Raw genomic sequence first — 496,702 nt, 5'->3', positions numbered from 1 at the left:
GTATACAGCTCGAAAATTGGAAATGTGCTTTAGGTTTATCTTCAGGCACTGAGACACATGAACATCTGATAAACTTACAGCTGAGTGCACAATTTGTAAAAGATATACATAATTACTCCAGTCTGCCACTAGGGTGTGCTCACGGTTAGTCCACGAAATGCTGACAGATGGATGCATAGATAAAAATGATACGTAAGTACATACAAAGGAATGTAGGTGGGTGATGAGATTAATGCGCAGATGAAAACACAAAGTACCGACAGAGATGAGGAGGATGTTGCATAGGTGCGAACATGGATGTGCAGGTACGTACATAGATTTGTACGTTACGTGGATGGATGTGCAGGTACGTACATAGATTTGTAGGTTACGTACATGGATACGCAGGTACGTACATAGATTTGTAGGTTACGTACATGGATGCGCAGGTACGTACATAGATTCGTAGGTACGTACATAGATTTGTAGGTTACGTAGATGGATGCGCAGGTACATACATAGATTCGTAGGTTATGTAATCAGTACGTATATGTACACATTTGTGAAGATATACTGTGTTTGTACGTACATACAGTATATACTGTGTGTAGATTTATATGGAGTACATTTACTTGTAGCACATTTTCAGTGAGTGACTGTTCAGGTAATCCTCTGGAATTTCATGTTTCATCAACAGATGTTGCCAAGGAGACAAGATTTCTCTTGCCCGGGACATTTGTCTCCCCGACTCCCCGTCTGTCTCATTTGTCCCAGTGTGTGTGTGGTAACATCTCTGCCTGTGGGCACAGCTGTGTTAACTGTCTCTCTGTCTGTCTGACTGTCTGACTGTCTCTCTGTCTGTCTTCCTGTCTACAGTTTTTGACGAATCCATCTGAATGTTTGTGATGGGTAGATGATCGCCCAATAATGTTCCCATTCAGTGTTGGTAAGAATCTGCCCACTGATGATGTCACACAAAAAGTAAAAAGTATGAACATTTTATGAAATCCCCGTCTCGTAAAACTGTAAAAAAACAAAACAAAAAACTGTTAAAACTCTTTGGATTTGGATGTAAAATCAGACGCTTAAACTTTCAACGAAATGTCACCCTCTAACCCTAACCCCTTCATCGGGATTAGGGACATGGTGACATGTGACATGGTTCAGTTCCATTGAACTGAAGTTCAGAAAAGTGTAAAAAAAAAATCCAAACAAAACAGAAAATCTGGTGTGTGCAGGTTCAGACTAAATCTCGTCTGGATCTTTGGCAGCAATTGAACTGTAAATGTCACACAAATCTCCGCGACATCTGAACACACCGGGATGAATGTTGTCGTGTTTGTGGAAGACGCTGATAACTATAAGCCACTCAAGTTCTGTGAAGATCCGGAAAGTTCTTCCAGTGGATCCAGAAGTAATCTTACTGCCTTCTTTTGTTAAAAAAAAATTGCCACGATACGTAAGAAATGATGTCACATAACTTTCCTGTGTGCAATGTGAGTGTCTTTGTGAAACGCTTCCACTGAAACATTACTTTTAATGAAGCCCGAGTCCTCACATAACCTCCGAGTTGACGGCGTGCCATTGGACGAGTTTGCGTTTTTTAATGCTTCCTGTTATTTGATTTGAAAGAAGAAGAAAAAAAGGCCCTGTAATTTTTTCTTCCTAAGTCTTTGTAGCCTGCAGATGTATCCATCCTCACTGTGTCTTGACAGGAGTTTATTCATTCCCGCCTGAGTGTGAAACAGCTCATTTGTTAAATGACAGGTTCAGACGGAGTGTTAGGGTCGTGTGAGGTGAGCGGAATCGCGCTGTTTTTCTTCCACCTAAAAATCCAGGTTTTGATCAAAGAACCGGGAGAAAAGTGAGTTTAAGTGGAAGGAATATCAGCGACATGCACAATACAGTGTGTGTGTGTGTGTGTGTGTGTGTGCGTGCAGTTGTTTGTCATTACTGGCAGCCGAGTGGAGCAAATATAATCCTCACAGGATTGAAACCTGCGGCTCTGAAAGCTCCACATAAACAGGCTTTATTTATTGGCTGGTCACACACACACACACACACACACACACACGCTCAGGTACATGGAGGAGAAAAAAAATATCTGCTAACAATCGCCCACAAAGAAGCCCCTTGGACACAGCAGGAGTTTGCTGTTATGGCGCGGGGAGGCGGTCTCATCGCCGTGTCCTCGGCTGAACCGCGGAGGTGAAAACCAGCGGAAGGAATGGGAGACGTGCTAATTACAACGCGTTCATTCATTAAATTCCCTGCCAACGCGCACACGCCCACCCCTGTGCAGCACATCACCTCATCCCCAAACCTGCATTGTCCTCATCTCACCTCAAGCCGGGAGTCGAAAACGCCGGCGTTTTTATGGTGTTTTCTTCTATTTTTAAGTCCTGGAACGTTTGAAGACGTTTGATTGGCACAGAAATGTTGTTTGTTAAAGTTTTTCTGGAGTTTGTAACATTCAGTACATTTCCATAAATCCACACAAAACTAATCCCATGTACAAAGACTGGCTCTGTGCAGTCTTTACTGTACGTTTACTGTTTTCTCAGGATTTTAATCCCAGTTGAGCTGATCGTCTCCGACCCTGCCGTCGCCATGCACAACCTGCACAAACTCTAATCTGACTGAGATTAAGTTTAAGGGCAATCCAGACCTTTCTTTGAATTGTATACAGGTTACCATGGCAACATTGGTAGTGGAAGATTACAAGAACTGCACTGAAGGAACCTTGAGCTGCGTTGGGGAACTTTGAACTGCGTTGGGGAACTTTGAACGCGTTGGGGACGCACTACTTGGGGAAGCGCTGGGGAACTTTGAGCTTGGGGAACTTTGAACCGCGCTGGGGACGCTTTGGACTACGCTGGGGAACTTTGACCCGCGTTGAGCATTGGGTAACTTTGAACTTTGGGGAACTTTTTGGGGAATTTGAACGTTGGGGACGGGGCGAACTTGAGCCACGCTGGGCAACTTTGAGGGAACTTTGACCTGCATTGGGGAACTTTGGCTGGGGAACTTCGATGGGGAACTTTGACCATTGAGGAACTTTTCCCGCGCTGGGGAACTTGCGCTGGGGAACTTTTGACCTGCATTGGAGGAACTTTTTTGGGGAACTTTGACTTGTTGGGGAACTTTGACCCGCGTTGGGGAACTTTGACCTGCATTGGGGAACTTTGACCCCTGCGTTGGGGAACTTTGAGGAACTTTGACCTGCATTGGGGAACTTTGGGGAACTAGAAGTTTGACCAGGGCCTGCGTGGGGGAACCTTGATGCTGGGGAAACATTGGGGAACTTGACCTGCATTGGGGAACTTTGACCTGCATTGGGGAACTTTGACCTGCGTTGGGGAACTGCTTTATGAAAAAAGCTCCAACATTTATATGCATAATTGTAATTAATCCTCTATTCATAACAGTTACACTGTATTATTAATTATGAATTGCTTTATGAACGTGAAACAATTTTCCTGACAGAACAGTAAGTATTAGAATATACTAAAGCACTGTCTTATTTAATTTATTACTTAACATTATTTAAATGTTTTCTATATCTTTATTCTCAATATTCTATCTATTCATCAATTTTATTATATATATAAGTTTCTTTTAAATATTATTTGTCACAGTTCATAACAAAATGATAATAATTTTGATCATAATCAGTTTTCATGAATTACATTCATTAATGTGAAGATTTAAGAAAACATTATTATATCAAAGTAATGTCTAGAATATATGGAAATAATAATACAAATTATAATTGAATTAATTTTCTGTTGAACTTGGTAAAACAAAGTCTACGGTGTTTTGTGTTTATGTAAAATATGTATAAATAAACATGTTTTTAGCTTTGTAAATGTTAAAATTGATGACATTTTGATGAATATTTTCTTGACATAACATTTTTAATATAAAACAAGATTTTAAGTGTACAAAATCTCAAATATATGAAATTGCATATTTAGACATCAGAAATACTTAATGTAGTTAATTTATGCAAATCTATGCCAAAAATCCTATATATCAAGATTCTTTACTGTCACGTATAAGTAACAATGCCACATTATTACTATACACTAATGAAATTATTTCTTCTCAACTTTTCAGCATAAGAATACAAAAGATATTAAATATAAATGTACTATTTATTATTTTTTGGGACATTGTCAGCAGTTCTAAAAGCCCAGTGGCTTGTGGGTGAAGGAAAAGTATATAATCAGTCATATTGTGGGCTGTTTATTTCTTTCTTTATGGTAGAAGGATCATTTGGGGAATTATGGCTGTTGTTGGTAAAAGCATCAGGACACATTAAGTTTACAAAGGTGTAAAATAACAGTATCAGACTGATATTAGTATCAGTATCGGTGATATTTATAATCCTAAGTATATATATGTGTGATTTAAATACAGCAGCAGAATCTAAACTCTGATAATTGAGTTTCTGGTGCGTCTTTACGCACGGAGCGCACAAAGGGTTAAAGGGGGGCAAACAGAGGCAGGTGCCTCATCAGTCCCAGCCCAAAGCTCAGCACACACACTTTTAAAAAGCTTCTTCCAGCATCTGAGCAGCAGCAGTGACTGTGATGCTGTCGCTCACACTGCGCCTTCACTGATGGACGCGCGTAAATAACGCAGAATCAGGAAACACCAAAACAAAGCGGATTCACTTTCATCAGCTCCCGCGCGTGTCATGCGCTTCTTCTACTTCTTTTCTTCTCCCCGAAACTTTTCTCCAAACCTCTACACGTGTGCGTGTCTGTGTGTGTGTTGTGTGTTGTGTGTGTGTGTGTGTGTTTTCATCCTCTTCTTCTGCACTTGTTGAGCCGCGTGTTCCCGCTCTGGAGATGTGGTGGATGCTGTTTCCGCGCTGGATCTGGTTCTGGTTCCTGACGTGCGCGTCCGTGTGGATGGAGCTGCCGCTCGCGGTTCTTCCCCAGATCACCTACTCACACGCGGGCATCTGCCCCAACGACATGAACCCCAACCTGTGGGTGGACGCCATGAGCACGTGCACGCGCGAGTGTGAAAGCGACCAGGTAAAATCTTTTCTTTATCAAAAAAGATAAAACTGTTGTTGTGTTTTTTTTTACATTTAAATCAGGGGCCTCAAACCCAAAATGTCCTGGGGGCCAGTGAACTTCTAGTCTGGTCAGGAGGTTCTGGATCAATTAAAAAAAGTTCCATAATTCAGGGAAAAATGAACAGTTTAGTGATTAGAAATTCAAATGATATCCTGATAATCCATCATGCTGTTACAATTACAAATGTTTAGGATGACGTTGCACACCATTTCAAAGTAAAAGTGTTTGTTTTGATATAGTTGACAAAAAAAAAAACATATTTATGATGCAAACTGTATCTGTAAATAACAAAGACAGACAAGCATACATTTAATTAAATGTTGAATTTAATCATTTCAAAATAAGTGTAAGGCCGCAGGACAACGACTGGCGGGCTGCATGTGGCCCGCGGACTGCGAGTTTGAGACCCCTGATTTAAACTATTGATAAGTTAGAGAATGAATGAGAAAAATACCTAAACCTTTCACAAACTTCAGACCCAACTTCAGACTCAGTCAATCAATAAATCATGAATAAATGATTAAATGTTAACAATTTATTGGTGATGATTAAAACTGAATATACCATCTCTTTGTAAAAGTGTATAAACTCTGTTTCCATGGAAAATAAAGCTTTACTTATATGGTGGGCAGCCATCTTGTTTTGTTTTGGACAGATAAACCAACCACAATGAGCATTTTGCGATTTTAAAGTAGCAGCTGTGTGGGCCACCGTAGTTCCCCAACACACCTGGGATTGCTGTTAGTTAAAATCTGTGGTCTCACCACTAGATGTCACCAGTTGTTACACTCAATTATTGATACTTTGATTTGTGACGTCTGAACACAAAGATGTGATGGATAGTTGTGACGAAAGGTCTGCCACACCAGCAGGGGGCGCTGTCCTCTGTTTGTACCAATGGACTCCACTGTAAGGTCATGTTCACATGTAAATAAGAAGTTCTTAAATGTGATGCTAACAGCAGCTAAAGCATGTCCATTAGCACCAGCAGCAATAATTACTTTGCTAAGAGCTTTGTTAAAAACAAACAAGACAAACACTCAGCGCTGCCTCAAGTTCTGTATTTGTAAGTGTTTCGCAGGGTTGCTAGCGTTACCACATTTACTCACAACTGCACTTTTTCATATGATAAAAGTTGCTGCATTTTTGCTAAAGTTAGCCCAAATGTATTCGCCATGATGAGAGCTAATAGCGTAGCTCAATGTTGGATGTAATCATGTTACTATCATTTGGGTTTGGCTGGGAAGTGGAAAAGTGGAAAGTTAGCAAGTTGTGCTAGCATTTTCTGATTCCCAATCTTTCTTAAAGTGTTAAAAAAATAAAAGATAAATGCAGACAGCAGCACCTTCTCTCCAGATGCTAGGTGATACGTCCGTGAACTCTTACCAATTTAGTACCAGTTCTTGATCTCATTGCTAGGGCTTATTGTCATTGTTTTCTCCTGACTCTAATCTCTACTTTATATCTTCTTCTCTTGCAGGAGTGCGAATCCTTTGAGAAATGTTGCCAGAACGTGTGTGGCAATCATAGCTGCGTGGCGGCCCGTTACATGGACAGGAAGAAAGGCCCTGTGGGAATGCCCAAAGAAGCCACCTGTGCCAGTTTCATGTGCACCCAGCAGGGGTCCGAGTGCGACATCTGGGACGGTCAGCCGGTGTGTAAGTGTCGGGACCGCTGCGAGCGCGAGCCACACTTCACCTGCGCCTCCGACGGAATGACGTACTACAACAAGTGCTACATGGACGCGGAGGCGTGCTCCAAGGGCATCACGTTGTCTGTGGTCACCTGCCGCTTCCACCTCACCTGGCCCAACACCAGTCCCTCCGTACCCCAGGTGACCACTCTCCGTCCGACCACTGCTCCACTGCAGGCGACGATCCCTCCCCCTCAGTCACCCTTCCAGGTCAGCAGTCCTGTTCATCAGATCGTCAATGTAGGTGACACGGCCAGTTTCCTGTGTGACGTGACAGGACGTCCACGGCCTGAGATAACCTGGGAGAAGAAGCTGCCGGAGGGCGTGGAGAGGGTTTTCATGAGGCCCAATCATGTGCGAGGGAACCTGGTGGTCACCAACATCGGTCAGCTAGTCATCTACAACGCCCAGGCACATCACTCAGGTGTGTACACCTGCATGGCACAGAACCCGTCAGGCTCAGTGACGGTGGATCATCCCCTCACTGTCCTGCCCACTGAGCCACCAAAACCCCCAGAGCCAAAGAATGTCACCCGCTGCCTGCCTGAGGAGTGCGGGAAACCCCCCGACAACCCAGAAGATTGCGGGGGCGAGCTGGACAACCTGAGTTGGTACTTTGAACCCAAGACCAACAACTGTGTCTCCTTCACCCACTGTCACAACAACAGCCAGCATCCAAAGAAGGTCTTTGAGACGTTTGAGGAGTGCATGCAGTGCTGCGGTCCAGAGCTCTCGGGCCCCTGTGGCCTCCCGAGCCTGCAGGGCCCCTGTAAAGCCTATGAGCCCCGCTGGGCTTACAGCAGCGCCCTGCGCCAGTGTCAGTCCTTCATCTATGGAGGGTGTGAGGGCAACACCAACAACTTTGAATCCAAGGAAGCCTGCGAGGAAATGTGCCCCTACCCCAAAAACCACCACTGCAAGTCCTGTAAGCCGAAAGGCAAGATGGTGACGAGCTTCTGCCGCAGCGACTTCGTCATCCTGGGTCACATGACGGAACTCACGGAGGAGAGGGACTCAGGCCACGCCCTTGTGACCGTGGAGGAGATCCTGAAGGACGAGGAGATGGGGCTCCGCTTCTTTGGCAAGGAACCTCTGCAGGTCACCTTCCTCAACATGGACTGGAACTGCCCGTGCCCCAACATCACAGGCGCCGCCGCAGAGGGACAGGTCATCGTAATGGGCAACGTCAACGACGGCATGGCGGTCCTACACCCAGAGAGCTATGTGGGCGCGGCGAGTGCCCGACGCGTTCGGAAGCTGAAAGAGGTCATCTCCAAGAACACGTGTGACATTCTCAAAGCCATCACCAACAGCCCTCAGTAGAGTCCCGGTCTTCCCGGAGTTTTAGAAACACGACTCGACCGCAGCTCTGGACATTCACCGCAGGAGTGTTTCCTGCTACATTTAAAGGGATAGTGCAGGGTTTTTTAAAAGAAAAGTGTGGGTGTACGAAACACTGATTGTGCTGCGCTAGCTTAGAAACGTGATTGACAGCCAGAAACACAAGGAAAAACTGATATTAGAAACTGAACTAAAGACTCGCTGAATAGAATCTTATATGTTTTCTACTTCTATCTCAGCGTTAGTCAGCGTTTTCTGGCCGAAAAGTGAAGTTTGTAAACCACTTTCTCTCCTTCACCAAAGTCCATGGAAAAAATAGGTGTTTTTAAGCTCCCAGGTAGACAGCAGCTGCTGGTCCACTGCTGCCTTGTTTGGTAAGTTTTTGCCACGTAATTAAATCTGAAAGATGGATTTCAAATACAGAAGTCATACAATAACATATTTGAATTTACTGATGGAGGCAGCAGTGGATCAAGAACTCCCATTTGCTTTGTGTAAAATTGCCGATTTTCTCTATGGAGTTTGGTGTGGGGCGTCAGCGGGTTTAGAAAACGTCACAAAATTCAGTTTCCTGATGTAAAAGATGAAGTGGTGAACCCCGCTGGCAGCCATGTTTTCAGTTTCAGGCTGGTTCATCCCTTTTTAACGGCTTTCTTTGTGATCAGGAAACCCCGTCCCTCTGCTCTGTCTCTCGGTCGCGGCGCGGCTATCGGGGCGTTGCTGATTGAAAAACCATGCACGCGAGCACAGGAGACATCCATCACCATCCTCTTGTTACCTCAATCCCCAGCGGACTGTGGTGTCCCTCGCGTGTCCTGCTGCAGAGATGGAGGTTGCAGACTCATCGCGGTGAAGCACAAAACAGACGCACAGTTTCATTTTCTTAAAAACCCACAAATGATTCACAAATTCTTGCCTTTTTAACGTCACATGTTTATTTCCCAGCAGCACCTGTGCACATATGAGTTGTAATATATTTTATATTTACCACCATTCATTCATTTATTATTATTATTCTTTTTTTTTTATCACTTTATTTTTTGGCTATTTATTATCGTGTGAGCTTTCCTTGTCTTTTGTTTTTGCACCTTCACTCTCTCTGTGCAGAGGAAAATAAAGATTTGGGATTTTTCTTCAGGCGTCGTTTGATTTCTTTCTTTATTTTATGATTCAGTGCATAAATACCTTTATTCTTTTATTTATTTAGTGCTTATTTTGCAGGGACAGTGCATCTGTTGTCCCTGGACATGTAGAACAGATTACAAAATATTTTAATAACACTTAAATAACAACTTATAAAATCTATAAGCAACGGTTTTTACTTACTTGAATGAATTAAACAATAAATAAGCAGTAGGAGTTAAAATATTTATACTAAAATAGCGGAAACATTTTAAAAATCACATGAAAGTTGAATTTACAGACGTTTTCAATCCGTTTTTAATTTTTCGTACAAAGTGATGGAACTTAAAGGGCAAAACAAACCATTTTTATTCATTTTCACACAAAAATACAAGAAAAAGTGGCAGAAAAACACACCCAGTAAAAAATACACTCCAATATCATGCAGACATTAATAATCTTCTTTTTCTTCACAAAAAATGATAATCACAAGGACAAATTAACCAGAGAGTAAAGAAATACAATTAAATAAACAAAAAACTGCAGAACATAAAGAAGAGAACTTGAGTTAATAATCAAATGTGTATAGAAATAGTTAGAAGTTAATCTACTTTGGATATGAGGAAAAATATACGGAAAAAAGTCACATGAAAAGTTTCATATTTACAGGCGTTTTCAATTTTTCATACAAAGTAATGGAGTAAAAGCAGCAAAAACACAGCAGAAGAAAATACATGAGAAACATTTTGAGACAAAATCACTACAACCACATAAAAATAAGATTGTATAACAAAGAAAACATGATAATAAAATCACAAAAACAAGAGAAATTCAATAAACAATCAAATCTCTAAACAAGTAATGTAAGAATAAATAAAATAAGAGTTCACTCTGCTGCCTGCGTGTTTACCTGTGTTTAAAGAGCAGCTGTGTGACCGACATAAAAGAGACCTGGGATTAAACGTATCCCCAGTCCACCCCGGACTCCCTCCCTCCCTCCTCCCTCCTCCCACGCACCCCTGTGGTGTTGTAAGAACTTTACCTTGCTTTGTTTGCGCCTCCGTCATCTCGGGCTAATTGGCTAACGAGCCCGAGAAGACGGCCGTAAAAAAGCAAACCCTCACATCCACTCCCCCCAGTGTGAGAGTTATGCGTTTCATGCCGTGCCAGCGTGCGTCTCTGGGTTCCGCGGGCTTTGGTGGGCCTTTCGACGAGGGTGTTCCACTTCCCAGATGAGATTCTGTTTCTCCCATCCAGAGGCGGAGGTCAGCCCATGTACGGCCCAGAAACCACCGGGGGAGCTGAGAGACCTGCACTTCAGCAGCTGTGGAGGCTCCTGGAGCAGAGAGATCATAGATCTGCGGCACCTTTGGACGATATAAACACACAGTTTCGTATCAATGAGCCAAAAAAGCCACAAAAGTGATAGTTCAGGTTTTTTGAAATGATACAAGACCTGGCCCGCGCCGCCACTCGCTGGCTTCACTCTGTGGACAGAAGGAAAAACTGAGTTCAGCCACTTCATGAAAACGACGTGTGTCGTACACGAGTTCTTACGACCTTAAAGGCGACCTTTAACCTCTAGTCTGTGACGTTTGCCGCCCTTTCTGACTGAAAACTCACAGAGGAAATAACATATTGTAAATATAGTGTATTCGATTTTAGCCCCTAAACAAAAAGCTCACCCTGAAAAAAACAAGCATTTCCTGCTGAACTTTGTAAAACTGCAGTTTTACTTCAGTAAACTGAAGTAAAACTGCCCTCTTGATGTTTTTAGCTCACGAGGACACAGCAGCTGCCATGTTTGGTGAGTTTGTGACACTGAGGTGAAACTGAATGTTGGAGTTCACGTGCTGAAGTCACCAAACAACACACTGGACTAACTCACGGCGGCAGCAGTGGATCAGGACCTCCTCTGTGCCGGGATGTTAAAATCGAGGTTTTTGGTGCAGAGAAAGAGAATCTTTGTGTTTTCAGATTCTATTACGTGAAGCTTTGGTCTTTGTGTTGTAATCAGCAGGTCAACTGAGGGAACTCTCAACTATTTAAATCTATCAAACCAAATCTCCTCATGATTTTCTTCACTGTGTTGTCTGGAGTCTACAAAGACAAACTTTACTATCAAATAAAATTCGGCATATTCAAAACAGGTGTGAGCTTCTTTTTTTTTCGGTCTAATTTGAGAGAAGAGTTACAGGAGGTAAAGCGTTTCTTTTCCCTCTCTCACGGTTTTTGTTGATTCGGGGTCACTGCGTTCAGCGAGCTCAGTTCAGCCGAGGCACGAACAGTCGGCGAGGTCCCGGCGACGTGAGGCTCTGATGTAGAGCCGCGTCAGGTAGACAGGAACACAGTCGGACGACTTCAGAGTTTTTTTAGATCATGTTTCTCTGCTGTTGCCTCCACGCTGTGTGTCCAGAGGAGACGGGGACGGTCGGCACCTGTGGAAGACATCAGGCAGCCCGGGTGGTTTAAGACCTTTGATTCATGACCTGCATCTGTTATGGTCATATGACTGTTTTTCGGCGTCTATTGCAACGATACAGTAGCCACTCACACGCTGTGACTGCAGATCAACAGGAATCCCCGGGCCGTAGATCATCGCCGTGGCAGCAGCAGCAGCCGCTCAAAGGCTTGCAGCTGGCAGGCGGTGGAGGCCGCGGAGGCTCCAATCGTCTGCTGCTCTGCAGGGACACGGGATTGGAGAAATGCTGTCACTTCCCAGAAAACACTGTCAGTCAGCGGTGACCTTGAGCAAGGCACTGCAGCCACAGACCCTGATGTTGTCTGAAAAGGCCGTCAGTGAATTGTACCGAAAAACCAATGACGACAAAGAAAAAATATCACACAGAAAAACATGTTAGTACACACTTTACTAAGTGTCACTGATTTAAAGATTGTATTGACTGTGATTTTGTGACAAAGTGAAAATCCTCCTTGAATGTTTTGTTCATTAATACTTATTTTCTCATTTTCACAGATGATATTTAACTCTAAACATAAAAGTTTTGGGTCAAAAGTGTTGATATTTAAATATCCATTATGATCCCCTTTATTAGAACAGAACATATTTTATTGCCGTTACAAATGTGTTAATAAACACGAAATGTGCATGATTAAAAAAATCACTAAGTGTTTAAAAATGTGGTTTAAATTCGTGTAAAGTTTAAGTTTTGTTTTCTTTGACTGTGATTTGGTGATTAAATATTGATTAAAATGAATGAAAATTCATCTTAAATATTTTTAAAATAATGTTCATTTATACTATATACTCATTTTTGCATATGATATTTAACTTTTCATCAATGGATTCTGACATTTTTTGATATTTATCATTGTAAATATCACTCAGAGTCGAACCTGACTCCCTTTAAAAAGTTGTATACAGTATAAATCTATTATATTTAACACAGTAAAACAGTCCTCACTGATGTTCACTGCAGGTGAATGTGTTTGTGTCAAAACATGTTGTGTGAAGCACAGTGCCCTCTGGTGTTCAATTAGGCTGCTTACATTTACAGAGAATTATTTTCTGCTGCAGCAAACATGGACGACACAGTGAAGCTTTTCTGTGACGACATACTATACTATGACTTTTTTGACAGATTTTTGACGACATACTATACTATGACTTTTTTGACTGATTTTTTAGTATGTTGTCCAAAATCAGTCAAAAAAGTCATAGAACATTAAGTCGTCCAAAATCAGTCAAAAAAGTCATAGTATAGTACAGAGGTCACTAATAGGTGGACCGCGATCCGAGTCCGGACCCAGATGCCGTCCTACACGGATAAATTATTTAAGTATTTCAAATGTTGACAGGGTGCTTCTATTTTGACCGGCACAGCTTCTCTAGACTTTACGATATTGGTTAAGGGAATCAGGAAATCCTGACCAATCGTTTTCGAGTATCCAACTAAAAGCCAATCAAATCTGTGCATCCCACAAAATACTGAAGTTTTTTAGTCAAATTTATGACGACATACTAAAGTATGACTTTTTAGTCAAATTTTGGACACCTCAATGACTTTCACCCAAGGTGGGAGTCAAATCTACAATCACTGGCTTTAAAGGGCAGTGTCTTATCCATTAGGCTACTGGCACTCATCACATTTTGGACAATGAGCCGTGTCCTTTAGGACCAGGTTTTGGTCTTTATGAGGACTACTGGTCCTGACAAGGTTGGTGTTTAGAAACGGTCCCAATTGTACAGCATCATCAGTGAGGACAGTGATTACATTATGCATTCTCTCGACCCTTAACATAACTATCTCAAATAAATGCCCTTAGGTTAAGATAAACCTTAACCTAGTCCCTTACCCTTACCTTAACCATCACAACTAAATGCCTTACCCTAACCTTTACCTCAACCATAATCCAATTTTAACCCTAAAGTCAAGTCTTAACACCCTAAAAAGCTCTTTAAAGAAGTGCGGACGAGCAAACTGTCCAAACTTCATATGGTTTATAGGTTTGTTGGTCCTCACAAAGCCAGAAATACAAGTATAAACACACACAGAGAGAGCTGGAGGAAGCAGCAGCATCTGAGACAATCATCAGAGGGACACAGTGACCAGAGCTGTAATCAGACAGGACGCCAGAGGAAACCTCGTCATGGGAGTGTGAGGCATGAGCTCATTATCAGATCCCACTTCAAACCAACCTGATACACTGACCTCCTCTTCTCCTCTTCCTCTCCTTCTCTCTTTCCTTGCTCCTGTTTACAGTTCTGTGTGGATCCGTGTCCTGACATCATTTTATTAATTTCTACATCGTTAAAATGTTAAGTTTCCAATATATCGACTCAGCAGAAGTGAATTTGTACAAAGAAAAACAAAAAAAAGTCACACAAACTTGAAACATCATGATTTAAATTCATTTAAAGTCAAATAAATTGATTGTTTTCAAATAAAATTCCTAAATTCAGTTTTATGTTACCAGCAAATTAAGATTGTCTTATTAATTAAAGACATAATTTGTCGTCACAGAAGTTTAATTTCTGAAAGTTGTTAATGATTGTTGAATTTTTTTTTACCAATGAACTTTTAAAATGAATTCATTTTCTACAGATTCAGTGACGTTTGGAAAACTATAACCTGAATGGACGCCAACGATACATATATTTACTAGAGATGCTTTTTAGTCTTTTTTTTATTATGTATCATATATATATATATATTATATATTTATATTTACAATCCATATTGTTAGAACTATTGAAGTTTTTTTTGATGTAATTATTGTTGTCATTATTATTGATCCACTTTCCGCAATGCGACGTTTTTATTCTTATAATAGTTTTGAATAAAACTCAACAGTGAAGAATAAACGACATACTGTAAGAATTCTTGAATATTATAGTATAGACTATAAAATGAGTGGAATAAATTCTTTTAAAAAAGGAAAAGGTTACACTAATAGGTTAAAGTTTTGTTTTTGTTATTGGACAGAAATGCAAATTTCACTTAAAATTAGAATATATATATATACAGTATATATATGTTCTTTTTCAATTTCATCTTCATTAAAGTGCATAGTTCAATTTGTATGAATTTATTTCATGTAATATTAAAAGAAAATAAATGTTTTCAATGTTTTTAAAGATTTATTTGAAATCATTGTGTTCTTCTATATATATTAACTTCAGGTATAGGACACAGAGACACGTGACATTTTTCTGCGTCCACAGTCTTTATTTGAGACACTTCAAAACTTGTAAACACCGAACAGAGAATTGACCTTTTAGTTGCTTCATTACCTCGTCAGAATATAAACAGAGGGTCGCTTTAATGTCTCCACACTACACCAGCGAACTGTAGAACCCCTGTAGACCCTACATCTCCTCCTGCAGGAGCAGCAGCAGGGCCACACACAGAGACCTGCAGACCTCGGGCTGTTTTCCCGGCCTCCACAGCCTCACAGGAGACCTTCAATTGCCCTGTTAAAGACTCCTTCAAAACACATCCCCCTGTTTTATAGACACGGAAACAATTTATGGCCATTATAGAGCATTTTAGATAACATCTACAAAACTTCCCGTTGTTGACTAAACGTCTGCCAGCGCAGACACACACACACACACACACACACACACAGAGAGAAAAAGAAAACAAAGATGTAAAAGCATCTTGTTTGTTGCTTTGGAGTTGGCTGTTTTCAGTACAGTTAAAAAGATTAGGCTATAAAAAGAAGCAAAATAAAACAAAAAGGCGGCCTATGAATACAGGAGACCACCCAGAATCCTGTTAGAGGACGAGGACGACGGGGACCAGGAGGATGAGGACGGTGTGTGTGTGTGTGTGTGTGTGTGTCCAGCACACTTTCACCAGACTGCTTCTGTGAGAGACTCAGACCAGATTACACTGAACAAAATAAAGACAAGAGTTGACAAAATCACTTAAACTTGAAAAAAAATAATGTCAGTTTTAAGACGAGAATTTGCAAAAGTAATTTTCTTAAGTTTAACAACCCTTTTTTGTCTTTTTTTTTAGATGATTCTAATCCACAGCAAACCATAAAAATGTACCAGTTACAGATTAATTTTCCAATTCCTGGTCCTGTTGAGACTGAAAAATATAATATTTAAACTCTGCTCAGAAGTGAAAAAGATGCCAAGACTTTAATGAAGGGGTCTCAAACTCAAATGACCTGAGGGCCACAGACGGGGGCCAGTCAAGTAAAAAAGAAAAGCAACAGTTGAGGTGGAGGTTATGAGTTCATATCATCAATATGTCGTATGAATTCCTTTTATTTATATAAGTGTGAGCTTTTCTGTCTTTTATCCATTATTCAGTAGAGCACAGGTCCAATGTGTTTGCTTTAAAGTGTTTTACAAATAAAGTTGGATTGGATCATTTCAAAATATAAGTGGTTGTTTTCATATGGAACAATAAAAAAACATATATATGATGCAAAATTAATCTATTCATTTAAAAATAAAAACATATAGAAATGACTCGTTACAACTTGATATTGTTTGGAGGGCCACATGTGGCCCCCGGGCCGCCACTTTGAGACCCCTGCTTTAATATATATATTTAATTTGAAAGAAACTCAACAGTGAAGACACAACAAATATTAGAGTTGCTTTAATTTGATTAAAGCAAACAATGAGTGACTCATTCCTACACACAGGTCCTTTAAGCTTTATTGTTCTAAGATGTACATGTTGTAAACATAACATCAGGCTAAAATGAATCAGTGTTTCCCTCAGGTGGTACTTGGTATAAAAAGTTTAAAAAACACTGATCTACATGATTAATCAGATATTTGTGTTTACAAACAGGTGTACCTAATAAAGTGGCTGCTTAATATTCACGTATAAGAGCTGTTCTGTGTAATTCAAGTCAAATTAAAGTTGAATCAAACCACTCCCTCAGCTCAGTGGATGAGGAGCACGTTCACGTTCTCATGTGTGGAGTAAAAAAATAAATAAAAATCTAACAAACAGGAAATGCTTAAGTGCAGAACCTGTGGGCTCCAGTGCATCACAATTGCTGCGGGCTAAAATGCTAATAGCTGTGAGTGTGTGAGTGTGTGAGCAGGATACGCTGCTCCTTCTCTTGTTTGTGTTATTTTATTTTTTAAACAACACACAGTAACTGTAAACACCATGAACCATGTTGATCATTTAGTTTAAAAACACTGTAAAACCTACTTTAGCAGCACATGTTAATAAAATAAGTTCATTTAAATTTAATTTTACTACAAACCTAATTTTAGCCAAGTTCCTTCAACAATAAATACCTGAGCAACTTTAATCAGTTTTCAGCTAAATTGTTTAGATTAAGAAACTTAAATGATTTGAGTGGTGATTCTGTTCCATTATACAGTTCTAGCTCTACTCGACTTGTTCTGCTGCTACATACAAACAAACGCTCCCTCAGATGAATGATGCAGCAAACAAATATCGTCACATCATTTCTGTTCACGAAGAGCAAACACAACCAGAATTATTAGATCGACAAAAGACAAAAACAAAAGTTAAGCACCGCAGCTTTAACCACGTATATAGGAATATGTAGAAACACAAGTTTTCTTTAAAGAAAATCTTTAACAAAATAAAAATAAAAGTATGAATATGACGTTTAAGGCAAAAATGACCATGAGAGCAGAAGCTCTGGTTTGAGGTCCTCAGGGAGGGATGAGGTCGTTCCTCGAGAGCAGCAGGGGGAGGGGCAGCCTTCATCAGTGAGTGTCAGCTGGCTGAGCAGAGCATGGTGGCAAAGCAGAGCAGCAGGACAGAGAGTTTCTGCTGCTGCTGCTGCTGCTGCTGCTGCTGCTGGACAAGGACCAGGACTAAGACCGGGACCAGGACTAGGACCAGGACTAGGATCAGGACCAGGAGCTTCACACTCATCTTCACACGACGTGTGACTCCTGTGACAGTGTAGATATGTTTGATAACACTCATTATCCCTTCAACTGCTTCAACTACGATGGAGACGGATATCCTTCGTCCAGCACCGACGAAGAGAAGAAAATGTGCAGACCTGCGTACAGGTACAACTTTTCTTTTTTATTATTCTACTTTTCATTTTTAATAGATACATATATATGTATACATATATATATACATATATATGTATAAACTTTTCTACTCATCAGTTTACCCACCAATGTAGATGTACTCATTTAAAAGGCTTAGATAAACGCAGATGATTTAACGTTTTACTTAAGATTAACACTTTTAAAAGACAATTTCTTTCAAAATATTTTACTGAAATATGTAAACATTTCTTAAAGCACGTTTACAAATGTGCACAAATCAGAGTAAACAACTTTTAGAAACTATATACACCTTAAATGAATTAAGAAATGACGTCAACATGTTAGAGAGGAAAAATCAATTCTCATCAATTTTTTTTCCCCAGTATTACAGTTCATGATATGTGAATTAAGAATTTCTTAAAATAGACTGAATTTTTTGCAGCCAAAGTGAAAATCGAAATAATTTTCAAAACCTTTAATTCCACGTTAACAGAGTTAAGTATGATCAGTGCATAATTATACATAAATGAAAGGGAAACAACTGTAATGTAATTTCTTATCTGTCAGTTCACACTGTGTCAACAGTAAATTTATTATCAACCCCTAATTAGAGTATGGATTAATACCTTAATTATTACAGCATTTACTAGCTTTCAATTAATTAATTTCAGTCTGATATAATTAAATTTCAATAATTTGGTCAAATATATTAATTACATTAGTATTGACGTCTGGTCGGCAGTCCTTTCTCTTCAGATGTGCAAATTGCAGTTGAAAAATTCCCTTTTTTTCATAGATGGTCATTAAATTATTGTTTTCATATTTAAATTATTGTGATGAGATGAGTCTATATAAGCACAACATTTAAATTATTTTCAAAGTGTTCAATTCCCAATGAATTTAACACAGTTCCATCAAAGTTTAATTTCAGTTTATGTTGCAGCAAAGTTCCGTGTTGGTGTATTTTTTATCAGTGTCATTTATTTCCTCTATTACAGCTCATAATATACAGAAACACCACTGAATTTTTTGTTGAATCTAAATGATAAACAATTATAATTTGTTCACTCTGCTGTATATAAATTCAATTTAAGATATATTTTCAAAAGGTTTTAGACAGAAAATTATTTTTGAGCTGCATCTTTCTTTTAATCCAAAATAAAAACATCATTTTCAAAACCTTTACTTGCCTTAATTTTACTTATCAAATCTGTAATCTGGAATGACTGGGATTTTTTTGTATGACATCATCAGTGGGTATATTATTACCAAACTTTACATGTTAACATATTTGGGTGATCACCTTCTGTACCGGTCACAAAAAAAACAACATTGTCCTTGGTGGAGGCAGTAAATGTAAAATGCAGTAAATGTAAAAACGCATCTTTAACCTTTTGTTTTTGCTCTATCATTAAATCTACAGGCAGATTTTTGATGCTTTTGTTCTAATTATTGTGTTTTCATGAGGACAAAATAAAGATACTGCAATTATTACTGTTAACCTGTGACATTTAACGAGGCTTAACTTCTTACTTTTATTTACCCTGTCAAATGTATGTTTGTGTATTAGCTACATCGCTCTGATCGCCATGGCGATCCAGCAGAGCCCGGAGCAGCGGGTCACTCTGTCGGGCATCTACGAGTTCATCATGAAGAGATTTCCTTACTATCGCTCCAACCAGAGAGCGTGGCAGAACTCCATCAGACATAACCTGTCACTGAACAGCTGCTTCATCAAAGTAAACTCATCACACTCAATATTTCACTTATTCTACTCAAATAATATATCACTAACATGATAGATTTGATTGATTCCTCCTATTTTAAATTATTGTTTTATATACTTTACATTTGATAAAAAAAAAATGTAAATATGTTTTGGGAATTGATATCAATTTGAATGAATCTGGCTCTAAGAACTTTAAATTTTACACGATTTTAGTTACTAACTTTACAATTTCTTACCAATAGGAAGTATTTCCATTGTAAAAAAACGTTTTTCTAGTAAAACATTTTTAAAGTTAGTGACTAAATCATGTAAAATTAAAAGTTCCTTAGACCATTCTCTGTATGTAAAATTGCTATATTTTCCCAAAACATGTTTTTTAATTAGAAATTGTAATATTTAAGGAATACAATACAACCAATATTTTCAATTGGAAGAAAAATAGTATTATTACTGAAAATCAATTATATCATCTTCGAACCAGATTCACTCAAATATGTGAAATTTAAATAATTTTCCTTAAAAAATTTAATCTTCAAAAAAATATAATACAACCAATAAGCAATATGAAGAATGATCGTAATATTGAACGATATTACCATATTTCTTACTATTTTTTATACAATTTTACTTAATTTTGCACACTAACTTGTAATTTTAAGTATTTTTTCTATTTACTAATAATAATAATATCATATTTCTTACAATTTTTAAATGATGGTTGTTGAAAATGCATGAAAACAAGCACAAATTGTATATTGTTGCTAATAATGGGTGTTGGAAAAATTGCAGATGTATCGGGTCAATAGGGTAAAAAAAAGGTGTTGATCACTGTGTTCACTTTTGCATTTCAACGTACTGCAGCTTTTAACGTTACATGATTTTATTCAGAATTTCAATTCTTATTTTCTTACTGGCAGTAAGAATTAACACAGTATTCCTGTTTTTAATATACATATTTGAATGTTTCTGAAGGTTCCTCGGACTGAGGGCAATGAAAAGGGAAAAGGAAACTTTTGGACTTTTGCCACCGGCTGTGAATCCATGCTCGACCTGTTTGAAAACGGCAACTTCCGCCGCCGCCGCCGCAGGAGGAACATGAAAATCGGCCTCCGTGACCCTGGAGAAACGCCCTTCCACCCTCTGGAGAGCCACACCAATCGGCACGCACCTGCCGCCCGCAACGCTGCAGAACCTGACTCCGCCCTCTGCCCTCTTAACCCAGAAAGGCCAAGGCCGGGTCCACAACAGAACCACCTCAACCCGAACCCCGGGCAGCAGGGGAAACCGGAATCGGAGATCAAGTTTAGCATTGACTACATCCTCTCCACTCCAGATCCGCCCCTGTCTGGGTTCAGATCGTCCCACGCTCCGGTGCACGTGGGACCTACAGCGCCACCTATACACGTCCTGGAGTCCCCGCACCTGAACCTGCACTTCTGGACTCTGTGAGGAAAGGCGAGTCCAAAACTGTCCAAAAACCGGGGAGAGGATGTCCAAAGACAAAAATAAAGAGGGATTTTCCTGACTTTAAAATATCAACGAAGAACAAACTAGAGTATTGTGACTGACTGATGCGAGGTGCAGCTCACAGTCGAGTCTAGTCTTCATGTTGTCATTCTGCTGTGTGTGTGCAGTGTCTGCAGTGCTGACATAGACTAGACCTTAACTCTAAATATGTGACAACAAACGCGAGCTATTTAAAGTGGTTTGAAATGTAAAAAAACTAACTCCGTTTGTCGGGTTTTATTGCATCAATCTTCAGATCTCATGAATTTCACGTAGCGTTTTCTTCATAAAGGAAGAACCTGCACTCATGTTTGTGCCCATTCTTTTATTTTTATCGTATTTTCATCCCTTATTTAACATAATTTATGTCAGTGTTTGCTGACATAACTCTGACCAGTGTTAGCGTATTAACACCAAAAAACACTTTTTTGTTTTTCTTCTTTAAAACAATGTAATGCACCAACTAGTGGTGAACATTTGGTACTGCAAGTGGGCAGGAAAAGAAAAGCTTTATATTATATGGTCTATTAGAAGGTCTACAGGAAGACATGATATGTTGTTTCATCTGGATGTGGATTGACAAAGTAAAGTCTTACCCATTCATTTTCGATGGTGGTCATTTTTGGCTGTGAACACCACAGGTGTGACTAAGTTGAATAAACCAATTAGGGCTGCAACGTTCAATTATTAATCAATTACTAAATTAATCATCAACTATTTTGATCATCAGTTAATTGGTTTGAGGGTTTTTTTCAATAATTAAAACAAGTTTCTTAAATGTGAATATTTTCAGGTTTCCTTGCTTCATTTAACAAAGAAATCATTAAAACTGAATCATTTTTGGTTTGTGGACAAAACAAGACATTTGAAGTATTTTGAGGTTTGGGCCACAACGGTCAACATCTTTCAACATTTTCTTGCATTTTATGGACCTAATAAAATAATCGACACATTTAAAAATAAAAATAAATAAATAAATCATTTCAATCAAGTCATTTCCAGGTTTGGTAAACACTGATCAACATGTTCTGACATTTTACAGACCAAACAACTACCATTAAGTACACAATTAATCAAGAATATAATCAACTTGCAGCCCTAAAATCAATACAAATTTAATGAAAGTAGTTATGGCAGCCTGTGGCCAAGTGGAAATCCTAATTCTAGGATGGGTCAAAATGCAGAGAATAATTTCCCAAAGGGGATTAATAAAGTATCTAAAAGAAAAAAAAATAAAATTAAAATTAAAATATTAGCAATTTTTAATATTTTTAATATTTGTTATTTTGTTATTTGTTTCTTAACGTGGACAATATCGTGACGTTTTTGGGGAAGTGGTAAAATTGGTCAGATTAGACTGAAACTGGACAAAGGTTAATATTACAGGTCGTTGTTTGTTTGATTTAAACTAATTAACTGTGGTTATATATAATTAACTGGTTATAAAGTGTCTCCCTTCATATGAGAGGAAATCTAATTTAAAAATGACATAACATTTAGTTTATTGTCATGAGGTGGTTCTTTTCTTAAATCAGATTGTAATCTAAACACTTCTTTAAAACCTTTAGTCCACATTATTGTTATTCAATCTCAGTTTGGAAGTGTGATTCTATTCTCAAATCATTTTCTCACTATAACCTAATTACTTTATGACATTTTTGATAATTTCTCACAAACACAATTTTGGATTGATGATATTTCGGGTTTTTAGAAAACCTGGTCACTGACAGATGATTTTTACACTTCTTCAAATCCTGAAATTAAACCAATTCATTTGCAGAAAACTGGGATTTTTATCTGGAATAATATCGGATTTGATGCTTAAAACTCAACTGAAACTGACTAAATTATAGCTTTTGTTTGACCACATTTGTTAATGTTTCCTTTTCATTTCATACGATCAGTCTTTTCTGTTTTGTTTTTTTAAAGGCACATTCTGTCTAAATTCAATTATTCCACACCCCGCCCACATTTTGCAAATATTTCTTCCCTGACCTTTCCAGATCCTGATTGACTGACACTTAAATTCTAATCCAGTCGGCCCTTATTACAACACATATTCACATATTCACGCACTAAAAAAAAAGAGGAAGCCTGCTCTGCCCAACATTTCCTCCGTACACGGGAGATCAATCATCGCTGCGCTGCTGAAGGGACATTTTTCAATTTAACCTTTATATTATGTCTTGACGACATCAGAGGAGTTTCAACACACTTAACATGAGTGGCATTTAATATAGCATAACACTTGCAAGGTGAGGCCGAAATGTGACCCTATTTAAATACAGTAGGGCCCCCGACTATGAGTCTGTGAGCCTCCGCGGCAGTAGCAGCAGCAGCTCCTCCCCCCACACAACACACACACACACACACACACACGCACACACGCTCACCTCAGATGCAATTATAATTAAACACCTTATGCCTCCTTTGCAAATGCCCCCTTCATCGATCTGAGGGTTCTTAACATTCGCCCCCCAGCAAACGTCGGTGGCGGCGCAAACGTTTATGGATCAGCAAGTTTCCATTAACAAAGTTGTTGATGTTGAATCGGCTGCCGCGGCGACGCCGTGGATAATATTTGGGTAAATTAACTTAGCATAAAGTGCTCTGAGGCTACAGTGGAGAAATGTGTGCTCGTGTTATGGAAATATGAAGCGACTGGAACGGCGCTCCCATGAATGGCCTCAATTAAAACCACTGTAAACTCATGTGTTTAGAGATGATAACATATTTATTATCAGAATTATCGCTCCAATATTGGCCCAAATCACCGGACTGGATGTCAAAAATAATAATAAACTCTAAAATATGGCGTAAATGCTTTACTAAACAAAGACTGTCACGTGACCACAACGTTAAATTAAATTACACTCTTTAATTGAGCTACTGTTCTCTTTTTGACAACTTTACAGGTGTGTCTGAGGCCGCTGTAAAAAGTTGAAAAATAGCAGTTAAAAATACTTGTTCCTAAATAATTAAATTAAGAACGGGACAATACCACGTTTTTGTGTCCGCTACCCAAACTCGAGTATCTACCGATACTGATATTAGTCCAATAACAGTCATTTCCAGACCATTTATGAACGTATGAAGACATTAACAACACATTTGTGCTGAGTCTGTGTAACAAACAGCTAAAACAGTGACTCAGCTTAAATGCTTTTGTTGATTTTTATTTACATGTTTACAGCCTGTGTATATACAGTATATTCAACATAATGTATAAATGATTTTTGATTTTTTTTCTGTCCGATCCAGTGATTATGACCAATATCGGACCGATACTGACCGATACCGATTCCCATCCCTATCTTAAATACGATATAATATGTCCACGAAAAATATCGCAATATTTCACTGTATCGGTTCCCAGCATCCCTACAATGAAAGTGGTTCCAAATGTCTTATTAACATTAAAGTTGTAAAAACTGTATCGGACTGATACTGGTGAGAATTCTTGGTTGCGATATCGGCATCGTTATCACTATCAGACACAACAAACTGTCGCTAACTCCAGCTAATCCCTCGTACCGCGGTTTGTGATTACGACACAGTTTCTCATTTACAGCAGTGGTTGTTGTTTTTCCCTTGTGTTTTTTTTTGACATTTGTTTTGTTTGAGACTTCATTAAAGCTCACGTTCACCGTCAGGAACGACGAGCAGCTCAGGGCGAGGAAAAGAAAGAAAGAAAAAAAAAAGAGTGGAAAAGCGTTGATCTGCAACGTTTGATATCAAATGAATCATAAACACAAACAGGTCGTTTAATCTGGGCTGCGTTTGAGAGGATTTTAGCACGAGGATTGTTTGAGTGTGTTTCCTTTGAGGCCGGAGGACGAAAGACGCTGCTATCGCTACAAGCTAATGAAGATCAGTGAAACAGCCCGAGGACGCCGACGTACACACGCGTGTCCGACCTTTGACATTTCCGTGGCGCGTGTGCCTGAGTGCAAGTTAGCGCAGGAATATGCTATTATTTTTAAATGGCTTCCAGTGTGTGTGTGTGTGTGTGTGTGAGAGTAATGAGAAAATCAACACAGCATGTCAATCACCGGCAGTTGGAGGATGTGTTTTCTTGTCCCTTCCAGGAGTTTGAGTGAGTGAAGTGACTCTGACTGCAGAAGATGGAAAAAAACAGGCGTTTTAATAAAGGTTTGACATTCAAAAAATAACACAGAGAAATCTGCCAGACAGCTGTTTAAAACTTTCATTTTATTTGATAAACACGCACCTGTGGGGACGTTATATACAAAATACAGAGGTGATTCATATACTTCTTTATTGTCAAAAATACACAATAATCTTCAGTGTAATCTAGTAAAATAATCTCACAGAACAGAAAAACACTTTATCATGCCTCATGTAAACACAAATGAGCCAATACAATACTCAGTAGTATCAGTAGGAGTGACGGTGGCTCAGCGGTAGAGAAAGTCATCGTTCAACAGAAAGGTTGTGGGTTTGATTCCCAGCTGCACTAGTCTACACTGTATCAAAGTGTGAGTGAACTGTATATAAACACAGAGCATGTATTGGTATCAGGATATAAGTCAGAATTAAATTTGATACAGTCCCTAAATCCTAAATGACATAAATGCATCATCAAGTAAAAATAAAAGTAAAGTGGAAGTAAAATCATTGTTACACAGTTATATATGTATGTATGCATTATGATTTTAAAATGGAAGTTATGGTCATATACTTAATACATACTTAATAATATGTATATATAAATAAGAGAAGAATACATATATATATACATTGAATAGTCTGACCAGGCTTTTTTAGCAGAGTCATGTTTGGGCTGTTTACTGTTTCTCGAGTTTGTGATATCGGTGTCGGACACAAAGGAGGTCTATGGACGTCATTAGTTCCTACTGAAAATATGAATCTTTAAAAGGCAGGTGGTACATTTATTATTCTGTGTTCAAATAATAGAAATAATATAACAGTTGGACACTATTTGTGTTTTTTGCTTATGCACTTTTCACACGTTTCCTGTTGCTGGAGTCGCGTTAAGGTCGAGCTCTGTGTCGCAGAGCAGATCCATCGCACTGAGTCAACATCACATGCAATGCAACTACAATGCACCACAGCTCCCGACTCACACTCTGACCACTGTGGGACAGCCTCTGCTGCACGACCACCAGGGGGCGCCAGCTCACCGTGTGTGTGTGAGAGAGAGAATGTGGATCGTCCATGTTTCTTCTCTTCTCTCGTGTCCAACACGTCTGCAACACAAGTTTTCATGTTAATATGATGCTAATAAGTGTATAATTTACATTTAAAGTCTAAAGTGAGTCATTTTTAACTATCTAAAGCAGCAAATCTGTCAATAAACTAACGATTCATCTGTTACTTTTAATGTTTTCTTCTATAATAATAAAAAAACAAAAATATTCATGTAAAAAATGAGTGTATAGGGAGAAGCGGCCACGCAAACACACAAAGTTTATTTCAGTGTTGTGTCAGTGTATGATCTGTGTGCACATGCAACAGTGTCTGTACTGTGGTAACATGTGCTCACACTGAGAGTAACATATAGTAAAAGTCACATTTCAGTGACTTTAACACAACTAAAACAACAAAAATAAGCATAAAGTGACTGATTTGCCTCAAGTTTTTGAATATTTTTCCTCAAACAGCAACAAATAAATCAGAATAAGTAACAAAATTAAAGTTAAAAAGTAAAAGTAACCACATTTTTTAACTTTTACCTAACATGATGCTCTAAAACTGCAAATATAAAAGTAAGAATTTACCTCACAGGGAAAAAATCCACCCGTTCCAGAACCAAATACACGTGTGTGTGTTCTGGTGTGAGTCCAGTCCACTCACTGTGGGACACAGACATGGACACAGGCATGGACATGGACACACCCCCTGTCTCTGTTTGACCGGGAAAAAAACCCCACACGCTCCAGTGACTGAGGCAGAATGTGAGGGGCCATGTTGTGGGATGAGGCGATTCCTGACGACCAATGGTGGAAGACCGTGGTGTGTGAGGGGCCCACGGGGCCTCCAGAGAGGAGACGAGAAGAAGAAGGAGGAGGAGGAGGACATGACGGGTTTACTATAGGTTAAGCTCAGGGATTACCACCAGAGGAGGAATCTCAGTGTGAAAAGAGTTGATATTTTTGTAAAAAACAGACTTCATTTCTTCTTTGGATGCAAAAATTCATGGATTACTAACCAGTTACTAAACTACTTTGATAATAAACTGATCAGTTTAAGTGTTGTTGTTTTTTCAATTATCGCAACAATTTCTCTGATTTTTCAGCTTCTGGGTTTCTTTTCTACGGAGAGCCGAAAGGGACATAATTGCAAAAAAAAGAAGAAGAACTCACTCATTTTACTGCTTTATCCTCCACATGAGGGTTATGGGAGGGCGCTGGTGCAAATCCCAGCTGACATAGGGCAAAAAGGCGGAGTCAAACCCTGCACATGTCACCTGTCCATCACAGGAACACATGGAGACAAACAACCATTCACTCGCACACTTTCACACCTAATTTAGAGTGTCCAATTTGCCTAATGAACAAAAATGAACTGTATATATAAATCTGGATTCTGTCATTGAAACAGTATATGTCCCTTCTGGGGCTCCGTACTTTACTCCATGTAACACAGAAATCGACACAAATTAATCCTTTTTCTTGCCAATACATACATTTTAAAGGCAGTATTGACCTTTAACCCACGTAGCACCGCCTTCCTCACGCTGACCTCACATGAGATTAAACAGCGGCCATTAAAAAAGCGACTAACAATAAAAATAAAACAGGCGATGAACATAAATACAGATTTCCATATTTAAAAAGCGTCCGAGACATTTTCGCCACAAAGATTCACTCATGACAACATTTAAAACAGTAGCCTGCAGCACAACGTTACATACTATGGCTTTAATGTTCTAGTTTTTGTATATTGATGTGTGTGTGTGTGTGTGTGTGTGTGAGAAGCAGAGGCGGCCTGAAGGCAAAAGTGAACTTAGCGCCTGTTTAGGGCCCAGTGACCACAAAGGGGCCTACTAGAGAATTTAATTATCTCATTATTATAATTTTATTTAACCATTTGTGCATGATGATAACTTAACAGCATCTTGAAATGATTGATTATGAAATGATTAACTTTGTCCATTTTTAAACAAATGTCATTAATATAAAACAAATCAAAGTCAAATGGAAACAAATACTATTACTATACTGCATATACTATATTAGGACTATCAGTTTTCTCCTTAAATTCAGTTTAAACTAATATACGACTCAAAATTATTAATTAATTCAAGCAAATAGATAAAGGGCCCCAATAATCATACTTGAGTATATATATATATATATATATATATATACATATATATATATTTTTTTAAATAATCACAAATCTGATTTTCCAGCTTCTTCAATGTGAATATTTACACATTTACACACGTTTCCTTGCTACGGAGAGCCAAAATGGACATAATTGCTGGTGCCAATCCCAGCTGACACAGGACAAGACGGAAAAATGCCACCAAAATAAAAATAAAGCAATCGTCATACTTGGCTTACGAAATCATGAAGTCTTGGCGTGAAGCAATTTCTAAAGAGTTATGTTTTATTTGAATAAAAATAGCAATAAAGATTAACTGATAGATTGATGTATGTGGACAAACGCGGGCGCACACACACACACACACACACAGAAGACTGTGGTTCACGCACTGCTAAAGTTTTATTAGAGTTCATGCACGAGTTCAAACAACACAAAGAGAAACGAGGCAAACGGAGGAAAAGCAGCAGTCACGCACGGCACAGCCTCCTTCATCGGCACAGCCTCCTCCTCCTCCTCCTCCTCTATCTGTGTATCCAGTGAATTTCAAACTTTAAACAGAAGAAATAACAAAAACAGGCCTGAGAAGGCAGCAGTGTTTCCCCTCTACATTCACTCTGCAGCAGTGTCCTAGTGTCACATGCAGTCGCTCATGATTCCAGCACCGAAAGCTTTTAAAATTAAAAATGATTATTACATCATTTCATTGAATAAAAACTAACTTGACTTGAACAGCGGAGATCAAATGTCACACACACAAACACGGAGGTTAAACACTAACAAAAATAAAGAAACAAAAAAAGGGAGGTTCTTCCTTTTTTCTAATGTGCAACGTTGACACTTCTTTCCAGCAAAGTCACCGAAACATCAGCTAATTCATCCTTCATGAAACGACCGCTTTGATTCTGTCTCGGCTACAAACTGCTGATTCTGATCTGATTAGAGACCATAAACATCCATAAGTTGTACGGCCAAAAATTATTATTAACCACAAAAACAATACGGTAAAGACACATTAGAAAAACAAAAGCCAAAAAAAACACTAAAACATAACCAAGACAACTCACTTTCACTTTTTAACTTTTCTCTTTTAAATAACCCGATTAAAAATGTTGACGTGGAAAAGAAACACAAAAATATTTCCACAACTTTGCAGAAATATTCCCAAAAAAAAGGTTTAATCTGGACGATATTGGCTTTAAAATGTAGCATCAGATATCATCAAGCTCCCCATGTTTATTTATTCTGCACAAATGTATGCAAATCTACACCTGAACACCTCAAATGTCTTATTTTGTCCAAAAAAAACCCCCAAAAATATACACTTTTAATCATTTCTTTTTCATATGGAGCAAAGAAACCAGAAAATATCCTCTGAAGAAAAAAAAGGGTTTTAATTAGTGACAAATCACTCATAATAGTTGACAATTAATTTAGTAATGGACTAATAATCAATTGATCGTAGCAGCCCTAGACACACGTATGAAAAAATATTCCATTAATTTCACTACAGAAGAGGCTAAATGACCTCAAAAAGTATTTATATCGGTGTCGGTCCAAACTCTCCAGCTGTATCAGCATATTGTGCGTCCGTAATCTGGTTAAATTGTTCCGATTCATTCTCTCGGGAGCAGAGAGGGGAAACGCCGCTTGTTTCCAGCTTGTTGTGATTGTGTAACACGTGGCATTTATGACTGTCATGGGGAGTAAAATGATTTCTCATTTGTCGCGCTGCGTCTGTGGCGAGCTCATTTCTGAAAACAAATGTCGTGTTGAAAGGTCAGGCTTTTTTTTTTTTATAGAAATGTGTCAGGCGTCAAGAAAGAAACAAAAAAGAAAAAAGGAGAAAATAATTTCAAAGAAATAATGTGCTCTCTTATCACATCGTGTCATGACATCCCTACATTTATACGGCAGAGCTCGGAGTTCTGACATGGACCCGGAGCTCCGTTCAACCGGGATTTTCCCTTCAACATCCAGGAAACAGCACAAAAAATCTGGTCCCTTTAACAGAAAACATACAGTATCTAATCTGACTGTGATCACTCGTCAACACATTCAAAAAGCACAAAAATATCTTTGCATCCATCTTCAGCACAAATAGAGATAATTACATCTACAGCCATAATCCAGACGGTGGAAATAAGATCGACGACAGCAGCTTCAGCTTAATCTCAGCAAAGAAAATAATCTCAATAAATCTGGTCTCAACACCATCAAACATCCACGCTTAGATTTGTGAGAGAGAACGATGCTAGGGATGAGCCGATAATACTTGGTATCAGTTTCAATTTCACACAGTACTTGTTTACGTACTCGGTATCACTATGGGTCGAATAAGTTACTTAGTATTAGTGTGAAATTATACCTAGTATCGTTGTCTGTCCAGTACGATACCCAGAAACGATGTCAATCTGATACGATACACTGATATCGTTACTGGTGCAGTATCGTTGTCTGTTCTATAGGATACCCAATATCACCATCGGACCGATACAGTACCCAGCATCGCTGTCTGTCTGTATCGGACCAATACAGTGCCCAGTAACTCTGTCTGTCCATACCTGACCAATACAGTACCCAGTATTGATATTGGACTGATACAGTACCCAGTATCTTTGCCTTTCCAGTACGATACCCAGAAACGATGTTAATCTCTCCATCGTTATTGGTCAATATGACACTATCTTACTATTGGTGCGATAAGACACTAAGCATCAGGGGTGTGATTCCATATATGTATCAGTGAGACACGATACTCAGTATCGATATCGATCACATACAATACTTAGTATCACTACTGATTTGATGCGATACGCAGCATCGTTGTCAGTCCGATACGATTCTCTTTGACATGATACTCAGTATTGGTCTGATACAATAATCAATATCAGTACCAAACTGGCCAAAAATAACTGAATGAGGAAAAAGAAAAAAATGAGCCCAATATGATCCATCAAATCATAAATATGATGTAAATGCTTAACGAAGCACACGTTACATGCTACATACGAGATGTCTTGTTCAGGCAAGTGGCGCGTTATCGTTTATCGGATGGCTTGAGTCAGACTAAAGAGGGCGGATATTTTCTTAACCGAACGAGAAACTTAAAATCCAGCTCAAGTTCAAAATATACAGTCTAGTTGCTTAAAGAGGAGAAAGACCGCATCGGACAGAATTCAAGGTTTCGATATTGGTATCAGTGTCAAACACAAGTGGTATCGAGTCATCCCTATAATCTATGACAGGATTATTCTGTATGTGTTGATTTGTGATTCTACCAAAAAACGTCGTCTTTTTCCTGATTTAACGCACGTCCCTTTTCTTGTACCCGCTCAGGTACGCCCCCTCGTGTCGGAGTGGCTGCGGACATCAGCAAATCTACATTTAAATCAACATCTCTTTCATACATATTTGTAGCTTAAATATACACACGACTAATAAACGTGACTTTTTGTCATTTACAGATTTACAATTTCAAACTCAAGACTGATACAAACACTGAAAACTATAACTGGGACGTAATGCTCAGTATTTCTGCGACAGTTATTGTTATTGTTTCTGACACTTGTTTGCCTCTTAAAACTGTGTGGGTTGCATTAAATCATGCTCTGAGGGCTCGGAAACAGAACAAGGAATCTTTGTTTATAAAACTCTACATCTGATCATCAGGATTAGCTGCAACAAGAAGCTCTGCAGTCCACAGGAGGTTCTCCGCATGTAAAGAAGAAGAAGGAATAAGCAGGCTGCCTCATCGCCTCTGACACAGGGTGACATCTATTTGACTGCTGATGAAAATAGTGTTTTTGTTTTTCTGATGGGGGAAAATGAACAGAGCGTATGAATAGCTGTAGTGTAACTTCACTGCGTTGTGGACTAGCATGTGGGCAGTCCGTCTCCGGGTGATGCTGCTCAGGTCGTTAGGGCCAGAGGTGAAAGAAAGGTCTACATGGCAAACAAAGCGTCCTCTGGTCTGTCTGGCTTCTTACGGCTGGGGGTTCCCTGTGTTGCCCCCGGGTCGCCACTGGGGGGCGACGGTAGGCTGGGGGTCATCTCGGCAGCTTTGGCTCTCTCCTCGAGGAACTTGTCGAACTCTGCAAGAATTACGGAAACAGACAGTGAGGATGTTTAAGTGAAAACTAGTAAAAACTCATATGTGGGACTTTTTAACACAGGTGAAGCCACTAAAAAGGTGAATATCACCATTCTCATTAACAATGTTTAGAGCTCAGTGACGATGTTAGTACACATTTAACTTAGTAGTACAAAACTCAATAGTGCGTAAACGATTGTGTATCACTAATAAAATGATGGGAGATGGTAAAAACATTCATGACTAACAGCCTGGAGATGAATGTGCATCTTAGACATTATCCACACATAAACAGAACTTTCCCTTTTTCAAAAAAGTTTCCACAGAAATGACATGAAATTCCCTGAAAACCACTGTAATGCTGTAGTATATATGCCAGGCCTGTATGTGGCGCTATAACACCGCTACATTTGTTTGTTTTATATGCGACACAAAGAAACCAGTGATGAGTGACTTGTAAAGCACTTATAGCACAAATATTGAAGATTAACACACATTTTCAGGATTTATGAGTCTTTTAACTGATCTACTGTTGGGTTTGACTCTTGTGTCGGACGTTGTGACTCATGACCAATCAGTGACCGTGCAGTTGGTTGACGTCACATTTTAGTATCGGCTCAGCTCGCTTGGTACCTCGTTAGAGCAGGGACTAAAAGAAGCAACAGGTACTATCATGGAAAAACAAAATGGAAACACAGTGGAGCCATAAGACAGAATAGTTTGACCTGGGACTGGTCAATAATAAGTAATTTAAACCCAAAATTAAAACAGTTTTATTTCACTGGGTATGTCATCTTCACCTTCACTCGTCACTCCTTCCTCGCCTTCATCTCCCTTCTGTAGAGAAGAAAAAGACAAAGTCATACTGTAGAAATAACTGCCAAACTGGTTTTACTGCAAAACCACTGCAAAACAAGAAAAAACAATCTTATTCTGTTCACGTCTCTGAAACCAAAACACCTGTGATTATATATAATCATGACACACCAACACACCATTTGTAAGTTAAAAGGTGAACTAAGATGTTGATTTTGATCAAAAAGTGAGGATTGGAAATGTGTTAGTGTTCGTTTAAAAACAAATTTAAATACAAAGAAACAAAGGGATGCAACAGAGTGATAAAAGACAGGGAAAGAGACGGAGAGACTGCAGGCAGAACTAAAATAAAGAAATGATGATGGGCTCACCACATCAGTACACAGCCACTCCTCTATGTCATCCATGACAGAGGACTGACGAGCGACGCCCTAGAGAGCAGCGCCACAGATGACCGGAAACAAACAAAACAAAAGAAAAAAAAAACATCCCCAAACAAAACAGAATAAATGACTTAAAAATGCAACTTGAAAAAAAACAAACAGTATTTGTGAGTGATAAATAAAAGGAATGGGAATGTTTGTGTATGTTGTCGTGACACGTGATATTTGTGACTTATGAGGAGCCTGTTCACAGAAACAAACACAAAAATGTCTCCTGCACATCACCAGGAAGCTGAGCTGTTTTGATAATTGATTTATCAGTTTGAGTGGTTTTCTTGTACAAGAATCTGTTTGTGTTTGTGGACAAAAAAAGACGTCAGGACGTCATTTGGAGATTTGGGAAACAAATGTCCAACATTTCAATTATTAATCTATGATGAAAATAATTGTTAAATACAGTTGTAAGGCTAAAGTTGTAATGTTGGTGCATAGAAATACAGCAACTAATTCTCACTCTCAGTTTATTGTAGCCTCTGTTAATTGGTCGGTGCGTTCAAAAAAAAAATTAAAATTACAACATTTATCCATAAACTACAGCTTTTTCAGTTTACAATAACAGCGGAATAAAATTTCAGAGGCTATAATCAGAGAATTTTTGATCATTTTTCAAAATGTGATGATTTATTAAGTAGTTGATTAGGGCTGCAATAATTTTAATGATTAAACGAGTACACGTTAGGTCAAAAATAGTCAGATAATGTTGATCAGTGTTCCCCAAAACCTAAAAATGACAAAATACTTTGTTCAAAATCCAAAATGAATCACTTTTAATGAGTTCTTTGTTTATGGAGCAAAAGAAAAACTCAAAGAGGTTGTTTAATCATCTTTAAAAACACTCAAACCATTAAAATTAATTAACAAAGTAGTTTATTAGTTTAGTAATTAATTAATGGCTATAGTAGCAGCACCATCATGTCCAACATCACAAGATAAAAATGAGCTGCTTCCTGCAGTGACCTGACCACAAGCTCAATCTACTGTTTAATTATACAAAAACTAGGTATTTAATTACAAAAACAAAGCACCGGAGATAAACAACATCACAGTGGGTGATAAAGCAGGCACATAAGCAATAATGTGTTTCCTCTCATATTTGACTGAGCAAGTGAATGAATGCAGATTCAGGACAAAAACTAAATGTACAGTGAATCATTCATCACCGTTAGATCATAGTTTACTCTACGTCATGATGGTAAACGGTAGATTTCACAATATATACAAACATACATGTTTGAAAGACACTCACCCCTCCTGCAGTCGGCTGTACCACGTCCAGAGTGGGAGGGTTACCAGAGGCACGGTTGTCTCCTGCTGCAGTACTGAGTCAGGACACAAGATAAATGTAAAGGACACTTTACAGAAAATAATAAAGATAATAAAATAGAAAAAAAAAAGAGCATGTAGACTTAAACAGATGAGTTTTCAGAGTTTTCAGTGGACATTTATGTAACAACGTCTTAAATATGACTAAATTAGGGAAAAATGTAGAATCATTGCATAAAAATGACTGAAAAGTGCTGAGTGGATATGTCTTACGTCTTGTGTGGTTCAGACACGACTCCAGTCCTGGTCTGAGCGAACACGTCAAAGTCGTCCTGAGCAGGTGGAGGAGGTTTACAGCTGGACAGAGAGCTCAAGGTGCTGCTCACACTGTCTGAACCCATGTCTGCAGCAGAGAAAAACACTCTTTATTCTCAGTTTACACAACTACAAAGGTAATTAAAAATACATTTTATCATGGAGGTTGTGCCACATATGGGCCAAACAAATTTAAAGGTCAGAAAACATTGATTGATGTTTCCCAAACCTCAAAATGATGTTTTTAAATGTGGAATTTAAGTTGTTTTAATGACTTCTTTGTTACATGGAGCAAAAAACAGGAAATATTCACATTTAAGAAGTTGAAAATTCAGAAAAACTGGAAACAAATAACAAACAAAACATTCAAAATGATAAAATCAATTATCACAATACCTGCAGATTGATTAAATAATCGATTTTTGTTTACAGCAGCAGCGTCTCTGTTGCTCACTGGAGCTCAGTTATTGTCTTTAGTGTGAAAGTTACACACTAAAGCTTTAATTTTAATAAGTTACATGCATACCGAGACCAGCAAGGCGAGAGGCTAAGGTGGCTGGTGAGGAGGGTCCACCCACTGGTGCAGTGATGCTCTGGGCTGGGGCCACATTGGACATGTTGCTGACCACAGCCGGGGAGCCTGGACCGAGGTCGATCAGGTTGTCCTCAGTAGCCTCACTCAGGACCTGGAGAAGGACGAGAGGATGAGACACACGATAGAAGAGCAGAGCAGAGAGTTTGACAATGGGAGGCTAAAGAAAAGTGGAAAGGGAACTTGGCTTGTAACCAGAGGGTCGCTGGTTCAAATCCCCACCCGGCCAAAAAGGGCTGGGGTACCCCTGAGCAAGGTACCCAACCCCCAATGCTCCCCGGGTGCTACTCAGTGTGGCAGCCCACTGCTCCTAATTCTAGGATGGGTCAAATGCAGAGGAATACTTTCCCTAAGGGGATTAATAAAATAAAATTCTAAAAAGCAAATAAAAATGAATAAATGACACACAATTACACAGAAACTTGGAAAACATGTTGGTTAGCTCCAGGAAAGCATGAAAATGTCTGTGACTGAGGGAAGCAGGAAAATGACTCTGACAAAGTGTTTCTTAAGGGGCCATAAAAATACTTATTTTTACATTAAGGCATATGCTTAGAGGAGAAGGACACACCTTATATGTTGTGGGTTTTTCATTAATACACAACAATCCCCTTAAGAAGGTAGAAACACAGCAGGGATGGAGGAGGAGGGAACACTGTGTCTTTGTAATCTACTCTACCATGACAGCGTTTCCAAATAAATGCAAGGAATTTCTGTCCAACAGGTCAACATGTCACTCGACAGGCTTCAGAATTATTAAGGTCACCAGTGTGTGCAGTGACGAACTTTGGCAGTTTTTGGACAAGGAATGCAAGAGATATGTCGCTAAAATAGCCGCGTTCGCTTCCTACAACCTAATGTTTATTCCATTTATCGGTCTGTTAATCACATACATGTCCAACAGTTTACTTGACAAGCTTCAAAACACTGAAATATTGAGATAATGAACAGGTACTACGCTCACTGAAAAAGCAGGTGACCTGCTGTGGTGACCCCTAGAGAGGGAGAAACCTAAAAACTGCACTATTTTGTCAAATTGTAAAGCCTGAAAACCAGCAACATGACTGTGGCTGTGTCACTGTCAGTTTACCTCCAGGTTCATCGTATTATTGGCTGTTGTTGGGGCTGCATAGTCAACACATGCTATATGGGACAGGAGGGGACAGGAGGGTGGGGGACGTATGTGGAGATCAGGGGCCCATATTTATTCAGCTATGTTTCAACAGTCACTGTGTCGAGTGGACAATTATTATTTTCATACTTGCCTGTCTCAGCTTGACACAGACACAGAAGTACGGAAAAGAACAGAAAGGAAGAAGACAGTGAAAACCATTAACATGTGCAGGGGGACACAGTGTAATGGCACAGTCACTATGGGACAAAATCCAGGCAGAGTGAAATGGAAGCGCACAGTGGAGCAAAGCAAGCATCGACTGATGTGGGTTTGTCCTCTATGGCTGATGCTGATTTTTAGAAATCAGGGCAGACTATACATTTATGTAATTGTTTTTGGCCCATGTACTTCAATTTTCTTTTCTTCCCTCCATCTGAACAAAATATAACTGTTTAATGATAACTAATAATCCAAAAAAAAACGGCTTTACTTCAGTAACCAGTTAGAAAACACACATTTTTGTGTGCGGATTATGTAAAAATGCAAAGCTACACCAAAAGAGTTAAACGGATTAATCTGTTGGTCCAAATAATCTAGGCATCGGCTAATTATTATTTATTGTTCATCCAATTATGAATATTTGTTCTCAGAAACAAGGACATAATTACAACATCAAACATAGTTTGATCTCATGGAGAGATTATAATGTTTTTCAACAACTGGTTATTGAAGTCATTTTTGTGTTATTTGTTATTAGTGAGCAGTTAAACGTCATCAGGAGGAGGAAAATCAGCTAAATATATAGAAAAACCCACACTGGTCGACCTCTATACACCAACAGCACTCTTTTGCTTCATGTTTTCATTTTCATTTCAAGTGATATTGAGCTAAATATGAATCTGAATCAGAATAAATAAAACAACAAGACGGGTGTTAAGTAGAGAAATAGGAAGACATCCATTCTGGATCGTTACCCGACATTCACACTGATTTTAAGAATATTTAGTGAATACAACTTTCATCCCAATCAATAATAATTTTACAATCATAATAATATTATTTACCTACATTTGTTATAAAAGGGGTCGTTTCAGGTGTCAAAGTCAGGCAAACTTCTTTTTGACAACAGATAGATATCAGCCGACAGATGTACAGCTGATTAATTCTATGCATCTCTAAAGGACAGGTTTATTTTGGTGCAGCTGCATGTGACCTCCAGAGAAGCCAAACCTGAATCACAGCAGATTATTTAAGTCGTTCTGAGTAGAGATTAAGACATTTTTGTTATTTTTCTAAACCCCCAAGATCAATTTGAGACATTATAAGACTGGAGAGGACGTCCATCCAGTTTTAACAAAAGGTTTGAACAATAATCTCAGGTCTAAAGCTTTCTTTCTTTTTAGTCTCCAAAAGCTTTGACAACACTGTTGACTGTATGTCACTCTTGTGTGTATAATAATATGAGTAAATATAACCTGCCATGACTTTGATTGCATTGTCACAGTCAATGGTTTCCCCTACTGGACAGGTCTTAAATGTCACACGTCTACTCTGATTGCATTATACTGAGATATTCATGTCATGATAAAAAGGATTCAACTTTATTTTAAAAATCCTTTGCCTTTAATGGGTTTCTGTTCCATTTGGCATGCACTTTGAGTAAATCATTAATCGCTGATAAATAACCACACTTGAAAGACGGACAGTGTTCAGTCTGACTGGTAACATGTAACATGCACAAACACGAGTGAAACTGAAAAGCTGTGGACATGAGAGAATAAATACAATAACAATAATAATAACAACAACAATAATAATAATAATAATAATAATGATAATAGAAAAAATAGATTAAACACAGTGATGCTGAATTGAAGACACAAAGCGTTTATTGACTCACCCCGTTATTGACAGTCTGAGCTGAAGATCTCCCCGACCTAAACCTCTCATACCTGAGACAAAAAACAAACAAGACAACATTAAAGACATGAAGGAGACAATGTAAAGTTCAGCTGATAAAAATCAATGCAAACATGTGTTGCAATCAGAGTAGAGCATGGATACATGACCCAGGATCATGTCAGGATCGTGTCAGGTTTAGTAAATTCAACTTCTTTCAGTGAAAAAGATAGTAAAATCGAGTCAGTTTAAATTATTTAAAATTTTAAATTGTGCAATTGAAAATACAGTGGAAACAAAAAACAAAGCATAAATGGATGTATAACAAGTAAAAAAAGTGATTGACCTAGTTACACCATTTATAACCAGGTTTACTATTGACTACAGTACATGTTATCTTTTTCCTCCACAACAACTCAAATTAAACCACAACAGGTGATTTATGTAAACAGTTGGTCAGTGGTTACAGTTCAACAAGAGTTAATAAAGAACAACCAATGGTCATGACAGCCAGTGAAAATAATGCAGTGTTCACGGTGTGTTGAGCTAACAAGATGCATTCAAGAAACCTTGTTTATTTCATCACTTCTGCAGCCACCTTGTGATAATAGGTGCTCCACAAAATTATTGAAGTAGAAAGACTTGTTTTCATTAATAAAATAATTTATAAAACATTTGTTTTGTATGTTTTCAAGTTGTGTATATTTGTGCTTGGGTGTGTGTGTCCATCTGTATCCAGCTGTTTCCTCCTGGATGTAATGATAAAATACAGAACACTTTGAGTTTTGCTTTGTGTGTACTTTTCAGATCGCATATTGCATGTATTTGTAAGTTCTCTCGTTGGCGTTCTCTGACCTTTCGTAGCGTAAGAAAATGTTGTTGAGGTCATCGTTGACGTGCAGCAGCTCCTCAGTCACAGCCTCGTTGGAAACACAGGAGATCAGCTCCATTATTCTGTGCTGCATGGCTCTGCAAGTCCTGTTCAGCTCCTGAGAAAGAACACATACACACGAAGGTCTCATGTTAAGATTTTATTACTGATTTGTACTGTGCAAACATAAAAATTGTTTTTAACATTTGTTTATCGACACTGAGCGATTCCTTACCTGTAGTAGCTCGTAGTCTGAAGCGTCCTCCTGTCCTGGGACCATCTCTGTCAACATCTCTGACATCACCTTAGTGTTTCCGCGAACAACGTCCAACTCACTACGCAGCCGACAAATCTGGATCAATCGGAGATATTTGCGTATATAGTTAGTCATGAAAACGAGTGTTTCAAAATAATATATATATTCAAACTTTTGTGTTGAGGTAAAAATAAACTGCCATTTAGCTAAAAGTAAAAGATATGTTGTAGTATGTTAAAAATATCCACTTTTAAGTGAATTATAGTACTAAATATCAGATTAGTTTAGGTAGTTGACCGTGACAGTTCTGGGGTAAATTAGACAAAAACAAGATTTCCTCACACCAAATACTGTATGTTTACAGAAGGTGACTCAAACTGTCAGGAGTGTTCAATAACTTAGCTTGTTTTGTCAGGTGCACAAAGTACCATTTTGACTTTCATGATGCTTAAGAACAAACCTGATTATGTAAGTACATTTTTAAGGAAACTGAAACCTCTTTTGCTTTCAGTCCACTTATGGGAGTAACACTGTACCTGTTCAGGTGTGGGATTAATGGCTCCAGAGGCTGGGAGGTTGGGGACCTGAGGGTCAGTGTAGGCCGGCGGGACAGTGTGTGGTGTGGGCTGAGGAGTGGCGCTGAACTTGAGTACAGAGGAGTCGCCGCCCTCTGGAGCAGACGCAGCCTAGAAGAGAATGTTTCAAAGATAATCTGACTCCGACTGTGGATGCAATCTTCTTCTAACCGAGCTACATTTGATGTTTCTTACCCGCTGAGGCGTGTGTATAGGCGACAGGGTCTCCAGGTCTGACATGGGGAACTCGATACCTTTCCTCTTCATCTCTTCATAGATTTGAACCACCCCCGTGAGGTCTGGACTGCTCCTGAATGCATCAGCCCACGCCTGGAGAGGAAGGCAGAGGAAGAAGAGAGTTCAAAGAAAAAGCTGGGGTAGAGGCAGACAAAACAATGGCTGACAGCGTAAACAAAGCAGGGGATGTTGGCGGAGTAAACAAGTCCTTTCCCTGTCATCATCCCTGTTTGTGTCCCTTGAATAAATTCAGTCAGTAAAACACAAAGAACCTGACTTCTCTTTGTCTCTGAAGCTGGAATGGGTCATTTACAGCAGCTCAAACTGTGGTAGTAGAGATTTATTATCACCGTACTTCACTTCGTGGAGAACGTTTTTATATCATTACATGTTTTACATATTATGTTGCTTCTCCACAAAGTTAAACAAGTGTATACAAGAATGAAATATTGTATAAACACTGCAAAAAGTTTACATTTAAAATGTATTGCACAATGAGCACAACGTATTGCACATTAACAGATAAGACTCTTCAAAAAAACAACACCACAAGGACTTTAATGGTGTTTAAGCTTGTAATTTTATTTAAATGTACACAACACTACTCTTGTTTTGTTTGAAGATTGTCTGTAATTCCCACACAGTCTTCTCACTTGACTCTTTTGTAACAAACAGAAGAGGTTTTCCTTCCCATGGAACCATGCTGTGGCTGTGGTCACATGGTTCCCCTGGAGGAAATAAGAGCAGCTCACATGAGCCTTGGATGGTTACCCGAGCTGTGGCAGCAGGTAACTGGAGCTGCTCCTCCTGACTGCCACCCTGGAGACACTGAACTTTACCTGAGGCTCTCTGCCTAAAGGACAACTAGCCACGTCCTGTCACTACTGTACTAACTAATAAACACCTAAGAAAAATACTCCTGCTACTCTTCACTCACACTTTCAAAACTCAACATCAACATGGGGCTCTGTTTTTAGTCTGTTAAAAACAAAAACTGTGGAAAAAAGGATGCAATAAAATGCATTCTCTTATTAGATACAACTCAACTAAAAGCTGTGAATTAAAAAAGCTCCACAACACTAACTTTAAGTCTCAGTTTCACCTCTTTTTTGTACTTTTATTGCAAAAATATTTATCACACAGTTGGAGAATTTTACCTTTGACAAATGTGTTTCAACAGCTCTGTAATTTAAAAGGTATAAAATGACTGTATAAGACTGAAAAACTAAATCAGACATAAAAAAGTGAAAAGTGAGCCATCCTAGTACAGATGCATACTGCTTCTGACACAGAGCTGAAATGATATCTGGAAGCAGGAAATGCCGTTTTGAAATGAAATCGGATCAGCATGGATGTAGCCCAGGAATCAGTGCATGCAATTAGAACTTTATCTCACCTGAATTAGTGCAAGTACTTTATCTTGAACAATTGTAGGTGGGTTGTTTTTAGGGGAGATGATTTTAACAAGCACGCCGTCAACAAAGTCCCGGCTCGTGACCAATGCATGGAAGCGGTGGCCGCAGTTCTTCACACACGTCTCGAGGACCTGATGGAAAGAGACAGAAGAGGCTGCTTTTCAGGAAAAAAAATCATAAATCAAACATGAATTGTTCTGCAAACCAGACAGGAGCGCAGAGGACACTGAACAGCAGATTCTCTGCATGCAAATCAGTGTGATACAACCAGGACGCAGTAAGTGATTTGAGAACGTTTTCATTTCACCTGTGACTTATTTGCATGATGGTGGCAACACTTAAACTTGACTGTGTGGGGAAATTTTTTTGTAAACAGATTAAAGTGGCCTCCTCTGCCTGCCGACACTCACCGTTAGAGTCAACATCACTTCTCTGTAGTTCCTGTTGCCGTTGAGTCGCTTCTTAACTGCTCTAATGGCATCTTTTGGCCTGTACACACACGTAAAAGCACACATTAAAAACAGGAGGATTGCATAGTACAACTTAATACTTACAATGAAAGTATATCGAAGAAATTAATGGGCAAAAACTGTAATTTTCCTACAGCGTCCAGTCTAATCAGACCATTTTAACAACATTCCCAAAGCATAAATGGAAATTAGCAATTTTTACTTTCACAATAAAAAGTATTTTTGCAGTACAGCATTTTTCAACAAGTTCTATTTTGGAGTCAGACCTTTGGTGTTCCCGGTCAAAAAATGATCACCATAGGAAATGAATGGGTAAGACCGTACAAACATCCAATCCTGGCAGTTTTGAGCTATTCATTTTTATAATCGCTTAATCGGCTAGATGTCAAGACATTTGAGATAATGATTTCAACGTTTGGGAAGCACAGATCAGCATTCCGCAACCATTTCTGGGCCAAACAACTAATCAATTAAAATAACTGAAAATCATCATTAGTTGCAGAACTGCACTTCACTGAGCAATATTCTGATAAACACGCTTCACTATACTAAGTAAAGCAGGTTCATGTGCAGAGAGGGGATAAAAGAAGCTCCAGTCCCACAATAATCAAACAGAAACAGAGACCTATCAAACTTATTCCAAAGCTGTTATTTTACGATTTAAAATAAGTTACGTATTGATGCTTTAGTTGGCATTTTGCATGGCAATCATCAATGATTCTTGACTTTTAATCTCTCTTGCGTAAGACAGAAATAATTAACTTTTCATTTCTTTTTACCGTAGATAACAAAAGTGTCACAGTAATGGGCGTGTGACAGGCCTCACATTCCTCACAGATGAGGAAGAACTAAGACTCGGATGCCTTTTTATAGACTGATGATGCACTTGGCTTAGACCCACTGAAGTCTGTTTACAACCTTCTAATCAAACAAGACCTGGACTTCATACACAGGCTTCAACATACAGTGCAAGGCTAATGGTGCAGAGAGATAAGCATAGATCCACCACCATACACAGAGCCAGAAATGGGCCTCGACACTAATGGCATATTGTGCTGGAGGAATGCTTTGTGTAAACATCACATGAACATGGAAGATGCATATGGAAGAGTTAATCAATAACATACACAAATAGTAAGGGCTCTTTTGAAGTATTAGGAATAGTAGACGTTTGTCAATTTCAGTGTCTAGAAATTTGTGATTACGAATAACATTTGCAGATCCAAATCTGTCCAGAGTTTGACATTTTTCACAAACAAGGAACAAATGGGTAATACTTTTATGTGTGTACTCTCAACAGCCACTTTAATAGGCATATATTTGAACTGTTAAAGCATATATCTAATCAGCCAATCGCATGGCAGCAACTCCTTGCACTTAGTTATAAGGACACGATCAAGACGAGCTGCTGACGTTCAAACCAAGCAACAGAACAAAGAAGAAACAGTGATTGAAGTGACTTTGAACACAGCTATTCATTAGAGCCAAGATATGCAGAGCAGCAAAAGAGCAATATCTCACACAGTAAAATCTTAAAGCAGATAGGCTACAGCAGCAGCACACACGGGACATATCACTGGGTACACATAAACATGTACAGTATGTGTCCAACCATCTTATCCCACAATTCTACTGTATTTATCATTGTTTTAGTGTTTCCCAAATGCTCTTCTTGACTAGATTCTTTTAAAACATGGCAAACAATCATGACCCAAACCTTGTTACACAAGCAAATCAGTGTATTATGTAGAGACTAATTTACAGACGGTTTTGAAGTAGTGTACAAAATCAATAACAATTTCATTTAATGCATGTTATTTAAAACCACATGTACATAAAACATAACTAAAAAGGTTGGGACCCAAACAAATCTCCCAGGTCCCGCCCTAGTCTTTGGGAATCATTAATTTACTTCACTGCAACAAACCATACACTGTATAAACTGTAAACTGCCACTGTATATAGTGCAGTTAATTCACAGCAAATACGTTTGAAAACCTCTGTAGCTCAGTTTATATATTAATAAAGTAATTTATCACTTTTTGTTGTCCTTGTTCATGTGTATATTGCACACGAAAGTCAGCAGTCATATAAAGGCAAAGTTAAACTCCCTTTATGTCGACTAAATGAGGTAATAAAGCAAATCCTGAATGTTGTGTTTGCAGAAATATGGTAGTGTCGTCCTCTGGCTACTCACCCGTCCTCTGTTTCATTGATTATGTCACATATTTCCATGTTGAGGGTCCAGTCTTCACTTTGCAGGGAGCCATCGGTGGCTCTCTCTGTTAAAAAAAATACATTATTTTAAATACATTTCAATAAGCTAAACATACATAAATAAAAGAGGAGTGTCAGTGGAGCATAACAGTCCAGTTACATCATGATACCTGGCGGCTGGCTAACTGTTAGCTGACTTGGTGAATAATATACCTTTAAGACATATATAATTGTTTTTTTGCTTTTTTTTTTAATTTTTACAGAGTGACAGCGTCAGGGAAATCGTTAATAACACGTAATGTGAGTACAGTTGACAGCAGGTATCAGTGGTTAGCGGGTGGCTTGCGGTTCCTCTCCAGCTGTTGTCAACTCATTCAGGTGCGTTAGCATGCTAAATTAGCAACACCGCAAGAGACTACCGCACGCGCACAAGACGCCATTTGAAAGGCACATAATAAAAACCGTAAAACTGCACAAACACACTGTCGTTTTCGTTTAAATGTGTGTTTACGCACCAATGCAGTGGCCCACCGGGGTGGTGTAAGGGTTTCCCAACAGGAACTCCATCTTGCTCGACAACAAACAAGTCAGTCCATGGGAGGACGAGGAGGATGACGACGCTGAGGAGACGTGAGGGAAACGTAGAGGAGGTCCCGCCCACACGGCGACGTAATTGGTCGATAAATCGTGACCTTTAACGTGATTGGACAGTTCCAGCGCCCGTCATTTGAGATGGGCGATTGTAAATGAAAAAGCATCAAAGGTGGCAACCATAAAACCCACAAATGACACTTTTTTATGACTGTGACTCACTCAGACGTGAGATAATGTTCTGCCTAATTAAGGTTTTTAGTTTATATTTAACCTTTATTTCACAAACAAAATTGAGAAATTCAAAAAGTGGCTGCAACAAGTCAGATTTTTTTTTTTTAACAGTGAATTAAATGCCTTACTATGGAAGAGGATTAGGTCCAAATGTAAAAAAAAACACCACCCGAATTCCAGAGCTAGTGCTGTTAATAATTACTTGAGTAAAAGTCAGTCATCATCTAACCACTTTATCCTCCACCAGAGGGTCGCGGGGGGTGCTGTGCCAATCTCAGCTACATCGAGCGATAGGCGGGGTACACCCTGGAGAGTTCGCCAGTCCATCGCAGGGACTCACACAACTAGAGACAAACAACCATTCACTCTCACACTCACTCCTAGGGTCAATTTAGAGTGTCCAATTTACCTAATCCCCACATTGCATGTTTTTGGACTGTGGGAGGAAGCCGGAGAACCCGGAGAGAACCCACGCACACACGGGGAGAACATGCAAACTCCATGCAGAAAGGCCCTTGTTCCAACCGGGGCTCGAACCCGGGTCTTCTCGCTGCAAGGTGAGAGTGCTAACCACTAAGCCACTTGAGTAAAAGTAATAAAGTATTTAATGAACCTAGTAAAACTACTCAAGGACTCAGTAACTGCTGAGTAACTTCTATTAATTATTATTTTTTACCAAATAGACAAATACATCTGACAAAAATATAAAATAGGAATGTGTAAAATCCACTATTGCCCAACAATAACTAAAACAATAATAAATGAAATCTTAATAAAATAAAGGCAAATTCAGCTGACAACGCAAATGGTAATAAATAAACTTTGTTTAAACTCGGAAAACAGCACAACAGGTTCAGCAGGCTGAGATCACATGAACTCCATAATGTGTGTGCGTGTGTTTGTGTATGTTAGCCTATCCACAGCCAAAACAATAATAATAAAAAAAATACGTGTTACTCTAGTTACTCTAGTTATATTTATTTATCTGCGGGGACATGAGAACGAAAAATGATAATTTCAGCACAGAAGAGACTAAAATGAACTCTGCAGCTGAGCATGGACCTCGAGCACTCCCAAAATATCAGCAAAGAGTCCAATAACGTGCCTCTGTGGAAATATGTCCATATTAGTTACAGATATTTATTTGGATTTATTATATTCTAACAAATGTAAGTGACTATTTCTCTACATGCAGTGTTTTTTGTACAAGTCATTGAGTCAATATTCCACCACTGCACAGACAACAGCTGCCAAAGTGAACCGAGCGGAAACGTCAGTGTGGTGGTGTCACACACAGAACTGAACACTGCAGCGGTCACAGCTAAATGGAGGAAACAAGGATTTGTAGAGCTTTTGTCTGCACTGATGTGGGAATCGTGGATAAAGTGATGTTCGTGGCATGTGTGAGTTCACTGTCCTCCCTCAGTCCTGCAGAAGTTTACGCTTGACAGTCGAGCTCTCGGACGAGAGGTGAACAAACAGAGCTCCGGCGGCGGTCCGTGCCCGCAACTCATACATGTCGTAGTCGTGGGCCCACTCGACGCTTCCCCAGCGCTGAATCTGTGAACGAGAGTTTGATATGTTTAGTGTAATCCTGCTGACAAACAGACAACATGTGGAAACATATCAATGTTTCAAAGAAGAAAGAACATTGTCTGTAAAAAGAGCAGATGGTCTGTTTTGTTCTTTTCCTGAAGGTGACACACACAGTACAATCATTATCACAAGCAAAGAGAGCGTCTGCACTGCACTGTGCATTGTGTGCTGTAAGGTTAATAATCATGGGAAACAATGAAAACACAAGAGGGCGCCGTTTCTCTAGAAAGTTTTTTTTCTTCCAGGCACCGACAGATCCGGGACACTGTGATGCTAGAAATACATATACAAGCAATGCTGATCTTTAAAAATAAAAAGTAGAAAAACAAAACATAATAAAATGATATTGCGAGGTTTTCCTGCCAACCAACTGGTGCCATTAGAAAGTGAAAGAGACACTCCTTAAACTAAGAGAAAATGTGTTTGTAACCTGCCTCTGTAAAACACTATGAATTGCCTTGTGTATGAATGCTGCTATATAAATAAACTTGTTTTGCCTTGGGAAAGATACTCAACCCCAAGTTGCTCCTGAAGGCTGTACCTGCAAGTTTGTAAGACTTTTGGGGGGAAAGAAAATGACTCAGTGAACTCTCTCCCACCTGATATTCCTCCTCCAGTCTGGAGAGCAGCACGGCCTCTTCCACGCTCAGATGTCTGTCAATCATCGCCATCGACAGCACAACAGACTTCAGCTGCGTGATCACATACTCCAGCCCTGCACAAGAGAAACCGCATTACTACACCTCTGCCCTGCAGCTGTTTACAGTGCGCACGGAGATATGTAGCTCAACACAAAGACATTCCACCAGAGCAATCGAGATGTATTACTCGCGGCTCTTATCTCAGATCAGTTCATAAATGTGTTACCTGTGAGGGACCAGAAATTGTAAGAATTCAGGTGCTGCTGGAAAGTGTCTTTGGTGGCCGCCGGGATATCAGGTCCCAGAATACTGGACGAGGAGCCGATTGTGACGTTGTATCTGCAAGAAAAAAAGGGGAAATAAGTATAAGTAGGAAAAAAAGATGGTGCAAATACCTTAATGTGTGTTTTGCCAATGAAAAATACCTGTTTTCAATCCACTGCAGCACCGGGTCCCACTCGTTCTTCTGTAGCTCGACTAAACCGTGAGGCTCATCCACTCTGTAACTACAAGAAACACAAAAACTGTAAACAACTGTAAATAACTAACACTTAACAATGTCTTTATTCATTAATATTATATTATATCCATTTTTATTTTTTTATTTTTTTTTATTTTGTTATCGTGCAGAGATTTTCAATGTTTATAAACATTTAAACAATTTCCCCTCAAGGATTAATAAAGTATTTCTGAATCTGATGTATAAATAATGGTTATACAGAGCTTATATCAAAATGAGCCTTAATCACATGAGGATATACTGAACATTTTAAATCATTAGTATGATCAATCTGATGACGTAAAAATTGTGATTAATTTAAATTATTTATGAGTTGTGTACCAGACAGTGTCAGTCTCCAGGAACTTCAGAGCAGCAGTGATCATTTGGTCTTTATCACGTTGGGTGGGATTGTCCAGTGCAGTGTTACACAGCGTCGTCTACAGTTCCAGAGTTTACAGTTCAGTCAAATAACAGACAATATCAGCTCCTAACAAAACTTATATTTTTCACATACGTTAACAATAACAGTATTTGCTCTCTTTGGTTCAAGAAACACAGCAGAAATCCCAGAATAAGAAACTGTCAATCAAAAACTGTACCAGGTGCATGGTGTAGAACTTGAGTGTGTCTCTCTGCACGTCCCACTCGGTTGCCACAGCAATGGCCAGGGCTTCATTTGGCACAGTGAACAGCTTCCCACCAGGTGTTTTCAGTTTCCTTCTGTCCAGGTTTATCTCATATAGACCACCTATGCAACACAAGTTTGGAGAAGAAACAATGCAATGATGTCAATATACCCGTGCTTAAAAACTCTTCTCTTTTAAACCACTACTTTTTTAACGTTTTTACGTTTTTTTAATTATATTATTTAAATTTGTGACTATTAGGTGCTTGGGTTGCAATTTTGGTTGATGTTTGGAGATTTACAGCAGCCGGTTTTCTCCTTTCTGTGACTTCTGAACTGTTTATCGCAATTTCACATATAATATAAAGAAGGACTGACCGTGAAGAAGGATTAAAAAGAAGGCACTAATGCAACAGTATAGATAGTATCTGCTTTAAAAACAACAATATACTGCCTTGAAGCACCAGAGAGGAACACAAACGCTGAAGAAGAGGAAGAAGGGAAGGAAGGAAAAGTAATAAAGGAACTAACTACCGATCGAGGGTTAAAATAGGAAAATAATTCAAGCAAAGGTTAAAGGAGGCAGTAATGCAACTACCAAAAAAACTGAATGAAAAAATGAAAAGAATAGGATCAAGTGCACCCTGAGCAAGATAGAGGGAGTGTAAATATGCTGCATCGAAAACTCAGAAGTGCACAGCGAAAAAATAAACATGGACAAAAATCTATCTTGGGATAACCATAACAGATATGACAGAAGTGCTACTAACAGTAAAAGTAGCAGTGTTTATTTGCAGATTAGCCATCTTGGCATCCTAACTCGGGTGCTCTGAGTTTCCAAAATCAGACATTACAACCATATTCTACCACTTTCTTCTCCACTAGAATCTCTGGTGGGGGCCAATGGATGATTACATTTCAATTAAATCCAGTAATAGTAGTGAGCAGTAATGCATCACTGTGGATGCCAACCACTAACTAAATCATGCTACATGATACATACCTTCACCTTGAGATATGCTGACATCTTGATAAAACCTCCTCCTCTCTGGAGACAAAAGAAAACACCTCATCAGTGAACAGACACAGGTGTTTTTTTTGTCTTGCTGTTTTTAAACCTTACCTGCTACTGCTGAGGAGTATTTCCGAGAAAACCATAACTTCTGACTTCGTGTGCACACTTTACTGAGAGAAAGTGTGTTTCCAAAGTGACTTTGAAGTCTCAAAAGGCTCCTAAACATAGTGACAGTGGAGGGATGATGATGGTGTGTTAGCTCACAAGATGCTAGGCTACCTCCAATTTCCGCTCTACTTCGTTAATTAAGTGGATGTAACATTTTAAACGAGTGGCTGTTGTTCGTATAAGCACCAGTCCTATGAAACACTTCCCTGGCTAACTGTATAAAGTCGCTATTTCTATATGAACCACAGCACGTTCCCGTTTCTGTGTTCAAAAAGCACGCTTCCCTGACCTTCCACTCTGTGCTGTTTTTGACAGACAACCTACACACTGATAATAGCTGGGAGTTGTAGTGTTTAAGCAATTCCACGCACTCTTACAAAACGAGACAAAAACTACAAATACACACTCCCACAAAGTCTTCCGTGATTCCAACCAATCAGCGTCAAGGATCTTAGAGCGTAACCTCTTTGGGCCAATGAGAGAGCAGCGTGCTACTTCCTACGTGCGCGCGTCCAAGTCCACTTACTTTTCGGGAGCTTGGTGCCTGGCAAACTAAACTCCAGAGGGGGAAAGTGGGGATTTGAATGTCGGTGGGATTCACCGCTCGTCCTCCACCTCTCCGTAGACGCCGACAGAGTCCATCGCTGCGACGGTCAGGGACCGCGGTCGGTGTCCAGCCAGCGAAGCGGGAGCCATGCCTGTCCCCGCTGTGTACCTCAGCGAGTCCCCCGCCGCGGCCTTTGCATCCCCGGCCTCGCTTATCCCGCCGCCGCCGATAAACACACAGCAGCCCGGCGTCGTCACGTCGCTGCTGTACAGCGGCTCCAGGTTCAGCGGGCACCAGAAGAGCAAAGGGAACTCGTACGATGTGGAGGTCGTGTTGCAGGTGAGACTGCGGAGCTTCTTATTCGACATTATTCGCTGTCCCGCCGAGCTGTCACAGTGTCCGGTGCTCCGTGAGGAACTGACAGCCTGGAAATCAATGGGCCCCTCGGCCCTGACGCTGCACAGCTCGCTTAGCTTATGGATGTAGCCTACCGCTGTCATTAGCATCCCAATTCAACAGCAGTAGATCGTAAAACTTATTTTATTATTTATGTATTGTCAGAAAACATTATTACGTGTTATTTTGAGAAAATGGTTCATATTTAGCTTTATTGCAACATTTGTTTACATTTTTCTAAACATATATAACAGCAGGCTTAAGTTCAGATTTTTTTGCCATTTTGCCAATTATTATAGATTATTATATAATTATGTGAGTTGTCAGAAGCTTAATACAGTACTCTAATTTAAGTAAAATGACAACTAGTTATTTTAATTACTTGTCATGTGTAATTAATGTTAGTTTATAAAAATTAAGAGACTCATTTATTGAACAACAACTAATTGTTGTTCAATAAATTAAACAATGCTCTTTGTTCATTTGTTATTAAACGGTTCCAGTGTCTCAAATGAAATGGATGAATGGAAGAGAACCAGCCAAAAATATATGGATTCAAAACATTAACATCATATATTTCAAAAGATCGGCATTGGTCAAAAATATCTGTAAATAGAATAGAATAGAAATGCTTTAAACCACCTAACAGTTATCGTACATTTTGAGATTGTGTATAATAGGGCTGAACAATTAAACTAATTAAATTTGATTAAAATTGCAATATATGCTACAGCAATTTTTAAAAAGCAGGAAGTGCCAAAATGTGTGTCAAAATTACTGTTTGGTCAAATGTTGTCCTGGCATATACAGGTTATACTTCACAGACTACAGACATGCACAGATAGCACACAGTAATCATTTTAAATATGTTACCCAAATGAAAATGAGAATAATTACTTACTCTCATATTGCTAATCATATCGCAGTTTCAGTCAAAAATAATCCCAATTCGATATTTATTCTAAATCGTTCAGCCCTAGTGTACATGTGGAGACCTATTAAAGTCTCAGAGCTTATTCTGGTTTTATATTAAACATTTAAACCAGTTATTTGTTGCATGCCAGCTGTGTATGACAGTTATTTATTTATTGTTGTGTTTTCTTTCTTCAGCATGTCACCATGGAGGATTCATACCTGTGTGGCTACCTGAAGATAAAAGGTCTAACAGAGGTGAGAGAAGTCTGTCCCTGTATTAAACCGCGCACACACTCACACTCACACGCATAAATAAATAATTCACACTTTGTCTGGCCTCTGCTCACTGTGTCCGTCTTCAAGACACTGGTACAGTCCAGCTCCAGTCGAGCCTCCTCGGCACTGTGTTGTTGTTTATACTTTCGATTACAAACTCGGTTGGGCAGACATTTTCAAAACAAGAAATTTAGCTGGGCTGGACATTTTCTGCAGCAGGTCATGACAAATTTAAAACGTACATCAAAAATTGCATTAAATGATGGAAGAATTAGCAATAACACCACACACCTCAAAGTGCGTAAAAAAAGTACACAGTATTAGCTGTAACTATTTTAAATAAAAAATGAATGTGTCTTATCAGGTGCATAAAGTGCATATAATCAAAACGATGCACAATATTAGCATTTGTTTTGTCTTTGAAATAAGACAAAAATATGTCACATACGACCCACAGACGTCTCAAAGTGCCTTTAACAGAATACCAAAGAACTAACACTGCTATCAGACCTATCAGATCTGAGCCTGTAAAATATAGGAAGATATAGTTTTAGTATTTAATTAGTGTTGTGGTTATTAAAGCAAGGCGTTATGGACAATATGGCCAAAAACATTTATATTTCTACCAATACTAAACAATTGCCATGATTAATGTCACTTAATATGCCAAATATTGATTGATTGATTGATTGATTTATTAAAGGGATGTAATTTTACTGCATTATACAGCATATTATTGTACAACACTTAAACTGTAGAGGATGGTGTTTATTAACAAAGATGTTTCATTAGAATGCAGCATATATGACATTTATAGCACATTGACTATGTTTCTGTGCTTTAAATATACTCCCAGCTTCAATAAAACCTTTTTTTTTATTGATAATTCATATTCCTAGTCCGTTTAGAACCACTGAGCAGTGAAGTGTGGTACAGTAGCACTGGGTGTGACGGAGAGGAATGCGCTAAACTGTGTGTGTGTGTGTGAGTGGTTTTCTGTACCAGAGGGAGCAAAACAAAACATTCCTTTTTGTTTCTCAGCTGTTTATCCTCTCTCTCATGTAGGAATACCCAACTCTGACTACATTTTTCGCCGGAGAGATCATCAGCCGGAAGCGGCCTTTTCTCACCCGGAAATGGGACGCAGATGAAGATGTGGATCGTAAACACTGGGTAAGTTTCAAAGTGTAATTAATTAACATTAAGTTTCTTCTTGGTTTATTGTGATTTTTTTTTTATCTTATTTCTGTGTGTTTTTGTGTGAAGGGCAAGTTCCAGGCCTTCTACCAGTACGCCAAGACGTTCAACTCGGACGATTTCGACTACGAGGATCTAAAGAATTCAGACTATATTTTCATGAGGTGGAAGGTAAGGTGCTGCCGAAGTAGAGCTTGACCACATGCTGTTGAAAAGCGACCTCTGACCTGCAGCTGCTGTCTGTCTGTCTGTCTGCCTGTCTGCCTCGTTCAGGAGCAGTTTCTAGTTCCCGACCACACAATCAAAGACATAAGCGGCGCTTCCTTCGCTGGATTCTACTACATCTGCTTCCAGAAATCCACGGCAACCATCGAGGGCTACTACTACCACCGGAGCTCTGAATGGTAACGCAGCACGTTATGTGTCATGTGAAGCAGTCGTAGTTGCTGGTTTATATTCCAAATTAAATTAAGTTAGTCTTTTCACTTTGTGAAGCACAGACGATTTCCATTTTGGAACCTTTAGTGCTCTTAGAGAATCAACTCAACCTACATAATGTTTTTTAATCATAACCCTGACTTTAATCTCAGAAAAGATAAACAGCTGAGAAACACAAATCTAATTCAGACTTTAATCTCAGAGTTCTGACTTAAATCTCAAATTGTGACTTTACCTTCGAGGGTATTGACTTTAATCTCAGTGTTCGTTCTGACTTTAATCTCAGAGTTCTGATTTAAATCCAAATTCTGACTTTAATCTCAAGAGTATTGACTTTAATCTCAGTGTTTGTTCTGACTTTAATCTCTGAGTTTGTTCTGACTTTAATCTCAGAGTTTGTTCTGACTTTAATCTCAGGGTTTGTTCTGACTTTAAACTTTAATCTCATAGTTCTGATTTTAATTTCAATTACTTTTTTACTTTAATCTCAGAATTCTGTTTTATTTTATTTTTATTATTTGTGTGATAGTTGGGGATTCATTTAGTAATTGATAAATAAATTGATTTAAAAATGTTCATATATATCTCATAATGTGTTTTCTCTGCAGGTATCAGTCTCTAAACCTCACCCATGTCCCTGAACACAGCGCAGCCATCTACGAGTTCCGGTGACCCCGGTCAGAACCAAGGAATCCTCTTTTCTTCCTTTTTCGTTTTTTCTTTTCATTCTTTTTTGGACGGACAAAGACTTCTGAGACTTCTGAGTTCTGCGGACGCTGCCGAGGAGGAAAAACAAGAAGAAGAAGAACTTCAGCATTAGACTGAGAGGCAAAGTCGTCGCGTGGCCTCTGTGGTTTTTGAGCGGAACCGTGGACGAGTGAATGTACAATGATTGGACGAGACGGGAAGAAAGAAAGGGAAAAAAAAGAGGTCGGGTTCTGCTCCCTGGCTGGAGTTTGAAGAGTCAGATTCTGGGTCACACTCACCGTGGACCTGATTCTTTTGTTTTGTTGTTGTTTTGTTTTAAACGCCTGGTTTTTAAAGAGACGCTTTGCTCAGAGACACTTTATAACCCGACCCCAGCCAACGAGGACGGAGCCGTGCGACAAGGACTCCTCTGAGGAGTCTGCTTTTGTGAACACCGTCTCGGATTGGAACTCAAATCTGCCCAGAATAAGCTAGAATAACAGTATTTTTATTAAAAACAAGAGAAAAAGCTAAGCTGGTTCTTTGTTCGATGGACGCAGAGTGGCAGACACAAAACAAACGCTTTACTCCCTTGTGTTCATAAAGCTTGCTCTGGAGATTATCATTATTATTATTATTATTATTATTATTACTACGTAAACATGTGATTGCCGTGGAGCTTGACCCGTTTGATCACATTTGCACAAAGATGGACTTTTAAAAGATGTTATCGATGCTTGCAGTCTGGATTGTTTTTACACTCACTACTGGCCCCAGTGCACAAGGTTTCCCGGGCGGCAGAGCAAGCGTTTTTTTTGTCTGGTTTTGGAGCCAAAACAATCACATAAAAGTGTTTAAAAAAAAAAAAAAAAGTATTTTCACGCTTTACCTCCTACTGTGTCATTTTTTAAATTAAACCCCATCCACATCTACATCTCCTCGACTATGCAACCTCTCCAAACTTTAAAAACCTTCAGTTTTCAGAGACAAACATTTTTATTCTATTGTGAAAAGAAGCACATGTGTATATATATGAAAGAAAAAAATGAAAGACAAGGGTATTTTTGTTTAAATTGCCTATTGAGGAAAGAAAAGAAAAAAAAACACTCCTCTTGAATCATGTTTTCCCTTCTCCATGTGACAGTGCCATCTTTTTCAACATGATCATCAGAGTTGTATGATAATGATATAATTATAGATCAGACTCAGTGTGTTTGTTTGTTTGAGAATAAGCCTGGATTTTAATGATTGGTTGATGGTGTGACTGTAAAGATGCTGTTCGGGGACAAAAAAGAAAAAAGTCCAATCAAAAACACTCGTTTCTCTGTGTCTTTAATGTGTGACTGACACGTGACCTTTACCACACACATACCAGGGGTCACACAGGTCCTTGAAATCCTGAAAAGCTCATTTCAAGGCCCTTTGAAAATTGCCATTTTGTGTAAGCTTCCCTCAGGTCCTTTGAATCCTTGGAAAATGAATTTCAAGGCCCTTGAACATTTTTGAAAATCACCCTAAATAGACATTGGTCACTGAAAGTGTTAACATTTTCTAACACTAATTTCAAGGCCCTTTTTTGAAATTGCCCTCATTGAAGGTGCTTGAATTTTGTGCGAGGTTCCCATGGGTCCTTGAATAACAAAAAATAGACATGGGTCATTGAAAGTGCTGAAATCGCTCTTTCAATGACCCATGCCTATTTATTTAATTTTTTTTATTGATTGAATTATTGAGGTTTGTCTCAGTTTGTCCAGAAGGGGGTGTGAGTGTGTTTAGGGTTATTTTTTTAATTAGTTTAATTTAAAACCTCACGGTGGCACCAGAGGAACGTGCACCAACATCTCGGAACATCAGAGGATTTATATTATAAAACTAATTTGCAGAAACATTTCAGTTCAGATTTATGCAGTAATTATTGTTGGGGTTTTTTAAACAAAAACTATTATTATTGTTAAATTAATAATTTTATATAACATGCATCATTTTCTAGAAAAGAAATGCATTTACAGTTCCCAAACACTGGGTAAGGACCCATGTGTGGGTCTCAGAGTGGGTTTTTTTTGGGTCCCCAAAGAAATTTGCAGGATTATTTTTATTTTCTTAATTATTATTAATTTTAAATTACATGCATAAGATGAAGTTTAAACTAATAATTTCTTGGGAATGATTTGTTTGCTGATTCGATTTGAAAGTTACATCAATAAAATGAGTGGATACCTCACGATACGATACACGACACATGGTCCACGATACCAAAAACAATCACAATACAACGATTCAGTGATAATCAATACATTCCAGGACGATCATAATGTGTCATGTGTCTAACTGAAGAAAAAAAAAGACCTATTTATTCACAACATGTGCATTCATTAACAAGCAGTGGAACAGGTGTGCCTAATAAAGTGACCAATTTAACCAAACCTATTTTAAGCTTCAAATGATTCACCAGACTGAACGTGCAGGAGTTTAATAAACAATAGGGTTTATTAAACTAAATAAAGTGTTCATGAATGGTGTGATTTATTAATAACACGTGGCACAGTATGACTGCCAGACTGTACTTAATAATAAATCCTGTTTTTCAGCTTCTTCTCCTTTTGTCTATTGTTAGACACTTTTTATCTTGCAAGGAAGCATTGGTGACATTCACGGAAAAAGTCAAAAGTGTGCCACAGAACGAGGTCAAGAGAAGAGAAATGGTACGGGGCCCAAAGCTTCCTCATCCTTGGTGTGGAGCGGCGCTGAAAACTGGTTTCTGGTTTCAACTGGATTCACACCAGATTCAGGAAATCCAAGGTCCAATTCCACACGTCTGCATGGAAATAAACTGAATATAAGAGTAAATGTAACTTTTCTACACCAGAAATGGACTTTTGTAGTATATTATAAAAACCTTTCACTTGACTGGCCCCCTACTGGCCACAATAGGTACTCATTGGCCCCTTGCAGGTCATTTAAGTTTGCCCTAAAAAATAGGTCAAACTGTAAATATAATTATATTCATATATAATCATGGACATGAAGACAATCACCTCTAGTAATTCAGAAATAGGCAACAAAAATGTATTTAATTCAATAATTCAATCTGTCACCGGATAACATGGATGACAGAGTGAATAAAATCCCATAGTTGTTATATTGTGATATTTCCCTATAATAAGTGCGTTTTTTTTAGCTAACGGTTGATAATTGATGCCAATAATTCAAAATATTTGCCAATTTTTCTTAGTTTTTTCTTCCATTTTATACCAAGAAATATAATACAAAAAAATATGGTTTAACAAAGTTCATGTCTGCACTGCAGTGTAATTTTCTACAGTTTTTTCAATAAAAAAAAAAAAGTATAAACTAAATGTTTTAATGCAATGAATGAAACAGGTCGACAGGAAAAACAAAAAATACCGTTATTAAAAAAAAAGGTTTTGTGACTTTCTGAGAATAAAAATGCATAATTTGTAATAAATGGCTCATTAATAAATTATATGTAATTATTAAAACATGACAAATAGCAAGTTTAATACAGTAAGTGCTTACTTGAAGCACTTATTTGTACCCAAATGTTCAAATGCACTTATTGTGAGTCGCTTTGAATAAAAGTGTCTGCTCAATGACATGTAATGTAATTTCTAAGGTGTGGTACCTACAAAACTCATCCACCAGCTCAACTCCTGTTACATTAGATTATTTAAAAATAACTGTGGGATTATTAGATAAAAACTGTGCTTCTCCATTTCAGAAATACTATTGTTAGTTAAGTTTCTGACCAGGAAGAATCTGTGTGGCTTTCTGGTAAAAACAACAATGTGTCACATCACCACATCGGCCAGGTCAAAAATAATCCCTGTGAAATAATAAAGATAATCCACAATATTACCTGGGATAACATTGTATGCTAACTCATCAAAGCAAAGTTAAAATGCCAGTGTGACTGTTTAACACATGTCTGCACAACTATATGACAACATGTGATACTCAGTGTTCATTCTGGTAAAAATCACTGGCTCTAATATTGTGTTAATATTATTCCTTATGTTTTTTTTTTTTTATTCTGAAAAAGCAAATGTAACGCAACCAATTTACCCTCATGGATCAAAGAGAAGGTCAACATTTTTGAATAAATACCCCACATAAAGTTGAGGTTGTGATACATTTACTCTTATATTCAGTTTATTTCCATGAAGACGTGTGGAATTGGACCTTGGATTTCCTGAAACTGGTGTGAATCCAGTTGAAACCAGAAACCAGTTTTCAGCGCCGCTCCACACCAAGGATGAGGAAGCTTTGGGCCCCGTTCCATTTCTCTTCTCTTGACCTTGTTCTGTGGCACACTTTTGACTTTTTCCGTGAATGTCACCAATGCTTCCTTGCAAGATAAAAAGTGTCTAACAATAGACAAAAGGAGAAGAAGCTGAAAAACAGGATTTATTATTAAGTACAGTCTGGCAGTCATACTGTGCCACGTGTTATTAATAAATCACACCATTCATGAACACTTTATTTAGTTTAATAAACCCTATTGTTTATTAAACTCCTGCACGTTCAGTCTGGTGAATCATTTGAAGCTTAAAATAGGTTTGGTTAAATTGGTCACTTTATTAGGCACACCTGTTCCACTGCTTGTTAATGAATGCACATGTTGTGAATAAATAGGTCTTTTTTTTCTTCAGTTAGACACATGACACATTATGATCGTCCTGGAATGTATTGATTATCACTGAATTGTTGTATTGTGATGTTTTTGGTATCGTGGACCATGTGTCGTGTATCGTATCGTGAGGTATCCACTCATTTTATTCATGTAACTTTAAATCGAATCAGCAAACAAATCATTCCCAAGAAATTATTAATTTAAACTTCATCTTATGCATGTAATTTAAAATTAATAATTTAATAATTAAGAATAAAATAAAATAACAATCCTGCAAATTTCTTTGGGACAGCATGGGACCCACAAATGGGTCCCAACCCAGTGTTTGGGAACCACTGCTTTAACCTGTAAAGGCAGTTTTTTTTCTAGAAAATGATGCATGTTATTTAAAATTATTAATTATTATTAATGATAACAATAACAATAACACTAACAATAATAATAATAACAACAACAATAATAATGATCATAATAATAAAAATAACAACAATAATAATAATAATAATAATAATCAAAAAAACAATATTAGTGCATGTTATTTCAAACATATACACATTAACCTTCATTCCAATTTTTGGGAAAATTCTGCAAAAAACAATTTTGGGCCCCCAAAAAATCTCATGTGACCTATTTTTGGCTCTCGACCCAGTGTTTGTGAACCACCGATTTTAGACTGTTACAATTAAACAAATCTACATGTTTCTGGACTGTTGGATGAAGACACAGAGAGAAGATGCAAACTCAGGGATCCAAACTGGTGACCTTCTTGCAGTGAGGCAGCAATGCTAGCCACCTCACCCCAGTGTGTGACTCACTTTATGCCTAAAAACATTTCCAACATTTAGAAAATGTCTGAATTTTTACAATAAAAACCTCACATAATCATAGAATTGAAGACAAACACGTGTCGTGAAGTTCACTGTATTTGAGATACAGCGAATACGAGGCAAATCTCATCATTCTGACCTTTAAAGGTCGTCATGACGACGTCGACGCGAGGAGGCGTACCTAATAATGTGGCAGGCAAGTGAGCACACACCCAGCCTGAGTATCAGTGACAGTTAAAGTGTAGTTTCTACAGCGTCAAACAAACCTATTCATTCATTCATTCATTCATTCATTCAGTCATTTAGGTTTCTTCCTCTCTTTCGTTTGAGGTGAAAACAAAACGAAAAGTGTGTGAGTGCAAATTCGCATGTCCCTCATGGAGGACATGCAGGAATGCGTCCAGCCTGAAGGAAGACCACAGTGTGCAGGAGGACGTGTCACACACACAGGTCCTTGAAAAACTAATTTCAAGGCCCTTGAAAGTTTTTGAAAACTGCCTGAAATAGACATGAGTCATTGAAAGTATTTGGATTTGTACAAAATGTCCTTGAAAAACTATTTTCAAGGCCCTTGGAAGTTCTCATCATTCTGACCGTCAAGGTCGTCATGACGACGTCTACGCGAGTCGCTTTCATTTGAACAGTGGAGGAGGCGTACCTAATAATGTGGCAGGCAAGTGAGCACACACCCGGCCTGATAATCAGTGACAGTTAAAGTGTAGTTTCTACAGCGTCAAACAAACCTATTCATTTATTTACATACGTTTTTACGGTGGAAACAAAAGGAAAATAAGTGGAGAGTGCAAATTGTCATGTCCCTCATGGAGGACATGCAGCAGGAATGCTGTCCAGCTTGAAGGAAGACCACAGTGTGCAGGAGGACACTTTTTTAAAATGGTTTGATGAGAATCGTGTCAGGTTTCCTCACAGACACATTTCCTGGTGGTTTTGTGATTCCACTGTTTTTTTTTTTTAAATTATTTCTTAAAATATTTGACCTAATTGCGTGGCACACTTTTTGTTTTACCAGCAACTCGTCATCTCGTGCTTCCTTGCCAGGACGGACGGTGACTAACAACAGACAAAAGAACGGAAGAATATCTGAAAACGGAGCGGCACGTTTTTCCTCGTCATGTAACAGGAAGTCACTGTGACACGATTCTCTTCAACGTTACATAATCTACTGTAAGAGGAGTTTGTAGGTCACAGCTGATGAGTATTGTAATGTCACAAAGTACAGACACTTTGTTATTTATACAGTATTTCTCGCACCTTTAACATTTCCTCTAACTATCTTTGTTCACACGCTGCGACGTGGGTTTAAGTGTCTTTGCTCAAGGACACATGTAGACCAGTAGAGCCAGGAACTGAACCCACAACCTTCCAGTTTGAAAGACAACGCTCCCTACCGCCATGAGTCACCCTGGCTCAATCTTAACTCCTCACTTTTTTAAATACTTTTACTTCTAAAAATGACTTTTTGATACTTAAGTACAATAAACGTCATATACGTTAAGTACTTTTACTTAAGTAATATTATAAAAAAAAAAAGTGACTTCAACTTCCTCCAAAGTCACTTTCTGGTAACATACTTTTACTCGTTTACTAGTTCAGACTAAAAATATCAAGAGCAACAAAGATATTTGCGCTGTTTTGTAAGAAATTAATGAATAAATATCGTTGGTAAAAAGAACAGAATAAGATCAAAATCAAGCAACATAAAATGTTGAATGAATTAAAAAAGAAAACCAAGCACTGGTTGTTGAATTTAACCACCATTTGTAGATTTCTCTCCCCCAACGATCAAATTAAATTAAATTAAATTAGTTTTGTTCAGGTGGCAACCAGTCGTGACACCACCCATAATAATCTGAAGTCCCACTTTGAAACCTTGAGGTTCACAATTTGACACAGAACAACTCTCCAGACAGAGCTGGACAGTTAGACTGAAATCAATCAGAATCAAAAACAAGTCAAAAATCATGATGTAAGGACAATCTTAAACCCACATGGACATACAGAGCTCCCACACCTGCATGAAGACAACCTGGATCTGAGCGTGAATGAAGCACATTTATATACACACAGACACAGGTGCAAGTAATCAGGGCAATCAGAGTGGGAAAACTTGACAGGATGTGGGGGAAATGAAAACAGACTGCCAAAATAAAAGAGGAACAAAAAAAACAGCTTGTAAAACCAGCTGTTTTAAAGGTTGATTCTTCAAAAATACTTCAAGTTTTAAAGGTTCTATCCACATCCAAAATTTAGATTTTCATCCTAACCTTACCTCCAACATGCATGTAGTATTTTTATATTCAGGGCAAATTTAGCCACAATTTGTTCCATTTGGAGATTCCCAAAAGCTCTATTTTAAGTGTGCTCTGACTCATTTAATTAGCGTATAGTTTTCCGTCGTTCTCCGCCCCTGTGACTGTAAACGTGCAGAGTGTCCTGAGTCTTGGCAGCACGACGCGGATGAATTACAAACACTCACCGTTGAGCCAAACTCACTTCTTCAGATGGAGGACGTGTCTTTGAAGTCACTCGACACTCTTCAAATATTTCACCTGTTCCATGACACACTTTTGTGTTACCAGAAAAGACGACGGATGCTTCCTTGCCAGAGCAAAAGACAGGAAGTGACCTTTTATGTCACGGTCGGACTGTAAATCGAGTCCTGTGGACGAGTTTTGTAGGACAAAATGTGCCACGTCTTATAACTATATTACAGTTTTACACTTGGTCAGTCTCAAGCTAAAATGAATTGTCTCCACTCTTTAGTATAAATTCAAATTATTGTCCTGTTATCCTTGGGGTCAATTTGACCCCATTCAGTGTTTTACATCTCTAAAAGGATTTATATTATTGTCTTTACTTCATATTTAATGACCGAAATGAAAATGCTATCAATTAAAAAGAAATTGTACTATATGTGCATATTTTTCCCCAGTTGTGTAAAAGGTGTGTTTGATTTAAAGGGTTATATAGACACTTAAAACACCTGACACTTGACCCCAAGGATTAAAGTTGTTGTCAGTAAATGTGAGGACAACAGGAGGCTTAGATGTTGTGATGTGTCAGGTACGGTGGCCTGGAAGTGCGTCTGTTTTTGTTTGCGGTGGAACAGCGTCCATGAAATTTGTTCCGGTTAATTGTAAGTTTTTCGTCTTGTAATTTTGTTTCTGTAAGAATTGTGTCTTTTGTTAATTTGTTTTGGGATTTTGTAAAAGTGTTTTGTAATAATGGTTTTGCCATTTCACTTCCAGGCCACCGTAGTCAGTTAATGAGTTGAAGTAAAGTTGAGTGAAAAGTTGAAACACAGAGGCAGGTGATCATTTATACGTCATGCTTTCTAAACAGTGATTTAAAAACAGCATCCTCACTTAACTTTGACATCTGTCAAATAGTGAAAAGAATTCATTGTTTAATTTTATTTTTACTCAAAAACATACTTCTAAGTAAAAATGTCTAATGGCCCCAAAATTCCAAACCAAAGGAAAAATGTGTGATTGGACCTAAGTAAGACTAAAGACAGAATTTATTCATTTATTTTTAAATACAACAGTTATATGAATAAAAAAATGTATTGACAATTTATATTATTATACTGAATAAATAAAAGGATAAAGGAGCGTGTGTTTATTTCAATAAAAAAAGGGCATTTACATTTACATTTTCCCACACAATATTAGGCATTTTCATTTTTATTTTGTGTCCAATCCCTTTGTCTGTTGACATCAGAGTCTATCAGCTAAATGTCACCCATAGACCTTTGAGGTAGCAAAATGTAAAAATTGTTCATAATTTCATTTCATTTTTTTAAATTATTTTTTAAAAACTTAACAGTTAAACTGTTTTATAAACTCCCCAATGAGATCATAAAATAGCTGAATGGTTTCAGGAATGGTAGGAAACATTTATGGGACGTGTGCGGTACATGTGCATCACATTTGTAATTTCCCCTTTGTTTCAATTTTGTCCTTAAAGAATGCGTCAGGTTCAGCGTGTAATAACACACTGTACTGAACACGAGGTGTGTGTGTGTGTGTGTGTGTGTGTGTGTGTGTGTGGGTGTGTTCTAAACCTAACGATTCACAAACTAGCTTTGCTATAACAATGAGGTTTATTGACGGTTGCTTGACTTCCGTCGACTCGTGATAACAACTTTTTCATGAAAAAGTCACCGACAGAACTCTTATCTGCCGACTCGCCCCCTCACCTGTGACTGATTGCAGCTACTGGACCCAGAACCTTTGACCATTTCTTACAGAAAAAAAAGATTTAACGGCATCAGGCAACAGTTTTTCAAGTTGAGCGAGTATTTTCATCTGTCGCTTACCTGTGGCACATTTTCACAAGCGTGTGTCATCGTGGCAAAAATCCCAGATCTTAATCACACACACACCTATGACTAATTGATTTAGGCAGGAGGCCCAGTCTCTGCAACAACCTGCAATAATCTCATTATCTTGTTTGTCGTGTATATATCACGCTGAATGATGACATTAAATTGGAATGATTTCATAACAGGAGCTTGACCTTTTTAAGTTTGATGGGAATTTCAATCTTAATTTAAAGGTGAGGCAGTTTCATTTATGTGTTGAACACTGAAGTATTAAGAAATACTGGATTTAAAGTAAGGTTCTTTACTTCTACAAACACAGCAACACAAGCACAATAGCTCCTAAAACATATACTGGACAAAACATGTACTTAATACACTGATAATATTCTGCACACTTACTCAACAAACCATATCACGTTTGATATATTCATTTGTCATTTAGGTGAACGTTCACTTGTACAGCGGTGAACATAAATCACACTTCCCAATCATTTCCCAATCAGTCTCCAATCACTACACGCTCTGTATGCTTACGTGTGTCACGCTATTATCCATGTTTATCATGTTTATCCAGAGAAACACAAGTGTATCAGCACAGTAGCATCGCAGCATGCATGCTAGCTTGGGGTCCAGGGTTCAGCACCTCGCTGAAACGATCCGTAGGCTACCTTCAGTGCCTGTGTGACTTTTACTCATTGTACACATTTGACAATAATAAAATAATGGGAATATGAAAATTTAGTACACATTTAGTACAACATGAGATCGTGGGAGTGGTCTGTGTGTGAGTCCCACAGTCGCAGATTCAAGGTGCTGTTAAAAAATGACACAGAGCAGAGACAGAATTTAAAAGAAATCAACATTTCATAAATTTTTTTAGCTATAATAACATAATAATTACAGCTTGCCATTTTACCATTAGACCAGATGTCTGGGGGTAAAAAAAAATGGCGCAAATACATTTAAAAACTTGAAATTCAAGACTTTAATTCAAGCTGCAAGCAGTATTGTGTGGGCCCTCACAGCCACTCACCTGGAAGTTTTGTGCAGATCAGTCAAAATACAGCAACGTCACAGGCCACTTCAAAGCCTGTTCTTGTCTTTGCGAGTCCATCGTGTTTCTTTCAGAGGTTCCCCAACTCTGGAGAGAGGTTCCTCCAAAGCACATGACCTGTCATGTCCAGCCCAATGTCCACCCCAGAACCTCTGGAATGAGGAAGATGGATGGTCAAGTCATAGAGTGCTTGCACCTGGAGAAGCAAAATTTCAGTAAATGCCAGGATTCTAATGCCAGGATTATTAACTCCAAAAGTACAATTTGAGTATAAACTATTTTCTTTACACTCTTGGAAGGTCTGAACTCGTGGTTTTGACCAGTTTTCATTTTCTGCAAAAAGTGTGGTCTCTTCTACCAAAGAACATTTTTTGTTGCTTCTCACGCTACGTTTCCTGAAAGGGTTTGTCAATGTTTGTCAGAGGCTGTGCTGAGAACCATAAACACTGGTTCATGTCATGGCTTACGGGCAGTGAGACATTTATTTTTTTTTTTCCTTCTGGGTTTGACAATAATCTCAGTTACCTCTAATATGTGTGCACGTCTAATCACAAGAACACACTTGAACAATTGTCTGTCACTGATTAACACAAAAGACGCCTGATTTCTTCCCCCATCACAAAAAAAGGCTGGACACACTGAAAATGTTGCTTCCCTTTCCTTGTTTGTCACTTTAAATACAAATAGACCACATTGTAACTTCATCTCTATTTATTTAAGATGGGAATATGACAAACATAATGCTCATACCTTGACTAGAGGACAGAGGCTGCACCTGGAGAATTATTCTGACTTCACCATTGTGCGTTTCCAGTTTGCTCTTTAACAAAGAGGTGATTGTGAAGCCAGGACAAATCAAACCAAATGACTCTGTGTGATGCAATGTGGAGAATCTGGTGCCCACAGACAGGCCCTGTCAGATGGAGGCATTCATATTAATCCTGAGTAGATCCTTTCATTCCCACAAATCCCACAAGATAACAGTGAAATACTCAGACCAGCCCATCTGACCCAACAACCACGCCACATTCAAAGTCACATAAATCACCTTGCTTCCTCATTCTGATGCTAGGTTTGAACTTCAGCAGCCATTCTTGACGGTCTACATGCACCGAGTTGCATATAGTTGTTACACTGAGTGAGACGTAAATGTCACCCAAGAGTCGCAGACGCTGTCTACACTGTTGACAATGGAACCATGTGGTGGAACAGCCTTCCAATGAGAGTCAGCTTAGGTTTTATAATGATTTATATATTATATATCAACCATCTAGTCAGTGAACATCCTGTCAGTCAGTCAGTCAATCATCAACCATCCAACCAATCAACCATCTAGTCAGTCAACAACCGTCCAACCAATCAACCATCCAATTAGTAAACATCCAGACAGTCAACCAACCAATCAATCATCTAGTCAGTCAACAACCGTCCAACCAATCAACCATCTAGTCAGTCAACCAACCATCCATCCAACCAACCAATCAACAATCTAGTCAGTCAATAACCATTCAGTCAGTCATCAACCATCCAACCAATCAACCATCTGGACAGTCAACAATTATCCAACCAATCAACCATCTCGTCAGTCAACCAACCATCCATCCAACCAACTGATCAACCATCTAGTCAGAACCGGCCCGCCAGAGGGTCCAATCGACCCACAGGATGAATTTGTTAAAATGTCACACTAATCTAAACGTAATGTCAAATGCTCCAGATACCCATGACTAAATGTTTGGGCCTTTATAGATCCAGAGTGCTGTGTAAATAGTAAATTTAGGCATGATGTTGTTGAAATTGTACTTATTTCTCAAGAAATTTCATGTTTTGTAAAAATATCCTTCAGTAAATATAAAACAAAGGAGAAAAAACAAAGGGGTTCTTGTTGTTCATAGGTTATTATGCTATTTTACTATTTTTACTGGTCCGGCCCCCTTGAGATCAAATTGTGCTGTATGTGGCCCCTGAACAAAAATGAGTTTAACACCCCTGATCTAGTCAGTCAACCAATCAACCATCTTGTCAGTGAACATTCAGTCAGTCAGTCAACCAACTATCCAGTCAGTCAACCACACTTAGTGTTATGTGACATCATGACGTAACTCAGTCATATGTTGTTGTAATGAAACACAATTAAACACACATACCTGTTTGATTATACATATTATATAACTGCTCAGTTTGTATAATATAAAAGTACAATATGTTTCCTGTGTCCCCGAGAGACCTGCATGTCTCACGCTTCCCCTGTGTCATCAACAGACGGACAAATATTCACGTGGTCATCATCCTCACGTGCCGCTTCACACTCAGGTGTTGATGTCTGCTCAGGTCACACTCTGAAACTGGACAGTCCTGACCTTTTACACTGTGACACATGAGTGTGTGTGTGTGTGTGTATAAAGTCCTGGCATGGCTTCAGACAAGGACTCTGGAGTAACCCCTCATAAAATCCTCACTTTGATGAAACACCTGCTGGCTCCCATAACATACACACCCTTAGGTATTTTTGAAAAGTCTCAAACACACACACACACACACACACACACACACCTCTCCACACTAGCCCCTGATAAGGAATATTGCTGCCAGATGACAAGTGTAAAGTGACTGCACGTGCAAAATAAGTCCTTCTTATGGAAAGTGAGGATGCACCAGGAAACCAAGGGGGAAAACAAAAAGAAGCGACACCTGACACTGCAATAAATCAATAAATGTGAGAACCAAAACATGTTTACTTGCTGAGGAGAAAGATAGGCTTTCTGTTCCAACATGACTATGTCCCAGTGCACAAAGAAAGGGCTATTTTTTATTTAATTTATCCATGTTATAATTTATATTATTTAGCCAGGAAGAGATCAAGATATAATATCTTATCTTAGTATAAATAGTTACAGAGATGAGACTATTTCAGACATAAAACTCACAACAGAATACAAAAGTTAAAAGGAAGTCATTCAAAGAAAGAAAAAAGAGCGATATAATAAAGTAAAGTGCAGAAAGGATATAAACACACCCACAGTCAGCTATTTAATGCTACCATTGTGCTAATCTAAGTGTCTGCTAACCTCATTAGCTTTACATGGACGCAAAGCAGCAGGTCTCAGTTCTAAAAATAATTAATAGGACATGTTGGCTTACAGGGTGTCTATGTATGTTAGCTGCTGTTAGCTTGTAATGAAAAATTCCCAGGTGAAGACATCATGTCATTGTCTGCCAATATCTCCATGATGAGCGATACAATCAAAGAATGGGGACATCCTGCGTCACACCAGAACTGATAGTACAAAGAAGCTAAAATAGTTTAGCCTACATTCTGAATATTCTGAAATATAAAGATGTCTAGCTAGCTAGCTATCTATAGCCAGTTGCTAGCTGTTGAAAATGTAAAAAAATATTTCTTTCTTCTTTTCTTTCTTTCTTTCTTTCTTTCTTTCGTTATTATTTAACGTGTTTTCAATAACACGTACATTTTATAAAAAAAGGAAAAAGACAAATTTGCTCATGATATTACATTATTTACATTTATATATATATTCTAAATTGTGGAATTGAAGTATTGCTGTAAATAACACAGTTTTGAGGCAAAACAGAAAAAAACGAACTTTTGTTGGACATTTGTATGCTAATGAACTTTTTTAAGTGCTCACCATTAACGCTATTGGACATGGCTGCAATTCAGAAACACTTCTCTAAAAATAGTCTGTGGACTTGGAAATGTCACTCTCCCTTCTTTCTGGCACAGTGGTGTGAGTGACAGATGAGTGAATTCTCACTTTCAGGTGAGCTATCCATCTAAGGTGTGGCCGCTATAGTCAGAACATGACAGACAGCTCATCAGACAGACCTGTGGTGTGCTCCCTCTTGCGTTCGCTCTGTGGAAGAGTTTCTGGCACAGGACAAGTAGTCCAATGAAACCTGGTCCTAATGAGGCAGAACTTCATTTTTGAGGAGTTTTTGAGCAAATATTTGAATTGTAGTTAGACATTAACTGGTTATGGTTCAGGTTGGGGATAACACAGTCTTGGTGAGTGTGTGTGTGTGTGTGTGTGTGTGTGTGTGTTCTTGTATGGATATCTTTGTGAAGACCAAAAAAACATACAGTACCTAAGGACATTTTGGGAACGTGAGGACATTTTGGCTGGTCCTCAAATTCTGACACCCCAGGGTTAATACCTGGTTTTAGGGTTAGGGTTAGGGTTAGGGTAAGGTTAAAGGGTCAGGCACATAGTTGTGATGATTTAGGTTAGGGTAAGGGGTTAGAGAATGTATTGTGTCTATGAAAGTCCTCACTATCAATGCTATACAAACGTGTGTGTGTGTTTGTGTGGCCTACTTGGCCTAATTTTTCACCTGAGTGTTTTTTCCAGTTCTGCTTCATTCTGCTGACAATGATTGTAAAACATTTTCCCAGCTGCTGTTTAAAGGCTGGACACGCCTTAAAGATATTTTCATCCTTTCAGTCCTGCAGTCCTCAGGTACTACCCTGCTCCTCCTCTGCCTCCTCCTCCTCTAGTCCAGCCTCCTCCCTGTCCAGACTGTATTTAAAGCAGTCGGCAGGAGTGAGGTAGACAAGCAACACAGGGTCTGCAAAGCCTCTAATTCCTCCTGCAACATTCAGAGAGACACACATACAATGACTGCTGACCAGCGCTGTGTGATCACGGCCCGGATCATTGGAGCCGTCCAAAAAACCAAACCAAAACTCAAGGTGAGTCTTTTTATTTTATTATTTCTGATCATTATTTGATAAATTAATGTCACAATTTGCATTTTTTCTGATCCCCTGTTAATATGTGTGTGTTTTTTTCCTCCCAGACCTTCATGATCAGTGTGTTATGGTCTGATAACGCTGAAGTGATTGTCTACAGGTCCTTCCAAGATTTCAAGAAATTCCACGTAAGCAGCAATTAATTCCAGTTTAAGCTGGTTTGTCACTGAGATTAACATGTATGTAAAATAAGTAATATTTTTTCGCTGCTGTTGTTGTATTTCAAACAGAGGGACCTGAAAAAGAGATTCCCCAACATGAACCCTTTTCAGAAAAAGAACAGAGTAATCCCCAAATTTCATGGTAAGATAATCATTATATGTGTTTTAAAAAATCTAGAGCATGTTACTATTTAGAAAACACCATAACAATTGTATTTTATTCATAAGTAAATGCTTCATAAACATCTTCTCCATTGTCCAGGAAAGGCCAGGAGAAGCAGTCTGCCACAGAAGGGATCCAAGCGATCTGTCCTACGCATGAAGTTTCTGGAGAGCTACTGCGACAAACTGCTGCAGTGCGAACAAAACATCATCCAGAGCTCGGAGGTGACGTACTTCTTCACACCCAAAGACCAGGACCTGGAGTCAGACTTCACCACCAACAGGTAGAGCCGACAAGTCCAGCAGTGGAAGTTCAGTTTAGAGCGAGTTAGTTAATGTTTAAAGTTAAGTTCAAAGTTGGGGTTCAAATTGAGTTCAGTTCTAGTTTGATAATCACATTTGTGTTTAAAAATCAGTTCAAACTTTTTTGAAGTTTAAGTTCATCTTTGAAATTCAGTTCAAGTTCCAATTTCATGGTCAGATGAAGTTTGAGTTCATCAGTTCAGTTCAACTTTGAAGTTGAAATTCAGGCTATTTCAAGTTTTAGTTCAAGCTGAAAGCTCAAGCTCAAGTTTGAGTTCAAGTTTCATGTTCACTTGAAATTTGAGTTCTAAATCACTTTGGTTCAAGTTCAAGTTTGAGTTCAAGTTTCAACTTAAGTTGAAACTCAAGTTTGAGTTTACCTTTTAATGTTGCAGGTGAAGTTCAAATTCAGTTCAAGTTAGAGTTCAAATTCTGTTTAGTTATAGTTCAAGCTCATGTTTCAAACAGTTAAAATTCAGGTTCAGTTCAAATTAAGTTCAGTTGAAGTGTGAGTTGAATTTAAGCTTAGATCAAGTTTGAATTCAAGTTTCACATTCAGTTTAACTTCAAGTTTTACATTCAGTTTAAGTTCATATCAAGCCACAAATCCCGGTTTGCTCATGAAATAGCCTTCAAAACAAGTGACATTTTCTAAACCAGACTTCTGTCTTCTGCCTCTTACACAGCGTCATGACTCTGCTGTCCGACGACATGCCCGATGGCGGCAGTGGAGGAGACGTGAGTCGCCAGCACGCAGGCAACGTATCTCACCCTTTCGTCACCCAGACTTACCGCTGCATCGCCCCCTATGAGACAAAGGACACCAAGAACCGAGCGTTCAACGTTGATGTGGACGAGAGGCTGGATGTCCTGATCAAAGACCCTGCAGGTCAGAACACTAACCAAAAAAATTTAAAATAAATACGACTATTATCAGGAAAAAACACTCACGACTGGGTTTCTGTCTTCAGGTTGGTGGCTAGTGGAAAAAGAGGATAAGCGAATGGCCTGGTTTCCTGCTCCGTTTCTGGAGTTATTAGAGGGAGAGGATGACGACGATGCTGGATTCCAGCTGGCAGGTGAGTTATCAAATCATCAGGCTGTGTTTGTGTCGCTGTCTGCAGAGGCACATATTTCAAAGCACATTCCTTTCATGCTGACACGCTTGTTAATGACTACACTTACAGGGTTAGACTCTTATCAGCAAAAGTCACAAACAAACCTGTTTGGACAATCTTCCAGCTTAGCTGTTTACGAATCCCTGCTTATGTTGATTTTTATTTGACTCTTAGGTTCCCTGTATTGTGCCGTGAGGAGTTACTCGACCAAGAAGGAGGATGAAGTGTCCGTGCCCATCGGCTCCGTGGTGGAGGTGCTGAGAAAGTCTGACAATGGCTGGTGGCTCATCAGGTACAGGCACTGCAAACAATACTTTATAGAGTAAAATATAGAGATGGAGCGATAACTTGGCTACAATAAAACTCATTGGCATTTTAATGACTGAATCAGCTTGGCATTGTTAATTACATTACATTGTCTTTGTCATTCCTGCATCGTTTAGCGCGGAATGCTATGAATATGCATTCACCCTACAGTCTTTAGCATAGCAGTTAGCAAAAAATAAAAAAAGTGAGGTTTGTGAGTTTGCTCACAAACCTCACTTTTTACAACTTGGGTTAACGCTCAACAACAGCCATCCTTGCAAGGCAATTGCCCCATGGGGGCTTGGGACCAGCACTGGTAATATGGGGGTATTTATATGGAGGTCTATTTAGCATGTCCAATTAACAATGAGCAATGGGGATCAGTTACCTTGCTCAGGGGGACCCCAGTGCCCTTGATCTAGCAGGGACAGGAACCCGCAACCCTTTGGTTACAAGCAAAGTTCCCTTTCCGCTTCGCTTGGCAATTTGGGTCAGTCCTCAATACCACCGTAAAACACACCCATAAATACGTGTCTTGTGTGTTGGTGATATTTTATTCTTCCTCCAACTATATATTTTCCTTGCAATCCTCTCCAGGTTGAATGGAAAGGCAGGGTATGTCCCCGCCATGTACCTGAAGCCCTACAACAACCCACGAGCAGGCATTTTCAGCATGCAGAGAAAGATGCATAGTTCCACCCTCCACCTGGAGAGCCGCAGGGAATCCGAGGCTTCTTATTCGTCAAGCATCACTGAGGAAACCAACCCAGGAAGAGGTCAGCCAACTGCACCTGGCAGGATCCACAAGGCCCGCTCTCTCGATGTCCTCTCAGAGACCTGGCTGCAGGGACAGGCGGCTAGAGGTGCCTCCACCGCAGACAGTCGCAAGTACAGCACCAGCACTGAGTCCAGCTTCTCCGGGCTCTCCTCGAGCAGCGAATCCAGCCAGTCCCTCTCGCCGAGCCCAGTGTCTGTAGATCTTCCCTCAGTCTCACCGCAGCCCAGTACTAGCTCCCATGGCAACACCAGCCCAGATTTCAGCAACACCAGCCCTGACTCGCAGAGGTCCAAGAGCAGCGACGGGGCTCCGAGGGTGCCAGCCAGACCCAGAACTGAGGAGATTCTGACCCGCTGCACCACCTTGACCCGCAAGGCGGCACTGGCGACCAAGACAGTGCTGAGAAACCAACAGTTTGAAGCCTCCATGGCTGACAACTCTCACTACGGCCACTCAGATAAGATACATGTTCTTTGAATCAATAATTTATTAATGTATTTATGGTGAACCAGGATTTACTTGCTTGTACTTTCTAAGAAACACCTTTATAGAATAACTCTTGGTAAGCTCAACCTTGAATTTTGAAGGGTTAAATGAGGTACTGAGACAAAGTAAAGACCAAGTCAGAGCAGCCTCGTGAAACAGATGCCACAAGGTTTATTCATGTAGGTCTTAGTCTCGGTTGGTCAATGTCGGCTTTAGTACAAGCTGGACGATAACATCAAGAGTTGGTGCAAAGGTGAAGGATGTTTTTGCATTCCACGTTTCAGGAGATGAAGGATGAAATTGGTTGTATATATTCAATTTACCACTTAACAGTCACATGTTTATTGTTTTAATTTATTTATAGATATGCAGAGGCAAATTATGAGTATTCACATGTCATGAATATATTTTGATAGTTTTTAGGAGATGAGGGCTTGAAATACTCATCATGAAAGAAGACCTGATTATATACGATGTATAAATTCCACTTAAGTTGATCTGATATGAAGAGATTGAGTCTGGATGTTGCTGTATTTTTTTCTGTTTTTTTAGTTTTGTTGCATATTTAGATTATATTATATTTATGTTTTGCTGATTTTTATTATGTTTACCTGTAAAAAATGGCCCCCGGTTTTTGTGTTTAAATTCATGTCACCGAGCCGTGATTAACGAGAAGAATCATCATCAAATCCCATCCAGTAGAATCAAATCTTATCTTGGGTGTGTGAATATGAGACTAGTGTATTAAACAGATTGTAGCTTCAGTGAAGTATTTATGCAGAGAAAAGGCATGTGACATTAAAGAGATTAAATATTTACACTGGCTGTTGTATAAAGAAATCAGTGCAAGATGAGAAAGTAAATTTATATTTCCACCTATGTATATATATATATATATATACATATACATTTATGTATATATTCTGTTTTTTTGTATTTGCTTTATCATTCACAACTGTACCTTCAAAGCTTGTAATAAGATTCCTTTTGATCAAATGCTGAATTTGTCGGGTGTGGTTAACAATGTATGATGTAAATTTACCACAAACAAGAGAATAAAGTCACAAAATTGCACATAAAAATCTGCAGTTTCTTGTCTTTTCATTTGCATTTTACAAAGTAGGCCTCCAACTATTCATCAATTATTAATGAATTACTATCAATCAATCACTCTTCATTGATATAGCACTTTTCATACAAGGCAATGCAACTCAAAAGTGCAGCGTAATCCAAGAAAGCAAACCAATGGAAGGTGCAATGAGCAATGAATGATAAGATAAACTAGAACATGGTAAAATAGTAGGTAGAAAAAGGACAATAAAGGGTAGAATAAAATAGTTTGTGTCAGACCCTAAAATGAAATAAAACAGTACAAATGAATGAATAAAAGGTTAGAAAGGTAGGTTAAGGTAAGTTTGTTTTTAAAATAAACTATGAACATAGGTCTTCAAAGACGAGGGCTTTGATAACAGAAACAATTGTTCTAACTTTGGGTTTAATTTTTAATTGCTATGAACTTTTGTGAGTGTCAGACATGTTTGCTCATGCGTTAATCTCATGTTTTTTCGTCTAACTGCGCCTGAGTAAACACACAGTGACAGGATTCTCTGTATCTATTGTGAACATAGGTGTTGGCTTGTTGGCTCTAAAAGACAGATACATAACTTTCTGTATAGAACACCAACAATTATCTAATTATTTCTTCCTTTGGCTATATCATACATCATCTTTCCACCCTTCTCAAGTTCAGCTGACGGACAGAACAAACATAACCTCCATGGGAGAGACACTCAATGACTAGATGAATTACATTGTCTCTTATTAACTTTACAGGAGGTAATTATCTTGTAGGAACAGTATGTTACCTGCATACCTGCATGTATACGTCAACAACATCTTTGCAATCTATACCACAGGAGCTTATATCCAGAGGATCCACTTTAGCAGATAAGTATATAGAGACACATTTTTTTATGTTTACCCATAGCTACATAGAGCTGGAGAGTTTATATTGATCGAAAAATAATTTTGCATCAGATGTGGTTGTAGTTCTATAAACATGTCTTGTTATAAGTTATACAACAAGTTATAAGTTGCTGTCCTTCCTTCTCATCCCCCACCTCTCCTCTGTCCCCCATTTTTTCATTTCACCCCAACCTGTCTAGGCAGATGGCCGCACATCTTTGAGTCTGCTTCTATCAGAGATTTCTTCCTGTTAAAATGCAGTTTTTTCTCTCCGGTGATGCCCACCTCTTGCTCAGTGTGAACTGTTGGGTTTCTCTGCTCTCAATGATGGTGTCTATGAACAGCCTTAAGATAATGTATATTATGAGTCGGCGCTATACAAATAAAACATCACAATGATGTCAGACAATGTTGCTCTAAAGAGGAACCATCAAGGCATATCTGCGCCTCCTGAAGCTCTTTTAAATTGGAAAATCATTTCTAGTATGGTACAAAAGTGATAGTTTGGGTTGTTGCATGAGGTGCTTAGTTTTTATGGAATTAGATTTGTGTCAATATTAGCCGATTTTAAAATGTGACATCAACAGACTGCCGGTCACTGATTGTTGAGTGTTGAGCGCAACGTGCTAAACGTTCCTGTGTTTGGTTGCTGACGAGAGGATCCAGAGAGAGCTGGACGGAGTCACCCGAAAACAACATGCTAGAACTGTATAACAGAAGTTCCACAAGAGCGAGTATGTGGGTCCCAGGCTGGACAATAAACGGGACAAACACAGCACAACAACACTGATGACGTAGCTCACACAACTAAAACACATTATGCTTCCTTCTTCATGGAGCCGTTCTGATAGAGAAGAGCAGGAAATTAAAAAATGACCTGACCTACATGTTGTTACTGCAATATAACAATGTCATTCACTCACACACGTGCACACACACACAAAGAGGAAATCCCATTAATCTGTTGTTGCCACTTACGCAGATGAATGTGTGAATAATGTGAGTCACACTTACTGCTACTTGTACCAAAGTCCAGATTCAAAGTCCAGTTATGGTAAATGCACACACAGACACACACACAGATGTCCTTTTAAGGACTCTACATTGACTCCTATTGAGTTGGACAGCCTAAAGAAAGCATTGTCCCTAATCTTAAGACCTGCACACATGTTACACACGCTGAAGTGTGCGTCGCCTGGTATACTCGCATGCCAGGGTCCTGTAGTACAGTGGTCCCTCACTATAACGCAGTTCACCTTTCCCCTCTAACTGTAACATGTTTTCTAATTGTAAAATATTTTTAGAACGTAACCCCCACGATAAACGAGGGACCGCTGTATCTCACTTCACCATCGGGTGGCGGTACAAGTCTGGACACAGGCAGAAGGACGCATTCTGATCAAAGAAGAAGAGAACCATACCGGTTTCTCAAGCCGGTTCGTGGGTCGCCAGGTCGAGGCTCAGGTGACCATCCATGGCGACGATTTCTTCTGTTGCCTAAATGGTTCTAATTAAATAAGTCAAATCTATGACCCTAATCTCAACCAGAAACGAGGTTCTGCCTCATTAGGATCAGGTTTTGGTCTCCATGAGGACTGGTCCTGACAAGGTCAGTGTTTAGGCCAGATAACAAGGTCCTAAAGAGATGACAAATACAAGAACACAAACACACACAGAGAAACACAAACACAGAGCCATTGTGTGCTGTTACTCACCTCACGTTTCCTTGTTATTGTTTGAACAAACCTTAATTGCACTGATGACTCTTTTTACACTCGCTAAAGTAAACAGAGGAGTCACCGCACTTCTTGGTAGGAAACGTGATCATGAACCTGCCCTAGTTCCTTTCCTGCATCAGGAGACGGTGTCTCTTTTTGACCAAATATTCATTTTGTCCAATCAAATAAGACCACTAGTGTTGGACATGTGTCCACTTTGGTGAAGCCATCTGGCCGCTGGGGTCACGTGAGGTGTCCCAGCATCCGTCCAAGCCGCCCTGCACACACCTGTCTTTATCTGGAGTCAGCGTTTTAATCCCGACAACCTTAAACGAACAATAGCAAAGGAGGAGAAAAAATGTCTGAGTCACAGTTTTCTCGTTATAAGGCGATAGTTCCTCATATTTACTGATTGATGGATTGTTGCGAGATGTTTGCATCACAGCGGGATGAGTCTGAAGGTTCTCCGAGGTTTCACAATGATGTCACTCCACAGTCACAAGACCATGTGTGCGCTTTGGTGAAGCCATCTGGCCGTTTGGTGAGGTGTCCAGACACGCCTGCCTTTGTGTGGAGTCAACGTTTTAATCCCGACAACCTTAAATGAACAATAGCTGCTATTTATACGTGATTTTACAGAAGCGTGGAACTGCCACAAGGAGGAGAAAACATATCTGAGTCACAGTTTTCTCGTTATGAGGAGATAGTTCCTCATATTTATTGACTGCGAGATGTTTACATCACGTAGGCATGAGTCTGAAGGTTCTCCGAGGTGAACTTTGTCGCTCCTCAGTTTGTCAGATCATACCGAGCGTCTCTACAATAAATAAACACAAGACCTCAAGTGTGTAAAAATGATGTGATTGAGAAGAAGTGACAGTGATCTTCTTCCAGTGTTAAGAAAGACCACAATCAATCGATCAAATAAGACCACTAGTGTTGGACATGTGTCCACGTTGGTGAGGACATCTGGCTGTTGGGAATATGCCAGAAGGAGGAGAAAAATATCTGAGTCATAGTTTTCTCGTTATCAGGAGATAGTTCCTCATATTTATTGATTGACTGTTGCGAGATGTTTGCATCACATAGGGATGAGTGTGAATAAATGATTGAGAAGAAGTGACTGTGATCTTCTTCCAGTGTTAACAAAGACCACAATCAAACAAGACCATGTGTCCACTTGGGTGAAGCCATCTGGCCGTTTGGGGTCACCTGAACTCCAGAGTTCGACGACGAGTCAATGTTTTAATCCCGAGAACCTTGAATGAACAATAGCTGCTGTTTATACGGAAACGTGGAGAAACTGCCCAGAAGGAGGAGAAAAAATATCAATATTTCTTGCAATAAGGAGATAGTTCCAATTCTACTTTTAGTTTATTTAAACCCACCTTTTTTTTGTTTTTAGTTTTGAAGTTTTATTTTTGAGGAAAATCTTCTCATAAAGTTTTGAAACAAAGAATTTGGACTTTTGAGTTTTTGTTAAAGCACATTTCACCTTATGTGTCCCCCATGGTATTGACGAAATAGACAGAGCCACAATACCACATGCGCTATTTTAAACTAGTGCAGTACCTCTCCTGTTTCTTTTTTTTGATTTTAGGAGACTAATGCGTCTTTTTTTAAGTGGTAGTTTTTTAGTAGATAGTGAGATACATGTCAAACATCACCCGAACCTGCTGGACATCTTTCCCATCTCTATCTCTCTTTTTTTTTTTAAAGCAATTATTGTCACATTTCTACCAGTTTATCTTGCATTTCTAATCCAAACCACGTCAAATTCAGCACTGCACACTCTGATCATCTGAGTAATCCACCTGTGTTTATAGATACATGTCAAACATGCAACATTAAGGAGGATTAACCGGCAGAAACTGAATAAGCTTCCTGTGAGTATCATATTTAGTCAAAGGCGAGGCCTACACAAACAAACAAACAAACAACTGAAGTTACGCAACACATTAGAATGTTTGAAATGTCACACGCCGCGATCGAGATGACATCAGCCTCGTGAACACATGAATGTTTTCATGACGAGTCAAACTCAACGTCAACAAAGTTTCTTTCCCATAATTCCATTATTTCACAAGTGTTTTTTAAAAAACTTTTTATTACATAATTTCCGCCACTGTGAGTGACATGAAGTTGTAAACATCAAAGCAGCAAATAATACATACATAATGAACACATGAACAAACCCCAGCTACAGAGCAAAATTCAGGTTTTAGCTCATGAGATCGACACCTGCTTACATCTGTTATATCTTCAGCACCAAAGCCCATAGAGAAAATCATCAAATTGAAATCACATCACACAGGAGCTGTGGATCCACTGCTGCATCATTCACTTTGTTCACATATGTTATTTTATTAGTTCAGTGTTTGAAATCCTTCATTTAGTTTGACACAAGTGATGCAAACTCATCAAATAAGGCAGCAGGAGACCAGCAGCTCCTGTGTCCCTGTGAGCTTAAAACGCTCATTTTCTCTATGAGGTTTGGTGCAGTGGGGTTTTTTTTGTTTGTATTTTACAAATGTCAGTTCCCAGCCAGAAATGGGATGTTTAATGGTCTTTTGTTGAGTGGCTGACACCTGTCCTTCTGTCCCTCTTTCCCTGTCCATCTGTCCCTGCCGGCAGTCATGTGTCTTGGTCCCATTATTTCATACAACTGTCCCTTTATACGTCTATAGAGGCAAATAATAAACCTTTATCTTCTGTTTGCTGACATTCAGTTTCACCTTTGCTGTCTTTTACTGTGAAAATATGATATACAGTATATACACATATATACATACGTACATATACATATATACACACATATATGTGTATGTATATATACACACATATATGTATATGTATATATACACACACATATATATATGTATATATATATATACACATATATGTGTAAGATTAGTCCGACTCTGTGCCAGGAATCTCAGACGGGATCCTCTCGATGGACTCAGTGGAGGAACAGTGAGACTGAGTGGACAGAGGCTCAGACACTTGAGGCGGCTCCATCCCAGAATGCATCAGTGGTAAACAGATGTCGTCCATGTTTGGCAGAACAAACACTTTCTGGAGAGGGAAAAACAGGATGAGACTTACTTATTTACTGACTGTCTGTGTGTCTGTGTGTCTGTGTGTCTGTCTGGGTGGTCCTGCGTCTTGCTTGGATCGTCTGCACTTTCTCAGCATTAAACATTACAAATTGGTCCTTGTGTCTGTGGTTAACCAGTAATTTATGATTATAACCAGATATTTCTGAGTAAACATTGATGATTGAACCTGAAACTCGTCCTGCAGTTTCCTCTCGATCCACTCCGTCACGTGACAGAAAGTCACTTCTCTTTCTCCCAGTTTAGGTCGGACGTGCAGTTCCAGTTTGGGCGGAACACAGAAGCTGTACCTGCACAAGAAAACACACTGTTACTGCAGTTTCTGTGTATTTTCTTTCTCTGTTTTGTTATTTTTTCCCCCAAAAATAGTCGTTGGCATTTGGATCGTACCATATCCTGTCAGTGGGGGGAGGCGGGACGTTGACGACCAGCGTCCCCGACAGCTCCTGGACCTCCACGGTGAGCAGCAGAGGCGTGTTGGACATCTCCTCAAACTTCTTCCTGATGAACTCGTTCTCCGTCGCCTTCTGGAAATACTTGGATTTGGCGATTTTGTCCACAAATCTCAAAATCTTCCGCCCAGTCCTGCCTCCCCCCGTCCTGATAGAGCAGATCGGATTAGATTAGAGGAGATTAGAGGAGAGGAGAGGGTGTTTGGATCATCTTTTATCAAATCAACATTTGAGGAGCAGAAAAAAAAGAGGCTGGAAATGTAAATGAAAGCCATCTGGAATGAGACGTCGGCCAAGTTTTCACATCACAGACGTGTTTGTGTAATAATTTCTTTTAATTTAAACACTGTGAATGATCCTGTTTCTGTCACAGAGCTGGAGTGAACTTGTTTTTAAAGGTGAAACACAAATAAAACTGTCATATGTCATGATTTTATTTAATTTTAACACAAATTCCTTATTTTTTTAATAGTTTGACAAACTCAAAGGTCACATAAGCATAAACAAATGTGCGGAAAGGAAATGATTAAGAATAAAAATGACAATAAACGTCCAAAAACAGGTGAGAACACATTTAAATACAAATGAAAACAAAGAGACTGTGACGAGGACTTTTATAGTGAAGTGAGACAAGGAGACACAGGTGAGGCTGACGCAGCACAGGTGAAGGTCATCAACTAACGAGAGAGGAGAAATACACACACAGGAAGTGATGATACAAAATAAAACAGGAAGTAAAGGCAACAGAGTGCATAAACTACAAAATGAAACAGCGGGATTTTTAGAAAAATAAACTTGAAAATTTAAAAAAAATCACTTGAATTTAATCCGTTTTTATTTTTAAAGACGATACTTTCTAATTATTTAATTAATTAAACTAATGATGAATAATTAGCAGTAATTAATTATGTTACATAATGTTCTTCCACCCTTTAATGTTATTAATGATTATCATGTAATTATTACTAATTATATTATTGTATATTATATTAGTATATTAATTGTATTAAAACTGTTTTCTACAAAGCAGACGAGTTCACACATCTAATGAGTAACCATGTCATTTAAGCACTTAATAATAATTGATAATAATAATGAAATAGTAAATATGTTATATATTCAGGGTTGTTTTTTGTTTTTTTACCCTTCAGTTCCTGCTGTGGATCCTTTATCTGTGAGCGGACACTGAGGCTCAGAGAGAAGAAACTCTTCTTCATCAGAGGATCCAGCGCTGGACGATTCCTCGTCACTGTCGGCCAACACGCTGAGGACGGACCTGCAGCTGTACACGCACACGCACACGCACACACACGCACACACACACACACACACTAAGTTAAGTGTAGGTTAAAGGATAAGATTAGACACTTAGTTGTGATAGTTAAGTTTAGAGTAAGGGGCTAGGGAATGCATTATGTCTATAAAAACATGTTTGTTTGTGTGTGTGTGTGTGTGTGTGTGTGTCACTGACCACGTGTTACGTGTCTCGCTGCCAAGCTCCGCCTCCTGACTGCCGTCTTTCCCCAGCTTGGACAAGTTAAACTTGGTCTGCAGGGTCATCTGCAGGACGCCTGTGTAGACCAGCTGCAGCTCCACCCACACACCTGCAGGGGGCAGCACAAGTCACTGTCAATCCACCGCCCCCAAATAACACATACTAACTCGCCGCCTAATCTGGACACCGACTGCTGTGGAGGGCAGATTAACTGGGAGGATTATGGAGGCGGGGAATTGAATTAGTAATAAATGGTGACAGATTATATAAATCTGACACATGTGGACTGAACAGGGCAAACCTGAAATTAAGGTAATCTAGTCGCCATGACGCCCTGTGGGTAAAGATTCCACAGCATCAGCAGTGAAAAGAGCATCATCCCTGAGGCTGGTTCACTGTTTTCATTCTTTAAATAATGAAGTCTGAGTCTCATCATTCTTTCCCTGTAACCCCTTACCCGAAACCTTAACCAGCCTTTAATTAACTCTTTGTCTAAACCTAATCCAAGCCTAAAACCTGGTCTTAAAGACACTCATACAAGAACACACACATAAACTTGTTTTTATGTCTTTGAGAGGACACCTCATTGACATAATTCATTCCCTACTCCCTTACCCTAACCTTAACCGTCACAACAAAGTGCCTTAACCATAATATATCCCTTAACTTAAACCTAATTCTAACCCTGAAAAGGCTCTTTTTTTACATTATTTGGTCCTCACAAAGATATAAATAAACAAGTACACACACACACACACTCACATGTACCAGCCAATATGGTCTAAATGCCAAATGTCAAAGATTGTGGTGTAATGGCCGCTCTGCTCTGAGAGATTACAACAGGATAACAACGTCTGATCTGATGCTCTGCAGAAACTCTGCTCTTATATCAAATGACCACAGTCCATACGTGTGTGTGTGTGTGTGGTAATTCCATGACAATAAGGTCCCGTTCACGCTGGACATGTGGCGTGACTGACAATAACAGGAAAGTCACATGATTTGTAGATTAGATAAACAGATATATTTACCTTACCTCCACATCAAGCAGCTTAAATATATAATATTTATGTTTTTCATGTATTCAGTTTCAGCCTAAACTGTTTTATTGCTTATAGAAGTCGTCAATATCATTATCAACAGATCTTTTCTGTGCATCAAAACACAAGGATCAAACCGTGCTCACCTCTGTGGTTAAACGCTGGTTTGGAGGCAGCAGTGATGTGAGGCATCGAGCTTCCCATGTCCAACTCTGTCAGAGTCAACTCGTTCATGAAGTAAGGCAACTGCAAGAAAACAAGCCCCACACAATTCATCATTCACCTGTCCCCATCATTCACCTGTCATCTGTCCTCATCATTCACCTGTCTCCATCATTCACCTGTCTCCATCATTCATCTGTCCTCATCATTCACCTGTCATCTGTCCTCATCATTCACCTGTCCTCATCATTCATCCTGTCCTCATCATTCACTTGTCATTTGTCTTCATCATCCATTCACCTGTCAGTTGTCCTCATCACCCATTCACCTGTCTTCATTTCTGTCCTCATCATTCATCCTGTCCTCATCATTCATCCATCTGTCCATTCCACCTGTCCTCATCATTCATTCATCATGTCCTCATCATTCATTCACTGTCTTCCTCATTCATTCACCTGTCCATCATTCATTCACCTGTCCTCATCATTCATTCACCTGTCCTCATCATTCACCTATCATCTGTCTTCCTCATTCATTCACCTGTCCTCATCATTCACCTGTCATCTGTCTTCCTCATTCATTTACCTGATCATTCACCTGTCATCTGTCTTCCTCATTCATTCTCCTGTCCTCATCATTCACCTGTCATATGTCTTCCTCATTCATTCACCTGTCCTCATCATTCACCTGTCATATGTCTTCCTCATTCATTCACCTGTCCTCATCATTCATTCACCATTCTTCATCATTCATTCACATGTCATCATTCATTCACCTCTTCCTCATTCATTCACCTGTCCTCATCATTCATTCATCTGTTCTCATCATTCATTCACCTGTCTTCATCATTCATTCACATGTCCTCATCATTCATTCATTCATTCACCTGTCCTCATCATTCACCTGTCATCTGTCTTCCATTCATTCACCATCCTGTCCTTCCTGTCACCTGTCCTGTCTTCCTCATTCATTCACCTGTCCTCATCATTCACCTGTCATCTGTCTTCCTCATTCATTCACCTGTCCTCATCTGTCCTCATTCATTCACCTGTCCTCATCATTCATTCACCATTCTTCATCATTCATTCACATGTCCTCATCATTCATTCACCTGTCTTCCTCATTCATTCACCTGTCTTCATAAATGTGTCATTAACGTGCGCTCACTCTGATTTTGCTCAGCTTCTTCTGGATCTTCTGAGAAACGGCGTCGGCCCAGTGTTTCTCCCGCAGGAAGTCCCAGAAGATTCGACCAATGAGCGCGTCGGCCCACGCGGTCTGGCTCCTCCCATGATGCTCTGCTACATGACATGTGCACTGAGGAGAAAGGTTGTAGCTTCAGTAACATTCCCCCTCTGGAATGTTTTCCTTAAGTTCATCTCTACAAGCGTGACTTACCTTTGCTCTGAGGGTGGGACTCGTCTCTGTGCTGCTGTCTCCTCCAGGACTGGACAGCGGGGACATGTCCTCTGTGGCCAGGAGACGAGACATGTAGCTGGGGTAGTCGAGCGGTGCCGGGAGGTTACTGGTGCTGCTGGAGGTCTGAGTGCAGTGAGGAACAGGGACGGAGGGGGCTGGAGGAGGCGTGCAGGGGCCATCGTCGTCACTGCTGTCCACTCTGCTGGAGCTGCTGTTGTTTAGGATGTGACCTGTCTGTGCTGGTGCTGGATCTCCTGCAGAAGCAACAAAACACTCACCTGGTTGGTCCGGAAAACATTCAGTGTCTTTTGTTTTCAACAAAGCCGGAAAAAGCTACATTTCCAAGTTGAAAGGAGAAGAAAATATGGAATATGGACACGGATTTTCTCTATGGACTTTGGTGTGAGAGAGTGAGCGATTTACAAACTTCAGTTTACAGTTGGAAAACACACTTGTCTGATACCATAGACCCTAGTGTGGCATAGATATTATGAGGTGATACTTTTACTTAAAGGTCATGTGTGTAAGAATTAGTGACACCCAATGGTGAGACTGTAGATTGCAACAAAATGGAGGAAGTAAAAACACAACAACACAAGATGGTAGCTTCTGTAAAGAAAGGCCCTTGCCTAAAATACATATAAATTGTATTTTAAGACTATGAAAACCAAACCGTTTTAATCCCACTGTAATAACACACTAACAAAAACTACTATATAGTACTAACACTTATTTATTGATGTATTCACTTTCTAAAACCCTTCTTAATGTTATGAACTGGCCCTTTAAGTGGCTGAAATGAGTTAATCCTGGTGCCACACTTCAACAAAAAAAAACCTGAACTATCACTTTAAGTAGAAGTGTCACTCCATACACTACCAGATTTTTTTTTTTAAAAAAGGACAGATTAAGATTTGATTCCACGTCACCAGACTATTGTGGGATTTGTGTGTTTCCTCAAAGGGAATCGGCTTTGAAACGCAAAGAATGAGAGCTTGTAATCCATAATCCACACACACACACACACACACACACGTATAGATGCCTTATAGAGAAGCCTTCTCATCTCTAATGCATTATCAACATTTGTCCTACCCGATCTGGACACACATCTGTCACGTCTCTGTCCCTCCGCCTCCTTTTCCCTCTTAGTGTCCACGGACGCAAACAGGAAGTGACGGAACCACTCTTCTTTCTCGCGTCCCGTGCGGCTGAAGAGGTAGAGAGAGGTCGGGGGGTCATGGACGGGTTTCCGGGAGCTTTGTTTTGGACTTGTAGATTCATCTGGTTCGTCTCCCTCGTCCTCCTGCGCTGTCACGGACAGTTGGATGCAGATGGGATATTTTGGGTTCCACAGTCTCTTATTTGCCAACACAGATGGAAGCAGAAAGACCTGTGAGGAAACAGTCGCCAAACACAACTGTTAAACTGACAGATATCTCACTTAAAAATGGGTAATAAACATTTAATAATTTGATTACTGTTTATTTATTTTCAGTTTACTATTCATTATATATTTTGTTTATTTTCTTGTGGTTTTCCAAAGCAGTTTTCTGCAGAAAAACAAAATCATTACAAGACTATTGCAGTGTCTGGTGTAAACATGGGACTATAAAAGCTTTTATTTTATACATAAAAAATATTATATATACATCTTAATAAACATTTTACAAAAACCTATGCTAGCAAAAATATTACAATTTTTTTAACGTAACAAAACTATGTCACTAACACAAAATTTACAAAATATCTTACGACGTTTTCTTTATTTATGTTAACAAAAAAGTTACCAAATCTTGCAATGTTCCAAAAACATGTTACAACCTTTAAAAAATATCATGTATGTTAAAACAAATGGGGCAGTGTTACAAAAATCCAGAAATGTTGTAAAAAATGTTGTAAAAATACTTGTGCTGCCAAAATATTTGGTATACAGTACTACACAATATACAATACATATATAATAATATATAATATACAAAACGATGTCAAAAGTTTCTTTACTTACGCTACCAAAAAAGTTATATAAAGTTCACATGTTCCAATTTTTGTAGTGAGGTAGAAACAAAAATAATTGTCACCATTATCTTGATAACAGTAATTCAAGTTTTTCTGGACTAATTTTATCGGAATATGCAACATTTTTATGTACTTTCATTGACTGTAAATGAAACAATAAAACAGCCTCAGAAACAAACAGAGTCGTCATACTTTACTGTTAGTGAGCTGAAAGCAGCGTGACTTGACAAAGACGGCCTCGGGGACTCTCTCGTCGTAAGTGGCCCTGCGGCTGACGTTGGTCCTCGGGGAGTCCAGGCGGAGACGGGAACCCTCCAACGTTGCAAACACAGAGTGAGTCTGCGCTGAATGGAAGGTCTCAGGGTCGTAATCATGTATCTCGTTCATCCAGCCCTGAAAAAGACAGACGGTAAGTGCTGATTTAAATCAACACCACACACAGTTTCAAGTGAGTAATAAAAAACACAGAGCTGAAAACAGGTGATGTTAAATTAAATTACAGATGGTAAGGATTTGGAATGTGTCACATTGTTAATGTACAATGTTAACAAGTATGTAATCCCACATAATCCTGTGTTTACAGAGGTTAATTGTCCTCTAACTCAGTTTCAGTTTCAGTTTATCGAGTAATTGTGGGTTTAAAAAGAAAATCAGCCTCTTCTTTCTGATTAAATACTCAATAATCTCACCCAAATGGGAGCCAGGGCAGTAGTTCACTCTCATAAAATGGCTGCCATCGTGCATCTAAGCTAAAGCCTTGTAACTACATAACAAGATCCAAGTTTGTTGATTATAATTGTTAATTACTGCATTTTAAACATGGGATAAATTTATGTTTACCCCCTCTTTGCTAAGCTAAGCTAACTATAACCAGGTAGAGGAGAAACATACAAAGACAGCCATTTTGAGAGGGAATAAAGTTTTAATGAAGACGGTCCGTGTGCCAGCTGAAAGCTTGTTACACAACTTCCATGATAGCGACTGCAGATGTGCTTGTTTGTAATATGGCAGGTCACAGACTAAAGCCAAGCTGCTTATGATGAAACAAGGGAATTAGTTTGAACCGATGACAGAAAACCTCCCTATTTCATTCCCAAGCATCACCAAAAACAACTCTCCATCCACCGGCTGCTCTGTACCCTGACAATTTACAGCTCTCCCCAGCTTTTATCTTCCACTAATTGCCTCTGGAGCTGACAGTGTCTGGGTTTTAGCCGTCCTCTGCAGTTGCCCTGTGTCAAACTCAGCCAGGAGAAGAACAGTAATTACCTCGACATCTCCAGCACTTTTTATATTATTATCAAAGGCTTTAATTGCGTTCTTGTCCCCTCGTGTACTTTCATGGAACGTGTCGAGGAGCAGATTCTTGTTAATTGGCGTGAAAGGTGTAAGTCATTTATTTTGATGGACTATTGTGCTGCATGTCAAAACCTGCAAGCGTTATTACAAAACAGTCAGAAATATGATTAATTTGAATTTGTTGTAAAACCTTTTTTTTCAGATAGAGTTATCTTATACTCCTTCAATAAAAACCTCGTCTTGAAGTGTCTTGAGGCTGCCTGGCAGGTTTCCTACAGATTTGTTTTCCATCATTGCAGAGACAATGATTGTCTTTATGATGGAGTGAGACTGAAATAACTGAATGTGACGAATCCTTCCTTTAAAAGGTGCCATTTGCAACATTCTGCATTACAATATGCTAGGAAATAAATATTAAATCATTGTTAATATAAGGACTATTATCTTGTAATAATAATAATAACACATTTTATTTGGCGGCGCCTCTCTGGGCATGTTGGTTCCACAATGGAGAAGATTACGAGCCATGAAAGGTCTTCATCATGACTCAAAGCTGGCCTTTCTCCTCCTCTTTTTTCTGACCAGCTAGAGTAGACATGATAGCTTGAACATGTTTTGCTTGATAACTGTCAACCATTTTGCCCCCTGATATTTGCCCCTCAAGCTCAAATCAGATATTGTTTTATAGCTTTGTGCGAGGCCATATTTGAATAAAGGGTTTTGAGACATATTTTAAGGTTTTTATGATTCCTGCTCCATGCAAGTGTCTGAAGAAGTGAAGGTTTGCTTTTTTGAGGTATGGTACTATTTACCTTGAGGCTCTCAGGCTCGTTGTGAACAGCACCACTTGTCGGAATCACCCGTGTGTCGGTAGGAGCCTGACAACGAGACCTGGAGGAACCTATCCTGACGAGGAACAGTCCGAGCAAGAAGCCCAGTGCTAATCCCAGAGCCAGACCAGAGAGATACGGACTGAGAGGAAGGATAAAATATCCATAAGACAACACTCCCACACAGAATAAACTCATGCATGGCACAGGACGTGGTTGCTGAGTAGGAGGTGAAATCTGTTCAAATGGTGCTACCGGCACCTGGGAGCCAGCAGGTGGTCTCCTCGCCCGTCTGTGTGTCTCTGTGGCAAATACTCGCATTACATCACCTTCTGTGCATATTTCCAGCTCTTCCTCCATGTGATGTGGTCTCTGGTGATGAACCGGACACGAGCTGTGGTGAACTCTCCCGTGACTTTTAACAGAAGGCCAGTCAAACACGGGCAACACGTCAGCGTCTGTTTTTCTAACGTTCCTCACGGGCGACTCTGAAAGATTTGTATCTGTGCTGCTCTCCCGACCCAAACCTCTGGAGCCGACTTGGTGACAAGACTGGGTCTTGGACTGGTGTTTGGGGCTGCCTATGCTCTCCTCTCTCATGATCTTACTGAACATGTTGCTCAGAGGTTCATGCATGGCCTCCGAGAGCTTCCTCTTGGTGTCCTCCAGTTCCATTTTGAAGAAGCCTCCCCTCAGAGCCTCTCCACTTGGGGAGAGGGAGCTAGGAGAAGGGGGCGCAGTGCGAGAGTCCCCATTGCTGCGGGATTTCGGTTGAGTCAGCTGCTTCCATAGGTGTAGGTTGAGGCGGGAGTCTGACTTTGACTGCGATACCTCAGGTTCTGAGTGGGTAATCTCTGTCGAAATCGACTTCACGAGGTTGAGAAAGGGCTTGGGTCTGAGTGTGGAGCCTTCTTTGAGCTCCAATTCCGTGGAGAGAGACTTGACCAGGCTTGACAGAGGTCGGGTGGTAGGTGAGGACGGGCCCGGAGAGAGGAAACTGGGTCTAGTGGCAGAGCAGTTCCCCAAAGAGTCTGGCGAGGATGGAGACAAAGGGACATGGAAGGACTGCGACTGCGACCGTCGGTCATCTTCCACAGAAAGATGCCTCTCTTTAGAGAGAGATATAGAAGGGTAGTCCTCATCATGGTCCAGGGAGAAGATAAGCTCACTGTCGTCTAAGCTGTCCCATTCTCCCTCTGTCCCAGTCAGCTGGATCACAATCCCTCGAGGTAGATGCCTTCTGGTCGTCAAAGAGGAGCCACCATCTGCGGAGAGTTTGTGTGGTTCATCCTTGCCTTCTTTATCCTCACTTCCTTTCTCCCCATTTTTTCCATTATGTGCCATTTTTCCACTTTACATCGTACAGCCGTGGCACCTACAAGTCACTGAAAGAGAATAAAGATAAACATGGTCAAGCTACCAGAGTAGGACATTATCAGGAGCAAAATGCCCCTTTATATCTGAAATAACCCTTGATATTTGCATGTTGGGGCTTCTATAAAATCTTCAAATATTGGTCTGTCGTGTAACATTGCTTGGTAAATAATATTTATTTATTTTATTTTGAAAATAGGGACAGAACACATTTTAATGAACATTCTCTGTAACGTAATTAACACATAAAAATACAAACTACCAATAATCGAAAGATAGTAATTCCCTTGACTTTCTTGCTTCCTGCCCTGTAAACTGCAGTGTATATTGGTGAAGTTTTTTAATTGCATGTTAATTTGCACTTTTGGCTCACTGTCCTTTTTATATTGCACATTATCTGTTTATTTAGTCTTGAGAAATCGCACTTTTGGCTTTAAAATCCAATCTGATCCTCATTTGTACCATTCAATATGTTATCCTAGTGTAGTTGGCATCAAATTCCACTTTAAGTGGCTTCAAAAAGGTCATAAAAAGTGATTAAGTAGAAATTAGAAAACTGGCAGTACCTCGATATGAGGTTCTCTGTTTGTTTCATTGGAATGTTATTAACAAATCCTGTCAGCAACATTATGATACAGTATGCCACTGAACAATTAAAGAAGTCAGGGAATAAGCTATGAAGAGAGAGACTGAGATAGAGAGATAGAAGGACATTTGGTTCTGCTTCATTTCCACAGTAACTGCTTACCAGCGTCTGCTGCGTGTTATTGTACGATTGTTGAGCAGTTGAGCTGTGACGAGTTCAACAACGTTAATCTGGAGGCTAGTGATTGTGAGCCGGAGCCAAGTAAGTGTCTGTCCCTTAGCTGTCGCTCTACATACTCCACGGACTTTAGAGGCAACACCAAAATAGACAGAATAGATTTTCTCCCCCAAATGTGGCACAAACAAGGGCAGCTTCAGCTTGGACCTGATGTTGTTCGGGGTTTGATTGAGCGTCCTTGTCCCACTGATTCATGAGTGCATAAATATATCGTAATAAGTCGTAGGGCGACCAAGAAAACACGACATATGTTGTGTGTGTGTGTGTGTGTGTGTCAGTAATCACAAGTTGCCACGTAATTATGTTGTCAACACCAACGCATCATCAACAGATCAGTGGAGACTCAGTGGAGAGAAACTGTGTTTTAACCAGATGTAAAAACACTTCCACTCCTCAATGGTCACGTTTACATAACTGCATTACAGCGCTGCACGATGTCAACCCAGTCCACAGCAGATGGTGGTTTTTCTGACTAATCTGCTCTCACCCAAAATGGAGGGTGAGGGAGATCAACGTCACAGAGACAGTCAGGCAGCATCAGACCTTCTTCATCAGACCTTCTTCATCAACAGCATCAGACCTTCTTCATCAACAGCATCAGACCTTCTTCATCAACAGCATCAGACCTTCTTCATCAACAGCATCAGACCTTCTTCATCAACAGCATCAGACCTTCATCATCAACAGCATCAGACCTTCTTCATCAGCATCAGATCAACAGCATCAGACCTTCATCATCAACAGCATCAGACCTTCATCATCATCAGACCTTCATCATCAACAGCATCAGATCATCAGCATCAGCATCAACAACATCAGACCTTCTTCATCAACAGCATCAGACCTTCTTCATCAACAGCATCAGACCTTCATCAACAGCATCAGACCTTCAACATCAACAGCATCAGACCTTCAACATCAACAGCATCAGACCTTCTTCACAGCATCAGACCTTCTTCATCAGACCTTCTTCATCAACAGCATCAGACCTTCTTCATCAACAGCATCAGACCTTCTTCATCAACAACATCAGACCTTCTTCATCAGACCTTCTACATCAACAACATCAGACCTTCTTCATCAACATCAGACCCTTCATCAACAACATCAGACCTTCTTCATCAACATCAGACCTTCTCATCAGCATCAGATCATCAACATCAGACCTTCTTCATCAGACCTTCTTCACATCAGACCTTCTTCATCAACAACATCAGACCTTCTTCATCAACAGCATCAGACCTTCATCCTCACCAGCATCAGACCTTCATTGTTGCTTGTTCTTTAACCTGAAGTTTAATAAACACACAAAAGTGTATTTTAGTAGATGAATATAACAGGTTAATGATGACACATTTTCATGTTTGTGTCTCTTTGTAGTTGCTTTGATCTGTTTGTATCTCTTTGTAGTTGTTCTGTTTGCAACTCTTTGTAGTCGTTTTTGTTTGTTTGTCTTTGTCGTTGTTTTAAGTCTAGTTGTGTCTCTTTGTAGTTGCTTTGTTCTGCTTGTGTGTCGCTGTAGTTGTTCTGTTTGCAACTCTTTGTAGTTCTTTTAAGTGTGTTTGTAGTTCTTTTAAGTGTGTTTGTAGTTCTTTTAAGTGTGTTTGTAGTTCTTTTAAGTGTGTTTGTAGTTCTTTTAAGTGTGTTTGTGGTCACTTTATGTCTCTTTGTAGTTGTTTTGTGTCAGTAAATATGTATTAGCGTTATTATCTTGTTATTTTAAGGGTGACAGGGAACAGTCTCTACCATGTTAGAGCTTCTATTTTCAGCGTCGACCACTAATTTCACGTTTGTAAAACAGCAACATGTGATGCTCAGAGTTAAACTCCTGTGAGAATGAGCGCGGCGACAGAGCGGTCAGGGTTCCATGAGGCTGCGTGTCAAACACGACGTGATCACATGACGACAGTGACATGAAACATAACATCTGCTCAGAGTGTCTGATCACTTCTTTACTTTCTCCCTGGCACTGAAACTAACAGCCTGTCTGTGACTGGTTTGTGAGTATGTGTGTGTTTGTGCGTCACCCTCTGATCAGACACCAACAGTAACAATCTCAGATTAACATTAATGCAGGGGTTTTACTGTGAAATCTGACAAATCACACGGCCGGATTATGGGCTAAACCAACATTTGGTGGAATTTGTTTCCAAACCAGCTCGTCTCTGTGACCCAGGGTTGATACTGTCAACCGTCTCACCCTCCATTTTTAGAGCCTAGCCCACTCTAACTGGATCACCAGTGCAAGTACCTACAAAAACAATGAGCACATGATGCATTTTATTATATCTAATTAGTGGTATAATGAAAATGATCCCACAGTTTATTAGCAAAAACAAACAGCTTGAGAGCAAAGTCTGTCAAAAAATGGCATTGATATATGTATCATTGGGCAGTTTTAAGTAGATATACGGAATCCTGGCTCCCTTTTTCTTCGGGGTTGAATAACTTATCTACAGACAGTAACGTTCGCCCCTCCTGGAGTCAGAACTAAGAAATATAAATGTTCCTTTTGTTCCGTGTGCAATCAACTTTAAATTGTTTTATTGTTTTGTTTTGAGTCGCCAACTGCAAAACAATTTCCCCCCAGCTCCTTTTTTAATTAGGAATTTTAGAATCAACACGTGTAAACCAACCCCCTTGAGGAGATTTTGAACCTAATTTCATTTTTTTTTCTCTCCAGGAAATGTTTGTGCTGTTATATAAATCAATCCCTTCATTACACCTCTTTGAATGTAGTAAACTGTGAGTTATGTGAAGCGTTACATATTATATTTACGCCGCTCTCTCATTGTAATAATTGCTGTAAAACATATGAACGATTTCAAGCTCAATATTAAACAACAAATACAATATTTTTGGTACAGCCATTTTCAAGGAAAACCTTTTCTTTTTGTCACATGTAAATAAAATTGTTTTATGTAATATAATAATTCAAATCTTGTATACATCACACTGGGCTCTGGGGAATTCAGTCATATGTTAAAAACCGACTACTAAAAAATGTAAATAATCAAAATAATCAAGAAAATAATATTTAAAAAACATAAATGATTACATTTAGCAGACACTTATATCCAAAGCAACTTACAAGGGAATTGAGTACAACCTGCCAACTTGCGACCATGACGTCTTTTGCACACAGGGCGCCCCCAGAGAATGGTGCCCCGTTCCTGGTTACACTGGGCCAACTCAAGATCTTGGCACACAAGTTAGTTGTTGTGGTGCCATGTTTTTAAGTGTGCATAACAAAGGCTGCTGCTGATCACCTCCGCCCATGGTGATCTAAGTGCACCGCTGAGCCGTGACACACAGCTGCTTGACATTTGACACACACAAAGGGCGCAGCCTTACAGCAAAGCCCACCAAAAATAACTGCAACTCATGATCCACGTTCCTCTCCACGGAAGTCTTTAGTAAAAGGCGAAAGACCAGAGTCAACAACTAATTGATAATAAAAATCTAAAAAAATCTAAAATTATGTTTTTAATTGCCCACACGCATGATTACTTGGCACTTTGGACATAAAACTGCCACTTCATGTTTAATGTCAGGATTTGTTTTTTTTTAAATGATTATTGTTTTTTTAAACACTAGATTCTGATGTGATCACGGACACTGAGGAGGATTTTCAGACAGACACAGACATCACATTTTTCAACTGAAATACAAGCACAATAAAACAAACATCGCTGCTTCATTTTAGGATTACATGCAGTGTAATCCTAAAATGAAGCAGCGATGACAGGATGAAATTAAAATTGACACCTCCATTGTTGGATGACTGACAGTGACGTGCAGATGAAGTGGAAGTTAAAAGGGATCGTTCTTCTTTTTAGGAGTAAAATCAGCCAAAAAGAATCAAAACAGCGACGAGGAGATGCTGTTACTTACCAGGGAAATGAAAGACATCACGCCCACCGTGTGAGCCAGAGAAGACTGAGGGAGGCTCTCTCCCTCTCTTTCTCCCTCTCTCTCCCTCTCTCTCTCCCTCTCTCTCTCTCTCTGTGCATCCAGATGTGTCATGTGCTGCCGAGAATCACAGCTCACCAGAGTGATTATGGAAAAAGCGTGGCTGCACTACATGGTAATCCAGATTAGGAATCCTGCAGCCCCAACACATGCACACAAACCCACTTAAACACATGCGTTTGAGTGTAAATGGTGTCTAATGGCATCTCAAGAACTTCACGGGCGACAACAGAAGTTCACGACCCCTCGACTGTGACTTAGCCTCCATGCTAAAGTGAATCCTCACTATTAAAGCTACACAATGTAGGTAGAGTTTAATCTTCAAAAATAAAGTCTCCAACATAATTCTGCTGATACATGAACCCACCAAAGCCTGAGCGGATCCACATCACCTGTATCAGCAGTGTGGAACTTCAGGGCTTCAGGTCCCTGACACAAAAATAACCACAACATTCTACTTTACAACATACATGATGTAATTATATTTGTAAAGTTAAAGTTATAACATGGGCTGATGTAGCTGGTTTGTTGACATTTACAACAATTGTAACAGACAATACTGTTTCACAACTGTTGGTGGAACCCGAGAGCAAACCCTGCATTGACTTACTTTAACAACAATATCGGACTTTAATCAAATTTAAATTTAAAACCACCATCGAGTGTGGTTTGAATGTGGATTGAGGTCTCCAGACTTTCAAAACCAATCTCAATACAAGTCTGCACAATTACGCAACAATACCTGATTTCTTTCTAGAAGCAAGTACAAGATTTGTCTAGTTCTGGACAGCAGGGGGCGTTGCAAAGCAGGTAGCTGCGTCATACCCCCAAAAATCAGGCAACGCCATAGACCTTTTAAATAAACCAAACCTAAAGCCAAATAAGAAGCACAGCATAATGAATAGCCACAAGGGGGCGACTCCACTGGTCACAAATAGAGCTCAGTTTGAATGGAAGTCTATGGGAAAATGAGCTTCAGTAAAGATTTTCTTGAAGAGTTAATGGTATTTTTTCCCTCTTCTTCAACAGAACATGATTAAATTTGTACAAAATTTGTTATGTTTCCATTTAGGTGAAGCTAAATAATAAAGTACGACACATGAGTGAGCACCAGTGTGATTGACAGTTGGTATCATTTAATAGGAGAACTTCTGGTTGCAAAACTGTCAAATGGCCAAATTGGTAAAACTCAAGGTTTCAAAATCATAAGAAAGAGTAAGATAAATAAATTCCCCTTCTCTATTTTTCTCTTTCTCTCTCCCTCCATCTTGGCCTACATTCGACTCACTGGAAGCCCCAGAAATGACAACATGAAGAAGAGAGCAGAGCGGCGCAGGGCTGGAGCTGAGGTGAGCGAAGATAACCTCCATCCATCACTGACTGACGAGGACAAGCTCACGGGTCTCGCTGTGATAGAAGTCATGTGACCACTGTGCAGCGAATTAACCCAGAATTATTCCCACTTTATTATCTGTTAATTGTTATTTCTGTTTTCATCGTCCTTCTGTCAGGATTGTCCTGTAAGGTGATCACTTACGTACATTGTAGACTCAAGTGTGTTCTTGACTTGGCTGGATGTTGTAAAAGGGCTTTTCTTCACTGAAGACTTGACTTGTCTTGTCTTATTTTGGTTCCAGGTCTTTTGGTGGTTCAGATTTCACCGGTGGATTCCTTCTTTTTAAGAACATACCAAATTGGTTGATTCGTCCACCCCTAAATCTATAGGTTTGTTTAGTTTCCTCCGTCGCCTGAGGGCCTTCGTCACTGGCACTGACGACTCTTTGAACCTCACATTGAACATTTCAGTTAAAAAAAAGTGTCACCAAACACAAATTCAACACTTGCGGTCAGCAGCAGAACTTAATCTTCTTGTTCTGACAGGAATTAACGAGGTAACGGGCCACACCTGCCCATGAAACACACCTGGCTTTTTAGTCAATTGCACAAATCTTTTCTTTTTGGGGAGCCCCTGAAAATGGACAATAATGTGTAAAAATGCTTAGGGTTTAAGCGATTTTTGTGTTCAGTCTCCTCAATATTTAATTTCAAATACATTGTGGTGTTGTACTGAGGCAAAAAGACAAAAATGTGGGTCTTTTGCTGCTTTCACGTGCTATCGGAATTATTGTAAATACGAGTTCCCAATGTACAAAATGCACATGAACGCCCCTCATGTCTTGATTTCCAATGGGAAATTGAGAAATAATTTTGATTTTGACAATTCTGGTTGTGACTTGTCACAGATGGTGAACAATTATTTTATGATAATTAGAAAATATTTTTTTGTCTTTTCATTTAGTCTATAAAATACTTTAGGTTAATCACTGTACATTTTGCTGCATTTTCCTCACACTGTAGCAGGTGAATTAACAATGCAATAATTGTTTTACCCAAGAAGCAGGTAAGGATGAAACATGTTATTTTTCATTTTGCTCCAGCAACAAAAGCATTTGTCCAGATATATATGTGGGCCTTACTGGTATTTTCCCCATTACATTTTGGTAAGACTGATGACGCTCCTTCTCTAGTCTTTGCTTCTGTGTCTCTCGTGTTTTGCAGAAACAGAACCCTGAAGGCATCACAGTCAGTGTTTTGTGAGGAAACAGCTGGACTCAGCATGCAGAGCAAATCCAGTGGAAACATCACTGTGGCTCGCAATTGTTTGGGTTTTTTTTTCATATCTTTTTTTGTTTGACGCAACACAACCACACAACCACACAACCTTACAATCATACAACCACACAATCTTACAACCACACAACCACACAACTATAGAACTACACAACCTTACAATCATATAATCATACAACCACAGAACCATACAACCACACAACCATAGAACCATACAGCAGCAGAAACATTCATGCTGTTGTAGTTGTATATAAATAATAAAATGTGATATTGAAGATTAAACTAGTTTGTCTCCTTTTTTATTGCTTTTTTTGGACATGTTCATTTGAAAAAACGAGACAAATAACCATAAGACAATTACTGATTGACACATGGATGTTTTATAATATGCTCACAAATTACAAAAAGATGCACCATTGACAGTTTATCCCAAGTATAATATACTAAGAATTATGCTGATATATATATATATATATATATATGTATATACTATATGTGTGTATATATATATATATATATATATACATATATATGTATATATATATACTGTATGTGTATAAATATATATACATATATGTATACAAAATAGTATAGTATAGTTTTATAAGACAGAAAAAAGAGTGTATGGAAGTCCAAATGTGTCAAAATATCTATTATTTCATTTATTTTACCATATCATTAGAATTGCCATTTACTATAATTTATTACCATGCAGAGTATGTTGTTATTATAATTTGTCTGTTAGTCTCGTTGTAAAGTCAAAATGACTTCACCTCTTTAGATATAATGATTATTCACATTATTATTATTGTTCTATAATTCCAATATTATAAAGACATACAGTATTCTTCATATATATGTATATATTGGAGCTGGTATATGACTTTAAATTGCTATATACACAAGAGCCCAGGTTGTATTTGCATATGGTCCATATTTGGAGTAAAGTTATGAAAAGGCTGGCGTTTTAAATATCTCTCCAGCATATGGTATTATGATAATTATGCAGCACATGGTATAGTGAAATTAAATGAGTGCTTTGACCCAGGGGGCTTAACCGTCAACCATTAACCATATCTCACTATGTGTGTGTGTGTGTGTGTGTGTGTGAGAGAGAGAGAGAGAGAGAGAGACTGCTGACATGTGCAGAACGTCCACCCCCCCAACACACATGTGTGCTTGTATTTCTATTTTCATAAGGTCTCTCATTGTTATAATGTATTCATTGGTCTCTTAAGCTTTATTCCAACCTGAATCTCAGTGTCTAACGTTTGTTTAAATCAAATAAATTCAAACAACTTTACTCGTCCCAGTGGATGCAACTAGTGTAACACATGTATAACACCAGGAGTCAAGTAAATTGCCAGTAGTTTCTTAATGAGTGTTTTATAGTAGGAAGATGTGGGTTAATCTGTAAGTTTGTTCATCCATTAGCAATTTAGCAACTGTGTTCAGTTTTTGACAAATCAATGTTAATATATTTGTAATTGGTAGGTGATCAGCCAAGTGTTCCCATTCAATTTTGGTAAGAATCTAACGATGCCACAAAAAATGTATCAAATTCCCAAAAATCTCTCTGGACTGGAATTTTTTCTTGAAATCTGACACTACGACTCCTATGTCAACATAGGACAGAACAAGACAGAACATAGGACAAGTGCAAGTAACAGATCAGACACCATCAGAATTAAAAGCGAAAATTTAAAAGATTAGACTAGATAGATCATGTCATAAATTTCATTTATCAATAGAAAGAGAGACATGGTGTAGGATGGGAGACTGTTCTAGAGCTTTGGGGACTCTATCACCTTTAGTTTTGCAAGGAAATTGCAGGCAGAATCAGCCGGGTTCACCCAGGCTAGATGTTAATGCCAAGTCTGAAAAACCTCTAGACCAATCTAAGAGGGTCTAAGAGGGTCCAAAAGTCATTGAATTGTAGATTTCACCTCTCATCCAAGAGGAATTCTTCTGCCTCTGTGAAAGTCCAGTTTCCACTGATTCAGTGACATTTGTAAAACTAGTCCCAATTTGACCCATCCTGACACTGGTCCTCACAGAGATGGAAGTACAAACACACAAACACCCCTCCACACACACACACACTCACAGATACCTTACCATCTGTTGACACGTGCAGCTGTTCAAAAATAGCCCAGTACCAGAAGCTTCCGTGAGTGAGCAGCAGATAGGCAGAGCAGGCCTCTTGTCGAGTCTGCTCAAGTTTATGCGACCACACAATGAGTGCGTGTGGGACAGAAAGTCAGAAATGACAACATGATCGCTTGATTTTCCGTAACATTACCGCAAGTCTGACTCCATGTTGTTGCGTGAACTGTGAATTTCTCCTTCATAGTCTTTTCTTTTCACTTCACCAGAACAACTGTTTGAATCCGTGCCCGAAAAAATGGACCCTTTTCCTGACCAGTTTATGGAATTCCACCCCATCCACGGTACCAACGTGAGACTGGACCAGTCAGGGACGCAGGCCACCCGGGTGGAGAGCTTCGCCAACGGGGTGTGTTTCAGCAAATACCCTCTGAAGCCTGGGGAGATATTTCTCATAGAAATCGAGGATAAGGAGCTGGGCTGGTGTGGTCACCTGCGCATTGGCCTGACTGCCAACGATCCCATGAGCTTAGAGGTGGTACCAGAGTACTCCATTCCAGACCTCATGGACCTCGGGGACAGCTGGGTTTTTGCAATCACCCGCAACCACAACAAGATCACAGAGGAGCCTGAAGTCCAGGAGGGAGGACTGAGGCTTGGACGAGGGGAGGCTGAAGAAGAACACATCAACACGGCTCCAAAGACTTTCTTTACCGACACTCACTTGCACATTGAAAATATTCGTATCCCCAGAGACAAATTGGTCGGAAGGAGCCGACCCGGACGCTTCAGTCACATTTTGGACGACCTGTACAAGACCAACGTGCTGCCTCCCACAGCCAGGCGCAGCAGGATAGGTGTCCTGTATGTGCCTAAGGGGAAGGACGTGGCTGACATGCACATTGTCATCAACGGGGAGGACATGGGAGCTTCTGCAAAGGGCATCTCCACCATCCAGCCTCTCTATGCTGTGCTGGACGTCTTTGCCGCCACCAAGTGTGTTCGAATCGTCCAGGTGGAGTATGGATGTGAGTGTCACACTGATTCTTATTGTCAGCGATGGATTATGTCTCTGGTCTCACTGTCTTTGTCAATGTTTTTGTTGTTGTTTTTTGGGTGTGTTGTGGACATACAGCAGCATTAGTTCAGTGCTCATGGTCTACTAAGGTCATTTCCTGTTTTACTAAACTATTTGTCTCTGTTTCCCATTCATGTTCTGCTGCTTCAGTCTCATCCCTGCAGACGTTGTGTAGGAAAGCCATCCAGAAGCACATTGTCCACAGGATGGCCATTGACTGGCTGGAGCTGCCTGAGGCGCTCAAGCACTACTGCAAGTATGAGTGAAGGACGAAGACCTGGAAATGGACAGAAATATTATTTCCTCTCCACTCAGTTTCTACAAATAAAATGCAATATTTTTTGGAGATTCTGCTCGTCTTATTTGCTCTACATTGACAAAAGCTGATATCATTTGAGAAGACAATTACAAACTATTGGGACTGTTCATTTTCCGTCAATGTTTGCTTGTTGGAAATAACTAAATACAGATAGCATTCACTTAGCACTGGAGGCTAACGTCCCACTGAATACTCAAATGTCCTCACCAAATCACTCTACTAATTCCCAAAACTAAACCAATATATTCTACAGCTGTGATTTTAGATGCATAAAACCACGCATGCTACGTCAGAGATCAGTCGCCAAATAAATGAGCCCATATGTTTCCAGCTCTGCTGTTCTAGTGTAATCTTATTTATCTCCATGACCTCATTGTTTGGCAAAAACATGGTATTATGTTATTTGTTGCTGTTGTTGCCGTCATGGTTGAACACTGTAAAGATTGTGACAGGTAGTGAATGTTTGTATATTTACAGATTATAATCTTTCTATTTCAGATCTTTTGTTCTTTTAGTAACACGTTAATACAACTTAAATATAGGATCTTACATGTGTGATACTGCATTCTCTTTGAATCCCAGCACATTATTGTTCCTCTGTATCAATGCTACTGCCACACAGCTGGTGCCTTTTGTTGCCAGACACTGCCCTCTAGTGGTAATCTAGATAACAGCAGTGGGCGGAGTCTGGTCTGGAGTAAATCCCCAGCCAGGAAGAAGAAGAATAATACGTCATACACTCAAGAGGAAGAGAAAAACAGACGTCCTGCTGCTGCTGAAAGGAGAAACCCGATTATTTTTAGCTTCTGTTTAGCTTCTGTTTTCAAAGAGCAGAAACACAACATGTCTTTCTGTCAGTTTTTTGGCGGTGAAGTGTACAAGGATCACTTTAAACCAGGTGAGCAGGAGGAGACATGTGATGTAACATGACTGTAGTCTGGATTATGCAACAAACTGTAGTTCTCTTTCATAATATACAATCTGAATATTTCCCAGGTGAAGAGACATTCTCCACAGAAATAGCAATGTCACATTTTGTTGATAGGTAAAAAATTATTAACCTATCATTGTCATGATTATTATTATTATTGTTATTGTTGTTACAGTAGTACTAGTGCGAGTGGTGTGTATAAGTGTAAGAAAAGTAAAAATGTTTTTTACACTAAATTTCATGGCCCAAGCTGAATTTGATATTGCATTAATTATAGTCGTGTTATTTGCTGTTGTTTTTAAATCAGAGGGCACAAAAGGGCCCGAGACATTTGCATTTTTATATTCAAAGTGAAGCCCTGAGTATGGTGATACTAAACTTGAATTAAACAAGTAAACCATTTTAATTTCACTGTGTTTTTTAAACTTAATACAGACACTATAAATGTGCTCTAAATGAGCAACTACTAAATAAAAGCAAATAACTTAAGCCCATACTTGTATATATTCTGGTAAATGTCTATAATATACATTCTTTTTAACTTTTTATAGTTAATATCTTTGTACTTTCACATTATGTGGAAATGCACGTTTATTATTTATTATCTTCATCTTGACTGTCTTTGCTGCTGTGACAATGCTAACCTCTTATCTTATATATCTAAAGATACTTACATTTCTTTAATATGTTAAAATATATTTGTGTTCCATTATGCCTGACTCGCTTATCAACAGTTAACTAGTTAAGTAATAGATGAACAACCATGCTATGCTCAGCGCTCAGCCCACTTCTTGGCATTTTTCTAAATGAGGCATTGGGATGGAGTTAGCTCCAGAAGAGATTTGACGTTAAAGAAACAAACAAATGTCCTCTCCTGCAGGTATGTACGTGTGCTCCAAGTGTAACCACCCTCTGTTCTCCAGTCGCTCTAAGTTCGCCCACTCGTCTCCGTGGCCCGCGTTCACGGACACCATCAGAGAGGACAGCGTCACCAAGATGATGGAGACTCTCACCGCCTACAAGGTCAGAGATCTTGTGACCTCCTAAAGTTCACATCTATCAATCCTGATCACCAGTCAATACTGAATGAATTATTGGTTTGTGTATTTTATAACCCACACGACCTGGAGTGATAGTTTTAGTTCCTTATACATGATCTTAGTGCTACTAGGATTTAAAATCTATCATACATGCACATTTACAGCTACTTAATTAATTAATCACCTTGACAATTAAAAACATGTATTTATTTAAATGTAATGACCTTTCATGGTCCACCTGGAGTACCGTCATGGCACAATAGGGGGGCGTGACCCACACTTTGGGAATCACTGCTCTGAGTCGATTGGAAATGGAAATGAATGAATACTTATTTTTCAGGTTCTGTGTGGGAAATGTGGAAACGGCCTGGGCCACGAGTTTGTGAACGACGGCCCTGAGGACGGAGTCTCACGCTTTTGAATATTCAGTCACTCTCTCAAGTTTGTCCCCAGTAAAGGTAAGAAGACATGATGTGAAGTGAAGCATTCTGGGACTTAAGTGCAGTTTCACAACAGTTTTGAAATTTTGATTTGAATTAAATTTGACTGTAAACAAGTGTTTCACTTCTCTTTCTATCACAGGTTAAATACAAACAGGAGAGAGAGAGAAAAAATACTTGATGTATTCAGGTTTGAGCTTCCACTCACTGCTGCTGCTGCTACTGTATCTGCTGCTCGGTCCAGAGGTCGGCTCAGCGTGTGAAGTGGACATGGAGAAAAGACCCAAGTGGGACGTCCTGTCCACTGAAGAATCTATGACCGGCCTCTGACACTGGGAACAGAAAAAAAAACCTCACTGCATTTACTTCACTACCTCATGTTTAACTCCATGATTATTATTATTATTATTATCATTATTATTGTTATTAATAATAACACTGTGTTCATCAGGATAGGTGCATGTCACTGGAGTAAGAAATTAAGTTCTGCAAAAGTTTCCATTAATCACACATTTCTTCCCTCCAAACCCTCCAAATTAACATTCTATTATCTGTATAATTAATCTAATGATTATTTTTGAAAGGTAAATAAAGCTTAATCTATGCACATTAGCCTGATATTTTTGTATCAGTTTAGTTTGTCAAACATATACACATTGTTGTGTTACATACTATGTACCACTTATTTACTTGAACGGCAAAATGCAAAATATGACTCACATTTTTCTCATGTCTTAAAACAAAATGTGTTTGATTTATCTGTCATTGTAACGTATTGATCAAGGTACAAACAATAAATTATAGTTTGATACTTTTGTGCTTGTGTTCATTCATTTATTTTCCAATTTTCTTTATCTACTGTACTATATGCTACCTTTTTTGGGGTAAATATTGTAATACGTAATGCTTTTTTATTTTATTTTACTGCCTGTTTTTTTTTTTACCTTCAAATTAAAATTAAATTAAAATGTTGTAAATTATGAAGAATGTACATTTTCACACTTTCTTATTTCAAAATAAGAGTGTGCCAAATTATCATTATTTCTCAAACTATATGAAAATAGAATCGTATATATAAAAGTACCACAATATGTAAAATGTATATTGTATATTTTACTAATTTAGTTTCACCAGTGTGTTTTGTATGAAAACCAACCTTTTTAGACTTTTAGATGTAATTCCTAAATTTACCACAAGATGATGCTGTGACTCTTACAATATAACGCCACCCATAGAAAGTCTACTGTAAACAGTCTGATGGTGTCTGATCTGTGCAAACTTTGCTTGATAACTTGTTTTCTTGCATTGGTTATGACATTTATGATAGATTGACAGTCATGGAAGCTCCAGTAGTTGACAGGGTCTCAGTCTGTGAGAGCCTGAGGTTTAAAGGAGCAGCCTGACCACCTGGTCAGGCACTGAGGCTATTATTATGAAGGAAGTACACACACACACACACACACACACACACACACAGTCTGGTTTTTCCATAACTTCAAAGGACATTGACTTTTCATTCATTTTCAGGAGGCTAATCTTAACCTTAACTACTTCTGACCTAACCCTAACCTCATCCTAACCGTGCAACATGGCTTCACCTGGGGACTTTGTTTTTGTCCCCATAAAGAGGAAAGGTCCCCATTGTGTGAGTGTGTTACCAATTTTAGGTCCCCAGCGATGTTTCCCTGCTGCAACACACCTGATTCACATGAGTCATTATCAGACTTCTGCAGTGCTTGCTGATGAGCTGACCATGACAATCAGGTGTGTTGCAGCAGTAAAAAAACAAACAGGGCAGGGCAGTGGGTCACCAGGATCAGGAATGAGAAATCCTGCATTAATCTAACCACAATTCCAATCTTAGCCCTGAACTGAACAACATGTGGACTCTAGAGGTTACACATGTGCACAAATTCTAGTATTTCTATCAATTTTAAGACGCATTGATTTCCATTCACTTGGACAGCCTATACTTAGAACCTGAACTTAACCAGTTCCTCAGAAATAAGGTTCTGCCTCATTAGAATCTGGTTTTGGTCTCCATGAGGACAACTGGTCCTGACAAGTGTTGAGAAAATGTCCTAAAACGCAGTGACATACTCTTGATTTGACAAAACTTCCACTGTTAATTAAGACTCATTCCACTTCATGTTGTCACATGCATCTCCGTGTCACTTCCTTTATGCACACACACACACACACTCACACACTCACAGACGCAGTGAGAGACAAACACGACCCTGGGGCCGTAACGCACAACCATAAGCAGATATTACCATGTCAGTTCTTCAAAAAATTAGGTTCTGCCTCATTTGGACCAGATTTTGGTCTCCATGAGGACTACTGGTCCTGAAGAGGTAACAAATGCAAGCACACACACAGAGAAACTAAAACTTTTTTTTATTGGTCTCCACCACAAACAAGTAAAGTTTGAAGCCTATTTTCTCTCCAAACATCACATTTCACAGCGTGCAATTACTGAAGGTCATCACAACACTGGCAGATGTCGCTGACCTCGCAGCGTCAGCACTTTATATCCTGCTGCACCAAATCCACAACCATCAAACTTCACTGCCGCTGCTGCACTGCCAAAGGTATCCACGCGGGGTTCAGGCCCGACCTTGTCCAGGCTGTTCTGGCTGAGTAAGTTTCCTCTTTCCTTGGCGCGGGGACGGACGCTCAGAAGTTTATTCTTTTTACAACATAGCACAGTCCATTTAGTGGTTGTTCTTAACCCAGACTTTCTTACTGTACTGTGAGTGAGTGCGTGCGTGCATTTTTTTAAACAGAGGTGGTCCTGCCGGCGATCAAACCCACAACCTTGGCAGGGGCTTGTGTTGTGTAATGCTCTGCCAATCACGCTGAAAAGGAGACGCTCCCAAGCAAAAACAGGCCCAGGAGAGTGTGTTTGCTGCGTTATTACATAACACACGAGTCTGTTATGACAGAAGAATAACGCGCATCATCTGTTTGTAATGTTGCCGTCATGTTCTTTTTCACTAGTGCACTGTACCCATTCAATATACCCATTCAGAAGCGGCTGTTTTAGTGATATATCGTCGCGTTTCTACCGATATCTCTTGCATTTCTTATCCAAACAAGGCCAAAGTTGGCACTGCACATACTGGTGGCTCTTTTAGCAAAATATCTGTCACGTTTTTAAAAAAGTTTAACAAAGATTATTTTAGTTTTTTTGGTTTTTAAGTTGTTTTTTTGTTTTTTTTTACCTTCTCATGCTGCACACAGGAAGTGATTTCATGTCAACACAGACAGAGGATTCCTCTTGTTTGGTTTACTACATTGTTGTAGGTTTTTATACATGTTTATATAGATATATATATAGATAGATAGATAGATAGATAGATAGATAGATAGATAGATAGATAGATAGATAGATAGATCACTTCTATTCACCCTTTGCTTGACTTCACACATCACAACATTGTAATTGTCATCTAATGAGGATCAAATTGCTCCGTTGTGTTTACAACATTTCTTCCCCCCTTGTGTTGATGTACAAACAAAGATGACGAGCAGTTGACAGGTTCTCTCTGTTTGTGTAAAGTGTCTGATCCGCTTGTGATTCTAATTCTCACGGCAGCAAATCTGGAGTTCACACTGACGAAATGAAAAAGGTCGCTGTAAAATAATGTGTTTTCAGAGCAGACAGAACTGTAGGTTAATGGTTAATATCCTCAAAGAGCAGATGCTACATTGTTACACTGGTATTAACCTGATTGACCTCCTGTGATGATTTAGAGCAAGAGGTTAATGTTTGAGTCAGTGGAAGGAAATCTCCATACAGGCAGGAGAGAGTGGAATAATTACATGATATCATAAAAGGAAAAGTGGATGCAGACGACAGCTACATGGTCTTATTTTTGACTGCCGTGTTCTACTGCTCTTATTATAAATCCTCACGCGTGACTGTCATCGATGTTTTCTACCGCTGATTCGGGCCCGGGTGGCGGAGCCAGTAGTCTCATCCAGGGACACAGAGGCGTTCCCGGGCCAGTGTAGAGATATAATCTCTCCGGAATGTCCTCGGTCTGCCCCGGGGTCTCTTTCCGGTTGGACATACCCAAAACACCTCCCCAGGGATACGTTCAGGAGGCATCCCGACTAGATGCCCACAGCATCTCAATTGGCTCGATGCTAAGCCTCTCCCCAATGTCCTCTTCAGCCGTGTTTCCACCAAGTGGAACAATTCTGTTCAGTACAGTACAGTACCTTTCTTTGGGTTACCAAAATAACCAGCCCCAACTGTTCCATTCTTTGGTACCCTTCCCTTGGGGTACCAGGGTAAAATGGTACAGTGTGGTCGGGCCACTGGACTCAGCCCACACCCTGCCGACCAAAAATGGTACCTTTTTCAGTCGAAACACACCCTGACCCAGGGCTTTACCATTCCAAACCGAACTGCACCATGATGGAAACACAGGGTTAGGGTGAGCTCAGACATGCTGCCAACAAAACTCAATCCGGCCGCTTGTATCTGCGATCGTGTTCTTTCTGTACTACCCACAGTTTGAGACCAAAGATCAGGGTTGGAGCGTAGAGTGACTGGTAAATTGAGAGTTCATTTTTTGGAGATCCTCCCACATGAGGAAGTTACTTCCCACTAACCTAAGGTGTACAATTCACCTTTTTCTAGCTGAATGATTTGGCCTCTTAATCCTAATCCCAATATTGTAACATTGTCTTACCCATTCGGTCATTTTTGAAGATTTAATTCATTCAAATACTCAATGTGGATGATATCATGAGGTCTTGACTTTTCCTTAAGACAGTTGTAACATTGGTCAGAATTGACTGACCACTGGGGAGAGGGTTAAATTTGAACAGTTTAGGGGGAAATTGCACACCAAAAAAAAACGATTTAAAGAGTAAAATAAACTATTTCAGTGCATTTCCATGAAAGAAAAATGTTTCTGTACACAAAACAAACAATTTTCCAGACTCAGTAAATATTGTCTTAGAGCAGGTTAGTGGTAAAAAACCTCTGTTGAACCATTTTCCCCAAATGTGGATAAACAACAGAGTATAAACTTTTCACATTCATGGTTTGTGATTTCACGAGGTTTCAGCTCACATGAGCTCCAGATCTGATAAGACCATTATGCCAAATTGTTCCATCAGTCATCGCCGGCCCCCGGAGCCAAAACACAGGTGGATGACATCACGGTTATTAAGGCATATTAGAGCGTCACGACGTGCCAACACAAACACAAACATTAGACACGCATGCACTCACTGATAATAGTTTTGTTTTGGGACAGTGAGACGTTGTGTTGGAGTTTTGGAACAGTTTTTGAACGTAGCCGTTGAAACATTGACAGAGAAATGCTTCCTCACATAGGGGCAACTGTTAAACACTGCAGGCTTTATCTCACCTGCATCATTTGTGATTTCCTGTCTGACAGGAAGACACACTCACACTCACCTTTACTTTACTCCAGAGGAATTATGCTGGATCTTAACCTTAAATGTTTTGAAATGTGGATTTTATGAGGTCTATGATATCTTAAGAATATTTTCTCCTCTCTTTTTGCCCCTTTTCAGCTGGAAAGTGAAGCTTTTTGTTTTGCAAACCGGTTATTCCCCACACCAAATCCAAATCATTGGTTTTCTTAATGGACTTTGGTGCAGGAGTGTGAACAATTTACAATATAGCGAAATCAAGAAAAAAAAAATCTTTCTTGCACAAGTTGTTATTATAATGTTAGTATTCAGCCACTGTTTGGTCCTCATGAACATAAATGATGTGATGTTTGTTGTTTGTTTGTTTGCTGCACCCATCTGAAAGCAGGCACTGTGAGGCAATACTATCAGACCCGACAGAGGGAGCGTTTGTGTGTATACAGTGGTAGAGCCGGGACGTATCCCATCACACTGCTAAACAACCAGGTTTTTTGAGGAAAAAGAATTCACCTCTGAAATCTTTTTTGGACGTTTCTTTGTGTTTTCATTCTAAAAGGTTGAGAAGCTCAGCCATCTGAGAGGGACTCGCTGATCCTGACATGTCCAACTGGAAGGAGACCTCGAGCCAGACCAAGAACCAGGTGGAGAGATTATATCTCCTCGCTGGCATTGAAGCACCTGGGGATCCCCCAGTCGGAGCTGGACGATGTGGCCAGGGAAAGGGAAGTCTGGGGCCTCTCTGCTCGAGCTGCTGCCCAGCGACCTGATCTCGGATAGGCAGTTGATGATGGATGGTGTTGAGCTGGTAGACTTAATCAGCTTTGTATGAACTCATTTGATGGTTGGTTTGAATGTAACAGACATTTGCTTATATTTAAAGCTTACACTCGACAGCTTTAACTGGCTCCAATCTCAGTTTCCCTCGTGTGTCCCACCTGGCAGCCAGTCACCACCTCATACAACCAGGCATCCAAAGAAGAAAAAACAAAACTTGGACGATCCCTTAATGAATGGGAAGTGCGGTGGTGAAATGAAAGATCTCTCTCCAGTTTGTGTACAGTAGACTCTGACAGTGGCAGCTGTGAGTTTGGAAAAGTACAGGCCTCTTAGCACAAGCTCAAGTCTGGAGTGGAAAAAAAGGGTGTCTCTGTAGCCCCCTTTCCCCCCGGTGTGTGTGAAGACTGTGTGGTCAGAAGTTAAATCACAAAGTGGCTGCAAACTGCACCAGCCCGCGGGCACCTAAGCAGTCACTCACAGGGACGTGAGTCATTCAGCATCTGGACTAAATTACGCTCCGTCGTCCGGACGCACGGCAAATCTCCACCATCCATCTTGATGCCCTGACATGATGTGGAGCCCGTCAGCTCGGCCGCTCCGATGCGTCCCCGGTGTCAGCGGCTTCTCTCAGCTCCCTGAGGACGGCGCACATGTATCACCATGCATCATACGTACAGAGATCAAGAGCATTGAGCTGCTGCTCAATAAGTCAGTGGACAGACAGCGAGGTATCGACACCTCTCAGCCCCAGATGGGGTTTGAGTTTGAAAGCAACAAAAGGGAACTTGAGTTAGTGCGTGTCTCACAATAGCCCGGACTCTATAAGTTCTTACGTGTGTACAGTATATAAAGGTGAAGCAGTGTTTCACGACACTGCTGCTGCTGCTGCCAATAGAGAAGAATTGATTTCAGACATACTGCACATTTATTTTGGGTACATGGAGTTTTCAGGAAACCAAAGCTGTAAGCAGTGGGAAGCCTTAAGGCCATGGTACGAAAAGTGTCGTCTCGCCACGTCTGAAAGGTATAATTATACCTTTTCCAGTTGACCATATAGTGAAAAAAATGCAGGGTTAAAATCCTGTCACTATAAAAAAAAGGGGTGAGCAACAGGATTTTGGTCAAATGAGGATAAAGGTGTTTTTTTTACACGTGCAAGCAAAAATAACTGTTAGTCGCACTTTTTCAGATGCAGATTCTCCACTTTCTGATGTTTCATGAGAAGGATATTAACCGTGTTACACCTTCCATGACACATTGATTCACTTTTTTTAATCTCCACAACATGTTACATGATTAAGGCGTCTTTACAGAATGAAAACAAGAGAAAACTAAAATGATAAGACTGTCATTAGTAGTTAGGGTTGCATAACTGACTTCATACTTGTCAGGTCACTTACTAAAGGCTCCAGTGTGTGCTGCCGTCTTCGGTGGTGTTTGGATATGTTTCTTTTATTATCTTCAGCAGGTCAATTGGCATTTTTCACGGCATGGATTTGCGGACGACTCGCCTCCAAATGTCGCTTCAGGTTCGCCGTGTTTCTTCTGTAACATCGTACATGAAATTCAACCTCATGTCGTCACTTCTCTTTCTTCCTCACTCAGTCATTTTTTTGCCGTTTTCTGTGCCGTGTGTTGACATCCAGGTAGATCAGAATAAGAGATTAGTCTGAATGGTTCTCTTGGTCAAGCTACCCATACATTTCCGTCCAGTTTTTATTCGTTGATGTCAGTAGATTTCAACGTAGTTTTTGTAATATCGACTTTATTTTTATTTAATTAACATCTTGTTTTCATTGGTGAAAAAGGGTTGTTCATGAACCCTGGTCTCTTGTGCCCAGGATTACATCTTTCTACGATTCTTATTCCAAAAGTATTCAGTGCAGCTCAATGAAACCTCATTTTGTGGAGTTCTGTCTTCTCTGGTATTGAAACAGTTTCGTATTTTGTTATCTGAAGTATTTCTGTCAAGTGCTGGTGTCTTAAAATGTCGTTTTCCAAAGTGTCGAAACAGAATAGCTCAAGTTCAGAGAGAGAGCGAAAGATCTCTGAAACCCCGCACAAACACATCAAAGCTGCTTTTCATCTTGTAATTTAGGGCGGACTTCACATTTAACAGGCGTCCAGCTGCAAACAGGAGTAGATATGAGTCGATGCAAAGTGTTTTGTAGCGTGTCTGACAGCAGCAGGTAAAAAGCAGCTCCACGTTTTCCAGCTTCATCTGCCCAATCGCCCTCCAATCTGATTCTACCGTCAGCCGAGCCGCAGCTCTCGCTGCCTCGCCGTGAATTCGTCCTGACAGAGCTAGTGACTGTTTGTAAACATCGCGTCTGAGCGCCGTCTCACCGCGTTATCTTCAGTCATGGGAGCAGATAACCTGCTAAACTGTGCAGCCGCAGCTTCAAAGCTCTGAAATGATTTAATCAGGAGCTTTTCTCTCTGCCTCTGCCGCAGACCTGGAATGATGATACGCTTAGAGAGCAGACGTGAGTGTGGCAGTGATGTTTGGGGAGGTCATGTTTGTTTAGGCTGGGTGTCTGTTTGACTGGATCAGCCTCTGGATCATATGAGTGTAATTGTGTGGTGAGACTGACGATCTTACAAGTTTTCTAGGTTTTAAAGGGATAGTTTGGGGTTATATATAGGTATTGACACATTATCAACACTGATTTTGCCAAGTCTGCCACCAAAGCCAGCTGGAGACATGGCAGCATTGCTGCGAGCAAGGAACACAAGGAAAAACATTATTTCAGCCACTTAATAAAATCTGTGTCTGCTTCAATCTATGATCGCTGGAGAATATGTTGGTAGCTTGATCTCTCTGGCAAACACTGAAAAACTGACGTTTGTGAGACTTTGTACACCGTTCACTCCTTGGACCAAAGGGACACCAACATGGTGTTCAACCCCTTGAGGCACCCAAGACCCTGAGAGTTCAGAATGCAGCCGCAACATCAACCATTCAGTTTCAAGTCCCCCAGCCTCTGCAGTGATGCCAGAGAAGCTCATTCAGAGGTGAGAGTTGAAGTCTTCTCAGACCGGGACCTCCAATAGACTTTCCCAGTGTACCTGCACTATCCGTTTGGGATTCCCAGGCCTGTCCAGGGGTTTCCCCTGCCATCTAAGCCCATCAGCGAGTGCAATGTGGCCAGGTCTACCACGGGGCCCGGGCCAGACACAGCCTGAATTAGTAACGTGAGTAACCGTGCTTCCCTATTCTGTGGACCCATCATGCACAGGCGAAACCGCTGGGGCTGGACAGCAGAGGTTAGCTCTGTGGACCTGGAATGTTACCTCACTGGAGGGGAAGGACCTGGAGCTGGTGTGGGAAGTGGAGCACTATCAGTTGGAGATGGTTGGGCTTCCCCCATGCACAGCCTCAGCTCAGAAGCCGTACTCCTGGATGGGGTTGGAGTATTTGGCCTTCTTGGAGACCCTGAATGGAGTCCTTCATAGGGCTTCAGTAGGGGACTCCATAATCCTGTTGGAGGACGTGAACGTGCACATGGGCAATGATGGCGATACCTGGAGGAACGGCCTCCCCGATCTGAACCCAAAGAAAATGCAGTTAAACATAGTGAGTACCAAGCATGAGCTTTATAGCAATTGCTAATTTGTAGTTCTAGTCCCTTGTTGGGCTTTTATATGAAAAATGCATTATTTTTAAAAGAAAAAACAGTACCTCATTATAACCAAAAATAACTCAACTATCTCTTTAAGTCGTCCACTCCACTGATTTTGCAGCTTAAATAATCAAACAGAAGACTGGACTGCACCTCGACCGAGTTAGGACTCTGAAAAAGATCCTTCACAAATGCCATGTCGGAGACCGATGTTCTCATTAGTCATTTTTATTTTGTCGTTGGGCTCCACAACTACCTATCACATGCTGCGTGTGTGTCTTCTATATTTACTCCTACATCCAGCTCTCGCTATATATCATCCTCCTCGGTGAAATTCCACAGCAGAGAAGCAAAGTGACCAGAATGATTATAGGGCCAGTCTTTAGTGCATGAATGACATCATGACTGAAGATCATGGAATTGGAAATTCTCTTTACATGGAGCACTAAATGGCGCTGTAGCTGTAGCATGGAAGCCAAGATCCTTGGATAAATGTTTGGATTAGATGCGGAGGAAAAATGGACGATCATCGAAGGGAAAGAAACACAAACTGTGTGTGTCCGTGGTTCTCCGTTGTCATGATATATTCATACGAAGCCATATTTCTTATTTTCATAAAACACTAAAGAGTATAATCACTCAGAAACACTTCATATTATTATACTCTCAAACAATTATTAATGTCAAATTATTCCAAAGAAAATACAGAGCCAATTACCACCTTCAATTTAATCAATTTATACCAGATTTTAGACATTTATTAGTGATAAATATATATATGTACATATATATATACATATATCTTCTTGCGTCAAAACAAACTCTTAATTGCAAATGTTCAAGTGTTTTTTGCTGACTCATCATTTGTTAATAATCTATCTTTCAATGATAATTATCTGTTAACAAAATAACAATTCAACTATTGCTCATAAGAATGATAATAATGATGTACAATTCCTACAATAAATGCCTATAATGTTATCCACATAGACCATATACTTTTTTTTATTAAAAATGTATTATTATTTTTCTCATATCAACAAAATTCAGATGTTCCATTTCTGTCTTCACTACAAGAAAAACAGGAACATAAAAAGAAACTTAATTATTCATTTTAAACAAAGATGTATTGAAGAAAAGCAAAAGCAGTCCACAGATACATTTTTTTAACTGCACATTCTGTCCTGAATATTCATTTGTTGATAGATTACATTTACATGTATTTATATTCTCAAATGATTCCAGAGGTGATGCCTGGAAAAATGATGTGATTATCTTGGCTCTGGAGGCTGGAGAACGTCTGGTGTGTGTGTGATGGTTCCAATCATCACGTTGTACCGCGGTGGTCTTATTACCATGTGTTACATCTGCGTGATAAACCTATCAAAGACCAATGATTGCTCACTTCTGTGGAGCAAGCACGGAGTAGATGCCTCCATAGTTCTGCTGGTATTTGAAGGGACTGACGTCGACGGTGTTTGTTCCTCGTCTGTTTTTCTGACCGACTTGTTATTGTCACAGTTAACAGGAGAGAAATAGTTTCAGAGGAATAATAAGAGTGCTGGAAACACATGTAACATGCATAGAAATATTTGGACCTGTGTTACATTTGTATAGTCTTGTATCGAGTACATAAAAGGAATATTTGAGTATGTTAGAGGAAATGTAGTGGAGTAAAAGTAAAAGCTGCTCGAAATATAAATAAAGTACAGAGAAACAAAAAGTCCAAAACTGAATAAATGTCAAGCAAAAGTGGACGAGTGGAGACCACATATGGTTCGTCATGTTCCTCAAAGATGAAAGTTGATTATTCAGAAATAAAATACTGTATTGTGTTTGTGTTTGAACGGGGAAAAGACGTTTTTTTATATATATATATAAATATAAGCCTAGATTTTCTTGTATTTCACAACGACTCCTAAATGCCGGCTGATTTGTAACATTTGGCCTCGGGCACTTTCTTCTCCTGATCTCACCGTGAAAAGAGACGTCAGATGTCAGGAGATAAAAGCTGATTTCCTTCCATGTTGTTTTGTCTGGATACTCAATACTGTATAACACACCTGAGGCCTTATCTGCTCCTGTGTTGTTACTCTGCAGAGCTTTGGATATTGGCCCGAAAAACGCTGCGGGAGCATGTGATATGTCGGCACAGCTCACTGTGGATTTCCCCCGATGATTACACCGAGAAGACTACGTTCATAATGATCTGGATTAAAGTCAAAATAAAGGTCTGAGTTGCCAAAACTAGAATTAGTTCATTTGTTTCTCCCCCTCTTATAACCTCAAGGTTTATTTTCTTCACTGTTTTTAGCTGGAAAAGTCTTAAAACTGCTCTTTTTGCATCTGAGAGTTTTATTAGAGACCATTTCAACACCGAGCGTAACTTTGCATCACCATAATGACGTGACGGTTCGTGCTATCGGAAAAATTCCAACGGTTTCTGAAAGCGGAGAAGTTGCATGCCAAACACCAACATGTGGTTATTACGATAATTTCACTTGCGCTGTTGCAGGAAGGCGGCAAATCAGCGTGTTTGTCACCAGAGAGGAGAAAATTGGAAAAACACCTGTAGACCACGTAAGTTTCTTTTTTGAGAGGCCTATTTTTGGACATTGAGACAATAACACGGGGGGTTGAAATTTCAAATTTAACGTGCAAAATCTGGTGTTCATGCAACAGTAACACAGTAAATTGTAAATAACTACCAGATATTGAAGGTTATTCTGGAAAAATGGGCAAAAATCACTTACTCATGGGACATTTCTTTCTTTCTTTTTATTGTTGTTCCTTTCATGAAAGTACAATACAAAACATAAAATGCTTAGTTACACTTTTCATGATTAGAAAGGAGCAGTGAGAAGAATATAATTCTGACTTAAACTCGAAGACTCTTAGATGGTCTATCACAACCCATAAGTGTTCCAATATCTTATCATATGTTTCTCTTCATGCATTTTTTTTGTTGAGGTGTTAAAGGGTTAACCACAATGCACTGCAGTAAAAGTGTATATATGATAAGACAGGTATGCATCAGGCGGGCGCTCACATGGACCGTACCTTGCTAATGACTCAGCGTTTAAAGTAGTAAACACTTAAATCAACATTTTTCTTATGTCACACAGTGAGGCGGACGCTCCTGCACAGACACGCCGGACATTTCACTTTACGTGCTTTCCTTTTACTCCATACTCCTCAGTCTGCAAACATTTTTTTTTTTGCCTCGTAGCCACACCCATTTGATAATGTACAGTTGCTGCTGCCGTGCCCTGTACTTACCCAGCTCACCGCAGAGCTCTGCCCTGCACTTATGGCTGAGAATATGGTCCCCGACACTGGCTTTCACACAACACACACTCACAACTCTGCACACAGATGCTGCCACTGTCGTCGGGTTTGTGTTTATGTGCATTGTTTTTGGTAAATCCTGTTTAAAATATGTCAGGGTTTGTTGCCTCCATGACATATTTGGTGCGGGGAACAAAATTCCTGCCATATTTTCGAAGGAAGCTGCCAATCATGTTTTTTCCTTCCTGTTTTCTTTTCATTGGAGCAGCTTATGCCCCAGATTGTGTAAATATGTTTATCTCATACATTAGAGATTGTATTCAAGCAGAAAAAACACACCTAAAAGTGACCTAAAAACTGTTTTTAGTGAATAATAATACAGATTTTAAACATGCAAATGTGAATTATTGTCATTTATAATTTATAAAAGTCTTATTATTGTTTTGTTTGTTAAAGTTCTTCATTTTATTTGACTGATAAATTGTTGAAATAGGTCATTTGATAGTTGCTGCATTGATATTTTCGAATTATCAGATCATTTTCAGTGTTTTGTGAGACATATCGTATCGGCTCACTCCTTGCACCAAACCCCATAGAGAAAATCAGTGATTTTACAACGCAGCACACAGCAGCTGTTGGTCCACTGCTGCCTCCATTAGTAAGTTCAAATATGTCATTTTGTGACTTTGGTGTTTGAAATCCTTTATTTAGATTAACCTCAGTGGCACAAACTGACCACACGAGGCAGCAGAAGGCTGGCAGCTCCTGTGTTCCTGCAAGCTAAAAACGTTGATTTTTTTTTATGGACTTTGGTGTAGGAGAGAAAGTGCAATTTCCTCTCAGAAAAGGGTTGTCAAATTTGAAAATAATTAAAGCCCACATAGACCGGAAGCTCCAATTAACGCTGCGTTTGTGTGTGTGTATCTGCGTCATGACCTTGTTTATGAAACCCTAAAGTTTCAGAACAAACAGTTCAGCCACTGCCGAGAAAATAGTGTTGTATTGTTTTCCTGGGCTCTGCGAAGCAGATCGGCACTTCCTTAATTTGATGTCGTTATCAGTAAACCTCACCACCGTAGCGCCTCCTGGTGCGGGCACTAGTCCGGGCACATCCGGTTGCGTACATTCAACCGCAGAAGAAGAAGAACTACTCTCATTGTAGCTGCTGAGATGCAGAGCATCCACCGTGCCAGAGGGGGAGCTGTGTATCTGAGAGCTGGCCTATCTATTACGTCACTTCCAGGTACCTGGCCAATCACAGGGCAGTGGGAAAGCTCTCGTTGGCCGGCCAATCACAACACAGTCCACCTTCTGGGGGTGTGGTTTTGGTCTGAAACAGCGCGGCTGACGAGAGCGTCAGTGAGGAGATATTTTGATCGGCTCGTTTGCAGCGATTAGGAGGTTTTTAACCATGAAAACAAGTTCATATATGTAAGCAGACCTCCATAACTTATATGTGTGATACAAGCATTCTATGTCACCTTTAACAAAAACATTCTTATTCAATGGTAGACTTAAGCAGGAGTAGATTTGTTAAAGGTGTAATACACACATTTTCAGCTTTTACCAAACTTTCCACTCTAAAAAGAACAGATTATTAAGAAATGATAGATTTAAACAGGTGTAGAGTCTAGTAGGTGATCCTTTTGTTGTTTGTATGTTTTCAGTCAGGATGATTATTCATCATGCCTCACAAATGTTCGCAAACACAGAACAGACAGGCGGACGTTCCCATTAGTCTCCATGGAGAAATAGAGCTTTTATTTCTAAAAGCTTCACCTGAACTTTAGGTTGAATCTGACAGAATCCTTTCATTTGCCTGCAGGGGTTTGGTGACAAACGTGTGTGTGTGTGTTCGTGTGAGAGAGACACACATTCCATCCAGGTGAGTATAGCGAGAGTCCATTTGAAGAGCAGCTCTTTGTCATCATTGTATCGTCAGTGTTCCACTTCAACACTGAGACAAAGCTCCGTGTTTCCGCCGCTGCAGTGACGCTGCTCTGGTGTATTCACTCTAACCTGAGAGGGGAGAGCAGCTATTGTGAGAAACCCGCACAAAAAAACAACTAGAAAAGCTTTTGTAAGAGACATTCTGTTCTACACGTCGGTGGAAACACGATTCATTTTACAAACTGTTTGCTTTGGTTTTTGCTTTCCATGTAGATTTTCCTCAACTTTTGTTTACATTTACTTCATTTTTCTTGTCCAGTTTTTCAACTAAAGGCCCAGTGTGCAAGAATAAGTGCTCTCTAGTGGTGGGATTGCAGATTGCAACAAACAGGAGACTCCTCCTCCTTCGCTCACCTTTTTTTCCCCAAGTGCGTCAAGCAACTACGGTGGCCTTCACAAACCAAACACGTGCCATGTTTATTACGTGCATGTTGCAGAGTAATTTTTATGCAATTTGCGTTATTGCATTGTTTACCACGTATTTCTGCCGGACAAAAGGAGGCGGAGCTCTATAGCAACCATGCCTGAAGTTACTCAGATTAGCTAAAGTAGTAGAAATGGTGTTGAAACATGAGTGTCATTGGTAAAACTTGGATCCTAGTTGGTTATCGCATGTGATTTTGACATTTGAGTTGAAAAACCTGCGCGTTTGACAAGCACAAGTTTGCATTATTATTATGCATTTATACACTTATACAAACCTTCTTAGAGGTCGTATATTCAAAATCTGCCAACATAAATCCTTTAATACCATAAGATCTATGTACTTTGCCAACAATTTCACATTGCGTTCAGTACCACATCAGCTGGATCTCGTGTGATGACAGCGAGCGATCCTGAGACTTTTTAGGATGCCGGAATGAACGTGTGAAACAGATCCCGTCTTTGAAGGCGCCGTGGGTCATCACAGGGACTTTACCCCGGGATTACAGAGCACAACAGTCACGGCTGAGCTTTGTGCAGCTGTCTGCCTTCCCACAGACACACACCTTACACAGGTGGGCAGGAATTCAACGCTGAGTATGTCACTCACTGGCACAGGTCTGTGTGTGTGTGTGTGTGTGTGTGTGTGTGTGTAAACTGACTTTGCAAACATAAGACAGTCATTAAACTGTCATTCAGGATTAGCCAGATTCTGTGCGTGTAAATCGGGCTAATATTGGCCCCAAAGGCAGGAGAAGGAAGGTGTGTTTTATTTTGTCCACAGATACAATAAAAACAATCACTTTAAATATTTTCTCTGCACGTTATTCACAAAATTGTAGTAGCTTTGGTTTTGAGAGTGTCATGGTTGCAAACAAAAAACACGCTCAGGGGGATTCAAACATGTCAAAATGTAAAATGGAGTTGGAAATGGTCTTTTGTCATCTGTTTTATTTTCAAGAAAACACACGTTGCCATAAAAACAGCACTAGCTGTTAGCTAAAAGCTAACTTTGATAAATCAATACATTCTTTGTTGCAAATGCAAGAAATATTGCGGTATGGTTTGGTAAAAGTCAAGTTTCTTGTGTACGTGTTCCACCTAAATGTAAAAGGTAAAATAAAGGCGAACACTAATGTGCAGCTAATGCTAATCAGCTTAGCAAAGAATGTTCACCCTGTCCTAGTTGTCAGAAAGTCAGAAACGCAAACATATGAGCTAGCCATTGTTAGCAAGGTAGTTAGTCGCTCTAAGAAGGTATTATTCGCACACAAAAACAAACAGTGTAGTAACATTCAGAGTACTGTTTTGCAACTTATTTTTTTGTGAAACAAATACGTCAGAAGGCCTAGTAACAGTAAAAGTATCTTGGAATCCTATGTCGGGCTGGTGAGGTTGCTCTGGGTTGGAAATCCAAGTTCAAAGAGTGTGGAAATTCAAAGTTCCATTTCAGTCTTTGGCTTTATTCTATATTGGATAACTGCCTTTAAATCTCATATTAAAATATTTATTTACCGTTTTAGTTGAGAAGTCAGACACGCAAACGTATCTCGAGCTAGCTATTCTTAATCATTCTTAGCCATTGTTAGCAATACCAGTTGATAACAATACTCAATACTCAAACACCAACGTGGTCAACAGTAAAAAAAAAGAAAAAAAACAGGGCAGGGTTGGAAATCCGATTTCAAATAAATTCAAAATGTTTGACTTTAATTAATATGGGGTGGATAAATGCCGTTAAATCTCATATTTAAATGTTGTACATGGTCCATTTATTCATTTATTTATTATATAAACGTTGAGTTGCAGCAAAACAAAGGTTTAGTTTGAGCCATGGGGCGTAAATTAGCCAGGATTGACAGGAAAAGCTGTAAAAACACATTCAATTTGCAGATTTTAAAGACAAAGGAGGGGACGGTGGCAGGTCTGTATCTTGGCAAACATTAAACAAAACAAAGCGAGGCCCACGTTATTGATCACTCTGAATACAGAGTGACACGTCTCCGATTGTTTTTCAACATCGCAGGCGGATCAATACGGAGGAGTGTTCGCGGGGAGCGGGCGAGCTAAATGATGCCTTCTCTGTTCAGAGACTCGGGGAAATTGACATCCTGCCACGTCGGAGGAGGCGCCGGTCAATAGGTATCGGCCATCTCGTTCAGATTTATCATCTGTGTGGATGTGCTGCCATGTAGCCCCGCACTTATTCTCCAGCACCAGAAGATGAAGCTGCCAATATTTTGATGATTTATACAGTTACACGTGTTATTGTCAGAAACAAGATCCAGTGTCCGACAGCATCTCCGTAGAATCTCACACTGAAAAGGTCTTATTGGTGCTTGGAGTAAACTTGTTAAATTCAATTCAACTCGTACACTAGACCATTTTTAAAGTATTTGGAAGAGACTACAGTGGAAATACTACAGTCTTGGTTACAGAATGTGATTAAGCAAATACTGTGGTTCTTGTAGTGTCATCCCTTTTTACAAATAGTTCTATTTTTCACAAATTTCAACAGTTTTTCTAATCAAATTTTGCTACAAGTCGTCACATTCATGCTCAAGCACATGGTCTTTGGCAACTGAAAGTGACAGGAACAGGACAGAATGTTACAAATTCCACAATAAAATCAATAAGCATAAGTGCGAGAATACAATTTGAGTAATAATACTTGAAAATAGTAATTAAAATGAATAACAAATATACATATATGCCTAATTAGTAAATAAAAACACCATAAAAATAACTGAATAAATCTACTTTTATATTGTATCTTAAGGCGTATCATGCATACATATTAAAATCAAGATACTGCACAGTAAATTATTATTTTATATAATATAAAATTGTTTTTATCTTTTGATGTAATAAAAAAGCTAAGGCACATAAATAAAGTACAATCTAAAAGGTAAAGTTCTACAGAAATATGTAGATGTTGTGTCTTAGACTTTGTTTGTGACAGTTCACAGTGATTCTTGGTTGTTTTTCCCACTGGTGTTGTTTTCATGTGTCATTAAGTCATCGTCCTCACCTGCAGATCTTCAGCTCTGCTCCTCAGCTGCAGATCATCTTCTCATCAGGTCTTCACACTCACATTCACACTCTCACTCTCATTCTACAGACTCAACAGTTCTGTGTGGGTGATTCATTTCATCTGTTAACGTCTCTTTAGTGTTTTGTTCCAGGGTGGAGGTTGTTTTTTCAACCATAAAATAGTTCTTTTTATTTTTTGGCTTTAATATAAATATAAAAGTATGTCCACATTCATATATATTTCTTTGAATTTATCTCCCAGAATGTCTGTAATTTTGCCACTCATAAAAATGCCACTCCCTTAGACCCTAATTTGAGTTGTTCTAAAACAGCTCCCCAAACAAATGAGCAGAATTTTCCTAATTTTTTTAGTTAGGATTTATGTCTATATGTTTAAAATAACATGCATAAAATTAAGTTTTAATTGATGTACCAAGCATATCTTGAAAAAGTTTGTATAATGATGTTGAAGATACTTCACAATTCATCTGGTTATAAAATTGTATACAGATTAAGTCTTGAGAAGCACATCTGAGAAGCATTTTAATGAGTCTTTATATAGAGTCTTATACACCTATACAAAGGGTAGTGTTCGTTTTCAATACACTTACCAAGAATAATGATAAGTGTTCATTTTGCTGCAAAAGTGAAAGTTACTGCAAAGAGAATGTGATGGTGATCTTAATTTAACCATGTTTACGATAAAGTCACACGCACACACTGGTGGTGTCCCTGTGAGACACCTGTCTGTCCCTGTTGGACAGCAGAGTAAAGGTTAAAGGTTAAATGTGTGTGTGTGTCATGAGTGGCTCCACAGGAGTGTGTGGTCAGGAGAAAGTGCAGACAGCAGGTGGACATTCACACGTTCACATCTGACCAAGAGTCTCACTTCACTCATGACATTTTTACTCTGTAGTTTACAATGTATTTAGACTTTAGTTTACGCTGTAGTTTACACTGTATTTAGACTTTAGTTTACACTGTATTTAGACTTTAGTTTACACTGTATTTACTCTGTAGTTTACACTGTAGTTTACACTGTATTTAGACTTTAGTTTACACTGTATTTACTCTGTAGTTTACACTATATTTACTCTGTAGTTTACTCTGTAGTTTCGGGAAGCTGACATCATCCATGTCTCTGTGCTGCTTTTCAACAGCACATTATTAACATCTTTGTAAGTTTCCTCCACGGTCATATAAACCCCGAGTCGTCGAGGAGACAGAGCACATTGTTCTAGCAGCTGCAGATTCAGCAGCAGCTACACTGCGCTACACTCAGTCACACAGGTGGCAGGGAAATTACAGCGTACACATACTTGTACGTTTGGACGGCTTCCATTTCTGGAGGCCAATACAGGCTCCTGCCAACAACTGCAAAAGCTATACTTGGATTTAAAAGGCTTGGGCCTTGCCAAGAGGTTGCTCACAGTGCGCTACTCACACAGAACAATATACCTGTATCTTTTAACGATCGGATTCAATAAAATAATGATTATAGGTTCCATTAGATCCTAAGAGAATGTGTCTTTCAGGAGCGAGTGCACTTCAACTGACGCTGAAGCGTATGGATTGTCTAACAATAGCGCGTTTGTGACTGCGAGCATATGCGTGCGTGCTCACATGTGAACTTAGACTCCTCTGGTTTACCGAGCTAAATGCTACAACTTGTCTGGCCACTTCCTGTTCCCTAAATTACAACACAGCAAAACCCGCACTGGTGTAGTCGTCGTAGTTCTGGAACATCACGCGAGTGAAAAACAGCTCTGGGACTTCCTAAATACAAATGGTAGATTAAGATCACAGTGGAAGTCTGTGCTGCTGTGTTGTTACAGACACAGAGAGAAAACAGAAAAGTTTGTGTTGTTGTCACATCCTTTCAGTTCCCTGCTGCTAAGAGGACTTTTTGTGTTGGTTTTGTGTTGCTGTGCCAGTTGCTAGTGTCTTTACTTCTTCCTTTGGGTGGGGTTAAATCAATTTAGCATAAGTCTAAACTAAATTCAGGCTTTAGTCATTAGTAAACCACTACCAAAGCCTTAAGAATTAGCTAGTTTGCAGCTAGTAGTTTACAATTTCGCTTGCACGAGACCAACTTACATAACACTGTAGCTAGTAAATTCATAGTAATAACAGATGCCTATTGAGATAGTAGCATAAAGCCAACACCGTTTTAATTTAGGAGTTGTCTAAAACCTGATTTAGTAAACACTGTATGATTTAATGTGAAACAAATATGACAAAAGTGCTGTTAAGCAGTGTTAGCACAAGTGGCAGCCATCTAAGAATTCGAAAGGTTTGGTGAAGTTGCTCTAAATTCCCGAATTGGAACTCAGACTTTGAAATTCTTCCATCTGACTACAACTGGAACACACCATAAGTTCCTGCTTCAAAGTCAAAATACACACTGTAGATGTTGTAGGAACACAACCACAAGACAATGATGATCTGAATTTGAATTCAGGAGTTTTTTTATTGCTAACCTTACGAAGTATAGAAAAAGTTGTGCTTTCTTGAGCTTCATTTTTTTTTTTAACCTAAAATAATACCTGACCAAAATAGCATCATATTTAGTAAAATCATATGGAAAATCACTGTCTTAAACATCTTTAACAAACAATAAGCAGTTATTCATTTGTTTTGCAGATTTTTGTGTATCCATGTGCAGAGTCACGTTATTATTATTTGAGATTATTTGTTATGACAGACGATAAAGTTTTTCTCATCAGCAACATTCACATGCTGTAGCATACTGTTTACATGTGCACAGAAGCTCTTCATCACACAGCCCTTTGACAGCATTAATCCGCATTAGGGTACGTCTAATACTGTAGATTTACCTAAATGGTGAGAACCTTCACAAGTGTTTGCCTGCAAGTCTACACATGTGCCGCTATAAAACGGAAAGCTTCAGCATCAACACTGATTATAACTGTTATCTTTTTCCCTTTTTATAGGCTCGTTTTGTGGATTTGTGACATTGAAAACACTGCAGTGACTCTACTTCACAGTGTGGAGTCGTGTCCAGCACATAATTATTGTATGGAGTGAAATGACAGATGAATTCAAGGAGTGGTCAGGCGGCCGTTGACCCTCCAGGGAGTCGACCCGAGGCAGAGAGGTCGTCCAAACACACGGTGTGATCTCTCAGCATCTCTGCGCCTGCAGGTACTTTCTTTTTGGCACTTGCTCGCAGATGTCGTGACAAGCGAGGCCCTTCTTACGTGACTGATCATGAAGTTAAAACTGACTTCTGCAGAGGCCGTTGTATATTGGCTCAAAGTGTGTTTGGTGACAGATTAACACACACCAGGAATTCATTATGAATAAATCATTGAACCAAAGGTAAGTTTCCCCCCGTGTTGATTTATGTGAGGGTGCTTTTACTGTGCCGCTGTGATTAATGGACACTGTGAGTGTGCATGTGGAAAAAACCTAATGAAATTAGAATTTGAAATTGTTTGTGTTGCATTAGAATAAAACAGCCGCAGGTGCAAAAAAAAAGAAACAGCAGATGGATTTGCCTGCATATATGCAACGTATTTAATCAGTGCAGTTTTACAATATTATACAGAGTCTGTCGATACATTCATAAAACTTTACGATTTGTGAGCCCAGATGTGGGTTAGATTGATTCAAATGAAAATATATAATAAAATGTGTATGGGAGAAGCAACATTTATATTTTATGTGAGTTACATGTGTTTCTCTAAACCGTGCACGTCTGAACGTTGCAACCCAAACAAACAGAAATCCTTATTGTCTGTTTGGTTTTGTTTATTTTGTTCCCTTTTTTTGCAGTTTAATGACCTTGCTTGTTCTGTTCTGTGTTATTTTTGTCTGATTTAACCTTATCTCTCTTTGGCTTCTTATCTCGCGTAACCTCAGGTACTACAGTATGAGAACCATGGATTTAGATCCCAAAAACTGGGAAATGACTGTGTTGCCACAGGTTTGGGAACTTTACAAATCTTTAATGTAACCATGAGAAAGACATCACATAAAAGCAAAAATATACATGCTAGGAAAATAAAATACAAAGTAAGATGTTCTAAACTAGTGCAAATGACCTCAAAACTGCTTGTATCTCATGAGAAATCATCACTCACCACATCAACTCTGTGTTATTGTGTTATGAAACGCTTTTGTTTCTTCTACTACATTGTTGTTGTCGCTTTATACGAGAGATTAGGAACCCCGAAGAATCACATTAACAGACGTACAGTATATAACCCAGCCTGAGAATCAACATTAGTCACAGGGAGGATCTCTATCCGATCCAGAAACATGACCACGGGGATTAGTCACCGTGCAGGAGTAACAAGGCCATGCAAGGCTGAATAAGGGTTTACTGTTACACCTTTTTGATTCCCGCTTAAGTGTATAAGACGGGATCACATGTCAAAACGCAGCTCTGAGCTATCAAAACAAAAACCCGGGAACTGTCAAATTCGCCTCGGCGGGCTCGTCTCAGGCAAATCCCATGCCGCCCATGACAACTGGGATATATTATCAAGGCAATATCAAAAGCCTGAGAGGCAGGGATGATTTTCACGCTGGAGACATTCAAAGAAAAATGACTCATGTAGTGTGCAAATATAATATGTGTGTGTGTATAACTGTTTCCACTGAAGTGGCCCTTCGGTAACAGCGGCTGCTTTGTTCCCCCCCAACTTTACTTGAATAGAGCCAGGTTTTTCTTTTCACCACAGTATTTATTTCACAATTTTGTGCTAAATATATTATAATATATATTTTGAACAAACAGTCACAATATCATTTTACACAAAAGGTAATATTTCAAAAAGCGACATAGAAAAGTTTATTTGCCCTCTTTTTTGCCCTCATGTTTTGTTTTATTTAACTGGTTAATTCATCTTAATTCTTCGGTTTTGTTATTTTTGTTGTTTAAAAACAAATAGTTTTGAGAGTTCCGATTGCATTTGAAGGCAACATGAGAATCTCGCATTGCCCGCGAACACTCCCCCATTTAAATGGTGGAGAAAAGAAACAGGTAAATGAAAAGCACTCAATTAAAACAACAAAATGTCTAATGTGTCAATGAAAATATGTTGTTTTAGTCTTTTTATACGTAATTAAATGTAAAATACCGTCACTCCAAGTTGTCAATTTGTGGTTTAACAAAAGTGAATGAGTCATGGTGTTAGGCTAATTAGCTAATGTTAGCTTATTAACACCTGAGCTAACTATCGTTTATCCCTTAATAGCTAAAATCTCGGGTCAAAACTATTAATAAAAAACGGGAAATACTTAAATATATCCAGGTTTGAATAAGTGTTTACTCTCCCTGTTTTACTTTATTTTGTAGAGCCATGAATGGGATTTAAATTGTTTGTGAATCATCAAAATGGCTGCTCAAAGCTACATCGCCATCTCTGAACTTCATCCCAGTTTCTCTCATCTGGTGAGTTCAGTTTATTTACACCCTATTACACTGATGTAATGGATAAATTATACAAATTACAGCTAATTCCTTTTTTGTTTAATTTATTTCAAGTTTTTTTGTAATTACCGCAACAAATGCCTCATTCACGTTGTTGGGGCAGGGCAGTTATGTCAAATTAGTCAATATCAATAATTATCACGATAAACGTCAGGTAATTAGATATTGATTTTTGCCTCAGAATTAAAAGGAAGGAGACACTAGTTAAATTTGTAGGTGTTTTACCGTCTTTGTGAGCAAAATAAAAATCAAACAAACACATAAATGTCATGAATCTTAGGTAAAATATGTAAAGAGGCTATGTTAAGTAAGTTAAGTCTTTACATTCTTATTTAAAACAGTTATATTACTATATATTGTAATAGAATGATTGTAAGCTCTATTTTAAAGTGTATATATATATTAAAGTTGTATAAGTGTATATATTGTGTTAAAGTTGTATTAAACTGTTTATATACATGTCTAACTGTCACAGTTGTTACCATTTGTTTGTTTTATTTGTTTTTCTAGAAAATAGCAGGGATCATTATCGGGAAAAGTGATGTAAAAAGCTTCCCTGACAGAAAAAGTTGGTATTTCTTTAATTATTATTATTACATACATATTTTACATTAGTGCACCTAAGCTGGTTTTTTTGCTAGCACCACTGCACCTCGGTGTCTTGCACACCAGCCCCCTCTTTTGGTTAGATGAGTAAATATTCACACTTTTTTGAGCTTTTCTCTGTCTCCCCTTTCTTCCAGTGAAATGTGACACTAACTGAAGCTGTCGTGTGTGTCTGAATTTTCAGAATTTGGTGCAGAAAGATTCACTTTTGGCTTCACTGTCAAGGACTCGCCCGACTTCTTTGTCAATGTGACAGCCTGGGGAAGCGACAGTTACGTCAACGGCCTCTCCAACAGCTTCAATGTCGGAGATTGTGGTGAGGAAGACGCTGTTGAAGTTCCCATATGCCTTGGAAAGAGAAATTTTAAGTATATTTGAATCTGTATGTCCCAGCTGATCATGTTCTGCTTTGCCCTGTGTCTTATTTACAACAGGACTTTTCTTATTTTCAGCATCAATAATTAATAAAATAACAAAATAGTCAAAGGTTTTGGTCTCAAGAGTAATATCAGCATCTTATTATAATAAATGGACCTTTTGTGAGGTGATTCTTTGAAGCTGAATTGTTTATTTTCCAGTCACCATTGAAAACCCTTTGGTTACCAACAAAGACCCAGAGAAAGGGGAAAAATTCTGTCCTACGACACCAAGGTAATAAACTAATCATGATTGTCATCCTGTGGCACTGTCGGGAAGCATAAGGGAAACATTAAAGATGTTAGAAATGTGACGCATCAGTCAGGGTGTACTGTAATGTCTGATGATGAAGGTGTCCAAACTGTCTGCTGTCTCAGCTTCTGCAAGCTTCTGGTAAGGGAGACATATTCCCAGGTGTGTCTGTGTGCTGACGTGGGCACCATCGACAGGCTGCTGCCACTGATGCACCTGCCAGTGAAGGACTCCAGAGATTTCTACTCACTCGGGGACGTTGTGGCCAACGGGCAGCAGCTGGACGGCGCGGTGATAAATATCCTGGCTGCGGTGAAATCGGTAGGACACAACAAAGTCTTACAGAAATTCACTTTTAGAGATTTTCACTCTGACCATTCATTCACTGAGAAAATGACTGTCAGCCATAAGGAGAAACAGATTTTAGCTGCTTAACAAAAGACTCATGTTATGAAATCTACACCTGCCTTTGTCTACGATATTGGGAGAATATATTGTGCTGCTTTATCTCATTGTAATATGGTGTTTATTGACTGGAAACTTACTGTTGTAACCTGCACCAAAGTCCATGGAGTAAATCATCGATTTTAGCTCAAGTGGACACAGTGGACACTGCTGGTCTGCTGCTGCCTCATTTGGTCAGTTTGTGTCACTGGGATTATTTAAATGAAGGATTCCAAATACTGAAGTCACTCAGTGACTCATCTGAAATGACTAAATGAAGCAGCAGTGGATCAACAACTCCTGTGTGCTGTGACGTAAAATCACTCATTTTCTCAATGGACTTAGGTGTGGTAGGAAAAGTGGTTTCCAAACTACAGTTTCCAGTCGGAAAAGTTTGTCTAACAGCAAGATAACGTGGTGAACCTAATATATTGTAGACTTAAGCAAATGTAGATTTTATAAGCTTTATAAGCTTGTTACATGGCTAAAATCAGTTTTTCCTCAGGTCTGTGCTGGTTGTGATTCCTTGTCTTCTTACATTTTAATGGTAATTCACATATTTGTCGATTGCAGCTGCCAGTATCATTGGAAAGCCACTGTTGATTTGTGTGTGCTTTTCTTCTCTGACTTTTGTAAGTGATTATAAAACTAAAACACGATTAAAAAAAAGAACAATCGGTGCCAGTACTTTGATCCAGAGGGACTGGCGAGGTTCGTAGCTATGGAGGAAATTTTCAAAAACCTCGTATAACTTTGTCTCATGTTTGGCCAATAAATGGAAATGAATGCTTGATAGCTGTTCCACCACAGTGTTTTAAGGGTGAGTGTTTCCTTTAAAACCATGTGAGCCGAGGGCCAAATGGAATAAAATCTGCGGCCACAGTGTGCTCCCAAACTCAGTGTTTGTTTTTGAATCAGTCACGGTGCAATCTGGTCTTTAAAATTGTTGGGATGGTATTAATGTTTGCGAGTCATTTCCCAGGAAATGTGTGCAATGCCGTTATTAAATTCAGATAATATTATAAGATGTTAAAATAAAAGGAGCCAGAGTGCACTTTCCAAAATTTCTCACATATTGATCGCATTAGATAGCGGTTTCTAATTTGTATCTGTGTGTTTCTAGTTTGGTGGAAAATAAGCCGTTGAAGTTTCCTGAGCTTAAAACAACATTACAAAAGGAGGGAAGGGTTGTTAAAAAAGAAGTGTTCCGATGAAAAGTTAGCGACGTAGGTCATGGAAAAGTCATGGATACTGTCACTGGGGTTGTGGAATGGAAGCCTGATAAGATAAAAAAAATAACTCTAGATTCTGAGCAAATGTGTACATTTGCTTATTCTTAGTACTTCTTATTGCCTCATAGATTTTTGAAACTGTTTGGTCTGTGTGGTAACACAGTGGTAAGACTGTTGACTGTTTGAATGGAGCGACAACATACAACAGAGGCTCTGAGGATGTGACTTAAAGGTTCACACAGAGGCTAGATCACGACATGTAAAAAGTCCAGTGTGTAAGAATTCTCATGCAGCATCTGGGAGTTGTTCAGATGACTGAAGTTGATGCAGCTTCACTGACACAATTGTTCTTCTTCAGGATTTAGCTGTAGGCAACTGGACTTGAATGACTGAGAACCTTCAAAGACTATCTTTGCGGAAAAAGAAGGAAATCACAATGTCTGTGTTAATCTTATTCTTCATCAGGAGCTTCATCTTGATGATTGAAGTTTAAAGTTTGACAATTTGACCCACTTGAGATGCACAGAAAGTAGGGCTGCAACTAACGATTGTTTTCACAATCGAGTCATCATTTTAATAAAACCAAAGGAAAATTTGGTAAACACAATTGTCTACAAACCAAAATATTCAGTTTTAATGATTCTTAGAGCAATGAACCAGAACATATTCACATTTAAGAAGCTGGAAAATAAGAGAAGATACTTTCTTCTCAGTGCTTTTCAAGGATGTGGTTCTTGTTTGTGCTTCTCCATTGAAAATAACGGTATTTGTGACATTTAATGGTGAGAATTCAGTTTGAAACAAACGGAGAATGTCTCAGCTTAACCCTCCCTTTCTCAAGTGTGACGCTCATGGAACTATGTTGGCCTTTGCATACCAGAAAGGATCTTTTTAACTCTTCTTTTGTTCGTTTATGCATCAGGTACTGTATATGTGGAAGGAGCAGTTATTTGTGAGGCTGTTGTCTAGAAACATAAACAACAGTGATTATACACCAATACCAACATATTTAAGGGTAGTAGAATTCATTTCTGCTAGTAATCTTTCCTAAATGTTACACACTGGACCTTTTGACACTAGATTTTATTGAAAGTTTCCCCTTTATACAGGTGTAAAACCAACATATATAAAAATTCTCTTCTCTTCTACTCAATCAACTATCTTTCCTTTTTTGTCACATGAAGAAAAGATTGACCTCTAGATGATGCGTGTTTACTTTTTACAGGTTGGGGATCCGAAACTTTTCACCACTTCAGATGGACGCCAAGGCCAGAGGCTGGAAGTGAAGCTCTTTGATGACTCCGTCCCCTCCTTCCCTCTCGTGTGGTGCGTCACGGCCATTTAGTCACTTTGGGGGAAAAATCAAGGGAATATTTTTTATTTATTACCTTCTCGTGCCTCTGTGCCATGTTCCATCTCTCCGGCCACGCGGTTCAACTCGGTGTAGATTTACTTTCACCCCCCTGATCTGCACGTGTGTTTGATTTTCACTTGTGTGTGACTCTGTGGCCTCTGCTTCATTCCAGCTGGGACAGAGAAGCCATTCAGTTTGCTCAAACATGGATACCCAAGGAGACGGGTAGGTCAATGTCTGCTGCTCGTTCGCTGCCACAAAAAGGGAATCTGTATTGAGCTGTTTTTCCATGCCTGTCACGTCCGATTAACACACTGTACTGAGGAGATGTGAGATGTGTGCTCATGTTGATGATAACTTCCTTTTTGTTTTGACTTCTCCTCTTCACTCAAAGTGCTCTTTGTCGCCGACGTCAAGATCAGCTTTGACAGGTTTCGCAGCGGCATGGCGGCGAGCGTTAACTCGAAAACCATTATCACTGTCAATCCCGGTAAGACGTCACAAAGAAACAAGGAGATTGGGGATACAATCTGTTTATTGTACAATTAATCAGAAGCACTGGTGTGGGAATGAAGCCAGCCAGCTCTTAGTGAACCGTGTAAGGGGGGGAAAAACGAGACGGACTCTTCCCGCTGTGCTGCAGGAGGAGCCGTTTCAGTGAGAGAAAAATGTCACAGTCAATCATGGATCTGTTCTCAGACACGAGGGAGGCCAGTCTGCTGTTCAGCTACGCCAAGGAAGTGTCAGAGTCTGGAGGGCTGGATCAAGATGAAAAAACAGAGGATGTGCCTGGTGGGTTTCAGCCGAGAACTCCCCTGGTCTCGTGCCGTCAGGCGTCCGTGATGGATTTTTTATTTTTATTACATTATTGGACGTTGAGGACGGAAAAGAAATGAACACGTGTGCACACGCTATATATATAAAAACTGAGCTTCAATTTTTTATAAAACTTTACCTGCTTATCGTTACCATCTTACATAAACGTGACAAAATTCATCCTGTTATGTTAAGATGTTGCTGAGATATACACATGGATTTGTCCTCCTTTTTTTCCTACTTTTAAACTTTACTCTGATTAAATGTAAATATCTAACAATTAAACGGGTTCAAAGGAGATTATGCAACAGATTATATTTTGAGCTGTGAAATCATGATGATGTGAGGGCAGCAGATTAGTTAATGTTTAAGCCTTTTTTTTTCTTTTTTTTTAATGACACTCCATGTATTTGAGACATTCTTTGTTAAGATTTGCCTTTGGTCTGGACGTCATTTTAGTAGAAAATATGGAATTTTACAATAGAATTAGTTTAAATTGCACACACAAACACCAATTAGCAATAGTGACCAGTTTTTGTAGTGAACACACAAACTGGGCAACACTTATCTATGCCTGGGAAGCAATGGGGGTTTGGGTACGTTGCTCAGAGGTACCCAACCCTTGAATTGTCATGGGATTTGAACTGGTGACCCTCCAGTCACAAGCTCAATTCTCTTTCACTTGGCCATGGGTTGAGAAATTTGTCCAAAATAAACAAGATAATATGACTCGGCAAACATTTAAAGTGTTGATCTCAGTCTTGGATGACGCGGTCATAGATGATGTCATGGTTCTGATGTGGTTCTGCTTGTGTCTGTGCAGTGGACTCCATCATTGATGTGTACACAGTGAGTCAGCTGAAGCAGAAGGCCCAGGAAAGTCCTGACGCTTTCTTTGGCATCACCTACAGCTTCATCTCCAAACTGGACCTGGACTCTTCTGTGTCAAAAGTCATCAGGACTCGCTGGTGAATTCACACACACGTGTGGACTAGTGTGAACGCAGGATTTAAAATAATAATAATCTTTTTGTCCTCTGTCTCAGCTCCAGGTGTAAGTTCCAGGTGAGTGAAGATGCTCAGAGCTGCACCAACCAGCTGTGTTCGGGGAGAGATCAGGTTCTGACGGCCACCACAGGGTTTGACCTGCTGGTGGATTTCACCGACCACACGGGCACGCTGTCCACCTGCAGCCTCAGAAGTCCTGTGGCAGAGACGACTCTGGGCTGCACAGTCAGTACCACCTTACACTAATACACACAAATACACTGATCAGGACAGAATGAGGAGAAACACTTACTGTTTACTGATCTCACCAACTCCAACCTTTCTGCGTCTGTCACAGACGGACCAGTTCGCCAGTCTGACTGACGACGAGCGCACCGCCATGAAGTGGAAATTTCTCTTAGAGAGATGCAAAATCTATGTCAAAGTAGGTACTGCAGCAGCAGCTTCTCTTCTTAGTCTTCAAAACAAATTTAAAACACAACAAACAAACAAAATGCCCCTCAATATGTTGCAGATCCTGCAGTCCCCTCGGATGAGGACTGGGATTAAAGGGGTGGTGGTCGCCTGCTCGCTGGCCGACCCTGGAGAGTTGAAGCAGCACATGACTGCCCTGTTACGTCTTTGATACACACACACACAAAACACATGTAGCCATTTTAGTTCTCTACTGTTTGGTAATGTTGGGATGCCGTATGTTGCTTGTGTTTTGTAGACACTACATTATTTATTTATTTATTAATGTACTATTCAAATCTGTCAAATAAAATCATTTGTTAAATAAAACTGTTATTTATGTCAATTTAAAGTGAAACTTTTGACATTTATTCATATTTGGACAATTTTATTGATCCCAAGAAGGGCAATTTATTTACAGGTGACAAATGGGAGGCAGCAGATTACAGTACAAGCAAAGCAATAAATACAAATAAACATTTTTTCATACAAGCTATGGGTTTATCACGATTCTGCCTGATATCAATTATGAAAACATTCTCAAAAATGAAGTAAAAACTGGTTTGTTTTTTGTCATTTATGTATATTTTTAATTTCAAGAGATGGTACTAATAGGTACAATTACTGTATTGATACATTTAAATGGGCACATTGTATTTCCATTGATTTATTAGTGTTCAATTAAGAGCTTTACTAATAATGCCTACAAAAAAATATATACATTTAATAAGCAATTACACTTAAAACATACTCTAAAATAACATATATAGAGAGAGATTTCCTTTGGTTGATTTATATGTATATGTACGTTTAAAAACGTTTATGTACACTTCTGTTTGTGTTGCTATGATGAAAGCACGCCACTAGATGGCGCCATTACACTGTTAGAGACCGCGGAACCTTTGAAACCTGGGTGTGTGTTGCTCGGGGACAAGTTCCCGGGACGTACATAGTTTGCAGTCAACAACACTGTACAGCATTTGAAGGTAATTGTGTGTAACTTTCTCCTTTTTTTTCTATGTTTGAATCTGTCCTAAATGTTTTTTGACGGTGGAGTTACGTCACTGTCGCAGTTTGTGTTTGCGTTAATTTTAATGACACGGCGCCTGTTTGTACTTCTGCTCTTCTGCTAATGTTAGCATCAATATGTGCTGTTCAGATTGAACCTGTTGTGTTTTTATATAAACTCTGCTGCGTGTCCTCACTCAGTCCCCGGTCAAACATGAACGTGAACCAGGGAACTGTGGGCAGCGACCCGGTCATTCTGGCCACGGCCGGTTACGACCACACGGTCCGTTTCTGGCAGGCCCACAGCGGCATCTGCACCAGGACCGTCCAGCACCAGGACTCTGTATCCTTCACTACACTGTTTCCCAGTCTTTCTATGTGGCGATCCATTCGGGGCCCAATGAAATTGAGAAATCCTTAATGACAAACCAATAATTTGTCATTAATAATCCGGAAAAGTGCAATTTTTTATTGTTGAAAATGTTATTTTCCAGCCATTTCTGTAACACTTAACTGTATTTTTAATATATACGTGTTTGATACATGAAGCACCTTAACTTATTGCATATTATTTTAAAAAGTACAGTAATTAACAATTTTATTAGACCACCACCCAAAGCCACAGCTGCCCTAAACTACAATTTCTGGTTCCCGGAACATTCTTTATTTTTATTTTTCCTTTAATTTAATCTTTACTTTCTGCAGTTGTATTTTTATTTATGCACATTTTTATGTATATTTTCTGTCTTGCTGCTGCTACACTCTAATTTGACTGTTTGGTATTAATAAAGTACATCTATTCTATTCATAATTTAGCTTTGTTTGTGCTACATCATGAAGATGGTGTTGAAAAGTAATAACACTTATAATTTAAAAAACACTAAAACATGTAAGTGTGCTGCTAAATGTTATAGAATAACTTCCTAAACATTTGTCTCCAGCAAGTAAATTCCCTCGAGGTCACACCAGACAGGAGCATGATTGCAGCTGCAGGTTGGTCAATCTTTTACCTCCACAAAAACATACATGTGTCACTCATGGCACACAACAATAAGCTGGATTTTAATAAACCGCTATATTTCACAGTAAATTCATACTTTTACTGTTTTCTTAGGTTACCAGCACATCCGCATGTACGACCTGAACTCCAACAACCCAAACCCAGTCATCAACTACGACGGAGTCAGCAAGAACATCACGTCAGTGGGCTTTCATGAGGACGGACGCTGGATGTACACGGGTGGAGAGGACTGCATGGCTCGCATATGGGACCTGAGGTACCTGAGGAACCTGAGGACACTTAGAGGAAAATACTCTTATACTCTGTGATTAACAAACTTAAGATGTTTTTTTTAATCTAATGTATACCCGCTACTTCTGCAGGTCAAGAAATCTGCAGTGTCAGAGGATTTTTCAAGTCAATGCTCCCATCAACTGTGTGTGTCTGCATCCGAACCAGGTAAACCAGTCACTGCCACTGGAAACATGGTTTGATTTTAGCTACTTAACTAAATGCTCACTTTTTCACGAAATCTGCACCTGCTTAAGTCTACAAAATCTTAGTCTTATTTCCAACTTGAAGTGGAAGTTTGCAAAAACCTCTGCACCAAATCCCATAGAGAATATCATTGATTTTAGCTCAGGTGGACACGGCAGCTGCTGGTCTACTGCTGCCTCGTGTGGTCAGTTTGTGTCACTGAGGTAACTCTGAACAAAAGATTTCAAACACTAAAGTCACAAAAGAACACATTTGGACTCACTGGTGGAGGCAACAGTGGATCAACAACTCCTTTGTGCTGGGACGTAAAATTGCTGATTTTCTCTGTGGTCTTTGGTGTGGGAGAGTAAGTGGTTTACAGAGTGACAAAAGCTGGAGTTTCCATTTGGTAAAGAAAAAAACCCTTAACATATTCTAGAGATACCATAGGCTTAAGCAGGCTAATAGTTTATTAGGTGAGTCTTTTTTTTGTGGCTAAAATCAGTTTTCCCTTATGTCCCTTGTGGTTGTGAGTCTCAATATTCCAGGGTGAATCTCTTGTTGTTGCGGACTACATGTAATAACCTGAACTATCCCTTTAATACTGCTTCATAAACTTTACCTTGTGTAGTTTGACAACTGCTGATGAAAGGTCAGAGATAAACCGCGTTAAAAATGGCCCAGAAACTTTGATTATTGGTCCATTATTTTTTTTACAGGCAGAGCTGATCGTAGGAGACCAGAGTGGAGTGATCCACATCTGGGATCTCAAGACCGACCACAATGAGCAGCTGATCCCGGAGCCGGAGGTCTCCATCAACGCGGTTCACATCGACCCGGATGCCAGTTACATGGCTGCGGTCAACAGCTCGGTCAGTACACAGTCAGTACACAGTCAGTACACAGTCAGTACACAGTCAGTACACAGTCAGTACCAGATACCACCGGGGGGTTCAAAGTAAATTCTACAACTAAACTAAAAAGCGTTCGTTTGTTTGTCCTCCTTCACCAGGGAAACTGTTACGTGTGGAACCTCGCCGGAGGCCTCGGAGACGAAGTGACTCAGCTCATTCCCAAAACTAAGATCCCAGCACACAAACGTTATTCTCTCCGCTGCAAGTTCAGCCCGGATTCAACGTGAGTCTACAAAACTACATCTGCCTTAACTGTGTACACGGTCGATAATCGATTGTTTGGTTTTTAATAATGAAACCTGTTTTCAGCTTCTTAAATGTGAATCTTTTCATCATTTGGTTTCTTTGCTCCATAGAACAAAGAAATCATTAAAACTGAATAGTTTTTGGTCTGTAGACAAAACAAGACATTTGAGAACATGATCGTTTTTTAGTTTTTTGGATAATCAGATTAACGTTCTCTGACATTTTATAGACCAAACAACTAATCAATTATGGAAAAATAATAAATAATTGCTTATTCTGGATAAAGTGATTGAGAATACTTGACTATTCATGACTAATAGCTTTCTGACCGATTACTTTGCTTGTGAGATAAATAAATGAAATTTAGTTAAAAAGTGTAAAATAAATAGTTAAAAAAACGACACTTTTTAACTATAAAACATATATGTTTTACTTTTCATTTGTTATCAATTAATCAATCAATTGTTACATAAAACTGGTTCCTTATCTAGGGTCTCAATTAACCGGACAGATCATTGCTATTTAGTTAATCATTGTTAGTATTTATTAATCGGCCATTTATTAGAAATTACATATATTTGTGCTCAGAGACTTGATAAATAATAATAAGTCACACATTTTTGGGGTTTAAAGACCTGTTTTTCGTGTATTTAATATAAAGTTTATACATTATTTTTATTGAAAATACTGACACTGATGGTTGTGTCTCCAGACTGTTGGCCACCTGCTCGGCAGATCAGACCTGTAAGATCTGGAGAACGTCCAACTTCTCGCTCATGACCGAGCTCAGCATCAAGAGCAACAATCCCGGCGAGACGTCCAGGGGCTGGATGTGGGACTGCGCTTTCTCCGGAGACTCACAGTACATCGTCACCGGTCGGTAACACTTGCAGCGTGATGTCATAGTCAGATTAGGAATAAAATCAGAGCAGTACCACAGGAACCCCAGAATCAGGAACATAACATTTGTCTTGTAGGGACTCTAAGGTTGTGATTTTCCTTTTTATTGTTTTTTTAATCCTCAGCTTCTTCTGATAATCTGGCTCGTCTGTGGTGCGTGGAAACCGGGGAGATTAAGCGGGAATACAGCGGCCACCAGAAGGCCGTGGTGTGTTTGGCCTTCAATGACAGCGTCCTGGGCTGAAGATGAAGAGACATTTGACTTCAGGACATGGAGTAAGAACTTTTCTGTCAGGACTGGACAATTTTTGATCCTCATGATAAAAGTGGAGGCTCTGATTTGAACACAGTGATGTTTCCTCCTGCCTGATGAGAACTGTAAGTACTCAATTACAGACTTTTATTAATAACATACATGGTGGTTTTTATCTGTTACCTCACAGGTTTGTCTACCAAACCCTAAACCATGTTTATCATGTTGATTTTAAGGACTTGAGGTGGACCGATGTGGGTCTTTCTGGGGCCAATAAGTGATTTTTGACCCATATGTTATATTTTTGAGTTTTAGTGACTCGGCCAATTATTAAAAAGAAATCGCAAATATCAGCCCAACCTATTGATCGGTCGACCTCTAATAAGGACCACATTGATCTCTATGTTCAGGTTTGTCATGGAATTGATTGATGCCTCATGTGTTCTGTATATGTAAAAATACACTTAAATTCTCTTTATTTAAAGTCAAGTTTTAAGTCTTTTTCTTTTTTTTTAAATGAATTCTCATAGATTAGTAAGAGTTTCCGATGTGGTTTTAGTATCAATATATGGACTTTTGATACCCACTGATTCCTTAATGATACTGATTTTATTTAATCTGTTTTAACAACAAAAAATTATACACTACAGTAGAGTTCTTTAGTTTTACCTGACTAAGTCGTCTTCTTGCAGTCAAACACGCAGCAACTTTCCACTCTCGTATTTATTCCGTTCTCTTAAAATCTTCTCTACAAACTTTAATTCATCACACAAACACTGTTTTTCCCTTAACTTCTTGCAAGCCTCAAGATAGCCAGTCATAAGTAATCAAGTGTTATTTTTAATTAATTAAAGCAAGTTTTCTGATTTTTCAGCTTCTTAAATGGGAATACTTTCTGGTTTCTTTGCTCCATAGAGCAAAGAAACATGATAATTCCGAGTTTTTGGGGTATGAACGTTTTCTGACATTTTATGGACCAGCCAACTAATCGATTATGAAAATAATCAATAAAATAATCAAAAATTGCATGAATTCAACAAATTAAGTCATTAAGTCATCACCTTTATGTACTAAACAAGTACTCGATTAATAGTTAGTTGCAGCCCCAGTTACGCTCGCGGTTAGATATCGCTTTAGGAACTATCAAATTTGCGATGTTAATTGATAAAATGGAAATTGAATCCCACAAAAGTATTGAACTTTGATGTCCAGCCCTTGTAAATAATAATGAAGACTTTCACTACAGTGACATTTTTAAATTCTGTCAAAAATGAAGGAAAAATGGGTCAGAAAAGAACTCCAACAGTCTTTTATTGGACCGGTCAAAAACAGTCACGGTGACGAGAAGAACTACACGTACATAATTACACTGCAGGAGTTTTGTTACAGGAAATGACATGTCTGTAATGTCTAAAGTGAAGTGTGGCTCCAGAGAGGGAGTTACACATGAATGAATGAACACATGAAGGCAGTGACGACGGGAGTTTGGCGATTACAGTGACAGTCTGTCTCCGCGGCGTCTCTCTCTCAGAAATGGACTTGGCTGGTTTTACTGGCGTCTGTGTGGCACAGAGGAAACGCTCAAAGCTCGCTTTTGTTCTCTTGTTTTCTTTTTTTGTTTTATTTATTCTGGTGGAGGCCCAGCTAAAAATCTTTTCTGCGATCTTTCGCCGGGACGATGAGAATCACTCAGGCAGGTAGTAGAAACAGACGGACACGCAGATGTTGCTGGGGAAACAGATGTCGATGCAGAAGTAGACCAACCTCTGTTTACCGGGACCTGAAACACACATATGACGACTTATGTGGGTTTTTCTACGGCCGATGATTCATGCTGATGTATTTGTCTCATATATTTAGTTAATTTTTATCAAATAAAACCATTTAATGCAGGGGCCTCAAAATCAAATGAACTGGGGGCCAATGAACGTCTAGTCTGATCAGGTATGGGCCGGTCTAGTGAAAAATTGGAGATTTGAGCTTAAAATCTTATCTTTCTTGAGAACTACTGCACACCATTTCAAATTAAAAGTGTTTGTTTTCGATACAGAGCACAGACAGGAGAATGTCCCAGTGTCTTAAAGCCAAACTGGATTAAATTGAACAACTGTGACAGTTCCAGAGAAAAATGACCGTTAATGTTAATTTAAAAAAGTAAAATATTAGCTGCAATAGAAGTCAAATTTTCTTCTTTTGTTCATTAAAAAAAAAAAAAATTATATTCATGTAATAATCCAGACTACAGGCTACCTTTTTAGTGACCCTGTTGTGTAAAAATCCCCTGGTAAGTATGTTTTTTGTGTATATACTGTGTATATATATATATATATATATATATATATATATATATATATATATATGTGTGTGTATATATATATATATATATATGTCTGTATATATATATATTCGTCCTTCTTTGCATCAGCTCGATATAAGTGGGCCGTGTAGTGAATGTGTTCTCAGCCTCAGTGTAAAAGGTCAGTGTTCTTCTTAGATGAGGCTCGAGTTTCAGTCTCAGACACTTTGCTCCTGCACAGACTCTGAAAACTGAACTCAACTTATGTAAAAATAATATATCACTTTATATAGCTCTGTATAACATTTGAAATACAAGGATTTACTGCTTATTGCATGAGAAGTTTATATTTGTATATGACACAAGTTTCTTTAAATTAAGTTTATTCTCTGTAATTCCTATTGAAAGTTTCTGGAAATGTACCTGGTATTTTCCACCCCTTTGCAACCCTAGTTAAGAAGTGGTTAAACGGGTGTAGTTAGAGTTAGTTAAGATTAGATCATCAGTCTTTTTTGCTCATCGTGCATCAACACTAATTCACAGTTTTTTTGACCGTCCTCACCGTCGGACCTCGTGGTCCAGTGGACAGACCTGTCCTGGCACAGGTCCTTCAGAGGCTCGTCCAGTGCGGACGGGTCCACCTGACTGTTTGCCAGCACCCCCAGGAACTCTGTCCTCCGCTGGGTCTCATTCCAGGACAGTTGGACGTGACTCTGCTGAAGACAGGGTCAAAGAACGTCAACAAAACAGAAGCATGGACGCCAAGGAGGTCGCAGCTATAGACATCAGTCATATCGAGGGATATGTGCGCGTTTGCCGATTTCCGATATTACACGTTAAAGCCAATATCGTCGGACACTGATATTATTGTGCGTCCCTGAAACTTTTGGATAAGTTCTCATCAAGAGGAGCCGGATGCCTCCTGGACGCCTCCCTGGTGAGGTGTTCCAGGGCACGTCCCAGGGAAGACCCGGGACCTGCCAGAGAGTCTATGTCTCTTGGCTGGTCTGGAAACGCCTCGGGATTCCCCCGGAAGAGCTGGGATGAATTGGCCGTGGAGACGGAAGTCAGCCTTGGCTTCTCCGCTCAAGCTGCTCCCCCCACAACCCAACCTCGGATAAGCAGTAGAAGACGGATGGATGGATAAATTATCGATTACCGGTTAATCGGACTAACCTCTAGTCGTGACCGTATGATGAGGAAATGTAGACGCACGTGAGTGAAAGCAGTGCAGATCATGTTTGAGGAGGAAACCCAAGCTGTTGAGGTTAAGGTGGTCGCACAAAGGCTGCACGTAATCGGTCAGAAAGACCATTGTGCCCTGAACACACGCACACAGACACACACACGCGCACACAGACAAACCCGTCCTTTCTCTCGTTTGTCTCACCCTTTGCAGATTAAATGACTTTGATTTGAAACAGCAGGGTCTGAAAACCGAGGAGCAGCGTGAGATACATGACACCAACAGACGGAATCACACAACTGCTCAGGACTGAAGCTTCTGATGTGTGGAATTGGAAACGGAATCCTGACTCTTAATTTCCTTGTTGAAACTAAAAACAAGGTCTTTCACCAGCTTAAAACGTCTCACTCAAGCAGGGGTTGGTTTGAGAAGGTGGGTTAGCACTAGTAATAGTAGTCGCCCAGTTCGTTCTGTACTAGCACAATATCGGGACAAGGTCACTTGTAGCCTTTTAATTGTACTTTACTCTAGGGCCTTGCTTTATTGAGGCAGCCATCTTGTGCTGCCAATATTTCTGCGTCAGCGCGAAGAACCAAGGCTAATGTCTCCTGTCACGCTCCTCCAGTTGTTGCAATCTGCTGTCTCACCACTGGATGGCACTAGTTCCCACACACTGTACTGTACTGTACATTAGAATCAAAAACGATGACCAAGCATTTCTAGCACGATCAAAAACCATGAACCTAAATTCAAATTGGGTCTGATGGAGAATTTAAATGTGTGGATATCAACGTCAGAAATCCAGGCACATACACACAACTCTTCCCTGACAAACCTCTGCATCTGTGACCGTATCTTCATCCAATTTGAGTCTTTAAAAGTCTTTAAAAAAAAATCACACACACAAAGTGGCCTTTGTGTTGCGCCTCAGGGCTCCAGGCTCGCTGCCGTAGCCTCCTGTAAGAAGATCCCGGGCCGAGGGGTTTCTGAGGGATCAGATGTGCTGAGGAATTCAGCGACACAAGGAGGCCATAGGGTTCTTCAAGGCCCTGCACGCCTCACCTGTCCCTTTGTTTGGAATCAATCAATGAACGTATGAAACCCAGCAGGTTGTGACCTAAAAGTAAGCTATATAATGGATAATAATGACGCGATGTGTCAATAACTTAGCCAAACCTATGGTCAAACTTCCACGTACAAGTGAATAAGTGATTTTATCAATGAAAAATGACACTTTTGCGCCCAACAAAATAAATCAGGAATATTAACTCAATTCAGGTTTTATGTCGGAACCTCTGGACTTGCGTGATATACCTTTTGGTGCCATTAATGCAAGGAGAATCTCAGGAACATCCAGGCGAGGATTGACATAAGGACAATCGCAAATTATTATTAGAGAACTTTTCCTTTTGTGTTCATACACAGATTAACTTTAAGGTAATCCAGAAATTTGACCAGGGAGTTTGCGGGAACAAGAAATGTCCGGAGGTTAGAAGGTTCTCTGTCGTCGATCCCTGGAGAATGTCCTTCGACTCTTGAGCGGTGAACCCAAAACAGACGGACAATAATATCGTATAATATCATACACTTAAAGGACCTTTGTGTAAGAATTGGCGACATCTAATGGTGAGACTGCAGATTTGCAATAAATGGAGAACTCCTCCACAGGCATGTCGATGAACTACAGTGTCCTTAATGCACTAGAAAGGATGCGAGATACCAGAAAATGTCAGCTACAAAAACCAACTAATGTTTATTTTTAGCACTTTTAGACAAATACAAACATACTTAACCTATAAAGGAACTCGAAAACAAACCCAACTTTCAGTTTTTGTCGAAGAATTGATAGTAGTTAGATATAATAAAATGATAAATGATTAAAAAAAAAAAATGTACCTGATGTGTCTGGTCTTGAAGGAAGGACTGCACGTTGTCAAAGTCAGGCTGTTCCATCTTTCGCAGGAAGCAGCTGCTCTGCTCCACGGGTTTGTAACATATCAAACCCTGCGACACATCATCATCATCATCATCATCATCATCATCCTGATCATCAGCCACTCCATTATCTCACATATCAACAAGCTAAAGCAGCTGTACGTACATGTTTGATGTCAAACAGCACCGTAGACGTCTGATTCGCCAGCGAGGTCACGGTGAAGGTCACCAGGTGCTTCTGTGCGTCCACGACTGCCGATTGGTTGATGAGCACTCCAGAACTCTGATCCGGAGCTGAGATTCTCACAATCTGTGAAGACTAAGGAAACACTTTGTCTGAATATTGTTTCCAATATCCATAAAAAGGCTCATTTATACTCCATTTTTTGTTTTACGTGGTTCTGTCTAGCGTAACTCTGTACTGCCCCCACGATTTCTGGTGGTATTGATCAATTTTGTTCCTAATGGACGAAAGGCTCAGTTTTTGCGTAGTACGCGGAGTAAGAATGGACCTTAAAAGGGTTTATGTCGGAGTAGAAGGTGCGCTGACCTGAGCGTGAAGTTGCGACAGCCCGAGCTTCCCCGTCAAACCCAGGGTGATGACGAGCAGGAGCAGAGAGGCTGCAAGGCTAACCCAGACTGCTTTGTGAGGGAAATGGGACCGGGGGGCTGCAGCCGGAGCCCCATCCTGAAGAGGTCATACCACAACAACAAGAAGAACGGGTTAGACGACCTCTGAAAAGTACCAGAGATCTTGGTAGACCACACAAGTCTCCACTTGTTTTTCTGGAATAAATGTCCACCTTGTGGAAACTGTTCTTCTATTTCCTTCTACAAAATGTGTCTGGATTTGCAAAATGCATTAATTGTGACCCCTGACACGTACGGATTAAAAGTCCTCAGCTTACCGTGCACTGCGCTTCCTCCACAAGGTTTTCTGAACGATTCCAACACCTCACCATCCTGCGTCCCTGAACGTCTCCTCACTCGGTCTGCCCCTGTCTCGCAGCTGTCGTCATGGAGCTGTGGTCATGACCAGTGCCGTTGACTCGGGTTCAGTTCACCTGGTCAGCTCGTCTTTGTTGGGATCGCAGACCTCCCACCTTCTTCTTCCTCCTCCTCCTTCTCCTCCTCCCTCTTCTTGTACACACAAGAACTCTGGATTTTGCCAACTTTCTGGTTTTGTCTTCCTGTAATTTGCTTCTCCTTCATGTCGCCTCATCCTGATACGACTGAAAATGCCTCACTGACATTAATCCGCCCTTTTCTTTGATTCCGTTTCCTCCTCAGTCAAACGTACACTAACATCACAGGTCTTGGCCTCTCTCCACAGACCAGACAATGGACAAAGAGTGGAGTCAAACGCGGCTTTGAAAGACGACACTCGCCTCCGGCTGCTGCTGCTTCCAGACGATGACAGCACAAGGTGACCTTAACCTAAGGAACTGACAATACACGATATGATTGAACATTGCGATAAAAATCACTCGCAATGAGAGGATTTTTGGTTAAAAAACGTTTTCGAGATAATCATTTATTGGGCAAAAATGGTTCCGATTTTACGTTAGCCACAAGGGGAGCCAGACATCAATCTTTTCAATCATCTGAAATGAAGACCCTCCCACCCATTAGCCTTCTGGTCAGAGCTCCGCCCCAGTAACATTTGTGTTACTTTTTGTAAAATGTTTTGTAATGTTTGCAAAAACATTTGCAAGATTTCTTCCTAAAGTTAATGTTTTTGTACATTACAATATTAAAACTACAAAAAATTGCAACCCATACACCCCCGCCCCACCCAAACTTCACACTTCTGGTTAAAGTTCAGCCCCTAAAATACTGAAAGTCGCAATTTTCATAACTTTATTAATGTTTGTAAAAGTAATGTCTTTAAGTTATTGTAACCGTAGTAACATTTTTCGTAAGGTTAATTTTGCAATTTCTTTTATAACATACATGAAGTACAGACAGGTGTCTGAAAATATACATTTTTGTATTCCAGATATTCCAAATCAGAAGTTAGACCTGAAACAGAGATGAAACAGAGTCGTGAAGACAGTTCATGTTTTATTACAGACTAAAACTCTTTGTAGAATCGATGAGTCAGAATGAACAGAAAAAATATATATATATATATCATTTTGTTAAAGTGTTGACGTTCTGACTTAAATAAAATTACGGCACTGGATTTCTTTGAACCGTCCCACGAGTCTGAGCACAGAAATGTGTCGAGACACGACGAGAACACAGCAAAGTGCAGCTCACTCCCCCATCGTCTGTCCATCCGTCCGTTGTCTGTCCGTCCGTCCGTCTATTTATAAACCTGAACACACAGACATGACTGAAACTACTGTTGCCTCAGCGTGTGTCAATGTCACTTCTTCTCTTTGACGTCTCGTTGCTTCAGCCACAGTTGCACCACAGTCCAGATAAACTTCACTCACAACAGTTCACTCACTTCGCTTATCCAAAAAATAATAATAATTTAGTGACAATAATCACATTGAAACAATACTGCAAATCATGTTTTTCTATCTTAAATGAGTAATTCATATATATATATATACACACTGTATATATGTATAATGTGTGTGTATATACATATACACGTATGTATATATACACATATGTGTATATATATATACATACGTATGTGTGTATATATATATATATATATATATATATATATATAAAAAAAATGTAAGATTTGGAGGTTTTATTGATTGAGTAAACGACAAAATAAAATCAGATTATCTTGTAGACAAGGGAGTTTTCAGTTGTATACATTTTTTGAAGTGTGGTTCAATGAGGTATTAGCACTAAAGACTTGAACAGATGTAGATTTTGTTAAATGAGGTCAGCATCTTATAAATATATATTAAATAGCATTTTATCTAGTGCTGCCTCGTGTGGTCAGTGTGTGTCACCGAGGTAAATCCAAATGAAGGATTTCAAACACAGAAGTCACAAACGAACACATTTGAAGTCACTCATGGAGGCAAATGGTGGATCGGCGACTCCTGTTTGTTCTAAAAAACAATGATTGGTGCTTTTCCCTCTGGGTTTGTTTACAGTGAGAGAGAAAAGCGGCACAAACTTGAAGTTTCTGTGTTGAAAAGGCCGCGTGACAGTGAGATAAAGACGAGCAGGCGTACAGTTTATCTACATGTTGTCTTTGTAACCATGTTTTCAGTGTTCTTGTCAGTAGCGCTAACAACCACACTTCAAAAAGAAACTGAATGATAGGATGAACCCTCCTCAGGTTTTACAGCAGCTCCTCCTCTGGTCTCGACACACTGCTGCGGTGTCACCCCTGCAGGGCGGGCAGCAGGTCGGCGACGCTGTCCACGTAATAGTCGGGCACCATCTTCCGCCGCTCCGGGCAGCCGCTCTGCTCGTGGGCCTCCACGTCCGCCACTGTGCTGACCCCGGTGAGGGTCAGGAGGGTCTTCAGGCCGCAGTTGGAGCCCAGCAGGATGTCCGTGTCCAGGCGGTCGCCCACCATCAGGCAGCGGGCGCGGTCCAAGCCGTACTGCGACGCCACACAGTCGAACATGTAGTGGTTGGGCTTGCCGACCGTCTGGGCCTGGCGCTGCGCCGCCGTCTCCACGGCCTGCAGGATGCAGCCGGTACCTGAGGGGGGAGGAGTCACAGGTCAGGTCAGGTAAGGTTTTATGATGTGTAGAGATGATTTTTAATGATCAGCACTGGACGATTATACAAAATCCATTTTTTTTGTTCTCAGAAACTCAATGACCAGTTTCATATTTTTAGATTTTTGAATGATCGTCCGTAGTCAATTATTATTTATCAGTCAGTTATTACAAAAACACATTTTTGTTCTCAGGGATTAGATAAATGTTGTAACATCACTGAAACTATATATGTTGTCATTTTTTATAATGACCCGTTTCATGTATTTATATTTAAGTTTGTACATTATTTTTATTGTAAATTACTCTATAGAGCTACAAATAATTATTTTCATAGATCTCAATTAATCAAAGGTTTTTGGTCCATACAATTTTGGAAAATGTCTTATTTTGGTCCACAAAACAAATGGATTCAGGTTTAATGACTTTTTTTAGGACCTTTTCTGTCATAAACATTGACCTTGTCAGGACAGGTAGAGACCAAAACCTGATCTATGAAGGCCAAATCTCATGTCTGAGGAACTGTTAAATTAAGATTGGGTATTTAAATGACAGGAAGTGAGGACAATTTGGCTGCTCCCCACATTGTGTCACAACATAAACGGCAGTTTATGTCTTAAGACCTGGTTTCAAGATTAGAATTAGGTTTAGATTAAGGCAGGGTTCACTCAATCCTGGTGCACACCTGGTTCAAAATGGTCACTCAGCTTATCATCAAGCCTGATAACGAGCCAGTCATGTGACCCAGGTGTGTCGGAGCAGGTGAACATGTGAAGACATGCAGGACAGTGACACACCAGGACCAGGATTGAGAACTACTGGGGGTAAGGAACGAGGACATGCATTATTTTGAGGTCTTGAATATGCGTCTCTGTGACGACCAAGACATCTTTGGAAAGTGAGGACATCTTTGGTTGGTCCTAAAGTTCTGTCACACACTTTCTGAGGGTTCAGGCTTGGTTTGAGGGTTACAGTTATAGTTGGGTTTAAATTAAGGGTTATGCTCTTAAGGTTATCTAACCTTTGTTTTAGGCTTAGAATTAGGTTTAAGTTGAGGGTTACATTAAGGGTAAAACGCTTAGTTGTGGTGGTGATGGTTAAAGTTAGGGTAAGGGGATATGGAATGCATTATTGTGTGGGCTTTATAGGGGGGTTAAGACCTGGTTTTAGTGTTGTAGTTAGAGTTAGGTTAAGGCACTTGATGTGATGATGAGTAAGGTTAGGTGTGTCTTTGGTGTCCAAGTGTGTGTCCTCCTCACCAGGGACAATCTTCCCGCCCTCCAGCGGCAGCCTGGTGTCCCTGTTGGTCCCCACAAACAGACAGCCCTGCTGGGTCAGGTACTGCATGGCTCGGTTCAGCTTCATGTAACTGAAGTGCTGGTCGAAACCCACCACCACCGCCTTCACCTCCGGGTCCAGGGGCACGTTGGCCCAGTCGCTCTGACTGCCGGTGATGTGGTCCGGTCCCAGCCCCGTGTGCCGGACCCCCACCGCCTCCAGCTCCTGCCCCATGGCCGCGCTGCCGAGCAGATACACCTTGCTCCCCTGCAGCTGACACACGGTGCTCAGGTACGCGGCGCAGCAGTACGCGGTCCCGAACACTTCCTCCGGAGCCACGCTGAAGCCCATGGTGGCCATCTTCTCCGCGTACATCCTCCGCGTCTTGCTGCTGTTGTTGGTCAGGAAGAAGACCCGCTTACCGTTCTTCTTGAGCAGATTAATGACCTCGGCTGCTCCGGGGATGACCTGGTCCCCCCTCCAGATCACGCCGTCACAGTCGAAGAGGACACAGTCCACGGAGTCCAGCAGCGGCTTCAGCAGAGCTCCGCTCAGCCGCGCGGAGCCTTTGGACCCAGACATGGAGGAGCAGGACCGGGGCGTTAGAGGCTAAAAGCGGCTTAAAATGGAGACGCGGCAGCGAGCGGTTAAAACAGACGTTAAAGGCGGTTAAGAAAAAAGGAACGGAGTTGTGTGGGTTCTTTAAAATGAGAGAGTGTTGTTTTAAAATCCTGGAAAGAAGAAGTGCTGACCTTCCACTGAGCTCGCCGTCAAGTCTCTGACTTACTTCCGCACCGGCTTAAAGGGACAGTAGCCTCATAAAAGCGTCCAATCAGAGCCCAGGATTCACATGTGATTTACACACAGGTCACATTTGTCCATCAATTTTTCTTCTGTCTGTCATTCTTTCATTCTATCTTATCTTTCTGTCATGTTTTCTTCTTTTCTTTGTATTTTTGACTTTTCTTTCTTTACCTGTTTGTCATTCTTTGTCTGTCTTTTCTTCTGTTTGTCTTTGTCTGTCTTTCTGTCCTGTCATCTGTTTTTTCTTCTGTTTGTCTTTCTTCCTTCCTTCACTTGGTTCCACATCACGTTTCTTTTCTCCTTTTGTTGACTTCCCTCTGGTTCCTCAACTCCTTTCTTTGCCACCATCTTTCGCTCTTTCGATTCTTCAGTCCTCAATTCCTCTTTTCTATCTTGTTTTTCTTCTCCTTTTCCTCGTCCTCTCGTGCTCTCACTCTTACCTATCTTTTTCTTTCTTTGTAGTGTTCTTTTCAAGTGACCAATAAATAATCTTGACTCTATAAACCATCGCAATTATTATTGCCAATGATTTCCTTTTGTTCAACTGAAATGGAATTATCTGAAATTATCTTTATATTTGTAAGTGATGAAAATTAAATGTGAAAATGCCAGAGAAACTGAAAAAGCATTTTAGCACATTCTGGCATGATTACAGAAATTTGTATTAATAGAAACAAACCTTTATTTTTTACAATTCACTGAAAGAAATGAGCATTTATCCTTTATTTAATGGCACCTGTATGATGATAAGATAATTTAAACACCAGAGTCCATATAGAAATCATAAACAAATACTTTATTTCTCCAGTCAGACAGTAAATGTAAAGTCAATGCAGCATATAAACAAAAAAAAGGCACATGTTTTTTGTTCATTTGTGTTTTTTGCGAACAGGCACTGGTGGGGAAAAAACCTCACCCAGGTTTTTGAGAAGTCCTCGGCTGTAGAAGTATCGTCTGGAGTGATCCGGAGCTGCCGGACTGCACAGATGATCCACTGCCCCTGCTGCTGCCCCTGCGGTGGACCTCGGGTGGCAGTGCTGACAGACGTAGCCTCGGCTCTTGTACCACTCGTTGGACGTCTGGTTGACGACGGCCAGGTAGGAGTGGAATAGGGAGTAACCCGCCAGCAGGAAGAAGACGAAGAGCAGGAAGCCCAACATGAAGACGATCCGGGGGAACGTCAGGAACAGATGCTGGAGGGACAGGAGAACAAAAGAGCGTCCACTCGGTTTACAACAGAAACAGAGTTAGTGTTTCTCGGGTTCCCGCGCCTTGGTTGACATCCAATTCAAGGACTTTTCAGGACAGATTTCCTCAAATCCAAGAACCGAATATCTGCAAGGATCATCAAAAATGATCCATATCTGAAATCTGAAAACAGAGTCTCACCTGTATGACAAACAGAGCGCCCGCCGCCTGCCGCTCGCCGCGCTCGTCGATGTAGCTGGCCCTCAGGAGCCCCGAGCGCAGCACGGCGTGGAGCAGCATGTCCGCCGTCAGCACGGCGATGTCTCCCGCCATGGCACACAGGCTGAAGAGGTAGAGCAGGAAGTAGCGCGTGTTCTGAGCGCCGATGCAGTTGTTCACCCAGACGCAGTGGTGGTCGAAGCGCTGCACGCACCGGTTACACACTCCTGAGAGAAAAACAGCCAGAGTTTGCGGTCAGTACTGACCTAACATTTGATTCCAAGCACTCGTACAAACTCTGAAATGTTGGCCTGATGTTTCTCTTTGACCTTTCACACAAGAGACAAATAACACTGCTATGTGGATAATACCAACAAAGCCCGTTCCGTACGGGAATAACAACAGTACAACTGCTCGTGTACGACCTCTTGAACCCTGAGGGGAAACGGGGACAACAAATATCAAATTACTCACGGCAGTGTTTGGAGCGAGCCGGTTTGAAGAGCTGACAGGTGGGACAGGAGACTCCCGGGTGAAACAGTCTCCTGTCGTACGGGTACATGAGCACCTGCACGGACACTTTCCTCTTAGTCACCGTGCCTGGAAAACAGTGAGGCAGCAAAAAAGAGAGAGAGGTGAGTAATTATCCTGTCCACAACAAACACCTCACTGATTGACTCTCCATGTAACACAGGTCAAATGAGGCTACAAAACTATGAATAAACTAGTTGTTTATTAAGTAAATAAAAGCAAAAGGATTACATTGATTATTCAGTTATTAATCAACAACTATTTATGTAATCAATTGATCAATATGTTCATTTTTTGTTAACAGGACAGATTCAGTCATTTCAGCTTCAAAAAAAGGTCCAGGGTGTAAAACATGAGTAAGTACACTTAATTTCTGCCAATAAACTCTCATAAGTATGTTTTTTTTTTTTAGTAATTCTAATATTATCAGCCTAATTTCTCCTTAACCCTTATTTCTTGTATAGCTGAGGTGTGTTCCCCTTACATTTTTACATTTAATGGTAAAACTTTGTCTGATATTGTTTTCTTCCTTCTTGTATAGCTGTTTGTATTTACATGTATATTTGATATCTCCTTACTCTTTTATGTAAGTGTGAATGAATATTAAAGGGAACCTGGGTCTTTCCTGACGCAGAGGTAGAAGAAGAAGGTCTTTATGATCAGCAGGATGTAAGGCACAGACAGACTGGTCAGAGTCGTGTCCATCTCCCTGCAGAAGCCGAACACCTCGTACGTGAACTCTGCGTACACGGCGCCCTCTAGGAGGATGTGCAGATAGATGAACGTGTTGCTCCTGCAGTGACGAGAACACGACACAGGTGGGAAATGATTAAATTAAATTATAATGTTAGCTATTTTACATGTGCAGGAAAATGGAGTAAATCTACAAAATCAAAAAAAAAAATCAGTGAGCAGATACAAAAAGATAAAACACAAACATTGAAAGTACAACCTTTCTATGTCAGGACCAAGATAGTAAACTATCGTGACCCAAATCTCAATATAAATTTGAGACGAGCAAATGTGTGAAGTGGTAAATGAATTACAACTTCATTAATGCATGTTATTTAAAACATATACTCATAAATGTTAAATAAAAGTTTGGGAAAATTCTGCATTTTTGTTTAAGGACCCAAAAAAAGTGAGACTCAGTGGAAATCATTACATTCAGAAGAAAAGTGTTTCTACGTTAATACAATTGGACTTAATGATGCAATTTGTCTTTGATATTTTAGGGAAACAAATGAACCAGTTTGGAGTCATGTTATTGACACACTAGCTTCAAGTTTTCAGATTTAAGTACATAGTTCAACATAATAAATGGAAAGGTTTTGACTACAAACCTCTGATGGAACAGTCTGTGTAAACTCCTCTGTGACAAAGTCTGCAACCATTTTGGGGTAAATGGAGAAAAAACCTGTAAAAACCCAAGAACAGTAGTGAGTTCAATTCCCAATAGTGTACACCTCAGTCTTAATAGGGCTGCAGTGGCGCCATCTAGTGTCGGCTTGTAATATAAACGAGTTTAAACTGCTCTGTGTTATTTATCCTACCTTTATGGTGAAGTTGAGGAGAATGCTAAATGGAGTTTGTTGTTGGCCTGAATATTTACAGACGAGGACGATACACGACAGCACCAGCAGCACGTAAACCGCAAACAGAGTGAGGAAATCCATGTTTGTCACTCAAACAACAGGTGACTGTGCCCCAAAACTCACCGCAAACGGCGAGAAAATCTCAAACATACGCGGTGGGGATATGAATGTGGAGTTTAATGTCCATTTTATCCATACAGATTCAATGTTTTAGACAAAATAAGGCGCGGCGCGCTCTCCTGAAACCAGCCGAAGAGACGTGACGTTAACATGCTACGCTACACTCCCTGCCTTCTGCTAGCGAACATGCACACATGATTCTCAAAAAGCCGGGAAATAGTTCGTTTTTCCACGGCCTTACACTGCATTTTTAAAAGGTTTAATCCCAGGTTAGTTTGGTTTCACCCCGTGCCCCCCCAGTTTCACTTTCAGCCCACGCTCCTGTTCTGTAAACACTGTCGTTTCCTTAGCATCGATGTAGCTAACGCCCAAGCTAGTAGGTAACCTGCTAGCGGAACGCTAACAAAGCTAATAGCTAACAACATCCACGTCCAGCTAATGCTAAACGCTCAATCCAAGCTACTAGCTGACTTAGCAGACAAAAGCTAACTGGAAGCTATCATGGGCACGGTAATGTGAAACTTGTTTAATTAATATTATTAATTAGTATTAACACATTGTCTGTCTCTGTATCTTTATTTAAAAAGTACATTTTAATATATGTTCATCTTATAAAAGAACAACCAATAAATAGACTGGGCTGCCAATTAAACAGTTTGTTTTATTCCTCCATTGAGCATATACTTTGACATTAAACCATTTAACATGCACAATCGTGGGTTATGTTGTACGTTTGTAAATTGGTATTATTTTATATTTAGAAAAATATGGTGGAGGTTTTGAATGTAATTTGTAAGCAAAATCAAAGTAGTCAAATTAAAAACACTAAACTAGAGAAATTATTAACTCAGTTTTAAAGTTTTAGATATATGCCATATTATGCTAATGTGTTGAAGTGTACTCGTGTGTATACACTAAAATAACAAATATACTAGTACTTCTACTGTTAAACTAAGAAGCTGGAACCATGAAATATTTCACATTTTACATGACTTATATAGTTAAATTAAAATTTACATTCCTAGCAAACAAAATGGAGTAGAATATCTGATTAAAAGAAACACACACGCAAATAAAATATTAATACAGCACTTTTAAAAACATATTAAACTGTATATTTCAATGATTGGAAGAGGAAAAGCAATTTTCCCCTCTAAGTGTGTCTCCAAACTACACCATTTTGACTCTAGTGTTTACATAAATTGCAAATTCAAAGTTGTAATCTCTCCAAAGGAGTTTATCCTATACTCTTTTTCCTTCCTTGAAACATTTTTTGTGACGGGTAGGTTATCACCCAAGTATGTTCCCATTAAATCTTGGTAAGAATCGACCCACTAATGATTTCACAAAACAATTACCAAATTTTCTAGAAATCCCTATCGCCCTATAAAAATAATATCTCTATCTCTAATAATAAAACTCTTCACTTGTGTCAGTTCTCTACCATCAGATTACGGATTAAATTTAACATGCAAGTCCCAAGTCCCATTAACAAGTTCAGTTGTAAAGCAGGGTAAGTTCTGTACACATCCATAAAGTCTTCTGGATCCAGTGGTTCAAAATGTAGAATATTTCAAGAACACACAGGTGACACACGTGTGTATAATCCTTGTTGGACGTCTGCGCTCTCTGAGTGTTGTTGTCGTTTCCCCCTCTGTTACAGTCGTCCGGCGATCGTCACAATGCAGCGAGGCATCACAGGACACCTGATGGATCTGGTTGCGGACACGGCCCAGCACTCGTATTACAGCTCACAGTGCCGCACAGGAGGCAGCAACACTCGGGCACTCTGTGTGTGTTGTTCACATCTATGGATGCTGTTTAAAAAGGTAAGATATATTGTGTGTGTGTGTGGCTGCACCAGGGTTTTGTGGATGTCTCCTGTAATCAACAGGCTTTTGCCTGTTTCAAGGCATTTTTAATGCATTTGCAGTGACAGTTTGATGTTTAACAAGTGTCTTTAATGCTTTTCACACCATAAGCGAGTACGTTTTGCCTTTTAAAAGCAAAATTATTCTGTGGTATGTATTTTTGACTAAAACATATCTAAAGTATAATTCAGGTATCTTAGGACAAATACAGGCTGCAGCAGCTCCCCATGCTGCCTTCTTGTCACATGTGAGTTGGCGTCCTTAGGTGTAAGACAAGAGTTTGTTTGAAGTGAACAGTTTGTGTTTGCACATTGAAGCCGTTTGTGTTTTAATTATTCAGTTTGGAGCAGACTGCCTTTTTCTTTACTGTGTGTGTGCGCTTTGCTTCTAATGACAGTTCACACCCTTAACTCCCAATACTTTCTCTGCAGCACCCAACAAAACTCCCCCTACTTCTAATTTATTTACCAGTGTGTCAGAGGTGACCTGTCAATAATGTTTAGTTACAGAATAACTAGGGCTGCAACGATTTATTCATTATTGGATTATTGAATGAATTTTGGCTTCTTAAATGTGTATATATTCTGTTTTTTTGCTCTGTGTAACAGAGAAATCATTAAATCTGAGTAATTTTTCTTTTGTGGGCAAAACAAAGACATTTTAAAACATCATCTTTTCCTACATTTTCTGACGTTTTATTGACCAAACAAAAAAATAGCAGATTAATCAGTTATGAAAATAATTGAATTAGTTGCAGCCCCAATAATAACATCTCGAAAATATCTTCTATTATTTTGGCAGCATGTACTGTATTAATTAGTGTATTAATTTTAATTAATTAATTAATAAAAGACAAAGAGTTGCAGTTAGATATTTATTTAAAAGTGGTTAATTCAAGTTAATGAATTAGTGTGGATGGAAATTAGATGGCAATAAAAGCTTCTATAATTACATAGCAAAGAATCTGAAGAACAAAATTAGTTTTGTCTTAATTATCTCACTTATTGTTCAGAAAGCCTCTTATTTTTTTTCAAATTATTGTTATTTTGATGTATGATGGTGTAACAGCTCCATGATTAGGTCAATAAATCTTTCTTTTAGTCTTTTAAAATATCAGTAAATAGTGGAAAAACCTTGTTAATAACCAAGACATGCTTCACGTTTGTGCATGTTAGACTAGAACTATTAAACTCTTTTATTTTTACATACAATACTGTGAGATGCTTGTCAGTTTTTATCCAACTAATTAATTATTTTATTAATTATCATGTCATGTACTGTTGATTTAGTACATAATTAGAGCTGTTTGTGTGATGAGACAATTTTTCCCAAATGCAGCATCCACTAATTACATGAAATAATCACACACACACACACACACACACACACACACAGAGGATGAATGTGCTGGAAGTGACGGAGTGACTGCACCAGTTTTCCACTGCAGTTGTTCTACAAATAAACCAATGACACAGGGATCATTTGAAAGTCGATATAATCAATTATAAACAGCTCTAACACGGCATTTTTTTTTTTTTCACACAAACTTTTAATCAGACCACCTTTATCCTTGAATATGACTTACGGTCTTGCTTCAGTAAGCTTTTAAAACATTAATTTTGATCCACAGTTGCATTCATTTTTACCCATGTAAAGTCTTACATGAGCTTCATTAAGCCCCTTTTCCACTATGGTCCCAGATCACTTCGCCTCGCCACGGCACGGTTTAGGTTGGTTTTCCACTGCAAAATGTGGGCGGACCTACTCAATGTGGGCGGAGTCATCGCTGCACGGCTGCATGAAACTGCCGTGACTTTGTTTTACACACGACACACACAAACGAGTGACTAATGACTGCAGTTGTTGTATTGTTAAATTTGGCGACATCATGCAAAGTATCACCTGAGCTGGCTTGGAACCTCGCTAGAGCAAGTACTAAAAAAGGTTACCTGTTACCATTACTAGTGGAAACGCAAAATAACCGTGCCGGGCCGAGGCGAGCCTGGCAGAAACACGCCATTAGTCTACTAATGAAGCTGTGAGTGACCATCAAGACTAGAAAAGCATTAAATTAATATAGACTGCAGGGATTCAGTGATGAATCAATTACTAAAATTCATCATTAACATTTTTAAAGATGGTTTTGAGTGCTTTTTTAGGTCATAAAAACAAGCTTTTCGCTTCTTAAATGTGAATATTTTCTGGTTCTTTGCTCCATATCACAAAGAAATCATTAAAACCGATTCATTTTGGTGTAATGACAACATTCTGAGGTTTTGGAAACAACAATCAACACATTAATCTTGACCTTACAGTGTTTCAGGTGGACACACTGCCTCTGTGCTTCCACTATAATGAGTGTATGTGTTCATCGGGGGGGTGGAGGAGATCTGAAGATTCAGCTTATAATCCTACTAATCTTACACAGGCAGAGGTCTTAAATTGCTCCTCCTGTCCCCTTCTCAAAGGACTGAACGTTTGAGTGTGCACACACACACTCACACAGAGACACATAGAATTCCAGACGCTCCACTTAGTACTCATCAGGCTTCCTCGCGTCGTCGCAGAGTGATTCTGGGCCAGCAGCGGTCCCTCGGAGAGCCACCTAGCCGAGAGAGAGGAGGGAAGAGAGGGGGAGGGAAAAGAGAGACACGTTGGTGTATTTATAGAAAAACGAGGCCTCACAATAGCCTTTTTTGGAGAGAGAATTATTAAGGAGCCGAGGTGCGCGGGTGCACGCGTCCCACTTTTCTGATTACCACTGTGCTGCCGGCCCCCAGGATGAATCAGGAGTGAGACGCAGGACTAACTCCTCGACTCTGCCTCAGAAGCTGCACCGGCTTTTCATGCACACTCACCCTTTTTTTTTTTAAGTCACGAGGAGGTTTTTCACACGTGCGGGGGAAGAAGAATGGGGCTTTGACTTGTTTTGGGTTTTCTTGTTGAGGGTTGTTGTTGTTGTCGTTAAGATTATATTTGGAAGGCGATAGAGAGTCACCTGACGAAGGCCACCTGCTACCGGGGGAAGATGAAGAAGTTTCTGCAGAACAAAAAGGGCAGATATTCTTTCCGGCAGAGCAAGCGAGGCTCGCGGTGTCCGTCTAAAGATTTCTGTAAGTCTGTTTCCAGGTTTGTCCAAATTCCACTGCACATCGTTATCCTGTAGCTGAAGTCTGGAGGCTGATTTTGAGCCAAATCCAAAATTTTTCTGAATTTCAGTCCTTCACATTTTAATATTCTGCTCTAAAAATAACATTTTGCTGCTCAACTTTTCATCTCTTACCAGTTTATGGTTACGGTTGAAAAGGTGAGGCTTGCATGTACCAGGGGAGGGGAAACTTTTGTCTCTCGAGCTAATTAAGGTCACAATCTCACAATCTCTGCGACGATGTCTTCGTTTGATTGGCTGCTGTGGAGTGTGAACCAGGTCAGGGCGAGCGCTGAGCGTGTCACACTTTCTTTGTACGAGGAGGAACGAGACGGAGCAGAACATCGTCTCTTCTGATCAAAGTGTGTTTGTTATAATGCTGGTAGACTTGAATGTTTTGGCCACAGTGGGTGAGTATGTCCTCCCCCCTCTCGTTCCAATCTTCACGTCTCACACCCTTCACCTCATCTTCTCTTCCTCTCCCCTCAAAAGTCCTCAGCATGCCGACGTCCAATCAGGGCTGGCCTGAGGATTTCGGCTTCCAGCTGGGCGGGAATGGACCCAGCTACATCCTGTCGGTGGAGGAGGGCAGCAGCGCTCACCTGGCGGGGCTGCAGGCGGGCGACCAGGTGCTGGAGATCGAGGGCCATAATGTGTCGACACTGGGGCCGCAAGCTGTCGTCTCCATCGCTCAGACGCAGAAGAACATCCCGCCCAGCATCGGAGTGGTGTCCCGCATCCAGCAGGTACCGCATTAACCCGGACTCTGGCTGTGTTTGAGCTAGTTTTATTTTATATGGTGTAAACCAGTGTTATTTGCTGATCCAGGTGCAAATCTTCATAGTTCAGTGTAGGGCTGCAACGATTAATCGATTACTAAATGAATCACCAATTATTTTGATAATCGATTCATTGGTTTAAGTGGTTTTTTTTTGTCATTAAAACAAGTTTTATGAGTGCTAAGTGTATTAAATGTGAATATTGTATGGGGGTTTTTGCTCCATGTAACAAAGAAATCATCAAAACTGAATAATTTAGGTTTGTGGAGATCATTTTAATGTTTTGGAACATCTTAAGACATTTTAGGACATTTTTGTGATTAGTCGTGGAAATAATCAACAAATTAGTTTATTTAGAAAATAACCATTAGTTGCAGCTTTAGTGTTCACAGTTGATATAATAATTATGATAGAAAATCAGTGTATCTGTGTCCTCTGGTCAAACACCAGCTGGTTCGTTTAAATTAAACCTTTATAAGTCCACTTGAAAACCTTTTGAAAAACATTTGATTAATTAGGTTAGTTTTTAGTTCACAGTTCAGTTTGAATTTAAAAGAAGAAAAAATATGAATTAAAATTCAGTTCAGAAATACAAAATATGAAAGTGTCAATCAAAAGTCCATTCCAGTCAGTTGTGTAATCCAGTCCAGGTCCTGCAGGTGTGTGTGGAGGGAATGATCAAGTTTCTGGATCAGCTTTAAAAACTTTAAAAATTTGATTTACTAGGAATGATTGTGTAGTTACTGGTGGACGTGAATGTACAAGGTGGTGAATTTAAACTGTAGATTCCAAAGGGGATTATAGTCCAGTGTTTCTTTAATCCCGGTCCTCTGGATGCACTGCCCTGCATGTATTAGATGTTTCCCTGCTCCAACACACCTGATTCAAATGAAAGGCTCGTTGGCTCAGGTGTTGTTGGAGCAGGGGAAACATCTGAAACATGCAGGACACTGGGGTCACGAGGACCAGGTTTGAGGAAACACTGGATTAAACAACCTTTAAAAATGTCGTTTTCTTTTTTCTTGTGTTACAGATGGACATCATTCCAGGTCCAGACGGTCGTTTTGGCTTCACCATCGTGGGAGACTGCCCTCTGCTGGTGGAGGACTGTTCGCCCTGCTCACCCGCGGGCCGCGCGGGCCTGAGGGCCGGCGACTGCGTGATGGAGGTGAACGGCATCCCCGTCCGGCAGCACGAGACGGCGGCGGCGCTGATCAAGGCCTCGCAGGGCCGCACGCTGCGCCTGGGCGTGCTTTGCCTCGGCGCCAGGCAGAAACGCAGCAGCAGTATCGAGGACAGTCAGATGGGAGGAGAGGGGACGAGGCTGGACCGGAAACACAAAGCTTTGGAGTTCAACAAGAAGGTAAATTTGAACATTTATACACAACTGAGGCCCAGAAAACCTTATTTTTCTCATTATGTGTCTGAAACAAACCTCAAAATGTCTGTGATTATGTGGTTATTTCACACACTTTTCAAATTATTTTGTAAATGCATATTTAAAGTCATCTTTTAGGTTTGTTTTTCTCTGATTAGTTGTACTGTTGGATGAAAAAGGAGCATTAATAGAAATTGAGCCTGGAAAAACTGAATTTAATGGATTTGTGAGACCAGTGAAGTCTTAATTTACAGAAAAAATATTTAACGTTCTACTGAAATACTTCAATGTTTTTAAACTCTCTGGCCAAACTAAACATACTTAACAGTTAACAACCAGAAAATATGTGACTTTTGACTCACGTCCTCAGTGTCTGACACCACAGTTCAATCTCCGTCAGGTCGACCAGATCTTGGGGGACGAACCCGACGTGAAGGAGAAACTCTTTGCCGTGCTGAAGCAGTATGCGGCAGAGAAGAAGGTGGAGTGGTTGGCCTCCGTCGTGCCGGAGATTCTCACCACTGAGGAGCATCGACAGCTTCTCTCCAGCATCAGGTAAGAGCCGGAGCTGTACGGAGTATTTACGGAACAGGAATGGGCATAAATGTTAGATTATTTGCTTGAGTTTTTGCAATGATTGTGTGATTGCGTATGGATTTTTCTGTGGCCAATACTGACGCCAACTTCTAACTTTAGTAAGCACGTATTGAACAACACTAATAATCTGCATTTTTATATCTGCACTGCAGTGTAATTATATACAGGATTTTCAATGAAAAAAACTTAGAAACTAAACTTTTAGATTGTTTTCACACCTAATAGTCTCTGCCAGACTCGGTACGATTGGGGGTTGCAACGTTCAGTTGGTCCGAGTTTGCTTTCTCACTTTCACACTTTAGTGAAATGAACCAAACCTTTTGAGTAACGTGTTCCCCTCCTTGCCCGAGGGCGGCGCTGCATTAAGAAAACTCGCTCATCTGTTGGTTAACGCTTACTAGCAGATTATATCGGAGCTTTTACCTCGTTCTCACTCCACGTCTGACCACGGGCCATATCTCCCGGCTAATGTTCAACACGTGCTAACGTGTTGGTCGTGTTTACCCACAATGCCCTGTGTTGTATTCAAGCTTTCTTGCGTTTGGTTCACTTGAAGCGAACCGAGGCAGGCTACGTTTTTAGGTGGACCAGAGTTGGGTTGCACATTCACACCCCCCACAAAACAAACCAGACTTTCCTCACAAACGCACAGAAGTGCTCTTGGTTGAACTGAGATCTGAATCTGTGACCCTTTTTCCCATGAGGCATCAGTGCTTGCCATTGTACCACCATGTAGCATCTCATGAACACAGTTATCTTTATATTTCTTTATGCAGACGACACTCCGTTATACCCTTCTTTATACCAGAAAGTACTTGACATCATTGGGATTTAAACCGTGTTGGTGCTGGCAGCTTTAAACTGAATTCACAGCATTGCCGTCGTGTGTGATGATGATCCACACATTTATTTGTGTCCTCGCTTTATGAAAACTAATTAAATGCATCCACAGTCCGACTCACGCGGCCAGATCTCACCTGCCAAACACCGAGCCTTTCTCTAAATCCCCTCGACACTTCTCTCCACTTGTCTTGAGCCAGTGAAACCTTCTCATCTTTTTACTACTCCACTACTACGTCTCCTCCTCGCACTACACAGCCCTCACGTCTCTGTGATGATATTAATATCGCGTCAGAAGGTTCTCCAGCAGCACTGAACCGGCTGCGTCGTTTCCACCGCCCGCAGGATTGTTGTTTTTTTTTTTCCTGCCTTAATTCGCTCATGAATAATTCAAACACTTGGGCACCAATGATAACAGGGGAGCATCTCTGTGTTGTTTTAAACCCCCTCCTCTTTCCTCACAACTCTCCTCTTGTATCTGTGTGGAGGTTTTTATGCTTTAGTCCTGATAGATTTTCCTTTTGTTATTGTGTGGCTATTATTCAGTGTGTGGACACTTTTCCCCCTGACACTTGGTAAAGGCTGCGGCGGCTGCAACAAGGTCCCACCATATCTTGTATTCCTCCTCAGTAAAGGGGTACAGCAGCAGCAGTAGGTGTGTCTACTCTTCTCACCACTAGCTCTATAGATTATTATGGTATAGATTTATTTTTTGGATTGTTTTTGAGCAATGGGTGACAGCAGCTAAAACCATGAATTGTCTTGGGTGAGTATATATCATTTATTATCAGATTAAAGGCTCTGTGAAAATGTTGTTTGTCAGCATCTGCAGTGGTTTATCAAGTGTCACCAGAGATAAGTGAATATTGTTATTAATAATAGTCAGATTCAGATGCTGCTGCTGCAGTTTTTGCCTTAGATTGAATCTGTTTTCACATTGTTTTCTAAGATAATTGTGAAGCAAATTACTGTAAAAGAACTTTAAATGTATACTTCTTTAAATCTAGTGACCTCTTAATAGTGTGTTTATGACGTTTGATGTGTGGTGACCACACTTATACATAGTATGTCTGCGTTTTTGTATTTGTTACCTCTTTAGGGACGTTTTTCTGGCATAAAGTCTACTATTAATCGTCATGGGGACCAAAACGTGGTCCCCATGACAGGCAGAACCTCATTTCTAAGAGCACTAGTGAAGTTCTTGGGCTAAGATTTGAATTGTGGTTTGGTTAAAGTTTGGGTTAGGTCTGAAACGGTCATTGGTTTGAGTGTTTGAGTGTTGAGTTTCTCTGATTTTTCAGCTTCTTAAATGTGAATATTTCCTGGTTTCTTTGCTCCACGTGACAAAACTGAATCATTTTTTGTTTGTGGACGAGGGTGTGAATCTGTATCGGTATCAGTCCGAAACTGGTCAAAATCATTGAATCAGATATTGGACAGATGAAAATGTCATATCCTATCCCTTATATCACATGCTTCACTATTTACAGACTGTAAAAATATAAACTCAGCAAAAGCATTTTAGCTGAGTCCTGTTTTTTGCTCTTTATTCCTTCTATTTTGGGAGAAGAACATTTGTTACACAGTTGGAGAATTACAACTCAGCACAAATGTGTCGTTAACGGCTTCATGCGTTCATAAATGATCTAAAATCACTGTATCGGACTTGTATTAGTATCGGTAGATATACACCAGTTTGTGACATCGGTATCGGACACAGAAAAGCGGTATCGTCCCGTCCCTATTGTGGACAAAACAAGACATTTCAGAACACATCATCATTTCCGGGTTTGAGCAACAACAATTAACATTATCTGACATTTTGTGATTACCCGGTGATCGAGAAAATAATGGTTAGTTAGGGTTAGGCTTTAACGTTCTGTCTTAGCTGTGCAAACCTGAGCATCATGACTCCAGAATGACAAATATACCTTTTCTTTCTTATCTCTCTGTGGTCTAATCAGTCTGTAAATAGCCACAGAGACTGATATCACATGTCTTTTCTGTTTTAAATTAGATGCCCTCTTTGACATCATTTGCTGTTTGATGGCTTTAATGGCTGAATTGTGCACTGATCACTGTTGTTACCGCAGTCACCAGCTCGTCCTGATCTCCACTACACTGCTGTTGCAACAAAGGTTTCATGTCCAATAGTGTTGTTGCTTTTTCTCAGCAGCTCGGCTGCAGCTGCCGACTCCTGCAGTTAAGATTAAACACCATCATCATCAACAACAACAACAACAACACTGGAGTCACTGTGTGTTAGTAACTCAATCGTTTGTTCACCCTGTGAACGTTTTCACAAGTACTTTATCCTAAAATGGAAGCTTTAAATATCAGGTTTGAGTAAGTCGTCAACTTTCTAAATGAATCACCAGATATTTGGATAATTGTTTTGAGATTTATAGACAAATTCATGTAGTAAATTACATTGATTCGTCAAAAACTGTAGACTGGAAGAAGACGGACTAACATACGGGATTAGGGTTAGGATTTACGGAGAAACATTTGTTCAAATCCGATGAGTTTTGACAGATTTTTTAAATTTTTTTTTGTGACTTTTTGAGATTTATCATCAAAAACTGTAGACAGGAGGAACCTCTTTAGTGGAGTTAAAAAAACCAAGCTATCACAACTCTAATTGCATTTTCTTTGTCTTAGAGTTGATCACCGTCACTGGATAAAAATGTCTAAGTGGTCATGAGAGGACAAGAAGATAAAATGATATAATCAAAAATGTGTCCATTTATTTTCTCCTTTTATCTTCAAATGTTGTGCCGTTTCTCTAAAAATATGTCTGTAGTTGATAAACCGGTGGCTTCGTGTTGCCAGATTAGGAGCTGGGAGCCACTCATTTGACCAAATCCATTCCGATTTTGTCCAGATGGTTGAATTAAATCTCAGTGGACATTTTTTCTTCAGACCAGGAGCCAAATCTGTGCTCTGAAGAGAGTTTGGGAACACACTCATAGATCTGAGTTTTATCACCATTATTATCAGCAATATCAACAAATTATAAAGTAAGAAATGTGAATGAATGATTTAGGCATTTATATGACTAAAATACACGCATATAGTACAAACTGAGTCTCTGCTTACTGTATGTTATGTAACACATTTTAAAATTCCCTTTGTTCTGTTGCTCTGTTTTCCCATTTAATTCATTAATAATTTATTTTCCCTCACTGTAACGACCATGATCTCACACGTATTGTATTGTTGAGTATTCCTTGTTTCTGTTTAATGAGAACAAGTGTTTCATGTCTGCACTGCAGTACATTTATATACAGTCTCTTTCTAAATGTCAAACTTTGGAGCAAGCTAAAATATTGTTAGCTCTATATTAAGTTTCAGAAAAGACTTAAAAAGTAAAACAATTAGGTTTCTTAATTGAAATTAAGAAAATGTAAATAAACAGGGTTTTTTTGTTGGATTTCTTTGTTGTCTTGTTTTTAAACTAAAACAAAAAAGGGAAATGTATGTATTCATTCAATAAAAATAATATATAAGCTAATAATAAATTCATAAAACAGGTCATCAAAAAACTGAGAAACACAAAAAAAACTTGTGATGAAGTTTTAGTGATTTTAGCATTAGAGATCAGCTCAGTATTCGTATCGGTCTGATATTGGTCCAAGTTAGTAATATCGCTATCAGTAGATTGTCGAGTGTGATATCTGTATCAGTAGATACTCGAGTTTGTGGTATCGGTAGATGATGAAGTTTGATATCGGTATCAATATCGGACATGAAAAATGATATCGGGCCATCCAAAACATTTATCAAGTGTCTGAGAACAAAACTGTGTAATTTGTAGTAAGTGATCAAGTAATGCGTCATACTTAGGAACTTATGAATCAGTCTACCTATCTAGCATACTGTATGTAGATGTGTTTGACCTTTTTTCACGACCACAACCCATAACACGTGCATTTGACGTGTTTTTTCGTCTTATGTGTTGTATGAAAAAACGGGACACACACATTGTTACATCACCTCCTCCTTGATTTAGACGTTGCACTCAGCCGCTGTCGAGACTCACCTTGTGTGCACTCAAGCTACATCTGGACACCTGAAATTAAATGAGGTCTCCTTTTCTTTCTTTTTTCTCTTGTCGTTTTCTGCCTGTCATTCCTTCCTTTGAGAAATCTGTCCCCTCCTCCTCCTCCTCCTCCTCGCCGCTCACTTCCTCCTCCACAAACCTTCAGATAATTATAGATCCCCGTTCCTTATAAACCAGGTCGAATCAGACACTCACTCTTGTTTCCAAAGTGTTGATCGTGAGAGAAACTTTTCTTTTTTGTGTGTTTGTGAGACGAGACAGTTGTTGTTTTTTTATAAACAGTTCAACATTTGCATTTTGTAAACATGAATTGTGAGAGACTTGGTCCAGAATTAGTGCAGTGGTGTGAAGAGATGACAAATAGCAGGGAAACACAAATAGCAAACACAGAGAGAAGGAGACTGAGTGGCTGTGTGGGCTCGTACACCTACATCACTACAGAACATTTATTTATGTCTCAGCAGTCTTTGCTTGTTTGTCAGCGCTCAGAGTCTCAGACTGCAGGCAGATTCAAACCTGACCATAGTCTGCAGGGAAAAGTGACAGCAGCAGGATAAACAACATGTGGTGTTTTTTATTTATACACAGTACACATATATGTGTGTGTGTGTGTATATATATATGTATATATGTGTGTCTATGTATGTATATGTATGTATATGTATGTATATGTATGTATATATGTGTATGTATATATATATATATATATATATATATATATATATATATATATATATATATATATATATATATATATATGTGTGTGTGTAAATGAGAAGCTATTTTCAGAAAGAAAATAATGAATTTCTTCAATATTTTCTAACATTTAATATAAAAGACACACTTGTCACTGCAGATGTGGATTTTTCCATAAGCGTGATGATATGTTGTGTGTTTACATTTCATAAAATCACTCAATTAATAAAAATAAATAAGTTGAAGAAATTTCAGGTTATAAATACACATGTATAATAATAGGAAGCGTAAAGAGGAAGGCAAAATGAAAAGCAATTTTAAATTAGAAAATCATGATTTTTCCAATAAGTGATGATATGTGTTAACATTTCATAAAATCATTCAGAAAAGCCAAATAAATGGTAAAAAAGTGACTCAATCCTATGTTTGCTGACCTCCAGTAAACTGTATTATAACCCTCTTTATAAACTGATCACACACTCATTCATATGTGTAAAAAAATGAGCAGTAGACGACAAACATCTCTTGTGTTGTTGCTGTGGTGCTGATTGGAAAGCTCCCACTCAGAGTAGAAACGTGTTGTTCCCTCATGTCACCACAAGGGGGAACCATAAAAATGAGATCTTTTGGGGAAATGTGTTTGTATATATTTGACCTTGTTTTTTAGGTCTGAAATCAAGTAGTTGTAATTCATCAGATCTGTAATGCTGTGAAGCACTTTGAGTTACATGAATTTGAAATGCAGTCTAAATGATCAATTGATTAATCTACTATAAATGTCCAGTAACAAATAAATAATAATAATGATGATGTGTTTTATTTGTGAAGCACTTTTACAAATGTTTAAAGACACTTTAAATATATAAAATGTGCAGCAGACAAAAAACACAACATATTTGCTGCCCTTTGTTTTACCAAACAGTCATTTTAATCAAAATCCTTAAAAATAGTATTTATTCAGACTGAAACTAATGATTTGCATAATCGATTATTATACACATTATTTTATCGATTATTTGGTTGTTTAGTCCATAAAATGTTCATCAGTGTTTGTCAAAACTTGTTTTCATTTATTTTTGCATTTAAACACCAATTAGTGATGGTTAATTTGACCCCTGCATTTAACCCATCCTTTACTGTAATTCCTAAATGGTTGAATATCGGTCTGAATATCATGACGGTTAAAACTCAAACAGCCTGTAAAAAAAAGACTGTTCCATCTCTGAGCAACATCAGTCGTGCATTTTTTTCAGAAAGTGTGACCTTTTACATCATGTGTATATTATATTATATTATCCTGTGTTTTGTGTGTAAGAACATCACACAGAGGGTGAAGGTGACACATATTTCCTGCATAATCATGTAATAAAATGCCTTAAACTGACACAGGATAATGAACACAGCCACAGTCGAGCGCCAGGTTTCCCTCTCTCTCTGTGTGTGTGTGTGTGTGTGTGTGTGTGTGTGTGTGTGTGTGTGTGTGTGTGTGTGTGTGTGTGTGTGTGTGTGTGTGTGTGTGTGTGTGTGTGTGTGTGTGTGTGTGTGTGTGTGTGTGTGTGTGTGTGTGTGTGTGTCCTAATTGCTTTACTTAGCTGTCAAAGTTGTTTTCATGCAGCTTAATTAGGTTCTTCTGGTGGACATGTGCAGCTGCAGCTATTCTCTCGCTCGCTCGTCCCCACTGGCGTGTTTCTCGCACTAATTACTCCACTGGTGCATGTTTTCTTTTGGTTTCTTTCTTCTCTCACACACAGAGTGGGTTTCAGTTTGTCTGTCTGTCTGTCTGTCTGCCGGGCGTCATGTGATTCATGTAATCTGCAACAAATCAAACCCCAGAGTCAGAGCAACACACGTCAGGTGTGGGAGGTAATCAAAAGGCTCGGGCACTCTGTGGGATCGTCGCGTCGCTCTGTGATACGACAGCACTTTACACATCACTTTACATCAGCTGCTGCCAAAAAGCGTTTTAAGATCACTTTTTTAATTTCAATCGTCAATTACCTTAAATTCTTGAATTTTTTCCTCAAAAATCAGACCCTTTTGTCTTCATTTTGTCACTGTGTCGTCGTCATTATTCAGATTTAGTGTTTTTTGACACACAGAAGTGAAACATGAAGGTGTTTTTAAAGTAAATTAGTTTACAGCACTAATATCCTGGCTAACAGCAAGAAGAGTGCAAGTTCACATCCTTGCTGTGTTCCTGTGTGTTTGCATGTTCTCTCGCCGTGTGTGTTTGCATGTTCTTGCCGTGTGTGTGTGTGTGTGTGGGGGTTTTCTCCAGTTGCCTCTCACGGTCCACAAACACGTCACAGTTCACTGGACACTTACATTAACTGTTGGTGTGAGTGAGTGAATAATTGTTGGGTTTCTGTGTGTTTGACTCCGCCTTTCGCCGGGTGTCACGTGGGATTGACTCCCAACTCCCCGCCCCCACAGCCCTCATGTGGAGGATAAAGCGGTAGAATAGGATGAATTAGGGTTGAGAGGGTTGAGTTACTGGATTATTCCATTACTTTATCAGTTTGAGGAAAGTAATGAATTACATTTTACTCGCGTTGCTGTAATTGAGTAGATTTTTTGTGTGATTCACTACAACACATTTTAAAAAATGGTTGTGCAAAGTGCTAATGAAGGAGAAAGTTGAAGCATTTGTGACCTTTGACCCATTTTGACTGATACATTCTGTTTCCATTATTTATGTTGTCAGCACTTTTAACGTGTAAAGGTTTGGCCTTTGATTAAAAACAATTATTTTGTCAGATGTGTGTCCCCAAGAAATAACCCCAACCTTGTTAATGTACATTTTAAACAAGGTACTTTTTTCTTTTTTAACTTTGCTTTATTTTTCAGACCAGTACTTTTACTTGTACTTAAGTAAAATGAAAGTTATTAAAATAGTGGTACTTTTTACTTGAGTAGACTATTTCAGTCACTCAACAAGACATTTGAGAACATTATTTCATGTTTTGGGAAAGACTGATCAACATTTTCTGACGTTTTATGGACTTTTTCAATTGAAAGTAATCCATTACAGCGTTAAAATGAATGAATGAATGGATGAATTTTCTCCACTGGTGTGTGTGTGTGTTTGTCGCCTTGTCTCTTGGCGGTGATTCTGCTCACTTGAATGAAAATGTGTTGCCTTGTCAGCCTTGTGTGTTTGTTTTGTTCTCCATATGAACGAGTGCGTGCAGTTCACACTGTTTGAATGAAAGTGACGTCATCTGTCCGTCATTACGACGTCTGATGACACGAGAATTATTGTTATTAATCCAGTGAAGTCCCGCCCACCTGCAGGTTTGATTATTGCAGCGTGGTCAGTGAGAGGATGATTCCGGCGTGACACAGGAGGTGAGGCGTGGACGGATGTGTGGGAGAGAGAGGGAGAGAGTGTGGTTCTGTAGATGTAGAGAGAGAGAGGAGAAATCCCATGCTCGCTCGCTCGCTCGCTCGCTCACTCCTACACCTTTTTTTCTTCTCTGTGTTCTGGCTGTGGCAGCTTCACCCCACAGCAGTGAGACTCCAGCGAATGAAGCAAAGATTCAGCCTCTTTTCTTTCGTCCTTGTTTTCTTCTCGACGGGGAACATCAGAAAAGACACATCATCCGTCCTTTAGCAGCTTCTTTTATAATCTGAGAGTTGAAGGAGGAAGCCTGTTGATTTAAATCCCCGTGGACTTGTTTTGTGGAGATCATTCTGGATCTGAGATTCCTTCCCCTCAGAATGGATCGAGGGCGATCTTTGATATAAATCTTCTTTTACTAACTCTTCTCAAAAACTTCATCACCCCCACATGCCGCTATGTTTGCCAGAATCTTCATCCCGAAGAAACACCGGCAGCGCTTCGACGAGGCCGTCAACCAGAATGTCATCAACCGCCTGTGCCGCAGCAAGAGCATCAGCGAGCCGCAGGGCCGCGTGCGCCGCAGCCGCAGCGAGGACCACTCCGAGCGCCACCGCGGCTCCAAGCGGGCCAGCTCCGTGCCCAGGGACGGAGGGGAGCCCGGCGGCAGGGGCGACGCGGAGAGGGACAGCCGGGGCGCGAGGAAGTCCGTCTCCGGGGTTCCCCCACATCCACCCATCGGACCCAATCAGAGGTGAGGAAACAATGTTATACAGACAATGATATTGTTTATGTTTGTGCACATTTGTTTGTTTATACATCGTCAAAGTAGGGCTGTCACTTTTTAAGTCAAGTTCAAACGTGAAGTTAAACATCAGTGACGCCACCCTCAGATTCATCAGTCACTGTCATCTATGGTGTACACTGTCATGTATGATGACACCTGATTAACACGCTCTGTTGTAACGAGGCTGACCTCTCGACCTCTAGCACCTCTCCGCCCGGTCCTCCGCCCACTAACACGCTGCTTAATTAATAACAGCAGAGCGGATTCAGTGCAGGGTGACATGAGTGTCAGTGTCCACTCACCACACCTGTCCACTTCAATATGTCCACACATCTGTTCTGTTCACACTGGAGAGGGAGAGGGAGGGAGGGAGGGAGGGATGGATGGAGGGAGGGAGGGAGTCAGGTTGAATATGTCACGGGCGAACGAGCGATGACACCGACACACAGATTATCTGAGGGCCTTTAACAGAAAAAAGTCATGTAGTGTAGAGATGGTTGAATGGATAGATGATGGATAAATGGTGGATGGATACTGGATAGTGGGATGGATGGATGATAGATACTGGGATGGATGATAGATAGTTGGATAGATTGGTGTTTTGTGTTAAATTCTAGACTCATTGTCTGTGAACAGATGATAATAAAAGTATAAAGTTCTGTATAAGTCTATAAGTGTAAATTGTTGACTGAAGAACAACAGTGAAGGTCTTCACTGTGTGTGTGTGTGTGTGTGTAGGTTAATACTGCAACACTGCACCTTGACACACACACACACACACACACACACACACAGAGCACAGAATGCACCATCTGCATTTAGCTCATGTTGCATAACAACCAGCAGCCAAAGAACACATTTGTCGTCTTCTCTCCTCCTTTTGCCTTTTTCTTTCTTTCCCTCTTTAACCGGTTAACATATCGACTAAGTGTCGTTTTGAATCGTGTCCACGGCAACGCACTGTGGCTGGACACTGAAAGTGTCTCATCTTTTTGTTGTAATGGGGAGGTTCAGAGAGAGAGAGAGAGAGAGAGAGAGAGAGAGAGAGAGAGAGAGAGAGAGAGAGAGAGAGAGAGAGAGAGAGAGAGAGAGAGAGAGAGAGAGAGAGAGAGAGAGAGAGAGAGAGAGAGAGAGAGAGAGAGAGAGAGAGAGAGAGAGAGAGAGAGAGAGAGAGAGAGAGAGAGAGAGAGAGAGAGAGAGAGAGAGAGAGAGAGAGAGAGAGAGAGAGAGAGAAGAGCCACCGTCAGCAAAATGTCAGAAACCTTTTTTTTCTTTATTTATTTCGTTATCTATTCTACTCTGTACTGAGTGTCCTCTGGATTATTTTTGTTTTCCCGCTGTTGAAGCTGTTGAAGGAGAACGACACACAGACATCAGTTGTTTTTTGTTTTTTAAAAACTCCCACTGACATGAACAGAATGTGACAAAAGTGGAAACAAAAGAGAAGCACAAACAGCTTTGTTTACAGTACTGAGTGAATGAGTGAGAGTGAGTGAGTGAGTGAGTGCAGCCCACATCCATTCACTCAAAGGTTTATTAAGCACCAGTGTATGTTAAAAAGATGAACTTAACAGGTTTGACAGAGGTTAGGGTTACTACTATATTAGTACTCGTATACTACTATATTAGTACTAGTATACTCACATACTATGTATATTAGCACTCGTATACTACTATATTAGTACTAGTATACTACTATATTAGTACTCGTATACTACTATATTAGTACTAGTATACTACTATATTAGTACTAGTATACTACTATATTAGTACTCGTATACTACTATATTAGTACTAGTATGCTCGTATACTACTATATTAGTACTAGTCTACTCACATACTACTATGTATATTAGCACTCGTATACTACTATATTAGTACTAGTATACTACTATATTAGTACCAGTATACTACTATATTAGTACTAGTATACTACTATATTAGTACTAGTATGCTCGTATACTACTATATTAGTACTAGTATACTACTATATTAGTACTAGTATACTACTATATTAGTACTAGTATGCTCGTATACTACTATATTAGTACTAGTATACTCACATACTACTATGTATATTAGTACTAGTATACTACTATATTAGTACTAGTATACTCGTATACTACTATATTAGTACTCCATACTACTAAATACTACCAATCAACCGTCTAATGAATGAAAATTACAAACAACAAATCCAGATTTTTCACATCCTATTAAAATAAACAGCCATTTACAGAAATCACCTGGGTATTTTTTCACTTCCTGATATTTAAAAGATCAATCCATTAAAATGAATGCATGAAAATCTGTGATATACAAAAAGTAAATTTAACAAAAATTTAATTTACGAAAAGTAAATAAAGAAAATAAGTCATTTTGTAGATTTGGATTTCCCTTTTTCACAGAGCGTAGAAGCAACAGGAAAGTTTCATATTTAAAAGTTTCCATTTAATTTCAGGCATATTTCTCGAAAGTGGGACGAAGTGTTCATACGTTGAAAAATAAAAAAAAAAAAATATATATATATATATATATATATATATGATGCGTAAAACATCAGTGCAAAGTCTAAAATGTCTTTTCATGTCTAATAATCCACTTTTTTCTGGATTATTTCTAATTAAAATCATATGAAACAGTAATTTCCTGGTAAGTAAGCAGCTAGAGTCGTCATTTATGACAATTAAGCTAATAATAAATATATTTGTAGGCATTAAATTGAAGATTAAAGCGATGTTTCAAAAGCGATGCCTAGAGAAGGATCAATTAATAAAGTTTTCTTTAACTTTCTATTATTGTGCAGAACAATATTGTGTATCCGCTGACAAGTTCATGGAAGAAATACTTTTCTATTCCAGACTATAACTCTGCTGTGACTGTTTCCTCTCCTCTTCCTCAGGATTGTTCGAGTTTACAGAGGGAAAAAGAGCTTTGGCTTCACGCTGCGAGGTCACGCTCCCGTCTGCATTGACTCTGTCATCTCAGGTACTCACTGCTCATTATTATTATTATTATTATTATAATAACAAGAAGAATTTTAGAGCCTTTTAATATTCATAATATATGAAGTAAAGCAAATAAAAAGTTGATATGAATTTATTTATTGGAGGATCAAGGAGGTTACATTTACAGGAGGTATAACAGTTCTCCATTTTCATTTTATATTAAACAAATAGAGCATTCTACAACCCCACCCCAAAAATAAAAATGAATAAATAAATGTAGTTTGTTGCACAGTTCTTCAGAACAGTTTGAGGATGTACACATGGAAAACAAGCACATAACTGCATGCCCACATTTCTACAACAGTTGGTTGACAGGGCTATAAACTCACAGTTTCACAGGCTACAGTTCCCCCTTAAGGTAGAAAGTTGATATGAATTTATGAGCTGATTCATAAATCCAATCAAAACTCATGTTTCATGTTCAGCATTGTGAGTTTTGTGAGTTAAAGTTATGTTAGGAATGAGAAGAAAAATTGTAACTTCTATACATGTGCATACATTAATTCATCTATTCATTTATGCTTTTATAGTTCTTAGTGACATGCATTTTTTATGTCGGTACAATGAACGCACTCAGGCAAGTTCGTGCAAATCGCCAAAGACGGGCGCCAAATTCAAAATGTCTGACTTCCCTTTGAGTTGAGGCCGTGGTCCCAATGGACTTTTTTGTTCGTCTTGAGCTCTGACAAGTTCCCACCAAGTTTTGTGAAATTCGGTGCAACAGGTTTGGCTTGGACCATCCACGTTTTACCTTGGGGCTATAGAGCCAATATCGCATATTCACCACGCCTGACCTCCGTGCCAAGTTTCTAGAATTTTTATCCACGTTAACCCCCTCAAACCATGGAATAATAATAATAATAATAATAATAATCTGAACAGTCCTGCTCGACGCCTCCTCACTGTGTGGTGGTTCTGTGAGGGAGGGAGGCAACAGCAGACTCACCCATTCTGAGTGGGTGAGTCTGTTGTGTTGCCAGCTGCTCGGAGGTCAAAGGTGATCAGTAGGTGTGTGTGTGTGTGTGTGTGTGTGTGACTCCGAGTGCAGCAGGAAGTGCGTCTGACTCACCGTTGTTAACACGTTGTAAGGGGAAAAAAGCTTGAGAACAGACTGTGCTGTGACGCTGACACACGACAGTCAAGGCCGTGCTTCCAGGCTGATTCCAGTCGATGTTAGGTCACATATTTTCCTGTTTTTTTAAGACAATGATGTAAGCAGAGCTGAACGTGTCCTCGCTCCTTATTACGCATGTCAGATGTCACAGTTTCATGTGTTTGGCGAGTCCTTGGCGTTGTTAGCCCACAAGCGCCAAAGCCGTGCGACACTGAGCGAAGCTTGTCATAACGTTGCATTCTCACCTTGTCCAGTGTGATCTGACCAAATTTGAAGTTGATTGCGATAAAACTGGAGGAGGAGGAGGAGTTTGTTCCATTTTATCTGCTTCATAGAACAAAGCAGTTATTAAAACTGCATTATTGTGGTTTGTGAGCAAAACACAACATCATCATCATTTCAAGGTTTGGATTTTCTGGTCCAAACGACCAATTGGTGAATCAAGAAAATCGTCTGTAGAGTCATCAATTATGCAAATAAACTGGTGTTTAAACCCTAATCTACAGAATAATCTGTAGTATATGATACATTTGAACCTTCATGGTCAGAGCTGTGTGAGCTTTATGAAGCTTCAGGATTATTGCCTTTGAGTCTTTCTCCATAGATCTGGATTATTTCATAATGACCTTTTTATTTATTTTTTTTCTCCAAATATCCAGCAGTAGAATTGTTATTGAATGAACTGAATTTGCTTTGTGGAATAAAAAGAGGCAGCTTTGAAGTTGCTGTTGAGGGACTTTTTGCTTCTCAGTGAAGAGGGATGTGTGTGTGTGTGTGTGTGTGTGTGTGTGTTTGATGATGACGGCACTGCTCCCGCCCACCACCACCAACACCACCACCATCATGTGCTGCAGTGCACTGACTCAGTGGGGCCTTATGGAGGTGGCTATGGAGATGGTGGGGGTGGATTAGATTTGCACGTTTGTCTCTCATCGTGATCTGAACACGGTGTGTCTGTCTGTCTGTCTGCACGTTTCACAGGCCCCGGGACAGACAGACACTCACACGACAAACAAACAGACAGACAGACCACTGTGAGTGAGTGAGTTGACCGATGAGGAGGAGGAGGAGGAGGAGATGATGGTGGATGGGTACAGTGCAGCCGCTGCAGATTTTCCACCGCGAGATTGTTTTGACAGCTCTGTTTCCTTACGTAATGAGATTTTTGTCCACTGGGACACACAGACAGACAGAATGACGGACAGCAGTCTCAGCCTCAGTATTGTTCAGTTGATGTTAGTGCCATGATCCCATTTTTGTCAAATCTTTGATTTTCCAGACAGTCCTGCTGAGGAGTGTGGACTCAAACCCGGAGACCGGATTCTCTTCCTCAATGGACTGGACATGAGGTTTGTATTCAGTCAAAAGGATTAAAACTGGACCTCTTTTTGCAACCAATGGAGTTGCTGTTGAAATCACTTTTTTTATAACATTACTTAAGTAAAAGTCTTAAAGTTTATGACTCAAGATAATTACTTCAACATCAACTTTAGGCTTTTATACATAATTTTTCTGTTTTAATTTTGTCCAAATCCAGTATTTTTGACCAATATTTGACCAATACTGAGTATCCAATCACCTCTTCTGTACTAGGGCTGCAACGATTGATCGATTATTAATCAATTATAGTAAATGAATGTAGGTGATCTGAATGTTACGACTTCCTGAACCTGAATCTGAGAACGTGTCGTCGTGCGAGAGCGACCAGTTTATCGGAGAATCAGCCGTGGGAAAGTCCAGTGTTGTGTTGCACAAACAGCATGAATCACTCTGCCACCTTGATAGCCATGTGTAAGAACAGGACCAGCAGAGCTGTTCCCATGGTTGCCTGATGTAGGGATTTTGATTGGCGCTGTATAATTTTGCTGCTCTCTCCCTGATAATAGCACAGTGCTGCACTAAGTAGGAGGTGATTTAGAAAACAGCAGCCTGTGAACCACAGAGAGAGAGAGAATCATGTGGGAGTTCTTCTCCGTGTATTGTTTACAAAGTGAGCATGTGGTTTACAGTGTCTAATAAAACGTGCACAAGTGAGATGTTTGCAATATTTCTCTGAGAGCTTATGAATATTTATTCTCGACTCGGCTCAGCCTTTATCTTGTTGTACAAGTGAGACGAGTTTAGTTGTTTATTCACTCGATACAGCGCGGGCTTATGGTTTCGACTTGTGTGCAACTTTATCTTTACATGATTGGAAGTGAGAAGATTATATAACGGTAAATATTTCACGTTGTCAAAGTACGGGGGCTGTGACAAAGCTCGGTGTGGGAGGACGTAACGTATATCGGTGTTTCCCAGCTCTGGGAGTCGTAAATTAAGAGCTCGAAGGAGGATTAGAGCTCTATTATAAACGTAGTCTTGTCAGTTATTGGATAAATTTACAGTTTTTTTTGTCCTAAAACATAAATATTAATATTTTTCTGTCGCCAAAAACCCTAATTACAATAGATAGATGTTTATTTGAAGGGGTTGCAGTGATGTTTTATCTGTTTTCCTCTCTGTAGAAACTGTTCCCATGAGAAGGTGGTGTCCATGCTGCAGGGCAGCGGGGCGATGCCCACTCTGGTGGTGGAGGAGGGTCCGTTAGATTTCTCCTCAGACCAGACCGACGCCGAAGAGTCTCCGAGCCTTCGACCCGCCACACTGCCACGCTCCAGGTGAGAAGAACACACCTGACAATACTGATGTTTTTACACTCGTAAAATCCTTCTGTGTATGGAATTAGATTTGTGTCAATATTATCAAACAACGCTTTAAACTTTCTGTTTACAATGATTGGAATTTCAACAAACGCACTAACAAGCAAGTTTGGAGTGTGAATGTACAATTTTGGAGCGTAAACACATGATTTCGGAGCACAAATGACCGATTTCGGAGCGTAAACACATGATTTTGGAGTGTAAACACATGATTTCGGAGCGTAAACACATGATTTTGGAGCGTAAACACGTGATTTTGGACTGTAAACACATGATTTTGGAGCGTAAACGCATGATTTCGGAGCATAAACACATGATTTTGGAGTGTAAAAACATGATTTCGGAGCGCAAACGGCCGTTTTTGGAGCGTAAACTAACAATGTAGGAGCGCAAGCACCAACAAACAATTTTGGAGCATGAACGCATGATTTCAGAGCACAAACGAGTGATTTAGGAGCGTGAACAAACAATTTAGGAACGCGAGCACCAACAAACAAGTTTGGAGAGCAAACGCACGATTTCCATATATGTACTCCTATGTGTGGGCAGTGAGTGGAAAAACAACATGATGATAATATTTCACAGGTCTCCAGCCCTCAGCTCTTTGCAGTGGGTCGCTGAGATTCTCCCGCCAAGCATCAAAGTCCACGGGCGAACCTTCAGCCAGCAGCTGGAGCACCTGCTGACCATCCAGGAGAGATACACCGTCTGCAAATCTCTGGAGACTTTCTTCCAGCACCGGTCAGTAGGAAGTGCAGGGCCGCTCCATGTGTGTGTTTAACCATTCCAGAAAGTTATGAAAATTTTGAAATTCTGACATCAACATCATTTTTTTGGCGTTTATCAACTTTTAAACAAATACAACTCTCTGTTACATTCAAACCATTTGCAAATAATGACAAATGAGGTTGAAGTTTAACTGAAAACACAAAGTTACTTCCAAGAAACTGCTCAAAAAACCCCATCGCTCAACAGTTCGACAGGATAAACACTTCCTGTCCCCGCCTGCCCCTGTTCTGCCGCTGTATATACACAAACGCTCCCTCAGTCACGTGGTCTCGGCTCGTAAAGACCAAATAAAAGGACGATAATAACCTTCACAACAACATTAAATCAAACTTTAAATTCAGTTTTTTCTCTTAAACTATCTGTGACTCTGTAAACCAGAGATATGACATTCACAAATACAGAAGTAAAATGAGCTGTTGCCTGGGAAACCAGACTGATAAGGATGTTCTTAATAATCCAGAGTACGGAGCAAACAAATGATGGATAATGAGCAGGAGAGGAAACAGATGCGCTCACCTCAGCAGGAAATGTATAATCTCTCCCTGTTGTTAGCTGTGATCATATTTCCTCGAGGATGAACAGACAAATGGTGAATTACTACCTCTGCAGCACATGCAGGCGTGAAGCAGCAGGATTATAAAAGACCATTTAAATCTATTTTCCATCAACAGCCTGAGGCCTCAATACAAGCTGTTTTTCAACCCACTGTTTTTATGTGAAATTCAAGCAAAACGTGCTCTGTAATCTGCCAGATTACACAGAGGGCTGTGTTGTATTAAGATTACGGGGTTTGGTTTGTTTTGCAGGAACGTGGACACACTGATCGTGGACGTGTTCCCAGTGTTGGACACTCCTGCCAAACAGCTGATCTGGCAGTTTATTTACCAGCTGCTGACCTACGACGAGCAGGAGCGCTGCCAGAGCAAGCTGTCGCGCTTCCTGGGTTTCAAAAGCAGCGGTGAGCCACGACGGCAACACACGACCATGTCATGAGATTATCACACGTGTGCATGTGTGGGTCATTTTAGAGGTCCAGCGTGTGACGTTTAGGAGGTTTTTAGAGGCAGAAAGTGGATTTACTCAGTGCAAACAATTCATTTTAATGTCACGTTGTCGAGAAACACGACATTTGGATGAAATGCTTAAAATAGGGACTTACAAATAGTTAAATGAATAGTTAGCTTTTTAAATAGGTGAAGATAATAAGTTGTGTAACCATGACTGTTAAAAAGCAGACTTTTAGATGTATGCGTCACAATAGCATGACTTTTTTTCAGTTCAGGTGTCATTCATTCTTAAACATTGGGCCGAAATAGAAGCAAACGTAACTGAGTGCGTGTGTTTTTGTACGTTTCGCAGCCGTGTTGGAGCCAGACGGCCCCGAGCACCACCGGCGGAGCAGCTCGGTGCGCGTGACGGGAACGTCGTACCGTGGAATCACCCGAGAGAGAAGCTCGGACGACTGCATCATCGGGACTCACCTGGGAATGGGTACGCTGACTCCACAGGGACAGTGTCTTTTCCACTTACACAGGGAATAATAAAAAAAAAAGGCTTTATTAGACAAAAAAAACAGATGGAATATGGTTATGGAGACATTTATTGATGGAACATTTAAAAATGAAGCAAAGTCATTTGATGAAAAAGCTCCATATCTCAGCTGCTCTGTCACCAAATATTCCAAATTCCAGACGTCAGGTACTTGACTCAGGTTTTCACTGGTTTTCCATCACCATCGCTAAGTAACTCCTACTCCAGGAGCTTCTGCTTCCTGCTTCTCTGCGCTCTCTCTGCTCTGCATCTTCATCCTCTCACTCTCTCTTGTCTGGAGATGAACGGATGAACGGACGATGGGAGATCAGTTCACTCTTCATTCATGCTTTACTGTGCTTTAGGAATTCATGTCGATGAATCCGGGAGCCCGGAGGAGAGGCAGTCAGGAGACGGAACCTCCTTCCCCGAGTCCCCTGACCTCAGTCATGTAGGTACAACCGCAGCTCAACAGCTGCTCTGTGTGACAGCTGTTTCCTCTGCTGTTCTATTATTTAATAGCTGGATGTTTGTTACTGATATCTCTAATTCACTTGTTTCTGGTCAAAATTAATGTTTCATGTATCCACAATGACATTCTCCAGAGGCTGAGTTGTGTAGAAGTTTTTTTTAATCTGAAGTTTTTGTATCCCAGTTTTTTTAATCTCAATTCAAAGTATTTTACCCCAAATTTTAAATCCTTTTTTTATCTGAATTTTTTTTTTTAATCTGAAGTTTTTTAATCCCAATTGTTTAATCCCAAATTGTTTTTTATCTCACGTTTTTTTTTTTCACAATTTTTTGAATCCAAAATGATTTGAATCAAAGTTTGAAATATTTTTATGTTTTAAATGTTTTAATCCAATTTTTTTAATCACCGCCAGAATTCTGAGGAAAGAAAACTATCACATGTGGCCCTTGTGTCATTGTTGATATCTGAAGAAATTTTCATTTTGAAACCAATAAATGATTGAAGAATATCTGTCATAAATGTCCAGACTGGCTATTAAATTCTAAAATGGCTTCTCATAAACATTTCACATTTGCAGGTCTGCTCCACTTTACTGTAAGGTGTGATTTTTAAATTGGATTTCAGGCTTGTACTTTGTATTACTTTAAATATATAGTTTTCAAAAAACCTGTTTCTAAAAAGCAGCAGCAGCAGCAGCAGCAGCAGCAGACCTTCAAAGCAAATGTTGTGCAGCGACTTCTCTGTGCTAACCAGCGGCTCAATGCCTCCCATTCATAGATGACAGGTGTGTACACAGAGCTGGAGAACGTGTACGCAGGGAAGAGTGTGTCTCCGCTGCAGGGAGGCTCCTCTGCTGAGGCCGAGAGGCCGGGACAGACTGAGGCCTACGGCCGCTCTCTCTCCCCTCTCACTCTCCCACCTCTCACAGGTACTCTAGGGCTGACACACACTCACACACACACCCTTCACGCACACGCATGCTGTGAATGCTGACCATGTGCCATCAAAGGTCCAGGGTAGTTGGTACGGAGCCAAGTCAGGACCAACTGTATTTGTTCATTATTTAAGAAAAAGTGACTTGAAACTCCAAAAGTTCACATCTGGTCAAAGAGCTGCAACTAACCCTTATGTTCATAAAAGATCTATTTTCTTGCATAATGGATTTGTTGTTTTCTCCAGAAAATGTTGATCAGTGTTGATTTGGTTGATTTCCTAGTTATATGAAGCTGAGGAAACTGAAAATATTCACATTTAAGAAGCTGAAAGTACTCAAACCGATTAATTATGACAAAAGTTGGTCATTTATTTAGTAATTGATTAACAATTGATTAATTGCTGCAGCCTTAATAGTGTGTTCAAAGTAAATGTTAATAATTTTGATTAAATTCTGGAATTCCTCCCAAGTAAATTATTCATTTTCGTTGAAAATGATCTGAAGTTGGGGGAAAAGATGCGAAAGTGGGAAAAAAATTAATTTCTGAAGGTTAAAATAAAAGTACTATAAAAAACTATAAAAAAATAAGTTTTTTTATCCCACATTTTTTAATCACAGTTCATATTTTTTTTTTAAATCTGAAATGTTTTTAATCCCAATTTTCTTAAAAGATCTGAACATGAAACAATATCATTGTTATATAATATATATTATATTATTAAAAAATTATCAGCAAAAATCTGCAAGATCAAAACTTGAAGAGAAAAGAAATTGGAAAAAATATCGCAAAGTGTTGAGATTACATTAAATTAAAAAAAATTTGAATTTGGAAAAAAACTGAAGGTGGAAAAAATAAAAACATGAAAAAACCTGAAAAAGTGAAAAATATGATTTGAAACAGATTTAAAACAAACTCTGTATCTGAAAAAACTAAACCTCACACATCCAAATAGTTGAAAAATTTAAATGAATAATTATTTGTTTAAAATAATTCCAGAATGTAATTGAAAATGTACTTCAAATCCATTCAAATTCAGTCAAATTTCCATAATTTAATAATGAACACTTTTGTCCTTGTTGTGGCTCCTTAGACATCAGCTCAGCTCATGACTGATGCCGTGTTCATGTCATGTTCTGTACATTCATATCATTAAATTTCCATTAAAAAAACACTGAAATTAAAGTGAAAGTGACAAATGTAAGTATTTTGGATGAGTGTTGACATAAACATGGCAGCAGAACCACAGATATTTGAATGAAAGCAGAACTCATTCAAATCCCACAGTCTTTACGTGTATATACAGTACTGTACAGTAAGCCTCCAGCTCACCTACCTGTTGCCATGGTTTCCCTCTCAGAAGAAATCATCACCACGGTGACAACATGGCTGTAAAATGTCACAGATTATTTATAAATTTCTCAGCAAAGGTGACGTCTCTGATTTTCCCCGTGTGCGCGTGTGTGTGTGTGTGTGTGCGCAGGTAACCGTAAATCTGGTCTGTCGCTGTCGTGGAAGGAGCCGCTGCCCACGCCCGTCTACGAGATCCACCACCAGAGCAGCGTGGACTCCAACCCGTACGTCAGCCTGGAGAGCCCGCCCCCCGCCTCGCCGCTGCCACAGGACAGCGGCCCCAACACGCTGACGCGGTGCAAGAAGCTGTTCACGTTCTCGCGTCCGCCACGCAGCCGCGACACCGACAAGTTCCTGGACGCGCTGAGCGAGCAGCTCGGCCACCACGTCACGTCTGTGGACCACTTTGTACACGGGGAGAATGACTATGAGGAGGTGAGGGGGAGACGGGTTGCCAGGCAACCACGTCATCAGCTACATTCTTTATTTTTTTTTTACAGGCTTTGTCTTAATATTCAAGTATTTTTTAAGTGTTTTTATTTGTTTCACTCGTACGAAACAGTAACGTAACGTACAGTTTATAGCTGCGATCAATCTGTGGATAATTTTCTCGGTTCATCAAGTCCTTGTTTGGTGCACACAATGTTGAAAAAGTTAATTAAATTGGAAAAAGCGAAATTTGAAACTGAAAAATTAAATTATTTTGTAGTGGCAGAGCTGCAACTAACCATTGTTTTCAAAAAATGTCGATTGTTTCCCAAACCTCGTCCACAAACCAAAATTAATTAGATTAAATAATTTCTTTGTTAAATGGAGCAAAGGAGACTAATACTATAATTTACTATAATTGATTAATCATTGCATGAGTTGATCATATACTCAGTATTGGTCCAATATTGGCAAAAATGACTGGATTTAATACTGGAAAAATAAATAAACCCCAAATGATCCATAAAAGCCTAAATGTAACGTAAATGTCTTTAACTTGAGATATTTTCACGTTTTGTTTCCGTCAGTGTCAGTACTTTCTGTTAAGGCTATTATTTTACTGCAGTTGTTGTCACCACCCACTAAAAAAACAAAATAAGATAACCCTTACCCCTAATCCTTATGTGTACTTATTTAAGTAGAATAATGACCAAAAAAAAAACCAAAACATTACTTTACTTAAAATCCCCCAAAACTGCCATAATTAGTTTTGACAGGAAGTAGCCTGTTTGAAAGTGTGGCTACTTCTTGTTACCACTGTTATTTTACCAAAGTTGTGGTCACCACGCACCAAAACCCTTACTCCTAACCCCTAATGTGTACTTATTTAAGTAGAATAACGACTACATTTAAATATAACATTATTTTACTTAAAATCCCTAAAACTTCCATCAATTGTTTTGACAGGAAGTACCTTCTATTGACAGGAACTAGCTTGTTTTGACTGGAATTGACCTCACTTTGCACAAGTAAAGGACAAATTGGATTTCTTGTATGAATCGGGTCACGACCAGATATTGCGCGCAATTTACGTAAGGCATCATGGGTAAAAACCTAATTAGCATGGATGCTAATTCAATTTTAAGTGAAATAGTGATATTTAAGTGTAATGTGACACTGTCGTGTAATTACTGTAAACATTTAAGGTTGAGTACATTTTTGCAGACTTTATCTCATGACAAAACTGTTTCTGACTTTTTTTATAACATATAATCAGATTAGACAAAGAAACGTAGATGTTTTGTTGGTGAAAAGCAGTGAAACATTGAGTCTCAGACTATATAATGGTCTTGTTTGTTGATGATAATTATGCTCACAGTTACATTCGTGACATAAAAATATGAAAGTGTGAAGTAAGTGCACGTGTAAGTGCAGTAAAGTGCAGTCGTTGTGGTGCATAATTGCATGTTTACATTAGAGCCTCTTCCTCTCTCTAATGTACGCTACAATGACCACTTGTGTCACATGAACAGATATATCAAGGTGGTTGTCATGGTTACAGAAGAGGAGGTGTGTCTGTAAGTAAAAACCATGATGTTTTATACAGTAGAGTCTTATAATTATATAAGGTCATGTTAAGGTTCTGACGTTAAGGAAGAAGCATTTAAGTTAAGTGACGCAGATTAAGTGCATGTTTTAATCTTGGAGAGCAGCTTTATTTTATTCTTTTCTGTTGCTTATACGTTTTCTGTCCCATAAGATAAGAATAATAAATAATGAGTTATTATAATAATAAAAAAAGAATTAAGCATTTATATAGCATTTATAATTGTGTATATAGTGTATATCTTTTTTTACTTACTTTTAGGGTTTGTTTGCTTGTTTTCATCTCAAAGTTAAAAAGTGGAGGATGTTTCTGCTTTGTCGATAAAATAACGAATATAAAAAAATGACAAATATTAAAAAAAAATCTACTTCAACTACATTTATTGAATGGTCTGTCACGCAAATCTATATGTTGTATTTTAAATTTAAAAAATCATGCACAGGGTGATCAAACACTAAAGTTTTAGTGACTTAGTGGCGGCATTTATCAGTCTTATCAATTTTACACAAATACTAATGTTTTGCACTAAAAACATCAACATCACCTGTAATTATATATCGTGCAATAATCCTACATTTTTATGCCTCTTTCCACAGATTATGTTTATACAGTCAATTGTGTATATATATCTTCTAATATATAATACTTTATATTCTTGTTTTTCTCTTATTTTTTAGTATTTTGTTTATTCTATTGTCCTTTTTTTAGTGCTAACTCTTCTTTTTTGTCATTTTAGTTTTTATTGAAAGTTTTCCCTTTTATACACAGGTGTGTGTGTGTGTGTGTGTGTGTGTGTGTGTGTGTGTGTGTGTGTGTGTGTGTGTGTGTGTGTGTGTGTGTGTGTGTGTTACATTCCAAGCAATTTGTCTTTCCTGTGGTCTTTGTCACTGTTCACTGTTCTAAATATTGTCCATTTTATCCATTTTTCTTCATTAGTGCTTACTCTACTCTTGCTACTTGTTGACCTTTAACAATTTTGCTGCAATAACAAGTGAATGTCCCTGTTTAAGGATCAATAGAGTGTCATCTAATCTAATCCAAAGAATTTGGCCATTAAATCAGACAGACTCTTTAACTGGTCCAATTCTACTTAAAAAAGTTAACTTTAATTAATTATAAAGTCAGAAACATAAAGTTAAGGTGTGCTGCTCTGGTTAGGTTTTATTTTAAAGGTGTTTACGTTGTGCCCGTGCTCCTCACAGATGAGTTTCCAGGAGGAGCAGGACCTGGGCTTCATGCCTCGTCACCTCAGCAGTGGCAGCAGCGACGATCGCAGCAGCAGCGACGAAGCCTCCTCTCCCTCCTACTCCTCTGAGTCCGAACCCATCCCACCTCCTCCGGACCAGAGCCCTCCGCCTCCGCCACCCTTCCAGTCCCTCATACCGCCTCCCGTCCAGTTCACCGACCCTCTCCCGCCTGTCCGCTTCTCCCCCGAGCACATCCCGCGCAGCCGCATGCCGTTCCATCCGCACCACCCCATCATCCCCCCGCCGCCGCCTCCTCCGAGGACGCTCCTCTCCAGCCGCTCTCCTCGACACAAAGTTCTCCCCTCCAGGGAGGAGTTGGAGAAGACTCACCAGCGCTTCCAGACCTCCCACCTGAAGCACGGCCACACCCCTCTGACCTCCTCCACGCTACGCACATCGCAGCCGTCCCGCCCCTGCTTCCTGCCGCGGCAGCTCAGCCAGCCTCAGCCTCTGTGCCAGACGTCGTCCTCGCCCCAGCCTTCGCCTCAGCCGATCAGGCCGAGTCAGCTCGTCCTGCAGAGGCACCACCAGCTCCACCACCAGCACAGCTACCAGGGCCCGCTGCCGCCGTCTCTCCAGGACGACGGCGCCGCCACCCAGTGCGCGAGCCAAGGCGCGACAAAGCTCTCCAAGCCTCCGGCCACGCACTCCACCCTCCCCAGCCACAAGAAGACGTATGAGACTGCACGAAAGGAGCTCCAGTCACAGCAGGTAACACGGCAACAATATTACAATGAATAATGCATGAATTTTTCATTTTTTTTAATCTGAAATAAATTGCAGATTTATAGATTTACAGTCAAATTATAAGGAAATATATATATTTTTTTAACTGGAAAAATGAGTGAGAACCTTGCTAAATCCAGACAAATGATTTCAAACACCAACGCCACGAAATGACACAATCGAACAACACAAATTGTGTGTGCTGTGATGACAAATCACTGATCTTTGGTGCAGAAGAATGAGTAGCACACACTCCACTTTTCAGTCCGTAAACGGCAAAATAAAGTGGCAAATACATTCTTTAACATGTCAAAGACTTAAACTGGTGTAGATTTTATTAGGTGAGCCTTTTGTTAAGTGACAAAAATCAGGTTTTTCCTCAGATTTTATCCTCATTTTATCTGTCAGGATGAGCGTTTGTGTCTCTGTTTCTTCCCATTTAAAAAATAATTTTTCACAAAACTGTAAAGATTAGATACAAATCCAAAGTCAGGATTTTGATTTTCTTCTTTCTTACATATTTAAACATCCCATGACCTTCCAAATTTATCTCATTACCCTGTGCAGACAGACCCACCCCCTCAGTCTGGGAACAGCTAGATTAAATTAAATTTAACTTTAAAAAGCTATAACCTTATATAACCATATTCCAGTCATGTGAGACATTCAAGAATACTGATAATACTTCAGTTTTTAAGTGGGATTTCGAACACTTGAAATAGATTTTGTCCTGGTTGTTTTGTTAAAGTTGAAGCACCTCAGTGTCTCCGCCTGCCACTGGAGACTCTTAAAGTCGGTGTTTATTAAAAGGATGGTGCAGTGCAGCAGTAGCACTGCAGAGAACACCTAGCAACAGAGGGGGGAAAAGCAAGGATTTGGCACTATGTGTGCAGGCTAGAGTAAGACGTGTTACTTGTTTCCTCTTAAATTACACAGTTGCTGTCACTGAAAAAGAAAAAAAAGCCTTGTCAGAACAGGGAAAACGAGCTGCATCTTTTGGCAGCGTCTGCTCACTGCTGCGTGTTCCCACTGTCTACAGAAAAAACATGTCGTCTTTCTTTTCTGCCACAACAGGAATGTGAATTTAAAACAAGCAGTAGTTTTTTTGTGTTTATGTAAACAGTTGTTGTTGGGTTTAAGATGAATTGGATGTGACCTTTTTTCTTTTTTGCTGCAGCTGAATATATAAAGAAGTCATGTTTGCATGGCAACCACTGAGGCTCCAGCATGTGGTTTGGAAATGATTCAGACAGCACAGTTGGAATGAAATAACTCCAATAAGCATTTGTGTAGAAGGGAGCTGTTTTACTGGCTTAAAGGTCCAGTGTGTAACAGTTACAAGCAGAAATTTAATACACTGGCACTAAGTATGTAGTATCAGTAAATAATCACTTTAAAACTATCACGTTAGTCTGACTAAACACTAAACTATCCTGTCAATCTGACTAAAGATATGCGAAATGCATTAACTGTTTACATCCTTTTTGGTAAGAAAAGGCCACCGTAGTTCCCCGAGAGGGAAATAAAGGACCTTTGTCTTGTTGGACTTTGCAAATTCACCATCAGGGGTCACTAATTCTCACTGATTCTTACACACAAATCTTTAAAAAATGACTTATGAACATTTTTTTCCTTTTCTCCAAGGCTGGACCACCTCCTCCTCCACCGCTGCCCCCTCCCTGCGACGCACCGCCACTGCCCAAACCAGGCCACCACGCCTCAGACACCAACCACATGAGCGTGAAGAGACTGCGCTGGGAGCAGGTGGAGAACTCAGAGGGAACCATCTGGGGTCAGGTGAGTGATGAGCACTTTACTCGTAATAAAGGTGTAGTTTTACGTGTTTCTTTAATCGCTCTCGTTTGTAAAGTGAAGCATTTTAAATACAGTAAACAACAAACCCGACATGTGAATCTTCCCACTTAGGCTGCGAGTTTTCTCACTCCTCCCACGTTCATCTCATCTACTGATGAGCTCCTCTCATTGTGTCCCTGATGAGTCATGGTAGCATCAAAGGAACAGACTTGTTTTTGGAGCTTACTGTTCGTTCTGGCTCTCATCTCATCTGCTCCACATTCAATTATGGGGCCGTACACATGAAAACAAGTACAGGAGAAAATCTTGTCGAGCTGTGAACCCTGGTTTGCAGAAGTGATGACATTTAAGAGTTTCCTCAAAGCTCAACGCGCTGTGAACCCTGCATTACTTGCACTAGCTTCTCATGCACTGAGGTTTAGATGATTCAAATATTCAATATGAACAAATGTGAATTTGAGGAAATTTAATATAGGAAAGTCCTTGAATTTGGTGTCAACCAAGGTGTGAGAACCCTGAATACTTTCTTACTGGAAACTGAGATTTATGTGGTTCATGCTCACATCTGTGTTACAGAGAAAGTTTGTTGTCTGTGTATGAAAACAGTTTTCAGACAGACTAGATCGTCTTCCAGGGCTACACAACCTTGACTGTGTCTTAGGAGACTTCCTCACTGTGTCCTTGTCCTCTAAATTTAGCTCGGCGAGGACTCGGACTATGACAAGCTCACTGACATGGTGAAGTACCTGGACCTGGATCTGCACTTTGGGACCCAGCGCCGATCCAGTAAGTTGTTCACCTTGTGTTCCACATTCACCATCTTCAGTATCACTGTGTCACGTCTGTATTTGTGACCATGAATTCATCATTTTCAGTTATGTGAATAATCAGACGTGTAGTTTAGAATAGAAGTGTATTTCCACCATGCAGTGCCAGTGCAGTATCAGCTCAGTATGGAACAGTGAATACTGTGAATACTGGTTCATTGAACTCCTCCACACACACGTTTTCATTAAAAAAGAAACTCATACAGCCTTGAATCCTCTCTCTGTCACAGTGAATCCAGTGTGTCACATTTAGTCAGATTCATTGGCAGAAATGTAATATACTGCCCATACGTATGTTTGTAAGTGTATAATTGTTTAAAAATCATTTGTTGTTTTCCTTTTCTGAAGTTCCCAAACCTCAATATGATGATTTCGCTTGTCCACAAAAAAATATTCACTTTTAATGATTTTTTTTGTTACATGAAGAAAATATTCACATTTAAGAAGTTGAAAAATCAGACAAGTGTGATTGATTAATGATTGCTGAACTGAAGTGCTCGGTGGAAACAGAGCTAACATCTTCATCTGCTCACGTGTGTGTGTGTTTTTGTTTGTACCTTCACAGTCATGATGATGATGATGATGTTGTCCATAACCTGCTTTTGGAGCTGCTCCATTCACCTGCTCGTCATATAAAATCTCCATAAGGCACCATAACCATCCGAACCCCTCCTCTTCCTCTTCTTCCTCCTCTTCATCATCTTCATCTTCTCCTCAAACAATAATAATGACGCAGCTCTGTCAGAGGAAAAACCACACCAAACCTGTGTTTATTAAAGAGATCCTTCAAGGAGCTATTTGACAGAGCTGTGTTATTATGATTCCATCACACTGTGTGTGTGTGTGTGTCTGTGTGTGTGTGTGTGTGTGTGTGTGTGTGTGTGTGTGTGTGTGTGTGTGTGTGTGTGTGTGACCCCTGGTGCCAGGAGAACAAATCCTTACACTGTTGTTAAAATGATCAGTTTCTCCTCCAGAGCCAACTTTCCTTCCTGAGAGCTTTAAAAAGAAAGACGTGGTGGAGATTCTGTCTCATAAGAAGGCCTACGCATGTGACTCACACACACACACACACACACATTCCTCAAAAAATGAAGTTCTGCCTCATTAGGACCAGGTTTTGGTCTCCATGAGTTCTGGTCCTGACAAGGTCAGTGTTTATGCCAGAAAACATCCCACAGAGGCAACAAAAACAAGAACATGCAGCTTTTCATTAAGTTTTAGAAAATTAGGACTAAAAGCGTACGGATTAAAACTCTAATTAAAAAACTCAAAATATCATAAGTTTCGTTTAAAATTAAATGAAATGATATGATTTAAGGTGGCTGCTTTAAAACTGTTAAAGATCCTACATGTGAAAGAAGTTGGAACTGCAGGTGCTCTTATTTTGAAGTGCAGTAAGCAACATGCTGCGTCACTTTTGTCGTAGCTTTACTTCCTGTTTACCTTTTTTCTTCATCGCTTCATTGTACAAACTAAGCAGCGTGAAGGGTTAAATGTTACGTGAACAAAGAGAACAAAGATTCCACTACACACACGACGGCAGGCGCCCCCTTGTGGCATCATTGTGTAAAATACTACTGACTTTCTTCTTACGTGATTATCCAGATAATGTTAAATCACCACGATAATACCAGAGTTTTTTTAATCAAAATATGCCATAAAATTGTGTCCTGTGTCCTTTTCTGTGAACCGTGGACATGGAAATGAGCTGCAAAACATCATTTCACTGACACTGACTTCTTTAAACAGCTTCAAAGGTGTTTTACGGACAGTTTTCATGAAAGAAACACGTTGTTGTTGTTGTTGTTGTTGTTTGAAAACTCTCCTGTGCTGCTATCTTGACCAGGAACTCCCTGGAAGAAGAGATCTTGTATGGGACCTTTCCTGGCTTTTAAATAAAGGATAAGTGTTGTTTGTTGTGTCCTCCTCCTCCTCCTCCTCCTCCTCCTTCTTCCTCTTCTCTGCAGCCATCCTCATCGCTCACCTGAAGCTCTCCCCCGACGAGCTGCGTCAGGTGTTGATGAACATGTCCACTAACCGGCTTGAGCCGGCCCACATCAAGCAGCTGCTGCTCTACGCGCCCAACGACGACGAGGTCAAACAGTACGAGCAGTTTGAGCAGGACCCGGCCAAACTCAGCGAGCCCGACCAGTTCATTTTCCAGGTACCAAAGAAAACGAGCCAGAGTTTTAAATGTGCAGTGAAAGAGTGACGCGGGTTAAAGAGAAAAGACGTGTGTCTCAGATGCTGATGGTGCCCGAGTATAAGACGCGTCTGCGGAGCCTCCACTTCAAGACGACGCTGCAGGAGAGGACGGAGGAGATGAAGGTGGCGTACGACTACATCTACAAGGCTTCAGTGGAGCTGAGGAGCAGCAAGAAACTGGCCAAAATCCTGGAGGTAAACCACAGTCAGTCAACTCAGTCAATCTATAGTTGAAGAGTGAAAAGTGACTTTGTGATTTCCCACAGTTTGTTCTCGCCATGGGGAATTACCTGAACAACGGGCAGCCAAAGAGCAACAGAACGACCAGTTTTAAGATCAACTTCCTCACTGAGGTACAGCTGTGTGTGTGTGTGTGTGTGTTTCTAATGTTGCTCTTAAAGGGATTGTTCAATTTTGAGATATTTCCTTATTATCAAAACTGACTTCCTGGACATCTAATAAATAACAGTATACCTGCACCTGCTTAAGTCTCACTGTTAAACATTATATTCCATCACTGTTAAACAGCCTTTTCCATCAGGAAACTGACGTTTCTAAAACCTTCTTTCTCCTCCACACTAAAGCCCATAGAGAAAATCAATGATTTTACAGCGTGACAACTACTAGTAATCTGTAATCCAACTATGAGAAGGCAAAAATAAACTCCAATACTGACAAGCAGTCTGGGAAATGTAGAAAGTCACTGACAGGAAAGTGAAGTTTCTCTCTGCGACACCAAAGTCCATAGAGAAAATCACAGCTGGCAGGAGTCGTTGATCCACAAGTTGGAATGTGTATTTTTGAGACTTCGGTATTTGAAAACCTTTGTTTTAATTTACCTCAGTGACACAAACTGACCACACGGGGCAGCAGTGGACCAGCACTGCCCCGTGTCTCTATGAGCTAAAAACGCTGATTTTCTCAGTGGAGTTTGGTGCAGGAGAGTGAGCTGTTGTGTTTACACTGCTGTTTCTTGATGTAAATGTGTAGATGTTATTAGGTGAGTATCTAAAACGGGATTTTTTTTCCATTTGTTGATGTCATTATTTGAAAAAACACTTGCATTATCTCCCTCAGAGTCTCTGATTGGTCTCCCTCTCTCCCGTCTCCTCTCGCAGCTCAGCACGACCAAAACCGTTGACGGAAAATCCACCTTCCTCCACATTCTGGCCAAGTCTCTGTGCCAACACTTCCCCGAGCTGCTCAACTTTTCCAGAGACCTCACCACAGTTCCTCTGGCGGCCAAAGGTACGACCGCGTTTACTGCAGCTCCTTAAAGTGAAGAGCAGCTCCATCCTAATAAAGGACTCACTCTTACAGGATGATGGTTTGCATATATATTATATTATATTGTGTAGTGTAACAACACGCCACGTTTGTCCTTGTGATTGCTCCAGTGAACCAGAGAGCCATCACAGCAGAGCTGGGCGACCTTCACACCACCATCCAGGACATCAGGACGGCCTGTCTGAAGATCACACCCACGTCTGAGGACCACTTCGCCTCTGTCATGAGCGTACGTCAACAACTTAAACACAAAGAACCACATTTTTAGCTTTATTTTCAACCAGTTCAATGTGAAAATGTATATAAATCTCATGTTTGTACTTTAATTTGTATAATTTAGGGAAAAACGGCTCATTTGTCTCAACATGAAGGCTCCATCTCTTCAAAAACATGTTGTTTTATTCACACTGAAACCTGCAACTATTACTATAATTTGTTTTCAGTGATCCTACAGGACACGTTAAAGGATAGTTGAGTGTTTCTGAAGTGTTTTTAATGAGGTAGCAACAAAAAAAGGAGAAGTTTGTGTCATTTTGTCGCCCGTTCATCCTCCCACACCAAACCCCGCAGAGAAAATCAGCCATTTTACATCACAGCTGGCAGGAGTCGCTGATCCACTGCTGCCTCCATTAGCACGTTTAAATGTCGTATTTTGTAACTTTAGTGTTCAGATCACTCATTTGATCAGATTTACTTCAGTGACACAAACTGACCACACGAGGCAGCAGTGGACCAGCAGCTCCTGTGTCGATGGAGTTTGGTGCAGGAGAGTGAGCAGTTTAGAAACTTCAGTTTCAGCCAGAAAATACCGTCAATACGATGAGATAAAGTCCACAGACTGAAACAGACATAGATTTAAAACCCCTGAAATATGACTTTAAAAGACGAGCATGTCTGCATGACACAGAGTTTCCTGGAGAACAGCCACCCTGCCGTCCAGTCCCTGGAGTCTATGCAGAACCAAGCCATGGAGGAGTTCTCCAAGGTGGCCTCCTACTTCGGCGAGGACGGCAAGTCCATCAGCACCGAGACCTTCTTCGGCATCTTTGCAGAGTTCATATCCAAGTTTGAGGTGAGTTCCTGGCTCAATCTTTAAATAAGTCCTGAGCAGCGCAGGTGCCTGCAGGGTTTCAAACCTCGCTGAGCGACAGCCCGCAGCTACAATGTGATTATTATGCCGTCTGGGGACCCGACGAGCGAGCGAGCGACTGAGTGAGTGAGTGAGTGTGACTGAGTGACTGAGTGACTGAGTGACTGAGTGACTGAGTGAGTGAGTGTGAGCTCCAAATCTAAAAATAATGTGGTTAATATGCAGTAAGTGCTGTGTAAATCACACAAGAGTGTGGTGTTTGTGTGTGTGTGTGTGTGTGTGTGTGTGTGTGTGTGTGTGTGTGCAGAGAGCTCTCACTGAGACCCAGACTCCAGAAAACCCCAGCCCCAGAAGCCCCAGACTGTCTTCTCCTCTGGCCTGGTGAAGACGGAAAGGACGCCCAAAACCTGACGAGACAGAGAGAGAGAGGGGAGGGAGGGACGGGCGGGCGCTCAGATCCATTTTCACTCTGCAACCAAAGTGCCAAGACCACACACACACACACACACACACACACACACACACACACACACAGGGTCTCAGAGCGACCGCGTCATCTATAGCAAACTGAAAAATTCAGCGTTATCTGTCGATAAGTAGGAGCGAGCGAGCGAGCGAGCGAGTGTCCCCCGTGTGGAGCAGTGCTGTTACTGCAGGATCATTGAAAAACAAACGTCATCACTCCCCGTCTATTTTTAATACGCACTGTAAAACTCTATAAACACATGTACATGTCTCATCGTAAAGCTGCGTTCATGTAAAGTAAAACTAGCCGCGATATAGACACACACACGTTTATTCTACCACAAAGTTTATATTTTCTATCACGTCATATTTGAAAACTGTAAAAAAATAAAAAAGAAGCGTAGATTTTAGACGGAGACTGTAGTTCACACGACGACTGATAAAGGTTGGTACAGCGACGCGTTCACTGCCACATGTACAGCAGGATTTAGTTTATACAATTAGTCGTTTTGAGTTTTTACAACAAACTTTTTGCTTCTTTCATCAAATTGTTGCTAAATTAAAAATGTTTCCCTCGTCATATAATGAGTTAAAGTCACATTATTTCTCGCTAGCTCAGTTCACTTCAGAGCTTTGTTTTGACAGAATCGAAATGTAATCAATAAAACTACAGAAGAAACAAACATTTAAAACAACATAGATTATCAAATAATCCCAATCAGATTTGAATCCGCCTGATGCTAAAAGTGCAGCAGAAAACAGTTCAATGTGTTTGCAGTGAGCATCAGTCCACCATTTTCTGTGGAAGCAAAAAAAATTATATAAAATGTTAAAGTTGATCAGAATATAAAACTTTTAATTTATTTAAAAAAATAAAAGGTTTTTAAATATTGCACCAAATCACAACATACTTTTCAAATCAAATTAATTGGATAAATTAAAATATTTAAGTTGTACTATGTACTTTAATTGAGTTTAAATAAATACAAAATTCAAAACCCAAAAATAAATTTTTTTTCCTGGAGCTGATTTTACAGATTCACGTCAGTCACGCGACGCAAACACGTCAAAATAAAAGAAACACATCACCTTAAACCTTAAAAAAAAGTTTAAAAAAAATTCTTGACTGCTCAAGAAAGGAACCAAAACTCAATTTAAATAATAATAAACAAATATTTTATTTATGAATTTAAAATTGAGTGCTTTATAACATATTCACTAAGTGTTTGGACTTTTCAACACAATCAGGTTTTTAAATGATTTTATAAAAAGTCTAATCTGTAGCCGAGTCCAATCACACACGCTGGAGTACTCGGATTATAATCTGACTGTTTATTGAATCAGATCCAGATAAATCCACTCAATCCCCTCATTTATTTGATTTGTTTTGTAGAGGGAACATTTTTGCTGACTCATATTTGGCTCATGAACTTTGTGTGGCTCAAACCATGAGTCAGCACTTTTTTAATTGAATAGTCAGTCCAGAAGGACGAGAGGCCGCTTTAGTGACGGAGACACGTGGGTTAGAGGTCCGGTGTGCAAGAATTAGTGACATCTAGTGGTGAGAGTGCAGATGGCAAAGCAACAGAGGGGGAACTACGGTGGCCTTCACAGACCACAAAATATGTTGTTAGCAAAGAAGACAATGCAAACAAAATGGCCGCCTGTCAAGGCCCTTGCTTGAATAACATTTAAAAGTCAACAACACATTTTTGGTTTTAAAGTGATTTTTTTTAAACACATCAGATGTTTAAACGACTGAGGGGAGGGAAAAACAAGGAAACCACTCGTGTAAATGATTACTTCCTGCTTCTGTGGTCGTCATGGTGATCTACGGTACAGTGTACCTGTAGCCGTGTGGTGTTTATGTCGATGAACCTCCTGTATTTTTGCTATGCACTGCTCATTCATCGTCCTCATTCCCAAAAGTCCGCCTTTTATTTCCATTTCCATCGGAAAGTTACGATTTCTGTCAGCTTTAGCCGACGAGGCGATTGCGATCCTGGCTGCTAATGAGTGTAGTGACCGTGTGTTGTCGTCACCATCAGTTGCATGTTGGTGCAGTCCGTTGTGTTACGCTGTGCAGCTGGTAGCATTCAAACCCTGGATGTTTTTATTGATCGATTTATTTAGATAATCCACTCGTCGTTTCGTCCGATCGGTTCATTTTTATAACTGTTATTGTTTTGTTTTTTATGTTTTCTCTTCATGTTTGGTTCACAATATTTTGTTTTTGATCTATAAAAATCTCATGCTTGAAAGTCAAAGGTTATCGACTTTTTTTTGTTTCTTTTTTTTGTTGAAAAAACACAACTATTGTTTTTGCTATTATATCATTGACAGATTCATCCAAAAATATCCAATAATAGTGTTAACAATTGTTAACATGAGTCCAATCCTCGAATGTTATTTTGACATGTGTGTGAAAATGACACATTTAAAACAAATTTTACAATTTTTTTCTTCAAATGTAGAAAAGATTGGGAAAATGTGATCATTTTATTTTATCCTTACGAGTGATTCATCCTCTGGTCATTGGCTTATAACACATTTACAACCAGTAAAGGTACAATATGTTAAATATCTACGTCTTCTTCTTTAATAGATCATAGAAATTGTATTTATTTTTTATTTTGTCAACTCTTTCACTGTTTCTCTCCAAAAATGTTCTTCAATAATCTCATAATCACCGGCTAATTTTCTCCCGCAAATGTTCTCACAAGAAAACGGGCGCCATTATTACGTGATATTATTTATGTCGTTTTATGTCGCGATTAAATCAGCCTCGTTATCTTGCAGTAATGCATTCGTTCTTGTCGTTATTGCGAGAAAATCAGCCTCGTTATCTCGCAGTATGCATTTATTCTTGTTATTGAAAGAAAGTGGAAACGCTGGCCTTATCTCGTGAGTTAATCTCATCATCGCAGGAAAACAGAGTTTGGTTTGTCGCGGTGATGAATTCATCGATCTGTTCGTAGCTTTGTAATCCTGAGATGACGCTTTATTTAACTCGTTATCGTGAGAAAATGAGCTTTGTTATCTTGTGATAACACCATTACCTCCACAGGAAAATGTTCAACGATGATATCAACAACAACTGAGAAGTAGAGGCACGTTTTCGCCCCCTGGTGGTGATTCAGTAACCTGTTACATCCGTCTGCGTGAGAGATTGTGAGAGAAGTGAGTGAGAAGGTGTTTGTAACGTCACAAAAACATAAAAACCACGAGCAGATGTTGTTGTTACATAGTTTCTTCATATACTTTATTTTCTTTGGAAAAGAGGGAAATAACCAAGCTTTTCATATTACATAGTGTTTCTTTATTCCAACATTGAAGCTGATCAGACATAGAAGAGAAAAAAAAGCTTTAAAACGACGCAGCATCTTCATTTTTTTATAGTTTAATGGCATTTCTTTGTTTTTGTTTTCTGGAGATGCAAAAACTCTTCTGATTAAGGCAGCGAGCGGATTTTAACGCTTTAATGCGACGACTTCATGTTTTCAGAGCGACTGCAGCAGCTCACACTCTCTCCACTGATACCGCGACGTAACTCTGTCACATCTGAAAACACAAACGGTCAAACTCCACGTCACTGCTGAGAGTCACATCGTCACAGCGTGTGCTCTCAGCTCAGTGAGAAAGACGGGAAAATAAGAAGAAGAAGAAAGAAAGAAAGAAACCACTCGTTGGCCGGCACACTTGTCACAAGAAAACCAGCCCTTCTGTCCCGAAATAACGAGCGCAATTTTTGTCTTAATCATGAGAAAGCAAGTCTAATCCCGAGATATCGCGCGTTTTTGTCCCGAGATAATGCGATGATTTACGTCGTAATCAGGAAACATCAAACGTCGGTATCTCGCAATAACCCATTCATTTGTCCCGTACTCATGAGAAAGCAAGTCTAATCCCGAGATATCGTGTTCATTTATGGTTATCGTGAGAAAACAAGCCTTGCTGTCCCGAGAAAATGCCGTCATTTGTCGCAATCATTTATGTTATGAAAAAACAAACTTCTTTATCTTGTAATAACCGGCTAAACCCGAGATATCGTGTTCATTTATGACGTTATGATGCGAAAACGAGCCTCGTTATCACAAGAGAACTCACAGTTATTCTGTCACCACAACAGAACGAGCCTCGTTAACGCGAAATAACGCATCATTTATCTTATCGTCACAGGAGAACAAGATTCGTAATCCCAAGGTTTCGTAATCACGACAAAATGAACCTCGTTATTCTGAGATAAATTGATGCCAATTTAAGAAAACAAGCTTTGTTACCGCGAAATAACGCACAATTAATCTTGTCATAGGAAAGCGAGTATTGTAATCTCAAAATGACATCATGACGCTTTTATTTACTTCATAATCCCGACAAAACGAGCCTCATTAACCCGATATAACGCAATAATTTATCTAATTATGAGAACCTCGTTATCACGAAATAAAAAGAATTAATCTAGCCATCGCAGGGTTTCGTAATCCCAAGATTATCATGAGAAAAGAAGCATAATAACGCGTTAATTTACTCTGTAATTTTTCCGAGATCAAGTGCAAGCGTTCGCTGTTGTTTGTCTTTTTCAGTTCGGGATTAAACTGGTTTCTCTACATTCACTCACTCACAGCGTCTTCTCGTCTTTTCTGTCCCGACAAAAACAAAGGGAAGCTAAATACTGACGGACCGCGTTCAGACGGCGACTTCACTCCGAACAAAAACAAAATCAACATCATTTTAAATTACACAACTTCCGTTCTTTCCTCGCGTCCCTGAAACAAAGAACAACGCAGTCTTCCTGTGAAAATACTGTCGTCTCAGGAGACTTGACTTTGTTTGTTTTACAGTAAATACAGTTTTACAAAAGGCCGAGGTTCTGATCCGGAGGAACCCGTGTAAGGCGTGGTTTACGTTTTAAAGACTGAAGCCACCAGGGAATGTTTGTGTTTGTTTGGTAAATAAATACAAGAGCGAGGAGGGAGGGAAGGAAGGAGACGAGGGAGGAGGGAAGGAGACGAGGAAGTGATTGGGACGACTGGAAACCTGCAGTCACCAGCTACACTTCAGGAAACAACTTTTGGTTTTTGACCTCGCTTCACCCTCATGTTTTCATCGTCTCAGGCAAAAAGAAAACAAAACACACACAATCTCACTCCACACTGCCCCCTACTGTCAGACAGAGGCCATGTATTGCTACAGAAATCCTCACTCACACACTGACGATTGTCCGGAGCTGCTTTTTAAAGGGATAGTTGGGGTTTTTGGTTGTGAGAGGAACCGAGAAGCAGCTTCACTCACTGCAGGAAAACAGGAAAAACACTTTGCACTGAACGAAGAGTTAATTAAATTAAATCTTCATCAGCTTAAGTCAACAATATGTCACTTAATCTCATGGTTTAACAGCTTTTCTTTGGGCTGGAAAGTGAAGTTTTTGTCACTTGGTAAACGTTCGCTGTTCCACTGCTGCCTCCTTTATTAATTTCAAATGTCTTATTTAACCACTTTAGTGCGGGAAACTCTTTTTCCCAAATTACATGAGTGGCACAAAGTGACCACACGAGGCAGCAGTGGACCAGCAGGAGATTGAGAGGATTATAAAGTGTCAGTTTCCAGGCAGAAAAATATGTCAAATGACTTAAGTAGAAGAATATGTGAAAAACTATTTTCTTAACAAATAAAACCAGAACTATCCCTTTAAGTAAACAATGGCTGCTAACATCAGTTAAACTGTTGAGTTTAAGGGAAAAAAGCAATAAAAAGTCATTTCTTTCTGCGCCTACATTTGCTTTTTTTAATGATCATTTTCTTTATTAACCGTTTACTCTTTAAAATGTAAATTATAGCTTCGCAAAAACGTGTTTTTACATTTTTAAGCTGCTTGTTTTTGTCCAAATACGCTGTTAAATATCAGTTTTAGTTATTAATAATAATCCTGTAGATTTAACCAACTTAATCTGCATCAGTAACAGAGTGACGGCTACGTTTATTTTTTTTACGAATTATCGCAGAAATGAACTGCGTCAATTCTGCTGCAACAGCCACTGTTTACCAGGAGCGCGGTGACGTCTGTCATGGCCACCGGGGGGAGCTGTAGCTGCAGATGAGCGTGAGGGAGGAGGAGGAGGAGGAAGAGGAGGTGAAAGTGCGAGGAGTTTGTGGACCAGTGCGTCTCAGTGTCTCCTGCTTAGAGGACGGTGCTCTCACTGTCCAGGTCACAGTCTTTAGGTAGAGACAGGAAACAGGACGAAGACGAAGAGGACGAGGACGACGAGGACATCGCTGGCTGCTGCTCTGCAGAGAACTCTGGGATCAGAGCTCGACTCAGTCCTCTGAACGACATCACCGGGTCTGAGGGACACAGAGACGCAACGAGTTACGAGACGACGGAGACGAGGTAACAACTTTTTTATATAAACAAACTATGATTGTTGTTTTTTAACATCTTAATTAAATATTTGATGAAAGATCATTAAATTACACTATTATTTTTTTTTTTAAAGAAATTGAATTTCCTACCCTCTCAAGTCATTAAGGACAAAAGTGTCCATGATGACGTCTAAGGGTTAGGAATCGTTTAAGGTTTAATTTAAGTGACAATCATGATTGAAAACCAGGACGTTATCAAGAGAAAGTGAGACGCTCAGTTTCTGTCACTCTCAACTACGTCTGGTATGCATTAAGTCTAAGGTTGAAAAATTCCCAGTAAATTTCCAGAAACTTACCTGGAACTTTTAGGAAATATTACAAATTGAAAACATTCCATGGGAACTTACCTTTGGGAAATATTTTTTCATAGCATGTATAGGAATTAACTGGTAATTTTCATTTAAATAAACTGTCATATACAAATATGTTTGTTTTGTCATCAGCTGACTTGTATACAGAAATTATACAATTAAAAAAACATGACAGATTAAAGTGGAGTAAAATAATCCAGCAGATGTTAACGTTGATATTTAACTGTATTTACACCAAATCTGACGGTTTTGTCAAAATTTAGTTTCAATAAGATTATTTACTAACTACATGTAAGTTCCCAGCCTTCAATTTTGAAATATTCCCAGTTAATTCCCATGGAAAGTTTCCAAATTTGCAAACACTAATGAAGACGAATCGCTAAACAGTTTCTAATCACAGGAAAAATTCCCCTCGCCAATAAAGAACCAACTTAAAAAAGAAGAAACCGTTTCCTTCACCTTCAGTGTTTGTTAGTAAAGTTTACACAAACACTGTGTGTGTGTGTGTGTGTGTGTGTGTGTGTGTGGACTTTAATCACAAACATGTGCACTCTCCACTCTCTCTCATAGTTTCCACAGTGGGAGGTTTGTCTGTGACACAGCAGGTGGCGCTGTTGCCTCACACACACACAGAGAGTGAAAGTGATGCTGTGTGTGTGTGATGTCATAGCTTCAGAGAACAAACATGCGTCAAACCAATAAAATAAAAACCTGCCGTTTATGAAAGAGAGAGAATCCGTTTTCAGCCTCAGAGAAACAAACGTCGTTATTATTTCTGTGACTGAAGAAGAATGAGTCATCGTGAGAAACGACCACGCTGATGCTCGGCTCACGTTTGTCACTGAAATCATCGCAAATTACAGCAAAGCTTTCAAATAATGAGTAATAATTAAATCACGGTTCAGCTTCTTCAAGAATTCACGGTGATTTATCTGTGGATTATTTTCTTGATTCATTTAATGGTTTGGTCCAAAAAAATCAGACTCTTTGCTCCTTTATAATAAAAAAATATATATTATTATATACAAAAAAAGTCAACATTTTCTGAATATTTTATGGAATAATTCATCAAGAAAATACAGTTTTAATGTCCTATTGTTTATATTATTTAAGTGATGAGATGTTTTAAACTAGTCTCACATGAACTCCTGCTTTTAAGAGATTTAACATTTCACTTGATGATTTTTTTGGACTCTTAAAGACCAGAAACAGGCGTTGTTTTTGTTTGATGGCAGTCGAGCATCAGAGTGAAGTTTGAGCAGAAACTGCAAAACAAAGAGTGAAAGTCGTAGAATCAGAGATGGAAACAAACCTGTGGCGCGCGTGTGCGTCTTTAACCTGCAGAGTTATTACAACGTCACTGTTAGTTCATGAGTGTGTGAGTCACACACACACACACACACACACACACACACACACTCACCCGTCGTCTTAAACGCACACACTCCGTTAGCGTCGCCGCCCGGCGTGTTGGGCTGCGGCGGCGGCGGGATGCTGGGTCTGTTCCGCGGTTTGGGGACGGGCCGCGGTCGTGGGAGGGAGCCGGTCTGGTACGGAGACGGAGACGGAGGAGCAGCCGTGTCCTGGCCGGCGGCAGCCGAGGTCGGAGGAGGCGTGTCCGGAGGCGTCGGCGTGCTCGGAGGCGACGCGTCCGCGCCAGACTGAGCGAGCGATGCGAGCGGCATCGGGGGACTGGACTGGTTGGGCGGCTCGGGCGGCGGGTGGCTGGGCGCGTGCAGCGGCGGCTGGTTGCTGGAGTGGCGTCTGGGCGTGGCACATGGCTGCGAGGACGGCGAGGTGGGGGAGTGGCTGGACAGCGGTCTGGGCGTCGGGGAGGAGGAGGAGGAGGCGTGGTTGAGTGGATTACACGGCTGACAGGGAGGAGGGTTGGTGGGTTTGGGAGGAGGCGGAGCCTGTTTCTTTGTACCTGAGGATCCGAAAGAGAAAAATCATTATTTTACTCTTGTAAATGTTTGAGCCTTTAAACGGCGGCCATTTTGTGAGCTCAGAGCAGGAAAATCACAATAATCTGAATAATCTGAGGGTTGAGTTCCATTTAGCTTCACCACGCGATTCGTACCTGAAACTAAATTTGTTATACACAAGTGCAGCTACTTCCTGTTTTTGCAGTAGGTGGTTCCTAAAGGCTGGGTCGGGACCCACAGAGGGGTCACGTAAGATTCTTTTTGGGTCCCTAAAAACTAATTTTCCCAAACCTTTAGTTAAGATTTATAGACTTTTGTTTTAAATGACATGCATAAGATTAAGTTTTAATTCAAAAGTCTTTTAATGTCCGGTATGGCTGTAAATAATGTGCGATGTTATGCTCTAATTTGCTGTTTTTGTGGTTTAAATAGTTTTTTTGTTTGAAATGCAGTTAAAACAAATCACTAGTGTTTTATTATGTCTCATTTATTTATTCCGTACAGATGTTTACGGAGGTTAGATGTGTAATTACGATGTATTTCAAACAAGACGTCACATAAAAATGTATTAAGCGTGAATCTGGACTATACAGGGATTATTAATCCATAAAAGGTCAGATTATGCTGCACAAGCTGCTCATGGTAGGAAATTACAATGAAAGCATCGTATTTTATGTTAGAAAAGTGATCAAAGCTGCGATATCTTCACCAGAACTGTCACTTCCTGTGACAGCAAACCGTCAGAGAGTTGATCTCTCACCTCTGCGCATCATATGAGGACTTGGCCCCATGGATCCGGCTCCTGATGTCCCGGTGCCCAGCTGTCCTGCAGCCTGGCCACCTCCTCCTCCTGCTCCTCCTGCTCCTCCTGCTCCTCCTCCTGCTCCTCCTCCTGCTCCAGAGCCGTTCCTCTGGAGCAGAGGCGTCGGCGCGGCTGTGGAGTCTCGTAGCTTTGGGTTACTTCAGAGTAAATGAAAGAGAAATGATTAAATAAAGGCTTTTTAAAAACGTCAGACATGTTGATCTCATTGATTTTTAGGCTGTTAAAGTGGATTCAGCTGTGTTGTAATCTCTGTTTAATCTGATTTAATCTGAACCCTCCCATCACAATCTGCTGGACGTCGTGAATGTCGTCCTTTCACCGGCTTTTAATCAAACAAAGACTTGAATCACAGACTCAACAGTGCAGGCTTTTTTTTCCCGAGCGGTTTGAGCCGGTTAATGTGAAGTTCCTGCTGAGTCCAGAGATTTGGGAAGCAGAGAGGATGATGGGAAGTGTGACTGCGAGCACAATGACAGCAGCCTTTGTTGTGCTGGTTCTGTGGGACGACTTCAGACGCGTCTGCATAGCTGCGACTGGTGGCGGTGCAAGAAAAACTTGTGGTTTTATTTGAATGTGACAGAAACAACGAGTGGAACCCGAGAGATGAGGAGGAGGAGGAGTCGGAGGAGTCGGTCTGTATCTGTACTTTAATCTTATAGTTCATTATTTTAGCCACTTAACAAAAGGCTCAACTAATAAAAGCAACACTTGATGTTTGGAGCCTTTTGTGGAAGGAAAGTGAAGACTTTGTCTCTGCACCAAAGCCCATAGAAAAAACCTGCAATTGAACAGCAATGCAAACAGGAGCTGCTGATCCACTGATCCACTGCCGCTTCCGTCAGTAAGTCCTCATGAGCTCGACTTCGCTGTGTGAAATCCTTCTTCTGGATTAACCTCAGTGGCACAAACGTGACAGACGAGGCGGCCGTGGAGCATCAGCTCCTGTGTCCTCACAAGCTAAAAACGCTGCTTTTCTCTATGGGCTTTGGTGCGGGAGAGTGAGCGGTTCGTAAAACCTTATCAAACAGATAATATGGATTTAAGGAGACTTTAGATTTTATTAGGTGAGACTTTTGTTAAGTGGCTCGAATCCATTTTGAGTCGTAAAAAAAAAACCGTCATAAGTCATGCTGTGTTATTCCCCACCAGCAGCAGAGAAGCAGGAGAGCAGCTCTTACCTGAGCTCTTCTGTGTGCTGGGCTAGAAGCTGCTGAGCGGCTGCGAGAGCGGCCAAACCCTGCGCCAAGCTATGCTGACCCGCGTCAGGCCCTGAACCCCCTGGAGGAGCCTGTGGCTGAGGCTCGGCCAGGGGCTGGGGTAGCGGCCCGGCCCCGTGGCCCTGCCCTGCTGGAGCCTCCACAGGGGGTAAAGGAGGCTGGAAGGCAGGTGAGGTGTGCTGCTTTCTACCTAAGGTGTTACTGCCTCTACGCAGGGTGTGGTCCAAGTGCTTGTTAGGGGTGGTGCTGCACAGGGAGAGCAGGGGAGACAGAGACAGGACCGGGAGGAGAGAATCACCACAACCCACAGTGAGAAGTCAGTAAAAAATGAGCCCCAAATTTTACAAGAAGCAAAAAGACAAAAAGACAAAAAGCAACTGGATTAACAGGCAAATGATTATGTCCACAGTGAGGATTAACGTGTGTGGGGACAGAGACGGCAGGTTATAGAGCGGCTGCAGAGGACGGTTATTACTTGTCTTTGCGTGACGCGTCGCCGTCTGGTCCCATCGCGCTGCCGGGCCTCTTCCTCTCGATGGTGCCGCTGTCGTAGTCCAGGTGGTTGTTGTGGTTTGAGGCGGGGACGGGCATCGCAAACATGCCCGACACGTTAAACTCCACCTCTGAGCAAACAGACAAGCACAGGAACGAGTACAGCAAGATTAGAAAACTTTCAAAAGCTGGGAGCGTTCGGGTGAATGTAGCGCCCCCTCAGGTGAAAACCAAATATCCTCAAACTTGGTGGGAAGATGGTCGAGACCAAGACGGACCGACCGTAACCATGGCGACACGCTAAGTAAATGAGCTAACTCGTCCGAACGCGTTTCTTATACCGAGTGTGGGAAATGGTGAGGTCAGAGAACGCGAGGGGACGCGAGGGGAGTTTTTAAGTTTTTATTGAAGGAAACGTGAAACACAGGATGCACCGGTAACTCCAGATCGAGAACGCACCCTCAGGAAAGAACCAGTCAGCGTGCTGGATGATGGGCTCCACGATGGCCACCACGTGCACAGAGGTAGCTGCAGCCATCTCAGCCAGAGTCCTGGTAAGAAACACAAACACACCAAGCAAACATGTGACCATTTCAACTGAAAAATACACGACAAAAAAACTGGTATTAACCAGGATTAACCAGGATGAACCAGGATTAACCAGGATGTCGGTAAACACACTAAGATTTAGAAAAATTAAGGAAATGTTTATGTACAACTGTAAAATATTATGTTAACTCGGAAGAGAAGAGATTAAATAAAGCGATATATATCAGTTTCAGCCTAAGAACTCCCCGATGAAGCACGTTATCGTATTATTATTGTTATTATTATTGTTATTATAATTATTGGACCTCTCACCCCTCGGTCTTGGCCCACAGCAGATTGGGTCCCAGGACAATCGCGATGTTGCTGGGAGTCATTTTGTTGGCCTCGCTGTCCTGAGCCAGTTTGGCTAAAAACTTCACCAGATACCTGCACACACACACACACACACACACACACACACACACACACACACACACACACACACACACACACACACACACACACACACACACACACACACACGTTAAAAACAGGAAATACATCACGGTCACTGTGTTTGTCGTTCAAGAGTAAACAAACTCACCTCAGGTTGGTTTTGTTGTTCTTTGGTAGCTTATCACAAACGACCCAGAGCGCCTGCAGCCTCTTGTCTGGGTCCGACACACTGGAAACATGGAGACGAACAAAGTCTGTGTAACACTTACATGACCCAGTGACCCACATACTGCACACGTGTGTGTACTGTGCCTGATAGCAGAGCAGTAATAAATCAGTTTTACAGTGATTATGTTATGAGCCTTGCCTCGACGCCTGGATCCATTCATCATACAGCTGGTAGGTCATTAGAGGTTCAGGCAACTCCCTCAGGTAAGACTTCAGAGCTCCTGAAAACACACATTTTCCAAGCTTTAATCCACTTGTCCGGGACATAAAACGTCACTCAGAGGTTGTATGAGGTACTGACGCATATTTATCAAAAGCCTCACCTAATAAAATCTGCTTTTTCTGACTGGAAACTGAAAGTTTGTAAAGTGCTCGCTGTGCCACACCAAAGTCCATAAAGAAAATCAGCGTTTTTAACTCAGAGGGAAACAGGAGCTGCTGGTTTACTGCTGCCTCATTTGTTAAGTTTATGTCACTAAAGTAAATTAAATAGAAGGATTTCAATCACCGAGAACCCAAAACTACACATTAGAAGTTAATTATAGAGGCAGCAGTAGAGCAACAGCTCCTGTGTGCATTTCTGTAAAATGGACAATTTTCTCTATGGGATTTGGAATGGGAGAGTGAACGGTTTACAAAACGACCTTGTAATGTGTTTTGCAGGTGAATTTCAAAGACTTTTTAAATAACTGTTCAAGACATCAGTGAATCACGATATGTCTGGCAATATATTGTGGTATCGCGATATTATTGATATTGTGGACCATGTATCGTAGCGTGATATTATTGGTATCACGCGTATCATGAAGGTTTTTTTTCCACCTGTGTTTTTGGGACGTACCAGCAACAGCATGGGGGTCAGAGTAGAACTCCTCCAGTTGTGACGTGGAACAGTCCAGCGCCGCCTTTAGCTTCTTTAGCTTGGATGCTCCTGCTGCGATTCTGAACAGACCCTGTCACACACACACAGACAGAAAAGACAAATAAACCACAGTAACACGTCCAGCAAACACACACACACACACACTACAATGACGATACACACTCACACAGATAAAGAGTGTGTGTGTGTGTGTGTGACTCCATAAACTCCCTCTGCCAGCTGCACATAATGAAACCTTAAAGGAAACAGACAAACAAACACACCCCGCGCTCTCTTTACTGTGACACATAAACAAAGACGCTCTTCACTGTAACGACACAGACTCCTCCCTTTATTCAGTGCGATGAATAAAGGCCACAAAAACACACACATTCACAGTCAACCCCGCACTCGCTCCCTGTTTTTGGCCTGCACATGTACTAAACGCAAGAAAGGTTGTGATTTATGGAGCGGCGGAGACAAGTGGATTCTATTGTCTTCTAAATTTGTAACGGCATCACGCTGAAATAAATCAGTGTCTCTGTTTCCCGTGTTTACAGACGCTGTGTCCACCCACGTCCTCCACTTCTGTGTTCATGGGAACAAACAGTTTAAACGTTTGAATAAACAAGAATCGACGCTCGTGTCATGTGACTTTTAAAGGTACAGTAAGTGAGATTTTGCGTCAGCTGTTTACATTTAGTTTTAGATGCTGAACTGAACACTGATGTGGTTGGGAATGCTGCCTTAGCTACTTGTGATTAGTTGGGAATGCCAACTAAACTCTACGTATTTTGGAATTTAACTGGAAATGCTAAATTAGCATTTTTATAAGCTGTACATGCTAATTGTTTAAGTTAGGAATGTTAAATTATATTTTTATTTAGTTAGGAATGCCAAATCAGCATTTTTTTATTTTGTTAGGGAAGGAATGCCTTTTCAGAATTATGATTAAGTTGGGAATGCTGAGGTATATTTGGACTTGGTTGGGAATGCCAAGCTCTACGTGGCTTTGCCTTGTTAAGGCAGGTGTCGGATGAGTTCTCAGCATTCCCAACTGCATTTTCTGTGGGAATGTCCTTGTGAATGTGAGTCACTCCTGAGGAAAACCGTTGCTTTTGACATCTCACTTAACAAACACCCTTTTTATTTGACTGTTTCTTTTACAGACACATCAGGTGTACTGATGGAGTAACATGGATGGATGGAGTCATGTGTTGTTTCCTCACCTCTTCCTTCATGCCAGTCTCCAGAAGCATCATGACGCAGGCTTCTAACGGCAGAGCGACCTCTCGCCCGCTCCTCTTCAGGTGTTCGTCCAGCCCGGTGCCAAACGCAGGCTTCTCGGTCCACGAGTCTGATCGAGGAAAAGAAAAAGTGATAAAAAAAACAAAGAGGTACTGTAACTTCATTCCTTCATTCTTATTGTCTGTCGGAAAAAAAAATAAAACCAGCTCCAGGATGGTGACAAACAGCCTGTTGCTGCTCTGGACGGCAGATTTCTGGGTCAACAAAGTCTCCCCTCAGGCTCTTCCCTCACCCGTCCTCACCCTCTCACCCTCCCCTCCCCTCCCACCACACACATAATAAATAAATAATAACGACCACATGCTCGCGTGTGTGTGTGTAGTGAGTGAGTCATCACCACCTGCTGGGAGAGCAGCCTCGTCTGGTTTACATACATGTGTTTAGTGCAGAAATAAGACACGGCTAAAGCTGTGAGCTCACGAGACTTTACGAGGTCAAAACCGGAAAAACATAATGGTTTGGTTTTTTTGCAACAAAGCAGTGAAAACAAAAGACTTTTTTTTAATATTTAGGTCTCGGTTGTGGCCCTTTAATAAATACAATGAAAAAAGAGCAGCGTGATGTCACTGAAGGACCAAAACTATAGTGATCCATGACTGTTCTAACCATTCACTATCAGACATGTGGCGTTAATCCTGGATCCCACACCTTGGTTGACATCAAATCCAAGGTCTGAATGTGCTGACGCAGCTTAATAACAAGTGGAAGGCAACTCGTAAGAGCGTCTTCGCCCGTGATGACTCTGCAGCACGCTCTGCATCTGGTCAAAGTCAGTCTTTGTAATTTGTCTTTGGTGAGACAGAGATCTTGGAATTTTCATTTCCAGGCCAACACGTCGTCACGTTGTTCCTCTCGTTGCTCAACTTTACTCGCTCATTGTTCTGTGCGGTAACAACAGAGCGAGAGAGACAGCGGACAGTGTCCACAACACTGATAGTCTACGTACATGAGGCAATGCACGTGTGAAACAGTAGGTGGCGTCATAACAAACAAGGGAGACATTTACCTAAATATTAACAGAATTCAAAGCACTTCAATGACCCGTGTCTATTTAGGGTGTTTTTTTACTTCACAAACTTCAAGGGTTTCAAGGACCCGTGGGAAGCATGCGTTGAGTCATTTTGAAGCACTTGCGTGTCTCGTAGAGTCTCAATGGAAAAAGGCCAGATCCTATTTTAACCTCGTCTGAAGCCTTTTTGGAGGAAAAAGAGTACGTTTAAAATTATACATCAGCTGTTGGCCACACTGATTACTAAAAGTCTCCACTGCCAAAGAATGACCCACATCAGATGACCTCTAATACTGACCAAGTCTGCCATTTCCTGTTCAGTTCAGAGCTTTAATGTCCGTCAGAGGGAAGTTTGGTAATAAAACAACAATAAAACGATTAAACTAAACTAAACTAAAGAAATACAATAAACAAAAGACAGCGCAGCCAAACTGGACTTAGAAACTGCCGTACTCAAATTAAACTGCTGCCAACACACAGGAAACAACACTTACAGCGAGTGACATCACACTTCTTCACTGACATGTTATGAGGCAGAATGTTGTGTATTGCACATTTAATTCAAATGGAAAAAGAAACATACTTTGCCCTCTTTAGGAAACATTGTAACTGGCGTCGGAAACACGTAAAGAAGGGTTTTTATGATGCGTCGCACTGAGCTCGTATGTTTTTTAACAAAGCTGCACTGTGTGTGTGTGTGTGTGTGCGTGTGTGCGTGTGCGTGTGCATGTGTGTGAGGGGAAAAACCATGTTTTTGCATGTTTGTGTTGTACCTTGCTGAGCCTGGATGGTTGGCAGGACACTCTCCAAGAGACTGAGAGATTTTCTGTGGTAATCAGCTTGAGCTTCTAAGAGCTGCACGAAAAACATAAACACACACTAGTGAGCAGACAGTCTCTCTCTCTGTCTCTCTCTCTGTCTCTGTCTCTGTCTCTCTCTCTGCAGCTGCAAACATTCCCATGCAAAACCTCATGCAAACACAATCAGCTGAGCTCACCGTTACAAAGTAGCAGGCATAGTCGCCTTCCTTTGAGGAGAAACTGTACATGTCTGCAGCAAGTTGATCCTGTGGAGGAAAAGAAAAGAGATGTAGATGAAGAAGTGGAGCACAAGGAGATGAAAACCCATATTTCATAAAGTAATTCACAATAAAATTAGAGAAAAGGAACTGAATTCAACAACTGGAAATCAGAAATCAAGAATATCTGATGAAATCAATGGTTTAAGTATATATAAAGTACATTTTATCCACACAGAAACAGAACTTTCCCTACACAATGATTTACTTTTTCCATGTTAGAAACAGTTTTGTGCCAACATGGCATCCTTTCAAATGAAAGACCTCTAAACGCTGCAGTACATATGCCAAGCCTGTAAGTGGCGCTGTAACTTTGCCATAAAGTGTGCACGCTGTGTAAAAACTTTTTTAAATGAACCTTTATTCAAATGATTCTATATAACATAATAAAAGAAAGCCAGGGCGACTAAAGAAAGAAAATAAAAGTTAACATCAAAACAACACAAGAAGGAGACGACAACAAATATAGCGAGGTGAGATTATGACATCAACATAATCCCAAAGTAGCGTTGATCGTCAATAGGAACATTTCCCAAAAATAGCATTTCAATGCTTCCAAAACCGCGTCAATCAAAAGCTGATACGATAAAAATAACTTGAGCAGATTCACAAGAACTCGTTTTTGTGTCCACAGTCCCTGAGACATTATTATTACAATGACATTTCTATTAAATAATCTTTAACACGCTGTCACAACTGTATTTTTAACAAGTATATGGAGAACTCTGTAAATCCTATCATTGTCACACCAAAGAGAAGAGAGGGCGAGTACTGCTGCGTGAGCATTTATAAATGTATCTCCACTTCACATCCATTACAGTAATGGATTATTCAGGTGACACACGGATGGGCGTTCGTGGTCAGCAGAGAACCATGAGAGTCATAAATCCTGCTGCGCTTGTTGAGCTCAGTGAGACCAACACAGACACACAGACAGACAGGAAACACAAGGCTGTGCACTTCCTGCACAGAAAAAACACCCAACAACAACTACACACTGAAAACTCACAAGTGACTCAACTCAGCAGATGTGCGCGCGCACACGCGCACACACACACACACACACGCACACACGCACACACGCGCACAGACAGACAGACAGACAGACAGACAGACAGAGAGAGCTGACGAGGCATTTTCACTTATTTGTGCGCGTCAGTAAAAAAAGTGGGTCAAAGGTCCTGAGGGTCTTGGACGGTCCAGCTGCAGCAGATGATCGCTGTTCTGCTCACGACTGCTGGATCACACACACGTCATGACTTTTCCTTAAAGGTGCACAGTTGGCAGAGGTCAAAGTTTAAACGAGACAAACAAAGTGGATCTTCTTCAGGTCATGTGGATCCCATCTTTTGAACATTTTTGACCAACATTGACCCGTTTTCTACGAGAAACCAACGTGAAAGAGGCGGTTTCATTTTACATTTTTCAAACCGGGCGTTTTAAGACGACTGCAAACAGGTTGGAGAAGAAGAATCAAGAACGAGACTGAGAAACACCAAGAAACATTGATGAAAAGTTTCAGAAGTGAATTCTACGACTCAAAACCACCTGATCGTTCTTCAGTTTCATGGATAAATCCCACCTGTCCCTGCTCTGCAGCTGTATACCCACAAACGCTCCCTCCATGGTCCAGCTCCACCATAAAGATCTCATGGTGGACCAGAGTATTCTGACCTGAGAAAGGTCCTTAAATACAGTTTATGGTTATATGGACTTTAGGTGTGAGGCTTTATCTCAGTGTTTCCTGCGACAGTTTCTCTTTCACAGACCATAAATGACCTTTAACCTTCCCATACGTTCAGTATCACAGACAAAGCTGTTAAACGTGATAACGACACTGTACAGAAGCAGCAGGTGTCTTTATGAAGACGTAGACTTCACAGTTACCTTGCAAAGCTCCACTTTGTTCATGGCCTCATCCACCTCCTCCTTGAGCAGGTCAGCCTTGGCCGTCAGTGCTTGTGTATTTGTTCCTGAGATTATTGACTTGGTTGCCTGCAACCATCTTTGTTTATCCAGAGACACAAAAACAACACAATGAAATTCAGAAGCTGCAAAAAAAAAAAAAAAGGGAGGGTAGCATCAACGCAGGGAATAAGTGAGGAGACGGACCTTGCTCTGGCAGAATCGTAGTCCAGCACTAACTTGGCGAGCTGTTTCCTCTGCTTCAGGATGTTGGGAATGTCCACCTAGAAAATCAAAGCACACCAAGTTGATTTCACAGCCTCAGAACAGAGGAGGACAAGATGGAGGTAGATGATCTGATGTGGTGACCTCTAAAGGGAGAGGCAAGAAAGGGCAAGAAGAAGTAGAAGATGAGGACGCAAGAAGCTAGAAGCTAGAAGAAGAATGGGTGGGCTAGCTCAGTGGTTAAGACCGGTAACCTGTGGTCACCAGTTCAACTCCAGCCCTGACAGGTTGTACTCAGTTCCCTTGTAAGTCGCTTTGGATAAAAGCGTCTGCTAAATGACATGTAATGTAAAAGAATCAAGAAGTAGAAGCAAGACGAAGAAGAAACAAGATGAAGAAATCAAGAAGAAGAAGATGTGAGTTTACAACTATGACGTAAACCAGCGTTTCCCAAACTTTCTATACGAGGACCCACTTTTTATGCATGTTAATTGGAAAGCACTGGCTGCCATTTAAAAGTGTTTTTAAATGTTTAAACGTGGTTTGTGTTCACAGGGCGTCTGACCTCTGCGAGCTGACTCAGAGGATCCAGAACGTCCTTCTCGATCTGCAGCTCGTGTTGCATCAGCTCTGAAGACAGACGGTTCTCCGCCTCGCCGCACACTTCCATCATCTTCCTGTTAACGCACGCACACACACACACACACAGAGGTATTAAAATCACGCCTCGTTGTCTTATCGTCTTTACAAAGTGAGGATTTCTTCTGATAACAGTCGTCCTCAGTTTACTGCAACACGCGCGTCCGTTTCCAGTCGATATGTGAAAGTAAAACCACGTTAATGTGGTTTTAATAAATGTAGCTCTCAGCAGTGATGACTCAAGGCTTTTTTTTAATAGCATTTAAAGTGCTTGAACTGAAAGTAAAGCTGTATGATATATATTGCAATTGTCTTTAAAAGGTTTTGCATTTAACAAACATACATCAGTGGAAACAGAAGGTAAATGAGGAGGTTATTATAGAAATAATCACAGCTAAAATATAAATGGGGAAGAACTCTTTTATGGACATTTGATCACCATGGACTTTTGCTATATACACGTCTAGAACAAGGACACAAATGTACATACAACTCGTTTGGTTATAGGGTTGTGGTATATGAATTATCTATTTATTTATTTATTTAGTTAGTTAGTTTTTAATGATCTAGTTTCTTTTCTTAGTTTCTGTTTGTTATTTTGTACGTTAAGATTTAGTTTGGTTTCATACCTTATTGTTGTCATTTCTGACACATGTACTGTATATGTTAAATGACGTGACATTTATATGTAATATATGGAACAAATTGAGTTACTGATTATATTTACATTTTCACAAACTACAAATAACATATTTTTCTACAGATGCGCGATATTATCAACACATATCAACTCTAAAATGTATTATCGTATATCGGAAAAACCATTTCCTCCTTTATTTCTATGCTAGCGACATCTACAGCTTTTTTTTAATGTTTATTTGTTTCACAAAATGAAGAAAATGTAAATCTACATCTGCTGTGACAGAGTTTCAAAAATATCACTAAAACTGGGCTAAAACCTCGAGGCGATTGCTCCTTTTCTGAAGCTTTCCCCAAATGATGGAATCACTAACCCATTGAAATCAAATTTGCCCTAATTATTGAACATATTTAATCACTTTTAAAGACCCATTATTTTATCCATGGCTTATATTCCACCTGGAAGTATCTAACTAGAGTTTTACCATTTCATTATTTTCAGTGTTTTACAGTTTTACTTTTATTGTTTTTGTACGTTTTACTAGAATCGTCGGTCAACCCTGGCTGTTTTTATCTGTATCATATCGTTGTTTTTATCGGTGTCTTCATCAGTTATCGGCCCTAATGCTCCCAATATATTAGCAAAAGGTTTCAGGTTATATCGGCCAGATTAGGCAAGAGTTTGATAAATGTGGTGTCTTTTGAGTTGTAGATTTGGATTATTTTACCTAAATAAAATACTGCGCCACTTTCGCTTCCTCCTTTTCATCCAGACATAGATTCACTTTCTACATCCTCAACTACAAAAACTGTCTGGTCGTGTTTTGAGTTGTTGTCTCTCTGAAAGTCCCGTCGACGCAGAACAAAAACTGCTGCAGAACGCTTGGCCTCGTATTTCACGCTCTCCGGGGAGCATCTGCTCCACGTAGCAACAGTTGCCGTGGGGCGAGGGAACTGGATACTGTATGTGCGGTGTGTGTGTGTGCGGTGTGTGTGTGTCACTCAAATCACTGACAGTTACTCACCCGATCAAGGAGTCTTCTCCCAGTTGGTTTCCACCTTCCACCATTGCCTGGGACAGCGCAGTGAGAGGCAGCTTTTTCTGCAGCAGACGAGACACAAACTCAGTGACTTTGTCCATGCAGCAGCTTCAGTGTTAAGATGTTTTAAAAATAATCGATGGAAAACCCATCAAGGGCAGTGAATTCAGGAGGAGGAGGAAGAAGAGGAGGAAACCACAGATGAAGAGATGCAAACTAGGGAAGTGAGACATCTATGAGATGACAAACGCTCCAGCTTCACTTTCTGTTTTATTGCAAAAAAAAGAAGAGAAACATTCATAAATCTCAAGTTTTTATGTTTATATCCCACAGAATCGCGGGGCAGGAGCGTCATGCACTGTGAACAAAGACGACAGACGTCTGAATGAGGGAAAATGGAGCGAGTGAGTGGTGCTGACAGGACCACAGAGTGGGTAAATCTGTGATTTTTGATTTTTTGTTTACCTGACCGTTTCCGGTATAGAGGCGTGGTACGGACTGTGGTGCGTGTTTTAGGTCGTGTGGGATAGAAAACACAGAAAAAGTCACAATCATGGACCATTGTCCTCTTTTGTATCAATATTTGTATAAATAAAAGCAAGAAATGCTGAGAATCACAAATGTGGACGGTGACATTTAAAAAAATAAATGACCGGTGACGAGTCTTACGTGTCTCTTCTCTGCGTCTGCGCCGATGTGTCCCTGCAGACACGACACCATCCTCTTGTGCGTGTTGTGGGACACGACGCGCACCAGGTCCATCCGCCGCTCGATCTGCGGGTGAAAACACAAGATGGTTCATAAAATATCTCCCATTTTAACACTCAGAGACTGAAAACCTCCAAAACTGAGGTTTAAAGACAAAACAAAGATCCAATAATAATCAACATTCATAAGAGAATAAGAAGATCCTGCTGTTAAAAGACAAGGATTTACAGTAGTTATAGAAATGTGGCAAATGATCACAAAAACCAAACCAAACTACAGACTGACCAGTGTGGGTTTTCTATGGTTGACGCTTATTTCTTTTGTCCCATATATTTGTGCCATTTTCTATAATAACTAATATAACTCTTAACTTCAGTAACCAGTAGGGGTGGGAATTGCCAGAGACCCCAAGATATGATATTATCATGATTAGGGCTGCGATTATTAATCAAAATTAAATGTCAAATATTTTGATAATCGATTCTTGATCGGGCTTCTTAAATGTGAATATTTCCTGGTTTCTTTGCTCTACAGAACATACAAATCACTAAAACTGAATATTTTTGGTTTGTGGACGAAGGATATTTAAGAGCATCGCCCTTTCCAGGTTTGGGAAACACGATCAACATTTTTAAACACTTTATGAACTAAACACATACTCAATCTAGAGCTGAAACAACTAATCGATTATGAAATTAATCGTCAGTTGCAGCCCTAAACATAGTATAAAATGCGAAATTATGTACTGTGATATTTTCACACAACAACTTGATACTTGGCGTCACAACGATAAATGTTGCGATATTTCACTGCATCGATTCTTTCCCATTTACATTTTATGTCTGCCCTGCAGTGTAATTACCTAAATATTAAACACATGAACTAGATCTAGGTTTAGATAAGCTTTAAGTGAAAGCAATAAAGTTTTAGCAACATTTAAGTTTCTGAGAACAAAAAATGCGTCATTTATTATCACTGGTTGAATAATAAATAGCAAATATCGCGTCTACCTCTAAACAAAGTAGCGACAGTGAAAATAAATCCTGCAATCATTTAAAGACGGTGAAAGGAAACAAAAGGATCTCTTCATTCGCTGATGATAGTCACGTTTTGGCCGATCAGGAAAGAGAATGCTATAATGATGGTAACTGAGCCATCATTTTTAATGAGTCTCCATTTCTGTCCATCCTGACTTTAATCACACAAACCTGAGGCAGCAGCGTCGTCAAGATTCTGTTTTTTTCGGGGGGCGATAAAACGTTCGGGGTCGTGTGGACAATTGAGGAGTTTAAATGAAAATGAAGTCATGTGGAAAAAGCAACAACAAACCACACTGCATGCCTTCACAAACTCTCCACAGAGTGTTCACACCCAAACAACACGCAACAGAATGGTGTGGTTTTTTTATTTAAGGGAGATTATGCAACTGATTTAGTCATAATAATAAAAACATTTTGTCCGTAGTTCTAAGTAAATGAAAACACTACGTTTCATGTGAAAATGTTAGAATGCACGATTGGAGTGACTAGTGGTCAGCACTCGTGCATCACGGCCAGAAGGTTCTGGGTTCAAATCCCAGTTTAAATGAGTCAGTGTCAGCTGGGACTGTAACTGTAACTTCTCTCAGAACAGTCCGGTCCAGTCCGGTCCGGTCCGGTCCAGAGCTCACACATGATTTGCAGACGTCTCCAGGGACAAATCAGAGGTCAAAGTATAAACGTGATTGATAAGGCGTGTCCCTGCACAACAATGCTGCCCCGGAATGTCATCTTTCAAACAGATGACTCATCGGAAATGGGTCTCCATAGCAACGCTCACTGGGCTGCGACCGTTTCTTTAAGGCCCTTTTTTAGGGTGGAGGAGGAGGAGGAGGATTGCACAGGCGTCCTCCTGTCCACTCTCCTGACTCTGACTCTGACCGACCACACAGATCCACTCTGTGCTTTTAACGGTGACAACGTATAATACTGTCTTTGACGGGAGACGCAGGGACACAGAGACTCTGGCTGAAAAACAAGAGGACGACTATTCACCAGGTGTCTGTCATGACATCATGGAGTCTTTTAAACGACCTCTTAAAAACCATTTTCATAGACTCATGTTCTTGAGTCATTAAAATGCATCTATCTAGGCCTTTATAATGACAGTTTCTATAAACCTTTGTTTAATCTTTTATATTCCAGTTATTATTATACTTTTACAAATGTGTATCATTTTTGTCGATTTCTTTTAAAATGTTGTTATTATTCTGCCATAAACAGAAACCACGTGTCCTTCACCTGAAAACAGGCTCTGTGAAGGAAAACTCTCCCGCCTGTGACTGAGGGAGCGTTTGTGAGTATACAGCAGCAGAGCAGGGATGGGCGGGGACAAGAAGCATTTATCCAGGACTGCAACTAATGACTATTGATGTAATGTATTCATAGTTTAGTGGTTTGGTCCATAAAATGTCAGAAAATGATGACGTTCTTGAATGCCTCTGTTTTGTCCACAAACAAAAATGCTTCAGTTATAACGATTTCTTTGTTACTTTGGAGGAAAGAAGCGCTTCTTCGTGTTTTCAGTCGTCTAACTTTACTCGCTCAATGTTCCTTTTGCCTCCATCTAAATAAATCACTTATTTGTGGTGCGGAAATGTCGCCCGGTGACACAAGATCTAAGCACAACTATTTAAGATATCAAAAAATAAATAAAAATAGCTTGCAGCCTACTGCTATTTTTAAATCACAGGAGCAGCTATATTTCATAAAGCCATCGCGAATCATACCGCAAGATATGATATTCAAGCAAAATCGTTCAGCCCTAGTCGGGGTGGTAATCGCCAGAGGCACTTGGCGCCATCTACTGGAGTGAAATATCAATTCTTTTTTATGCTAATCCACAAAAAGTTTAATGTTTATTTATAAAATAACTCTATTTAAATATGACTCTACTAACAAACAAATGAAAGGAAGTGATGATCTTGTCTACTTAAGAGTGGAGTCTGATTATGTAAAGAACTGGTTTTTATGGGAACGCCACAAAGTAACAGGTGTGTCTGTTGTCTTTGTTTTTGTAAAAAACATCTGAACTGATGAGCTGAGACACCGGCAGCAGAGTGACGCAAGGGACAAACATGATGACATGTGATGTGTGAAGTGTGGCAAAAAATAAAAACAGGCAAACACCGAGGTCTCGGTGAGAGGGCAACGCGAGACAAAAACACCCTGAGGGAGGATCAACCAAAATACCAGACGATTGTGTTCCAAAAACGGACAGAAAGGAGTCGGAACGCACGGAATTCCACAGCAGATATCCGCCTCGCCTTTCCCCTCCTCCTGTTGCTCGCACTCTTACGTCATCCCTGACCCCGCGCTGCTGCCCTGGCATTCCCCAACCAGCTGGCTCAAATACAAACTGACTAAACACACACATATATATATATATATCTATATACACACACAGTGTACACACACAGGTCACAGAGCCGGTGAACTCTGCTTAGACTCAGTCCGGCGTGTACCAGGCACAAGGAAAGCAGACAGGGATTCCCCCCTGAAAGTTCCTGTGCGGGTGGGTGTAGTGGAAGTGTTTTTTGGTTGCATGGCACCAGGGGAACATCGAGGCCTCTTCCTCTCATTGTGACAAGAAAAACACACATAACAAACACAAAAACCCTTAAGAGTTCAAAGACTAAAGAATGCATGAGTGGGAACCTGAGGAGGAAAAAAGTGTGTGTTCTTCCCCCTCCTTCTCCTCTGTGATGAGGTCGACAGCTGGATGATCCCGTGACGCGTCACAGACACAGGGAATCCCGGCGCTAAGTACAGGACACAGAGAAGGTGTGTGTGTGTGTCGTTGTCCCAGACACTGTTGTGTGTGTTTGTTTGTTTGTTTATGTGTCGTCGGTTCCTAAGAGAAAGGGGATTGTGAACATGTCGGGACAAGTCTGCAGCATGACGGGGTGGAAGTTATTTTAGTCCACGGACAAAATATTCTTTGTTTCCCTTTAAAGACGCGAGACCTGTGGTATTTTAAATGCCCTCAACTATGACACGGGAGTATTTTTGTGGACGGGCTCTGGAGAGGAGCAGCAAAGGAAGGGACAGCTGGGAGAAGAATGTCCGGGCGGATCAACAACGCCCTGCACGAGACAAGTGTTCCGATTTAAGACTTTAAAGTAAGAAGTCGGGCTTTGGGACAACATGGTATCACTTTTTATAAAGTTGATAATGATAAAGTCGCTCTGGACCAAAGCTGTGAACACATTTGTGCCATTTAAAAAGACAAAATTCTCCCATAAAGAAGAAATAAACAGCCCACAACGTGACTCAGCTACAACACTTTTGCTGATGATGTTCATTCACATTTTTGCAACTGTTTTGATAATCAATAAATCAGTTTTGAGGGTTATTTTAATAATTGAAAAAAGTTTCTTAAATGTCAATATGTTCTGGTTTCTTTGCTCCAAATAACAAAATCATTAAAACTGAATCATTTCTGAGGTTTGGGAAACAACTTTTCTGACATTTTGTGGACCAAACAAGTAATTAATCGAGAAAATAATGGACAGATTAGTTTAATTGATTACTTTAATCGTTAAAAACTAGTTTTCCTGATTTTTCAGCTTATAACAAAGATATCATTCAAACTGATTCATTTTGGTTTGTGGACAAAACAAACCCAAAGTTTGAGAACATCATGCAGCCCTAATTCTTTGTAGTTAGAAGTTAGGGCTGCAAAGTTAAATCGATTATTAATCGATGACTAAATGAATTAAAATTAAATTAGATCAGTCTTTTTTTTTTTTTTTAAATAAAACAAGGTCTCTCTCATTTTTCAGCTTAAATGTGAATATTTTCTAGTTTCTTTGCTCCATAGAACAAAGAAATCATTAAAACTGAATCATTTCGGTTTGTGGACAAAATAAGACATTTGAGAACGTCATCATTTTCCCAGTTTGGGAAACGCTGATCAACATTTGTCTGACATGTTTTGGTCAAAACAAGTTCTTGAGAATCAACAGATTAAATGATTATGGGACCAATCGTTAATTGCAGCCCCAAGAAAAAAAGCTTGTAAAGTTAGTTCCCTGTGTTTGATGATGACGTTATTGTGTTGACAAGAGAAAGAGCCGGACGAGAAAGTAGTTTCAGAGCGTCAAAGATGAAGGAGATTCTCTGGATTTACTTCATAAGAAAAGCTCATTGTTTGACTGAAAAGGCTTCAGACAAGAAGACAGAGATAAGATTGCGTGATAGCGAGGTCTACGGGTCAAGAAAGGTATCCAACGTGACACTAAGAGCTCACGCTTTTCCTCTGTCGATGACCAACTCTAAAGCCCAAAAGAATCTTTAAAAAAAGGGCAGACACGACTGGATACTTTGACTGAAGAAGCAGAAGTGTGACACTGGGTCGAACGTTAAATAAAAGGGATAAAATGAGAGTTTCTCCTTCATCAGAGTGACGTGGTCATCTCAGGAATGAGGAGGTCAAAGTGATTTCCGTGTCTCTCTCTCTGTGTTGTCTTTATCAGACAGACATCAGTGTCCATGTGAAGTGAGGGACAGAGGCCCGGGGGGACTCGCGAGGACGGACGCAGCAGAACAATCGCGTCTTTGAGGCGCGGTGAAAGTCAACGGTCAGACCTCAGAGGTTAGTCACCACTGTGTGCTTGTCCACTTCTATTAAACTGACTCACACTGGCTCTGTCGTGTTGTTCCAGCTGTTAGGACTGGACATTCATTATTTATTTATGTTTTTCAACAGATGCAACTGCACCATGACGACTATGATGCAGGAGAATGTGTCCCATACTGTGAGTAGATCCAGTCTCTCTTCTAAATAGTAACGTCTTATAATAATATGGTGTTTTTCCATCGCTTTTTCAGTTCCAAGCGAGCCGAGTTGATACCAAAAATGTGACGTCAAAAATCTAGTTAATCCAGTTAATCTACCGACATTTATCTTAGCCTAACGAGGGTAACCAAGGGTTCATATAGGATAAAAGTGACGAGACTAACGATTTTATAGGCGACATTAAAATCACTCATCGCGTGAATTGAACACTTTAAACACAGAGCGTATCGCAGGGGACACTTTGCATTAGCTAATTGCGTATTTGTGCTATCGGAAAAACTCCAACGGTTTCTGAAAGACTTCAAACACCGACGTGTGGTTATTAGGGAAGTAATTTGACTCGCCCAGTTGCAGGAAGCCGGCGAAACGGCGTCTTTGAGTTGGAAAAACACCTGTAGACCACATGAGCTTCATTTCTTTTGGCCTGTTTTTGGACATTGAGACAAAAACTCAAAATGTTGTTTCAAATATGTTTTTTTCAAATAGAAAAGCAAAAGCACTTAATCACAGGATATTTTCTGACAGACATTTTGAAGCTTTAAAATTCAGCCCTTTAACAATTAAAGGGTTAAAAGGGCAATTTTAGACATGAGTCACTGCTCATTTCTGACCCCGTTTAGCTGTCAATCCAATGCATTTTTGACTCTTGTTGGTCTATTTCCATTTCAACACCACCTCAGATAGGAATTAAAGATCTGTCAGAGCTGTTGGTTTATGCAGTGGCTACAAAGGAGGGTGTGGTGTGGGTGGGGGGGTGAAAACAAGAGGAAAGAATAGACAGCAGGCGTCAAGCATTGTGTCTGTCCTCGGGGCGAAACACACACACACACACACACTCAAAGCCAGCTGACGTTGTTTGAACATTCTATGATTCCTTTCATGCACACACACAAACACACACAGACAAACTTCAGTGGAATGTCTTGGGCGCGCAGTCCAGAGTTGTTGGATGGCCACGTTGGCTGGAGTTTTAGCAGCAGCAGCAGCAGCGGCAGCAGCAGCTTTCACACACACACACACACTGACGCTCAGCTGTGTGTCATGAGTTCACAGGTCCTCCATTTGCAGCCGATTTCCCCCCTCGTCAGCAGTTTTTCTCTTTTCGAGCAGCGAGGACGAACGACTACCAGCTGCTGCTTGATTAGCACGAACGCTTAGTGTCAGCACATGGTTCAGTTACTCTTCAGGCTCCAGCGGGTCAGCGATAAAAAAACTAAAGCTGGATCCTGCGTGTTGCTCAACTCCCCATCATCACACAGAAAAATAATCCGTTTCCTGTGAACGAGCGAAGCCACAGTAGGAAAACTAAAAAAAACGTCTGAATCACTGCTCTATGATTCACTGAGCAAAAAGTTAATAAGTGTGATTATACATGACAGGACTGTGGATTATCATTAACGGGGTAAAGACGCAATCATATGTAATGGAGAGTGACATTTATTTTAAAAGCTTTTTTTGTTTCGACTGTATGATTAGAACACCTGCGAGGGAGGAACTAATGAGGGAACTGAGCTTTACAGAGATAATGAGTGTGTTCAAGGCAGGAGAACTCAATTTGACCCTCTTTCTTTGATTAAAAGTCCTGTGTGTTTCATTTTAGGAGCCATTGTAATCACCTGTTTGGTTTTTCTATCCTTAGAATCAGTCTTTTATACGTACTACAAGCACCACCTTGTACCGCCGTGCTTCTACAGCGCAGGTTTTAAAGTTTACGCTTAAAGAAGTAGACGAAGAAGAATAATTCATTTTTGAAACTAGAGCTCAGACTCCTAATGTTAGTACCTTAATTAAACATAAAAATAAAGGATGTACCTGATTAATAGTTGTATCCATACAGTAGCTCACAATTGTCAGGATACACAATAATATAATTTTTACATTTATTGACATTGTCCAGTCACTGCATGGATAGATTTATACTTAAATTAGCCTTTTTTTCTCTTTATTATCTGGAGGTTGTTTTTTGTTATTTAAATATATGATTTACTGTTTGTATAAAGTGATAAAACTTCCATCGATCCATTTTCTACTGCTTTGTCCTCCACAGAAGGGATTGAGTTCCATTGTAGACTCAGTTTCTTTTCCAAGGAAAACAGATTTTAGTCCCCTTAACAAGTCAAATCTAATTCAAGTGTACTTAAGATTATTTTCACATCTGCATCATCTCTTGCTGATAATAAGCCTTTTTTTCCATTAGGAAAAGTGAAATTTATAAACCGCTATGTCCCCCACACCAAACTCCATCCACTGCTGTCTCTATAAGTGAGTTTAAATGTGTTATTTTGTGACTTTGGTGTTTGGAATACGTTGTGCGGATTAACCTAAGCAGCTCCTGTGTAACTGCATGCTAACAGTGACAGTTTTCTGTATGGACTTTGGTGCAGGAGCGTGCGTGGATTACAAAACCTTACGTTTGCAGCCACGATGTGATGCAAGCACACACTGTTCCTTTAACAGAGCACAGATAAGAGCTGGTCAGATTAATGATTTACCTGCAGGAGGTCATCGCTGAGGACTTCAGTCTTCTCTGCCCTGTGGGTGAGAGAAAGACAACACAGGAGATTAGTGCCGACATACACTGAAATACCAGATAAGCAGCAGCTGTAGACACACACACACACACACACACGACTACATGACGTGCTGCTGTGTACAGTCACCGTGAAAATATCTGCCAGACGAGTGACACAGGACTGGTCTCAGCACAGAGTCAGACATTGACTGTGGCATCCGTGGGAAAAACTGAACTAGAGGACAGGGTGGGTTTATTTGGTTTGTTGCTATGTCTCAACAACGACGCTGGTAACCAGGCTGGAGGGCCGCGGCCAAACCCCCGACTCCCCTCTCTTCTAACGCTACAGCTGCAGCATAAGCAAAGATGAAAATAGGCCAGATTATGAACTGTTTATGTTAAAACTCAATGAGACGGAATCACACGTGTGTGTGTGTTGTCAGCCAGGGGATCAGCGTGTCTCGCGCACAGAGCTTTTGCTGGCTCTCAAGCTCCGCCTGAGCCTATTAATAGTGAACTAATAGTTGGGATTTGGAGAGGTCAGACAGATTAAGTTCACTTAAAGGGAGAAGGCTGGGAAACACACAGAGACTCGCGCTCACACGACACCGTGACGTGATGGTGGCATCGTCTGTGGCTGTGGGGACGAAGACACAAGAGGACAGACACAGGGTCCAGAGACTAAGGGTCGGTCAAAATATCGTTTCAGTGATACATCGTCATCCTTCCTCGTGCAATACCATAGTCGATGCGTGAGGGCAAATATCGATATTCTAATCAACAGATTAAGGCTCTCTGAAGTCAACAGTCCCTGCGTTGGGCAGAAGTTACCTGGCCTAGCTACCTTTAGTAGGTTTTACCGTAGTAATCTGAATATATTTGGATTGTAGACAAAATAAGAGCTTCACTTCAGGCCTTGGGCAAAGCCTGAAAAGCATATTTTAGCTTCAATTATTATTTTTTGATTACTGAAGTACTTGTTTGGTCCTTTAAATTATGTTCTTAATTTGTCCAATTTTTGTTATATGGAGCAAAGAAACCAAAGTTGACAATTAATTAGGCAAAGTGGATACTTTTCACCTAAAATTGACTGTAGGTGAAATGTTGACCTAATAATCTATTATTATTATATCATTATTGCTCAAACAATAATAACTAGTACAAATTGGCATGTTTTTTAAAACCTGTAGGGTGCAAATCACCAAAATTCTAAATGACCGACTTCCTGTTGAGTCGACGCCATGGTTACGGTCGACTTTTTTGTTCGTCTTGGTCTATAACATCTTCCCGCCAAGTTTCAGGAAATTCGGTGTAACAAAATTTTGCCCCCTTAGGTTTTCACTTTCACAGCCCTTGAGCAACGCAGGTACGGGAACTGTGCCAATATCGCATTTTCACTGGACCTGACCTCCATGCCAAGTTTTTATGCACGTTGACCCCCTCAAAAATGACCACAACTCTACAGATATAACAATAATCTGAAGGAATAACGATAGGTTCCTCGCATGGATTCGTGCCAGGAGCTGTTTCGGCCCCAGATGCCCAGATGTTTGCTGGTTACTTTGAGTTGTAGACTTTTGACCAAAACACCAGCATCATCTTGGACTTTAATGTTGTTTAAAATGCATTATATGGCCTACATTTTTGGCTGATTCATCTAAAAAAAGATCTGGTTAGATTAAGTTAAATGGAACTGCTACAAAAAGGCACTTGAATTCCTGCACCGTTGACTGTAATGTGAAGTTTTCGGCCTCTGTTTCCTCTTTTTTTTTCCCCCACTTTCCCATGACTCAAACTCTCTCTCTCCGTTTCTTTGCTTCAAGCCCAAAAATGATGACGCTACGTCATATATGGGTTGTGTCTTGCGTTGAGCCAATGTCGACTCTTTTCCAAGTGTAAGCTCGGCCTACTTAACTACAGGGACCTAGAGACAGTGACTGGGCCCGGCCTCCAAAAACAAAAAACTCTATGAACTATAGTAACCTTGTCACATCTGCTTCCAATTACAACACAGAGACAGAGAACAGAGAAACTGACACAGAAAGGGAGCGGGAGAGAGGATGATCACATGGGAGAGAGGAATACAGAGGGGGTTTTTTTCTTTGGGGGGTTGGGGATTAAAGTCTCCTTAAAAAAAGCCAACCAGAATAATCTGGAGACGAGAGATGAATGGAAAAAAAACGTGTCTCTGGAGAAAAGCCACAGCCGCACTGGTGAGATCACACATGTAAACCACAGACAAGACAACCAGCTAACACACACACACACACACACACACACACACACACACACACATATTATAATGCACACACATACACGTCACGATTATGAAGCCACAGTATGGAATTCATGTTCTGGTGTCATCTACATGCTGTGGACTCCTTCGTGTGGTTCTGTTGAAGCCCTGAGCTTCAAAACCAGTGTAGACTACACATATGTATATGTATATGTGTATATATATATATATATATATATATATATATATATATATATATATATATATATATATACATACATATATATGTGTATACACACATATATATGTATACATATATATGTGAGTGTGTGTATATATGTATAGATATATACATATATGTATATGTATATGTATATATCTGGTTTATCTGGGTCTGGGTCGCTTTGGGCAGCAGCCTTAGCAAGGGAGCCCAGACAGCCCTCTCCCTAGCCACTTCTACCCTCTTCTCTGGGGGGATTCCAAGCATTCCCAGGCCAGCTGAGAGATAGAATCCCTCCAGCTTGTCCTGGGTCGGCCCCCGGGGGTCTCCTCACAGACAGACATGCCTGAGGCATCCAGGAGGCATCCTTACCAGATACCAAAACCACCTCAGCTGGCTCCTCTTGACCTAAAGAGGCAGCACTTCTACTTGGAGACCCTCCTGTATGTCCGAGCTCCTCACCCTATCTCTAAGGCCGAGCACAGCTACCCCACAGAGGAAGCTCATTCCGGCCGACTGTATTCACGATCTCGTTCTTTCGGTCACTACCCAAAGTCTGTGCCCACCCGTGGCACCTGTTTTCCAAAAAATAGCATTTTAGAGCTCCAAAGATGCCAGTTCTTTTCAAAATGTTTGCACGTAAACTAAGCTCCTAAACTACAGGCTGTGCAGTGTTTTCAAACAAAAACAAGTTAGGGTCCATGTTAGGGTGTAGAATTAACTGCAAAATAATGGAAATCGCAATATCCTAGTCGAAAGACACAGCATTTATTTAACGGAGTAAAAGAAAGTAGAATTATGGTGAAATCCTGCAGTGCTGCAGAAAATCTTGCTTTTGGGGTTTGGTTCTGACACACCTACGATTTGAAAAGCGCAGTATGGCCGTTTTGCGATTTGGACAAATTTACTCTATTTCACCTGATATTTATAAATATTGTTTATTTTATTTATTTATTTTATTTATTTATTTCTGTCATGACATTTAGATCACTCATCACACATCAGTGTAGTTCACACAATACACATAACCGAAAGGGAAAGCAAAAGCTTATCTAGTCCCGCCCCCATTATCATCATACAATACATAATTATTCTTTTCTTATGACATTTGACAAAAACATGTTTCAGCATCAGGTATCACTCAGAGATGTAGTCTAGCTCTAGACAGTCAATCAGACTCCATGTGTGTCTGTACATGTGTCCGTGAGTGACAGTCTCGACTTGTTGCATGTTCAACTTCCCAAAAGTCACAAAATGAACCAGTCAATACAGGTCAATGCATCATCATTTTTTTTTTCCCCCTTTAGTCATCCGTTCATCAACGTTGAAGTGAATGATCACGAATTAGTGTGAAGACATTTGTATTCAGAGTTTGTGGCCGTGTCTGTATGAAAGCAACAAAAAGTAGTGTCACAGATGGGGGTCAAAAATAGGCCGTGTGTGTGTGTGTGTGTGTGTGTGTGTGTGTGTGTGTGTGTGTGTGTGCGTGCAGAGGAGAAACGACAACATACAAAACAACAATTGTTTTTGCCAGCGTCAGCTGACCTACAGAGAGGAAGCACTGAACCCACAGAGCCTCAGTGGAGGAAAGTGTGTCAGTGTGAGCGCCGCATGTGATTTTCTTAACAAGGAGACGATCCTCCCCACAACGCCGTGACCACTAGTTCAGAATGGTAACCATGGCGATCTACTATCAAAGTGTGGGGGGGGGAGAGGGGTAAGAGAATACTGCAGCCATAAGCACAATAGAGCGGCTGTTACAGGCCGTTCAATACAATCAGGAGGAGTTTAACCTCCTCTTCTTCTCTTCTCCTCTGACGGCAACAGCTTCAGGTTTAAAGTAATGGATACTGGAGGTAAATGAAAGGCGCTGGAAGAATAACAGAGTGACTCAGTCCTTATTAACCTTCCTAATGTGAGAGGAGTCTATTAGAGTGCAGTGTGGAGGTCAAACTAAATGATTGATGTCCCTCTCTCTGTGAAACAACAAACAAATCCAGGCTGAGCTCACCTGTACATCACGACAGGGCTCAATACGGAAAGATATTTACATCCCTACTGAATTCCCCAAGTAATATAAACTAACAAAATAAACATATACACTGTTATATAACAGTAGATAAACAACCATCACTCTCACAAACTGATTTCTGACATTTTATACCCTAAATTGATTGCGTTGTTATGCATTTTATCTTGCATCTATTATTCATTGTTTATTTATTATTTCTGCTGTAAAACTATTAAAAATCCCACTTCGGGAATTAATAAAGTGATATTCTAACTAGACATTGACCAATATTTCCCATATTTTCGCTCTCCGAAACTTTCTGACTTTATGTTGGGGCTTTTTTTTATGTTTTAATGACCTGCTTCCTGTGTTAAATATTTAGTTAATAGTACTGTATATAACTGCAGTGCAGACACAGAGTGTACATTGGAGAGAGAGGTTAGTGTTGTTCCACAACTGGTTACTGAAGTTGAGCAGTTTTTGGTATTATTTATTGACATTTAAGTTATATTTTACGTGGTAGAGAAAAGAAATGAAAAATTAAAAACTCTATTACCATTTAATCAATCAATTACTTCTACAAATTGGCATAAAAAACCCACATCTGTCGACCTCTAACTCTATTATTTTCAAATTAAACAACATTGAGGTGCACAGTGTGATTTCCATTATTAGTTAATATACATTTTTGTTGACAACTGATCGTCTTCGTCAATAACTTAGAAAAAGCATCACATTTGAGAATCCATCTATTTATTTAAAAACAAATTCAAATGATTATTTAAACTCTAAGTGATTAGTTTTGTTTTAAACAGCTTTGGTTTTTAGACTCAATGATGTCCTAGTTTGTCATTAACAGTGTCACAGATGCACAATGTGTGACTGACACCTCATTGTTCCACCGCAGCAACAAAACAAGGGAAACGCCCAGAGTCACCTTTCCCTTTTTTATTATTCTGTTTTTACTGTGACATTTTGTTCAAGCCTGAGGGGAAAGTGTCTTTTTCAAATAACCACAGACTTTCCTCGGACAATAGATCTGCATCAGATCGCGTAACGGCTTCAGCTGATTGTTGTTGTGTATGATATCAAAGGGGGATTACATAATCCGGGCAGGTTGGAAATGCCAGTACGTGATTAACTGTGAGCAAAGACAAAAGCTGCATTTGTTCTGCGCACATGGTGAATCTTTACCAGTTTGTGGCACAGAATCAAACCAGCCATTATGGGACAGAGCCGTGCTAAACAATGCTAAGCTAACCAGCTGCACATTACGACCATCGTGATATTTCCCAAGATAACTTTCACTTTCCATATCTGGCAGTTATTCCACCATATAGGAATTACGCCGCTGAGAAGCTGACGTCACAAACGTGTGACGTGCCGGTGAATCTGAAGGACAAATAAACTCAGATTATAGTCCTGCGGGTTCACTTTCATGTCTCAGGTCGCACATTTATTTTACGACACAGTTAATCTTTAAACCAGTATGCTGACAGCTTCTGTGTGTGAACAACACTTAGATTGGAAGCATCTTATCAATCAGTGACTGGATAAACGACGTCAGGCCTTTTTTCTGATCTACAGGGGAGGACGAGGTCCACATGGGAATATTTTTGAAAAGGAAATAAAAATAAATTAAAAAAGACAGAATTCCGAGAAAGAAATGAGAATTTGGGCTTTAATATGAGAATTCTAATTTAAATCTCAGATTACTTTTTCTCAGAATTCTGAGTTTTTACTCCGTTGCAATTGCATGCATTCATTTCAGAATTGTGGATTTTTTTCTCAGATCTCAGAATTTATTCTTGAATCTGACTATAATCTCATAATGCTGACTTTATTCTCAAAAACTAACTTTAATATCAGAATTATTGGGTTTTTTTCCCCTCAGAAATCTGACTATTCCCAAATTCAGATTTTAATCTTGAACTCTGACTTTAATCTCAGTATTCACAGACTTCAATTCAGACTTTTTTCTCAGAATTCTGACTCTATTCTCAAATTCTGATTTGAAACTCAAATTCTAACTTTAATCCCAGAATTCAAAGACTTGAATTCAGACTTTACTCTCAGAATTCTGACTTTTTTCACAAAATTCAGATTTTAATCTCGATTTCTGACATTAATCCCAAAATTCACAGACTTGAATTCAGACTTTACTCTCTTAAATAACAAGTAAAACAAAACAAACTGCATCACATTCATGTGTTGACTCATCTTCACACAGTGAGTAGTAAAAGCTCATATCAGTGTGTTCCTGTGCCATCTCATTTATAAAGGTGTCACTCTCTCATCTCTCACCACATTAGCTGTAAATAAGCACGGGGAGTTCAACGACAGCTCACGTGAATGTTCCCTGGCATGACTGACGAGCTGTTTTTCCTTGCACCTCCGTTTCACACTCACATTATTTTTCCCTCCTGCTCACTGCACTCTCCCTCTCTCTTCTCTCTCTAGAAAGCGTCAGAGCGTCTCTGGGAGGCCGTTTCCTGTTTGTAGAAGAAGAAGGGGAGAGATTTCCTTACGGAGCGAGCGCCTGTCTACTGGACACAGTGTTCTACCTTCATACAATCGCAGGAACCCAGGGGGCAGCGGAGAGGCCCTTTGCACTCTGAAGTTTCTGCAGACGTAGACACACCGGCGTGCACGGGCCTAATTGACAAAGCAGAGGACGCTTGTTCGCTCTAGTCCAACCACGGGCGGTCAGATCACTCGCTCAGATGATAGCAGGAAGGATTTAACCCTACATGTTCACACAAACGAGAGGGAAGTGCACACGTCTGTTTTAAACATAACCCTCTCTCCGGTTCTAATTTACTGCTGGTACGTTGCAGTGAGTGAAGTTATGAGTATCGCAGCTGCTGCTGCTGCTGCTGCTGCTGCTGCTGCTGCTGCTGCTGCTGCTGCTGCTGCTGCTGCCTCTCCTACAAGCTGCAGGAACATCATGAGTTCAGTTCCTCTGTGTGTGGACTCTGCTGACTGTGTTTCCGCCATATGAACACTACAGGGACGGTGAGATTGCTGCCAAATACTTAAGTGTCTGACTGTTTTACAACAACTACGCTGAGATTATTTCCATTATCGGCTCATGTATCATTCTAATATGCTTGTCAAAAAATTTTATAATTCGGTCTGTAAAATTGGGAAAACAGTGACATATATTCCTTAAAGGTTATTAGCGAGGTAGAGGTGCAGACCCAGTCCAGATGTGAACGGGTATTTTTCAAAACGTAGCCTTTTCTGTGTGTTTTGACTCTCAGGGTCAAAATATCGTCACTTGGTGATATATCATCGTCTGTCCAAATGCAATAGGATAATTGATAAGGGCAGATATTGATATTCAGAAAAAAGAAAATGTCTCCTCGCGGTGGCGCTGCTCAAATGAATGAGGGGAAACTTGGGTGGAAGTTACCTGAGTTAACAGCGGGATAATGGGTGGAGAAAAGCTAAGTTAAGAGATGCTCCTTCCACGTTCAATACACAAGACTTTATGCACTTTGTTGTGAATTAATGGCAGATATCGCAACATATTGCTATACGATTGCCTGGCAATATATTGTTGTATCGTCATATTATTGGTATCGTGGACCACATATTGTGAAGGATTTTTACTAGGTTTCTCTTGTGAATAAATAAGAGAAATCCTGCACTTTTAACTTTCCACGTTAATGTTTTTTGTCTTAAGTTAGTCAGATATTGTCATGTATCGCTATGCGATTGTCTGGCAGTATATTGATCGTCACAGAATCGTTGCATTGTGATATTATTGGTGTACCGCGTATGGCATCGCCTTGTGAGGTACCCTGGAATACTCACTGATTGCATTTATAAAAAACAAAATATATCTACTCCACTGGCTGCTAATGTCAAACCAGTGTGGTTTCTTGAATGCATCTTGAAGCTGCAACAAATAATGCCACTGATTAATGGAAGTAATTTGTGCTACAAGTGCCCACTCCTGCTAAAAAAATCTAAATTATGATAATACAGTGATACGCCCATATAGCAATGGGTGCTGTTCATGAGTTGTGTGGCAAAGCAGCCTCGTAATTATCATATTCTCTGTTTAGAAAGTACCAGAAACAGCTTCCCCATTACTGGAACACGATAGACGGCCTCAACATCAACAATACGTCAAACTTAAAGCATCAAAAAGCAGCTTAATGTGTTTAAGTGATGGAACCGTCTCCTCTTTGTTTGACTATGATGTGTGCAGCAGTGTCTGAGCTCACAGGTGAATGGACTCTCTATTAAAAAGGGCATGAAACTCAACAAAGAGGACGTGTTCTGCTGTGTGTTTAGGTCTGTTATCTAGTGCCATTATGTTGTTGTGCAATGACACACACATACAGTGTCCCAGTGTAACTGGATAGTGAAAGTAGCACTGGCTGCTGCCCAGTTTTCTGAGGACAAGAGGGTGAGACCTGTCAGAGGATGTTTTCATCCTGATGACTCAGTAGTCACCACATAGCGCTGATAGTTAGGATGTATTACCTTATTGTTTCCCTTTTGCTTACATTCCTCACAACTATTTAATCCGGTTGAACAGCTTCTGAATTTTCAAGTCTTATATCGGACCGATATCAAGATTGGGATTTCAGTATCAGAAATAAAAAAAAGTCGTTTTTAAGCCATTTCTATTAACAGTAATAGCAATGACATCTAACACTGACTGATGAACCAAAATATGTTACATTATTAATAATATCTCAATAATATGGTGTATCTTGATCGTAAAATATCGTACCTTGATGCCTCGCATTTCCCAGGCAGCCCAGGTGGTTTACCCTAACCCTAACCCAAATGAACAGGGCAGATCAGAGAGAGTCACATGTGTAAACACCCAGGCTTTACCAACACTTTACCTGCCAACAGTTTAATTAGCAAACTATTTAATCCGGTTCAACAGCTTCTTAATTTTCAGCTCCTATGTCAGAGTCAGATTCTAAAAATTGTGATATCGGTACCGATATTAGCATTAATATCAATGGCATCCTACACTGATTTATTGTGTGGTGTGTATAAATCAAATCTGAATCTAGAAATGATACAACATTATTGATAATGCAATAATACGGTTGTAAAATATAGAAATATATATATATATATATACATATATATATACACATATGTGTGTGGTATGGCGAAGCCTCACGATTCCCAGACAGCCCTGAGATGGTTAAAAGGATTAAATTCATAGATCAGATCAGATAAAGTGTGTAAGCTTAGCGTCACAAGAGTAAACACCACAATTAACTCACGCTTTACCTGCCAACTGTTTGATTTGTGAGCTGTTTCATCATCCGGTTGAACTGCTACTTCACTTTCAAGTCCCATGTCGGCCCAATATTGCGATATTGGTACAACTGGACATAAAAAAGTGGTATCAAGCCATTTCTACCATTTCAATTAGCTGTAGTAGCAATGACATCCTACACTGATTGTTTGTGTTTAGGTGATGAGGTCATTCCATCGCCTTATTGAAGCTAAACATGTTACAACATTATTAATATGGCAATAACACGGTGGTAAAAACATCGTACCGTGAAAGCCCCGACGGTTAAAAGGATTAGATTCACAGGGCAGATCAGAGAGAGTCAGAGAAAGTGTGTTAGCTTAAGACTTTCACCACCAACTTTACCTGCCAACAGTTTGATTTGCGAGCTGTTTCATGCGGTTGAACTGCTTCTTCATTTTCGGCTCCTTTGCCCCTCTCTTCTTCCGAAGAAACGCGTCAAAAGTCGGGCTTTGGTTTGTCATGAACTCCGCGGCGGAGCCTCTCTCTCCCTCTTCTCTCTTCTCCCCGTGTTCTCGCTATGACGGGGAGAAACGAGCGAGAGCCATGGAGCCCGAAAGCCAATTAAAAATAGTTTGTAGCCTCGCTAGCCCGCGGAGCTAGCCTTGGATATCCTAGAGAAAAGTCCACGTCGGGTGCGACGGCATGACCCGCGAACCTCCTCCTTCTTCGTCTCCTTCGTGTGTTTCCGTGCATTAACGTCCCCCGAAGTAACTTTCACCGGCTCCAGCGGCTTCTCATGGCGCTTCCCTCGGCTGCTGTCCTGACCGTTAGCCGGTGAGCTAGTTGCGTTTACCGAGCTGGATGATAATCCCAGAGCCGTTTTTTTTTTCTTTTCTTTTTTTCTCCCCCCTGTGTTGGAGGAGCAGGGAGCCCGAGCGAACAGCAGCGGCGACTGGGCTTCACCTCTGCCGCTGCCAGAGAGACAGAGAGAGGAGGGAGGAGAAGAGGAGAGAAAAGGAGGAGAGGAGAGGAGGGAGGGAAGAACCGCAAAACTTTACCCAGGGAACACCACCTCCCCCTGGACACTGTCAGGAGAAACATTCACTCGTGAAGATATGTATCACATATATGAAGTACGGGACATACCACTTTTTTGTGTCCGATACCAATGTCACAAACTCGAGTATCAACCGATATTAGTCCGATAAAGTCAACACATTTATGCTATCAAAGCCATACTTCTCCAACCGTGTAACAAACATTGTTGTTGTTATAAACAGCCCCAAAAATCTTTATCGGATATTAGTCCAATAAAAGTAATTTCAGACCATTTAATGCAACACCAGAACTGTCCAGGGTGTGACTCCGCCTATAAAAAGTCAAAGTTGTTATATAAATATAAATATAAATAACAAAGTATAGCTATGCAAATTTTGTACTTAAGCACAGTTGATGTAGGAAGTGCTATCTATCCCTTTAATCTGACCAACGTCATCACACTCTAATAATCAGGTTAAGACATGGAACTAACTCTGGTCTCAATCTCATTATGTAGAATCTTAGTTGGATTATGACACCAGTGAATCATAATCTGACTATGTAACATGCAAACAAGACTATGAATGGAATATTCTATTTGTAAATCTTTTGCATTATGTGAATAATCTTATTCAGATTAACAGTTGGATTATTGTTGTCAGTTTAAACGTATGTGTAGATTAAAGATTTAACAGGTTATCATAAAAATAAACTTTGCCAATTACATTTTTGGATGAAGAAATATGAAGAAGTTTAAGTGAAAGAATTGATCAAGTTTTTCAAAACAAAAATAAGTAAAAGTAATCCATTTTATCTTAATTAAATTATAATAGGTTTATGGCAATCTCATGCAACTATAACACTGTGTTCATACAACGTGTTAAAGTTAACTAAAATTGCTGCAATTTGGAACAACTGATACATATACTACACTCAAATTTGCATTTCAGTGTAGGTTTGTTTTAATCTATTTAGGATTAAAACATGTCCAGGGATACAGCGATTACACGGTGATGATGTGGCATACATTAGACCTCACAGTAAGAAAGTTCGAACGCTAATTGCGTACCGGAAATAGTCGGGCTGGCTTACTGAAAAAAAAAAAAACAGGAGATGACCGTGCATAATTATAGTCAAGTGGCTGTATTTACGATATGATAAACGATGAAAGATAATGTAAACGTCGGCTGAGACTGACGATAAAATGAATGCCTGAATGAATGAATGAATGAATGGATGAATGAATGAATGAATGAATGAATGAATGAATGAACCTTTCCAGGGATACTTTTGTTTTGAAAAATAACCGGAAAAGTCGCTGTTTCACTTCCGGAGCAGAAATGTCACTGTAATTGTAGCTGCATGTTTTTAGCCAGCAATGTAGTTGTTGTTTGTTTTATTATTTTATAAGTACGTATCACCAGCCACATTCTACTTTATTGTTTCACACACACAAACGTCAGTTTATCGAAGTATGCGCTCACTTGTATTGTCTTTTTCGTCCCCGTTGTCTTAAATTTTAAAGTAAGCTGTTAAACTGAGCTAGCCTGTTAGCTCAGAGCCGAGAGTAAAACAGGTGTGTGAGATTGTAGTGTTACTCTCTCTGCTCCAACAGTTTGGATGTTGACCACTTGTCGGGATTAGCAGTACTGGGATTATTTATGGCAGCCCAGAAACCTTTCACAGACTCGGACACTGCGGATGAAGCAGTGAGGGCGACGTGTGACGATGCAACCTTATGTAAAAGGTAAGGTAAACCTGTTGATATATATATGTATATTATACCATATTAGGTTCTGGATATTACATCGTCACATCGTGAGAAGGTATCTGTGATGATTTATCCTGGTTTTAAAGGCTGTTGTGCTGATAATTACATTTAATGCATCTGTGAAAGACACTAAATATTATACATATGTTGATTTAAAAATATATAGAATGAACAATTATTTGTGTTTTAGTAGAATTTTACCATATTTATAGTAGTGTTAGGAATCGCCGGAGACCCCATGATACGATATTATTATCATGATATTGCGATTATTTGCTAAATTAAATGTTCTCACAACAGCTCTAGTGAAAGTGAGCACTTGGCACCATCTAGTGGACTGAAACGTCAATTTATTTTTTTATTATTTCAAATCCACGAAAGGTTTGTTTGTAACATCAGTTAATATTACACTTGATATCTCAACAAATTGCGATATGTGATATATCGGTTACGTGATTATGTGACACCGCCTAATCCAGTTTATAATCTGCGCTGTAGGTTTGCGACCAGTAAAGGTTACTGGAAGGACCCGTATATGCAATACTTTGTGAGATCTGTCGGAGAGAGGAAGGCTCCAGAAATCAACAGAGGTAAGTCATATGTCCAGTCTCATAGTGTCTGATCCGACATATACACAAAGTTATATAAGTTAAGTTAATGCAATGAGTTTTGACAGAGATATGATTTATTTTTTAACAGTTTTACCCATTTCCTTGAAAATGTTCTGAGGTTTTTTGTGACATCATCAGTGGGTAGATTCTTACCAAAGCACTTAGCAGACTTTGTTTGTTTGTGTAATTTACGATGTAATTTACGAGGTTTCTTGAATGCATCTCATTAGCTGCTTGAGAATTCAGGGTTTTTAAAGCCACAAGCCACACCCTCCACTTCTGTGACGTGACAGGTTACTATGCCCGCGTTCAAGGGGTGAACCAGCTACTTGATGCGTTTATAAGGAAAACAGAGTGCAACTGTCAAGTCATCAACCTGGGAGCTGGACTGGACACCACATTTTGGAGGCTAAAGGTTTGCTGAGCTGCAGCTCTGTCACTCTGACGTGTTGGATTTGATTGGACTGCATCATTCAAAATGCCACATATATATTATCTGTCATAAACACACGTGTTTGTTTGTGTTCTGCAGGATGAAAACCTGCTGCCGCGGAAGTTCTTTGAGGTGGATTTTCCTACGATCGTGGCCAGGAAAATACACAATATAAAGTAAGACACACAATGGTAACAAATGAACCACCAAATTCTAATATTTTTCATGCCATAACAACATTTAAACAAACATGGCCAAAAAGTGTAGATAGATTTACTTTTCAGCTACAGGTCGACTGATATGATTTTTAGAGATTATTTTGCTCATGTATGCTCATGTATTTTTTCCCTCCATCTGATAAAATATAACTGTTAAATGATAACAAATAATACAGAAACTGTTATTGAACAAGAGTGGTCTGTCTATATAAAAAATAATAATAATTGGCAGATTAATAAATAATAATCGGCCCATGAATCTGTCCAGCGATCGCCAGTCTACTTATTTTTTCTTTCTTTTTAGTGCTGGTTAAGAAGTTGTATCATCTGCCGTGTTCTCATAGTAGCTTTGGTGTTGTAATGTCATGAAATGAACTGTAGGTGGAGACAAAGACCTTTGCTAAAGGAAACAACCTCCTAGTATTTTAAACTGTGCTGTACACAATATTCTTTTAATTCTTTTAACTCTGGCAATGACTCTATATCACACACTATATTCATTCATGTTACCTGTACAACATCTAATTTTGAAGTTTATTATCCATAAAAATCACAGTTATTAATAGAAAAACTGTATTAGCTGCATAGTTCACAAAGAAATGCAGCAAATATGACATTTAGTACAAATACTGTTGCTGAACAGAAGCAAAGATGCAATAAAGTGTTAAAAAAAACCAGTAGGTTTTCGTTAGCTCAGCATATAATTTGCCAGTTTATTGGGTACAGCTGTTTGCATTATATCACAATATCAAATCTTTATTGTTGGACTCGGCATATTAAAAATACATTAAAACCAAATTAAAGAACACTATAAAAGCATAAAATAAGGCGAATCATTTAACAGACATTTAAATATATTTAATATAAAGACTGATGCCTGTTAAAAGTCTGTTAAATATTACACAGAATAATTATACTATGTCATTACATTATAACCTTCAACTAGAGTGTGAATAATTGACTGCAAGAGAGTGAGACTTCAATTATCAATGAATGATTTCCAGTTTAATGGATTGTGGATTATAATGACATTTATTCTTCTTTGTCTAGGACGAAGCCTCCACTGTCCAAACCCATCATTGAAACCCACTCGACCGACTCGTTACTGCTTGGTACTGACACACACACACACACACACACACACTCAGGTAACACCACAGATGTGTGACACGTGTCTGTGTGTGTGTGTGTGTGTGTGTGTGTGTGTGTGTTCAGATTCTCACAGCCTGGACTCAGACCGTTACTGCATCATCGGCGCAGACCTCAGAAACATTGCTACCATGGAGGAGAGACTGAAGAAGTTCCAGCTCAACACAGAGTACGTGATTAACAACAAATATACGCAATATGTATATTATTGAGTGATTTTCAAGATAGTGTAAACAAACTAAAGCTGAGGCTAATTTTTGCTGAGTGAAAAAACTTCTCACTCCTCTTTATCTTTCTTTGTTTTCCTCGATGTGTGTTTAGAAATCCAAGAATTGTTCTCTTATCTGTGTGTTCTCTCACTGTGTGTAAGTGCAGATAACACTCAGCTGTGAAGCAGCTGTGTAATGTCTGACGTAGACAGTGTCTTCTTTTCTTCTTTTTTTTAAAGGATACCCCACCCAAAATGTTTCAAACAGCTTTGACATAACATCAAAATAACAAAGACAATCCTCTGTAGGTTTGACATCTGTTTTTCCTGCAGTGTGAAGATTGAGTGTGAGGTGAAAACGTCGCGTTCTTTCTTTTAATGAACATTTTGATGATTTGTGTGTGCGAGCAGCTTTAAAATATCAGCTCATGATTATTTTCAGAACTGAGTAAATCTCTCGATTGTTATGATCTTTTATGAACTATTTAGTGATCGAGTAAGAAATGAATCGTCAACTATTTTGATTTTCGGTTTGAGGGTTTTTTTCACTATTAAAACAAGATTTCTGATCGTTTTAGCTTCTCAAATGTGAATATTTTCTTTGTTTCTTTGCTCCATACAACAAAGAATAAATCATTCAAATGGATTTGTTTTGGTTTGTGGACAAAAACAAGACGTTTGAGAGCGTCATCATTTCCACGTTTGACAAACAAAGGTTTGATCGATATTTAATAATCGTTAGCTGAAGCTCTGAACACATTCAAGAAGCAGGAAAAACCAGAATCGACGATTGATCGCTGTCAAAGTAGTTGACCATTAATTTATTAATTGAATACTGATAGTAGAGTACATGTAATAATGCTCTGCGGCTGGTGGGCCCAGACTGTTCCAGTGCAGGGTCAAGTCTTGATAGTGGGCAGTTGAACCAAGACTAAGCACTTTTTGTGGACTGATCCTCTGTCCTGGTCAAGGGTGTGTTCTACTCTCTGTGGTTGCCATCTAGTGGCAAGTTTTAACATTGTTGTTGTTGTTGTTTTTTAAACATGTGATCATATTTTATCTCCAGATTACCGACATTGCTCCTGTCAGAGTGTGTGCTCGTCTACATTACGCCGTCACAGTCGTCTAACCTGGTCCACTGGGCGGCAGAGACGTTCCACACCGCCATGTTCATCAACTATGAACAGGTGAACAAACGGCAAACTCGCATAATGACACAACCGTAGAATGCACTGGCAGTGTGAAAGCAACTGTAAATCAGAATACTTAACCATACTCTCCATTCTGTTTCCAGGTGAACATGAGCGATCGATTTGGTCAGGTGATGATCGAGAACCTGCAGCGACGCCAGTGCACGCTGGCGGGAGTAGAGGTCTGCCAGTCCCTGGACTCTCAGGTGCAGATTTCATACAAATTTAAAGTCTAAATTATGTCGGACCTTATTCCAAGTAACAGAGCCTGATTCACACGAGGAATTTTTATTTCCAGCAAAAACATTTTTCAGTATTATTCCTCGATTATTCTAAACTGTAGTAGCATGTTTGTTCGTGAAAGGGATCAAGATGCATTCAAGAAACCTCATCAATTTAATTTGAAATGAGTGATTTAGACCCATTAAATAAAATGTTAAATGGCGTCATAAATCAAGTGATAAATAGAAGCACATTTTTCCCATTGACTTCCATTCAAACTGAGTTCTTTTGGCATCAAACCTTGAACCAGTCTGTGGTCCCTGTTTAAAAATACTGGTTCCATCTCAAGTATAAGAGAAACAGGAGAGTGTCTTTTCATGTGTCTGTGTTTATTTTATCCAGACGTTGTACAGTTGATGTGTGCTGTTTGCAGAAGGAGCGTTTTCTCAAGACGGGCTGGGAACACGCCGACGCTCTGGACATGATGACCGTCTACAGTATGCTCCCTCAGGAGGACGTGGCAAGGTAAGCGCTCAGCAACTCGGCTGTACTTCACTAAAATTACCAAGAGAGACACGTGGTGAATCAAAAATACACAAATACAGTGAGTTTCAGGGTTTCCATGGGTCCTAGAAAATGATTCTTTTTAAATTCCTTGTAGAATCGAGCGGCTGGAGTTTCTGGACGAGAGGGAGCTGCTGCAACAACTTCTTCAACACTATAGCATCTGCTGGGCCACCAAGGACAAGCTCAACCTGGGTAATGCACACACACATACAGTATCTTTCTACAGAGACATCATGTGACTCAGTTTTGTGTTTACACCGCCATGTTGGCAGGAAAAGCTTCTGCTAATCAGTGTGTGAGAGGATGCAAAAGTGGCTTTTCTTGCTGCATATCTGTCACATTTCTACCAATATCTCTAGCATATCCTGTCCAAACAACGTCAAATACAATATGCAAAATGCAATACACACACTGGTGCCTTTAGTCAGCAACCCGCCAAGTTTGAAACCTGTCAACTGAACCATTTGATAGATATGGGGTGGGTAGTGTGTAAAAGGAGGTAAAAGTGGCTATCCTAGAGGTATATCTGTCACATTTCTACCAATATCTCTAGCATATCAGGTCCAAACGATGTCAATGTTGGCAATAAACACACTGGTGCCCTTAGTAAGCAACCTGCCAAGTTTGAAACCTGTCAAATGAACCATTTGACAGATATAGGAGCAAGCAGTATTGTGTGAGAGGGGGGCAAAAGGGTTTTTCTAAGATGTATATCTGTCGCATTTCTACCAATATCTCATCCATTTCTTATCCAAACAACGTCAAAGTTGGCAGTACACACACCAGTGCCCTTAGTAAGCAACCTGCCAAGTTTGAACTCTGCCAACCAAACCTTTTCCACAGCTGTATGACAGTTATAGATGGGTATTGGATGTCGCAGAAATGGCAGTGAATATAGAAGTTACATTTTTTGCTTGTCTTTTATTGTAAATTTGGTTGCAAAACTTCGTATTGTGTCGTAAAAAGACTGATCTGGGAGCACTAAACACCAGCATCATCGGCCGTAACTATGGCGCCAGGTTGCCCGTCACATTCTTTCCTCAGTGTTACCTCATACGTGTTGAGATATGTCCTCGCTCCACCCGTCCGTCCAGCTTTAAGTGCGTGGCATGTGTCATTTACAAGAACGGGGGTCGTGTTCTGTTTCCTCAGGTCTGTCACATTTGACCTTCTGAGTGTGAAACGGCTCCATTGTTTGGAAACGTTGTCCACGCGTGCGTTTGCCAAAGGCAACAACAGGAGAAGACGTGCTGGAGCGGAAACCCGCACGCATCCTTACTCCAGTGGGAAGTGGAAGTGTTTTTTTTCCCGACGTCAGCAGAATGTGACGATATTGAACTGTGAAGAACTGCTTGTCACTAAACTGACACTGAAAGACGAGCATGTTTACTTCATTAATTAATGTTAACTGGCAAGAACAAGGCAAGAACGTCACTTCAAAATCTGCTCCCTTTTGCTGGAAATGAAAGAATGTAACATTTATTGTGTCCTCATCTGGATTTACTGTATGTGCCATTTTAGTTGTATTTATTATTATGGATTAATTCTACCATACAAAGATAAATGCACGCGCTGGGCAAGAAATGCTTAAATCATCATGTATGTAACTCCCAGCTCAATCTTTTCTATTCTTGCTGCAGTTTGTAAACGGTGAAAGAAAATCATGACAGATTACAGATTATTATAGATTATGTCTGATGAATGCTCTTCAAGTGCAGATCAATAAAATGTCCTTTTGTGTAACACTGGTTTGCCAAGTTTACTGTTTTTTTGTTGGTTTTTTACCTGCACTTTTAACCTGATTATCAGGTGTTTTTCTAATGACCTTAAAGTGATAGTTTGGCCATTTTTGAAGTGTGGTTGTAAACCCAGATAGAGACGTCATGTGACTCAGTTTTGTGTTGGCAAGAAAAGCTTCTGCAAATCAGTGTGTGAGAGGATGCAGAAGTGGCTTTTCTTGCTGTACATCTGTCGCATTTCTACCAATATCTCTTACATTTGTCGTCCAAACACTGTCAAAGTGGGCGCTGCACACACTGGTGTAAGTAAGTCACCTGCTCAAAGGAACCGTTCAACAGATCTGGGGTTTAGTATGTGAGAAGGGGCAAAGTCGGCTTTTCTAGTATCTGTCATTTCTTATCCAAACACTGTCAAAGTTGCTGTTGACACCACAAAAACCCAATGTTAGCATAAGGCTCACCTTAAAACAACCTGAACCTGCTCAAGCCTACGATACCATAAGAATGTTTTTGCTACTGTTTACAGCCTTTTCCCACTGGAAACTTGCGTTTGTCTCCCTTGCACCAAAGTCCATGTTTTTATCTCACGGGTACACTTTGGTTCATTTGAGTCTCTGATATGAATCTGAAACAAAATAAGACGCTTGAAGTGACTGGTGGAGGCTGCAGTGGATCAACAGCTCCTGTGTGCTGTGATGTAAAAAATCTCAGATTTTCTCGATGGAGCTTGGTGTGAGAGACACAAACTTCAGATTCCGCTCCGTTTTAACCCCGAGATTAAGCAGCAAAACATATTCTCGAGATGTCATAGACTTAAACACATTCAGATTTTACTACATTAGTCTTTTGTTTAAGTATTGTCAAGTAATCCTTTAATCTGACTAATGTCACACACTCCAAGTAACAAGTAATCTGATCTCTGTCTCTTTATGTCGAATCTTAGTCAGATTATGACACCAGTGAGTCATATAATCCGACTCTGTAACATGGAATATTCTGTTAGCAACTCATGTAAATGTGAATAATCTCATTCAGATTAAATTTAGAAGTTGGATTATTGTTTAGGATTAGGATTATGTTTAGGAGACAAGAGTTCAGCCACAGGAGAAGTGAATTTAATGTGAGTTAACGTTGTATTTGTTAATACTTAGGTCTATATACTGTTAGACACATGGCTCTCAAGCTGTGGCGCGTGTACCACCAGTGGTACGCAGGTCTTTTCTACTGTATGACTTGTTACTTCAGTAATATTATAAAAAAAAACAAAGTCCTGTTCTGGTAACGTACACTTTTACTCTGAGGTCACGTACGTGAGCTCGGGGCCAAAGAAAACCGGTATCTCTGTGGCGCCGTTGAGCGAAACACGGTCGTTATCTCCTCTGGAAGTCTCTTCTGACACTTAATAACTGCGATGGTGATTTTATGAGCTGATGTTGACGGAGGTCCAACAATAGCAGGAAGGTTCGGGTCGGGTCGGGTGCGGTTGGTGTTGGACGTGCATGTGTGTCCTCTGAGGACCGTGTCAGTGATGGCTCATATATGTGAACCTCATCAGTCCTCAAACCCTGAGTTCAGTCCAGGGAAAGTCAGAAGAATGTCAGGAGCAGAGAGTAATAAGACGCTGGAGGTTCTGAGCGTGAGTGAGGATGAGGAGCAGGTGATGCAGAGCAGAGGTTTGGTTTTTCAGCGTTACGTGCAGCCGTGTGTGGCCGAGCTGCTCGGGACCTGCCTGTTTGTCTTCGTGGGCTGTGCTTCGGTCGTCGGGGACACGGGGACAGCGGGCGTCCTGCAGCCGGCTGTGGCTCATGGACTCGCTCTGGGGACGCTCATCACTGTGTTTGGACAAATCAGGTAAAGACAGTTGACGTCTTTGAGATATTGTCTTTCCTGCTGCTTGGTTTGATCATGTGTCTTATTTGTCTTATTTATTTATGGCAACGTTCTTGGTTATTATTTATGAATGGTGTCAAAGTTTCTAAGAAATTTTATGAATCTTTATTATTTTCCTTGATATTTTTCATAGAAACAAGTTAAAAACAGGAACATTTAAGTTATTTCTTCTGTCTATATCTTGGGTTTTTTAATTGTTGTTTCGTAGATTTTTCTGCACAATTTTTCTGAATTAACGAGGTCGTTTTTTTCCCTGAGTTAAAACAAGTTTCAATATTTTTTCCCTATTTTTTGAAAAGATTTTAATCTAGCATATTTTTATACAAAAATGTATCAAGCATATTTTATATAACAACATTTTGAATATTTTTTCCCAAATTTTTAGCATATTTATATATAAAAAGATTTTGATAAAACATTTGAATCTAGCATATTGTTATATAAAACATTTTTTAATCTAGCATATTTTTATATATAAATTTTTTGACACTTATCAAATAAATCTTCATAGTGACTTGTTTTATGGCGTGTTACTGTTACCTATTGTAATTCCTATGAATTTTCATGTAAATATATTACACTTATAGTCATTTTCATTATCAAGCTTTTACATGGAAACTATATTTTATGTATAAGGTATTTTTCATGAAAAGACAAATCTGAAATTGCATCAATAACACATAATAATCCAAAGCGATAAAAAGCTCATTATATAAAAGATAAAGATTGTAAAAGAACAATAAGTTGAACTAATAACAAGGTTTGAACCACAACATTCCGTCAGAGTCACAGATTAAAGTTTGATTGACAGAAGATTGTGTCTGTGTGTCTTCTCAGTGGTGGACATCTGAACCCTGTGGTGTCTCTGAGTGTTTACCTGTGTGGAGGAATGAAGCTCGTGCTGCTGCTTCCTTACGTCACCGCTCAGGTGTTGGGAGCAATGATCGGAGCTGGTTTGGTTAAGGTATGGAAAACTTTAGAAGAGCATTTCTTTGGACATCATTTATTTATTTGGACAAAATAAAAAAAACACAGCATTTTCCTCGTCCCTCAGGTCGCGTTCCCCGCCGTGTCGTACGCCGCGGTCCACGGGGCGGCTTTTGAGCCCAGCGTCGGTGACGTTGGCAGAGCCACGTTAGCGGAAGTGATGATGAGCACCTTCCTCACCACAGTGGTGTGTATGACGGCCGTCAACCAACGGACCACGACACCGTGGGCTCCTTTCTGCATCGGCCTCACGGTCACGGCCAACATCCTGGCAGGGTGAGACACGAGAAACAACAACAACAACAACAACAACAACAACAATAATAACAATAATAATAATAACATATTTCCACTGGTAACATTTCAGTAAAAAAAAAGGTAATTCATGCTTAAGTAAATGATCTTCATTTAAGTTGGTAAATTAAGTTTGAATTTCAGTGGTTCCCAAACACTGGGTCGGAACCCACAGATGGGCCACGATAGAGAAATTTAGAGTTGAGATTTATGTTTATAGGTTTTATATGATATTCATATACTTTTTGAGTTTCTTTTTTTTAGTCATTCATTTTAATGAATGTTTTGGTTTTGATAAACGTAAAAAAACAGTTAACACAAAAGTTGGTTCAAACTAAAGTTAACAAGCTGTCTTCAACATCATTTTAATTTTAGTTTGAATTAACATATTTAATGTAGGTGAAATATTTCTTAAGATTTCATCAGTTGTAAAGAATTTGTTTTTTCTTAACTTAATTACACCTCCATGATTAACCTGTTCATTTAAGTCTGAATGAACTTTATCCATTTAGGTTAAAATAATTGTTTTAGGTTTGTCAACGATTTTCTTTTTTTTTTTAGTTTATAGTTCATCAGTATTTCTCACAATATTCTTTATAGTTCAAAAATGTCGACTTCCTATTATCTTATCTTACTTCTCCTGTGTTTCCCATGTTAATAGTGGTGTTAATAACAATGTAATAGTGTGGTAACAAAGAGAGAATCACTATGGGTGAGTTGATGAAACTGATGATTAGTGTTTTATAAAGTTGAAATCCATTGTGTACACAACACACATGATAACTATGTCACTAACATCATTGCACTTCCCCGCTCTTGTTTCAGAGGAGTTCTCTCCGGAGCGTGTATGAACCCTGCTCGGGCCTTTGGCCCCGCAGTCGCTGCCGGTCACTGGAACCATCACTGGATTTACTGGGTCGGACCCACATGTGGTGCCCTGCTCACAGTCTGCTTTGTCAGGTATGGTTTACGAAATTCTACTTTAAGGCATACGAAATTCTACCTCATGACTCCACGACTAATAACTGAAGTTAATGTCTCCTTTTGCAGGTTCTTGTTTGGTGACCAGAATACTCGAGTTGTCCTCAAGTGAGAGTGACTCGCTTTTGAACACTTTTCTCCAACATTGTACTCTAATCGTTTGAATTCATGTTTGTATTTCATGTTGGATCATTTTTCTAAGTGTTGACTGTTACTCAGTGCTGGGGTTTGTATCTGAAGACTCAATAAAAGGTTTAAATGGAAGGATACGGGCCTTTGGGATTTTATGCGTCTGTTACGGCTTCTGGACAAACTTCAGAGACATTCCATTACTTTTAATTTCGTACGCAAACAATCACAGTTTTGCTTTGAACTCACTGTTTGGTCAGAAGTCCTGAATGGAGAACTATATTGTGATAACTTTACTACTTAAAGCGTGGTAAAAAAGCAGTTCACTGCCCTGCACTGTAAATCTGGATTACCGTCATAAACTGCCACCCTTCAGTCAACGATAATACAATATATATGTATATATATATATATATATATATATATATATATATATATATATATATATATATATATATATATATATATATATATACACAGTAAGAAATATACATGAAAAATGGATGATGATAATGATGAGGTGGATTGTAATCAGGATTAAGATCAACACCGCGACCCTCTGGTGGAGGATAAAGCGGTAGATGATGACTGACTGACTGACTGACATGTAGAAAGTACATAACACATTGTTTGCTGTATGAGTTTCCAATATAGAATTATATCATTATCAACTTTTAACAACAAGCAAATAGTTTTTTAATACTTTAAATTCAGTTTAAATAATGTGAAAAACAATCTTCCATGGACTCTTATTTTGAAATTCCATTCTCTTAGTAGTATATAAGAAGTAGTAGTAGTAGTAGTTCTTTCACAGTAGTAGTAGTAGCAGCAGTAGTTTTCATATAGTACTAGTAGTATAGGTAGGTGACATGTAATGTTGTAGTAGTCATTTGTAGTATACTAGTATATTATAGTAGTGTAGTAGTAGAGGTTGTAGTTGTATAATAGTAGATATTTGTAGTCATACAGTAATAGTAGTAGTAGAAGTAGGAGCAGCAGCAGTAGTATTAGTACTTGCACAGTGGTAGTAGTAGTTGTAGTCTTCATATAGTACTAGCAGTACAAGTAGTAGTAGTCATTTATAGTCATATAGTAGTAATGGCAGCAGCGGCAGCAGTCGTCGTAGTTCTTGCACAGTAGTAGTAGTAGTAGTAGTAGTAGTAGTCTTCATATAGTACTAGTAATCACAGCTTTGAACTGAAGTTCTTTGACATCATTTCATGGAACTTCAGACCCTTTTATGAGCAGCGATGAAATGACAGTCATTTACAGGTCAGAGTGTCAGTGTCAGTTACTGGTGTTGACAATATATAACTACACACACACACACACACACACAGACACACACAGACACAGACAGAAGCAGAGGCCAGCAGGATCAGCTAAGACAAGAACAGACATCTCAGTCGAGAAACTGGGAATGGACGACACAGGCAACACTCTCATGGAGAAGGACAGGACGTGGACAGAGTCCAGTCCTCGCCCTGTCAACAAATATGAGAGAGTGTACCAGCCCTGTAGCCCTGAAGGATTTGGGCTCTTTATTTTAAAACAGAACCCCCCCACAAAATGTCCAATATTGTCCATACACTACATGATGATGTGATTTCAGCCTAGAATATGCAAGCCATTAACAATGACATTGATTTTTACATTATTATTTTTGTGTAGCATTACTGCATTACTTACTCCCTCTCACCCCCTCAGTTTTGAGTCAACATCACTCATAAATCATCACTTATAAAAACTCAATTATTTCAGTATGGACAACCTTACCACCTGGATTACCAGGACAATTACACATATGCCAAACAAAAAAGATGTTGAATAGTAAAAAAAAACAACATAGTTTTATTAACGTGTTTCATGTACATTTTTTGTTCTTAGGGTTCAGAACGTAACTTTTTTGCTTTATACAGTGTATTATTATTTTGCAGTTGATGACGCCAGCAGAGCGCTACAACAATGCTACAGGAGCAGCGTTTGACATCCTCACGTCAGAGAAGCAGCTGTACAAAGCCATCTTTGGGGAAGTGGCCATGACCTGCTTGGTCACCATGGTGCTCCTTCTAGTGGCCGTGAATGGAAAAACTAAAACCCCACACGGGCCTTTTCTAGTGGGCTGCTCTGTCATCATCAGCGTCCTGGCAGGGTGAGATAAAAGAAGAAGAAAAAAATGTGTTTATTGAGTTTACACAAAATTAAAGAGAATGCAGCTTCTCTGAAATTCTCTCTGAAAAATGATCTGATATAATAATAAATTAATAATGAATTCTGTGATAGTTTCTATTTGTTTTTTATTAACATGAATAAATCATGTTGGTGCAGGGCCGATGTTTCTGGAGCTTGTCTGAACCCGGCCAGAGCTTTTGGTCCAGCTGTGATGATTAACTACTGGAATTATCACTGGGTTTACTGGGCTGGACCCTTAGGAGGAGGACTGGTGGCCACAGCACTCGTCAGGTAACATTCATTTAAATACAATTAAGTTCAAATAAATGAAAATAAACTTTGTTAAATTAAATTAAGTTCAATTCAATTGAATAAAATAAATGTTGTTAATTTAAAATAGATGTAATTAAATTAAATTTTGTTAAATTAATTTTAGTCAAAATAATTTAAAATAGATGTAGTTAAATTAAATTAGGTTCAATTCAATTCCGTTCAATTAAGTCAAGTTAAATTGATTAAAAGTTAAATTAAAGTTCACTTAAATTAGAGCTTTCCTGACTTCACTCAACAATATTGTGGCAAATATCTGTTATTACCTGTATTTAGTTCAGGTAGAAGAAATTAAAATATACTTCTGTGCCTTAAAATCTTTCATTTATACCTTGAGATTAAATTTTTGGAACAATCAAAAACTCAAATCTTTAATTAATTCCTAAAAAAAATTAATCCAAATTAAAAATATAATGAATTATTTTCATTTAATAATTCTATGGCCTTCTTTTGTAACTCTGGAGTCGTTCAACACAATACATCTTAAATAAAATAAATGAAATGGGACATTAATAATTAAATGAATATTAAATAAAATAACAGTGTTCTCTCTCTCTCTCTCTCTCCTTTTTTTTCTCAGACTCATTCTTGGTGATAAAAAGATAAGAGTCATCATGAAATCATAAAAACATCTTATTTCTTCATTAATATGTCGATTTTTCTGTTTTGCGCTTTATTTGTTTCTCTGCTCTTAAACTCTTAACGTCAACAAACAAACACCTGAAGAAGAAGAAGAATTCACATTGTTGCTTAGTTAAGACAAAAAACAGAAACAACAAACTGATGCATTTTGCTTCATTTATTTTATGTCATTCTCAAACATTTAAATTGAGCTTGGGTAATTGTTCTCAGTCTGAGCTCCTCCGTGTTAACGGTATTTCTCAGCGATGGCCAGGGCCACGTTGCTCAGGAACTTGTCCATGGCGAGGTGAACCTCAGGAGTGTACTCTGCCTTGAACCTCTTGGCGAGCACCACGTGAATGCACTGGGACAGCAACTGTGGAAAGAAAATGAACATTAAATATAAGGTTTACATATATACATATATCTATTATAATGATGAGGTGTTTGACTGACCCTGAAGTTTGCCGGGTCCACTCTCATCTGGAAGGCGTGCTTCTGGCTGAGGTCCTGCAGGCCGTTGGCCATGTCGTTTATCTTCTCCACGGCCAAGCTCAGGCCTTTCATGATCACCACACCGTGCTCCTTGACCTTGGTGGATTGGATGCTCAGGTCTGACCAGTGGGAGAAGTAGATCTTGGTCTGGGGGTAGATGCACAGCATCCTGCAGAACAGAGAGGACACGATTTCAAATGATGTCCCAACTGTGATCGAGACGATTATTCCCATTAAAAAAAAAACCTCTTAAACCAATTTAATCGATTGTTGAAATAGGCGACGATTGATTTAGTAAATGATTAATAATAGAATAATTGTTGTATTATTTGATTAACATGACTTTTGATGTATTTACTTTATTTAAATCCTTAATCTTACTTGCTTCTGCTTAAGAATTTGCCTTTTTTTGCTTTCATTTCTCATTATTATTATTAATAATAATGTTATTACCATATCTAAATATTTAGCCTACAAATGCACAATGCATTTTTTCTTATCTTCTTTTTTTTGTATCAGTAAATAAATGAATTTTCAAATTGAAATAATAAAATTATTTTTAATTAAAATGAAAGAAAATAACACTATTATAGCTTGTGAAATTACGGTTTCAAATTATTTTTAAAATGACAATTTCATGCACTTTAAATATTTTCTAATATTCTAATAAGAGGATAATAATAACAATAATAATAATAAATAATAATTAACTTTTCACACAAAAATTCAAGCTAAAAACAACAATAATTGATGCAAAAGTCACAAATAGAATCAGAATTTGAGGATTTCCATAACAAAAATGGCTCGGTCTTAAACAAAGGTGAGAATTTAAATATATAATAGATACAAATAAATAATTAAATAATAACTGCTTCAGAAATAATAGTCATTTGTGCGCAGACCCTAATAATTAAATTAAATTAAATTAAATTAAATTAAATTAAATTAAATTAAATTAAATTAAATTAAATTACATTAAATTGATATATAGAGGGTCAGTCGCGCTAAATAAATAATTAAATTAATTGAAAATTAAATAAAATAAATAACTCCAGTTAGAAGAAGGTCACATAAGCAATTAAAATGAATAAATAAAATAAAAATAGTACAATAAATAAAGTCACGTACCTGGCCAGAGATTCTGGACCAACTTCATTCGCCACCTTGGCGATTTTGGGCCAGATAGCCTTGACGGTGGCTATGTCGTTGTCGGTGAGACTCATGTTTGCTTCGGTTCTCTGTCGATACCTGAAAATCTCGGACGGTGTCGGGTCTTCTTAAATTCAGTTGCCCGCGCGGTCACACCCACGCGAGCGCGTGCCAAACCGCGTCCTTCTGACGCAGGTCGCGCCCGGACCTCCACCTCTGATAGAGTGGTCACTGTGGCCGCGTGCCAACAAGCCCGATATCAGCCTGATATCAGCTGTTCACAGTTGGCAACAACATGATGATTTACATGCCAGACTGAGAGTCCACGTGACCGAGGTCACAGGGGAGGACACAGACACACCTGCACCTGCACAGAGTGATTTATATAAGATCAAACCACCATTTATGACAAAACTACACTGTAAAAACAAAAGAATTACTTCAACTTCACAAATCATTAATAACCTGGTTCCGCAAAATCGCAAAAAAAATACATTTTCATTTCATTTTATTTAATCAATAGTTTATCATGACAAAATGTTTTTTATTCAGTCATGTAGTGAAACAAGGTTAGAACATTGATTAAAACAATATAAGCATGCAGAAGACTAATGGTTTTATCAGTTTCAAAATTAATATTTAATTTTTTAGCTCAAACTTGCACAGATTTGACAAGATTTATAAAATCAAACCATTTTATACAAAATTTAATTTTGAAATACTAAAACTACACTATAAAAACAAAAAACTTACTTCAATTAATAATCTGGTTCCTTAATCTTTAGTCAAGCAAACAAAAATGTTATTTCATTTAACTACAATCAATAATTTAAGTTAAATTGTACTTTATTTATCCCCTTAGGGCAATTCCATCTGCATTTAATCCATCCTCTACTAGAAACAGGAGCAGGGGACAATTCACTCATTTAGTGAAACACTTGTAACATGTCATCTTATCTAAATGAATTACATCAAAACAGCTTCAAAAATAAGGTTCTCTGTATATTTTTTAGCTTAAACCTTAAACCTAATTTTATAAGATTTGTAAGCTCAAACCAAAGCATTTTGTACAAAATGTAATTGTGGACAAAGGTCTTTCTGCATGGAGTTTGCATGTTCTCCCCGTTTTTCCTCCCACAGTACAGAAACATGCAATATGGGGATTAGGGATTAGGTAAATTGGACACTCTAAATTGACTCTAGGTGTGAGAGTGGGAGTGAATGGTTGTTTGTCTCTACCCTGCCTATCGCCCTATGTCAGCTGAGCCTCATGTGGAGGATACAGCAGTAGAAGATGGATGATATTAGAGCTTTAATTGCGCCCCTATATTTGTCATTATGGTAGCCCCTCAGGACCTCCACGGAACAAGCTTCTCAGTACCGTAATTCCTAAACGGTTGAATAACTGCCAGATATGGAAAGTGAAAGTTATCTTGAACATTTTTCGACATTTCGACAGGCATCAAATCAAAATAAATCCAGGCAGCCGGAATATCATGATGGTCATAAGAGGGGTTAAAGAGTTAAAGGTCACCCAGTCCTCAGTGTCTTTAAGGCATATCAGTAGACGTGTTAGGGCGCCTTGATTGTGCCATTTCTTAAGGACATATAACTTTGTGAGTTATTGCAGAAAAAAAATGGTAAGCAGGAGGAGGTAAAGTGCAAAGAGAATAGAGCCGAGGATTGAGCCCTGGGGAACACCACAGCACAATGGGACAGTGGATGAGGAAGCATCCACTGTCCACTACCAACATTTTTATTGATGTAAAGGCTCATGGGTAGTTTGCCTACCCTGACAACATATTTTTAAAAGTAAATCCAATAAACCTTTATTGATAACCTTAGAAGATATAAATCAACATAAACTTATCCAACACAATAAAAGATACAAAAAAAAAATACTCCAACTCAGACATGGAACATTTTTTGAAGTCATATCAATAAAATATTTCAACATTAAACTTAAATGGACTACTGATTTCCTTATAAGGTCAATAAAGAAAATTAAAAATAAACATTATTCCAATGAAAACGCAATTTAAAAAAATCTGCAACTCATTCCTAAAAAATGAAGAATAAAACATTTATGTAGAGCAGAGTCTGTCTCCACTCGGCTAAAGCTCAGTCTTATCACTGTCAGACTGTGTGGGGAAGATTTATCTGTGATTTTAATTTTTTTATTACAACCAATTTTTTGGCCACGGGTATAAATGTATTTGCTATCACAGGGAGGAAATGGTGCTCGTCCTCTTTATCGCTGTGAATTACATATGTGAATATGTGTTTGGGTGGAGGCAGGCGGAGCTGCACGTGTGGTTTTTACAGATAACACTCGTGAAGCGGCATCTGACGACTCACACTGGCAAATATCCAAAAAGTGAGTCAGTGAACATTTTAGCCACTTCAGGTCAAAGACAGAAAACCCTGCTTTTTTATTATAGATTTATCATGATTTATAGAATGCAACTGATCTTAAAATGACAAATGGTTATTTTTTTGTATAAATAATAATAACAAATAAAATAGCATTACCCAAAAGTAACTTTTATTTCTAAGTCATTTATATATGATACAATTATATTTATACATGCAAATATAGAGTAAATAAATGTGTATGAATGAGAATAACAATTGTATATAGTTAAGTTGATACAAAATAGCAGGTAAATAGCATTACCCTATATCCATTATTTATATATATGATACATTTTCATTTATACATGCAAATAATCTTAATTATAGTTAAGATATATATATATACTGAAAAAAAGAACAGGGTTGACCAAAAAAATAGCATAAAGAAAATCTATAAATGACACATTTATATTTATACATGCAGATAATCTTTAATAAATGTTATTGTGTGTATAAATGATAATAACATTTATATATACTTAAGTTAATATTTACACTGGAAAAAAAAAAGAATGCAAAAAGAATAGGGCCGAGGATTGAGCCCTGGGGGTCACCATAGGGCTCAATGCAAATAATAATGCAAAATAAAAGCATTACTTCAAATGTACAACTTGAATTTCTTGATTGAATTGGGATTTCAGTCATAAATATATAACATGTAGATAATATAAATGTAATTTACAAAATAATGTAATTTACAAGTGTTTGACCTTGGAAAAAGGTCAAACACTGAGTAAAACACTGATATGAACTCGACGGTACATATCATTTCAAAACAGGTGAAGTTATGTGACTTGTGATGATTTGCTGTATTTTGTCCAGTAAACATTCCACTACTTCAAATTAGGAATGCAATTGTTTAGATTAAATAATAATAAATGCCATTTAAAGTTTTTAATGGATTTAACTCTGTCTGTGCTGTTTTTCACTGAATCAACAAACAACCAATTTGTTCAAAAACCCTAAAAAAAAAAAATTTCAGCACTGCAACTTTCAAGATAAGGATGCCAATTTCACTGTTGGCACACCCACCCGTTCAAATTTTATCTTTTCATAAACCTCACGACTTATATGAAATTAGATATGGAGTATTTAAGTATTGTGTAAAATCATTTACAGCATTTAATTAAAAACTGCACCTCAACTGTATTGAATACTATTATGTCATTCTTTAATAATTAGAAAATCTGTTATTAAAATTTTGTCCTTGTTCTCTCACATGGTCAAATATTGACCTTCATTATTTTTACTTCACAGCATAAAAACTTTTCTCCGAATGTTCTGTTTTCCCAAAATGAATCTTTATAAATATGAATTATAAATCTAATACTACATTAAATGTGGTGGTTGGAAATGTCCAGAACCTTCTGGAGAAGTTGAGGCTTTATCTCAGTCTTCATCTGTAGCCAATCAGAAGCTGCTGCCCCTTTAGGGTGGAGATGACCTTCAACCATTTATAAGGACACACACGTCCAACTGAAGCTTCATTCAGCTTCATTTGCTTTGAATAAAAGAAACAAAATACCCAAGAGCAGCCATGGTTGTCTGGACTCCAGAAGAAATCAAGACCATCACCGGCATCTTCTCCAGCCTGGACTATGAGGACATCGGCCCCAAGGCTCTGTGCAGGTACACACAACTTTATACTTTTTAATTCATTCTCTTTATTTTCTGGAGAAACATTTTTGTTTCATGTGACATTTGTGTCTTCTCAGGTGTCTGATCGTTTACCCCTGGACTCAGAGGTATTTCGGTAGCTTCGGTAACCTCTACAACGCCGCCGCCATCAAGAGCAACCCCAACATCGCAGCTCACGGAGTCAAGGTGCTCCGCGGTCTGGACCGCGCTGTGAAGAACATGGACAACATCAAGGCAACCTATGCCGAGCTGAGCACCCTGCACTCTGAGAAGCTGCACGTCGACCCCGACAACTTTAATGTAAAGTTTCAGATTTTGTAGTACATTCCGTTTTTAATTTATCTCACATTGAGCTTCACACGTTAAGTCTGTGTGTAGGAAAAGTGTAGGAAATGACGAAAGTCATGAATTCCTCTTTCTTCTACAGCTGCTGGCCGACTGTCTGACCATCGTCATCGCCGCCAAAATGGGAGACGACTTTACCCCAGAGACCCAGGCCACCTTCCAGAAGTTCCTGGCTGTGGTGGTGAATGCTCTGGGAAAACAGTACCACTAAACGTGCTGAAGCCTCCAACACCTGGAGAAGGTCCTCAACATCTGACTCAGTGATGTGTCACTCATCTCTTCCATGGACAAAATAAAAAAAATAAAAATAAAGTGTGTACTATTCTTATTGAATTTGGTTCTTCTGGGTCAGAACAGAAATACTAACTAACTAAAGAACTACCTAGCTAACCAACTACAAGCTAGGAAACTAGCTAGCTAGGTAGCTTAATAACAGACTTATTATTTTTAAAATATAAACAGCAGAAACACATTTATGGACAAAAAAAATGTGTTTGGGTTTTTTAATTTTTTTAAAACTTTAATACATTTTATTTTACATTTGAACTTTTTAAATGTGTTGCTGCTGTTTATATTTTTAAAATAGTAAGTAATTTATCAAGCTCGATAGTTTGCTGGCTTGTAGTTGGTTAGCTAGTTAGTTCTTTAGTTAGTTAGTTAGTTAAAAAAGAATTTCTGTGTAATATCTTCCCGCATTGGATTTTAATATTCTTTTTCTTCTTTCTTTTTTTTACAAGAAAGGTTAATCTTTCAATAATAATTTGATAATACCTGCAGTACATGAGCACACAACATTAACATTAAATATACTGTAAGTGCAATAGTTTTACAGTGTGTCTTTATAGGGTTTTATTGCCCTGGTAACAACTTTTAACAAAAATGTTTGAGTCTTCATGCATTGTGACTAAAAACAAAAATAAAAACATTTCATTTTTTATACAAAATTATTTTAAATATTTGAACCGTGATTTGTCCTAAAATAAGATTATTATTATTAGTCCATAAACGGGCACATTTACAGTGGAAGTCAAGGTGAAGAATCATAGATTTTCACAAAATCTATGATTCTACAAAATAGAACAATTTTGACTCTTAAGACTATACAAACATAATTTTTGATGATCTGCACATTTGAATTGGCTGAGTGTCTAATTAACAATAAGCAATGGGAGTTGGTAACTTATTCAGGGTAATTCGGCCCTTAACCTGGCAGGGACTTGACCCAACAACCCTCTTTCCACTTGGCTATGGACTTCCCATTTTATCAGTAGAATACTATAGACATTAAGTAACCAAAATATATTTATACAAATGTTTAGACACAACATAAGAAAGAAAGAGAAAACCAGGTACATTATCATTGAATTGTCTTTTATTTCTCACTGAAGAAGATACATGACACATCACTGAGTCAGATGTTGAGGACCTTCTCCAGGTGTTGGAGGCTTCAGCACGTTTAGTGGTACTGTTTTCCCAGAGCAGTCACCACCACAGCCAGGAACTTCTGGAAGGTGCCCTGGGTCTCTGCGGGGAAGTCGTCTCCCATTTTGGCGGCGATGACGATGGTCAGACAGTCGGCCAGCAGCTGTAGAAGAAAGAGGAATTCATGACTTTCGTCATTTCCTACACTTTTCCTACACACAGACTTAACGTGTGAAGCTCAATGTGAGATAAATTAAAAACGGAATGTACTACAAAATCTGAAACTTTACATTAAAGTTGTCGGGGTCGACGTGCAGCTTCTCAGAGTGCAGGGTGCTCAGCTCTGCATAGGTTTCCTTGATGCTGTCCATGTTCTTCACAGCGCGGTCCAGACCGTGGAGTATCTTGATTCCGTGAGCTGTGATGTTGGGGTTGCTTTTGATGGCGGCGGCATTGTAGAGGTTACCAAAGCCACCGAAATACCTCTGAGTCCAGGGGTAGACGATCAGACACCTGAGAAGAAACAATTGTCATGTGTTAAAACAAAATGTTCCTCCAGAAAATACAGAGAATTTGTCCAAAAGTATAAAGTTGTGTTTACCTGCACAGAGCCTTGGGGCCGATGTCCTCATAGTCCAGGCTGGAGAAGATGCTGTTGATGATGCTGAGCTCTGATTCAGTCCAGACAACCATGACTGCTCTTAGGTGTTTTTTGTCCTTGTGTTAAAAGAATAAGAAGCTGAGTAGAGCTTCACTTCAACACCGGCGTCTTTTTAAATGTTTGAAGGCCACCACCGCCCTGAGGGAGCAACAGCCTGTGATAGGCTGCAGATGAAGACTCTGAGATAAAGCTCCAACTTCTCCAGAAGGTTCTGGATGATTCTACACTTCTGCATAATAGTTTCACAGTAAAAGTTATTAATGTAAAGATGGAGATCATACTTCATTAATCTGTCCATTCTTTTCTCCACTAATCAAGTCAAGTACTTGATTTGGTCCGGAAAAATGATGATGTTCTCAAACGTCTTGTTTTGTCCACAAACCAAAAAGCTGAAAAAACTAGAAAGCCCTATGAAGATGTTTAACATAAATTTGGTGTTGTAAACATTTTGACTCATGTAGATATTGTGACTGAGCAAAACTGAAACACATTTATGTTTAGGTTTGAAACACAAACAGCCTTCCTAAAATAAATTTTATTTCCCTTAACTTCCCTAAAACAAAAGAATATTCATTTGTTTCAGTTTCATGTTTCATTTATTAGTTGAAACCTTGTCTCTTGTCGCCATTTTCTAAATCCAACATGAAGTGAGTCACAGATTCACATCTGGATCGTGTTCAAAAACTCATGACACTTTGACCAAAATTCATTCCATGGCTCAACAGCGCCCCCTAAAGTCTGCACCTGCAACATGTTAGTCCAAGAAGTACCACATTCAATATAAGAATAGTGTCAGGTCAATACAAGCAAAATAAATTAAAAGGTCTTTAAGACTCATGCTCTGAATCAACAGGAAGTCGGACATTTTGTGTCAATTATACATCTCATTCTAATTCTACTCCCGAAAAAGTTAAAATTTAAAATACAATTTAGTATGTAAGGTTGTCCTAAATTAAAAAAAACCTGAACAAAAAATGTTTCTCTATAAATGTGTTTCTGCTGTTTATTTTTAAAATAGTAAGTCTCTTATCAAGCTAGCTAGCTAGTTTGTAGTTAGTCAGTTAGCTAGCTAATTAGTTAGTTAGTTAGTTAATTAGTTAGTTAGCTAGTTAGTTAGTTTGGTGGTATTTCAATGTCATATCTTGTTCTATTTCTACAAGAAAGGAAAATAATCTTTTAATAATAATTTGATAATACATGCAGTTCATGAGCACACAATTAAAAATAAACACATCAACAACACAGAAAACAAATATTAATCAAATGAATAAGAGTAATTGATGTTATATGCAACAGATTTCATGGACAATTAACATTAAATATAAATGCTATATTTTTACAGTGCGTCTTTATAAAGGGTTTTATTTCCCTGGTAACAACTTTTAACAAAAATGTTTGAGTCTTTGTGCATTAATAATAATAATGATTGCAGATGGTTATCTGCTTTAATGCGACTAAAAACAACAATAAAAAATACTTTGTAGTTTTTTATACAATGAAGGAACTTGTTTTAAATATTTGAACAGTGCTTTTTCCTAAAAGAAGACAATTATTATTCATCCCATGATGGACACATCTACAGTGTGGCAGCAGAAAAGAAAGTCAAGGTGAAGGTGATGGATAATAACCATGTATTTTCACAAAATCTATGATTCTACAATAGAGAACAATTTTGACTGATGATGTGCACATTTGATTTGGGTGAGTGTCCAATTAACATTAAGGCAATCAGAGATGGCGGACTTCACCCCATTCATGCAACAAGCCTCTGGCGGCCTCTGTTGGTCATATTGGCAAGTGCAAGTGTGGAAGCACAAACAAACAAACAGACACACACAAAAAAACACGACTTCACTTCCACTCCGTGGGGTGAAGTTATAAGCAATGGGAGTTGGTAACTTGTTCACGGGTAATCCAGCCCTTAACCTGGCAGGGACTTGACCCAACAACCCGCTCTCCACTTGGCTATGGACTTTCCATTATACCAATAGAATACTATATAGACATTAAGTAACCAAAGTATATAGTACAAATATATTTAGACGTTTAATTTTTAATTATGGCTTGTCACATGTGTAAAATTGTGTCTTTGTGTTCTCCTGTGAGCACAACTGCACACTTAACGTAAGAATGAAAGAGAAAACCTGGTACTATATTGATGGAATTGCCTTTTATTTCTCACTGAAGAAGATACATGACACATCACTGAGTCAGATGTTGAGGACCTTCTCCAGGTGTTGGAGGCTTCAGCACGTTTAGTGGTACTGTTTTCCCAGAGCATTCACCACCACAGCCATGAACTTCTGGAAGGTGCCCTGGGTCTCTGCGGTGAAGCCGTCTCCCAGTTTGGCAGCGATTTCGATGGTCAAACAGTTGCCCAGCAGCTGTAGAAGAAAGAAGAATTCATGACTATTTTAGATTCGGAGTAATAAATGGATGAACATGAGAGAAATATGTGATTTAACTTTACCGTGAAGTTGTCGGGGTCGACGTGCAGCTTCTCAGAGTGCAGGGTGCTCAGCTCCGCATAGGTTTCCTTGATGCCGTCCATGTTCTTCACAGCGCGGTCCAAACCGTGGAGTATCTTGATTCCGTGAGCTGCGATGTTGGGGTTGCTCTTGATGGCGGCGGCATTGTAGAGGTTACCAAAGCCACCGAAATACCTCTGAGTCCAGGGGTAGACGATCAGACACCTGAGAAGACACAAATGTCATGTGTTAAAACAAAATGTTCCTCCAGAAAATACAGAGAATTTGTCCAAAAGTATAAAGTTGTGTTTACCTGCACAGAGCCTTGGGGCCGATGTCCTCATAGTCCAGGCTGGAGAAGATGCTGTTGATGATGCTGAGCTCTGATTCAGTCCAGACAACCATGACTGCTCTTCGGTGTTTTTTGTCCTTGTGTTAAAAGAATAAGAAGCTGAGTAGAGCTTCAGTTCAACACCGGCGTCTTTTTAAATGTTTGAAGGCCACCACCGCCCTGAGGGAACAACAGCCTGTGATAGGCTGCAGATGAAGACTCTGAGATAAAGCCCCAACTTCTCCAGAAGGTTCTGGATGATTCTACACTTCTGAAAAATTAGTCAGCAGTTCTCAATTAATTGAGTAGTTGTTTGGTCCGTGGTGGAAAAATGTTGATCGTTGTTTCTCAAACCTGTAAATGATGATGATGTTCTCATGTTTGTTTTTGTACACAAACCAAAATGATTAGGTTTTAATTATTTCTTTGTTACATGGAGCAAAGAAACCAGGAAATATTCACATTTAAGAAGCTGAAAAAAAATCAGAAAGCCTGTTTTAATTATGGGAAAAAAAACTTAATTAATGATCAAAGAAGAATATTCACGAGTACATTTTCTAAATCCAACATGAAGTTAGCAAATTACATGGCTCAACAGCACCCCCTAAAGGCTGCACCTGTTCTTGGACAAACATGTTGCAGATGCAGACTTTAGGGGGCGCTGTTGAGCCATGGAATGAATTTTAGGCAAAGTGTCATGCGTTTACTGTGAAACTATTATGCAGAAGTGTAGAAACATCCAGAACCTTCTGGAGAAGTTGGGGCTTTATCTCAGAGTCTTCATCTGCAGCCTATCACAGGCTGTTGCTCCCTCAGGGCGGTGGTGGCCTTCAAACATTTAAAAAGACGCCGGTGTTGAACTGAAGCTCTACTCAGCTTCTTATTCTTTTAACACAAGGACAAAAAACACCTAAGAGCAGTCATGGTTGTCTGGACTGAATCAGAGCTCAGCATCATCAACAGCATCTTCTCCAGCCTGGACTATGAGGACATCGGCCCCAAGGCTCTGTGCAGGTAAACACAACTTTATACTTTTGGACAAATTCTCTGTATTTTCTGGAGGAACATTTTGTTTTAACACATGACAATTGTTTCTTCTCAGGTGTCTGATCGTCTACCCCTGGACTCAGAGGTATTTCGGTGGCTTTGGTAACCTCTACAATGCCGCCGCCATCAAGAGCAACCCCAACATCGCAGCTCACGGAATCAAGATACTCCACGGTCTGGACCGCGCTGTGAAGAACATGGACAGCATCAAGGAAACCTATGCGGAGCTGAGCACCCTGCACTCTGAGAAGCTGCACGTCGACCCCGACAACTTTACGGTAAAGTTAAATCACCTATTTCTCTCATGTTCATCCATTTATTACTCCGAATCCAAAATAGTCATGAAACTGCTTTCTTCTACAGCTGCTGGGCAACTGTTTGACCATCGAAATCGCTGCCAAACTGGGAGACGGCTTCACTGCAGAGACCCAGGGCACCTTCCAGAAGTTCATGGCTGTGGTGGTGAATGCTCTGGGAAAACAGTACCACTAAACGTGCTGAAGCCTCCAACACCTGGAGAAGGTCCTCAACATCTGACTCAGTGATGTGTCATGTATCTTCTTCAGTGAGAAATAAAAGGCAATTCAACCAATAATGTACCTGGTTTTTTTTTTATTTCTTGCTTAAACACAAACATTTTAAGACACAAAATGAAGTTATTAAACTAAAATTGAAGGTTATATGACACTGAAAGCGAACGTACCATGAGTCTGTAGAACTACAAACCTCCCTATTGTTGTAGAGGAGTGACACATGGACTTATCTCATATTTCCAGGCGTCTTTAAACCCGAAGATCAAACCTAGATGAGATGCAAAATTCAAGGTGTTTTACTCTGGTTTACTTGTACATACACAGACACAAAAACGAAACAATTTAACTTCATCAGAAAGGTTAAAAAGACACAAAATGGATAGAAATCACTTTGTGGCGCTCATTGCACATGAACAAATATGTAACATGAGTCTGTTGCACTGAAACTTAAACCAATGCTCAAACCAAGATGAGACTAAATTTGTCCGGAAGACATAGACATAAAGACAAAAATGACAAAGACATAAAGATCCACTAAAGGAATATTGATAGTGTTTTTACTCTATGTTTCTTGTGTGAGTGCACACACAGACACAGTTATACAGACACCACACACTAAAATTAGCCCTCAGGCTTCATTAACCGTCAGCTAAAAAGTGTCCACTTCCAAAAACTTAACTGATTTATATTTTTTTTCTGTATAAATCTCGTAAGCAACTCCAGCCCTGCTCAAAACTACCAAACATTCAATCATTTTGAGGATTTTAACCCTTCAACTGCCAGTTTGCCACTTTGGCAGTCCTAAGCCTCCTCTGTCAGCTGGTCTTTGTTACTTGCTGTGGTTCAAACGAGGGTGTTTAACATTCCAAATAAATATCTTGGATATCCTGTCAAACCTTTTAAAATAATAACGAGGAATTTCTAAGGGGAGAGAGTGTAGAATCAGATTTAAAGTTTACTACCTTATTTAGTCATGAAGAACAAAAATGTCCACTTCCAAAAACTGCTATAAAAATAATAAAAGCTACTAATCTGTAACGTTTTTATAGCAGTTTGTGAAAGTGGACTTTTTGTTCGGAATGACTTAAGAGACTTAACTGATGTGACATCAAGTAATCAAACTGGCATTTGAAGGGTTAAAATCCTGAAAATGATTGAATGTTTGGTAGTTTTGAGGAGGGTTGGAGTTGCTTACAAGATTTATGCAGAAAAAAATATTAATCTGTAAAGTTTTTGGAAGTGGACATTTCTGTCCTCTAATGACTCAAGAGTGTGGTAAATATTTTTCACAGTGTTCTATTGCAAATTTAAAAAGCACTTCCAAAAACTGCTATGAAAATGAATAAAAGCAATTAATCTTTAAAGTTTAGCAGTAACTGTAGCAGTTTTTGGAAGTGGACATTTTTGTCCTTAATGACTTAAGAGGGTAGTAAATTAAAATAAAGCCTGAGCGTTAAAAAAACAAAACAAAAAACAAACAAACTTGTGTCTACATTTCACTCAATGGAGGTCTGATAACGCTTGTTGCATGGAAACTTTAACCAGCCTTACTGTCATTGTTTCAGAGGAGGATTCAAAGCTTGACTCATCACCTTTTTCCAGGCATCTTCAAACCCACAGCTTTAAACCAGATAACAGCTGACATAATATCAGTGGTGTGCACCGACGTTTCAGTGGGAAGAGGCTCAGTGACCCCACCCTCTATCAGAACCCCCCCCACACACACACACTAAAAATAGGTGGTTGACAAACTCTGGAAACAATAAATGGAAACGTATAGATGGTCCTCATATACAGTAACTTAACTTTGGATGAACTTAATTGTTAGTAATTAAGTATACATATGTATATATATGTATATATATATATATATATATATATATATATATATATATATATATATTTATATACTGTATATATATATACATATTTATATACTGTATATATATATACATATTTATATACTGTATATATATGTATATACACTCATGTATTGGTTCCTTAATGTCTATATTTTCTATTCTATTCTATTTTTCTTCTATGTATATATATATACATATATACATACATATATATAAATATATATACATCCGTATATATGTATATACTTATATTCTATTCTATTTTTTCTTCTATATATATGTGTGTGTGTGTATATATATATATATATATATATATATATATATATATATATATATATATATATATATATATATATATATATATATATCATTAATTTTTGTATAGTGTTGTATTATGTGTTATATTTTTTACCTGGTTGCATTGAAATGTCCCCTAATGAAATAATACAATTTGATGATCAACAACTACTGTAAATCTGACAGTAATAGAAACAAGAAAACTCGTCACTACTTTTCTTCTTTTTCCACTGAGTTTCCAGCAGGTTGTACATTAAGAGGTGCAATGCTGCCCTCTGCAGTTCAATGTCTACAAACACATTTTGAAGAAGTTCCTTTTAAAACAGTTCAAAGTTGTTACTGTGTTAAATGTTACTTATTGATACTGTTTAAACCAGTGACTCTACTTGTGCTTTTATTTCTGAAATCTGAATATGAGATAAATTTCCTTGAACCTTTATTTTAAAGACAATTATGCCGTTGGACTGAGACGTCTCAGGTCACTTCCTGTTCTATCCAGCAGGGGGCTCTACTTGCACATGTAATGGAAGTGGGTGTTATTTGGCTTCATTTAATATTTAATCTGTGGGTCCTACACTGTCACTTTGTTATTATACACAGGTGCACATGTTTGTTATTTTCACACTGACAGCCGCGAGAGGGCGCTCTAGGCTTGTGTGCCAGTATCTGCTACTCCTGCACCACTGAAAACGTAAACTGTAAACATCAACTTAAAAAGACAACTGAGGAAGACTGAACAGATTACAAGCTGCAAGTAGCGAAATATGCGGTAAATAAACGGTAATCGAGCAGCAGAAAGAAAGTTTGGAGTGAGCGAGGAACTCGTGAGGGACTTCTTTCTTCTAACTGCAGTGAAGTAAAGAAAAACAGCTCGTCGCGGGCTGAAAGCTCGAGGAACAAGTTGACAAATGTGTGTTTGAACAACAACAACGTGCTGCCGGGAGACGCTTGTCAACGTGCAGGGAGTTGCCAAGGCGACTCTCAAAAACTGCCAGCAGACTTCCGGTCGACACTTTCCGTGAGTTTCTTGAAAAGCACGTAATTGAGCACAACGTGACACCGGATCATATCATTAACATGGACGAGGTCCCACTCACGTCTGATTATATATTTATACAATACATTTCCCCCAAAAAAATGCGATTGATATATGTTTTTTTTTCTTCTTCATTATTCATTTTTTAGCTGGTGCAATTTATACTCTGGAGCGACTTATAGTCCGAAAAACACGGTACATTTAAAAGTAACACAGCCACAGCTTTAGGGAACTCCCTCCCCTTTCCCAAGCACATGTGGGAACTACGGTGGCCTTCACGTGCTAGAAAAGATGTTGTTCCTCGTCAAGAACCTCAACCAAAGTACATATAAAACACTTGTATAATGCCACAAACAAACAAATCATTTTTATTGTTGTTATGGTTGAAATATTCAGTCCACTCTCCTAAATACACCGGTTACATTTGATGTTTTGAACAGCGCCCCCTTCCTACTGTCGCCAGCTCTGCATCATAACAATTCTTTAGACCACACAGTTATTTTATTACATAATGTGCAATGTTTTTATTCAGTATATATTATCATGAACATTTCTTCTTATTATTAATTGGTTGTGCTGATAAAACAGGTCGATATATTACCATTTTAAGATAAGTTAAGATAATACTTTGTCCTGAATTCACCATTCTGATAGTCATGGGCAGCAGAAATTCAAAATATACATGTAAAATCTAAGTCCATAAAAACATGAATTGTTGATAAATGTTGCTGAGTCACTAAATTAGATTTTTTCATTCAAAAGTTTCTTTCTCTTTTCTGTTTTCATAAACCTGTTTTATGTATTTAATATCTACTTTGTAAATGATTTTATTGAAAATACATACTACACAAGGCATCAATTATCAGCCTTGATTTCTATAAATCAGTATTGGCCATGAAAAAACAACATACTCTCAGTCGACCTTGATTAAATTGATAAAATCTATTGAAAATTGAACATCTATTGAAATTGAACATTGTCCTTAATGACTTAAGAGGGTAGTAAATTAAACTGCCTTAAAAAGTGGATACATTTCACTCATTGGAGGTCTGATAACGTCGGTGTTTCATCCTTAACCCATAAAGATTTATTTAGAACATTTTATTATGACAATACATTTCAAAGACACATAAATTTCACACCATAAATGTCTCATATGCTTCTCCACATGGCCGCCGGGTCTCATCTGTATTTCTCTGCGAGCACGGCAGCGAAGGCCGACAGGAACTTGTCCATGGCCGCGTGTGCGACAGCTGTGAAGTCGTCGCCCATGTGACAGGCCAGCGCGACGAGCATACAGTGTGAGAAGAGCTGAGGAAAGAGAAGAGAAACACACCGACAATCAGCAAAATCACTCCACATTGTGAGGGTTAGCGACATCTACTGGTTCATTTGTTTCACATGACGTCTGTTGTTCTTTTGGCAGAAAACGATGACTGTACTAATTGATGCTAGATCAGCTCACTGTGACAGCGAGCATGTCTTAACCTTCAAGTCTCAAGTCTTAACCTTCAAGTCTTAACCTTCAAGTCTCAAGTCTTAACCTTCAAGTCTTAACCTTCAAGTCTCAAGTCTTAACCTTCAAAATAAAACCCCACAGGCCTATATTAAAAAAGTAAATTAAATCTCACATAGTGGTGTCGCTGTCGCTCGGTTGCCAGGTTTGTACACCAGCCCGCAAAAGTGGGCGTGCAATGTTTTCCGTGTCTCAAAAACTAATTGTAAATGCTAAATTAGAAAATGTAAATATCTCACTCAAGTCTAAATCGCGTCCAGTCTTAAACCAACGTAAATATCAAGTCCTCAGATTTGCCACTTAATTCAGTCTTGAGTCAAGTCAGGTGACTCGAGTCCCCTCTGGTCTTTAGTACTTTTACGTTTTCTCAGACGTGATATTTTGTTGTACAGATGCCGACAACAGGAACAGGAACGTGATCAGGTAAAGCCGTTAACTGACCTGATGGGACTTGGTTACACAGTAATGGTCACAGAAGTGTCCAGGTGGACCAAAAATATGGGCGATACCGAGTTCTGATTGTCTAATAGAGTGTGTGACTGGGATTTCCTCAATGTAATATGCACACATTTTAATTTTAATCCCCTCACAACTGATTTTCCTACATTGATCTTTCAAGTCTTAAGTGAGATTGCAGGACCTGCACCTTGAAGTTAGTCGGGTCTATCCGGAGTTGGTAGGCGTGCAGCGTCTGCAGGGGAGCCAGCGTGACGGTCAGCTGGCTGATGTCTTTGGCTCCCTCGGTGATGGCCTGGACGATCTTCTTCCCGTGGAAGAGCAGGTGACGGGAGCGAGCGCTGATGTCCAGATGGGAAAAGTATGTCTTGGTGCCCGGATAAGAGGCGAACATCCTGTGGGAGACGGAGGAACAAGTTAGTCTGGTAAGTGTGGATGGATGTGGGATGGTTTTCTGTCAGTGAGGTTCATTTATCAAGTGTGGCTACAGACTGGATATTTACATGTGGGTGTTGTGACTTTTGCGACGTTGCCCTTGTGTTCCTCATTCCTGTGCCTGAGTCCCCTAGTCTTAACTGTTTTTTTCAATTAGGAATATTAATATTAAGTATCCTTAGAAATCTTACATTTTATATACCAAATAAGTCATATAAACCTTACTTAAGTGAACATAAATGGTACTTATCATACTATCATGAAGTACTGGAAGTTGCTATATACAGTACATGTGCTTATGTTTAGCCATTTTCATACAATATTTAATACTTACTTTCTTAAGTGTGTATATATATATGTATATGTGTATATATATATATGTTATTTTCTTTAATAAAACACACAATAAAGCTCTACTGTGTACTAGAAAAGGGCTGTTTGACCAAATGATAACCTTCAAAATATAGCCTTCAAGTAAAATCTCAGTTTGGGCCTTTAACAGCACGTCGTCTCTGCTGTCTCCGTTCACATTAATACCAAAAAATGCAATCTTTTTTGTTCTGTTTCTCTTGTTTCTGTCTCCAAAAACATTTATATAACACACTGACTCATACTCCAAAAAACCTGAACTGAGCTGTCCATTTAACCACTTCAAATTGAGAAATCTCTAATTAATGTACATATAATATACATATATATATATGAACACCAGAGTTGTCACCTACCTAAGGAGAGCGTCTGAGCCGATGTCTGCAGCCACAGGAGTCAGTTTCTCCCATATTTCTATTATTAGCTCCTTCTCTTTCTTTGAAAGCATCACAGCTTCTTCTTCTTGCTGTTGTTGTTGTTTTCAGCTCAACAAAAGATGAATAAATAAAAAATTTAAACAAGTGTAAAAAGCGTCACAGGAAGTATTTACAGCAGGCATGGAAAAATGGTGTTAATCCACCATTTTACCTCCACTTCAACCCGGAAACTTAATGTAAATGCAGTGAAAATACTGAATTCCCGTGTGTGTGTGTGTGTGTGTGTGAGGGCAGCTGTTGCTGTTATCAGGCAGCAGCAGCAGCAGCAGCAGCAGCAGCAGCAGACAGTGCAGGGTGTGGAGGTGGATCCACACCACAGCGTCCACTATCTGCTACTTCACACGTGTCAACAGTGGGTCAAACATGTCCACTCAAAAATAAAAATTTGGTACATGAATGAGTCTTAATTTCCACTTCTTTGTTTTTATATTGGGGAAAGAAAATAAATAATAATGATTAATGATATGACTAAAAACAAGTGATTCCAGCAGCTTAATTAAACAAAAAACTTATTGATTGTAATAATATTTATAATACAACCAAAGTACACGTTCAAATTCTATGAAATATATTTTAAAAAAATTATATAAATGGGTGTGGCTATTATGGGGAACAAAGTCATTTTTATTATGGTTTGATTTATACAGTTGAATATAGTATTTATACTATAGAAAATACTGCTAAATCACTGTAATGTATGGCAGTAGTATATAACCCCAACCCAATACAATACTGATACACAAAATACTGCTAAACCACTGTAATATAATGCCATGTATGTGGAGTCACAGTAAAATACAGTATTCATACACAAAATACTGTTAAATCACTAATATATGCCATTTTTGTGAAGTGAACTGCAATATTTATACACAAAATACTGCTTAATAACGCTAATATAATGATGTCACAATAAAATACAGAATTTGTACACAAAATACTGCTAAACCACTGTAATATAATGCCATGTATGTGGAGTCACAGTAAAATACAGTATTTGTACACAAAATACTGCTAAACCACTGTAATATAATGCCATGTATGTGGAGTCACAGTAAAATACAGTATTTGTACACAAAATACTGCTAAATCACTGTAATATAATGCCATTTTTGTGAAGTGAACTGCAATATTTATACACAAAATACTGCTTAATAACGCTAATATAATGATGTCACAATAAAATACAGAATTTGTACACAAAATACTGCTAAACCACTGTAATGTAATGGCATGTATGTGGAGTCACAGTAAAATACAGTATTCATACAAAAAATACTGTTAAATCACTAATATACGCCATTTTTGCGAAGTGAACTGCAATATTTATACACAAAATACTGCTTAATAACACTAATGTAATGATGTCACAGTAAAATACAGAATTTGTACACAAAATACTGCTAAATCCTTCTAATGTGATGGCATTTTTGTCAAGTACAGTATCTATACACAAAGTACTGCAATATAATAGCGTCACGGTAAAGTACAGTATTTGTACAGGAAAGTACTAACAAGTCACAATATGTTGATTGTAAAGTTACACAGTAAGTACAGTATTTGTAAAGGACAACACTGCTAAATTGCAACATTTATGTTATCTTTTCAAAGTAAAGGTTTTCCCTTTACTTTGAAATAGATTATTATTGGTAACACATTTAATATATATACACAGCATGAGTCATGAAGAACTTTGACCTTAGATGAAGAAGAAGAAGAAGGAGCATGAGTAAGGTTTTTTTTTTTTACTGCAGACGACATTATAAAGTTTTGGGCCGTCCTTTGCAGATAAACGTTGCTATCTGCAGCTCCACAAGCTGCTGGTCAAGTGCCAGTGGGTGTGAATGTGGACAGTCAAACTCACTCACATCAGGCATTTCATTAGATTTATTGAATACAGTAGAATGTGGTCATCTTGGAGGTTCCTAGTCCAAAATGGAACTCAGCATTATCAATCAATCAACCAAACATTATTTATAGAGCACGTATTGTGCAAACGATTTAGCACAAAGTGACTTACATAATAAAAACAGAATCACCCCCAACTATCACCCCCACCAAGGAGCCACAACCTCATGCTGGGCAAAGAGCCAAACACCACCACTGTAAGGTGCATGGACCCCGCCGTGCAGCCACCAAATCTAAAATAGAAAATCTTGAGCGTCTTCTATGTGGTCCTCTGTGGCTCCATGCTGGAACGCTGCCTCACCGTGGGGTTACAGATTTAGCTTAGGGAGTGGTTAAAATGCCGAGGCCGGAGGACTCAGGGTAAGGTGAAGGTGCAAGGCCTAATGTAAGTCCGCTTTCTGGGCCTTGTCAACACACGAGCAGGTGTGAGATGGTTTAGAACAATGCGACACCGCCCTGTCCAGTCACGTGTGATTAAATAGAACTCTGATGTGCTTACCACTTTGATGTATCAAAGGCAAGTTCAAGTGCTTTCATGCAGCACAACACCAACACCTGAAGGAGGAAGAATCCAGGATGCAGGGCACTGATGCATCATGGTGGATGCCGACTGCCAAGCAAACGCTGTAAAAAGATGAAGACAAAGCGATGAGCTGAAAGAGAAGCAGGAGGCGGGAATGTACCAACATGGATGCTGTGCAACACCATGGAGGAGAAGAAGGGAGTATGACACAAGAAAACACAAACCAAGAAAATCCAAGGAAGACTAAGAGCGAACTACAAGTCCGGAGGTTTGTTGCCGTGCTGGTGTTCACATTACTCACGAAGATAAAAGCTGTTGACATTTGGGGCTTAGACTCGACAGCCATGTACACCCAACATCTCGTCCATCTGGCTATGCAAAAAATAGCAGAGGACGGATTCATCGAGGGGCATTATCCCCGCGTGGCGAGTGCCAACTCTGTGGCTAAGTACGTCTTGAAAGATCTTTACGGCAAGTTTGGTGATCTTTTGGAAGCGCTGATTCTGATGCGGGATCCAGTGATGAAAGTGGCCATTATTAGGTCTATAGGACTCCATGTTTTTCTCTACTCAGAGTGGCACAGAAGTCACAGCCGTAGACACCAATTATGCAGGCACTTCTCAAAAATAGTTATATGCCTTGCAGTGGCTTGTATAGCCTTTGTTATTGTCCGTTACATTCCCCCGATCGATACTTGGTGGGGTGTATCTGTCCCAGAGTCATCGCATCAAACACTGGTCGACACGTTTCCCAACGCTTCTCTTGTTTCAGAGCAACAGACGCAACATGGAAAAAGAGAACCTTTTTTTCCCAGGAGAGCTCAGACACGCACCCAGCTCCCAGTTAGCGCTAAGGTCATTTGTAATAACCACAACACCACGTGTCATGTTGAGAGAGCTGAAGAGCGCCACAGAGTGCTGTCTCTGTCTCAATCTGTTGTGAGGCACATTCCACCTTGACCTCAATCTTAAAATTAAATAAATATATTTTTACCTGGTGGAGGGGTAGAACAATGCCGGAAAATGAAGACTCAAATTTCTTGACCCCCAGCACCTTGAAGCCTGGACTTAGGGCTCCAAAGGTGGTCATGGTGCTTGCTTGCACACCTCCAAAGTTTATACACGCCCAGTGCTGGTGTACTCGCTGGACACATCTGAGCGGAGACAGTCCGAGCAGCTTCTACAAGACCACAGAGACAATGACAAGGTGCTGGATTCTTGGAGAAGACGGCAAACAACAAGAAACTTCTTCCACCAAATCGTTTTTATATTTATTACCTGTTCAATGTTGCTTGTTTCAAATAAATGATCCTAAATAACAGCAGTCTCAATTTTATTTTGAAATCATTTCAAGAGAAGCCCTATCCCAGCCAGCATGTCAATGTGGAATTATATCCGGGCTGACAATATGGTTCCCAAGCGGGTTTGTTTGCAGTTTCCATGGGCCCCCAACATGTTACTGAAACCATATAGGACCTGCATAATTTGCCTGTTTCCACCGATGGTTTGGTACAATATGTATTTTTTTGCGTTTCTATTAGGAATAGTACCAAAATGACCCAACCATTCCATTCTTTTTTTATTTTTTTAAACTTTGTTTATTAAGCTTTTTACACAATAGAACACAGACATACAATAACACTCCGAACAGAATCCCCACCCCATAAAGTAGAAAAATAAATATATAGATAGATAAATAATATATAACAAATAAATTAGTACATTTAAGAAAATGTATGTTAGGCATGTTGTAAAAAAGGACATAACCATTCCATTCTTGGGCACCCTTCCCTTGGGGTACCAGAATAAAGGTACAAGTAGGTAAAGGTGGAGCTAGACCCATGTTTGTCAGTTCATTGGGCAGCAGAAAAGCGGCCTCTGTTGTATCGTGTTCAATGTCATTGTTTGTTCTACGTATCTCACTGATGCAGCCATTGGCCACAGCCCACCCTCTGCCTATCGAGTAGTTCCAAAAACATACCGTACTGTACCATGATGGAAACAATGCTTAAGTATCCTTGGAAAGGGTATGAAGTGGGTGTGAGTTTATCGTGGGCAAACACGGGTGTGGCCACCATGGAAACAATTGACAAACCCACTTGCGACCCACATTGTCATCCCAAATAAAACCCTTATGGGGTTGAAATTGACATGCTACCTGAGTATGTTGTGTTTACACACATTTGACATAGTTTTTTTCTTTTGGCTTCTCCCTCTCTAGCGACAGTGTATGATCTGCATATTTGAAGTTAGTACACTGGATGTGCTCCCCCATGGCTGGGGTAAATTTAGAGCATCCAATTAACAATGACGGATGGGAATTGGGTTTCCCTTACTCCGAGGTACCTCAGCCCTTAAGTAGAAATGGCAAACCTCCGGTTACAAACCCAATTTCCTTCTGTTTAGCCATGGGCTGCCTGGAATTTTACATTAAAATGTGATCAAAAAAATTAGGCACCATTTTAATTAAATTTGATATGCAGATTTGGGGATTGGGTAAATTGTGATGGACTGGTGATCTGTCCAGGGTATAGTGGGGTACAACAAAACAAAGTTTTACATACACGAAACAGTAAAAAGGTTCATTATTAAATAAACTTCTGAATGAAAACATGAACTTAAAGTGACTATCAAGTTCATCATCATCATGTCCTGGAGTAGGTCGGGTCCACCATGCAAGTCAGTCCTTTCCATTTCTTCTTGTCTTTGGTGTCCACAAGAATGCAAATATGTGATCTCATAAATAAATGAATAATAATCAGCTGAATGAGTCAATAAGTTGACTGATTGTTTGGCAGATGTTGCACCCAACAGTGTTTTTCTTTGTGTGTGACTTAAGTTTTTATTCCTATTTCTCCACATTTTTAGTACACATTTACAATAGTTAACTAGTAGTAATTCACAACTACAAATTAATTTAAACATGCGTATTGAACAAATGAATGTCAACCTCTAACCCCTGAATAAATGCCATCCTGTGCATACACACTGTACAAATGCCCGTGTTGTACATATCTGGGTTACAGACTGTTTCCATTGCATGTATTCTATTCTGAAGTATGTACGATAAAATAAATTCTTATATATATATATATTTGTTCCCCGTTATGAAATGTCACACATCATATTGGTTGGCATGTCTGGATGATTATTTGGCTGTTGGATTCTTCCATGGGGTGTAATGGCATGATTTGACATTAGTACCATCTTCAGACCATCATATCCTCTCCATCAGTCCTGTTGGTTGGTTGGTAATTTGGTTTGTTGGTTGACTGGTTATTTGGTTGGTTGATTATCTGGTTTTGGGAATGCTGAGTCAGCATTTCAAACTATTGTTTATTTCTTCATATCATTATCTTGTTGCTGCTGTCTCCTAAAATGCATGTTTAAAAACGTTTGGCTCGTCTAGGACATTCCTGTTGTGGCATTTTCAATGGGAGGCAAATCTGGGACGCAAATGTGCCTTTGATCTTGAAGTTGGGTTGCCGTGGTGAGGCAGACTGACATGTGGTCTTGGCGGAGCTGGAGGTGGCAGAGCTGAAGATGCTGAGTTTTGTTGGGAGTGACCAGGATGGACAGAACTGAGCATATTCGAGGGACAGCTCAGGTTCAACAGTTTGGAAACAAAGGACCAAGGTTGAGGTGGTTTGGTCATGTGCAAATGGACCAAATATTGGACAAAGGATGTTGAAGATGGAGCTGCCGGGCAGGGGGAAAAGAGGAAGACCACAGAGAATGTTCATGAGGGCAGTTGGTGTAACAGAAAGTGAGAAGCTGAAAGAAAAAAATTCACTTCACCTTTGCCTCTACTCCGTCTCTCCCCCCCTTTGTGTCTTACCTACAGGCACATTAGAGCTAAAGCTGTGCCGATTAAAACTAAAGTAAACAAGACGGCAAAATCAAACTCTTTCCCCAAGAAAACATGTTCCTTTTTGGCCTGCTTGACCTTTTCATGTGCTTTGGAAAGAAAACTCCACTTCATGGCCTTTGAGGATCAGTGGTCAAGCAAAAAAGTGCTTTGATTGCCAGCACGGGAGAGATCTGCGAATGTTCCATTACTACCTTCTTCTCTTACCATGACATCACTTTTTGATGTGCCTTTGATGTGTTCTAATGATGACATGTTTTAGTTTAGGGGAGAGAGGAATGAAAGGAAAGAGAGAAGAAGAGAAGAAGGGGCAGTAATATAATGCTTCGATGACAACAACTCACTGCCAACCGTCCAACTAACCACATGAAAAACAAAAAGCATCCGTTTATCCAAATTTCATTGAAACGCTAGAACCAGACACTTGTTTACCAAGATGGAGTTGTTTGTCATGACACCGGAGTCATTAGAAAAAATGCTCCTGAATCCTTACCAAGCTCAAGTCCGCCATGCTGTCATTTTGTTGACCCTTGGTGTCCTTGCCAAGAGTGTTTCCACAGCCCACTGTTGCTTTTCGTTAGCCAAATTTGCGAAATCAATTGTAGATCAGATAATGGATGGCCTCATCTTCATGGTGCCATTTTATCCTAAGAGGCCAGAGGTAAATAAAGGAATTGACTCTGTGTTTAATGACCTAAGGAAAAAGTTTGGCACGTCACTAGAAGTCCTGATTCTGATCCAAGATCCATATGTGGAAGAAGCCATTGTTCATCATGTGCGAATCTACTTTGAAAACATACTTCTTTTGCCTTCAGACATGCCCACCACCAGCACAGAGGGGTTCGGCCACAGTTTCTTCTCGCGTCTATATTCAGTCTTCACATTTTTTGTCAGTTTTTGCCGGAACACTGTACGCAGTACAAACCTGCTGCTGCCAATCTGACCACTGGCATCAATGATCAGGTTAAAGCAGTTCCTGTGTTGAGATGTTGACAGTAATGAAGATGAAGCAGCAGCAGCCATAATACCAACAGATGTTCTGAACACACCATCTGGTCTTCAAAAGACAAATCTGGCTTCAGATTCAAGAAGTCCAAGGCCTCTGGAAATCCAACGGACCGCTTTCCTGAGAAGTCAGTGTTCGTATCATGTCGGCCATCTTGGAATCCCATGACGGGGTTGGTGAGAGTGTGCAGGAACGCTTCATGACCGCTCTATGAAGTTCTGAGTTTCAACGTCAAATGGAACACACCACAACAGTAAAAGAAGCTGTGGCACCCCATCTTGGAACCCCATGTCAGGGTTGGTGGTGGGGTTGTTACAACTTTCCAACTCTGCAACTGCAAAGTACCAAACAGAAGAAGAAGAAGCAGCTACCATAAAACACCAAGAACCAAGATTAAACATCACTCGCTGTTTCATTTAAGTTGGACTGTACGTGCTGTGCCTTTAAGATTTACACCAGCACAGAATCCTAATAAAATGTCCATGAATGCATTCACACTTCTCAGTAGCAAAGTTTCATTATTGCCTTCTCTTTCTTCTCATAAAACAACAAAGAAGAAAAAGACGATGACATTTCTATTCCAGTTATTCTTGATTGCGACTGTAATATTTATGTATGTAATATTTACCAGGCTGTGGGTTCGATTCCCATGGGTATGAAAGATGAGTGATGCTAAAAAATGCTACCATTTAGTGTATTGTTATAAACTGTGTGCACTTTTGAGATTATTTGGCAATTTAAAGCATTTTATAAAGCATTTTATAAATGAAATGTAGTAGGTGCCCCTGCCCTTGCAAATGTCTGCGCACGCCACTGATGGTGATTAAGTATCATAACCCCATGTTGTAGCGTGTGAATGGGTGAAAACTGTAGTGTAAAGCAGCTCATCGAGACGAGAAAAGCTCAATATGAATACAGACCATAATACCAAGTCTTCTTCTGATTTTATTTGGTAGTAACGAGCTACAAACATAGTTCCAGGAAATGTAGTATGGAGTAAAAGTACACAATTTATTTAGGAAATGTGCTTATAGTACAACACAGCCCAACAACAGCACACACCGCGGAACTTTGGTACAACGGCTCCTGTTGCAGTGGGGTCTCATCAACGGAACGGACGGAGGGTGTCGAGAGAAAACAAAACAAACCTAGCTTCCCGTGTTCAGCAATAGTAAATGTCGCGTAAACGAAACTGAATTTAACATAAGCTCATGTTATTATTATTATTATTATTATTATTGTTATATCATTCAGAGACACAATTTATCATTTTTTGGAGCGATTTAGCAAACCGCGTTTGCTGGAGCTAGCTCAGCTAGCTTGTAAGTTAGCTTCCGCTGCACGACCGTGAGATTGAGCAACTCTGGAAACACGAACGTGATATAAAACTGTCACTGTGGAGTCATGCGTGACGTGCACCCGCTGCCAGTTACTCAAGAGAAGCCTGTCCACTTCAGAGCGGCGGAGAAGGGTTCGCGTCCATCGGCGTGAGACTCAGGCTTTCTGTGTGACCGTTGTTCCGTGGAAAAAATGCCTGGGATGGTGGTGTTTGGTCGGCGCTGGGGCATCGCCAGCGACGACCTGGTCTTTCCCGGCTCCTTTGAACTCTTCATCCGTGTATTGTGGTATGTTGTGGCTCTCCAGATTTATTACATAAACCGTTACAATAAGTGCTGCAGTTAAAGTTGCATGTTGTCATTCATGAGGGTGCGGCGGTAACATTGATTATTAAGGGTGGGGATCGCCAGAGACACCACTTTACGATATTTATGTTGGGCTGGGCAATATGGCAAAACGATATATTTTCTCATATTGTCCGATTTCGATTTTTTACCACGGTTTTATTGAATACTGCCAGTTTTAGAGCATCTGTACTGAAAACTCAACAAGCTATAGATTAGCTCAATGCACATACAAAGCAAATAAGATGCATTAATAAGATTGATGTTGATATAAAATATATAAGAACACACAGACATTCTTATTCACATCCTTCAGTTTTTAGAGACAGTGATTCACGATATTATCACATATAGGGAATTGGATCGTGCAGTCACGCTGTGTTGCATCATGGGTGGTGTTAATGTTTATTTGTAAACAAGAAATGATATGCTAAAAAAGTGCCTTTATTAGTACCTCAATGATTGATGAGAGAAGATTCAGTTCAGTCATGGTAGCAACAGAAGTAATAACAATAATCTTGACTGACTCTTTTTTCCCTCTGAAGGTGGATTGGCACGATGATCCTCTACACTCACCACAGAGGTCATTTTGATTGTAATGGGAGGGGAGTTCTTAACACCTACCTGGTCGGACTGTTTGTTGTGCTTGGGCTCATCATCCTTTCACTATGGGCCATCGTCTTTGTCAGTGCTCAAGGTACATCTCTTTTTTTTCACTACAGAGTGACGTGATGTCACGTGGCTCAGTTTGTTTACTTTAGTCCGCCATGTTGGCAGGAAATGCCTCTGAGCTTTAAATCACAGACCTTTACACGCGGGTCAAAGACATTATTATGGCAGACATACACTTTCTGATAAAGTTTCCCTCATTCTATTCCATTAGTTAGTGTGAACGCCCTATTGTGTTGGCTTTTTCATCCTCGTCTTTTTCTTTCACTGAATGTTGAAGCACACTTTTGAGCGCCTTGTCATGCACAAAAAATGAACCAAACTCCTGACTGAATTGTGGGACGATCGGATACATCATTCACATTTAGTGTTGCCACGAGCTACGCAGCAGGCGTCCGCCTTCCTTTGATCTGTGTACTGGTTACCGTGGCATCCATGGTAGTGGCCAAAAGCATGTTTTCGGGAATAGCACTCAGCAGGCTTCTGCTCGGTTTTCTTTCGGTCCACTGTGATGCACATGCAATGCCAGTCATTGCGTTACCTACTAAGTACACTAAGTACACCTGCAGTCACAAACATGGTTTCACTAACATGAAGCTTTCAGGGCGTGGTCATACTCTGATATGACAAATTATTGGCGGCCTCTGTCTAGAGTCACACAATGGCCATTGCTGCAGCTCCACACTTCCTGTCTTCTATGCTTCTATGTTTTATGGCAGTGATCTACATCTGCTGTCTCTCTGGATCTTTTGTGATCCAGTTAGAGGAAAGTGAACTCACAGGAAGTTTGTCACACAGTAGTTGTGGTTTCAAAATACAGGTTATATTATGTGTTACGCCATACAGGAAGTTTGCTCTTTTATGCAACACTATGTGGTGAGAAATGATGTAAAGCAAGTGTTAAAAAAAGGAACAGAATGTCGTCTTCATTCTATGGGCAAATGTTTTATATAGTTCTTAGTTCTAGTAATTCAAATATTCAGCAGGTTTATTTTTGTCAAACATTGGAATAGTCTGTCTTTTCTGTTACATCCAAAAGATAAGTTGACAATGTTTTGTTGTAAAGCAGTTATATTTTATCAGATGGAGGGAAAAAATAAAATCAGACATAAATGGAACAAAATGCATTTCAAGCAAAAATGCTCATGAAAATAATGGCGGGAGCCGCTTTAAGATGTGTTCACGAAACCTCATACGTTCTGCGATGTAAAATCACTGATTTTCTCCATGGGCTTTGGTGTGCGAGAGTGAGTGGTTTACAAACTTCAGTCTCCAAGTTGAAAGAGCTGTTTTAAAATACTGCAAAGTGTTTTTTATTGACCGTATTTCTGTGCTAAATGTTTCCCAGGCACCATCACTAACCCTGGCCGCCGGCGCTCCATGCCTGCGCTGGTGTACGTGCGAGCGATCCTGTACATTCCTGAGCTGGTGTGGGCCTGTCTGGGCACCGTGTGGGTGTCTGAGGATAGTAAAGGCTGTGATCTCGCCACAGTGGGTTCCGTCATCGCAGCAGTGATTGCCAGGTAGATTGCTCAAAGCATTTTCTTTTTCCACAATCGTCAAACCAGTTCAAAAATGAGTCAAAGAGGCGGGGTTTTCTCTTCACAGCTGGATCATCCTGCTCTTCACCGCAGTAGGTGTGGTGATCGTGTTTGACCCCCTGGGAAGCCCGCGCCGCCAGCCCGCCCCCATGGAGCCGCTGGGAGTGAGAGACATGCAGACCACCAACCAGTTCTTCTCCATCGCTCGCTCCATGGCCGACAAAGTGTGGGAGTGCAGGCTGCGGCTGATGTGCTGCTGCCTGCCGCAGGACGAGAGTAACCGGGCGGTGTTCTCCAGCATCGGGAAGCTGTTGAGCGGATTCTTCTCTGTAAGGGTCGTCTTCGCTTTACAGTCTTTGTGTGTGACGAGAGGCAGTTGGTGTTGGCGCTGCGACGATAATTAGTCGACTATTTCGATTTTTGAGGGTTTCTTTGCTCCGTTTGACAGAGAAATCATTCAAACCGAATCGTTTGTCTGACGTATTACGGACCAAACAAGTACTCGGAATAAGAAAATAAGAGTGGGGCTGATCACAATGCATCTTCTCAACACGGCCACATTATTAGGTACACAGAACACCTAATGAAGTAGCAGGAGTGACCACTCTTCTGCTGCTGTAGCCCATCTAGATATATGTGTAAGTGTGTGGATGTACTTGTACATACATCTTTGTGAGGACCCAAAACCTGGTCCTAATGAGGCAGAACCTCATTTCTGAGGAGCTGGTAAAGCTCAGGGCTAAGATTAGGGTTACAGCTTTGTTTCAGCTGTCCAAATGGATGGAGTCAATGCAGAGTCCTTATAAGGACAGCTGCACAAACCTGTGTGTGTGTGTGTTCCAGGTATTACTCATGTTGTGGGGACCATAATCTGTTCACACGGTCACATTATGGGGGCAAAAATCAAGTCCCCTACCATGTAAATGATTACATTTTAAGGTGAAAAGACATTTTATGAGCATTTTTCCATTACTATATTAAAACAAACAGAGGCTATAAGTATGTGTCTTATATCCTTTTTTTTACCAACTATATAAACACAACTGACCAAAAGGTACTCTTAATCTCACTCAAAATCTTAATAAAATTTATGAAATTTGTATATATGTCACATTTAAAAGTTTGCTTTGCTCGTTTTTATGAACAAAAATAAAATAAAAACGTCTATTTTGTGATTTCTATCACTGCTCAAACACATTTTTTTTAAAAAGCCTGACAATAGATGTCCATATAAGGAGTTATGCATTATTCCCACAACAATTTACCAAGGGTGCGTCTGTGGCAGGAAATGAGTGTAAGTCAGTGTAAAGTCCTCTGAAGTCATGGAAAACAAACTCTGTGTGTGTTGGCAGGACACAGATCTGGTCCCCAGTGACATCGCCGCTGGTCTGGCTCTGCTGCACCAGGATCAGGACAAGAAGGAGCAGAGCAGAGACCCGGACACCATCGTCGTTCACAGCCCGTCCTCTCCCATCGTGAGTTCTCGAGTCCTCAAAATACCTCACTGTTCTGTCAGGTTGACGGTATTTACTACTGTACAGTAAACTGCTTGTTCCTTTATTTTTTTGAAGGAGGAAGATCTGGAGGCAGAGCTGGAGAAAGCCGCTCACTGGATGCTGTTTGCTGCAGCAGCTTATGGATGGCCACTGTACGTCTACTCCAACCCGCTCACCGGGCCCTGTAAGCTCAGCGGCGACTGGTAAGAAGATGTATCTCTCTCTGTAAAATGTTGTTAATTGACACCCCAAGAGTTGAAGAGTTAAATAAAGGTTTAATCGTGCAATGCAAACAGTTTTCAAAACTCTAGAGAAGGGAAGTAAACAACGCCATTGTCCCTGTTTTCTGACAATGTTAATGCCAGACAACTGTTTTTCTGAAGAATCCAAAGCCAAAAAAACTTACATTACAAATATGACAATTTTCTCCCTGTACCCTGTGTTTCAGCTGCGGGAGTCGCACCGACGAGTTCGACAGCGTCGGCGGAGACAACGGCGGCTGCCACTTCTCGTCCGTCCTGCTCACCACCGGTCTGCAGTACAGAGACTTCATCCATGTCAGCTTCCACAACCAGGTAGGACACTTCCGCTTTCTCCCGCCCCCCTCCCCCAAAAAACCTGTGGCTTCATAGTCTGATCGTCTATGTTTTCTTGCAGATCTATGAGATCCCGTTCTTCGTGGCTCTGGATCATAAGCGGGAGGCTGTTCTCGTGGCTGTCAGGGGAACTCTGTCACTCAAGGTGAGACGTGAAGAGAAAATAGTCCCCGTAATCCACCATATTCATGTTTTCCATGTCTGACGCTGGATTGATTATGAGATTTGCAGCAATTCTGATTCATACGGGACACATTTGAACTAATTTAGTGTCAACATAACTCCAAACAGTTAAATTTTAAGACTTACAGCTGAGATAAAGCCAAGTGTGAGACATTTCTTTGTGTCCAAACCCACCGGGTTGTCGTCTTTTCCCGGTGTATTGTTGTCTTACTCGGTGTGTGTGTGTGTGTGTGTGTGTGTCGTGCAGGATGTCCTCACAGATCTGTCCGCTGAGTGCGAGGACATGCCTATAGAGGGAGTGTCCGGAGCCTGCTTCGCTCACAAGGTAAATGTCCATTCAAACACAACGCAGCACAAGAAAGTTCTGGACTTTTTTGGGAGGCGGTCACTTTGCTGAACCGGGATTTGAAGAAAAACCCTGAACTATCTCTTTTATCGTGTGTAACGTGTGTTTCAGTCCTGACTAATGCTGCTGTTCCTTTGTCTAATGCAGGGCATCTGTCAGGCGGCCACTTACGTCTACAAGAAGCTGATCAACGACGGCATCCTGAACCAGGCCTTTGCTGTCGCACCGGTGAGATTATTGAGATTATTTCATTTTTTTGCAAACTTCCTGTTTGGGGACCCATCATGACCCAAATCACATTTAAAAACATATAAACATAAATCTAACTTGTGGACCCAAAAAACATCCCTGACGACTCCTCTGTGGGCCCCCGACCCAGTGTTTGGGAGCCACTGAGTTTAAGATGGAAACTAATGATTGTGATTTGTATGTGCATTAAAAAAAAAACAACTGATTTTGAAAGGAAACTGATCATGTATTAAAATCAGAAAAATATGTTAGATGCCCAAATAGAAAAATATTAAAAATAGAAAAACAACAGAGATTAAGTATACTAAGAGTATAAAAGATAAGATTAACAATTATTTACAATAGAAATTATAATAATATGCAAGACTTAATAAATTAGATTCAAGTATATAAACAGTTATATACGGTATATAAACTGTAATATACAGTATATAAACTGTAATATACAGTATATAAACAGTTATATACCGTATATAAACAGTTATATACCGTATATAAACAGTTATATACGGTGTATAAACTGTAATATACAGTATATAAACAGTTATGTACCGTATATAAACTGTAATATACGTATATAAACAGTTATATAGGTATAGAAACTGTAATATACAGTATATAAACAGTTATATAGGTATATAAACTGTAATATACAGTATATAAGCAGTTATATACAGTATATAAACAGTAATATACAGTATATAAACAGTAATATACAGTATATAAACAGTTATATACGGTGTATAAACTGTAATATACAGTATATAAACAGTTATATATGTGTATAAACAGTTATATACGTATATAAACAGTTATATATGGTATATAAACAGTTATATACGTATATAAACAGTTATATATGGTATATAAACAGTTATATACGGTATATAAACTGTAATATACAGTATATAAACAGTTATATACGGTGTATATAAACTGTAATATACAGTATATAAACAGTTATATATGCTATATAAACAGTTATATATGGTATATAAACAGTTATATACGGTATATAAACAGTTATATATGGTATATAAACAGTTATATACGTATTTAAACAGTTATATATGGTATGTAAACAGTTATATACAGTATATAAACAGTTATATATGATATATAAACTGTAATATACAGTATATAAACAGTAATATACCGTATATAAACAGTAATATACCGTATATAAACAGTTATATAGGTATAGAAACTGTAATATACAGTATATAAACAGTTATATAGGTATAGAAACTAATATACCGTATATAAACAGTTATATAGGTATAGAAACTGTAATATACAGTATATAAACAGTTATGTAGGTATAGAAACTGTAATATACAGTATATAAACAGTTATTTAGGTATATAAACTGTAATATACAGTATATAAACAGTTATATACGTATATAAACAGTTATATAGGTATAGAAACTGTAATATACAGTATATAAACAGTTATATAGGTATAGAAACTAAATATATAAACAGTTATATAGGTATAGAAACTGTAATATACAGTATATAAACAGTTATGTAGGTATAGAAACTGTAATATACAGTATATAAACAGTTATTTAGGTATATAAACTGTAATATACAGTATATAAACAGTTATATAGGTATATAAACTGTAATATACAGTATATAAACAGTTATATAGGTATATAAACTGTAATATACAGTATATAAGCAGTTATATACAGTATATAAACAGTAATATACAGTATATAAACAGTTATATAGGTATATAAACTGTAATATACAGTATATAAGCAGTTATATAAGTATATAAGCAGTTATATACAGTATATAAACTGTAATATACAGTATATAAACAGTTATATGGTATATAAACTGTAATATACAGTATATAAACAGTTATATAGGTATATAAACTGTAATATACAGTATATAAGCAGTTATATACGGTAAGTAAATATAGTAATACATGAATGTATATCAATAAATAAATATGCAGCAGTAAATGCAGAATAATGTTGTAAATAAGTGTGTGTGTGTTTGTGTCGCGGTCACATGTTTGCAGGAGTATAATCTGGTGGTCACCGGTCACAGTCTGGGCGCCGGCACAGCAGCGCTGCTCGCTGTCCTGTTACGCAGCTCCTACCCCACCCTGCAGTGCTACTCATTCTCTCCACCAGGGGGCCTCATGAGGTAAGAGATGTTTAAGACAAACAGCTGCTGTGTAAAACACCAGAGCACTTTTTCCCTCACTGAACTATTTTGTTTTGAAGAATCTTAGACATGCGACAATTTATTGTATATTATATTTTCATCGACTTAACTTTAATATTTTCTGTTTTTCTTCGCTTAATTGTTGAACTCTCCTCTCCATGTGCAGTCAAGCCTTGTCCGATTACTCTAAGGACTTTGTGGTCTCCATCGTGCTCGGGAAGGATCTAGTTCCCAGGTAAGACTTGGATTATATTTTCTATTCCACTGTTAACAACCAAAGTCACCTCGATGCAGGACTTTCTGTTTATTTCTCTTCGTAATCTTCCCTTTGTCTTAATCTGTGTTGTTTTCCTTGTTCTCACAGACTGAGCATTCCAAACATGGAGGATTTGAAGAGAAAGATTCTTAAAATTGTGTCAAACTGCAATAAGCCCAAGGTAAAAAAATATTCCTTGACATAATTTGACACCTTCTGGCTCGATAATTGCATTGATAATTGTCATATTTGTGAAATAATTATAAATATTGATTAAAAAATGCATGGAATCAACAAAATTTCATTTAAAAAATTCACTTGTTTTAATTCTAAGCCTTATTATTTGTGTTATAGCAGACGTTTACGTCTATTATAGTCAATTGTGTTGTTTCTAACACACATAAATGTCCTGCGTTTAACATAAGAAACAGAATAAAGCAGGTGTGTGAAAGTGTATTTTTCTCCTCCTCCTGCGTCGCAGTATCTCATCCTGCTCCAGGGTCTGTGGTACGAGCTGTTTGGGGGGAGCCCGGACGACGCCCCCACCGAGATGGACAACAGGCGCGAGCAGCAGCTCAGCGAGCCGCTGCTGGGGGAGGAGTCACTGGTGATTCGCCACTCGTCGTCCTATCAGAGCGTGGGATCCGACGACTCGCCCGTCCACAAGCCCGCACAGCTGTTTCTACCTGGACGAGTCCTGCACATCACGGAGGACGGGCCGTCACGGAGGTGAGACCAGGATTAATCCTTCACATACGTTATTGATAGATAGATTATTATTGTCACGACCAAATAAGTTGCTATTATGGTCTGTATTTATGTGGAGCTTTTCTAGTCTTGATGAGCTGCTTTACACGCTGCAAGTGTCTTTGCTCAAGGACACATATAGACTACCAGAGGCAGGAATTGAACCTGCAACCTTCCAATTGAAAGGCAACTCACTCAGTCACAGACACTCACTCACTCACTCACTCACTCATTCACTGACACACACTGTGAGGAGAACGTCTCAGGAGTTCTGCACTTGACCAGAACTAACTTAGTTCTTGTTCTTTTTACAGACCTTAACTCTTACCTCTCTCCCTCTCTCCCTCCCTCTCTCTCTCTCTCTCTCTGTAGATCCTGTTTCTCACAGGTCAGGTACAGCGCCGAGTGGTCCGACCAAATGTCGTTCAGGAGTATTTTGATCAGCCCCCAGATGCTGACCGACCACATGCCCGACGTCGTGCTTGGAGCTCTCAACAGCCTGGCCACCGAGCGTCCCTTCTCCATCTGCCCGTCGTCCTTCAACAACAGCCAGCAGCACAACATCTGATCTGAGACGTCACACTTGACTCCTCGTATCCTGTGTGCGTGAAGCCTTTTGTTCTCTCTGTTCTCTGTTTGTCTGTAAAAAAGCCATTTGAGTGGCTCAGAATCACGGAGGCCCACGCAATTTATCCCCCGGTGCCTCTTGACTCGATTGGCCTCTTGACTTCCATGAGTGAACCTGGTAGGGTTAAAGGGATAGTTCCGTTATTTTCAGGGTTCCCACAAGTCCTTGAAATCCTGAAAGTTTTTGAAAATTGCTCTAAATAGACATGGGTCATTGAAAGTGCTTAAATGTTGTGCAAGAAAGAGGTTAAGTTGATATTTAGATAAATATTGCTTGTTCAATGTAGACTAGGTCTACGCAGGACAAAACGTGGAGTCGTGATTACTTGCGGTGTTGTGGACACTGTCCACTGTCCACTGCTCTCTCTCTCGTCGCCGTTGATGTGAGAATCCGCGCAGAACAATGAGTGAGTGAAGTTGAGCAAGAGAGAAAATTCCAACATCTCCGTCTCACCAAAGACACGTTACAAAAGTCGCTTGAGCAGATGTGGAGCGTTCTGCACATCAGTGAAAGTGGGGACGCCGTCATGGGCGAAGACGCTCTTACACGTTGTCCTCCACATTTTATTAAGCTGTCAGCATATCCAGGTCCTTGAATTTGAGGGGAATTGGTCCTGGAAAGTCCTTGACTTTGATGTCAACATAGGTGTGGGAACCCTGCTTTTTTTGCTTTTTTTTCCAAGAGAAAAAAGGAATATGTTTACCAATTTATCACAGTTTTTTCTAATCTTGTCACTCTCCTGCACCAAAGTCCATAGAGAAAATCAGCGATTTTTACATCACAACATACAGGCAGATGCTGATCCACTGCTGCCCCATCACAAAATTGTTATTTTAACAAAAAGTGTTATTTTGTCACTTTTGGTTGTTTAAAGTCCGTTTGTCTGTGTTTAACTGTAAATAAATGTAAATCACACAAACCTACACAACAAAACAGCAGTCGGTCAGGAACTCCTGTCCCCCCCCCCACACAAGCTAAAAACGCTGATTTTCTCAATGGAGTTTGGTTCAGGAGAGTTAGCTTTAAGTTTCCCTTAAGAAAAGACGTAAACTTAAGCTGCCTTACATTTTTAATTGCTTAAGATACGTTTTGAAAGAACTTAAAACTTTGTCAATTTAGCAACTTCTAGCAGCAAATGAACCGTGCAAAGTAAAATAAGTTTTATTTTCTCCCTTATTTTACGATGCGTTTTTTTACTGTTAATCTTCAATACTTATTCTTTTTGTGAGTTGTGCTGCTTTAAACTTCCAAAAGTAAAAGAAAAATCTAAAGGCAGCATCTTAACATGGGCAATATGCAAATCCAATAAAAACTAAACTGAACTATCCCTTTAAGAGAAACACTGGCGCTTGTTTGTTAAATTGCACTTTTAATTATTTAATTTTTTATCATTTTCAGCACAGAGTTTCTCCGTGAGCAACTTTAATGCCATAATGTTAATCTGTTGAAATGTGCGTTGTGAACAATATTTTTTGATGTGCAATCGTTTGTTTGAGCGAGTGCTGTGTGAATGAGGAGGATGAAGATGGCGCCCCCTAGCTACAGCGTGAATGTGAGGATTACAGTCCAGACTCTGATCTTCCCGTGTGAATTTCATAGTGCAGTAACTGTGTTTAGTCGTGTGTTTTCAGGGTGAACTGTGCCTATGCATCAAAGAGCAGAAAATGTTGTTTTACAGAAAGAGACTGAAGGTGGAGAGTGTGTTTACAGTGGCTTTAGATTCTCGGTGCATGATCGAGAACGTTTGTCGTTGGTCTCCTTGAGTTCTTCGTCTTTTATTTTTCAGGAAAAACAAATGTTTCACATACTTCAGCAGAAATGCAGTGAACTCCTTGATGCTAATAAAAGCTTCCTCTGAAGCGTCTTCATGTGTTTATCATTTACCGCCGCGCCTCACAACACCCAGTAGCATTCCTGTGAACGTGATGATATCTCGTGAACAACCCCAGGGGATACTTTCATATGTGGCTCAAACGTTCACCTGGATTCACAGATTAATGGATTATATTTTGGTAGTAACACATCAAGATCAATGCGATCCAGAAACATTTTCCCTTTTCTTGTGACCATGATATCTCACAAACAGCTACAGGAAGTACTTCGATATTTGGCTCAAACGTTCACTTGGACTCCAAGATGAACTGAATAATGGAACGTCATGGTCACTGTGATTTGAACACCCTTTTTAATTCCCCTTTTCCTTGTTACCATGACATCTCATGAACTCCAGGGAGTAATTAAAAATTTGGTATAAATGTTCACTTGGACTCAAACATGAACTGATGATTTTTGATGTTATAACTCAAGGTTTTGGTGACCTCATGCATTCATGAATATTGTACTAGATTATCGACACACTTATTGTAGGAAATAAGGGACATTTTCACTTTATTTGACACAATCACTTGGATTTAAGGCGTTATCATGAAACTTTTTTTGGCGTCTTCCCTATAAATGAACGGGCACATGTTAAACTCTGCTGTCACGGTAATGAATAATTATAAATGCCTGAACAATGACGTGGGTCTTGTGACTAAGGCCATAAAAGTCGAGGAGTGTGAAAATGATGATTAAAACTATGAATGAAAGTTGTCACTCTGTCCCTGTCCAGCTCTCTTGGACATGGCGTGATGTGACCCTATTGGCTTTCCATAGGCACATGAGACGTTCAAGGGATCTTCGTAAACTTGTAAATCTAAATGTCGAACCAATCTTTTTCAATCCAGCGAGGACTTTTACACGAGCTTCGCGCCGTGTAAAATGTGAAACAAGCGTCTGTAAATAAAGAGAAAACTTAAAATATTAACTGACTACGTTCTCGTCTGTCTTGTGTCTTTTATTTTTACGTTTCACGTGACTCAGGGGTTACAAAAGAAGAAAACAAATGTGAACTGTTTACTACTTTGACATTTCCGACAGCACGTCAACGCAGCAGCAGGAGATCATCTGTTGGACAGGGAAACTAATCAGGAGCCAAGTAAAGACTTTTCAGTGTTGCTAGCTCCAGGGCTAGCGAGCTCCCACAGCCGGTCGTCCCACACGACTGTCGCATTGAGTTGTTTTTATTTCATGTAAAGTACAGTTTGTCCCCCGTACGTGAAAAACAACACTGGCGCGATGTTTTAGGAAGAGTTTTGTGGCGCTTAAAGTGACACGCCAGAGAGCCAGCTGAAGCTCGGCGGCTAGCTCATTAACTAACGTTAGCTGCTGGGGAAATAAGTGCGAGCGGAGGCGAGAGAAAATGGAGCTGGACGACGTCGTCCTGTACCAGGATGACTCGGGCAACTCCACCGTGATGTCCGAGCGCGTCACCGGGTTGGCCAGCTCCATCTACCGCGAGTTCGAGCGGCTCATCGAGAAGTACGACGAGGACGTGGTAAAGGAGCTGATGCCGCTGGTCGTAGCCGTGCTGGAGAACCTGGACTCGGTGTTCGCTGTCAATCAGGAGCACGAAGTGGATTTGGAGCTCCTGAAGGAGGACAACGAGCAGCTCGTCACCCAGTACGAGCGAGAGAAAGCGCTGAGGAAACACGCAGAGGAGGTGGGTTACTCTCCACACGACACGACCGCCGAACGAGTCCATTCAGATGGCGTGAGAAAACCTAATGCGGAGCCCCATTCGAAAATCTGACAATTCACTCCTCCGGTGCTTATAACAACGTTAAAAAATATCTTAAAGTTTGAACTAAGTACTTATATATGATAACTATAATCCTGTCTTTAATTCGGCATAATCACACCAACTCAAAAGTGATCATAAAGTTATATAAAAGTCATTATACTTTATTGAGTTGTTGTACTCGCCAAATCGTATCTACAAATAAAAGTTCTGTTTAGTTACAATAATCAAATCTTGCGTTTTTTCATTCCTTAAACAGTGCTAAATAAGGTGTACGGTGGCTGACACTGTAATGATGAGACAATATTTGTGAACATCACAATAAAAAAGCACCCGCAGTAAGTTGATGGTTGTCAGTTTCAGTTATTGAGAAAAAGCGTTTATTATTGAAAATGCAGTCCCGACTCACAGTACCCTTGTTAGCAGAGGCTGTTGCCTCATTTGTTGTTGAAGACTTTGAAGAACCCCATTTAAAAATGTGCCAATTCACTCTCACGTCGCTTATTAATTACACACCAAATCTCACTATTGCGAATAAATTAGTTTTAAACATCGAAAGTAACCCTTTCTATAATTCGGCATACTTGCAAATAAAAAGATTTTTTTGGAATATTTATTGCACTCTTTAAAGTGGTTGTTGTACCTGCAAAAACATAGACTGACAGAGTTGCATGTGTTTCCTCTGTCTCTAGTGTTTTGGTTAAAATAAATATTGACAATGCAGATGAAGTTGTAAAGTGAGAGTGGTGTGAGTGACTACATGTGATGCTTTCCCTCACACAAGTAGAGCTATAGAATGAATTCCTCAAGTCATTTAATTTTCTTGTGCTTTCAAAGTCCAAACACGCAGTCAAATCTTTCATTTTTGGACATTAAACCCTCAAGCAGCCCATTTCTCCAACCCCCTTTCCTGCTTCTAATCCCAGGATAATTAGTGTTGGTCAGCTTTGCTTGGACTGGAAACACGATTAAATTAAACACATTTACTTTAACACAGGCATTTTGTACAGGCGTTATCGCTTGCTGCTGTTGACATTTGACTAGACAGTTAAACGGCTATTGACAGCGAGCGACGGGTCACACAAAGCAGAGGTGTTAATAATTCATGTCAAGTCGTAACATGTTGCTAAAGCTGTTAGGTGGAGCCGTTGCACATGGTGTTTTTTTCCCATCAGTGTTAGTCTTGTTGCCTCTGGCTGCCGTGTGCTAAATACCACAGCCAGCTAACATCTCACAGTCCTCTCTCATGGTCAAGTGATGTCATAGGTCACGTCCTCTGACATCTACATCCTCCCTGGTTCGATTGGCTTCTCTACATGTCAGTGGAGGAACTTGGGTGAACAATCTTAATTCAGGATGTGGTGTTTATGTCTATAGTTAGTTATGACTGTACCAGGGAGGAGTTAGTCAACAATGAGGCAAGCGCTCCATTCAGGCTTACTGTGTTTCTCAAAGTATATAGGATTTAAAAATAACTTCTGACTTTGCAGTGTTTCCCAAAGCCTGGGTGGAGACCCACAGATGGGTCGCAGAGATTTGTCTTTGGTCCCCACTACAAATTAAGATTAGTTGAGTGTGTTTGCAAGTTTTACCAAACATCTCATGGAAATGATTTGTTTACCAATTCAAAATGACATTAGGTGTCACAGATAAGGCTGTTAGTAAGTCACTACGTCTCAAACTTGCGGCGCACAGCCATACGCAACCCCCCATTCTATTTCACACAGCCTCTTAACATCACATTAAATGTCTGTTTTTTAATATTTACATATTCATTTTTTTTTTATCAACAAAACAAACACTTATTTTGAAATTGGGTCTCAAATATTGCTATTGCAGTATCATGATGGGAATAAACAGTTATTTTCTTCCCCCACATAGATGAACTTTTCATTTGATCTGCCCCCTCCTGACCAGACTAGACACTCAGTGGCCCCCAGGTCTTTTGGGTTTGAGGCCCCTGCATTAGAGCATGAATAAAAGTGTGAAACTTTAGTCAAAATCCATTTGGATCACAAGACAAATTTGCACAAATACATGTTATATTACAGTCAGTATAATCACTGTATTATCTTTTTCTTTGGACATGCAGTTAAGTCTCCAAAGGTACCACTTTGCCTCTTGATTCTTCCACGTTGTTCACCGCTGCTCCTTGAGTAAAGACACGCCAGACGTACTGTTGCACTCAGCCGTCTCGCGTCTCCCTATTTCATTATCTCTTAGTCATTCAAACACCAGACCGTTGAAAAGGAAAGCTTTTCCCTTTAGTGCCAGGGCAAAATGAGTAGTCTGGCACAACACACCCACTTATTTAAGCTTCTGATAATTTGGCCGACAAATCTCTCTGGTAGCAACCAAAATTAATCTTACCAAATAAAAACAGTTCAAGAGCCAAGTACACTGCTTTTCACTGCTATGAGCCCAGAGGGGGGAAACCTCTGAGCAGTTTGTCTGAGCTTAAGAGAGGAAAAGGCAAGGCAGGAAATTCTTGGACTGATTTCCCTCAGCTCTTTTGTCCAGTTAGAGTCGTCTGCTGACTTGGAAGAGGCTGCAGCTTACATTGATAGGACGTAGGCTGTGTTTCCATCGTGGCACGGTTTGGATTAGTACAGTACGATATAGTTTGGAATGGTAAAGTCTTGGGTCAGAGAACAGTACCTTTTACTCGGTAGACGGGGTGTGGTAGCTGGCCGTGCCAGTGAGATGTTGACAACATCGAGCGCGACACAGCAGACAACAATGGCTTGCTGCTGTTTGCTGGCATCTTCTTTCTTTTCTTCCTAGTAAAAATTGCCTCATCTTCCATGGGATATTTACATCAGTTGCTAGGGAGTGACTCTTTTCTGTCACCCATCCGTACCATTTTACTCTGGTACCCCAAGGGAAGGGTGCTAAAGAAGGAAACTGTTGGGGCTGGTTATTTTATGGTTCTATTCCTAATAGAAACGCAAAGAAATCCGTACTGTACCAAACCGGACCATCCCGCCTCGTGGAAACAGGGCTATAATGGCTGTAATGGTAGTTTGGCATTAGAAAGAGGCAACTACACAGGAATAAAACCTTTTCTTTGTCGTTCTTAAATTCTGTAGTATATATGCCGGGCCTATATGTGGCGCTGTAATGCTGCCAAAGAGACGGCAAAGGAGATGTGCAGCTGTGTATGAACTCAAAACACAAAAAGAAGAAGATTTAACAAGACTACTATCTACCAAGAGATAGATAGAGTTGGGGGGCGATTGACATCACCATTTTTTATGAAAAACGCAAGAGTTGCGACATTAGCACTCCCAAAAAGTTCCATGTGGATACAAGCAGCTATAGATGACAGTGTTGGTGTGTCAGGTGATGTACAACCAGTATGTAACTGGAGCACCACATGCAGGCAGATAGCCTACACTGTTTAGAGTCGTTTTGGGGGTGTTTTGTCTTGTCTACAGGTCGTGGCCTTAAACGTCCTATTCCCCCCCCCAAATGTCCCAGTGGTACCCACGGCCAAAAACACTACAGAGAGTGGATCTCAATCTCTGTCGATTGAGTGCCAGTACAGTGGACCTCTCTCTCTGTGTGTGTGTGTGTGTGTGTGTGTGTGTGGCCACATGTATTTGTGTGTGTGAGAGAATGTGTGTTGGCACTCGGGGAACAAAGGCAGCCTTATGCATGCAGCACAGAGGAAAGGGAGCATGTTAAGACGCCGGAACATTAATTCTCTGGAGCATTGTCATATGAACGAGCCTTCGTCTTCCTGGGTCACATGATGATCTGCAGCATGATGTTGATCCACCATAAATCTGCTCTTTACATAATCCAGTGTGTTGATATTGTAGAACAAGGCTGTGGGCATGAGTTTGGTTCACATGACAAGCGGTTCATAATAAAGCGGAACTCCTGATTCAGCGGCCCTGATCTTGCGAGGCTGGTTTTCCCACTAACGTACAGTAGGGGGCAGTGGAGAACGACCAATCTCCCCACAACAAGACATTTAACCATCACAATGACTCCAAAGCTCTTAATTTAGTATAAAAATACTAAACCATAAGCCAGCTCCTTTGCTTCCCGTCAGTTGTCGTTAAGTTTCCGATATACAGTAGATCGAAGACGTTTATGTTGTCTTGTAGTAGATTTCTTAGTAGTTAGCCCTGAGGGATTAAACTAAACTTCAGTGGAAAAGGCGTTTAAATTTAACCTTTGTGTGGGGACAAAAGGGAAGCCCTGCTGCACCCCTCTGTCCAGTTTCTGCTAAATACTCAGTTGTTCGGCCTATAAAGTGTGGAAAAATGAAAATGATGATGTCCTCGAATGTCTTGTTTTGTACCAAAATAATCAACTTTTTTCTTGTTATTTGGATCAAAAATTCCCCCCAGAAAAACATTTATGAATCAAACCCACTCAGTCCGATTATTTCATTATCAAAATTCTTGCTAACTCATTTAGCAATCGTTGCAGCTGTACTGTACTTGACTTGAGGTTGAAGGAGGACGCTCAGGTGATTCTTCTGCGTGTGTCCTGCCCACGGCTCGACCACATGCGCCCACATCACAAGACTGGGATGTTTGTACACACTCAGCTGAGCTATCAACAGATGGGCTCCTAAAAAAACACAATCTACCAACCACTTAATTCTCAATGATCTCATTCCATGTACGTTTATTTATTTACTTAGGGAATGAGGCATGTGTGTGTTTAACCAGTGTTTCCTCTCCGATAGCTGTGGTAGAAACGATAACAAGTGTCCCTGAGAAGAGGAGTGAGCTTTGACGGCGCTGACACTGCTATGAGCTGCTTGTAACTTCCCCCCCTGGTGTGCGTGGGTCTTGAGTATACAGTCATGCACGCGGGCTTCAGCCGCCGCTTGTTTTTGTCTGCTGTAGGTGACAAACCTGTCGCTGTGCACCTGTTGCACGCTGAGGTTGAAAAGCTGTCGCAGCAGCAGAGCAGAAGACAGACACCGTAACAGTGATGTCCACGAGCAGATCGCTAACGCACACTCGAAATTCTATGATACGCACACTCAACGCTCATAGATGTGATGATTGTGAGGTCATTCGCAGCTGCTGGAGCTGCCTTTTTAGAAATGGCTCAATACCAATTTTTGCATCCGATATGATACTGATATCAAAGAATAGAATAGAATAGAATAGAATAGAATAGAATAGAATAGAAAGCCTTTATTGTACAAGACAATGAAATCAGTGGAGGGTTCCTCTGAAAACTTAACTGGTGCAATAAAACAAGATTCTAACAATATTATATATAATATCACAATAAAACATACTATTAAAGTATGTTGAATAAAAATAACATTAAAGAGGGGTGAGTATCTAACAGATACTGTTAATGACACACAACTCTTTTACTGCCTCTGTTTAGTGAAGCATTGATATGTTGTATAATATATATTATAGTGATATTTGGGGTTTTCATGTCGGATCTTATGATTTCTATTATCTTTGAAGATGCATTAAAGTTAGAATTTAAGAATTTTGTCCACAGAGCAAGAGACAGGTGTAAAATACCAACAAACTAAAAGTACCGGTATTGATTAAAATTTGAACAATAAAACTAGAAGTTGAATTTTAGGTATTTTGATATTTATTGGCATATTTTTTTTTTTAACCAATCATTGATATTAAGTAAATACAAAGTGAGCTACTGTGGCTCCATTGCCGTCTCAGTGTGGAGACTTTTTTTACTGCTTATGAGAATCAAATGTCTGTATGAAAAATAAAATAAAAAGTTTGTGCCTTTTATTTCTTATACTTGGCTCAGAGGTCAGTACCACAATTGAAAGACCTTTTATTTATTCATTTTTGTAAAAAGTTAAAAAGTACTGATAAACATTTAAGTCATGTAAAGTTTTGTGTTTGTAAAATTCCACATTTTGACATAGATTTTCCTATTTTTTGTAAATCCATTGTTTGCAAAAAACAATATTGGTCGACCCCACAATAAACAAAACACAGGCTTCTCTCTTGCAAGTCGTTATAGCGTCTGTTTTCAAATGAAAAGCCTGTCACTTTTTAACTTTTCAGAGGTACATCGCCTTTGAAGACTCCCTGGACGGGGAGAAGAAGGACCTCCAGCGTCGCCTGGAGTCTCTGGAGTCTCACACTCGCCACCTGGAGCTGAAAACTAAGAACTATGCAGAACAGAGTGAGTCTTTGTCACTGTACATCTGTCACAAGTTTCACTGTACACACTCTATTATTAGATACACACACACACACACACCCTGTGAGCAGCATCAACAGTTTACAGGTCTTGTGACTGTTTGTGAGCCAGATGAGCCTCAGGCCGGATGAATCTTCATGTCCTGAGTGAAGACATTCTCTAAGTGAATATAAGTGTCTTTTAAAGCCAAGGTGAGATTGGGCAGTAACGTGGGAATACAAGGAAACAATGATTGAACTGTTTGAATGGAGGTGGACGGGTTAATCAGGCCTTGGCCTGTTGGGGGAAATCCCCAACATTGCCCGTAGATCGCTGTGATTGGTTGATTGACCTTTCTCCAGGGCGGACATGAAGTGGACTAGCAAATGCTGTGATTTGGCTAAGGGGGAAAAATAAACCTTTGAGTCTGCACAGAAGCATAGAACAGAAACGGACAGAGGAACGTGTCCTATAAGACGATACCACGATCGCCAACACGCTCTAGTCCTTCTAGGCTTCTGCATATTTGATTTGGCTGAAATTTTCACTCCAGATACCATTTATCCTGGCTTAGGCCTGGCTTAGGCCTGGCTTAGGCCTGGCTTAGGCCTGGCTTAGGCCTGGCTTAGGCCTGGCTTAGGCCTGGCTCAGGCCTGGCTCAGGCCTGGCTCAGGTCTGGCTAGGGTCAATTCAGAGAGTCCGATTAACAATGAGCAAAGGGGATTGGTTACCTTGCTCAGGGGGACCCCAGGCTTTGATCTGACAGGGACTCTTTCCTTTTCACTTTGCTGTTGGCTGCCCTGATTTATTTTAACATAATAAATAATGTTGACATATTCGGGAAATCCTAATATCTTCGATTGTTTCCTTTGTGACGGCCCTACTTCCGGGAACATCCTCCATTTTGAAAACCTTTTTTTACTTCAAAACTTCTCGAAACACAGCAAACGCTAGTCTCTTAGCCTTCCCAGGGTTCCCACGGGTGCTTGAAAGCCTTGAAATATTGTGAATTTCCGTCTGAATGTTGTGTATGAAAGTAGTTAAGTTGATATTTAGGTAAATGTCTCTTTTCTCGTTTGTCATGACGCCTCCTACTGCTTCGTGCTGTGTTGTGGACACTGTCCACTGTCTCTCTCACTGCCGTTGACATCAGAGTCCGTGCAGAACATTGAGCGAGTAAAGTGGAACAAGAGAGAGCAAATGATGACATGATGCCTGGGTATATGAACATTCCAAGATCTCTGTCTCACCAAAGAAAATGACAGAAAGACTGTCTTTGACCAAGATCCCAAAAGGACAATCACTTGAATTTAAGGGAATTGGTCCCTGGAAAGTCCTTGAATTTGATGTCAACCAAGGTGTGGGAACCCTGCTCTGTTCTTGCTTTAAAAATATGAATAAAAGCACCTATAAAAAGCTAATTCTAAGGCTTTGAAAAACCAAAATACTTTTATTTTAAAACAATTATACACTTAAAAAAAAACCATACTTAGGGGAAGTGCATTCATTTTCTACCAATAAATGTTACAAACTGGTATACAATGTGAAGGACCGTGTAGTCTTCCTTGTGTTGCCATTGTCATAAACAGCCCTCATGATGTTTGCATGACTGCACCACTGACAGCGTGTGACTGTTTTTTGTTCCGCCGCAGAGCCGTAACATGCGGAGGGAAAATTTGAGACTGCTCAGCAAACTCTCCTTTCATTTCTGTCCCTGTGACACTTCTCTTTTCTTTAAAGTCTGCTTTCATTTAGGCCGTGTTTTTATCATGTTACTGTAGCAGTGTTATGTTTTTAACCTTTTGTTGACATTTTTCCAGGGTTATTGGTGGTGGGAAAACAAGTTTAACTTAAATGTCATGGCAAAAACAATCACTAAATTAATCATGAGGCTGATAGTTGGTCTAAAATGTATTAATAAATGAAAAGTTTCCACAATTTAGAGAGCATATATATATATAATGAAGAGAGTTTCATCCGTCACGTGTTTAGGTTAAACAGTGGTTTAAAGTCAGCACCAATCAAAAATTAATGTATTATTTTGGATTTTATGGCTGTAATCAATGATTATTTTCAACTTATCAACTTATCTGTTGATTATTTTCCTGATTAAAAAGGGTCTGGAATTTGGGAAAAGTGTGGATAAACCTCTAAATGATGACGTTCTCATATGAGATGTTAATTTTTGTGTCAAACAAGTGAATGATCCAGAAATATTCACATTTAAGAAGCTGAACCACTTCATCAATTAATCTAAGTATCAACTGTGAATCATCAGGGATGCAATGACCAAAAGATTACAAAATTCTGATATTTTGGCAATCAAATTTTGATCAGTTTGAGTGTTTTTGAGTGTATTTCTGGGTTATTTGCTGCGTTTAACAAAGAAATAATTAAAACTGAATAATTTTTGGTTTGGGAAAAACACACAATGGCATTTTTTGACATTTTCTAACCGAGCTGCAGGATTTTTAACGTAGGACTTTTTCCTTTTAGCGCCACTTCCTTTTTCTCTGCACCTGTCCTGGCTTATTTCTGCTCCACTCTTTTAGCATCACTTCCTCTATTCTTTCTCTTTCTCTCTGCTCTTAGTTTTCTTCAGAATCACACACGCAGAATCACCCTTAAAGTCGCGATATGATATTTATTTCCATCCATGCAGCTGCTGTTGTTGGAGGTGTTGCTCTGCACGCGTAGGTGTTTATTTTCAACGATTATCAGCCTGGCCAATTATCGGTATTTTGCCGATAATTTCATACAAATTGCACTACTGTGGCTTTGCTGCTCGCGGCCATTTGCTCTCTAATTGATATCGTCTTTGGAAAAACAATATCGGTCGACCTCAAGTAAAAGCTCTTGTGATTGAGCTGCATCAACTGTCAGATTACATGGATTATAAAGGTTGTTGCACTGTTTTATCATTAATTTTTATTGGCTAGATATGAGACTGATTCTCCATGTTTTTCATTGTTTTTACCACGTCAAACTGTTTGAATGGATTTTATTCTCACAAATCACTTACATTTAAATGTGGAAATGACTGATTTTTGATTGTTGTGAGGGTGGGATTAGAGGTGGGATTGTTGAAGCAATGTGACCCTCTTCTGGCTGTGTCATGTAACTACAACAGTCACTACAGATATTGTATTACTCACTGAATATGTCATGTCACATTTGTTAACTCTTGTAATTCTGTTTTTAGTGCAAATATCTGCACTTATGGTGAATCCTGGTGTTAACTCTTCTTATTTTTAACTTCTAATCCAGTCAGCAGATTGGAGGAGAGAGAGGCAGAACTCAAAAAGGAGTACAACACCCTTCATCAGAGACACACTGAGGTGAGACAGAAGTTGTAAGAAGTCCATGTAAAGCTGTAATTAACTCATTATTTTCATATTTCCTCAATGAATCTAGTAATCGAAAAAGGTTGTTGATTGTCGTTTCCTCAACCTCCAAAAAAACCCTCTTGTTTTGTCCACTCACCACAATTAGTCAGTTTTACTGATTTCTGTGTTATATGGAGCAAAGAAACCAGGAAATATTCACATTTAAGAAACTGAAAAATGTGAGGAAAAAAATTAAAACAGACACTCAAAAATGTTAATTGATGATCGAAATAGTTTTTGACATTTTATGGACTAAACAATTGAGAAAGAAAAGAATCGACTGATGAATCAATGATGAAAACAATCATTAGTTGCAGTCATATTAGTCTATAAGGACAATAATCCATATTAGTCCTTGAAAATCATTTTACGTATAAAAAGAAAAATTTAAAATCTGAGAAAATCTTTAAACCTTGATATGTTTAACAGAATATTCTCAAGATCGTGATATCCGTAAACTATCCGACATGAAAAAGTGGCGTCAAGCTGTTTTGTTGTTTTGGCCTCTACCACCGTTTTTTATTATACATGAGTAACAGATGCCTCAGTGTCAGGAGCCAAATAATACTGTTGAATAATGTCGAACAAAGAAGCAGAAAAGCTGTCACTTACACACACACACACACTTTATACATTTGCATCGTCTTTTGTCAGTCCGACTGCCACAGCTGTGGGTAACCATGGCAACCAGCCTGTTTTAAGACAGTAGCACAGTATAAATGTCAACATGCTCTCCTGTGTGTTTACATCAATGTTAAAAGTCAGATTTTAGTCCGACAAAGACGATAATTTGGTTATCTTAATGTCACGTAAACACGTTAGCTCGACTAAAATCTGGCTAGTCTGAGGAAACTGATTCAATACACACATTAGCTTATAGAGAGATACAGCACCACCTATGGAGGTGGAGTCAGACGTACATCATAGTCGGACTTGGCAAGTTGTCCGTTTGCCTGTCTTAGTTGGACTATGGCCTTAGCTTGATTTAAACTGTGCATGTAAATGGACTGAGTGAGTGATTGTAATATGATTCCATGACTGTTTCCAGATGATCCACAGCTACATGGAGCACCTGGAGCGTACCAAACACCAACACATGGTGGCGCCAGCAGAGCCGTCCGATGCAGTCACGTCGGCAAGAACGCGGTAAGAGACAAACACGCCATGTTTACTCACTTCATTCACTTGATTTGTTATTTTTTGTTTTTTTAAATTCAGATTATTAACCAGCAGGCCTATCAATGTCACTGCTCTCATTTGTAAACACAAAGACAGCATTCCTCTCTTTTCAGCTGTTCATTTTATTTTTTTTCCAGACAAAACTGAAATTCTACATCACAACTTTAAGAAAAACAATACAAATCATTTTTAGGGAACAAAAACAACTGATTGATTAATTGATAAAATAATAGACAGATTCATCGACTATGAAAAATAATCATTAGTTGCATGTTAATAAAAATAATAAAAAGAAACTTGACAGGCAGGAGAAATATTTTTAAATAAGAAGTAAATTCAAAGAAGTTTCTGTGATTTTTCAGCTTCTCAAATGTGAACATTTTCTTTGAAAACTGAATCATTTTTGGTTTGTGAACAAAACAAGACATTTGAGAGCGTCATCATTTTCAGGTTTGGGAAACACTGATCAACATTTTCTGACATTTTATGGACCAAACAATTACTTGATGAATTGAGAAACTGTAACCAATATTCTTCTCCTGTTAAGAAAATGCTGTGATATCCAGCGATCTATGACCAGTATCGGACCGATACCGAACTGAATATCATCCCCAGTATTTATCAACCAATTTCATGTGGCCCACCACTTAATATCAAGCTTAAATGTGTGTGTTTGTATAGATTAGCATTATAAATGACTTTATTTTGAAATTCTGTAAAATTAATGTTATTGCTATATCACAACCAAATAATAATTTTGAGCAAATATCAGCCACCTCTACTGAACAGGTTTGTTTTTCTCCACATAATTGGACTTTTTCTTCACTTGACCGGCCCCCACCTGACCAGACTAGATGCTCAGTGACCCCTAGGTCTTTTGAGTTTGAGACCCCTGCTTTGGACTGTGTAGGCACTCAGACAGGCCACATCCACCACCACCAGTCTCTCTCTCTCTCTCTCTCGCCTTCTCTGTAGCTGATGAATCTCCCCATTTCACAGCCAATAGGCTGCAGCCTAAGAGGATGTGTACGTAACGAGCTGCCTCAGCATCCAAAACACACACACACTCACAGAGGGAGAGGGAGAGCGATGGAGGGAGGGAGGGGTGGATGCTTCTGTCACAGTCGGAGAGGGAGAGAGCATTGGAGAGTTCTAGACTGCACAGCAGCAGCTGTGTCGCATCTCAGCTGAGGATAGGAAGGAGGAAGAGGAGGAGAGGAGTGTCCCTGCTCCTGCGTCCAGGATTTGTACACTTGGTGCAGACCACTTTGCTCCGTGGTTCTAGTGGTTCTAACCATAACCCAGCAGAGTGACTCCAGTGCTTCACTGCCTCCCACCTCCGACCAGGTCTGCTCTCATCACCCCCTGGTCCTCGGGCGAAGGCACTGGGCCCTGATCTGGGGGGGCCATGAGCCCCGGGTGTATGCTGCTGTTTGTTTTTGGCTTTGTCGGAGGAGCGGTGGTCATCAACTCTGCTGTGCTGGTGTCTCTGTCTGTGCTGCTGCTGGTTCACTACTCTGTCTCCACCGGCGGTTTACCTGCCCTGCCCTCCTTACCCTCCTTACCCTCCAGACCCTGCAGGTATCTTCCTTTATCTCACACGCGTGTGTGTGTTTGTTTGTTGACGAGGTGAATTTGTAGCCACTGCTGCCATGTGGCTGTGATTTCATCATCAGACAGATGATGCACACGAAAAGTAGGTCAAGAGGAAGAGAGAGGGATTACTGGCAGAGATGTAACTCTGGCCACCACACTGCTTGTGTTTACTATCGACGAATGGGTCAATTATTTGCTTGATTGATTGTTTGGCCCAAAAAATGTCGATCAGTGTTTTCCTAAAACTACAAAATCCTCATGATCCTCATGATAATCACTGAAGTTCATCAATGACTCGAGCTGACCACATAGTTCGTCAGAAAAATGGTCGGAATAAATTGCAAATTTGATGCCCGAAAAGTCGTGGAATTTGACCCCGTGTCAGTTGTGGTGAACATTTACGGCTGAAAGTGGTTTTTAGTGAAAGGGCGTGGTAAATTGGAAATGGGAGGGGTGTAAAAACTGACCTGAAATACTTCTATTATGTGATTTGACGACAGGTTTCGAGTACGTGAATGAAAGTTGGTACACATGTTCATCAGGCCAGGAAACAAAAAAGTCAACGCCCAAAATCCTCCTTGTGTTTAATTTTTGGGCTGCAACTAACGATTGTTTTAATTCTCAGTTATTCTGTCGATTATTTTCCCGATTAATCGATTAGTTTGGTTGGTAAAATGTCAGAAAATATTGATCAGCGTTCCTCAAACCTGGAAATGATGATGTTCTCAAATGTTGATTATTATGTCGTAATTGTTATAGCCCTAATTCATCTCATTTAAATTTTTACAGTCTTACTTGTTTCTGCGATATTTACCTTTTACGGATTGTATTGGGTTTAACATTTCTCTTTTTCCGATATCCAGTTCTGTGATTTTACCAGTCAGTCTTATCGTCTTATCCGTAGATGAAACTTAATTCATGTTCAGATACTTCATAATTGAATCATCTTAATCAGGCCCTATAACAGTTATTTTCAAAAGCGATCAATCTGCTGATTATTTTCTCGTTGAATCTTGTTGTTTGGTCCGTAAAATGTTAGAAAATGTTGATTTATGGTTCACAAACTACAAAATGATGATGTTCTAAAATGTCCGGTTTTGTCCACAAACCAAAATTATTCAGTTTTAATGATTTCTTTGTTTATATGGAGCAAACAAACCAGAAAACATTCACATTTAAGAAGCTGATAAGTCAGAAAACCTGTGTTCACTTATTAAAATAAACCCTCAAACCAATGAATTGATTACAGGTCTAAAATATATTGCTTTTTATGTTGGTAACGCGTGGTTGTAAACAAACACTGACCATGGCATTGTCTGTGTCCGCCCGGTTCAAAAACACAAAAGGCAGCTTTGGTTGCCGTGGTTTGGCCTGGATGTGACCTCCTGCTTTCAATATGTTGGTGTGTCCATTGTTTGTTTTGTACGGTCTGTCTCGCTGCTGCTGCTGTTCTCTCTGTGGCAGCCATTGTTCTCCCAACAATGTACAGTATTTTTGTCTAAAGATGCACGATATTGGACCTTTTTTTTTTTGCCGATATCCAATATGCTGAAATAGCTTGGGCTGTTCAATTTTGTAGCACCAAATCAAAACTTACACTTGGCCTTTTATATAACAGTTGTATCAAGTTATTGGACAGTTCTGAATCGGTCATGACATGTTTATAGTACTACAATGTCATTTATACACACAGCAGCATAGATTGTTGTTTTTAATGTTAAATAAAGGATATTTACGTGTGTTAGAAACAATGAAATTCACTCTAAATATGGTCAAATTTTGTTGAAACACAAGTAATTTGTTTTTTTTTAACATAATATTTTGTTTTTGAATTTTAAAAAAAAATTGTATTTCAGTAAATTATTCAATATAATAAATATGATGATTAGTAACGTAACATTAAAACCAGGAAAAGTCATCACAGTTATGACGATATTATCTTGTCTATGGATCCAAGTGAGTTTCAGTAGTTCAGCTGGAGATGACGTGGCTCCGCCTCCTCGAGCTGACAACCATCCCAGAATCCGTCTCCACCACAGAGACGAATGGTTTTGTTATTGGCTCAGCTAATAGGTGGGAGGTAAATGGGAGTTTATGAGGCAACCAGATACTTCACCGCCAAATACTCTCGACGACAACGACACCTTTCAGTGAAGTGTTTGTTAAACTGATGAAACATTATGCAGCTTCCACTGAAGTGGAAAATGCCGGGGTCAGATTAAGAGATTTGCAAGGGCCATTTAATTGTGCAAAAGCAAATTTAATCCGGAATCTGTTTACGTCAGGGTTGAGTAGGGTCACGCACACACAGTTCTTTTATTTCACAAGTGGTGAAGTCCAAAACCATGATATTATTATGGCTCAATACTGCATATTTATGTCAAATACTGAAACCAATATCACAACATTGAGTATCTCATACATAAATCAGTGCAACACTCTATTTTACTACTACTAAGCAATGACTAAATCCCATTTTCTACTGATGCATTTACCGTCTAACCAAAACCACCCTTTTTGCAAACATAATGCTCCAACTTTGTAGAGTCATACTTAACATAACGCAACAAATTTATCCATAAATGTGTTCTTCTATTAGCAACCTCCTGTTCTTCCGTTTTTGATTGATCAATGTGAATTTTGCCATTAAATCTTGGTAAGAATGGACCCACTGATGACGTCACCAAAATGATCTGATTTTCAAGAAATCCCCGTCTTTCATTAATGAGCAAAAGCTGCAAAAACACATGTTGATATCTCTGTCAAAACTTAGCGGATTTGAGTGACATTTGGTGTGTGTATGCAGGATCAGACGCTCTACCATCAGACTAAGTTTCATGTGGTGATCTGATCCGGATTTGGCTGCAATTGAGATTCAACATGGTTCAGTCCCCTTGAACAAGTTCAGATGTGTGTATCTGAGCGATATCGTAACAGAACAGGATGAATTTTGTCATGTTTAATGTTTATGTACGATGGTGAAAGCTATAAGCAGGTACAGTTCTATACATATCCAGAAAGTTCTTCTGGTGCTGGTTTTTAAAACACAGGTGACAAAGTGTTGTTGGAGGTCTGCGATCTCTGAGTGATCTTGTCATTTACTGTTTTACAACCTCTGGTTTGTTAGTTAAGTACTGATGATATATGATATGATATTGACATTTTTAGGATCATTTTGAGTTTCCTACTTTCCTTTATCCGATATGTCCGATGATTTTGACCAGTATTGCGCCAATACTTTATTGTGTCGGCTCTACCCTCAACATAATCAAAATTTTGAAGTTATCCTGTTAAAAAATGTCGTAACATTTGGTTTATTAGCACAACACATTGGTACAGACATTTATTGCGTCACATGATGCTTTTATTATTATTACTCTAACCTTTATTGAAGATCAACAAATCCCCTGACACCATGAAGTTGACACTTGTAGTTTTTGTGTCTGGTACCAGACATTCATGTCCCCCTTAGGATGAGTTGTAATAACTTAAATGTTTCCCTTACATTGCCTTTTACCTAATATATGACCAAGTACTTCCAAGTTAACATTTTCCCCAACAACCTTTAGCTTTTACATTCATTTTAGTGCTAATTGAAAGATGGTATAACTTCACAGAAGTGCTGGCATGGTTGGGGACCGTTAGTCTTCCTGTTGCTGGTGGTGTTTTACCTACATTTTGGTCATTTTGTTCACATTATATAACAGAACTGTAACCAGTGAGTCATTCTTTGCAAACACGTCCTGTGTTCTGTTCAGTGTAAATACATTTTCTCTAACCCTTCACCCTGTGTTTGTCTCCGTCTCCCAGGAAGGAGCGTCCCATCTCCATGGGCATATTCCAGCTTCCTGGCACTGATGGCGTGACCCCCGACCTGCACCGGGAACCCACGGACCCCTCGGCCGAACCATGGAGATTCAACAACCTCAGCCACCCGCAGTCCAACACAAGCCTCAAGGTGTGACACACACGGGAAACACAGACATAAGAAAGGCTTCTTTTTTGTTTTTAGTAGAGATTTTGTAGAGATTCCCACGGATCAGACGAGTGACATCATCCTCGCTTCACTCCACAAAGAGGTTGTGGAAACTTTCAGTGGCAGGAAAAAACAAAGAGTACATTTCTATTCACACAGAGTGGATTCTTGAGTGTGTCCAGAATTTTTAGATCTTGGTGTGTGTTGGTGGCTTGGAGCCCAGGAAGCAGGGGAAGTGGTACCACTCTGGGGGCCCTGCCTGTAACCTCGAGGGAGGGTGGAAGGCACAGAGTGTCTTCACATTGTTGCCGTTGGAAACCGGGCTTCAAGACTCCCATCGTGAATATTAATGAACGCACTTATACATGCTTATTTGCCGTTACTACACCAGTGGTTGTTTTAAGAGTCTGAAGGTTCTTGGGCCTTTGGAGGACAAGTCAAGGTAGTTCTTACCATTAGTGAACGTCCACAACGGGGATGGGAAGTCCATATTCTGAGAAGTCCAGATAGAAATAAAGTGTCCTCAAGCAGATGTACACAAATTAAATCCCAAACTAAAGTGCTTTAGTGCTCTTCGAGAAATGAATGTGGTGAATCAAATTGATTTAACGTTTTTCAATTTTGTTAATTAAAAGCTCTTGTTTTGATCATTTGTCATTACCATGCTTCTCAGTGACCGCTGGTGGACAATTTTACTTCTTTTTATTTAAACTACGACACAATTATCAACACATAATTCTCACAATCAGTCACAATTCTCCAACTGTCACAAATATTCCTTTCCCCTGAAGAAGAAATAAACAGCCCACAACATGACTCAGCAAAAATGCTGCTGTTTTTAAAAACTGTATTGAATTCTGCAGTTTTTATAGTTTTTATTTTTCCATCTCTGTGATTTTTGACGAGTATCCGACTGATACTAAGTACGGTATTGAGTTTCACCCTCAGTACAAACACACAGCTGGGTCTTTGTGTTGTTTTGTCTCCTCTGACTTGACATTTAGATTTGCAGTTAATGATCCCGTCCTCTCAACATGAGGAGGAGCTAGCGTGTGTGCGTGTGTGTGTGTGTGTGTGTGTGTGTGTGTGTGTGTGTGTGTGTGTGTGTGTGTGTGTGTGTGTGTGTGTGTGTGTGTGTGTGTGTGTGTGTGTGTGTGTGTGTGTGTGTGTGTGTGTGTGTGTGTGTGTGTGTGTGTGTGTGTGTGTGTGTGTGTGTGTGTGTGTGTGTTTGTTTCTGGATTGTTGACAAAAGCAGGAGTAGGAGGGAAACTGGAAGCCGTCTCCCAATTGGCTGCTGCCGTGGCAACATGATGCTGACACAAGCATGTGAAAGGAAATACTCCCATCAGTGCAGAGAGGGCAGAGAAGAGATCATTTAGAAGGATTTAATCTGGGAATATATTTGATTTAAAAAACAAACTACAGTATGGAGGAGGTTTTAGTCCCTCATATGTTGGTGTTAAGTATTTTTTTAAACTCCAGTGTATTATTAAATCATTAAACCCTGCCTTCCTCGTCTGTTTTTAAGACCTAAACAAATCAAATTTGGAGATTCAGCAGCTAATTGCTGATAAAAACCTGTGTTTGATTGGACGCACAAATTCTAGGTCACATTCTCTTCCAGAAGAATCCATGAAAACGTTTGTTCTGTTCCGTTAAAATCCTGCTTATTCCTTTCAACTTGGCCAGATTTATATTTATATCCTCCACAGCACAGTCTCTTGTTTTGGTTTATTATATTTTTCTTCTCAAAGCTTTTTCACTGAATGGATGAATTGAAAAAAAATATCACTGAGCAAGGTTTTTATACTGTCCCTCGTTTTTTGAGGAGCAGTTCCTCCCTGTGTGTTTGGAAGCTGAAGGTTCACGAGAGAATTCACCGAAAGAGGATCAGGTAGACCTCAAAGTGCAACCCTGGTAGTGAAAACAAACTAACCCAGTTTTCTGCATCACTATCTTCATTAACATGGTGGTACTGCCAGGCAGCGTCTTGATGTGTGAGTTGTGTTTGTGAAGCATGAGAAGCAGGGTTCCCACGCGTCCTGGAGAACCTGGAGATGATTGACCCAATTTTCCAGTCATGGAAAACGAGAAAAGAAAGTCAAATGTCCTGGAAACGCTTAAGTTATCCTGGACTTTTCAGCCCTTGGGACTTGGTGACAAAATTAGACAAGACATAGCTTCAATATGTCTTGTCTGTCATATTGAAGCAGCTGAAAATGATATATATATAATGATATAACCCTCGATATAACCCTCGTGTTGCTGTGTCATTACGTCGTGTAGTGAGTCTGTACGGCTCAAACATGTCGACCTCATGAAGATCACAGTTTCTCTTGTCCTTCGTCTCCAGGACGAGTTTGCCGGTTTGACTCCCTCCAAATCCAGTTCTCCAAACTCCAAAGGCGGAGCTCAGGGTGGAGGACCCTCTCAGGATGTTACCTCTAAATCAAACACGTCCACATCTCCTCGTGATGGGAAGTCCAGCAGTATGAGTTCTGCGTCCGGTCAGGCCGGTGGGAACATGTCCACCACGCCGCTGTCCACCACGCCGCTGTCCACCACAGCTTCAGATGTGACCATGGAGTCTGTGAACTCTCCTCTCCAGGAACAAGAAGGTTCGGACAGGATCAACAAAAATCTGGACCAGAACAGCGGGAAACCAGAGAGCAATAAGAACATCTCGGTGGTACAAGGGGGACAACAGGAGTCCACACCCCTCAAAGGTGAAGGACGGTACTGCAGGTAGAATTTCGTACCAGGCGTTTGTATTTATCTCCATTTTCGTTTGGTCGTACTAGACGGAGCAGAAAATGCGGAGAAGTCTGAGGTGCAGAAGATCATAGAGTCCACTCCGGAACTCAATATGGACCTCGAGGGCTGCAGGGGAACCAGGTACAAGTCTGGTCTAACTATTCCAGTAATATCTAAACTAGTTCAGTCAAACCTTCACATTTTCTGACTCTGACTCCTCCCCCTCTCCGTCCAGCACGCCGGCTAAAGGCGGCATCGAGAACCTGGCGTTCGACCGGAACACGGACTCTCTGTTCGAGGAGCTGTCGTCCGCGGGGAACGACCTGATCGGAGACGTGGATGAAGGAGCAGACCTGCTGGGTAAGATGTTCACTCCTAACATCCTACTACTTGTTTCTGCTTCTCACACCTGTTTTTTTCTTTGGCTTTACCGCGTCATCGCAGATGAGTTTTCTGGTGTGTATCAGTGAACCTCTCTCACCGGCTTCTTGACGTCTGTGTTTTAGTCTCTAGTCGATGTTTGTTTTTCATAGAATAGAGAACTGTGGTGTTGTCGCAGTTTAGGTGTTTTTTTTAGCAGCGTTAAATAAAACTGGCTCAACAGCGCCCTCTCTAATATCTCCTTCAGTGTGTCAGTAGTTAGTCAGTAGGTTGTTTTTTCTAGTCTTTTCTAGCCTTCGTCGTGTCCTGTTACGGTGATGATGTATAAATACGATGTAAAGTGTTTCCATTACACTTTATAGATAAACTTTCATATCGACACGTCTGAAAAACCACCTCGTGAAAGCTTAAAATGTTTTAGCGACATTTTTCAAAATGTAGGTGTTTTTATTGCATTTCTAGAGGGTAATAGTAACACAACTAGTGTGTACCTTGCGGCTAAGATAACCACTGTTATCGATTGCTGAAGAAATAATAATTGTTAAATGCTGATTATTTTAAAAATAGTCTCATTAATCTTTTTCTTTTCCTCACGACGCTCAGATCACAACTTTCTCGGTAAGAAAGATGATGTTTGTGCGTGGGATAAGATTAGATTATTGCTAACTTTTCTCTGTCTCACTCAGGAACACATGAGATAATAAGCTTTTATTCATTTACATGACGTGTGATTGTTTTCAGGTATGGGACGGGAAGTGGAACATCTTATCCATGAGAACACTCAGCTGCTGGAAACCAAGTTAGTTTTCTTTTTTAAGACTTTTTTCCTTCTATACTGTTACTGTATGTATTGTATACACAGTATGTATATTTTTGTGATTAATTCATCAGTGGATTAATTTATCAGTTGTTTGGTAATGTAAGAAAATTCTGATTTAAAAACCTTGAAATGATGACGTTTTCAAGTGTCTTACTCTGTTTGAATGATTTTCTTTATGTGGAGCAAAGAAACCAGAAGAAATTCACATTTAAGAAGCTGGAAAAATACTCAAACTGATGAGTCGATGATCAAAATAGTTGGCATCTTAAAAAAAACAGCTGATTGATTAATCAGTGCAGCCCTAATAAATATTGAAGTCGTGTGTATATATACCACCATTTTAGACATGAGCATTTAATTCACATTTAATTATTTACATATTAGCTTGTTTTTCTTGTTTTGATTCTCTCTTTGAATTAAAAAGTATGTTAAAGCTACTAAAGTTTCTTCACTTCACCACACCCTTAATTCTAATTTGACTGTGAAGTAAAAACCTGAACAAACAAGCTCCCTGTTCCATCTCTGACAGAAAGAACAATGCTGCCACCTACTGTTTGATGCAGACATGACACTTTGAAATGTCTGTGTTTCAGAAACGCTCTGAACGTGGTGAAAAATGATCTGATCTCACGCGTGGACGAGCTGTCGTGCGAGAAGGATGTTCTTCAAGGAGAACTGGAGGCTCTGAGTCAGGCCAAGGGCAAACTGGAGGAGAGGAACAAGGAGTTAGAGGAGGAACTCAGGAAGTGAGTTTTTAACACACACGCTTTCCAACGTGTCACTTAAGGATAAACATGGAAACTGATCGTCTGGTATTGATGTTTTTCTTTCTCGCAGGGTTCGAGCAGAGTTGGAAGAGTCCAAACACAAAGTCAAAAATGACAACGAGGACGATGTGAGTCTTTGATTTTGTGCGATCATTATATTTTGTTGAGGCAAAATACTTGTAATTTGTTAATCTAGTTATGTTTTTGTGTCTGGAGGCACCCAGTGGCAGAAATGTTGACTAGTTTCTCTACAGGGGAAAATAAAGCCCAAATATTTCATTTGGTTCTGTTACATTATGTGTTTACCGCAGCGTGATTGACGCTTGTGTTGCCTCCACAGAGTGACGTGCCCACAGCGCAGAGGAAGCGCTTCACCAGGGTGGAGATGGCTCGCGTCCTGATGGAGAGGAACCAGTACAAGGAGCGGCTGATGGAGCTGCAGGAGGCCGTCAGATGGACCGAGATGATCCGGTAAGAGTTTAACGCGCGGGAGCGGCGTCTGAGCAAGGCTTTTCAATAATCTATATTATATTATTATATTTTTGCTGCACACAGCGTGTTTCTCTGGATGAGTGACAGTACACTGTAAATACACTCCACTCTTTCTGATCTTAAAATACACTTATTATTACCATTCATGATCATTCATCATGTTTAATGAACGATGCTTTTGTTATAAATATGGTCAAACACAAATAATTGGGCTTACAATGAAAGAAGTGTTGTTAAATGACTTTTTCTAAAATATCGTTTTGTCGATTCTTTTTTGTGTTTTTCACAAATATTGAATGTCATTTTGATAAAAGTCATTATTTATTGGTTTGGTTTGCAACCCAACTTGGTAAACACACTAAGAACATCCATATTATTGTATATTAAGTCCTTGGTTCTCAAACTGTGGTATGTGTAACAATTTATTCTCAGTGCACCACACAGATATAATACAGATATATTTCGCAGTCCTCACTTTGAGACGTTAATGTGAATTTTCTCTTTCAGAGCTTCAAAGGAGAATCCGTCTCTTCCAGAGAAGAAGAAATCCAGCCTCTGGCAGTTGTAAGCTCCTCTTTCTCTCTTTTTTCTTTGAACGTCTTTTGATGTAATGAAAAGTGACTTTACTTTTACATTTTATTTTTTTCCTTGTGTTTTGTGTCTTTTGTATTCTCCGTGTTGTGTGGTTGTTCTTCTCTCAGGATGTAGGTAAATCTGTGAAACGGTCTCACCCTCTCTTTTCTGACTTGATTTTTAAACTGGTAGAACAGAGGAGAGCCGGGACCAGGAAACAGCCGCTCTGATCTCACGTCTGAGCCTCTTTTTAAATTTTTTTTTATCATTATTCTTCTTCTTTTTTTTAGTAAACAGATGTGAACAAACGTCGGGTTGTTATGGTCTGATTCCGGCCTCTCCTTTGTTGCTGAGTTTTTAACAGGAATGACTTTGGTGTGATTTGAAGAAGAAGAGTAAACATGGGAGAAGAGCTGGTCGTAGAAACACAGTCTGATGAATCTGTTGTCTCTTCTGTCCTGCTGTCTTGTGTGTGTGTGTGTGTGTGTGTGTGTGTGTCCCTCTATAATCCTGCCTGCGTCAATGATGATGTCTGTGTGCAGGAGGTGTGTTGGCAGCGTTGCTATGATTATGTAGTCGTAGTAGTAGTGAAGATGATTATTATGGAATAAAAAAATAATCTGGTGCTACGTGGTTTTAGACCGCGTTCAGACCTGGTTTTAACATCCTCCGTGAGACCGATCACATGTGGACCGCTCTTATTTCAGCGTACTTGGATCCAATCACAAAAACCACATTATGAGCTGGTTTTGAGACGCACGTCGTCACATTCCTGAGCTGAGTTGTCCTCAGAGCGTGTCCTCGGCTGACGTCCGATTAGTCCATAAAAGCCACCACAGCAAAGACTCGGTCTCCCCAGTGTTTTAACCTCCATCTAAGTACCACAACGAGATGATTTTACTGCAGATTTTACTGGTAAGATGGAGCATTTAAGAGCAGGGGCCTCAAGCTCAAAATGACCTGCGGGACAGTGAACTTCTAGTCTGGTCAGGAGGGGGCAGGCCGTGGAAAAAACCCCCAACTATTTCGAAAGTAAACGTGTTTGTTTTGATGTATAGTTCACAACAAAAGGTTTGTGATGCCGCTCGCGATCACCAGTGCTAAAATAAATACACCAGACTCCTGTTCAATACTGAGATTTTAGACATTTCCCTGGTGATTGTTGGAGATGAACCCACGTTTTTAGGATTGCTAAGTCTTTTTTAACTGATCTACAGTTCGGCATTGTTCGCCTTGATTCTTGTGTCCGGCGTCTTGCTCATGACGGCACTCTGACCAATCAGTGGCCGGCAGTCGTCGCTTAGTATCGCCTCCTATGGTGGAAACGCAACTTAACCGCGCCGAGGCGCGCTGGTGGAAACGCGTCATTAAATAGTAGTAAAAGGGTTTTAAGAGTTAAAAAAAAAGAAGAAGCTTGAAAGTAGCGAGAGCTGCTGCTACAGGCTGCCACATGGGGGCGCCATCTTAAAAGTAAAGAAGCAGTGGTTGGAGGTTCATTTTAAATCGGGAGTATGTGAGGTTGAGTTAACGCACCAGCATGTGATGGGATCTCTCAGGACGGTGTGAACGGGGTCTTCTGTAGAGTTAAAGGGAAAATAAGTGTGGGTTTTTTGCTGTTTGTTGTTGACTAACGTCCGAGTCGTCCAGTATTAACCCTTTCACTCTCCGGCTGCTCAAAGGTCGTTGATGTTACAGCTGGCATGGTGTGGTGTCTGTGGGCGGGGGAAGGAACCGTTTGTAGTTTCTGTTTTAACCCTTGAATGTTGAACCCTGTCGTTCATTTGCTGCTGGAGCTTCTGCTTGTGTCCACCCCCTCTATACGTTTGTCTATGTGTGTGTTTTCCCTCCCACGCCCCGACCTCACACCTCTAGTTTCAGCCGTCTGTTCAGCTCGTCGGGTGCCGCCGCCAAGAAGCCGGCGACGACGGAAGCCCCGGTCAACGTCAAGTACAACGCGCCCACCTCTCAGATTCAGCCGTCGGTGAAGAAGAGGAGCAGCGCGCTGCAGCAGCTGCCCAGCGACAAGAGCAAGGCCTTTGACTTCCTCAACGAAGAGTACGCCGCTTTTGTACTGATTCATAATTTTATTCCATAATTAAGTAAAAGCTTGGATATTATTTGGAAATGTGTGTGTGACAAAATGGCGGATGAATTTCATCCTAAGAGTATTGAAATGATGAATTTTACTGAATTTGAAACTATTAACACTGATGGTATTATATAGTAAGTGCCATTAAAATTGTACTATGAATATTATTTATTTAATAATAAAACACACAGCAAAAGAAAATCCCCAAACCATGAAAGAATAGCAGCAGAAACAAGAAAAATCTGTTATTATTTGTCCCATTTAAAAAGATATTTATTCACAAAACACATGTGCATGACTTTAATTGTCTTTTAACTAATGTAATATTTGATTACGATTCTTTGGGCTTTTCTGTGTCTTTAAATCATAATGATTTCCATTGTTTTTACTCTTTAACTTGGATGTATTGGATATAATCTGCTGTTAGCGCACACTGTCATGTGACGTCTAACGTCTCTAACTTCCTGTAGTGTGCTGTTCTGATTCTGGTTCTGGTTCTGGTTCTCACAGAGTGGCGTCAGACAAAGTGGTGTCCAGACGAGAGCAGAAGAGAGAGCAGTACAAACAGGTCAAAGCTCACGTGCAGAAGGAGGACGGCAGAGTTCAGGCGTACGGCTGGAGTCTGCCCAAGAAATACAAAGTAAATAATATATACTCAACATATAAAAGTAATAAATCATTATTGTGAAGTCCTGCAATATTAACTGTCGCTGCTCTAAAGGTCAACGGAGGTCAGACGGAGAGTAAGATGAAGAATCTGCCCGTTCCTGTTTTCCTCAGACCGCTGGACGAGAAAGATGCTTCTATGAAGGTAGTTCTTAGATTTACTGCACACACTCTATATAACACTATTGTTTAAATGGTATTGAATATTAAACTGTGCTAATATTGTTGTTTTGTTTAAAGTAAACTCTAAATCCACCCTTTTTAGTCTGGTTTTCAATCAGATTTCTTTATTATTTTGTTTTATTCTACTTATCTCTCGTCTTTTAATTCCATTTTTTTATATATATTATGTCTTCTTTCCAAGTATTTTAATGTATTTGAGTATTTTAAGCAATTTTGGCATTTGCTTCTTTTTTTTACCTTTGTACCTTTTATTTATTCCTTACTTTTAGTTACTTTTATCCAACCTCAGTGTTTTCTCATTGATGATGGTTTTTCCTGACATCAGAGATAAATAAAACAGACAATAAAATATTAAGTCTGATTGAAGAATTGATTTAAATACGATTAGATTCATTTAAATGAACTTGAATATTATTATCAGTATGTATTTGTATGAATATGACACGTACCACAGCTGTAAAGGTGCTGGGAAAGAAGTGGATGTTGAAAGTGCCTAAGGTTGAAAAGATATTTGATGATAAAAATAGGCAACAACATAAAATTTGAGATGTACACATAATATTATTTATGTGATGTTATGTTAAAGTTATGTTAGAGTTAAAGTTGGATTAACGGGGCAAAGGACCGCCTCTTTGTTTACATTTGACCCTGACTGATCCACGTCACTGAGCAAAGACTCGAAATATTCACTATTCTTTATTATTTATGTGTGAAAGAGTTTGATATTGAGGATTAACTGTGTGTGCTTGTGTGTGTGTGTGTGTGTCTGTGCGTGCGTGTGTGTGTGTGTGCGTGCTTCAGCTGTGGTGTGCCGCTGGTGTGAATCTCTCTGGAGGTAAAACCAGAGACGGCGGCTCCATCGTGGGAGCCAGCGTCTTCTACAGTGACGTCCCCGGACCCGAGAGTCCCACTAGGGGGACGGGCTCTCAGACTAGCCTGGACAAACTGGACCAAGACCTCAAGGTACAAACACACACAAGTGTGATGAAGCTTTGACATGGTATAAGAAAGGAATCCGTGATGGTGGATTCCTTCTGTGACACTTGTAGGAGCAGCAGAAGGAGCTGAGGCAGCAGGACGAGCTGTCGTCGCTGGTGTGGATCTGCACCAGCACACAGTCCACCACCAAAGTTGTCGTCATCGACGCCAATCAGCCCGGAAACATCCTGGAGAGCTTCTTCATCTGTGACTCGCACGTGCTCTGCATCGCCAGCGTGCCTGGTGAGTGAATGAGAGAGAGAGTGCAGAGTTTTAGTTCTGCTGTCACTGCGCTCGCTCCGTGTTTACTTGGTTATCCAACCTTATTCCTCCAGGAGGAACAGAAGCAGCTGCAGGTTTTGTGGCTACAGGATCGAGCTGTTCCTGCACTGCATGATCACACTGCTGCTTTTATGTCAGCTGATGTTGAATCTAAACACCAGACTTGGTCTGACTGGTCTCTTTGTCTGCCTTTTAAATAAATAATTCCCTCCTCTTTTAACAAAACTACAACATTACTACGGTTTGGCCCTAACACTAATATTATTATTTGGCAAATACAGACATGGTTGAGTCAATGTGAGTTCTAATGTGATATTTAGACACTTTAAAGTAGTCTAGCAGTGTTAAAGTAACACTAATAGAGTCAATTGAACTCTTATCTTGAAAAATAAATGAGATAAATTCAACACCCTTGCATTTCTCGCGACCCGACCTCCGTGCCAAACTTCAAGAGTTTTTATGCACGTTATAAAAACGAATCTCACCAGAAACCCTCGGTTCCTCACTCTCAGGCTCTAATGAATGTTCCTGTGCAGGTGCAAGAGAAACCGACTACCCCGCAGGTGAAGAAGTGCCTTCAAACTGCCACGCAGGACCAGCGGGAGACGACGGCTCCTCTGTGACCGACGTTAGCTCGGCAGGCGGCGGCGGCGGCGGCGGCGTGCTCGGAGGCATCACCGTCGTCGGCTGTGCGGCTGAAGGATCCGCCGCTGTTCCCCAAACGGCAGATGGTGCAGGAGGAGATGGAGAATCTGGTAAGATTTTATCAGTTATTTAAAAAAGGAGCTTCACGTGAATACGAGCTTGACTGTGTTTTTCTGTTCACTGCAGAATCCAGAGCAGCAGCAGAAGAAGCCACGGAGGCAATGGAGGTCAGCGCTGGGATGTCTGACCACAGAGGAACTCTGAGGGGCGTCTACACCGAGCACGTCTTCACCGACCCGCTGGGAGCTCAGCAGACGCCGGAGACATCAGAGACGCCAGAGACGTCAGGCAGCTACACTCAGAGGTAAGACAGCTCACTGTCTCCATGTTTTTATCAGTGCAGCTGTAAAAATCCACCATTGAATCACTGGAACACCAGATACTGTGTCAGGACTCAAACAACTAAGTGATTATTAAACCATTACTACTTTTTTGGCAGCTATTTTGATGTTTTTATTTATTTTTTAATAATTATAGCAAGGTTTCATGTTTTTCAGCTCGTTAAATGTGAATATTTTCTGCTTTCTTTCCTTTGTCTCGCGTGTCCTCTGGTGATGAACAGGGAGAGCGATCTGCTGAAAGACGGCGTCAGCTCAGACTCCACAGCCGAGGAGCATCAGGACCTGATGATGGAGGAGGCTCAGAAGATGAGCAGCGTTCTGCCCACCATGTGGCTCGGAGCACAGAACGGCTGGTGAGTGCGACGACTTACAGTCAACTGTGTCAGCGGGAAATCTGACTAACAGAGACCTTTTCATTTTTGTGGGTTTTACAGTGTGTACGTCCACTCGTCTGTCGCTCAGTGGAAGAAATGTCTCCACTCCATAAAGCTGAAGGACTCTGTGCTCGGCATCGTGTAAGTGACAGTAAAAATTCACAGATTATTTGGATGTTTTGTTTATTTCTAGGTGGGCTGTTTTTTACAGTGCACACAATGCAATATTGCACTAGTGTTTCATGTCCTTCTCATGGACGTTCAGCAGCTGTGTTTCTGTCCCACAGACACGTGAAAGGACGAGTACTGGTCGGACTCGCTGACGGCACGTTAGCCGTTTTCCACAGAGGAGTGGGTGAGTGGACATCGTCACGTATTCACCACATTCAGATAAATCTACATCAGTCACTTTTACCACACGTTTCTGCTCCTCTCGTCTCCTTCAGACGGACAGTGGGACCTGACAAACTACCACCTGATCGACCTGGGTCGACCTCACCACTCCATCCGCTGCATGACCGTCGTGCACGACAAGGTGTGGTGCGGCTACAGGAACAAGATCTACGTGGTGCAGCCCAAAGCCATGAAGATAGAGGTGAGAGAGTCCTCCGTGTGATCGTAGACTGTAGTAGAGCGCATGTGGACTCAGATGTCGTCCTCTCCTGCAGAAATCATTCGACGCTCACCCCCGTAAGGACAGTCAGGTGCGTCAGTTGGCCTGGGATGGAGACGGCATCTGGGTGTCCATCAGGCTGGACTCCACCCTCAGGTTGTTCCACGCTCACACCTTCCAGCACCTGCAGGACGTCGACATCGAGCCCTACGTCAGCAAGATGCTGGGTCAGTCCACCGTGTCTGCGGTTATCTGCACTTTAAGAGTCTGGTTCAGTCTTAGGTTTTAATCGCGCGTCTCTTTTGCGCAGGAACGGGGAAACTGGGCTTCTCGTTTGTGAGGATCACGGCTCTCATGGTGTCGTGCAATCGTCTGTGGATCGGCACTGGGAACGGAGTCATCATCTCCATCCCTCTGACAGAGTGTAAAGACTTTTCTTTTATTACTTTAACATTAAACACTTTACGACCACAATCAAAAGCAGTTGCCAATACATTTCAATGGGCACTTCTCGAACCTCAAGATGAAGATGGATTTAGTCCCCAAAACAAAAATGTGCTGCATTCAGTGATGTTCTTCTGACTTTCCATGTCGGAGTATTCCTTTAAAGGGAACGTCGCCTTCAGTTGACTGAAACGCAGCATTTTCCAGTTTTCTGTCCTAGAGGATCAAATAAATTGCAAAATCTTCACATTTATGAGTCTGAAGTCACATAAATCGTTATTATTTGTCTAAGGAAACCACTTCATTTAGTTAAACTGAATGTTAATGTGGTCAAATATGATAGTGCCAATGAAACTAAAACTAAACTAAACTTAATGTGTTTTGTTTTGTGTTTTTTACTCACAGCAGAGTTCTGCTCATTTAGTGATGAAATGATATTATTTACTGATAAACGTACATGTTGTGTTTTTAGTTTAAGCAAAGGTAATGTAACAAATGCTCTTTGTCTTGCCAACATACAGTCGTAGTGATTTATTTTGGAACATTATTTTTGTTGAGAGAATCATGACCCGATGTTTTCATATCGTTCCGTGTCCGTGTGAAACTGTAAGAGCTTAGTGTCGTCATGTCTTTGAGAGTCAGATTACATTTGTTTCATTAGCCGCCGCCAAGGCCATCAAAGCGGCAGGAAACCATCCAGGAAGTGTCGTGCGCGTCTACGGCGACGACAGCGGCGACAAAGTGACGGCCGGGACGTTCGTCCCTTACTGCTCCATGGCTCACGCTCAGCTCTGTTTCCACGGTCACCGCGACGCCGTCAAGTTCTTCTCCGCAGTTCCAGGTAAACGAGCCACAGTGTTTGTTCACTATAAGGGGCTAGGGAGTGCAATGGAGTGTCCTCACTAAGATATAAAAACACGTCTGTCAGGTCATGCCATCCCGTCTTCGTCCTGTGGAGGAGAGACGCCGGGGGACAAGGCGTCGGACGCCTCGTCTCAGGAAGGAACCAAGTCCATGTTGGTGATGAGCGGAGGAGAAGGTTACATCGACTTCAGGATGGGTGAGTTTACGTCATGGAAACGGTTATAAAGTCACCTCAATAGAATCAACACGCTCGTCTCTGTGTGTGTGTGTGTGTCTCTCCTCAGGCGATGAAGACGGCGAGGCAGACGCAGGAGAAGACGTCCCCATCAAACTGCAGCCCTTCCTGGCTAAAGCCGAGCGCAGCCACCTCATCGTGTGGCAGGTCCTGGTCAACGACGACTGAGACCTGACCTCCATTTTCTTTGCCTTTTCTATCAAACCCCTGCAGCCTCAGAGGGAGGAGGTGGAGTTCAGGGAGACTCCTCCTCCGCTGCTGCTGCGACTTTAATCAGCACCTTTTTTCCTCCTCAAACATGAACAATTAAGCGTAACACAAGCAAAAACTGGAGCGGGAGCGTTGGTTCACACGAAAACTGCATGTTTTAATTTGATGGATCTCATTTTCAATCTGTTCTGTTTGATTGTTTAAGGTCCAGCGTGTAAGAATTTAGTGACATCTGTTATGTTGCAGCACAATCCATCCATTTTCCAAGCGTGTCAGGAAACTTCGGTGACCTTCACATATCTTTGTTTGCGTATTGAGCTTCTGTAGACACATAGCAGCTGCCTCCGTAAAGACATAAAGTACATTTAAAAAAAGGCAGTTTTAAAGGCTGCGGAAACCAAAAATACACTTATGCAAACTTACGTTCACTCGCTTTCCTAACCGTTACACACTGGACCTTTAAGCGTCAATACCTTGCTGCTGTTATATTATAGTGGAGCAGCAGTTTTCCAGGTTCCCTCCTCTCAGTCGATTTACTGTGAGCTGATGCTGAAACTAAAGATAATCACCTTTTTTCAGTTTCCTCTCATCATCATCGTCATCATCATCCGGATTATTGGTGAATCTCTAATGGTTTTGTCGTGTTCATTTGTTAATCGATTGCCAGTTTTGGCAAAATTCAACATTTCACGTCTTATCTAGTTCATATTTAAGCAAGACGTGTATTTATTTTTAGCACATTTAATTTGTTTTCAGGCCCTTGTTTATGTCTCTCTTGATTTCAAGTCACAGAGTTGAGCGTCACATTCAAAACGAAGACGGTATTGTACATTATGTACTATAGTACAACGTGTATTTTCACCTGGGTTCTGAAATTAGAATATATAACTCACTACATGGATGTCGGGAAAACTCTTGACGAGTTTAGCATGGACTGCAATGAACTGCAATGAAGAGTTTCCTCTGAATTCTTTAGTTTGTCTTTAATGAAGTCAGTACTTTGGTCCAGAAGCAAATGTTATGTTAAAAGAAAAGCCATCAAATTATACAATACTATAGTTTTTAGAGCGGCAACTAACGATTATTTTCATAATGGATTAATCTGTCGATTATTTTCTCGATTAATCGATTGGTCCTTAAAATGTCAGAAAACTTTAAAGAATGTTGATCCGTGTTTGTCAAACCTTGAAATGAGGATGTTCTCAAATTTGTGTTGTCCACAAACCAAAATGATTCACTTTTGATGATTTCTTTGTTCTCCAGAGCAAAGAAATGAAGGAAATACTCACATTTAAGATGTTTAAACAATTAGAAATGTTATTTTAATCATGAAAAAAGCTTCAAACCAATTAGTCGATTCATTTAGTAATCGATTAATCGTTTCAGCTCTAATATTTATTCCAGAGTACAAACCCTCATGTGCTAATGTTTAGTGCTAATGAGCTACATTCTAGCATGCTAACAACCTATAATACAAGTGGCAAACACTTGCTAGCAATGTCTTTAGCATGTTCATATTAGCCTTTAGCTTCTCTGAAATGCAATTTTTACTCTGTGACTTGAAACATGGGACGCGTACACTGGGGCTACACTCTTAGTTAGCAGCTAGCTAACGTGAATGATCATTTAAAAAAAATAGAAGCAGTTTCTGCCGGTTCTTAATTAAAACCACGACATACGGTGCCTTCAAATGAAGTCATGATAATAGTGTTAGCTCGGCAACAGCTAGGCTAGCAGGCCCGATAAAGCAAGAAATGCTTAAGGAAAGCAGTTAGTCAGCATTTCTAAACTCTTTAAGACTGAAATCACTTCAATAAAAGTTCAATAATTTGAATTTAAAATGCTCTGAAATTAAACTTCAATTGGCTCCAGCATGTATTTTAAAAAACAGTTGCTAGCTCGTGGCTTTCAGATACGTTCCATTTGAGTTTGTGACTTCATTGTTTAATCATTTATTTTGTGAGCACCGTTAACTAAGGCTGCAACTAACGATTATTTTCAAAACGATTCAGTTTTAATGATTTTTTTTTCCAGAAAATATTCACGTTCAAGAAGCTGAAAAATCAGAAATTCTTCAAGAATCACGTCATCGGTTTGGCAATTCATTTAGTAACCGATTCATCTGACAATCGTTGCAGACCCTACAGTAAATATGACCCCATTTAAAGGCACCAGCACTCATAATCTTTGTGTTCTCATATATTTAATGGAGTGTTACCCTAGAGGGCGCTAACACCCCTCTAGCTCATAGACTTTTTAATAAATATAATAAATATCTGCCTTAGACGTCCGGGTTTGAAAGCACTGAGACTCATCAGGTTTTGACGGTGTTTTATTTATTTTTCTCTTGATCGAATGTCCACGTTTGTTACCAAAGGCTAAAAAGAATCATCATCGATCTCGATCGTGAACTAAAACGACAGTTAAACGCAGCATCTTTGCAGGTGTTGGTGGGTTTTTTCTAACACAGATTCCTGGTTAATATAGATGAGATATATTTTTAGATATTTTGAAATGAAATGATATTTTTCCGGTTGTGAGAGAGGAGAACGTGTCGGAGCTGTTACGATGAGAGGCTGAAACAGACACTGACGGTTTATACGTGACTTTCCCCCTGCTTTCTTATCCTTTAGAGGTCAAATCTGGAAACTTTTCTCTTTTTGTTTTGGTTGTGTTCTCCTGAAGGAAAATGTTTTAAATCAACGTTTTGTTGTTCATTTTTTTAGTCTGTACTCTCTGAACGTGCAACTGTATTTCTGGCCTCTGCACCAGTTCACTGCACTGGTTTGTTCTCTGTTTTGTCCTCTGTGTGATGATCAGCGCAAGACGAGGACTGTCCTCGTCTTTTGTGCATAAGTGTGTGTGTGTTTGTGTGCGTGCGTGCGTCAATGTGTGTGTGTCCTCTCCAGGAGAGGAGAAAATGATTAAATATTGCAGTTTAGCCATTTCAGTATTTATTTACAATGATTGAGCCTTTGCATTTGAGAATGTGTCTTTGTACATTGAATATACATATATATATATACATATGTATACATATATATATGTCTATATATCCATATTCAATCATCAACCATGAGAATGACTTTGGTGTAGTTGTTTGGACAGCAGTTGTTGTTGTTGCTGTTGGTTTGATGAATTTGTTTTGTAGGCGGTAACGCTCTCAGCTATGCACTACGTCCCTGAGGATGGAGGAGGAGTGGCAGTGGCCGCCACGGTGGTGGTGGCGGGATAACCCTGCAGCGTGTTTAACACAGTCGGGATGGAAAACTATACAAACAAACAGGTGACTTCACCGCATCACAACACCACAGAGTTCCACGTCGTCCTCCTCCGATAGCAGCACACACAACACCATCGTTAACTCCTGCAGCATCTCTAGCCTTATTTTTAACGTCCAATTAAAGCAACTTTTGTGGGCAAGTTTTTGGTCGTCTTCAACATCATTTCATTCACAAGGGCAACATTAAAACAAAACTCTATTATAACATCAATAAGAAGGTACAGAATAACAAGAATGTGTAAAATAGAGCGTAAAACAATAGTAATTAAAAGAATGCACAGTGCAGAAGAAGAAAGTGCTTTAAAAAAAAACAACAACCTGGATTACAGATAGACATTTGTCAATATGACGTCTGAAACATAAAAACTACAAACCTTTGTATGTTATGAATGTTAAAGAACGGGAAACGACGCAGGAAATAATGAAAAACAACAAGAAATAAATAGTAAACAATTAAAAGCAACAATTGTGAAAATGTAAGTGGGAAGTAAAAAAAATACTTTATATTACTCTTTATATTAGATGCACCTCCATGCTCCCTTCTATACCCACAATTAAATATAGACTAAATACACAAGATAGTAAGCACAATTTTGTGAAAATAATAATAAAATAAGAAACCAGCCGATAAATAACAAACATTTGCAGTTTATAGACGATAAACTTCTTTATACCTTTGTTTAAACTGATGAGTTTTTTGTGTTTTGATTTCACAAAAACATCAGTTTTCATCTAATTTGTTCTCTAAATGTCACTTAATTCAAACTAATATTTAGAATAACAGCTATAAATATATGAATTAACAGAAAATGAATATAAAATAACTGAGGTTTTTGTGATAATTCAAATAAGTTCTATGACTGTACCGACAGTAGGTGGCGCAGTGGAGCGACAGAGTTTCTGTTTTCCTGGTGACTTTATTAAAAGGACAGAGGCCTCTGCTCCTCCCTGCTCCTCCCCTGCTCGTCATTGGTTCTCTCGCTCTTCTATTCAAAGCCTCTCAGCTGTTTGAATGAGGCTGAAGTGGAACTTGGCCTCACAGAGACAGATCCAGGCTCTAATCTCTTCCCCAAGCTCGGAGGAGGAGGAGGAGGAGGAAGGCTGGCTGTCACGGATCACAGCCCTGATAGTGGAGTAGCAGGTTAAGTAACAGATACTGTACACAACAAGATGAGCCTGGTTTGTGTGTGTGTGTGTTTCTAGAGACCAGCGAGCATTTTCAAGATCCCGCTAAATCCCGATTTTTCAAATAAAAAAATAATGAATAAACTGAAAAAGCATGAGTGTGTTGAAAGACAAGTTTAGGTTGAGAAACCTAACCACAGTTCTCTGAAACACAAGCGAGATGGTGGTTAGCAACACGAGCAGTGTTTTGGCAACAGCAGTTACATACTGGAGCTTTAAACACTAACAAATGAGGTTTTACTCCATCATGTTTACAGTTTTCCTTTAGAGAATATCATCAATAATACTCCCTCTCCCACTGTGCAACTAGGCTTAAACTTTGTTTAAGTTTTTTAAAGTCCAAATTAGGTTTTATCCCCTCAAGTTTGAGTGGAAATTTAAAGTGTGGATCCAAAAGTAAATGTTTAACTGTAAAATAAAACAGTTTAACCTGTGTCAGTGTTAAACACACACACACACACACACACACACACGTTAAACATCGGAATAAAAACAGTTTTTTTACTGTTAGAATGAAAGGTCATAAGGTCACATCAGTCACTTATCTGCAGTTATGTAACACGACCACATGGTGGCTCCACACCTGTTTATCTGCTCCCACTCAAACAACTGCTCAGGTCTGTTTATAGTAACACTGTTGTGTGTGTGCATATATGTGTATATGTATATATACACCTATATGTATGTGTATATATATATAAATGTGTACACATGTACTGTATATGTGTGTGTGTGTTCTTGTTACCTCTTTGGGACCTTAAACACTGACCTTGTCAGGACCACTAGTCCTCATGGAAACCTGGTTCTAATGAGGCAGAAACTGGTTTCTAAGGAACTGCTTAGGTGTGGCTAAGTTAAGGTTCAGGAATGGAAGTCAAAGCAGTGTCCTCAGGAGATGAACTGCTATTTATATCTTTGTGGTCCTCACAACTTTAAACGGTTCTTTTTCAGGGTTAAGACCTGGTTTTAGTTGTGATTAGGGTTAAGGTGAGGGTAAGGGGGGCCAGCGAATGCACACACACACACAAACACACCTTTGTGTGTGTGTGTGTGTGTGTGTGTGTGTGTTTACGCAGTCTCTCTCGCCCTCGTCTGCTCCGTCATCTCTGGTGCAGGATAAACACACAGCTGGAGTCGTCTCTGAGACACACACACACACACAGTCTGGTTTCCATGACTTCAGAGGACATTACATTGACTTACATCTAACCTTTAATCTAATAACTATTGAACCTGTGACCTCATGTCTTCACCTTAAAATGTGCCTGATTTTTGTCCCCATAAGGAAGTCCAGTCCCCATGATGTGACTGTGTGAACAGATTTATGTCCCCACAACATAGGGAATACCAGGTACACACACACACACACATTTGTTTTCTATTTCTGTCTCATCACACTGCTCATACACACACACACACACACTGCCCTCTTTGTCATTCCACATCTTCATCATTTGTTGTGAGGAATTCCTTCCTTTGACAGTTGTTTTCTCTGTGTGTGTGTGTGTGTGTGTCTCTCTAAGTCTATGATATCTTAACAGTGTTTTTATTGCTTTATCTCACAGTTTGACGACATTTTCTGACTGAAAATGTGAAGTTTTTGTCACATTATAAACCTCTCACTTTCCCGTACCAAAGCTCATAGAGAAAATCCACTTCTGCCTCCATCAGTAAATTCAAATGTCTTATTTTTTCAGATTGACCTCAAGATGCAGCAGAAGACCTGCAGATGTTGTGTCCCTCATGGGCTTAAAACGAGGATTTTCTTCACGGACAGTAAGTCGTTTAAAAACTGCAGTTTCTTGTTATAAAAAAGGCTAAAACAGTGACAAAGACACATTTTAAGGTATTGTGAACTTAAGCAGACCTGAGTTAAGAGGTTTAAACGTGTTTGTCCTTGTTTCCCTCACCACTGGCAGCCATGTTTTCAGTGAGTCTTCCAAATAAAAAGCCCTGAACAATCATTTCTAAGTTGTTGGTGCATATTGCTCACTTTGATCTGCTGTGTCAGACACACACACACACACACACAGTTATCAGCCAGTAGCCTCAGGCAAAGACGAAAGCAGAGAATCTCTGGAGCGCTTTGTGTGTCATTTTTCAATTCTACCTTTTTTCCCTCTCCGTTCCTGTCACGGCACTTTGCAGCGTTTCATTAGGCGGCCATCTTGCCTGTACTCCAGGCCCACGGGCAAGAAATGAATAAGTTCTTGAAATAGCTCTGGAAAATCGTAGGAATTGATGACAAACTGATATTGACACATTTATATTGCGTTCCCCGCAGCTGCTGAGCGTGTAGGTCTGCAGCTGTAAATGTTAATAAGTTGTCAATAAATGGATTTTTGACTGCGAATGCCCCGCCCCCCCCCCACATGATACTGAGAGCAGCGGTCAAAGTGTCTCTGATGAATTACAGAACGAGATAAAGAGACAGAGGAAAAGACTGCAGCAGCAGCAGCAGCAGCAGATCAATAAAATATACTGTGAGAACATTCTGTTCTATATTTATGAAATCAAAGTCAATATTAGCTATGATGCGATCAATAAAATACAGTTTTTTTTAGAGCCTAATCATGTGTAATCAGATTATATTACTACTTAATATAAGTAAGTTGTGGTTTCAGTATGGAAAATTAAGACTGAGCTGATATTATGACAGATATTTATAATCTCTGAAGTACTCTGAAGTTTTTAATGTCACTGTAATATCTTAACAACGTGTTTTCTTGTTGTTTTGCAGCCTTTTTCTGCCTGGATACAGAAGTTTGCGTCTCCTGGTAATCCGCCGACTCTCCTGCGTCGTCCATCCACTGCTGCCTCTAACCGTGAGTTATTAAAATGTGTTATTTTGTCACGTGAAATTCTTTCTTTGGATTTACTCAAGTGTCACAAACGTAACGCCGGAGGCGGCGGGACGTGGTAAAATCACTCATTTTCTCTATGGACTTTTGTACGGGAGGTTTTGGAGGTTGGTAAACTTCAGTTTCCAGTAAGGTTTTGATCAGTCACATTTATTATCCAAATGTTTGAGTCTCGTTAGTGCATGTGCTCAACACTGCAGGACCCGAGGCTGACTCTATACCAGCACAGATACACCCCACTGTGGTGATGTGCTCTCTGACCCGTCCTGCGGCAGTGTACGCCGTCACGGATCAGACTGGTCAGAGGCAGCGCGACGAGCCCGCAGCACCAAACACATGGTGAAAATACGAAAACTGTGAAAACCCTCGCTTTTGTTTGCTGTGTTTTTATGATCTTTGCCTCCACACTGAGGTGTGGCTGTGATCTGCAGGGAGCACTGACGTGAAGAGAAACAGGTTCTGGAGATCCTCTCTCTGTATGTGTGAGGACCTTAGTAGGGTCCTCACTGGGACCAAGGCCTGGTCGGTGTGTGTGTCTGTGTGTGTCGGTGTGTGTGTGTGTGTGTGTGTGTCTGTGTGTGTGTGTGTGTGTGTGTGTGTGGTGTGTGTGTGTGCGTGTGTGTGTGTGTCTGTCTGTGTGTCTGTGTGTGTGTGTGTGTGTGTGTGTGTGTGTGACCTTTGCCCTCCAATCCATTGGTATGAAGTCCTCTCCAAGACAAACAAAATCAAACTGTGGAAGGTCACCACCTTGGGGTTCAAACCCCGTGAGGAGCAGTGCTCTATGACCAAAGGATGGTGAGGGATTTGACCTTTAACCTCAGCACCTGCTTTCACATCCTGCCTCTGGGTGGAGCTAGGCTTCAAATAACAAACCTCCCCTGAAAGACAGTCTTCTTTATTAATATGTCATAGTTCATGAGTACGCCACTGTGTGGTAACCTACGTGTCCTCTGACTGTAGGTTGTTTGTGGTTGCTATCTGAATTCAGGCTAAACATTAACAGTCAAATAAAATCTAATCTTAAATGCATTTTAAGGTCAAAGTAGAAATTAAAATATGAATACTGTTTAAACAGCTAGACTGATGTATGTGTGAATCATCACCGTATGCTAACTTTTTTGGGGTATAATGTAGTTTTAGTTCACATTTTGGCCAGTCTGAGGCTCATTCTTAGCTAATATTTTAGCCAAACTGCTGGCAAATGTATTAATTAGCCCGTCTGCTGACTATGTTGTAGCTAATCATAGCTAGAGGCTAATGAAGCTAGGTCCAGAAGGAAGAACTGGTGATTGTTTTGCTCCTTTTTTGATCATTGATTGTTTCAAAATGAGGCATGAACAGTCCAGTAAAGTCTAACACATTGGTCACTTTTAACCCTAAAAGTGTTTAAAAGTTACAACTCAAGTTAGAAACTAAAATAATTTGAACTAAAAAGTTTAGCTAACATTGTGGCTAGTATGCTCAATGTTTTAGCTATTCTGTTGCTATATTCTGATGCTATAGCCAAACTGCTGGCAAATTTCGCTATTGTTAGCCAAAGGCATATGGCCTCCAAACAGCTAATGAAGCTAGCTCCAGACAGAAGAACTGGTGATTGTTTTACTACTTTTTTCTTTTCTTTTTTATCATTAACCAACTGCATTAATAGCTCCAGACGTTAGCCAGGATATGGATTTTTAGGTGTGGATCAAACGAGGTCGAGTTTGAGTCTTGTGTTAGCCAGGCTGAGTCTTAAAGCTGCTTTGTCGACTATTTTTTACAACAATGGTGTAAAAACAGACTATTAGTGGAAAATCCACATGGTTTTGTGTGTTTTTGCAGCGCACACGTTATATCTAATGGTTTCAGCTGCTTGAGTCCACGACTGCCACTTCACAAAAACAACCATTAACCAGTGTGAGGAGCTGAACCTGAATTATCACCAGACTTTGCAGTTTCTTTCACTTTGTAGCTTCTTTTCTCTCTATTTTGGTTTCGAGGGCCTTGAATGCCGCATCGGTTTAATGAGGCTTAAAGAATGAAAGTCTGCTGTTGGTTCAGTAACTGCAAATGGGGAACGAGGGGGAAGAAACAGCTCTGCTTTACACACAGAGGTGGACGTAGTGATAGAAGTGAAGGCATTAAAACGTAGCGAGTTGTCGTTCCCTGAATCCATCACGAACAAAGCACCTGCAGCCCACAGCAAATGCACGTGAACGCGCTCTACCTCAGCATTTCCCGGCCACTGTGCAATCACTTTCCCCAGAGTTGGAAAAATGTGTTGTTGAACCACGAGAGGGACCAAAACATCTAATTTATGTGTGCGAGAGCCCGAGGAGGAGGCGTCGGTTTGGAGCCGATCTGCTGACAGTGATAGATATCCCTCCGAGACAAAGTTTGAATCCCAGTTAAAGGCTTCAAGGTCCTAACTCTGGAGGTAGAGTAACGGGAGACACTGGCCTCAGGTTCGCTGTGACCCAGATCTGTCGTCTGCACGTTAGACAGCACTGTTTCACAGGAGGGGGAGGAGGGGGAGGAGGAGGAGGAGGAGGACGGCTGACAGGAGAGTTAATCAAACAGGAGTACCAGCTACAAAACATAAAAGTATGATGTAACTCCACACTGGTTTCTTCATTACACAGCAACGTTATTTCATGAAGTGGCCATTGTGTTATTTTTCCTATTGGCTCTGCAAACTGGCAAGTGCCTCTGTCCTCCTTTCATAAATGAGCATAACAGTCCTTTCTGTGGAGAATCATCAGGGAGCCGATGCTGGTGTCCAACACTTTTGTTGTCAATAAAACTGAGGAACATTTCCCCCCCAGGAAACAGTTCAATGTGTTCCTTTTTTTATTATTATTGTTCTTCTTCTCTCATCGATAGCTCCTGTATTACTTATCCAGACAACATGAAAGTTGGTGAACCTGAATAAATCACCTAGCCGAGTTTGAAAGGCTGTCAAATGAACGTAGAGAAGATCCTGACATTTATACATGGATGAAGACGTCAAAAACAACACAGTGAAATGCAGTACCTAGCTGTAGTTAATGTTCTTTTTCTGGGTAAAAACGCAGCCTATAGGTGGTGAGAAGAAATGCCCGCTACGTCTGTTTAAAATACAGCGACTTGCGTCCATCACGTCACAAAATGTACAAAATGATCCCGCGGCGCGACAGATATCCGATGTGAACACAGCGTGAAGCCCGCCTCCAGCTCAGTTTGTGATTGGTTCCCCTTTTTTAGGATATTCTGAATTTCTGTAGCCAAAACGCCGTCCTTGCCAAAATGTGTCTGCAGAGTGAAATCAAATTGCTGTTTAAATATTCATCTACTGTATGTTTATAGTGCAACAAATCTAACTTTTATTATCACCGGTGCAACTTAATGCGTGTGCACGATCATTTCCCTCTTTCAAACAATAAAAACTTTGTGTTTGCCGTGGAGTTGTTATGGAATTACAATAAGTGTCAGTTTCTCCATCTCACAGTTTCATTTGCATGAAAGTGTGAGATGGTTGTCAGATTGTTGCTGTGAGGACACAGGGGAGACATATGCCTCTTTCCGTGGATCCTCCGGGTGTCAGTGTGGAGGGAAGCTCTTGCTGAGTGTGTGTTTAAAAGAGTGAGACGGAACTGTTTTAGTTCTTTTTTGTTTTCGCTTGTGTAGCTGAGCTTCTTTGTGTGTGAACTCCACACCACCTCCTCCTCACATGATTTGTATTGGAAAAACAAGTGCTCAGGAATTTATGATCAAGAATGCTACACACTCACGAGGAAAGAAATCCAACAATAGAAGAGGCGGAAAATGTCCGCACACAGGGCAGTTGTGTGTGGGATGGACATTTGCCCACACTTCATTTGGGAAAGGTTTTTGAGATGCTGCTGCTGCATCTGGACACCAAACAATGACTTTATGTATACGGCCAAAATAGCGCTGTCATGCTACTCCGCCTTGACAGAAAGCCCTTCATATAAAAGCGCTTTTGTTTTTCCAAACCGTCACACAAACACATGCGTGATCGCAAAAACAATCCGAGGCCTGTGTTGTTGTTTTTATTTCTTTGCAAACAAGAACATGCGCTGCCCTCAGACGTAGAGAGCAGCAGCTGGCAGCCGCATCAAACATTCATGAGAGGGATGGAAAGACTGAAGGACAGTGTGGACCCAGGGACACTGAGAGGGAGGCGGAGACAGAGAGTGCCTACAAAGGTTAATGAGACTTATCTGCATTAACTGCGAGCTGCTGTTTTGCGAGCCATTATTTTTGTGTATGCGAGGTGGTTTGAGGTGAGATGCTATCGAGTTCCTGTCGTCAGTGATGCGTCTGTTTGCAGCAGCCGTTAAGGTCAATAAAACCAAGAGGTTTTTCCACGTTCACGAGGACGTTCAGCGCTGCACAAGAGTGTTATCGGCTGCCAGCCCTTGACCTGGCAGGACTTGAACTCTTCGGTCACAAGCCAACTTCTCTTGGTGTTTTCTGAGTCCTGTAGGATTAGCATGTCCACGATAACGAGTAGGCCCACACGTGTGCGTCGGCTCTCCCCGGGTTCTCTGGTGTCCTATGACAGTCCAAAAACATGCAGAGGACACTTGGACGCTCTATATTGACCGTAGGTGTAAATGTGTCTCTGTGATGGACCGGGTGACCTGTCCACCAGGGTGTGACTCCGCCTTTTGTCCTATGTCAGCTGGGATTGGCTCCCCGCGACCATCATGTGGTAGATAACGCGTTAGTAAATGCATGTAAACAAGTCTTCAAAATCTTCCTGTAACTCGCAAACACATTCACTCCAGATCAGTTCCAGGTTGAGGGTGAACTCGGGGGGGTTTGGGTAAATTCATCTGATAAACAACTGGTCCACTTCAACATCAGCTGAAATGGAAAACGGTGAATTCCTTGGGTGTCATAAACACCAGAAAGGAAGTCAATGCAATTGGACTACTGTCCTTGTCCATCGTAGAGCCAACACACGGAGACAAACAACCATTCACCAATGTCCAATTCACCTCTGTATGAACCCGAACATGCTGGGATTCAAACTGGTGACCGCCCTTGCTGTGAGGCATCAGTGCTAGCCACTGCCCCCACTATGTCCACTAAGCCCTTGATTGTATACATTACATGTAGTCGTAAATCAACTCACAACCACATCATCCGGGTGTGTTAGTCCAACAAATTAGTACAATTTCATGGTTTTAGTGCAAAGTCGGGTTTGAATTGAAATAATACATAAATATTTAACTAACGTCATTGAAACATATTGAGTGTTTTTCCTTGTCTCACTTTTGTCTAAAGTGCACGAGGAGAAAGAACCAAGACCGTAGTGACCAGACTTTGATTAAATATACCTGTGTCCTTGAATCCAAAGACCCGGTGAAAGAGGATTGAGGTCAGCAGTGTGTGTGTGTGTGTGTGTGTCCACATTAGCAAGGGGAACATCTTAGAAAGTTAGGGCGATTAGCCGCGTTAGCACTCGTGCTAATACCGGCCCATATCTGCCATTGATCCTCATCAGCCCATATGTTCTCAGAAAGGGAAACACACCACAGCAGTGACATGGATGTACCAGGATAAAGCCGTGTGTGTGTGTGTGTGTGTGTGTATTTACAGACGTGTGCTGCTATTTAAAGCGTGGACACTTCTTCTTTCTCATGAGTAAATGTAGTCATGTAAAGAAGTTCCTTGTTTTTTTATTTTAGCGCAGAGCAGCAGCAGCAGTGGCATATGTGCTGTGGATGTTTCTAACGGAGGTTTTCAGGGGTGATAATGATAATAGATGTTCTTACAAATCAGCTGTGACTGGGAACAGGCTGTAGCACGACCTGTGTTATTACAAAAATAAAGTCTCTGTGTGTGTGTGTGTGTGTGTGTGTGTAAGAGAGAGCTGAGCTTTGCCTGTGAGTCCAGATGGTGAAAAAAGGCCTAGTTGACTCGCTCTGTTCCAGCTGGTGGTGAAGCAGAGAGGTTCACGTTCTGCCTCCATCTGCTCAAGCTCAGCTGAGTCTCCAGCCTGCTGCAGTGTAGCGGGGCACTTATTAGCCGGCTGGGTCTCAGGGATGACAGTAATTAAGAGATGAGATGGACTCACGTTGTCCCCCTTGGAGTCGGCAGCAGACGACTGCTGCAGCATCCTCTAACCCTCCATCCTTCAGCTCACACCCCGACTCGCCGGCAAACAACCGTTCTGTTTATATAGCAGGTCAGAGAAAACAGGGCAAAACAAACTGTGCGCACCTTGATTTTCTCCACAGTGTCCGCAGTCTCCTTCAGTAGAGCTCTGGACGTCACGTGACTCGCTTGTCTCACAGTGCCATGTTGGCAAAGCTCCTGAAAAATGAACGGTACCAGTGTCAGTTTTAAGAGTTCAGTGTGTACTACACAAGCGGAACTATGCAGGATTTTTACCCCAATTTAGTCGTTGTGATGGTTAAATGTCCTATTGGGGGCTGTCTCCACTGCCCCCTAATGTATGTTAGCGGAAACTCAACTCTAATTAATTAAGGTTCCACTGCAGGTTTAAAGCAGAACTCGGCCGGATTACCAAATTGTTACCCCACTAGCTTCAGAGTCACTGTGATGGTTAAATGTCTTGTTGCGGGCAGATTGGGGGCTGTCTCCACTGCCCCCTACTGTACATTAGCAGAAAACCAGCCTTGACAAGATTAGGGCCGCCGACCCGGTCTCCTCGGAATCAGGAGGTCTCGCAAATTCTTGGGTCTCAACGCTCAAGACCGAGACTTCGCCAATACCTAACTCTCAAGACTGAGACTCCACAAGACCTCCTGAACTCCTGGTTGGCAGCCTTGGTCTTGCAAGGTTGGTTTTCACCTACCAGACACTGGGGGGCAGTGGAGACAATCTGCCCCCGATCTGCCCACAACAAGACATTTAAGCATCACAATGAATCTGCTAAATGAGGGTAACAATTGGTCGTCCAGCATAGTTCTGCATTAAACCTGCAGTGCAACCTTAAATAATGTTACTGCTGTGAAAACGGTCGACACAAGGAAAGACAAGCCTGAGACTTTTCCACTGTACTATATGTTAGAGCTCGTAATCATCAGCAGTAACTAAAGTTCTTCTCTGAGCCGCTTACACGAGTCCAACGAGCTCGTGCGAACACAAAACACACACACACACACAGTTTGGGATTATATGTTTTCACATCAAATGAGTTTTCTTAGGGAGGGGACATGATGAGGGAGATCAGGAGTGTGTGTGAGAGAGAGCGTGAAAGGTCAAAGGTGACACACAAACACTCTCTTATCTCCTTCAATCCAGGACTTCAACGATCTCGCCATGTTAATAAACTCAGCGGTTTGAGCTGAGGGAAAGATTGATTGCAGCTTTTGTTCCGCGGCTCGTTACAGTGCTTCTTATCTGCTTGTGTATTCAGCGGCGGTTCCTGCGTCTCCACTCTCTGTCTTTCACCAAGGTGAAACATGACTTGATGGGATTTTCTGTCGGGCCGCGTTGGACTGTGAGTGACACTGAGCCAGTTTGTTTTGCTCAGCTGACCGGCAGGGAAATCTACGCCCTTAGTCCTCTTCCGCTGATTCTTGTTGAGATAGACGGGTAGGGTGAAGTTCCCGGGGGCTAAAGTGGCCTTTAAAACAGAACCTTTTTTTCACGGTCATTAGATATTTTACAGAATAACAGGGTTTCTTGTTGTGGACCTGTGTTTTTTTCTTTCATGTTAATTTATGGTGACAGTTTCTGGATCTGTGTAGAACTTTACCTCCTTATAACTATTATTATCTTACGTAAACATGACAAAATCCGCCCTGATCTGAGATATACACAAGTGAACAATGTTGTTCAATAGAACTAAACCAGGCTACATTTAAACTGCCACCAAATCCATAATCCAGGGTTATGGTGAAGTCAGGATGAAACTCAGTGTGATGGTAGAGTGTCTGCTTCTCCACACACACGCCAAAGTTAGTTTGAATCCGCTGACTTTTGACAGAGTTTCAAATCACATGCACAGATTGATCTGTCAAAAACTGTAGACAGGAAGTTGCTAACACAAGGATAAACTATGAAAAACATAACTTCCATAGCGGAGGTGATGAAACGGTAAAGGTCACATGTGCAGCTATGGCCAACATGGTACGGATACCGAATATTGGTGCGGAGTCTGATTTCCAACTTCAGAACGTTCTAGCAACCGCGCTAATACCCGACATACCCGCTAGTTTCACGGTTAATGTCACTCCCAGTCCTGACCTGGGAGCTCCGGTGTTACCGGAACTATTTATTGTTGGTAAATATGATTTATGGACATTATTGATGTTTATATTTGTATCTTTTTTCATATTTAGCTGTGGTTATTCACAACCATGTAACATATTTCACTTCTGTTGCCATTTGAAGAAAACGGAGACAAAATGCCTGTCTGTCTGCCGAGGACAGGACAGAAATAACAGAAATACTCCACAACCACAACACCACTTGTTTGCTGTACACACCATGAACTGGTCCACTGGTTTTCCCTTGTCTGACATGGCTCATTAAATGTCTTAAGTGTGCTTACACAAAAGCAGTGGTGTAGTGTGTTTGACACGCAGGTATACGCCACATACCCACTGCAAAAGCCCCGGGGTTTTTTTTACGTATTACCACTTAATAATGTGCACTGACATGTAACAGCGTCGTTCTTTGACAAAACTTTCACTCAAACAATTTGTTTTTGCCAATAAAAGATGAGGACGTTGGTCATTTTTTTTTTATTAGAAAACTAGTTCAGTTTTGTAGTTAATTTCACTGGTGGTATCTTTTATTATGAGTGGGCTCTTTACTAGCATAGCACGCTAATTCATCACAGTTATAAACAGAATTGAGGTTAAATTACACTTTTCAAAAGCGTCTACTACAGGATGTTAGCCTGATGCTAACTGAAAGTTTCAGATATGTCGGCAGATATTACGGTAACTTATGTGTATTGCACATTTCTTGGGTGTTAGACTTGATGTTATTAAGGTTTTACGATGTTTTTCTTTACGAACGTTGTGGTTGGCAGGTTCTGTAGATAGCATTAGCTCGGTAGCACCCTTCTTTTGTCAGTAAACATAACACTCGGCTGTTTTCCTTCAAACTTCAACTCTATTTGAGTTTTTTGTGGCGGTTGAGATGGCGTTGGGTCGTCATACGTTAACCTGTCTCTCTGCTGCACGTCCTGTCTTTACTAAGAGTGAGGGAGAGACGTGAAACCTCTTACATAACTCCTCCTACGTCGTCTCTATCTCTGACCATCACCGTGCGGCCAGTGAAGTGAATCCATGCCAGATTCCAGCAGGATTACATTAATACCCATGTCAACACACACACACACACACACACACACACAGCATTCTCAGCAAGGACACTCATGGACACAATGCTTTCCCTATCCCCTTACCTTAACCTTAACCTTTACCTTAACCATCACAACTAAATGCTTAACCTTTTTAACCTCAACTTTCCAGTTCTTCAGAAATGAGGTTCGGCCTCATTAGGACCAGGTTTTGGTCTCCATGAGGATGACTGGTCCTGACAAGGACAGCGTTTATGACAGAACACACACACACACATATTATCCACAACTTTAATCCCAAATCCCCTCAAGGTCAAACAAAAAGTTCCAGGTCATTCCCATCAGCTGAGGTTTACAGCAGCTGACAGCTGGAGCTGAAGTTTGGGAAACACTGATCTGAAAAAAAGAAAAAGAAAAACAGGTGGTTCCCAAACACTGGTTCGGGACCCACAGATGGGACGTGAGAGATTTATTTTAGGTCCCCCAATAAAATTTTGCAGAACTTTTCCAACCTGTTCATCAAGATATACGTTTATATGCCTTCAACAATGGGTAGCACAGTGGAGTAGTGGATAGCAATGCTGCCTCACTGTATAAAGAACCGGGTTTCCTCCCACAGTCCTACACAGAGGTTAATTGGACACGTAAATGTCTTGTTTTTCAGTCACTATGTTTTGAGTAACGTGCATAATATGAAAGCTTTAAAACGTAAACATCCATAGAAAGTTTGGGAAACAATGATCTAAAACATTGGTTCCCAAAGACTGGGTGGGAACCCATAGATGGGTCGCAGAAGATTTGTGGGTCCCCATTGAAATTTTGCAGAACCTTTTTAGTCAAGATTTATCTCCACAATTTTTAAATATAAAATGAAGTTGTTATTTTATCACCAAACACCTCCTGAATAATGATTTGTTTACCAACTCAAAGTGACATCAGGTGTGTAATTTATTCGCTACATTAGGCACGGTGTTCTCTCTTTAAAATGTGGGCGTAACTGGATATGAATTCAGTCTGTTGTTGTTGTTGTTGTTGTTTTTAATCAAAAACAGAGGAATATGTAGATGTATCCATGAATACTGCCCCCCCCCACACACACACACACACACTCTCATGTACAGTAGCTGCTCCACGGCTAAAGTTGCTGATGCTAATATTCAGAGCATAATTCTGCTTACTGACTCATGTGTCTCATTCAGATGATTTATGTTCTCGTTTACCGCCGCTCGCTCGTTTCTTCTTCTTCACGCTGGAGCAGCAGAGTTTTCTTCCTCTCTCTCTCTTTTTTCCCTCCTCTTCCTCCTTCCCCGCTCCACTGAGCCATGTGAGGCAACAAACGCTCGCGGCGGCGGCGGCGGAGCGAACCTCGTCCTTGCACAGCCTTGCGTCACAACTGCACAAACACCTGTGACGCACTCATTGAGACTCCTGCCGGCTGACAGGAATAGCTTTTCTCCCTCAATCCTGCTCCCTTTCACAAAGAAAATAAGAGACGAGGAGGAGGAGGAGTCTGTGGAAGGCCTTGAGTTTGCAGATAGGAGGAGGAGGAGGAGGAGGACGTGGTGAAAGAGCAGCGCTGCTTTAATTCACCTTGTTTTTGAAGCCCATTCATGTGATAATGTGGTTTATTTCTGTGACTATAATCTAATGTCGAGCTGATGTTGTTGTGCTTGTTGTCGACACTCCGGTGCAGGAGGTGACGGGCAAACAAGTAAAAGGTCACCTCTCCTCGTTCACACACACACACACACACACTGTGTGCACATGCAGAGGAAGACATCATGGTTTTAGGTTTCTAACCTTCCTGTGATTTATGGCTGGGTTAAAGATCAGGGAGTCCGGGGACGTGAACCCCGAGGTCAAAGGTCAGCCGAACATCTGTGACTCTAAAAATGACCGTGACCCATTTTTACAGATCTTCAAAGATCCTGCGTCAGCGGCTTTAGACAAAAGCAGTCCCTGAAGAGTCCACTTCATTATTACAGGCCAGAATAATGACTTTTCTATTGTCCTCACAGCTTCATCCTCGTCTGCTCAGCTTTAAATAGAAGCGTTGAGTGTCGGACTGAGGTGCGATCGCGCTCGCTCCTTTCCGGCTGTTAGCGGCTGCTGTTGCTGAGCCTGAAGCTGTTGTCGTGGTGTTTGTCGTTGGTTCTTGTTGCTCACTTGTGGTTTTTTTGCCGACTGTGATTTGACTGGTGATTTCATTTCAGCTGTCGTTGGTTTCACCTGTCGCGCTTGGAAAAGCAGACTCTCTTGAGTTAGCGTCAGCTGCAGCTGGTAGATGCTCTAACTGCTCCCGGTTTAATATCATTTTGTTGTCAGTGAGACGTAGAGACTGATTCTAACGGGTTCTTTTGTGAAGATGTCGCAAAAGAGGGGATGGAGTGGCTCAGTGGTTAAGACCCTACCTTGTGTACCAAAGACATCATGGTCGCAGGTTCGATTCCACCCCTGGCTAATTGTACTTGATTCCATTGTAAGTCGCTTTGGATAAAAGCGTCTGCTAAATGACATGTAATGTAATGTAATGTAAAAAGAAAAAAACGGACTTCAGCCACTTAACATCAGGTTCATCAGAATGAAGGATTTAAAACACCAAACAAACAAAATGACAAACTTGAAGTTAATCGTGAAGGCAGCAGTGGATTAAGAAATCCCACGTTCACTGATGTAAAATTGCTGTTTTTCTCCATAGAGTGAAAGACTCGTCGAACAGTGATGTAACGTGTCAAAAAGCAGTAAATCTCAGTAAATGCTCCTCATTAAGACTTGTTCCATGAGTCGGCGTTTCCTCTGTGGATCAAATTATTATATATTATAATTATTATATAAAATATCTACAGTAGAAAAAAACTCTGAGGAGGAGCTGGTTTTTTTTATTACTTTTGACAGGTGGCAACACAAGTGTCACCGAAATTTCCTGAGCATAAAAAAATAAGCAGCAGTCTTTGTTGTTGTCGTGCGTGTCGTGCGTTTAAATGAGGCGACGTCTCTTTGAAGTCACTGCATACACACATTTCTATCAGAAGGAAAGACTCTTCAAACACTTCCTGCTCATCCTTCACTGTCAGTCTGTGGAGACGGGGACGCGGCCGTCCTTACAGGGCCGTGTCGCGTCTGTGCTTTTCCTGTCGCTCTGAATCAGGTGGCACCTGGACATTATGGGATTCAACTGTGTTTTACATCTGTGTTAGAATCTCTATTCAATATTCTATATTGCGATATTTCTCTTTTATAGTAGTTGATTGGACATAAACAAAAGTAAAAAGTCAAAGTATACGTCGTAAAATGGCAAAATAGACATGATATTGATTTTGCGACAACACAAATTTCGAGATATGAACAGAGTGAAGTTGAAGTTTGCATCATTCACGTCAATCAGCATTGAGATTGTGACAGAAATGGTGACAATAGTTAGTTGAGGCAAAAAAGTTCCTCCACACACTGATGGTTTGAAGCTCAGTGTGCTCGGTGTCATAATAAGAAGCTGAAATATATCATTTAATGGCACCGTAAATAATAAAGGTTGAGACTATCAAACTTGTACCTAGGAGACTGGAACAATCAATGCAGCTAATTTTGTAACCTGACGAGCTAATGAACCACATGCCTGACTGCTCCCGCTGTGTAATTGCAGGATTTTTATTTTCTTTTTAAACGGGGACAGCGGCATACTGCATTAAAATGACATTTGTTGAAATTAGCACGACAAAAAATGTTTTCAATGTTGTTCCCTGGCCTTGTAACCCGAGCCGGGAAGAAAAAGAAACAACAGACGTCATTGAGATGAAAGCTGGAGGTGGAAGGTTTTTATGAAACTGGGACTTAAGCGTGACATGGGGAGGGAATCCTCTTTTTTTCAGGAACACGCTTCAGGGATATGACGAGAAACAAAGACGTGTCGCTGTGACTCAGACGAGTTCAGTAATGTGGGGCAAAAGTGTATGAATAAGTAAAGCACTCGATACTTAATTTCAAAGTCCATGTAGATCATTTAAGAGGCTTCATTGGCATAAATTGAACACACCTGCCTGTGTCGCATGCTAATCTGTATCATCTGCTAATAACTGACAGAACCTGTTGCTTAGTTAAGTTAAGCAAGTCTGTTGGAGCTCAGAGTTTTCAGTCTTCTAGCTAGATTCATTAGTTTGGTTGAAACATTAGCTAATAGATCATAAAATAAGGCTACATTATAAACAACATAATCCCACACAAATATTAGCATCATTTGATTATCACGTGAAAGACCTAAAAACTAAAATCAACCCGTGTTTATGTATGTGTGAGCTCATAATGCAGTTTGTTTTGAGATCGCTAGCTAGCTCTTCCAGCTTAAGTTATCTGCATTAGCCGGTTGTAAACTGCCTTTGGCTAACATTAGCTAATACGTCATAAAATAAGGCTAAAACAACATTATCCCACACAAATATTAGCACAAGTCGATTATCCATATACAATTTCAGTTTGCTTCAGTTTTACTAGCGTTCATGCTAACCACATAACCCAGTTTGGCTATTGAGTTTAAACGCCTTTAACATGACGTTAAAACGTTTTTAGGACTAGAAGTAAATGTTAATTTGACTGTAAACGTTGGTGTGAACTCAAATAGTGTCCAGGCTACCACACAGTGGACATACTGACTGTAAACACAAGGTGGATGGACAGAATGTCCTCCGAAGCTGCAAAATTTAATTATACTTCCCCCATGTTCAAAATCAATGTATAGTTGCTTTAAAATAAAAATAATTCCGTTTGTAAGTCTTAGAACTAAGGGCCTTGCTGTTTGAAGGCGACCATTTTGTGTCTACTGCTTCCACAGTGTGCAAATGTCCTCAGTTTATTAAACTCACAAAGACTCACTACTATATTTTCTGCTAATCTTTACTTTTAAAGAAGTGCAAATGCTTCTGTTTATTTCATATTTTATCTCGCTATCTCATTCTCCATCCAAGTATTTCGCTTCATGTAGGCGAGAGCGGCCAAATGAAGAGGAGCAATTATCTTAAAAAGTGGACTTTCCTGCGCTAGCCTAATATGTGAGCGACAGACGGCCCATAAGCCTGAGAGCTTTCAGATGGTTTATTTTAGCTGTGGTGCGATGGAGTGCCAGGAGACAACACAGCAACACTAAAATGCAAATGGATGCTCAAACAATCCGAGAGGACATTTAGCAGCGCTGCCTTCTATTACTCTTCACACAACATATGGCGACAGTGTTGTGAAAGTGGAGCTAACGGCAGCTGCGTGCGAGTCCTATCTGTGCTCGCTGGTTCTACAACAGCTGCTCCACTCATTTCTGTTTTCCTACGGTGACTCCATGTCTCCGTTCAGTCTGCGGATGTGCAGATATTATATCTTCTCTGTGGACTTGTGTCCTCATCAGGCCAAAAGGGTCTTTAATCCACTTCCTGTCAGAGTGCGTCGCCTGAGCCAGATCAGCCAGATGTGGTGTGTGTGTCTGTGTGTGTGCGCGCGCTTGTATTTATATCTTTATGAGGACATTTTGACTTTTTGGTGGAAATTTTGACTGGGCCCCACATTTTTACAATGTTTTTGGGGGTTTTGGACTGTGCGCTTCTTTGGGACCATTCCTGTCATTAACACTGACTTTGTAAGGACTAGTAATCCTCATGGAGACCACAACCTGGTCCTAATGATGCAGAATCCCAGTATTGTATGTTTGCCTGTGTAGCCTGTGTAGCTAACAAGCTACAACATTTGATTGAAAAAACCCAGCTGCGGCTAAAACAACATTATCCCACACAAATGTCAGCACAAGTTGATTATCCGTGTAATATAATGTTAAAAAGTTATTAAGATTATCTGGTCTTTATTTATTTATTAGCTCACAATGCAGTTTGCTCATTAGCCAGCTCTTCTAGCTGAAGCTAGCTTCATTAGTCAGTTGCAAACGGCCTTTGGCTAGCATTATCTTACAGATTATCCCACACAAATGTAAGTATAAGTTGATTATCTGTGTTAAAGACAACAATTCATTGCAGTTTGCTATAAGTCTGGTTTAATAGGCTTATGATGTTTGGTCCCACACAAATACCTCATCACTTGCTACACTGGAATCTCCATCAGGAGGACTGGGTCTCTTGGGTCTGTTGGGTCTCTTGGGTCTGTTGGGTCTGTTGGGTCTCTTGGGTCTGTTGGGTCTCTTGGGGGGTCTCTTGGGTCTGTTGGGTCTCTTGGGTCTGTTGGGTCTCTTGGGTCTGTTGGGTCTGTTGGGTCTCTGTCTCTTGACAGTATTGAGCACAGTTTGCCGCCTTTGTCGTGCACATTAATGGCAACTCTGACCGCTGTGCCGTCTCCTCATAACCTCTATAACTCCTGCAGACTGGAGAGATTAAGTTCCAACTCTCAAATGATTAATCAATTTCAATTACCCCCCCCATGTGATCAATCATATTCTCATTAATGTCTGAAGTGTTGCCCACAGCTCCACACCAACGATTACCAGTCAGGCCTCTGACCTGAACGGCTTTATTGCTCAAGTCCTTGTAAACTGTCATTTACAGTCTTGTAAGAATCTTAAACGGCCGGTGGATGTTTAGTACGTCAGCAGTTGGCAGACGTCGGTGTCTTGTGTTGTAAGCCGAGAGGACGCGGTACCCCAGCCCTTGACGTGGCAGGGATTTGAACCAGGAACCCCCCTCTTTACAAACCAAATTGATCATACATTACTCTAAATCGTACAATACAAACAAAATTGTCCATCATGTAGCGACTAATTTACACTCAAGGAATTACTTCCAAGAGATGTTTATTAAATTATTTTAAAGCTTCACTTTTTGCATGTTAAATAAAACATATTTTATTGAAAGGTTGATAAAACTCTGCAAATTTTGTTTGGGGTGACCCATCTGTGGCTTCTGAACCTTTTGCCGTCTTTTGGAACCAATTTGGCTTCAACTAAATGTCAGGACTCTTAATGAATATTATTATTCTTAAATTTAAAAAACTCAAAGAGATTAAAAATCTCTTTTGCAGGTCCTGAGTCCTGACCAATACAAACCGCAGTAAACAGCCAATTTAATCAAACTGCATAGTTTAATACAATATAAAGATAATAAAAATATACATAAAAGGCAACTTAAAATATACAACGTGCAATATAAGCTTATACTTGAAGCTGTGTGTCCATTATTCCTGCAAATGATTTACAGTGCTTTTACTTTGAAATGGTGTTTTTTTGAAAGCACATTTTTCTTTATAAAAAAAACATAAAAAAGTGTAGTTTAATCCACAAAAAGAGCGCGTCTCGTTGGAGCAGTGTGGCTAATCTGAGACCAACCATGCGTTGGAACCAGAACTGAAGAATCTTTAACAAACTCAACAACTTCCAATTTCCTATAGATTTTAAACAAAAATGAGGAAACACACACGTTAGGCTTCACACTCGAGCTCTCACTGTGTCAAACACTGAGACGTGTTTATTTGCGAGTTTTCTGGGTCACTCCCTCTGTCAGTGATCTGTTTGACCACTTCCTGTGATGAGGAGCAGTCGGGGGCAGAAACACTGGAACTCTCATGTAACCAGAGCCTGACCTGACGATAAGCTGAGGTGCTTCTCTCTCACTCGTGGCTCCTGAACTCAGATTATCCAAAGCTGAGCAGGACGTGAGCCATGTGACCTCAGTGAGCTCCTCAGGTCAGGTGACAACATCTCTGTAAATACTCTGCTGGCCTCAGATTTAGAAATGCAAAAAGAATTTACATGTGCGTAAGAGAGGGAGAAACGAGCCGTGAGAAGAGCAGGAGGTTGAAAGTGAGCTTGTGATATCACGTGACACAGAGGAGGATTCTAAAATGATAGCGATGTCCTTAACCATAACCATAACCAGTGATCGCGCCTTACCCAACTCAAGAAGAAAGACACCAGGGCCAGTCCTTGGGATTGCAACCCGAACATTAACCAAGCCACAATTCAAATCTTAGCCCTAAACTTAACCAGTTCATCCTGGTCTACTCTACACTGCCCCCATTTCTGATGGTAGTGGTCCATTTCATCCATCATCGTAAGCTCTCCTGAGAGGCGCACAATAATGGACTAAATGTTTTATAAATGGAGTATAAATTACACTAACCTTAACCTTAAACTACTACTGGCTTAACCTTAACCTTAACCATAACTACTACTGGCCTAACCTTAACCATAACCATAACCACTACTGGCCTAAGCCTAACCTTAACCTAACCTCATCCTCACCATCTACATGTCTTCACCTTCTAATGTAATAATTTACATTATGGGGACTTGATTTCTGTCCCCATAAGGAAGACGGGTCCCCGTCATGTGACTGTGTAAACAAACGTAGGTCCTCACAACATGAGTAACACCTGAAACACACACACATGCACGTAGAGTTGTGTTGTAGTGTAAATGTTGCCAAATCTAAATGGAGTTTGGGAGAACTCGTAAAATAAATGAACAGGAAAATCAAACACACTCAGAGAGAAGTTGCCTGCTTGACCTTGAGTATCCCACACACAAACACACACACACACACACGCACACACACACACGCACACACACACACACACACACGGCAGTCATTAAGATCTGCTTCTTTATTGTGCTAAGACTGCAGTGAAGGCTATTACACTCTGTTCTGTCTCTCAATAATGCATGATTAATTAGCCAACTCTGAAATAGAGTGAAACCGAGCACAGGCTGGAAACTACACAGGGACTCAGGAGGGAGACACTGTCTCACACACACACACACACACACACTGTGTCTTATACCTCACCCTTGATTTTCCTGTGATATTCCCTGGGTGAACCCGTAGAGCTCTACAGTGAGGAGAAAGTAAAGTAATCTGAGTTTTTATAGTCGTGGGTTGAGTCCAGTTCAGTACTTCCTGCATGACCGGAGCACAGACTCCGCCTGACACGGTCACTGATCGTGATTCGGCTCACGATCGCCGGCTTTCAGCAGTGCTGTCGCTAAATTCACCTTCTCCTCTGTTAGATATTGAGATGTTAAACATTTCCTTTGCTAAATGTTGGAGATTAACGCACGTTTTCAGAGATTTTGAAGTCTTTTTAAGTGATCCACAGGGGTCACATGGTTGGTGTAGTGGTTAGCACTCTTGGTTTGCGACCCGGTCGGAACAAGGGTCTTTCTGCATGGAGTGGATGTTCTCCCCGTGTGTGCGTGGGTTCTCTCCGGGTTCTCCTGGTTCTCCAGGTTCTCCGACTTCCTGCCACAGTCCAAAAACATAGGATTAGGTCTAAATTGACCATAGGTGTGAGAGTGGATGGTTGTTTGTCTCTATATGTGTCCCTGTGTTGGACCTGTCCAGGGTGTCCCTCCCCCTTTGCCCCTATGTCAGCTGTGATTGTTGCTAGCGACCCTCATGTGGAGGATGAAGGGCTAGAAGACGTCTGACGTCGCGCTCACGACTCTTCCAGTGACGACGTTCTCTGACCGTTCAGTGGAACCTTGACAGAGCAGGTACCAGGTACTGTCACTAATGGAAAAGCAAAAAAAAAACGAGTAGAACCGAGCCGAGTCGAGTAGTGCTAGAACAAACAGTACAAACATAGTATATGTTTAAAGCAAGAACAAAGTCACGTTGTTAACTTAAATAATGTTTTGATTGAATTGAAACGTTTCTTCTCGTAAATGAAAGACTTCCCTTTGAACTTGGAACCTTCCAGAGTTTTTCCCACTTTAGGGCAGGAATTCCCTGCGAGTTCATCGGAGCGCAGAAACCGGTTTGGATTCGTCTGCAGCCGGTTGTCAGATCTGCCGTAGGCAACACAAAGTTCATGTGTTCATGTGTGAGAGAGAGAGTATTCATCCTCATTCCCACAGAGACTGAAGGTCCGGGCTGGAGTTTCACCCCAGTCTGGCCCGTGAAATACAAACCGCTCCCATCACAGACTCTGATTCCCTCTAGAAACACGTTATCGACCCTCTCTCTCTCTCTCTCTCTCTCTGTCAGAACAGTACAGTCCACTCCCTCCCTGAACCCACACACACACACACACACACACACACAGAGTCACAATCATGAATACATGGCTTCACAAACACAAGGTGGGATTGTGAGTTAGCATTTGACAACAGTCGCTGCTGCGTGGTGCCGCCAGCCCCATTAACCGCTATCTCGCACCACCGTCCTGACAACCGTCCTGACAACCGTCGACAACCGTCCCGCGACCACCGTCCTGACCATCACCGTCCTGACAACTGTCCTGACAACTGTCCTGACCACCGTCCTCAATAACTGTCCTGACCACCGTCCCGACCACCGTCCCGGGACCACCGTCCTGACCACTGTCCCGATGAATCAGTCCTGACCACGTCCTGACAACCGTCTCGACCGTCCCGACAACTGTCCTGACCACTGTCCTGACCACTGTCCTGACCACTGTCCCCTGTGCTTGTCAGGACGGTCCAGCCTTGAACCAGCTGCAGATTCACAATATTACGATGTGATTTATCAAAGCTTTAGATTGTTATATTGATCCTGTATCAGCTGTTTGTTCAAATCAAAGTCATGTGAGACTGAACCACAGGAGTGTCATGTGACTCTGAGCTATGACACTTGATGGCAGAGGCTCACAGTCACATGACCTGAGAGCAGTGAGTCAAACGAGAATAAGTCCAATATGAGAAGTTAAAATGACATCATGATATTACCCTAAAGAAGATCTGTGGCAAAGAATGTCGTGATTGTCTGACAACATTGGCTTCAATTCTTAACAATAAGTTCTCAGCTTTAGTTTGTGGGCGTCACCAAGATGGAGGGCGTGGCAGAGACTTTTATGCTGAGCAATGGGGACTTGGTACCTAACTCAGGAGTATGGCAGGGACGCCATAGGGCAGAAGTAACTGCCCCATTTCTTTGGCATAGGGACCAGCACTAGGATTACACTGGGTGCAAGGGTATTAGGTACCTTGCTCATGGGTACCCCAACCCGAACCGACAACCCTCTGGTTACAAGACCGGTTCCCTTCCACTTGGCCACAGGCTGCCCCACTTTTGACGGTAAACCTTGGAAACTAACATTGAGCAGGACCCAGTCTTACTGGGTTATGAAACCAGGTCTTAATGTTTTGGTTTCTCTGAGAGGTGGATAATTGGAATCACGTGCTGGAGTTGAGAGCGTGGGTTGACGATGTGATGCTTCGTTTTCCTTCCTCTCTCTCGTTGTTCTTCTCTCTGGAGTCAGAAAGTTCGACGTGATGATGACTCACTTTTGTTGGAGGTGTTTTTTCTTGTTTTAGCAGATTGAGCGACGTCCTTGCATCTGATTTTTTTAAGATGCATTAACAACAGCAATCTGTCTTGTTCAGGAGCACAGATGCAGATTGCTGTGTGTGATTAGTACTCACATGTATTTTTGCCATTATCTCCACAATAGAGGGAACAGGCTGAACGAGAGGAGGAATAATGATGAGCGTGCCAACATCTGAGCTTTAAATGAGAATCCAAAAATACTCCGTTCAGCCGTTCTCTTTATTGTGATAAACCTGCTGAAATGCTCGTTACACAAATCACATGGTGTTGATCTGGTCTGAAGGGTTTACAGAGAAAAAGAGGAAGTTTAAAATGATAGAAAAGCAACAATAACTTAACTACTTGATGCTCTGTTAGCTTAGCTTTAATGTTTAGAGTCAGTTTCACAATCATCACAATCTAATCAATGTAGGATTATTGCTCTCAGTGTTTATCCTCTTAATGTGCTGCTGCTGATACTGCTGCTGATGCTACTGCTGCTGCTGCTTATGATGCTACTGCTGCTGATGCTGATACTGTTGTCTTCTCACCTCAGCGCTGTGTCGAACAGCTAATTACATGTCATTACATGTCATGTCATGTAATGTAATGAGAAAGCAATTACCAAATATACAGCTGATTAATCGTGGCACGATGGTTCACAACAACAAAGTAATCCAACAGAGAGCGTTTTCCATCACTATAGCTCCTCCTCAATGTGGGCGGGGTCGTCATATGAAACTGCCGTGATGTGGTTTTATACGTGACACAAACACACACAGTCGTTATCACACTACATGACGTCATTTTATTTTAAAAACCACACCACGTGCAGTAGTTCTGGCTCATTATGACTTTATTGAAGCTTTTTTGTTGTTTAGTGACTTGTTTAGAGACCTGGGGTCGGAGAGTAAATTTTATTTTATAAACGTTACCCAGTCAGTCAGTCAGTCATCATCTAACCGCTTTATCCTCCACCAGAGGGTCGCGGGGGGTGCTGTGCCAATCTCGGCTACATCGGGCGATAGGCGGGGTACACCCTGGACAGTTCGCCAGTCCATCGCAGGGCCACACACAACTAGAGACAAACAACCATTCACTCTCACACTCACTCCTACAGTCAATTTAGAGTGTCCAATTCACCTAATCCCCACATTGCTTTTTTGGACTGTGGGAGGAAGCCGGAGAACCCGGAGAGAACCCACGCACACACGGGGAGAACATGCAAACTCCATGCAGAAAGGCCCTTGTTCCAACCGGGGCTCGAACCCGGGTCTTCTCGCTGCAAGGCGAGAGTGCTAACCACTACACCACCGTGTGTCCCACGTTACCCAGTAATATTTTCAATGTGATTTTACGTCAGTGATTTTACGTCAGTGATATTACGTCAGTGATTTTACGTCAGTGATTTTACGTCAGTGATTTTACATCAGTGATTTTACGTCTGCTCTTATGTCAGTGATTTTACGTCAGTGATTTTCGTCAGTTTTACGTCAGTGATATTCCAGTGATTTTCGTCATGATACGCGTCAGTGATTTTCGCGTCAGTGATATGCGTTAAGTGATTTTTACGTCGTCGCGTCAGTGATATTTAGTGATTTCGTCAGTGATTTTACGTCGAGTGATATTCGTCCATGTGATTTTTCGTCCGGTGATATTCGTCCGGACATTTTCGTCCTTTTATGGTGATTTCAGTGATTTACGTCAGTGATTTTACGTCAGTGATTTTACATCAGTGATTTTACATCAGTGATTTTACGTCAGTGCTGCCTCTTTCATTGACTTCAATCCTTGGTTCAGATGAACGTGAGTGTCACAAACCTTTATCTCACTGTTGTGTTGACATTTTATTGACTGGAAACTGAAGTTTGTGTAAACCACACTCTCGTCCACACCAGATCTCATAGAGAAATCCAACCATTTTACTTCACAGACACACAAGAGTTGTTGATCCTCCGGCGCCTCCTTCAGTAAATGTGTTACTTTATGACTCCTGTGTTCAGATAACCTCAGTGTCATAAACTAACCCAACATGGCAGCTCCTGTGGCCCTGAGAGCTAACGGACGCTAATGACGAAATCAAGTGCTAAACATTAAGATATTGCGAACATAAGAAGGTGTAGATTTTGTTCGGCCCCCTTCAAGTCGAAAATTCCGACGTCCGACTACAACTGTAACGCACAAGTTTCTGAGTTAGAAACTCAAGTTCGGGGCGCGTTCCTTCCTGAGTTCAGTTAAGCATGCTAATTATGTATCAGAACCCTTTTACAACCACATATCTGAAAAAAAAAACAACCTCTTCCTTTAAATGTCGTTTAGCTCTTTGGGAAGCTAATTACACAAGTGTGAATCCATGAAAAACACCGACTGTGACTGTTACGCCGTGGTTAGTATTTACTACAAATCTCATTACATCAGTGAATTGCAGGATGTAGGTCTTGTCTTACCTCACACGGTGGTTGCTAAAGCTGTGGAGCGACCGACTCTCTGTGTTTCACAGGATATTTCCCAACTCCAGCAGGCTTTGAGGGCCTTACGTGGCCTTCTCTATTGTCCTCATAAGAGGTGGCGTAACAAGGGGGACAAATGACGTTGGTCTTGGATTGTGGGAGGAGGGACTAAGGTCAAATGTAAGATTATTTATGGGCTCATTATTCAACAACAATGTCTTCTTTTCTTTTTTTACAGTACAGCTGTAAAACAGGAGAGAAAAGAAACCAGTCATCCATCCATATGGCTTCCACGTGACTGGCTGACGTAACCGAGCAGTTGAAGCGTACCCAATAAAGTGGCTGGTGAGTGTGTACTGACCCTGACCCACGCCAGTACAAATATATGTCATGATACTACAATTAGCAATAATTCTTATAATAATAACGATAAACACTACACTACAGCCCAAACTAGCATTGAAGTTGTTTTCACTGGCCTCCTACGAGCTAATACCAGTTACATGCTAACTATTTTATCAATTTATAACTAATAACTAACATTAAACTTTAAAAAATTTAAAGGCAAAACAGACAGATTTTGTCATATGCTAAAACTGACCAAGCGTTTTTACAGCTAAACACAGCTATAGCTACAGCTAGCTACACTTTTTGTTATACTTAACAATAGCAACGATAAAATATGACAACAAGTGTGTTTTTGAAGGTTTTATTTGGAACCTTAAGGAGCTTGTCTTGCTAAGCTAGGCTAAACTAATCCAGACTCAGTGACATTGATCTTCTCATCTAATATTTGGCAGAAATCTTACAAAGCAAATCTATTTTCAGAGTGTTGAGGTGTGTGTGGGCGGAGCTCTATGCTTAAATTGGATGACGATTCCTCTCTGACACGTGTGTTACTTCTCAGGTGATTGAGGCGACGGTCACTCACTTTAACGATGACTGTGCTTTGTGGAATTCTTTTCACTAACTGGATTTTCTTCAGCTGAAACTATGGCTCCCATAAAACAAGCAGACAAACTGAGGGAGATCGTAAATGGTCTGTTATGAATATTAGAGGCGGAGCAGTCGTCAAACACACACCGCATTACATACATAAATTGTGATAATGTTGTCCACTGTTTAATTAAAATGGCTTTATTTTATAGACTATTTAAAGTCCACAGACTGTGCGCTCTGAATATTGAAGCTGCAGCTGAATGGTTAGATGGTCGAGAGAGAAAAAAGTCATTAAACGCTAATAAAGGGAATCCCGAATATCAGAAACCCGAGGCCCAATTAAAACGGTGACACAAAACCTTTTCATCGCAGCTCTGAACGATACACAAATGTTCTTCTCTCACCTGAAAGCCAGCGCTCTTCACGCTCCACCGAGCTCGTAATGAAGTGTTCTGTCAACCGTGAGCAGTGATGAATACATGCAGATGAATGTGTGAAATGGGAGGGGTCAACTGTTACAGCAGGTCCACAAATTTAACCCAGCCACTAGGGGGCAACGTCCAGTGAACTCCTATAGTGATGGTACCAAACCTGGAAGAAGAAGATAGTTGATGATTAATATTTTACTGTTATTTAAAGCTGGAAGTTATTTTAAATATTATTATTATTATTTATTTGTAGCTTCCGGTTTTATTTTGGTATTGATTTTGTTTTCTCTTCTTACTTCCTGTTGCTGGTGTTTCTTTTCTGTGATGTTCCTGTCTGCTTTGTGTTTGCACTTACATCTATTTTTTTCCACTTTTCCACATCCAGAATGATGGTGGAGACAGGAAGTAGCTGCAGTAATGGTTCCCGCTAGTCTCCACCCCCTGGCCTCTGATGGCTGTGCTGGCAGCGTGTGAATGGCTATGATATATGTACGTTAAGACTACTTGAATACAAACCCTTACATTCAGTAGATATATTCTTGACATTACTCAAACAAAGACATCATTTCATCCTCAGTCTGATCCTGAATTGTGAGTTCATTATATTTACACTTTTATTAACCTGTTGTACCTTTTCTGCCCACCAGGGAATTGGTGGGGAATCACTGGAGGCTCCTGTCACCCAGACGGACATAGACGCGACACAAGGTAATCTCTCTCACTCGCTCGCGTCTCTGAGCTGTCGCGTGATTGGTCAGAGTGTCGTCACAGACCGAGCTCTCTGTAAACAAAGCCTCGAGGAATCGCACAAGTTCACTTCCCCTCTCAGAGCCCCTGGTTTCCATCGTGCTGAAAGATCACTGTGGAATCACTGATCAATAACGACAGTAAAATTCCCCGTGACAGTGAAATCATCGCCTGCATCATCATCACTCAGCTGTGTTGCAGTCGGTCATTTATCATCTAAACCGAGTGAATTGACTGAAATTGACCACGTTGACTATTCAACCCGGAGCTTTCTGATTGCAGGGCTGAACTGCACCGGGTAGCAATTCCCAGCCAAAGAGCTATGTCACAATTACTCTCCTTCTCTCCTCCCGGGAGATTACAGCATTGAGCTGCTGATGCAGTTGCATATATACGGTGCAGCAGCAGCAGCAGCAGCAGCAGCAGCAGTAACAGCAGCAGTAACAGCAGCAGCCCCTGAAACTCCGCTTTTTTCTTGTTTTCTGCACCGCGGCTCTTTTTTGTGTTCTCACGCTGTTTTTCAGCCTATCACCTTTCTCCATTTCCATCAAAGGACATCCATCAGCGAAATATGGCTCCACCTTCTCCCGTTACCCCCAACAGCACGGTCAGCTCTCTGAAGTGGCGGAGGGGAGGTTACAGGCGTCGCGCGCATTCATCTCCATCAGAATCATGATTCACTGAATATTCAGCTCCCGTGAGGATGTTTTTCTATACGTACACAAAGTGAATTAGCAAGATGTGCTCATCATTTCACTCTGCACACATGAACGATCGTGACCTCTGCCTCATTATTCACCCTCGTCCTGGTCAGCTGTTAATGGAGGCAGAACAGAGCTCTTTCTCCTCTCTATGCTTTAAAAAGACCTGATCTGATGTTTTGTCAGGGAAAAACTAAAATAGCACTTGATTGCTACTCTTGCTGTGGAAGAGCATGGGGCAATGTGTAAGAATAGTTGCCATGACTACATTGACATCATTTCTGGCAAACAGGACTGAGGGCTAATTCTGCCTGTGCATACACTGTGATGGCTGACAGCTAAATGTGCGCTAATGTTCCTGCTAATATGTTGTGACAGTGATGCATGTTGTTTGCATGATCTCATATCATCCGCTGGCGGTGGATCACAGACACGGTGAAGAGGGTTGAAGTAGTGTAGTTTTCTGTAGACCGTAGACCATAGACCGTAGACCACGTTTTCAGAACCTGACTCATTCCCATGTCTGCAGGTGTGGATATCAGGGGCTGAAATAGGCTGACGATAACCATTTTCTTGTTAGAGATCGAGCTTGGCCGGTTCATGGGTGGTTATTGCCATTCTCTTTTGGGTTGGCTGTATGGGGGGTTGGCGTGTGTTTGGTTGTCTATGGGGGTTCACACTAGTGCGGACCATCTTCGAGCTGTAGGGGGCGGCATTGCACCTCTCAGTGTACGGCCCTAAGCGGAGTTATCGGATGAAGAATAAGAAAAATGGAGAAGGTTGAAGGACTTTGGACTGTTTGGACTTGTGATAAAGAAGTGTGACCTGTGATTAGCAACGTCAAACCTCTCAGTGTGCAGCCTGCCATCAATTATTAGGACAGGACCATTTTATTGTTGTTACTCTAGTTGAGGTTTAGGCACAAAGGGCACCTGGAAAGGTTGTAGGAAAAGTGCTGGAGTGTTGGAACACACTAGATAGTGTGATTTAAACATTTGGTTGAGCTGGACTCAAACCGTGGACATCACGCCTGTGATCATAACACACCATCAACATGCAAGAGTAAAAGCTGTAGTTGTTTTGGTAGCTCGACTAAAATGTACGATTAAAAACTCACTGAACGCGGCGTTTGTGTTGGACCTGGTATTGAACTAAGCTGCTGAATTGGACGCACGCCCGCCGCCTCCTTGTCTGGGTGAAAATCTTGCCTCGGATACTTTGAGAACTGATCTCTTTGCACATACTGGCGTGTCACGCATGAAGCACATTTAAATTCAAATATGTTTTTTTTTTCTCCCAGGCTTTTGCAGAAAATGTAAAACAGCAAAGTCTTTTCTCCGGGAGACGACGAGGCCGAGCCAGAAATCTGTTTTTGAGGGAAGTGCAGCAGGTGTGAGGGAGAAGGTTACAGTCCAAGTCTCAGCACAGAGTTTGGGGGTGGTGTGGACACAAATCACAATGACAGGGACAGCCTGCCTCCTGTAGCACACTCCATTCAGTATTCATGGAAATGTGACACATTCCCTCTGCTATGGATGGCTTTCACTCTAAGTCTCATCCCCTCCACAAGCACTGGCTGTTCATTTCACAGCATAATTGAATTCCTCAAAAAAAGTCAATCTCGCCGCGAGAGCACAGCGTTGCCGCGTAGAGGCGACGGCGGAAAACACGGAGCTGTCCCGCGCTCGCCGTGCCTTGCTATTAGGCTTAATTCAACCCTGTTCTGTTCCCTTCTGTCGGCTGATTCATGCGCGACGCAGCACCCGGCGTGTCGAACACGGTCCTCACACATGAAGCCAAACTCTACAACAGAATGCTATTTAAATAGGAGGAGCACAGCTGATCTGCTATTGTGTAACCTTCCTCCTTGAAGCCTCCGACTGCCTCGAAAATGAGTCTTTGTGGGGGTCGCGACACTGAACCCCCGGCTGAGATATGAAACCGCTGCGGTCTGCGTGCTCATTACTGCACACAAGCACCACTTTAGCTGCGAGGCGAGTAAAAAACCTCGACTCAGAACCAGAGAGAGAGAAATGCCTGTGGCCGTCCATGCATGCAGGTATGAGCGTGTGCCCGGGGGCAAATACTGTATTACCACTGTATTACCACCGCTTATATTAAGGACATTCCTGGCACTGGTGTGAAAAAAGAGCTTTGCTCTGCCTGCCACAGGATTTGTAAACAACCCCTGAGGAAGCAGCACGTAGAACCCGAGACCCGAGAACCCCGTCGCTCCAGTTCAGACCCGATTCCCTAAGGATTTTTACACATGCAGCAGATTGACGACCACCTCGCCGCCGATTCATCACAACATTTTGAGTGTTTAAACGCCCGGCAGTCCCTTTGAAGTTGAAGAAAGAGTGCAGCAGGTGCTTGTGCATGTGCGCATGAAGCTATAAATTCCAGTGAGCAGCGTAATCTTAGATTGGTATCACGATGGAGCCGCTATGAATACTAATTGAGCACCTCCTCCTCTGCCACGCTTAAGAGTCAGACTCAATAACAGAGCAGTAAAACTTCTGTTCCGCGCAGGATCACATTAAATCAGCTGGTAAATGATATATACACACACACACACACATGGTGAACCTTATATCAACAGCTTCAGTATCAGACGTTTGTTGTGCTGACATAACTCAGAATTAAAAAAGACTCAAAGGCCGACCGAGGGTTTCAGGACACAACATGTCCGACACGTTCTCTTCCCGTCAGTGGAACGTAGCTGAAGCCTGACAAGTAGACAGGACCTTTACATCAATTGCAATTTACGCCGTCTTACACTCGTCAGTGTTTCTAATCAGAATGTCTGTGACATCATTTTGTCCACTTTTGATGGCGCCTTCACATCAGTTGGATTATATCCTGTCGGCAGTATTTACGTTTAAACTTCAGAACCAGCCACCAAACAGAAGACTTATGAGATGAAACGCCCACTTAAGTCTACGACATCTTTTCCTCGATGTTATACAACCTTCGACAACTGGACACTGCTCACGTTGTGCATGTGTATAATGGAATGAGCTTCATACACCTCATGTGTGAACTGGAAACATACGTGCAATCTTTTGGGTTTCTAACTTAAACATTTCACACTTAATGTAATGCTGTTTGAAGTGACGTCTCCTAAGACAGACAAACTAATTTGTCCTGTATAATAACATACAACACATGAATTCATAAGCTTTAAAAATAGAAACTCATGCAGGATGCTACTCAGTAGTTAGCTTGCAGAAGCTAATGTTCGCTGTCAACAGTGATTAAATGATGTGATAACTGACTGTCTTATGAATAAGTCATGTTGTTTACACATTACAGAGCTCGTAATAATCTATAATCTGATTAGCATGTCTACATATGTGCCACTATACTCCATCACACAAGGGCCTAATCTGATTATGTCTTATTTTTAGTGTGGGTTTATTCTGGTTAAAGGTCCAGTGTAGGGACAAATACGGTGGCCTTCACAGACCAGAAAGGATGTTTTTCATGCTGCGAAATGTGACACAAATCAACTCTGGCTGATTTGTCCATTCGGGCTTCTGTAGAAACAAGATAGCAGCCGCTATAAAGCGAGGCCCTTAAATGAAGTACTGACTCAAACAATGTATGCTTAATGTACATTTAAGGGTTGTATATTCAATTTCTGCCAATAAACCCTCAGACAGTTCAGTCTTAGTCTGACTATAGTCTTAATCTGGCTAATAATGGAATGTAAACATTGGTGAGAGTGAACCAAAGACACTAAAGGAGAATGTGATGATTGTGTGTGGGATTAACCGCTACTTTACATACACATGGTCATGTGATCCTCTGTTAATACACAAATATTGATGGTTGTTGTTACTTGGTTGTACATAAAGATTTATGGTCCTGCTGTGGGTTAGAGGTCAGATAATATCAAGAGAGAAAGAAATGAAGACGAGTGACTGTGGTCTTTAAAGGGGAACTACAAGACAATGGCAGTTTGTTTATTTTGACCTGTATTCTGAAGTTGACCTGCTCGTCTTCTGAAGTTCAGATGAACATTTCCAGTTCAAGATATTAAGAAAGGCCCCGTGGTGAGACATGAAAGCATAAAGTCGTGTTTCCAAACAGTGTTTGAGCTTTGAAGTCCACTGGATGGAGCAAGATTTAATAAATCTGAGGTCTTTCTGCGAAGGCTTTCATTACACAGCAGCTTTTCTTGTGTCGGTTCTATTACTTCACTGTTCCAAATCCCAGATTCCCTCCGTACAAAATGGCTTCTTTCATTCTTCTCTTGGCCGTACGCAAACAAGGAGCAGCACATATTCTTATTATCTTCTCTTGTGTTTTCATTTCTCCTCCGTGGCATGTGATGCTACACACACACACACACATTAGATTAGAAATCCACATCTGACCACATCTGGGAAGTGTGCAGCTCGAGACGAGGTGAGGATTTCACAGCTCTGTGAAGACGGAGGGGGAGAAATGTCTAAGTGGACTGACTTAACTAAAGAAATTTGCATGAGTCATGCTAAAACATCCCATTTCATTAGCTGTGTTTACCTCCGGGTCTCAGGCAGACGGACCCACAACAACGGGGGGAAACTCACACCACGCACCACCTCCAGTCTCTGCTGGAGAATAACAAATAGGTCATTGTTAAGCGCGAGGTGGGACGATTGTTCCACCTATCGACGGCCAAAACTAATACTCACTGACCAAGTATACACAATGGGAGAATGAGCAGAAGGAATCTGGACCTGTTTGTGGTATTTCTAACAGTACTGGGAAATCTTCTATCCGTCTGAACAGCGATGAAGCCCGGCACAAACATTTGCTCATAGTCACACGTTTCCTGTGCCGCGAGTGTGAGGAGGGGGAAGAAAGCCCTGCTCTGGTGGCCTTGGTGTGTCTCCAAGGCCACCACAGTGTGTTTAGTTTGTACGCAGGTCATCCATCACACAGGCTTCTCGGTGGTTGTGGTGGTGGGGGTGAGTGGAACTCATCTCCCACCCCTGCTGAGTCTCAATCTGGACGTTGGAAGGACTCTCTATTGTGCCTGCGGCGTCCTGTAGCCCTCCAGCTACGATCTGACGACATTTTACAACACTTTATTTATGGACACCAACATCTGAGCTGAGCATCAATCAACCGTGGCATTGTTATAGACCACAATTAACCCTCCATATGTGTTCATATGAGGGTTAATGTATGCACCAGCCTTTGGTTCCAGAAATCCACGGGGAAGCCAACAAACCTTATTGTCTCCTAGGACTGCTTTGCACACAATTAGACTGCATTCTGAATTACATTTTAAGTCTATTTCCCACTGAAGAGTAGGAGGATTTAATCGTAACACTTCCTGGAGCTGTAAAGTTGTCAACTTGTTTACTTCCTCATGCCGCATGTTTGTTATTCACAATGGAAAAGAAAGCTGTAGACATGGTTATCGTAGCAAAATACACAGTAGCTACAAAGCTAAATTTGCTAGTGTTTCTAAAGCTGGCTGTGGTGCTAGCTTGCTAACTAGCTTTTAATAATCAAACCTAGCTTCAAGCATTAATGGAAATCAAAGCTATAGACACATTGCTATGGTATTATGCTAATGTCTAATATCCAATGGACTATAATTTGCTTGCATGTTAGCAAACTATAGCTACCAAGCCAAAAAATGCTAGCTGAACATACGGCTGGCTATAGTGCTAGCTTGCTAACCTAGCTATCATTTTCAGAAGCGGAATATTTGTTTTCTGAAAATTCATAGCTAGGTTAGCTTTATAGCTGTCAGGTTGGCTTCATAGCTATAGCATTGTAGCTAGTTTGCTAGCCTTTAATAATGCTAAATACTAATAATACTTAATAATACTAAGTTTCAATCCAAACACTTCCTGAAATTGTAATAAGTTGTCTACTTGCTTGGCTATAATTTCAGAATGATTTATTCTGAACAACTTAAGCTTTTCAGCTGTCAGGTTAACTTTAATGCTAAACTAGTGAGCTGGTATTATAGTTAGTTAGTTTAGTTTTTATTAATATTAAAGTTTAATCAATTTAATTACAATTAAAAATGGCTGCTCTGAGCTTCAAGTCACTATAAAATAGATAAAATACAATTATTGCAAGGTTAGCAAGCTAGCACTATAATACAGTGCTAGCTTGCTAACCAGCTAGTTAACTAGCTTTGAATAATACTAACCACCATAATCTGATTTTTAAAGTTCTGTGTTTAAACTGAAAGGTTCTAAACTTGGGCGTGACATCATTCCCAGTTCTAACTTGCGACTGTTGAGTCAATTAGATCACGCTCTAAAATAACACCATGACAGGAGCAGCGTTTAATCTGGACCTGGTCCTTATTGCTTGTTTATCTGCTGCTTGGCATTTGGACAACTATCCCCCGTCTCCAATGCTTGTGAATTACATCACAAAAATATTACTAAACATAATTCAAGAATGCATTTCAGTTTCTTGTGAGAAGGAGACAGATGGCTTTAAAGGTCTGATGAAAACCTTCCCTCTGTGATTCTCTTTGTGCTCCATACATCCTTTTAAAGCAATGTCTCTCACAGAGGTTAAAGCAGCTTCTGCCCAATGTCACTGTGACGTTTGCCCTATGAATAATGTACAATGAAGCCAGGGACGGTGGAAGAAAGAGGTAAAAAAAGGAATATGTCCATGTTTTTTGTGCTTTCATGATTCAGTGAGGAGCGTGATTTGGACAACTGCCTGTCTAAATGAATTGTTATTGATCCACACTATTCATATTCGCCTCTGAAATTATATGGACTCCCCCTGCTGTTCCCACCAGAGAGACTGTGTGAGTAGCTGGAAGCACTCTTTGTATATCAGCTGTCAGATTTAACATTTGCAGACATGACATACAGCATTTTTGAGTGAGTTTTTGAAATACTTTACTGTCTCAGCTATTCCCCATTTCTCCTGCCATCTCCCTCCCTCCCTCCCTCCCTCCCTCCCAGCTCTATAATTCATGATGCATTGTATTTATTGTGCAAACATGCTGTGCAGGAGCCCATGTTAGGTAAGAAGAGGCAGTGGCGTCAAACAGTTAAGGCCTGACCAGGGAAGAGCTTTAAGCTCTGTGCTGTAAAGCTGCTGAGAACAAGAACAACACGGGCACCAGAGTGTGGCCAAAGGTCATTGAGTAACTCAATTTCACCGTCCACGAGACTTACTGTGACATTGTTATCGCAGGTACACAGTAGGAGACGAGTGTAAACGTTTTTATGGATGGAAATGATGAGGTTTCATTGTTTGGTTTAAAGGTGTGGAAGGATTAAGCAGCGTCTGACTACCAAAACTTTTAGTTTCAGGCTGCCATGGAAACATAGCGACACAAGATGGTGGGTAAAGCGAGACCCTTGCCTAAAGTACGTATAAAAAGGCTACGAAAAACAAAATCATTTCATTTCATTTTGAAGGTTCAGTGTGTAAGAATTAGTAAGACATCTACTGGTGAGACTGCAGATTGCAGCAACCCCTCCCTTTAGCAAACACGTCAGGAAACTACGGCAGCCTGTGCAGACAAGAAAGGATGTAAAACATACTTACTCTCTCAACTCTCCCACTACATCAGGTGTATGTGGGCGAGGCTGTTCACCATTGTTTACGTAGTAAGCTCCCGCTTCAAATTACGAAACGCATGCACAGTCATGGAGGCGCAAGATGGCGGCCTCTGTAAAGCAAGACCCTTGCCTAAAATGTATACGTATACATATATATATATACACATATATATGTGTATATATATATGTATATATAAATATACATATATGTACATCTGTGTATATATGTATGTATATAGAAATATACACATATATACATATATGTGTATATATGTATATACACATATATACATATATATGTATACATATGCCAGCTAACCCTTGTAAATGTTGCACACTGGAGCTTTAATATCAGAAAGTGTGTTGATTCATAAACAGAGAAGTGAAGTGTGTTGTGTTTACCTACAGCTGCCACAGGGAACATGAAAATGTCAGTCATGAGGAGCAGGCAATACAACCAGTGACAGGTGTGTCCCTCCGCCGCGGGAGGGACTATATCTAGCTTAGTTTAACCCCTTCCTGGGAAGAGAGGAGTTCTCAATGTGGGCTTTATTTTTATTTTTTTTCCGAGTATTTACTCACAGTGGTCTGATTTCATCACAACACACTCATTGTGTGGCATGAACATGCGCAGCCTCTTAAGCACAAAGGGACGTTTTAAAAGGGTTTCCCTTCGCGTAATACAAACATGTCAGGCTGTCACCTTGAAGACGTGAAGTCGTGAACGTTTTGTTTTTTTACACACGGGTGATTTTCTTCCCCCGAAAACGTTTTTTCGGGGGAAGAAACATTTTAGCTAAAACCTGCTCGAACAAAATAGTCCTGGGCACATGATAGACGAACCACTACCGTAAATAGAAGCCGCTATTTGATTGACAGCGGCGGCGTCCAATTACAGCAGCGCTCTGAGGAGTCGTTCGTGACGTAACCGCCGCGCAGCCAATGGGAACGCACTATTGGGTGTTGACCTCTGCGAGCCGCATCACCATCTCCTCCGTGTCCGTGGCGGAGGAGCACTATAAAACCTCGGCAGCCCAAGTTTTAAAGGGCAGAGTTGTAAAAACTCCCAGGCTGTGGGAGTTCACTTTGACACCAAGTGGACCTGAATCCGACGATTGAACCCCCACAGAAGGAAGCAAGCAAGGAAGGAAGGAAGGAAATAAAGAAAGAAGAAGGAGCGGAAAAAAGCGCCTGGAGCGTTTCAGAGAAACACCAATTATTTTGTATTTCCCTTTAGAGAAGCTGAAGTAGCAGCTTGCTGGAGCGGACTGTGGTCGGCGCAAGAAGAAGAAGAAGAAGAAGAAGAAGAAGAACCTGCTGTGAATTTCCATGTAAGTAAACACGAGCATGACGTCGCTTTCACGTCAGTGTATTAAACGGTAAAAATCGTCGAGCTTTAATGTCTTATGTCCCCCGGTGACACTCGGCGGTTTAGCCCGGTTTCAGTCGAGATTTGCATGCTATTTTTTGCCACTAAAACGATACGTAGCTGGCTATCAATCAGCGTCAATCTGCTAGTCCAGATCAGATTAACGCAATTATTTTCCATACTGAATTACTCTCGCTGGAACCGTGTGTCTTTATTTTGACGATGTCACGGGAAACCGACACTGATAAGCAGCTGGTCGGGCTTAAACATTAACAGTGTGTGTGGCGTCCAGATTAGCTAGCTCCGTTCACACCCTTCGTTAGTTTGGCTAAGCTACATGCTAATCCGTGAGATATAATTCATATTGAGAAGATGGCACCGTTAACGTCGCGTCAGTGGCTTTTTTCTCCCCTCCTGTCACGGTTGTAGAATCGTCTTTTGTGGCCGTGGTTAGACTTTGAATGACGGTTATGTAACAGCAACTCTGCTCCGTGCTGCTCTGAGCCAAGCCACATTTGGTGATGATGATAATAATAATAATGATAATAATAATAATTGTTTTTTTAATTGGTAATAGAAAATACACATCAGTAGTTGAGGTTTCCAGTAAAACATCACACATTTGAATCAAATTTGTCTACAAAATTGGTTGAAAATGAGGAAGATCAGGAGCTGCCAGGTTTCCATTATGATGCACAGCAAACAATTAGCTCCTCTTAGCTAGAGTTCCATTAAAATTTGTAGCAAATTTCAACCCACAGTTAGGAAAAAATAAACAAAAAGAAAATGATCATGGATAGTTAAAGGGTTTCTCAAATTTTTTAAGACTAAGTTAAAGAAAACTGTAATATGCATTTCCACTGGTTTTACAGGCTGTTTGGCTTAAAGATTTTGGGATATTGTGACAATTTATGTGGCTTGTGATGATAATAATAACAATAATAATAATAATCACATTTGGTGCGTATGTATGGTGTTTTTCTGCTGCTAACACCAGCTGCAATGTTCTTGACCAAACAAAACTATATTTATATGAATATTATACACTACGATGTCACAATAGTTATATACCAATGGAAACCTAGCATTTATCTGCTACTGTAAATACAGATAAGTCATGAATAGTTTGGTTTGATTATAAAAATCCTTACTTTTTTTCGGATTTTGCTAACTCCCAAAACATGTATTTCATAAACCTTTAGAAACTAAAAGTAAATTAAAATGTGCTAAACTTGAGGAAAATGTAACTGATTTGTAGTTATTATTATGAGTTTTAACGATTATGCACTAAAATGTTGCTAAACAGAATATAAAACCTAAAGTGTTGGTTGATCTGGTGGCAAATGTGGCATATGGTCCTGTAGTTGCAATAGATTTAGTACATATTCAACATAGCAGTATTTAAGTTGCTGAATTAAACGGTCAAAATGTCCACCATGGCACTTCCTGTGTTGGGAGGTGGTACATGGGTGTTGCGCCTTAACATGTCCGTGTGCCAGATTGAGTAAATCAGAAGTCCTTGTGATTATTGACGCCTGCTATCAGATCCACTGCCCTCCGTAGAGGTCAACCGTGGTTGGGTTTATCTGTCACACTACACCGCTGTGCAACACACACACACACACACACACACACACACACACACACACACACACACACACTGCTGACACTGTCTCTGAGTCAGTGGCCTGTGTTTATTTATAGCCCGTTGATATAGTCCAGCTGAGATATAGCACTGCTGCGTCGAGCGGATTGAAAAACTGTGCACTTGGTCAATACTTGCTTATTAATTTGTGGCATCAGGGTTTTAATGCTTTTTCTTTCTTTTTTGTTGTTGCTTCAGGATCCTGAATCCAATCTTGCTGCAGGAAAAAGGACATTCACTTTGTCACCAAGTACTCGATCAGAGTGTTTTCATCCCGCCGATCACCGCTGCCCCGGAGGTTTTTGCAGCGCTCAGAAGAATTAAAAGCAACTCTGTGACGGAAAAAGAATCGCCAGCGCCACAGAAGCAGCTATGCAGCTTGAAATCCAAGTAGCACTCAACTTTATTATTTCCTATTTATACAACAAACTCCCTCGACGACGTGTGAATATCTTTGGCGAAGAGCTGGAGAGGCAGCTGAAGAAGAAATATGAAGGCCACTGGTATCCGGATAAGCCATACAAAGGTTCGGGGTTCAGGTGCATCCACGTAGGGGAGAAGGTTGACCCCGTGGTGGAGCAGGCAGCCAAAGAGAGTGGGCTGGACATCGAGGACGTCCGAAATAATCTCCCTCAGGACCTTAGCGTGTGGATCGACCCGTTTGAGGTTTCCTACCAGATTGGGGAGAAGGGACCGGTCAAGGTGCTATACGTGGACGATAACAATGAGAACGGGTCAGAGCTGGACAAGGAGATCAAGAACAGCTTTAACCCAGAAGCCCAGGTCTTCATGCCAATCAGTGACCCGGTCGGAGTCTCCTCAGAGTCCAGCTCGCCCTCTCCTCCCTTTGGACAGTCGGCCGCCGTCAGCCCGTCCTTCATGCCTCGCTCCACCCAACCCTTAACCTTCACCACTGCCACCTTTGCTGCCACCAAATTCGGCTCCACTAAGATGAAGAGCAGCGGCCGCGGCAACAACGGCAGCAACAATGGTGGCAACGGCAGCAGCGGTGGCAGCAAGTTGGCCCGCACTTCCCCCACCAATAACCTGGGTCTGAATGTCAACACCCTGCTGAAGCAGAAAGCCATCTCCACCTCCATGCACTCACTGTACGGGCTGGGCCTGGGTCAGCAGCAGCAGCAGCAGCAGCAGAAGGCCTCTGCTCTCTCTCCTAACGCCAAGGAGTTTGTGTTCCCCAGCCTCCCGGGCCAGACCAGCCCCGGAGCCGTGTTCCCCGGCGAGGGCTCCCTGGGACTCGGCCCCCTGCAGTACAACAATGCCTTTGACATGTTCGCGGCCTATGGAAGCCTCAACGACAAGTCTCTCATGGATGGCCTCAACTTCAGTCTGAGCAACATGCAGTATTCTAACCAGCAATTCCAGCCGGTCATGGCTAACTAAACTAAACTAAACTCAACTCAACTCAACTCACCGCCGAGATGTTATTTATGAATGATGGTGGCTCAAAGAGAAGGAAAAACAAACCACGCACATTTAGACAAAAAACAAAACTGGGCTTTTCAAGGACTTGGTGTCTAGTCAGTGAAGCGCATGTGCCCAAGGGAGTTTTTACCACCCGTCCCCCAGCCCCATGAGTTTGTTTCTACTGAGAGCTTGTTGTACAAACACATCCAAGCTTGGTTACTTCAATTCAACATGCATCATTGTTTTTCCTTTTTCCTTTTTGCCAACCAAGCACAAATTTTTTTACTATGACGAGGAAAAAAAAAAAGCTCCTAAAAAGTAAACAAAACAAAAAAGAGAAAGAAAACACAAGCTTCAAGTTCTGGCCTCTTACAGTATTTTACAGGTGGTAAGACAAGGCTGATTTTTATGAATTGGCACTACTAAGTGGGGTTACTTGGTCTTTTTCTAATTGTATAATTTAATTTAGTACAGAGTTTGTAAGATATCAGAGTATATATTGTTTCTATGACATGGTGTTGCATTTATATCTTTTTACTACTCCAGTGATCTGTGATGGCTGCAGCAGCTTTTCCTTATTTTTTTTCCTCCTTTATTTTTTTTTTTTTTTAAAGATAATTGTTAAAGAAATCCATCTTTAAAAAAAAAAGCCGAGAAATACATCAAATATTCTAAAGATTGTGTACAGAGTATTCCTTTAGTGGTGGAATTCAAGTGTAGGAATATTTGCTTTTTTTCCTGAAAGATGAATTGTATTTTCTGTTTAAGAGGTTTAAAAAAAGATTTTTGCTATACTATGGACAAAAATGTAATCGTATGAATATTAATTTTGTACCTACATTGTGCAATACTTGATAAAAAAAATACGGTATAACAAAGTATTTTGAGTCAGTGTCTTACATGTCAAGAGGGACTGAAATAGTTTATATTGTTAAGTTTGTATTAAATGCTTAAAAATGATATGCTTGTCTTTATTTTTTTTAATTTCATATTTGCACCCTGGTCTTTTTAATAAAATAAACGACAGTTGAACATGATCTTCTGGACGCGAGACTTTTTCTTTCCTCTCTTTGAACACAACAACACTGTCACTTTTGAAATGTGGTCGCTCAGAGAGAAAAGCAGCGACGTTTACAAAAGGCCACGCGGGAGTGAACTCATCTGTTGCTTCCTCATCAGTAAACATCACTGACTTCAGTGTCTACAATTAATTGTTCAAAGTTGTGTTAGAAAATGAGGCAGCGGTCGACCAGCAGCTCCTGGGCTTTGGTTTGAGAGACTTCACACTTAACTTTTCACTCATAAAATCTATTTTATCAGTTAAACGACTAAAATCCCCCCCGGTCGGGTGCTGACACTTCAAATAACCCAAATTACCCCTTTAACCTTTTGCCAGAGCAGAGTCACATGACGGACGAGTCACCGCTGTGTGTCATGAGGGCAACTTCAGCTAATAATGGGAGAGACTTGACTGTTGTGTGTGTGTGTGTGTGTGTGTGTGTGTGTGAAAGGCCCCGGAGCTCCTTTGCAGTAACGTGTAAACCCCATGGTTCCCAAACTGTGGCACTTGGACCACCAGAGGAAGTGCCACAGTACCACAGAACACTGGACTCTGCACCACTGTATTTTAACGTTGGTGATCATGGTTTAACTTCAAGAGCTCCATTTTTGACTTGGTATAAGAAGTTGTAGAACCACTGCTGTAAAAACCTGGATCCATTCTGGTTTTCAGAGGCGGAGTGACGTCACGCCTGCGGGGACAGGTGGAGCTCTATCAGTGATCTCTGACGGCCATTGTGCCAGAGCTAACCTTCATGTTTCTTTGTTTATTTTAAGGCGTACTTGGTGTCAAGAGTTCTCAGTATTTGCATATTTATGGGCTGTGACACTGTCAGTGTGTGTGGGGTAATCACTGGTGGTCGCCATTATGGGCTTTAATGTCATGTGAAGCAAAAGAGTCGAGTTGGGAACAAACCAAACTCAAATGAGACATCTGTGTCCCGACTCTCTCGGTCTAAAGGAGGAAGTAGCTTTGTGTGTTTTTTTACTCTTAAACGATCCTCCGTCCTTGTTATGTTCACTCTGAAGTGTTGTTATTGTTATAGTGTTGTTGTGTTTCTTTACGCTGCGACTGTAAGGCCTCGTTTAGACTGAACAACCAAGTTGGATTTTGAAGCATATCCAGATTTGATCTAGCTGGACGTCGATTCTGAGAGACTGAAGTTAACTGGATACGCTTTTAAAATCTGACGCAGTGGAAGACAATAGTTTGCCCAGATTTCTGTCATCCATTTTGTTTATTGTATGTAATTGCAGCTCCTACCTTGTGACCTGAAGGTTTTTTAGTAGTTTATTTATATACATCTATTAGTAGCCTATAGGGTATTTGGTATTATTTTATTTTTTAAATACATTTCAGTCTATTTTTGCCCATGCGTGGCTTTTAGTAAGTTACTCTTTTGGTCTCCAGTGTTTTAATTTGCCGCTGTTTGTGAGTTCCATGATAGCTTTTCCTCACGTCACCTCACTGTGACTTCACAGCTCGTTCTCAAACAGCTTCTCTGATTTAAAAAGAATAAAAGCTGATTGAATTCTGTAAGTTATGTAAGAGACTTTACTTCTAATTCTTCAAGATTATACGCTAACTAGCTCAAATCTATCTATACTTTAGCTACAGTAAGAAATGCTGCTTGCATGTTATGTCATGACTGTACAGCTAATATTCAAACAGCTTCTCTGATTTATTTAATTATATGTTATATAAAAGTCTTCACTTTTTAATTCTTCAAGGAGATAAACGCTAACTAGTTCAAATCATCGCTACGTTAGCTACAACAATGAAATGCTACTTACAGTCCACACACAGTTAGCAAGAAAATTCATATCATGCTACAAAGGCAAGTCAAATAACAGTACAGCTAATATTCAATAACAGCTTTTCTCATTAAATCAAGGTTTTTGTGTTGATATAATCAGGAAAAAAAACAGTATATTACTGATTCTTAGAAGTTAATACTTAAGTTCTAATTCTTCAGTGAGATAAATGCTAACCAAAATCATCTCTCAACAATAATGAAATGCTACTTACAGTCCACACACAGTTAGCAAGAAAATAGCTGTGTCATGCTACAAAGGAGAGTCAAATAGTTTTGTCCTGACTGAAGCTTATATTCAAACAGCTTCTCTGATTTAATCAGTGTATAAACACCGCGTTGTTACGTAAGAGACGTTAGTTCACAATTCCGCTGCTGCTTGGACGGACGCGGTGCTTCGGTATTTTCTGAATTTTGCTTGTGCTCGTGAAATTTCAACCCAAGTTTGAATTAAAACAAAATCCCCAGAATCCCAAGCATTGCAAATTAATTCCCCCCCCCCCGAAACTCGGAGGAGTAGCTTACGGAGGATTAGAGCCAAGCAATGTTTATGCCAGTTGCGATTCCACCCTTGTGAGACACAGTGGTATTTGAAGACATTCCTGGTAGATGCTGTGTCAGTACCTTAGTGAATGAGTGAATAATGTACCAGGCTTTGCTTTCATAACTAGTTTCTCGTCAGATAAACACACCCTTATTGGTTTGTTGTCAACATACCGAGTCGCTAAGAAAAATGAAAAGTCACGTGTTGTGAATTCATACTCTGAGCTGCAGTTTGACTCCAAAGTAAAGAACATTTTTACATTGTGTGCAGTGCTGTAAATAATTGGTTTGGCCTCTACCAGACAAACAGTCGACAGCTTTTCAAATAGGTATTGAATGTGTTCAAGCCAAAACACTGAAGAATAAAAGGGACAGTTCAGGTTTTTTAAGAGAGGTTAACTAACACTTCCAGACTTGGCCTCATGGTGCTTTTCATTAGACAGTTCTAGTACTACCCGGCTTTGGTGTCAGACATGTCGTTTTTCATTACTTCATAGTACCTGTCGCTAAAAACATTTCCTTTGCTAAATGTTGGAGATGAACGCACATTTTCGGGGATTTCTAAGTCTTTTTAACTCACCTACAGTTCGGCATTATGCGATTTTGATTCTTGTGTCAGATGTCGCACTCGTGACTCTTCCAGTGATGACACAACTCTGACCAATCACTGGCCGGCAGTCTGTTGACGTCACATTTTAGTATCGGCTCAACTCGCAATTGGAACCTCAAAAACACCAAAAAAACAAGTCGAGTTGTGCTGAGTCATGCTAGAGCATGTATGAGGGACAAGCGCCACTTAATATACTGTAGTCTACAAAATCTTAAGAATGTCTTTGCCCATCGAAGTCACTTTTCAAACTAGTCAATCTCCCTACACCAAAGTCCATAGAGAAACCCAGCAATTTTACAGCAGGACACACACACACACACACACACACACACACACACACACAGGTGGTTGTTCAAACATGTTGTTTTTATGACGTCTGTGTTACACATGGTTCGTTTGAATTTACCCAAGCAACACAAACATTGCAAATAACAGCAGCTCATAAAAACACTGCTTTTCTCTATGGACTTTGGTGTGGGGGAGTGAGTCATTTGCAAACTTGAAATCAAAAAAAGGCAGTACGATGGTGAGATAAGGTGAGAAACATCGTAGACTTAAGCTGGCCTAGATTATACTGGGTAAGCCTTGTTTTCAGGCTGCTTCTCAGCACAGGTGGCGCCCACACACACACACACACACACACACACACAGAGTCAGTGCTGACTGTTTTGTTTTTTTAAAAACCCTGAACTATCCCTTTTAATACACACACACACACATAAACAGTTCCACATGACCACCTCAGCTCTCTGGGATAAACAAGCCCACAGATGGTCTGGTGTCTCACCAGCTGGGAGACTCCCAGGGTCTGGGGTGTTGCCGTGCTGTGACTCCATCTTGTGTGTTCGCCCGCTGCTTCAGAGAATTACATTCTGAGGAGCGCTGCACATATTACACACACACGTCCTTATCATGCTGTATCACACACACACACACACACACACATTCAACATGTAGGGTGTTTTCTGTTTGAACGTTGTGTGACTTCCAGGCAGAGAAGAATAAATATAATCATAATTAACTGTATAACGATTCCTAATTAACAGCAATTACCATTATGTTGTTAAACATTTGATTGGACTACAAAGGACGTTGTGTGTGTCTGACGTAGGCATCGTTTACACAGTGTAGTTGTGAGTAATGGCACGTTCTGTTGACACAGGAAGGAGAAAATACTGGGCTAGCTAGTGTTAGCGATATCAGTCGACGGTACTTTACACACACAAACATTGTAGAGCAACAAATATCACAATACCATGACTGACTTAATGTGAAACAACCAGGACAAAAGTGCATTTAATGGTAAATGTAGCTGTGTTTTTACTACTGACATGAGTGGCGGCCATCTTAGAGTTGGAATTTGACTTTAACAGGAATTGCATGTCAGTGTCTTAGCAGCTACAGATGCTAATATCTTAGCAAGCTAGCAGCTCATTGTTGAAGAAAATGACAGAGAAAATTTTGCTACGACATAGTTTCAGAATCTCACAACACAAATAACGTTATCATTCAATAAATGCTTGATTAGCATGGCACCAAGCATTTCTGAAAGCGTTAGCATCATAATCGTCTTATTGTGAATATGAAGCAACATGATAAAAAGTAAAAGGTTATTATTTCAGCAGGTTTCTAAAATAAAATTCAGTGTGAAAGGTTCATACCACTGTGTATGCTAACTGTGAACATTTAGCTACACTAAATATGAAGTACATGCTAGAGGCTAGTTATCTTATCAAGTCGTTATAGCTAGGTGTTTGCATACTCGTTTTGAATATGATAATGTTAGCTGGTAGCTAATAAGCTATAAAATATGATGTACTACATTGAACAGGTGGCAGTTGATCCTGCTTTCATGCTAAGCTAAATGGCTGCTGGCTGTAGATTTACAGTACAATCTTCATTTTCCGTTTGTAATTTAAATAAACAGAACCACATGTTTTCATACTCGTTTTTATGACACTAGGATTTTTAACTGCGACAAACTGTACCTTTAACTGTTCAGTAATGATTCTATTTCAAATTTAGATATTCCAGCTATTATTTATCTCTCTTTGATTGTTTTTGAAAATAAGGTCACTTTTTGTTTAGCTATAAATCTCTAAAAAAGTACATTTTTACTGGTAAACACATGATTTATCTGCGTTATGTGTTCACTTGTTCACACCATCACACACTCGGACCTGAGCGTCCAAAACGATTGTACACACCGTGTTTACGAGCCAGAATGAGTCGCACTGAAGTGCAGATGAGACATTTCTACTGTGTTTTGACACAGTGGTGTGTACAGTGTCACAAGTCTTCCAACGAGGACACAATGCGTCCAAGTATTTTTTCAGGCAGGTGATCTGAGAGGGACGTGTGGTACGTTGGATAATAGTTGATACCAGATGAGGATTATTGTAGATTAGTGGGCCAGAGGTGAATCTTGGAGGATATTACTTTTTCCCCCCATCCTGTCTTAGAATGTCTAAACTGTACATCACAGGCCACTTTAATAGATACATGTGACTTTTTGTGGCAGCAGTGGCACCGAGTGTGAGCTTTCTGAGTAAATGAGCAGTGTTTTACTTGAAGCCTCCTCCATATTCTGTTATTAATGTCAGAACTCACTAGATTAACATTACAACTCCAAACTTCATTCATCCTCGTGGTCTTTTGCTTTTGTTGCTGCTTCAAAGTTCAAGGTGTTGCACACAAGTTTCTGTAGTTTTTGTCTTCGTTGTCGTCTCTTTTGACCAAAGCAAGACTGGAAAGTGATGTGTGTTGGTTCGTGCAATCAAACTGGAGGTCATCCATTTTGGCTCCACGCAAGACCCCATGCAGAACGTATGACTCAAGCGTTTTTATTGTTTCTAACCATGGTCTGGTCTTCTGACCTCTAGCATTAACAAGGTATTTTAACTGGATATTTTCTACTCATTTTTGGTCCGTTCTCTGTAAACATTAGAGATGTTTAAGAGTTCAAATCCCAGCAAATTGTGAAATACCAACAAAAATCGCCTTTCCCTTCTCATTTGAACTTCTGGACCTGGGCGCCTTGACCATGTCTACGTCGCTAAGTGCACAGAGTTGCTGTCGTGTGATTGGTCTTCTATTGTATCTGCTTTTAATATTTTGGGAACTCTGAAATGTTACTTTTAACTGGTAAAATCTCCACCCTCTCTTGCAGGTGCGTTCATTGTCGCTAGTCGTCATCGTCTTTGAGTTCTTCTTCTCGTGTTATTTCGCTTTACGATAACTTATATTTTCTTTCCTCAGCTGCTACATTTAGATGCTGCTACAGCTTAGCTTAACTGGCTACTGTAGCTTGTAAGTTATGTGCGTACCTTTGATGAGTAAAAGATAATTTGTCCTCAATAGATCATTCTAGATATTCTGAACCTGCAGCTAGCAGCCCTGTTAGCTGTGCATGCTAACTTAAGCTACATGGCTAAATGTCACGATAATCGTACTGCAGCTTGCTGTGAAGATTAGGATAAAGTGTTTGTGTGATTGTGTATGTTGTAATGCAGAGCAGCGTCACAGTGCCACATACAGGCCTGGCATGTGTACTACAGTGTTTAGAGTGGATCATATAAAAAGATCATATATTTCTGTTTCTAAGTGGATGCGGCCTTGATAGTGTGGCTTGTGTGTCGAGGTGATCTATATTAAGACTGTGATCGGCGCTGTGGCCGTCATGAATGATAGGACGCCTGGACGGCACCTGTCACTGGTCACTGATTCCGGCGCAAACAGAGTTGGCGATGACATTTGCGAGGCTCCGGGGCCAGAGATACTGCCACAGCCACATCTGCAACTCTGAGGACGCTTAACATTTCACTTGACTGAGAGGAAGATAAAGAGGGTATAATAAAAAAATAAAGAATAAATAGAAAGCTTTCCATTCAGTCTGTGTGTTATTGGCTGATAAAAGCGGAGCTGAGGCTTTTTAATGAACACAGGCTGTGCTGTGTTTGGCCGGGCACAGAACCTCAGTCAGACGCTGCTTTCAAGCGCTGCCAAGTCATTTTAGTGGGGATCATCCACTCGACCCTGTTCTTATTCTGAGCCAGACGATCATTCAATGTGAAAGCACGACATCGCAGCAATATATGGAGTCACAGTCCATATTTCACTGAGACGCTATAAGCTGGAGAGGCGAGGCGAGTTTCTCTGCCTCTGTTTGTTTTGGTTGAAGGTTACAGTATTGAAAGGGTGGTGAACACTTCAATAGGTTTAAAAATAGATAGGGTTGCAGGGCTTCTGCGTCATCACAGGAGAATCCTCTCTCCTCTCCTCCCCCCTCCTCCCTCCTTCACTCCCACCAGCCAACCACAGCAGGACCTGCTTGTATGCTAATGCGGCGTGGAACAATCCATTCCTTTCTGCACCTGGTATCATAACCTTTTTTTTTGTGACGTAGCGCCCGGAGAGGAATGTCTAACCTTTTTAGGAACCTGGGTGGATCCTCCATTAGGGTTATGTAACATGCAAGCGTGGCCTCTTAAAGCTGGAGGTATGAGACTGGAAAAGCAGGCACGTCTACCGAGAAAAACAAGTGTGAAGGGAAAGAGACAAAGATGTGTTTTGTGACTACATTAATAGCAAAACCATGTAGCCATGACAACACATTTCCCCTCACCTTTTCATGCAGATAATGAGTTGCCGAGGCAGAAAAAAAGGGGACGGTGCAGTCGTGCTGGAAATGTCTTTGCCTTCACCTTGTTTATTATGATGTGGGAGGCTGAGAAAACACTTCGGGGTCCCTCAGGTATTTTCTCCCATGCAGACAATCGGTGCCAAAAAAAGGGCAGAGTCAGGACTTTCCACAGTGGTTTATATAGTGGAGATAATGGGCGGCGATATCACTGTGCTGCAGCTGAACGAGAGCGATCGCAATATGATTTATCGTTCATCTGAAAACATTTAGCTGTACCTGTACTCGGGTACTTTTCTCCTTAGCAGTTCCCCGTGTTGCTGCTGAAATACTGTTTGAACAATAAACGGCCATTTTTGAATTATATGGAACTTTGCTCTTTTTTTTTTTTGCTTTTTCACAAGATTAATGCGCCAGTTTGCTTAATATCTTATATTTGATAGATCAAAGACAAACAGCTAGCAGCCAGTTCGCTTAACCAGCTGTAATTATTGTTATTATTATTATTATTATTACTATTATTATTGTTATTTAATTGTGCTGTCAAATGGCTAATGGCACTTTTCCATAATACAGTTCTAGCATGACTCAGCTTTTAAGAATCAAAACAAACAATACTGAACTGTAGATGAGTTAAAAATATTTGAAAAATCCCCAAAAACATGAAGAATATGATTTATCTCTATTTAACTCTTTCTATTTACCTCAAAAAAGTGTGTACTATGTACTAAAATGTACTATGAAGAGTAAAACAGATCTTTCTAGATATGAAATGAATGCTAACTCAAGCTAAATGGCTAAATGTGAAGATTAATATTTAGCGTAACTGTTTCCATCTCAATCATGTATCTCATCTCATCTTGTTTTGTCACGTGGGTAATTAATGAATTCAACCAAACTGATATCTTCATCACATGTGCTAAATATGAGGAAGCTACACTTCCCTCCATAGATCACACTAAATATGAACATGCAGCTAGCAGTTAGCGTCGGTTATTTGCATACCTGATGTTGTTTTAACTGTGGAAAGTGTTTGACTTTATATTATAATATAAATGAACAGCTGTTACACAAATGACCAATATTTAGCAGTTAGCTGAATGTGAATGTTTTGAGGCTAATGTTTTTTTGTTGGTGGTGGAAAACAAGTGTCGCTAAGGGAAAAAGTAGCTTCTAATAAATAATCTATACCTCAGATTATATCACTATGATTTCTCCAGACTAGCAGATGGCTGAGGTCATCTCCACAACATGATTGGAAGCATTTTTCACGGCGTTAAAACAAACCCAGGGACAGTGAATCACACGCAGGTGGCTGCTGTCACATGGTGTTAAACGCAGAGTAAATATTGCACATTTTTCTTCATGTTTCTTTTCGAATCACCTCTGTGTTTTAATTCTGTAAGTAGAATAGATATATCTTCATATCGTCAGCGGCGGGTTTGTTTACAAAGTGCAACCATCTGCTCCTCTGCTAGTTACTGGAAATACAACAGACACCGTTTAAGCTCCTGTTTTTCATCTTGCAGTAAAATGTTAATGTCATGCATAAGGATGCTTAAGTTTCTACACTACTTCTTCTTCAGGGAGTGCTTCAGATTTAAACAGACAGCAGCGCTTAATAGTCTGAGAGGCTCCAGCCCTGTGTGTGTGGAGAGACTGTTGATTGTAGTGGCTGAATTTTTATTTATTTTAAGCATCATTTACAGACCTCAGAACATGAGACAGCACTAAAATATTTGGCTTGGCCAGGTGGAGATATGAGAGAACTGGGTTTTTTAGCTTGAACCAATCATTTAATCCCCCCCTACACTAACTCAGGGACAGTCCAGTCACAGTGGAGGATTGACAGCGTTCTGCTTGTGACGAGGCACATTTGTATGATTACGGCGGCCACGCATCACTACACCCAGGCCTCTCCTGGTGGTGCGTTTAAGGACAACGGAGCATGATGGAGATTTCCTTTGGTGTGATATCTCTCTCGCTCTTTTTCTCCACTATCTCTCCATTTCCAACTCATCCAAGCCCCCGTCTTTCTCGCCAGGGTCTGGGAGGTTTGTCCCACATTTGATGTTCCCTGTCTGTGTAATTTAATCTCAGTGATTCCCTGCAGCTCTCTCTCCGACCATAAACCTCTGCTCTAATAATAGGAAGCCCAGGCACAGTCTCCCCTCTAATCTCCGCCCGTGTGCGTGTGCGTGTGCGTGTGCGTGTGTGTGTGTGTGTGTGCGTGTGCGTGTGCGTGTGCACTCTTGCCTCTGCACCGTGGAGATAAGACTGCATTTGTTTTGGTCACTCCAAGACCGGGGCCAACTTTCTCTCACAAAATTGCGTTTGTGGTACAGAACCAGAACCAGGGGAAGAAGCTGACGTGGAGGAAGTCCAGCTCTTTGGCTGTTGTTGCTATGCAGACTTTCCGTCCTATCAGGTGACTGATATGACACAAGTGCATAGTTCTGGTATCACATGCAGCATTAAGGCATAAGAGAGGAATTTAAGTGTTTTCTTAAGTACACAAGGATTTTGGCCTCTTGACAAAAGACTATACAATATATTTCTTACCATGAGACAATGTTTTTTCTTTCTTTATCCATCACTCACATCCTACACCAAAGTCCAGAGAAAGAAAATCGAACGCTTTTTACACCTCTGTACACAGGAGTGATCCACTGCTGCCTGCATGCGTACGGTCACATGTGTTATGTTATGACGTCAGTGTTTGAAATCCTTTCTTCAGAATTACAAACCTAAAAAAGTGAGGCCACAGTGGACCAGCAGCACTTTGGTACAGGAGAGTGAGCGGTCAAGAAACTGGCTTAACTCGGCCAAAATAAAGCAATAAAACATAATAGTAGACTGATTGTAGACTGAAAATCTGCTCAGCAAGCGTCCAAACAAAATAAAAGACGTCCAGTTAAAGATATTAACCCTTGTAACAAATGACTACATACATTTAAACCTGACATCTGCCCAAATTTGCTCCTTTTTGCAGAACAGAATTTATTTATTTTACAACTGGACTTATTCCCAAGACTCTTTGGGTTGACGAATTCATTTATTAAACGATATCTAAAATGTAATTCTAATTTAAAATCTGCTGACGATATGATTGAATTTGTATGTCTTACAGGAAAATATATACACATATTACATAATGCTATAGCTAAAAGCAAAAACAAAAGAATGTAAAGTTATATCTCCCTTGTGCCCTTTTGGTTCTGATCTGATAATAATGTTATATGGATTTTTTTTAAAACAATTTGGGTTATTTATGTTTAGTCTGTGTCTTTTGTCCATACTGTCCAAATGTCAAATATTATGCGTCTTACTGTCATATGATGTGTGTAAATGATCAAAGTTCACGCGTTGTCGTGTATGTCGGAAATCTTAACAACCAGAGCCCTTACAACCAGACTTCAAAAAACTTGAACTATCCCTTTAAGCTATTATTAGAGAGAGGGTTAATTGAGTTAAGAAATGTTTCTGTTCAAGCTTTTAAAGCTCAGTCATGCAGTATATGTTTATTGTGGAAAAGCCTCTTATCACACTCATGCTCTTTCGCCGTATCACGGAATCGTGAGGGTTGAACGAGGCTGAGTCCCAGTCGTGTCGTGTCTCTGCTGATAAATAAACCGCGTCCGTGACAAGCTTCAGGCCAGAGAACATCCTCAAATGTGAAATATGGAAAAACCTTTCTTTCTTTTTTCTTTTCTCAACTGACTTTTCATTAAACCCACTCCCTGAAGAGAGACACGTGTCTTTCTGCCAAGCTTTGGATTTAATCACATGCCAAAGCAATATGTCGATGCACTGGCATTTAGAACGATATTTCATGGTATATCACAAGAGTTTGTGTCGAACCACGTCTTTCCACATCAAAACAAAAGCCTAAAAGGTTTGTAAAGGTCACTGTCAGAGACCAGATGGTTGTTATATCATCACTGTGAGCTTTTTCAGTCACGGAAACGGCCAAGTAAAGATAATTGACTCTTATTTTGAAATAACGTACAGCGTACCCAGAAGTCCCAGAAGTGGACATGACAGCAGAGTGAAGAGTCGGCTAGCGTAGCTGTTCAGACAGTGGAGTCTATATGTGGTTGTTTTTATACACGCTATAAAATATTCAGACCCTCCGTAAACCTCCAGTTACATCATTTCAGAACAGCAACAGCAGCATGTTTACATCCAGACAACAGGCAATGTTAGCCAAAGATTGGATTTATACTTCTCAAAGCCTTTGGTATTATAGCACGACATTGTAAAACAAGAGTAATGCTGCTTATTTATATATATATATATATATATATATATATATATATATATACTTTCTGTGTTTAAAATTGTTAGTTAGCTCTGTTCTGCTCAGTGCTACATAACAATGTCTGGACTGTAATGGCCAGGTCGTACGTAGCGCGTTAAGCGCCTGCAGAGAAGCATTTCATAGTTCATAAAATCAAAGGGTTTTGCATCAGGACTCGATCTCAGATTTTGTTTTACAATTTATCTCACCAGGCCTCATTTGTGTTTTCCTTGTTGTTGTTGTTGAGTGCTAACTTGTACTTGTGTGTACTGGCCGACTTCCTCGTGTAAACTCTAGCAAGTTTCCATGGTTACCATCTTCTTTGTTGTCTCTCCACTCGGAATGAAGCTATACAGGTGTGCACAAACCGAAACACGGAAATGATTACACTCACGTTACACAGGCTTAAGCAGACCTAACGCATAACTAGTTAGCCTAGCTAAAAGATGGAGAAGACTCAGGGTTCAAAAACTAGTATGCTTGTTGAGTTTAGGTTGGTTTTGGTTAGTTTTCTTTGTTTTGTTTGGTTCAGACAGAAAACATGTGTCCTGTTTCAAACTGAACATTTCAGACAGTTAAAGTTAGTTTTTATTAATCCCCTTAGGGAAAGTATTCCTCTGCATTTTGACCCATCCTAGAATTAGGAGCAGTGGGCTGCCACACTGAGTGGCGCCCGGGGAGCATTGGGGGGTTAGGTACCTTGCTCAGAGGTACTCCAGCCCTTTTTGGCCGGGTGGGGATTTCCCCTTGGCCACAGGCTGCCCTAACAGATCTAGCACGAATTTGCTAGCCAGCTTTGGGTGCTAGTAAGTTAGAAAAAGCCAGAATCTGCTAGTTTTCAACTCCAAACACACAACTTGTTTATGATTCTTAAACATTACCAAGGTTTTTAAGCTAACTCACGCTCGTGATCATTAGTGCTTGGGGTTCAAACAGAAAAACCATGATGCTTGTTAGGTTCAGTTGGTTTTGGATAGTTTTGTCTTGGGTTTGGTCACTTTTAGACGGAAAAATACAAGCCTTCACCTTTCTCATTCAAAAATTAGACAACTGGACATTAATTCCAGCAAGCTAGCAAGAATTCACTAGCTAGGGTTGGGTGCTAATGAGTTGTTCTAGAAAAGACAAAATGTGCTAGTTTTCAACTACAAACAACATTTGTGTTTGATTCTTACAAACATTGCCGAGACCTTTAAGCAAACACATAATGAATGTGTTTGCTTAAAGGTTTAGAGTTTGTGATTTATCATGAGCTAACATTTCCAGCTGTAAATGTGCTTTTCACTCTTAGTGAAAAACGACAGGTGTATATATATGTATATACATATGTATGTATATACATATGTATATGTCTCAGTATGTGTGTTGGTGGACATTTACGTGTCTACAGACAAGCCGTGATAATTCTGTAAATGTTAGTAAGAGCAACCATCCGTATTCCTCCGCCTTAGCTTATCATGTTCCAGTGTATTATTTGAAATGATGAGGGGGTGAGGAGGACAGATATGGTGAGAAGAAGTGACGTGAAAAGCCTCTGAGCATAATCAGTGTTTGCTCTTGGAATGGAGTGGGCGAGGTTGTTTGAATTCTGATTGCAGAGGCAGTGAATGATAAATGTGAAGACTTCACCGTGAGGCTCTTTGTTTGCCCATGTTGTGACTCCATCACCCCGCGGCCATGTTTCATTTATGGCCCTCATCAAAATAGATACGTCTGCTCCTGCCTCTGTCATATTTCTCTCAGAAAAGAAGAAGAAGAGGAGCGAGGAGAATCGGCGCTGCACTTTCCTTCTCCCACGGTTTAAATATTTCACTAGCACAGAGAGAGCAAATGGCATTCTGATGCCCTGCATGATATTCAGTGAAAGGTCAAGGTGGAATGGAAACATTCACATCTGTGCTGTTTTTGGGGCACCTGAGGAGCAAGTGCTGCTGGGAAATCTGTCGGCTGGAGTAACATCAGCCTCAGATCATTGCTCCGCGGGTCGATGCGGTTTTCATTCCACTTCTCTGACTCCAGTATCGACCAATTTGATGTCTTTTTAGATATATGGCCTCGACACTTTTAGGTTTTAACCTTGTTATATGATCTCATCTCATATTTGAGCAGCCCATGGCCTAATGTAGAGGGAGCTTGGCTTGTAACCAAAGGGTTGCCAGTTCAAATCTTGATAGGTTAAGGGCTGGGGTACATCTGAGCAAGGCACCCAATCCCATTGCCCCACCATGGATTGGGTTAATTGGACACTCAGTTGGGATGGCATCCAGTTTACTCCTGGTGCCAGTTCCAAGCCTGGATATATGGGAGGGTTGCCGGTTTGAATCTTGACAGGTCAAGGAGTGGGTACCTACCCCAAGAGAGGGAGACTCATAATAATGATCTCATATTTAACACTGTTGTCACATTCAATAGGTTATCGTATTACCACTCGAGCTCAGCCACGCTGAAAGTGAGATTCAAAGAATGCACCCTTCACTTGGTCCTTTGTTTTGCTCCACAATGACCTGAACTTCTCGACTCTTGACAGCGAGGTTTACAGTTACCGACTCCCAGTGCCGTGCTCCTGCTTCCCCTCTGAGTCCAGATGGGTGAGAGTTTCACACTCAAAGGATGACACACATTCAAGGCCAGCACTCACTTCTCCTCCCACATGGTTTGGATTAGAACCTTTCAGCAACAACAACACCGTGTCTGACTGCTGCTGCTGGAAAAACCACCAGGGACGTCATTATACGGGAGTAAGAAAGAATGACACGAATGCCACTCGGTCGAAAACTGGTTCTGTGAAGTCCAACAAGTGTAGGCGTGTGATCAATTGAATAATTCAACATTATCAGAGTAACAGACATTCTGGTAACGTTTGTGATCTTCTGTCTCACTGAGCTTCTGCTTTGATATCTCATCCATCATGTCCATGCGCCAAAGACTCTTTAAAGACACATTATTCAATTCATCCACTCATTTGTCAATCACGAGCATCCACTTGGTTTCTTTACCAAACGAGACCATAATGTCTTGACGTGAATGAGGGGTCACACAGTGGAGTCGTGGCCAGCACTGTTGCCTCACAGCAAGAAAGTCATTGTTTTGAGTGGAGTTTGCATGTTCTTCCATGTTTGCGTGGATTTTTTCTGGGTTCTCCGGTTTCCCCCCTTTGTCCAAAGTTAGCCCTGTGATGGGTCCAGGGTGTGACCCCACCTTTTTCCCCGTGTCAGCTGGGATTGGCTCCAGCTCCCCATGACCTTCATGTGGGCATCAGCATTGTACTTTGGTAAACTACAGTGACCTACAGAAGACGCACAGTGCTCGAGGTCATCTCTCTACAAAAGGGAACTTGTGTCTTTCTTGTGTCCGACTGTCCAACGAGTCGTTTGACGGGTTTCAAACTTGGCAGCCGACCTAGTTAGGACACTGGTGTGTGCTTGGACAGTGTTTGGATAAGAAATGCAAGAGACTTCAGTACAAAACGCGATATCAGATATAGCGCTAAATAGCGGTAACTGTGTCCATCTGTCCATCTGTCACATATCTGACCAACAAGTTGATTGACAGATGACGATGATGTTGAGTGGAAACATAAATCCCTTTTTCCTTTAAACTGATTTAGGTTTTTACTTTGCTATAATTCATGTGTTGGACTGTTCCATAATTGAACCCCTGAGAAGTTGCCCTGGCAACACTGCATTTTTAAATTAAATTATATGAAATCCTCCCCTTCTCTCTCTCTGATGACAATTTCTTTATTTTAACTTATTTCGTGCTTTGAATCATTTTTTACACTGTTTTCAATGACAATATAATTCTATAAAATGGGACAGTGATATTAGATCTGGATCCTGTGACCCAGGAGGACAGAAAGAACAAAGGTCTATTATCTATTAAGTGAGGATTATACAAAGTGTAAGGAACAAATAAAACAACATACTTATGGGTTGGGGCCACACGGTGATGTAGTGGTTAGCACTCTCGCCTTGCAGCGAGAAGACCCGGGTTCGAGCCCCGGTTGGAACAAGGGCCTTTCTGCATGGAGTTTGCATGTTCTCCCCGTGTGTGCGTGGGTTCTCTCCGGGTTCTCCGGCTTCCTCCCACAGTCCAAAAACATGCAATGTGGGGATTAGGTGGATTGGACACTCTAAATTGACCATAGGAGTGAGTGTGAGAGTGAATGGTTGTTTGTCTCTAGTTGTGTGTGTGGCCCTGCGATGGACTGGTGAACTGTCCAGGGTGTACCCCGCCTATTGCCCGATGTAGCTGAGATTGGCACAGCACCCCCCGCGACCCTCTGGTGGAGGATAAAGTGGTTAGATGATGACTGACTGACTGACTTATGGGTTGTGCATTTCATTTTCTGCCTAAAGGTTACGCACTGGGCCTTTAATGTAAATCTAAGCGTTGTGTTGTTTTTCAAACGCTGGTTCTCTTCTCACGTAGCGTGACACATGAGCGCAGACGCAGGTCCCTGTGATTACGTAACACAGCGAACGCCGCCGTGTTCACACGTGTCCTCCACAGGATTTCCCCGTCGTCTCCTCCTCACCTTTCCTTCCTCCCTTAACCCTCCTTCCACTCTGCTGCCACGTCCTCTTGTTCCCCTCTGATCTCCTCCTCTTCCTCTCCCTCCATCAGGCGGTGGTGTGTGTGTGTGTGTGTGTGTGTGTGTGTGCCTGCTTTGAACCCAAGGATGAAAGAGCTGATCCTGTGATGAGAATCCTAGAATCCTAATGCTGAGAAAGTGTTTGCTGCCTCTAACACACACAGAATTTTCCAGGCCTTTCTCTGCTCACAGCTCCACTGTGTGTCTAATACGAGGCTGTTTTTGAGATTCTGTTCACGCGTACAATTTGACTTAAAGTGGTTATGCAATTTCAAAAGCATCACTTTAGCTCGTGGGAACATGTGTGAGCAGAAACTGGAGTTATCATTTCTAATAACAGCGAGTAAACTTTGCACTTTGCTGTGCATCATAAAAAAAAATTAATATAGTGAGCTACACCCATTCAATATGACAGAGTTAGCATATATAACATACGGTATATTACAATAATAATAATATAGGGAAAAGCTGTTGGAATATAGAAAATAAAACAAGTACAGAAATGATCAATAAATGAACAACTTGTTATAACTTGATATTAATTGCGAGCCACATGAAATCAATTGGAGGGCAACAAGTGGCCCGCGGGCCGCGAGTTTGGCCTCGCTCTTCTGTCCCATTTCCTTTTATGCAACATATCAAGCCGGGCTGGCCCCAAGGTATAAGTGAACCCAGGTGATCAGGGCCCCCCACTGGTTTAGTGTAAATAACACAACTATAATTACATTTACATCAATAATAATCCAACACTGGCTTCTCTGGCCCCCCCCACATTAAATTCAGCTGAGGGCCCCATAAAGGTTTTGTGCCGGCCCTGCTTTCCACTCTGTTATTGCTCTCAGCCGTGAGTTTCTCATTAATGGTGAGAACATGTTGAACAGCAAGTGTGTCCGCTCTTACTGTATCTCCTCCTCCTCCTCCTCCTCCTCATGCTATGGCCTCTCATCTTCCTCAGGACCACAGAGACATGTTCTCTCTCTCTCCCTCTCTCTCTCTCTCTTATAGCAGACACTTCCTGCCACTGCAAATCAATAGACATTCTGTCGCACATCAGCCGGAGGCTCTACGCAGCTGCGGCACAGGCCCAAGCAGTGGATGAGATTTCAGCTCTACATCAACCTGGGACATGATGAGCTGTGTGTGTGTGTATGGGTGTGTGTGTGTGTGTGGGTTGGTTAGCACTTGTGCGTGTGTGTGTGTGTGTGTGTGTGTGTGTACCTCCTCCCCCTCGTTGTCCAGATCCTTGGTGAACCGAGGAAACACAGGGGTGAGGAGAGGGCGGGGCCTGTGTCAGGAGGTGTCACCTTCCATCTTTCCATGCACTGACCTTCTAAACTGACGAGCTCCACCTGGCTTAGCCCTGCATTCATGTGTGTGTGCGTGTGTGTTGTTCTCATTGTGTGAGCCAATGAATCATTTGTGTTGATGGCTGCTTCGATGCCTCTGAGGTACCGAGAGCAGCAGCAGCAGGAGGAAGAGGAGGAGGTGGAGGAAGAGGAGGAGGTGGAGAAGGTCAATCCTCTCATGATTCTGTCAGCTGTAGGTTTTCAATCAAGACACCGGCGGCTGTAAATCTGCGGCTCCTGCTGAGAGAATTAAAACCAAAGGTGTGGACGACAAAATTTTCCTTAATCAATAATGAAAGTCAGCTTTGTAAAATGCTATTGGTCGGGAGTGTAATGCCTTACTACGCTCTGACATGTTTATGCCTCGCTGTACTATAACACCTCTGGCACTTTTATGCCTTTACTATAAACTGGTCCCGGGTCCCCGACCACCTTGAACCGGCCGTGACCACGCCAGAGTCCACGAAAGTCAGAATCAGTGACCAAGACCAAGAGTACTAATGCACATTTGAACTGGACTGGAGTCAACATGTATATTTTTAAAAGGCTTCAAGCACTTTGACTTGATTTTTCTGTTTTTTTTAAAGCGTGGTTGTGTGAGATACAATTGATGTCGCGTTGGATAATCCGAACAAAAGAATGTATTTGAACTTACGAGAGAGGCAGCAGTGGATCAACAACTCCTGTGTGCCGTGATATAAAATCATTGGATTTCTCTATGGGCTTTGGTGTGGGAGAGTGAGACAGGTTTACAAAGTGGCACAAACTTGAGTTTCAAGGCGCAGATTGGCTGTTTAACAGTGAGATAAAGACTTAGACTCATAGACTTAAACAGGCAGATATTATATGAGGTGAGTACTTTGTTAAGGGGCTAAAATCCTTTTTAACGTCTTTTTTACACATGGTGTGTCTCAACCTGGACCTTGTGATCCTGGCTATGAGAATTCTCTTTTCAAACCGAGCGTAAGAACAATGAGCAGTAATTGGGAGCAGTGGTGGTGGGGTACCTTGCTCAGAGGCGCCCCAGCCTTTGACCTCCTCCGGAATTTGAACCAGCGACCCTCAGGTTACAATTCTCTTCTACTTCACCATGGGCTGCAATTATACAACCACACTTAAAAAAACAAAAAAAAACATATATACTATATAAGGGTATGATCCACCGCTGTGCTTTAACCCTTAAGAGTTCCTTTAAAAAACTGACTCATTTCTTCCTAGTGCCAGAAAATGTCACCTTCCCAAAAACATTAAATATTAATATTTATTTCCACTTTAAATGAGTCAGTCTTCTAAAACTACTTCACCCTGAAATATACATATCAAATATTAATAATAGTTTTGAAATTTTAACCCTTTAAAGGCCAGTATGTTTACATAAGTCCACTGTATCGAAAAAAATACAATCATTTCCAAAACAATACATTTTAAGGCGAATTTGATTATTATTACCATTATTGTTGTTGTTGTTGTTGTTGTTGTTGTTATTGTTATTGTTGTTATTAGACGTTTCCATTAGGAATAGTACTAAAATAGCAGGCCCCAACTATCCCATATTTTTGGCACCCTTAACTTGGAGACCAGAGTAAAATGGTACGGTCGGGGTCGAGCGGCTCAAACAGAGCAGGAAAGATCCATTGTTCGTCACAACAATGACAATAACATCTCATTCTTTTGGTTTTCTTTTCACGAGCGTGCTTCCTCATAGCAGACGTGTTTGACAGAACGTCGCCGTGACGACTCGATCAACCTGCTGACTCACCTGAGCAGCTCGAGTTTCATCTGGGGAATCACTTCCTCATTGTCGTTGTTGTCGTTGTTGTCGTTGTTGTTGTTGTCGTCGTCCCCAAATGTGAGAGTACCTAGAACGCAGGTGAACAGACTGTACGCGCTCATGGAAACGTGAGAGTTTACGGCGCGCGTCTCTCGTCCATTTATGATGATTAACTATTGTATTTACTTGTGTGTGTGTGTGTGTGTGTGTGTGTTTTTATCTGCTGGTCTCAGCAAAGTGATTGTGTTAGATATTGATGCAATGCTCTTCACGCCTTTATGGAGTGTAAAATTAACGAGCTGTCGGCTGCATGGATGAGATTAAATGTTTGTGTGTGTGTGTGTGTGTGTGTGTGTGTGTGTGTGTGTGTGTGTGTGTGTGTGAGTGGGCATGATTCATTGGTGGTGGGCGTGCTGCTGCTGCTGCTGCTGCTCTGCATGCTAAACTGACGCCACAGGCGATGAGGGTCAGTTTTTACACTGAGCTCAGGAAAAGGACACCAGAGTTTGGAGGAGGAGAAGGAGGAGGAGGAGGAGGAGGAGGAGGAGCTGGACCAGTGACAGCAACACCGACCAGACTCTTGTGTCCAAATCACTGACACATCACTCAAACACCTCAGTTTACCGAGGACGATATAAACATACAGTCATGGCCGACTAATGCTGCGTCTGTTTTAGTTTAGTATCACGAGTTATCTGAGTCCACACTAACACACCAGTGCACATGTGGTCAAATACTGCACATGTGGTCAAATACAGTCAAATACTTCACATGTGGTCAAATACTGCACATGTGGTCAAATACAGTCAAATACTTCACATGTGGTCAAATACTGCACATGTGGTCAAATACTGCACATGTGGTCAAATACATGTGGTCAAATACTGCACATGTGGCCAAATACTGCACATGTGGCCAAATACTGCACATGTGGTCAAATACTGCACATGTGGCCAAATTGGTAGTTACTCCAGTCAAAACTTTAGTTAATCAGTTAGTTAGCAGGAAAATAATATGATCAATTCATAAATATAAACCAAATAAAACCTTCATTCTTGTGTATTTAGTTTTTCCTTTGACAAACGCTGTGATGAGCAAGAAAACACGATCACCATGTTGTTGTTTGTGACTGACTTAGCTTCACTTTCCCTCTCTAAACTGGCGTGTTTTGTGAAGCAGTTTCCAGAAACACAGCACATTTGTCAACGTTTATTTATGGTTTTACTCAAAGCCGTCAGTGCACTGACGTATGAGTCTGGACTAACCTTTCTAATTAAAACGCTCGCGCCTGCTCTGTAGCTGTAGCTCCGTTAGCTGGAAGTCTGAGGGAACATGAGGAGTTTCTGCTCCTGTTCTGTGATGTTTAAAAACACCTCTGGATTAAAGGCTCTGCGCTGCTGTTGCTTAATGCAGGAAGTAGTTTGGGCGATGTGAGATGAATAAAACATCAGAGCACCTTGTTTATTTCCATCCCTCAACCGTAACTCGTTCTTTACATAATTGAATTCTAGTCCGTTGGAGGCAGTGCATCTAATTGAACCTCCAGCGTTAGCCAGGGAATGATTTGTTTCCGTGCTGACTCCGAACTCCGATCCTCCGCGGGCCGCTCGTCATTGAAACTCGTCGGGAGTAGTTCCCGTGCTTTTCTGCTCTAATGTGTCTGTTTTTGTCCCGAAGGCCGAGTGTGTGAGAGAGAAGCTGCCTCTCTATTCAACCTGGATGATTTACGCACTAAACTGCACTAGACTCCACCCCCACCTTCCTCTTCCACACAATGTGATTTGTTGATGTGTGATTTGTTGTCTAATCCATCATGTTGCACATTACAGTACACACACACACACACACACACACACACACAGGAGGCTTTGATTGTGGGTTCTTTATGCGCCGCCATGCTCTCTCCATACGAACGCCATTGTGGCTCGCAATTAATGATCGCATTCAACCCCCGACTTCCGCTTTCTCACACTAAACAACGGCACATTAGCATTCGGGCTGGACATGTATGAGCAGAGGCTTCAACACAGGGGTCAGGGGTTACTTAAAGGTCCAGCATGTAACTGGTGTGTAAGGTCCGGTTCTGAGGCTTCGACGAGGCGCCGCAGTTTAAACACTCTGTTACTATGTTATTCTTTTTTCTTTAATATTTATTTACAAGAAATGCAGAGGAAGTAATGTGCAGTAAATACAGAAGATGTAGACGCTAACAGTGTCTCTGTACTCGTGTGCTGTTTCTCAGCTCCATCACCAGACATCTGACGAGGTTCAGCCTGTTCTTCAGCCTGTTCTTCGGCCTGTTCTTCAGCGTTCTTCAGCCTTTTTCGGCCTGTTCTTCAGGAGTGTTTTCAGCGTTCTTCAGCCTGTTCTTCAGCCTTTCTGTGCAGCTGTTACTCCCTGTTGGCACTGTTACTTTAGGCTGTTCTACTGGGTTCCTCAGTATCATTCAGCCTCTTTGGCCTGTTCTTCAGCCTGTTCTTCAGCCTGTTCTTCAGCGTTCTTCAGCCTGTTCTTCAGCGTTCTTCACCCTGTTCTTCAGCCTGACCTTGAAAATGGAAATATGACTCACTTAATGGACAAAATGCCTCGTGTAAAAAAACATGCAACACAGAAGTCTACTTCATAGTTACCCGCAGCCAAAAAGCATTTTGACAATGGATCAATAGCTCTCCTCTTCTTCTTCTTTTTTCATTTAATCTGTACAGTATATCATGTTCATCATCCTTTTTACAGGATATGTGAGCACTGTTACTTTAGGTTGACAAACAAAATACTGTGGGACAAAGAGACTGAGCTAACATATGATTTAATGTGTTATGAATGTATTAAAACTACTGTTACACTACGACATTATAACAACATCATGTTCTGACATCAGTATTAAGTATAATTAAGTCATAAAATCCTACAATAACATAATTGAAACAAAATAAGACTAAGACAGTGATCCATGTAAACACATTAGTCTGACTAAAAACGAGCTAGTCTTAGTTGGACTAACATATCTGGATAATACGATTCATAGTCCGGTTACTCCTGCTTAGTCGGACGGGAGGTTGGTGTTCCACTAAAGCGTTGAAAACCCTGGTGTAGCTGTAAATATGGTGCGTGTTTATTTACTTTCACCTCCTCCTCCTCCTCCTCCTCCTCCTCCTCTGTCGGCTCATGTTGCAGTTTTGTCTCTCTGCTGTTTTTCAGTCGCTGCAGCGAAGCCGCGATATCGGAAAAACGGGCCAGAAAAACAAAAAGAAAGCTGATCTGTTGTTGTGAAGGATGGAGGAGGATGTGACGGAGATAGAGGTTACAGTCCGGGTGGAATGAATGAGCAGCGGGACGTATGGAGAGGTGTGTGTGTGTGTGTCTTTTGTCAGGACCAGTCGTCCTCATGGAGACAAAAACCTCGTCCTAATGAGGCTGAACCTCATTTCTGAGGAACTGGTCCAGTTTAGGGCTAAAGTTTGAGGGTTAATATGCAGTTTGAATGAATGGAGGTCAATGCAGAGTCCTGAGAAGAATAGCTGTGTGACCCTGCGTGTGTGTGTGTGTGTGTGTGAGAGTCTGGCAGCTGGTTTCATGTGAACCGCAGGGAAACCAGAGACGAGGAGGTCAACAGACACTGGGCTCACCGGCTCAGGTTGATTGGGTCAGTGTTTCCATTCACACCTCAGTGTCCCTCCACAGACTGAGCAGCAAACACAACAACACAAAAAAGAAAAAGACTCACCTCAATGGGTCATTTGATCCAAGAAGACGACAAATAATGTGCGTCCCAGTCGTTTCACCTTCCATGTCATCATCGTCATCGTACACAGACTGTAAGACTTACAAATACATTTACTCGCTGTACTTAACTTTGTTATTTATATTTCTAGCAGCTTTTACTTTTACTCCTCTGCAACTCCCTTTGTTACTTGTTACTGCGAAGGATGGGACGATACCACATTTTACCACGATACCACGATATCACAAACTCGGGTAGCTACCAATACCGATATTTTTTCCGACACAGTCATTTTAGACCATTTATGAACGTATGAAGCGGTTGATGACAAATTTGTGCTGAGTCATTTCAAAGACAGAAGAAATAACAAGCACCAAATATGACTCAGCTAAAATGCTTTTGCTGATTTTTATTTACATCTTTACATTCTGTGCACAGTGAGACGCGACATATAGGCTTTTTGAACTGTATCGCATTTTACTTCTTTATCTGTCCGATATTCGATCCTGTGATTTTGACCAGTATCAGACACCGATACTGATACTGATCGATACTGATCGATACTGATTCCCGTCCCTAGTTGGTAAGAGTTGGTAATTTTCTAATCTTGATGAACTGCTTTACACAACAGTTTTCACACATTCACACGCTGCAACATGAATTGCCAGGAATTGAACCCACAACCTTCCAGTTGAAAGAACAGCTTGCCCTACCACTGAGCCACCATGGCGCAATCCTAACTCCTGAATTACAGTAAATGTCATATAGTTTAAGACTTCATCTTCTACCAAAGTCATTTTCTGGTCACATGCTTGTACTTTTGCTTACGTCTCACCTTCATTAAGGTACTTTACATTAGATAATGTGTGTAAAGATTACATGTACCTTATTATGATAACACATGCAGACACGAGACCTGTTTGCACTGTAATAAATGCTGTTGATGATATTTTGCTATGACTCACAACACTAGCAGACTGACGTGTGTGTGTGTGTGTGTGTGTGTTTTCTCAGGCCCTTCTGATGCTCAGCTGCTCAGTGTGGCTCATTTTCTGCAACTAAATATGCATTTTCCATTTTTCCATTCATTTTCAACGCTGCAGCAATGGAAAGAAATGTCAAATAATCACAAAGAAAAGAACGACATCTCTCCAGAATGCAAATAAGCTTCATTTCTTTACACCTTTCCAGTTGTTTTCACAATAGTGGGGATCAGTGTTTCTTAAAGACTGGCTCAGGACCCACATATGGGTCATGGAAGAATTTTCCCAACCTATTAGTGATATAGGTTTTAAATCACATATATAGAATGAAGGATGTGGATGTTGATCCACTGTTGCTGCCCTCAGTAGGTTTAAACATATTATTATAACTACATAACTAAAGTCTATACCACTAGTTACTCCTTTATTTTGTGTCATAAAAGTGAACTCTCCTTGTGAGGGTCAAAACATGACTAAATCATCTTGGAATAAATCAGTAAAGACATAAATGAAATGGCTACATCCAATACACAATCATGAATAACAGTATAAAAAGATAAACATTTAAACAACACACAAGTGAGTACATTTATAAATAACTGTTTGACTCTAGTTACCGAGATAGAAGTAAAAATACCACATTTTATCTAATGTCAATTGAAATGTTATTTCCCCAGATAGCTTGCTCACTCACTTGCTAGCTCGCTGGATAGGATGTATTAATGTGAGGGTATATGTCCCCCTTTAAATAAAATGTGTATATATTATATGTATATATACATATATATATATATGTATATGTATATTCTGTATCTTGGTGAGAATATTCCCGCACATATTTTAATAATGAACTCAAATGATTTAATCATGAACACATTTGCGATGAGCCGAGTGTTGAGATTTCATTGAAATTCACTGGACCTGAAAGTTCAGAGTTCACGTGCTAACAGTCAGCAGCAGCACAGGCTAATACATGCAGAACACACACACACACACACACACACACACACAGAGAAACAAACAGTATCTCATTATCTCTCACTCGTGCCCCGCGGCAGACTCAGTATTTAGACAGTTGTCCTGAGGAGTTTGCAGGGAGTTACTGCGTTAGATTGTGAGCAAATTAGTTTGCACCCCGAGGGCTGAGTCCATACCAGCCTCTGGAACTGTGTGTGTGTGTGTGTGTGCATGCAACAGAAAGTGTGACTGAGGTAACCGGAGGTGGAGGACATCACACATGTCCCCATGGGTCTCTGCCAGTGTCCAAAAATAAATGGGCACTTGTTTTGACCCCATGCTGATGAATACATCGCAGGGTGAAGGGCACCAGTGTGTCAGCAGTATGTGTCACGTTTGGTCTGCTGGTGCTCGTCCACCTCTGCACCTCCTCCTCACTCTTACAATAAAGGGAGAGTTTGGGTTTTTTGAGGTGGAGTTGACGCGCGGTCACTCGCTTTCATTAATAACATTTTTGCCACCTAACAAATGGCTCATCAAATAAACTCTACACCTGTTCAAGTCTACAATATGTGTTTTTAAGTTTGAAAAACACTTATTCTCCCACACCAAAGTCCATAGAGAAAATCATCGATTTTACATCACGGCACACAGGAGTTGTCGATCCACTGCTGCCTCCATCACTACGTGCAAATATGTCGTTCTATGACTTCTGCATTCAAAATCCATAATTCGGATTTACTTAAGTGACACAAACCTAGCAAAAAAGGCAGAAGCACACAGTAACTTGTTAGCGTCCCCCACAAGCTAATGGACTTTGGTGCAGGAGAGTAAACATCACGCAAACGTCTGTTTCCTGATAGAAAATGCAGTCTAATGTATGACCCTTTTCTTAAGTGGCTTAAATCTGTTTTTCCTTGTGTGAAGTGTTGGGAATATCCCTTTAATGTGAGACTAAGGAGAACACGAGCTGACAAAACCTTTGATCCACTCTGTTCCCTCTCTCGTCTTCCTCCTCTCCGTCTGTGCTTGTGCTGTGGCAGCTGTAGTTGCTCCTCTTTTAAATTTTAGTAGGCCTGTTGGCTGCCTGGTGATTAATTGGACGGCGGGGCTCAGGTTGTAAATAGATGTTCTATTCTCATGGTTGTTTTCCTCAGCTGGGAGACCACGTACCCCATTATAGAGGATAGTCACGGAAAAAACCAAGCAGGTGCTAGGAATCCCAGGGTTAGCGCGACAAACGCACAAATAACGTCAACGGTGTTTCCTCTCGCGATGCACATTGATTTCTGTGAATTCAGGCGACGACTCACAGTTGTTCCATGAGTCATCGCCTTATTTTCAGACAAAAAGGTCTAATATGTAACTGAGCGAGTGTCATGTGTCAGAAAGGACAGGTTAGGACAGCAACACCACAGCAGATGCAGATAACTGTCTGTCAGCAGACACACGTGTGTCCCCAGAATATATGAGGAACTTTTACGCCAACCATCTGGGGTCATGTGACCGACTGTGGCAGCCCAGGTTTCAGTAGCCTGTTATAGGATAGAATCAAGTGTCAACCCATGGTGATGTCACCTGTTGGCTTGTGAATTCCTGTTCTTGAAGCCTGGAGTTGAAATGTCTTTGTGCATAAAGACAAGTGGTGACCTGGTATCCCCAGACCTGCCAGGACCCTTTGAATCTTTAAATCTTCTTTGGTGTTTAATTCAGTTTGAGCTGGACTCCCCTACATTTGTTTAATATGCTTATATTATGCACTAAATAATGTTTGAGTACTGAGTTTAGTCTACTGTACATCCACTACATGGTTTCCATGCCCCCATTTAGCCTGAATGGAACCCTAATTTACAAAATGGAAGACATTCTGTATTGAAGAGAAAGTGATTGAGATCATAAGCGACGCAGGAAAAATATGTACTGACATTTTAAATCATGTTTTTCATTAGCGGAGTCGCTCTCTGATTCAGGGGAGTAGCACTTCTTGCTAATCCCACTAGCATAGCCTTACCTGTGTTTATCGTTAATATTTCACTTCTACTTTTACACACATTCTGTTTTTGTTTAGCTCACACAGTTAAATATCTACTGCAAAGCTAACTGTACAGTGTTAGCCTGTATAGCCTTCTTCATGCTAGTGCTAGCTTGTTCAAACACAAACATGTCAGCAGTATTTAAAGATCAAATATCTCACTTTCCTGCTAAAGACGGAGCACAATATACATTAAGAACAAACAGGGACTAAAATGCTTTTGCAAAAAAAATATTGCTTATGTCACACATTGGGTATTTTGTGTGTTAGCAGTATCTGATATTAAAGTTTTCAGATGTGTCACAGAATATTGGCTAAAGTCCTGTCATTCGGTTTAAATAACCTCACAATTCCAGTTTTCATCACTTTTTTTGAGCTACTTTATCATTCTTGGTAGAATAATCAGAATGGATTTTCAAGGTGCCTCTCTGTATGACTCTCTGTAGGCCTCTCACTCTGGAGTCCTGATTAGTGTCTGGATTGGTGAAGTGGTGAGGTGTCTGCTCTGCTCTGTTCGTGTGTATGAATATTCATTTGCGTGTAAAAACACAAAGTATGTGGGAAAGTGGAGAGAGCGGCAGCATAACGGATGGAATTTACCTGAATTCACCTTTGTGAGGAGCCCAGAGACGTGTTATTGCCCCCAATAGGCCATTTAAAAAAGTGGTACTGGAGTAGATTGTTTACTGGATCTGCTCATGAGCATCACCTCTGTGTTTGTTAAAGGTTTTCCCTCCGCTGAGGCAACCATAACATGCCACTGACAATTATAATTATGATGATTGTTTCCATTTATTACAGCCGTTCGTTTCCCTCCACTCTCGAGGTTTGGCTTTTAAACCTGGGCTGGAAAAAACTCAAGTGAGGGCACAAACACACACAAACACACACAAACACACACATGGCCTCTGTGCTACTATACTGATATCTTTGCTACTCGGTTAATGGGCCCTGAAGCCACAGAACCCTGGTTATGTCGTGTAATATGTTTAAAAGGGCCCCTCATATCAGATTATGATTAGGACCCGAGCACTCACACAGTGAGTTATTTTCTTTCTTCTGCAACAATCGCATTTTTGAGTTCCTAAATGTTGGTGAAAATGGACGCACACTGGCACCAAAATCAGAACTGGCAAAAAAGTCTATAAAATAAGTGAAATACATGGAGAATGGAGATGGAGAAAGCGGAAACTTAGTGGGAATGTGTAACAGCCCAAGACAAACAAAAAAGGCCATCATGGTCTCAACTCAACAGAAAGTCAGTCATTTTGAATTTGGTGTCCATCGTGATCGTGCATGTTTCATATATGAACAAAGTCAGCCAACATTTAAAAAAAACAAAACAAAAAAAAAACCCTGTCAATTCATCTTGAAGATCTGAAAGAGCGTGGCCATGGCAACCATTGGAATTTTGGCAAATTTTGACCCTTCACCACGAAACAGGAAGTGCCCTATAACTGCGCCGTACATGAACCGATCTGCTCACAACTTCATTCATGACACAAGAGACCGACCCTGAATGGAGTTGGCCACAGGAAGTAGGCTATCCAAAACAGGAAGTGCACTGTAACTTTGCTGCACATCATAATCTGTACCAGGGTCAGTCCTACCTCTCACCCTATTTATAGATGTGGCTGGCGAACGTCACTCCACTCCACTTGTCAGTAACCTGCTCCTTAGAAACAGCACCCATGACACCATGAACCAATCACATGGTGGTGGGGGGGGGGATGGATCACCCCTCCCCCGTCACCTGACTGACTGGATAAAATAACAAGGATTGAGTCGAGGGATCAGCGGCATTGGCAAAGACTGGGCTTTAAAACCAAAGAGTTCAGATCAAACAGTGGAGTAAATGAATAAGAAAGAGCTCAGTGACTGTGGGATTAGAATTTCCTGAGGATGTCCAGTGATTTATGATCAGTTTCTGAGATTGCTAATGCTACATTCACCAGAGTCTTGAATAAGACAGGCTTCATTAGAGTGACACTCTGGAACATTTCTGTTGAGACTTGCACTTCTTTCTTTCCCGCAGATTTATTTTTAGTCTGTCAGACACACTGAGGCAAAACCCTCAGATTTTTTGGCTTTTGCTGATCCTGACGTTTTTTTGAAGTGTAAAATCGCACATTTTATGAGTGTTGACAACTCAACTCAGTTGGAGTAATGATGTGTTACTTACTCAGTTGTGGGTATTTACATGCATTGCTGTATAATATAATAAGTATAATAAGTATTGTGAGAACTATGGTGGAACTATGACGCTCTGCTAGTTTGTTAGTTTGTGCTGCTTTTGAAATAGATAGATATAAACTTTATTAACCCATTCGGGAAATTTAGGACAATTTAGGTGTAGAGTAAATATTTACCAGCTTCCGTAAAGCAAGGCCTTTGCGTAAAAAAGTACACATGAAATATTTATTTTCAAACACATACTGTATGTGTGGTATGAATCTTCTCAAGTGTCGTCCTTTAAAGTTCACATGTAGCGCCGCGACGCCAATCACAGCACAAGCAGCTTTATTAGTTTACAGATATTAACAGTTAATACTGTTAAGGACGTTAGCATGATGAGCATGGACACCTGCTGAGTGACAGGTCTCAGGTTTGCATAACCGCACGGCGGGTGTGCGCGTGGCGTGCCAAGGTATGACGCTGCACATGTATGTCACAGGCCCGGGAGCTAATTCCGTCTCCCTGGAGTGGGCGTCGATGACAGGAACATGACCTCAGTTACTATGGACACTTTAACAGACACGGAGACGTGTGAGGATGTATGTGTCCTCTAATATTCGCCCATATATACAGCTCTTAACGCCCGTGGAGACTTTCTATAGGTGAGCAGATTCATGACTCCTCGGCAGTGATGCACAAATGTCCCATAAAAACACAATTCCAGTCCCATTTTAATTAAGCTCCGTTCATAAGGAAAACACTCTAATCTCAGACGTCAACTTGTGGAATTAAAAGTGAATTTACCAGCACAGCAAATGAGCTTTTATGTCAGTGCGTGGAGCTCATCACCAAGGCAAAAAGAAGGACGTTAAAGAAGAGTTTAATTTATTGTCTTTACTGTAAAACAAAACCAAGTCTAAGTGTTTACAGATTTATATAAAAGGAGGATATAATAAAATTTACAGCTTGTGTTTTTCTCCTTGGTTTACGGCTGTTTGTCTCAATAAGACGTCAAGCTTTGTGAGAATAGACTGCGGGCGTTGAAGAAACACCGGTTGCAAGGGAGTGACGCTTTTCTGTCGCCTAATCAACTCACCGTCGTGGGTCTGGCTCCATCAGTACTGGACCATACCATTAACTCTGGTGCCCCAAGGGAAGGGTACCGGAAAAATGGAGAGGTTATATAAAAGGTTGAGGCTAGTTAGTTTGGTACTATTCTTAATGGAAATGTTCCACACAGATGAGCAGTAGGTGGCACTAAAGACTAACAAGGAATAACAAGGTGCGACTGGTGCTGCCTTACATTCGTAGTTAGATTCTAGAATGGCTGCCCCCGTACAAACACTGCTACTTTTATCATTGATCGCACTTATGTCGCATTTTCCTTCCGCAGTAAATCAATCGTTCACATTCTACTATTTCATTTGAATCCATAGACACGTTGCTATTTGGTATTAGTAAATAAAATAACTAATTAAGTAAATAAAAAGTGCTGATAAATGGTAGCATTTTCTTGCTACTTCCAGTAATAAATTTGCACTGATTTGAGGAATATTGTTTCCTCATAATATTCCTCCATCACGTCCGCAATTCCACTACAGCAAAATGTGTAAAGAGGATTTCCTGTGATTTATAAATGTCCTCTTTTATTTCCTTTGCGCTCATTTGCACCTAAATTGTATTAATATGCCAACTAATATGAGTCCACTGGTGCCCAAACACACTTAAGAAACTAATCAACTAGATTACACGAGTTATATTGTAATACGGTCTCTAATTATAGTCTCTCAACACATTTAACAGATCACTTTGCTCATTTGAAAGAAAATCGTGATTGTCATTAAACTGTACACAAAAGCCATTCAGTGCATTCACAATCAAAAGCCTCCGTCTTTATCGACCTGTTATTGCGATTTTTCCTCGCTCGTCGCGGCTCCCGTGTCGTTCCACGCCGCCTTTAGGTTATTTATTGTAGCTTCTCCTCTATATTTTATTTATTGGACTTGTTTCTCATGTGGCCCTCGTCGTTTTCTCCTGCTTTGTCTCTTCTCTCAACAACTCCAACCTCCACTGCTTTATTTAACCGGCGTTATCGAACGCGTCGACAACCACAGCCGCCGCGTTGCTTAGCGATGTAGCATTTGGGTCTGTTTGTGCAGCCGCTGTTGAGTTTACATTACGCGCTGTATATACATACACCTGCTGTTTATTGTATAAAGAAGAGGCTCGGTCACAGTATATGCACACCCACCGCGGTGTTCAGGTGTTTCTATTCATGTGTTCACCCATTTATATCAATGAAGAAATGCACAAACACAACGCCCCTTTGTATAATGTTCACACACCACATGCTCCAAGCTCATAATTCAGCTAAATCAACACATCACTGCAAGCATTTTGATCAAAATTGAACATAATAGCCTTTATAAAGAAGGGATTTACTGCAGGATTATATGAGTGCCGCTACAGTAAACATCCTAATGATTATAATAATCATTTATATTCACATGCAAAGTCCCTGACTGGAATTTAATGGTTGCTTTCTGTGTCGTTACCAGATGGGAACAGCATTAAAATACCAATATACAGTACAGGTCTGTTATGAACCATTCATTATAGCAACTGTTGTGTTGGAAGGTTGTGAGAAAGTGTTCCCCAGCTGAGGCCACGCATTAGCATGAATTTATACTCATTGTTGATGTGGGTTTTTGCGTTGATTTGAGGCAACATTTGCTAAAATGTGGTGTGAAAATATTTTTCCCATTGGTTTGTATAATAATAATCACATTAAAATGAGCTATTTTCCTATGAGAGTCAAACAGATACTAAACACATTTTTAGCTAACTTTAAGCTAACCCTCATACAGGCAGATAGATACTGTAGATAGATAGATAGATACTGTAGATAGATAGATAGATAGATAGATAGATAGATAGATACTGTAGATAGATAGATAGATAGATAGATACTGTAGATAGATAGATAGATAGATAGATAGATAGAGAGAGAGAGAGAGAGAGAGATGAAAGACTCCAGTGTATTGACCAGACAGTTGGTAATTGCTCTTCTCTAATCTTTATCCACACAGCTGTTATAATGACTATTTTATTTATGCACACACACACACACACACACACAGTGAAAACTATCTGTGCCCAGCAGTGAAGAGATTGTGTGCACTTGCCAGCCAATAAATGAATTTGAATTTGATCGCTGGCTCATTTAGCAGAATGGGATTCTTGCTTAGCTGGGAGACAATTAGAACCAATCAGCTATGAACACAGCCTTTCCATAAATCTTATATTGGAGCTGTGCTGTGCGGAGTCTCACAGCTCATCGCCGTCTTACCTCAAACAAGAGAATCCACCCCCAACCTCCCGTTCCCCTGAATGGAACTGAGAGTATTGATTTTCCCGTGTGATAATTATAGCTTTCATTAACAGAAGCTGCAAAACAGAGCAGTCTCCTCCAGTCATCTCGCCCTCAAGGACGCACGTGTTTCTCCTCCCCCAAATATGAGAGGGTGGATCCATTTCATGTGCGTGGGATTGATCTGGGGCAGTTCTCAATAAACGGACGCTGTGCATGTGCTGCATGTGTTCACAGAGCTGCTGGTGATGTCAGACTGCAGCAGGAACTGATATCTGTGTCACATGAGCTGCATCTCAAAAGAAAGACACACAGATTAAACCACACAAAGAAAACTTCGGAATATGACGTTACGGAAAACGCTTCCATGCATGTCACATATAAACGTTTAGAAAGTGACGACAGTAGCCCACAATGGACAAACTAAACACGTTTTGCCTTTTTAATGCTAACTGAAGGCTACATACTCTATGTTCTCAAACATACCTGAAAGGCAAAGGTGAGGTGAGCTTAACTCGATTAGAGTTAGGTTTAGATTCAGGTTAAGGTTTAGGTGTAAGTCCTGGTCTGGGTTTAGGTTCAGGTAAAGGTTCACTCATATAATGTTGACTATATCGTTTGCATTATTGTTTTTTGCTGCATGCTAATTTAGTTGTGTGGTGTTGTAACTGTGTTATGCTAAGTTTGAAACGATTAGCAGAAGGTCTTTGCATGCTAACGTGCTGTAGCTTGTCTATATTAACGTGATGTGCTGGACATACTGTACGTTTCTGGGGACAATATCTGTGATAACATGGGGAGCAATGCAGCTACTGAGCTAATGCTAAGTCCCTGTGAGCTAACACGATGATGTTATGATGGTATTAAGCTAATTTGACCAAGCTAGCACAGTGACAACTCCTTGACTCAACCAAGCTTTTGTCTCAGCTCAGAATGTCTGTGTCTCAGGTTTGGACTTAGCCAGAGACAAGTTTCAGGAGACCAATAACGTTTTGGTGGCGTTTGTGTTTTTAGAAGGAAACAAAAGAGGATAGATTTTGTTGACGTTTTCTGGGGATGTTTGTAAGTTTATAACCCAAAGAAGAAGTAACTAAATTTTAGTATTGATCTGGACATGAATCCTGGCATCATATTTTACTTTTATTTATTTAAGTAACCTTGTGCGATAGCTTTACAGTTTTAAACCTTAATCACTACGTGCACAGACTCCAAATAAATACAAGATTGCAGGTCCATATTTTGAGAAATGATGGTCTAATTTTCACACAGTGGGAGGAAATGTTTCAAGGTCCATCTGTGTTTATACGGTCTATAGCCAATGTTCTCAATGCTACATCCAAACGTACAAAAATATTGATCAGAAATTAAAATGATGTTAATGCAATTCTCCATTTCTGTGTTTTGACCTGTACCTCAGTGTCAGGAGGGATGTTTGGGATTCTGTGTGAAGCGTGGAGACATGGACTCTTCACTGCATCAGTGAAGACCACACAAGGTTTCTCCACCGTTTTTGTCCATCACACTGAAACCTTTATTTACTCTAGATATGAACGGATCAGTTCACACCGTCTGACATGATTATAAGACAAGCTTTGGTCCACACCACGAGTCTGAGGCTGCTGCGACATTTCAAAGTGGGACAGAGTCTGAGAGCCTGCAGCGTTACAGCAGGGACACACACACACACACACACACGCACACACACACACACACACACACACACACACACACACAGAGAATCCCTTATGAGAAACATAAGCTCAATGCATCATTGCTAACCTTTGCCAGTCACTGTTTGTTTTGGACTGTCTCCACTCTCAGTGTGTGTGTGTGTGGTCTATATCACTATTTTGTGGGGACATAATGTGGTTGTACAGAATTATAGGGACTTGTCTTTGCTGCGAGGACAAAAATAATGTCCTCATAACATTAATTAACACAGTGATTTAGGTTCAGGTGTAGCTTTACCTTTAAATTCAGGTTTACGTCCAGGTTTTTGGATTTTTTTGGATTAGGTTCCATTTCATGGCAAAGGTGTAAGTCCAGGTTCAAGTTCAGGTGTCGGGTCCAGTTTCTGGGTTTAAGTATAAGTTCAGCTCAATGTTGAGGTTTAAATTTAGGTTCAGGTTTAGGACAAAATGTTGGTTTCGGCACAAGTTTAGGTTTAGGCGTAAATTCTGGTGTAAATTGAGGTTTTGAGTTTTAGGTTAAGGATTCAATTTAGGTTTACTTTTAGGTTCTGGTCTAGGTTCAGGTGTGTGTGTGTGTTCTCAGGTTACTGCAGTAATTCTCTCCCACTTTCTGTGTTTTTTATTACTCTCTCTCTCTCTCTCTCTCTCTCTCTCTCTCTCTCTCTCTCTCAGTCTTACAGGAGCTTCCGGTAACTGTATCAGCTATAAACACACACACACACGCACACACACACACACACACACACACACACATACGGTATATATAGAGAGAGCAGACATGGGCTTGAGTGACCAATGGTTGTTGAGTGGTTGCTAAAAAAAGAAGCTTTGATGTTTGATGGAGTTGCATAATGAGTGTGATGTCAGCATTGTTCTTCCCACGGTAACAAGTGATGCTGACGAGCGAGCGAGAGAGAACGTGAAGGAGAGAGAGAGTCAACGCTGCAGGGAGAGAGAGAGAGAGAGAGAGAGAGAGAGAGAGAGAGAGAGTTTCCTGTCAAAACACACTCACACGGTTTAGATCTCAAAGTGACACAGTGACAGAGAGGAGCTTCCCTTGGTCACACTTCCTGTGATGCTGTTTAATTACACTCTCCTGCTGCTGCACGCACACACACACACACACACACACACACACACTCACTCACACACACTCTCACACTCTGAACTTATCGCTTAACGTCTCACATCCATCCTGATGTAACAGCACAGACATAAACATGAACTTACTGTGTGCACTTTACTCACTGTTTATGAAAATGGAAATATTTTCAGTGCCTAAAACCTTTATTATCTTGATTGGCCACTAGAGGGCGACTCTACTGGTTAATGTGTCACCCCGGGATTCCACTGCATGGATGTTGTGTCACTTGACCAGAGAACGAGAAGAGAACGCTGGTGTCAACACCGGGGCTTTTATTCTGAAAACAAAATCAGACGCTTAATGTTCGTAAAAGTTTTGCGTTCCTTCGTAATATGTTTGCATTTGACACTAAGTTTGAATTACAACGTTTGTTAACAACGTTCATCCTTTCATTACAAATACATGCTTTTAGCCTGGCTATGAACAAATACTCCTGATTGTGTCTGTTATTATTATTCTTGTTATTATGTCGAGTGTAAGACAGTTTAACCTTCACTCCAGTATTTGATGAGCCATGAACCATGTGATCCATTTACCATACAAACATCGATCACGGAGCAAAATGTCAAACTGGAATGAGGAATTCATTTTTTTTCTCTCCCTTCACGTGGGATCAGCCAACATGTTTCAGTTATTTGATCCTGGGGTTCAAATAAGCTGCACTGATCAATGACGAAATATCGGCAAATGTTTGATGTCAATAAACTTAAAGTGAAAAAAAAACCCATTCGACTCATTAGAAGGAACATCATAATGATAATTAAATTCAAAATGTCACCATAGTTAATGAACAAAATGATGTCTCGCCTGCGTGATCAGATTAATAAAGTTTATTCAGAGACGACGACATATGAAACAGAGACATGGCAGCGGAGGAATCGTTTAAAAGTAAAAATAGACAAAAATAAACATATTTATAATACGACACAGAGCTGATAATCCTTTAAACTGAAGGTTGATGGTTCCACTCTGATTGTCAGGAGTCAAAATGAACATTTGATAAGAGAAAATTAAACAAATACATACGATTATTCATCAACTAGCAACAAGAAATGACACGTTTTTCTTCTTTGGCTGTAAACTTTGTGTACATTTTTTTGTGTTTGAAAAGAGTTTCAGACAATACAGGTGAATCCAACGGCAGCCACGCCCATAGATAGACACGCCCCCTTACAAAAAATACTAAAACGGTTTAAATCTCTAAATATTATATAAAAGGGACATCAGTTAACAGTTTCAACTGCGGCCCATTGCATTAATAATTAATGTATTCATCTGTCAGTTTGTCGGTTTCTACAGTTTTTGACGAATCACTGTGAATTTTACGTGACGGGTAGTCGATCACCCAAATATGTTCCCATTAAATTATGGTAATAATCGGCCCAATGATGACGTCATAAAATCCATCTAATTTTCAAGAAATCCCCGTCTCTCATCAATGGGCAAAACTAAAAAAAAAAGTGTCTCTGAACTCGGATTTGAACGAAATCTGGTGTGTGTATGCAGGCTGACACACTCTACCATCAGCCCAAGTCTCATCTGGATGTGTTTCAGATTACAGATTAGGCGGCAATTTTAATTTATTTTTTTAAAAATGTAACATGGTTCCCATTGAACACATTCACGTGTGTATGTTGGCAACATCTTAACACATGAGGATGAATTTTGTTGTGTTCATGTAAGATGGTAACAGCTATAGGCAGGTTGTTGCATATGGTTTCTATAGGTTTAATCACTGGAAATGTTTGTTCTGTTCTAAACCCTCGAACATTAAGACCACAGCTCTGTTACAATGTCCACCTTCAGTTCACTGAGTGCTGCAGTGTAACTTTATCTCCCTGCGTTGGCATTTTTGCCTGATAGAGTCAAAGTGCAGCAGTAATGCAGTAAAAAATTCACAGGACTGTGCAGATCACAGTGCGTAGACGTTGATCTGGAAAACAAAGTGGAGTAAAAACACACACACACACACACACTGTTCTGTTACTGTCACGATGTTGGTGCGAGAGACAAATCAAGTGTGGCAGTGTCACAGTGTTTGTGTGGTCACCTTGAGGACAGCAGGCATGCTGGGCCGGAGACGGCGATCTGATTACTGCGCAGGTTCACAGCAATAATGAGCCAATAAGAGCAGGAACACAACAGGAGGAGAAGTCGATGGTGACGTCTGTGTTCTTCAGAGCTGTAGAGAGAGATTTCACCGACGGTCTAATCAGCTGCACAAGCTGGAGTTTCTCCTTTAACTTGACTTCATCTGATGTAGGAAAAATATTTTTATAGTATAGTATTTTATAGTAGTTTTACATGGCCTTCCAATAGTTTTTACGTTCCTCTGGAATACTTTTGCCTTCCTTCACAATACTTTTACATTCCTTCACAATACTTTTATGTTCCTCTGTAATACTTTTGCCTTCCTTCGCAATACTTTTACGTTCCTTCGCAATACTTTTACGTTCCTCTGGAATACTTTTGCCCTCCTTTGTAATGATTTTCTGTCACTTTTGAATCATTTATTGTGCGTATTTGTGTTTTTACTATACTACGATGTGCTGTTTGCCACAGAAGCTAATCCCACAAAGTGCGTCAAACATTCCCATGATCCCACGCTGTTGCCTGACGTCATGAAATTATTATTATTATTTCATTGTTTTGATATTGCGATACCTCGAGTAGCAGATGTCACATACTGTGCCTTTAAGTGTCATCAAGGTTCACAGCAGGCCCACATCCTTCCCCGACTGTTGGGAGTCCAAACTCGAGGCGTCATAATTGTCACGGCGGATTCTGTTAATAATTCTCAAAGGCGTGAGTGGAGGAGGAGGAGGAGGAGGAGGAGGGGGGGAGGAAACAGCGGAGGGCGCCACTGTGCAACCAGTGTCTCCCCAGCTGTGACGTGTGAGCGCTGATGTCACAGTTTACGTGTTGAGCACAGTGGGAACCGTTGGCAGCTGTGAGTGTATTCATGTCGCAGCTGCAGCGTGCGCACACAGGTTCCTCCTCTTCCTCCTCTTCCTCCGCTTGTTTCTTTTCTCTCTCTCTAATGTTTAGCTGAAGCCCAGAGATAAGTCCAAATATAGCAGATGAGGGAGAGGGGGACGAGTGACTCATCAACATCAACTGAATTGATGTGAGTGCTGTGTATGTGTGTGTGTGTGTGTGGGCTGGTTTTTATATCCCAATGGGGACCAGGATACACACTAACCTATGGAGGCTGTTACAGGGTTTCAGGCAATATCCCGGCTCCAGCGTCTCCGCGCTGAGGTCCACATGACGTAAATGACGTCCGCCCTGTCTCCATGACGGCAGGCGCTGGTGTCTGCCTGCAGCGTAAACATTTGTAACCACGCAATGAATCTGATAAATCTGATAAATCAGATAGTGATGATGGAAAACAAGCCTTTTTCTAAGTGGAAGCTGAAGTTTGTGTCACCTTGTAAACTTTTCGCTCTCCCATCCCCCCACCCTACCAAATCCCCTAGAGAAAATCAACGAGTTTTACATTGCAGCACATAGTTGTTGATACTCTGTTGCCCCCATTATTCACTTATATTGTGACTTGAGTGTCGTAAATACTTAATTAAAATGTATTTAAATGATGCAAACATACTAAATAAAAGAGTAGTAGACCAGCAGCTCCTGTGTGGTCATGGGCTGGGAGAGTGAGCGGATTACGAATATCAGATTCTGGTGTTTTTAATGGCAGATATACAGCGATGGTGATGTTATACTGATATTGGACCAGTTTTCCTCTGCGAGCAAACACATTCTTGTGATGCTCGTTTCTATATGTGGACAATAAATGATGATATTGGTTACATACCGTGTGATTTCCCACAGTGCTGCTTCATTATCAATGTTGACAACCAATCAGAAGATTAGCTGCTGGGAAAACATGCTCAGTGTGGAATCTTCACTAATTAGTGTTTACATGAAGTGAACTGTTGCTGTGTCTGTGTGTGTGCATGTGTGTGTGCGCATGCTTTTTGTTTGTTACCTCTTTAGGACCTTCTCTGTCATAATCACTGACCTTGTCAGGACCAGAACCTGGTCCTAATGCGGCAGAACCAAAGTTGAGGGCTGAGTAGTTTGGTTACAGTTAGGATTAGTGAGTCCTTCTTAAAAGGTATGTGTGTGTATTCTGGTAGTACTGATGTTGTGGGGACCGGGTTAAACAGCCACATTTTGGGGACTTGTTTCCTTAATGGGGACAAATAGCAATTTTACAAGTGAATACATTATTTAAGCTTATGCTAATGCACCCAAGGTTGTGTGTGTGTGTGTGTGTGTGTGTGTGTGTGTGTGTGTGTGTGAGGCTTAACAGATTGTTTTACAGTGTTTAGGCTTTTTTCATGTCAATATGTCTCAGAAATGCCAAGCAAATATGAGCGTGGGAGTGTTGGGGTGCTGAGTGGATGTGTGTAAGTGTGTGTAGGTGTGTGTGTGTGTGTTAATGTGTGCATGTGTCTGTGTGTGTGTGTGTGTTTGAGACTGAGAGAGAGAGTGAACACGATGTACCCAGGCACAGTTTTCCTGGGCTTCGTCCAACTGTAGGAGTCTTCTTGCAGCTATGTGCTTTGGGGACACCTCCTGTCACGTCTGTCCTATATCCTCTGTTGTCACCCTAACCCGATCTACCCATGTGCCCTTGCTTTACCCCCATAAAAAAACTACTGCCACTGATACCCCTCCTATGCCCTTGACTTCCTATGTTGCACCTCCTTCCTGCCTTTTTAGTTTAAATCTGACCCCCGTCCTTTCATGGCTTTTAAGCAGCATCTCGATGGTTTTTACACTCTCACCCTCTCACTCTCCTCACCCTTACCCGCCTCTGTCTCCCACCCAGCCATCTCTACTCGTCTTCATGTCTCTCTGAAGCTCGGTGGATTTGTGAGGTGAACTCTCTCTCTTTGGTGCCAAGCCTGGCGCCAGTGGCGTGAAGACAAAACACAACACCCAGAATACACACTTTCTCACACACACACACATCACTACACTAACACGTGCACTGAGAGTTTAAAGAGGTAATCCTTGAGATCCTCTTGTTTTTGTTTTGGTAACACGTCTGGCGCTACGCGGTCATTACGCTGCTGCTGCTGCTCTGGCTCCACGGTCACGTTTCTGTTGATGAAGTTTGTTAACTACCGTTTTTTCTTCAATTATTTCCTAAAGAAAAGTAGAAAAAAGTTCCTCTTTGTGTCAGTTTTTTTTTCTCCCAGGGAAGAGAAGAAGATTTGGTTTCGCTGTCTAGCTGAAATGTGTCTTACCTTGATGTAAAAACACTTTATCTGAATTATCTAAATATGAGGAAATGAAGTAGAGAAGACGCTCCTGTTGGGAGGCTGCAGTACCACTGATGGACAGAAGAGGGAGACAGAGAGCAGTGACTGTAGCTAAACCAGCTGTGTTTGTGTATATTATGATGTTAAACTGCGATAAAAATAGTGAAAATGTTGATGCTCTATATGTTTGTTGAACAAGTGGTTTTGATACCGGAGCGTTTACGTGCTAACACTGTGAGCCGTGGCTCACTAGTGGGGGTTTGAGGTATTGCAGATGAGCTGTAAAATCAGCAAAACTTTCTTTGTTCCAGGAAAATAATAAATGAAGGTATGATGTGTCGTTTTGTTTTTAACTTATTTTAATTATATAAACTAAGTTGTGTCTATAAAAACAGAGTTTCTCAGTTGTGGCCAAAATAGTAATCAGGATTATTTATGTTCAATGTTAAGATTAGAGATGGGATGATTTATATATTGGGATGTTTTCCAATTTAAATTGTTCCCCCCAAAAAAACAATTTGTTTCTCACCAGGTAAAATGATGTCAGTGTGTTTTCGAGACATTTTAAAACAGTTTTTAATTAAATGTTGAGGAGATTTTCGCAGTTATTGCAACAATATTGAGAATCCATTTATGTTCTACCATAAATTGTTCATCATGAATAATAAAAGGTCACATTTTTCATTGTTAATTAAATATGATGTAGTTTTTATTTCAGAGTTGTGCTACATAATCTGGATCTTTCTATCTTGTTGTTATGCCTTTTACTTTGTAATATGTGCCCTAGAAATAAAGACGTTAACCCTCTGTACGTGTCCTTGATTTGGAACAAGTTTAAAGAAAATTGGATTGCATGGGAGCAAAGTAAAACAGCGGGACATTTAAAGTGTTAAAAGCACGTTTGCTTCTTTTGCAGCAGAAGCTCCTGATGATGAAACCCTTCCTCCATTTTCAGAGACAGGCGTGAAGGACGCGATAGGAAAACACTGATATTGAAAGGGTGAAGAGATTGAGTGAAGCATATGAGCGAGGGAATGAGGGAAACAGCGGGATGAGCGAGGGAAATCTGGGTTTAAGAGCTTTGCTCCACTTTAACGCCAACAAATTATTCTGAGCCTGCAAACAATGGAGCCAGGAGAGGAAGAGGACTCAGCTGAGATCAACACCATGTAGGAATTAATGAAGTTCTCCAGCAGCACACAGGAGAGAGCTTTTACCATCAGGAGGCAGGAGACACTCTCATAATTGTGTTTTGATTAAAAAAAAAAGAAAAGAAAGAAAAAAAACACCTCATACTTTATTTTCCAATTAAAACTCACGCACAGATTAAGACGCAATGATTTTGGTCTTTGTAAGCTAACAGTTATGCTCGTAAAAATTCACCTTTACCTGGATTTTTACTAATAGATAGATAGATAGATAGATTTAGACTTTACATTATCTGCAAGATACTCAAAGTGCTTCACCTAAAAAAGAAATAATAGAAAATACTTGGTATACTATATGTGTACACTGGTTTTTGTTGTTGTTATTTTTCACTTTACCTGTATTTATTCTACATTTGGGCTACTGTGGGATCAATAAAGGAGCTAAAACTTCATTTTATTTATTTTTCTGAAGTTGCATCAAATGAAAACATTGCCTCCTTCAGTGCAGGATTTAGTAAATAACGATAACCGTGGCCTCAGATGAGCCTTCGTTGGGGATGTCCTCTGTTGCAGCACAAGCTTACACCAGGAATTATGTCACACGGTTTTAGGCTGAGGTGGATCAGCTCTCGCTGGGACAAAAATAGTTTTGTTTGAGTTTGGTTTGGTCTAATCTGAGGCTAAATCAAGCGTCCGTGTGACCGCGATGTTTACACTCCTGTCTGGCTGCAGGGCTACAAAGTGTCAGACGGATCAGAGAGTGTAACATCATTGATAGATCGTGTATTGATTCCTCTAAAGCAGATTGCATAATGCATGCAACAGAAGCAGGGCAGTAGAGATTTAGCTCAGCAGCCACCGTCTCTCTCTCTCTCTGTCTCTGTCTGATGAGGGGATTGCATAAGAAAGAAGAAGAAAGGATGGATTGAGGTCATGGTGACTGTGGGAGACAGTGTGAGTGATTAGACCAGACACGTTCAGGCAACTGGAGTTCTCTCGCTGTCTGGAGGAGAAAGATGGAGGAAGATGGAAGAAGATGAAGGAGAAACAGAGTGAGAGTGTCAACCTATTCCATTTGACTGCTGTGCTATTCCTGACCGGCCTGCGTGTCCAAAAATAAAACACTATGGAGGAGTGGGCGACCGCCTGCATAATATGTAGCAACCAAAAAAGGCCTCACTCATGTGCAAATATCACAAAAATCAACAATAAAAGAAAACAAACAAACTCACACGCAAAAAGAACATTCACAAGTGTTGACATGAGTGTGGTATTTTTAGAGGAAAGTTGTTTGTTTCCGTCTGGTCAAGGCTCATAATGACATTATAAAAAGCTGCACCAATGTGGTCATTTAAATTATAGTTAGCTAAGATTTTAAAGTTTCCAAAGACACCAAATGAGTAAGATTGAGTTTTGAGGTTGTGTATAAAATGATGCGCAAACTGAGGGTTAGCAATTTTCTTAAAATAAAATAAAAAAGTAAACTAAAAATAATAACAGTAATGAAGTTGGGGCTTTTTTGAAGTACCTATTTGGGAAACTCAGCTTATTTCATTTAAAAAAACTAAAGTTAGCTCAGCTTAGCATAAAGAGAGAGAAAGATGAAGCACAAAACAGCTAGCTTGGTTTGAAACGGTTTAAAGTTCAAAAACAAATGAAAAAAAACAAGCTGTATCTGGTTTGTTTGTGTGTCCTTAAAGCAAAATCTTTAAATATAGGATTCAGTACCTTCAGTATCAAGTACCTTTGCCTAGCTAACAGGAGGGAAACAAACTAGCGGGGCTAAATTTGAAGCTTAAACCTGAACAGCAGATATGTGAAAAAAATAAAAATATTATAATTTATTTCTGTGATCATTTCTTTATCTTACAGGAGATACACTGCTATATTTACACCGAGCTAAGTTAAGTTTAGTTATGGTAAGCTAGGTTAACCTGGTTAGAAACTGAAGAAAATAACAACAAAGTCCTTGAGGAAAACTTTATATTTGTGGTTTATTGAAATGGACGTTTCAGTAGCAAGCATTTTAAGTGGTTTCTAAAAAGGTTATTAATTACATTGATAACGCTTTATGAATCATTAACGAGTTGTTGTTATCGCATATTAGATCAAAATTAGCAATAGTGATTTGTGGCTTTGCAAATATCTGAGATCTCAGAGATCAGTCTCCCATAATCTCTCTGGTGCTATGTTACAGAGACGCTCCATTTTGCCCTTTATAATGGAAGAAGACTCGCTGTCTCACTCTCTATATTGAATTAAATAATATGTAGTAGCTACTTATTAGTAATATCAAAGGGTAAGAAGGTCTTTAGTGAGTTGTAAAACTGTGTTACAACTGGTTTATTCACTGTTTATAAATCCTTTATAAGGGATCGTCTTGTTGTAAAGTGGTATTGTGTCATTTAAAACTTAAGAGTTAACAAAAACATCATTGACTTGTAATTCCACATCAGAGATAACAACAGGAATAATCAAGATACCGAGAATGACTGCAAGATACACAAATACAAACATATGCAAATCAAATCAAACAACAAAATGATTTCTTAAGGTGCTTTTATTTTGTCAACAATATTATTTTCCTTCTTTTATGTGCACACCATTTTAATTTAGAAAGTACAAGTGTAAAATACCATAACATATTACATACTAATATAAACTTCAACCGCTATGATTTATTATTACACTAATATATATCCTATTTCAATATAGTTTAATTTACATTTAAAAAATGATATAGATAGAATGAATATTTTATTACATTGTAATTTAGTTTTTCCCCTCAGATTGATATGTAAAAATAAATAAAAATGTTTTTTATATCCCTGCCTGAGGCCCACCTGCAATACCACAAATGCCCACTAGGGGGCTTCAAATTCCCAACAGTTTTTGTCAAACTCAGTTGTAACACGTATACAAAAACATCTTTTCACAACAGTTTTCTGTGTTGTTGTTGTTGATGTTCGAAGGCCTTAAATTTACATAACTCAACAAAAGCAGCTAAAAAGCTTGACGGAATAATTTAATGACCAGGACATGACTTTAAACTACATGTCCTTTCTCAGTTTATGTGTCTCGTACCACGCACACATAATAATTAAAAACGAGACAGTGTAACGTTTGCTGAGGATTCGGATTTACAGACCTGCATGAAAAACAATAAATAATAACAATAACAATAATAATAACGATGGATGTGTGAAATATTCAGGAGCAAAGTGAGTAAACTGTGAGTGACACAGAGAATAAAGGAATTCTTTCTTTCTCCTCATTTTCTAACCGTCAGTGAAAGTTGCTGAGTCTGCTCTGTGTGTGTGTGTGTGTGTTGTCCCTTGCTGTTTGATTATATAAGGAGAAGAGGACGCAGTGGACCGGAAGTGTCCACAGGCTCAGTGGCTGCTTCACAGTGTGAGAGAAGGTTGTAAAAAGTGTAAAGTCCTTTTGAATGTGTTCTCTGTTAGTGTCTCCATTACGTGGTCAATTATCTGGGCCTTTAGATTGCAGCACTTTTACAACAGAGGACATTAAAATGCAGGCTCTGTCGCGTCCCTGCACTGACAGAAAAGACAGTCAAGAAAAAGACGGTAGAGACAATAAAGACAGTCAAGAAAAAGACAGTAGAGATAATAAAGACAGTGGAGACAATAAAGAAAAAAAACAGTGAAGACAGTTGAGACAGTTAAGACAGTAAAGAAAAAGACAGTAAAGGAAAAAACAGTAGAGACAGTGAAATTCAGTGAACTCTGAACTCTTTAAACGCTTCATGAATGTGTGAGTGAACACATTAAAGCTGTGACATGATGTTACAAACACAGTTGACTTTAAGTGTCCACACTGAGGACAGAGGGAACAGATTATATTGACGTGTGCTGCCCTCTAGTGGAGCTAAATGATTAGTGCATTGACATTATTGTAACAGGATGGACATCTGACTACATACTATGATTTTTCTGTCACATTTTGGACGACATACTAAACCAGGAGACACCCTAATGATGTAAAATAAACAAGAAGTTTTCAGTTAAAAGTACAAATAACAAACTCCCAAAAGTAAAAAATTACAAAAAATTATCAAAAATAATACTATTGGTATTATTTTTGATAATTTTTTGTACTTTTTTTTTTAGTACTCTTTTAATGGACGACATACTGTACTATGACTTTTTTGACTGATTTTTGACGACATACTATACTATGACTTTTTTGACTGATTTTTGACGACATACTATACCTTGTCAAAAATGTCAAATAACAGTATTTGCATCTTGTCAATGCAGACAAAAGCATCAGCATAACGACTGCACACAGGCTGGAGTTTGACTGAAAACATTAAGATAACGTCTACAAAAGCAGTTACTCCTACCATGCCTGCTCTGCTGCTGTATACACACAAACACTCCCTCAAGTCAGGTCTGATGACAAACATCTACAAAAGTTCTAGTTTTTGTGTGTTACAGCCATAGACCATATTCACGATACAAAATGGACGTCGCTTTCTGGTTCAAACAGTGAAGCCTCGGAAGTCGGATGTTAAGTTAATTAGTTAGCGGCAGTTAGCCACCAGGGGGCGACTCCACTGATTGTAGAAAACGCCTTCATTTGAATGGAAGTCTATGGAAAAATGAGCTTCTACTTCTCACTTGATTTGTTACAGAAGTAAAAAGTTCCCTCAGGAGTTAATGGTCCCAATTAAGGACACACCATATTTGTCGTTTGGCCGCTATACTGGGAGTGGTCAGGCTGATAAATGATTTACATTTTTACCAACTGCAGAGGTCATTTTGTCTCTTCTGACGTGAAATGAATGCAACATTTTCACACTCAGGCGTTTCTTCATTGTACAAAATACATAAAAACTAAATAATAGCATAATAGTCAAGGTGGTAGCAGCTTATTCTTATTATAGTCTCACATCACTGGTTACAGCTCTTCTTCAATACAATATGATGTCATTATTGTCCCTGAGGTCCTTGAAAGTTGTAGTTAAGTTAAGATATTCAGGGAATTGTCTCCCTTGTCTGTTACGGCGCCACCTACTGTTCCATTGATGTACGTAGACTAGGCCCAGTCTCCGCCGTTGACGTGAGATTCGGTTGCAGAACAACGGGCGAGTAAAGTTAAGCAAAGAGTGAGCAAATGACGACGAGGGGATGTTTGGGGAAATGGAAAATTCCAAAATCAAATTCCAAAAGACGGTAACTTTGACCGAGGTCCCAAGGACCCTTACAAGTTGTCCTACCATCTTAAGCTGTGTCGGCACATTCTAGCCCCTTGAATTTGAGGGCATTGGTCCTGGAAAGTCCTTGAGTTTGACGTCAAACAACATGTGGGATCACAGTGCAGTCCCATCTGACTGCGTCTCACACACGCTCATGACAGGACAGCGAGCGTCCTTATTAGTTTGGCTCAGTTTGACAGAAGCCTCAACCTCACTCCCTCCTCATTTTGGACAAGAGGACAAGAGAAGACAAAAGAAGGGACGTGGAAGGTGGCTCTGGACAGATGGCCGAGAGGACGGGAGCAAGGTAAGCAGCTGTGCGTGCTAAATAAAGTCCAGGACTAAAGGACCGTCAGTGGACTCATGGAGCAGCAGAGAACAGATGGACTCACATCACACCGACTCCGCTCTGAAGCAGAGGGGGAATCAGGAAGTTGTGAAAAACACAAACACACAAAAACAAGGCAGGACTCTGCTGGTGGTTTTTGACCGTCGGGACGAAACGTGTCTCACAGCGGCGTGGACAGAAGAGTGTGAGCGTCGTGTTGTTGATTTCTCCAACGTTTACAGACATTCTTAACAGAAAAAGTCAAATTAATATAGGGTTGGCTACTGTTTTGATACCAGATCTGGTTCCAGAGCCGGGATTTAGGAGCCGGAGTTCTTATATTTAATTATATTTTTAGGGGTAAAAACTCTGAATCTGAATGTTTCTAATCTTATACATCCCACCAACATACTGTGGAGGCTATTCTGAAACATGGATTATAGTTTCATTTTTTGGCTTGAGTTTTGATGGTGAATCGTAAGCAGTGACGGTCAGATCGCGATTTTTGGCACAATAAAAAATAGCAGAAGCTACAATGAACTAACACATTTTAGCACGTGTTAGCACGTGTTAGCATGAGTCACTCCCTCAGTTAGTTTTCATATGAACGTCTGATGGTTATCTTTGACTCTGTCCACCATCTTGTCTGAAGTAAACCGATCATGTGACCCTCTCTACGTTGTCCAGTGACTTTAGCGCTATGTTTTTTGAAATGTAAGTGTTCACATTACCAGTTTTTTAGTGTGATATTTAGTTTTTGTGTTTTTTTAGGGGCAATAGAACCAGTTACATGTTTTCCACTCCTGATTTCCCTACAGCCACTTCATGACGACAGCACTTATAAAAGAGTCGTCAGGACACTGCTGCTAAAATCACAACCGTGTAGCCCCGAGATGGAGACAAGAAAGTTCATGACCTCTCCAAAAGTTGCTAAAAGGCATTTTGTAAACGTCACTGAGCGAAGAGGAACGACACAGAGTCAGCTGAGGGGAAGGTTGTGTTCACCACAACAGTCTGGAAGCTGACCTCACCTGACCTCACCTGACCCTCCCCCAGGACTGAACTGCAGCGCGCACACACACACACACACACACACACACGGCATGACCTGGCATATAATTAACACACACACACACACACTGTCCATCTGTATAATTAAGCACCTTAACAGAGCCAGAGGATCAACGTCCTGAGCTTCAGCATCTGTTTCAAATTCATGTGAAACTTCTCCTCCTACTGACCAGTGAATATGTGTGTGTGTGTGCATGTGTGTGTGTGCGTGCGTGTGTGTGTGTGTGTGTGCAAACCTCTTGAAAACATAACGAGGCTCAGTATAATTTAGAAATCAGCGGCTGTTTACTCGCCGTTACAGCGAGAGTTCAGGTGTGTTCTGAAGTGACTCACGGACTCTGCTGAGAACCTGATGCCGGCGCTCGCTCACAACACGTGAGTCACTAAAGAAAACGGGAAAGTGACATTTGTGAGGCTTCGTAAAGAGATTCTTCTCCCACAGAGAAAACCAACCAATGTTTACGTCGCTGATCCACTGCGATCCACACCTCGTTGATTTTTAACATTCAAACATCACATGTGTGCCCGTGTGCACCAGAGGAGGATTCTGCTCACACACACACACACACACACGAAACAGATATTTAGCATCAGCTTTTTTAAATGAAATCTCTCATTCTGTCACGTCGTGTTTGTTTCTCCCCGACATTCGTGTGATATTCATAGAAAAAGGAAAGGAATAATCATTTATTTATTTATTCATTTATTGTTTTTGTTAACAAACGATGCACAAACACAAGAAAGAAGAAGAAAGAAAAATAACGACTGATTTCACTTCCCCTCTCGACACACACACACACACACATAACGTTTCCTGATTAGGAAACAAGACGACGAGAGTGAGACGAGCTTCCAGTAACGATCGCCTCGATCACGATGCCTTCAGGGTCAGTTATCACACACACACACACACACACACACACACACGTTTCTACAGAAGCCCAAATGGTCGAACAGTGGTGAGAGTACAAGCTTTAAGGCCACCGTAGTTTTGGAGGGAGTCTCTCGTTCATCTTTAAAGCTCTAGCACGTTAACTTCATCTGACTGAGGGAGCGTTTGTGTGTATACAGCAGCAGAGCAGAAGCATCTAACGCTCCGTCGTTCTCAACATAAAACATCACTTCCTGCGTGCGGCGCGGCTACGCGGAGACATTTAGCTTTTGTTATTTAAAAGTTAACACACTACAGTCGCTCGCTTCAGCCTCAAAAGACTCTGATTAAACATGTGAGATCAGTGTCGACTGAAAGGAGCGCTCTCTCGTGTAGTCTGCCCCCTGGAGGTGACACACACACACTGCGTTTGATTTGTGGAGCCAAAATGGACGGAATAAATCACAACAGCTACACCAACATGGCTGCATACTAATCAGTGTATTACCCACGGGGAAACTGACCCTGACTAATGGTGCTGTGTGTGTGAGTGTGTGTGTGTGGGAGTGTGTGGTGTGTGTGTCTGTGAGTGTGTGTGTGTGTGTGTCTGTGAGTGTGTGTGTGAGTGTGCGTGTGTGTGTGTGCGCGTGTGCATGTGTGTGTGTCACTTCAGTCTGTTGTTGTATTAAAGAGGAAACATTAACACGGGTCAGGCTTTTTATTCAGCGCGTAAACACGCCGTGTGGTTCAGGCTCCTGTGTGAAGAAAACAACACAACAACACAACAACAACACAACAGAAGAGAAGGTTGTTGTTTACCTTTCTGATGACCTCGACCTAACGTCACAAAGCCAGAGGAGATGAAGTTGTGAAAGTCGGCGCCGCCGCCGCCGCTGCTGCGCACACTCTCTTTACCGTAGTGAAGACCTGAACACACACACACACACACACACACACACATCACAGGGTTTTACTCTCATTTTCTACAACTTCATCCTCCACACAGGGTCACGAGGGTCACAAGGGTCACGAGGGTCACGAGGGTCACGAGGGTCGCTGGTCTCTACACAGAATTCCTGAGGTTCTACCGTTCTACTGTAAAACATCGGATCGAGGGCCAGACTCTCTATCATCACACATCTATGAATGAATGAATGAATGAGTGAATGAAGGACTTTTCCACATATCACAAACTAGTACTGTCTAGGAGTTACGGTCACGACAAATCCTGTAATCCTGTGGTAACAGTCGGGTTAATCCTAACATGTCCATGTTGTTCTGCTGTGAGATTATTGTTTATTTTCAAACCCCTCACTGTGGCGTCAAACAGAAAACTCCCCCCTGCGCCGTTTCCCTCGGGCGCACACGGGAATGTGAACAAACACCCGGCGCCGTCGTTGTTGTCACTGTGATCTTCAGGGGAAAAAAATAAAACAGCGATATGTTTCCAGCAGCCGCTGCACTTTGAACTCAATCACACGTCTCCTTCTGCGCGCCGCAGATAGAGCCCCACAATCCACCGAGTGGGATATATAGTTTTCAATTCTCTCCCAGTGTCACACACACAAGCTTTTGTTGACACCTTTGTCATTGGTAGTTCTGTCCACAACCCACTGCAGCAACCCTTGAATCTGAAAGACCCTTCAAAAGCAGACCTCCTCCTCCTCCTCCTCCTCCTCTCCTCCTCCCCTCCTCCTCACAACTCATTAAGGTGAGGTAGCATGACGAGCCTGCAGGGGGACGTCTACGCATTATGAATTTATCGTCCTTGGTCCAAAGAAATTCGTGACTTTCACTTCAACAATGTGCCGTGGAAATGAGCGAGTGGTGGAGCGAGCGGTGCAGCTGCTGCAGAGGATTCATATGCTAATACTTCTTTTAATCACACGTCGTTGGATGAAACCTACACCTCTGAATTACCTCTGACAGTGAGAAATAATGTGAATAATAAGATAATTATGTGTAAGAAAAAAGCTGCTGGATGTGGTGCAGCGCGGCTCAGCACGGATCAGCGTCGGCGGCCGGTCTATCTGACTCCCAAGGTCGACTATCTTTGACATGAGGCCCGGCTGAGGTCATTTACACGGTGTACTGGTTTTTATGGCGTGATCAGACGCTGCTGCGGACGCGGAGCTGTTTGCGTCGTCTCTATGATGTCGTCATGTTTTCATCACGTGCTGTCTCAGGGAAGTGATCGTAGTGTGTCGTCTTTAGATTCTATTTGTTTTTGAGTTTTTGAAACGTTCCCTCTGTTGCACCAAACTCCATTGAGAAATGTCTGTTTTTAGCTCAGAGTGTCCACTGCTGCCTCGTGTGGTAAGTTTGTGTTACTTCACACAATCTGAATAAAGATGGTTTCATAAGATGTGGTTAAAAAATGGCAGATTTTTTCAATGGGATTTGGTGTGGCAAGTAAAGTCCAGTTTCCTGTTGTAAAGTCCAGTTTCCTGTCGTAAGGTCCAGTTTCCTGTCGTAAGGTCCGCTTCCTGTCGTAAAGTCCGCTTCCTGTCGTAAAGTCCGGCTTCCTGTCGAAGGTCCGTTTCCTGTCGTAGTCCGTTTCCGTGTCCGTTTCCGTCGAAAGTCCAGTTTCCTGTCGTAAGAAAGTCCAGTCCAGTTTCCTGTCGTAAAGTCCAGTTACAGCCACGTTACCTGATTGTCAGCTGCTCCATAATTAACTGGCTCAGAGATGCTGATGGATCCCTGTCTCCACACATGAAACCTGTGTGTGCGTGTGTGCGTGTGTGCGTGTGTGTGTGTGTTTACACTCTGGGGGCAAACGGCTGCAGCTGTGTAATAAAAGCACGGGGCAATAATGAGATCCAGGGCAGGAGACGATTAGGGTGGTGGTCTCTAACGTGGACGCAGTCCACAGAGATGTTGTTTTCAAACACGTGGGCGATGATTATCTGGTCGACATGGAGCGGGCGAGGTCGCGGCGGAGACGTTACGGCAACAATTTAAGGATTAATGAGAGAGAGAGAGAGAGGTTGTGTTTGTGAATACGATTATAACGGCTCCTGCCGGCGAACATCGCAGTAATTTAATCAGCGTTTTTGTTATTTGGGCAGAATTTACAGCTTGACCGAGACTCGGAGAGAAAAACTACAAACCGCCCTCCTGTGTTCACTCTGATCTGAACTAAAACCTAAATGTTGTGTTTTACCTCAAGATCTCATAATAGTTTTGACACTTTAATGACAATATTTGAGCTGATTAAGAAGTGATCATGGTTAAAAATGACACAGTATACACACACGTACCCTGGAGGTCGACTGATAGAGGGTTTAAAAGGCTGATGACATAAGTAAGAAGCATGAAGAAGCCCTTACAAAAACAGGATTATCCCAATATTCAAAAGAATAATGTTTTGGCACTGATAATTAGAATGTTTTAATATTTCCAGAGTCCAATTTCCTCATTAGTAGTTTCTATTACCATCTAATACCACGAGGTCTAGAGGTTGATTGTAGCAGCAGCAGCAGCAGCAGCAGCAGCAGCAGCAGCAGCAGCAGCAGCAGCAGCAGCAGCAGCAGCAGCGAACTGCTTGTGATTGTGGTTTTTTTTCTTTCAGAATGAATGACATTTACGAGGGTCCCTGAATGCACCTCTGAGCGCCACACGTTGTGGACTCCACATTTATCACATCAGCTCTCATGTGCTGGGTGTTATCCATGCTGGTCGTCTTTTAATAAAGTGTTGATTTCAAGACAATTTTCAGGGAAAAGTGGCCTGGAAATGAGCAAATATCGACATATTTGTGCTCAACGACATCGTTTCATAGTTTCAACTAAACAGAGTGATGATTTAAAGCTGTAGTACGTTACTTTTGTCGTCTACGTTATTATTCCGTCCTGTTCCGTCGCATTATCAGCTGCTGCGTCCTTTCTCTGAAAACAGGCGAGCTAACCTGTCAGACCTGACTGAGGGTGCGTTTGTGTGTATACAGCTGTAGAGCAGGGGTGGGCGGAGACAAACTGCTCAACGACTTGGTTTTTTTCAAGCGGTAGAAGGTTTTCGTGGACGCTTATTTGAGTCTCGACATGAAAGAAATCACTTCCTGTGTGCAGTACAGTGCGTGACTGTTGCTAGGTGACAGATTATGACAGAGATGTTTTAATGTTTCTCCAAAAGTAAAATAAATACCTCAGCAGTTACCGCTGCATTTCCAAATGTGATCTGTAATATAACGTACACGCTGCTCAATGACATGTACACTGCAGTTTATACAAAGTGTCAGAAGGCTTTTCCAGCTCGCCGTGACGCGCTCGTTCTTCCTCCGCCGTTTATTCTGATTCCTCTGCCGCAGCAAACACAGCTCCATAACTCATCATCTAATTTCTCTCTCTTTTTTTATTCATTTATTTTATTTAGGGAGTCTGGTTTTTGTTGACTAAACTGAAGTCGGAGGAAAAAACTGTATTTCATCATAGTGAGTGCAGAGGAAATGTCAGCGAGGAAACCAAGCAGCACTTTAAAAAAAGAAAAAACACCACACAGAAAAACAAAAGAGAGGCAAAGCTCGGCCCGCGGTGTGCAGCGAGGAGGAAAAGAAATCCACTTCATCTGCACAGAGCTGCGGGTCGCTCTGTATTACTCACAGAAACATTTATTGTTTACTTTCACCGACGGCAACCTGACGACTCGTCTCTTCTCAAGGTCTGAGCCGCGCTGAGGCTGCAGCGACGACGTGTGTTTACTGTTTACAGCCGCAAACCTTCAACATACATGAACAAGAACTCGCTCCGCCTCTAATGATTCTGCAAGCAAAACGGACTCTTTGTCACCACTTTGTGATCCACTGTGTAGAACTTTACCTCCAGAAGAATGGAGAACATGCCAAAAACCAGCATTTTAATTATTACTATTGAATCATTTTAATCCCAAACAATGCAGGTTTCAGTGGTATCCTATCATTTAGAGATTATAATTCCAACCCTGACAGTCGTAGAGAAACTGGAGAACACACACTATACCTGCGAGTGAGTGAGTGAGTGAGCGAGTGAGCGAGTGAGTGAGTACAGTCGTGGAGCTCCCAAATTTATATGCACACATTAAACACGCATTTTCCCCCCAGTGCTGTCACTGCCTTTCATTCCCAACTCCCGTCAGAGTGGCTGTGCTCCCTGATCGGAGGAGGAGGAGGAGGAGGAGGAGGAGGAGGAGGAGGAGGAGGAGGTGCAGCAGTGACTGTGTGTGAACCTTTAACCACTTCACAAAAAAACAACCGCTCACTCTGAAAGCGCTCCTTTAACTGGAGAGTAAGTTGTAAATCCTGCACCAGACTCCACAGAGAAAGTCAACATTGTTAGCTGCTGGTCTACTGCTGCCTCGTGTGGCCAGTTTGTGTCACTGAACTTAAACCAGTCAAAGAGGCAACAGTGGATCAACAACTGCTGTGATGTACAATCGTTGATTTTCTCTATGGACTTTGGTGCAGGCGAGTGAGGGGTTTACAAAGAGCCACCAGTTTTCAGACGCGGTGATCACTAAACCTTCACAACAACAAATCCATTAGTTATTGGTCATAACGATTAGGGACTTAAATGTTGACATTTATGCCAGGCTGCGTGATTAATCCTGCAAAAAGTGTAATATCCAAACTGAAAGGCACTGGAAATACTTGATAAAGATAAAACAACAGCATTATGATGAGATTCTCTAGCACTGCAGGAGATTTTATGGCCTGAAAATGTTGTAAAATCTCAATAATTCTGACATATACTGTATATATAAAAATGATAAGTCACGCTTGATATAGATTCTACTCATGAATCATTTGACAAGACAAATGTGAGTTCATGACGGTATCGTGCGGCTCTAATATAATAAATAAAGAAACCGTGACGTCGTCTTGTTGAACCTTTTCATATGAACATTATTTAGATAAATGCAGCCTTTAAGAACACTTTCTTAACCCATAAAACCTTTGTTTATGAGATAATTAAATGGAAATATGTCATTTTCCTGTCCTGTGACTGAAGTAACCCGCCTCTCAATCTTGACTTCAGCTCAGAACATTAACCTTAGATCACTGATGGATGGATGTGGTGTTTTTATCCCGTGAGGATTCACAGTCAGTTTGGTCACCGATGTATTTTCAGACGTGGATTTAAAAACGATTCAGTAATTCTGCAGAAGTCTTTGTCTCTCTCTGTCCGTGTCAGTGTCTCGTCTGTTTCCTCATAAATCATTATTTTTTCCCGTCTGCGTCTCCTGATGTCTCTGTCTGATAAGAACACCTGCTGCTGCTGCTGCTGATGCTGCTACTGCCACGGTTCTCACACTGTGGTGCGTGTACCGCCAGTGGTATGTGGAGAAATACTGTTTCTACCATATATACCAGGGTGTGTGATCGTGAGTGTGGAGAAAATGAAACAAATAAGACATTTAATACGAGGTACTTGGTAGAACCACTGGTCTTATGCTGCGTTCACACCGGACAAAAACGCACATTTGTTGAATTACAAGTTTATGCACAAAGTCAACGCACAGACGCGCGTCTATGAACTAAACAAAAGGTCGTAGCTACGCGTGGATTCTGTCAAGTTATCGAACTTAAGAAATGTTTCAAAATTGACTTCATTGTCATTTTTGACTCCAATTAAAATGAAACCGATTTCAAATAACAAAAATAAGAAATAAAGTAATCATAGAGTAACATTGTGTTGGTTTGTGAGGTGATAATAGTGAGTAAATAAAGAGTAAATGCTCTTACTGCGAGTGTTCACCGGAGACCGGATCTCTTACCGTGGTTAGACTTGGACGAGTGAACCGGGGTGTAGTGGTTCTTGGACGAGGTTCTGACCGGCGTGTTGTCTTTGGGCGAGCCGTTCATCGCTGCGAAATTCTCACAGTCGTATTGCGATATAGGGATCGGCCCCTGCTGCCTCAGGATGTCTGCGAGGGCCCTGGAAACATGGTCGGGAAACAAGACGAGGCTTAAAAACTGAACCAAAAACAGGGTTTATTTTTACACGTTATTAATATTATTACATTAAAAGGTTTTATAGTTTCAGCATCCTCACCAGCAAACACACACCTATAGTCCTGATGGTGGCGCTACAACAGCTGTTTATATAATATTTTATATAAACTTATATAAAATATTCATACGTGCTAGAGTTTTGCAGCTCACATCAAAACATGGAGCAAAATGTATCACAATATTTAGCCCATTGAGCTAGCTAGCTAACATGTGTAGTGCATCTATCCACTATATTTAGCTAACTAACTTGCTATATTCTGTAGCTATGAAGCTATCTATTTATCTCTCTCTCTCTAACTGGCACTATCTATATATCTAGCTAACTAGCTCTTACTATAATTCTATCTATCTATGTATACTGTATACATATAAAGATGGCTAGATATAGCAAGCGTTAGTTAGCTAGATATATATGTATATATAATACACATATATATCTATATATATAGATATATATGTGTATACACATGTATATACATATATGTATATATATATATAATATACACATATATGTATATTATATATATACACACATACATATATATATAGATATATATAAACCGAGAGTTAGATATATAGATAACTAAATATAGCAGCAGCTATATATATGTTAGCTATATATGTAGCTAACAAGCTTTCGCTATATATCTAGCTAGTATATAGTATATATCTAGCATATATTGAGCTAGTATATATCTAGTATATATCTAACTAGAATATAGTATATATCTGGTATATATCTAGCTAGTATATATCTAGTATATATCTAGCTAGTATATAGTATATATCTAGTATATATCGAGCTAGAATATAGTATATATCTAGTATATATGGAGCTAGTATATAGTATATATCTAGTATATATGGAGCTAGTATATAGTATATATCTAGTATATATGGAGCTAGTATATAGTATATATCTAGTATATATGGAGCTAGTAAATATCTCTCTGTTTATCTATGTAAGTAGCTAACGTGCTGTAGTCTGAGTGTGACGTGCAGTAGAATGACAGTGATTTGTCGTTAGTGTCTGACTTTGTGAACTCAAACCTTCATGTTTGTGCGACATCAGAGTAATAAATTGTAAATTAAATCTTTAATTTCTTCCTCTCTTTGTGCCGTTAAAAATCTTTTAAAAAACAACAACATAAAGCTAACACGTCTGATTTCCACTCACTGACGACGACGCTAATCGTTCACTCAGTGTTTCAGTGCAATTACGGGTAATTTCTTCATTTTGTTTTTTTAATGACCGTGAAACACGACAAATGTTCATTTTCAGCAAAGGGAAAAATAAAAGAAATACTGCCTGTGTCTGTGTGTGTGTGTGTGTGTGTGTGTGTGTGTGTGTGTGTGTGTGTGTGTGTTAGTCGACACCAGGTGCATGTGGAAGGATGGAGCCCTCGAGGGTGGAGGAGTGGAAGCAATGATGATGAAAGAAAAGTTCACAAAGTGTTTGTTTGCTTTGGAAACGGCTTCATAAAAAAGAAGAAGAAGGAAATCAAATGTCTTGTATGAAGCAGCTCAAAGCTTTTGTACCACAAATGTATCACAGACATAACCTTTGCTTTTAAATGAATATTTCACCACCACCTTATTGAATGTGCAGCAGTGCATGCATGTCACATGACCTTGATACAACGTTAACACAATCCATTATTCACAGTCTTAAGATTGCTCGAGTGTTGAATAATGCATCCCATAAAGGAAGGAGAAAAAAAAACCTCTTCAATCTTGAGGAAATAATGTGTGTCAGCGTTTGTTCGCTGATGCCGGCCGCGCTTTGACAACATGTGGTCCACTCATGTATGAGAACCCTCATATGTTTGGCCCTCAGGGGGCAGCACAGGCCGGCTGAGGGGGGAGGGGAGGGGGGGAGGGGGGCAGTTAAATCTGCACCTGAACGCAGCAGACAGCCATGAGCTGATGAGCACAGGGTGAGTGAGGGAGTGAAGGTGTTTGACAGCTGGCTGTTGTAACATGGTCGTCTCATGAGCCAAATAATATACATCATCTTATATCAACTATATCTTGAGAACCTCAACTGCTTCTGGTCGTGTTGTAAACCGCTTACTCTCCCTGCACCAAAGTCCACCACAGCACACAGAGTTTGTTCATCCACTGTTGCCTCCATCGCTAAGTTCTAACGCGTCGTTTTGTAAATTCGGCGTATGAAAATCTTTGTTCACATTTAACTGAGTAGACCAGCAGTAGACCAGCAGTAGACCAGCAGCTCAGAGTCCCTGCAGGCTAAAAACACCTATTTTCTCTATGGGCTTTGGTGCAGGAGAGTGAGAGGTTTACAAACCTCAGCTGTTTTTACATTACATCACACAACTGCACCACAAAAACTGAACCATCGCTTTGAGGAGAAGGGAAACGTTTGCATCTGTTTTGAAGAAGCGTTGGAGCTCAGAGCTGCTCGCTCCCACACGCACACACGCACACACACACGCGCACACACACACACACACACACACGCCAGTCGATCACAGTCACTGCAGCAGTTTAACACAATCAGTTAAAACAGCTTCTGTTCATTAAAGAGTCATTTTCACTGTATTTGTCTCTGATACAGAAAGAATAAGCAATAACAGCATGAACTCAGCATAAAAGGTGATTATTATATAAACTTGTGTGGTCGTACACAGGGGCGCTGCAACACAACCTGGGGCCCCAGACTACGAAGGAGGGAGGGGCCCCTGAAAAAACCCCAATAATTACACTTTTCTTTTAAAATGCCATCACTTACACTGATTCTCTGTGTGACGCTATGTAAATCTATATTTTTTCTACTCATTTGAAACAAAATGCATCATATTAGAACACATTTATGTGTAATACTTCATAAATAACATTCTTATAGAGACATTTATCGTCAGATATCGTCACCAGGAACATTTAGTTATTTAATCTCACAGTGAACTCTTACAGAGAATGAATCTGTGTCTGATACTGATACCGATATCAGTCCTTTACAGCTCATCATTAAACGACTAACACATCAAGAAAAACACATTTTTTGCTGATGCGTGTCTTTCTGTCAAGTATTTAAGACAAAATAAACAGCCAGCATTTTAAAATTCTGAATTTCAAGTATTTACATGAAATTTGGGGAGTTTAACGTATAAATGAATCTTATTATTCTGATATCTGATCCAGTGACTTGATCTGTATCGATCAAATACCGATAATTACTATGATAGCAATATAATATCGGCTCACTCCTCATGTGTATGAGCCTTAGATCTCATGTCTGCATCTATGTAGCAAAAGTTAAACTCTGTATTTTCTCCATTTAACAAAAGTCTTTCACGCACTCACGCACTCACGCACTCACCGGTGTATGTTCATTTCCTGCGGAGGCTCCGTAGCTTTGTCGTACGCCACTTTGACCGACACTCCCACCACGATGATGAAGGCTATGATCCCGCACGTGATGTAGACCGCGGTGTTGGTCTGGTCCATGCTGGGGTCGTAGGTCTCGCCCGTGGGCACCGGCGACGGCGCGGCCGTCTGCACCCACACCGGCGTGTGGTAGTTCTTGCAGGCTTTCTGGTCCAGCCGGTCCTTCTTGTACTCGCAGCAGAAGCGCAGGTAGCAGGTCCCGCAGCAGTAGCGGTGGTCCGTGTTGTTGCACTCGAACATCTTGTCATACTGGCCGCTCACGTCGTAGTAGCCCAGGCAGGTGTCGTGGTTGCTGGCGGGCGCCGCGGGCGGCGGCGGCGGCGGCTGCGTCCTCTGAGGCGCGGTGAGCGTGGGCACCGCGGTGGTTTTCAGCGCCTTCTTGGGCGTCGGCCTCGGCTTCTTGGCGCCTGCAGCGGCGCACCACACGCTCAGCGGGTCCAGGTACATGAGCAGCAGCAGAAGGCGCCGTATCCCCATGGTAGAGTGGAGACCTGCAAGTTTTTTGGGGGTGGGGGGGAGGGGGGGCTGTTTGTGGCAAAGACGCGTAAACTCGCGCGTATTTCAAGGTTCAGTCTCGCGCGCGTCCTGCCCTGCGCGCTCAGTCTCGCTGTGTGCAGCCATCACGCTGCTGAAGGCAAAGTCCATCACCGCGACCCCGGACACAGAGGCGGCCGCAGAGCGAGCACCATGTCCCGGCTGCGTGGAGGCGGAGGGTTCGTGCCCGGACTGTGCGCACTCCTCCCCTGCTGAGCGGCTCGCGGAGGCGCCGGCGCGTCGCTGTCCAAGGTGCTGAATCCTGGAGCGTCCACACCTCCTCCTCCTGCTCCTCCAGTCAGTTCTGCTCGAGTCAAAGTTAAGCTGCGAAACAAATACGCGAAACGCGCTCATTAGGTATGATCATCACGTGACAGGGGCGTCATTATTAATTTTTTACACGCCCCCCCCCCCAAAAAAAAAAACATTTAGTCATTAACATTAGTTCACGCGCACATCACTGTTACATCCACGATGCGTAAATGAATCTGCAGAAGACGCGAGGCCATTTTTAACAACAGTTCCTTTATTAACTAAGTAGAAATAATGTTTTTTAAAATCATAATAATTATCTTCATTTATGATAAATTGAGAGAAAATCAGCCTTTACCTCTGTCAAGATGATCCCGCTGGGGACCTGCTCTGTGTCTGGCTCTCTGAAAGTGAGCAGAATAACAGCCTTCACTCCCCCTGTCTCTCCCTCCCCTGTCTCTCTCTCTCTCCCTCCCTCCCCTCCTCTCTCTCTCTCTCTCTCCCTCTCTCTCCCTCCCCCTGTCTCTCTCTCTCTCCCTCCCTCCTTCCCCCTGTCTCTCTCTCTCTCTCTCTCTCTCTCTCTCTCTCTCCCTCCTCTCTCTCTCTCCTCCCTCCCCCTGTCTCTCTCTCTCTCTCCCTCCTCCTCCCCCCTCTCTCTCCCCTGTCTCTCTCTCTCCCTCCCCCTGTCTCTCTCTCCCTCCCCCCTCTGTCTCTCTCCCTCTCTCCCTCCCTCCCTCCCTCTGTCTCTCTCTCCTCCTTCTCTCCTCCCTCCGTCCCTTACATCACTTCAGTGCCGGCGTCAGAACTGGAAGCCAAGTGTCGGTAAATGTGGTCCAGAAGCAGCTGGACGTGTCCTCGCGTCGCTTCTTTCGTTGCTGTTTATTTCTGTAAAAAGTCTTTTCAGGTCCATGAACCTTTACTTTGCTGCTCTTTCCGGATAAAAATCCATCATTTTTTTTAGGGTGTGAACCCAAACCAGTGGCATGTGAGGGGTTAATGGGACAACGTTAGCAATAAAGTTTTTACTAAAAACTAAAACGTCATCATAGTTGTCAGTTTTTTCAACTAAAACAAGACTTAATTAAACTTATGTTATGTGTGTAAGTGAAACACGCTTGATATTTTTCACAGTGTAGATGACTGTATTGGCTGAACTTGACTACACTGTAAAAAGAAAATGGTTGACAATCCCTAAAATAACCTAAAATAAGCATCTTATCTTTGTATAAGTAATTAATATGTTCAGGTTTTTGTGACATTTTCTGGTTTCTAACAGTGGATTAATACTGAAATCACTCCCTTTTGAGAAAAAGACACCAAAATAATAATATGTATAATGATATTTCACATATTTTCAAAATAAAAGTGTTTCTTTTGCTAGCAACGATAAATCATTCACAATATTAAACATTATTATGATGAAAATTGAATCTATTAATTAACAGAAATAACTCATAATAACTTCATATTATGTATGTTGGTGTGGGAGAGAAATCGATTCACAAACTTCAGTTTCCTGTCAGAAAAGTCAGAAAATAGAGGGATAAAGATATCATAGATGCTGGAGAAGATGTGTGTCAACAACCAAAAATACTTTCATTTTATCAGTTTTTATTACTTATTTGCTTTTTTGCTTTTTCTTAATCATATTTCTCTGGTTCTGTATGGGCTGGAAGAAAAGATACGTCATTTCTTATGTACGTAATACACAAGAAGTGACAATAAAAGACCGTTTGGATCTTTATTTTTTTTTAAGTTATGATGCTTTTGATTTGCAAGATTCACATTTTGCAAGATTGTGACACCAGAATCATAGAATTGAAGCAGGTTTTCATTCCTCTGGACCAGCTGGACCAGTATGCCTGTGTGTTTTAGTTTCCATGTCCTTGTAGATTTCTTAAAAAACAACAGAATGTGACTTTTCATCTCTGTGATATTGAAGCAGAAAAAAAACACACGCAGTCCGATCACGGGCGGCCGCCACGATGACGATGATGTGATTTGCATGGAAAGCAGAGAAGGAAGAGGAGGAAATGCTGAATAAATCAGTCAGGGTTACGTTGTGAATCATCGGCGTTAGGATGCAGAAAATGTTCCGCCACAGGCTGTTGATATTTCTTAATAGCTTGTTTTGTGTTTTTCACACTAAAAGCCTCGCATCAACTCTACGTGTAAAGTTACAGGGGGCGTTTGCGCCGTGAATCACCTCAGCTCTCCACAACATTATACCTTTTCTTTTACAGCACATTATTTTAGTTTTCTGTCCACATCCACTTTGTTTTCAGGAGCTGCAACAATGAGTGAGAGAGAGACTGAGCTTGTCCTTGCAACAAACGATTGTCCCTGGAGACAATTGTTTGGACACCAAAACATGTCTTAGAGCTCCCGTGAGCAACCTAAAAATTCCAATAATCAATAATATCCTTTCATCATAATGTAAACAAAGTAATCTAACTGTTTTCAGAGAGAGAGAGGGTGCCCCCTACAGCCTGAGCTACAAAACAGCTGCTCTGCATAAGTGTCCTCTCATGTAAAAAGGGTAAAAGTTATAATGCAGCATTAGTAACAATTCACTAAGCTAAAAAAAGAAAGTTAGGGGTCATAAACTTGAGCCTTGAGGAACACCTCAGTTCATCTTTTGTGATGATTAGTGAATGTAAAAGAGAAGTTGTAGGAAAGGAAACACAAAATACAAAAAAATCATGTGGGCGGAGCCTTTCAGAGATCGAGAGACCCTTGGGTAATCTGTCATCTGGTGGGAGGGGCTAAATCCCAAAACATAGACGTTTAACGACCTGGAGATGAAACTCAACAATGAGCAATTATTTTTAGAAATCTTAAAGATTGCAGGAAGCAGGAGTCAAACCAAAAAACCTTTTTTTCACTGTGAGGTACCAGTTTGAACCACCACACCATCGTGATCCTCAAATAAGATCTTGATGTAGCAATTGTAAAATCTGGCTTTAAAAAATGTAGAAGATTTTGACCAAAAAAACAGTCAGAACAGTAAGAATCAGCATTGTTCTGACTGTTAATCTCATCACAGTTCATCAGCTCACTTGACAAACTTCAAACTCAGCATGTGACTTACTAAAGGCGTCGGTGTGTGCGGTGCCAACTTTGACGTTGTTCGGATGAGAAATGGTAGAAATGCGACAGATTTATTGCTAGAAGAGCAACAGCAGCCTCATCCGTCTCATAATCTGTGGAACAATCTTCTAACACTGAAATATTGACTGAGTTCTGCACTAATAATGATTTATAAAACAAGGAGAACAACAGTTGACAACGAATGACTCTGCAATCCCAACTAATTAGAGAGATAAATATGCTGAATGTTGCCCCGTAAGAGCCGGAGAATTACTGTATGCAGCTTTAATTCGTCACCTCTTTATTGCACTGTTATTTAAAACCCTAACAGAGAAACTCACTCCACATTTTTGGAGGACATTTTCTATTTTATGGCTCATAAGAAAAAAAAAAACACTCAAAAGCATCTTTTTACTGCCGTTATTTGCGTCACAGTTCAGGCGGTGAATGCTCTTGCTTTGGTTTGGAGAGTGAATAAAAAAAGAATCTTTGTAGAAGAGCCACAGGGCAGCTGCAGAAGTGAAGTGTCTGCTCGACGCAGGTCTGAGGATGAGAAGACGATAATTAAAGCTGCTGTGTGCCGACGTGACCTGCCCTGGTTTTTTCTTCCTTTAATAAAGGAAAGCACATAAAGCACAGTCTTTAAACTCGGCAGGAGAAACACCAGACTCATGAACTCCAGCCTGAAACCATGTGAACGCAGCTCGGGAGCAGTCGCCACTTCTCCACCAGGTCACCGCCGAGCATTTGGACTCTTTCATTCATTCACAGCGAGTGAAATGTGCTGACACATCCTCACACACGGTCTCTTTCGTCCTGACGGTGAACTCTTGACAACAGTGGCTCAAAATCAATGGGGTCACGTGATCCTCTGTGATTTAAAAACATGCACAAAAACACACTGTGGACTTTTCCACTTAATCAATGGTTTAATCACTAAATATGTAGAAAATAATGAATATTGATATTTATACCATTTTGTATCAGTTGAGGTCTGATAGCTGCTGATGTTCCACAGATATGAGTGTGAGACACATGAGTGTAACATGTACTAGCCACATTTCTACTGATATCGCTCACAAAGTCAGCGCCGCCTTTAGTAAGTCACATGCTGAGTTTCAAGATTGTCACTTGAACTGATGAACAGTTATGAGATTAACTGTCCGACAAATATTCTCCATCATCGTCTGACTTCTTTTTTTGGTTGCAATCTTCTAAAATGTTGGTAGTTTCAAGCCAAATTTAACATCTGGTGCAACTGGAACTGTATTGTTTTTGCCTTTTGTAAAATCTGAATAAGAAGAGTTGAAAAAAAAAAATTGTATCATGATCTCTGAATTATTTCTGAGGATTGACTAAAATCTCAAGTATATTATCGCGTGTTGTTACATAAAGTGAACATTTTTTACATATTTGGAGAAAAAAAAGAGTATGAATCAGTCATGCGCTAACGGACTCAATTCCAGCATTCATATAACAATAATGAGCTTTAGATTTCAGTTTAGAGTTCAGTATTTATATTTCAATGTATAGAAGCCTTTGTGCCTTTGGTCATAGTTTTGTGGTTTTTGTGTCTCTTTGTGGGATTTGCTGACAACAAGATAAACACATTAATACAAAATAACAGAGTTTTCTCCTGAGAACAAAAGGAATGGATGATTACAGCGAGGAACCCCGCGGTTTCCTGAATCCGCCTCCATCAGCAACTCCTGTCAAACCTTCGCAGGGTGTCACATCAGATAAGGAGGCGGCCGATTGGAGGTCACATGGTCGACTCTGCCTCCTCGCAGTCGTACGACATCCTTTATAAAGCAGATGGATCTCAAGCTGGAGTGTGTGAGCGGAGGACTTCTCCTCACACACCAGCAGGAAGCACTGACAGAAGGTGGAAGGATCTTTGGGGGAAAGAAAAGGATTTGAAAAGCTTCCTGACAGGAACAGTAGGAGAAGAGTGCTTTGCATAAGCATCTTTTTTTTTGACTGGCAGCAGGTTATACTCCAAATAAGATCCTGATTTAACGTCTAAGCTGCTCCTTACAGAAGCTCCTAAAAATGAACCAGTCATTTGTCCTTCAGCAGAACATTAAATTAAGGGAAGGCAGCTTTATTTGCACAAATATGAATGTATATATACATATATATAGATATATATATATATATAGATATATGTATATATCTATATATATACATATATCTCAATATTAAATTGAAACAGTTATTAATCCCTGTGGGGAAATCTGTCCTCTGTATGTCACCCATCCTCTACTACTTTGTCCTCTATGAGGATCCTTTTTAGTTCTGGGAGAGCTAGAACTTGGACAGTTCCTAGATCATTCCTAGAACCTTCCTTGAGGGTCCCTGGAAGATTTTAAGAGCCTCCCTGAAGGTTTGCAAAGTACCTTCTGAGAATGTTCCCTGACGGTTCTTAGAAACCACAACCTTTCTAGAGGTTTTCTATAGCTTCCGAGAACCTTCCCTAGAAGGTAGAACCTTCCTTGAGGGTTCCAATAACTTGTGTGAACCTTCCTTAAAAGTACATATATATAACCTTTTTAAAGTGTTTGTATAACCTTCCAAGAGTCTTCCTGGAGGTTTTCTATAACTTCAGACCTTCAGTCTGATGTTCTCCCACCTGAGCTACGTCTTTAAAAGAACTGAACTAAAATAGACAAAGAATACGACCGCGCATCAATGATTTAGTTTAACAATATTAAAAGAACATGTGGTGCAAGAGAAATATTTCAATTTGAAGTGCTTTGAAAAGATCATGAGAATGTTTTTAACCTGGATTTAAATATGTTTTATTGACTTTTTGTCACGTTTACAGTCGATGTTGTCGAGGAACATTGTGATACCTGTGTCTGTCGGTCAAACAACAAACGCCAATCGTTGAGAGGCTGGGAGAGACGTATGGATCAGGGCAGAATACCAAACACACACACAGCCAGGAGCAGAGACCGTTCACGGGTTTTCATGGTTCATGGTTGACAAGCAGCCTGTCTGTCTGCTCCTCATCTGCAGTTTGTGAGCGTGCGGGACGATGTTGCATTAATGTTTCAGTTCCATTTCTGTTCCTGCACTAAACATGATTGAAGATGTTTCCTGCATGAGGCTGCGTTCGCTGTGTTTGCGTCACCCTTTTTTTCTCTCTCTTAAAGGTCCAGTGTGCAACATTAGCTGCAAGACATTTAATATAATAAACCATAAATATGTTCATTTAAGTGTATGGTGGTGGCGGAAAATATAAATTTGGTGATATATCGCCGTCCTTCGTTGTGTTTTACAAAATGAAGGCGGTCTCTGTTGGTTTCACTTGCCGGGCGTCACTACTTCATGTCTCCTCACGGTGGCGCTGCTCAAATGAATATAGGGGAAATTTGGGCTGAAGTTACCTAATGAAGAAAGAGGGAGGTTACAGCAGGATTATAATGGAGAACAGATGGTCCGCCCACTTATGACCTTTGAACTATGTCGTGAGTAAATAGAGAAATCGCTGTAAAATTGTCCTGCGATATATTAGTTATCACAGTGTCGTGTATCATGTCACGATTCCCACCTGCCACTGTTTAGATGTCGCATCTAACACAGGAAGTGATTTGTTTAACGTCAACAACAGCCACACTGCACGAGTAGCGGGTTAACGCTTAAAAAAGTGTCCACGAAGAGATTCAGGAGTGAATTTTACTCCAAAGAAGGTTTTTCTCCACGTGGTTTAACAAAAGGTTTTTGTCTTCCGTAACATCGTATGTGAAATTCCACCATATATCATCTCTTCTTTGTCTTCCTAACGCGTGTGTCCTCCTCCATGTTGACGTCCAGCAGATCAAACTGGTATAAAAATATATTAGTTCCTAACATATTTTAAGTGTAGTTTTTATTCATTGGCAAAAGTGTCAGTAGATTCCGTCATAGTTTTGTAGCCATTTTAGCACTTTCAGTCGAATTGACGTGATTGTGATACCAACACAAAATATGAACTGGGTTTTATCGGAAAATAGAACTAGAATGTCTGTAACTCGTGATTTTTTCTCGTTTTTGTGGTTGATTAACAATTTTTCCCCCGGCCCTTGACCTGGTGCTCAGCCATTGGTTGCATTATTTGGTTGGTTGGATTATTTCCACTCGTTCGTCAAAATTGTGGTAAAAACAGTCACCGTTGAGATTTTACCAAAGATACTGAAATCAAGGTTTGTTCGGAAATGGAGTACGAACTTACAGAAGCAGTACGAGGAAAACAAACGTCTTCTCTGCTCCTGCTGAAGCTGTTTCTGTTTCTCCTACGTCACTTGCCTTTTCCTTGTCCTTTATGAGGACACTCAGATTATAGATTGTAGAGGACGCGTTCTATTCCCATTCATCAGGGTCATAATTCTCCAAATCACATTAAATCAGGAGCGAATCAGGAACTCCTTGTAGTTTTTCCCCCCGAAGTTTCTCCAGAAATACGAGGACACTGTTCCCTCCTCCTTATATCCTACAAAGTAATAATCATTTATAAGGCCTCACCGCTGAGAATATACGGCCCTGATCAAAAGCCAACAGTTGAACATCAAATGGGGCCTCGTTCCCTTGTAAGCCTGACTGTAAATTAGCGACCGGAGCGTGGACGCTGCTTTGGATTAACAAGTCGGCAAAGTGATGACAGCGCGCTGGCAAGTGTTGTTAAAAAAACGCTGTAAAACTCACAAATGTGACGCGTTCGGACGGTTCCGCTCGGGCGTCAGCCGTGTGTGAGTCTCTGACGACTTGTGAGGCTGGAGCTGCTCATACATGACGTGAGATCACAAAAGCTCTCTGGGTTTTTTTGAATTCTCCATCCAATGGCCTCAAATTTGTCGCCCTGGGGGCGAAAAAAAAAAAATTCTTGCCAAAGCACTTTTCTACGAGTACGACATCAGCATAGTTAAACTCGAGGGGACAGTTCTCTCTTAAAAGCTCCTGTACCGGTGCCGCACTCTTTCCTGCAATTTGGGAAACACGGTTTCCAAAGGAAATTGGGTCGTTGGTAATGGCACGAGAACACGGCATGTATAAAGGATCGGCCCCCAGAGAGAAAGAGAGAGAGACAGCGGTGACCCGCTCAGATCAGGCTGCGCTTCACTGCTCCGTCACAGTCTTGTCCCGATGAAAAGATGCTTTTTTTCCCACCGACTTCACAGGTGACCTCAGGTCATTTCATCAACACACAAGGTCACTCTCTGTGTCACCTGTGTTTTTACAAACTGGACCCAGAAGAACTTTACCTTAACTAAAATTACACAACGTGACAGAATGCGACAATAAGGGAATCTCTGGTTCCTCTAAAACTTTTTCCCCAAGGGGCCACATGAGAAACAAAAAATATTGTTGAGGGCCGGGCCAAGTTTGAATGAACCTCATCTAAATAAAGCAGTAAATTGTATTGTTTTGGTGTAAATTTGGCAGCATACAAACACACAATAAACACAATTACTAACCAACTCTATTCAAAATATCAAATGACTATACTATATAATGAATGCTATTATACTATTCTACTGTGGTGTAGTGCAGCCTGACATACCACGGGCCGGACAGGGATGCTAAAAGGGCCGTATGTGGCCCGTGGGCCATAAAATGCCATGTGTGCTCTAAAAGGTCAAATATGTACTGTAGTATTGTGCACTAGAACGAGGAACAGAGAGTCACACACAGTATTTGATTTGCCAGAGGTTTGACACGGATATCCAGGCTTGGAACCGGCACTAGGGCCATGTTTCCATCATGATTTACAGTTAAAGAATCTGGGTGAAGTCCTGGTTCAGGGCTTAGAACAGTACCTTGTCACTTGGTAGGCGGGTGTTGGCGAGATTACGTGGTGTGGCGTCGTACTGGTGCAACGACAATGAACGCAAGACAATGGACAACAGGAGGACATTGTCGTTTTTGTCAGGCTTCGTTCTTCTTATGAATGATAGGTGATGAGTTGATGATGCAGGAAAAGACCCCACTGACACAGGACTTGTACCGAACAAAGGGATTTTATTTAGTTACAAGTCAGGCGTCAGAACCAAGCCGCTGCAGCAGCTCGGGAGAATGCTCTTGCTGAATCTCCCAACAATTCTGCCTCAGAAAAGCAAAACTAACATTATATAGATTCTCTAGCCTTCCTACTTGCAGGCATCACATGTTTCGACCCCTGCCTTTCTCCTGTTTCCATAATGCAACGACTTGAAAAACAAGTCGGGTCCAGATATACCATACTGTCCCATGATCTTTACCTTGGACAATATCACCATTTATTTAAACAAGAGACTATTTTCCTAACTAACCATATCTAAGACACACCCTCAAGCTTCCTGTCCCATACAGGATGCCTATTGTACAATGTATGGTCTGACTTGTCATGTGTCCAAGAGACCCTTGTCTCATGTTTTCTTATTAATGTAAATCTTCAATATGTTTAAGTATTAAACATTAGCTGTGTTAATGTGTTCTTCTTAGTTCATATACTTCAACATCCAGCAGCTCGTTTGTTGCTGTTGTTGAAGAAACACACCGGGTCTCGGGGGGGTGACCCAATCAGCTGACTGTGGTTGGTACCATACCATTTTACTGTGGTACCCCAAGGGAAAGGAACAAAAAATTGGGGCTGGTTATTTTGGTCGTATTTCTAAGAGAAACCCCAAAAATGCATACTGGACTGTTCCAACAAACACATCATAGGAGACTAGTGGATGTGGTGCCCCCCAGTGGCTGGGTTACATTTTATTGACTTTTTATCTCATAATTCTGAATTTTCATCTGATAATTACAACTTACTTACAACACAAGTAAAAATAAACAAACGCATAAAAAGACTAAAACAATAAAAACCCTTGTCTAACTAAAAACCCATTTAAAAATAGAAGTCTTTAACTGCTTTTTAAATATGTCAACAAGTCAATGAGTGCGATCTTAAAAATAAAATAAAGGAGAGATTCAAAGCACTTAAGAATTGTGGAAAAAAAGCCTTTATTCTGCTGAGCTGCTCACTGTGAAGTTTTCACTGTAGTTTTTCTTCCGTTTCTGTTTAACAGGATTAAAAACACAAAAATAATTCCGTAAGAGGTCATTTAAATACTACAGCTACATACTCCAGCTTTAAAAATCCAGAGCTGGTTCTGCACCGGCTGCAGGAACCTTAAACGGGACTGAATCATTCATGTGTAATCATTTATACATGGTGTGGCCTCTTTACATTTAACACCTATCACAGGACACCGCCCTGCCGACGTTTAACCCCAACGCAACTCCTGTCAAAGCCTCCCCAGAGGATCCGCCTCACTGATGCCTGTTTTCCCCGGTGAGTGGGCGAGGACTCAGGGCTGAACGTTGTGGAAAGTGGGTCACAGCTGCCGGAGCAGGGACCCGTTCTCCTCCAAGCGACGTCTTTTCCCCCCGGTGCATCGACCTTGTCCCTCCGCCGTAACCTCGTCCAGCCGGGGTTTATTTGTGAGAGGGACACAGAGGCAGCGGCGGCGGGAGAATAAATTTTCCTAAATAGGGCTGTCACACACTCATGTGCTTCCATATTTACAGGCCTTTCTATCTAACGACGCTCACTTTCTTTCTTTCTTCATCTCTCCTTGACGTCGGCTGGCGACCGAACCTGAGTTTGTCTTTGTTGTCGAGGAAAAAAAAACACATTGCATTTTCAATTTGTGCACAGACCGTATGCATGAGAACATTTTCAGAACATTTCCCCCCTGTGTGTGCGTGTGTGTGCGTGTGTGTCTGTTTTCTTCAAACACACTCCCGCTAATGGAAACCACAAGGTTTATTTATCCGTGACGCGGCCGGCTGCATTTACTGAAGGTTGGAGTGGAGGCAACGTTCAGCTAACAAGCACCTCTCATACCTCAGCTTTTTATTTATTTATTTTTTATTTATTTATTTTGTTCACTTAGGTACAAAAAAAAGAAGCAACGACAATGCCACTTTAAATAGCTCGATTTTCTTTAAAGGGGGATCATTTAAATTCAGATTAGGCGACCTAATCTCACTTAAAACAAAGAAAAAAAACTTAATTGAAGATTTGTTGTATTAAAACTTACACCAGCATATGTCTGTGATCTCTTGAGAATAAGTTTGCTTACTTTATCTCGCTGTTTAATGCCAGAAAATGTCATTTAGTAAACCTTAAACCAAACGTTATTATTTTTTTTCATTTTTATTATTGTACAGGAAAAGATAATAAATTAAAAAAAGTAAAATTCTGACATTTAAAGTCAGTGATTGCAGATAAAATGTGTGTTTGAAGTAGTTGCTCTGACATAATAAGAGAATGTCATTCCAGATCTTAGAACATGATCTCCGCCTGTGGTTCTTTTTGTCTCTTCAGATTAACGTAGATTTTACTCTACATAATTAAAGCGCGAGTTGTAAAGTAGGCGGTCGTCGAAGGTCGGGAGCGCCCGTGTAATTGAGACTGCATCTCATGTCCGGTTCCTCCCCTGCCTGACGCGCTGTCCAACAGTCCAACGGTGACAAGTCGACATTATCAGTGCAGTTTTCCAGCTCATTACCCAGAGTTCCCTCAGTGTCTCCTGGGAGACGTTTCCTCATTCATACGCTGTGGTGAATCTCTCAGGCTGCAGTTTATAAGAAAAAACACCGATGATCGAAAACAAACAGTGGCTGCAGCTGGAGGCTGAGCGTCTTTATGTTTTATGGTTTTCAGGACGATGATGATATAAGAGCTGCAGGCTCTTCTGCTCCGTCCATATGTTCAGAGACATATTCACACAAGAGCTCGGCTGTATTTCCGTATCTCTGTTGTGGGGATTAAAAAACTGCCTGAAGGAAACAGGTAAACAAAAATATACTCTGTGTGATATATGATCAATTCTTGACCTGTTGACGTCATCAGACACAGCTGCATATTCACATTATATTATTATTGTCAGTCAAATTACACCAATTTTATAAGTTTTCTAAACATAAACAGATTTTTTATCATCCACATTTTTATCGTCACACTTTTGGTATTAGTGGCCAAAAATGACCATCATACAAAAAAGCATGAATTCTGTTCATGTGTCTCACAGAAAACATTCACTCTCTCATTTATTCACTAACTCATTTATTCACTCACATACTCATTTATTCAACCAGTCAATCATTATTCACTCATTCTTTCACTCATTTACTTATTCGCCCACTCACTCATTTATTTACTCACTTACTCATTTATTCACCACACTTTGAGAACCGTGTGTGCACTGAGACGTCGGGAGACTGTGAGTTTGTTTTTTACTCGTCATTAATGTATTCATTCATTCATTTCCTCTGTGGCAGCAGAACATGTTAGAGCTGCTTTTAAACGCTGATCTTTTGCGACCGTCATAAAAAACATCAGCCTATATAACCTACATTACCTACCCACAATGCAACACTGCAGTACAATGTAGCTAATCGTCTTTCTTGTAATAAAGCACAAAAATAAAATTATTGTTTAGTCTAATATTATAAATAATACTGTCTTTGTTTTTTGTGTGTTTTTTGTGTGTTGTATAGTGGATCAGTGGTAGAGCGTGTTTCAACTGGAAGGGCAAAGGTTTGATTCCCGGCTCAGTGAGTCTTTACTGATGTGTCCCCGAGAAAGACACTTAAAGACACGTGTGACAGACAAGAGACGTGTGTTAGTCATGTAGAATGTGTTAGTGAATGGCAAAACTGTCCATCATCAAGACTAAAAAAGCTCCATATAAATATATAATATAACGGAAATAAACAAGATAACAGATGTTTTTGCTCTGAAAGACAAAACTTAGTTTTATGACAACAACTTAAATGTTTACACATGGATATACATGTCCTCATCATGAAGGTCAGTGTGAAGACGGGGACGTTAGATAACACACACACAGCTGCAGCTCAGCTGTGACCTGGTTTGATGAGAACATGGTCGTCCAGGCAGAAGAGGACGTTTCCCAGCGTCAGTCATGAGGACAACCTTTGATCCTCTCGGTCTGTCTGTCTGTCTGTCTCTGCATCAACATTCCCCTCATTTCTGAAAATGTTATACTGTGGTCAGACAACATGTTTTAATTATGATTTTACAGAAAATCAGATTACGTATGTAGATATATGCCCCTGCGAAGTCGGAGAACCTAGGGATGTCGCGGTCGGCGCAGTCACCACACTCGCGAGTGTGCCTCACCGTGGTGCAGGGGTGGAACTTGGGGTAATGCAGAGCACATCAGCAATCCCTGAGGCTAATTGGTGCATGTGAAGCCTCTGGGACAATCACCCACCGGTGGATGAATAAGATTATGAAGACCTCAAGGTCTCAACCTGCTAGAGGATTATCTCAAGGTGGGACAAGGAGTGTTAATAGAGTTAATAACATTTCTGGTGGGGGACAGCCTATGACGTCTCATCGACCGAAGCTTCTGTCCCCCAAATACTGTACTAACATAGCAAGATGGAACGTCAGAACCCTCTATCAAGCTGGAAGAATTCACCAAGTAGCTGCAGAAATGAACAGATTGAAGATTGAAATTGTAGGGTTAAGCGAGACGAGATGGTTAGGAAGTGGAAAAAAAACCTGCAGGGTGGAGAAACCATCATGTACTCTGGCTTGCCAGAAGAACACCCGACACATGTGAGAGGAATAGGAATCATCATGTCAAAGACAAGTGCACAGAGTCTGAAGGAATGGGAACCCATTTCAGAGAGAATCATCATGGCAAGATTTACATCCCATTTTCAAGACACAACCATTATACAAGCATATGCCCCCACCAATGATGCAAGTGAAGCAGAAAAGGAACTGTTCAATGATCAACTGCAAGCCACCAGGGCCAAGCGTAAGAAGAGGGACATCACCATCCTCTTGGGGGCCATGAACTCCAAAGTGGGAGCAGTAAACACTGGGAATGAAGGAGTGATGGGAAAGCATGGCGTCTGAACCATGAACCACAACGGAGAGCTCTTTGTCGACTTCTGCTCCTTGAACGACCTGGTAATAGACGGCACCCTGTTTCCACATAAAGAGAGCCACAAAGTAACCTGGAGATCACCCAATGGATCTGTAGAAAACCAGATAGACCACATTGCAATTTCTAGAAGATGGCGGGAAACACTACAGGACTGCAGAATAAAGAGAAGCGCAGATGTCGGTTCAGACCACTACCTACTTTTGGCCACCTGCAGGGTACGACTCACAGCTTGTAGGAAGATGGAACAGAAGACGCCTGAGTATGATGTAGAGAGGCTGAAAGACCCCGATACAAAACAAGAATTCCTACTTACCTTGGCAAACCGCTTTGATGCTCTACGCTACAACTTGGATGGCGAAGAGGAAGTAGATGAGGAAATCAAAGCGGAATGGTCTATCATCAAGGAAGCCTACACAAGCACATGTGAAGAGGTTCTTGGTAAGGTTAAGAGAGAGAAGAAGGAGTGGATGAGTCAAGACACATGGCTGAAGGTGGAGGAAAGACACAACCTAAAATCAAATATTGATAATAGCAGAACCAGGAACCAGAAGGCTAATGCTACGAAGCTCTATATCAAAGCAAACCGGAAAGTGAAAAGAAGCTGTAGGAGAGAAAAAAGGAAATGGATCACGGACATAGCCACAAAGGCAGAGGAAGCCGTGTCGAAGCAGGATATGAAAACCCTTTACAGAATTACAAAAACACTGAGTGGCAGAAGGAGAGAAATTAACAAGCCGGTACAAGACAAAGCTGCTTGCAACAAAGGAAGGACAAATGAAACACAAGGCAGAGATTGGTAAGGCCATCAAATCACTTAAGAATGGTAAAGCTGCAGGACCGGATGGCACACCCCCTGAAGCTTGGAAAGTGGCAGGCAAGCTGTCTGTTGAAGCCCTCCACCCACTCCTTAGCAGAATATGGCAAGAAGAGAAGATACCCCTAGTCTGGAAGAAAGGTACAATCATTAAGATACCAAAGAAAGGAGACTTGACCCAGTGCAAGAACTGGTGGGGCATCTTGCTCCTCTCAGTTGTCAGCAAACTACTCTGCAGAATAATCCTTAACCGGACAGCAAACGCCATGGAATCCAAACTTAGAGACAACCATGCAGGCTTCCACCCAAACAGATCATGTAGCGACCAGATTGCAACCCTGAGAATTATAGTTGAACAGTCCACAGAATTCAACTCACAACTGTCTGCTGTTTTTGTACACTACGAGAAGGCCTTTGACTCTGTTGCCAGGACCAAACTATGGAACATCATTGCCCACTATGGAACCCCCCACAAAGATCAGCAACTTTCAAGCCCAGGTAGCACACGAGGGAGATCTGACAGCCTTTCAACACGACCACTGGAGTGAGACAGGGGTGTCTCTTAAGCCCTCTGCTCTTCATAATCACACTAGACTGGGTAATGAGGTAGACCACAAAAGAAGGAAGGACAGGGATACAGTGGACGCTCATGGATATGCTAGATGACCTGGGCTTCGCAGATGACCTTGCCCTCCTGAGCCGTAGTATCAACCAGATGAGAAAGAAAATTGGGAAACTAGAACACAACTCGAACCGAGTAGGACTGTCAATAAACGCAACAGAAGAAATGCGGTTCAAAACAGCTGGGAAGGCCAAACCTGTGTGCTGCAGAAGAACACAGCTGGAGACACTGGAGGAATTCATCAGCAGTGATGGAGGGGCAAACAAGGATGTGAATGCACTCTTGGAGGAGCGGTGTCAACAAGAACTTATCCAGAGCCAACACCTTGTGGCAAGAGGTGAGGAAGACCGCATGTGACCGGAAGCAGTGGAGACACTTCACCGAGGCCCTATGCTCCCGGACGGGCGGAGGATTAAGTCAAGTAAGTCAAGGTAGATAGATGTGGGTAGGTAGATAGTTGGGTTCGCAGGAGATTTGTTTTGGGTCCCAAAAATGAATATGCAGAATTTTCCCTCAACTTTTAATTAATATGTATTTACTTTTGTTTTGAATGGCATGCATGCAAGATGAGGTTGTAATTTTATATTTTGTCAAACATCTCTTGGAAATAATACATGGCTGTATATGAGTTGCTACATTATGCACAAGTTAGTCTCACTTCTGCTGCAGGTCAGTGACAAACGGAGCGTCTCACTCACGTCATATTTCCATAGTTATTGTTTGCATTTATTTTCTAAGACGACGTAGTGAATTGCCTCAAGTCTAATTTGAAAAGTGGAGTTGACAGTTGGATTTCTGTGTGTGCACAGCTCTGGAAAAATAAATCAAATCAACGGTAAACAGAAAGGAAAACCCCAGCTTGTGTTGTTTTTCCATACATATTTCAGTATATATATAAACAGTATATCCCAGTAAATGTCCCAGTTAGAGACGCTGAACGACACATGACCCTGAAACCACGTCCTCATCTACACACAGCGCCCCCTCTCTTCTCCCGCTGTGACGTGTTGACATGTCGACCATTTTCATGTTTGTAAAGACTTGAATTAATGATGTGAATCCTAATGTGGAGGAAAAAACACATTTATGAATATTTCACAGAGTAAAACAAAAAATGGACTGCACTTATATAACGGCCTTTTTTACCTTAAGTGCTTTGCAATTTCTGCCTCACACTCAGAATAATCAGCTGATTTTTTTTCCCTGTCATGCATCAGGGCTGAACTGCCACAAAAATATGTTATTATACTTTTCTGCAAATCAAGGGAAAAGTTTCATTTGTACAAAGCCGTGTTTTGCATTTCAATGTCGCTGAACTCAGCCGTAAGGAAAATTGATTTCAGCCACTTAACAACGGTTCTTACCTCGTAAAAATTTACACCAACTGAAGTCTATGATATCATGAGAATAATATGTTCACGGGGTTATGTCACTGTCTGACAGGAAACTGAAGTTTGTAAACCAATCACTCATTCTGCCCCTCCACACCAAACCCCATGGAGAAAATCAGTGATTTAAGCTCACGGGGACGCAGGAGCTGCTGGTCTGCTGATTCAAGGCGGATCCTCGGGGAGGAAGAAGAAGAAGAAGAAGAAGAAGGTCCTGCAGAGCAGCGGAGCTACTTAACACAATAAAAGACACAGTTGTGCTGCTGCTGAAACTGAAGGACACAGAAATGCCTCACTCATCCCAAATACCTCCCAGCTCATCAGAAACGGCCCTGAGACGATCCTGATTGTTGGAACGTGGCACATATTCTTTTTTTTTTTAAGCAGGATAAAATAATGTGTATATATATATAAAAATATAAATATGGTGATGTCAGCGTTATTCCAGGCTCAGCGGCGTTGGTATGTATGACCCGTCGTTTCTCTCTTAAGCCTCCAGGCTTCGTTTTCAGCACTTTTCAATATGGGATCAACGAAAAAAAGGGAAATAAGATCTTTTTTTTTAATTCAGAGCAGGAGATGACGGCAATGATAAAGGAAATATTCCATTCTTTGTTTTACTATTAGCATCATTATTATTATTGTTGTTGTCGTATCCAGCTCACGTTAATGTTATTTGTGAGGTAAAAGCAGCAACAATGGTGGCGGCAAAAAAAGACACTGCAGAAGTGAATTCTACATCTCAGAAAATCACTTTATGAACTGAGCAAACGCTAAAATGAAAAATACTCAAAATAACAATCCAAATATCGATTTAAGCGTTCAAAATGATTGTATTTTATTTGTTTGAAAATACACTTTTTGTTCCACTTGCTACGACTCTTTAGCGTTTGCGCTCCAAACTTGTTTTTTTTGTTTGTGATTGTGACTAGGGGCGGGGCTTAGAAAGCTTCCTCTACATTTCTGAGCAGAATCTGAACATTAGAAATCATACATTCGAAGTGTAATTCTGTCACAACACAGTTTCTATATGGTGAGTTGTAATAAGATAATCAGGGTCTGGTTCAGATTCTCTGCTGCTCAAAGCTCTGGTGCAGGATGTTGCTCTTCAGTTTCTGCAGTGAAACATTGAAAATTGCTGCTGCTGCGGCTCTCCTGGCTTCATGTATGCAGACTGAATGAATAAGTGAATGAATGAATGAATGTATGAACTAAGCGAGAAAACAAATTCCCATCAGAAGGGTTCAGAGATTTTATTTCTTCCTCATTTTTTAGGATTTAGCAGAAAGAGAAAAATCATCAGCACTTTGTAAAACACGTGGAGTCGCATGAAACACTCGTATCAAACCAACAGCCAGTGGAGGGAGTCGCCCCCTGGTGGCTGCTTGTTACTTTTCAAACTCCGTCCATACATGCACACGTTCTATAAGAGGACAGAGTGTGTGCACTGTGGAGTAAACAAGCCTGTGCTCTGTGGCTGAGATGGAGCTGATTGCAGTGATACAGACACGTATCAGGGGAAATTTCATTTAATTGCTGCTCGCAGGTCTGTCTCTCATCGTTAGTCCAGGCCCGAGTTTCACTCTTAACGTTTGAAACTTTGATTTTAACGACGGACGGACAGTCGGCGTTGGTGGTGGGCTCGGGTTCAGGAGGTTGCAGGTTTTGGTTCTGTCTCCGACGCTCGCTGCACTGCACCAGGAGCCACTCCAACATGAGTGATCTCGCACTCGAGCTGGGATGCAATCTGTCTTCTCCCAAGGCTCTTTGTCTAATACTGCTAATTAGAGAAAGAGAGAAAAGGGTCAATCCTCGCTGTGTGTTCTCCGTCTACACACACACACACACACACACACACACCTACCTCCCCTCCCCTCCTTCCCCCCGTTCTCTCTACCAATTACTGGATTAGAAGGGACACTACCAGGAGTCACTTAGAAACCCGGGCGTACAAGCGCTGTCACTACCAATCTAAGACTAATGGTGACTGTAACAAAGCCTTGAAGAGTCCTGTGGTTTGGGACCAAGCGTTTGCCATTAGCTGATTACTGCAGTTAATGTTGAACAGCAGGCAAATAAAGGCGTTTATTCTTCCTCCGGATTTTTGCTCCCGAACCTAAAATACAGCCGCAATAAACGCAGGAAGAGAGCGTGTGCGCGCGCGGTCTTAACTGCACCGAAGGGTAAACGTGATTGTGCTCAATGACTCTGAGGTTTTTTGTTTGTGATTTTTTTTACAGCAATTTCTTGGAAGAGCAGTGAAACCTAAACAACAGAATACGGCGTCCAGATGGTCCGTATAAGACGTTGCATGCATAGAGAGAAATTTATCTGGCTCCGCTTCCAGGCTTTTTTTCTTCCTCCACTGTTTGCTCTCTGTGCATAATAATATTTCAGACGTGTAAAAGAACGGCAACTCAATCATTACGCGGTGTTTTCAGCCAACAAAGCGCTGCCAGATCTCACCATCTGTTACTTCTTGGAGGTGCAGGTTTTTCTACTGTAGTAGGAAAAGTCTGTGAAAGCAGCTCCAGCAACAAAAACAACCTTCTTTATCCTGGTTGATATCAGCAGAGGTCGTTTTCTGGGTGATTGATCAGTGACGTGACCTTGAATCCTCAATCTGAACCGACTGATGTTCTTAACTGCATCAGTGTCTGGTGAAATAACCACAGAACCTGGATTTGTTGTGTCCAAATAAATGTTGGTCTTGTCTAAGTACACTTTGATCTTGGTCCCTTAAAGATTTGGCCTTGTTTTGAGACTCTGCCCTTTGTCTTGTCTTGACTTGGCCTTGGTCCTCGAAATCTTGGTCTGGTCTAAGTACACTTTGATCTTGGTCCTTAAATGTTTTATCTTGGTTTGGTCGTGGTTCCTAAGAGTTTTGGTCTTAGCTTGGTCTCAGTACACTCTGCTGTTTATTTTGACACAATCTTGGTCTTGTCTTGGTGTACACCCCGATCGATCGTGGTCCGTTAAAGTCTTGTTCCTAACTTGATCGCTGAAGGTTTTGGTCTTGTTTTGATCACGATACAGGTCTTGGTCATGACTTGGTCTCAGTGTATTAACAATTGAAGTAAAGGACCTAGAAAAACAGTTTATTTGCTCATTCTTGGATATTAATGATGATAATAATAATAATAATAATAATAATAATAATAATAAAGTATTCTGCTGCAGAACATGGTACTCCTGTTGCAGGTGATATTTCAGTCACCTTCTGCTCAGCAGACGCCTCTAAATTCTCCTCACTGGACCTTTAAGACGAGCAGCTGCTCTGAAAGGACGCAGTGCAGTGGATCTGGTGTGAACCACCTGCAGCGTGACCCTCCGTTTGAGAATCGATCAGCATCTGTGATGTGAAGATAAAAGACATTTAATCTTAAGAATCAAACGCTGAGATGATGGCGTTTTTTTTCTCCCCCTCGGCGACGATTGGGACCTTGGAGAAAACGAGACAGGACAGACGTTAGCTGAGAGAAACAGACTTTCCCCTGGTGGCTGCAACTGTAGTCATGCAAATCCCAACCCTCGTGGGGGGGGAAATGTACGATGACTCACACGAGGGATGATTTTCTCTGCTCGACACTTCACTGCAGAGATGTGTTGATTTTTTTTATGCTGTTTTTCCTTCAAACCTTGGCGTTTTCCCACAGATCTCCACTGAACCAACTTTGAGGCGTGAGCTCGGAATCACAGGCCTGTATCTCTCCCGCTCTCTCTCTCTTGCCACGACAGAGACTTTGACAGCCTTTCATTGATTCAACTACAAATGACAGCGTATGGACGGATGGCAGGCGACGGCAGACCTGAGCCCAACAACAACAAAACAACAACCTCTCAAATGACTCACGAGTGCGAGAGAATATGCCGCTGATTATGTAATTATGCTCGTGCCTCCTCCACTGAAGTCTCATCCACTCCGGCTTTCATGCGAAACCTCCCGTCGTCAAAGGCACGTGTGATTCTCCCTAACAACCGCCGTTCTTTCTTTCTTTGCAGGAAACTTTTCTCTGTTTGATCTGCCAACACTCATGTGTTCATCTGTGCCAGAAGGCTCTTGTTAGCCCGGGTTGTTTATTGGCCTTAGAGGCTCAGCTCTCTCCCTGTGGGGGTGGTGGTGGTGTGGGTGGGAGGGTGAATTTCTCAGCAGCTCATCAGCCGACGAGTGGCTTCTCTATAAATTGTCCTAAATTATGCATGGATTTCTTGGGCAGCAAAAAGGCTTGCTGTCATCAGGAGGTCCCCACTGTCGCTCCGGCGCGGCGACTTTAAACATTAATAATTCCCTCAGGAAGATTTGACGTGTGGTTGTGAAAAGAGAAGGGATTTAATTTAGCGTCTTTGACGACTGGAGATGATTATTTTGGGCCTAAATTGGGATCCGAACACAAAATATTTGTAGTTTTATGGTTCGTTAAGACTCAGTCCACTGGTCCACGGTTTTTAAGGATCTGTTGCTGCAAAAGTTTAGATCCATGGTTCTCAAACTGTGGCGCGTACACCACCAGTGGTACATGAGCTTCCTGTGGTTGTACATCAGAATTACTCAAAAAATAAGACAACAACTTGCAAAGCGATGCCGAGGTTGTGAGTCCGAGTCTCACTTGGAGCAGAGCAGCTTTTGTTTGATATCAATGACAAAAATATTAGAAGCATGACTCAGAGAAACCCAAAACAACTGTGTGTGTTTGTGTCGCCTAGAAAACCACGTCATAGCAGTTTCACGCAGCCGTCGCTATGACGACCACACCCACGTTTAGGAGGCCCTATGAAGTCATGAAAAACAACGAGACTACATCATAGAAAAACGTCATCAGTGTCCTCATCAGTGTTTGCCATCATTTCTTATTATCGCAATGTCATTTATTTGGACACCGGGAAGAACAGCTGATGCTACACAAATGCTAATGAGGCTCTTAATAAACAAACAAAGAGAAGATTTCCAGCTGCGCCATGTTCCGTTCACTTCTTAAAGACAGATTGAAGTGGACTCTTGAAGGATGTCCTGCGTCTTTGTGTTCGTCCTCTGAAGTTTCTGTGAGTCGCTCACAGGATGAGGATGATTTGTTTTTTTTACTAAGTCCACATTTGTCTGTTTCGACTGCTTAACTACACGCAGCCCCAACTCCATTTCACTAATTACGTGACCTTGAAAAGCAATTTGGCTGCAACACTTCAGCTCCAGGTTTGGTGTAAGTGGGTGAAACCTGATGCTAATGTGTTTAGTAGGAGTGTGTTTTCTCACAGACATTAAAGGGCAGGTGTACGCTCCCCACATATGCTGGATTTCCTCCAACGCATCGATTATTACCTGGAATGTCTGATGATTAGCCTGGAGCAAAATATGAAATTATGGACATTATCTCAGAGGGCGACCGTGTTCTACATGTGAGAGCTAAATGCTGTTCTGTGGATTCTTCACCATGTCATTTTCACCCTTTGACCAATGAACTGGGATTGCTTTCGACTTGTGCTTGGTAAGCGGTGGTGGGTGAAACCATGAAACACTGGAGCGCACTGCTCTGATGTCATAATAAATGGATAAATACAGTTTCCAACAGCTTTAATCCCATTTTGTTCCATGCAAATCATCAGTTAATCCGCCTTTGCCCAGTGCATACATGTCTAGTCGCGTGTTTCCGTCCAGGATTTGCTTTGTGCATGTTTAAAATTTGCATACTTAAATAAAATTATGTGGAGATTTTAACTAATCCTGGTGGCTAACAGCAGCATCGCTCATAAATGTTAGCCGATGGCACGTAAACCAAAAATGAAATAAATATTCATCAATTTATCAGTTTGATTTAAAACCAGTATTTGGAGAAATGGGTGGAAGTTGAAAACACAAAAGAAGTGTTGATAAAAACTTGCACGTCAAAAAAGTCAAACCAAATCACGACCTACTGAACATCCTCTCAGTATCATAGAGAGAAGATGGAAATCCAACAGTTCACACAATGAGCAAACACTAGGGGCCAGTGGAGAGAAATAACCCTCTTTTAACCCTCTTTTAAGAAATCTCAAGGATCTGCCTTGACCGGTTGCGGTGAAAGGAAAGAGGGAGGAGTTAGAGACAGCAGACACAGTCCAGGAGCAGTTCAGTCAGGTTAGTTCTGAATCAGTCGTGATCATTTTGTACTATTACAATAACAGCATTGCAACTAGATCCGGATCCTGCAGCCCAGGAGTCCCAGGTACCTGCAGAACAAGTATAATAATGAATACTTTGAACTAACTGTTGGTACTTTTGAGCATAGTTGTTTATCGGATTTTGTTCCATGTCTTTTGTGTTTTGTTGTCTTCATTATCGTTTGTACATATCTGATATTTTATTTGCTGTTTATATTTTATGTCCAGGGACAGCACATGGACAAAATCAACCAATTTAATAATAGAAGTGAATTCTACTGCTGCAATTTAAGGAGATAATCTCTTCTCATCTACACCCGCCCCTGCTCTGCTGCTGTATACACAGACACTCCCTCAGTCAGGTCTGGTAGTTTTGCTTGACGGAACAAAGGCAGAAAAATAACGTCAATGCCAGTAAAAAGTTACACACTGCAGCTTTAACTGTGTAATTAGACGCTATAAAACCAAATGAAATGTCCTGATTTTCTGGAAACTGATGTTGTGTCTCGATAGTGCGGCAGCCTCCGTATATATCCACGAGATCTTGGATTCATTTTTGTACAATAAGGATAAAAGTCAATAATAAGAAAAACAAATATCTCTGAGGAGTAAACGGTTACTTTTCCTGGCTCCGGCTCTGATCCGTGTCTCTGCAGAGAATCTCTCCACAGACTGAGCTCCACACACATACAGTCCACGGCCAAGCGGAGAGAGAGTGTGGGACAATCAGGATTTGATGAAGTGTATAAACAATGGCTTCTCTGTGTCGGCAGCCTGACAGCAGGGGTGACGGCTGGAAAAATGCCACTGTCGAGAATCTTCAGAGGGATTACCAAACACTGCCTAATAAAGAAGCTCGGATAATTAGCTTCGTCTGCTGCCGTTGCCAATTGTTATTTATATAATTCCTGACAAGCTTGATTAGCAGTATGCAAATTCCACATAATCCATATGTAGCCGGTGCGTGCCAGGCCGTCTCTGCGAGCTCCTGCTGTCTCTTTGACTCCTGGTTTACGGTTTCTCTCGGAGTGGGCGGATCTGGTTTTTCACGGGGAGTCGCGCAGGAGTCGACCTCTCTGTCAAAACTGTTGTGCAATTTTTAACAGCGACGCAAATATCTCAACGCCAATTAAACCATGATGGACAAATAACCGGTGTTTGCAGTAATCTGAAAGCGCTCATTCATCCGGTTTATGTCTCGTCTGTTGTCAGTCTTCCCCTGTTTCCCGTCGGTTTGAGCCTTCAAAGTTTATGATGCATGGCCCAGAGATTTTCTATTAGTCCACACGCACTTGTAGATTTATCCCACTCAGGTTTTGGAGCAGAGGCGGTTTGTGTTTGTGAACGGTGGCAGGAGAGTGGAGGAGTGTTTTTTCCCCCACTTTTCTTGTTTTTACGAGACCGCAGGTCAAGCAGCGACGCCCTGCACTCACACCCGCGCGCTCAGTGTGTTCAACCGCGGCTACTGTTTGGGTTCAGCTAAAAGTGACAAACTCCTCCTAACACGTTCACGTAAAAGTTAAAACCGTAGATGCCAGTTACTGTGGAACAAAGGAAGAAGATGAACCATGAACAATGAACTAATAGAAGAAGAAAAACATCTGAAGGAAGAAGAATAAGGAGAAGATTGGAGGAAGAAGGAAAATGAGAAGAAGACAAAGATCACTTGAGGAAGAAGAAGAACAAGTAGGAGAAGGAGAACAATGAACAAGAAGAAATGGAAACTTTTATAAACTGTAAATGGAGAAGTGTGTGTCCCGGCAAATCTTTAGTCAAAGAATAAACACCATTTATCATAAAGATATATTGAATAACCACCAGGGGGCGACTCCACCGGCTGTAGAAAGAACTCTGTGGGAGAACGAGCGTCAACTTCTTCCTTAATTTCTAAGATCTGTAAAGAGTGAGTGAAGCACATTTGTCTTTCGCCAAGTTTCAGGCCGGTCGAGAGATAATGTGATTACACACCGATGAACCGAATGTCTGTGTAAGTGACGTTTTTAGTGATCACCAAAGTCGGTACTGCACTCACCGGTGATCCGAATTAGTCACCAAGTTTGAAGCCTGTCAAGTAAACTGTTGACTGACAGTTATGCGATTAATAGTTGGACAGACATTCTTTGCATTTATAGATCACTGACAATTTTGATTTGTCGAAAAACATGAGTGGACACCAGTGTGATGGACAGCTGCTATCGTCCAATAGGAGCCCGGTTGACGATGACGTCCCTGAACATCAACAAATCACAAATCTGGAGGGTTCAAAACAAGAGTTCAGATTCTTCTGGGTGACGTCACAATTGGTTTTAGCGTTTGTTAAAAACTTGATCCCAGTGACTCCAAATGTGTCAGAATCTTTTTTTGCTTTGAAGATTTCTGAAACTGCTGACCTTCACACAGTTTCCAGAAGAGAACCATGCAGCATCAGAGCAGCAGCAGCCGCAGAGGAGGAGGAGAATAACCAGACAAAGGGCTACAGTGACAGTATCTGTGAACGGTGAACATCTGTGAACGGTGAACTCGTAGAACACCCACAAGACAATCAATTGTCATTTGAGCGTTTGAATGAATCCGCAGCTTATCTGAGTTTTGTTGCTGACCGTGTGCATCCCTTTATCGCCACACTTTACCATCTTCTAATGGCTAATTCCAGTGTACTAAAGCCACCAGCGCTGGCCAAGTCATTCTTTTCTCCTGACTCTATTGAAATCTTGAATCTGTACTTCTGTCCCACTGTCTACTCTCGCTCTCACTTTAAAGTTTTAATTAAAACTCTCCTACTACACTGAAAAGTAAAATCCCAAAGAAGTCCAAACTTCCTCCTCAGACTTGTTCTGTGCAGATAGCGGACTGAAAGACAGTTTTCTCTTGGCTTTGCTTTGTTGAACTTCACTTTGTAATTTTTCTCCCGTAACAAGTTGTCAGAACACTAACCAAAATGTTCTTTTAGATGTTTAGGCAGCCCCGTGGCCAAGTGAGGCAGCCCGTGGCCAAGTGGAAAGGGAACTTGACTGGGGTACCCGTGAGCAAGGTGCCCAACCCCCAATGCTCCTCGGGCGCTACTCAGTGTGGCAGCCCACTGCTGCTAATTCTAGGATGGGTCAAATGCAGAGGAATACTTTCCCTAAGGGGGTTAATAAAAAATGTAATTCTTCTTTAAGACATCATGTTCATATAGAACATCTACTGTAAGTTGTGGATGGCCTGTGTTAGTGGAGGACACGTCTAGAAAGCGTACCAGACCAGGTTTGCATGAATCATGCCAACATCCATGTAATAATTGAGAGATATGTTTGACGCTGATGACCCAGAAACAACAAGGTCATTCATTGGTCCATTATTTGTGAGGTTTGTCCACATTGATCTAGGAAAAGTAAGGGGCCGTTTATTCAGCATCTAAAAACATGTGAAAAACACCTGACATGTTTTTAAATCATTTTTGGAGGGTTGTGCCCCCGTCAAACCTGGAAGAAATCCATTAAACTGAGACGATCCAAACCAAGGCAAGGACATGGATGTCAAATTCCAAAATGGCCGTCTTCCTGTTGAGTTGACACCATGGCTTCAATTGACTTTTTTGTTCGACTTGGTCTGTGACATGTTTCTACCAATTTTTGTGAATTTTGGTGCAACTTCGTTTCAAATTTGTCCTACCGGGTTTCACCTCAGGGGGTGCCACTGAGCCATTCAGCATGACAATTTTCCTCATGACAGTTTTGCTGCACGACTTGTGTGTGTGTAAAAACAGAAGAAGTCTCTGATCCTAGTAGGATTTCGCCAACTGATTGAGGAGCTTCCACCGGATGATGAGGTTCAGAGCTGATATTAGAGACCAGACAGAGACTGGTTTGACCCACTTTTCTGCTACAAGAATCAAAATAAGCTCTGGAGGCACAGTCTTTGTTTGAGAAAGTTGTCAAAAAGGATTATTTTAAAAATGGAATTGTGATACAAATGTACCCAGTCTGCTAAATGATATGTAATGTAAAGTTTGCAGCAGGTTGAGGTGTAAGGTTAAGAGTCAGTTAAGGTAAACATGTTTTTCCTCTCTCCGTCTTTTGCTCCTCCTTTCACATGTAGGAAAATATGAATCAATCAAATCAATAGAATCAGCTGTTGTTAGCAGCTACAGCCGTTAGCTCATTGCTGCGTGGAGAAACGATGATTGATGGAGAAGATGCTAACGGAGAAACATCCAACCTTCTCCTCAACGTGGCATGTACGTTACATCTCGGACTGATTTCCATTTATTTATTTTTTTATAGATTTGCACTCTCACGTCACAAAACGTTACACACATGTCTGGATTTGGTCTTTTAGGCTTCGGGGGCAGCACGTGGCGTAGTGGAAAAGAAACTTGGCTTGTAATTGGAGGGTTGCCATTTCGAATCCCTACAGGTTAAGGTAAATTAACCCTTCTGTGACATGCGTAACTCTCATTACCGTAACTCCTAGACCTAGATTTGTAATATCTAGAAAATTTAAAAACTATGGACGGGCGTGTCCAGGATGTGACCCAGCCTTTTGCTCTATGTCAGCTGAGATTGGCACAGCACCCATGTGGAGGATAACGTGGTGGAAGATGGATGGATGGATGAATGGATACCGGAAAGCAGTGAACTAGAGCTTTAATTGTGTCCATTTCACCAGCACGTCACGCGTTTGTGACGTCAGCTTCTCGGTACTAGTCTCAGTCTAGTAACAGTTGAATAACTGCTAGATATGGAAAGTGAAAGCTATCTTTGGCAAAACAAGGCAGAAGAATTTACTCATTGAACATTTTTTGACAATTCTACAACCATAAAATCAAAATAAATCCAGGCGGCCTGAGGGTTAACCCAATCCCCATCACTCCCAATTGATAAATGCCCGAATCATAGGGTTGCGATCCACTGTGGCGAACCCCTAAAGAGGTAGAAATACTTCTGCCCCCTACTGTTCATGGGCATAATACACATTTTGAATGAGCACAAGCGACACAGCGATGTAAGAGGCACGAGGCGGCAGCCGTGATAAATACCTCCAGTTAAAAAAACAAGTGCCATCTCCGGCCTCAGACGCCTGATGTGACGCTCAGGCATAATTTCTAATTAGTCCACATCCTTAATCATCTCCACTTCATCTCACTTAAAAGTTGGTCACAGTCTTGTGTAATTTTTCCCCGGCGTCTGAGTGCAAGTGTTTTGGTGGCATCTTAAATTGAAATGCCATGTTTTTAACAAGCTCGACAAAAAAAAACACTCCGGAGTTTGAAGAAAGTCTCGCGAATTTCAGAGTGATGAAATGCACGAGTAACCGACGACAACAGTGTGTGGACAAATACAGTTTCCAATCCGGTGATACACTGAAGACACGTGACGTCCGTCTCTGTGTTTTTTTCTCCGGGAGCTGATTCAGTGGAGCTGATGAGAGTCGGTGGTGGAAAGTGGAGCTGGATTCCACTCAGAGAAAAGGTAGCCCTGGAGATTTAGGAGCAAGAATTTGCTGCATGCATCGTTTGCTTCCTTAATTTAAGGATCCTAACAGGAAGAGTGGTGCTGTATGGCTGAGCGCCTCCATCCCTCATTATAAAATGGCTGCTTGTCTCAGTCCATAGGTTCGGTCCTATTACTTCCAAGACACGGGTTATTATAAAGCTCTGCGACTCACTCGCCACATGGCTGTTGTTTGGGAATGGCCTCTGTTGTCCTGGGATTTAAAAAAACCCAAAAAACTTTATTGTGGAGATGAAGCTCTGAGCAATATGTAGGTTATTCAATTTATTTTTCAGCTTAGAGTTAGCACAAAAACATGATATTCCACTAGATTTGTGCAGAAAACTTGTCGGATATTTCACTTTTTCGCCATCTTTAACCGACACTGTCTTCCAAATGGTCAGTTTGTTTGTATGCCAACTTGTAGAAGTTGCTAAAGTAAGATGCATTAGCGATAGCTACATGTTGTATCATTTGCATTCGGCATTAGTAGCTACTGTAGCCAGATAAGGTGCATTTTTGATTGATATTAGCTATAGATACATGTCGTAGCTGTCATGGCAACTGTGTTTGATGTCAGCAGCTCCTGAAGCAACCGAGGCAATGGTGTTTGACTTTAGCAGCCAGTGTAGCCAGATGCTGTGCCTTTGGTGTTTAATGTTAGCTGCTAATATAGCCAAACACTGTGTCACTTCATGTTTGACTTTAGCAGTTACTGTAGCCACATACGATGTTTGTGTTTAATGTTAGCAGCTAATGTAGCCTGATACTGTGACATTGGTGTTTAATGTTAGCAGCTAATGTAGCCTGATGCTGTAATAATGTTAGCAAATGTAGCCTGATGCTGTGACATTGGCTTAATGTTAGCAGCTAATGTAGCCCTGTGACATGTTTTGTGTGTTTAATGTTAGCAGCTAATGTAGCCTGATGCTGTGACATTGGTGTTTAATGTTAGCAGCTAATGTAGCCTGATGCTGTGACATTGGTGTTTAATATTAGCTAATGTAGCCTGATGCTGTGACATTGGTGTTTAATGTTAGCAGCTAATGTAGCCTGATGCTGTGACATTGGTGTTTAATGTTAGCAGCTAATGTAGCCTGATGCTGTGACATTGGTGTTTAACCGAATTTTGTTTAAGCAGATCCAGTAAAAGTAAAATGTTGGTGCTACATGTAGCGTAAGATAAAAATAAAACTATATTGCTGATTTCTGCAATATCCATTTAAACAAAGTATGATGTTGTGTGTGTGTGTGTGTGGGAGTGGACCGCCGTCATGTGACAGTGTTAAAGCCTGTGCGTGGGATGTGTGTCAGTATAGCGAGAGGTTGCCACATAAACCATCATAAAGTGTCATTCTACAAAATAGCTCATTCCATCATCCTAAATCACCCATGCTTTTCCTCTCACTCCTTCCACTTTCTGCACATCACTTATAAAAGAATCTCTCTGCTGCTGCTGCTGCTGCTGCTGCTGCTCACAAACCGTGCGGCGTGCAGTCGTCGTGAAACTGTTGTATTTTATCATACATTACTGCTGCGGCTCATGCTTCCATGATTCCCCCCCCCTTTGCTTTTCAATCACTTTGCTCTGGGATCCCGTCCAAACCCTGGCTGCAGGCAGAGGCAGATAATGCATCCAGACAGTCTATTACTCTGATGGCGGCACAATGATGCGTGAGATGATGCCGCGAGATATCGGGGCTGTTGTAGCTCTGCGTTTGTACTGTAGGTGCACAACGATGACGATGACAACAACAACAACAACGGGAAAGTGCAGGGAGTTAGTTTCCAATAAAGAGAGACAAAGAGACAAAACCTGTGTTTCCCTATTTTCCAGCTTCTGTCCCACTAACAAAGAAAATCCACTCCACTCTTCTTCTTTTTTGCTTTACACTTAATTTGTTTTTGTCAGTTTAAGACATTCAAGATCAAACAGGACAGAGTTTTGGCCGCCACTGCTGCTCCTGCCACTGGTCACCTTGTTGGAAACAACAATTAAATGGTGAGGACAGTATGTGTGGACAATGGCCAGTGTCCCCCCGGTATCACTTCTCTATAGTCCCAATTGTCCACTGACAGGAGCAGAACGTGTTCCAACAGCGTGACAGTTATTTCTACTTTAATTATAATTGACGTTCCTGTTGCCAGTGGAAGACAAAAGAAATAGATAACAAATAGCTCACCAAATACCAAGTTCACCTGATTAAGTCTTCAACAGTCTTAAGAATATCTTTGACAACTGAAAACCCAAGATTATAAACCAGCTAACTCTCACACACCAACACAGGAGCTGCTGGTCCTCTGCTGCCTCGTGTGGTCACTTTGTGTCACTGAGGAAAATCTGAACAAAGTACTTTAAATGTGAACTCAGTGATGGAGGCAGCAGTGGATCACACTGTTTTTCTCTATGGGCTTTGGTGTGGGAGAGTGAGTGCTTTATGAATTTAATGAATGAATAAAATCGACGTCTGTTGAAGTCTACGACATCTCAAGATCACGTTCACGTCTTTATCTCACCGTTAGACAGACTTTTCCAACTGGAAACTGAAGTTTGTAAACTGCTAACTCTCCCACACCAAAGTCCATAGACAAAATCTCACATGGACACAGGAGCTGCTGCTTCTCTGCTGCCTCGTGTGTTCACTTTGTGTCACTGAGGTCAATCTGAACGAAAGATTTCAAACATTTGAACTTATCGATTGGAGGCAGAACTCTGAAATCACTAACTTTCTTTTCAATGACTTGTTCCGTCTTAGTCCCATTAAGACCAGGAGAGCTTCAGGGTGTGGCTATGGTGTGATTGACAGGAGATGGTCCTCACGTCAGCATGTAAAGTTTCTGTGTGTCTCTGTGGATGTTGACGTCCTGTAATGAGTCCGGCTGTGACTGTAACTTTCTGAATTTCCCATTAAAACCTTTTCACAACTGCTCATAAGTCAAGTGCGGCCAGCGCGGGTCACATCGCCGGTGTCAGCACTCTGCTCGTTTAAGTGTCTCGGGCATTCATGCAGTCCCGGCTAATTGATATGTGTTAGAGAGCGGGAGATAAATGCTGATGTGCCAAAGTCATTAGCCCAAATGTGAGGAATAATCATTTTTGTTTCAGGGCCATAGGCCAAAGCAGGAGGGAGCAGCCTCATTCTTATTCCCCCCGCAGACGTGGAGCGAGCTCACCTGGACCGGGTCCAGGAGCCGCTCTCAGAAGTCCAGCTCCCCTCAGTTTATCAGAGAAAAGGCATGGATATCCTGCAGGCTGATTTCAGCGGGTACACAGATCATTAAGCGCCGCCTCAGGAGCGAGGTTGAAATGAATCTACAAGCTGATGAAATGCTTGAAAACCTTTCTGCGATGTGACCATCTGTTTCTCAAAGTTAGCCCTCTGTAAAAATCCCTTTTCATCATGAATGTACCCAGCACAACTTTGTGATCATAATTTCTCAAACGTTTCAAGAAGTTTGTTGATAAATACCCAGTAAACCCAGTGTCTTGGTTCTCATCACGTATGAATAAAGTAAGAAAAGAAGTATGAGGCTGCAGGTTTGGGTTCAGGGTAACTTTTACTTTTATTTTTTTTTTTGCTCCCTATAACAAAGAAATCATTTAAAAAAAAACATATTTCCACTTTGTTTACATTTGATGTGTGTGTGTGAGAGTAGCATCATTAACACACAGTGACTACAATGTTAGATTACGATCATAATCTGCTCTTACACACATTCACACGACTGTGTCGCACAACAGAGAATAATTCATGTGATTATTTACTACATTTATCTCCAGTTTTTTGTGACCCTCCTTTCCCATTTGCACAGTTTGTCTGGTATAAAAAAGACACTTTGAGCTCTGTGAAAAATGCCTTTGTGCCGCGTCTTTTCATGCCGCCTAAACCGCAGAAAATTGGGTCACAGGGAAAAAAAGAAAAAAAAGTGAATGAAACACACAGAGAGCCAATTTTGGTTGCCAAGGAGTCTCCGTGTGACGTGACGCCGCCGAGAGAGAAAAGCCAGAGTGTGCAGACGAAGGAGGGAAGAGGTTTCTCACACGGAGGTGAAGGAGCATTCAGAGGCCGATCCACGCTCAGTAATTACAGATGTCAGAGTGACACATCTGGCTCTGATGTCTCCTTTCAGTGTGGCTGAGAAAAAAAACCCACAACACACCAGGCTGATTCTTTTCATTTACGCTGACACATATAAATATAATCTGTTGTTTAGCTTCTGTGACATGTGCCTCCAGAGAAAAATTCAAATAAATGAAAGCTGCAGGCATCGTTGTGCGAGCCCTCACGGCCTCCAGACTGGACTCTGTGCTGATGTGTTCTGGACGGGTGTCTTAGCTCTTAGCTTTGTGCAGATTAGTCAATTCAAGTTGAAGTTACAATGCACTTCCTGTGTGCAGATAATGCCTGGCAGACGTGTTCAGGGTGGGTGGCTGACTTGTGCAGGTCATGGCTTGTAGGCTCTTGGTCTCACATATCAAGTTTCGAGCCGATCGGTTAATGTACGGTCGAGATACAGGGCACTTCCTGTTTAGCGGCGAAACGGTCACATTGGGTCAAGTTTGCATTCGTAGACGTGTTCAGGCTCGTTGTCTCGTGTCATGTATGAAGTTTCGTGCCGATCGGACGATGCTTCCGTGGCCACGCCCATTTGAATCTGCAAAATATTTCAATAACCTTTGAACTTGGATGGGCCTAGTACAATTTCACACATTTTTCACCCTCAGACGAGTTTGTTCAGTTTACGAAATTTACTCCAAGTTGGACTTCCTGTTTTGTCGAGGTCATGGTCCCAATGTGATTTTTTGTTCATCTTGGGCCGAACGACGTTCCCACTAAATTCTGTGAAAATGCGTGAAATTCGGCGCAACTAAATTTCCGCCCGCTCCATAGGCGTTTGACCTGAGGGGGCGCTACTGAGCCATTTTGCATTGTTATTATAAGATTTTTCCCCAGTTCAGACTTGCGTACCATAGTTTAGGGATCAAATGAGAGATTCCTCGCACCACTGTGTGAGTGCTGGCGGCTTAATAAGCTCAATTTAAAGGGGACATATTATACCCTATTTCCCCCATTAAAATAGTTCCCTGGTGTCCTAATGAACATGTCAGTGACATGCTTTGGTCAAAATACCATAAGGATGAAGCATCATAGCAGTTCAATAACCCTGCTAAACCCGCCCCTTTCAGAACGCTCGGTTTTGCGCATGGTCCCTTTATATGCAAATGAGACACAGGCAAACACACGCCCACTTCTTCCAGTGGGTTTCTGATTTGTCCTCTTTACAGCGCTCACTCGCTCAGCTCCTGTTCCCTCCCCTCATTCGTCTCCCCCTCCCTCCACTAGTTCTCTGACAATATCAACATGACAGCGTGCGTCACAGGAAGAGACGTCCTACATAAGGATGGAGCCGAACACTGTCCAACTGTAAATCAGTTAAAAACACTTAGGGACAGCACCGCTGATCCACCGCTGATCGCTGCATAAACTGCTGCTGTATGTGACTGTATCAGACTGAGTCTGTGCTCCGGTCATGGAGGACGTACTGAACACATATGTTTAATTAGGACGTGTCAGAATGGTCAGTTATGACCTCTATGTGACCTTTTCTTAACAATCCTTTTCATTTTATCGTCTGTACTTACACTAAGGGGGAAAACATGACCGAGTATTCTTTTTCCACACTTTGGCGACTGGTAGGGCCTCCAGAGTCCCAAATATAAGGATTAAAATGGTTAAAAAGTTGATTTTGCATAATATGTCCCCTTTAAGACGTTTTCTGACCTCTCATTTCACACAGAGCCGAGTTAAAACACGACAATTATGTAAATGAAGTAAAATGAAACAGAGACGCTTTAATTAAAGCTGATATACAGCATGTCACAGTTTGTTGGCAGAGGTTTTGTTTGTTTGGCTGGAGGCGGGAACAGACGCAGGTAACACACACACACACACACACACACACACACAGGAAACATGCGTGTCAGCGTTCTTCCTCTGTGAGATGACGAGTGAAGCTGTGCCACACAAACACTAACAAACATGAATCAATGAAACCAACTAACATGTACACCAGGTTCATCTGTGGTACGGCTTCTTTAGACTATGTTTGTCACTTTATCTCCACGGTGAATCTTTTTTAACAGGAAATTAAAGTTTGTACAGGACTCGCTCGCCCGCACCAAACTCCATACAGAAAAACAGCGATTTTAGCTCGTAGCAACACAGGAGCTACTGATCTGCTGCTGCCTCGTTTGGTAAGTTTGTGCCATGGAGGTGAATCAGAATGAAGGATTTCATATGCCGAATTCAAGAAAAGAACTCATCTGTAACTGTAATCAAGTAACTGATGGAGTTAGAAGTGGATCAACAGCTCCTGTGTGCTGTGATGTAAAAAAGACTCTTTTCTCTATGGAGTTTGGTTATGGAGTCATTGAGGTCATTCTTCAGTTTAATGACAAACTTATTCTTAATATATCATAAACTTAACCAGGTGAAGATTTCATTAGATGAGCCTTTAGTTAAGTATATATACATATTTTCCGTGTACTCAGTTAAAGTCAGGAGGTCAAGGGTCAGCGCCACAGTCACACACACACACACACACACACACTCTGCTCTCGTTCAATTGAGTCGTAGGACGACAGGATTGGTTTTTGGACGTCCGACATCACACAGTGTAACCAGAGAGGAAGTCCAGAGCAATCACACACACGCACGCACGCACACACACGCACACACACACAGTTTCATCTGTAATCCTCTTCCCACTTTAATTAAATCTATAGTTATGGTTGTAGAGTACAAACACTGCTCTCTCTCACACACACACACTCTCAGCTGCAGTGGATGACAGATTAAGGGTGGAATCTGTGTGTGTGTGTGTGTGTGTGTGTGAGTGAATGTGAGGCAGTCGCTCGTGTCGTCGTCCTCTTCGAATGGCCTTGATATCACTTAGCAGATTATTGTCTGCAGTGGCTTGATAACCGGATGAATCCCTTTAATCTATTTTCATGTCGCCCTGATCCTCCACACAAACACACACACACACACACGCATGCACGCACACACACACACGCATGCACGCACCACCTACACGCACACACACACACACACACACACACACACACGCGCATGCACGCACGCGCATGCACCACCCATCCATCCACCCACACACGCACACACACACGCGCATGCACGACGCATGCACGCACACACACACCACACACACATGCACGCACACACGCATGCACCTACCACCACACGCACACACACACACACACACACGCACACACACACATGCACGCACTCCACGCGCACACACACACACACGCACACACGCACCCACACACACACGCATGCACCCACACACGCATGCACCCACAGGCTTCATTCACCTGTGCACGGCTGCTGCTGTGTTTGTGTCCAGATAAAAAAGCTTGTAATGTCCCTTTAATAATCTCTTCAGTGTGACGTAAACTACGAAACGTTAAACAATTCTTTCATTTTGATTGATCGATTTATTGTATTGTTAGTTTATTTAGTTATATTTTTGTGCTGTCTTGATGTTATTGTAGAAATAGTGACAACAATAAAAACAACAATGACCTGAGCTAACTGCTGTTAGCTGTTGGTTGCTAACATGCAATTCGTTCTAGGTTACAATTGCATTAGCACGCTGACATTTATCAAATTATGTTCATGGTTGTAAATCAGGTTCCAATTCAGTTGCAGTCGTGCAACATTCGATACACAATTAGCCTAGCAATAGCTGCTAACATTCAATTAAACATTTAAGTTACATTAGCACTCTGACATTTTTCAAATTAAGATGACAATTGTAAATAATTGATAAGGAAGCTACAGACATTGGTTGAACTCTTGTTAGCTGTTGTTTAGCTTTAGCATTAGCCCCAGTCAAGCAGTCAAGGTTGTGTTTTAATGTTCCAGTTTTAGCACAAGTAATGCAAGCTAACCCAAATGATCCAGCAATCACACTACATACTACACATGATGCTAGCATTTTAGCATAGCAATAGCTGCTAACATAATAAATTTGATAAATGTGTGACCTAATATTAACTAATATTAGTATAGTTATAGTTATATAGTTAAATGTGTATTTATAGATAAAGATCTCAGTCTAACTGCTAACAGCAGCACGTTTATTAGCATCACGTCACAATCGTCACACGTTCACACAACAAACCCCGGACACTCCTCACACGTCTCCGTCCCCTCGGCTGAGGGACGTCTCCGCGGCGACGCCGTGACAGTGATAAATAGTAAAGCGTTCAGGTAAATCACAGAGAAGTCGCTAACAGCTCGGAGCAGAGAGGAAGTGAGGAAGTGAAGCTGGAGACGTTTTTTTCTTTTGTCGCGCGTCTCTCCCACGGTCTTTGTGGTCATTTATGAGTCATTCGTTTCCTGGAATAAAAGTTTCAAGATCAGCGGCGCTCGCTGAGGAACACACACACACACACACACACACACACACACACACACCTGTTCCTCGACAGTCGCGCGGAGGGAGATGTGAAGTGAACCTCGTCTGGCGTTAGCGCTCCACGTGTGAGCAGGTGACATCAATTTGTAGAAACGAGTATTTTAGGAAGTGATGAAGCTGATGGAGGAACTTTATTGTAAAGCTTTGACTTTGGTCTGCGAGTGAACCATCGGCAAATGATACGAGGTGCGTTTAAAAACGTTCTTTTTTTCTCCTGCAGACCGTGATGGACGTCTCTGGGCTCTTTGCCCAGAAAACATTCGATGGTGTTCAAACGGTTGTGAGGCCAGTGACAGAGTAAACAACAATAAACGCCCCAGTTACCAGATCACGAGCAATGTTCTCAACTGTGTTTCCGCTCATTTATTCAGGTTTTGCTTCATTAGCTTCATCATCGTCTCGTCCTTTAACAGCTGCACTTAAAAACGTCCTTTTTTAAACACAGCTGAATAATGAACACTTTTATATCCTTTTTTTTAGCATAACCTATGGGCGATCCGATTTTTTTTTTTTCCAAAATCTTTCAAATTTGATTAAATCTGTTGAAAGTTCGCTTGGCTCGTTTTTTTTATGAACAAAAACAAAATAAAAACGGTCTATTTTGTGACGTCTGCACAATTAACACTATAAAAAATAAATATGCGACATACAACGAGACATGAGAAGACAAAAAACACACATTTTGGATCTCAAACAAGACCTGGTGGCCAATTAACCCCCAAGGTTTCTTGAACCGCCCCTGCCTGTACTTGGAAATTGATTAATGAACCAAACAAAATATTGATTTAATTATTCAAAAATGATTGTATTTTATTTGTTTGTAAAGACACTTTTTGTTTGTAATTCTGTCCATGGGCGGGGCTTAGGAAGCTGCCTCCTGACTGGCTACCGAGTTTTGGAGCGACAGCTCAATGGACCGGAAGTTGTCGCGGGCTTGGAGTCGCCGACCGTCTGCGACTTTTTTAAAGACTGAGATTAGTAACCTGATAAACCGGGATTATTGTCTGCCTTCAGATTAATATTTAATAATATGACTATTTTCTGGACTAATACGAGTTTTGAGCGGTCATTTGGTCCAGAAACCGTCAGAAATGATTCAGTTTCACAGAAACTTGTTTTAATGATTTATTTCTATATTATTATGATCCTAATCACGCTGCAACAATAACGATGATGAAGATCCGTGCACGTATGTGTCACCGTTTATACATGCTGACGTACATACATGTTGCCGTGGTTACCAGGCTGCGATGTGGGTTCTTTTTCCTCTGAGAGAAAAACACTCACTCTGTGTGATTTCTTTACAAAGTTCACAGATGTTTCTGAACAAATGTTTGAGTCCACACTCAGACGCCGATTTTCCGCTCGTGTTTGCATTTGTGGGCGGGGTTTAGGAAGAAACAAACAACAAGTGTATTTTCAAACAATGAAATCCAGGATTTACAAATGTAATTCAATAAAGACGCTGGTGAAGACGTGTTGTTATGAAGACATTGACATTATTTACCCAAGTCCCTCGCTGCTTCTGACTGGTTGCCATAGCAACCGACACACATGTATAACATACATGTCATGTATGTTTGTATTTCTTCTCTTCATGTATGTCGGTCATACACAACAGTGTATTATTTCTCTCTGTTTTTTGTATTATATTAATTTTGCATCATAAAAACCTTTATTTTGTAAACTCCATATCAACAGAGAAGCTTTTATTTTGGAATGCAGATAAAACCACCACTCCTGAACAGTTGTTTTTTTCACTTGACTACATTTCCTAAACTCTGAAGAAGAAGAGTTGGTATTATGGTCTGTATTTATACAGAGCTTCTCTAGTCTTGATGAGCTGCTACTAAACTACAGTTTTCACCCATTCACACATTCATTCACTCATTCTCTCGCTGCAACATGGGCTTAAGTGTCTTTGCTCAGAGACAGGAATTGAACCCACAACCCCCTGCCACTAAAACAGAAGCGCATTTGAGCTCAGAAAATGTATTTTTGCTTCTTAAGTGGAGTAAATGTCATAAACTTGAAGTACTTTTACTTCAGTAATATTAACATAAGTGACTCATTTTCTGGCTTACATACTTGTACTTTAACTTAAGTATCACCTTTAGGGTACTTTATACTTTATAAACTCCCTGTTTTAAACGTGAGGACATGATTTATGTCTGTGTGAGTGAGTGAGTGAGTGAGTGAGTGAGTGAAAAGCACAGGTGCTGTTTGTGCGTACGGACGTGGCTTCATTTGCATATTTATTTCTTCTCATATTGGGATCAGTGACGGCCGATGAATAATTGAGGCGGCCGCTCTGCCTCGTCTTCAGGGTCACGACGAAGGTCCTCGTCCCCAAAAAAACGCCCCATTATCTCCAGCTGAGTGGCATCAGCAGTGGCACCGCGGAGCCTCACGCTGAGAACCCTCTGACCTCGAGGAAGAGGAGGAAGAGGAGAAGGAAGTGACAAGACAATGAGACGATATCAAAAACTCTTTAAAGTGTGCGTGTGCGTGCGTCGTTGAAATAAGCGCAAGGCGTGCGTGTGTGCCATGCTCAGCCTTCTGTTAAACTTGTGATTAATGGCTCGGATGTGAGGGTAAATGATTTTGCACATCGCTCGTGTTAAATAGAGAGATTCTGTTTACTGTTCTCTCTCCCTCCTCCCTCCCTCCCTCACTCCATCCATCCATTTCCTCCTTGTCTTCCTCCTTCATCATGCGTGTGGACATTTGCAGACTCTCGTCACCATCACCTCCTCTCCTCTCCTCTCCTCTCCTCCTATCCAACTCTCCTCACACATATTTCCTCTTCATCGATATTGCTGACATTATCAGACGCCTTTAATCTTAGTCGTATTCTCACTGTGTGTGTGTGTGTGTGTGTGTGTGTGTGTGTTCAAATAATAACAGTACGTTGTGTTTTACTCGTCATTTAAAGTCAATTTGACATATTTTTAATTTATTGGAAGGATGATCCAACATAAAAGAACAAGAACCAACAACTGCATAAAAAAGTCTATTATTTATTGATTACTAAATGAATCGCTAACCATTGTGAGGGTTCGTAATTATAAGGAGTTCTTAAATGTGAATATTTTCTGATTTCTTTGCTCCACAAAACAAAGATATCAATAAAAACTGAATCATTTCATAAATTTATCAACATGTTATGACATTTTATGGACCAAACAACTCATGGATTAATCTGGATAATAACTCTAACCATAATAATTAAGAGAATTATAGTTAGTCGCAGCCATTATATGGGGAAGAATACAAGTATTTTTACTAGGGTTTGACCACTTATCGTCCTGACCGATTATTGGGAGCCAATATTTAGAATTTTGCTGCTTATCAGTAAAGAACTCTGGACGTCATGTGACTCGGTTTGCTCCCAGCGCCATGTTGGCAGGAAAAATTCTTAGCAAAAAATGAATTGGAACCTGTTTTAAAAGTCAATTTATTACTTTTTTTAATAAATCATACAAGATTTTTCAGGTTTTAAAATGTATTTTATTTAAAGGGGACATATTATGCAAAATCAACTTTTTAACCATTTTAATACTTATATTTGGGACTCTGGAGGCCCGACCAGTCGCCAAAGTGTGGAAAAAGAATACTCAGTCATGTTTTCATGGTCCCCCTTAGTGTAAGTATAGGCCATAAAACACTCCATGTTGAATTCCCTGCGCTTATGACGGCAGCGAATGTTACCGCCCACCAGTAAGTTTACTTGGAGAGCTCCACCTTAGCCCCACCTTAGCTCCACCTTAGCTCCACCTTAGCTCCACCTTAGCCCCACCTTGACCCTGCGAGAGTGCAGGCGAGGGTGGAAGAGCGCTATTATGTCAACGCGGAGGGACAAGTGTGCTGTTGGTGGCTGCACAGTGGAGCACAGTGTTTTACAGAGGATTTTGTTTTTGTAGGTAATTGAGTTGTGCTGCTTTGACAATGCGCTTGACTGTAGCGCTAAACTAGCACAACATGCTAAAGCGTCACAGTTACAAAGCAAAATAAATGGAAGTTAGCAACACTTTTCAAGACGTCTACATGAGTCAGCAGATATTACCGTCACAGTTTGGGCTCATGAGACGTCCCATCGCTCCGTAATACGTAATGTTTGTGCTATTTTTCTGTCTGCTACTGTAGTTTTGGTAGATAGCGTTAGCTTGCTAGCGTGCTTCTCTATTGGTAAACAAAGGCACAGTAACAGTATTAGCATTAGCTACCTCCCTTCATTTTGATTATCTAAACCAGCGAGTCACATGGGGGTCTACTCTGAGGTTAAAATTATATTTGTACATATGTTAAATTTAGACTAAGAAGAAGAGGAAGAAGAACTCAGTATCTGAATTAAATTAAAACCCTTTTTTTGGTCCACCTTTAAATTTATTTAGCTATTTATTTGCAACTGTGACCATTACTGCGTCGGTTAGCGGCTATAGCTAATCGTGTTCCTGTTCTATGATAAAATGTCATGTCTGAGAAACAAGAAAATAAGGAAACTTGCTTTGAATTTAATTTTATGGAACCACAGAACACCTTTTATCCTTTTACACTGTGGGAACAGTTTTTATATTTTTGCATATAAACATAAGTATGTTTTATTTATTTTGGTGTGTGTGTGGACAGAGGTTCAGTTTGGGGCTTTAAATAAAGAAGGGTTAGGAACAAGTGTGTTACAGAATATTACATTTAACACAGAAGACTGAATTAAAGTTATTGCAGGTGTGAACTTTTCCTAATTTAAATCCTGTGTTGCAGCCTTGTTCCCTCGCCGTAGACGCCGTTATGTCATTTTCAATAAGCGACCACAGCTCCTCGCTCCTGCAGAGCCATTAGTCTCTGACATCTATAGGGAACCTCGGCACTCGGCGAGGACGTTTTAAATCCACATCACAGTAAATACTCGACCACCCAAACTCTATTATAGAAGCTGCTGCCCTCCTCATTTATTATTACCTCGTGAAACGGTTTGCTGTATAAACACACGTGAAATGAAGGTGTGTGTGTGTGTGTGTGTGAGTGTGTGAGAGCCATTTAGATTCATTTTTGAGAGCAAAATAACACAGTTAATGCTTTTGAAGGGTCTATAAACATAACCTTGTTGTGCATTCATTAAGCTGTATATGTTATCCATCAGTCACATATAGAAGTTCTGTGTAAGTTACGGATGATTTTGACTATTAGTCTCTGTTTCAAGATTCGTTTAGACACTTTTTTTTCCCCAAAAATCTGTGAAAAACAAGGCGTTATTGAAATTGAATGATATTTATTATGATTTTTTTTTATAAAAGTCACTTAGGTGCTGATAAATGTTAATTTAATTTAAATGTAGCTGCACACCGCGACCTCTAGCCTCCCCTACTTTATGGTCTATGTGTGTCTTGGTTTGCTACAGACACTTTAGAGGACAATGAGTCAGCAGAAAGAAAAAGAAACACTGCTGTAACGACAGCATGTTAGCCTGATGCTAACTGATGCTCCCGTTCCAGATGAGTTGGCAGAGTTTGGGCTCATGTGACATCCGTACTACATAAAGTTTGTGGAATTTTTTTAGTAAACAAAGGCACTGAAACAATATTAGCATTAGCTATACCTCCCTCCATTTTGATGATCTAACCCGTAACTTATCACAATTTTGTGTTATATTTGTTGAGCAGTTTATTACCAACACGTATGTGTTTATTCTGTTTAAGGGTTTGTTTACACATCATTATTTCTTTTGTTTCATTTTAGCTGTGTGCCACGACCTAAAGCCTCCCCTACTTTATGCTTTTTTTCCAGTCATTCTAGTCTGTGAATACATTTGTTTTTGGATTCGTCAAATACGTCTACAGAATTATTTTTCCCGCCTTTTACTTAAGACTTAGTGAATAATGTGGAATTTATCATAATATATACAGTACATACAGTATGTTGAAAATGGCTGATTTGCCTGTGAAATACAATGATTAGATTTGTTTTGTATTCTACATATCTATGATAGATTTTGTTTAAATGTACACACTCTCTCTTGCCTGCGTTGTTTTCATGATTGGAAAATGTTGTTTGTCTTTTTATTGGATTCTGGAATTCTGTTCTGTTCTAAAATGTATTTTGGCTGTCCCTTATTTTACATGGACTTTCAGTTGTTAATTTCCTTATCATCTGATTTTGTGGGTGTGTCTCCCACGGTACGTGATATGTTTCCATCCCCGATGTTTTGTGCTGTAGTTTTTCTGCATGAAAATATCTCTTATAATTTTCTTGCCATACGCAAAATTGCACCTTTTTACTTTTCGCGTTACCAAAAATGCCGATTCAGCATTGAGCAGCACCTCACACTACACACAGTCCTGCTTAAAACAATCATTTTACCATAAAAAATATGAAATTGATACCAGTAAACAATTTTCCCGTTTGCTAGAAAATGCCTTATGACCTAAAATCCTAGTAAATAAACAATCAGATGACTTAAACAGAACTCTCTCACCTTGAAGGTAAATACTAGAAGAAACAATCCTTTCCCCCCTTTTCCCTTCATTCTGTTGGATGCTATTCATTAGTTTACGTCACAATTTTCCCATAAAATATCAAATAGATGCCAGCAAATTGTATTCCCTGTTGCTGGAAAATGCATAATGACACTCGAAATACCAGAATCCTGGTAAATAAAGTCAGACAGCTTTGAATTCACGTAAACTCTGCCGTCCTGATGTTGTGTTCTTCGCTATTTAAACGTACTCTCTCACCGCTAAGATAAACACAATCATTTTCCCCTTAGGGAGCCTTAAGGCTGTGTCCCCCTTTCACCTTAAAGTTTGAAAAGTCCATAACCAGGAGCTTTTCTTCTGATATTTGTGCTTTCACCAGAATAGAGCGAGAGCTTAAATGGAAAAAAAACAGCATGTTTCAATAGTCGTGAGACGTGGAGACATGAAGCGGTGGATGATTTCTTTAAACGGTTTAAAAGTTTGACAGCGTCTCATAAATGAACGCGGCAGGACTGAGGGACTGACTTAAAAGACATTTCTGCCTCGGGAGATTTTCTCCTTCACTCGTCTCCAGAGGCTCACGGGCAACTTTTCTCCACATTTTCAGAAGTAAAGGCTAACTTTGTGATGTGCTTTCAAGATCCAGATCTGTGTGGGGGTTTTCTCTCTTTATTATTATTATTATTATTATTATTATTGTTATTTCAGAAGTGGCTGAATAGAGACAGTCTCAAAATGACTTTGGGGTAAAGGGAATTGATGATAATGGCGAGTAAAGCAGGGCCAATGATGCTTAATGCTGCCTTGAAGTATTCAGACGAGAGAGGGACGGAGATAAGTGGGAGGCAGAGTTATCTGTCCACAGTGGCGCGGATGAAACAACACAGATTTAGATGAATGAATAAAAGCAGAATATCATTTCATCAGTCATCTATAGAGCTCTGTGGTTTCAAAGTGCTACGTGTGGAAACAATGTCTCTTTTGACTTTGTCTCCATCCTTAATAAGCATCTCAGACAATTTGAATGATTAAAAAAGTGGGGGAGTGTCGAACACACACCCACCCACACACACACACACACACACACACACTCTAGTGGGGTCATTCACTTTAGTGGGGACCAAATCCGCCAAACACTCTTGTTCCTCAATGTTTGTGCAGAATATTAACGTAAACATGAGGAAAATCAAAAGAATCGTACTTTTTCGCCATTTTGGTGTCAGTTTGATGACAGTCCTGCTCTCTGTCTCCCTCTTCCTCTATCAGTGGTACTGCACCCTCACAGCAGGAGTCTGCTCTTCATCTCTTCTTCATTTCCTCATCTTTAGGAATTTTAAATAACGTGTCGAGCTTTATTAGGTAAAGACACGATGACGGGACAAAGACGTCTCAGCTAGCTAGCAAACCAAAGACACTAATGTAGACGCAGTTACTCCCCAGTGTAGGGTTCACTAGTGATGGTGAGATGAAGCCTCGTGAGGCATTGAACCACTTGAGCCAATTGGTTCGAGAAAGGGTTCATTTCTTGAAGCTTCATGTGCACACGAAACCACCTACTGGCCAAGTGTATAATCACAGGCAGCTGTATCTGAACCACATAATGTGTGATGCATTGAATTTTTGCGTCTGTTATGTCTGTTAGAAATGACTATGAATTACAAAACATGTATGACCAAATAATGTCTGTTCATGTATGTTTAATACATTTTTTGAATGTATTCTGTGTGTTTAAATCTTCTCAAAATGGTAATATCATAATATGGCAGGTTGTGTTGTTTTTCTGAAAATGGCATGAGTGTAATCAGGCAGAGGACAGTGAAAGTGCTTGTGGAACTTGGACAATGATCCATCCTATATCACCTGTCCTACTCTCCTCACTCTCCGAAATCTCTCTCTCTCCCTAAACTCTCCAAACTATCTCCAAACTATATAAACGCTATCAAAACTCTAGTATCCAAACTATCCAAACTATCTCCAAACTATATAAACGCTATCAAAACTCTAGTATCCAAACTATCCAAACTCTCAACTGACCACAACTCTCCTTCAAAAACCCACATTCTCAATGGAGCCTGAGGGATCTATACAGCTGTAAAACCTCGCGGCAAAATCTGAACCACTTCATGAAGCAATCACGTGGTGCAGCCGGGCAGCGAGGCTTCGGACGTCATCATTTTTGGCTCCTCCCCTAAATGGAGCCAAAATGATACGCGCATCGCGGAAACGCCCCCTCCCCTACTCGGCACACGCTTCGAAGCCTCGATACGGAACGTCACATCACTAGGGTTCACTGTCGATGATAATTATGACTACTGTGCATCGTTCACCTGGATGTTTACACACCAACAGAAGACGAGAAGAAAGGAACCGTTTTGGGTCTTTTTTTTCCACATGTTCTTAGCCACCATTTTACAGAGTAATACGGTCAAACTGAAGGGAAAATCTTTTTATCTTTGGCAAATTAAGTCATAATATTACAAGGAAAGAAGTCATTTTGCAAAAAACAGGTGTAATTATGAACTCAAAGTTGTAGTTTGGCCAATGTCATGTGATATTAGCAGAATGAAATTACCAGAATGATACAAAGCGTTTTGTTTGGAAATATTCCAAAAGAAAAAAAGGTGTGATATTGCAAGAATATAGTCATAGTATTACCAGATAAAGTTGGAATAATTTTGTGATGCAAAGTGATGCGAGGCTTTTTTACTCAGAATATTACAAAACTTTTCCTTACGAGAAACGTCATAGCATAAACAGAATAAAGTTGCAATTATTTTTCCAAGTAACGCAAGGCTTTACTTGCGTTTAATTTATAACACATTTCTTTGATAATATTACAAGAAATGACAGAATTTTTGACAAAAACGGTGCGAAATTCGGCATTAAATTGATGAAAGGCTTTTTTACTCATATTATCACAAATTCTTCCTTAAAATACTACGAGAAAAGTCATTATTATGAGAAAGAAGGATCACAGCAAAGCGATGCAAGTATTTTCCTTATAATATTTCCTTCATTCTCGAAAGCTTACATTTTATTTCCTTTAGTTTGTCCCTAACCCACCACCGTACTCTTTCCTAACATAATATGTGAAGCATTTGCTTTACGTGGTCTTGATTAGTGGTTTCCAGAAGAATTTTAAGTGCATTTCTATTGTCGGTAATAAGGTAATTAAAGAGGCAGCTTCATGCCTCTTTAATCTTTAGAGATAAGGTGGTCATCCTTTCCTTCAGATTAGCGCAGCAAATCTAAAGCTTTATGTTCTTCCACCTGCCGGCGTTCGCTCTACAGAGCAGAGAGAGATAGCATCAGTGATCCAGGGAGAGAGAGAGAGAGAGAGAGAGAGAGAACGTGACTCACAGGGACGGATAGATCTGGAATATCCAGCACAGCCCGGCGAGCATCGTTAAAACACAGTGATCAGCCTGCGAGCGGCTGCGACGTGCACAAACGTGCACATCAAGGGAAAAAGAGAGAGAGAGCGTCAGGAAATGTGGTTTTAAAAAAACAACAAGAAGATAACACATTTATGATCTGAGACAGAGTCGGCATCAAAGGAGGGAATAATCACAGGCGGACACTTCCTGCATTGTCGTCTATATGGAAATTTCAATGTAATTATTTTAAAACCAAGCAAAAGCATGTTTGTTGGAGTGAGGGGCTGCTTCCAAGGATTTATTATTATCCATCACTTATGTTTGAAAAATGGACGACGCATTAGCCGAGAAGAAGAAGAAGAGATTGAGGAAGACTTATATCGATTCTGTAAACGTGGACAATTCTCAAAGACTGAGTCTACGTACGAAACATTTACATTTAACACACGTTGTAATCCCGCTAGAGTTAGCGTTAATCCATATGTTAAATGAAGCCAGGATCACACGAACTTAAAATGTCATGTATTATCATTATTATTGATTTAATTAAAAGAGCAACTATTGCGCCGTGGGTATGAAGCTCACGCTGAACAGCGATACTTCACGTCCGCTCCAGGTTATTGCCGTGTTGTGGCGTTTTATTGTCCAATAAGCAAAGACAAATCCGCGTCTCGGGTGGTTTCTGGTCCCTAAACGAAGTCCGCTGACATGAATAACTTATGTGACGCTGACGTTAGTCACAAATCAAACGTATTAAATGAGAAAAACTCAAATAGACTGAACACAAGTAGCAATTTATGGGTTTTTTATTTTTATTTAATTTTATGACTAATAAACATTTTTTCTGAGGACGTAATGATCTCAGTGACTCCTTTCAGCTCTGGCGTCCATTTTGTAAACCGTTTACAGTCAAAGAGATGCTAATATGATAACGAGTGATAATATGATTTATTGCCATTCATTATGATACTAATCATACAAACAGTTATGTCCGAAAACGTGCTGCCTACCTGTGGTCGGCGGTGTAACTACAACACAAGAATTTTTCCATCCTAATTCAAAGAATGGAATCTGTTTTTTTTTTTTTACACCCCTCGTGAACGTAACCTTTACAAAAACCATAGGCTGATGTCGTTGGCTCCAGAAATGTCTGCGCTGAAAGACGCTAAAACGCTCCATAAAGCTGCGGCGCTGTTGAAGATACTGTAAAAAAAACACCTCTCACATTACACAGTCATTTCAGCTGCTGTCCCATTAATAATATTGATTAGCACAGATTTAAAGCTGCTAGAGGAGACATTTAAAGAAAGTGAAATGAGGTTTTAAGATAATATCTTTTAAGGCGGTGGACTAATCAGAGGGATCAGTGACTTATCGTTAGGGGAGGAAAGAACGCTATTAAGGCCAATTCAGTGACTTTGATTCTGCCGACTGAGCAGTTTAAACACACACTGATATGATTCACTCCTTGTTTGCACACGACGTCGACACCTGACACTCGACGTCTCGCTGCAAGCGATGAGCGGCTTCCTCGCGGCGGAGGTAAACGGCTCGCCGCTGCGCAGAGACGAGGACTCTCCGGTCCCTGATGACTCTGTGGAGCTCTTCCTCTTCCAAACCTCACCCCGACACTCACCCTCCTCCAGACCACAACAACTTTGATTTCTGTGGGAGTGTGGGGGGAGGGAGGGGGAGCGAGGCTGCGGCGTGAAGGCAATGCATCAAAACGCCTTTGCTGTGCTGCTGATAACACGGCGCTGCCTCAGGAATAATAGACTTGATTGAATTAGCCATCCATTTTTCTCCACGCTCATACATCTCACAGTGGCTTGATCCCACTGACAGCTAAATGCTGGTGATTGAAGAGTGGGAGAGGAGGAGGGGGGAGTCAGGAGGTGAGAGATGAAGACGGGATGTAGAAGCAGAAGATGGGGTTTTTTAGTCAGGGATTAGGGACTCAAGCTTCTTTGTCGCCTGTCCTTCAAATCATGTCCTTCAGACTCTGAAACAAAAAAATAAATGTAACTTTGCTTTGTTTAAGGCCCGTTTGTACTCCAGAGACTGGACCTTTCATCAGTTTAGTCCGTCATTGTGGACGTTGCAGGAGCTCGGGAGGTATACCACTGGAAGTCATGGGGGCAGCATAGAGTCAGGAGTCTAATTAGTCAGGAAAACGACAAAAAAGAGTCCATGCGGGCATTTAAAAATGACGGAAAAGTCCAAAGAGAGTCTCTACGAGATGTTGACAGGATGACTTCGATTCCACCACTTGAAATCTGCTTGCGTTTTTGTGTATTATTGTTCAAGTTCAATCAAATAGCCTCTCCAGTGGTCACGTCTATACCAACGCAAAAGACCAGCAGAGGTATGTAGGGTAATGACGGAGATAACGTCTGATATGGACGTGAAATGGACAGAAATGGAGTATAAATGGGTCTTTAAGCTGCTGTTCAACCCTCAAACACAGAGAGGAATTAGGTTTTTCACTCCTTAACAATACAGTCTGTCAATGGAAATCAGGAATGAGCCAATCTTTACTCAACCAATGTTTGAAAAAGGATCCTTTTGTCTATAGTAATCAAATATATGCACATCCGTACCTCAGGCTCTGGAAAAGGTGATTTTATTTAATACTAATCAAATAGTTTGCTGTCCCACTATTGGAGATGAAGGATGAAGGAATATATTAGCCCCGCCGCACCGTTGGGTTGAAGAGGAGGTCAATGAGCGACGGGTCATGACAGAAAGAACGAGATCGCGGGTAGAAGGGTGTCTGGGGTCTCCTGTAGAGATAGGGTGAGAAGCTCAGCCATCCATGAGAGACCCGAAGAAGATCCACTGCCTCTTTGTGTGGAAAAGAGCCAGTTCGGTTTGGGCACCTGGTAACGATGCCACCTAGGTAGGTGTTCCTGGTTCACCCAACTTGGAAGAGACCTAGGGGCAGACCAAGGACCAGGTGGAGAGATTATATCTCCTTACTGGCCTGGGAGAGTCTGGGGAACCCCCAGTCAGAGTTGGACGATGTGGCCTCGATCTAAAAGGTAGCGGGGTGGGGTAGCTCAGTGGTTAAGACCCGTACCCTGTGTGCAAAAGACTTCACGGCCGCAAGTTCAACTCCACCCCTGGCAGGTTGTACTCAATTCCCTTTGGATAAAAGCGTCTGCTAAATGACATGTAATGTAAATGAAAGAGATCACTGGTACAAGCAGCCAAAATGGGTTTCCTCAGAAGGGTGTCTGGGGTCTCCAGGAGGGACTTGGAGTAGAGCTGCTGCTCCTTTGTGTATGAAAGACACAGTTGAGGTACCTCCACCAGGGTGTCTCCCAAGGGAGGTGTTCCTGACAAGTCCTACTGGGAGGAGACCTCGGGGCAGACCGAGGAGTAGGTGGAGAGATTATATCTCCTCGCTGGTCTAACAGCGCCTGGGGATTCCCCAGTGAGAGCTGGACCATGTGGCGCGGGAAAGGGTAATCTGGGGCCCCCGACTAGAGCTGCTGGCCCCGTGACTTGAGGTTAGATAAACAGTTGGCGATGGATGGATGCATTCAACTTTTTGCTGTGCCGGTAGCTATCCAAGACCTGTTAGATAAGAGCGTACCATTTATACAACTAGAATTATACAGCTAAAAATGAATTCACAAGTGTTTTAGTTTGGTTTTGTCCCAAAGGCATCACTTTGGTACAAATTGGAAAAATGAATCATTGTTAATGATGTTTATTTCTGTATCTGCCCACTGTATTAATTTGGAGACTTGAGAGATGATAAAGAAGGAAAATAATACCTAGCTTTTATTGATTCGTCAACTTTTCAACCTCCCTCGAGAGTAAAATTGTGTGATATTTCAAATACTGAAATAATTGGAAGTATTTATTTGTGGATTACTGTCCAAAATATGTTATTGTTTTAATTAATACTTGACTATTCTCTATAGCACTGATGGTTTTTCCCTGCAACCATTCTCATTCAAGGCCTAACTTTAAGTGACTTTTCCTCCAGAGAGTGGAAATGTTTTGGTTTTTATAAAAACCCAACCTGACACCTCGGATGCTTATAAAAAATGTATCCGTGTCTGTTTGTGCTGTTTTTGATTCACAACGTGGGCCGGGATAAAGTCTCAGGTGACGCTGGGGGAGGATTTCCTCAAGTTTATCTCACATTTACTGGGAAAATAATTCACAAGAAAGAGAGGAAGGTATCATAAAAATTCAGCTTCTTTTTGTAAAACAGGTTGATGGAAACACTTCTCCAGTCTGCGTCAGAGACATCCGACATGGAAAAAAAAAGTCCTTCACATGAGCAATTAGAGGCTGTGCCACATTCATCACATGTACGACACGTGGAGAGACTCTGAAACACGGAGCGTTGGCCTCCTCAGAGGCATCGTTTAAGCTCCTCCAGGCCCTGGGGTTCCAACGCCGCGGCCGCTTATTAATATTCCTGTCTTACCACGTGCTCTCGCGGCGGCAGAGATGGGATTGCAGTGATAACTGAAGTACACGGCGACGGATGCAATCCCCCCAAATTACCTGGAAACCTGACCAGCAAGCTAAGCCACCCATGAGGACGCCAGGAAGTAAATCAATGTCTGTAATTGGTTCGTGTCCCTCCCTCTGTCATGCCCTCGCTAACTTCACATGGACACAGTCCACACGTTCCCAGTGTGTTGTCTTTATTGCTGCTTATGAAAGGTGTGTGGGGGACATTTAGAGAGACCTTGGGAGGAGGCAGCTCGCCGCTGTAAAAGTTAGTTTTTTGCTTCTCGGTCTCTGTTACAGATGCTGTGATGAGTTCAGTTGCTGTTCGGAGGTTGGTGTTACCTGAGGACCGATGTCATGAGCATGTGGTGTAATGTTGTTGGAAGTCTTCTTCCTCTACATGACACAGGGAGAAACCAGACCATCACAGCGACCCAATAATGGGTCGCTGGAGATTTATCTTGGGCTTCTCAATCAAATTAGCTGAATGATTTCATCTTTTTACCTGAGATGTAAGTGTATATGTTTTAAGCAACATGCACACAACAAAGTTGTTTAAATGAATTTACATCTAACATATCTTGGAAATGACTCGTTTATTCATCCAACGTGTCACAGATGCTACTTTATTTGTCACAGTTTAGATCATGATTTGGGTGGTTTTTCACAAGTGGGTCGCCCATATAGAAAAGTTAGGGAAACACTTACCTAAGTGACATGTATGTTAATAAAAATATGTATAAATATTTATGTTATTAAAAAACACTAATACATAAAATAAAAGACCCTTTCTATCACTTTTTATGACAATGTTTGTGGTATTGTTTTTCTCCAAGAGTCTTAAGTTGTGTAGATAGCATTAGCTCGCTAGCGCACCAGATAAGTTGACTTATTTGATTTGGTTTTCTACGCACATTCTCTGACCACATACGTATTTCAGATTTTCCACCACAGGAAGCTTGCGTACCACTGGTGGTACAAGTGCCACAGTTTTGAGAACCAAAGAAAAGCACTGGAGGGAATCTGTGAAAGGCCTTAGCGATGTTTCCGGTCGTCAGTTAGAACTCATCTCGCTCTCTGATTGGCTGTGACCAGACGTCACATTTCTCATGAAAAATCACACAATTCTTCTTCTTCTTCTTCTTCTTCTACTTCTTCTTCTTCTTCTTCTTCTTCTTCTTCTTCTACTTCTTCTTCTTCTTCCTCCCTCCACTTTTCTTCCCCCTCATCCACGTCACACGTCTTCCTCTGAATGTCAGGTGATGGCCAATCAGAGGACTTGTCTTATGTGTGCGCCTGTAGCGCGTATTAGCAGCGTGAGGCCCACAGAGTCACAGAAAGGCTTAATGGAGGCGCTAAGAGAAGAAGCTCAATGACGAAGCAAATTGAATAGTTAATAGGAAAAAAGGGAGAAGTGGCGAGGGAAAATGGAAATGCAAATAAGACGGGAAATTACCCGTTTACATGTCTGATTAAAATCTCTACTCCCAATTTAGCTTGTGAGTTGAGTCGTGGATTCTTTTTTTTTTAACAAACACGTATTTATTGGTGGAGTCACAGTTGATACCTCACAGAAATCATTTATCATCATTTCCATCATATTTTCTGATCAAAATGTATAAAAAACCTGCCGCTACTTAATGAATACTTGACTATTTTCACGTTCAACACTTAACATTCAAAGCGTGTCGTGAACGATATAAAAGGGGAAAAAAAATCAAGGTTTAAAAATAAGTGGCTGTTCCCCTCCAGAGAGAGAGAATATTTTTCCTCTTAAAAAAGCTGAAAATAGTCATTCAGACTTTAAAAATCCATCCTGACACTTTGCCGTCAGGTTGCTCCTAAAAAATGGATCATTTTCTGCGTTTGTCGTTTGTGGTGTTTTTGATTCACGTCGTGGGCAGAGATGAAGTCTCAGGTGATGCTGGGGGAGGATTTCCTCAAGTCTGTCTCACATTTAGTGGAAGAAATAATAATTCTCAAGAGGACGAGGACGTGTGCTGTGTTCTGAATGCCTTTGTGAGAATTACAGTTGTGTGCATAAGTCTATGAAAGTCTGTGATCAGCTGACGAGCTTTGACTTCTCACTTGATTTAAAGACGTCAGGAAACATGAAGTTCAGTTTTATTAAGTATGGTTCCCATTTAAGGGAAACCAGACGAAGAAATATGGCTCACACAGGACTTTTACTCTCTCTTTGCTACTCGTTACTACCAAATAAAATCCGAAGAAGAAGAGTTGGTATTATGGTCTGTATTAATATAGAGCTTTTCTTGTCTTGATGAGCTGCAAACTACAGTTTTCACCCATTCACACGCTGCCACATGGGGTTAAGTGTCTTTGCTCAAGGACGCCAGCAGACTTTAGCAGAGCCGGGAATTGAACCAACAACCCTCCAGTTTGAAAGACAACTCGTCCAAACACTGAGCCACCATGGCTCAATCCTAACTCCTCACTTTTTTAATATTTATAATATTTAATTCTATTAAACGTTGAAACCGCCGGCGAGTACGTGACGCTGATTGGCCATCGTTTGATGTCGATTGATGTGAGGGGCGGGATTTAATCTCGCCGCTGCGCGTTCATCAATATCTGTGCATTGACTTTGGACGTAAAGTTGTTGTGCGGCAAATTTGCGTCCAGTGTCAACACATCATTAGTGAGGAGTGAACTGACTCTTTAACTCAAGCTCAAACGAGTTTGACTTTACTTGAAGTTAGCTCAATATTTTTCTTGTTTTGTTTCCCTTTTTTAGTTGGGGGGCCCCCAAAGTCTGTTGATACGCCCCTGAGCACTCATCACTCACATACTCTCTCTCGCTCAGCTCCAGCAGAGGGGGCGGGGCTGGGGTGATGATCCCCCGCCTAGTTTCTGAATAAGGTCACACCCACCTTGGCGGCTCTGACGTGAGGTCATGCGGCGTCCACGGCGCTCTGTAGAGGCGGAGGTGAAATGTGTGGTCACATCATTGTCTTCATGACAACCGTGTGTGTGTGTGTGTGTGTGTGTGTGTGTGTGTGTGTGTGTGTAACTCAGTGTTGATGTGAGTGTTATGTGTGTGTGTGTGTGTGTGTGTGTGTGTGTGTGTGTGTGTGTGTGTGTGTGACTCAGTGCTGATGTGAGTGTTATTAACGTCCAGTGTTACTAATGTTGTGGGACCTGTGCTCTTGTGTGTGTGTGTGTGTGTGTGTGTGTGTGTGTGTGTGTGACTCAGTGTTGATGTGAGTGTTATTAGCTCTGTGTGTGTGTGTGTGTGTGTGTGTGTGTGTGTGTGTGTGTATGTGTGTGTATGTGTGTGTGTGTGTGTGTGTGTGTGTGTGTGTGTGTGTGACTCAGTGCTGATGTGAGTGTTATTAAGCTCTTGTGTGTGTGTGTGTGTGTGTGTGTGTGTGTGTGTGTGTGACTCAGTGTTGATGTGAGTGTTATTAACGCTCTTATCTTCTTTACGGCTTCACAGTGATTAGTCGTGGTGATAACAGGGTTTCCCAGGGTTTCCTGCCACCACAGAAGTTTAATATCCACGTCTCTTTTCTATTCTGCATCCTATTTACACTCCTCTTAGTGTTTAGTACGGTGGCCCTGAAGGTCAGCGCACCTCAACATTTCAGAAAACACAACCCTTCAGATGTGTTTTTGTGTTAAATTTCACCACAAAACCCTCAGAAGTGAAGACACCTGAAGGAGAAGCGTCTTCAGAAGACGTCCCGTTGCTTCTGTCTCAGTGTGTTTGACCTGAGACATTGTTTATTAAAGATCTCTATTGACATTTATGTGGAATTAAAGCATATTCCTTGACAATTGCTTGGACATAAAATGCATTAGCACTCATGACTCAATAAATGTGAATATCTAGTGAAATAGGTTAGCAGAGCGGTGTCTCTCACGAGTTAGCAAGAGTTGCTAATGTAGCTAAAGCCAGGCTAACTTGTTGTTCACGGTTAATCTGAGGGGAGAAGAACCTAGTCTGAGAGTTGCGTTTAGGTTGTTTGAATGAAACTTGACTGGCTAACGCCTGCGCTGGAATATCTGGGTGACGTGTTTTGGTCGGCTGTGATTGGAAAGTTGGAAAACGTACGAAAAAGTACGTAATGCGACCAAATCAGAGCAACGCATCCCCAATCTGTTTAGACGCTTCTCCAGTCGACGTGAAGAAGTAAGTGTTAGCTTAATGTTTGTCTTGTTCTCACGTCATCGTAGCCATTTTGAGGCAGTTTTCACACAAACTTCTGACTATAGTGCATCATTTTGTGCGTTTGCTTGGTATCTGTCGTGTTTTACGACATCAGTGCACCCAAAGTACCCAACACTGTCTCTGCAATTTCACTTTGAGCAAACAGAAAGTTGCCTGTCGACCGTTCCACTTCATTCATCCTGATTCCTGTGTTTTCTGTCCCATTAACACAACACACCTGCAGAGCCGGTCCCGGTGCAGTGGACTGCAGTAATGTCTCTGTGCGCCCTCTGGTGAAATGATGGACAAAATTACAAACACTAAGACGGGCAGTTGTAATAAAGCAGAATTGTCCTTCAGGGTGAAGACGGGGGACGGAGACAAATCTAACTTTTCATCACAAGCCCGGGTTCTCAGAGTCTGGGTAACATGTCGAGGTGGACAGGATGACGGATAACGCCGGTTCTCCTTTGATGAGTTTTTCTTCCTCACAAAAGGAACCAAGTTTCTGTGAGAGACTTTGTGCGGCGAATGTGACAAGGACATGTCCACCAGACGACAGCGGCTCTGTCTCACGCGCGGGGGATAGAGGTCTGATGTAATGAGGTCTCCTCAGGCATCAAACTGTCACACACACACACATAGCAGAGAGAAGAGGGCCTAACATGAAACTGATGCTGATGACGCCGCATCAGTTTGGTGGTTCAGTGACAAACTTTAAAGTTTGTACTTTGAATAGAGCTCCAGACGTCACGTGACTCCATGAGCTCCAGACGTCACGTGACTCCATGAGCTCCAGACGTCACGTGACTCCATGAGCTCCAGACGTCACGTGACTCCATGAGCTCCAGACGTCACGTGACTCCATGAGCCGCCATGTTGGCAGGCAAAACAAAGCCGGAGTCAGCCTGTCAGAGTTCACTGCCACTTTAAAAGTATTAGTATAATATTCTGAAAACCAAGTTTATTTTTATTTTATTATTAAATAGCACCAGAACGCAGATGTAACCAGCATCAGCCTTGCAGTCAACCACTGGCAGACGTTTCCTCCAAGTCTGTGTGATTCTTTCTTCGAGACAGACTGAGTTATCGTTTCAAAGTCCTGATTTAAATGTCAATCCTGAAATCGAAATCATTAGCATAACGTAGCATAAGATTAGCTCTTGGTAAATCTAGTCCGAGTCCGTTTTTTTTCAGTGTTGCTCAGTGATGCTCATAGTGCTTTCAGACAGACACGGTTCTGGTTCTGGTGCCGCTCTGGAGCCTCAGAACCTTGGTGCCGCGTTCACACCAGTTCAAGAGGAACCAAAGTAGGGGGACGTTACTCCGTGTTACTCAGGTGAAAGTACACATTTCCAAACTGTCCGCTCGTCTTCACAACCCACAACCCCCACCAACTATTTTTGGGTTCCAGCTTAGAACCAACTTTTCAGGTTCTGAACCAATATTTGTTGCTTTGGGAACCATCAGAAACACGGTGGATGAGCTGAGGAATCGAGCCCGAGCAGCTCTAACTCCTGACCGTTTAATAGTTTTGAGATCGATTCATTGATCCAACCACTTTTTAAAGTGTATTTATTCACATTTTCACATCTATTTGGTTTTATTCCTCTACTTCCAAACTTTATTTAATCACATTCCCTTGGAATCAGCATAAATCTGTGTTCTGTGAAAGTGTGTAAACATTCCTGATTCATTTAGTTAAAATGTATGAGATTGTTTTACATCAGGGTTAATTATGAACCTCAGAGCCTCTGTGTGCACGTGCTAATTGGATTAATTGGTCAATTTGACATGAATCTCAATCTTTGAAGTGTTTTTCGTTTGCGCTTGACTGAAAACAATGTGCAGCCGTTTGTTTTTGTGAAAACCGTGTCATGCTAATGTGATGTGGAATTTAAATGCATAAATCTTAATCTTAGGCGTAAAGATTTCTGGCATTCAGTGGAAAACAACATTTTACAACATGGATACATTTATTAATATCATTTGACAATATTATTCAGGTTAATGAATTAACATATTAATCTCTATATTATTCAAGTATTTACATCAGTTAACACTTAACTTAGTAAGCATTATTTAACTATAAGTAAGTGTTTATTAACCCTTGTTAACCTTTTAACCTCCTTAAACAACCACACATACTGTGGTTCACATTAATAACATGTTAATAAACGGTTAAAAATGCTTAATTATAGTTACTTGCAGCTTACGCTGTGCTCCTATACGTCTATGAAGTCTCAGTTAAAGGTAAAGTCACGTTTAATTATAGTTGAGTGATGATGATTTCGAGCTATTATACTTGAATTAAGTGACACTTAAGGGAAATAAAAAGTTCAAAGGCATTTACAGCTACTTAAAGCTTTTAATGTCACTACTTTAACAGACACTAACAGTAGCTTTATAGAACCTTGAATAATACTATATATGAATTAATGACTACTTTTAATGCGAATGACACGAATAAATGCTTGGTTGAAACATGAATTAACTGTTAGTAAATGCTTATAACAGTGTTATAATCGTGTTAACGTAATGTACGGATGATAAAAGTATGTTTTAGGGTTTATTTTCTCTCATTATGTGAGAAACTTTGTGTAAAACTAAGCAGAAGCTGCACAGCGGGAGACACACACACACACACACTCAGACCAATCAGCCACTCTCAGGGGCCTCTCTCTAAGTCCGGGGGCCCCCCAGGCTATCACCTGCTCTGGTGACGCCCCTGGCTGTGATTCTAGTCGAGGCGGAAACATAGATTTATCTCTGTCTCTTTGTGGCTCATTATCAAACCCACACATCTTGTGGTGTGTGTGTGTGCGTGCATGTCTGTGTGTGTGTGTGTGCGCGTGTGTGCGTGTGTGCGTGTGCGTGTCTGTGTGCGTGTGTCAGCTGCTGGGAGGGTAAACACAAACACACACAGTATTCACATCACAACAGGCAAATCATTGTTGCCAGGCAAGGCATATCAACAGTCGGCTTAAGTTGACGTGGGGAACTCTGACTCTGTCTGTCTGTCTGTCTGTCTGTCTGTTGTAGGAATGCAGGCAGACAGACAGACAGCAGCAGCAGCCGCGGTTACGTCGGTGGAAAAAACCCACAGAATTGTGCTCAAATGGTGTGAAATGAAAGATGCTGCAAAGCTTCTCCCGACACAGACTAATTCAAAAATCAATACGTGAGAAGACACAGAGCAGCTTAAACACTCGCACTAACCACCATTTTAAACAAGAGCATTTATCACTTAATGTGTGTGGGTGCTATTATATCACACGGGACTATCAATATCTGGATTCTCCGTGTGTGTGTGTGTGTGTGTGCACGACCGGGAGACGATCCCTACTGGAAATAAACATCGCCATCTAGTGTTTACTTTACACACACACACACAGATAGATGTAAAATTCCACTGGGATTTAGAAAACAGCACAAACAGCTGAATCTCTGACAAATGTGGATCCATTTTTATTTAGATTTGACATTTTGAAGGTGTGAATGAATTATGTTGATGAATATTTCATGTGTATGGTGGTGTTTTATGTCTCTATAGGGTGTTGTTTTGTCTGTGTTTATCTCTGCTGCTGCTGATGGATGATGGATGATGGATGGATGGATGGGGACGTAGATACATACGTAGAAAGACAAATAGAAAGTTAAATAGATACATGGATACGTAGATCTGTAGATAAATACGTAGATAGATATGTAGATAGACATATAGATACGTAGATAATGTCGTCTTTCTTTTTCATTCAAATATTTTTTAAAAGTGCCTAAAATTGTTCTGCTTGTTCGCAACATTTTCCTAGTTTTGCTATCAATAGTGAAGCTGTCTGTCTGTCTGTCTGTCTGTCTGTCTGTCTGTCGTGTTGTGCACTGCCTCGCCTGCACACGAGCATCATGGGGAAAAACTAGCTCAGAAGATCCAGGATCAATAGATTTGTGAGACAAGCTGTTGTTTTCTGTGTCGTCTTGTCTCAGCACCTGTGTCACTGTGTGATCTGTGTCTTTACCTCTAACAAGAGGGCGTGTTTCAAACAGCCTTGTGTGTCAGTCAGGACAATCCACACATACCCTCCCTCGTCTTCTTCCTCAGAAAGACGAAGAGGAAGAAGAGGCAGCTCATTCATTCATCCTCTGTCATTTTGTGTAGATGCGTCTGCAGCGCCTGGAGATTGCAGAGGTGGTGGAGGATAATGATGCGGGCCGTGTCGCAGTGACGGGGCAGCGAAAGGTGGAGTTTGAGCCGCAGAAACATGTCTGTAGCTTATTAGCGCCCGCGGGCATCAGCCAATCTGGAGACAGATCTCCACATTCTGGCCTAAAAAAAACAACAGGAAACAACAGCAGAAATAGCTCAGTTGATATGAGAATACGTTTGAAGAGATGATAGCATCTATTCAGTCCCCAAACACAGGAGCCGCCGTCTAATATAGCTGGTGTTGTCCTATACGAGGCGGTAAACACAACACACGTGTCACCGGGGACAAATAGAACTTTCCTTATATCGTAAACTTCTGAATTCTACATCGGGTTTTAGGGATCTGTGATTTAAAAATCCTCACGTAAGGATATTTGGTTTGTCAGGGTTATCTCTCTGTGATAGTCTGTGAGATCTCACTACTGTCGACACCAAGGCTGATTATACCTCATGTAGGACAGACAGACAGTTATGTAGATAGATAGATAGACAGACAGGCAGACAGACAGTTATGTAGATAGATAGATAGACAGACAGACAGACAGACAGTTATGTAGATAGATAGACAGACAGACAGACAGTTATGTAGATAGATAGATGAACAGACAGACAGTTATGTAGATGAGCAGACAGACAGACAAGTTATGTAGATAGATGAATAGACAGACAGACAGACGAACAGTTATGTAGATAGATAGACAGACAGACAGACAGTTGACAGATAGATAGATATGTAGATAGATAGACGACAGACGGACAGTTATGTAGATAGATAGACAGACAGCAGACAGACAGTTATGTAGATAGATAGACAGACAGGCAGACAGTTATGTAGATAGATAGACAGACAGACAGACAGTTATGTAGATAGTCAGACAGACAGACGGACAGTTATGTAGACAGATAGATGAACAAACAGACAGTTAGTAGATAGATAACAGACATGCAGACAGACAGACGGTTATGTAGATAGATAGACAGACAGGCAGACGGTTATGTAGATAGATGACAGACGACAGACAGTTATGTAGATAGTCAGACAGACAGGCGGACAGTTATGTAGATAGATAGATAGACAGACAGACAGACAGTTATGTAGATAGACAGACAGACAGACAGTTATGTAGATAGTGTCTGCACTGGTTGGTTGCTGTGAGTATTTAGTCATTGTCACTAATTCATCAATGAATGAGGGGAAACTTGGACAGAAGTTACTTGGCTGAAGAAGAAGGCGGTCACAGCGTTTTCTTCAGATACCGCGATGTATCTCCATATGATTGTCTCACACAATCGTTGTATCGTGATATTATTGGTGTTGCGAGTTTCAAACGGGTGTCCTTTTATTTTCCTCTCCTTCTTCTCACGCACCATAAACACCGGGAAAACTACCGATTAAACTGTATGTGTAGTTTCACCATTAAATCATATTCACAAAAGCACAAGCAGCAGCAGCAGCAGCACACGCAGCAGCAGCAGCACACGCAGCACACGCAGCAGCACACGCAGCAGCACACGCAGCAGCAGCACACGCAGCAGCAGCAGCAGCAGCAGCAGCACACGCAGCAGCAGCACGCAGCAGCAGCACAAGCAGCAGCAGCACACGCAGCAGCAGCAGCAGCAGCACACGCAGCAGCAGCACACGCGGCACACGCAGCAGCACACGCAGCACACGCAGCAGCAACAGCAGCAGCAGCAGCAGCGGTGACGCAGCAGCTCCCGCGTGTGTGAGCTTAAAACAGCAGAAAAGGCAGTTTAAACAACATTACATACAAACTATACAAAATAACACAATTGTACTTAAATGTACCTTTTTTGTTTTGTAAAAGTTGGTGTAACTGTCTCACACACACACACACACACACACACTAATGAGAGGAGTTAGCCTGCAGCTATGTCTGCTATGTCAGATCACACCCACATCACATAGTACATGTCACTGATTCACACGTCGTCTCACGTCGAGAGGAACGCTGTGCAACACCGTGAAAGTATTTCACCACAAACCGTGACTTCCTGTCCTGCTCCTTTAAGAAGGGCAAACGCCAGAAATAATCATCATCATCATAATAATAACAAAAAAAACAACCCACAAATTCATAGAATGACACACACTGAGCTCCATCCTCCTCACTCCAGCCCGATCGCCGTGACGACCTTGAGGAGCGAGCAGTTTGGCCATCAGACCTGTTTTTGTTTGGCTTTTTTCTCTCCACTCCATCTTCCTCTGTCCCTTCCTCCCTCTTCTTCCTCCTCCTCCGCCTGATTTATTTGACCGGGGTGAAGACAATAGCTTCTCAGAGTGGAGGATGGGAGCTGTGTGTGTGTGTGTGTGTGTGTGTGTGTGTGTGTGTGTGTGTGTGTGTGTGTGGGGTTTCATTATGGGGTCACCACTTTCCCACTCACTTTCTTCCCTGAGCCACCGTGCAGCAGACGCCAAGGCCGCACGACTATAAACAGCCCACCGCTGTCCTTGAGGCGAACAACAGCTGATGAGTGATGACCTTTGACCTCAAAGAGATGGTTACATATACAGTATCTGAGTGTGTGTGTGTGTGGAGAAAACAAAAGGCAAGAAGGAATAATAATGATTGACTGGTTTACTGCAGTGGAATCAAACCCTGACGCGTTGACTCTGTTAGTCCGGTTTCTTTGGGTCGGATTCAAGAAGACCTGGGTTCGTGACCTGGTCTTTGGAGTTTCCCACAGTCCAAAAACATCCAAACGTAACATGTGACGAAGCAACTCTTTGTGTAAAAAGAAAATCACAGCTGACCCGTGGATGAGAGGTTGGAAGACGGCAGTAATAGGAGAGACGGCTGTTGTTTGGTGGGTTTGACCGTTTAAACGTGGACAACCATGCGTGTCGACACGGCCAATCCTCTGGGAAATCAGAAGCCGAGCCGCCCCCCGGCCGGTTTCTAACGCGCCCGAGTTCTGACATTTTGAAATGCGAGGCAGCCTGAAAGCACCTGCCACACACGGGGGCGCACACGCGGGGAAAATGCCTCTCGTTTGTTAAATTCTTTTTTTTTTCTCTCTCTGTTTCCAGATTCATCATCATTGTGCAAACTTATGGGGTGTTGAAGTGTCTCTGTAATGAGAACAAACCCCCCCAGATATTATTGATCGATGTCCTCAATTATGTCCTCGCAGCTCTCAATTATTTAATACAGTTCCAGCTTTCACATCCAGGAGAGAAGGTTTAAGTCTCCAATCCTGTGCCTCACGTCTCCTCTGATTGATTCCACACCATAATCCAACCTCCAGGGTCTTGGTTTGGGGAAAGCGAAGCGTTTTCTGTGCAGTCCAGCGCCGCCAAGGTGAGCTGGTCTGCGCGGTTCACGCCACAGGGGCGTCACTCGTGGAACAATTTGTATTATTATCTCATTTTAGCAGCAGAGAGCAGCGTGATGTGTGCTTCTAATAAAGAGGAAATATGGGAGGGGCCGGAGTGATGTGAGCACCTGCCAAAGGCCAAAGAGCAGAGGAAACAGGAGTGAGTTCATCAGTGAATCATTTGCATACTGGGCTCCTCCTCCTGCAGCGCACAGAAACGTTTCCACCCAAAACAAAAACATGGCGGCGGCGTCAGTGAGTTCCTCTTCACCGTCAGAGAGACAGAAAAACAAGTTCAGGCTGTTTTTATTTTTATTACTGCCTCATTTTCACCTCCGGAGGTTTCTTGTGGAATAGTGTGTCTCCGCCCTTTAACTCTGTGATTTTTTGATTTTTTGAATGTGCGCTAATTGTGACTCAGTGAAAACCGGCGGCGGCTGCTGAGCGACAGAATAAACACGAGAATACAGTAAGTAGAAACAGAAGTAACTCAGGGGGAAACACAGTTTAATTATTATTATGAACTGATCAACCTTATTTAACCCTTTTACTTTTGAATTTTCAGCAGTTATGGTAATTACATGTACGCGTGACAAATCCTGTCTCCAGTCTGGTAACAGAAGGTTTAAGCGTGACACAACTGACGGACAATAGAGGACATCCTTCTTTCACTTTCTGTCCCCCACCTGTCCTCTGGTCCCTTTCACCACAACCTGTCTCGGCATCTTTGAGTGTGAGATTTCTTGCTGGTTTTCTTGCTCACTGTGTGAACTGCTGCGTTTCTCTCTGATCCCTGAGATCATGTGTCTTGTGATTTCTGTCTCAACAACCTTTATCTGAGAAGAGGCTGCAGGCGCTGAAGAAACCCAATCAGCTGACTGTCGGTCTGACTCCACCCTGACAACAACGTAGCATTTTTACTCCGGCGTCTCCAAGGGAAGGGCGACAAAAATGGAATGGTTGGGGGTTTGGTTATTTTGGTAGTTTTCCTCATGGAAGTGCAAAACTTTCATACCACACTCATGGTATAAACCGCAGCTGTATTTCGAGGATGTTACGTATCATAGTGTGAACTGTTTGTCGTCTGAAGTTTACAGCACGTGTGAACAGACAGAAATGTTTCACGAACAAGTGAAAAAGGAAGTGATTCATGTAAATTAGTGTCACTAATGAGAAATGTCACCTTAATAATCACAGTTAAAGGTGATATTTACACATGTCTACTCCATCCACGACGGTGGAGCTGCAGCAGCTGCAGCGGTAATATCAGCAGCAGCAGCAGTACTATCAGCAGCAGCAGCAGCAGCAACAGCAGTAATATCAGCAGCAGTGATATCAGCTGCAGCTGCAGCAGTAATATCAGCAGCAGCAGTAATATCAGCTGCAGCAGCAGCAGCAATGATATCAGTAGCAACAGCAGTAAAATCAGCTGCAGCAGTAATCAGCAGCAGAAAAATACATCAGCAGGCAGTAATATCAGCAGCAGCAGCAGTAATATCAGCTGCAGCAGCAGCAGTTGTAATATCAGCAGCTGCAGCAGTGATATCAGCAGCAGCAGCAGTGATATCAGCAGCAGCACTACTGACTGCAATGCAGTGCATTAATGCAGTCTTCAACCTTAAAGTGAGACATGATGAAAGTGAACACATGTCATACGTGAGTACAAGAAGACATTGTATATTATACATATTCTACTCTAGTTTTCACATATATATATATATATATATATATATATATATATATATATATATATATATATATATATATATGCATGGAATTGTAGTGTCTGATTGTGTTAATCCCTGCACAGGAACTGCGCGTCTTTTGATTTAATCTTTATAATCTCTTGTCTTTCCTGTTACTGCACTTGTTTTGTACCAAAAGTACACAGAAAACCTTTATTTCTACTTGATTCTAAATCAATTCAAATGCTTTTTTGTTCTGTTTTTGTGTAATCAACACACATCCTACAATCCTAGATTATTGGAAAATAATTTTTGATTTTGATTGTCAAAGTATCAAAATATAAGTGTGATATATAGAAATGATAGAAAACGATGAGTAAAATAGTGTAAAAGTATATTTACACCTGTGACGACACTGGGATATAAAATTCGTATCAACCTGAAAATCTATATTCTGTTTAAGAAGTTAATGTTACTTCTTTTTTATGTTTTTATGTCATTATTATTGAATGATCTGTATTTTTTCAGTGCAGTGCTGCAGGATCAGGTCATTCTAAAGATGACTGGCGCCCTCTAGCAGTCACATGAATATGAACCACAAAGAAAAGAAAGAAAAAGGGAAACGTTCTCATATTAATCATCAGTTTTTCTCCCTCACACTAAACTCAGTTAAACATATTTAATATGTTAGTTTAACAGATGTTGTTTTTAACAACAACTTCCCATCTTCCTCGTCTCGTCTCTCCTCCTCTTCCTCCTCCTCCTCCTCGTTTCCTGCAGCAGATGTTTTGCATACGGCAGAGAAATCAGTGTGAGCCATGAAGGACGTCACTGGAGGAAATCCATGTCATCTGCCTCATCTTACACTCAATCATGAAGCTTAATAAGTCATGAAATCACCCTGAGCTGAGGCTGAGAGAATGATCTCAAAACCTACACATTTGACACAATATCTGAGCCCGTCGAGTTACGATGAATAATCCTGTGTTTTTGACACATTCTTCCTTCATAAACCTCAATAATCGAAGAGATCTGAGACATTTCCACATTCACACCAGCCTTGAAATCCCTGAATCATTCCTACTGTGTCTGTTTCACTTTTAACAACTTATATTGACACGTAAAATCAGCACTGTGCTCCTAAAACGAGCTATGCTACATCTGGCAGCTACTAGCACAAGAAAAAAAAAACTGATTTTAGCCACTTAACAAAGGACTAATCTAATAACATCCATGTTAGCATCAGTGTATGTTATCTGAAGAACATGTTTACCAAGTTATTTTCCGTTAAACTGCCTTTTCTGACAGGAAACTGAAGATTGTTTGATTTCTATTTCGCTAACGACATAGCAAGAGTTACTAATGTTGCTAAGGTGATGGTGATGTGATGTGTGTTATATCCTAACTCCTATACTTACACTAAGGGGGACCAAGAAAACATGACTTCATGTATTCTTTTTCCACACTTTGGCGACTGTCGGGCCTCCAGAGTCCCAAATATAAGGATTGAAATGGTTAAAAAGTTGATTTTATTATAATAATAATAATAATAATATGTCCTCTTTAAGCTAAAGCTTTTAAAGTTGAACATTTCTCAAATGCTGTCGCACACAAACGTAAGCAAAGTTAAATAAAATACCCACAATGCACTTTGGTGACATTTCACACTGAATAAGAGCCGTTTCAACTGAAACTTCCACGACAAACGTGTGAAATCCAGTGTCACTCTCCCACACCAAAGTCCATAGAGAAAATCAGCAATTTTAGCTCACGGGGACACAGGAGCTGCTGGTCTGCTGCTGCCTCTTGTGGTCAGTTTGTGTCACTGAATTGAATTCACAAAAATAACCCATTTGAACTTGGATCAACAACTCCTGAGTGCTGTGATTTTGTCCGTGGGCTTTGGTGCAGGGGAGTAAGTTGTTTTACAAAAGTCTGTCTAACAGTGAGAGTATGTTGTAGTATGTGTATGTCATTCAAACGACGGCGAGATATTAATGTATTTAGACTGTTAAAAGCAGACACTCAATTAATAAATGTTCCACAGGTGAATTCACTGCTGTGTTGACCTTTGACCCTAAGACTAAACCTTATCACCAGGTCACATCTGAGAACTGCAGTCCCAGATTACAGCGTTCACTAACCACTGTTCTGCAGCAACTTTCAAAAATGATTATTTACTGTTTGTTTACTGGAAACCAATTCATCTGATGACATTTTGTTCCAAACTAAATAGTTTTTATCGATTCATTTGATATTTTTCCTCTTCAAAATTATGTTTCAGGTTTTTTTCTGGACTTATGACGTTATGATTTGACTTGTTTTTCATTTAAAAATGATTGCAGCTGTTTATTTGAACTCATTTTTTTTATCAATGTGAACACTATTTAATATTTTTGGAATATTTTATTTTACAAACACCTTTTCCTGTAGTGACACAGGTGTCAGAAGTGTGAGATTTCCCGTGTGTCCATGAAGGTAGCACGTGCATCAGTGGCCCCACGAGAGCCCACTGGATACATTGACGTATGCCAGGGGGCGGGGCCAGCGCACAGGTAATCGGTGCACAGGTGTAAACGTGAGTTTGTGGAGCTGCGGCTCGGAGTGTGGAGTTCTCCTCTCCGGTCTGTTGTCCTCTCAGGTCTCCGGTGTCGTGTTGTCCTCTCCGGTCTCGTGTTGTCCTCTCCGGTCTCCGGTCTCGCGGTCGTTGTCTCCGGTCTCCGGTCTCGTGTTGTCCTCTCCGGTCTCCGGTCTCCGGTCTCGTGTTGTCTCCTCTCCGGTTGTCTCGTGTTGTCCTTCCGGTCTCCGGGTCCTCTCGGTCCGGTCTCCGGTCTCGTCTGGTTGTCCTCTCCGGTCTCCGGTCTCCGGTCTCGTGTTGTCCTCTCCGGTATGGCCCACAGCTGCGTGGGTAAATGCGCTCCGTTATTCTTCCTCGCGCTCGTCTTTGACGCCGCCGGCCTCGTCGTGCTCCTGGTCGGGGTCTTCGGGAACCTGAGGCTGCACGGCCGCTTCTACGGGGACTTCCTGATCTACACGGGCTCTGTGATCATCTTCCTC

General features: G+C 40.6%; 30 protein-coding genes and 5 long non-coding RNA genes across 53 annotated transcripts in view; 22 read left to right on the top strand and 13 right to left on the bottom strand.

The window, feature by feature from the left end:
* Window positions 1–4,595: 4,595 nt before the first annotated feature.
* On the top strand, window positions 4,596–9,226 carry wfikkn2b (WAP, follistatin/kazal, immunoglobulin, kunitz and netrin domain containing 2b). Its single transcript, XM_044014323.1, has 2 exons — window positions 4,596–5,027; window positions 6,553–9,226. The coding sequence occupies exons 1-2, from the start codon at window positions 4,836–4,838 to the stop codon at window positions 8,086–8,088; spliced, it is 1,728 nt and encodes a 575-aa protein (XP_043870258.1). The 5' UTR covers window positions 4,596–4,835; the 3' UTR covers window positions 8,089–9,226.
* An 8,304-nt stretch (window positions 9,227–17,530) lies between these two features.
* On the top strand, window positions 17,531–21,497 carry foxl3 (forkhead box L3). Its single transcript, XM_044014511.1, has 3 exons — window positions 17,531–17,727; window positions 19,286–19,454; window positions 20,417–21,497. Exons 1-3 carry the CDS (start codon window positions 17,621–17,623, stop codon window positions 20,891–20,893), a joined length of 753 nt encoding a protein of 250 aa, XP_043870446.1. The 5' UTR covers window positions 17,531–17,620; the 3' UTR covers window positions 20,894–21,497.
* A 7,145-nt stretch (window positions 21,498–28,642) lies between these two features.
* Window positions 28,643–45,467, bottom strand: tom1l2 (target of myb1 like 2 membrane trafficking protein). Of its 2 annotated transcripts, XM_044013923.1 has the most exons (15): window positions 45,356–45,467; window positions 44,821–44,905; window positions 42,564–42,642; window positions 42,135–42,284; window positions 40,697–40,831; window positions 40,463–40,612; window positions 39,906–40,022; window positions 39,655–39,788; window positions 38,801–38,852; window positions 35,721–35,880; window positions 35,153–35,282; window positions 34,863–34,935; window positions 33,545–33,604; window positions 33,158–33,194; window positions 28,643–32,358 (listed from the first exon to the last, which is right to left on the bottom strand). In XM_044013923.1, exons 1-15 carry the CDS (start codon window positions 45,405–45,407, stop codon window positions 32,210–32,212), a joined length of 1,563 nt encoding a protein of 520 aa, XP_043869858.1. In that variant the 5' UTR covers window positions 45,408–45,467; the 3' UTR covers window positions 28,643–32,209. The 2 variants fall into 2 exon arrangements, with proteins under 2 accessions (XP_043869858.1, XP_043869859.1); XM_044013924.1 differs by lacking the exon at window positions 33,545–33,604.
* A 1,155-nt stretch (window positions 45,468–46,622) lies between these two features.
* atpaf2 (ATP synthase mitochondrial F1 complex assembly factor 2) lies at window positions 46,623–50,547 on the bottom strand. Its single transcript, XM_044014416.1, has 8 exons — window positions 50,153–50,547; window positions 50,033–50,077; window positions 49,004–49,152; window positions 48,744–48,841; window positions 48,328–48,408; window positions 48,129–48,241; window positions 47,861–47,976; window positions 46,623–47,225 (listed from the first exon to the last, which is right to left on the bottom strand). The coding sequence occupies exons 1-8, from the start codon at window positions 50,268–50,270 to the stop codon at window positions 47,088–47,090; spliced, it is 858 nt and encodes a 285-aa protein (XP_043870351.1). The 5' UTR covers window positions 50,271–50,547; the 3' UTR covers window positions 46,623–47,087.
* A 169-nt stretch (window positions 50,548–50,716) lies between these two features.
* LOC122759502 (glucose-induced degradation protein 4 homolog) lies at window positions 50,717–55,554 on the top strand. The gene is made up of 6 exons (XM_044014418.1): window positions 50,717–51,098; window positions 52,266–52,325; window positions 53,412–53,519; window positions 53,613–53,714; window positions 53,817–53,947; window positions 54,590–55,554. The coding sequence occupies exons 1-6, from the start codon at window positions 50,907–50,909 to the stop codon at window positions 54,651–54,653; spliced, it is 657 nt and encodes a 218-aa protein (XP_043870353.1). The 5' UTR covers window positions 50,717–50,906; the 3' UTR covers window positions 54,654–55,554.
* A 9,225-nt stretch (window positions 55,555–64,779) lies between these two features.
* Window positions 64,780–66,752, bottom strand: LOC122759499. Its single transcript, XR_006358268.1, has 4 exons — window positions 66,597–66,752; window positions 66,299–66,461; window positions 65,528–65,744; window positions 64,780–65,307 (listed from the first exon to the last, which is right to left on the bottom strand). It is a non-coding gene; the product is annotated as an uncharacterized LOC122759499 (long non-coding RNA).
* A 3,381-nt stretch (window positions 66,753–70,133) lies between these two features.
* Window positions 70,134–74,702, top strand: LOC122759476 (NADPH oxidase organizer 1-like). Its single transcript, XM_044014377.1, has 8 exons — window positions 70,134–70,259; window positions 70,367–70,447; window positions 70,550–70,622; window positions 70,743–70,926; window positions 71,632–71,834; window positions 71,917–72,024; window positions 72,238–72,355; window positions 72,967–74,702. The coding sequence occupies exons 1-8, from the start codon at window positions 70,185–70,187 to the stop codon at window positions 73,622–73,624; spliced, it is 1,500 nt and encodes a 499-aa protein (XP_043870312.1). The 5' UTR covers window positions 70,134–70,184; the 3' UTR covers window positions 73,625–74,702.
* Window positions 74,703–80,172: 5,470 nt separating this feature from the next.
* On the bottom strand, window positions 80,173–95,272 carry tex2l (testis expressed 2, like). Of its 4 annotated transcripts, none has more exons than XM_044014373.1 (13): window positions 92,167–92,232; window positions 91,271–92,017; window positions 89,131–90,533; window positions 87,212–87,412; window positions 86,096–86,393; window positions 84,980–85,254; window positions 84,749–84,898; window positions 83,566–83,665; window positions 82,356–82,488; window positions 82,029–82,166; window positions 80,823–81,032; window positions 80,602–80,722; window positions 80,173–80,391 (listed from the first exon to the last, which is right to left on the bottom strand). In XM_044014373.1, the coding sequence occupies exons 3-13, from the start codon at window positions 90,490–90,492 to the stop codon at window positions 80,227–80,229; spliced, it is 3,153 nt and encodes a 1,050-aa protein (XP_043870308.1). In that variant the 5' UTR covers window positions 90,493–90,533; window positions 91,271–92,017; window positions 92,167–92,232; the 3' UTR covers window positions 80,173–80,226. The 4 variants fall into 4 exon arrangements, with proteins under 4 accessions (XP_043870308.1, XP_043870309.1, XP_043870311.1 ...); XM_044014374.1 differs by lacking the exon at window positions 92,167–92,232 and having other exon boundaries at window positions 91,271–91,888; window positions 91,926–92,040; XM_044014376.1 differs by lacking the exons at window positions 91,271–92,017; window positions 92,167–92,232 and adding an exon at window positions 95,240–95,272.
* Window positions 95,273–100,124: 4,852 nt separating this feature from the next.
* Window positions 100,125–101,480, top strand: neurl2 (neuralized E3 ubiquitin protein ligase 2). The gene is made up of 2 exons (XM_044014361.1): window positions 100,125–101,082; window positions 101,283–101,480. Exons 1-2 carry the CDS (start codon window positions 100,353–100,355, stop codon window positions 101,396–101,398), a joined length of 846 nt encoding a protein of 281 aa, XP_043870296.1. The 5' UTR covers window positions 100,125–100,352; the 3' UTR covers window positions 101,399–101,480.
* Window positions 101,481–102,183: 703 nt separating this feature from the next.
* On the top strand, window positions 102,184–104,673 carry msrb1b (methionine sulfoxide reductase B1b). 2 transcript variants are annotated; one of them, XM_044014176.1, is made up of 4 exons: window positions 102,184–102,349; window positions 103,263–103,405; window positions 103,763–103,880; window positions 104,005–104,673. In XM_044014176.1, the coding sequence occupies exons 1-4, from the start codon at window positions 102,295–102,297 to the stop codon at window positions 104,007–104,009; spliced, it is 321 nt and encodes a 106-aa protein (XP_043870111.1). In that variant the 5' UTR covers window positions 102,184–102,294; the 3' UTR covers window positions 104,010–104,673. The 2 variants fall into 2 exon arrangements, with proteins under 2 accessions (XP_043870111.1, XP_043870110.1); XM_044014175.1 differs by lacking the exon at window positions 104,005–104,673 and having other exon boundaries at window positions 103,763–103,998.
* Window positions 104,674–127,357: 22,684 nt separating this feature from the next.
* Window positions 127,358–134,685, top strand: meiob (meiosis specific with OB-fold). The gene is made up of 14 exons (XM_044014478.1): window positions 127,358–127,388; window positions 127,704–127,799; window positions 128,349–128,406; window positions 128,629–128,760; window positions 129,023–129,095; window positions 129,239–129,434; window positions 132,015–132,115; window positions 132,316–132,368; window positions 132,538–132,633; window positions 132,843–132,935; window positions 133,783–133,927; window positions 134,005–134,191; window positions 134,304–134,390; window positions 134,481–134,685. The coding sequence occupies exons 2-14, from the start codon at window positions 127,743–127,745 to the stop codon at window positions 134,589–134,591; spliced, it is 1,389 nt and encodes a 462-aa protein (XP_043870413.1). The 5' UTR covers window positions 127,358–127,388; window positions 127,704–127,742; the 3' UTR covers window positions 134,592–134,685.
* A 653-nt stretch (window positions 134,686–135,338) lies between these two features.
* mlst8 (MTOR associated protein, LST8 homolog (S. cerevisiae)) lies at window positions 135,339–139,706 on the top strand. The gene is made up of 9 exons (XM_044014311.1): window positions 135,339–135,405; window positions 135,629–135,770; window positions 136,369–136,420; window positions 136,542–136,704; window positions 136,811–136,886; window positions 137,624–137,776; window positions 137,917–138,041; window positions 138,777–138,940; window positions 139,090–139,706. The coding sequence occupies exons 2-9, from the start codon at window positions 135,642–135,644 to the stop codon at window positions 139,206–139,208; spliced, it is 981 nt and encodes a 326-aa protein (XP_043870246.1). The 5' UTR covers window positions 135,339–135,405; window positions 135,629–135,641; the 3' UTR covers window positions 139,209–139,706.
* Window positions 139,707–140,887: 1,181 nt separating this feature from the next.
* bricd5 (BRICHOS domain containing 5) lies at window positions 140,888–145,796 on the bottom strand. 3 transcript variants are annotated; one of them, XM_044014314.1, is made up of 6 exons: window positions 145,543–145,796; window positions 145,185–145,322; window positions 144,801–144,953; window positions 144,596–144,703; window positions 142,076–142,226; window positions 140,888–140,997 (listed from the first exon to the last, which is right to left on the bottom strand). In XM_044014314.1, exons 1-6 carry the CDS (start codon window positions 145,594–145,596, stop codon window positions 140,903–140,905), a joined length of 699 nt encoding a protein of 232 aa, XP_043870249.1. In that variant the 5' UTR covers window positions 145,597–145,796; the 3' UTR covers window positions 140,888–140,902. The 3 variants fall into 3 exon arrangements, with proteins under 3 accessions (XP_043870249.1, XP_043870248.1, XP_043870251.1); XM_044014313.1 differs by having other exon boundaries at window positions 140,903–140,997; window positions 142,076–142,229; XM_044014316.1 differs by having other exon boundaries at window positions 140,935–140,997; window positions 142,084–142,229.
* An 889-nt stretch (window positions 145,797–146,685) lies between these two features.
* LOC122759430 (phosphoglycolate phosphatase) lies at window positions 146,686–150,429 on the bottom strand. The gene is made up of 2 exons (XM_044014312.1): window positions 149,544–150,429; window positions 146,686–148,264 (listed from the first exon to the last, which is right to left on the bottom strand). The coding sequence occupies exons 1-2, from the start codon at window positions 150,142–150,144 to the stop codon at window positions 147,939–147,941; spliced, it is 927 nt and encodes a 308-aa protein (XP_043870247.1). The 5' UTR covers window positions 150,145–150,429; the 3' UTR covers window positions 146,686–147,938.
* A 712-nt stretch (window positions 150,430–151,141) lies between these two features.
* Window positions 151,142–154,395, bottom strand: zdhhc4 (zinc finger DHHC-type palmitoyltransferase 4). The gene is made up of 6 exons (XM_044013720.1): window positions 153,858–154,395; window positions 153,648–153,721; window positions 152,919–153,097; window positions 152,248–152,373; window positions 151,756–152,000; window positions 151,142–151,559 (listed from the first exon to the last, which is right to left on the bottom strand). The coding sequence occupies exons 1-6, from the start codon at window positions 153,978–153,980 to the stop codon at window positions 151,236–151,238; spliced, it is 1,071 nt and encodes a 356-aa protein (XP_043869655.1). The 5' UTR covers window positions 153,981–154,395; the 3' UTR covers window positions 151,142–151,235.
* Window positions 154,396–158,190: 3,795 nt separating this feature from the next.
* Window positions 158,191–195,056, top strand: grid2ipb (glutamate receptor, ionotropic, delta 2 (Grid2) interacting protein, b). Its single transcript, XM_044013721.1, has 25 exons — window positions 158,191–159,003; window positions 159,531–159,784; window positions 160,851–161,180; window positions 161,596–161,750; window positions 171,201–171,485; window positions 174,421–174,506; window positions 176,920–176,989; window positions 178,145–178,297; window positions 178,925–179,080; window positions 179,935–180,086; window positions 180,488–180,619; window positions 181,024–181,109; window positions 181,908–182,058; window positions 183,546–183,850; window positions 186,653–187,408; window positions 189,068–189,220; window positions 189,937–190,024; window positions 191,028–191,114; window positions 192,033–192,229; window positions 192,310–192,465; window positions 192,537–192,623; window positions 193,389–193,518; window positions 193,668–193,786; window positions 194,465–194,629; window positions 194,955–195,056. The coding sequence occupies exons 1-25, from the start codon at window positions 158,919–158,921 to the stop codon at window positions 195,030–195,032; spliced, it is 4,416 nt and encodes a 1,471-aa protein (XP_043869656.1). The 5' UTR covers window positions 158,191–158,918; the 3' UTR covers window positions 195,033–195,056.
* Window positions 195,057–195,082: 26 nt separating this feature from the next.
* On the top strand, window positions 195,083–198,283 carry LOC122759136. The gene is made up of 2 exons (XR_006358237.1): window positions 195,083–195,127; window positions 198,180–198,283. It is a non-coding gene; the product is annotated as an uncharacterized LOC122759136 (long non-coding RNA).
* A 2,949-nt stretch (window positions 198,284–201,232) lies between these two features.
* Window positions 201,233–235,993, bottom strand: arhgap17a (Rho GTPase activating protein 17a). Of its 4 annotated transcripts, XM_044013713.1 has the most exons (22): window positions 235,387–235,993; window positions 225,256–225,295; window positions 216,887–216,991; window positions 216,683–216,715; window positions 216,203–216,279; window positions 214,465–214,576; window positions 213,882–213,958; window positions 213,657–213,774; window positions 211,689–211,757; window positions 211,465–211,546; window positions 209,604–209,731; window positions 208,354–208,465; window positions 207,652–207,733; window positions 207,433–207,513; window positions 207,162–207,275; window positions 206,760–206,851; window positions 206,284–206,431; window positions 205,770–206,054; window positions 204,529–204,728; window positions 203,267–203,770; window positions 203,156–203,181; window positions 201,397–201,454 (listed from the first exon to the last, which is right to left on the bottom strand). In XM_044013713.1, exons 1-21 carry the CDS (start codon window positions 235,503–235,505, stop codon window positions 203,177–203,179), a joined length of 2,583 nt encoding a protein of 860 aa, XP_043869648.1. In that variant the 5' UTR covers window positions 235,506–235,993; the 3' UTR covers window positions 201,397–201,454; window positions 203,156–203,176. The 4 variants fall into 4 exon arrangements, with proteins under 4 accessions (XP_043869646.1, XP_043869649.1, XP_043869647.1 ...); XM_044013711.1 differs by lacking the exon at window positions 203,156–203,181 and having other exon boundaries at window positions 201,233–201,454; window positions 235,387–235,990; XM_044013714.1 differs by lacking the exons at window positions 203,156–203,181; window positions 205,770–206,054 and having other exon boundaries at window positions 201,233–201,454; window positions 235,387–235,990.
* LOC122759135 lies at window positions 201,257–204,781 on the top strand. The gene is made up of 2 exons (XR_006358236.1): window positions 201,257–201,500; window positions 204,481–204,781. It is a non-coding gene; the product is annotated as an uncharacterized LOC122759135 (long non-coding RNA).
* On the top strand, window positions 216,279–232,632 carry LOC122759134. Of its 2 annotated transcripts, none has more exons than XR_006358235.1 (5): window positions 216,279–216,647; window positions 219,187–219,259; window positions 222,441–222,559; window positions 222,674–222,722; window positions 232,203–232,632. It is a non-coding gene; the product is annotated as an uncharacterized LOC122759134 (long non-coding RNA). The 2 variants fall into 2 exon arrangements; XR_006358234.1 differs by having other exon boundaries at window positions 216,279–216,651.
* A 1,340-nt stretch (window positions 235,994–237,333) lies between the features above and the next one.
* On the top strand, window positions 237,334–244,139 carry lcmt1 (leucine carboxyl methyltransferase 1). The gene is made up of 11 exons (XM_044013715.1): window positions 237,334–237,769; window positions 238,292–238,383; window positions 238,698–238,819; window positions 238,937–239,013; window positions 240,106–240,167; window positions 240,271–240,373; window positions 241,479–241,599; window positions 241,707–241,808; window positions 242,258–242,349; window positions 242,486–242,583; window positions 243,544–244,139. Exons 1-11 carry the CDS (start codon window positions 237,684–237,686, stop codon window positions 243,564–243,566), a joined length of 978 nt encoding a protein of 325 aa, XP_043869650.1. The 5' UTR covers window positions 237,334–237,683; the 3' UTR covers window positions 243,567–244,139.
* A 310-nt stretch (window positions 244,140–244,449) lies between these two features.
* aqp8a.1 (aquaporin 8a, tandem duplicate 1) lies at window positions 244,450–248,541 on the top strand. The gene is made up of 5 exons (XM_044013716.1): window positions 244,450–245,981; window positions 246,858–246,984; window positions 247,075–247,283; window positions 248,127–248,261; window positions 248,352–248,541. The coding sequence occupies exons 1-5, from the start codon at window positions 245,659–245,661 to the stop codon at window positions 248,392–248,394; spliced, it is 837 nt and encodes a 278-aa protein (XP_043869651.1). The 5' UTR covers window positions 244,450–245,658; the 3' UTR covers window positions 248,395–248,541.
* Window positions 248,542–249,666: 1,125 nt separating this feature from the next.
* Window positions 249,667–251,588, top strand: aqp8a.2 (aquaporin 8a, tandem duplicate 2). The gene is made up of 6 exons (XM_044014439.1): window positions 249,667–249,683; window positions 249,804–249,947; window positions 250,299–250,308; window positions 250,349–250,563; window positions 250,740–250,874; window positions 251,494–251,588. The coding sequence occupies exons 1-6, from the start codon at window positions 249,667–249,669 to the stop codon at window positions 251,537–251,539; spliced, it is 567 nt and encodes a 188-aa protein (XP_043870374.1). The 3' UTR covers window positions 251,540–251,588.
* Window positions 251,589–251,697: 109 nt separating this feature from the next.
* hbae5 (hemoglobin, alpha embryonic 5) lies at window positions 251,698–253,445 on the bottom strand. The gene is made up of 3 exons (XM_044013719.1): window positions 253,158–253,445; window positions 251,991–252,198; window positions 251,698–251,910 (listed from the first exon to the last, which is right to left on the bottom strand). Exons 1-3 carry the CDS (start codon window positions 253,250–253,252, stop codon window positions 251,782–251,784), a joined length of 432 nt encoding a protein of 143 aa, XP_043869654.1. The 5' UTR covers window positions 253,253–253,445; the 3' UTR covers window positions 251,698–251,781.
* A 3,466-nt stretch (window positions 253,446–256,911) lies between these two features.
* LOC122759322 (hemoglobin subunit beta-1-like) lies at window positions 256,912–257,888 on the top strand. The gene is made up of 3 exons (XM_044014106.1): window positions 256,912–257,222; window positions 257,309–257,531; window positions 257,659–257,888. The coding sequence occupies exons 1-3, from the start codon at window positions 257,131–257,133 to the stop codon at window positions 257,785–257,787; spliced, it is 444 nt and encodes a 147-aa protein (XP_043870041.1). The 5' UTR covers window positions 256,912–257,130; the 3' UTR covers window positions 257,788–257,888.
* Window positions 257,889–258,930: 1,042 nt separating this feature from the next.
* Window positions 258,931–259,725, bottom strand: LOC122759321 (hemoglobin subunit beta-like). Its single transcript, XM_044014105.1, has 3 exons — window positions 259,600–259,725; window positions 259,289–259,511; window positions 258,931–259,161 (listed from the first exon to the last, which is right to left on the bottom strand). Exons 1-3 carry the CDS (start codon window positions 259,689–259,691, stop codon window positions 259,033–259,035), a joined length of 444 nt encoding a protein of 147 aa, XP_043870040.1. The 5' UTR covers window positions 259,692–259,725; the 3' UTR covers window positions 258,931–259,032.
* Window positions 259,726–261,810: 2,085 nt separating this feature from the next.
* Window positions 261,811–262,572, bottom strand: LOC122759319 (hemoglobin subunit beta-1-like). Its single transcript, XM_044014102.1, has 3 exons — window positions 262,441–262,572; window positions 262,130–262,352; window positions 261,811–262,043 (listed from the first exon to the last, which is right to left on the bottom strand). Exons 1-3 carry the CDS (start codon window positions 262,530–262,532, stop codon window positions 261,915–261,917), a joined length of 444 nt encoding a protein of 147 aa, XP_043870037.1. The 5' UTR covers window positions 262,533–262,572; the 3' UTR covers window positions 261,811–261,914.
* Window positions 262,573–263,326: 754 nt separating this feature from the next.
* On the top strand, window positions 263,327–264,100 carry LOC122759320 (hemoglobin subunit beta-1-like). Its single transcript, XM_044014103.1, has 3 exons — window positions 263,327–263,472; window positions 263,561–263,783; window positions 263,869–264,100. Exons 1-3 carry the CDS (start codon window positions 263,381–263,383, stop codon window positions 263,995–263,997), a joined length of 444 nt encoding a protein of 147 aa, XP_043870038.1. The 5' UTR covers window positions 263,327–263,380; the 3' UTR covers window positions 263,998–264,100.
* A 3,475-nt stretch (window positions 264,101–267,575) lies between these two features.
* On the bottom strand, window positions 267,576–270,698 carry zgc:163057 (Hemoglobin subunit alpha-D-like). 2 transcript variants are annotated; one of them, XM_044013315.1, is made up of 3 exons: window positions 270,366–270,698; window positions 269,390–269,600; window positions 267,576–268,544 (listed from the first exon to the last, which is right to left on the bottom strand). In XM_044013315.1, exons 1-3 carry the CDS (start codon window positions 270,455–270,457, stop codon window positions 268,416–268,418), a joined length of 432 nt encoding a protein of 143 aa, XP_043869250.1. In that variant the 5' UTR covers window positions 270,458–270,698; the 3' UTR covers window positions 267,576–268,415. The 2 variants fall into 2 exon arrangements, with proteins under 2 accessions (XP_043869250.1, XP_043869251.1); XM_044013316.1 differs by having other exon boundaries at window positions 269,396–269,600; window positions 270,366–270,697.
* An 8,095-nt stretch (window positions 270,699–278,793) lies between these two features.
* On the top strand, window positions 278,794–289,117 carry daglb (diacylglycerol lipase, beta). The gene is made up of 15 exons (XM_044014509.1): window positions 278,794–279,375; window positions 279,978–280,129; window positions 281,450–281,624; window positions 281,710–281,971; window positions 282,995–283,117; window positions 283,214–283,341; window positions 283,587–283,713; window positions 283,796–283,879; window positions 284,165–284,242; window positions 284,411–284,491; window positions 286,556–286,683; window positions 286,871–286,939; window positions 287,069–287,141; window positions 287,442–287,689; window positions 288,080–289,117. The coding sequence occupies exons 1-15, from the start codon at window positions 279,281–279,283 to the stop codon at window positions 288,273–288,275; spliced, it is 2,019 nt and encodes a 672-aa protein (XP_043870444.1). The 5' UTR covers window positions 278,794–279,280; the 3' UTR covers window positions 288,276–289,117.
* Window positions 289,118–291,262: 2,145 nt separating this feature from the next.
* spag9b (sperm associated antigen 9b) lies at window positions 291,263–323,634 on the top strand. Of its 6 annotated transcripts, none has more exons than XM_044013415.1 (30): window positions 291,263–291,876; window positions 297,984–298,104; window positions 301,369–301,439; window positions 302,536–302,633; window positions 308,073–308,220; window positions 310,592–310,964; window positions 311,040–311,133; window positions 311,228–311,352; window positions 312,115–312,172; window positions 312,787–312,939; window positions 313,031–313,088; window positions 313,301–313,431; window positions 313,960–314,016; window positions 314,154–314,156; window positions 315,904–316,080; window positions 316,625–316,754; window positions 316,836–316,925; window positions 317,765–317,926; window positions 318,013–318,184; window positions 318,760–318,978; window positions 319,055–319,232; window positions 319,491–319,622; window positions 319,704–319,784; window positions 319,931–319,998; window positions 320,090–320,238; window positions 320,312–320,483; window positions 320,567–320,680; window positions 321,362–321,541; window positions 321,629–321,760; window positions 321,849–323,634. In XM_044013415.1, the coding sequence occupies exons 1-30, from the start codon at window positions 291,577–291,579 to the stop codon at window positions 321,965–321,967; spliced, it is 4,065 nt and encodes a 1,354-aa protein (XP_043869350.1). In that variant the 5' UTR covers window positions 291,263–291,576; the 3' UTR covers window positions 321,968–323,634. The 6 variants fall into 6 exon arrangements, with proteins under 6 accessions (XP_043869350.1, XP_043869347.1, XP_043869351.1 ...); XM_044013412.1 differs by having other exon boundaries at window positions 315,898–316,080; XM_044013416.1 differs by lacking the exon at window positions 314,154–314,156.
* Window positions 323,635–328,077: 4,443 nt separating this feature from the next.
* Window positions 328,078–354,405, top strand: LOC122758982. The gene is made up of 6 exons (XR_006358221.1): window positions 328,078–328,253; window positions 329,218–329,302; window positions 352,544–352,650; window positions 353,134–353,212; window positions 354,058–354,161; window positions 354,320–354,405. It is a non-coding gene; the product is annotated as an uncharacterized LOC122758982 (long non-coding RNA).
* A 9,301-nt stretch (window positions 354,406–363,706) lies between these two features.
* Window positions 363,707–368,069, top strand: tob1b (transducer of ERBB2, 1b). The gene is made up of 2 exons (XM_044014665.1): window positions 363,707–364,001; window positions 365,883–368,069. The coding sequence occupies exon 2, from the start codon at window positions 366,057–366,059 to the stop codon at window positions 367,083–367,085; it is 1,029 nt and encodes a 342-aa protein (XP_043870600.1). The 5' UTR covers window positions 363,707–364,001; window positions 365,883–366,056; the 3' UTR covers window positions 367,086–368,069.
* Window positions 368,070–418,400: 50,331 nt separating this feature from the next.
* On the bottom strand, window positions 418,401–429,356 carry LOC122759455 (protein shisa-6-like). Its single transcript, XM_044014346.1, has 4 exons — window positions 429,314–429,356; window positions 428,102–429,027; window positions 424,524–424,684; window positions 418,401–418,703 (listed from the first exon to the last, which is right to left on the bottom strand). The coding sequence occupies exons 2-4, from the start codon at window positions 428,644–428,646 to the stop codon at window positions 418,495–418,497; spliced, it is 915 nt and encodes a 304-aa protein (XP_043870281.1). The 5' UTR covers window positions 428,647–429,027; window positions 429,314–429,356; the 3' UTR covers window positions 418,401–418,494.
* Window positions 429,357–496,478: 67,122 nt separating this feature from the next.
* The window catches only part of LOC122758874 (transmembrane protein 238-like), a 5,578-nt gene continuing 5,354 nt past the window's right edge, over window positions 496,479–496,702 (top strand). For both annotated transcript variants that reach the window (XM_044013257.1, XM_044013256.1), the window contains exon 1: window positions 496,479–496,702. This exon is cut by the window's right edge and continues 405 nt beyond it. In XM_044013257.1, coding sequence (XP_043869192.1) covers window positions 496,535–496,702 — 168 coding nt within the window. In that variant the 5' untranslated portion in view covers window positions 496,479–496,534.

Source organism: Solea senegalensis, linkage group LG18, assembly GCF_019176455.1.
Source record: "Solea senegalensis isolate Sse05_10M linkage group LG18, IFAPA_SoseM_1, whole genome shotgun sequence".
Classification (NCBI taxonomy): Eukaryota; Metazoa; Chordata; class Actinopteri; order Pleuronectiformes; family Soleidae; genus Solea; species Solea senegalensis.
This window is presented reverse-complemented; position numbering and strand designations above follow the sequence as displayed.

Excerpts from the sequence above, each read along its gene's own strand:
- wfikkn2b (XM_044014323.1), top strand. The coding sequence starts at position 4,836 with ATGTGGTGGATGCTGTTTCCGCGCTGGATCTGGTTCTGGTTCCTGACG. Across the intron at positions 5,028-6,552 it reads GCGAGTGTGAAAGCGACCAG|GAGTGCGAATCCTTTGAGAA; the intron begins GTAAAATCTTTT and ends CTTCTCTTGCAG.
- foxl3 (XM_044014511.1), top strand. The coding sequence starts at position 17,621 with ATGTTTGATAACACTCATTATCCCTTCAACTGCTTCAACTACGATGGA. Across the intron at positions 17,728-19,285 it reads ATGTGCAGACCTGCGTACAG|CTACATCGCTCTGATCGCCA; the intron begins GTACAACTTTTC and ends TTTGTGTATTAG. Across the intron at positions 19,455-20,416 it reads TGAACAGCTGCTTCATCAAA|GTTCCTCGGACTGAGGGCAA; the intron begins GTAAACTCATCA and ends ATGTTTCTGAAG.
- tom1l2 (XM_044013923.1), bottom strand. The coding sequence starts at position 45,407 with ATGGAGTTCCTGTTGGGAAACCCTTACACCACCCCGGTGGGCCACTGC. Across the intron at positions 44,906-45,355 it reads CCCGGTGGGCCACTGCATTG|AGAGAGCCACCGATGGCTCC; the intron begins GTGCGTAAACAC and ends TTTTTTTAACAG. Across the intron at positions 40,832-42,134 it reads AAGTACTTGCACTAATTCAG|GCGTGGGCTGATGCATTCAG; the intron begins GTGAGATAAAGT and ends CTTCCTCTCCAG.
- atpaf2 (XM_044014416.1), bottom strand. The coding sequence starts at position 50,270 with ATGTTTAGGAGCCTTTTGAGACTTCAAAGTCACTTTGGAAACACACTT. Across the intron at positions 48,842-49,003 it reads AGTTCTACACCATGCACCTG|ACGACGCTGTGTAACACTGC; the intron begins GTACAGTTTTTG and ends CTGGAACTGTAG. Across the intron at positions 48,242-48,327 it reads CTGCAGTGGATTGAAAACAG|ATACAACGTCACAATCGGCT; the intron begins GTATTTTTCATT and ends TTTTTCTTGCAG.
- LOC122759502 (XM_044014418.1), top strand. The coding sequence starts at position 50,907 with ATGCCTGTCCCCGCTGTGTACCTCAGCGAGTCCCCCGCCGCGGCCTTT. Across the intron at positions 53,520-53,612 it reads ATGTGGATCGTAAACACTGG|GGCAAGTTCCAGGCCTTCTA; the intron begins GTAAGTTTCAAA and ends TTTTGTGTGAAG. Across the intron at positions 53,948-54,589 it reads TACCACCGGAGCTCTGAATG|GTATCAGTCTCTAAACCTCA; the intron begins GTAACGCAGCAC and ends TTTTCTCTGCAG.
- LOC122759476 (XM_044014377.1), top strand. The coding sequence starts at position 70,185 with ATGACTGCTGACCAGCGCTGTGTGATCACGGCCCGGATCATTGGAGCC. Across the intron at positions 70,260-70,366 it reads AAACCAAACCAAAACTCAAG|ACCTTCATGATCAGTGTGTT; the intron begins GTGAGTCTTTTT and ends TTTTCCTCCCAG. Across the intron at positions 71,835-71,916 it reads CCTGATCAAAGACCCTGCAG|GTTGGTGGCTAGTGGAAAAA; the intron begins GTCAGAACACTA and ends TTCTGTCTTCAG.
- tex2l (XM_044014376.1), bottom strand. The coding sequence starts at position 90,492 with ATGGCACATAATGGAAAAAATGGGGAGAAAGGAAGTGAGGATAAAGAA. Across the intron at positions 87,413-89,130 it reads ACGAGCCTGAGAGCCTCAAG|GGCTGGATGAACGAGATACA; the intron begins GTAAATAGTACC and ends TGTCTTTTTCAG. Across the intron at positions 85,255-86,095 it reads CAGATGTGTGTCCAGATCGG|GAGATCCAGCACCAGCACAG; the intron begins GTAGGACAAATG and ends TTGCTTCTGCAG.
- neurl2 (XM_044014361.1), top strand. The coding sequence starts at position 100,353 with ATGGACCCTTTTCCTGACCAGTTTATGGAATTCCACCCCATCCACGGT. Across the intron at positions 101,083-101,282 it reads CGTCCAGGTGGAGTATGGAT|TCTCATCCCTGCAGACGTTG; the intron begins GTGAGTGTCACA and ends CTGCTGCTTCAG.
- meiob (XM_044014478.1), top strand. The coding sequence starts at position 127,743 with ATGGCTGCTCAAAGCTACATCGCCATCTCTGAACTTCATCCCAGTTTC. Across the intron at positions 127,800-128,348 it reads ATCCCAGTTTCTCTCATCTG|AAAATAGCAGGGATCATTAT; the intron begins GTGAGTTCAGTT and ends TTGTTTTTCTAG. Across the intron at positions 129,096-129,238 it reads TTCTGTCCTACGACACCAAG|CTTCTGCAAGCTTCTGGTAA; the intron begins GTAATAAACTAA and ends CTGCTGTCTCAG.
- mlst8 (XM_044014311.1), top strand. The coding sequence starts at position 135,642 with ATGAACGTGAACCAGGGAACTGTGGGCAGCGACCCGGTCATTCTGGCC. Across the intron at positions 135,771-136,368 it reads CCGTCCAGCACCAGGACTCT|CAAGTAAATTCCCTCGAGGT; the intron begins GTATCCTTCACT and ends ATTTGTCTCCAG. Across the intron at positions 136,887-137,623 it reads TGTGTCTGCATCCGAACCAG|GCAGAGCTGATCGTAGGAGA; the intron begins GTAAACCAGTCA and ends TTTTTTTTACAG.
- bricd5 (XM_044014313.1), bottom strand. The coding sequence starts at position 145,596 with ATGGTGAGGTGTTGGAATCGTTCAGAAAACCTTGTGGAGGAAGCGCAG. Across the intron at positions 145,323-145,542 it reads TGGAGGAAGCGCAGTGCACG|GATGGGGCTCCGGCTGCAGC; the intron begins GTAAGCTGAGGA and ends TGACCTCTTCAG. Across the intron at positions 140,998-142,075 it reads CTGGACCACGAGGTCCGACG|GTCCCGGTAAACAGAGGTTG; the intron begins GTGAGGACGGTC and ends TGTGTGTTTCAG.
- LOC122759430 (XM_044014312.1), bottom strand. The coding sequence starts at position 150,144 with ATGTCTGGGTCCAAAGGCTCCGCGCGGCTGAGCGGAGCTCTGCTGAAG. Across the intron at positions 148,265-149,543 it reads GGGCGGGAAGATTGTCCCTG|GTACCGGCTGCATCCTGCAG; the intron begins GTGAGGAGGACA and ends CTCCCCCCTCAG.
- zdhhc4 (XM_044013720.1), bottom strand. The coding sequence starts at position 153,980 with ATGGATTTCCTCACTCTGTTTGCGGTTTACGTGCTGCTGGTGCTGTCG. Across the intron at positions 152,374-152,918 it reads CTGCGTCAGGAAAGACCCAG|GCACGGTGACTAAGAGGAAA; the intron begins GTTCCCTTTAAT and ends ACTGTTTTCCAG. Across the intron at positions 151,560-151,755 it reads GCGCTCTGTTTGTCATACAG|CATCTGTTCCTGACGTTCCC; the intron begins GTGAGACTCTGT and ends CTGTCCCTCCAG.
- grid2ipb (XM_044013721.1), top strand. The coding sequence starts at position 158,919 with ATGAAGAAGTTTCTGCAGAACAAAAAGGGCAGATATTCTTTCCGGCAG. Across the intron at positions 161,751-171,200 it reads CAGCTTCTCTCCAGCATCAG|AATCTTCATCCCGAAGAAAC; the intron begins GTAAGAGCCGGA and ends TATGTTTGCCAG. Across the intron at positions 192,466-192,536 it reads AACTGGCCAAAATCCTGGAG|TTTGTTCTCGCCATGGGGAA; the intron begins GTAAACCACAGT and ends GATTTCCCACAG.
- arhgap17a (XM_044013711.1), bottom strand. The coding sequence starts at position 235,505 with ATGACAAACCAAAGCCCGACTTTTGACGCGTTTCTTCGGAAGAAGAGA. Across the intron at positions 213,775-213,881 it reads TACGATTCTGCCAGAGCAAG|ATGGTTGCAGGCAACCAAGT; the intron begins GTCCGTCTCCTC and ends GGATAAACAAAG. Across the intron at positions 206,852-207,161 it reads CTGTGGGCCAAGACCGAGGG|GACTCTGGCTGAGATGGCTG; the intron begins GTGAGAGGTCCA and ends GTTTCTTACCAG.
- lcmt1 (XM_044013715.1), top strand. The coding sequence starts at position 237,684 with ATGGCAGCCCAGAAACCTTTCACAGACTCGGACACTGCGGATGAAGCA. Across the intron at positions 238,820-238,936 it reads CCACATTTTGGAGGCTAAAG|GATGAAAACCTGCTGCCGCG; the intron begins GTTTGCTGAGCT and ends TGTGTTCTGCAG. Across the intron at positions 242,350-242,485 it reads CCTCAGGAGGACGTGGCAAG|AATCGAGCGGCTGGAGTTTC; the intron begins GTAAGCGCTCAG and ends AATTCCTTGTAG.
- aqp8a.1 (XM_044013716.1), top strand. The coding sequence starts at position 245,659 with ATGGCTCATATATGTGAACCTCATCAGTCCTCAAACCCTGAGTTCAGT. Across the intron at positions 246,985-247,074 it reads TCGGAGCTGGTTTGGTTAAG|GTCGCGTTCCCCGCCGTGTC; the intron begins GTATGGAAAACT and ends CTCGTCCCTCAG. Across the intron at positions 248,262-248,351 it reads CTCACAGTCTGCTTTGTCAG|GTTCTTGTTTGGTGACCAGA; the intron begins GTATGGTTTACG and ends CTCCTTTTGCAG.
- aqp8a.2 (XM_044014439.1), top strand. Across the intron at positions 250,564-250,739 it reads ATCATCAGCGTCCTGGCAGG|GGCCGATGTTTCTGGAGCTT; the intron begins GTGAGATAAAAG and ends ATGTTGGTGCAG. Across the intron at positions 250,875-251,493 it reads GTGGCCACAGCACTCGTCAG|ACTCATTCTTGGTGATAAAA; the intron begins GTAACATTCATT and ends TTTTTTTCTCAG.
- hbae5 (XM_044013719.1), bottom strand. The coding sequence starts at position 253,252 with ATGAGTCTCACCGACAACGACATAGCCACCGTCAAGGCTATCTGGCCC. Across the intron at positions 252,199-253,157 it reads GGTCCAGAATCTCTGGCCAG|GATGCTGTGCATCTACCCCC; the intron begins GTACGTGACTTT and ends TCTGTTCTGCAG. Across the intron at positions 251,911-251,990 it reads TGGACCCGGCAAACTTCAGG|TTGCTGTCCCAGTGCATTCA; the intron begins GTCAGTCAAACA and ends TTCTTTCCACAG.
- LOC122759322 (XM_044014106.1), top strand. The coding sequence starts at position 257,131 with ATGGTTGTCTGGACTCCAGAAGAAATCAAGACCATCACCGGCATCTTC. Across the intron at positions 257,223-257,308 it reads GGCCCCAAGGCTCTGTGCAG|GTGTCTGATCGTTTACCCCT; the intron begins GTACACACAACT and ends GTGTCTTCTCAG. Across the intron at positions 257,532-257,658 it reads TCGACCCCGACAACTTTAAT|CTGCTGGCCGACTGTCTGAC; the intron begins GTAAAGTTTCAG and ends TTTCTTCTACAG.
- LOC122759321 (XM_044014105.1), bottom strand. The coding sequence starts at position 259,691 with ATGGTTGTCTGGACTGAATCAGAGCTCAGCATCATCAACAGCATCTTC. Across the intron at positions 259,512-259,599 it reads GGCCCCAAGGCTCTGTGCAG|GTGTCTGATCGTCTACCCCT; the intron begins GTAAACACAACT and ends GTTTCTTCTCAG. Across the intron at positions 259,162-259,288 it reads TCGACCCCGACAACTTTAAT|CTGCTGGCCGACTGTCTGAC; the intron begins GTAAAGTTTCAG and ends TTTCTTCTACAG.
- LOC122759319 (XM_044014102.1), bottom strand. The coding sequence starts at position 262,532 with ATGGTTGTCTGGACTGAATCAGAGCTCAGCATCATCAACAGCATCTTC. Across the intron at positions 262,353-262,440 it reads GGCCCCAAGGCTCTGTGCAG|GTGTCTGATCGTCTACCCCT; the intron begins GTAAACACAACT and ends GTGTCTTCTCAG. Across the intron at positions 262,044-262,129 it reads TCGACCCCGACAACTTCACG|CTGCTGGGCAACTGTTTGAC; the intron begins GTAAAGTTAAAT and ends TTTCTTCTACAG.
- LOC122759320 (XM_044014103.1), top strand. The coding sequence starts at position 263,381 with ATGGTTGTCTGGACTGAATCAGAGCTCAGCATCATCAACAGCATCTTC. Across the intron at positions 263,473-263,560 it reads GGCCCCAAGGCTCTGTGCAG|GTGTCTGATCGTCTACCCCT; the intron begins GTAAACACAACT and ends GTTTCTTCTCAG. Across the intron at positions 263,784-263,868 it reads TCGACCCCGACAACTTTACG|CTGCTGGGCAACTGTTTGAC; the intron begins GTAAAGTTAAAT and ends TTTCTTCTACAG.
- zgc:163057 (XM_044013315.1), bottom strand. The coding sequence starts at position 270,457 with ATGCTTTCAAAGAAAGAGAAGGAGCTAATAATAGAAATATGGGAGAAA. Across the intron at positions 269,601-270,365 it reads GGCTCAGACGCTCTCCTTAG|GATGTTCGCCTCTTATCCGG; the intron begins GTAGGTGACAAC and ends CGTCTCCCACAG. Across the intron at positions 268,545-269,389 it reads CGACTAACTTCAAGGTGCAG|CTCTTCTCACACTGTATGCT; the intron begins GTCCTGCAATCT and ends CTCTTTCCTCAG.
- daglb (XM_044014509.1), top strand. The coding sequence starts at position 279,281 with ATGCCTGGGATGGTGGTGTTTGGTCGGCGCTGGGGCATCGCCAGCGAC. Across the intron at positions 281,625-281,709 it reads ATCGCAGCAGTGATTGCCAG|CTGGATCATCCTGCTCTTCA; the intron begins GTAGATTGCTCA and ends TTCTCTTCACAG. Across the intron at positions 283,714-283,795 it reads ATGTCAGCTTCCACAACCAG|ATCTATGAGATCCCGTTCTT; the intron begins GTAGGACACTTC and ends GTTTTCTTGCAG.
- spag9b (XM_044013412.1), top strand. The coding sequence starts at position 291,577 with ATGGAGCTGGACGACGTCGTCCTGTACCAGGATGACTCGGGCAACTCC. Across the intron at positions 301,440-302,535 it reads TTCATCAGAGACACACTGAG|ATGATCCACAGCTACATGGA; the intron begins GTGAGACAGAAG and ends GACTGTTTCCAG. Across the intron at positions 321,761-321,848 it reads TTACATCGACTTCAGGATGG|GCGATGAAGACGGCGAGGCA; the intron begins GTGAGTTTACGT and ends GTCTCTCCTCAG.
- tob1b (XM_044014665.1), top strand. The coding sequence starts at position 366,057 with ATGCAGCTTGAAATCCAAGTAGCACTCAACTTTATTATTTCCTATTTA.
- LOC122759455 (XM_044014346.1), bottom strand. The coding sequence starts at position 428,646 with ATGGGGATACGGCGCCTTCTGCTGCTGCTCATGTACCTGGACCCGCTG. Across the intron at positions 424,685-428,101 it reads CAGGAAATGAACATACACCG|GGCCCTCGCAGACATCCTGA; the intron begins GTGAGTGCGTGA and ends CCATGTTTCCAG. Across the intron at positions 418,704-424,523 it reads CTCGTCCAAGTCTAACCACG|GTCTTCACTACGGTAAAGAG; the intron begins GTAAGAGATCCG and ends GTGTGTGTTCAG.